General features: G+C 44.7%; 2 protein-coding genes across 6 annotated transcripts; both read left to right on the top strand.

The window, feature by feature from the left end:
- The first annotated feature begins 121,129 nt into the window (after nt 1–121,129).
- On the top strand, nt 121,130–484,093 carry HIVEP3 (HIVEP zinc finger 3). Of its 5 annotated transcripts, none has more exons than XM_067530818.1 (12): nt 121,130–121,196; nt 123,257–123,366; nt 293,010–293,091; nt 330,036–330,143; nt 383,527–383,591; nt 386,969–387,029; nt 390,718–396,364; nt 400,933–401,078; nt 451,047–451,222; nt 461,657–461,755; nt 471,741–472,813; nt 477,567–484,093. In XM_067530818.1, exons 7-12 carry the CDS (start codon nt 391,253–391,255, stop codon nt 478,461–478,463), a joined length of 7,503 nt encoding a protein of 2,500 aa, XP_067386919.1. In that variant the 5' UTR covers nt 121,130–121,196; nt 123,257–123,366; nt 293,010–293,091; nt 330,036–330,143; nt 383,527–383,591; nt 386,969–387,029; nt 390,718–391,252; the 3' UTR covers nt 478,464–484,093. The 5 variants fall into 5 exon arrangements, with proteins under 5 accessions (XP_067386919.1, XP_067386915.1, XP_067386920.1 ...); XM_067530814.1 differs by lacking the exon at nt 121,130–121,196 and adding an exon at nt 121,309–121,593; XM_067530815.1 differs by lacking the exon at nt 121,130–121,196 and adding an exon at nt 121,876–122,017.
- Nucleotides 484,094–539,600: 55,507 nt separating this feature from the next.
- On the top strand, nt 539,601–546,002 carry EDN2 (endothelin 2). The gene is made up of 5 exons (XM_067530720.1): nt 539,601–539,726; nt 540,567–540,711; nt 541,963–542,082; nt 543,133–543,237; nt 543,640–546,002. Exons 1-4 carry the CDS (start codon nt 539,663–539,665, stop codon nt 543,173–543,175), a joined length of 372 nt encoding a protein of 123 aa, XP_067386821.1. The 5' UTR covers nt 539,601–539,662; the 3' UTR covers nt 543,176–543,237; nt 543,640–546,002.
- The last annotated feature ends 30,714 nt before the right edge of the window (nt 546,003–576,716 follow it).

The raw sequence follows: 576,716 nt of genomic DNA, 5'->3' as shown, positions 1-576,716 counted from the left end.
TTGTGTGCACATTGGCGCTGAACTTAAATAATTCCTCTCCCTCCCGGGTATTTATCCCTCTGATGTATTTACAGAGAGCAATCATATCTCCCCTCAACCCTCTTAACCCAGATCAATTGGTACTGTAGATCTCACACCAAAGACAACACTGGCAGCCAATTCTATAGCAAACCAACTAAAGATTTATTAGCTAAGAAAAAAGAGTGCGAGTTATTGAGAGGTTAAAGCAGGTAAAATATACGAATAAGTGAATCACAGTTTGTAATGTCAAATGGTGGCAGTGATGTAATAAACTGTCAGTTTCCCAAAAGTCTTTCAGGGCTACCCAGAATAACTCTGGAGATCTCCATCTTCTCATTCAGTTATTCTGCCATGCTAGAATCCAAACAGTCCAGAGATAAAGGATCTTTCTTTAAATCCAAATTTATATCTTGTTCTGATAGAACACAAGCTGACCAGTGTCTCTACCCACGTGGGCTTTTCCTTTGATGGGGATGAGTGAAGAATGCACTTTGTGTCTCTGACCTCAGGCATAACACAATGGCCATTTGTTTTGGAATTAGCACCTTTTCTGATAACGTCTTTCATTAGCATTCCCCAAGGCTTCTTTGAAATGCTGCTGCAGTGCCTCATGGTAATTGTTGTTCAGGTGTCTCATGTCTCCATTTTCCTAGATGGATTGGGTTCCATGACTAGACTACATCCCCCATGATGCAACGTAGTCTCTCCTCTTGCTAAGCCACCAGGGGGCAGCATGAGAATCCCTGCCTGCAGGGAATCATGGAAGATGAAAGTTTTTTTGACAAAAAGTCAATTTTTGACAGAAAACAGACACGGTTGTGCAAAAGATTCCATGTTTTCTAAAATCCAGTTTTATGTTGGAAAAACAGTTGCAGTGGAATTTTATCTAGCCGAGACAGATACAACCATCTCAGAAGAAATCTGATCTCCAGATTCCAACCTCATGATAGTAGTTGTGGTAGTGTCCTTCAGAAGATGAGGAAGTCAATAAATTCCATTTAGGGGGGAATCTTTATCCCAAAGTCCTTTACACGCTTCACATACATGGAATCACTTCACCACCACTGAGCTGGAAAAGGGCAGCAGCTTATCATCATCCAGCAAAACTAGGCAAGGAGGTCAAATCCAACCACAGGGGACATTTTAGGCAGCCATTGTATATTTAATAATAATAAATAATAATAATACCACCATATTCTTATGTTGTGCTTTTCCAATCAGTAGATTGCAAAGCACTTTACAAAAGGAGCAAAGTGTCCTTATCCCCATTTTACAGATGGGGAAACTGAGGCATAGAGAAATGAAATGATTTGCCCAAGGTCATCCAGTAGGTCAGTGTCAGAGCCAAGGTCTCCTGAATCACAGTGCTGTGGTCTATGTTCTAGGCAAGCTGTAGCTCCCTAAGCAAGCTGTAGCTTGGCCTCAACAAACCTACCTTGCAAAGAAATGACGAGATCTTAAATTAACACAAGCATTCAGGCCTTTGGTTTTACACCTCGTTCAAACCCCCCAGCTGCAGCACGTCTCCATGCTGGGGCATTTGGCTGGGCTCCAACACAAAAGGGAAAAGCACCCTCTGCTGAACAAACCATTTCTCGCAACATCTCACGGATATGTAAGCAAATTAAAAATCATCCGCCCATGTGGCCCCACCACAAATCAGCTGCAAGGTTTATTTCCTTATGTCGGGTTTTTCAGCCCTTACAGTAAGTAATAAAAGTTCAAGGATTTTCATGTCATTAAACATGGAGGCCTGCTTTTGTCCAAACACCATGGGCTCCACTCCATTCTCCTGAAAGAGTAGAATTGGGTTTATTATTATTTATGTTTCAGTTAAGGCATTACTCAGAAAGTAGCTGCATTAGTCATTTCGCTCGCTCCCTGAGCGTCTGCCCTTGTATTCCTGGTGTTTCTCCTCCTGCTTTAGCTGGATTCTTTTTGACATCAGCCAATGAACGTTAACATTTACACTGATCACGTATGGTCCAGCGCTAGTCAAGCTGCTGCTTCTTTAGACTTCGGAAAGCCTGCTTAAGTGGAATGGGTGTGGTCATCTTCTTCCTCTCCTGGGAAGTGTCAAAGGCCCCAAGCCATACATTCAGACTCTGAACCTGCTTTCAACCCCTCCAGGATCAGATGTCTGTACGTTGCATTGTAGGGGACGGGACACAAAGGGATTTAGGCTAGTCTAACTTGCAACACTTAACTTTAGGTGTCTGCCGAGTAACGGAATCCACAGCCCTGAGCTGGGCCCCTAGGCTCCCTATACACTGAGTGGGGAGAGAGGGGCACCATAGAATGGGGTCCAGAAAGCCAGCACTTTGAGCGGGGCACCACCTAAGCTACCCACAGGAAATGCTGAGGAGATGGATGGGTCCTAAGCACAGGGAGTTTGTTGCCTCATTCCAAGCCAGGGGCTGGGGTTTAGCAGCCATGAGCCCTCCCCTGGAATTAGGCACCTGAGCCCGTTCTCTCAAAAAACCCAGTGAGGTGGTGCCCCCTCCCCTCACCACCAAGATAACCTTTAGCCCCGTGCTTAGGGCACTCACCCAGATACAGGCGAGCCAGGGTCACATCTCCATGGTGCCTGGTGTGGAGCAGAGAGTTGAAATCCCATCTTTCAGGTGAGTGCCCGAACCACTGGGCTATGGGATATTCTGGGACTGGGGTCTATCCTGTAGAAGCTGTCCCATAGACCAGTAGTTAGGGCACTCACCTCTCCGATAGGGGAGGCGGGTTCAAATCCTTGCTCCAAATCAAGCAGAGGGGGAATCGATCCAGGGGTCTTCCATATCCTGGGTGAGTGCCAGGGCTAAAAGTTATTTAGAAGGGAAGGGTCCGTTCCTAAGTTTCCTGTAGGGCTGAATGTTTTGTATAGTCCCTCTGGTGTACATCCAGTACCTGGATGGGTCTCAGTCCTTTGTTTCACAGCTTCAGTAGATGAGTTGATCCAGAGGTAGGTGATGACTAAAAGACAGACTAACGACAAAATGGATCCCAGGCAGCTGCCTTCTATGTCCTTTGGTTTGTGCCATGCTGCTTGTGGAATTTCACAGGAACCAAAATGGAGTTGCCCAGACACAGCACAATTTGCAATACAGATATATCAACCATATCCATAACTTCCATTACACACATAACACAGGAACATAAACATCATCATCTGACTTAGCACATTACAGCCTTTCTAACAGTATCTGACATGGCATATCTCACATGAATTACTATGATTTTGACATACTGATGTTAAATAACATAATAAATACCCCCCCCCCAATCCAGCCAGTGTGACACCAAGAATCAGCCGGTGCTTCACTCACCTGCTGGGAGCTGAGCTCATGGTTCCATTTGGCCCCAGCAACAGGACCCCTAACAAAACAGGGAGCTGCAATCAGTTCCTGGCTTTAGAGGGTACGGCCATTCTGCACTGGTAAGGAGAGCCGCCGGCCTGAGCTCAGCTCTTGCTTAATGAAGTGCTTTTAAGTTCACCTTTAAGTTAGCATTCCCATTAAACTAAAGCCTGGAAAAATCAGTCTATCACAGGGTATAAGGCAAACTGCTCTTTAGACTGCATGGCCATCTCAGGTTGATAGGCTTGGATTCCTTTACCTCTCTGAAGAGTGGAACCCCACAGTTCAGCCATCCTTAGACTGGTTCTCTGGGTGGCAGTCCACCTGTTTCCAACAATGCTAACATGACAGGCCCAATTATATTTGGCACCTGCAAGAAACTTTCCTCTGGCAGCCTGTGACCAGTGACTGTTTAAAGAGACCCAAAACAGCTGCTTCAAAACAGAGTCTTGTTTATTCATGCAAAGTAGCAAGCAGAGAGAAGGGCCTATGCCTGGGTCTTACCCTGACCCTTATCCTTTCCTTGCAAGATTTGTTCAGTTCCACTCAGCTCAGGTATCCTGACTTCCGAGCTGGGAGAAAAACCACTGCCTTGTTGCAGTTTCTCTCTCTCCCAGTGTGTCTCCTGCAGCACCTTCCCACAAGTTGGTTCTGGACCCTTAACCTCTCTTCATCCTCTTGAGGCTGAGGTTTTTAAGGGTTTAGTGTTCCTTTGTTTAGCATCCTGGATAGTAAAACAAGCCTGTTACCCTGACTGGAGCCAATTAGGTAGGCATGTCCCAGTTAATAGCTCCCCATTGTTCTCTTAAGGACCCTTGGTATTTTCCCTGGTGGTTTCTTATCTCTAGTCACTGCTTAGTTTCCTGCTTGCTCTTCTTAATAGACTCCTTTGATTTAACTCTGTGTAGTCAGACAGAATAACATCTAGCAGCTGAACTGAGGGTTATCTCCCTCATTTTCCACTTTGCTTTTGGACTCATGAGAAATGGTTATCAGAAAAAATGTGTTTACTTAAAAATATATATTTTCACCCATTTACATTCAACTGTCTACACACAGCACAGCTTGGTAGCTTGACTCCATTGTATAACTAAAATATTGTGCTGTATGAGTTTTAGCCCTTGTGTTTCTATCCCTTCTACTTCAGCTCCACGTCCTTTAGGGCTCTAACCAATCTCGAGTCAATTACTGCATTTTTTATATACTGGCCTTACATGAATGAGTGCAATGTTGCCCTCTAATGGCTTGGCCAGCAGAGAGGCTAAAAGACCTACTACTGGTGATAGGTGAAGAAATTCTCCTTTAGCTCAGGCTGCAGAGGCCTGTGTCAGTGAAGGACCACAGGCCCCAAGGTGTGTGTGTCTACAGACAGGGATTAGTCACAAAGAGTTTGGGTGTTTATTGAGGAATGCAGGTAACAGTGGAGGGATCAGCAGCGCCAAGGGGAACCTAGCAGATAACAACACTACACAACCATGTGAAACCAAGTGTGCGGGCAGGTCGGGATTAGCTAGACGCAGGTGTACTGACTCCACCTGAGGTAGAGCTAGACACCATGGTAAACACCATTTTATTTATATTACAGTAACACCAAGCAACTTCATTGTGTTGGGCACTGTACGTACCCATAGCATGAGACTCAAAGAGCTTACAGTCTAAGCAGGAGAGAGAAATGTTGGAGGGGAAACTGAGGCACATAGCCGTGAAGTGACTTATTCAAGGTTACACAGTAGGTCAGTAGCAGAACCAGGAATAGATTCTGGTCTTGTAAATCACAGTCTGGTGCCCTACCCATTGGACCACAGTGCTGCTCAAATGCCCTGACTTTTATGAAAAGCACCATGAGAGTTTTTGTGGGGTTAAAAACTTCCAGTTTAAAGGAGCTGTTCATACGGTGTACAAAGCTATGCTGATTTACCGGGATGTACCTGGAATCTTGCCTCACAATGAACTTCATGGAAAATTAGAAAGCTGTCCTATCTTACTTCCCCGATTCTCCCCCCGTTCTTTTATCCGTTTTAGAGATTTCTGGGTTATGGTACAAGATACAAAATGTGCCATCACTAATTTTCAGTTATAAATGTCATCTTGTTTAGTTCTAAAAGAACATTCAGAAGCTCAGAGGAGCATAGTGAAATTAAAATTCTACCTTTACAGAGCAATTAAGATGTGATTAAAAACCAGGGACAGTGGTAGGAGAGAAGGCAAACACAGTATGTGAGGTACCATGTCATATGGACATCAAGGAATATGGACATCAAGTTTACTTTGTATCTGAAAAATAGCACTTCCATCTGCATAGCACACCTCTAACTCCAGTTCAGAGCAAAGAACACAACGTATTGAATTACAAACAGCACTTCCTACAGCACCTGAGGTCCCCCTGCAAGTTAGCACAGGCTTGATCATACCTGAGAGAGAGCCAACAAGTTCCAGTCTGCGGTGGCACTCATGTAGCAAGTCAGCCTTCTGACCAATTATTTTTGTCGTTGTTAAGTATTGTGGTGCTACCCTTGTCCTTTTATCTGGGGGATTTAAACACTCCCCCCAAATTAGCAGCTTTAAATTGGTTTCATGGGGTTCCCACCTCTGGAACACAGCAGACTTTAGTCTCAAAGAAGCATGGAGAAAGAATCACCAGGGAACTGGCAGAGAAGGAAGGTGATTGTTCCGCGGTTCCCACCGCTTGCAGCTCAGTCTAAAAACTCCGCTGCCCCACATGTGACACAGAAGAGTTTACCAACGGGCCTGCTCCCGCTCCCATTGATGTTAGTGACAAGAATTCTTACTGACTTCAGGGGAGCATGGTTTCTGAAAAGCTGGCCAAGCTGGGGCAGTGACGATGGCCAGAGGTAGAGGAAAGGAATGAGGTTTAGTCTCTGCTTACTGAACCGGCTTCTCATTGACAGCTGAAGACAAGGTTCCTCTCCTCCCCGGGCTTTTCATTGACTCTGTAACAAAGGCACCCTGGCAGTGTTAGCTCAGCGATCAGTGGGAGAGGACTGCAAGGAGGAAACTTCCTTCCGTATGGTCTTGAAAGTTGTTGCACAGAATGGGAACACGTCCTGCAGGTTAATGAATTCCCTTCAGCCTCCCCTCCTCAAGGAGTTCCCTGCAAGTGGGGGCTGAGTCCCACACTTCACCCTCCACTGGGTAGAGGCTGATCTCCATCTGGCCCGTGTGGCACAGGAGCCTTAGTGGTAACAAGCCTGGCTGCGTTTGACAGCTGAATAGCTGAGTAGCAAAGCTGAGTAGCAGAAGTTTATTGTCCTGTGTGAATTCCAGACACCTCTGGATGAAAAATGAGCCACTTAAAGTGATAAAAGGGCCTGTTTTTTATTTACTGGATTGGTAACAAAACACTCCCCTTGTTTGCACTGTGTGCTCATGCTGATCAGACACAACCAGGCACGTAGATATTCAGGCGATAAAGCTCCTGGATGTTTACCTCTGCACTGGAGTTCTGAGGGGAGGCAGAAAAGGACCTGTCCATCAGTCAGAGGTCCCTGCATTTCTACTGCACTAAGCATGGTGCAGTTGGCGTACAATTGGCACACCAACCGGCTTGAAGAGGGAGGCTCGCTTGCCTGGCTGGTTTCCCCTGCTATCCGACCCCCTCCTTTTTCTCCTGGCCTAGGAAGGGTGCCCTTCTGACAGCTGCTGAACCCTCTTTGCTCCCGCCCTGCACGCCCTGCCAGGCCTCTCCTGCTCTGTCAGCACGATCACACGGAGAAAACGGGAGCCAGGATGCAGAGGAAATGGCGGGCGGAGGTGGAATCTACCAGGGCCTGCAGCAGTGGCCACAGCCTCTAGGGCTGGGGGAACAGAGGAAGGTGAGCCCTGAAGGGTGCGTTCAGGGAGAAAGGCCAGAGGAGGGAAGGGCTGCACAAAGACAAGAGACTTCAGAGGAGAAAGGTGCAAGGAGAGGGGTCCCGGGGAAAGGTCAGGTCATCCCAAGGGGCAGAGAGAATCCCAGAGATGGGATGGGACATCCCAGAGATGGGGTGGGATGTGGAGCTAGTTCGAGGATGGGGGGAGAGGTGGGGAGCTGAATCTTAAGGGAGAGAAGGGGAAACTTAGGGAGGGCAGAGGTGCCAAAAAACCACTGGAGGGGAAACAGGTCCCCTAATTCCCACTCCCAGCAATGACACAGGGGACCTAATGTCCAACCCACAGTGAGAGCAGTAGGCCTCACTGCTGCCCCTGAGGGGGTATCAGGCCTCAAGGGCTCTCCCAAGAAGATCAGAACATGCAGGGTGGGTGTGAAGGGGAAGGTTTCAGGGCCCAGTGGTAGCCCAGAGGTTCAGGTAAGGGTTAGGTGATGATGGACTCAGAAGAAAGATGAGCTGATGGGTAAGTTTAGCTCTGAGGAGAGGTTGGTTCAATTCCCTGTTCTGTCTGGGGTAAATCATGAAGACTCTGGGCCTCAGTTCCCATTTGTAAAATGGGGACAAAGCTGCCCCTGTACCTCACAGGGGTGTTGTGACCATAACTGCATTCTCAAAAGATTGTGAGGTGCTATGGTAATGAGGGCCATATTAGTAACTAAGGGAGACAGTATCCGAGCTTCTGAGTGCATTATAAGGAAGCTCACTCACCATGGCTTTTTCTTTGCGTTTTTCTAACGCAGATGCCGACTTCATGCCTGTTCTAACAGATGTGTTTTTGCAGCATTGCTATCACTGCAATGAAACATTACCATGTAGTGATGCAACACAATCCAGTACAATCCAAGGGGACAGGGTATTGAGCCACAAGAAAAATGTCATGGGAAAGGGGAGAAGAGAACTTTTAAAACTGTATGTAAATATTTCAGCCAGCTGTATTATCCAAACATATATCCCAAGATCAGAGAGGGAAGGTTAGCGGGATGGACGGGAAGACAGTTAGTCTGTAAGACAGCTGGTTACAGTGAATGTACTGGTTACAGTGTTAAGATACCACAGGAAAAGTCAATCACAATCACTGTGTGGCTGCTGTGGGTTAAATAAGCGTTTCAATACCATGGAGGGATATCGGATGAATTGTACTACTATCTGTCTGGCTCAGAGCTAGTCTTAGCACTTGGGTCAGAGATTTTTGACCCATTGTGTTTCTAATTTCACTGGCCACACTGGTAGGACATAAAATTGTGCATTCATTTACAGGCCCTTCATTACCAAACTGATGTTGATAAATTGGAACAAATTCAGAAAAGAGCGTGAAAATGCTTGAGAGGCTGGTGGGACTGATTTACAAGGAAGATTAAGAGGTTTAAATATGTCTTGCTTGGCTAAATGCCAAGTAAGGGGGCATGATAACTGTCTACAAGTATTTGAAGGGGATAAATGCTAAATACCAAGAAAAGAAAGGAATTATTTAGGGTGCTCTGAAATGGTAAAGGTATACGTAACGGGATGAAATTAAGCAAAGGAAAATTTAAGTTTAATATTGGGAAGTACAATATTTGTGGAGCGCATCAGACTGTGGAATAGGCTCTCAGGAAAACTTAGAGGAAGTTCCATCATTTGGGACATGTAAATGTGAACCAAACAAATTATTATTATTTATTATGTGTACAACCGTAGCACCTAGGAGCCTTAGTCATAGAGTAGGACACCATTGTGCTAGGTGCTGTACAAGCACAGAACAAAAGATAGTCCCAAACAAATGACTTAAGAATGCAATGAAAGGAATGATCCTGATCCGGAATGAACTATGACCAATTACGGTAGATCTTTCCACTCTGTAATCTTTGATTCAGCCAGAGTTACTCTTCCTTTGTCCATGTAGGGTGAACGTTCTTCTGGATCTACCAGCATTGCTCCAACCACAAGCATTTTTACTCATGACTGAACAGAAGTAGGCAAGCAATTTACTGTCTGCAGTTCAGTCAGCAAATTCAGCCTTTTCCTGTGTACAAGTAGTCTGTAAAGAGGATGCGATTTTTACAACTCTGTTCGACATTCAGTTATTTGGTAAGTATTCTGTGCCAAGAAATTCCAGCTGTTGAGGTGCTCACAAACTCTTTGCCATGAATGTTTATTTGGTCACCTGTCACATGGCATTGTTTGAAGGTGTAATTGGTCACATAGCTTTGTTTTTGTTCTTTCACAGGCATTTCAAAATGGTCACACAATCACTCCTTGCTTGCAGCTTTGCGTGAATGCTTATTTTCCCGAGTATTTGCAAGACTTTCCTCTGCAGGGAACATTCTCATGAACAAAAAGTTGTTCACCCAAATGTGCATGTAAAATAAATAAGAAGTGTCATGAATATCAAAGTGACATCTGTTCAGAACTCGCTGAAATATTTGTGAGAAATGTTCCATAATATTTGGCCAGCAATTCAGCAAGGAAGCAGGACAATTCTCAGACCACACTCAAGAAAAATACTAAATCCTTTACTAATGACTGATACAGTGTTTATCTTAAAATTGTGATATTTGGCTGGGTTTACTAAGAATTACTTAAAATTAATACATATTTGAGAGATCTTAAAACACTTCAATTATTTAATGTCAGAAACCCATCTATAAATGCTACCAACAGAGTAAACATACGAGTGCTTTTGTAACTGATTACTAGAAATTACTATCCATTATTTAACATTATTACACAAAAAGAAAAGTAACAGTTAATCTTCACTATACTATACAGCAGTTTACCATCCTTGCAAAAATCTACTCAAGCACTTGTCCAGGGTGAGCAATTTGTTCGCATGGACCAGTAATATATTATGACTTGTTTTTGTTTGATGAGGAGTTCCATTCGTAAGAAGCATGATCTACTGATTAAAACAAAGAACTGGGAGCTTGGAGGCCTAGTTTTCATTCCCAGCTCTGCCACTGACCTGCTGTGTGACCATAGGCAGATCATTTAACCCTTGCTCATAATTTCCCCACCTGTCTGTCTATCTCCCAGGAGTATAGTGAGTGTAAATTAGGTAGTGTTGGTAAAGTGCTTTATATGTGCAGGGCCAAATTCTGTGATGGTGTCACTACTGAAGTCAGGGGAGTTATGACAGCAGATAATTCAGCCTATAAAATTCTATATAAGTGGTATCATGGTATAAGTGGTATAAATCATCATGGTAAAGTGCAGGTGAGTGGATTTGGTGCTCTATTGGTTACATTTTTATAACAGGTTTGCAGGGTGGAATGGTATCATTCCTAGAATTTATTTTTATTTATTTCTCTCAACTGCCCCTAGACACACACAAACAGCTCTCATGGCCTTGAGCAGGCTTGTGTGAGTACATTTCAGGGTCAAATCTAGCATGCACATTTGGAGTACCCTGGGATCTTCCACTATGGAAGGCACAATAGACGGATGCAGTATTAGTGTTGCACTGGTTAGGACTGGATCGAAATTCAGCTAGAAATAGGCATTTGGCTAAAGTCTGGCCAAACTTTGATAATAGACTTTGGCTGAATATTTCTTTAAATACTTTTTAGAAGCCAAATAGGGAGACGGTGCCACTCCTTTCCCCATAGTACGAGGGTTGTGACTGGTCCAGCTGCAAGTTCCACCTCCTTCCCCAGGTTTGGTCTGAAGGTGACAAAGCTCAGGGGAGTTGAGGGAAGATTCTACTTGTTGGATGCTTCTTTTTCCTTCCTCTTTATAGTCAATTCATGTCAGACTCTCTTACTGCTGTTCTTCTGCCATCCCCTTTGCCATCTCCTGCCACTCAGGAGTGAATTCAGGATGACTGGCGGGCTCTAGACTTTCAGCAGTAGCCCCAAGGGAAGCTACTTACTCTGTCATCACTCTTAAAATCTGTATTTTAAACCCATCGTTTTGTCCTAGTCAACAAACCTTGTTTGAAGAGGCAGCTGTGAATCTAATCCACGGGCCCGCTAATTACTGCAACCCTCTAGATCAAGAATATTAGACAGACAGTAGCCCACGTAAGCTCACTACCCTTTCCAGAGCATCGAGGCCCAGCTTGCCTACAAACAGAAATGTTAAACCTTTTCAAAAAGGAAATGAGAATGGACAGACTTGCGAAAATCTCTTTCCAAGCAACGGCAGTAACCCGTAATTATAACAAGGCGCTTGGTGCTCAAATCCCAAAACACCGGCTTTAAGCAAAAAAGGAGTCAGAACCAGAGAAAATGGACAGTTCTCCACTGACTTTATAGGCTTTGGCTCAACCCAGAGACAGTCTATTTGCCATGCAGTGGTTTTTTATCCCATGTTATCATTCAAATAGGAGAGAGGCAGTGCAGTTCAGCGTGCAGGACACTAGGGACTTGAGAGTGCTAGGTTATGTTCCTTGCTCTGTCACTGACTTGCTGTGTGACCCTGGGCAAGTCACGTCATCTCTGTTTCCCTTTTTCTGTCTTGTTCATTTAAACGAAGCTCTTCTGTTTCTATGTGTTTGCACAGTGCCTGCCGTGTTGGGGACCTCAAGGTACTACAGTAATATAAATAATAATAGCAAGGGATCCTGGTTGCAGGGCTGGCTGCCCCTCTGTCCCCTCTTTGGTCTCTCTGAGTGCACCCCTTCAGGTGTCAGGCCTTTACCTCTCTTGGGGTGGAAACCCACAGTTCTCCCACATCTAGCCTGGACCTTCTGCCACAGAACCCTGCTTATCCACCATGCATACCTAGCAGGTCCAACTGGGTTTGGCCCCTGCAGCCCTTCCCTTGGGGAGCGTGACTAGTAGTGGGAAGAGCGACCAAGCAGCCTTCTTACACTCCCACACGGTTTAATCTTAATAGAAGGAATAAAGTGTAACATCACAGAAAAGCATTTTAAAATAGCAGACTGTCTGTACGCAGGTGCATCCTACCGGGAGGCTAACCACCCGTGATGGAAGCCTAGGAAGGGCTATCTGGTGTCCGTGAGTCAGTCTGAATAGCTTTTCAACAACGGTGGCCAATGGCTGTTGCCTCCCTCCTGAGAGTCATTTTTTCTCCAGCTAGAATTCTTTGTTCTCTCAGTTCCTGGGATTTTTGCCTCTGCTAGTCCAAAACCAGTTTGCTGGGGTCCAGGGGAGGCGAAGCCAGTCTCCTCAGGGTCGAAGGCTCTTCCTTGGCCCGGCAGTAACCCCCAGTGTTTGCTGGGCTTGTCTCAACCAGAGTCATTGCTTCACCTTCCTCTTTGTTTCCCCAAAACACTCTTGATTTAACTCATAGTCATACAGTAAACATCCCAGTAATCAAGTCAACATACAGTATTCATGAATTATCACTGAGCAGCTGACAACATAAGAAATAGATATACATAGCTTATACAGAAATAGATATATAGGTTTTCTGTATCTACTTCCTACATTCTGGATTGAGGTGTTATGAGGCTGACTGTTGGGGGATTAGAATCGCCAGACTGGATGAGACCAACGGTCCATCTCGTGGGGGGAAAAACAAAACAAAAAACCCCACAAACAAACCGGGCCAGCATTACACTATGGAGAATTCTCACAAAAGGCTTGACTATGTTGCTTGCTACGCTGGACAGAAAAGCCAGACGCAGCTGAAATGATTCACTTTTACTTCAGTCAGATTACTTCGATAAGTGAGGTCTATAGGAATTAGACCCTGATACTCACACTTCCTTTTGCTAGGACTTATTTTCCAGCTCATCTGAAAAACGCCAGCCAGAGCGTTTCTTGTAACATCCACAACCAGGAGCAGGGCAAAGTTTAATTTAGTTACATAACTCTCTTGATGTGTCACTCTCAAAAGGTCGCTGCATCTCTCCTTACCCTACTGGCTGGGAGCCTGAGATAGTGAGAATTGTTATATAACTAGATGTTATGATCTTTTTGTATCCAGCATGAGAACCGTACCTCCAATTATTGCCTGTAAACAAACAGCGCAAGCTGCTAGTGCCTGCAGCTCTGAAGTACCTCAGAAGCTGTAAATATAGCAGCACTTGTATGTGAAGTTGGAGCTCAGCTGGGTTGGCCAGGGAGCTGTTTGTATTGTTTGATTGCTTTCTATCCTTTTGGCCCTTCATTGCCATATCTCAGCGCTGTTGCTCCTATCAAATCTTGCAGAGTCAAAGCCTCTGTTCCATATTTTCCCCTTCTGAAGGTTGCTTACATCAAACCTTGAACCCCTGAAGAGACAGACAAAAAGCACAGCCAGTCACATGATAAGATGTTACTCAATGTATGCAAGGCCTCAGATGTTACTCAGTGTATGCAAGGCCAGCAGCTGTTCTGAAGTCACCTGGCTCTGAGTTCCATAGTCTTGGTTCAGGTGCCAAGAAGGTTCTGTCTTCTGTGGTTCTGTCCCTGTTGGTCCATTGTAGCATTGTTCCAGCTGCCTGGAAGGGTCCCAGGCCCGGAGGGAGAGTCAAGCTCAGGTAGCCAAGAACAATGACTGTGCAGGGCTTTGAAAATGAGGACAGAGACCTTGAATTGGACCCCAGGTACAAAATGCAGCGGAGAGAAAGTTGCAGTGAAAGGATACGCCTGCCCTGCAATCAGAGGCAGGATCGCAGCACAGGGAGACATACCTAAGCTAGCTTTGATCTAGTCAGCTCAACTAATACTAGTGGTGAAGCCGCGGCAGTGTAGACTTCAGCATGGGCTAGCCACTTGGGCCCCAAGCGGCTTTGTGCAGCCTGTGCTGAAATCCACGCTGCTGTAGCTGGGCTGCTTTTGTTACTCAAACTAACTAGATCAAAATACGGGCTGCAGTCACATCTCTGATTCTAATGCAGACATCCCTTGAGAGATGAACAATAAGAAGGCTAAACAAGACCGTAAGAATCTTCTCTGCTATTGTTCCAGTGACATAACGCTGTCGATAACAGAGAGGGGTGGGGCATATACAATATTTTACCAGTGAATTATCTGCTTTCAGAATTAGTTTAGATTTACTAGGCAACAGCTCAATCTCCTGCAGCTTTCTATCTCTGCTTTTAAAATACTTTCTTGTTTGTATTATTAGTTTTTCTAAATAGCAGTTATTAATAATAATAAATCAAATAAAACTTACCAGAGAAATTGCCATCTCCAGTGAGGTCCACTTGTGCCCAAGTTCTGTGTTCCAGAGTAAACACAGATAATGGTTTGAAACCATGTGTGTAGAGATTAGTTCCAAACATTGCTTCCCGGCTTTGATAACTACAAAACAGTGCAGCTTTTATTTTTAAGCAGTCATTACACTGAGAGTGACATGGAGAGATAATGATGGCATGGCAGATCTAATACTTGGACAATATTAATTAGGAAATACAATATTTATTTTACTTGTTTGCAGGGAATAATTGGAGGTACGGTTCTCATGCTGGATACAAAAAGATCATAACATATATAACAATTCTCACTATCTGAGGCTCCCAGCTAACAGGGTAAGAAGAGATGCTAATTTCTTTCTTTCTTTCTTTCTTTCTTTCTTCTTTCCAGGCTTTTCTAAGTAGTGGTAGCTAAGTGCCAGACAAACATGAATGCATCTGTCCAGACTGCCTCACCCCCATGAGAAAGGCCAGGGTTATTATCCTATTTTACAGATTGGGGACTGAGGCACAGAAAAATTAAGGAGCAGATTTTTAAAGGTATTTAGGAGCTTAACTCCTATTGATTTAGCGGGAGATAGGAACCTAAATACCATTAAAAGTGTGGCCTTAAGTGACTTGCCCAGAGTACTACAGGAATTTGGTAAAGTTGGGAATTGAATGCAGCTCTTCGGTGTCCTAATCCAGCATTTTAACCCCCAGATCCTCCGTATAGACAGCTGCCACATTTGTAGGGGTCAAATGGGTGACCATGCTTCCTGTGCTGTTACCTCATCAGCTCTCTTGGATTAAGCATGGTCTGGCTAGGTCAGTGCTCAGATGGGGGACATCCAAGAATTAGTTGGGTGGTGTGCTGGAAATGGTGTTGGTGGCACTCCAGCCTTGCTGGCAGTGCTCTATTGGTGCTCCAGCATTATGGTTTCTGAGCTGGCTTGTGGTGTCTTTGGGATGGGCTACAAAACCATTTGTATATGCCCTTGGAGATCTCATGACACTTTTTCCTATAGTAGAACAGTTAATATCCATGAGGCCAAATTCTAACCAACTTAAATCCAACACCCCTTCTGGATACTGCCCGGGAAGCTGTTCTTCATTTCCCAGTCTAAACTGTGCGACCCCACCACAACCCCCAAACGCAGCATGGATACCCTCCAGGAGTCTGAGTCCAAGGCCTCCTTAGGCAACAATGAGGAGAACATTCTGGACAAGGAAGCGTAGGAGAAGGAGAATGCCTCTGGGACACCTGACACAGAGCTAAGACCCTGGAGGATATCATTGTCTGAAAAACTGGACATGGACATGGAGATGAGAGCATCCCAGAAGCACGAGCGTGCCTCTCAACAGATCTTGCAGCTTATGAAGAACCAATCAGACATGTTGAGGCATCTGGTTGAGCTCCAAAAAAACAAGCTAGACCTGTTCCCAATCCTCCTCCCCCAAACACTGCAGGAGGTGGGGGAAGGTGCAGTATCCCTTCCACTCCACACCGGGTGAGGGTACTAAGAACAAAAGGCTGCCATTCAAAGACCTTTGATGGGCAAGGCTTCTGTGCTTTCACAGACAAGCTGCATTTTTTCTCCCCTCTCAATTTTATCACACCATTTGCCCAAACTTACATTATTTTCCTGTTCTTTCAGATTCTTTATGTTTGTGAAATAAAAGTCAACTTTTCTCAAACGAAATACTCTTTATTTATTCCAACCAAAGGGGTTTGGGGTGTGGGGGAGGGGAGGTACAGGGGAACTGTTGCAACAGAGGGGAAGGTATGAGAAGGCACAACACAGAGAGGCAGTGCACATTACTGTGGCTCATTACCGAAATGAGTTTTCAAAGCCTCCTGGAGATGCAGAGCTGCTTGCTGGGCTCTTCTTATTACCCTGCTATCTGGCTGCTCATAATTAGTTGCCAGCCTATCTACCGCCACATTCCACCCCTGCAGAAACTTCTTTCCCTTTGCCTCACAGATACTATGGAGCACACAGCATGCAGCGATAACAATGAGGCTACTCCTTTCACTGAGGTCTAACTTTGTAAGCAAACTGCACCAGCCATCCTTTAAATGCCCAAAGGCACATTCCACCACCATTCTGCACTTGCTCAGTCTATTGTTGAACTGCTCCTTATTGATGTCTAGGTGGCCGGTGTATGGCTTCATGAGTGATGGGAGCAAGGGGTAGGCTGGGTCTCCCAGGATCACTATTGGCATTTTAACATCATCAATAGTTATTTTGCGATCTGGAAAGAAAGTTCCTGATTGCAGCTTTCTGAACAGACCTGTGTTCCTATAGATGCACGTGTCATGCACCTTTCCTGACAATCCCACGTTGATGTTGGTGAAATGCCCCCCGTGATCCACCAGCACATGCAATACCATTGAAAAGTATCCCTTTCGGTTTACGTACTCTTTGGCAAGGTGGTCTGGTGCCAAGATAGGGACATGCGTGCCATCTCTCACCCCACCGCAATTAGGGAACCCCATTGTCCTGCATGTTGCATAGAGTCACTACCCTTCTTAGCCGAAATTAATTAATGGCCCTGCACACTTGGATCATAACAGCTCCCATGGTGGATTTACCAACTCTACATTGATTTCCCACTGACTGGTAGGAGTCTGGTGTTGCAATCTTCCCCGGAGAGATCGCCACTCGCTTCTCCACGGTCAGAACAAGTCTTATTTTAGTGCTGCAGCACTTCAGGGCTGGGGAAAGTTCTGCACAAAGTTCCTGGAAAGTGGCCTTCTGCATTCGAAAGTTCTGCAGCCACCGCTCCTCATTCTATAACAGTGTGATCCCGCCATTCAGTGCTTGCTTCCTGGTATCAGAAATGGTGCTCCACCATGCTCAGCTGCTGCACGACTGGCAGCAGCAACCGGGAATTGTTTTGGTCTATGGCTTGCAGCAGGTCTGCTTGGATGACATCACAATGTTCTGCATGGCAGCTCCTATCTCAGCTCTGGAAATACTGCAGGACAAGGGGTTTGCAATGCTCACAAGCGTGCACAGCTGAATGGGGTCCATGCTTCTCAGGCTATGGCGTACGAATGGCTAAGCCAGGCTTTTGAAAAAAGGTGCAAAAACGTATGAGTTGTTTGCCGTTGATATCAGGGTAGAAATGGAGGAAATTGCATCATGGGAGGCCGAAGCCATGTTTCCATTCCCCCCACGACAATGTTTTGGTCCCCTGAGGGTTTGCAAGCCCTTCCCAAAAACCAGTATGGCTAGTTGCAGTGTGGGATAGCTACCCATGATGCACTGCTCTGTGGATCGATGCAAGCGCTGCCAGCGCGGATGCACTCCACTGACACAAAGACTGTGGTGTGAACAATCCCGACTGACTTAATTACTGTGGCAACTGGATGTCGACTTCAATTAAGCTGACTTAACTTTGCAGTGTAGAGATGCCCTCAGTCCAATGGTGGAGTGAAGAAGGAAGTGCCTCACGTAGCTGTGAAATGTAGTAGCCTCTGATATACGAGAGGTCAGGCTACATGATCTCTTTTGGCCTTAAACTCCGTGCATCTGTTAAGGTAGCTGTGCAGTGCAGAGCTGCAGCTTGCTGTCCCACACCGTCACCCTGAAATCTGCTCGTTCACCCATGGGCCTTCCCAGCCAATCCCTCCATGCTGCATTGTGGTTTGAGACTACTTCATCAGCTGACGTCTCAGCACTTGACCTCTGGGCCAGATCCTTAGCTGGTGTAAATTACCACTGAAGTCAGTGGAGTTAGGCCAATTTCCACCTGCCTCTTGGACTCCAGAGGTGAAAACCTGCTGAGTGCCTGTTCCTTCTATCCCACTCAGTCCCAGGACAGTCTAAGCGCTGCCTCTGTGCCATTAATTGTAAGCTCACACAGCTGCTCAGACTTAGAAGGGAAGATGTTACAGAGGGGAGCATCCAAACTTCTCTAACCATTTGTGTCCATCTTCTTGCCTGGATCAGCTGTCAGGGGCTTTGCATTCCGAGTGACCCAAGCAGTGTTTCAGTTTGTGGAAGCTAGAACAAGTGCAGCTGAAATGGGGAATGAGAAGGTTGGGTAGACTTGGAAAGAGCAGCCCAAGCAATAAAAGGGAAGGTCTGCATAATCTGAATGCATAAACAATTGGTTTGAAACACTTCTTCGACTGTAACAATGGGAACATCTCAAACTCTCGCCTTCACAATGTAATTGTCCCTAGATTGGCAATATAGTCTTGGATTTTACCTGTGACCAGAGGAAATTAATGCAACACACCCAAGATTTCATAACACTTTGCATGGGTCAGCAATAGGATTTGAACTCAGCCACTTTACCACTGCTCCATAAATCTCTGCCATTAGAGATAAAGGAGTAACTCCTTGCAGCAGGAGCAGCATAGGTTTTTATCCTCTAGGATAACACCACTAGAGGGGGATGTGACATCCTCTTAGCTGGCGAGGTACAAAAGCCTCCACGTGTCTGGTAACTTGGCTAGAATGCGATTAATTTTCCAAGAACTAGTAGAATTCTATCTTTTCTCAGCCTGGGCCTGTTTACACTGAGTGTCCCCATACTTCAAATAAGATGGTCCCCTCAGTAGTGTGACAGACAGGAAGGAGACATGGGGGGAAAAGCCCAATGCTTTGGAGACTTCAAAGTGAGAGTTTTGTAATCCGTGATCCCTGTGCAAGACAATCACTTTAAAAAAATCCCCTCGTCAACGTGACGCGGAGCTCTGAGCAATGAGAAGAGAGAAGCAGCCAAGACTGACCTGGAGCAATTATTAAACATCTGTTTTCACAAAGGAGGAATCAGATGTTCAACGGCAACAGGCAATTTTAAAAAAAATATTAGAAAGGGATGGGGGGGAAGCAGCTACAGTGAACAAAGCATCAGGTCTCTGCCTCCCACAGTGCAGTCATAGCCAAATGGGGAGGGAAGGATGGAAAGAGACGCTCACTTACAGAGAGGAAGGCTGGGCCAGTGGTTAGAGGTTAGTGGCTCTTTTAGGATTCAGTAATCCTAGGTTCAGTTCTTTTCACTCCCACTGACCCTGGCCATCCACTCAGTCTCTCTATGCCTCAGTCTCCCATCAATTCAATGGTATTAATGTGACTTCTGTATCTCACAGGGGTGTAACGAGGATAAATACATGAAAGATCATGAGATGCTCACCTACTATGGTAATTGGGGCCAGATACTTACCTTAGACAGATAGCTTCTTTGGACCCAGCAAGATGCTGTGATCTGGAAAGGGGCTAATACAATGTCTGCATCTACGGGTAACAGTTCTGGGGCAGTTTTGATCAGATGCTTGTGGATATGACTAGGGACTGGCTAGTTTCCAGGGCTACAGAAAGGCCTCTAGGAGTTGCTCTGCTGTGCTAGGGTAGAACGGCAAAAGAAGAGTATCCAAAAAGGAATAATTCACACAGGGACTTGAGCAGTTACCAACTGCTCGGATTTAAAAATTTCTCACACATTTTAGTTTTTCAGGGATGAATTACAGATATATTTTTGGTTTGGGTTTTTGTTTTAGTGAGGGTTGTCATGGCAACTACCACAGCTGTTTAGAAAGCAAGGGGAAGGGGCAGACTCCTGGCCTGCACTTTCAGTGAGGCTGGCGGCGAGCTCTCCCTTCCACAATGGGCAATTATAAAGCCATATATAAACCCGTCTAATCCAAATCCTCATTTAAGCCTATGGAGATAAAAAGTGCTCAGTACAATTTATCAAAAGGCCTCTCTCTGCCTGAATTACCCAATCTCTGTTTCTTTTCTTTGCGCTGACACGATAATTTTCTCTGTATTGCTGCAAATTAAATTCTAATGAGAAAACCCTGCATTTAAATGTGATGAAGAGCTTTTCTCCTCTGAGATGGATGGGAATGTTGTATCCACTGTGCAGGGAGAAGAGTGGATTACATACGGATCAAAGTGCATTAGAGAAGCTAATGGTTTACTGGCCCCTGGCTGTGACTCTAACTCCCTCTCTGTAGACCTTTTGCAGTCTGTAGTCATCACGTCACGTGCGATGGTGTCACCAGATGTGATGAATTAAGCAGTGCAAGATGGATGATCTCTGTTCAATGGCAGTTGTATGAGTGGTTCATCAAGCAGCACCTTTCTCTTTGAGTGAGCACCTGCAGCACTGAAGGCAGTGGAGCTGCTATCCTTCAGCCGAGAGGTGAAACAGGGGTCCTAGCCACTTTCAGTCACTGAAGATCCCACAGCACTTCTCACAAGGGGGAGGGTGTTCATGCCAGTAGAATGGCCGGGTTTGCAATGAGACCTACAGACAGAGCTGGTCCAACTGTCCATTGAGAACAAGCTATTGGGCGAATCTCATCCCCTTTTAGCCTCTTTGTAAATTCTCCACGAAGAGGTCACCGCTTTTCAATTTTTGTTTGTTATTTGAAACTGGCTGAATAGTTTTTCGGAATCTTGTTTTGCTGATGGATTGCTCGCATAGTGTTCGGTAGCCAGAATTTACTAGCCACTCTTTGTGGCCAATCACCTAAGTCACATGCTATTGTACCTGTTCTCTGATTGGAGGCCTGAAACGTTATAAATGGCTTCTGCCTGCTGCCAAGTCTGTTTCTTGATGGAAGGACTTTCAGTGACTGGCTGATGTTGCTTTTTGTGAACATTGCATAGACAGAGCTTTATCCATATCATGCTTATGGCACAATGGGCACAAGCAGAGTGCAGCAAAACACGGCTTCTTCAGCTAGTTGAAGGTCGCTATCAAATCCCTCTTCACTCTTCTCTTCTGCAGACTAAACAAGGCCAGTTCCCTCAGCCTCTCCTCATAAGTCTTGTGCTCCAGCCCCTTAATCATTTTCATTCCCCTCTAATGGACTCTCTCCAATTTGTCCACATCCTTCCTGTTATGGGGCCCAAAACTGGACACAATACTCCAAATGTGGCCTCACCAATGCTGAACAGAGGGCCACTCTTCAACCTTTCCAATTTTTTTCCTCATTTTTTATTCAACCAAAACTCTTCATTGAATTCAAACCAAATTCTCAGTTGGTTTTGGACACCCTGAAACTGCATTTTTTTTGCAAATTTACTATTTGCCAAAAAATTCCACCCAGCTCTAATTGTGGGGCTCGGTCCATAAATACCTAGGAGGAGTTCAGATACGAATACAGCGGTAACGTTACATTCAAAGTAAAGTTAGTAGCAGCAGAGAATCCACACAGGTCAAAACTGCAGGTGATATTTGCATGACCCTCTGTTGTGTCCATGTAACACCACAGTTTAGAATAACCTGTTAAATTTATTAAGACACAGGGCCAAAGTCATCATCAGTGTAAGTGGGGACAAATGTCCTTGTTTACACTGGAGTTGAATTTGGCCACTACAATGCCAGTTGTTGTCTCCTTGATATTATTTACTGGATTCGTGTCCATAGTTGCAGCTGCACTTTTTTTGGACAGTGACTTGCATTGTATGGTTTGGAAGCTTCTTAAATTCAAATTCCACAATAAAACTTGAGCCAATAGATGTCAGGGAGAAACTAATGAAGCAGTCAGAGGCCCTAGGAAGAAATCAGTCAATCACTGCTCTTGTTTTTCTAGGATGGTTAATTCCAAATATTCTACCTAAATTGTAAACAAAGTTTGCAGAAACTGTTTAAAAAAACAATAATACGAGTGTGAGATTAAACTTCATGCCTCCTTGGAGAAATAGAACCGATCCATTGTCCCAGAACGTCTCTTGCTGGAAGAAAACTGCTGCTGATGTTGGAAAAGTAGCTTGAAAGTTCAGGGTTGCTAGTGTAGCAGTGGCTCTCTGCATTGTTCTGTATGAGGCCCAGGGTTGGGGTCATTCTGACCAAAGAGAAGTGTATAGCATGAGCCACACAAGCGAGACTCTGCTAACCTCATCAGCTCAGAACTCCCCCATAGAGGGACCCCCAAGGAAATGCAAATTGCAACTCAACTCCCCAGCAGCAGAGGGAGCAGAAAGCAAAGCAACTCCTAGCCCAAGGGGCATCCCAGCAGTTAAACAGGGAGATGACAGCTGGCCAAGATGACCCCAGAGCAGTCAAGGACGCACAGGTAGACAGACCAGCCACACGTGGTGTGAAGCTGTGCACCATGCAATAGTAGTGGGATGACTGCCAGCAGTGGCACAGTTAACCTGAAGTAGGGCTGCATCCACACAAAGCGTATGCCTGTATAACTCATTCCGGAATAGAGTTATGTCGCTTCCAAAAGTGGGCGAATAGAAGTGGGATAAGATGACAGATAAATGAAGAAAAAACCTTTTGTGTGTGGCTGAAAGACAGTTTACGTCAAAAAAAGTGAAGTTATACAGAGAGAAACTTCCCCGTGTAGACAAGCCCAAAGTTCCCATCACCTCCAGCTTCTAGCAGAGGGATGGAAGTAGGAGGGCGCTCTCATCCACCTTTCTTCCCTGCTGCCACCACCGCTTCCAGCGGGGAGAGCCCTGCATGGTTGAGAGCCTGCTTCCACTGGGCGTGCATTAATCCCGCAGCTTCTGGGTGGAAGGAGCACGGTGGGGCTTGAGCCTCCCTCTGGCGCTGCATCCAGGCCCGTGGGAGGGGAGTCGTTATTCTACAGTGTCTGTCTATGCTGAATCTTCCCCTTGAATGCTGCTGACGGGAGGCTATTTCCATTGCACCAGTGTGGTGTAAGGGTGGCATGTGGTGCGGACAGCTGCCGGTGTGCCCTTGGACAAGCTCTCTGTGCCTCTCTACACGTAAGAGGGACCAGCCTCACGGAGGTAGCATGCCAATGACATGTGGCCATTCTGTGAGCTGAGCAATGCAATATTTTTCCCAACAACAGATGCATTGGACGTACTCCATGAGATCTGGACCTAAATCAACCCACCAGTGAGGAATCTGGCATTTTAGTTACTAAGGGCCAGATCCTCCACTGGTGTAAACCAAAAAACCCCCTCCCCCCCCCTGAGAATCTGGCACTTAGTCTGTACTAATGGAAATATGAGTCCATTCGAAGCTAGCCACAAACTTCGATAACCCTGGATTAGAAGCAAGGGTCTTAATCCAGTAGGACCCTGGATTTTCAAAGGGGGAGAGATTACATTTCCTGCTGTTTACCTTACTTACACAAACAAAGAACCAAGCTGGTGTCTGTTTCAGATCTCTTCCTGAGCTGTATTTGTTGGAAGCCCGCTTCTATTGAATTTTGTAAAGCTGTTAAATGAGTCCCCGGAGTTAAACCGAACAGAGCACTAATTAAGCAAACAACATTTTAGAATTAGAGTGGCCAATTGTTAAATTGCCTTTTTTTTTTCCCATAGGCACCAAAATATTTTATCCCGCCTTGCTTAACGACTGTACAGCCAGATCTATTCTGCCATTGCTGGGCTGAGGAGAGAGAAGTCAGGGCAATTACCTTCCGTTGGTACTTTTCCAGTTCTGCCATCCCCTGCTACAGCCACTCTTCAGTGGGTCAGTAGGATTTTTTGGAAGCATGATTTCCCAGCAGAATATCAGCCCTTCAAAGCTGATGTATCCTTGGCGGCACCTTCTGCAACGCAAATGGGATACTCAGTTGTCTTTCTATGGCATCTCTTCAGAACACAGGAGAAGATAATGCCAGAGGGTCTGATTCAGGCCTGGAGTCAGCAGATGGTAGTAAAATGGAAGGAAAGGAAGCAGTTTACCAGTATCTGATGTAGACTTGGAATCAAACTCCATTTGCATCTTCTGCTGGATCTCTAAAATCTAACCTCTAGGGTCATATGAATTAATGGAGCATCTTTTCATTTCAGCTTTCTGTTCAGAACTGACCTGCATGCTGGGCTTGCCCCTCCTGCTTCTTAAACTTTGCCCTTCTCTGCTCCCCTTTCCACTCCTCATGTACATTTAACTCTGGCCTCCTTCCTGTTACTCCCGCTGCTGTGAGAGCCTTCTCCTGCGCAACCTTTGCTATGTGGAACAGCCTCTGTGTGTGTCTCCATCTCACGGACCCTTTTGTCTTTGCTAATCAAATCTGCAAACATCTTTCTTTCTGACTATACCTCTCATTTTCTCTGCCCCATTGCTATTATCTGGTATTTAACTCTCTAAGCCACCTGGGGTTGCTATTCCTAGGAAACACTTGGTAATGAATATCAAGTGCAAACGTGGATTAATTCTCTCTGGCGCAGATGTCACCCCAAGGTCTGTGCACTCCTCAAGTTGCACATAAACCCTCCACATACTGACATGGAGCATAGGCCTTGGTGCTGCGTGAATTCCACCCGTGTATCAACTGCATTTATCCACAAAGGACGCTGCTCCCCATCTCCTTAGTTCGGCTGCTGTTCCTTAGCGATGTTTCTAAAATAGCCACAGGTAAAGGTGCTAGCCTTTGGATACTGCTGTGATGAGCACTTATGAAAATGCTGAGGTTCAGCAGCTGTTGTGACTGAGCACACAGGTGGGCCTGTATTGCTTTCTGAAAAGGGTCAGCTTCTGGTTTATTTTGATCCTGGTGAGGAGCTCTGGAGACATGGACCCACCATTAAGAACTCGCTGGTCCCGACAGCCAGCAGGTTTCCTGCTGGGCTCCACTAACTGCAGTGTCCTTGCTGGCCACAGCTGTAGCATAGGGAGGATAAGACAGCCAGACACCAGCACTTCTGAGGGCTTTAAAGATTAGGAGTAGGACCTTGATTTGTGCCTGGAGACTCTCTAGCAGCCAATGGAGAGCTGAGCTGTGCTCCCGCTTGTCTTTATTTCCAAAAGTCTGCTGCGAGTTATACCAGTTGCAGATTTCACATGGCCTTCACTCAGCCCTGGGCAGAGATTAAATAAAGCTACATTTCACTGTGCGCACCTGGAGAGGCAAAGAGGGTTTTATGTTTGGTTATACAACAGAATGTCCTTAGCAAAGCAATTTGTTAGCTCTGCGGGTGACTGCCTCATGAAGTTCACTGCAAAATGATTAGTCAAGCCAAACCAACCTCTTTAAATCATCTGAAGACGGTTAACACTGCAGCAAATGCACTTCCAAAGACATCAGCATCCGTGTGTAGTCTATACACAACTTGTAATGGAAGTCATTCCAGACCTGAATAACATGTTAATTTATCTGAGGCCAAAAGACAACCATGTCAGAAGGAGAGTCCAGCATTTGGCAAAGGACGCATCATCAGTGACTGATGTGGGCCAGTGATTTGGCTTTACCTGTGCTTGTGGTGAGCCTGCCATCATATTGGAACAACACTCAGAATCAATGAACAAGGACATCATTTTTGTATTACGCCAGACCATAATTTCCACATTTGATGGGGGACAAACAAACTTTTCAGGCAGTGATCATGGAATCACTGTCATGGAATCTCTGGGAGCCGCTCTGTTCACCAGGAGTGAGTTGCTGTCGGATCACATTTTTCTTGACACTACCTCATTTAGGCCAAACCTAATATGGAAAATAAGGGTCACCCCCACATGCCTTCTGCCAACAGGACTCCTAGCGCTGCCAAGAAAAGAGTGAAGAAATATACAACTTTCAAGACATTTTGTGTGAATTTTATGTTAAGTCTTATATGCTGAAATTCTTTGACTCCATTCCAAGAACTCTACAGAGCTTCCTTTATGAAGGTTGCTTATTTAAATTAAACATCTTCTACTTATTGCTCATAAATGACCACAAGAAGTTTCTGGGAAATATTTTTCCTTGACTGAATACGTGTATAAAGAGTTCCTGTGAGATATGAAAAATATGTCATATGATAGCTCTTACATGAGTGAGGCCTAAAAAAATGTCCTTCTTTCAGAGACAGGCATATTTTAATAGCTTATGAGATATTAAACTGTATGCATCCAAATTACACACACACACACACACAAATAGAGGATTTCCTTGGAAGGATTTCCTGTCAATGCTCAGCTGTTAAAAATGTTTTTTATGATTATGTTCTTTATTCAGAAATGTAAATGTTAATAACACAGATCTGTAGATTACCTACTGTTCTTTTAAAGGAGGCTTTTGATACACTGCAGTTTAAATTTTTTTTTATTGAATGAGGGAAGCTTAGCAATTAACACTGCTAGTGTGATGGGTAAATTATAAACTACCTACTCCTAACATGCAATGCACTTGTAAAGATGGCCTTGAACATATAGCCCAAGACCAGAACCCAAAATATCTGGTGTCCAAGGCCAGCTCTGTTACTGTATTGTGCAAGTGAGTGCACAGATGAACTCCTAGCTTTGCTGTGAGGTGATATAAGTAGCTATTGGGTGATCAGTAACTTTCATGCCTGCTGAAATTAAAGCTTTAAGATGCACACCTACGGTATTATATAGATGATACCAGGAGATGGGAAGTACTATCCTAGTGCTAAGTATTATTATTGATGTTTAACCAAACTCAAAAAACACGGTTAATGATAACACTGGAAATAATGATTTGTTATGTTATCTTTAATTGTAGCAGGCAGTAAAAAATAAACAGACACAATGGAGTGTATTAATCATCATTAACTTAATTTACATAAGCTGCAAATTATTCTTTGTAGTGAGAAGAGTAACTCTGGCAGTGCTGAAGCCTAGGGATATAGTGATCAAAGCGGGGGACTGGGAGCCAGAACGCCTGGGTTCTATTCCCATCACTTCACGAGAGTGTGGGCTAGCAGTGAAAGCTAAGAGCTAGGACTTCTGGTTTTATTATTGGCTGTTTGTCACAGTGTAACATTGGGCAGCTCAATTCACCTCTGTGCTTTGCTTTCCCCTTTAACCTGGAAAGTGGGGATAACATTACTAGTATCCGCCTTTTGCAGCATTGTGGGAATTAACGGGTTTAAAGTGGTTTGAGATTTTCAGGTAAGTGACACAGCCAAAGTACAAAGCAGGGACAGGTCTGATGTGCACAAGCGCACGTATGGCATGTGCAATTGAGACATGACCCAAAGTCGCCAGAACCCTACGTGAGAAGAAACCCTTTATGTTCCAAGCAGCAGCTTTACCACAGTTCCTGTACTGGAAAGCTGAAAGAGGAACACCTCTTGCCTACTGTCTCCATGTGCAGGGAAGATGTGCTCCACAGGGTATATCTTTCAGCTTCAGTAAGTTCAAAATATAGGATATATAAGTTGAACTTATGAGACCTGAATCTCGTCTCAGTGGCACTGGAAACGTAGAGCAGTGGAGTTACACAGGTGTAAAAGCGACGTGAATGAGATCAGAATGGGAACCTGGGGCTTTTTTCTAAGCCCAAGAACTGCCACAGGTTCCAGTCAGACAAGGGGTACGTCTGCACTGCAGCTGGAAGTTTAATTTCCACCTCGGGTAGACAGACCTGCACTAGTTGCCATTGAGCCAGTGTGCAAAAAATAGCTGTGTGGCCACAGCTGCACGGGGGGCAGGACAGGCGAGGTGCCCAAGCATGTACGTAGGTTTTAGACAGGGTTGTACTTGGGGTGACAAGCCCACCCTGCCGCCCATGCAGCTGCATGGCTATTTGTAGCGTGCTAATTCAATCAGTATCTCTACACCTCCAGCTCTAGTGTAGACACACTCACAGTGAAACCTGGCAAAGAGACGGAGACCAGCCCCTCTCCGGGCTAATGCCTCATCTGTCCGTTCTACTGGGAGCAGCCAGCCCAGAATGCATTACCCCAGAATCATATTATTATTTCTCCCTAATTCAATTGGTTGCATAAGCTCAGAACAATCTACGATACCTTCTCCTACTAAGATGCTTAAGCTGGCAGTTCTTTATTCACTTACCGAAGTCAGCCAAAATTGGCTTTGGAATGATGGGTACATAACCTACTTAGATAAATGCAGATGGATACTAACTAGATGACGGCATATTACAGCCACAGGGACGACTGCAGAGCCAGTGTGCAAGTTCTTAAAGGCTCAGCCGTGTCTTAATCACTTCCTCATTGTCTCTCTCTTTTTGAAAGTCTTTTCCTTCTCGCTCTCTGGCCCAGAGAGAAAACAATGGCTTCATATATTAATGCTGGATGATGCCTGTGTCTTATGCTATGACTGGGGAGTATCTATGGGTGTGTGAATCACAGAGTGCCAGTGTTTAAACGCATGCGAGGAAGAAGGCAGCCAAAGCGTGTGCTTTCTGTCTGGGTATCTGTCCGACTTTTGCCTTTCTCGTTCATTTGTGACTCATCTAGATCCTTGAGTTTGGCCAGTAGGGACTCGTGCTTTAAGATCCAGAGGCCAGCTGGCTCATGGACCTCTGTGTGGCCCAGCCACCATATGATGGAGAAAGCATCGCGCTGAGGGGCATGGGTCACACATTGACACTTCTGCCATAGAGAAAGCTTCAATGCAACCTGGTGAATGGCAATATCACTCTGTCCTTCTATACCTCCTGGCTGGCAATGAATGGGAGACTTGTCTGGAAAAGCCAGGGTGCAGGAAAAGCCAGGCTGATGCTCCTGGAGGGTGGCTCCCTTCCCCCTGAGTCAGTGCTGAATCAATGCCTTGGAACTGGCAGAGGGCACTTGTTAAACTAGAAGAGTCCCTTTCGATGAAGCACAAAACTGAAATCCTTAACCAAAGCAAAAGCTCCTGTGGATTTCTTTGTGAGAGGAGGGCTAGCCCGGCAAAATTCCAGCACAGGGAAAATATTCTGCCCCTCATAAATTCCTCCAATAAATTCAGTTCTGCCCTATACGTCTATGTACGTTGTTGTGAACTACACAGGTGTGGTGGGTGATGTGATTCCTGTGGTGGTGGTGCTTATTATTATTCACAATTTGTATTACTGTGGCACTTAGGAGCCCCTGTCATGGCCCAAGACCCTATTGTGCTGGGCGCTGTACAAATATAGGAGGAAAATGCTGCCCCAAAGAGTTTACAATCAAAGAATAACACAAGAGACAACTAGTGGATACAGACAGATGGGGGAGCACAAGGAAACAGTGAGACAGTATTGATTAGCCTGATAGACAGTGGCCTCAGCACACCAGCGGCCTAACCATAGTAAAGATTTTTGTAGGCACCAGGGAAAAGTGAAGGAGGGTTTTGAAGGAGGCTGAGTTAGTTTTGTGGATGTGTATGGGGAGCTCCTTCCAAGCATGAGGGAGGAAGCACAAAAGGGCTTGTTTGAAAAATTAGCAGGAAAGTGCTTGCTTGTGAAGTGTTTCAGGATGAAAAGTGCTATTTAAAGATAAGATCATTTATATTCTTTGGGCCAGGTCTGGTGTAAATTGGCAGTGCTCCATTGACTTCAGTGGAATCATATTGATTTACACCAGTGCCTTGCACAATAAGGCCCCGATCCTGACTGGGACTGCCATGTTCTACTGGAATATCAACCTGAATGAATCAGAGCACCCAAGCGTGTGCTGGGCACACCACAGAGCTGCAGTAAGGCAGGTCCCTGCCTCAAAGAGCTCACAGTCTAGGCAACTCACATACATGGGAGGCCAAGAGGGATGCAGAACTAATTTTATTTTTCCTCATCTCCATCCCTTTCCATTTTTAACTCATGCCCAGTTCTTGCTCCTCTCTCTAGATCTGCTGTCACCTTATGTCAACACAAACCTAATTCCTACTTTGCTCCTTTCCTAATGGGTTTAACATTTATCACCCGTCTCTCTGCAATTTACATTCCCCTTTTCACTGTCTGTCCTCCTGGCTTCTGACTAGCACCTCCCTCTCCACGGTCATTTCCTCCACTTTACACAACCCATCCTCTTTCCTCTCCCAGTACTGCCACCTTAGTGGAGGGGCTGATCTGGGGAGACGCTGTGAAGGTGCTATCTGGGGGGTGGACAGTCTCTATGGTCTCAGCAGAGTCACCGAGAAGGCCTGTGGGCTCCCTGCTTTGTGACACAACTGTACCATCAAAAAAGTACACTGATAAGAGCCGTTGTTGTGTGTACACCTTTTCGAGACAAGAAAACAGTTCTCGGTAGCCACAAAGCTTGCGTTTGACAAGCTTTCCTCTCTCACTGTCCCTAAGTGGACAGGCATAATTAAAGACCATTAGCTAATATGACATCACTCTACGTGCTAGGAAATATTTTGTGTCTGGAGGCGGAGCACAAATAGCCCTGCAGTATCTGTGCAGAAGCCTAGAGGCTATGCTGGAAGGCTCAAGAAGAACTCTACTTATACTAAGAGGTCACGTAATGGCCATTTAAAAAATGAAGCTAATGACTTTTCATAAATTCACACCATGTGCCAGAAACACGCATAGATTCCTGAATTTTAAGGCAAGAAGGGGCCGTTATAATCATCTTGTCTGCCCTCCTGCTCTGGAATTTCACCCAGTGATTCCTACATTGAGGCTTAGGAAAACAGAGGAAGGAATCTGGTGTACCGAGGTGTGACATTACCCCAGGTACAGTCTGGACTGATGAACAGCTGTGTGTCCTCAGTTCCCCAAACTGGGGTGCTTTTTACGATTCTTTGCTGTGAGAGCAACCACTCCTGGTCCACTCATACATAGCCTGTAGCATGTAAGTTACTCCCAGTTGTATTGTATGAGCATTCTAGCCAGCCACTCTTGAAATACACTGCAGAGCAACACCAGCGACTTACCAGTCCAAGACTTTCCTCAGAAATGTACATCTTGTACTGCCCAGCTTTCTCCTGGTAATACAAACTCTTATAAAGTCTGTCATTTTAGTAATGGAAAATGATACGCACAAATCCTATTATTCCAAATGGAGCTTCCCAAACACTTCAATCCAGCCAGACTGGTTTAGATAAAACAATAAAGTGAATTTATTAACTACAGAAAGAGACATTTTAAGTGACTACATGTCATGAGGCATAAAAGTCAGAATTGGTTCCAAGAAAATAAAAATAAAACGCAACTAATGCCTAATTTAACAAGTTAAGTGAATTCAAAGCAAAGGTCTCTCTCACCACACGTTTCAGCTGTCTTCCTGTCTGAATTTCTTTCAGTCGGGATCACTTTCCCAGTCCAATGCTGCTTCCTTTGTTCCTCAAGTGTCATCGATGTCGTGAATAGAGAGAAAGGAAGCGATAATTTGGAGCGCCTGCTCTCCCTTCTTATAGTTGTTTCTCCCCTTTGAGAATCATCTGTAGCTGGGGTTCAGGGGATAGAAAGTCTGTTTGGATGGGAATCCCAAGTTGTTTCTTTGTCAAGATGTGGATTTTTCACCCATACCCTCTTTCCTGCCAAAGAATGGCCATTTAACCAGGTGATGGTCCATTTGATTTTGTTGACACCTGGCTGAGACATCGGCTAGCCTTTTGTCTCTGGGGAACTGGTTTGTGACTGCTCCCCAGACTTGGAATATGCCTTAGGCTTTACACTACAGAGTTTTGTTGACGTAAGTTACACTGACGATCATAAACTGCTATAATTTCATCACTTGTGCATGTTCACACAATGCTCCTTCTATTGGCGGAGCGCATCCACAGTTGGTGCTCTAGCATCAAGGGTGAGAGCAGTGCATTGTGGGTAGCACTGTGATACTCGCCACCTTCTGCAGCTAGGAGTTGTGGGAAGGCGTTGTGGATTGCAATGCATCATGGGTGCAGGCTCAACATCCCATGATGCAGTTTTTTGCTGTCCCCTCATTCCATGGGCTTCTGAAGGCATTTTGTGCCATTTTTGAGTGATCCCTGTTTACTGTGCGCCTGCCATCTCTGCCTGAAAGGATGGATCCTGCACTGCTCTCTACTTCTGTCGTCACTGTTATGAACACATCACGCTGCTCATGCAGTATGTTATGAGCTCCCAATCTGAACAGGAATCCAAGGTGCCTGACCTGCTGTGCGCCATGGAAAGAAACAATGCCAGATTATTTTTGGCATTCATGGAGCAGCTGCACACAGTGGACCATCGCTATTGGGGTTGGGAAACAGGCACTGAGTGGTGGGATATTGTTATGCAGGTCTGGGATGATGAGCAGTGGCTAGAGAAGTTTTGGATGCACCAAAATAAGAGCTGCCTTCTTGGTGGAGAATCATGTGGTGATTGCCGTGTGGAAGCTGGCAACTCCAGACTGCCACCAGTGAGTCATGAATCAGTTTGGAGTCGGGAAATCTACCATTGGGGCTGCGTTAATCACATTCTGCTGCGAAGGGCTGTGAGTCTGGAGAATGTGCGTGAAATAGCGGCTGACTTTGCAGCAATGGGATTCCCTAACTGCAGCGAAGCAATAGATGGCACGCATATCCCAATTTTGGCCCCGGACTATCTTGCAATGAAGTATATAGAAAGGGGTACTTCTTCATAGGTTTTCAGGCACTTGTGGATCACCAGGGTCATTTCAATTACATCAACACGGGGTGGTCAGGGAAGGTGCATGATGCATGCATCTTCAGGAACCCTGGTCTGTACAGAAAGCTGCAAGCAGGGACTTTCTTTCCAGACCAGAAGATTCCAATGGGGGATGTTGAAATGCCCATAGTGATCCTGGGAGACTCTGCCGACCCCTTACTGCCATGGCTCATGAAGCCTTACATGGGAAACCTGGACAGAAGCAAGGAGTGCTTCATCAATAGGCTGAGCAGGTGCAGAATGACAATTGAATGTGCGCTTGGCAGATCAAAAGCTTGCTGGCACTGCCGTTATGGCAGGCTAATCCAAAATAAGGAAAATGTCCCCATGGTCATAGCAGCCTGCTGTATACTGCATAATATTTGTGAGGGTAAGGGTGAAAAGTTTCCCATGGGAGTGGAGTGTGGATATGGATCTCCTGGTGGCTGATTTTGAGCAGCCAGATACCAGGACTATTAGAGGGACATGACAGGGGGCTGTTCAAACCAGGGAGGCTTTGAGGCACCATTTTGACAATGAGCACCATTAATATTTCTTTCTATAAAGCACTCTGCCATGCTTTGAAAACTTGCCAACTTTCATGAAAATTTTGAAGATTGATTCCTGACTGTGATTTGTAGCCTGCAAATATTCCAGTTGCCACTGTATATTAACTCCAGCAGCAACCACCATGTGTAGGAGACAAATAAAGATTAAATATCTTTCAAGGACTATGTTTTTATTAAATACCAATTAACAACACACAGAAAATGCTTGCTGGTAAGGGAGATAACAGTGAAGGGCCATCTCCTGGAGGAGACTGTATACATGGACATAGCTGTGTGTAATTCCAGCCAAAGGGAAGATGTAAGGAATGGGTGGGAGGAGTTTGAGGAGGGCATGGAAAGCAGTTCTGTGTGGGCTGAAGGGGAAGGGGCAGTGAGCACGCATGTATTCTGCCTGCAGCATGATTAGGGACTTCAACATCTCCTTTTGGTCCTCCATCACTTTTATCATCTGCTCCTGGCCCGCTAAAATTCACTCCTGGCTCTCTTTCCTCTCCTCTCTTTTATGATTTTCATTTATGGTCTCTCTCCATGCCCTGTGTTCTTGTTTTTTGGTGTCTGAGGATTGGAACACCTCTCAAAACATGTCCTCCTTGCTCCTCCTTGGTTGCTTCCTTATCTGGCGGAGGTACTCTGCTGGTGTGTAGAGGGGTGCCCGGAAGGCCACATCTGCAGAAGCACAATAAACAATAAACAGAAGCATGATTGTTAGTGCACTCACAGCATCAAATCATTATAGCAAAATACAACTCTTTCTCACTGTCCTGTGGCAAGCACACAGCTCAGCGAATGCCCCAAACATGGTGAGTTCAACTTGGGGGGAGGGAAGGGCACTCAAGATGGGGAAAAGGGTCTTGGTGGTTTTCTAAGGGGATCACTGCAAGCGACTAGGAACCAAAGTGTAAATTCTGCCACCATTTTCCACAGGCCGGGGTCATTCAAGCTGATAGCTCACTCCTGGGGTAAGCAAGGATGCAAGGGTGCATCTCCTGCATGCATGCGGCTTCAGACTGGGTCCCTATGCTGCTTTCCTCTGTGCCACTTTGGTCCCTGCAAACGTGATTACTGATTGGCACGGGAAAGTTTCATACAATGGGGGAAGGAACAAAGCAGCTCTGCCAAGGAACCTTTGGCAGAGGATTGGCGAGTACCTCCAGGAAAGTTTCCTAGTGATCTCTCTTGAGGAGTTCCATGAAATCTTGGTGTGCATTAACACACTTTGCCGCCCCACTGTGTAGCTTCACAAGGAAATCTGAAGCAGACGCAAAACACAGCTAGTTGTGCACATTTCTATCCCTTCACCCGCTTCTAGCATATAACAAAGCAAAGGACAGCTCTACCTCATACAACCAAGCAGCATCAACTCAAAAAGATCATTTACCAGGGCTCCCCTCTCCTGCATCATGTGTATCAGAGACAAAGTGTTGGGATTAGCTTGATCCCTCCTGGGTTGAGAAGAGGTCCTGGCTTGCTGTGATATTGTATCACCCTGTCGTCTGTTCCAACTCATCCTCCACCTCAACCCATTTTGGGTAAAGTGGCGCCCACCCTTCCTGTTTAGGTTCCTCCTGTCCCAAAAGGTTCCCCTGCTCCTAATAAATCTAAGTCCCTCCTCTGGACACCATTATCTCATCCAAGCATGGAGACCCTGCAGTGCTGTTTGTTTAACTGGACCTGTCTGTGGAGCTGGAAGCATTTCAGAGAATGCTACCCTGGAGGTCTTGGACTTTAATCTCCTGCCTAACAGCCTAAATTTGGCCTCCAGGATCTTCCTCCTACCTTCCCATTGCTCCACGTAACCCAAAATGGAACCAGATTGCTGGCATGTAAAATTAACAGGGTCCTAGAGGAGTTTTTAAAGTAAGGGCTGGGGGAAAGCCGACAGCTGCAGAGTTGTTCAGAAAGAGACATCCCTTAGGGGAGGATCTATTAATGGGGATTCTCTGTATCCGAGTAAAGAGGAGGGGATAGAAGTCAATGGTACCTATGCGTACCATGACCACTGGCGCCTTCCCAGCACCGCACATAAGTCTGGAGAGGTCCGCGACCTTTGCACCCAGCAGGCAATTTGCCGTGAGGTTCTCCCGGTCATCACAAACCCAGCTATCTCTATTTCTCATAATGCTCCTCAACAGCACAGAGGCTGTCAGACTGGGGGTGGCTGGGACTGCTCTGCTGGGTCCAAGGAAGTCTCCTCTGTGTACCTCTCTGTCTCCCTTAACTCCTCCAGCTCAGCCACTCTGATCTCAAGAGCCCCTACTTGGTCTCTGAGTGCCCTGAGCTGCTTGCACCGAATGCACACGTCTGCCCATGAGGCAGGGAATCCCACATGCTGCGTTCTGTGCAAGAAATGGATGCCCCCACTCTGCTGCTGGACTCCTGCGTTCTTTTCATTCTTGCAAGGTGTTTGTTTGTTTTCTTGTTCTTTGTGTGATTTTTTTATCATTGGAGCGGGAGGGCAAGGGTGTGTTACTGGCCCACATTTGGAGAATGTTTATTAGGTGAATCTGGCTCTCACATTCCCCCTCAAAACTCCCTCGTAAAACTCCCTTGTTTGCTTGCTCCTCTGGTCACTTAAGAGCTGGATTTTTAAACCCTTAAGTTAGCCCTGCTCCCTAAAGGGGTTAGGAATCAAAGGATGGCAGGCTAGAGCCTCCTTAGGAAGCTCTCAGCACGCAGCCCTCCCAGCAAGGCCACAACAAACAAACCCACGGACAAAAACTCATCCCAAGGGTCACGTAATCGCTCCCCCCCTTACCTAGAGAACTCCCAGGGAAAACACCCATTTGCTGCTCCTCCTCACTAGCTCCTCTGGTCGCTTAGGAGCTGTCTTTTTTAAATGTCTTTTTAAACCCTAGTCCATGAAATGGGCCTTTTTCTTCAAGAACTGTAGAATCTGGAACATGTCATCCCGAAGATGGTTCCTGCTCAGCAAAAGGATTTGGCCCGCACTACTGAATAGTCTTTTCTCAGGAGCAGAGCTTGGCAATGTGGGATTAAATCTGATAAAAACTTTAACAACTGCTGGCTGTCTTTTCAGTGGATCCAGTTCATGCCATGGATCACTGAGGAATTGCATCCCAACTATTCTTACGTCAGGTTCAGATGGAGATGCCCCCCTGACCATCAAAGCCCTAGAAATGAGTGGCAGCACGGGACGTTGTAGCTTGATGGATAGGCTTTGGTAGGACGTCACAATCCCACCAGGTTTTGTAAAAAAAAAAAAAAAAAATGGTTCCTCTGTAGTTTTACTCTGATCCTGATTCTGCAGCCAACACAATGGAAAAAATGGATGTGACACAGAAACAACAATGAATGTCTTTGTACTTTTGTTATTCACAGCTGCACCAAAGGTCAAAATATGCCCAAACCATTTTCTAAATCCCTCCTTTAAATTATCCACGAAGCAAGAACTGTGTTTTGCGGACAATGAGTCAAGTATGGATTTTAGTTCAAGCCCAGCAGGCAGAACTACACCGTGTAAAGACCCTATCTAGGTTCTCCTCCCTCTGCAGGAGCGTGCCCAGTGGCTGATAGAAGTTTCCTACCCCACCCTGCAGGGGATGCAGCCCCTACTTTGTTTTCTCAATGCAGGACCCTGTAAAATATGTCTATCTGCCCTGTTCCCCATCCCCCTTTTCTCATACCTCTGTTGGGCTAGGCCGGGCAGCAACACTCCCCATAGCTAGTTGCCGTGACCAACTGGAAGTGAAGGGATCAGGGCTGCTGCCCCGTCTGGTTCATGTAGCAGCAGGGCCCACAGGAAAAAAAAAAGAAAACATGGCTGCCAGAACGCAGGGCCTGAAGTTCCCAAGCCAGGACAGTGGGTTCTGGGGGCCAACCAGAACCCAGGGCAGTTGTGAGGGATGTGATTGTTTCGAAAAAGTACCTGGAGATAAAAAAAAATGCCTTTAAAATGTACCTAAATGCAGGTACCAAGTACAGAACATTTAAAGTGCTTCTGTACAAGTCTGTAGAGTTCTTCAGAATAATTAAGTGTGTATTTAAGTACATTCGTACTTACATACATGGGAACACTGGTCTAATTACATTTGGAAACCTTTCGGTTACAGTTTTTAATCTGTTTAATATGTGCTCTGTTCAGTTTGTAGCGTTCTAGTTTTTTAATCAACGTTTTGTGAGGTACCAGGTCAAATGCTTCACAGAAATCTACGTATATTAGATCAATACTGTTACCTTTATCGAGCAAACTTGTAATTTCATTTTAAAAAAATCGAGTTAGTTTGACAAGATCTGTTTTCCATAAACCTATGTTGACTGGCATTAATTATATTACCTTCCTTAATTTCGTTATTAATAAAGTCCTATATATGCCATTCCATTATACTGCCCAAGACTGAGGTCAGTTACATCTAAAAAAACCACTGTGAAATTGCAAGTTAGGACAATCTGGGGTCTCCCTTCTTGTGAAATATTTACCATATATAAATAAATACTATTTTTTAAATGTTAATGGTTTAAGTATAGTAGCATTTTTTTAATTTGGCCACTGTTTTGCATCCTTTTAAGTCAGCAGGATTTCTGGGTAATGTCTGCAACAGAAAAGCCAGCAGTGGTAGTTCTTACACTTTTTCATATCACGGGCTGTTTTTTAAGATCCAGGTCCTCTCTTGGCCTGTTATATTCCAATGTCCCAACCTCAACCTCTCACGGTTACATTAACAATTAATAACAGGACAATATTTAGGAAATAACAGGACAATAAATTAGCTGTAACAGGACAGATGCATTGTTTGATAGCATCTCACCATTCTGTATCCGAGCAGTTTACTGCTTCGTGAGACTCCTCGTCTTTGCTAGCAGCCCCTGTTGCTCTAAGCTCCCCAGAACACTTTGCATTTTGTTCTATATCTTGTGTACTTACTCCCACTCCTTCCCCTCTCCCCAACCTCCTGCCTACTTTTGCTGTCATCTGCAGATCTGGTCACTGACCCCAAATGCACCTGACAAGGATATGAAGCGGCCAAATGAGGTGCAGCACAGGGCTTGCTTTGTGGTAGTTTAATTGGTCAGAAAAGCATCCAGCAACCTTAAAATAGTCCTGAACTGGGCTACAATTACTGTAGCAGGAAGTGTCACTGCTTTAAGGTTGACAGATGCTCCATCGTTCTGACAGAAGCAGCTCGAGGGGGCCACAGTTTGAGAATCATTGGCCTGTAATATTAGTTGATACTTTGGAAAATGCTGACCTCTTCCTGGGAAATGCACAGTGCCCTCTGCTCCCACTGACTTCAATGGGAATTGATGGTACTCAGCACCTCGCAGTATTAGGGCCACTAGCCTCAATCCCACACAAAACGTAAGCCCGTGTATAACTTTAAGCACATGAATCAAGCCATTCACTTTAATGTGACAAATGACACACGTAAATCTCTGCATGTGCTTTAGCCTCTGTAGGACTGGAGCCCAAATGTGCGATTAATCATGCATGCACATGTGCCACTCAGAAGGGAATATTAGGGTTAGCTTTACTTATGCCCTATCCTTTTAAGGTCTGCTGTGGAGGTCAAAGGTGCATGGATGGTAGCAGCAAAGTCTGATGTGTACTGAGCAGCAATGATGCTGATGCAAGCTTTTTTTTTTTATAGTATGTTTAATAGAACTCCAATTTTAAAACTGTCCGGGAGTGCGACACACACACAGAGAGATGACGTTGTCACCGGTAGGGATTGAACCTAGACTTCCATTAGCTGTAGTGGCTAAGACCAACCAATAGAGGGAGACATGATCACATGTAGTAGACAAGTTAATTACATAAGCATCTAAAAATGTCCTCGTCAAAACTAGACCTGGGCAGGAAATAGTTTTCCCAATCCCACAAAAAATACTGCGATATCTAAAAAAATGTCCCCATCTCGAATTGGGATAAAAAGTCAAAATCTCAAAAACGTTTGCAAATCCAAATTCTGAAAAATCATTCAGTGCAGATCAATGGAAATTTTTTATTTCCATATATATAATCAAAATGTTTTGTTTCAAAGTCAGCCATTTTTACATTTGGTTAAAATTATTTTTACCGTTAGCTTAAATTTAAAAACAGAAATTTATTTTGAACCATAAAACTGGCATTTCTATTTAAACAATACCAAAAAAAAAAAAAAAAACCCTCTGGACCCATTTTGAAATTTTTTTCGGAAATTTTTTCAAATTGAAAAAATGTTTCGAAATTGACCCTTTCCAATGAACAGTTTTAGTTTAGAAGAACTGGCATGCTCCAGTGGAAAAAAAATTAGTCAGAAAATTCCCAGCTAGCTGCAGTCAAACCCATAGAAAATATAGCTTTTGCCATCAGAACCCAAGTGTAACTTTGCAGAGAAAAAAATGGCTGGCTGACTGAATACCAACACATTCCCCGTTTGCTGATTTAGATCGACATCTCCTACTTCACGTCCTATTACATCGGGGAAGATGATGCCATAAAATAGAAACATTTGGGGCCAGATTCTGAGCTGGTGTAAATCAGAGTAAGTCCATTTACACCAACTGATGATCTGAACCCATCTTTCTTTCCTTGCCCATTTTCAGAACCCAATCCTTATCATGGAGGGAATCAGAAGAAATAATTAGTATCAGATGACTGTGAGAACATCATTAATGTTTTGAATTTGGACAGGAATTCAACTCAAGCATTTTCCAGAAAAAGAATTTCATTGGTCTCCTGTCTGGCTCATTTTCACATAACATTTGAAATGTCAAGCTGTTGACTTCAATGAAAGGGGGTAATTATCACCAGACGATCTAGGAAAGATAAAATCCTACACCAAACAACTTAATAACAGTAACTTTCCCATACAAGAGGTCAAATGGCAAGTGAGTTGTTCAGAGCAGATTTAATAAACTCTGATTTTACAAGCTGACACTAAAAACTGGGAGGGGAAGATGTCAATAGAGAAGGTAAGAGAACCCTGTAAAATGTGACTGTATGGCTTTCACTCTCTACAGTTGTTATAGACAGCAGAAAGAAAACAAAGGAAATTTCTTGGAAATCTCTAATTTTACTGATATCTGTGGCAGGGTGCCTACCCCGCACTGGCCAAGAGAGGGTTAAGGAGGGTTGGGCGAGGAGCAGCCAATGGGCAGGAGCGGTGGGGCAGCCAGTCAGGACCCAGGAGCCCAGTATAAAAAGGGGAGTAGCAAGCAGAGCAGGGCAGTCACTCCCAGGAGCTCAGGGAGAGAAGGCTGGCTGCCTGGCAGATTGAGGGAGAGCAGCACCCTAAGCGGGGAAGTGGCTGATGGCCACAGCTCGGGGAAAGTGGAAGGCCCTGATAGAAGGGCGGAGGAGGTACTGAGGCCCTGATACAAGGGCGGAGGTACTGGGGCTGCGGGGGAGTCTATAGAGGAGTTGGAGGGGAGGCAGGGGAAGGTTGCCGGGCCACTCCCCGTTTCCCCTAGGCTGCCAGTGGAGCGGCGGTGGACTATAGTGGCCATTGAAACAAGTGGTGGAAAAGGGACTGCAGACAACAGACTGTGGCTTGGCCAGAGGGCTGAGCTTCGAAGATGGCAGAGAGCCCTTATGATGGCAAGAAGGGAAGCACAGTCTATGGATGGCCACAAGCTAATTCCCAAAACACCAGCAGAAGGCACCCGTCAGGCGGTGAGTGGCAGACAGTCTGTCACATACCCTTAATTGCAAATTGCAGAATCTTTTAAATCACAGGCTTTTCCCTGGATACCAAAAAATCAGAGAAATTCAAGATCATAAAGGTTAGAAGTATGTTAGGAATGGCCTACTGTACAATTACGTTTTTCTTTTCACTGAGGCTTTGTGCCTTCAGCTATTGTTTTGCAGGATCCCATGGTTGGCAGAACCAGCCACAAAAAAGAGCTATCCTCGTATTATATGGTTCATTTCTGTTATACACCCTGTCTGAATAATCAGATATGTTGGAACTGGGTATAATTTGGGGTCAGAGTAAAAAATCCCTGGTTTTCACATTCACATACCCCAAGCCACAGAGTGCAAGTTTCTCATCTTCAGCTTGAAACCTCAGAGATGCTCAAGCCAAAAATGGGACACATGACAAATAGGGACTCCAACCAGCGAGCACTGCAGATAGATATGCTAGAAGAAGAAAACAATTAAACATGTGCCAGAAACATGCCACTGATCCTCTGTTGAGGGCAAAGATAACATTTGCTGCATGCTTCTAACCAACTGCTGCCACTCAGCAATTTTTAGACCCTCTTCATTTAATCGTTGTTACTTTGACTATGCCAAGAAGGTCAAAACTTGGGCAGAAATCCAGACCTTTGATTTCCAGAAAAGACTCATATCCAGTTCTGATAAGGGCAGCACTGAGTTTGAATTTTGTATTTATTGCACGGGCAGCCTTAATTCTGGCATTTCCTTCTGAGTGCTTAACTTTGCAACCTTAATGCTCTCAGAATGTAGTTTTTTGGGTGTCATTTCCTAGTATTAAAAAACAAAAGCAAAACCCACCACAATTCCATCACGTGTCATCAACAGGACTGGAATCTTTAGGAACACAGCACAGGCCTCTGCCATTTGAGTCAGTGATAGCAATAGTAGGTTGCCATCCGGTTGCCATCCTCTTCAGAGACCCGTGAATTCAGGGGAGTGGGTCACCCATTTTGCATTTCCTCCCCTCCTTTGGCCATCTCTTATTTTTTCTGCAATCAAGTCAGACAGCTTCCTCCTGCCTGGGCACCAGCAGCAGGAGCACTGATAGCACAAGGGAAACAGTCTCCTTGCGCTCCAGTCTAGTGACTAGTGGCACCTGGCAACTGGGAAGAGCAATTACAGAGAAAGTCCTGCTCAGCACCAGACTGGAGTATGCTGATTGCAGATAGAAGCTTACGAGAATTTAGCTACCAAAATCTAAAATCTCTGCTGAGCGTGTGTGAACTGAAATTTTCAAAGCCTTGTAATTCGGCCAGATTAGAGCAATATTCCCAAGTGCAGCAAAAGGCACCTCCCTAATGCCAGGGAGACCTCTGCCAAATTGATCCAGCTCCCATTGACATCAAGGTGGATCAGATCCCTGTACCCCAATTCAACAAAGCACTTAAGCACGTGCTATTTGAACATGTTTAAATACCATTGACTTCAATGAGACTTAGGCATATGCTGAAGTGCTTTGCTAAACAGGGGCCGTAGAGTGCTACTTATTGAAGAAAATATATGTAGGTTTTGCAAAGAAGCATTATTTAGATCCTGTGACTATTTTGAAGGCACCTTATGGTGGAGAGTTTCTATTAGGTTTGACATGTTAGAGCTGTTATGGGGCTGTAGACAATCAGTTTTGTTCATAATAAGCCCTTATCAATGGAAGGAGGTCACTTGGCTTCGCATTTTATGTCCCAGAGATGCTTCAGGGATAGAAAAAGAAACATCAGTCACAATTTCAAGTTGTGGAACAAGCTTTCTTATTTCACAGCTGAAGTTTTAGTGCTCTCCAGAGCTCAGGAAGTAGTGCTATTTTTGTTTACACTTTAAAATTATAGTGATGCTTTTGGAAACTGAGACTTTCTTGAAAACATTTAGAGCCGTGTTCTGCAAATGTGAGGTTTCTGTGACCAAGTTCGGTTGGCTATTGCACTATAGTGCAAACCTTGATACTGACTATGTGAAAAGTGCCCTTTCCTCAACCACTTAACTAATTTACAAAGGGGATTTCAAGCCCCAACTTCCCACCCGATGGCTCTGACTAGCATATATTGGGCCTGGAAATTCTGCAAAATCATGGAAGCTCATGTGTTAACTTATTTTTACTTTCCTTCCTACTGACTTCAGACTTCATTTCTGATTTACAGTGGTGTGAGTGGTGGGAAATGAGTCCCAAGGGCATTCCAACAATGAATTTATCACCTAAATAAAGCTCTCATCTAGCCAGAGTGCATCTGCAATTACAACCAAATGCAGCGGTTAGTGACTTCAGCCAAAACTGGCTTTGTAAAGGAAAGCTAACCTGTTGCAAACAAAATGTGCATACATGCATGTGTAAACTGGCATTTGTATGTGCTGGCTGGGTAATTGCCCTTGGCTTGTTCCCTAGCTTTGCTCCTGAAAATATTGGAGTTTGTAGGTTGCACCTGGTGTCCTCTTTTTTGACAATATGATGCAGAGTGACAAGGAGAACATTGATCAGTGACAGGAGAGGGGGGAGACAACAGAACTCCAGGCTGGGGTTCCGCAAGCAAGGATTTCTCTTCCATGTGGGTGGCTCATGTAATTCCGTGGCTCCTTTTCCCCCCTCCCTGGACCCTGCAGAGGGCTCTCTGTATTCTCCAGGGTCCATGCAAGTGAAGGGGGTGGAATCAGGGTAAGCAATAGGAAACAGAAGGGGACAGCAAGAGCTTGGTGCAAGGTATTGCGCCCCCTCTGGCCCCACAGAACTTAGCTAGAAAAATTAATATAGCCCTAAGCTGATCTCCTCCAGGGCCATGAGAGCAGTTGTGGCCACTGGGCATCATTAACAGAGTGACTGCAGTGGAATCACCCTGGCAGGGTGTGCGGTGGAGCTACAGGGCTCTGCATGGCTGGTCCTGGCCACCCATGGATCCCGGGGCATCTACCCGCTTTTCTGCACAACGAATGCAATCCCCATCTCCCTGGTGGGAAATTCAGCCATGAATAGAGGGCCAGCATCAGCCCTCAAGCCCTGCTTATCCCGAATTTAAGAAGTGCTTGAACCTTGTGTTGTCACACTGAAATCATAAAAGCAGGAACTGCAATAGCTAAAACAAGAAGCGATTTAAATCCCAGGAAAAACTTTCTGCCTGTAAGAACAGTAGAAGAATGGAACAGACGGCCTAGGGAGGTGGTGGAAGCTCCTTCACTGGAGGTTCTCAAAAGGAGGCTGGATAGCCATCTGTCTTGGATGGTTCAGACACAACAAATCCTGCGTCTTGGCAGACTAGATGACCCTTGTGGTCCCTTCTAACCCTATGGGTCTATGATTCTAAGGCCTGAATTAGGAGTTCAGCAGGGGCAGGTTTGAGATGGGGGCAGCTCCAGGCAATTGGTTTCAGGTGGTGACGGGTTGACTGGGACATCTGGGAAATGCTCGTGTGTTTACATCTATCTGAGCCAGAAAAGACTGACTATCTTTCAAGGAGGACTTACTACAGACTAGCATGTAAATCACTAATACCTGAATGATAATTCACCAACCTTTTTTCATCCAGCAACAAACCCCACATTCTTTTCACATATGGAAGCAGAGAAACAAAGAAGCTGATTTATATTGTTTTAAATTAGACTTACATCTCTTATTGTAACAGAGGACTACATGGAATAGTCTCCTGATGCCACATGCATTTTCATCCAAAGGAAAAATATAACCCAGTCTTTGGTAAATTTCCAAATAAATGAGAGTTTTGCTAGAAGATTAGAAATTACTTTTTTTTTTTACTTGTAAACAGAGACATTTTAAAGCGCTTCTGAGCTATTTTATAACAATTAAAAAAGCAATTTCAAGAGACCACAGTTCCAGGATGACAGCCCCAGCACTTTAAATAAAATGAATACCTCTCAGAATTATGGACGTCTTCCTGCTTAAAAAGCGAGTGAGAGTCACTCATCACTCTGAAATCCATTAGCACAGAAAAGCAAGGGCCTTTTCATCTCTCTACAGCCAAATCTGTATTATTTTACTTTTAAATATTAAAATTTGTGCACCTTGGACTTCGTTAGGTAGTATTTTGGGATTATTAGGAGTGGCCCTGCTAATTAATTCAAAATGATCTTAATGCATAATCATATCTGCTTTTATAATGTGTGTGTGTGTGTGTTTTTCTAGCTAAGACATGACTGCATCTTTGAATTCCTTTAGATTTAAAGGAGACTGACAGTTGTTTCATTCTTAGAACTCAGATATTGGGAAGGAAGGTTGAGTGGTTAATTGATGGTGCTGGGACTCAAAAGTCTGGGAGCCACACAGTGCAGGTAAGCGTGCAGAGATTGAAACTGGGCTGAAAAAATGTGCTTGGATGTGATCTTAATACACCACTGAAGTTTTTGGTGACCATGTGACTGCTGGCAACATAGCAGCATTCCTTGGTAAACGCACCTTGTAATTCATTGGCCTTTCATCCTAATAATGTGTCTGTATGAAGAAAACCTCCAAAACGGAACCAGTGCTGATAGAGGTGGTTGCTGGGTTCAGCGATGAATATCCTCATTGCTGACCTTGTCCTGCCGCATAAAATGGAGCTGCTGACAAAGCTGTCAGTCCAGTCCTCGACTGCCTTCCTCTCAGTATCCATGTTTCAACTACCATATAACGGAGCTGGTACAGGCGTGATTCTGTAGAGCTGCAGCTGCTTCACAGCAAGCTTGATGTTCTGACGACTCCACAGAGGCCACTGATGGGCCAAGTATAGAAAGTTAAGCAGTGAGTATAAAAAGCAGTGTGGGTGGAGGCAGGAGTGGAGAGAATTGCCACCGGTTTATGTGAAGACCATTCAATTTCCATCATCTGGTCAGTCTTTTGTCTCTGACAAAACTATCAACAGAGGTTGCCAAATAGCAATTGGTGGGGGAAGGGTTGTGTGGTTGACACTCGTCCACAAGGAACTAGACTGAACTCACTCAGAAGTTGCTCCAATAAAAGATCTTACCTCACCCACTTTGCCTCTCTAAGATCATCACCGGAAATTACAGGAAAAGGAGTTTTTAGAATCTCTCTATATATAGGCCAGACCTTCAGAACAGCTCAGCACACAGCAGCTCCCATGGAGAACTCTCAGCTAAGCACCTTTGAAAATGTGTCCCTTTAATAGCAATATACAGGTATTACCTTATTTTCAATTAAAATCTGTTGTCTAATAGCTGTTGGCAGCAATCCTTTGCATTTACAATATTCGAACAGCTGTAGAAGCACTAACAAATCAGTCCTCACATCACTCCTGTGAGATAGGTATGTGTTAATAGCCTCATCTTACATTTGTGGAAGATGAAGCACTGGAGGCCAATTTCATCTCTGCTGTAGCTCTAATGATTTCCATGGCTTACCCCAGAGATGCATTTGGCCCAGTGAGTTTGTATCTGCCCTGAAATACCCTGACCTCCCAGACAATAGTATTCCTAGACCCCAGCAATCAAAACCCATGGGTCAGGCTCCAAATATCATGAGCTTGGCTTAAAAGTCATGAGATTTCAAAAAATTATACATTTGGGTTTTTTAATTTTTCCCCCCTGAGTTTCTGGGTCGCTAGGATGCACTGCCTTCACTTTTTCAAGCTTTTCTTTGAAACCATGTGGGCTAGAAACCTACTTGAACAGAAAAAGTGAAAGCTGAAAGTCTCTCGTATTCCAAGGCTCTCTAGCAGCTGGGGCTTTCAGAAAAAACAATCAAATATTGTGAGACTTGGGTTGAAGTTGTGAGCACTGGCAACATGGACTCAATCTGTGTGGCTAGACCTCCATTAAAGGTAGTAGGGCTCTGCACCAGTGTAAGGCATCCTCCACCTGAGTGGGTCTGAGGGCAGGATGTGGCCCCAGTTAGTAACAGAGATGGGATCAGAATTCAGGGATCCTGGACTTCTGTTCCACAAAGACATGCGGCTTTTCTCTGAAGGCGATCGTATTTCTGTCACAGCTGCCCGTTCCAGTTCAGGCCCCTGAGCACCGTAGCTATACTGACCTGACCCCCAAAGAAGAAGAAGAATGCTTCCATTGACCTAGCTATGGTCGCACGTAGAGGTGGTGTTCCTTCAGCAATGGAAAAACCCCTTCCGTCACTGTCTTATACATCTACACCAGAGGATTATTCCACCACAGCTATGGAGCTGCAGGAAAGCGGAGCTCCCCTGAGCTTAGAAAGGGGGATTTTTTAAAGGCTCTCTCTGACTTCTGTTACTATGCTGACATAGAAGCAATCAGATGAATGACTCAAATGACCTAATTCCCCCTTGTGTGTGAAATGTTGTAGGTTACAGAGCTCATTAAAGAGGGAATTCTGGCATCTTGGATCTGACAGTGCCTTCTTAATAGCAAAGACATTTTTGTTCCCAGTACCATACAACATATGTAAGTGAAATAAAAGTGAATGCTTCTGTCTAATCAGATAATGCCATAATATTTTTGGCATCTATCTCTGATTCTTAAAAGGTACACAACTCTCAAATCATACATTTTAATATCTTTGTGGTTGCATAGTTGTAAGACGTGTGATTACCGTACAGGAATATGTCAATTGTTATGAAGATGTATGATACTTTTTTCTGCAGGTACAATTTTAAACAGCAATTACTTACCATATATATGCTAAAAGTACTGCAAGCCAACTTGTTTTCATGAAAAATAATGCGCTGCTTAAGAAGATTCAAGGAAAACTTACATCCGAGAGGCTTTGAAAACATCCATTGTGAAGGAAGGTGGACACATCATCATCACATCAAGCCCTCCTACGGCACTTAACAACTTTTAATTGACACAACGTCACAACACCAATGGGAGGTTGGGTATTCTGTTTATTTTACAGATACCAGTCTGGTTCTTCTCTCACTGACACCAGTGGATCTCCATTCATTTCAGTGGAGTTACTACTGATTTTCCTTAGTGTGAATGAGAAGGGTCAGGCCCAACAAGGGTGAGACAGAGAGGTTAAGTGAATTCCCCAACCTGTGGAGCTAGGACTAGACCTCAGAAGGCCCTAGTTCCTATCACCTTGCTCAGTCCACTAGACTTGCTGTCTCCATTTGTTATGGTAAGGCTGGGGAAGGATTCAATTTTTAACTGAAGTTCATTCTTCACTATTATACCGAGGTTCTCAAAGACAGTTAGGCATCTAACTCCCATCAGAGTTAGGCTCTGGGCCTGAGAGAACACCTCCATTTGGTAAAGCCAATGTAAGTGATATGGCCTTAAGGAAATTACATATCCCTATATTTCTTGGGCTCTACCGATACTGTCATGTAATCCACAGTATTTAAACAACCAAAAGGCACGTTCTAGAATGACTGGGGTTATGACATCTGGCAGGGGAAAAAAGATACCAGGTGAAATCCTGGCCCCATTGAAGTCAGCTGCACAACTCCTATTGACTTCAGTGTGGGCCAGGATTTCACACACCATCTTTGTCAAACAGGAACCATCTGAGGTTAAAAGCTGAAATACTTTAGGCTAATGCTAATTTTTTTTTTTTAAAGCATGGATTATATATGACTTTGGTGCACAGCACAAACTGCAACGAAAACATAGATGTGCCCAGAGGGACACACAATAAACACATGAATCCAGGGCTTCAGAGTGTCATACCTAATGTTGTACCTATAGAACCAAGGTTACTTGCTGGAACAGCTGGCTTAGTGGCCTAAGCAATGCATTTCACCTACTTATTGTGCAATTCATAGAACCGCCCGTCTAAATCACAGTAGGGCTGATTCAGTCCTTCATCCTTCAATGGCAGAGAAAATGAGTTCTGTGAGGTTTATAGCAGGGATGTGATTGAGGTCACTGGAGCTTCATGAGAGTGTACTATAGAGGACTGACTGCATGGAGTCAGCTGCAGGAATGAGCCATAAGCACTTAAAAATCAGAGAACACAAAGATAAATGGTGACAAGCGTACTGACTCCCTCTGTCAAGTGCTGTGAGATCTATTGATAAAAAGTGCTATCTAAGAGGTAAGGATTATTATTATTATTATCAGATTTGATCGCACAACCTAGTTCTGTCCCCTGGCACGTATGCATTTTGGGTGAAACTCAAATGTTGAGGGCTCATGTAGAACTTAAGTGGTGTGTAGCCCTTCTGCTGAACTGCGCAGGAGTGAATTTCAACACAGACACACACACACACTTATGGTTGAAAACTGGTTTCCATGACAACCTTTCTGTTTTCACATGCCCATACTGTAACTCATGCCCATAACTTTTTCCAGATATTCTGTCAGTTGAATTTCCCATATTTCCACCCAAGGTGAATTTGTTGGAATTGTCCTTCCTCATTACCAGATGGCATGTCATTCCCCTAACCTCTTTTCTCATCAAGATCCCTTTCTGATGCAATGCTGATGAAAAACTGGAGGACATTTAGAGATGGCTTATGTATACAAACACACACAAAATAGTGGCACTAACAATATATGGGCCAGTCATTCTCCAACCGCTCTGCTTGCATGTTCGCTGTTTCCATTTCTCTGTTTGATTCTCACCGTGTAAGCTTTGACTGCAGGGAGACAGCTTCAGCCATTTTTCTAGGGACAGCACCTAGCTCGTGGTGGGTGCCCCCACAGTCTAAATAAACAAAAAATAATAAAGTTTGGGTAAAATCCCTTCAACCACATTTGCTTTCCATAAATGTAATGGGGTACTGGCTCTTAAAGCCTGGAGAAGGCAGTCTGGCAGACCAGTTACCCTGTTGCCAGCGCCTCTGGAAGGTGAAATAAAGGCCTAAGGAATAATCAAAATGGACATGGGGTGAGAGAAAGGGGGTCCCAGGGAATAGTCGATGTCTGGGAGGGGGAAGGAGTAGGAAAAAACAGACCATTGTTTCTTTAAAGGCCCAGTAGTAGAGCCTTATAGAGTGGATGGAACAAGGCTCCTCTCTCACTCAGCCGGCCCAGACAAGTGCTGGGGATAATTAGAACCACCTGGGAAGGCAAGGGAGTGGTGAGATGACTAGGCAGGTGAAACAAAATGGAGGCTTCAAGCCCAACCAGGGAGAGGCTGCTGGGAGGACACACTTTGAAAGAGGGTTGTGGAAACATTGAACTAAAGGGGAGAGTTTGCAGGCTAGGGAGGCAAGGAATTAAAGGACATAGTCCCAGGAACGAGAGCTGTGGGGCCCTGAACCTATGGGTAGGTGAAAAGGAGGCTCTTTTGGGAGCTGGGCTGTGTTTATTAAATTAGACACAAAGTGAGGTGGAATATTGTATTTGATGATTTTTGAGATGTAACTGGATTATTTCCAGGAACCTAAAGAGAAACTGAGGCAGGGGACGGCAGTGGCACACCATGTCAAAAGGGGATGTGCTCAGAGACTGCACATAAATAAAACATGGAATAAAACATTTGTCCTTGGGTAAAATAATTGTAATCACATTTTTATAAACAAGGCTGTAAAAAATGGCTGAAGTTTTAAACTTGGAATTGAGATAGTCCCTCACTCAGGACCAGTGTTTTGGACTCGTGCTTCAGACAACAAGATGGGTTCAATTAAGGAAGTTATTGGTATTTTAAAACTGCCTGTTGTGCAGCAGATTTCATAGAGCTTTCCTAGGAATACATTATTATGTTTCCATCTTACTTTTGTATCTGAGCAAGCTACCACAGGGATTTTATGCAATCATTCATAGGAACAGAGGCGGCTGATGTAATTGCGAACCATAGCAGAAACATCCACAAGTAAATCCCTGCGTTAAGATGTGGTTCACACTAAGAAAAAAATTGAGAACCTCTGGAGTTCAGCCAGTTTGAGCTAATTGTTGTGCAAGGTGCTGAACGAGAAATGTGCTTCCTTAGCCAACACACAGGCCATCTTAACCAAAAGGCTCTGCTCCTTTCTCTGATCCTGCTAATATAGATCATTTACTCTATGGCAACAGCTGTCAGTTGAAGTGAACGGCACTTTCCATGGAGTGCATTTTGAACAAGTCTTTCTGCAATGGCAGATGTAATGTTCTGTGGTGTTATTTGAATGGGCATCCAATTAATAAAATACTGTGCAGCAAAAAGCACCGTAGCAGAAACACTTTCTGGCCAAGCCATAGAAAGAGATGTTCAGGTGCCCCAACACTGCAGCACGAGGAAGGGAAGCCTGCAGATCAGTCTGTCAGTGTCGTCTTTCAAAGACCTCAAAAGCCTGTCTTTACAATGACTTTACTGACTTCCCTTTGCTTACTTTTAATTGCTGTGACATTAAAACCCAGATTGTGCACAGCATAAACAGAACCACAGGCATGTTTATACGTCAGAAATGTTCCAGGGACACAACTCTTCCCCTACTACAAGTGGTTGCAAAGTGGAAAGTAAAGGGATGAGAGAGGTGGCTGGATGGCTCAGGGGAGTAGAAATGAACTCACAGCCCCTGATTCCCTAAACCGCTAGTTTTAATCCAGCATAGGTTAGTAGTGACCAGCGAGTGGGATTCCAGGCAGGCCCAAGACCAGCGAGTGGGATTCCAGGCCTAAACTATTACTCTGAGAGGCCTTGGTAGTTTCAGTCGATTTCCCAGTCAACAAGTACCAACATCACAAAAAATAGCATGCCATCGAGCACTGACTAGTCCATTTCTGGCAACCTCAAGAGTAGCCAAGGGTTGAATGGGCCATGCTTATTTAACTATCTTCTTTGCCCTGTGCGTGGTCCTTCCAGGTTATCACATTCAAGCTTCCTCACGCTTTCATGGTGGCCATGCATGTTCTGTAGATAGCAGGGCCATGGGAAAGAGGGTTCAAATGGTTCCAGTGGAAACAGGCCTGGCCCGTAAGAGTCCAGTAAAGGGGGAGAGGGTTACTTTGACTTCTTGCTCTTGTCTTCCGACATGGGATTTTAGCCTTCTCTGTGTAATCCCCAAATGGACCATTCAGGTCCCATTTAGTGCCTCAAATGGTGTGTTTGGAATGCTGTTTAGAGCTCTGTAGATTTCATTGCTAGCCACACCAAAACAGGAGAGGGTATTACAGAGATTATTTTAGAGACGCTGACAAAAGATGGTTCAGATATGGCTGACTGCGGGCAACAAAGCTACGACAATGGAGCTACCACAGCTGCAGCACACAAAGGAGTTTAAAATCAAATTCAGCAGGTAAACCAGTATGTATCTTTCATTCCATGTGCGGCTCACTCACTGCATCTTGTTGCAGAAGCTGCTGCAGTGGTTGTCCTCCAAGTTGTTCTATTTTTTTGGAATTGTGCAGAGACTATACGCACTGTTTTCTGCTTTACTAGTTGTTTGGATGTGCTGAAAAAGCATATTAGCATTACATTAAAATGCCAAAGCATGACAAGTTGGTCAGCAAGGCTAGGGGCAATCCTTCCACTACAAAATCATGTCGAGGGTGTTTTTGATGCTAAAGACAAGATCAAGGCTTCACACAAGCTTACGCCAGAATTTAAGTCAGACACTGATAGCTTGCAAACAAACATTTCAGAGTTTTCCTTTCTTGTTCTGGCTGAGATACGGTACATTATCTTATCAAAAATTAACTTTGTGAGGAAAACATTGCAGAGTCTGGAGCTTGTCTATCAAACAGCTTGCAGTTTCCCCACTGGCCTTCAAGACTGGTCTTCTGGATTCATTACATGTAAGAAAGCTGCTGCTTTGCAGGGTGAAACGTTTTAGGAACATCCACACAATTCAAAGAGAAACAATCTTGAAGGAGGAATGTAATGCCAGGCGAACTTGAAAAGGTAGACCCGTCATCAGATCCAGAAAAAGTTTGGAATGCAAGGTTTTCAATCCTGTCGCAGACACAGTATTAACATAACTGGATGAGTACAATGGAGACGGAGAACGGTTGGCTTTTTTGGCACATGAGAAACTGAAAAAACTCAGCAGTGATGTTCCAAGGAGGCACGCTCAAAATTTAACAAGCAGCTACCCTGAGCATTTAAACTCTGAGAGGTTTGAGAACAAGACTGAGCTCTTCCTTACTTTTTGTAAGCGAATCTTTAAGGATCACTTGGAAACAAAGGCACCCATTGATCTCCTTAGCTACATTCACAAACGGTCTTCAGATAGGAGTTTCCTTAACACAGAAACAGCACTGCATATTTTTTGCAGCCTTCCTGTAGCCGTGGCTGCTAATAAAGGCATTTCAGCAAGCTAAAATTAATCAAGATCTACTTAAGAACATCTGTGGGGCAGGAAAGGTTAAGTGATCTGGCAATAACTTTTATAGAGAAGTTGGAAGCAAGGTGAATAGACTGGATGAGTTAATGAATGAGATTGTTTCAGAGAAGGCTAGGAAGGTCCCTTTGTAAAAATACTTACTGGCGAGTGCAGGGTTTTTTTGCAGCCAGGCAGGGTGTGTGGATTTGAACCAGGCCCAGAACATCCTTAGTACAGCATTGCTGAAGAGTGGTCAGTCCAGCACCTTGCACTTCCTGGCTGGGTCTTCCTGTTGTCAGCCATTACTACGGATGCTGCCAGAGGGGGCAGTCCTGCTGTTGGTGGAGGAAGGTTGAAGGAGAGTAGAGCTCTGCCTTCATCCCTTCCCTCCTCGGGAAGCAGATATATATTCACTCAACAGTGAATCATTGATAATTATTCTTTGAGTACAGTCTTTCCACCAATTTTGCACCTACCTTATAGTAATTTCATCACTATCTCCCAACCCGACCCAACCACATCTCCCTAATTTGCTCATAAGAAAGTCATGTGAGACCATTAAAGAAACAGGGTAGGTGAGGTAGCAACTTTTATTGGACGAACTTCTCTTAGTGAGAGAGAAGCTTTTGAACCACACAGAGGACTGCGTCAAAGCCTTACAAACAACTGGATATATCACACCTACAGCGTCCTTTCATCTACCAGGCCAGTAACCCTGTCAGAGAAGGAAATTAGGTTGGTTTGACATGATTTGATCTAGTCAAATCCATGCTGGCTGTTACTTATAACCCTCTTATCCTCTAGGTATTTACAAATGGTTTAATAATTTGTTCCAGTATTTTTCCAGGTACTGAAGTTAGGCTGATCTGTAATTCCCCAGGTCCTTTCAGTTCCCCTTTTTAAAGACAGGTACTAACTTTGAATTTCTCCAGTCCTCTGGGATGTCACCCATCCTACATGAGTTCTCAAAGATAATTGTTAATGGTTCCAAGATTGCATCAGCTAGTTCCTTAAGTGCCCTGCTGACTTGAATCTAATATTCTTTAACTTCTTCTTTCCCTATTGTGATGTGCATTCCTTCCTCTTGTTAATACGAATTTTGTTGAGTATCTGGTGACAATTTATCTTTTTAGTGAAGACTGAAGCAAAATAGGCATTAAACCCCTTAGCCTTCCTGATGCCTTTCCTTTGTTTATATCTCCCTAGCCCTCCCTTCCTTTCTCCTCTTTTGTTGTTTGTCCCCCCCACCCAATTCTCTCTTGAGTGAGCGAGGATGTGTAGATCCCTGATATTTTCCCTTTGTGTGGTTTTGCTTGGATTCTTCCTTCCCTTTGTTTTCCTTTCCCTGGGAGAGAGATGGTGTAATAGAGTTTCTCCTCTTCCCCGTCCTGCTTTAGTCACCAGTCATGTCTGACCCTCACTTCCGGCTGGCCAAGGTTTTTCCCTCCAGGTGTGTCTATGCTGCACTCAGGAGGTGTGACGGCAGCACATGCAGACATCCTGAGGTAGCTGTGATTCAGCTAGCTTGCTAAACATAACAGTGGAGCCATGGCAGCATGGACTATCTGCCCAAGTAGATACCCAGGGAATCAGGCGGGCTTGTTCTTGGTCAACTAGCTCATGCCGCTGCCTGTGCTGCTGTGGCTTCACTGCTATTTTTAGCAAGTCAGTTTGATCAAAGCTAGCTTGAACATACCTACGCCTTCTGCAACTACACCATCAGATGGCAGTGTACACTCCCCCTCAGTGGCACTGGTGGTTTGGGGAGGAAGACGAGGCCAGGGCTCTGTGGAAACATGAAGTTTGTCACAAGGAGTTTGAGCATGTAGCTGAAAGCTAAGAGGCAGTTAAGAATGCACTGACCCATAAGCCTGGTCAGGAAGGCATGGGCAAAAGTTTTCTCTGAAGCTAAATGAGATAAATAAACTGCCCACCTGTCTCTTTCTTTTAACTGAAGTTGTATTTTTCCATTTTAACAATGAGCTATGCGCCGGCCTTCCTTTGTAACCAAATACGGAAAGTTCGTTGTACAGCTGTATACTGACACTATTTGTGCAAACTCACCGTTATTTCTTCTTTGTGTTCCGCATGCTTAATGCGTTTTGCTGTATAACAATGACTTGGTAATAAGTTTGTATAAAAACCCTCACACGACGCAGATCGGGGGCGCAGTTCAGCTGGAGCTGTTGCCCCAGGTAATTATCTTGTTAATAAAGGATTTTTGCTTGCCCACCCAAACAGAAGTGAAGCCTGTGTTTTCTTCTACGGCTCCCTGGCCACCATTGTTATGCCCGGCCCCAATAGCCCACCCCCCCCTTCCCATTAAAAATATTTAAGGGTATCCACTCATGCCTCCTTTTGTAGGGTCAAAGGGCAAAACCCGTATGGGGAAGTCCATGGTTGCAACGACTTTATCTGCAATGGCTGGGGATATTCCCATTTCTGTCACACACCTCCCCCCACTAGACCTTCCACAAGCACCAGGAACCTGCTTCCTTGGGTGCCCAAGCTTATGCTCAAGTGCCTGCAGCGCCACGCCTCTCATTCTACCTACGGGAAAATGGAGATTTAATATAGAGAGACATTTCATAAAGCTCTCCTGCAACAGAAACACACACTAGCTTTCCCACAAACACCCCTTATGAATAGAAAGATGTCTGCAAATCACCACCGTTGGTCACTGGCAAGGCTGGCCGTCACCTGTAGCCACTTTGTACCCGTCTTTATTGGTGCCTTGTCCCTCACCCCCCATCGGTTTGCTAGTCTACTTGTTCTGTCTTGTCCCAGTCTTGGATTCCAAGCTTTCTGGGGTCAGAACGGTCTTTGTTGTACTTGTTTGCACAGCCCCTAGCACAGTGGGACCCTGATCCCTGGCAGGGGGGCTCTAGGTAATGTAAACACTATACTGGGCTAACGCTTTCGGCGCATTTAGAAGCCAGGGCTATTAACCCCTTCCTGGGGAGCTGGGATGATGGAGACGGGCATTTACAGGATTCGCTGCTGTTACGCAGCCTGAGCCTGGCCAGGGCTGGGGAGGAGGCGCCGCGGCAGGGAGCTGGAGGGTGCCCAGGATGGCCCGGTGGGGTCACAGCAGTGCAGGCTGCGTCCCCAGCCCACTAGGGCCCGGCTAAAGTACAGACCCCCGTGCTCAGGAGAGTCACCCCCAGCCCAGCTCAGGGGGTCACTGCCCCCCAGGGCAGCGTGCAGGGTGCAGCGCACAAGTGTGCAGGGTGCAGCGCACAAGTGTGCAGGGTGCAGTGCAGGGTGCAGCGCACAAGAACTCCCCCACCTAGGGGAGACTGGGCACCCTGACCCTCCCCCCTCCCAGCGGGACCTGGCTGCCTCCGTGACCTCACCCACGCGTGGGAGGGAGGCCGGGCTCGCTTACACTACCCGCGTGCCTGGGGGAGCCGAGGGGGCGGGGCTCGCAGCCAGGGGGCGGGGCTCGCAGCCAGGGGGCGGGGCCCGGCCCGGCTCGGGTCGGTCGCGGCTCACACGCACGTGGCCGCTGCGGAGGCTGCACCGCCCCCTCCCCGGGCCCCCCCGCGCCGCCCGGACCCCGCCCCCGGCACGGCCCAGGTAAGGGGGGGCAGGCGCGCGGGCCCTCGGCAGCCCCAGCCCCACGTACCTCCCGCCCCTCCCCCAGTGCACTCTGGGGGGGTTCCTGCCCCCCCTCCTCCACCTTGGGGGTTCCTGCCCCTCTCCCCAGAGCAGCGCGAGGTTCCTGCTGCCCCGGGGTGCCCTGCCTGCCCCGCCACAGGAAGGGGTCCCCGGGCCCTGCTGCTCTCGGACCCACGCTGCTTTCCCGGCTCCTTCCCTCCGGGGCAGCTCCGATTTCCCCTCTTCCGGGCGCCTTCCCTCTTCACTGCTGCTGGGACCCCCCGAGCTTTCCCCTGCCCTGCATCCTGTCCCCTTCCCTCCTGGGATGGCTTCTCTCTGCCTGCCCCTGCCCACGGCTGGTGGGCATTGTTCGCATCTCTGGACGGACGGGCTCCCTTTCTGGTTGTGGAAAGCTGCACTGGTCAGGTGTCGGGAGTGACTGGGAGCTATGGTGTGTCCAGCTTAGCTCATGGGCCCATTACACTTTTCTCTGCCCTCTGATTTCTGCAGACTTTGGTGTGTGCAATGGTGCATGCACGGAGCTGCAAACATCAGTCGGTAAAAGAAGTCCTGTCAGGTTAACGCTGGCTTGCAGTGCAACCGGGGCTGTGGAAGTTGGCCCAGATATTGCCAATAAATTGGCACTTCGGCTTGTAGAGCAACAGAGCTTACTACGGCCGCAAAGAGAAAATGAACAGTGAGCTGGAAAGAAATGATGTCTCTTTTTTTAAACTTACCTCTTTTTACAGTACTTGGATAATTCTCATAAAATCTAGTGCAGTTGACCTGAAGAGAGAAATGTCATGCCTTCTGCACTAATGATTGGTATTGTCATGTTTTTTGGGAGGGGATCTTGGTTTTCTTTGCACTTTTTATATAGGACTGTCAGTCTGTGGACTTTAAGTTACAGAGATCTGAAATGACTCATGGCAAACTCTTTCGTAGGTCTGTATATGTAGTCTTATAAAGAGCTCACAATCTCATTTTTCACACGGTCTCTCTCTCTCTCTCTCTGCTGGCCTCCAGTTATTTTGTACTCTTTACGCTGATCTCTGTCTTGCTCTGGGACAGCCTCTTTCAGTGCACTCAATTAGCACTTTTATCTGTCCTTTCAGCAAGGAGTCGAGATCAGCTCAAAAAGCAGTGTCTGTTCTAACGCTGAATCTTTAATACTGCCTAATTCATTCTATTACTGCTTCTGTGATAATGGCGTCTCTATTACAAGACCAGTTCTGTGATAGTTTTATTATAGAAACAGCAATTTACCAAGAGCGTTATTATATCAGAAATGAATATATTATAGACTCCCAGCTCACTTTACTTACAGATAATGACTGTGAAAGGCTGTTGGTTACTTTTTAACCCATGTTTGTAGTGTTGTAGATGTGCTGGTCCCAGCCTATTAGAGAGACCACATGGGTGAGGCAATATCTTTTGTTGGACCATACTGGTGAAAGAGACAAGTTTTTGAGCAACACAGCTCTTCAGACCAAAAAGAGCTCTGTGTCGCTGGAAAGTTTGTCTCTTTTACCAACAGAAGATGGTCCAGTGAAAGATATTACATCACCCACCTTGTCCCTCTTTTTATCCCATGACAGTTGTTGCATGTTACTAGACTATACTGTGACCATTCTTTTAAGGAAAAAAAAAATCTCACAATTCTCCCCACATCATATTCCCAAGTAGTTACTGTTGTGGTTATGGTGCCACTGCAAATTTATATTCCAGACTAACATAATATGACGATTTTAACTAAATTCTTCTTTGAACAAGTTTCAGACCACAAGAATTCCTAAGTTTTACCGTGCTAGCCGCGTAATAAGCTATCAGTTTTAACAGTTTGTTCAGAATTAAAGGCGTTTTTATGCCAATTAAAATAGTGAGTTGAAGATATAATCCCAGCCAACGAATGTTATGTCTCCTATAGACCCCAAAATAGGCTAATGGAGCTCACTGAAAAGACTGCGTGTTCAAGACTTATGAAGAGAATATATTTTTCTGTACCAGACTAAACACATTTAAAGAGTCATTTCTGTATAAATGCCTGTTAAAGATTAACGTGCAGTGAAAAGGATAAGCTTATAGTGCACTAGAAAGTAAAATGCCATCAGAAGTTAACCTCTGTCTGTCAGAAAAAATGTGTTGAAAGTAATCCCTTTTCTGTGTAACATGCTACTTTGTTTTAGAAACAGTTTGCCAAAGAAATCCATAAAGCAAATGGTTTTCAGGAATCGTACTTTTCTTGAAGTGGAGCATTAAAACCATGTGTACAGTAAAGTAATTTGTGCTATTTTTCTAATTTAAATTCAAATTATAGTATTTGGGAAAAATGTTTACTGTATTGACTGTAAAACAGGACACCTTGGAGGTAACAATCTATGTTTATCCCGGAAATGGAAGGACTCATAGCCAGGCTTAAGAAACATACCAAATTAAAAGAGTTAAAATAGAAGTTCTTCAGCCTACTTTTTTTTTAAATCTGATTCTCATTTTGGTTTTCATGTCCCCAAAATGTTCACATGAAGTGTGATGTTGACTTATGCTACTAATCTTGTTTAAAAACGGATTTCATATGCTGTGTTTCTTGAAAAGCTTGTGTTCCTTTAGATTTTTCTTTATTACTGCAAGGATTGGTGATAGCCATTAAAGCCCTTAGGGTTTGAAAAATTTCCAGACACCTCCTAGCGGGAAGGCTAAACCTAATAGCCAGTAGTAGATATAAAGTAGAAGGTTCGGATTAGCCAGGTTCAGAGGCAAACACTTTGGTGCTGAGAATTCTACTGGGGGCTCTTCCTGGAACCAGTTTGAGGCTTCATCATATTTCATATGAGCCTTTGGAAGGCAAAAAGAGCTTTCTGTCTCTCTTCTCTTGGCTGTTTTACAACCTCCAGGCAGCAAAAAGGGAGAGTTCCTGCTATATTCCCCCTACAACTGCCTGACCCCTGGGAGTGCTGGAGGCCTCTACTACTGACATCTTCCCTCAGCCTGTTGTTTGTGTCCTTTCCCCTTATAAATAACTTAAGTACCACCTTTCTTGCGGTTCATAGTTCTCAAGCAGATTCCTTTCAGGAATCCATTTCACTTATGCCCACAAGGGTCTGAATAAAAGAGAAATGACCAGAGCTGTGGTGGTTCCCCCTGGAATCCCCCCTGGTATTCTTTAAACCTATGATCCGCAGCATCAGCAGAGTCACTGGATCTGTCTGCAGACTGAGGAATCACTTTTCACTCAATCCATGTTTAGAAGGTCTTCACGAGCATTAGGGCTAAATCAGTGGGGGATTTTTTTCCTAATGGAGGCTGAGATTCTCATTCACCTTAACAAGCTTCCCACTAGTGAGGATGAGTAGGTATGTTCCTTGGATATAGCTAAGATTGAAAAACAGTCCCCCTTATTATTTCCCCTATTTTCCCATGCTTATAAATTTCCAAATCCTTCAAGTCTTCTACTCAAAACTGTTTGTATAGCGGTTGGGGGGGGGGGGGGGGAATGAGCACAGTCTCGTCAGTTATTTTTGACTTTTGAGAGAAGGGGAGCAAAGTGTTCACTTTCCTCTACCTTTTTGAATACAAATTCTAGTTACGCTTCTTTTTTTAAACAGGGATATGTCAAAAATATGAGCAACTGAAGTTCAGAGTGAAACTTGGCAGGGACGTAGTTGTCAAATGAGCAAAGAGCTATTGCTTGTTTGGGGAGTCTGATTTGATATAGTAAGGAGAATTTGAAAACGGTCTGTTGTGTTATTTTGTTAAATTGTGACTGAAAAAAAGGTGTAAGTTGCACCAACTTTACTTCTCTACTCTTCACCTCTGAATTTGGGACACAGTAAAATTCAGCTTGGCCACTATTTTAATTTTTGTAAAGTCAAGTTTTGTTTTATTTTTTAAATCTAAGACCAATAGACAAGATCCCACAATTTAAAGAACAGCTCCAGTTCTAAAAACAGCATAAACATAAGTGAAAGTGAACTGACTGATTTCTGTTGTCCAAGATGAGAGAAATATAAAAAGCAAATGAAACATGAATAGTGAGAAGTAAACCAGGTCATTTTTAGTAATCCCAGGCAGTGTCAGTAACTTGATTTCCATTGTCTACTTTTTTAATTACCTCATCACATCTTATTTTAGTTAAATACGTAGCCAAGACTAGAAATAATTGTATTATTATTTGGCTAGAGCTAAACCAGAAAGAAAACATCAGCAGAGGCTGATAGAGCCCATTTAAAAGAGTGATAGATATGCTGCTGAGGCACTTTCCTCTGAGTTTGCCGTGAGAACTTGTTCTTCACAGTTGTCTCACTCTTATGTCGATCCCCCTTGCAGCAAAGAATATGCTGCTTTGTGCTAGGGTACATGGCTGAGACATGTTTGCTGTCCTCAAGTATGCCAAATCATGCATGTGTTGTACTTGAGCAGAGATATATGCAGGTTTGGGGACGGGGCTTTGATACGGTGAAATGAATGCGATATTCTTGCCCTTGTAGTTTGGAAGAGCATGTCAGGGATGGCTTCTCCTATATCCAAACTTCTAGCCAGGAAGAGGAGCTCCAAAGATGCTCATTTATCTCAAGTGCTTGTTTGCTGTTGGATATAACTTTTCATGGCTCAAACAGAAAGGAAATCCTGGAGTGTAATTTTCTTCATACGTTTGTTCAAATTAATTTAACTTTCAAACACTTTCAGAGTTGTTATTGCCATGCTCTGCTGTCCTCTGCATAAGCGTTTGTGTCTCTATAATCTCAGCTCTCCTTTTACAAAGGCATCATAGTGTGTGAATAAATAAAAAGAAACAGATGTGTTCAGTTCCACTTCTCTTCCCCTTCCACTCTGCTTCCCCTGAGATATTGCTCTCCTTGGTTGGAATCTCAGACTCCTTCCAGGAAGCTGGGAAAGTGAAATCATCGCAATTCAACTCGTGAAATGTATCTTGGTAGAAAGTTTTCTTCCATCCCTACTTCAGCTATGCATGTATTTCCTGGTAGCCGGCAGCTAGCAGATGAAGAATAAATGCTAAGGTTACTTAAATATTCAGTTCTTTTTATACTGCTGCAACATATGCTAAGAATAGAATTTTCCTCTCATATACTACTCTTCTGGTCTTTAAAGGGCTGTTGGTTTTCCTATGAAAGAAAAGTTGCAAAGAGGTAATTTAATTTCAGAAGAATTAACTTGAGCAAATTGATTTTTTTGCTAGTTCCCTTATACTGAGAAAGTTTAAAGCCATTAGCTCCAGAATTAAAAATATTTCTTCTCAGGAAGGCTTTTAACAGGAAGTGTGCTCCAAAGTTAAACAGCCTTTTTTTACACATCTGTGATTTCAGTGCTTACGGTCTCCATGGCCCACCTTTTCCTCTGTCTCTACTCAGACAGCCAACGAAGGTGTCTCTTGTGGTGTAAAGTGAACACCTGTCAACTAGGGCCTGGACTAAGACCCACCAGATCTGTTTCATGTTGGCCAATCAGTCATGAAGACTTCTAGTCACTAATGATCCGGGTTGAATGTGTCTTGGTAGCATAGAAATAAGAGGCTCCCTAGCCAGTCTCCTAAGAGGTAGATTTTGTTTGCTTTATATCTTTATTGAATACTGTCTGTGCTGGGAAGCTGAACAAATCTCTGTTTTTGGTTTTTTGCAGCCACAGCTTGGCTGAGAATGTGCTGCTGCCTGCATAACCACCAACTTCCCACCCCAGAGACTCAGTTTTTATCCAGCGCCGCTCTGGACTATTGAGTGAAGATACAGCATCAGTAGCAGTGCAATGAGTTCTCTAGAACTGCTGCTACATCAGTCATGCCTCTCTTACTACAACTTCAGTCCCTTCTTCTGCTGATTATGGAGTTAAAGTTTTGCATTTGTCTCGTCTGTGAACACTACGTAGCTTGCTTTTTCTAAGGCTGCTGCTCCGTCTTTCATCTAATGCAGTTAACGAGGAAAAAATAAGTAGAAACTCTGATTTCTGTCAAGGAATCTTAAAGCAGCTAATTCAAGACTCTTCAGACATGTACTTCTGGGCATGATAGCTACTGCACTCCTATCTAATTCCCACTAAGCTTGTACTCATCTAGAATGGGCATCCATGTAATTCTAAACTCCTCTTCAGGGCAAAGGAATAGTTTGGCGGTTGTAACGATTGTGGTATCCAGCATAGAATGCCCCTTCTTAGATCAAATGTGAGCATTGCATGTTGTGAACTTTGCATAAGATCGAACATTTCCCTCGACTTTCAAACAGTGAGTGAATTTCCTGGGCTCCTGCCGAGTTGCCAGTATGATTCTTTGTCTGGCAAAGTGTGTGCACTCCTGGCCTGGAGGACAGAAACACTATAAGCAAATGCTAATTAAAATAGACTGAAGATCATCCCAATTTCTCTTCCAGGTGATGGCAGCTACGTGTTGTCTTTCTGTGCAAATCCTTCCTGTGCAGAGCTTCCTGTGCAAATCCTTTTTCTGACTGGGAGCTGTGTGTGTGTGTGTGTGTGTGTGTGTGTGTGTGAGAGAGAGAGAGAGAAGGAGGTGGAAACACTGTTCTGCTTAGGGACAGAAATCTTTCTTAAAAAAAAGTGGGGTATGCCAACATGGATGTCTGTTGTATTCTTTATTTCACTGTAATATCATGTTTGTAATACTTGACATAGTGAATTTGCTTTGCTTTTCAGAGAAAATAAAACAGGACTCATATAAGAGGGTCCCACACATCTTAATATGTTTCTAGAAATTAGTAATAATACAGTGTATAGTTAAAAACCGAAATGTCGAAGCATTACATGTGGTATTTCACCTATTTTCTACTGGAGGTATAGAAACGACATCGCTCACTTTAAATAACCTTTTTAAAAGGAAGAAACATTTGCATTTTGATATACTGAATCTTCTGAACCAGAGGGACTTATAAAAAGTGATATCAACCTTGACTTTTATTAAGGCGACCCACCTTAATGGGATGCATTTAAGTTTTTTTTGTGAGCCACCTGGGGTCCAAATTCCTGGAGGTTAACTTTATAGACCAGCATCCATCTCCTCTGCTGCCGCCGCCTCCTCACTCCACCCCGTGGGCAACAACCAGCTGCAGCAGCACCATCCATCCTGGCTCTGCAACCCTAATTCTGACTCGGTGCGATGGGAAACGGGGGGTCGGGATGGCAGTAGCAGAGCTGAGTTCTGTGGCACTGGGCCCGGCTCCCCACTTCACATGTGACAACTTAGTAGTGGGGTTGCAGCGCCATTTCATCCTGCTGTATTATTTATGAAGTGCAGACAGTATAATCAGTGCTCGTCAGGATAATCCCTGCCCCACAGGGTTTACAGTAGGAAAATATACTGGAGCTCCAACACCTTGCGGTTCTGTAGGACTGCCTGCTGTTCGACCCTTGCCGTTCTGCTTTGTAACATGACGCGAGGTGGGCTATAATCGCTGAGAATGTACTGTCATGTCAAGGAAGACTGCTGAGATAAATGCCTCTTACTTGTTCCTAATGGCCCTTTAGATGATAAATGATGATAAACAGAGGATTAAAAGAGCATATTAAAATTTACCATTTGCTCTGTTTACTTCATGCACTTCAGTGAACTTGGCCAATGAAATGAGACTGGCCAGTTTCATGTTTGTTTAGTCAATATCACTTCCCCCTTACTGGGAGCACAGTGTTGTTTGGCTTTCCAATAGCACAGGGGGGTATCTAAATTCTCCCACAAATAATCCTGTTTTAAAGTTAAAACACACACAATTTCCAGGAGGTAGGGGACTGGAGTGGGAGTTAGGGGACCTCTTCCTGGCTCTGCAACTGACCAGCCGTGTATCTTGGACAAGACTTTCACTTTTTCTCTGTGCCTCACTTTCCACATCTGTAAAATGGTGAAATGATGCTTATCTTTTTTTTGTAAATGTTTTTAATGTTTAAGGAGAAAAAGCTGTATATAAGAGCTAAGTGTCACTAAAACTGATATTCAGCAAAACCCCAAGATTGTATCTCTTCTTTTTAACATAACATAAATATCTCTCTTGCTGTAGTCTCCATTTACAAAAGTTTTGCTAGTTTTAGCCTTTTCAAAATCATGCTGCAGGCTAGGAAGTGTAGTGTGGTTATCCCATGTCCTCGTACTGGGCTGAGTTCTTCAAAGAGACGATTGCCCTCAGAAAAGCTGGATGGATGCTTTCAGTGCTGTGGGAACATGCTATCGCTATGAACTGCTGGCTGAAAGGTGAGGGTGGGGAAAGAAGTTAGAGTCATTGTTTCAGACTTTCAAATTAAATTGTAATTTGTCTTTCTGAATTTAGAAAGAAACTTTTTTTGCCAAATCAGTTAGGCAAGAAAATGACAAGCTGTAAGAAATGGTGAGTCTGCCAGCAATCTGATGAGCTCAGTGTTTCACTTCTTAGCACTAATTATGCTCTGCTGAACTCTTGGCTAGAGAAAATCTATCCTGCCTTTTACAAAGACAAATGGAATCAGCAAGCTGCCTTTTTGAAGAAGTGTTTGCTACTGAAATGCTCCCATTCAAATCTTCCTTTGTCTCGTAATGATTCTGGGCAATATTTTATGTACAATTTAGACTTAAGTCTATGAAGTTTTTTATTAGAAAGGCTCAATCTCCTGAAATCTTGCTTTATTAATGGAAAAAGGGGAAAAATGCCAATTGCTGTTGACTTTTATGACAAAATGCAATGTAAAGTTATGAAACTGATATTGCCAATACTTCTTTGGTTTCTGGAGTGTCAATGAGGCATGTAGGCATGAACTGTAACAAATTTCAACTATGATAAAAGTGTTGAGGTTGGACCCACTACTTGTGCACCAAGACATGAGCACAAAACACTTTTGGGTGGGAGCCCTCGGTTGTGGTGTCACTTGTAACCTGCAGGAGTGATACAAGCTGAGTGCCTAATACTTTCAGAGTAAATAGTTTACAGGAACTCTGTTACGATTAAACAGTAACCCCAGTGTTCTCTCCTGGTAAGTGCTATTTTTAAAATAAACTTTTTTTTAATTGAAATAATTTAACGAAAGGGCACGCACAGTGTGTGGCTGGACAGTTATGTTAAAAGGGAGTCAAGACAATAAAGTATTGAGAATAAGAAAAAAAGGATTCAAAAAAGGCAATAAGAGAGAGAAGAGGATGAAACAAGAAGAAATGGGAGTTAATAGCTATGGCACTGAATGCTGGTCTATAAATAGCATGAGGCTGCCTAAAATTAGACTCAGGATTCAAGTACCAAGTGGCCTTTTACCATCTCTGACAATTAGGGTTTATAGTTCATTCCAGGGAGTTTGAAGTTCCTTCCAGAACCAGTCTCTCACTTTGGTTTTCAAGTGCTGATTTATAGATTACAAAATGTCCATGCTCATATAGTTCAGCAGTTTGGTAATCCAGCTACTGAGGGGAGGATTATGTACTTTTTTTTTACTCTGACATACTTGCAGACCCGCTAGATGAGCAGAGCATAAGGTGAGAGCAGTTGAGTACTTTTAGTATCGGGAAGATCATTCTGAATGGTTTCTGCAAAAGCTATTTGTGCAAAAGTGTCCCTGAGTTTTCAGTGACTTCAGGGTATATTTAATTTTTCACTGTCTGACACTGTGTATAGAGTAACGTGGGTATAAAATGCTGCTGCTGGTATGAGTGAATAGTATTTTGATCGGGTACTGTTACACCCACTTCACACAGGTGAATCCTTACACAAGAAGCAAAGCACAATAGTCGCCCAACTTCTTTCCAGCATTTGATTTAAGAACTCTTTCTCCACGAACAATATCCGGCATCTAGTTTTAGAATCATTTTAATGTTTAAAATTGTGTTCACTTTAATATATATTTTATTGCAACAGAGATATAAAATAACTGCACTGGCAAAGTTATTTCATGTAATTAAGCCTCATCCTGCTATCGTCATGCACAGTATACTCCCATGGGTTTCAATGGAAGCTCCGATGACAAAACGATTGCAAAATTGAGCCTCTGCCTTATTCAGGTTTCATTTAAAGGCCATTTGAGGTGTACCCTTTGCTTGATGTGCACTCAGCTCCTTGTATCGAAGGTGGGAGTTATGTGATACTTTCCCTTTTTGATGCATGCACATAATTCTTGCATGTAATATAATTTATCCCAAGAGGGGAGGTATGTTTGCACTTTCAAGTATTGCAGTCCTAGTTCCCCTGCTGTGCTGGCACCTTTTCTTCTGTAGGGAGCCTGCATCGTGCTAATAGCCCGTCCTCTGAAAAACTAACTACACCTCCTCCTGTTCACCTTAGAGCACCACGAGTGGTGTGTAGATGTGACTTCTTCCCTGTGCCACTGTATGCAAGAACTGTTTCTCATAGACTCATAGACTTTAAGGTCAGAAGGGACCCTTATGATCATCTAGTCTGACCTCCTACACAACGCTGGTCACAGAACCTCACCCACCCCCTCCTGTAATAGACCCCTGACCTCCAGCTGAGTTACCGAAGTCCTCAAATAATGGTTTAAAAACTTCAAGGTACAGACAATCCACCAGCAAGTGACGCGTGCCCCATGTTGCAGAGGAAGGCAAAAAACCCCCAGGGCCTTTGCCAGTCTGCCCTGGGGGAAAATTCCTTCCAGACTCCAAATATGGCAATCAGCTTCCCCCCTGGGGAAGACTCACCACCCAGACACCCGGAAAGAATTCTCTGTTGTAACTCAGAACCCACCCCAGCTAACATCCCTTCACAGGCCATTAGGCATATTTACCGCATATTTCTCTTTTTGGGGTCTCTCCTCTGCAAACTCCACTTGCCCCTCCAACATCCAGCGTTCCATCACAGTTCCCTCCACTCTGCCAATGGCCATGGAACCTCTGGAGCCCAGCATTTGGTGACCAGTATGAAAGGAGTTTGTGGCCTCTATCCAATTTCTAATGGGCAGATGCCCATGTTGCAAAAAATCACCACCACCATGGGCACTTTCCGTTGAAAGGCCCAGGACTGAATGGGCCATAGAGTCTGAGCTCCCCTTTCACCTTTAGAGGTGATCTCTGCTGGGCAGATTGGAGATGAATTTGGAGAGGACGCTATGGATGAAACTTGCACTGCAGCGGCCCATGAGCGTAAAGAGTGTGCAGGAATACTAAATTAATACTATGCAGTTGATCGTCGCTTTTTAAAAGAAAGATTCTCATAATAAATAAGAATGTGGAAATCACAGCATTGATTTTTTTTTTTTATTTTAAAGGTGATGGGGACTTCCAGTAATGCATAAGTCCTCAGGCACTTCTCTTTTCTGAAGATGGAAAATAATTCTCTTTTGAAAGCAAAGTTGCCTGTATAAACCTAGGATATAACTGTTTAACAACATAACTTACATACTGAAAAAAAGATTTGCTGTGTTGCTGGAAACTCCCGGGGAAAAAACCATGAGCTCATTTTACAAATCACAGGTGGCATGCTTTATTAATAGCTGTTATAATCTCTGAATAACTCAGCTTAGAACAATTGCCACTCTTCATACTTGCTTAAAATGTTACCTGTTTTTAATGATTTCTTCCTTGCTAACACACAGTCTACGAGTGGTACATTTTAGAAGCTGTCAAGTAAGGATAGTTTGTACAGTTTATTTGGGCATAAACTTTCATGGGCATGCATTGTGGGTTTCTGTCCATGAAAGCTTATGCCCAAATAAATTTGTTAGTCTTTAAGCTGCCACAGGACTCTCGCATTTTGCTAAAAACACACTGACAGGGCTACCCCTCTGGAACTTTTGTACAGTTTGTAATTTTTCTGACAAGACTTTCTGTACATTTAAAGGTTCTTTAATTCACGTAAAATACACTGAAAACAGTCGTGACATCCATGCTCCAGCTAATTAAGATTGTGCCAGCATTTACTTTAGAGCCAAATAACAGGGGACATGATAAAAATATATAAAATAATGAATGGTCTTGAGAAGGGGATGTTATTAATTTTATTTATTAATAATGATAATATCGGGAGAAGGGGTAAAGTGGTGCTAAGAAAACTGTCTCTTATTTTTGAAATACAATGCTGGCAACCTTACGTGGATCTGATGCAGTAAGATAATTTTTATGGGCTATAACACACTGTTAATTTCTTTGTCATAAATTTGATTCAGATTGTTGTGTTCTTTCTGGTATGTAGGGATGCATAAAGGTTTTTTTTTTTTAATGGCACCCTATCCCTGCAACACAATGAATGACTAGCTAGACACATTTAGACCTCGATTCTGTATGTTGATCTGGCCTGGCAGACCCTTGCACCTCAGAGCAAAATTCCTCCTGCCTGGGTCAGTGTGCAGGATTACAGTCTTAGACTGTAAACTGCCTGAGGTAGAAAATCAGACATATTTTGAGCACTATGGTTACAATTTTCATAAATACTTAGATCCCACAGATCTTCAGTGGGGCTCAGGCGCTTTTGAAAACTTTTTCCTTTGCCCAGAATTTTGAAAAGAGGCCGAGACTTAGAGTATCTTACAGCAATAACACTCAAATTGTAAGCGCTCTGTCCATCACGGCCGATCAGCAGTGGCTTTCAACATATGGCTGAAAAGTAGCTGCTTTAACTGAACACCTGATTTTCCACAACAGTGAGGTGTAAAACAGGCAAGGGGATCCTTTATGTCTGTGCTGGGAACTGCACTGGCCCATCTTCCTCCCAACCCCAATGTAACCAACTCTCGTAAATTCATCACAACCCTTGTGATATTGTGTGGTTTATTTTTCTCAAAACCTCTGCTCCCGGAATCATTTGATTACATGAGAATCTGTGCTTTCATTATTATTATTACTGATTTTTCAACCAAACTCATGATATGTTGGGGCCTGACTCGTGATGTTTTTAATGCTTGGGATTGGCAGTACTGCCGTCCTCAGGATGGGGGGACAGGAGCTATCCAGACTGACAAAAGGTTCATAATGTCGTAACTGCCTCACCCTCTCTCATGGCCATAAAAGGGCTGAAGCACAGCAGAACCAGCACGTTTCCACTGCACAGGGCAGGCAGGCCAGAAACATAGCACTTGGTGGTGGGCGGATTTGAAGCAGTCCCAGGAATCAACCACTGAATTGGCCACTGTGCAAACCCATAATCTCCAAGTATGGAGCGAGCATGCTTTCCCTGGAGTGCTACACCCTCTTCAGCAGTTGAATTAACAGACTTAAGACACTTTTAAACAAAAAATCAGTATTGCCAAGCCTAAGTGTGCAAAAACCGTGAGTCCAGCCCACATATCGTGAGATTGGGTTAAAAATCCTGAGACCCTGAAAAATAATGTAAGTAAGGTTCTTTTTATTTGCTGTCTAGTTGGCAAGCCTATAAGGGTCATGTTTTCTAACCTTTTTTGACCAACTTAATAATTAAATCTGAGATTCTCATGTCATCACACATCCAGGAACTGGGGTTTTAAGAAGCACAAGCAAATATCATGAGACTCATGATTAAATCATGAAAGTTGACAGCAATGAAGGTTACTACGTTCCCCAAATCCTAGTGTAGTTTGGGGACCAAGGAGGAGGGAATAGAGAGAATGAAACAGCATCAAGCATCTTAGATGAGTAACATGAACAAAATTTGAAGCATATTTGAGATTCACCAAAAATGGGGCAGTCTTTTCTTGTGCTCCCCTATGCCAAAATTTTATAGAAACGTTTTCTAAACCAAAAAAGGGGAAAGAAAAAGTAAAACCCTAAACAGGAACAATTTGCCACTCTGGTTGCGTGTATGCAGTATTTTCGTAAACAGAGGTTGGGTTTTTTTGGTGGTTTGGTGAGCTCAAAAGCTTGTCTCTCTCACTAACAGAAGTTGGTCTAATAAAAGATACTATCTCATCCACCTTGTCTCTCTCACATCCTGGGACCAACCCAGCTACAACACTGCAAAAAATCATAGCTCGTCAGTTAGATGGTAGGAGGACTTGTTTGGTGCCATGCTCTAAGCTAGTCCTTGTGTCTCTTTTGTCTAGTTCCTGATTGGTCATTTGGCAAGGTTGAGTGCTAGGTTTGTATGTCTTCAGTAAATAGCTTTGTTACAAACTAAAACGCTCGCTAAGAAGAAAAACCATATTGCTTAAAGGAGGGCTTTGGTGGGGGAAATCTGAACTGCACTAAAGAAGCAAGAAATATATTAATTTAAGGAAATTGCGAATGATTTATTTCTGTTAAAATATTTGTTTGAATTAAGAGAATAGTTCCCCTGCTGTTAGAGCTGCAGTCCAGCAGCATTAATAAACAGATTTGATAAGAAAGCGAGTGGCTAAATAGTCAAATCTTGTTTAGAAAATGCCCTGATTAGAATAGCCCATTAACATAAATTGTATTTTGATGGTTAACCCACTGTGGGTAAATTTCAAGTTGCTTTAAGTTGTTACACTCTGTGTAGCCACTAAATTGAACTACCCGGTGTATCTGTTTAGTAAATGCTAAAAGCCGGAGAGGTTGACAATCAGTATTTACTTTATTTTATGCATTTGAAGGCACTTCTTGTTAGTATATGGGCACAGCACAACTTTGGTTTCAAAGCAACGTTACAAGTTTGGTTGGCAAAGGTAATCGTGTTGGTACCACACAAAGTTTTGTTTTAAAAAGCTAGAACGATGTAAAATTAACATGACACCCACTAAATGGATAAAAACTGGCTGTTAGGTCTCCAAATGAATTTTTAAATGGGGAGTGGGTGTGTTTCTAGTGAAATCTCACAGGGTTCTGTTCCCGGCCCTACTCTAACATTTTTATCAATGGGGGGGGAAGGGGGGAGGAAATAATGAAGAAGACGGATCATTAATGCAAAACAAACTGGACCATTTGGTTAGCTTGGCACAAACAAACCATATGTGTTTTAAAATGACGACATGTAAATATGTACATCTAGGAACATAGAATGTAGGCAATGCTTACAGGATGGGGGACTCTATCCTAAGATGCAGTGCCTCTGAAAAAGATTTAGGGGTTGTGGTGGATGATCACCTGAACATGCACTCACAGTGCAACACAGTGCCAGAAGGGCTAATGTGATTCTTGGATGCATGAACAGAGGAATCTTGAGTAGTAGGGAGGGTATTTTACCTCTGTATGTGGGATGGGAGTGACTGCTGCTGGAATGCTGTGTCCAGTTCTGGTGTCCACAATTCAAGAAGCATGCTGCTAAATTTGAGAGGGTTCAGAGAAGAGCCATGAGAATTATTAAAGTTTTAGAAAACCTGGTTTACAGTGATAGACTCAAGGAGCTCAGTGGAATTTGCTTAACAAAGAGAAGGTTAAGGGATGACCTGATCACAGTTTATAGGCACCTACATAGGGAACAAATATTTGATAGTGGGCTCTTTGATCTCGTGCAGAAAGGTATAACGTGATCTAGTGGCTGAAAGTTGAAGCTAGACAAATTCAGATGGAAATAAGGCGAACATGTTTAACAATGTGAGTAATTCACGATTGGAACAATTTACCGAGGGTCGTGGTGGATTCTCCATCACTGACCATTTTTAAATCGAGATAGGATGTTTTGCTAAAAGACCTGCTCTGGGAATTCTTTGGGGGAAGTTCTCGGACTGTGCTGTGCAGGTCAGATAAGATGATCACACTGGTCCCTTCTGGCCTTGGAATCTATAAATCCTGGCTGCAGTGGAGAAAGACGCGGACACCTCAGGAACGGAGGTTGTTCGTAACTCTGAACAAAACATGATGGTACATTACGCTGCAGTCAGTGTCTTCCAGCTGAGGCTGGCAGAGATTGCTGCCAAGGTGGCACCTGGCAGCACTGCCTGGTTTGCAAGCAGCTCCCTGCCCTATTCCTGTTTCATGCCTTTGGGCTGAACTAGGGGGCCTGCCCCGAACCCTTGGCAATACTCCAGAATGCAGTGACTCCCACTCCAGCTCCAGGCCAGGCTTTGGCTGCAACCTTCAGTTCCTTGCAGCATGAGCTGCTGGCCTGGGGCAGCTTTCTTTCCTGGGCTGGGAGGGGAGCTGGGATGTGTGTGAAAACAACTTCCCCCTCCAAGTGGGGTGAGGTGGGAGGGGGTGAAACAGCACCCATGGCTTACAGGAATGGCGCAGGCCCCAGACTGTTTCTGCTCTGCACAGTATTTGCTTTCTTTCTTTTTTTTCCCCCCGCCCCTCTGCTGCTGCCTGATTGCTTACTGTACTTCCACTTTCATAGGTGTTTGGTTGACCGATCAGTTCATAATTCTGGTGTTCGTATCTTTGAGGTTCTGCTGCAGTTGGATTTCTTTTACAAGTAAAAGAGCGGGAAAAGTAAAAGCGAAAAGTCAAGGAGGCGGAAAAAGGCATCTTTTAAAAATTGGAAGTTAAATCCTATTGAGGAAAATAGAAAGGAGCAAAAACTCTGGCAAGTCAAGTATAAAAGCACAACTAGGCGGGCCAAAAAAGAATTTGAAGAGCAACTAGTCAAAGACTCAAAAAGTAAAAAAAAAATGTAAGTACTTCATAAGCAGGAAGCCTGCCAAACAGCAAGTGGGGCCACTGGAAGATTGCGATGCTAAAGGAGCACTCAAGAAAGATAAGGCCATTGCGGAGAAACTAAATGAATTCTTTGCATCGGTCTTCACTGCAGAGGATGTGGGGGAGATTCCTACATCTGAGCCATTCTTTTTAGGTGACAAATCCGTGGAACTGTCCCAGATTGAGGTGTCATTTGAGGAGGCTTTGGACCAAATTGATAAATTGAACTGTAATATGTCACCAAGCCCCGATAGTATTCACCCAAGAGTTCTGAAGGAACTCAAATATGAAATTGCAGAACTACTAACTGTGGTATGTAATGTATCATTTAAATCAACATCTGTACCACATGACTGGAGGATAGCTAATGTGATGCGAGTTTTAAAAAAAAAGGCTCCAGGGGGATCCTGGCAGTTACAGGCTGGTAAACCTAACTTCAGTACCAAAGATTCTTAAGCAAAGTAAGCTGTCATGGGATAAGGGGGAAGGTCCTCTCATGGATCATTAACTGCTTAAAAGATAGGAAACAAAGGGCAGGAACAAATGGTCAGTTTTCAGAGTGGAGAGGTAAATAGTGGTGTCCTTCAGAGGTCTGTACTGGGACCAGTGCTATTCAACATATTCATAAATGCTCTGGAAAAATAGGTAAACAGTGAGGAAGTAAAATTTGCAGATGATATAAAATTATTCAAAATAGTTAAATCCAGAGCAGACTGTGAAGAGTTACAGAGGAATCTCAGAAAACTGGGTGACTGGCAACTTAACGGAAGATGAAATTCAATATTGATAAATACAAAATCATGCATATTGAAAAACATAATCCCAACTATACATACACAATGATGGGGTCTAAATTAGCCGTGCCCACACAAGAAAAAGATTTTGGAGTCATTGTGGATAATTCTCTGAGAACATCCACTCAATGTACAGCAGCAGTCAAAAGAGCTAACAGTGTTAGTAATCATTATGAGAGGGATAGAAAACAAGACAGAAAATATCTTAATGCCTCTATATAAATCCATGGTACGTCCACATCTTGAATACTACATGCAGATCTGGTCATCCCATCTCAAAAAAGATTTATTGGAATTGGAAAAGGTTCAGAAAAGGGCAACAAAAATGATTAGGGGTATGGAACAGCTTCTGTATGAGGAGAGATTAAAAAGACTGGGATTTTTTAGCTTGGAAAAGAGACCACTAAGGGGGGATATGATAGAAGTCTATAAAATCTTGATTGGTGTGGAGAAAGTGAAAAGGAAATGTTATTTACTCCTTCACGTAACACAAGAACGGGGGTAACCCAATGAAATTAATAGGTAGCAGATTTAAAGCAAACAAAAGGAAGTACTTCACACAATGCATAGTTGATCTGTAGAACTGTTTGCCAGGGGACGTTGTGAAGGCCAAAACTTCAAGAGGGTTCAAAAAAGAACTAGATAAATTGATGGAGGATAGGTCCATCCGTGGCTATTAGCCAGGATGAGCAGGAATGCAACACCATCCTCTGTTTTTGACAGAAGCTGGGAGTGGATGACGGGATGGATCACTTGATGATGACGTGTTTTGTTCATTCCTTCTGGAGCACCTGGCATTGGCCACTGTCAGAAGACAGGATACTGGGCTACATGCACCATTGGTCTGACCCAGTATGGCCTTTCTTATGTTCTTATGACTGGAGGTCTTGTGATCCCTTGTTCCCCCCTCTCCCTGTTGCTTACTTTTGCTTCTCCCCAGTGCAGCATTATATGGGTCTATATGGTGCTTGAAAGAGATGCACAGGAGCTATCTCTGCTGCTGGCTCCATCTGCCCTACGGGCAGCTGCTTCCCCTCTCTGCACAGGTAGCATGGAACTGGAAAGCAAACGGGGGCAGGCAGCAAGTGCTGCAGTGGAGGCAGCCTGAACTTCCATCCAGTGCTTGTGTTCCCTAATGCAGCATTTCTCAAACTGGGGGTACTGACCCAAAAGGGGGTCTCAAGGCTATTGCAGGGGGATCGGGAGATGGTATGGCATTGCCACCTTTACTTCCGTGCTGCTGTTGGCAGTTGCACTGCCTTCAGAGCTGGCAGTGCGAAAGTAAGGGTGGCATGGTATGGTATTGCTGTATCTCCCCACCCTCGCCAGTTTCCTCTTCCTCCCAGCAGTGTCTTGTATTTGGGAACTTTAAATATGGTAAGCCTACTTACACTTTTATAAAGGCTTCAGGACCTTTGACTGCAGGGATAATGATTACATGCTTAATTTAGTGCTCCTATGAGTACGTACAGTAATTTGCTATCACTTTGGGGCGGGAGGTCATCACAGCCTGAAATATTTTCAAAGGGGGGCCCAACAAAAAAAGATTGTGAACCCCTGCTCTCGTGACTGAAACCAGAACTGCAGCATCAGTTTCAGCTCAGGCTAAAGTTCTGAACTGCCAGGAGCTTTGAGAGAGAGGCAAGTAAAACTCCAAAATTCTGAGACTTGCAAAAATACCGTGAGTGTTGGCAACATAACCCCAACCATTTGAATAGCATGAGTCAAACCCTCCCAAAATCATGAGAATGATAGCATTAAATGAGATCACAAGATTTTTTTTAAAAGTATTGGGTGTTTTTGGTTTTGTTTTAAAATTTATCTTCTTGTCTTTAAGTCTTGGGGGGAAGCCACCAGCCTCAGTTTGCACGTGACGACGAATCAGGGTGGGGTAGTAAAAGAGGCTGTTGTCTGTAGGACCCCTGTTTGTTTGTTGCGGAAGTTGGAAGGCGTGTAGTAAGTACAGCAGGGATTACAGGGAGGAAAAGGATGCTTTCGTGGTTAAGGTAGCTGAATAGTTAGGCAGTTGAATACTGCTTAAGTAGATGGGAGGCAGTTAATTAAGTAAGATGCATCTGGGCCTAAAAAAAAAGCCTTAGGAGAGCTCATTGTCAGGTGAGAGGAGCTCTCCTGGAGAAAGGAAGTTCCAGAGCTGGGGAGTTCCAAAGGAGCCTGAATTAAGTAAAAGTTCTCCAGGCAGGGAAGCCTGGGAGAAACTCTGACTGAACAGTGGAAAGACGACAAAACTCTAGGCAGTAGCAAAGCCTGACGTCTCACAGCAATGGGAGCTCCTGCTGGAATCTAGAGACCTTTATTTGGGGACTTTTGAGTTTTGTCTGGGCTCGGAGGTGGGGAAACTGAGGCAGGCCACAGTAGAGGGTATGTCCACTTTAGAAAGGTAAGTCAACCTATATTAGGTCGACTGACAGCCACCGCAGTAATTACTGTGGTGGTGCATGTCCACACTACCCTCCTTGGGTCAGTGGTGCGCGTTCTCACCAGGAACACTTCCATCAATCTAAGAAGGGCAGTGTGGGGATTTTCCTGCCAGGAGTCTGGCTACCCCACAGGCTCCTGGGCTCCCAGTGGCCTGCCCTGCCGTCCACTTCCCATTCCCCACTGGGAGCAGGGGGGGAAGGTGTCCAGGACTTCTCACTTCCCCGTTCCTCACCAGGAGTGGGGGGAAGTTGTCTGGGGCCTCTTCCCTTGGGGAGCAGGGTCCAGCTGCCCCCCTACTATGAAATTGACAAAGCTACCCAGCTCCCAGGCTTCTCACCATGGATCCCAGCTGGGAATGGGGTCCAGACACCCATCTCTCCAGGGGAGACAGCTTGACTCTAGCTGCCAGTTTTCTTGTCAGTTTCATGGCTCCTGCAACATCTAGCAGTACAGTGTCCAGTTCTGGTGTCCACAATTCAAGAAGGATGTTGATAAATTGGAGAGGGTTCAGAGAAGAGCCACGCGAATGATTAAAGGATTAGAAAACCTGCCTTATAGTGATAGACTCAAGGAGCTTAATCTATTTATTTTAACCAACAGAAAGTTAAAGGGTAACTTGATTACAGACTATAGATACCTACATGGGGAACGAATATTTGATAGTGGGCTCTTCAATCTAGCAGAGGAAGGTTTAAAACAATCCAATGGCTGGAAGTTGAAGCTAGACAAATTCAAACTGGAAGTAAGACATACATTTTTTAACAGTGAGAGGAATTAACCATTGAAACAATTTACTTGGGATTATGGTGGAGTCTCCATCACTGGCAATTTTTAAATGAAGATTGGATGTTTTTCTAAAAGATCTACTTTAGGAATTATTTTGGGGAAATTCTATGACCTATGTTTATTCAGGAGGTCAGACTAGTCGATTGCAATGGTACCTTCTGGGACTGGAATCTGTGAATCTATGAAGACGTGCAGGGAGAATATTTTCTTGATTTGGACTAGTTCATTCAAAGTTGAGAAGCAGATTTGGGGGAGAAAAGGCAGGAAAGTTTGTTTTCCTTTTCTAATCTGTGAATAAAAACCAGGTGGGAGAGGAGATCTACTAATCCGTGGGGACAGTTTCTAAAGGTAGTTAGACACGTAAAGATGTATCAAGTGGTATTTTCAGAAGCAGTTAAGTTGGTTGTGTGCCTAACTCCCATTGATTTCAACTTCCATGGTTTTCAATGGGAGTTAGGCACCTAACCTGCTTCGGCACTTTTGAAACGTCCATTAGATACCCAAATACCTTTGAAAATCTCCACGGTGACCAGAAACATCTATTCCCTAACTGCAATTAATACTTTCTTTGTTCACTAAATCAGTTCATTTTAAATGCAAAACGTGCTTTGATAGACGTTTCTTCTTCCTTATGTAGCCCGCACATTTAAGGTAGTTTTATTTAACTAATGAAAAACAATTTTAAACTACACTTTCTGTACACTTTTAAATGAATTCCAATTTCCATGCAAAGCCAGTTTGATGTAAATCCTGAGTAAAAAAAATATATATATATGTATACATCTGGTAAAGAAGAAATGGCATTTACCATTTTTAACATAAAAAGTAAAAATTAAGAATCTGAATAATTGTATGTTGAAAGTTATATAACTGCTTAAATAAATTTCTATGTAGATATAGTGCATCCTCCTGATTAACAAAAAGAAGCACCAAATTTAGTGTAAATGCTAGATTTGGTTTCAAATCAACATGATCTAATGGTTACCAACCAATGACAATGAATCATACTTTATAAAAATAACTAAAAAGTACAAATGCAAAACAAAATTAAAATCAATTATTTAAATCAAGGTTTCCTGCTGATTTAAATCATGATTAAAATTGGTGATTTAAATCAATCCACCCTGCCAGTTTGTTGCAGAAATAAAGGGTGTAGGAGGTGCTCGTGCCTGAATATTTGGTGCAGTGTGCTGCAAAATGCTAACAAAATTATGCTAACAAAGCACAAGAATCACCCCAGCCCAGTACTGGATAAATAAATCTAATAATATATGGTTGTAACAAGGCACTCATTGACCCAATTAATTTACACGTTCCCATTGAGCTGAGTCTTGTGGTTTTTGCACTTATTCACTGAGTTTCTGAGCGGAGAGGAATTCCAAAACCTGAAATTTGACCTTTCTATCAATCACCCAAAAGTCATCTGTAGTTTACTGGCAGAGTTCAACTAAATGGTCTGGCATTTGTGTGAGATGGTATGAGCCCATCAGTAGAATCATAGTCACCTGAGGCCTCTGTGGTGGCTATGAAGCTGCTATGTAATAATCTAGGAATACTGATCTGTAATAATTTTATGAACACTGTACACCAGGGGTTCTCAACCGGTGGTACGCGTACCACCAGTGGTATGCGGAAGCCGGCTCGGTGGTACGCGAGGGAAAACTCGCCACCGATTTTGCCGCTGAATCCCCCTCTCACCGAGGAAAAACCCTGCTACCGCCGAATCCCCCCGCCCTTGCCACTGGCGAAAAACGCTGCTGTCGCCGTTTCCCCCCCCTGCCGCCGCTGATAAACCCCTCCTCTGCCGTTTCCTCCCCCACTTCCGCCGCCGAATTTTTTTCCCCAGCCGCCGCATTAACCCTCCCCCCCCCGCTGCGAAACCAATTTGCTGCCGTCGGGATACCGCGCCGCCGCCGAAAACTGGGAAACGGCGGCAGGGTTTCGGCGGAGGGCATCGATCCCTCCATGCAACCCCGCTATTTTACCGAGTCTTACTCGGGTCAGGTACAGTCAGGTGAAGTGGTACTTGACCCGACTGTACCTGACCCGAGTGGTACTCTGTAAAAAAAGGTTGAGAACCGCTGCTGTACACTGTATGTGATTAATCAATGTGATAAGAACATAACATAAGAACAGCCATACTGGTTCAGACCAGTGATCCATCTAGCCCAATATCCTGTCTTCTGACAGTGGCCAATGGCAGGTTCTTCAGAGGAAATGAATAGAACAGGTAAGTGATCCATCCCGTCGCCCATTCCCAGCCTCTAGCAAACAGCAATACCTGCCTATCCTGGCTAATAGCCATTGATGGACCTGTCTTCCATGAACTTACCTAGTTCTTTTTTGAACCCCATTATAGTCTTGGCCTTTACAATATCCTCTGGCAAGGAGTTCCACAGGTTGATTGTGTATTGTGGGAAGAAATACTTCCTTTTGTTCATTTTAAAGCTGCTGCCTATTAATTTAATTTGGTGACCCCTAGTTTTTGTGTTATGAGAAGGAGTAAATGACACTTCCTTTTTAACTTTCATTTTCCAGGGTTTATGCTTCTTTCTATTTTCCTCAATAGGATTTAACTTCCATTTTTTAAATGATGCCTTTTTGCCTCTAACTGCTTCTTTTACTTTGTTGTTTAGCCACGGTGGCACTTTTTTGGTCCTCTTACTCCCCTTACTTTGGTCCCCTTCCTTTTTTGGTCCTCTTACTATGTTTCTTTTAATTTGGTGTATACTTTTGGATTGAGCCTCTATTATAGTGTCTTTAAAAAATTTCCATGCAGCTTGCAGGGATTTCACTTTTGGCACTGTACCTTTTAATTTCTGTTTAACTAACTTCCTCATTTTTGTGTAGTTCCCCTTTCTGAAATTAAATACTACTGTGGTGGGCTGCTTTGGTGTCCCCCCCAGGGATGTTAAATTTCATTATGTTATGGTTATTATTACCATGCAGTTCAGCTCTATTCACCTCTTGGACCTGATCCTGTGCTCCACTGAAGACTAAATCAAGAATTGCCTCTCCTCTTGTGCGTTCCAGGACTAGCTGCTCCAAGAAGTCATTTAAGGTGTTAAGAAACTTTATCTCTGCATCTCGTCCTGAGGTGACATGTACCCAGTCAATATGGGGATAGTTGAAATCTTCCATTATTACTGAGTTTTTTATTTTTGTGACCTCTAGTTTCCCTGAGCATTTCACAGTATAGTCACAGTGATAGTCACTGTCTAGCTATATTGGGCTTTCTGTATGAATGTGTTGATCTATTTTGGGAAAACACACAGGAAGGCAATTCAAGAGCTCTAGATAAGCAGTGTCTACATAGCAATTTTTCCGCCCTGCAGGCCGAGCGACACGAGCCTGAGTCAGCTGACCTGGGCCAGACGTTGGTTTTTTATCTCTGTGTAGGCTTACCCAAGGAAAGACCGTCATGCATGTAGACTGGTTATTGTTTTAAGATCTTTTTCTCTTAAATATTTGGGTTCAACATTAACAATACTTGACCTAAAGAAGGGTGTCTGGTCAATAGATGGCACTGGTCATAGCTCCAGAGGAAACAGAACTGCAGGTAGCGAGCCCAGGTCAGGCTTGCTGAAGTAATCACAGTTGATACACAGGGGACCGCAGCCCAGATGAGGTGGGAGAAACCTGAGAGAGGCCTAGCAGGGTGCACTCCATGAGACCAAGAGGAGTCAGATGTGAAGTGAGCTGGGTAACTGGGACATCCTCTTATTCCATTTGTCCAATTACAACCAAGACCATTGCCAGAAGTGAGCATGACTGGAGTACAGACGTTGAAGGGTCTGTGCTATTTGGGAAAGACAGAAATCAAGGCAAAGGTGGTGGAGCAGCATTGTATATCAATGATGAGGTAGACGGTAAAGAAATTACAAGTGATGGAATGGATAAGACAGAGTCTGTTTGGGTGAAAATCACATTGGGGACAAAAGCTACTAGAAATTCCCTTGGGATAGTGCTTGCGGTGTGCTATAGACCACTGGGATCCGATTTTGTTATGGATAGAGACCTCCTTAATGTTTTGAATGAAGTAAACACTACTGGGAACTGTGTAATTCTGGGAGACTTTAACTTCCCAGGTATAGACTGGAAGACAAATGCTAGTAATAATTATAGGGCCCAGATTTTCCTGGATGTGAGAGCTAATGGATTCCTTCACCAAATAGGTGCTGAACCAACAAGAGGGGATGCCATTTTAGATTTGGTATTGGTGAGTAGTGAGGACCTCATAGAAGAACTGGTTGTAAGGGACAACCTTTGAGCGAACATGAGCTAATTCAGTTCACAGTAAACGGAAGGATAAACAAAAATAGATCTTTGACTAGAGTCTTTGATTTCAAAAGGGCTAACTTTAAAAAATCAAGGGAATTAGTTGGGGAAGTGGACTGGACTGAAGAACTCATGGATCTAAAGGCAGAGGAGGCTTGGAATTACTTCAAGTCAAAGTTGCAGAAACTATCTGAAGCCTGCATCCCAAGGAAAGGGAAAAAAATCATAGGCAAGAGTTGTAGACCAAGCTGGATGAGCAAGCATCTCAGACAGGTGACTAAGAGAAAGCAGAAAGCCTGTAAGGAGAGGAAGGTGTGAGGGATCAGCAAGGAAAGCTACCTCTTGGAGGTCAGAACATGTAGAGATAAAGTAAGAAATGCCAAAAGCCAAGTAGTGTTGGACCTTGCAATGGGAATTAAAACCAACAGTAAAAGGTTCTACAGCCATGTAAATAGGATGAAAACAAAGAAAGAAGAAGTGGGACCACTAAGCACTGAGGATGGGGTGGAGGTTACGGATAATCTAGGCATGGCCCAATTTCTAAACAAATACTTTGCCTCAGTTTTTATTGAGGCTAATGAAGAAGTTAGGGATAATGGCAGGGTGGCTAATGGGAAGAAGGATATGGAGATAGAAATTAACACATCCGAGGTAGAAGCCAAACTTGAACAGTTTAATGGGACTAAATTAGGGGGCCCGAATAATCTCCATCCAAGAATATTAAAGGAACTGGCACATGAAATTGCAAGCCCATTAGCAAGGATTTTTAATGAATCTTTAAACTCAGGGGTTGTACTGTATGACTGGAGAATTGCTAACATAGTTCCTATTTTTAATAAAGGGGAAAAAAGTGATCCGGGTAATTATACGGTGAATTATTAGTTAAATTGGAAAAAATGGGGATTAATATGAAAATTGAAAGGTGGATAAGGAACTGGTTAAAGGGGAGACTACAACAATGAAAGGTGAACTGTCAGGCTGGAGGGAGGTTACTAGTGGAGTTACTCAGGGATCAGTCTTGGGGCCAGTCTTATTTAATCTTTTTATTACTGAATTTGGCACAAAAAGTGGGAGTGTGCTAATGAAGTTTGTGGATGACACAAGGTTGGGAGGTATTGCCAATACAGAGAAGGACTGGGATATCATACAAGAAGATCTGGATGACCTTGTAAACTGGAGAAATAGAAATAGGATGAAATTTAATAGTGGAAATTGCATGGTCATGCATTTAGGGACTAATAATAAAATTTTGCTATAAACTGGGTACGCATCAGTTGGACGTGACAGAGGAGGAGAAGGGCCTGGGCATATTGGTTGTTTATAGGTTGACTATGAGCCACCAATGTGATGTGGCCATGAAAAAAGCTAAAGCGGTCCTAGGATGCATCAGGCAAGGTATTTCCAGTAGAGATAGGGAGGTGTTAGTACTGTTATACAAGGCGCTGGTGAGATCTCATCTGGGATACTGTGTGCAGTTCTGGTCTCCCATGTTTAAGACAGATGAATTCAAACTGGAACAGGTGCAGAGAAGGGCTCAAAGAGATGGGCAGAAGCCCTGGGGGCTTTTCACTTTTCTCTGCAGCATGGGGCACAGGTCACTTGCTGGTGGATTCTCTGTATCTTGAAGTCTTTAAACCGTGATTTGAGGACTTCAGTAACTCAGTCAGAGGTTCGGGGTCTATTACAGGAGTGAGTGGGTGAGGTTCTGTGGCCTGTGTTGTGCAGGAGGTCAAATGATCTGTGGCCTGCGTTGTACAGGTGCAGATGATCATAATGGTCCCTTCTGACCTTAAAGTCTATGAGGTGAGCCACATGTGCTGCCAGTGCTGTTAAACTTGTCTGCCCAAAGGCTGGACTGCGGTCATCTGGCATAATACAGCACTACTAACAAAAATTATAAAGACATGGGGAAACAAGGTGAAGACATTCCCAGAAATTATCCCTGAAATTAATTAATCAGACTCTTTTTAAAGCACTGCATTTTACAAGGATGATGATTTAGAAATTAATATGGATGAAATTAATAGGCAGCAGGTTTAATACAAAGAAAAGAAAATATCATTTCACACAATGCACCGTTAAACTGTGGAACTCATTGCCATGGGATGCTGTGATGGCCAAAAGTATAACTGGGTTCAAAAAAGAGTTAGATACATTCGTGGAGGATATGTCCCTCAATGGCTATTAGGCAAGATGGTCAGCGATGTAACCACACACTTGGGGTGACCCTAAACCTCTGACTGCCAGAAGCCGGGAGGTGAAGACGGGTGAATCTCTCCGATTTGCCCTTTTTTGTACACTCCTCCTGAAGCTCTGGTATGGACCACTGTCAGAGGCAGGATACATGACTAGATGGGCTATTGGTCTGCCCGACTATGGCAGTTCTTATGAGATGTCTGGCATATCTTTGTTAACCATTTGAGATTAATCATTTTGTATTTTATAATCAAGTTCCCGGTGAGCTTTTTCAGTGAATGCAATGGCAATCTCTGTACACACTGGTTTATTGTGATGGATTTGTGTAGATTGTTTTTATTATGTTGTGCAGATTCTTACACTTCTTGGATTTCTCTGTCATGGTCAGCCTTATTTTCACCAACTGGTTATCTCATAAGCAACATGCAGAAGGTGGGGCAATTGTTCAAGGGGTATAGGACTTATTCTTCCTCTTTTGTTGATATGTGGAATCATTTAAATATTTTTGGGAACGTGGGCAGCTGGCAGGATCCATCATCCCGTGAGAATGTACCTTTGCAAAAGACCTCTCCACAAAACCGCAAGCTCCTTGTGTCAAAGAACAACAGCAGGGCTAGTGATTAGAGTACTGGGCAGCAAGGAATGGTGAGATTGCTGACCCATCTGCATCAGCGTCCCAGATACAAATGTCAATAGAAGACAATATCATTGGCTGTACTACAAGCTACACAATACACTCAGGAGGATTGCATCTGAATATCAAATCTGAGGCAGCAGGTTATCGAGAAATGTGGATCTGTGATGATTCTATAAAGCCTAGGAAAGAAAAGAAAGTTGATGGGATGAAATGTGGAATCTTTAACACTGCAGGAAGACCCTATGAGTGGCAGTCAGAGTGGCTAAGATAATTCTTGAATACACGGTCCAGTCTTCATAGGCCAGGAGAGCCAATGGATACAAGGCATAGTTCTTGAAACAGTTTCTTGAAATATAGAAGGTTCACTTCTTTAACACAAAAAGGCAGGAGATGGTTCGGGGAATATCTTGCAGAACGTAAGCCCACTGATTGTCGTTTCTGAAGGACCTTAGATCACAAGAGACAGAAAAACAAGATGCAGTCAGAAACCACTTCTAGATTGGCAGACATCTGCCATGTCAAATGGACGCTGGGCTTCTTAAATGGCAATCGTATGGAGACCGACAGGTGGATGCCCCAGGCAGAATATCCCAATCACTGCATGCACTAATGTGTAACCAGGGAAGGAATAAAGAAGGAGCAGACATTTTGCCCAGTATACGCATCCTTGCTGGAACATAATCAACTATTTCTGTGTTTGTGGCTGCCTCCTGCATGTATGAAAGGGTGAATACTTGTCATCTTTCAGGCTGGAAGGTGATAGCCAATCCAGATGCAGGATTTTCATGCCCCATTCCTTCCTCTCAGGCATGCAGACAGGCTTCCCCTGCTGTTCTTTTGTCTTGCTGGTAGCAGCTGCAGCTGGTTCCTCTCTGCTGAGGTCCTACCTTTCTTCCAGCCACAATGGACCTCCATTATGGGAGGTCAAAGCAGTCTGTGCTGCTTTTATTTTATTTCTTTATTTTCCTTTTAAATTTAATACAGATTTAGTCCTGTCTGACGGCTTGTGCCTTTGGCAGGCATGAAGAAATGTGGTTGGCAAATAACGAAGTTCTGAGTATATGAAAGTCAATTAGTAGGCCAGGCCAAAACACAGTCCTCTATGAATGTTTAAATACACGGCAGCGAGAGGCTGCAGAGTCGTTCACTCACGTATGTGCAGCCTCATGTTAAATGGGTCTTCCACTGTGGGTATTTCTACACTGTGATAAAAGACCCACAGCACAGCTGTGGCTGACCTGTCTCATCTGAGTTGGGCTTGTGGGGCTTGGGTTGTGGAGCTTGCTTGGGCTGGATCCAAGCTCTGAGACCTTTCCCCCTCACAGGTGTCTCAGAGCCCACGCTGCAGTCGGAGCCTGAACGCATGCACTGCAATTTTATAGTCTTGCAGCCTGAGCCCCAGGAACCTGAGCCTGCCGACCCAGGCTCTGAGACTCAGTGCCATGGGTGTTTTATCACAGTGCAGCATACCCCATGAGCCCAGTTATTCTGCCAGAATCCCCAAAGACTTGATTTGGACAATATGGTACTATCCTGGGATGAGTTGCCCTTGTCTTCAAAACTCATATAGTTGCTATAGGCGAATGTTAACTCATCCTTGCCTGCAATTTTATGTGACATTCCTAAGGATTCCATTAATTTCTTCCCTCTCCACTATGAATCTTTTGAGTGAATGCGATGCTCATGAAATTCAAGTATTAATAGCACTCGCTAAAGCCAGACATAACGCAGTCAGGCACACTGGTAGCTCTCTCTAATCAGTCTTGACCTGTAACGTTCCTTGCTATTCCAGGCCTCGTCTCTCCTGTACAGAGATTGCTGGTTATACTGAACGGTATGTTTTGTGATATGGACAAAGGGGCCACTGGGAACTAGAAGGAAACCAAATTATATCCTACTTGGGCTATACGTGAAAATTAAACTCCAGTCTCCAGGGGTAAATGGCTAGAGAACTAACTGTACAGCTGAGCCCTGTTTCGGGTTCTCTTTTTACAATAGTTCTTCTGCTTAGAGCCATTACAAAGCACCATGATTTGTGTTCCCACTTTTATACAGAGACCCATGTTTATATGCTCTTTGTGTGTGATGCTGTTATGCCGTTTGAGCGGTGACTAGCTGACAGAGAGTTATTTAGACCTGAACAGTTAGCATGAAGATAATACTCAAATGACATTATAGTCATAAAACTCTGGTAGAATTTTATTGTAGTAAGTGCTGGTGAAAGGTACTAGATGGATAACCCAGGAGATTGAAGTCCTGTATTTATCTCATCCCTTTCCCTTCCATCAGTGTGTCCCATCTCTGACCCGGAGAAACCTATATCAGGGGATCAGAGAGTTCCTCGTTCAGGAACATTCAGTCCTTATCCTTTTTCCTGTAACTGTCAACTATGAAGATCAGTGAGTGGCAATTATGATAGTGCTTTTTGTGACGTGGCCCTCTCTCCACTAGGAACTGTACTGAAAACCACCAAACACATCACATAGGCTATCGAAGCAGCATCTTGTGCAAATTCCTTTTGCTTACTACCAGCATGAGATGATATAAAATAAAAGGCTATGAAGGATTAAACTAGATAAATGAACCAACTGCCCATTCCCAATCCCTTTAGCCATTCAGGCCTCTCAATGCAACTTCTTTAAATTACAGTTCTGTTGTGTAAAAAAACCCAACCAAAAAGCGATATGTGAAAGGCACTTTCTAACTCCGACAGTATGTGTTCAGCGTCATAGCTGCTTACTTTACTGCAGAGTCCACACAATTAAGAGAAAATGAGCTGGATTCATTTCTGACTTGTGCATTAACAAAATTGTTAACTACATTTCCTAAGAAGAATCTTTATTGTTGGTGATGTGGGAGCCTGAAACAAACCAGTGTGAATCATAGACCCTAGAGTAAATTTGCAGGGCTGGCAGTTGAAAACAAAGGTAACGTATTTTTATTTGGTAGCTGAGAAGATTTGATCCGAAGTCTTTAAGAAACAATAAATATACAATCTCATGACAATGGCATTTTTACGAAGTCGTTTTTCAGACTATAACTACATTTTAAGACAGTTTGAAATAACCCAGTTAGTTGGTTTTATAGATATAAAAATTAATCTCACACACACACACATATATATACACAAAAAGATATCCAAACTAAAGTGTAATGAACTTGAGAGCCCATTAAACACCTTTTCTAGAGAAGAGTGTTAATGACATACCTACAGCAAATATAGTGTGTACTGTGTTAGGTCCCTCACACCTCTTGATAAGTTAACATTTTAGAACACTGCAGACTTCATGGCTTCTGGGAGCACGGACTGGCTAAAATCATTATTTTAGATCGGAAGAAACACTGCATGTTGGATATTAAAATACTTCCTCTGTGGTTTGCATATAACGTGTAGCTTATGTTTCTCTTGATAGCCATCAAAAAGGCTCAGTTTTAGCTAAATTACTCTGTTAAATGACTAACTTCAGATCTCCAATTGAGAGAGAAAAATAGACACACGTGTACAGAGTCTGAACCTGATCCTGTAGCTATTGGCCATTCCAAATTCACACTAAAAATCCAACTGCAGGTTTGGGCCCTCTGTGGAAGGAGTGCCTCAAATCCACCCCAGGGCTTTGTATTGCGGCTTTGCAAAGGAGTATTGGATGTCCATCTCTTTGACTTCCACCGTCATTACACACTGATGGACCATGGGCCAGTGTGCATGCCAAAAGTAAAAGCGCGGACATTTAGAAGTAGTACATTCCTTTTGGGTTACTCTAAATACGTGTCTCCCTTTTTATTTACTTATAGACAGTTCTGTGGCCCTCACCAGAGTGTCTCTCAGACATTAATGAATTAAACTTCAGAAGACACCTATTAGGTAGGGAAATATCCTCATGTTACAGATCACAAAACAGAAGCACAGAGAGAGAAGGTCAGACAGTGGCACTACAGCAGATCAGGGAAGAGAACGCACATCTCCGGAGTCCCAATCATAATACATCCTGCCTTCTATTGGCTAAGACATAGCAGGAAATAACCACTCAGGGCTCAGTCCTGCGAACTGCTGAGTACTCTGGCCCCTTTTGGGACTACTCGCATGCTTAAAATTAAGCATATGATATGTGCTTTAGTTGGACTGAGGTCAGAGTGCTCAGCACCTTGGACAATTGAGCCTCCACTCTCTATGTGAAGAAAGTAGTGAGACATTATGCAGCAGGGACTGGACCCTGGTTTCTCGGTAAGAAATGGGACAGAAGCAGATAATTTAAATACTGTTGATTAACAAGTGAAATTATGTGGACCTGTAATTAGGTGATATGGGTCCGAACAGAATTTCAACCATATTGAAAGAGAGAAGGCCAGACACAATACTTGTGTTTTGGGCAGGAATAAATCTGTGCAAGGGTGGAGTTAATATAATATTGGCAGTGTGTGGACAGAGATTTTTATGTGATAATAATATCTGTGCAACTTTTCATCTTCAAAGTGCTTTCCAAACACTAATTAAGCTTCAGACCCCTACTGCAAGTTAAGTCCGTATTATCCTAATTTCACATTTGGGTTGCTGAGGGCACAGTAGTGAACCGATTTGTTTAGCGCTACAAAGGGAGACACTGTCCGAACCAGCACATGAACTGAACTTATGGGTGAGGGCCAAAGCCTGCCCATCTTACACACATGACTAGTTCTATCGAAATGCATGAGATAACTCACGTGAGTAAGATGAGCAGGATGTGGCTCTGAGTGTCTTGGCAGAAATTAGTATGATGCTGTGATCAGTACAATGACAGCTTACAAATATTTAGCTGTGATACTCTGAGTACTTTTTGCACATCTGAAGAAGAGCACTGAAGCTCAAAAGCTTGTCTCTTTCACCAACAGAAGTTGGTCCTATAAAAGATATTACCTCACCTACCTTGTCGTTCTAGCTTATAAACATAAACAGTCATCTCTGGTTACTTTTCTGATACACATTTTCACTCTTGTTGGCTCTGCAGGCCAATGCAGCTGTTGAAAGCAAACAGGATTCCTTCTGCCTCTTGTGTCAGGAACCACGCAGTCGGTTACATTTCAGTTGGCAGAATGTTTACAGTTGACATCACTCTCAATGATGTAAGAAGAAACGGAAAGAACCAAGATGGATTTTCTGGTTCCAGAAGTCTAAAGCACATTAGAAAAATCTTTCTGTACACTGAGCAATTTGCTATGGATTCACTGAAAGCGAAGCCCATGAGGTCGATTGAGTATAGCCACATGTTAAGCCAAAACACAGTTTTAATTTAGTAGCTGTTGGGAGGGAACCAGTTTGGCACAATGTATTACACTGAAGGGAGTCCTGGCCAAGAAAGAGTCATGAACAGAATCATTAACACCTGAGGAAGATAATTTTCAGTTAAGAACATTTCTAATAAGGGAAGGAGTTTTATTCCCCACTTCTCCTCTGAAGTTACAGAAATTCAGAATGACATCACCTAACTGCGCTGAAATGCATGAATACCATGTAAAGTATTGACAGGAAATGAATAGGAAAAGAAAACCAGGATAATTTTAAGTACGGGTTCAAATGACTATAGAAAAATGTCCTGAATCACAATATGGCAATTCAAAAAGGAAAAACATTTAAACATTTCTGAAAATAAGTATTAAAATCTTCATTGATTTTTACTTTGCAGCTATATTATACTAGGACTGGCACTTTAATAGCTTTAATAGGAAATCGGCTTGATTATGTTTATTTGGACATGAAGAGTAAAGGTGCAGGCAGACAGAGAGCCTGATTCTGACTTGCATCTTGGTCGTTATTTATTCCTGTGTGAAATGGGTGTAAATGCTATTTAATCAGCATATCAGTGCTTCAGACACTGCACAAGATAGTGAAGAATTAGGCCTACCAGGAAGAGCAGGAGTTTGCAGAACCTCTTGAAAGCAGACTGCACTCTTCTGGTATCTTTTTGGTTCTGATGAGGAGGAAATAAACCACAGAATAAAACACTTTATTTACCTAAGAAAAGCTGTAAAATCCTCCTGCTCTTCTGTATGTCTGCCTGTGGCATTGATCTTTCAGTCTCACCGATGTGCTGGAAGAAGATCTCCGAGAGTCACTTGTTGTTAATCTACCAACAAACTGAAGCAAGGGTTGGGATGATGTCCCTTCCTTTGGCTGAGACACCCTCTCATTCCAATGCTAAAATGTCAGCTTCTTCAGTATTTTTATGAGGAGCAAAATATAACTGTAATGGTAATATAGACAGTTAGTAACAAAAACAGAATTTTGGTATGCATTTTTACATTAGTTCCAGGGATTAGAAACTATTCTGTGTTCCACTGGTTTTTTTTACCTTTAAAGTAATTGAGTAATGAGAGGGGACTGAAGATAGTTTGGGACAGATTTGCAAGTTGGGTACACACAATGACATGCTTACAGTTACATATGCCTAAATGGTGTGTGAAAATACTCGGGGTGTGCATTCCAAATGGGGGTGTGTGTGCGCACATGGCAGGAGTGGCTGTAGAAAATCTTGAAAATGATCATCCCAAAGGCTCAAAACCTCACAGGCACATAAAAAGAACCCAACATTTATTATTTTTTAAATCTCAGGATTTTTAAGCCAGTCTCACAATGTTGGGGGCTTGACTGATGATTTTTGAATGCTTGGGGCTGGCACTGCTGGGTGTCGTCTTTTGTGGACAATCAGCAACTAGCCGGTTCACAGAATCACATGAACCTGGGAACTAAAATACAGTAGCTTAAGCAGACAGACTAGTCATGCGGCAGTACATTAGAAGTAACAAGATCCTTTATTTGAGATATTGTAAATTATTCCACACAGACTGTGGTATTTGGGGAGAGGTTGTTGGTGGTGAAATATGGAGCCCCCCAACTGTCCACTATGACATCAGCCGCTAGGTCAAATCAGTTCTGCAGGAGTAATGACAGGGTACCACCATTTGATGACTGATCTTCTGTGTTGGTGGATCTAAATCCACTTCCCATTGGGCAGATGTCATTGTGACAAGAGCAAATTGAATAAAGCCCACGGTGGCAGTCTCTGCAGGGAGCTCAATGGTTGAAAGGGACATGGAGACAGTATTATCTTACCCTGAGTTGATCTCTCCCAGAGCAAGTTTTAGGTAAACTGCTGCCTGTGGTGTGTCCCTTCTATGTATAATTAGAGAGAACATAATTCTGCTGGGCTTTCAGTTCCGCACCTTTCACCAGCTCTTAATTTATTGCAGAAATATTGGTATAACCGTGAGGTAAAAAGTACGTCTTGGTCACAGACATGAACTGGAGCCATGTGAGGTGGCATTACTCCAACCCGATAGTCCCGGTGTCCATAATGGTTATAAAAGGTTTACAGTTGCTCCCCCCGTTTGAAAGTGGATGTGGCAGCAGGTGGGGTAAGGACAGGGAAGGACAAACGTTCCTTCCTTCATGCCCACCTTCCCGACAGACGTCTGAGATGAAAGCCCCTCTTTACACATATACACATGGCAGCAGTTTTCCAGCTTGTGGTATTTTCTTTGGAAACATCCAGCCATTTAAAGTCATACACATCAGTGCTAGAACACAGAGGTTCAGATGTGAGTCGTAAGGAGAAATTCCAACAGGGGGAAATAGCAAAAGTGGAAACTGGGCCAAATACATGGGACCAAGAACCAGATATTTTAAGCACCTAAAGATGCAGACAGGCACCTAGTGGGATTTTCAAAAGCACCTAGGTGCCTAACTCCCATTGAAATCAGTGTAACCCCATGTAACTTTTTGCCATTCAGTCCTATAGGACTTTTCAATAAGGGATTTTGTTTAATCATGAAGCCCAGACAAGTTCCCACATCAGAGTTGCAAGACATGAATAGAGCATTCAGTTTAAATACTTACATGCAGATGTGACGGAAGTCAATGAAAAGGAATTGAATGTACTGCTGGAGAAAGGTGCCAGGCTGACAGCTCTGGTGTCTGACTGTCTCGCAGCGCAGAACAGGTGTGTCACAGTCATTGCTGCCTTGCTGATGTTCTGCAGACCTGGAGGAACCTGCTCTGGGATGAGGGGGTAGTGGAGTCCTAGGGCTGTTGCCTTTTGGAGTTTGGCATAATCCGAAATGTCATCACTTTGAGACGTGCTGACAGCTTGCTGGCCGAACTCCATTTGGGGAAGAGAGAGAACCTTGTCCTGCAAGAAGTATTCACAGCATGTCTTAGGGCCCTAGTAAAATCAGGTGCATCCTTGAGAGAGGTAGGAACCTATCCATGGCTTCCTGTGGACACTGCCACAAGAGTCTCAATTGGTTTAATTTTCTTATATGGACCCTTGTGCACTAGGAGCTGGATGGAGACTACCAAACTCATTTTTTATGGGAACCTGAGTAACTACCAAGGTCTATCGGGCTTCCCTCCCTGGGAAGGTGTCTTTGCTGTCCATATGACATTAACAATATGAGGACACCACATGGACACAGCTGGGTTGTAGATAATTGTGCTGACTGACTACATACAAGGCCTAGTTACTGTATCGCTGCTCTATTAGCTTCTGGTTGCTTCCTAATAAAAGCCAAGGAAGCCCATTAGAAGACTCCCTAGCTGATTAACGGGATTCCTTTACACTGCATCCCCCACTTGTTGGGTTGCAGGTATGCGAGAGAGGTTGGGGGAATGGGAATTTGTACATAGTGTTTTGTTAGTGGGTGGGTCTGCTTGTCGATGGCTTGAGGGGAGGCAGGTGCTGTTAGCTGGGGACTGTAGCTCCATTTAAGTTTGGGGAGGTTTAGACAAAGTGGTCTTGCCTCATTACTTCAGATCCCCCTGTTGCTACAGTGTGGGTTTCAGCTTGTAGTCTGCAGCCCTAACCTGCGACCTTGAAGTGAAAGGTTTCCCTTTAACCCTCAAGGGAGTAGTGGTGTAGCCAACAATCCATTCCCTGGGAGAACTCCTGGCCCCATTGACTTCAGTGGAACCAGGATTTCACCCCAGGACTTTAATCAGGTCAGGGTGGGAATCAGATAGTTGCAGTGTGTGGTAACACTCTGCAACACAAGCTGCGTTCTTCATTGTGCAAACTAAGGAGCCTGGGAGCTATAGGGTGTATGTGTGCCCAGTACAGAGATCAGTATTGCCAAGCACTGATGTTTAAATATCATGAGCCAGGCCCCCCAAAGCCCATGAAATTGGCATAAAAATCATTAGATTAAAAAAAAATGATGATTTATATTTGCCTTCTGGTTTCTGAGCCTTTATGTTGCGCTTCAGTCACATTGTCAAGCTTCTCTTCACAGCCATGGGAGCTAGAATCTTACCTTCTTAAAATGAAAGCCGAGATGTTCATGTAGTCAAGTGTGTCCAGGTGCTGGGGATTTAAGAAAAACGCCAACTCCTGCAGGGCTGGCAATGATATCAAGAGAGTTTGGCAACACTGTCATAGACTACACTTGAGTCCCTTCTCTTTGTCATGAAAGACACTACACTGTCCTGGGACTGAAGCCAATTTATTTAAAAAAAATCATGAAATCAAATGAGTTTGTGAACTTTTACACAGCACATTTACTTTGAAAATGAAAGTAAGCGAAAGCATGGCTTTCCCCTTCCTTCTCTATGTCTACTAAGAAAAAAATATAACGGCACATTTCCCTTTTCTGAAAAAGTGTCACTAACTGCGATGTGATTTTGGGGCCATAGGTTATTGTCTAGTGAAGCTTATATAATTAAAAAAAATGCCAACTCAGACAGTGCTGCTAGCACCGGCAATCTCTGCCACAGTAACCTGCAGGAGCTTGCATTCCAACTTGGGAGACGGAGCACTCTTTTACCTTTCCATTTCTTCTCCCTCAAAAATTATTTGCATGAATTATTATTGGTTTATTTTTATACAGAAACATGGATGTGCATGACACAAATGACAAATGGCTAGGCTGCTGTCCTAAACAATTTATAATCAATATTGCAAACCTTTACTCATGTGATAATGACCTGAGTAATCCTGTTGAAACTACTACTCGCCTGAGCGAGGTCTACTTGTGTGAGAAAAGGCTTGCAGGATTGGGTCCTACATTAGTTACAACACAACGATGGATAACTAAAGGTATACACAGAAAGGGCTAAAGGGATGTGCATATAGACTCATCGACGCAGAGACTGTAAGGTCAGAAGGGACCATTATGCTCATCTAGTCTGACCTCCTACACAATGCAGGCCACAGAACCTCACCCACCCACTCCTGTAATAGACCCCTAACCTAGGACTGAGTTAATGAAGTCCTCAAATAATGATTTAAAGACTTCAAGGTACAGAGAATCCACCACCAAGTGACCCGTGCCCCATGCTGCAGAGGAAAGGACATGGTTACATAGGCCTCATGTTAGCTCCTCTTTGGTGTTTCTTAAAAAAATCTTTTACAATGTTTTACAATCTGTGTGAAGCTGATCAGCCTTTAGGTGGTAGAGAGCAGTGCTGATTTTTAGGGGCGAAATTACCCCCAACTATTGTCTCTTCGTTATGTCGATAATCTCCATCATGCTTATTCATATTAGTATCTGATATTTGAAAATAATCTAATAAAATTTACATCCCAGACTCTTGGAAGACTAAGAATTTTAACCCACGCCTACTTGGTCAGCTAGCATGGACAGTCATCTCTCTCTGTTGTTACTCTTAATTACTCATCAAGGACTAGTGTTAAGGAGAGTATCCAGTTTTCTCTGCAGAGTCATTTCTGATTTCCAGATCAATAGGTCTATAGTAATTCTGATTAAATCCTAACTAGAAAAGATGATAATATGGAAAAATGATTCTATGGATGACAGAAGAACAATTAAAAATTTGTCATCATTGCATGCAAAAATTTCACTAAGATTATTTTGTCCTTCTGTGGTCCAGATAAAAGGAGGCCTCCAATTTCAAGAGAATTCACTATTGCTTTATAAGATCTGATACTCTGTTTTGGGAGTCCTGTGAAGCAAACAATGGAGCCCCACCTTCTAAGGTCAAAAGCGAAGTCAGATGGCAGCTAGTGTCGGGTATGCCTGCAAATTGAACAGTTGAGCTAAACTTTATCCCCAGTAAACCTTGTTTCTGTCTGAGGTACTTGTTTAAAATGTATTGGTGGGATGAATTTTAAAATACTTAGAATTTTTTTTAATATTATTATATTTTTCTTTCATGCCACTGCTGTGGTAGCAGAAGGCCACTTTCTGTTGTTGCAAACTATTGTTCTAGTCTTTGTAAATATTAATACAAAAACAAACATTAAAAGAATACTAAGGTTGCAAAGTCAAACACACTAAAGTTAGGAAATGCCAGAATTAAGGTTGCCTTTGCATACATATGCATGCTCCATTATAATAAAGATTTTGGCCAGTTTTCTGTTTAAAGGTCAATCTTTCTAAATCCTCTGAAGTTGATATGCTTAGTTGGAGTCCCTTGAAATTAACTTGTACTATACATTTTCTGGTTTTCAGAAGTTTGAGTTTTGCTGAAGTTGACATTCTGCAACGGGACAACAATACCACCAGGCATTCTGCACTCTTCATTAATGATGATTTTTTGTCCTTCACTTGTGATACAGTCCATGATCCCCATAATTCACACACAGTTTTTTCCACAGGACCCCTGCCTGATTCAGCGCACAGGATGAACGGTGCTCATTGAATGAGCAGCTATTCAATATTTTGTTTTATCCTCATAAGTCAATGTGTAGCCCCATATTTTATTTACTGCTAACTATTCAAACCCAGCTCTGAATACAGAATTTCTTTATGGAGTTTTCTGTGGTTTTCATGACTATTGTATCTGAGTGCTTCACAAATATGAATGCATTTATCTTCAAAACACCCCTGCAAGATGAGGGGGTGGTATTAGCCCCCTTTCACCTTTAGGAACTGAGGCACAGTCATTAATATAAAAAATATGCACTAATTTTATGTGCCCACTTTGTGATGCCTGTGGCTTGATTTTTTAGAGAAGTAAGCATTATATAGAGAGACAAGGTGGGTGAGGTAATATATTTTATTGGAGCAACTTCTCATGAAAGCGAGAAGCTTCCGAGATACACAGAGCTCTTCAGGTTTGGGGAAGGTGCTCAAGGCATGTCTACACTACAAACTTTTGCCAATGCAAGTTACATCAGCATAAAGCCACCACAGTGCATCACTTGTGTGCATGCATACTTGGCTCCTTACGTCAGTGTGGTGCATGCGCACTAGGAGTGTTTGTGTTGATGCTCAGTGTGGTGCACCACGGTTAGGTCCCAGTGTGCAACTTGCCACTGTCCAGCACATTGTCTTTTGGGAAGTTGGGGCAGAAATGAGTCATACAGGGGTGACTGGGAGCTAGGGTCAACTTCCCAGCATGCAACTTTCTCCATCCCATAATGTCATCTATATCTCATAATTTTTGCACCTTTTTTAAAAATCCCATGAACCGGCCTGGCCCTCATTACTGTCCACCATCTCTGACAAAAGTATGGAGTTTGCACAGCTCTTGGCTATTGTCATGAGCATTGCAAGCACAGGATGCGTGATTCTCTGGTATTTGCAGAACTGCAAGAAGGACCAAATCCGTGGGGGGAAATAATCATTTTGTTGACAGATGGCTGTGGGACACAGTGAAAACCAATTCAAGGTTGTTGGTAGCATTCATAGATCAGCTGCAGATGGTGGAGCACCACTTCCATGCCCAAGAAATGAGCACTGACTTGTGGGATTGCATTGTAATGTAGGCTTGGGATGACGAGCAGTGGCTGCAGAACTTTTCGATGCGCAGGGCCACATTCCTTGATCTGTGTGCCAAGCTTGCCCCAGCCCTCCTGCACAGGGACACCAGAATAAGATCTGCACTGACAGTGGAGAAGCGAGTGGCCATCGCACTGTGGAAGCTTGCAACACCAGATTGCTATCAGTCAATGGGAAATCATTCTGGAGCTGTAAAATCCACTGTGGGGTCCATTGTCATGCAAGTGTGTAGGGCTGTTTATTGTCTCCTGCTATGCAGGACTGTGACTCTTGGCAATGTGTAGGATGGATGAATTTGTAGCAATGTGGTTTGAAACTGCAGTGGAGCAATCGACGGCACGCATATCCCTATTGGCACCAGAGCACCTTGCCACAGAGCACATCAACAGAAGGGGCTACCGAGGAGGCATCACTGACATCAATGGTGGCTGGTCATAGAAGGTGTATCATGCATGCATCCTTAAGAACACAGGACATTTCAGAAAGCTACAAGCAGGTGTTGGCTGCGTGTTGTTTGTTCAGCGTGCTGTCCCAGCTCCACCCAGATAGCTGACACAGCAGATCTCAATTAAACTGCCCAATAAATCCATTCAGACCCGGATTCAGTAGTGACGGCAGCACGCTAGGTTTATTGTAGACGAAGCATGGTCCTACTGTCCTGCAGACTCTACAGAATTCTAACACGTGTATGCTTGTTACAGAGGACCGGGTCAGCAAAGGGCAGAATTTTCTGTCCCCCCCCCCAGCCAACTTCTTTTTTCAGATTACCACCCTTTACTTTGTACATGTTGGTTCGATCTAAACATCTCTATTCATCATCCTGACCTTGTCTTTAAGAGGGGTTAGTGTGTCCTTGTTATCTTTGGGGAGTGTACTTGTACCATTCTCGGGGTTCAGGTACCACCTGTCTGGAATGCTTGCATGAGTTTTGTGCCTAGTGCTTAGGAATAGGTGTTTGCCAGTTTCTGTGAATTTACAAGCAGGGTCACAGCCTGACTCTTGCTAGCTTTACTTTATAAACAGCAGGGCCTAACAACTTTAGCTCTAGCCTCAGGCCTCATACCTGGCCTGTTATACGAGGCCTCATGTCTCAGGCTCTTGCTTTCTTCAACAGCAGGGACTTTCTTTCCCGACTGGCAGATTACCATTGGGAATGTTGAAATGCCACTATGGATGCTGAGGACCCAGCCTACCCTTTGCTCCCCTGGTTCATGAAGCCGTACGCCAACCACCTCGACAGCACCAAGGAAAGATTTAGCTACAGGCTCAGCAGATGCAGAATGACAGTTGAATGTGCTTTTGGCAGACTGAAGGGATGTTGGTGGTGTTTATTCACAAGATTGAGTGTCAGTGAAAAAAACATCCCCATGGTTATAGCTGCATGTTGTGTCCTGCATAATATTTGTGGAGCAAAGGGGGAAAAGTTGCTGCCAGCATGAAGGGTGGAGGAGGAGTGGCTGTCTGCTAAGTTTGAACAGCCAGAAGAAAGGGCTAGTAGAAGAGCTCAATGTGGAACTAAACAGCTCAGGGAGGCATTGAAAGAGCACTTTAACAGTGAGCCACACTAATGCGTTGTGTTGTACTGTATTCTACCTAGCCCTGCTGTTTTGGGGCCTGTTATGAATTGTGTGGTGCTTGGTGTACATCTGTGAATACAGCACTGTCAATGTACCTAGTAATTTTGTCGTGCTTGCTGCACTTTTATGACTATTACATTGTTTTTTTCACTGATCCTATGAGTTGTGTCACACTGTACAATAGCAAGAAAATGGGTGCTTTCAGTACTGCTAGGCACTGTACAGCATATGCTGGGAACTAATAAAGACTAATTATTTTCCAAACAATAGGATTTTATTGAGTAACGAAAACACTGCCAAAAAAAATTCTGTGCAAGTTAAAAGCAAATACATTAAAAACGTAATACATTTATGGAACAGAATTTAAGAAGGGGAAAGAATATTCATATCTATTTTAGCTACACACACAGCAACTGTGGCTCTCACAGGTCACTGTATGTGAAGCTGTGGTTGTCTTTAATGTCCCCCGGAGTGGAATGGTAGGGGTAGGAATGCAGCCCCTGATGGCATCCCCCATGCAACCTGCTCATAGATGTTGATATTTCTGTGGCTGGTCTGTAGCTGTGCCTGCACAGCCTCTTCTTCCCCCAGGCTCAGGAGATCCAATATCTCCTCTCTACTCCAGGCCGAAGCATGTCTGGCATGGACAGCTGGGCAGTGCAACAGTAGAGAGCTGCTAGGTGCACTTGCCAGGCTGGACAAGCAAGAAAAGGCATTTTAAAAATTCATGGGATTTTAAAATTGGGAGGCGACGGGGGAGCTTCTGGTCTCCATGACCCCTGTGCAGTGGAGTTCGCAAGTGTGCCCAGGGTGATCAGTGCCAGGGATTGTGGGAACACTGCTGAAGGACTGTTAGGGTTGACACAGGTAATGCAGGGTCTGCAGTCATGGTGCACTAACCTCAGTACATCAACCATGGCTCCATACCGCTCAGGGAGGTGATATTACTGCGTCGCCGTAACAGGGCACTTACTTCGATGGGAGGCAAATTTCAGTGTAGACACACACACAACTTGGTTGATGCAAGGTGGCTTATGTTGACCTAACTTTGTAGTGTAGACCAGGCCTCAGAACGTCATGACTACCTACAAGGTCGAACAGATTGTTTAGCATGAATAGTAGTTAACACACATTGGAAAAGACCATTCATAGACTTATAGGATTTAAGCTCAGAAGGGACCATCATGATCATCTAGTTTGACCTCCTGCACATTGCAGGCCACAGAACCTCACCCACCCACTCCTTTAACAGACCCCAACCTCTGGCTGAGTTACCAAAGTCCTCAAATTATGATTTAAAGACTTCAAGGTACAAAGAATCCACCATTAATATTAGTTTAAACCTGCAAGTGACCCGTGCCCCATGTTACAGAGAAGGCGAAAAAACCCCAGGGTCTCTGCCAATCAGGCCCAGGGGAAAATTCCTTCCTGACCCCAAATATGGCGATCACTGACCCTCAGCATCTGGGCAAGACCCATCAGCCAGACACATGGAAAAGAATTCTTTGTAGTCATAGGATAAGGGAGATTAGTGGATTACAAGTTGTTGTAATAAGCTATAAATCCAGTGTCTTTATTAAGTATAAGATTTGTTGTGTCTAGCAAAGTTATGAATCTAAGCTTCCAGGCTCATCTTTTGAAGGTTTTGTGTAGATTCCTTTTGAGGATGAGGACTGAGAGATCAAATAAGGAGTGATTGTTTTGTGAAGAGTGTTTGCCCTTGGGTGATATGGTGTTTTTGTCTTTTATCCTTTTTCTGTGAGAGTTCATTCAAGAGTATAGTGATTGTCTCATTTCACCCATAGTTGTTATAGGGTCATTTTAGTGCTCTGGATGAGGTACGCCACATGTTGTGATAGGCATGTGTAGGATCCATGGATCTTGAAAGGTGTGTTGTGGGGAGTGTTGATCATTGTAGCAGTGGTGGTATGTCTATAGGTTTTGCATCTATTGTTCTGGCAGGGTCTGGTGCTGATATGAGTTGGTGTGTCCTGGTCTGTGGGGAGCTTGTTTCTGATGACAAAGTAGGAAGGTTGTTTGAATGCCAGAAAAGAGGGTTCAGGGAAGCTTTCTTTCAGAATATTGTCCCCATCAGATATAGATTGTAATTGTTTGATGATGACATATGGGTTCCAGTGCGGTGTAGTAGATGTTAATTGGCCACTTCACCTTGAATGGTCTCTTACAATACATGTTAACTACTTATGGTAAACAGTCCATTCCACTTTTTATTTAGCTGTGACATTCTGAGGCCTGGTTTACACTACAAAGGTCAACATAACTGAGTTGTGGATGTGTCTACACTTAAATTTGTCTCCCACTGAAGTAAGAGCTACATTACTCACCGTGTCTCAAGTTTGGCACCCAGAAAATGTGGAACACACAATAAAAGGCCACCTGTGAAAAATCTGGTTTAAGTGACTTGCCTAGCATCACATAGAATCTCTGGGGATAGAATCCAGTTCTTCAGGACATCAGTGAACTGCCAGAACCACAAAACCATTCTTTCTCTTCTTGAAATTCCGTCTCATTCATTGAACATTTTCCAATTCCTGCAACACATACAGTAGGGGTCCTACAAATAACAGTCTCCCACACTACACAACCCTGATTCATCCCTAGATCACTGTCCATCCTGTGCACAGAATAAGGCAAAGATCCCATGGAAAAAATGACATGATAAATGTAATTAAAAATGATACCATAATGCACCCACACACAAGGGGCTGAATTAAGGTTGAACATTAATTCAAGCTTAAAACAAATTCCATCCTATAGAACCATATGGTTATCTACACGGGAGTGACAACCTGAATCCCATATGACACCCTCTACCCCGTGTTTACCAGTTGTATATGGTTATGATATGTTTTGTTCAAAGTATGCCTTATGAGCTATCATTTGAAAACTCATAATCCACTGAATATCTTTGTCCCGTTAAAATGTGTGTATCAACATTGTATGTGAAGCTATGAGATTTTACTTATGATTGTTACTGAAATATGCTGTAGTTCTGGGTAATGCCCACAGACCATTTTCTCAAAGACAAAGGCACACTGGCATGCCAGCTAAGTGCTAAGAGGCCATACCTGTTTAATTGGAGAGTCACCAGCAGGGGAGTTGTAAACAAGAAATGTACAGTTCACCTGAAGTGTGGTTGGCAGCTCATGTACGCCATGGAACTGTATGACCCCATGACCCAGCAAGGACTTTTCCAGTGAAAGGGGTCAGGATATAAGAAGGGGGGAAAAAGGTCCCTGACCACCTCTCCTCTCCCATCTCTACTCACAGTAACAAGATTGCTTGAAAGACAATAGAAGCATCATTGAACCAAGGGGAGTAGTCCAAGCTGGAAGGCCTTCCAATTAGTATGGACTGCTGAAGGTTTTTGGGTGAGAGAGGTTTCATCAACAGGGCTGGAACCTTTAGCTCCATTGCACAGACCTCTGCCACTTGAACTAACAGAGTAACTGATATCAGTCATAGTTTGTCCTTTACGTGGCCCTGCCATTATATGGAGATGAAACACACATTTTGCCAGTGGGTTTCACAACTATTTGGTCACTGCAGAGCAATGTTTAGACTCAGGAATTCTGGGTTCTATTCCACATCCTGAGGGGCATGTACCCTGGTGCTTATAGACATTTCCACACTCCCAACCACTCCAGACTTGACCTCTCCTGTCCCTGGCCCAGTCTTCTTCTACCCCCAGTTACCCCCTCTTGTCTCCATGTCTCAGTCCTGTTTCTCCCCTCCTGACCCCCCAGTCAATCCCCTCTGCTCCTCATTGCAGTACACAATCCCAAGCAACCCAGCCATTGTCTCAGTCTCTCCCCGGCCACCATCCCCCTGCATCTGAGTCAGCCTTCTTTCTCCTTCTCTGCCTCACTGCTTGGGTGCCAGGAGCATTGAGAGCACAGGAGAGACAGACTCCCTGCTCTCTTTTCCTGGGCCTGGCCCCACAGTGGACCCTGGTTGCCAGGAATAGCAAATGCAGGGAAAGTCCTCCTCAGCCTCTGCAGCTGTGGGATGGAGCGTACCCAGGTCAGACAGAATCTTTGGAGAATTTAGCTACCATACCGTAACAAGTGTCTACTGACAATGCACAAACTGAGATTTTCAGAGGCTCATAACTCAGCCACCGTTGGGCAGATTTTCAGAAGGACAGCAAAAGGCACATCACTGAAATAGGGTGACCCCCTCTACCAAATTTCAAGTTTCTGCTCCAAAGCATGGAGTCATTAGAGCACCTCAGCAAAATGATTTTAATAATTTTTATAACTGGACAAAACAACATATTTTCGCCTAACCTAATTCTGAGAGACGGCTAAACCCTTTTTGCTGAAATTCCCCTCCCCTCCTCCGCAAAAAAAAGAAATTCAGCCTGAGCAGATAACTGGCATGGGGAATTTAAAGCAAAACAGTTAAAGTTTGTCAAAGCTGTAAGCAACTGAAATGAGGAAGTGTTGGGCAACCTTAATTATAGGCATTGCTTCCTGCACGGACTATAATTAGACATATACAAACCCTTCCAAGTTCAGTTTGAAACAGGTTTGAATCTTTTTTTTGCGTCAGCTAATTGTCAGGCCCTGGAACAGGGTTAGATATGAAAGAGCTCAGTTTTCCCATGTTGTAGTGCCATTGCAAACTCAGAGTATGTCTTCATTGACAGTGGCAAATTCACTGCCGTCAGATCGATCTATCCGGATCGATTGAGCGGTCAGTGAAGACCCACTCAATCGATCTGGAAGTAGCTTGCGTAACTGCCACTGAATTTCCAGAAAAGTGTAGAACAGACTTCAGAGATGTAGCTTAGTAGTAATAGGCGATTCCTGATCATCTCTTTGGGCCATCCAGTGGAGGGCAGCATCATTCATCCACATAAGGTGTGTAACATATTAGGTCGTGACAGTTTGGTATTTGCATGGGACGCCCAAAGTCATCAGAACATGGAAGATGCGACTGTTGGCTCACGTGACTAGTTGTATGTGGCTTTCACAGGGCGCACAGTTTGAACTTGAAATTTACTGGTGAACTGTAGCCTCAAAATATTAATGGAAATTGAGATCGACCAAAAGTTTGCAGAAAGTTTCCAACTGTTTGTCGACACCATAGTTCCGATGGTCAAACTCAAAGGAAGGCTGATTTCAAATGCTAATGCAAAATAGTCATCTCAAACTGCAGAGCAGTAGGAAGCGTTTGATATGGTTTTGAATTTATATAAGATGCTCTCTCTCCCTGTTGATGATTAGTGCAGTGTGAAATACCAATTGTAATTCTCATGAATACCCAGATTTGGACCCAAACCAAAACCAAAATAATATGAGAAATTTCACTAAAGTATTTTATGCTAAGCCAACTTGCATTCCATTCTAAATAAAACAAATAGCTTGTGGTCTTTACCTTTCTGAACCACAAAGGAGAGAAGGAAATGCTATATGTGGTTTAAGCCTTTGCTTATTTAAGGAATTTGTTCTGTGAAAAATACTCATTGACGAGAAGGAAGCCTTTTGGCTAAGATCTGGATCAGTGTAAACCCACTGATTTGCCCTATTCAGCTGTAGGCTTAGATTTTGGTTTTGGCCTGGCCCCTGAGTCTGGTGTTTGACTCTAATTTTCATACTAGCTCAGTTGCTTCCTGAGCTTAAGTAAAATATTTATTCTTAACCACTGAGGTCAAAGCTTTGTTTTCGTGTCTTCCTACTTGAACTGGTTTCATTGGGATTACTGTCCTGAACAAAGTTACTCATGGTTTCTTTAGAGATTGGGGTGAAATCCTTGCCCTAAAGAAATCAATGGGAAATTTGCCGTTGAGTAAATCTGGCCAGGATTTTATCCTAGGGCTTCCTTTTCCAGAGCTGATCCTTATTATGGTTGGAATTCTTGTACTGAATAGTTCTGCATCTCCACTCCTGTCACTTCCATCACCCTCACCCAGCGCACTCACACACCATCTCATTGCCCACACATCCCAGCTCATGTTTATCCTCATCTTGTTAAGAGTTAAAAAATAAAATGAATGTTTCAGCTGTAATAATATCGATGGGAGATGATTAGTGATTCAGAGGCTGAGGTAAAGTGCAAGTGAAATAGATTGGCTCTGTGTGTGTATATTAGAGAGAGAGTGAGTGTGATATTGCCCATGGTCCACAGGGAGAATGAAGGGCCTTACTCTCAAGATTAGCTCTTGAAATTATCCTTTAGCTCCAGGGTAGGGCTTCTGCTTTTGGGGTTTTATTACTTTTATATGGGGTGGGTGGTGTATTTTTAGCAATTTTTGAGGTTTACGTAGACATCCAAAAATTGGGGTTTTTCAGGGCCTTCTGTTTGTATATACTGTAATGATTAATGTATATTATATACTTTAATTGTTGCAGTAGTACATTCTGTAACGAGTAATCTCTTTGTAATGTTCCCTAGTGCACTCTAACGTAGTCCTATTTGAAACAGCACTAAGTTAAAGTGCAGTCGGGAACCTTTAGTGTGCACCAACAGGATCTACATAGACCAATTAATGTGCAACACAGTGTGATTTAGAAATCATACCCCTATAATCTGCATTACTTGAACCATTTCTGCTGTTTTTCCGGTGTTTGTTGGATAAACAACCATGTATTTAATTGGTATCAGTTAAAGTAAAAAATCAAATGCTCTGCTCAAATAGTAAAGACCTATGTTTTTTGAGATGAACAAGGCATCTAGTGTTGACTTCCCAACTTGATGTGTGATTTCTGAAGTAATCAGAGCTGTTGTCTGCAGCTCACAAATTTGTTATAAATGGTTTCATCAAATCTAGGTTGGGAATAAGGAGATGATTATAAATCCTATTGGTGGATCTTCAAAAAAACAAACAAGACATTGCTTAGGTTGTTGGTATTAGGCATTTAATTACACCCAGAATCCTACATCCTGTGCAGAGAATTAGGACTGTCTGCTAATGACAGTCTGGTGGAGTGGAGAATGTGTGCATGTGTCTGTGTGTTGCTCTCTCTATTAGTTATTAATGCAAAAGAGAGGGGGTTGATCTGCCTTTTTTGCAGGTCAGGCAGCCAAGAAAAGGAAACCTATTTGCCATTTGCACCTTCATGCTGCAAGTCCATAGGCTTGGCAATTGGATTAACCTCTACACCTGCACTACAAATACTGTTCAGAAAAAGCCATGGATTTTTCATTGTCCACCTCTGTATCTGCCATGGAGGGTAAGTGCAGCACACCCTTCCACTGCCTCCAAGCTCTGCACTGCAGTGTGAGCATTAGATAGGACGCCACGCTCTCGTGAATGACAGTGGTTAACTATGACAAAGCTGTGGAAGAACGCACACTACCCCATTGACACGTTTTTCTCAACGGGTGGGGATACATCTTACCCCACAGCTCAACCCATCCCAGTTCAGTGGCTTGGCTGCTGGGAAATGCAGGGTGAAGCATCCTTCCCCCAAGCCTGCAGAGTAGCTGTGGCTTTTCTACATGGGGGCTACTTCAATCCAAAGTCCCCACTGCAGGGAGGACTAGCATAGCCAGCGATAGTGGCTCCTCTGACCTTGGCCTGCTCGTGCTTCCACCAAACCCAACACACTGCCACCCAGAGCTGTAATACTGGGCTCCGTACCATGTCAATGCATCACATGTAGAGGATGCAAGTGGGGCCAGGTCTACACTGCAAAGTTTTGTTGGCATAGTTATGTTGGTCAGGGGTGTGAAAAACCCACATCCCCTAGCCAACATAGCTATGTTGGCAAAAACCCGCTGTAGACACAGCTATGCTGACAAAGAGAGCTTCTGTCGACATAGCAGTGTTATTTGGGGAGTTGGGGTTACTATGCTGGGAGAAAAACTCCTGTTGGTATATGTTGCCTCTACGTTACGGGGCTGTGCCAGTATAGCTATAAGGCAAAGTATTTGTAGTGTAGACACAGCCTAAGACTCCTTAATTCTATTCCCAGAACGGCCATGGATTTGCTGTGTGACTTTGGGCACATCACTTCTCACCACCGTTTCGGTTTACTCATTTGTAAAAGGGAGATAATGCTTCCCTGCTCGACAGGAGAAGGAACATGGGCTGGGAAGATTAAGTCCAGTTTTTACTTCTTTCCACCTTTCATCTGAAGATCTCAAAGATATTTACAGAGTGAAGAACGCCGATTTAGAACTATTCGGATCAATACTATTATCTCACAACTCATCAGATATCTGTAGTCCTAGCCATAATTTAAAAAAATCTCTCTTTAAAAAACTAAAAGGTAAAGGAGAAAAATGTTTTGGATTTCCTTTGGATTTTATAGCACTTGACATTCCCACTAGATGGTTTTGAATATGGAGTTGTTACAAAGATTCAAGAGTTGGTGCCAGTATTTCCTGTCTTGCCTCAGTGTATGATTCAACAGGAGCTACTTTACTACAGAGGAAATTCTTTTTTCCTTCTGGAATGTTGGCCATCTACTAAGCACACAACTGGGAAATTACTAAACTGTCAAATAGCACCTGTCAGTATTTTGTGCTGTTCCTTTAAATGTGTAGCCAGAAGCTAGACAGGAAAGGGACTGGGGATAATTCTAGGCAGAAGTTCTATAGTGAAGCAGAGAGAGACAGAGTAATTTCAGGGATTATACTGTTTTCTTTGAATGTTTCTTGTTCAGTGTTCATAGATTCATAGACTTTAAGGTTAGAAGGGACCATCATGATCATCTAGTCTGACCTCCTGCATGTTGCAGACCACAGAACCTCAAATCATGGGTTAAGGACGTCAAGTTACAGAGAATCCACCATTTACACTAGTTTAAACCTGGAAATAACCCATGCCCCATGCTGCAGAGGAAGGCGAAAAACTCCTAGGGTCTCTGCCCATCTGCCCCGCTGGAAAATTCCTTCCCAACCCCAAATATGGCAGTAAGTTAGACCCTGAGCATGTGGGTAAGACCCACCAGCCAGACACCCGGGAAAGAATTCTCTTTAATAACTCAGAACTCTCCCCCGCTAGTGTCTCGGCACCAACCATTGGAGGTATTTGCTGCTAGCAATTGCAGATCAGCAGGTCGGCTACATGCCATTGTAGGCAGTCTCATCATACCATCCCCTCCATAAACTTATCAAGCTCAGTCCTGAAGCCAGTTAGGTTTTTTGCCCCCATTGCTCCCTTTGGAAGGCTGTTCCAGAACTTCACTCTGGAGCTGTCTCTTTCTAAGCTCCCTTACTGTAACGTGACATGGTTTTAGAAGTTGACTATTTTGAACCAAGATAAATAATAGGTAAAGATAATGTCACAGTTAATCTCTCCCCAAGAAATTCAGTCTGATAAGGCCACAGGATGGGCTGAGTAGAGGGAATATTTCAAAAAATTTCAGACCAAAATTAAGCCTAACACAGAGATCAGTGAAGTACAGGCAATCCATGAAGGTATGCAATGGGGAATAGAGCTGAAAATATTCTGTCAACCATGTACCTTCACTCTGAAAGCAGATAATAACTCTACCATTATTTTAAAGAAGCTGAGCGTGTAATTACAACAAGAAAAGTAATACACAAATAGGCCTGCCTTTACCAAAAGGTGCAGAGGCCTGGAGGAAGCATGGAAGTCTGTATAAGGTATAGCATAAGGAAGAACACATAAAAGATGGTCTAATAATTAGGACTTTAAACAAGGAATTTTCTTGACTGACTTTGGAGCAAGCAGTGCATGTGACAACAGTCGGAGCAAGTGAAGATGCAGGTCACCTAGGAAGGATGTACTGGAATGATGCTGCAAAAAGTAGCAAAGGAAAAATTCCCCTGGGAAAAAGGGAAGCATTATTAAAACGCTGCTTAATAGCATTGAACTCTGTGGGCAGAAATGTGACAGAGGTACCAAGGGAGAACACAGAACAGATGAAATCTACCAAGCTGGTTGAAGCATGTGCAGGAAATGTAAGAAAAAAGGGCTTAGGAATCATATCTGTCAAAGCAAAGGAATCTGGGGGATAGACCAAACAAGAATGAATAATACCTGTTACCTGGGATCTATGCCTACAGACAGCATTTATCAATAGGCTTGTAGTGATTATCTCAAGATCTGCAAGACTGTTAAAATTAAATTGACCCAGGGCAGAGGTGACTCTGATTTGTAAAGTAAAGAGGCTCAAAGTTGGAATAGTCCAGAATATTGCTTGTTAGTCAATGTGGATGGATAATTTGCCCATGTCAGTTTTAAAGCCCATAATAGTTACAAAGACAAGGATAACACTTTTGTCAGTAATGAGGTCAGCACAGCAGCCTACCAGACTGAACCAAGGCCACTGAGGTGGGCCTCATATAATGTAGAGAGGAGTTTGGGCCAGCATTCAGCACCAATAGCTTGCTTAAAGAAGAACCAGTGATGATCTTCGTAAAAGAAGGGGCCATGGCCCATGTGTTCAGCACGGCTGGAATGTTTCGATCCTGCTGTTGCCCAAAACAAAGGAAGTGCTGGATAGATGTAACAGAGCACATCAGGACCTGGCTGAGTAATGTGCCCATCTGACATCTGTTATAAAAATCAGAGCTGCTTTCATATCTGCACAGACCTAAAAGGGTTCTGAGGGATAGATATCTTCTCCCCAATTTGGAACATATCATCTCTAAATTGACCAAGGTCATACTAGTTCTTCAAGTGATTGCACTCGTGCATTCCACTCGAGGTGTGCACGCGCCCCGTGCAGTCGCGGAAAGTTTTCCTTCAGTGGCACCTGTTGGGGCTGTTCGAGTGTCCTCTGCTGCTGTGCACTCCTACCACCAGTATAAAGCACCCAGCCGACCCCCTGCCCTCTGTTTCTTCTTACCGCCCGTGACAGTCGCTGGAACTCTTTTCCTTGCATTCTCTCAGTGGACTTTCTTGTTACTATGCATAGTTAGTTGTAGCTGGTTTTAGTTGATTTTAGTGACATTTACTAAATTAGTTACCAGATTTAGCAGCAGGGTTTTTGTCCAATCCCCGGTGTTGAGGGATACCTTGGTCACCGGGCTTTAAGCCCTGCGCCTCCTGCAACAAGTCTATGCCCCTGAGCGACCCACATGCAAGCTGCTTGAAATGCCTGGGGGAAGCTCATCTTGGGGACCGTTGCCAGATCTGCAAGGACTTTAAGCCTCACACGAAGAAGGATCGGGAGGCCAGGCTAAAGTTCCTGCTCATGGAGGCAGCACTGAGACCTCCATTTGAGCTGGGCCGGTCAGACTTGGGTCTGAGTGCCTCAGCATCAATAAGGAGTGCTCCTCCTTCCATACCGGAGTCCTGGCACCGATCCCCATCCTCAGTGCCTAGAAAAAGGCATAAGAAACAGCTTGCCGAAAGGGGATGATCCCCAGCGTTGACGGCTGTCAGGCAGGCGATCAGAGCAGAGTGTGATCCAAGCCAAAGCACTCCTCTGCCTCGATGCTGCAGAAGTCGGCACCTCTGACACTGGCATCTATGCAGGCGCCGTCGAGTCTGATACCAGAAGAGTTTATATTTGCAGCACTGCGCGGTACTGATACTGTCTCAGAACTGACCACACTGAGGGCATTTGTCACTGCCAGGAACCTTCTCTCGCTGTCAGTACCAGTATTGCCGGCAGAACAGGAGTTGGTGAGATCCGTGCTGGCAGACAGGAGTGAACCTGCTGGGTCATTTCATGGTTCGGTACTGTACCCTTTGGTACCGTCAAAAGGGAAGCCAGCTATTGTGATACAGTCAGGCCGGTTGGCTACAAAAGGGTATTACTATTTTGTGCTCACCCATGGCTAAAAGGCCCTATCCCAGCTGAAGGGGAGGAACTATTGGGCCCAAGCCTCAACTAATGTCAGGGGACAACGAATGAGAAAACAGGAACAGGTGTGAAGGTCAGAGGGCTAAACGGAGGAAGTCTGAAGGGGACACTGAGCAGAGAACCCCAAACAGCAGCCAGTGCTCCTCAAAAGTAGCTAAGGAACCAGCGATTCAGCCCAGAGGAAATCTGCCGGGAGACATGATCAGACGGAGGAACAGAAATAGGCCCTACAGTCGCAGAATGACCACTCCTTGTATGACGATTTGATTGCCCTCATGGAGAGACTGCTAGTGGCCATGGAGCTTTCTCGGACTGCTGGGGAAGAATTGCGCCAGAGCAAGAGGCTAGCCCCTGCCCCGAAGGTTCGGATTCCCAAGGCATCAGGCAAACCTATACTGGGGAGAAGGGAGGCTGGAGAGCGGACTGAGTCCATGAAGGGGTTTGGGGACCCTGCGGGAGAGGGTTGTGGCATGAAGCCCAGCAGCCTGAAGAATAAGGGAATGCCCCAAGTGGGGTACAGGTGCTATGCTTGCGAGGAGCTAGGGCATATAGCATCCCAATGCCCAGATGCTGAGGAACCCATGCAATGCAGGCTGGGTGATCTTGCCGGTTCCTGCAGCCTGATATACCTGGTAGAGGTGGCAGAGACTTCACATAGGTATGCCTGGCCAGTTAAGATGAATGGCATAGAAACCACCACAGTAGTGGACTCTGGGAATACCGTTACGCTGGTCTTGGGAAAACTGGTGGGCCAGGACCAGCTGTCTTGGGCGAAATGCACAAGAATAACCTGTGTGCATGGCACTGTCAATTATTATCCGAAAATTCTGGTCCAGATCAAAATTGAGGGGAATACCACAAGGGTGACAGCGGGGGTGGTCCTAACCTCCCGTACTCAGTCCTCATAGGCCGAGACTTCCCAGGGTATAGATGTCTACTCCTGGCATGTGAGTCAGAGATGGGTAGTGACCCCAGGATTGGTATTGAGGTCCCTGTAGATGGCCCTCCTCCAGTCTTCTCCGAATTTGCCCAGGACCTGTTCCCTGCCACTGGGAAACCGCGGAAGACTTGGCAAGAAAGGAGAGCAGACAAAAGACTGGGAACCAGGATCCTGATCCAGAACTGAAAGGCTGAGCTCGTAGGAAGACAACCTCATAAGACTGTTGACAAGCCAGAAGCAGGACTTAGTCCCACTGGGGGCAACCCGAGTGAAGAGACTGCAGTTGGTCCCCTTGAAATTGAGGACATTGGGCTCGCACATGGGATCTTTGCTGAAGACCAAGCCAATGATCCACTATACAACATTAGGAAAGAAGTGGTGGAAGTAAATGGGGTCCCTGTGGAGGGAAAGACCAAAGGCCCTGGGCCATACTTTGTGATCAGAAGGGACCTGTTGTAAAGGATGGTCTGAGTACAAGAGGAAGAGGTGGAGCAGCTCCTGGTACCATGACGACACCAGGGGGTGGTGCTAGACCTAGCACATAGTCATTTGTTTGGAGAACATCTTGGGATAGACAAGATCCTTGATTGAATCTTGCGGCAGTTCTTCTGGCCAGGGGTTTATATGGAGGTCTGACAGTATTACACCTCTTGCCCAGAGTGCAAACTGCACAGCTCTCGGCCTCACTTACGGGCCCCACTACTCCTGCTGATTATCGAGGTCCCATTCAAAAGGATTGCCATTGACCTGATAGGTCCATTGGAGAAGTCAGCCCTTGGCCATCAGTACGTGCTCGTGGTTCTGGACTACACCACTCGATACCCAGAAGCCATAAATCTGCATAACACAGCATCCAAGATGATAGCGAAGGAATTGCTTCAAATTTTCTCTAGGGTAGGAATACCTAAAGAGATCTTAACGGACCAAGGCACCCCCTTCTTCTCCAAACTGATAGAATTATAGAAGATTAGAGTTGGAAGGGACCTCAGGAGGTCATCTAGTTCAACCCCCTGCTCAAAGTAGGACTAACCTCAGCTAAATCATCCCAGCCAGGGCTTTGTCAAGCTGCAGCTTAAAAACCTCTAAAGATGGAGATTCCACCACCTCCCTAGGTAACCCATTCCAGTGCTTCACCATCCTCCTAGTGAAAAACTTTTTCCTAATATACAACCTAGACCTCCCCCACTGCAACTTAAGACCATTGCTCCTTGTTCTTTCATCTGCCACCACTGAGAACAGCCTAACTCCATCCTCCCTGGAACCCCCTTTCAGGTAGTTAAAGGCTGCTATCAAATCCCCACTCATTCTTTTCTTCCGCAGACTAAACAAGCCTAGTTCCCTCAGCCTCTCCTCATAAGTCTTGTGCTCCAGCCCCCTAATCATTTTTGTTGCCCTCCGCTGGACTCTCTCCAACTTGTCCACATCCTTTTTGTAGTGGGGGGCCCAAAACTGGATACAGTACTCCAAATGCAGCCTCACCAATGCCGAATAGAGGGGAATAATCACTTCCCTCGATCTGCTGGTAATGCTCCTACTAATGCAGCCCAATATGCTATTAGCCTTCTTGACAACCAGGGCACACTGCTGACTCCTATCCAGCTTCTTATCCACTGTAACCCCCAGGTCCTTTTCCGCAGAATTGCTGCCTAGCCCGTCAGTCCCCAGTCTGTAGCTGTGCATGGGATTCTTCCATCCTAAGTGGAGGACTCTGCACTTGCCCTTCTTGAACCTCATCAGATTTCTTTTGGCCCAATCCTCCAATTTGTCTAGGTCACTTTGTATGCTATCTCTACCTTCCAGGGTATCTACCACTCCCCCTAGCTTAGTGTCATCTGCAAACTTGCTGAGGGTGCAATCTACCCCATCCTCCAGATCATTAATGAAGATGTTGAACAAAACGGGCCCCAGCACCGACCCCTGGGGCACTCTGCTTGTTACTGGCTGCCACCTAAACATGGAGCCTTTGATCACTCCCCGTTGAGCTCAAACATCTAGCCAGCTCTCTATCCATTTTATAGTCCATTCATCCAACCTATGCTTCTTTAACCTGCTAATAAGAATAATGTGGGAGACTGTATCAAAAGCTTTGCTAAAGTCAAGGTATATCACATCCACCGCTTTCCCCACATCCACAGAGCCAGTCACCTCTTCATAGAAGGCAATCAGGTTGGTCAAGCATGACTTGCCCTTGGTGAATCCATGTTGACTGTTCCTGATCACCTTCCTCTCTTCCAAGTGCCTTAAAATGGATTCTTCTCTGCAACCCAAGTAGCCCAACCCCATAGTGTTGGGGGCAAGATATGTGATAAAGTCAGGCCGGTTCGCTACAAAAGGTTTTTTTGGTTTTTTTTTGCAGGCAATGTGAGCAGTGTGGCAATCCAGCACAGGGGCATAACCAGCACTAATTTGGCCTGGATGGTTCAAGATGATGACCTGCGCAGTGAAGCCAGCAGCTTCCATTGGGGGGTCATTCTTGCTGTCACCAACAACATTGCCACGGCGAACATCTTTCACAGATATGTTCTTGACATTGAAACCAACATTGTCACCAGGCAGAGCTTCACTCAAAGCTTCATGATGCATCTCAACAGGTGTTGGGGGCTGGTGGGGGGGGCAAGATATGTGATAAAGTCAGGCCGGATTGCTACAAAAGGTTTGTTTGGTTTTTTTTTTTGAGGTATTAAAGAAAATTTTATTTGTACATATTAGCAACAGGAGAAATAATCGAAGACAGTTATCTGCTTTGTTGTCAAGAATAAAAACATTGAATTATAAATATTTAGCTAAAAAAGCGTGATTTATAAAATATAATCTGTGGCGATATTTCAGGGCAGGTATGTCAGCCCTAGAATGTTAAAGGCCCTTTTCCCTGCAGACAGGGGCGAGGTTACTGCAGGTCAATTAGAAGCTACTCCAGGCCTACTAAAATCCTGCCTCTGCTAGAGAGGGCGGGGAGAGACACAAGCTGCCAGAAGGCTTGCGGTAATAGTAGGAAAGACTCCCTCCCACAATATAGGAGATAGTGCTTCTCCCCACAAGGGAAGCAGCAAAAGGAAAAACCCAGGCACCAGTTTGGGGAAGGACTGATAAAGCTCTCCCCCTCCCCCCCCCCCCCGGCTGACACCACCACGACTACAGCCTCAGTGAAGGAGCCAGGGAAAGGTACTCTCCCCGGGGTCTGGGCAGAACAGACTTACAGACTCACCCCCCACCTGTGGGATGGAGGGGCATTCCCTAGGCCCAAACCAAGGCCCACCCTGAACACTCCAAAAGAGAGATGCTGAGAGGAGGAACAAAGAACTCATGCGGGGTGGGACAGATTTACCCTAGTCCCGTCCTGCCAGAGGAGATACCGTTACCCGGCAAGACTCGGGGGGCTGCTCTGCCACACTATGCTTGCCGTAGGGTGGACTTCACCAGGACACCAGTCTCCTGCACCGGTGGGAATGGCACCACCATGGTCACTGGACAGACACTTGTCCTCTTACGAGTTGGAGATTGGTTCTTAGTCCTCCCATCTGAGCAGCCTCTCCTGCTATTCCTCCAGGCATTTCTACCCTTCCATGGCCCTGGCACAGGAGTACCATAGCGTGATTTGCCAGGAGGTCCTCAGTAGCCTATTCAGCACCCTTAGAAAGAAAGATTTTGTTCCTGTCTCTGCTACTGACTTGAAATATGTCATTGGGCAAATCATTTACACATTTCTGAAGTGAGGATAAGGTCACTTGACAGTGAGGTTTCATGAATATCTGCAAAGTGCTTTGACATGCTCAGAGGAAAGTTGCTACAGAAGTACCCAATGTTGACATATTTTTTAAAAAGTAGTTCATTAAGCAGAGGGACCCATGTTCCCAATGCTATGGGAAGATAAAAGGCAGAGGGAGCATTGGAATCCCCTGTACCTACTGCAAGTACAGCTGCTTTTTGTCATGCTTAAGAATCACTTTAGGAAATGAAAGTACATTCACTATTCCATCTAAATGATTTTATAATCACCTACAGTCTTTATTTGATTCTTCTGTCCAGTCACTATTTTCATTATGACTATTTACCCCTGGGCACTAAAGCCTCTTATTTTTTGCCTTCAGTCATTCTGGTAACTCATTAAATGTCTGTGTCACATGCTTATTATTAGAAAGTGAAAACAACTCCCTGGTTGTGCCAAGGGACAGATTTTATGGTGAATTACCATAGATAAGTAGTAGCTTAACAGCTTGAGACTCTTCTAACATTAGGCGGGGTTTTTTTAGACCTGTAATGCATTGCAGATTATGATGCTTCCTGTACTGAAAGGTATGAGGTTATAGTCTGTGGTTGGTTTTAATATAGATCCTTGTAGCAAGATAACAGGCAATCCTATACATGTAGAAGAATTAGAGTTCTCTGGTCAACAAGGACAAGGGGTGAGAATAAAAAATAAAAAGCCCTGCTTCTTAGCTATTTTTATAGATCTTTTCTGACAGAATTTGGCCCAGGAATGAAGTTGAATCCTGCTGGGTATCACAAGCCCAACATCACTATAGAGCAGTACTTCAAGAAATAAATTCATTTTAAACAAGCCAACCACTTCTCACCTTGGTGCTCCCACAAAACTATAGTACAGTAGACACCTGAGCTAAAACAAAGGTCAGAAGCAAATGTTAAACAAGGGGCTTATTTATGCTGAGAAGTTTGGTCTAGTGGTTAGAGTGTGGTGTTAGGGAATCAGAAGCCTTCGGTTCTATCCACAGCTACCTCACAAGGAGTGCATGAGGCTTCATTAAGTTATATCAGTACATCTGTGATCCTTAGTTAAAAGGTACTAAAGTTCAAAGTATTATTACCTGTGACTTGTGGATAGGGTTGTTCAGCTGGTACATTAGTATGCTGGGAGGCTGGCAGATCGGACCTCTAATATGTGAATTATCGAGTTAACCAGTGGTCAGCAACTGGTGTTTGCCTGCTCACTGAAAGGAGATGACAGGTTGTAAGAAAGAAATGGGCAAAGTGCTGTGACGTGAAAAACCTGGTCTGAATATCAACCGGTTCCCTAATTCGGAACTGACTTGTGAACCTTTTGGGGTTCATCTCCAACAGTAGGTACCAGATGGCCATTTCCGAGGTCTTTTTGTGTCTCTTCCACGTAAGTGTGTGCGTGCCCAGTGCTCTCTAGCTGGAGAGGTCTGTGTAGCAGTACGCGATGGGGCAGAGTATGTGCTCTGCATCTCCTTGTGCCTCCAAGCGAGGGCAGAAAGGACAGAGCTGCCCCGATTCCTCCTCAGCGCTTTCTCACCACCCATGGCTGTGAGCTGGAGCTCCCCATGCTCTGTCACAGGGCCCTTTTTTCTCTTTTTGGGACCTTTCTTCCTGTAAACTAATAGTTAATACTGGTAAATAATCTGATAGTATTGCCATGTTCAACTCTGTATAACAGGGGTTCTCAAACTGGGGGTCGTGGCCCCTCAGGGGGTTGCAAGGTTATTATGGAGGGGGGGTTGCAAGCTGTCAGCTCCCATGCATGTGGGTAAGAATGGCATGGCATAGGGGAGGGGTCATCACTGCCTGAAATATTTTCAAAGGGGGTCCCAGCAAAAAATGTTTGAGAACCCTTGCTGTATAATATTTTATTCCCTTTTTTAATTTGATCCTCTTCTGTTCCCTGTGGAGTCAGCTGCCTTTTGGCAGGGGTAGAGCATTGGCTGTATTCTGGGTTCTGCTGGGTTTAAACGTTGCCCCTCTTGAAAGGCATCTATCCCTACTACCAATGGCCACATCCATTGGTAATTGTGCTTGGGTGAAGGTCACATTAGGGAAAGAGGACCCCAAAAAGGATCATTGCCTGAGGTAGCAATGAATGGAGCAGGCAATGAAACCAGAGTCACATCCGGGACTGTCAGACACAATAAGACCGTATCCTATCTCCTCTAAAAGTGCCCTTCAGTGAGCTCAAACTTCCAAAAACAGGACAGACTGGGTTCCTCTCAATGGGAGAAGGGAAAGTTCTTGCTTTCTCTAGGCCCTTCTCACAGGGACTCAAGACCCAAAGGCCTCTCCAAACCAAAAAAGAGCTCATCAGGGTTTAAAAAGAGACTTTGGGCACTGATGGACCTTGAAAGAATCCAGCAAGAGGCTTTCAGCACTGACATTAGAGCGTCAGCTTCAACTAGAAATTCCCTAGTACTACTGGCTTAGCTCTTGGTACTTTTGACTCTGCCACCAGCTGCTGGCTTCCATGAGTCGTGCCCCATCAGAGCTTTCTGACATTTCTGACCCAGCAACTGTTTCCATAGCTCCAGGGAGGTTGGCACTGGCTACACCTGAGGTTTATGAAGCAGCAAGTGATTGGTTATGCATCTCAGTACCTCTGTTCCCTCTTATTCAACTGAACATTTCAACTGTAATTTTGACTTTATCGGTACTGTCTTCAATGATGGTTCCGACATCTTCATCTAGCACAGCTTCATCACCCAACTGGCACTGGTACCAACTTTGGTACCGACAAAAACCCATCTACAAATTCGGCACTGACGCAGCCTCTTTTCTTGGTATCAATGGCTGTTCCATCTCGTCCAGCACAAATGATCACATCTGCACTGGTGCTGACCACCACTAGTTCATTGGATGTACATGGTGCACCCATCCATACAGCTTTGATGTTGACCTAATTATCAACATTAGTACCAACCTCAGGGGTTAAACAGGCGCCAGAAATACCATGACACAGCTCCACCATTCCCATAAAATGATTGTAGGTCTGAGTCAGTGTACAGTAGGGGACCATCTTCTAGGATATCGAGATGATCTTGTTCCAAGTAAACTGCACATTAAATGTGAGGATCAAAAACCTTCATGTGAATTAGTATGAAAAAAAGCAACAAGTGCAGCTTCCTGAGTCATGGTTTCCTGCTAGGAAAATGCAAGCTGCATGAAATCAGGTGGAACACATGACTACACAGGTTGCAATGTAGAGAGAGTTGTAGTAGGAAGAACAGCAAGAAAGCTATGTAATTCCAAGAGTTTATTTTGTATTCAGTGAACATGTTCCTAAAAGGTCAGTCATATTTTAATGTGTTTTTCACTGTATACATCTGTCAGTCCATCTTTTTAAAGGCGTTGCCTCTTTCTTAACTCACTGCTCAAATTCCTTATCCTCCAATTATAAACAGTTATATATACACAAAATATGTTTTCTATTTAGTACACAAGATTGCTTTCAGTAAAGAGGTGTCTGCCTATCTAACCTGTCTGTCAAATCCAGAGGTTCTCAAACATTTCCACAGTGTGGACCACATTTTGATAGAGATTGTCACATGTACGCTTCACATCCAATCACACTCCATGCAGCAGAGCACAGCGTCCCTGTGGCAACTGCAATAACTGCTTACAGGAAAGAGTGATGTTAGGGAATTGTTTAAAGTTCCACCAACCGTAAACAGTCAGAAATCATGAGTTCGGCCTCAAAAAAAGCATGAGATTGGCTTAAATATTGAGAGAATTTTAAAAAACGTAGAGTTCTTTTTCTTTGTATTCTGGCTTCTGAGCCTTTAGGATGTACTTGGGTGATGCTTTCAAGTCTTTTCCCACAACCATAAGGCCTAGACATTTTCTTTTTTAAGGCGAGCCAAGCTTTTCATGTCTTCATGTCATTCCAGCAGCCAGAGCTTTAAGGAAAACACCAAATGTCATCATGAGACTTGTGGTAAAATCATGAGAGTTGGCACCACTGTGTTTATATGTATTTAGCCATCTTCAGTGTGATAAGTGCCTTGCCTTTTTGAGAATAAGGACCCACATTGTCTCCTTTTGCTTTTAATTTCAGCTCTGGCTCCCTGCTCCCCTGAAGCTTGTCTCCTTCTGGAAAAACAAACAAACATCTTTCAGGAAAAGACCAGCAACCATGATATCATCTCAACTTTAAAGCAAACGGTAACCAAAATAACCGAACTTATTTCCTGTAGAGTAGGGGACTGGCTTGGGTGCGAGGGCTCTCTGGGTGGTGGGACTAACTTCCTCCACAGATTGTCACAGAACGCACTCTAGATAGGATATGTGAGGCCAAAGGGAAGAGCTGAACTGAGAAGCACGGTTAGGGACTGCAGCCCCCGTTCATCCAAACTCTCTTTGGAGTCAATGGTACCAGGGGATGAGTGTGGGCTGCGTGACAGGATAAGCTCTTCATGATTAAGTTGAAGATTTTAAATAAGAGGTGCTTAAAATTAGGCTCCGAAGACAATATTTAGGTGGCTAAGTAAGTGATCTGAGTACTGAACACCCAAAAACTCGTATTGAAGTTGCTTTTGATTAACACTTCTTTAAATTAGGCCACTTCTTTAAGGGCCTAAATATGCACCTAATAGACTGAAATAAGCCCCACAATACTTCCCTGGGACAGTTATTTTTGTTCCCGCTTTACAGATGGGGCAAATGATGCACAGAAAGCTAAGTCACTTGTCCCCTGTCACGGAGCAAGACGGTGTCGCTGCTCTAGCCACTAGTCCACACTTGGCTCATTGGTGACGAAATGGCCTTTTGATGGCTGTTGTCGAAGTCCGTAAGGGGAAGAAGTACATGAACCAGTGTACAGTGGATTGGGGGACTAGAGAGTGTTTTTGTTTAATAGCCTGATTATCTCCCTTTCCTCCCTCTCACCACATTGGTTTCAGTGCCTGCAGTGACACACAGTGGTGATATGTGTTTGCTGTGCCAAAGGGAGACAGAGGGCAGTGTTTGCAATGATGCCTGCCAAGTTCCCCTCAGAGGAGGAGCACACTGCTCTCTGGGCTGACAACACTGGTGTTCATGGCTGTTCTTAAGATGGCCTTGGTTTCTACTCTCTACCCTTACGTCCCAGTGCAAAGGAAACTCTAGTTCACTAATGTTTGGAACCATTATGTATCCAGTAATGTTCTGCCCAATATGTTATTAATTTACCACTTTGTTTTATCATGGTCAGTGCAGAACAGTGTAAGCTGATTTGTATTGTAAATACTGTATTTAAATCCTCTTTATTTTTTGTGACAGATTTTTTTTTATCCCTGTGTAAGCAATGATGGAATAAAAAGAAAGCTGCTTATTCAAACGTATTTCGATTGCTCCTTTTTTAATCTGTATTTTAAAGAACCTGATGGGAAACTTTGGAAAATGTCCTCTTAAGGTACAATTCTGCAGATGTCATAGGATTGTTCCCCCTTCCATCCTTTTTTATTTTTACAAGGCACATTTGCACGCAAAGAGGATAACTGTTTCCTTAAGAGTTCATCTGCCCTGATTTTCCACCATTCTGTCTCCCAAGTGCATATCTCACTTGGTGGTAGGCAGAATGGTCTAGTGATTAGTACAGGAGATGCAGAGGCAGGAGTTCCGGCACTCTTCCCAGATCAGCTGCATGCATACTGTGTGACCACAGGCAAGTCACTTAATGACCCTAGCTCTAAGTTTTCCCATGTGTAAAATGATTATGATAATGCTTACCCACCTCATGTGAAAGGGCCTACGTAAGTTAAATGCAAAGTATTAACGGAACACTGTTAATGATACTGTATTTTCAACTAGTTCATCACTAATTATGATGCCATAATCAGAAGATGGTATCTTAGGCCTGATAAAATTGTGAGAAAATACAAATTTCAGTGTAACTGTATTTGCTGGTTTGTTTAATCTGGACTTTCAAACACTCATTTTATAAACCCAAAAATGACTATGGATATCGCCACTTTTAGGGGTGGAGATGGGAGGCTCCTCTCTTTGCCAGCTGACTTTCTCTTAATAACAACATGAATGAAGCTAAAAAACAAAGAAACACACACAAAAACAAGTCACTGTATTACCTTCCCATTCATCTGTTGGCAGAAGGGTGAAAAACCCAACAGATGAACATAAGCTGGACTATATGAGGGATCCAGGTAATTCTGTCAGGAGTGTGACATAAATGCCTAGATCCAGATGCACTTATTAGAAATGAATTTTAAACTTGGCTGTCTGCCCCAAAACACTTTTTGAATGGTGTATATCAGACTGCAAAATTCACCATCTTTGCTGCGTTAGCCAGTTTACCTAAACTGCCCAGTTAGGAAACAGAAACAATCCCATGTGACTAAGCACCCCACGTCCAGCTGAACAATATTCACAGTTTGCAGGTCAGGAATGATGTGCAGGAGAAATGAACCAATCATTTCAGACAACCCGTGGATTAGAAAACGTTTCGACCGGTGTGTGCGTGGAAGTGATTGCAATCCAATATACGAACGGTTAATGATTTGCCCAGCTCTGCTAGGACTGCAGGTGGGGAGGGGGGGGGGGGGGAGGAAGGGAAACTGCAGCTGGAACAGTCGGATCCCTTAGTACAGGAAGATCCCGATCTCTGCCTCTGGAATCTCTCTGCTGCTGATGAACTAGGGGCTGGGAGCCACCGAGACACGGGGTAGCGGGGACGGGCGGGCGGACTCAGGAGCGCCTCCAACGCCGGCGGCTCGGCCGGATCCGCGGCGCACCTGGAGCGAGCCCCGGCGATGCGGAGCGCAGCGCGCTGGCCTCCGCGGGGCAGCGGCGAGAGGGGAAGCGAGGGGCGAGGCGGCTCCTGCTCCTGCTCCGGCGGCAGCTGGCCGGAGAAGCCCGCTTGCTTCTGAGCAGCGCCCGCGCCCGCCCGGAGAGGGAGCCAGGCGGGCTGCCCCTGGGCCCGGTGAGCGCCTCGGCCCAGCCCGGGTCCCGCGCGCGGGGGGAGGTGGAGGTGGAGGTGGAGCGGAGCGAGCCCGGCGCGCGGTGCGGGGCCGGCCCCGGCTGCTCCCCGGCTGTTGACGTTTCCGGCGGGCCGGGCCCGGGCCCAGCCGATTGGCGCGCGCAGGCCGCGAGCTGGAGCCGCGACAGGCGAAATATGATAATGCTCTGCTGAGCGCCGCGGGGGGGAGAGGAGGGGGAGGAGGAGGAGGAGGAGGGGGGGGGGAGAGGAAGACGAAGAAGAAGAAGAGCAGGGACCGCTGGGTTGCAATGGTTTGTCCGCCCGCCGCTGCACCCCCAGGGCTGCGCCGCCAGCCGGAGCGGGCGGGCTGCGAGTGACAGCGCCCCGGCGGGAGGTTGCGACTCGCCCGCCGGCCGAGGATGCTCAGGTGGGCTGGAGCCGGCAGGGCGGCGGGGGGGCGGCGGCTGCAGTGGGCGGCTGCGATTGTTTTCCTCGAAGTACCGCGGGTGCATCAGCTCCCTCCCCGCCCCCGGGCACCGGGCGGGCGGCTGCCTGCTGCTTTCCCCTCCAGCTCCGTTTATTTTATTTTATTTTTTTGCTCCAACGGAGCAGGAAACAGTGCTCGGAGGAGCTGCGCCTGGCTCCGGCTTCGCTTCCTCTGGAAGCGCCCCAGGAATGTGATGAGCCGAGCCATTGAACTGGGCAGTAGCGGAGGGCTGGGCTGGGCTGGTCAGGGGGGTTTAATTTCCTTATGTAGGTGGGTTTGCTCGGGGGAGGACAGTGCTTTGGGAGGAAGGTTTTATTCCAGGCCAGAAACTGCCCCTTTCAAACTTTGAGCCCCCATCTTAGTTCGGATGGTAAGTACTTGACAGGGGCTCTTCTCCCAAGATCATTCACCCTCTCCCAGCAAGTGGGGGAGAGCGGCTGCCTCCCTACCTATTTCTGCCAAAGACCCACTAGCCCTAGAAATAAGAGGCTGTGTAAGGGGAATTCAGTGTGTGTGGTCAGGAATGGCGATTGATTTGTGTTGTGACTCTACATATCCTGCAGCTGAATGCCCAGTTTATCAGTTATTTTTTTTATTACCCAGCGCAAAGATTACATTCTTAAAGCCTGTGGCGATGATAACGGCATTAATCTAGAGAGATCATTCGCTCCGACAATGTCTGTTCCCTCTTCTGGGGTTGTGTGGCTGGGCTTTTTTGAGCACTGAGTGACAGCTCTTCAGAAGTGATAATTGGTGTACTGTAGCTTTAAAAGGTTAAAACCCTTTTCAAAAAGGCCTAGACTCATAGTAGGAAAAGACAAGAGAGGCTTTGGCTGGCTTTGGATCCAGAAAACAGCTGCTGATTAGATTCTCCGTCTTCAGGCTGAATTTATTACATATTTTTCAGCGGCAGGGATTCGAGGAGGAAGCTTCCGTTTGGGTTTCTTGCTCATGGTTTATTTTTATTCAGAGGAATAACAGAGGAAGGATTTGTTCCGGCTGGAGCATGCTCACAACCTGCAGGATCTCCCATTATTAAACTGCCTAGTTTGTGGCTCTAATGTACCTGTTTTATTATTGCCATTGTTATTATCCAGCAAAGTCAATCCACTAATCTGATTTTTATTTTAAGAGGAAGCTGGTCTCATAATGAGCTTTTCCCTCCCTTACTTGAAACAGGTGCTAATGAAAGAAGGCAAATAGCATTGGTTGATCAGAACATTTCATAAAGAAGGGAACAATCACCAAGCCAAAACAGTACAGAATCTGCCTGCCGTCACGCAGCCAAGGTAGGCACCGGGGTTTTTCATTCTGTGTGTGTCTGCGAATGTGTGTGGTGGTGGTGTAGTATTTTTGACTATTGCTACAGTTGGAGAACAGCATGGCGAGATTCCATTTTGCCTGCGCTTTCCTTATGAAAGGTGTCAGGTTGCTGTTGAGACAGCCTGTTGGGCTGTGATGCTGTATGCTGTGTGTGCGTGTGTGTGTGCGCGTGTGTCTGTGTATTCCCTGGGTGGGCTGAGTTCACTGCTGTGCATGGCGTGATGGGTGAGATCTGGGAGCCTGAAGTAACCTTAGCAGTGTCAATCAGCATACATCAAAAGTGTAACCCTGTCTGTGCCACGCTCAGACATCTACGCTGCTGTTCGTTCTTTTTTAATTAGCTTTGGCTGTCGCATGAATTCATTGTCGATTGACAGCAACTTCATTTTGTCAAAATGTAGCCAGATTTTGCTCGTAGAACAGAGGAGGCCAATGTGGGTGGAAGTAAAATGCCTTGTCTGCTGGCTAAGAATAAGATTGACATGCTGCTGTGTGGAGAGATTTACCCCTTGCAGAGATCCTGAGCATTGCATTCAGGAAAAATGGGCATGTGTCTCTCTCTGGGAAGTCTCATCCTGCTAGTACCAGCCATTGTACCATCACTCAAGGCTATGCTGAGTTGGTATGAAAAGGCCCTGTTCTGTTTTCATATCTGGTGTTCATACCCTGTCTCTGGTGAATATCCAGAGCTACTAATTGATGTTCCATCCAGTGTAAAAAAGGGGGGATTTGATTCATCCCTCATTTTCACAGGCAAATCCCTGGCCATAATTGAATTTCAATGCTCTCTTTCCTACACAAAGCTTGGTCACTGGCACTTCTCCTTCTACCTTTCCAGATAATATTTGGATCCAGCCAGTGATAGGATTTTGCTTCCTTCATGGGCTTGTCCTTTGCTATGAGCTGTAGCCTTCATAGATTTTTGGCGGGCTCCTGTGACATTGTTCCGCAGCCGCTGCACAGCAACCTCATGCAGTACCTGCCTGCGTGTCTTGTTCGTGCACTCAGTTGTCTGCCGCGTTTCACCGAACTGCAAGACTGGAATTGCAGCAGCGACTGCAGAGGGCTCTTTTGGGGCCAGAATCTGCTCTCACCTTATGCGTGAGCTCCCATTGACTTCATTGCTATGAACCTCTGCGGGCAAAATTTAGCTCTTGGAGCTCTGGATATAGATCTTGAGATCTTCAAGTACCTTTGTGAACAATGGGGATTTTGTTGTGTGTGTTAGGGTATAGGTGGCTATTGTAGAAAAGACCATTCATTTTTTACTAGGTATTCGGGAAATGGTCTACAAGAAGTTTGCCATTGATTAATTGTAAAAGCCAAGAGCATTCAGTGCATGACACATGCCAGCTATATCATAGGAACACCCCAGGGAGTCCCCCTAAAAAAAAGAATTGTGGCTATATAACCTAACCGCTATAAAGCAACCTTAACTGTGTGTGTATGTGTGAATCTGAATATGAATAATCTCTGCCCACCAATGACTTTAATTAGGAATTCATGGACCTGGGTGAATAATGTGCATGCAGTCTGATTAAAACAAATTGTTGGCTCAGTGATTGTGTTGATCTGAGAATGTTCCTACAAACCCTGTTTCTTCCTCTGAGTCACTCACCACATACCAGAACTGTCTTTAAGTTCTCCTCCACCAGTCCTTTACCTGTGCTGCTGCTCACTGTTTGGCTACTCTGCCCTGGAGATTCTGAGGATTGCTTCTGCAGTGTGCGTGCATGCATGTGTGCACCTATTTCTCTCTCTCTCTCTCTTTCTCTCTCTCCCTTTCCTCTTCCTTCCCTTCCAGAAATGGCAACTCTGAATCCTATCATGAACTTGTGACTATCCAAGTTCATATTTTGCGGGCAAAAAATAACCTGTATTTCAACAACTCTGGCATATCCCATAGTGGACCCAAAAGCCTCAGCTCAGTTATGGGGCATTGTTTCTGCAGAGACAAGAGTCTGTTTCTGGTTTTACTCTAGGAGCATGACTGTCAGTGAACTGAAGCCTCAGCGCTGCTGTTTTATAGATTATTTTCAAGATTTTGTTTCCACTCAAGGGGGCATGAATCCTCTTGGCTGGAAGCAGACAAAGTGGGTTTATTTATTTATTTTGTTTTAGCCAGCCTGTTTGCACAGCTCGTCATGTGAAGCGTTGCCATGTGAGAGACCTTGTTCATTTCCAATCTTGGGACTTCAGTAAACTCAGATTAGCAGGGGTTGGCAGTATTGTTGAGACATAGTGTTTGGATGTGAAACCTCCAAAAAAACCCTCTAGGAGCTGCAGGAAAGTGGTCTTGGTGACTCAATAGGAGATGATCTTCCTACTGAGTCACTTTAGAACCATTGTTCCATCCCGGTATCAGGCGGTGGTGTGCTGCTGACAAGATATAACATCAAGATTCTCATCTCTGCGTGGTCATTAAAGATTCCATGGCTCCTTTTTTCAAGAATAGGGGAAACTCGGTGTTCTGGCCAAATTGCAGGTTGGGTAGCTTGATTGTTCCTCCCAAAATTCCCCCTGCAATTTCATTTGGATGTAATTAACTTTACTTCTCGTTGTGAGTGGTTCTATAGTATTGCTGAATACTATAGCTATTTTATTACACGCCAAAGGTGGCTGCATTCAAAAAGGACCTGCAGTAACTCCTGTATAATGCTGTATGTAGTTTCTAAAGTACTATGGGTAAGAAAGGTCCTCCATAAATCAGATTATTGTTATTCTCCAACTCCTGGGGATGAAAAGGAAAAGATAGGAATGGAGTTCATCACTCTGAGCACCTTTTAGAGGCTGGGTCATAGCGCAGCACCACAATCGGATAGGAAATTACTGGTCCTTTTGGTTGTAGTGTTTGTAAACTGCTGTAGATGTATATGTGCGTACCCACACACTAAGAGGTAAGTGTGGTGAATAATGGTTTACAAGAATGACACAGATGTTGAAAATTCTGAAATTTGACTTTGACCAGCCTGATAGTCTAAACCGATGTTTCGGCAAGAATGGACCGTTCTGGGCAGATGGTCGTTGCTGGGTGTGGAAATCAAGGCCATTGAAAAGAGATACCTGAGCCCCCTTGAATGCCTCCAAAATCTGGTGTGTGCTAGTTTTTATACTTAGCCATGGTTAAGGCAAGAGATTCTCAAAGATCCTGACAAAAATCCTGGAAAAAAATATGGCCGTCCTGTTAAATACATTTGATGTAAATGTAAGACATTTTTTAAGGAAAATCCAGACATTGTGTGGATGTGCCAAACAGTTTTCATGAAACCCAGTTTGAAAAGCCCTGGTGTAGAGAGTGCTTTGCCTTCTCCTCATCCTGTATTTCATTAGCTTAGTTCAGGATTTGCAACTAGATTTTGGTTGGTCCAGTAATTGCCATGAGTCTTCGCTCTCTTCATTCATGACGTGAAGCTGGTGAGGAATGGAACAGGGTAAGGAGAATAGTAATACAACACTGACCCAAACCTGTCATTTGTAATTGGACCAGCTGGGAGCAAGTCACTTTCCACTGTATGGTGGAAATGAAAACGAATCTGCGCTGATTTGTGGCTAAAAACATCCGGCTTTCTCAACACACCAACTAAGCACCTACAGCTGGTTTGACTGAGAAGTATGTGTGTTGCCCATTAGCAGGATGCACCAAAGAGGGGGCAGGGACTGTCTTTTTGCTCTGTGTTTTTACAATGCTTAGCACAATGGGACCCTGGTCCATGACTGGGGCTCCTAGGTGCCATGGTAATACAAATACTAAATAATCATGATCATAAAAGAATCTTAAACCCTACTATATTTATTTCTTTGGTGGCCTAGTTAGTGTCGCCTCTAGTTTGTCTGTAGCAAAGTGAGGTTCAGATAAAGGACAATGTGCTGCTTAACCATGTGTAAAGATTATTGACCCTATTCCAACAGAGATGTCAGAACTGATAGGCCCCAACTTCTTCATCTGGACCTTTGAAAGACTCAAGACGTCTGTGCTGAGGGTAGAGATATACCAACTACTTAACCCATGTATTGGCTCACCTTTGGTCTCCCTTTCTAACTGATAGGGAGGAAGGAGGTGATATACACTTTTTTTGAACATTTAGGACTCTCTCTTCTTACTCTGTGTGGAAAATGAGGCAGATGGGGGAAATGACTTGGCTAAGATCTGTGTGCAAGTTACTGGCGGAGCTGAGAATAAAAATGAGGAGTCCCAACTCCTGTAGACACCAGTCCCTGCTATTTTTTTGCATGACTGAGCATTCACTGGTCACCTGCAATCATAAAAAAATGCTTTGAGGAATATGTGTTATTTTATAAATAATCCTTATGGTTACATACAGAAGAGAAAAACTGGCTCATGACTGCCTGCAAAATAGTCATGTGATGAATCAGATTCTGTTGTTCACGTCTTAAGTAATTTGTATTACTGAGAGCTGGAATCAGGTTCACCAATCAGATTGTCTAACTCTTGGGATCCCAGCTGTTTTCATGGCATGGACTAATATTTAGTAGGAAGATTGTCTCCTGCCTGTTTTTGATCTTGTAACATCTGTGTGGCTATAGCAACTACTTATATGGAAGAGTGGAATTTTGGAAGTGTTTAAAGTATCTGTTAAAGAAGTTTAGCAAGTGGAAACAAAAAGGAAGAGCAAGCACCACCTGACCAGACAGTTCTCCATGATCCACCAGGAAGGACTCCATGGTGTACTGGTGCTTCACAGGGTGATAGGTTGGGGACCACTTGTCTAAGCCAATGAGTGATTCCTGATCTTACAGTGAGTTCCATGAAAAACAATAGTCACCCCTAAATTCAAAACTGCTCCACTCATAATAACATAGATAAAATCTCAGACAAAAGCCTTCAGAACTTATGTACATTAAACAAAAAATGTTTTTACCTTCTTAACACGTTACAAGTTACTCGAAGAGTTGAAACATGCAGTACGTATGCCAAGAAATGTTACTGTTAAAAGAATCTTTTGTAGGACTGGAAACAAGTAGTTTGGGTTGATAAATATTCAAATGTCCTCACAATTCATACAATCTTTTCAAAATGTTCATGTATAAAATTTCACAATGAGCATTCCAGAGACAACTTTACCTCTGCAACTACATCTCTTCCCCAGTGTGTTGTTGGTTTTTATCTCCTTCCTCTGAAGTATCAGGCATGGCCGTGGCTGGAGATGGGACATTGACTGGGGTGGGCCAGGGCTCTGAGGTACCACTGGGCACTCTGTCTCTCTTGGCTCGCTGGTTCTTGCTCACCTGCTCAGGGTCTAACTGGTCGCCATATGGTGGGTCAAGAAAGAATTTTCCCCCAGGTCAGGTTAGCAGGGTCCTTGGGTTTTCATTGCCTTCCTCTGCAATGTGTGGGTGCAGGTCACATGCCAGGATTATCTGGGTATATCTCAGTTAATCATTTCCTTGCCATTGCAGGGGCCTCAGGCCTGGTGAACCTCTGTCCCTCCTGTGCTCTGACTGTGACACATAATGGTCTAGTCTCCTGTCAGCTGTAATACTTTGGTCTAATTTTGGTTGTTGGGTTTAATGGGCCGGTGTTGGATGGTGTTGGTGGCCTGTGGTAGACAGGAGGTCAGACTAGGTGAACTGGTGGTCTATTCTTGCCTAAAGCTCTGTGACTCAATAGACCCCCATCCCTCACTTCTCAGTCTCTCTGTATACAGACTCTTCCCCCTTCCTGACATCTCACTGTGGTAAAAAGGCCACATGCATCTGCATCTTACTGTAGGGAGAACATTAGTAGCCACAATAGTTCAGGTTGCAAGTGTGTTTCCATTCCGTTCCCCTACTTTCGTTTGCTTATAACTTTCTGAAATGTTCAGTCTGACATTTTCCAATCCTGGTCTATGGCTGAAAGTGAATGTTAGGGGAAAGTTTGTGCCAAAATGATTCAGGTTGATATTCAGTCAGGTGAACTTTGAGGGCCTGCAACTCAAAATCAGTTTGAGCAGTGGTCTTACTATATTTTTTAAAAAGCATGTCGGTTTCATTCTGCCAAGCATCTGTTGCTAGAGATGAATAAACAGTAGGATTGCTAAACAAACCACATTCCGACAGAGCAGGAACAGCTCCAAAAAGCACAAATCATTCCCACCTTACGTGTAATTAATCACAGGTGTAGTCAAATATATTATAATCCATTACAGCATAATTTCTTTGTATTACCTATGGGAATAATGAGTCTGATACTTGGCCAGATGGTCTCAGGTGAAAGGACGGAGTGCTTTGTGCTGATGGCAAATTTGAAGGAAGGCCATTAGAGTGGCTTCATATTCTGAGGTCTCTGTGGAGGTAGGGACTAATCCTACCAAGAAACAGGGGCGAGGTTTTATATGAAAAATGTAACAGTCAGATCAATGAGGCTGTCTCATTGGACAGATTGGAGAGCCATAAGCTTTGGAAGAGCTTTGACAATGATGAAAAGGACACGTTAATCTATTAAAGCAGATTCTGCTTCATGGAGATAGTGCATGGATATATGGCCTACAGAGTTGTAAGTCCCAGATTTGTGGAAGATGTGTCAAATAATGAATGGAAAGTGTAGCCCTGTCACTGTATGTAGGCTGTTGGATGCTTTTAGGACTATTGACAATGTGCTTGAATTCTTTGGTCTGTAATCAGTCAATGGCAGGTTTTGCAGAAAAAGGGGAAAGTAGTCATATCTCCAAATAATGGGCAGCATTTGAGAATCCCAGCTGAGATTTGCTTTGTTCAGCAGAGCTGGGTGCCCTGCTCCTGAGATGTTATCCTGTGCCTTGTCTTGTATTTATTTGGTCAGAAAATGTATTTTCTTGTATCCTTGTAAAGTGTTTATAAACCCACACAACTATGTAATAAATATCACTGGGTTTTATTTTTCCATGATGCGAAACTGATGAATTCCCCTGAATTTTGGGAAAGGTTAGATTCATATCTTGATGTTTGTGGCTCAGGCTCAACTCCCAAAAGAGTAAGGATTGAATTTTCCAAAGCACCTAAGTGACTTTGGAGCTCATGTCCCACGGAAAGTCATTTGTGCTCTCCAAATCCATTAACTACTAGTCACACTTTTGGGAGGATTATGAAGTTAGCTGGACTGGAATTACACATGCTTTCCAGTAGATTCACTGCATTACATGTAAAAATGCATAGAATAACTTCTGGTTTCAATGATTCTCAAAAACTGATCATCCCTGGATTAAAATACAGATATACACTTCACAGATGCTGGCATTCTGGTTATTTATACAGCCCCTTGTGCTCTACAGACAAGGAAAACATATGACTTTGGCCCTGGGGATCTTACACTCCTACATAAGAATATTGCTATTATATTGTTGTTGTTTGGAAAACAAACGTAGTATGAAAAGGTAGAAGAATTATGGTATTATGTTTACAAGACTGGGTCAGATCTGGAGTCAGTTCCTGGCTCCGCCACTGGCAATCTATGTGACTTTGGGCAAATTGCTTAATCTCTGTGCCTCAGTTCCCAATAAATAAATGAGGATGATAATATATCTTTTGTCCCACCCCTTGTCCATCTTGTGTAGTTAGAGTTAGGGGACAGGGATTGTCTGTCACGATATATGTTTACAGGGTCTAGCACAGTAAGACCCTGAACTTGATTGGGGTGTCGAGGCACTACATAATACAAATACTAGATGATGATAATGGAAGGCATGTGCCTTTTAGAAAATTACAGAGACAAAGCCAATTAGCTTTCACTTATCAGACTTTCAGTCTGTAGAGAAGAAAAATGTTTGGAACCATCTGATGGCTGGAGGGAAATGCACTTTTGAACTTTGTCATGGAGCCGATGGCTTTGGCTCACACGCTTTTGCAACAGTTCCAATATCTGGTGTTATTAAATGGTTCAGAGGTGGCTGTGCATTAAGTTGCAAGGGGAGGGGAGTTTTTTATTAGTGAGTGAAGTACAGAGTTGTAAGAACTTGTGGGTGGCTGGTTGTTTGTTTGAGTATATTTCCATTCCAGTGGATGTGTGGTTGGCTGATAGGAGTGACCACTTATTTCACCCCTCATTCACAGAACCTGTATTTCTGATTTGTAAGAGCCCCGGCAACTGGCACTGATCAGTGTTCCTGCAGGTTGACCAGTATTGCAAATGCAAATATGTTGTGAATGATGATGTCACTCGGAAGTGTTCTAGAAAACAAACTTTTAGCAGGAAGCCCAGGAAAATAACTCAATTCCCAAAGTTCCTAATATAGTTGGAATGGTGTTGCAAGCTTATTGACATAAGGGTGAAGCATGTCATGACAAAGCTGCATAACAGCACCAGCGGTGATTTGTACATTTGAATTTTCATTGCTATGTTATGTAACCGAAGAGCTGCAAGAAAAAACAGCAGTAACTGCATTTCTGCTCCTTAATTCCTTCGGCCATCTGAAATAGAGACCACAAGACTCATGCTGCTGAAGATCTGCAGGTAGAATTTCCATTATTGGAGGGACTGTTGTCCAGTGGTTAGGTCAGAACGTCTGGGTTTTATTCACAGCCCTGTGACTGACTTGCTTTGTAACTAAAGACTAGACAGTGCACATACTTGTTTCTCAGAGTGTAATGGTACATATTTCACTGAGTTTTTGTAAGGCTTAAATGATTATTGGTTGGAAAACAAATGTAGATCCACAGATGCAAAGCAATGGATCAGTGGAAAGTATTATTACTTGGTATTGATAAGAATTCCATACGTTTTTTTCGGGGTGCCACATATTCTTATGAATGTGAATGATTGGCACGGCAGTTTTCCTCTTTCGTGCCCCTTAATGAAGAAAACATAATGGGTCTTTGGATGAAAGGTCAGGCTTTCCTTGTGCCGGTGTATACAGTAGGTATCCGTAGGCACACCTGCTTCTAATGCTTACTCCACAGCCATTTATATGGATGTGTGTTCCTCCGTGATCGTTTGTGTTTTGCTCAGCATTTGCCATTGTGAATGCAGCTCCTGTACATGAACTGTTTCTAACGAAGCATACTTCTGATTCACAAAAACGGGGTGAGGGGAAAGAGTTGGTTATCAGAAAGCCTCTTTCACTTTCCATGACTGAATACTCTGATAATCAATCGGGTAACAACCACTAACATAATACAAATTCAGACAAACCAAAGTCTGTGTTAATGCAGTGTTAAGGTTGCACAGTTAAGCAATGCAGAAGTTTAGGTTGAACATGTAGCCTTAATTCTTCCCCTTGTATATGTGTTCTTTCTCATGCAATACAGTGTTTTCTACAGCCTTTTGTACATATAGAGCTAAGGGCATGTTTGCACTGCCCGCAGTTCGGTCTCCAGGGGTGGGAACAGCAGTGCACATCAATGTGCTGCCATGTAACTCCTCCATGCTGCAGATGCAAATTTAAAGGTCCCTAATTTGCACTGTTGTAATTCTGTTCGAAGAGGCTATTTGCTCCCCCATAGACGTGCCCTAAAATAAGCCATGATCCATAAGCCATAATGAGCCATAATTAAAGGGTGTTGACATCAGGGGAGTCACTCTGGATTTATGTTTGTGTAAATGAGAGCAGAGCATGGCTCTGTATCTTAGTGCATATATGCAAATGCTGAAATAAGGCTGGCTGTTCAAATGTAACTGTAAGGCCCAGAGCTAGAAGGCTTAGCAGGATGGAACTCTCTGCTCCCTCTATAGGGGAAAAGGGAGAAAACCATCTCTTGTCAGCCTCTTACATGAATGATAATGTTGTTTACCCATAGTTCTACATACCGGGGTTTTGTTGCTTTAGTTGGAATTTGTCTGTTCTGACTGAATAAATGATAACTGTTCCTGTAACTGTGCCCATAGGAGGGCATAGGAATTGTAGGAAATGTGCCCAGGAGTAAGTGTGTCACCCTTCCTTTCAGGTAGTGGTCTCTGGTTTGGGAATGGAGCTCAAGTGCAACAAGAAGAGGGCAGAGGACTCTATCCTAGAGACCAGGAGCTGTACCCAAGGGAGTGGGGATTCTTACCATCAGTTGGTTTTTGTTTTTTTTTTTGCTCTCGGTTTCCTGGTGATTCTGAACCCTGTATGGAGTGGGGCAGAATGGGACTGGACCAGGCGAGGCTAAGCTCAACTGGTGGCAGCAGATCAGAGCTGGCTTTGCAGCAGAGCTGGACTGGAATGGGGGTGGTGCAGAGCTGACGTCCCAGACCAGCGACGGTGATGCAGCACTAACATCACAGTGCACCGATAGAGGGTGGCAGCGCAGAGCTGAATGTCGCAGTGGGGCCTGATCTGACCAGGAGCAGCAGAGCTCATGTCACAGGACTGGGGCAGGCAGCTGCACATCAGAGAGGGACCTGGTGGTGCAGACTTTCTTGACTGGAGCAGACAGGCAGAGGAGAGCCACTCTCTGATACCTCACTGACCACCCCGGAGTCTTAATTAGATCCAGGAGTGGGGTTTGAGGTGGATGGGGATTGTGTGTGTGTCTTCACGCTAAGAAAAGGGTGTGTTCTTAACTGGTTTAGCTAACTTGAATTAAAATAGCAGCGAAGACACAGCAACTCTGTAATTGGCGTGTGTTGGCTAACGCGGGGTAGCTAACCTGAGTTAAGAACATACCAATGTTTTTTTTGCCTGTAGGGATGGCGTACCCTTAGGTTGTGTCTACACTACACAGCACTTTCGGCGGTGTGTAGTGTACATCCCTGCATAGCCCCCCCACACGGATATAAATAGCAGAGTAGCCGATGGGGCACGGGGTAGGCAAGCAGAATAAAGCCAAGCCCTTCACACTCTCTACTTGCCCAAGCTCTGCCTCCCCGGCCATGCTGTTGTTTTTAGCCGTGTAGTGTCCCACTGCCTCCTCCCTGCCAGAGCCTTTCCCTTCTGCAGGAAAACACTCTGGGAGTGGGCAAGGGGGAGGCAGCTGGGAAAAGCTCAGGCCCCCCCCTTCCCTTGACGCAGCAGGAAGCTGCTGAATCTTGTCCCGCTTTCTACCCCCTGCCTGTGCCTTTCACTGACACACGTAGCTACACACTGCAGTGTGGATGCAACCTGCTTTTTAATGTGGCGTGGAGCTATATGTACACTGCACACTGCCCAAAGTTGTGTGTGATGTAGATGTAGCCTAAGAGTTCTGGAACTTGACGAGCCAGACAAGTAATACTTGAAGCTGCAATACTCCTGAACTCCGACTGGGTTTGGCTCATTTTATTGTATGTAAGTAAACATATGGTTATCGAGATTCTGGTGTCTGGCCTTTACCTTTTATTTTGAGGATAGGGACTTGTAGTTCCATGTGCCCAAGTTCTCCTGAGTGCTCGTGAGTGAGGAGGAATCACCTAGAAAGGTGACCGGGGAGGCTCTATTTTGATTTCCCAGAGCTAGAAGTAGCAGTATGGCCCTGGGTAGGGGCCTGAGCTTAGTTTTATTTATTTTAAATAAGAACCCCTCAACACATTGAGCCCTGCCCAGGGTTACATAACTATCACATTTCTTGACTTTTGATTGCTTAACTATTCATCCATAATTTTGCATTAACATAGTTTTTACATTTAACTTTCCAGGTTTTTTAAAAGCCAAGCATAGGGGGTGACCAATCATCAAAGGCCAACTGATGCCAGTTGAACTCATTAGCAAGCTGAGTATGTGCAGACTTAGCATGTACTACTTGACCAGAGGCTGACTTTATTTTTTAGTATTGCAAGCAAAATACACTTTTATATACCCGTATACATCTACACACTTGCAAGTGCACACTTAAAACAATATCCTGAAGGTGTCATGAGCATCTCCAGACTCCTTGCAATTTCCCCGATTTTGCTTTTTTGGGGGAATGTTTTTAGCAGTTTAAACCTTTCTAAAGCCTTAAAGCTGCATAAGCAGCTTAAACCGATCTGAAGTCTTAGATCATTTTAAACAGCTTGTGCCAATATAAGGACTTAAGACAATCTAAGTTCCTTAAACAGATCTAAAACTTTAGTATAAGGATTTGGTCAGTCTCACCGTTGGTTGACTGGTGCATGATAAGTCTACTAGTGTGTGGCTTCACAGTGACCTGATCAACAACAGTTGGCCTTTGCCAGCTGATGCCTGTTAGAAGAGATCCCACTTCCAGAACCCTGCTTTTCTAAAGTTGGACATTTAATCACTCACGAGTAAAGGAATGCAAAAGTTAAGGATGAACACACAACCTTAACTCTGCCTCCTTTTATGCATATGTGTTCTGATAGTCTTTAGTTACTGCATGTGATCGCAGTTATTGCAGACACCTACATGCATGTAATGTGTAGTGCAATGAATTTACATTATGGGTAGGATTTGAAAGGATCCTAAGGGAGTTAAGTGCCCATTGAATCATCGGTGCCTAACTCCTTTTATGCCTTTGAAAAACCCATCCATATTATTTAAAGACCGTATGTGACCACGTAATTAAACGCTCTTTCAGATGTTCGAACAAGGGAGAATGATTTCATGCTGTGTAGCTAACCTTAACTTTTACATTTTCTTAATTTTGAGTGCTGACTCTGCAGCCTTCTCATTGTGCTAACATAAGGCCTAATTATCCTCTGATTCCTTCCAGCGACAATCGGAAATAACCCATTGGTTTCTGTGACGGGAGAATTAGGTCTATAGTTTTTTTTTACATTTAAATTAGATGAGGAGTTTCAGCTCCACAACTGGCCTTCCTCAAAGGCTGAATCTGCCTGCATTTGCTTTTCCTTGGAGGATTGTGACACTTTTTTGTCTGTCTTTTTCTCCAGTTGAAAATCAGGAAGTGGCAACAGCCCCATTAACTTTCCCACTGAAGGTCGCTGGATGTGCCAGCCCTAAACCTACAGTACTAATAAAAGCTGCAGTCAGGGAAATTTTCCATTCTGACCTTCTTACCTTCAGAAGGGGCCAGCGTCACTTCTTCTATGTCCAGCCATCATATGCTGCTTTGTAGTTTGCACACCCAACTAGATGTACACTCCCTTGCAATCTGAGCTTTGGCCTCCAGGACAGGAGATCAGCACTTTGGCTATTTTGGCCATGATACTGCACAAATCCCATCAGTAGGGTTGGCACGTTGGCCACTCAGAGTAAAATGTATCTTCATTATAATCATCACAGCAAAGGTGACCTATTCTAACCATTAGCTGTATTTCTTCTTCACAATGTGTACAAACGACTAAAAAGTAGTATTAAACTTAAACTGTTCTCACTGACCGGATATGATAACATTGTAACAGAATCTAATTAATGGGAAATGACAATGTTACAGTTCATAGTAAAGATTGTAATTTGCAAACTAAGCTGGCATCCCCATTCACTTTGAAAATGAGCTCTGTCATATGACCTATCCACTTTTCATGCAACCTTAACAGAAAAGTGAACACACACCCACACATTTTTAGCAGCCTGGGATATCTTATAGCCTATAGCAAAGGTAAGATTTCAGATACCAGGAGAAAAGATTTTAGGATTTTCATAATGTTAGAACTATTCTAACTCACATTTATAGGAATTTTTGGAAAACTAAAAGTGAATTCCATTTCCTTTTCTAGAAATAGTTCTAGGTTTTTTTTTTTCCCATTTCACACACACATTTATTTGTTTTATTGTGGAGCTGCTCAGGAATGCTGGGCTGCTGACACTGCTTAGCCATAGCACAGCTGCTGATGAGTCCCGGGCTCCTGGATTTTATTCATTTAATAAATTAACTTAATGTCTTCATTATCCAGAAAAATAGCATCCAAGTGTGTGTTTGAAGGTGAACTATTTGTTTCAATATGCCAAATCCTGAGTACTTTAGCAGTTGTAGATAGTATCAAAAATATTTAAAACATAATCGAAAGCCAGAATGCTATTGTAATAGCTGTCAGATCAGCTGCTGGGAGAACACCAGCTCCTGAAGCCAGCTCTTGGCAGATATGTGGAGGGGATGTGATTTTCATTTACAGTATATTGCATTAAAACGGATGCATTTGTCATCTCACAATTTGCCTACATTTCTGTTCCTGAATTTGATTGAGTTTTTTTAAAGAAGAAGCCGGTCTGTTTAGAAACAGTCTACATAGAAGGAATGCCATGAGTGCCCAGAGCACCTTGGAATTGCTCAGTGCTATAGATTCAGTCCTAGCCTGACTTCTTGGGCAATAGACTGTAAATGCAGATCTCCAGTTCATAGTAAAAAAAAAAAAAAAAAAGAAAGTTACCTTTCTTCCTTCAGAATGTCTGGTCCAAGGAGGTCAGTATTAACTTCGCTAGCAGTGTGAACACATTGCACCTGGATAAATCCCAGATGAACCAGGGCAGAGAATGGCAGCATCATTTTAAAGCTAGCTGATAGCTTTTATTTTTCTGGTCAAAAGTAATGAGGTAGACCAGGACGTATCACTACTTTTGATATTTTTCTATAAGCAGTGTAAGGCCGTGGATCTTTGCTGCGACGGTCTATATGGCCTCGTCTGCCGCAAGTGAAATGTGGTACACTAACCACTGTTTGGACCTCCTCCCAGGGCTGTTGCGCACCACACTTCCTCCCTTTAAAATTATTACCAACCGTGCAGAGCCAGTCTTCCACCATTTGGATTGAGGCTACATCGACCAAGGCTAGCCACCGTGTCGATCAACACTACTGCAGTGGTGTAGCAGCTGCGCTGGTGCAGTTGGTCCTCCCAGTGGAATCCCAGCATGCTCCTGCTCACGCTATAGTGACGGCTTTGAGCCCTGGCTCTCTGACCTGTCGTGCTGGCAGCATACGGGCCGGGGAGCTGTCCGGGCACTGCCAGGCCTCCAACTCCCCGTTCAAGGCAACAGTGAAGCATCAGGGCAGTGCCTGGTCCCAGTCCTCGTCTGGGATTGCCGCAGCACACAAAGGAGACCCTGGTTAGCCGATGGGTGGGTGGACACACGGCTACACATAGACACAGATACATTCTGGGGCCCCCGCTGCAGTAGGTGGACGGGGGGGGAATGGGAGTAGAGACTGATTTAGTTGCATTGGAGGATCCTGAAGGGAATTCTCTTTGGAGACCTGAGCACGGGTCTCTCTTGTCCCTCAGTTCTAGAGGGAAACATGAGCAAAATGCATTGCTAGTTAATTGTAAGCAAAACCCTCGACACGACACGAAAAACAATCAAAGTCAAAACGAAGAAAAAAAGTTAAAAGTGAGCATAAAAAATAAGTTCAGCTCCTTGCCTGCTTGAGAAAAGCCCCGTAAAATACCTGTACTTCCCACAGGACATCCTAAGGCCTCCAGGGACCCTCTTGTTTTCGCAGGCTTATGTTCCTGCACGGAGTTTCCCTGGGGCTCCACGTGAGCACAGGAGCGTCTCATTGCCAGACTGGGATCTAACAGTGGGAACAGGTGCAAAAAGAGTTTTGTATCTGATAGACATGAGGCACCGGCTGCATGGAGTTGTGCTAGGCATCATGGAACATGTTTAACAATTCCCGGGACCTGTAGCACTAGTCATGTGTGTGGACTCAGCTGTGTGAAATAGGATGATGACTGGAGAAGTTTTGCATTTTTCCAGCTCTCAGCAGTTCATTCACATATGTGCGAGCTGCAACAGTACAAATCACCAGGATAGATCCACTCTGGCAAAGGTCCCGATTTAGGGAAGAATCCATATTCACGACAACATTTAAGCATGTGCTTAACTTTAAGCAAGCACTTAAGGGCTGTCCTGAATAAGGGTGAATTTAAGCACGTTCCTAAGTGATTTTCTGAAGAAGAGCCAAAATTTGGATCCTACAGCTTACATCATTGCTCCCACCTGTGGAGCTGCAGCTGTGGAAAATTGTGCATCTGATTTTACCTAGTGCAGACCAGGCCTATGTGAGGTATGGTAACTTAGTAAACGAACCACCAAGAGCAGTTATTTGCATACTGACACAGGAAAGGAAGCGAAAAGTGTTTCTGGTGCTACCTGTGCAGTAGAAAATGGTCTCTCTCCTTTCTTCAGTTACGTGAAGTTAGTGCATACGGTCCATTTGCTAGAAGGGATAAATGTGAAGTAACTGAGGTACTGTAACATTAGTAGATTTGCATATGGATTAGCAGAAGAATTCCCAGCTCTCAGCTGCTTGCTAAGACTCTTTAGCCCTGTTTGACCTGAGATTTAGTTAGCAATTTGGTGTTTCTTACGCAATTCTTAGAAAACTCTAGGTGTTGAGTGTGTGTGGGCGTATACATATCAGTAGGTATGTATCACATGGAGGTAAAGCAAGTGTATAAACCAAAGGGCCACATTCTGGCAGGATGCTCTACTTCAGCACCTGCCAGAGAATCTGTGAACCACAGGGGAAGGTAGAGGCCGAGATGGTTTCCATAATCAACTCTGGCTCTCCTCCACTCTGTCAGAACTTGGGGATACATTACATTGTAGGCCCGCTGTGAGTGTTCTGGTGTGGGTAGCTAGGGGTCAGGGAATGTGGGTCAAACATTTGTATGCCTAAGCCTCTTTACTAAGCCTAGTGATATTTTTGCATCTGTGTTTCCCTCCCCTCCCTCAGCAATACAGATTATTGTCGCTGAGGGCTTTAGTTAGGGCCACTCCCAGCCGGAACACCAGCTCACATGAAAACTGTCTTCCACCCTTAATGTACTCCTGCTTCGTAGCCAGGTGGCTTGTTTCCAGAATTTGTACCGATGTGAATGGGACTGTGCAGGCTAGGTGGGCATGGTGTTGCTACAAGAAAATTGAGAAGCTTCTGAAAAATTGGGGCATGTGGCAACCCTGGCACCATCTCCAGATCACGTGAGCATGGCTCGATTAAGCTCTGTGACCATCATGCACAAAGTTAACACCTATGCCACAGCATATTAGACTGTCTTTTCTTCTGTACAAAAGAAAAGGGGTAATTTATGGTTGGTATGAAATCATGTCCATTTAGCTTTGCAAAAAAGGAAGGTTAAGTGGGGACCTTATTCAGGTGTTGTTAAATTATGAAGGAAATAAATAGGACTAACTAATTTTCCTAAATTACTGGGCCAGAAATGAACACCAGAACTTATGGAAGGGTTGGGCACATCAGGGATTTAGACTGGGCCCAATATTTATAGTAAAACAAACATGCAAAGATGGGCATAATCAAATCTTGTGTTTTAGGGGGTAAGCTGCTTGCTGGAAAGACCAGGCAGGAATTTCTGCCTACCAGTCTGTAAACAGCAGTGCATTGCTGGCCAGGTGCATTACACCTTCACCTTCCTCTGAACCTTCTGCTGTTTGCCATTGGCCTAGGCAGGACGAGACAAGAAGGAAGATTATACAGAAACAAGGACCAGTACTGTTTATTTTTTTTAACGTCGGCATTAGTGGGTCCAGTCCTTTCCTACTGAGGTCAGTGAGAGGTGTGCCTTAGACTTCAATGGGACCAGGATCATGCTCGGGGTTTGGGCAGTGGGTTCATCATACTTCTGTGCTTTGCCTCGGTGTTCATCAGCTGCACGATCCATGCATTGCACCATCTGGGCCATTCGGGAAGCTTTTGTTTGCTCGTGAAATGGCTCTGAATGCTGCTGCTGTTTGTTGGTTCTGCATTTCACTCATTTGATCCCTGTTCCTTTCCTGGACCTTACCACCTCACAAAATGCTTGGAGCTTCCTGGAGAAAGTCTGACTCCTTGTTAAGCCTGTTTTGCTGTCAGTGTGGTTAGTCTGTTGCCACGGCAGCGGCAAGTTACACAATGACTTGGGAGATCTACATTCAAGAGCTGACTTTGATCTGTGGGCTCTGGGCCAGAGAGGATTTAGATGAACCACGGGCTCTGGTCTAGGGGAACAACATGACCCACACGCGCTGTAGAAAGCCCAGCTGGACGATTCACTGGCGTTGGCACCAATACAGCAACTCCTATTCAGTGATCCATCGAACAGGATTGAGTCCTGCCCTTCTGGCTACTGCACATGGTGCTGGTCACAGAGAGAAATAGGCCCATGTTAGCAGCACCGATAGCTCCACAAACAGCATTAAGAAAGACAGACATATTTGTAACTACCCCGGCTGTGAGCAGCTGTGGCCGAGTTTCCACAGCAAACAGCTAGAACTGTGAACTGCCCTAGCTGAAATTACGTGTATCGCTTAGATTGCCGGGATGCAGTGTCGACTCGTAGCTCTGACCTTCACTCTCTGGAATGCCTTTAAGCAGCTTCCCTTTTGTGCTCCAGTCAAATGCTGACCCACTAAAGAAGCAGAGTACAGGTCTGAGCACAGGATTAAAGGAAAAGTGCCACCCTGCAGCCAGGCAGAGTCACACATCTCCAGAACTGGATGCAGTCCCTTGCAACCGCCCCAACCACCACTGTGATGTACTTCTGCGCTCAAAGCAACGTTTGTAATAACATTCAAGAGACCTGCTGGCAGTAAAAAATATATTGGTGCTGTCAACACGCAGTGCGGATAATCCTAAGGGGAACACCTGATACTTAGCTGCAAATTGGGCAAAGTTCTTTTGTTTTTTAATGTGTTGAGAGAGAGAGAGAGTGAGAGCTGCCTTGGATATGTTCATCGCTAGTAAAATAGCACATCCAATCTTCTTATGGTTTTTGAGGTGGGGGGTGTCATGTAGAAGTTCCCTGTCACTGGATGGAAAGCAGGCATCAGAGTGGAAGATGGAGCACTGAGGCACGGAGAGGTGAAGTGATCACACAGTGAGTCTGTGGCAGAGCTGGGAATTTAACTTGCATCTGTCGAGTCCTAGTCCAGTTTCTTAACAAGCCCACTCTGCCTCTTGCTAGCTGTGCACAGAACTCACAGTAGCTGGACTAGAACCCAGCATAAGAGTTCAGACCTACCAAGACAATAACCAGGCTTTTGTTCCTTTTGCTGTTACTGTTCCTGCTGTGGATCTCATCTGAAGTCTGCTCTCATATAGCAGAGTGCTGCTTTGTTGAACTCCACCACTTATTTTACTTGAAATAAAATAGCATTCTCTCTTCATTGGCAGGAATCATTTGCCCTTCTGCAGCCTCTGTCTTTGAACACTTTCCTTAGGAATGTACATACAATCTTTCATTACATGACCGCGCTACACAGGGCAATATGACATTATTTGGCCAGTAATACAATATATAAGAACTGCACCCTTTATTTCTCCTCCAATAAGCAAGTTGAATTATGTGCTGCGCAGTATTTAACCTGCCCCTTTTGTGCAACTTTGCATGCATACATGTAGCATTTTTTTCTCTTGCATAAATGTTTTGTTATCATATAAGTAATGAAGTGAGGCTTAATATGAAACTGCCATCTCAGCTGGGTGACTTCCCCATTGAGGGATCTCCCTCTTAAGGAGTATTTATGATGATGAAGCTTAACTATTATCTCTTCTGTTTAAAAAAAAAAAAAAAAAAAAGTTTTCTGTGGCTTGCATTTTCCATGTCCAGTGTGCTTTGTGGAGATGAATTGTAAGTACGTTCAGAGGCAGCCCCAGATTATACAGTTGAGAAGCCTTTGAACTTGTCTGTGAACTGAGCCTTGAATATTATATGCTAAAACCTCACTATTTGTGTTAATTAGTGGGAGACCCCTTGCGGTTGGTTAGTTCCAGGCAGACAGCTGAGGCACATGTGTGTACAATATTTAAAAGACACAGTTATTATAAGACAACCTTTCCCTTTTGTTCGTGGCGTGCAGATCCTGTGAATGGTTGATATAGTGGATGTTGAGATCCTAACTTGTAAGTTCAGGGGTGTTTGAATTTTGTGACTGCTGTTTGTAATGCTCTGTGGATCAAAAATGATTTCCAAAGCCTTTTCGTGTTGATGTATTGCCCCTCGGGGGAGCATTTGGGTGAAGGGGTCAGATGCCTCATAGTGATTGATTCAACAAACATGCCTTGAAATGATACTCATATAGTTCTATCTATTTAGCTTAACAAAGGGAAGGTTAAAGGGTGACTTGGCCACTGTCTGTAGGTTTCTACAAAAGGAACAAATATGTGATAGTGGGGTCTTCAGTGTAGCAGAGAAAGGTATAACCCGATCCAGTGGCTGGAAGTTGAAGCTACTGAAATTCAGATGGGAAGTAAGGTGAAGTTTTTAACAGTGAAAGTAATTAACCATTGGAACAATTTACCAAAGGTCGTGGTGGATTCTCCATCACTGACAATATTTAAATCAAGGCTGGATGTTTTCCTAAAAGCTCTGCTCTGGGAGTTATTTTGGGGAAGTTGTATGGCCGGAGTTATACAGAAAGTCAAATTAGGAGGTGAGACATAATGTTCCCTTCTGCCCGTGGTGTCTGTCTATAAGATAGGAAGCAATGCATTATATTCAGTTAGGTAAAATTTTACACCTTTCTGAATGGTACTTGGAAATTATTATTTACTTACTATTTATGTTGCAGTAGCACCTACAGACCAGTCAGACTGGGGCCCCATTCTTCTAATCAGTATACAAACATGTAGTAAATAACAGCCCGTTACCAAATAAAGCTTACAGTCTGAAGGACAAGACGTAACAGGTGGATGAGACAGGCAGGCTGTGGTGGGAAAGACAAGGTAAACAAAATTAATATGTGTGCAATTCTTAGCCAACCAGGAAGAGTATGGTTGGGTTCAATTGGAAGCAGTTATAACTACTCAGATACTGTGATGATAAATAATATAGACAAGTATAAAAATAACCTGAGGTGATTTGTAGCATTAAAATAGGAAGGAGAAGAGAAGACAAGACTAGCTAATCTAGCTAAGCATCCTGTCCGACAGTCATCAGTCTGCAAAGCTTAACAGAAAGTTCCAAGAAAGCCCACAGTGGAGTGTTACGGAATCAGTTGCACATTGGGGTAGAGTTGGTTTAAAAATATTTTTCTCCCCATGAAAAAATGCCATGAAAACAGAAAGCTTTTTGTTTTCATTTACAAATTTCCACAACATTTTCCAGGTTTTTGTCAAAAAACTGAAAATGGGTAATTCTTGAAAAAAATTCAATAGGTTTTTCAGAAATTTCTATCTAGTTGGTTAGCATTTTTTTGGTAGATGCAAATGTTTTTGCCTGACTTACTGAAATGTTTCAGTTGCCGAAAACCAAAATATTTTAAAAAAATTGTTGCATTTTGGTTTTTCAACCTAAACCCGAAAATCTTTGTATATTCCTGTAGATATTTCCATTTGACAAATCGCCATTTTCTCCTGAAAAATTTCCTCTGTGGGGAAATTTTCTACCAAAGGGGGAGTTGCTTCCCAAACGTAAGGAGCTAGTGATTACTTTTTGTCCTTTACTAGTGTTTTTATCTTATGTCAAGTAATGGTGGGTATTGTTGTTACTGTATTCAGACAAATGTCTCGTCTCATCCGCTTTTTAATCATATTATGCTGTGGTATGATCTTGTTGCCATGATTAGCTACAAGGTGCTTAATGTATTTTGTGAAAAAGTATTTGTTTTTAAATACTTAGTAGAACCTGCTGTCTCCTTGCAAGGTGAAGACTTTGAACCCGATTCTCCAGTGTGTTGCACTATGTGTTGTCATTGACACCTATGTATAGTGAAATCAGAATTACAGTGTTTTAAACACTGCACAGTTGTCAGTAATTACATAAGGTACAAGGCAGTGCAGAAGCAGGTCTTTTGTTTCTAAGCTCTTGTCTGATTTAGGAGTTCACACTTTTGTGGCTCTGGATGTAGAGATCAGTCAGATAAAACATTAGGAAGACTGAGGGATGGAAGCCAAATTGACAAGGTTTTAGTGTGCCAAAGAACTTTGTGTAGGTTAAACAAATTCCATTCTGAATGCTCTTTGGGTCAATTTTTTGCAAATACTTAATCTGTCCTCCAAATTTTGGAGGCTGTGAATTCTGAACTGGGCCTCAGCAAAACCACTTTGCTGAAGTGTATTTCTGGAAGAAACACGCATTTCCTCCAAGATACAGCATGTCATGCTAGCAATTAGAAATTTTACATGCACGCAAATGTGGAGCAATGGCTCAGCATGCAGACTGTGTCTGTTACCTTCTCATGCCGGTGGGCATGAATCTCCTTCCTGGCATTGTGAGCATCTGCAGAACTAATTAGGTAGAAAACAGGCCTAGGGGAAAACCCCTTTCTCTTTTTTTTTCTTTTCCAGTGCAGTGAACAGAAATTTGCAAGACAAAAGAATTTGCTTTGCATTGTGCATTTTGCTTTCTGTCTTTGGGTTACATGGAAACACACCTGCCATTTTACTGCTTCCTGCAGCAGATGCAAATAAAGCATCCTCACAGGAAAATGTTACATCCCTTAAAATAAACTGTGCTGTTCAGTGGTGCGTATTGTCTCTGTTTTCCTGCTGGAATGTGTCTGCAAAAACAGAAAACCACAAGATAAAAATACAGTTGCCCACCAGTAATAAAGAGGGGTTTCTGTCAAAGGTGCGGTCAGACTCATGCCTATTCAGTTTCATTTTCCAGGGCAGCAAATGTTTTTTCTTTCTTTTCTCTCTTTTTCCTTCTCTTTCCTTCCCCTACGTCTGTTCCGTTTTTCAGAAGCTCCTTAACTGGCTGTGCCCACAAACAGCGCCTACTGGGTGTGACAGGCAGCAACACTGCTTCAGGCATTTACTTGGCACAGGATCACTGACTATTGTGCAGCAGCAGCAGCGGGTGGTGTTCTGGTTTCATGCCCTTTCAAGGCTACAGCAGATGCAATGTGGAGCGTGTATGCGCGTCGCAGCGTCTTGCTCCCCCCAGCCCCCGCTATTATGTCTAAAAGCCCCAATAGAGAAGAGTTACGGATTCCTAATGGGTCAGAAATCTTCGTGTTCTTGGTTCTCCCACCCCTGAGTCAGACTACGTCTGGTACACTGAGACCTTGAAACCTGTCTGATGTGGGAGTTTCATTCTCAGTTCATTTAATGAAGGTCTCTCAAGAGCAAAAAGCCCTCAGCTCCCCGTCCTCAACAACCCTCCTGTGTGAAGCTCCTGTGCCAATGCAGATCTACGGAGTAACTAGTGTGTGTTTGTGTGTCTCTCTCTCCTCTGTGGAGAGAGATGCATCTCCACACGTATATACATCTCATACATGTCCTCTGTACATGGATAATTAGTAATAGTACTTATCCATTCCCTAGATCCTTTAAGGGAAGATCTCAAAGCACTGGTTATCGTCCCTGCTATGCAATAGCAAAGCAGTGTCTTTGCTGTGGTCTCAACAGCATTGCTTGGACACGGTGGCTTTACTTTTTTAATCACTGTGTTGCTGCTGAACCTCCACCATTCTTTAAACAACAGATGAGCGCTGTTATTAGCATTGTTTCACATGGAATGTGGAGACAGAAAAGAATCGTCTTCAGGGCCAGTGATCGGACCTGGTTTCTGTTCGCGTCGAGGTGACTCGCTGTCATCAAGAGGTGAAATGGTTGGTGGCTGCAGAGGGAAGGAAAGGCCTGTCCGACAGTGGGCAGGGTCAGGATGGGCTCTGTGGGAGCTGCCAGGAGCTGGGTAAGGGAGTCTATGCAGGGGACGGTTGGGTTCAGTGGGATTGTTTCAGGGGGACAAGCACAATATGAACAGGGAGGGAGTGGACTGAAGGGTGGGGTAGGTTTTGTGGGAGCAGTGAGGCATAGAGTGAGGGTAGAAAGTAAAAGTAAATCTGGGACTCCACAAGCCGGAGGAGAAAACACATGGGGGAAGACACTATAGGGTTGCCAACTTTCTAATTTCTGAAACCTGGACTCCCCTGCTCTACCTCTTCCCTTGAGGCCCCATGCCCCATTTGCTCCTCTCTCTTCCTCCCTGGTTGCATGCTTCTCTCCCCCTCCTCCTTCCTCCTCGCTCGATCCTCTCCACCTCCCCCGCCCCTGCCACCAGCTAGGTGCTTTCTGTTCCGGGCGGGCTGGGAGCTGCAGCCTGATGCGATGCCTGCCACCTGCTTGCCCAGGAGGTGCGGGTAGGAGCTGGGCCTGGCTGAGCAGGGGCTGGCATAGGTTGATGACCTGGCGCCTCTCCCTACGCCCGCCCGTGGCAACCAGACTTTTGGTGTTCGGTCAGTATATCCGACCGGACATTGCCAGATCCCTATTTGGACCGGACTTTCCGGTTGAAAACTAGACACCTGGCAACCCTAGAGGGAATGGGTGCATTGGCACAGCCCAGATTGATTGAAACCATGGCAAGATTCTCCTATTAGAAAGGTGAGGGAAGCATAAAAATGTGGGCTTCGCAGAGTGAATTAAAATCATGCTCTTCATAGGATCATAGAAGATTAGAGTTGGAAGGGACCTCACGAGGTCATCTAGTCCTTCAGGAAAAACCTTGCGGTTTCGGCCCCCAGTCACACATAAACTGCTTCTAGAAGAAGCCCTTTACCTGGCTCCAGCTCCCAGAAAATGCAAGAGAAAGGACCTTGAGCTCAGGGGGTGCCACTCTGTTTCTAGCTGATCACTGACCATCCTGTCACAGGCCCCTCTCGAAAAAGACACCCAAGTGTAAGAACAGTAATCTAAGGGGGTGCACAGTTGTGACTTTCACGTTTCCAGTTTTCACAACAAAAGAATTTATTGCGGGGCACACATTTGTGGGTGAGGGCCTTGTACAAGGAGGTGCCCTTCAGTGCGGACAAGAAATAGTTCCGAGGTTTTCAAGGGTCCCTTGCTTTTTGCTTGAGTTGCTGTTAGAATCTTGCTGCTCCCTCCTCCATTTTCACCTCCCTCGATTTTTCTCCCCGCTTGGCAGCTACCATGCTCACTGCATTTTTATTCTATGTCTCCCCATCACAGACAAGGGCTAGGGTCCATTGTATGAGTGGTAGCACGTAGGCCCTGGTCCATACGGGTATTTAGACATCTAACTCCCGTTGATTTCAATGGAGGTTAGGATCGTAAATGATTTTGAGGATCTGATCTTGATTCTGGATTGATGTGGTATGGTCTCTGCTCTGAGGCTCCCCTCGCCATAGCAAACAAAGAGGGCAATATACATTACAGATAAGAGGCCTAGATTCTGCTCCCTGTTACACTGGTGAAAATCCAGCGAAACTAAACTGACTATAATGGAGTGATCCTGGATTTACACTGGTGTGACCGAGAGCAGGATCTACTTACAGTTGTTATTTATTCCTACAGTGTCAAAGCTGTGCATGGGGCTGTACACGCAGCTAGGAAGTCAAGATTCTCAGGTGTGTGAGATCGGAGTTTTTGGCTAGCTGGGTCCTTCAGTGCTGTGCTGGGGCCCTTGTGTCCCCCACTTGAGGCTACCGAGGGTAGAGCGGGCCCAGTCATCCCACAATCCCATCTTACCGCCCAGGCTGCGCGATGGAACTCTTGGCAGTATCTGCTGCTCTTTCGCACTGTGTGACTTAAATCCCCGCGGTGCAGGTGACAGGTTCTAGTGAGCGCCCTCTTGCAGCCTGGGTGGGGAAGTCTCTGTTGCTCTGGATTCTGGGGCGTTCTAAGCTTCTGACGCCTCCGCAGGCTGCAGCACCGGTTCCTCCGTTGGCCTCTCTGGCACATTTCCTGGGCACTGCTGCTCAGGAATGGCGCTCTTCAGCCCACCTGTCCCACCATTGCTGACCCTGAGATACTTCAGTTACGTAAACATGAGGATGATGCTAGTCACCTTGATTTCCAGGCTGACGTTGACAATCCCTAATCCCTTTAGGATCCCGTAACAAGAGGGAAGGGCTAACAGGGAGAACAGGGATTTAAAAAGCCAGCTCCTAAGCAACCATGGGAGCTAGAGAACAGGGGAGTTTTGTGGGGGAGTTTAGAGAGGGAGTGTGATAGGCAGACACACCAAACAAACATGCTCTAAACTTAGGCCAATACTCTCCATCTCCCAATAAAATAAACAAACAAAATCCATGCAACAGTAAAAATAATGCAGGCAGGAGTCCAGCAGCAGAGTGGGGGCATCCGTTTATTGCACAGAATGCAGCAGGTGGTTGGGTAGTGTGCATGTGCATTCGGTGCAAACAGCTCCCGGCCCTCAGACATCTACTAGAGGCTTTTGAGGCCAGAGGGCAAACTGGTTGAAATGATAGTAAAGATAGTAAAGAACCAAATTATCGTATAGATGGATAAACATGATATGTTGGGGAAGAGTCAACACGGCTTTTGTAAAGGGAAATCATACCTCTCCCATCCATTAGAATTGTTTGATGGTATCAACAAGCATATGCACAAGGGTGATCCGGTGGATATAGTGTACTTGGACTTTCAGAGAACCTTTGACAAGGTCCCTTACCAAAGGCTCTGAAGCAAAGTAAGCTGCTATGAGATAAGAGGAAAGGTTCTCTCATGCATCAGTAACTGGCTAAAAGATAAGAAACAAAGGGTAGGAATAAATGGTCAGTTTTCACAGTGGAGAGAGGTAAATAGCGGGGTCCCCCAAGGATCTGTACTTGGACTTGTGCTGCTCAATGTAATCATAAATGATCTGCAAAAGGGAATGAACAGTGAGGTGGCGAATTTTGAAGACGATACAAAATTACTCCAGAAGGTTACATCCAAAGCTGACTGCAAAGAGTTACGAAGCGTTCTCACTAAACTGAGTAGCAAAATGGCAGATGAAATTCAGTGTTGATAAGTGCAAGGTAATGCATATTGGAAAACCTAATCCCTAGCCTCTGTAATTCCAACCTTAGATCCCCAAGACTGATTCGCGGCTCTCGGCGAACAAGACACATACTTCCACATATCGACTCACCCAGCACACAGGAAATACCTGAGATTCCAAATGGGAAAACCTCACTATCAGTTCAGCGTTCTGCCCTTTCGTCTTTCAACAGCATCAGCGGTATCCACCTGCTTTCTTCACTGCTAAAAAAAAGGTGTGTTTTTACTGTGGAATAACTAATGCGCGTTAGCTACCCTGCTGTATAATCCTAGTGGAGACGTGGCACGGTGGTTTAACTGTGAGGTGAACTAGGGGAGGTCAGCCATGGGTGGGAGACATAGTGTTGAATTTGCCTAGCTGCTTTGTGGTAAAAACTACAGGTGCCTTTTCTCCGTTAGAATTCTACAGCAAGATAACTGTTGCGTGTTAGTTATTCCACTGTAAGAATCTCACGTTTTTAGAAGTGAAGACTAAGCCACCAAGTGCTTAGCAGTTATGGTGGTTCAGTTGAGAAGGCTAGGGATCCAGGTATGCCCAAACCTTGATGATTGGGTCATTTGAGAGAAATCAGTGCAACGGGAACGACTCCATTCTTCTGATCCTACAGCTTTTCACCATCCTGGGCCTCGGACTCATCAAGGAAAAGTCAACACTAGGGCTAGCCCAGAGAATGGAGATTGCAGGGGCAATGCTAGATTTCACAACAGCAAGAGTGTATCTGCCACAGGACAGATTCCATACCATAGTAGATCTCATCAACCAGCTGCACCCTCACCCTCAAAAGTCTGTAAGAGTCTGATTCCGACTTCTCAGTCATATGGCCTCCTCCATGTATGTCACACAGTATGCCAGTGTTCACCTGGGCAATGACAAACATCAAATGGGCATGAGAGTGCCTGTCCCCTAGAAATCCTCTCATCCTTAAATTAGTGGAAGGATCCTCTCCAGGTCTGAGTAGAAGTGCTGTTTCGTGTGTCTCTTCACACAGAGACACTAGTGATGCATGCATTCGTGCTGTGATGGGGGGCATACCTGTGCAACCGTTAGACCCAAGGGCACTGGACTTCCAAAGAGGCTCATCTTCACATAAATGTTCTGAAGAGCAGAGGTGTTCATCTAGCGTACACAGCATTTTTTCACATGCTGTGCAGTCTGATAGTCCAAGTCATGATGAACAACACAACAGCAATGTTTTATGTCAACAGGGAGGGAGGAACATGACTGTCCTTCTTTTGCAAAGAAGCTGCTTGCCTCTGGAAGTGCTGTATCTGTCACCAAATCATACCAATATCTCAGCATCTGCCAGGCTCACAGAATATCTCAGTGGACCAGTTCAGCAGGCAATTTGCAAGCGACCACAAATGGACCATCAAGGACTCCATCCCACAGAATATATTCTGCAGGTGGGATCACCTGTTCATAGATCTGTTCACTACAGACCAGAACAAACAATGCCAAATGTTCTGCTCAAGTCCAGGTTCTCTGTCAGATGGTTTCCTAATCTCATAGACTCAGTGTACACCTAGAAGGTCCTGGGGAAACTCCGAGGGGACTCATCTGTAATCATAGAAGATTAGGGTTGGAAGGGACCTCAGGAGGTCATCTAGTTCAACCCCTGCTCAAAGCAGGACCAACCCCAACTAAATCATCCCAGCCAGAGCTTTATCAAGCCGGGCCTTAAAGACCTCTCAGGATGGAGATTCTATCACCTCCTTAACTAACCCATTCCAGTGCTTCACCACCCTTCTAGAGAAAAGGTTTTCCTAATATCCAACCTAAACCTCCCCCATTGCAACTTGAGACCATTGCTCCTTGTTCTGTCATGTTCTTGTAATGTTCATACTAGTACCAGCTTAGCCCAGACAGTTCTTGTATTCTGAGCTAATGACCCTGCCACTTAATCCCCAATCACATTACCTGTCTTATCTGACATAATATGCCAGAAAGCAGATCCTTCTCCTGGACCTGATGCCATTGCACCTGACAGCATGGATGTTAGCTGGTTAATTACCACTGAAAGAAGTTGCCCTACTGCAATCCTACTGCATATTAGTACAAAGCAGAAAGGATTCCACCAGGAAGACCTATGTAGCCAAATGGGAGAGATTCTTTATTTGGACACACAACATGACTCCTGTAGACACTCTGATTCCTTTTGTTCTGGACTATCGGCTATCCCTAAAGAACTCAAGGCTGTCCCTCAGCTCTGTAACGGTGCGGTTAACAAGATCAACTCATCATCCTGCCATCTAGTTGCTAGATTCCTAAAAGCCCTTGTATTTCCCTATTCACAGTCTGGGAGTCCTGTGAAATTGGTGAATGATAGGTACAGTGTGAGGAGTAGTGTGAGGCGTTAGTCTATAATAGCAGCTGTGAATGGCACAGAATATTAACAGGTGTCAGTTAAAGAACCGGGACTACCATGGTTTCTAGACTTGTAGGTTAATGCACAGTCCCTCGGGCTGCATTGGAGGATTGTTTCCCTCTCCTTCTGCTTTTATTTCCCCAACATCAAATACTGGCTGTAGATTTTCACATCACTGGGATACTGCTTGCAGCAGGGACCAAAGTCCCATTACTTTTGATAAATGGGTGAGAATTGGCAACAAGACCATCCTTCTTCTCTCATATATGTCGGTTTTGTAGGGGTCATTATTATTTACAACCGCTCTTCTGTCTCTGTGTTGTGGATTTTAGTCTGCTAGCGGGTCCTGAAGGGCAGGAGCTTAGCTCACCTTCTCTGCATTTTAATACACGGTCAAGTTTCTTAGAGGAGTGTATATGTGTGCAAAGAGTCAAAGCAGTGGTGATCATTGGTCTGTGCTAAAGCTTGATTGGTTAGCTTGGGAAAGCAGTGTTTGCTGGAGGTGGGAGTATGAGGATTGGAGTACGTTAGCGAGCATTAACTCCATTAAGGCCATCTTACACTCCCTGTTCAATACCTTGAAAAGGAGGAATGCCGAGTCTGATGCACCACTGGCTTTTCAGACCGTGTTCCAGAACAGCACACTGCCACTGTATCCTTTGGCTAGCCCTAACTGATTGCTGTCCACCCAGATAACATGCAAAGTGCATCATTTAAAGAACAAATGCAATAAATACCTTGAATTTCTCTTGTTTTTTGGAGCGTGGGGCAGTGGGTGGTGAAAGCAGCTTGTAACAACGAACTCATGTTAATCCTATGGATTTTGCATAAAGAGCCAAGGATGTATATGTAACAGTGTTACCTGAGGTATCTCCGTTTGCATGATACGGCATGATTTTATTAGGATACTGTTGCCTTGTTGTGTAATTCATAATTCCATGCCCTGGCTTTGCCGTGTGGATTTGTTTGTATTATGGGAATACCCAGAAATCTCTGGGTACCAGAGGAACTGAGTAAGTGCTGTTTTCGTCTCTGAAGAACTGGCTCAGAAATTAGAGTAAATTTTTTTACTCTAGGTTTTTTTTTTTTTTTTTTTTTTTTTAACACTCTTCTGAGAAGTTGCAAACCTGTGAAACCAAAAGCAAAGACATTCCTGTTCAGGGTCTACTAATGAAATGATTATTCAGGGTTAAGCTAGCCCTTTGCTTTTCAAGGCATTTCTTTCAACATGCAGTAGATTTGTTCCATGGAAACACAGCAGGAAAATGTAATATTTTTGAGAGGACATAGAAATGAACTGCCACTCAGCATAAATTCCCTCCCTAGCTCAGGTTCCGATTTTCCTGCGTTCTGGAACTGGGACAGTTGTTTGCAGGCAGTACAGCATGTTCTCTGTTAAAAGTATTGAGTACTTGTTTTTATATGCTGAATTACCAGTGTGATCAGGTAGGAGTGAGAGGCAGTACATATGTAATATTACATACAAAGAAAACCATGTTAAAATAACATTATTTACATCACACGCGCAAGGACCCAACATTCTGAAATGCCCGATTTCCATTTGCCCGGGCTGCCTTAATTGTACCCTTCTTGTGGCTCCATCTTGTGCACTGAAATGAAGCCTGGGTACTGGAGACAAAATAGTGCATGACTGTGTGATGAAAGGCTGTGTCATAATGCATATGCCTGTTGCAAGGTGCTGAGTGCCCTTAACTTTTTCGGAGGCTGATGGGAGTTGAGAGGGCTGAGCAGTGTGATGGTTCATACCACAGGTGGGAATAAGAGCAAGAGATGTTCCTCAGACTAATTTCTCCTCCCTGGCAGCAAGGTTTATATCTTTCTTGTTTTGAGCCTGCGGCATCTTTGATTAACCCACACTGCAGTGTGGTCTAACCATGCCAAGATCAGGCTAGATCAGTCGCTTTCAACCTTTTTTCCTTTGCGGACCCCTAAACATTTTGAATGGAGGTGCGGACCCCTTTGGAAATCTTAGATATAATCTGCAGATCCCCAAGGGTCCGTGGACCACAGATTGAAAACAACTGGGCTGGATGAACATCTGAGTGAGATATAGACAACTGCGTCTCATTTGTGTGATGACGATGATTCTTCATCCCATGTTTAAAAATCATCTCATCCAGATTTTCCATGCTACCTTGAGGAAGATGGGAGGTAGGATAGATGTTGGAGGGCTTACCATATTTCAGATCTCTCTGTTATTCATAATACACTGTGCTAATAGGGCAGAACAAATCAGGGCATTAAATTAAAAGAAGGGTATAGTCATCACATAGAATTGGACTCCAGGACTTTTGCAAACAAAATGTTGAGGGATAGCAGATTATTTCATATTAATGATAATATCCTTCCTCTTCAATATACTGGAACTACTGTACTTGCCTTACAGATAGGGCCTAATCTTGCATTCCCTTCTATAGATGTCTTCAGAAGTTAAGGGCTGCAGTCTACCCCTTTGTGAATGCCTCCAATATGTATACTTACAATGATGAAAATCCTTCTATGAGATGGGAAGAGTTTGGCTTTTAAGTCCATTGTGCAAGTTACAGTTCATTGGCTTAGTTTGTGTGTCTCCTGGTTTACAGTAAAAACAAAGCAGAAACAAAAAGAACTTTGCAGTCGAAAGAAAAATGCAATTGTTAACCTACTAGTTCAGTTTTCAAAAAAGCCAACCCTCAGTCCAAAAAACCTTTCTGGCTATCCCCCCATCGCCAAACTCCCAATTCGAGGCAGAATCATAGAGGAAGTGCTGACAGTGAAACTCCAACAGCATGTGACATCTACCAGTATGATGGATGATTCACAATTAGTTTTCAGATCCTGGAAAACATGTAGAGAGCTCTCAGAGTACTAAAAGATAAACCCTCGTGGTCACAAATACTGTACAGGCAATCTCTCCTGGCCCATACTACTAGAGCCCTCTGCTGCTTTTGACGCAGCAGACCACAAGGTACCCCTGTGACATGCCCGAAGTAGATAGTGCAGCACGACAATGGGCCCAAACCCTCTTTTCCAGTGGACCTCAGTGAATGATGGAGAGTAATTGCTACTCTTTTCCCTACACTGCCTTCTCTTCTCTTCAATATCTACAGGAGACCGGTTGGATGGGCAAAAGAAATTACCTCCAGGATCAAGAGCATCTGGCTCGAACTCAACCTGGGCAAGACTGAAGTGTTGCTGATTTGAAAGGGGGAACGTTTTGAAAAACTAGCCAGAATACCCTTCCACTGCATGCATGCACCTCCTACTTATCCAAATGAAGTGGCCTCTCAGGTTCCTTGATCCTAGATAATTAGGGGTATGCAAGTATGAAAGAGAAGAACTCAGCCCTTCGTTTCTAATAGGACAGTGCCTTGCTTTTGATTGGAAAAAGGCAAATATAGCGCCAATCTTCAAGAAAGGGAAGAAAGAGGATCCAGGGAACTACAGACTGATCAGCTTCACCTCAATCCCTGGAAAAATCATGGAGCAGGTCCTCAAGAAATCCATTTTAAGGCACTTGGAAGAGAGGAAGTTGATCAGGAACAGTCAACATGGATTCACCAAGGGCAAGTCATGCCTGACAAACATGATTGCCTTCTATGATGAGGTGACTGGCTCTGTGGATGTGGGGAAAGCGGTGGACATGATATACCTTGACTTTAGCAAAGCTTTTGATCTCCCACAATATTCTTATCAGCAAGTTCAAGAAGTATAGGTTGGATGAATGAACTATAAAATGGATAGAGAGCTGGCTGGATCATCGGGCTGAACGGGTAGTGATCAAAGGCTCCATGTCTAACTGGCAGCCGGTCACAAGCGGAGTGCCCCAGGGGTCAGTCCTGGAGCCAGTTTTGTTCAACATCTTCATTAATGATCTGGAGGATGGGGTAGATTGCACCCTCAGCAAGTTTGCAGATGACACTAAGCTAGGGGGAGTGGTAGATATGCTGGAGGGCAGGGATAGGATACAGAGTGACCTAGACAAATTGGAGGATTGGGCCAAAAGAAATCTGATGAGGTTCAAGAAGGACAAGGGCAGAGTCCTCCACTTAGGACAGAAGAATCCCATGCACAGCTACAGACTGGGGACCGATGAGCTAGGCAGCAGTTCTGCGGAAAAGGACCTGGGGGTTACAGTGGATAAGAAGCTGGATATGAGTCAGCAGTGTGCCCTGGTTGCCAAGAAGGCTAATAGCATATTGGGCTGCATTAGTAGGAGCATTGCCAGCAGGTCACGGGAAGTGATTATTCCCCTCTATTCGGCATTGGTGAGGCCGCATTTAGAATATTGTGTCCAGTTTTGAGTCCCCCACTACAAAAAGGATGTGGACAAGTTGGAGAGAGTCCAGTGGAGGGCAACAAAAATGATGAGGGGGCTGGAGCACAAGACTTATGAGGAGAGGCTGAGGGAACTAGGCTTGTTTAGTCTGCAAAAGAGAAGAATGAGGGGGGATTTGACAGCAGCCTTTAAGTACCTGAAAAGGGGTTCCAGGGAGGATGGAGCTAGGCTATTCTCAGTGGTAGTAGATGACAGAACAAGGAGCAATCGTCTCAAGTTGCAGTGGGGAAGGTCTAGGTTGTATATTAGGAAAAAGTTTTTCATTAGGCGGGTGGTGAAGCACTGGAATGGGTTACCTTGGGAGGTGGTAGAATCTCCATCTTTAGAGGTTTTTAAGCTGCGGCTTGACAAAGCCCTGGCTGGGATGATTTAGTTGAGGTTAGTCCTGCTTTGAGCAGGGGGTTGGACTAGATGATCTCCTGAGGTCCCTTCCAACCCTAATATTCTATGATCTGGAAACCTGTGGCTGGCACTAATATCACCTGAGTTCTAGTTCCTCTCTTCAACTAGTTCTCCAGCATCTAAATTTTATCCTTATCTTATCGAATATTGCTAATGAAGGGGGATTTCTTGTACAGAATTCTACTCAGATGTTCTGGAATATTTTTTTTGCCTAAATGGTGGTCTCCATAAGAAATACAAATAAATACATGAAAGCTGTATTTAGGTCAGCATAGCTCCTATCAAAACAGATAGGAAAGGTCTGTTCAGTTTAGGATGATCTTTGCATGCATAATGTTGGCGACTAGCAAGAGTCTTAATTCTTTTAAACTTTTTTTGTGCGTCTGTCTTTCCACATGCAGACATGGTGGTGATTTTAGCTATCTCAAAGCATAGTGTTTACTACCAGTTAAGGAACCAAAAATATTTAAGTCCAAGATATTGATAGAAAATGTTAATAAACAGAGATTATGTTGTTTATCTAGCAGAATGACCTAATGTTTAGCTAGCATTTGGATCCTGTAAATTGTTCTTCACACAATTTTATAAATACATTTTTGCAAATTTAGAAAGCAGATTCCTTTTTTTTTATTGGCCAAAAAATTTCGCAGCCTTTGGTTATTTGAAGAGGAATATGTTACCTCTTATATATGTACCTTTGGAATGTATTCTGTAGCATTTAAACAGTCACTCGGGCTGATTATTGAATGTGTGGAATTCCATTCTTCGATTCTGTATTGTCAGACTGTACTGTAACCATTGGGGTGTTGTGCCCCTTTTAGATCCTATTTATTCTCCTTTCTTCCCCCTGTATGTACTATATTATTCTGCTAAGTTTTTAAATTATTATTATTTTCTCAGTCATGGAGGGAGGCATTCTCTATATTTACTTAAATTGCCATGGTTATTTTTGTCAGTCCTATTGCTTTAATACCTCTTTCTTGCTGACATACCTCCTTGTATTTTATATTCTTTCTGCACGAATTAAGAAAACAAAAAAGTTCATCATTGCGCGGTGCACTTATTACTTAGAAATTCCATTGATGGCACTTGGAGCAGCAAGTGTAAGCAAATCTTTGCCCTGCCAGAGGTCAAGTAGCAGCTAGTCTCTATGGGACTAGGTACATATACTGTGTACCAGTATTGAAGTCTGCCAGGAATCACACGTTCCAGGTTCTTTTGGGAGTAATCTGTACATTTTATTCATCTATCTTTTTCACTGGTTCTCTCCAGCCGACCTCAGTTCGACTGAATGACTTGATCTGAGGCTTGTCTACACTGTGTGGTGATGCACTCAACCGGGGTGTGAGTTCTACAGCACACTAACATGTTGTGCTTTTGTCCCTGTTGGTGCGCTTTAACATGGTGCTGTTCGGACATGTTTCCAGACACCCTTCAGAATGCCTCAGCTCTCATACGGCAGGACAGTTGCCAGGGCTTCGAAGGGGAGTACAATTTCCGTAGTCTATTCCATCCTTGGTCTGCCTGCTGAGACAGCAGTAGCAGTGGCTGTTTTTGTGATGTAATACCTGTCCATTAGGAAGTGCACTGAGAACCATCAAACGATCTTAGCTGCATTTGAAGTGGCCTTTACTGATCATCTGACCCATTCAGTCGCCCTTAATTAATGACACTTTGCGGGATGTTTTCAGTGGGCTGTTATTGGGACTGCTGGTTAGCCTCCACATAGCTTGATAGGCCACTGGGCTGAGAGTCTGAGCTTCTATTCCTTGCTGTACATCTGACTCGATCTGTGATCTTGGAAAAAATAACTTAAGCACGTTTTGCCTCAGTTTCCCCATTTGTAAAATCAGGTTAATAAAGCTTATCCATTAGTTAAGGTGTTTTGAGCTCTCTGGCTGGATAGTGTTATATAAGTGTGAAGTATTGCAATTTTTTATTAGCTCAGTACCCGAGTACCTAGAATCAAATACAAACAGCAAGGCCTGGTTTTATAACCTGGCGGGGTTTTGCCATTTTATGCTGATAACGTGAGAGCAGCTTTTTCTGAGACCGTGAGAAGTGGGATTTATCTTCATACTTGGCAGTGTTTCGAAGATGCATCCAGCACTGTTTCTCATTGCTAAGACTGTTCAGAAGGTGCCAGATTTTTGCATCCATGCAAAAGGAGCCTGAGGGAAGAAGCCTAAAAAAGAGATAATGTAAAGTAGTTGCTTCACTTGTGTCTCCAACATTAATGTGTTAGAAAACCATTCACCTCTGGTTAGGGATGGCTGGTTAGGTATGTTGCAAAACCAGGAAGCTGGTTTCAGGGTATACATGTGATATAACAAGTACAGAAGAATCTTAGATCTACAAATGCTGAGTGGCCTTTCACCTACTGAAATCCCAATTTGAAACCGGGCTGCAGTCCTGAATAAAAGAAATTCTCATCTTGTTTCAGCGTAGCTCTTCCCCAGGAATAGGATAGAAATACTTACTGCAGAGCCTTTGCATGTTACCACAACTAGGGACTCTAATCTCACTTGTATACTAAATAACATTCAGCTTGGTCAAATACTTGAATGGGAGACACCTAGGGATATCCCTGGGATTGCAGGAAAGCAGTATGGATGATTCAGTGAGAAGCATTCTACACCAGCTGTGTTGAGGAAGGTGCCAAGTTTTGGATGAGGGGTAAAACTGAGGTCCTTCTCACTTGTGGTCATTAAATCTCCCATGGCACTTTACACAAGAGTGGGATTGTGAAGCATGGCCGCCTGGCCAGATTCTAATCTGGGTGCATTCCACTTGCCTAATTTCCAAGTTTTTACATAATTTTTCACTTTCAAAAGGTGGGATTTTCAAAAGTGCCTGTGTTACTGAGGAGTACAAGTCCCATTGACCTAGGTGCTTTTGAAAATGCCACCCTTCAATTTTTGTGAAAACAGCTGCCATATTCCATTCCAGATTGCAGCATTTCATTGGGTGTAAGTCAATTCTTTCTCTAGTGTGTAAATTTCTTTAGGATTCTTCAAAGTGAAAGGAGCTATGTAAATACATGATACTATTAATACAGAAAATGTGATATAGTTAAGCACATGCTCGAGTGTTTGCATTGCATATACTTAGTGGTTAAAGCCTGGAGTCTTTGACATTAGTTGACTGTCTTGCTATTTATAGACTTTAAGTAGTCTCTGGATCTTAAACAAACCTTTGTACAGTGGAAAAAAAAAAGGCAGGATAAAAGAGGTCACCTGTGGCCACCAGAAATGTCATGTTACATATCCTGGATGACCTGTTATTGGGGGGGTGGTTTTAAAAATATTACAGCCTTTCAAAGGAAAAGCACATGCAAGCCACTACATTTGTGTTAATATTTCCCAAGTGCTGCTCCTCTCAAATGTCTGGGTTTTCAGTGGTGCCTTTATCAAATTAAAAAGGGCCTGCAAGCCTTTAAACACAGCATGTGTCCAAAGTGTGGAAAACTCTCTTTGAACAGACACAGTAGTAAAAAAAAAAATACCCAGAAAATGCTGGCGAGCCTGTGCTGTGAAAGGTGGCAGGCAATATTTGGTGTCTTTAAACAGAGAATTTCTGATTAGACATGGGCTTTACATGACTGGTGTTTCTCTTCACCCAGTGTAAGATGAATGCGCATGCGTTTGTACTTTGCAGTTGTCGTGTGATCTAGGCTATGTTAGCCTGACCACTTGCGTGCGCACTCTGGATGTGTCTTATACAGTAGCTGTAGTGCTCAAAGGGAATAATTGTCTTGAGTGAATCAGATAAGGCCAGTCTTTCTCTGAAATGGTATGGCTGAAACTGAAGTGATCTATGACCCTCTTGACCTCCTGGGGAGGGGAGGGAGGAAGAGAGAAAAACTCTAAATAAAACCTGGTAATGAAGTTTTGACGGTCGTTTCAGGTGTAATTTTATTTCAGTTCTCATTTCAATGTGTAGAGGCAGAAGAGTAAAAGTGTACTTTGTTCCCATGAGCGTTTTACCTATGAAGTTTGCTCTTTTGTTATAAAATAATATTTTTAAACTTTATCTGGAATTTTATTAAATGTCTGATTCCTAATGTTTCAACGGGACTATGTGCAGGTGCTGTAGGATTGCAGGATCGGGGCCTAACTCACTTTTGTCAGGATTTCCACTTTATTGCTGGAGATGAACACGCAGGTTAGAACCTACATTATGCTATGGCCTGCCAAAACCAGCCATGATCTAGAAAAATCTGTCTGTGGTTACTCTTCTGTAAACCATGCTAAGATGCCCTGCATAGATATTAAAGCTGGTTGAACTGATTGTCTGCTCTGAACTTTCCAGCTACATACACCAAGGAGGATCTATACGTGCTTAATACTCAGATGTCCTAATATTCAGTTGATTTTCAATGGAGTTGAATATATAGGCTCCAGCCAATATACCATGTTGTGCTGAGATCTGGTCACATCTCAGAAGCTAAACTGATCATGGACTTGGATGGGAGGCTTTGCCCTGTTTTACTGTTTTCAGGCCAGCGTGTGAACCACAGTTGCAAAAAAAGGAGGGCTTGATGTGTTATCCGCTAATCTATGCTGGCCTCTGTAATTGACAAGGAGACGTTGTGCCCTTTTTAATCCATGTAAAACTTTCCTGGGAACCAGATTAAGTGGCTATTTGGAGTGTACCATTATCTGATTATCAAAATACTGATTGATGGGTAGCAAACACGGATTTGAATGTCTGACCCTCTGGATGCTGCAGTGCATGGCATATGGAGAACTTTGTGCAGAGAGGCGGCTCTGTTTAAAATGAGTCTAGGCCGGCTGATCTATTTTAACTGGCAGTTCAAAACCTCTGCAGTACCTAAGCAGCTTCAAGGATAAAATGGGACTTTTCCAGACAGTCTCTTTATTTTGTTCTTTTGCATTTGCTGTCACGTTTTTTAGGGTTTTTTTTTTTTTCCAGTCTGTGGATTAAGTGTGCAGCAAAAGAACCTTCCTCCTCACTTTCAATAGTTCAGAACAAAGAGGTACATTTTAAAAACCAATCTTTACCCTTAAACGAAGAGCAGGGGCTTTGGTACCATCTTGGGAGGCCAGAAGCAAGTAAAATTATTTAAATGAAAATATTTTGTTTACTAGGAGCTAATATGAATAAAATAATGGTTTGACTTTGTACCATCCTGCCTTTTACCAAGAAAACTGAAAGTGCTCTGCAAGCATGAATTCACTCTCACGACCATATTGTTATCATCATACACACATGAGGAAACCGAGGCGCAAAGCAGCAAAGTGACCATAGGTCAGGAGGTTGGAATAGGAATGCTGATTGCTTATCCTGGCGTGGAAGTAGAGCACTGGAGGCAGAAACTCACCCTCCTTCTCCCTATCTTGGGGCTGCAGCATAGGGGGAAAGGAGGAAAAGACCAGCAGGGAATATCCACTCTCTTTAGTATTTTTCTTCTTAGGTTAAGACTAGCTTGTGGGAAGAATAAAGCCTTCCTTAGGGTGAACATATGCTCTACAGGACATGTACATGTTGCTGTTGTTTGATAGAATCCCCAGAGCTGGGAAGCTAGTGCTAGGAGAGGAGGATATTAGACGGAGAGGAGATGGGGAGCTCCCGTAGCGAGGGAATGGGCCCATGTCCCCCCCCCTTGCCTGACCTCTTTAGTGAGTCTGTGGATTGGGTGTGCGGGGAGGTTCGAAGCTGGCTCTGGGGACACTTCCAGCACAGAACCTGGAATTGTACAAGCCTTCCTGAGTCTGAAGAACGTTGCAGACTCGCAGCCTATTCTCTGAAAGGGTTGCTCAGATTCACATCATTTCACGCAACGCTGGGCACAGTCCAGAGCCAGTCTGGGACCTGTTCATGGTTTTGTATTGAATTCTCAGAGAAATTGGGGTTTCCCATGGTTTGCACTCGGAGCCTAGTGACACGTGGTGATTTGAGCTGAGTTTTTGGCTTTCAGTTTGTTCAAACCTGAAAGCTAAATTGGTAGGGTGGAGTGGGGGGAAGAATCCACACATGTTAAAATGGCTGAACACCTTCCGTCGGCCCCTTGTCACTCCTCCCAGCTTGTGCCCCAGGGAATGCATTTGGTGCCCTCCGTGGCTATGAGTGAGAGCTTCCGCTAGCTGTTCATTGCTGGGCAGCACAATTCTTCCCTTCACCTCCGAGCATGCTGCTTTCTCTTCCTGTGCTGGTTCCTGGTGCTCAGAATGAAAAAGGCCACAGGCCATGTTTAGAGAAGAGATTTGTGCTATAATGAGAATCCCCTTGCTTTCATTAGTGCTATTTGCATAGGCTCAGAACGTGGGGCAGATAAGAGGCTTAGGCTGTTTAGTGTAGAGAAATGCAAGGTGGTAATGAGGTTCTGTTACACTACACGGAGCAGCATGAAGATCTGGGGACGAACGTCGGCAATCCCTCCGTTCTGTGCTTCAGCAGCAGGAAGAACATTCAAAATCTGGGCGCATGCAAAGGGTAATATCAACCCAAGGAACGCCCCCTGCTGTCTAAGGCGTGGAACTAGCAAGGCCTGGCCTGAAGTTAGTAGTAGTAGTGTTGCCGTAGGAGCCCCAGAACTGCTAGTCGCTGTACAAACACAGAACACCTGGACAGTCCCTGAAATGCTGCCTGACCCTCAGCTTGCTCCCATGCTTCAGACATACTCCTGTATTTAAAGACCTGGCTCTTCAACGTTCCTCCTGTTTGTAGAGCACTTCTCGCCCTGCGGGGTGAATTCCATTGATTGTGACTGTGCTCCTGTTGGGTTATTGAAGTGCCAACGCGGTAGGAGACGGTCACTCCAGTGGGGCTTCCCGAACGCAATTTTGAAAGCCATGTAGCAGGATGTTAAAGGGACACTCCTGTGTTTTTAATAAATACTTAGGAACTCAGTCCTGCAGCTGGAACCACGGGAGTGCAGGGATGCACTCACCCAATGCTGATTGCAGGATGGGGCCTAAATGTACGTTTTGTTGAAAAGACTAATGCATTACAAAAGGTTAAAAGTCCTGGATATGAACACAGTTTTATTTAGGTTAAAACTGTTTTTCCTATTAAATGTGATCGTGCTCCTTTCTCTTGCAGTGATTTTAACTCTAGAGACCTGTTTTAGAAATGATGGAGAAGGAGGGGCTCAGTATATGAGAAGTGCTTTAAAATTCTCCACCCCAGTAGCACCTCAGCTTCAGGATGGTTCGATGGTATTATTTTTCATTCTAAGCAAGTGAGAATAGTGTCTGTTGATGCTTCATACCCCCTGCAGGTTTTCTTGGTCACTGGATCCAGATTCACAGATTCCATGGTTCCACCCCTGAACCATATCCAAGTCTATATAGGAGTAATCTTTGGCAGCATTCGGGACATACAGACATCCCCATGGGATCCCACCACATCTGCTGCATTGCACAGCCCCACAATGAGGCATAAGTGATGCCGTGGTACCCTCGGTTATCCTGTGTGCCTGGCACGGCTAGGCCTGTGGTGTAGTACGAGATGGTATGGGAATGAGTTGAAATATTGTTTGAATGCCTAATACGTTTTCTTAGAAAGCCATTTACCGAAAAAGCATCTTTCTTTAGATGCCTGAATGACCGCCTTTCCTGGGAACAGTCACATGCTGGTTCTGGGCTATTCTGCAAATGATTATACGTTTACCAGGCTGATGGCGTGCTCTGCACTGATTGGTAGAAAACCTGGTTATTAACTAGTGATCACCCTCCACTTTTTGTCCCAGCTGTTTTTCATTTATACATAAATCTAAGGTGCAGCTGCTCAAACAAGGGGAATTTATTCCCTTTAAATTTAGAGCATTTGCCATGACTAAACCCTGTAGCTTAGTTTGAGAAGGATTCTCCATTAAACTGCTATTTTCAGTCACACTTAATTTTCTAACTGTAAGTGGATTGCCAACTGTAAGTGGATTGGTTTGGAAAGTTTGAGCAAAGTTGGTTCAAGTGTGTTTTGTTACCAGGGAGGGGAAAATACACCACTTTATCCACTTTTGGAATTTTGATCTTATGTGCTTGTCTAGCGGACTTGTGGCTACATGCATGTGGATACCATGGATAATCAGCAGAGATTGAAACTGGAACAGTAATAAAGCAGAAGCTCCTAGCATTTGAGTGAAAGAGTTAACACAATTAGCTAGAAGTAATCTATTATAGTTACTGGAACCAGCCACTAGAGGGAGACACAATCGTATGCACTAAGCCACTGTATTGCACTAATATGTCTCAAAAACTGGCTGGAGGTATTTAATTTAAAGTTGGCATAAAGGTAATCCGCATTGAGGAAAGGAAATGAATATATTTTTGGGGGATGAAGTTTATAAGCCCTCAGTTGTATTGCAAACAGCTCTTGACTTTGACTGACTGGTAGCTAGCTTGTCAAACATTAACTCCTCAGTTTTGACAACTGTAACTGACAGCGTATTTACCTCATTGTTACCGATACGCTAATTGCCTCCTTTTTGACATCCATCCAATCTCTCCTGGATGGTGCATCTTCTCTCTCCCTCCTCTCTGATGCTTTGCTTCAGGAGACCTCAGCAACATCCACCGGGATCAAAGAAAAAGAAAAGGACATTGACCGTCACTAGCCAGCTGCAACTTGCCAGTTGTCACTGTGCTGCATCCTGCAGCCACTGGGAACTGCATGGCACATGGCAGCATCAGGGGTAAAGCTGGGAATTCTCCTACTCCCAAAGCAGATGTTTTCACTACTGAAGGTAGAGGAGGATCTTTGTTTGCTGCTATGACTCAGGACACACAGCTGAGCAGTTCTGATTCTAGTCTGTGGAGGGCGGTGCTGTGTAACAGAGAGAGAGAGAGTACAATATACATATTTTCACAAATACATTAGCAAAGAACAAAACACGTGACTTCTCCTTTAAGAGGAGTAATAAATAAAGTGAGTCTCTATTATATTTTGCTGCTTCAGTGCATTTATGACGCCTCACGCCGTTTGGAGAGAACTCTGCAGGGCTCCCAGACCTGAGACAATTTCAATGTGTAAGGCTTCACAAAAATGAACAGTGAGATTTTCAATTACTCCTGGATACACGTTGCAGCATCCTTAAGTGCACGAGTGAGATGTTTGCACATTCATCCAAAACAAGTGAGTCCCGCTCCAAATGAGTGAGCCTTGCCCAGGCTGACTGGCTCTGAGCTGACCTCAGAGAGAGTGAAATTCCTTTGCCATTTTTTGCCCTGCTGACTCAAGATTTTCCCTGTTAACTCTTTCCCAGATGGTCTCCAGGAAGCCTCAGGTGCTGCCTCTTCCCCCCTTGTTTACCCCTCACTGTATTCTAGCCCTGGTGTTGCAGCTTTCGCCACCCAGGCCGTAGAGGACTGGACAGGAATTTGTTTGGCGTCTCCCAGGGCTGTGCCCCAGTGGGGTGAAGTGCAGCAGTGCTCTCTCCTTTGAGGTGCTGAGCGCACTCAACTGCTGCTCGACTGGGGAGTGCGATTTTGTACGTTGTTTGTTGTTGCAGTTGATGAAACACAGAGAACATACGGGCCCATCCCAGGGTACTGCCTGCCGTGACTTAACATCTACAGAAATGAAAAAAAGAAAAAGGCAACAAACGACACAGAATAAATCACTTAAATCCAGTGCCGGCGCGATCCCAGTCTGATCTGGTCCCAAGACTTCTTTATCCCAGGCCAATGAATAACCCCATCTGGCCCTCATCTCATCCCCTCCCAAATGCCTACAAATCACACGGAGGCTTGCAGCGTATCTGGAAGCTTTTCAAGTTCCTGCTCTAGCACACCAAGGGAGGGAGATGAGTTCCCAATTGGAGGAGCCTCCAGAGTCTTCTCCTGGATCAAGGGAGCCTCAGTTCGAGCGCCACTGCCATGGCGAAATGGCACCAATTCAGCATCCTGTATGTGGATGTGCGTGTTTTCTTCTGGGTGTAATACATGATACACTCCGCTTTCTTCTGCCTCGTTGCCTTCCTTGCTTGTGCACCAGCATCATCACAGCCATGTGAGCCCGGCCCTGGAAATAGGCCCCTTTTCGTTAGTGTGGCTTCTGTCTGCTGCCTTGTGCTTCTGCAGCGGCAGAATGCAACAGATTGCAGGAGCAGAGAGGAAAGTGGTTGTTTCGAACATCAACTATTACAGCTCTTTCTTTCACTGATTGCTGTGGAAACTGACTTTTTTTTTTAATATATAAGAACAGCCATACAGGGTCAGACCAATGGTCCATCTAGTCCAGTGTCCTGTCTTCCCACAGTGGCCAATGCCAGATGCTTCAGAGGGAATGAACAGAATTGGGCAATTATTGAGTGATCCGTCTCCTGTCATCTTGTCCCAGCTTCTGGCAGTCAGAGGTTTACGGATACACAGAGCATACCTGACCATCTTGGCTAATAGCCATTGATGGACCTATCCTCCATCCACATATGGAATTCTTTTTTGAACCCACCCTTTAGTCTTAGCCTCCATGACATTACTGGCAATGAGTTCCACAGGTTGACTCTGTTTCCTTTTGTGTGTGTTAAACCTGCTGCCTTTTAATTTCAGTGGGTGACCCCCTGATTCTTGTGTTATGTGAGGGATAAATAACTCATTCTCTTTCTCCACCCCATTCATGATTTTATAGACTTCTATCACATTTACCACCGCACTCCTCTCTCTTCTAAGACGAACCGTCCCAGTCTTTGTAATCTCTCCTCATGTGGAAGCTGTTCCATACACCCAATAATTTTTGTTGCCCTTCTCTGTACCTTTTCCAATTCTAATATATCTTTTTTAAGTTGGGATGACCACAACTGCACTCCGTATTCAAGGTGAGAATGTACCATGAATTTATATAGTGGCATTATGATATTTTCTGTCTTATTATTTATCCCTTTTCTAATTCTTCCTAACATTTTGTTCACTTTTTTGACTGCTGCTGCGTGTTGAGCAAATGTTTTCAGAGAACTCTCCATGATGGGTCCAAGGTCTCTTTCTTGAGTGGGAACAGCTAAGTTAGATCCCAACGTTTTGTGTGTATACTTGGGATTGTGTTTTCCAGTGTGCATTATTTTGCATTTCTCAACGTTGAATTTCATCTGCCATTTTGTTGCTCAGTCACCCAGTTCTGTGAGCTCCCTTTGTAACTCCTCGCAGTCTGCTTTGGACTTAATCCATAAAACCGGTACAGTATGACCAATAGCAGAGCAAAGTGCTCCGCAGCAGTGATATAAGCAATATCACCACTAGCGCCTCTCACTGGCGTGTCTCACTTCTGATCTCGAATGGCCACCTTTAGGGGTAAGAGGGGAATAAGTCCTTGGCTGCTCTGCTGAGAAGCACTTGGTGTTTTTTATGTCTACACTGCCCTTAAGAACTCACGGCCGGCCCGTGCCAGCTGAGTCAGGCTCACAGGGCTCAGGCTAAGGGGCTGTTTAATGGCAATGTAGATGTCCAGGCTTGGGCTGCAGCCCGAGCTCTGGGATCCTCCCACCTCGCAGGGTCCTAGAGCTTGGGCCCCAGCCCGAGCCTGGACATCTACACCACAATTAAATGGCCACTTAGCCCGAGCCCCATGAGCCCAAGTCAGCTAGCACGGGCCAGCCGTGGGTGTCTAATTGCAGAGGAGACACACCCTGAGGGCTGGTTCTCCACTTACAAATGTCAAATGATTCCATCATGGTTTTAGTAGAGTTTTATTCTAACTTTGCACTGGTGCATAGTGCAGAGTAAATGAGAATCAGGCCATAAGCCTTCCCAGGCTGGGACCGCAGACTAAGATGGTAACAACACTGGCACCTGGGCCTGGCATTGATCTGTGACCTTAAGGTGAAAGGGCTCCATATCTCGTTACTCAAGTCATCCAATCCCTAGAATTTAGAACAATTGAAGGCAGGTCAGATATTGGACCTAACACACTTGACACTGTCCTTTCTTTCTTTTTTATTTAAAGTGTCCTAGATGATAGAGGAAGCTGTGGACTAGACCCAGTTTTGGAAGGAAGCTCTGTTCATTAAACTTGCACCTTGGTACTTTTTCAGAGGGGGAGGAGGACAGAGTGGTTTGCTATAGTTTATTTGACCTAGTTAAGAAAAATATCAAGTTGCCTTGGGCAAGTGATTAATTTGTATGTACTTCCTCTTGCCTGTAGCATGGTGCAGAGAATATTGGCTGTAGACAGGTGATGATGCTCACTTTCACAGTTCACAGGAAGTCTGCCCAGATTTGCAGCTGCCTTGTGGTGTGTTAGTAGCTAGAACTGACATCTGAAAGGAAAGGCAGCAAGTTGCAAGAGAACCCCATGATTTGAGACCTCAAAATGTACCTGGGATGGTGTGAAACTTTCCCTTTTGTTTCTCTTTGGCAGAAGATCTAGGTCTTTCAACATTATTTTTACATTTAATTCTAGTGCTGGATTCAACACTGCTTTGTGGGCCGAAGTCCTCTCTGTAAAACGGAGCAAGCTTTCCGCAGGCGATCCCACCAACATATCTGAGCCCTGACCTGCATGGAAGGGGCCAACATATCTAGGGGGAAGATGGGAGTGAAAAGTCCACGCCCCATTCAGTTCTCATCCTCTCTGCTGTGACAGGGACCAGTCGGGGTGGTGGTCTGTGTCATCTATTCAGTTGGAACGTGCAGGGCCTCTGCAAATCCACTTAACTGGGTCACTTCGTAGTGTCCTGTCCCAAGCCCCATGTGCTTCCATTTGAAGGTATATGTTGGATGGATCTTTAGAAACACTGAATATTACAGGGGTGGAAGGAGGAGGAACACGCTTTCTTGTACATAATGTTATGCTCTGTACTGCATTTTAGAAGATTCAGTTGTTTTTGGTCTAGGAGTCAAAACCCAGTACGCTCGTCGGTGGAAAACATGTTCTTATTACTTGAACCTCACTTTTCTGAAACTCTGTTACCCAGAATAGATCCGTGTCTTAGTAACACTGTAAATTCCCACATCAGTGCAAAACCTGAATTCTCCAAAGGTTATCAACATACCGGTCTCCCCCAATGTCGTTTACATAATGGAGGTTGTTATGCAGATTGAAAACAGGCCCCTCCTCCCCGGTGAAAGTTGTTTTTACCTGTTGCAGACGAGGTGACAAATGAAACTGGCACATCCCAGTCTCAAACCATTCAGTGGTCTAATTGTCCTGAGTGCCTCTTGGCTTCAGTGGTTTATGAGGTAGCGTTTAAAAGAAATATGAACAATGTTTTGATGGTAACTGCGGCAACATGTTGAAGATGAAATCTTATTTGATGTGTCAATACTGTGGTCATTTGGGCAGGTTTGTTTTTGCATAGACTAGACGTTCCTGCAGGTTCCTAAGGAACAGTTTACTCTTTAGCAGAGAGCAAGGCGAAGGCAAGAATCGGAGAGATGAGTGAAACTGAGCTGAAGCTTGGCAAATGTGCAGAGAAATCTCTGACGGGCTGTGCTGAACAAAACTGGGTTGTTTGCCTGGCAATGTGGAAACCACACACAACCTGGCAGGATTTGGGGAGTCTGGAGCAAAGTAAACTCCCCAGGGGGTTATTTATAGATTCAGAAACAGGAACAACCAGTCAAAAATAAATTAAACACATGAAATACCTTCTATGTTGTGATTCCAAATGTTGCACATCAGCTGTGTATACATGTGTGTACTGCACTTTCCTTGTAATTCTGCCTGGAAGACTGGATTTTTATCTGCTGCAGTCTGGAGCGTGGTCTCATGAAGCCGTTCATTATAGGTTCCAGTGCCGTGCACCAGCTTTAGTGCACCTATTGAAATAGCTGTTTCTAGTTAGAAGAAAGAGCAGTTTTGTGCAGCTGATTCTTACCTGAGCTGGTGCAAGAGGAGGAGTTTCCATATTTCCTACGGTTTCTGTGTCAGAGGTGCTGACTAACTGACTGTGTAGGAAGGTACTGAAAAAAAAAAAACCAGGCAACAAGGATGTTGCTGACATGTAATCAAGAAAATGGAAGTAGTAGTTCTTTATCATCTCCTGTTTTTACTAATTGATCGTTATATCCCTTCCCCTGAGGGACCAGTCACCCTGCAGCGTAAGTCCAAGTGCTTTGTCATGTTTGGATTTAAATGATTCAAGCAATGGAGATTCAGCCACTTCTGTTTGGGGGCTATCAATCCAGCACTTCTCATTGAGGGGGATCTGCCTGAGGGTCATCCCAAAGTTCCTTTTGTTTTAATTTCATCTCCTAAACCTGGAGGCATAGGCACTGTGGTCTCTTCCTCTAGTCAAGGTACTCCGATACTACAGCAATGAGGGCAGTATAAATACTTAGGTAGACTGTGCAGTGTTGATCCTTTTTGGCACGTACCCAGGAATAGTAATTACTACCTCTGCTCTCACAACTCGTCATAAGCAATTCATCTCCCTCCTTGGGTGTTTATGCTCATCAGATACTTGTGGATGATTATTCTAGCACCCAGTGTGCATAGGGGCCTGATATTGGGTGTACTGAGTTCCCCCAGCGCCCTTCGAAGTCGGTGAGAGTTGAGGATGCTCAGCACGCTGGAAGGACGGAGCCCTTAGTTGTCACTGAGCCGTGCTGGTTTATGAAGAAATTGTAGCACCATCTATTGGTAGAGAAGCAGCAGTGAACACAATTCTTCCTGATTTGTGTATTGAGGAAAAGGGGCAGGGTGGGGGGAAATGGCTAATATTTGTTTTTAACGGTTTGTTTTGTTCAGATGTTGGTGAGAATGTGATTAGTTTTCCTGGCCTCTTCAATTTATGCTGTGTTCTTGATGGATGGCTTAACCCTGACAGTAATTGCCCTAACATGCAAAGCCCTTGGAAGGATCAGGGGTTTGAACGTAGCAGGAGATAAATTAAACTCCAACACTGCTAAGCTAGTTCTAGGCCCAGTGCTCTTGAGTGCACGTGGAGCGAGCCCATGTTAGCACTAGGCTTACCTCTCTTGAGACCTGTTGAGAAGGGAGCTGGGTTCTTGTGGACCTGGAGAATCCTTTCCTGATGACGAAGGCTTGATTCAGCATCGGTTGCTTTGCCCCCATTCAGCTCTTCTTGGACCTTACAGTCTTTAAGGGCTATCTCTGCAAGGCTCTGCCTCCTCCCTCCCCCCGGCTGGCTCACTGGTGCTGTGGGGACTGTGAGTTCGCATCCAGCGGGGAAGCCAGGAGCAAAGAGTGGCTGATGGCAGGAGAGGCAGAGCACATTGCACTGTGCGGGGATAGTACTTACAGGCCGTGGGGCCCACAAGCAGGAGGGACGGACTCCATCAGAAAGGGGTGATCAAAAAACAAGAGGGGACAGCGTATTAGGGGAGAGGGTGCTTGGGAGGAGGGAGGCAACAGATGTGAGAAGGAGAGCAAGGTGGAAACAGGTGTTTCCCCGAGAACAGCCAGCATAAACCGAGCAAGACTGCAAGAGAAAACGGGGAGGCAAGGCGGGCAGAGACTTGAGAAACCGGAGCAGAGACGAGGCCTTCCAGGGGCTAAGGAGAATAAACAGCTGCTTAAACAGAGTGGTGCCACAAAGGCTCCTTTCTGTTGAGATGCTCCGAAGTTTCAAACCCAGCATCACCTGCAGCAGTATGCAGGGAAATCCCCCTCCCCGTCAGAAAGTACGCGAACATCAGATGAAGAGGGTTGGAGGGAGCCGGTAGCGTGGTAGCGAAATGACTGTGTCCCATGAATCCGACTTCTTTCTGCAGCGTTCCCCTTCTACGCGCCCCATTGAGTGAGACTCTCGTCTGTTGGAAAGATCAGTCGAGCTGAGAGTCAGACTCGTGGCACAGAGCTAGTGAGTTCAAAATGCCACTCGGGGTTTGATGAAGTGCAAAATAGCTTCGTCTTCATGTTTAGCTGAAGGCTTCCATGCCTTTTATGCAGGCGTCTCTCTGGCTGGGGATTACCAAGGCAGGATACCAGTGTGAGACTTCTGGCAAGAGCGTGTATATGCACCCGATTCTTCACTGCGTTGCGTATTGTGTGGTCACGTATACTGATAAAAGTGGGCACAAAGCCTTGTCTTGGTTATGTCTACACCACCAGCTCGGGGTGTGGTTCCCTGGCTTGTGTCCACATACTTGTGCTAGCTCTCATTGTGCTGGGAGGGGGTATAAATAGCAGGGCAGCCCCAGTTGCACAGCGGTGCTGAGTACAAACCTGCCTGAAACCAGTGGCTACATACTTGGAATGGCTTAGGCGTGCCTCCGCTGCAGCTGTGCGTGCTCCCGCAGCGACGGTGCGATTTGTACTTGCGCTAGCTCTGGGAGTAGGCGGACATGAGCTGGGATCACAGCCCAGCTGGCAGTGTAGGCATATCCTTTCTGATCCAGTAGCATTTTGCACCCTTGTTTCACTTTTGCACAGGTGAAAATGATGACACACGGTGAAAGGCAGTGCAGCAGCGGGCCCTCCATTTTAAGAGTAGGGTCTAGATTTGTCTCAGGGCCTACGCTGGCTGCTGCTAGCATCCGTGAGAAGGCTGGCAGAGGGCATGAGGAGGAGGAGGAGGAGGAGGAGGAGGAGGAGGATTTTGTGGCAGAAAGGAGCTGCAGCCTTCCTTATGCTGGTTGCGTTGAGCATGTGGCCAGAGAGTGCACAGAGTCTGCATCTCCTCCCCAAAGCGTCTCCGGCTCCGGCCCATCGAGCCTCCTACAGAGAGTTACAGCTGCTCCCTGCCAGAGGAATCCCGAAGGAGGGCAGTGGCGGTAACACTGCCAGCTCTGCCTCAGGAAGAGTCCCCACTGGGCTGCTGCTGGTTCAGGGCAGCGGGACTGATACATACATTGCTAAGCCAGCTCGAGGAGCCTGGCCCAGCACACACAGAACAGTAGAGAGAAAACTACCTCAGCCTCTCCTCTCTGCTTTTGCTCCTGTGCAGTGATTGGGGAGAGGAAAAGCACTTTCTTCTGCCTATAAAGAGTTCAGTTCTATAGCTCACTGGGCCATCCTGATCTCCAGCTAAGAGAATCTGCCTGAAGAACAGTGGATTTAGACCCATACAGAATCCTTGATAAATGAAGCTGAAAATCCAAGCAGAATGTACCATTGTTTTGGGGTTTTTTTAAATGACAGGTACAGCAGTTCAGCTGAGTTGAAATGAACTCCCTGTGAACTGTGTGCGTAGGCTCAGCTGAATTGCCTATTTCATTCAAATCCTTATGTCTGAAAAGAAACATATTATGTAAAAGCGGTGAGAGGGACAGGAGCTGAGGGATTATTGTAGCTCTGTGGCTTAACTTGCTTTGATCAGGGGAGAATTGTCTACCAGGCTGGGATATCAGGAAGAGGTGGAAGTGAATTTCCCTAGTAAATCAGTAAAATGAAGACTTTGCTCATTGGAGGCAGAGTCTCCCACCTTAGAGATGCTAGTCTCTCCATAATTATGATTGGTGGATATTTTTCTGGAAAATATCCATATGGTGTTTATTGATCTGGAAAAGGCCTGTGACTGAGTTCCAAGAGAAAACATGGGTGACGTATGAAGGAGAAAATGACACAAGAATGTTGTGTGGCTTCTTAAGCCATGCGTGTACATGCAATGACAGTCTTCAGAACGTCTATTGCTGAAACCGACTAACTATTGGTAAAGGTGGGAGTGTGTCAGAGGATCAGCACTCAGGCCCTGCTTGTTTATCCTCGTCCTAGACACCCTCACAACGATCATGCAGGAGGAGGCACATTGGTGCATGCTCTTTGCAGAGGATATCATTCTATGCAGTGAGGAGAAAGACAGTCTAGAACAGCATCTTGATAAGTGGACAGATGTATTAGAGAGACATGGGCTCAAAATAAGCAGAGGAATAACAGAGTATAGGATGCAATTTCAATAATGTAAACACTGAATAATTAATCCTGAAACTAGATGGGCAGACAATACTGAAGACACAAATTTTAAGTCTCTGGGTTCCAGAATCCTAGAAAGTGGGGACATGGAGGATGAAATTAGAGCTTGGATAAAAAATTCCTGGTTCAGATGAAGAAAGAGAAGTGGTGTAGAATGTGACAGGAAGATAGCAGTAAGATGAAAAGGGTAAGTCTATAAAACATGGGTCTGTCCAGTTTTAATGTCTGGCACTGAATGGTGGACAACAAAGAGGAAATATGAGCAAATGCTCTATTCCATGAGTGGTGTAAGCAAGAAAGACCACGTGAGTAATGTCTATGTTAGAGACATGCTCAAAGTAACGCCCAGAAACGAAAAAATGAGGCTGTGCAGGCTCCAGTGGTTTGGTCCTGTAAAGGGCAATCCTGACAGCTGTGTGCGTAACATCAAGATTGAAGGAAAAAGATAGCGAGGCCGGCCTAGGAGGAAGCGGTGGGATGTCGTAAAGGAAGACCTGGTAACATTTGGTGCAATAGAGGATGTGGCACTGAACAGAGCACTTTGGAGGAGGGGACTCGGAGAGCAGACCCTGTTTGGTGGGGTTAAGGCAAGGAGGAGGAGGAAGAATAAGAGGACATTTTTTCTGGCAAGTCTGAAGCAGATGAAGTGTTCAGAAGCTGTGGTGATTCAAAAAATGAGCTGTTCTCATCTTCAGGAGCTTTCCTTACATATCTTGGGTGTGGGATAACACAAAGGCAGCTTCAGATTTGGTTTTATAGGTTGCTTTTGGTGAGTACTGGGGCCTTTGACTAATGTTAGGGCAGCTGACAGGAATTTTGAAATGGTTACAATCTGCGTTTGTACTCTGAGCATCACAGTGACTGCACGCTGACTCGTGTGTACTTTAGCAAGCATATGCTGCTCTGATGCACACTTCCTACACACTGTATCCGTGCCATGCACAATTTAGGAAGCATACCTAGCCCCAGTGCAGGCTTTGTAAAATCTGCATGGAGAAGTATCAGAGCAAGTCCCTGTGGTACCGATGCGAGGCTGGGAAATTTGCATCAGGTTTTCCTAAAAGTGCCGTCAAAGCCACATGATCTAGTGGATTAAGCACAGAACTGGGAGCCAGGAGATCCTGAGTTACGATCCCTCCCATACCACTAAGTAGCATTAATAATAGTCTGCATGTCTATAGCACTGTAAAGACCTTATTGGAGGCGGAGTCACAATACCCCTCTGAAGTACCGTAGGAAAATAATAATTGGCCCCATTGTGCAGATGGGGAAACTAAGGCTCAGAAAGTCTAAGGCCAATATTTTCACAAGTGGCTTCTAATTTCAAGTACTTCAATTCTTGGTGCCCAGTATTAGATGTGGAGGGACCTGATGTTTAGGTGTTCAAGCCTGAGCAACCAAAACTGGAGGCACCCAAAATCAGAGGCCAGTTTTGAAAATGTGGGCCTTGACTACTTTGCTTCATTTTATCCATTAATGCAGAGAGCATTACTCCTCTAGCTGCCAATAGGTGGCTGCAGACCTCTTATAGTCCTGTATGTTTTCAGATTTCACTTGTGATAAGTACCCCCATTTTACAGATGACACAGAGACAGACACTGCCTTCCAAGCAAGCCACTTAACCTTTCCAAGGTTTGCTTCCCACATGTGTGATGGAGATAATACTGACCTGTTTTACAGCGGTGCCTGAGGATTAACTAGGTAATGTTGGTCTAGTGATCGGAAAATGTAAACCCCTACTTTGCGGAGCAGTAGTTGTCTCTCAGTAGGCAAGGTGGTGATTATCTTCCTCTTACAAATGTGTCTTTGACCACTGAGTCCTTCCATGAATTTCACCAAAATGACACCAATCCACTTAGTTTCTTATGTGTGGAGTAATGAAATGGTTAGCATGTGACTGTCCTACCTGGTGCCCCATCTGAATCTAAATACTGCTACAGCAATAGAAAAGTCTCATCATTCAAGTGGCAGGGAACCAAAGTTCTTGTGCTTTGGGAACCAAAGGTCTTAGGATCTGTCCTTGCTGATAACCTAATATCTGTTTCGTCTCAGGCAGCAAATGGGGTCATCGTAGTGGGTTTCTTCTGGAACAGAGTTTTATCTGAGAGACTTTGGGGTAATCAGATATAGTGTTTGGAAAAATTAATATTTGGCTCTTTGGAGAAAAAATGTTTGCCACTTGCAGATCAAAACCAGCATGGACCAGAAACTCCAAATTCGTTTTACTCTTCTGACTTCCATAAGGCCTGGGACCTTAGACTGGGGTTGTTTGATTTTAGTTTATCATGGTCCAAGACTTCCATGAGGTCTGTGTCACGGGGTTCACTCACCGTCGGTGGCGCCTCCTCCTGGCCATCCTGGGGATTAGCTCTACCAGGCGTTGCACCCTCCTCTGGTGGCGTCTTCACGCATCCTGTCTCACCCTGCGCCCCCCTCTCGTTCTAGGAACTGCAGCCTCCTCTTTGTGACGCAGACTTCTGGTCAGGTCACCATATGTGTTCCCTTTCTGGAGGTGATGTAACAAAGTCTGTCCCAGACAAACCGTCCCAGGCAGTCCACTGTCCACTGCCTGGCCAGTGCCACGTTCCCAGAGGCTGGTAGGGGAACCCAGGCCTGCCCTCTACTCCGGGATCCAGCTCAGGGACCATTGGGTCCGCAGTCAAGGCCTGTACTGTCCTACCTGGCAGCTTTCCCCTGAGCCTTCTCCTACCTTCCTGGCTCCCCCCTTTTGTGGGTTCACTAGTCTCCCAACTCCCTCCTTCCAGGGAGTGACTGCAGCCTACTCCCTGCAGCCGCTCTTTGCTCTCAGCTACTGGGTTTTATACAGGCACCTCCTGTTCCTATCCAGCTGAGCCTTACTTAATCAATCCGTGGCTTCAACTCCAGATGCAGCCAAGGGAGTTAAATGACCTACCTCTCCCCTTAACCCCTTCCAAGCCTTGGACACACCATCACAGTCTGTCAAGTGCTTTGCAGCTTCATGTGTGATACTGTATGCAAATTATTTAATTAGCTCATTTGCATATTTTAAAAACTTGCATCTTAACCATACATTTCACTTCAAAAGAAGAAACTCTGTCGATGTTGTGCCCGCTGAATGAAGATTGCTGCTTATCTACAGTTAAGGTTTCCCTCCAACCCCAGTACGCCTGAGCCCTGATCTGAAGGGGTAAAAGTAGCTCAACCTCCATGGCGCACACATTGTTAGGTCTCTCTGCTGAGTTTGCCGGTTAGTGCAAAGCATGGTGGTACGTTTGAGATGCAAGAAGGGGAACTGAGATTCACCAAACTAATCTCACATAAAGGCCACTTAAACATCCATTAGATGGGAACAGCTAGCTGTTCATCCTTACTGAGCAGGGCTGGATTCGAAGTAGCATTAACGGTGTTTTGAAGCACTGAGTCCCCTGCCCAGTGCTAACTTAAGAGAGGACCTACATGTATATCATTTCATACAAAAACTGTGTCAAAAGACATTCAGGTTACAAAGTCAAGCCCTCAGAAGTTGGGAATGCTAGAATTAACCTTTGCAACCTTTAATTCTGTTTCCACATGTGCATACAATGTGATACAATCTTCAATTACATGATCATTACTATTTTTTCCCACAAGCTGACAGCAGAATTTGAACCCAGGTTCTTTATATCCCCAGCACAGACCGTTCATTATTGCTTGAGCTAAAGAAATACCTGGTAGTGGAAGTAGGCTATGATTGTCTGAATGGTTCAGTGTCTACAATGGAACCTGACACACTGTGTCACACCTGGTTGTGAGACAGCAGTGTAAGGCTGGTTATGAGGAGTCCTGAGTGCTGTTCCTGGCTCTGAGAGGACAGTGTCCCTGTGAGATTAGAGAAGTGGTTACAGACTGCCTAGCTGAGAGTGTAGATCCTATTCATTCTGAAAGGGTCTGTCTTATTAAATACCTGGATTCTGTTTACAGCTCTGCCTGAAATGGCTTTGTGCAAGTTACTTTATTTCTAAATTAGGTGAATAGCACTTACCTGCTTCGTAGGGCAGGGATATGAGGTATGGTCAGTCATTAGCATTGTGAACTGTACAGGAGGATTAGTAGTAGAAGAGATGAAACCCAAACCCATCGCTGTCCTGCCTTGAAAACAAAAGTAAGGAAATTTTGTAGCAAAAATTGTGCTAAAGTGCAGTGTGAAAACAGAGAGATTCCATCGTGACCCAGCTTACTACCCTTGCGGGCCCAGTCTGGGGTCTCACCTTCCCCAGTTGAGGAACACCAGTTGAAATGCTTGGGCAGTGTGCAAGCATTGTGGGAGTAAAGTGACTCATTTCTGGAGTCATTATCATTATGCCATATCAGTTCTGTACAGAACAATCAACATCTGAAGCTGATGGGACATTTTGTTGTTGCCATTGGTAACAATTTCTTTATTCCTTATAAATATTCTGGGAGAAAAAACTTGTTAACGCTGAAATTTGAGCATTTTGAAGAAACTTAAAAAATGCAATAATGAGTTTATCTTGCAATGTACATTTTAATTTTGGGGGCATTTGAGGATAGTAACAGGCAGCAGTTGATCTGAAGCAAAGTGGCTCCATCTGGCTTGGAATTCTGCAGGTTTTGTTATGCCTTCCTAGTCAATTTTCTCTGTTACTACTAAAGAGCTCAATTTTATCCTTAAAATAGAATATTATATTTGCAAAAAAGGCTTAAAATCGCTGATGGTTGCAGCATAGTTTCACATTAGTGGTACAGTAACATTGCTAATAGCAAACCTCTCCTTTAACAGCCTTCTGTGCATGCTTTGTACTTTTATGAATTCTTAAAAGATGATGTTTTCTAACGTCTCATGGTATAAATGACTCATCTCACCTGACATGAATAGTGAGAAAATCGGAGCGTGCTCACCCTTCTTCGCCTCCTTTTCTTCTGATTTCAGAATGCATCATTTCTCTGCTGTGGTTAAAGCCAAAGCCTCAACATCCTTTCAATTACCCTGTAAGAATGAGAAAAAAGAGCAATGTTAGCTGGGGTAGGTTGGGGTGGGTAAGGGCTGTGTTAGGGCTTTGCTAAGCTCAGTGGAATCATTTTGGATTTTAAAGCATACTTGAGGTTTTGGAACTTCAATTTTTAAGGCACTTTGTATTTATTATTAATGCAGTTTTTCCCCCCAGGATGTTGCCTTCCTTGCACTTGCCTGAGTGCATTTTTGTCCAGTCCTGTGCCTCTCCCCTTCCCTACCAACCCAAGCTTCTTGCAATCCAAACACATTCTTTTTCTGTCCTTATCCTTGTTGACTTGTTCTGTTAGTTTTTAATTGTTTGCCTAAGATCCAACAATTAAAAACACAGATCTTACTATAATTCATCATTACATTTGTGCCCCAGCCTTCCTATAAGCAACATGGACTCTGCTGCAGCCTTGATTGGTTTTCATAAAGCATTTCTCACTTGCCTTTCACCTGGCTGCCCAAGAAAATCCTGGGAGGACACCTCGTTTTAGAAACGTAATTCTTAAAAGTCACTGTGGTGCGAAGTAAGTTCCAGAGGTAGAGGACAAAAGGGCAACTAGCTGTTAGGCATCTTGCCACCCACTGGAATCCACAGCCCTGAGTTAGGTATCCAGGCTCCTGTACAATGCACGAGGCATGTTAGATGCCTAGGATTGGGATCCACAAAAGCCAGCAGGCTGAGCAGGGAGCCAGCTAAGCAAGTCACCAGGAAATATGCATTGGGCTAGAGAGAGAGAGAGAAAAAAAATTAGACTGGCGCTATTGCCCAGGGAGGTGGGAGACCCAGGTTCCAGCCTGCGGTTCCATTATATATTTGTTATTTGTACACTGTACAGCTTCAGCATGAGAGACTGAGAGGGACCCATTCCAGAACACCCCCTAGCCCCTCTCCGAGTTGAAATTCCTTTTGCACATCAGTCAGAGAAACTAACCCAGCTCTACCCACCTCCTGGGTGAGTCCTCTAACCGCTGGCCTAACATTATAGAGGTGGAGATGGGCACCACCTCCTTCTCTGCCTGTTTTGTGTGGGTTCAGGCATGCTCTGAGAAGACCTGCTGGATAGGGCCCTGCACGTCCGGTAAATGGGGAGAACCTAGTTTGAGGAGCCCACTGGGGCTTAGGCATAAGGTAGGTGCCAAGGCGAGGGTTACCACCTTTTGAAATGCAAAAAACCCAGTAGCTGCCTCCCCCTCACAAGGCAAGCCTGCTGCACCCCCCAATCCCCGCAACCCCAACCAACTCCGCAACCCCCCTTCAATGGCCACTTACAGTATCTAGGGAGATAACACATGTAGATAAGATTGATAATATTTTCTTACTGAAACTGCGGAAGTGGGAACATTGCCTGAGCATCTTTAGCTGGGCACAGAAACTTTCTCTTATCACAGTGTATCGTGGAAATGATGCAGATCTTTAGACCCACAAAACACCCCTCTACCCCCACCCCCAGTAGATTACATTATTTTTCTGGCAACTGGCAGATCCATAAAAAAAAATGGCCAGGCCAGTCAAATACCAGCCAGGTGGTAACCCTAGCCGGGGTGTATAGGGTGAGGCTGCTGTGCGCATGCTCACTGGCAGATATTTAGGTTCCTAGGGAGCTTTCACAGCAGAAATGTAGGTACCTAGGGACTTTAGGCACCTACACTGTTATGCAGATGCTGAGCGGGAGTTTTTGAGGATTTCTGTGCTCGCTAAACGTTGGACCTAAACTGACCACTGGGTACCTAAGTCCTTTTGTAGCTCCTAGTCTCCTTTACCAGAATGACCTACCACCAGCCCCCACCTGATGAAATGAGGGGGCTGTTACTCAAACACCTGAATGAATTGGAATGCTGCAGTATCATATGGTGAGTGAGGAAGCAAGACTCAAATCATTTAGGATGTTGTAGGTCCAAACCAACACCCAGGAATCGGCTAGAACCTGTGAGAATCCCAGAGTACCAGGGTTAATGTGCTGTCTGCCTGAAACGCTGCTTAATAAGTGGGCCAGTTCTCTCCACAGGACTGGATGCTTTGCAGGTGCGGGCCTCATGTAAAAGACATGGTGGTAATTGAGCCCTGAGGTGACAAAGACATGGACTGACTGCACATTACTGACTCCCCTCAGCTGGACGGGTACCTCATTCTAGTGGCTGCACATTTCTAAAGGCCATGACTTGGGTTAGTGTAAGTGAAATACGCTTTACAATTTTCACTCCTATTTACAGAGCTTTCTTTCCCCCCATAAATGCCTCTCAATTATTCGTTGCTGTTCAGAACGTTGCCCTTTGTAGACATAGGCTGTTGTAGAAAGCAATGTTATTTGGAATATTCATAACAAGTCTATCACTAATTATCACTTTACAAATGTGCTATGGAGGAGATGCGTGCAGTTGTCTGGAAAGGCACATATGTTGTGAAATTGGGATCTGAATGCACTCTCGCTCGTGCACCTTTGAGGTTTGGTTATATATTTCATGCAGTAAAAGTGGAGATTTAACTGAGAAAAGCAGAAAAGTTTTGCAAGTCACCTCACTCATTCTGCCATCCTTACATTCTTCAGTTGGCTATATAGTCTAGTGCAGGGGTTCCCAAACTGTGGTATGTGTATCCTGGGGTATGCGAGACATCTCAGGGGGATACATGGGAGAAATTGTGTAATGGTGGACATTATTTATTAATTATTTTGTTTATTTCATTTGTCTAATAGGCTGCTCAGATGAAGCTTTAAAACTCTGTGTGAATTTGTTATATAAAATACAGTAGTTAATTTACTTCAAGATGTACCAATGAAAACACAGAGACACTGATATACAGAGCCCTCACCCCCCATCACCCTCCGCCCTGTGCCCAGCAACTGTCCAGTCGAACTGAGCTCAGAACTTAGTCAGGCTTTTTTTATTTTTTTTGGCTGTATAGGTCGTATTAGAACTATCGCTGTACGTGACAGTGAAATATGGAGAGATGGCTAAAGAGAGGTAGTGTTAAGAAGAACACACAAAGTATCAATGCTTAGAAGTGTAGGGGCATGTGGGCAGCAGGGTTTAATTTGTAATGAAAGAGATGCCGGGACTCAAGCAATTTTTTTACATTTATAACTGGTGCAGCAAACCCACAGGTGCTGGGGCTATGAACTGCCAAGCCTAGAGGCGCTGGGGCTCAGCCCTGGCACAATTTAAGCAGTGGCTGCAGCTGGTACATCTGGAAGGGGTTATGCAAAAAGAAAAGTTTGGGAACCTCTGGTCTGGTGGCTTTGGTGAAAATAGATTCTTTTATTTTAATATTTAGTGCATTTCTGCCCTAGGATGCAGTAAATGTTTCAGCATTCGTCCTAGGTTGTGTATTGTGTTAGCAAGTTTGAAAAGTTTACTTGCCACCTACAAGCTGAAGGACTAAGCCCACTTGCCAGGGTGGTAAATACATGTGGTGACAACACTCCTACAACTCAATGTACATCCTTTTCTTAACCAATCCACATTGGGTTTTGAATTTTGCCAGAAACTAGGTAGCCAGAAGACTAAATCAACTGGTCCAAGACCAGTATGAAAGATGGGGCTCTCACTGTCCAATCACAAAGCCCTGATGAGAAATAAAACCTCCCTCCCATCTCCCTTCTGTCTCCTGCCATTACCCCAAATTTCTGGGAAGGGGAGATTCCTGGGACTCCTACCTACACGGCTGTTTCTAGACCCTGTTCAGAGACTCCACCTACTAGATGGCTGCTAAATGTGAAGACTCCCTGGTCCTCAAACCCTGTTTGACTGCTGTAATCTTGTCTCACTCACCAACAGAAGTTGGGCCAATAAAAAATATTACCTCACCCACCTTGTCTCTGTAAGGGAAAAGAAGCATTCTCAGGCTCCGTTCCCCACTCCCATCCAGATCTTCCTGGCTGCTGTGTGGGAAGTGTGTCTAGTATTCTACCCTTCTCCCAGCCTCTAGATCTGGGTCCTCATAGGTGGCTCCAGTGCCTGTTTTGCTGCTGCTTTCCCAGCTTCCCCAGTTAGCTGCAGAATGACATTGACCTGATACTAGTCAGTTTCATAGGTGCCCAGTGTTCTGCTGGGTGGCCAGCGTTGCTGTGGGGCTGTACCCCATAGAAGAGTTAATTGGTTTGGGGTTGAGGGGAGGGAGGGCTGGAGCATCAAGTTCACTGATACAGAGATGCAGTGGCTAAAATAATATTTCTAATTATAAATTGGGTAACACTGTCATGCACACATCGGCGGGGTAGGAGATGTTTAAAAAAATCAGAACACAGCACAAACTCTCTAAGGTAAGGGGCTGCTTTTTGTTCTGTGTATGTACAGCACCTAGTGCAATTGGGCCCTGGTCCATGTCTGGGGCTCCCAAGCACTACTGTAATAGTAGCAATAATAATAATAATTAATAAAATTCTTATCAATTTTTAAAAAGTCATGATTCTGGGGTCAGTCTCAGGGTTTTGGGTCTGGCCCATGATTTTGGAATTTTCAGGGGCTAGCATACTGCTGTAGTGACACCATACAATAACCATGTGATCATAAATACATTATTTTAGCATTTGTTAGCTGGCTATATATTCTAATGGTTTTGGTCCTATGGCAGATTAAACCGATTTTTAAAGTCATATTCGATTTTTTTGTTCCTTCCACTTTTCCTCACGTGTTACTACAGGGCAACGTTAAAGTCTTCTGTGCATTTCCATCCTTAAATAGGATTTGGTTGCATTTATTTTAAAACCAACATTCACTCTGAATTTCCTGGGTTTATAATACTTGGTTTTGGAACAATCACAATGCCGCTGTAATTTGTTTTTCCTTTAATTACTGATAAGGACTCTGAACCTTCACTCACTCTTAACATAGTTTTTGTCTGAGAATTTCCTTGGTTTTTTAAAACATGTATTAAAAGTTTAATACATCAACACTAAATAACAGACCCAAAGAGAATGCTGGCATATATGCTTTCTAAATGATATGAAGATATGCAGTACAAAACTTTAAATCATTTTATTTTAAATTTTAGGATCATATTAACTGCTATCCTCTGGCAGTTTTACCCCTCTGAAGGAGAACAAAACATCTGTATATCCTTCTATCAGCCATCTATCTAGTTGTAGAGTTGTTTATGTGCATTATTATTTTATTATTAAATATTGGGCTTGTGGCAAGAGCTACTGAAATAAATAAATAAAATCAACCTCAAGAGGAGTTAGACACAACAGTGCTGGGTGGTGTAACTGTGTAGTCGAGACGTGTTCTTTAAACATTTAGGTAGCATGAGACGGAAATATCTGTAGAATACCGGAGTACGAAAAAGCTCCTGCATTTTCTCACTGCCCGCGAGTCTGCATACCGCCAGTCTCTGCCGAGGGAGTAGAAAACAGAAACTGTGTTAAGAAGGGGCAGACTGAAGAGCAGAAGCTGTTAGCTCAGGGAGTTTACTGATTAGCACTGGGCACAGAACACCCTGTGCATGTTCTGCATTTGGTATTTTTAATGTGGACAATAGGGTAGGGGTGACACCTATAGAGCAATTTGGATTTTAACTGAATGACTTTTTTATTTGCCATTGTTTAGTGAGGAAGGATAGTCATCTTTTGACTCTTTGGGTGGGTATTAGTGAAACCAGGAGTTCCTGGTTTGTCAGGAGGAAGGAATCAAAAGTCCGGTTATTGTGATCCTACTGGGAGTTACAGCTACAGAGTGGGGGATTAGACTAACCCTGGAGAACTGGAGCCAGGCCAAAATAAACTCCAAGTTCCATTAAAATAGGCAATAGGCCCAGAAAAGCGTGTCCTAGTTTGTATATATGCTCTGGTTAAACGCAGCCAGTGTCACTTGAGTTGTGTGTGCGTAGTGCTCACAGCAAAGCTTTAAAGCCTGTAATACATTGTATTAATCTACCTTCAACACTTCACTGCACTGCCCTTAACATGTAAGAAAAACCCAGAAGAATGGGAAAGCAGAACTCTGACGTAGCTCATATTCAACTTTGCTCTAGGTTCTAAATTTCTTCATGACTTGGTTGAATTTTAAATCCAGCCAGAAGGTTTTCTATTAAAACAAACAAACAACGCCTCCTCCTCCCCCCCCCCCCCCCAATTTGTTTAATATTTTTACTCTTCTAACAATAATGTTACATAGTTCTTGTCTTTTCATCTTCAAAGTGCTTTTCAGACGTTCACTGGATCTCATAACCCTGTAACCATTACAGGATTTCCCATAAGCCACTGCTTTGAGCCCCCACGCCCTGCCGATGTGTGTTCCAGGAGGGAGCCCCAGTGAAATAGGCTTCCAGAGGTCCCTGGATGTGCTTGAATTGATCTGACCTAAGACATTAGATCCAAATGTAGCTGTGACCTATCTGTGCCCACCTGAAAATGTCAAGGTCAGGGCAGGCTGCAAAAAGAAGAGCAGATTCTTCCAAACTGGTGGCTGGCAGTGCAGTTCGATTCCCCAACCAGTTGCAGACAGTGTTCCTGATTCCCCACATGGGTTAGCAAGAAGCTAAAACAAAAAAATGACACAGCCCCCTTTACTGCATTTCAGTCTCTGGCTCCCAGTCAGCAACTAGGTCCAGTAAAGAGATAAGTTATTTAAAACTCTATTCCTGTTACCAAAATGTTCTCCTGACCCCCAAGGGTCAGCCACATCGCCAGATCAATATAAGTTTGGATCTTATCCAAAACACCATGCTGCCAGTCAATCCTTTACTAATTAAAACTAAAGGTTTATTATAAAAGGAAAGAAAGAAACGATAAGAGAAATATTAAATGGTCAAAGCAAATGGATATATACAAATGACTTGAAAGTCCATCTATAATCAAATTCTCAGCAGAATTGTGGAGTTTGCAGGCTTGTTCAGTCCTTCTGGTGTACATCCAGTACCTGGATGGGCCTCAGTCATTTGTTTCACTCTTTCAGTTGCAGATGAGTTGATCCAGAGGTAAGAAGCAGGAATGAAGACAACATGGGGATGGTGCAGCTCACTTCTTTGTTCCTTTGTCATGTGGCTTGTCCCAAACACAGCCACACAGCACGTGGCATGGAAAAAACCCAGAATCCCCTGTCCCTTGGCATGTTCTTATATGTCCTGGTGACTCATAAGGTGTAGCCCCTGGGTTCTTTCATTGGATTCATAGTACTTTTGAGTTCCCTTGATGGGCCATTAAGCAGGCTTAGTGCTGCTGCCCTCCTGTCTGGGGTGTCACCCAGAAATACAGCACAAGTTTTTGGATACAGATATATTACATCTATCCATAACTTACAGTACCAAGATGTTATATGTGCATAAACAAAATCATCATATTTAGCAAATTACAACCTTTTCTATGGTACCTGACATGGCCTAGCTCCCCGCAAAGATTGTAATTTTGCAATATTGATCTTAAATAATATTATAAATGGTCACCGCTAATCCAGACAGTATCATAGTAGCAAAGAAACAAAACTTCAAATACATGCAAGATTAACCTGGACACAGTCTCATGGGACCAGAGAACAACCAGACAGCAGCCATGTACCACAAGGAAGTCAAATGGAAGTGGAAACTTTTTCTCTATCCCTTCTGACTAATGCATGTTGCCGTGGGCCTTGGCCTCTCAAAGCCATGGGTAAACATGGTCCTGCCTTTCAAACACCTCTTCTGCCTTTGTCTTTTCCTCTTCCCACCTTCCTTTCTTCATTTGTTTGGGTTTTGGATGAATATTGGTGCAAAGCAGGGTGCCACTTCTACATGCTCTGGCACTGGTGCTGGGACAATTGAGGTTGCCCCATAACCACCAACTGCCTGGAGATAATAAAAAACTTCTTTTATGGGGAGGCTATCCCATAATTGTCCACTGTAGGATTTCATGCGTCTTCCATGGTGCTAGCCCCTCTTTGAGACTAGGATGCTGGATTAGATGGGCCATAGGTCTGATCTGGTATGTCAATTCCTATATTTCTGTGTAGCACCTGAAAAATCAGCTCTGGTCTCAAGAGAAGAGAGCACGGGTTTTGTTTTAGGCATATGATTTGCTAAGAGTTCAGCTGATGAGCCAGGAGAGCTAATGCACTGCAAAAATAAAAAAATATAAAGGTTTGAGATGCCTATTTTTTAAATTGCTTTTTATATTTTGTCATAAAAATATGTAAACGTGATTGCCAGGAAGAAGTGGTACGTGCTACAGGACTATGTGTTTTATGTTATTGTTTTCTGATGTTAAGCAGTTTGATTAATGAATCTATGAAAATGCAGGAATTATAAGTTTACCATTTGTTAATGTATCTTCTACACTGGAGAATTCAAGATCTGATGCATGCCAGGGTGCTTCTGTCTTTCATAAAGACATGGTCCCTCCGTCCATCCTGTGGGGATGCAGGAAAATGGGGATTAGCAGTTTACCCTCACAGCCATGGCAGCATAAACTCTTCCAATAATATTTATATTTCTTCTTGTAAAAAAGTCTTGCTTAAGAAATTCTCTCATCTGTGTGTGTTGAAGAATGGGCTATGATTGCATCTGGATGCAGAACGCCTATGGAAAGTCCATATGGGTCAGCCCAGCCCAAAAGATGGTGATGAACAGAGAAAGAGCGGCTGGGAGATGCACTGTTGCAGTGCATCCTTTATGAGCCTCAGCTGGTGGGGTTCTTCAGGAGCCATAGCTGCAAACCAATGGTGCCGAAAACCCTGAGGGAGGCTTAAAATTCATATATCTGCTAATTGCATCATGTTGCGTTGTTTGGAAAGCAGATCATATATGTATTGGGGTGACTATGTGGGCCTTATGTCCTGCCCTCCCTGCCTCAGAGTGAATCCCCTCTGGTGCTCATGGGATCAGGCTGGCACAGGGAGATGGAATTTACATTTCCCTCCCACCCGTTTCAGTGATCCAGTCCCAAGATTTTAACTAATGCCTTGTGTCAACAAGCGACAGTCAATGAACTTAATTGCCTATAACTAAAGGCCAGCCTAAAGTGAACTGTAGCACAGGGGCATTGTCTAGTGTTTGAGTAGTGACAGCGAGTCAGGACTTTTGGTTTCTATTCCCAGTTGTGACCCAGGGCAAGTCGCATCACCGTATCGTGCCTCAGTTTCTCCATCTGTAAAATGGAGATAATAGCGTTGACCTACCTGAGATCGTTTCTGATAGGAAGGTGCTTTCAGAGCCTCATGAAGAAGATGCTGGAGAAGAGGGAGGCCTTGTTGTTTCTCTCACCATCCAAAGACTGAAAAAAATCCAGTGTTTTCTCCTTTACTTCCTAGCAATTGCTTATGAATTATTGCTTAGCAAAGCAACAAGGGCGGTTTAGGTTGGACATTAAGAAAAACTTCCTGCCTGTCGGGGTGGTTAATCACTGGAATAAATTGCCTAGCGAGGTTGTGGAATCTCCATCATTGGAGATTTTTAAGAGCAGGTTGGACAAACACTGGTCAGGGATTAGACCTGCCATGAGTGCAGGGGACTGGACTAGATGACCTCTCGAGGTCCCTTCCAGCCCTAGGATTCTATGATGATGTCCCACAAAAAATTCATATATCTGCTAATTGCATCACGTTGTATAGTTTGGAAACCAGAGCGTATTGAGGCACTAAGTGGGCCTTGGGTCCCGCCCTTTGGCAGCGACTTCATCCTTTCATGAATAGCCGTTCTTTGGCCCTTTGGGTGTGACTAGCTATGGAGTGGGGAACTGGGAAAATCTGAATCTGCACAGCAGACGCATTCAGCAACATTTAACGTTTGACATTTCCCTGGCCAACGCATTTCCCTCTAGCTCAGTTCCTGGTTGGTCCATACCAGAGTCTTTGTTACACATGTTCCCGTGTATTTTGTTTTACTGAGGTTAGAACTTCTACTAGGAAGAAGAAATGAAAGCATCTTTGGCACCTGTCCTGCCAGCAAAGAGAGTGGATTTACTGCTTTCCCTTTGAATCATAAGCTGTAAACCTTAACATTGTATATTGGAGTGTTACCCAAGGAAGGTCACGGAGGCCCTGACACTAGAGGTGTCGTTCACATGGAAGTGAGAGAGAACACAGGATTAGTGTAAAAGAAAATTCCACACTTGTGCTAAGAAGTGGTCTCGATATCATAGGGAGTCCCTTCCAAAGTCGTCATCTGTGATTACAATATCATTATACCACCATCTTTCCTCTCTTCCAGTGATCTGTGGTTATTTCTCTCTCCTACCCAATGTCTGTTATTTCCTTTGCTTTTTCCTCGGTTTCTCACCCTACTTGGTGACAGCAAATCAAAACTTACTCTCCAAAGCAGCGGGTGTTTGACAAATCTAGGTGCTAGGAAATTTTTTTTTTTTTCTTGATCTGCAGTACAGAATAGTAGGGGAGGGAGGAGGGTTAGCCTAGCCATTCAAGACGTTTAAAATTGATGCATCCTGATCGGTCTTCAAACATCGGATGCCCAAAGACCTTTAATGGAAGATTGGACTCTAGAAAACTGAAGCAAGATATTCCTGATTTTTCAGATCAACCTGACTTTGGCCCTTAATTCATGCTCACTTTTCCCAGCATTCTTTTCTTCACCTCCTATTGTTCAAACTGGCACAGAGTCCTCTGACGCTTAGCTTTGTAGTGCAGAGAAAGCTGTAATTGCGTGGAAACACTCCTGTTCAGAATGTTGCTGTGAATGAGTCTCTCGGGGAAGAATGGAGTCTCCCTTGTAGGTTCACTTTTGTAATTTCTGTCTGATACATTGAAGCTGCTGTCTGTTATAACTGTCTCACCAAGAAAACCCAGTGGTGTCACATGCAGTAGTTCAGTGAGACGCAGCTCGTCAGCTGGAGTGATTTAGAAGTTGGATCAAGCTGCTGCAATGCTCTACAGATTTAAAGGCTGCTTTAAAAAGTTTCCTACTGAAGTGTATCCAAAAGAACAAAACGTCAGTGAACTACAAAATGAGTTCGGGAATGCTCAGACATCATGTTCCTGACCAGAGCTGGAAGGAAAGCCATCTGTTTCACATGCTCTGCGTTTTAGTTTTGGATTCCAGTAGTGACTGACAGCCGTTACCTTCTGGTGGTTGGCTGGCAGTCTGTGGAATGAGTCTGTGGCCACAGTCTAATTCCTTGTGGACTGGTCACCAGTGTAACTGGCACTGTTTGGTTCCCTTGTAAAACTCAGCAGAGAGGCCATGGATTGAGTGGGCAACAGAAAATGAACTCCCATTTTCCCTCTCAGGGCAGTAGTCTCTGCAGGTGAGGGCTGAGGCACTTTAGGAATTTGGGGAGAATGGGGAAAGCTGCATATTCCTGCTACCTATGCTTTGCCTATTCTGGGGATAAACTGGGGCTTTATTTCCCAGAGCTGTCAATCCAGCACTTTCCACTGGCCCTGAATTCATGCCAAATTTAGATTCTGGATTTCTGTCACTCTCTGAGGTTAAACAGAAGTATTTGTATTGGTTTTTCACAGCAAACTTCCCCGCTGCTTCTTGGTTTTGATCTTGGGTTGTATGGGTATTCAGGTCTACGAGCTCCAGGAACCAAGTCTTCAAGGGTTTTTATCAAGGCAGACAGCAGCAAGCCCTGTGTCTTGAGTCCTGGGATCAACAGGGCTTTTTAGCATTGGAGGAGTGGGGAGGGAAACAGTGTGTTCTATTGATTTCAGCAGGGAACTAGGACCCACCTGGACTCCTTGTTCTGCCCTCAGCTCTGCCACTCTCTGTCTTTGTGACCTTGAGCAAGTTACTTGTTCTTTCTTTGCTGCCATTCACCTGTTGTAAAAAGGGGTCAGAATAATTTTACCTGGCTTCCACAGGTGTTATTTCTTCACTGATGACGGCAACCCTAATGCTCTCTGAACTGGGATGGTGAGCCCCAGAATCCCAGATCCTAAAGCTTCGGCAACATGCATCTCAGATGGTAGAATTTAACCCTGCTCTGTGCTCCATCCCTGCCCTGGTGAGTCCTAGGCGTGTAAAACAAGGAGGCAGAAATTAGCATCTAGCAGTGGTAAAACATCTGGATGTGTAGAATGAACAGGGTGGCGGGTAAGTAGGCAGCCCTTTAAGGAAAGTATTTACAGCTGTTTTAAAACCATCTGAAATGCCGTGAAGCGCAATAACTCAATTTTACAAGACTAAAGACTTAGGCAGCTGGTGAGCTGAGATCACTGCTTAATATATGACAACCGGCTTGCTTTACTGTTACATCTCCTTCCCCCTCCCCCGTTTGTCTCATACACCCGGGTCCTGACTTAAGCTATTTTGTGAGCTCTTCTTACTGGAGGTCTGTCCAGCGCCTAACACAATGTGGGCCTGGTCCTTAATCTATGTCCCTAGGCTCTGCTGCGGTACAAACAAATAGCAATAATGATGTCCTGAACCGCTCAGTGCTCTCAAGACCCACTGCCCTCAGTGAGAGTTGATGGCACTTAGCATCTCACTGGGCTGGTCCCAGAGAGACTACAAATTAGAACCAGATTCCTAGCGGCAAGTGGCCTCATGTTGCTTCTGCTCTTGTCCAGGGGCTGACTCAATAATTTCCTTTCTTACTGGAAGGAACTTCTTATTGCCACATTTAATAGTACGTTTTTGTTGAAAGCCAAAACAAAATACTCATGACACTTTTTAATTTTTTTATTTTAAAACAATATTGAAACAAGTTGACCGTGCTTTCAGTGATTCGTATGGATGATGCAGCCCTTTACTACGGCTTTCTTCATTTCAATTTTGTAGATGCTCCCCCCTTTATTTCCACCTTGGTCTCCTCATGTAGCAGAGCATTAGCCATTCACGTGCCAGTTCAGGCTTCTTCAAAGAGTCCTGCAGTAAGGCTAGCTCTGATATATTGCAGGAAAAGTGAGGGTGGCACCTGGAGCATCTATCCTGGTACTAAGGGAAAAAAGTCAAGTTGGAGTAAATCCTTGATACAGTGCTAAGAGGATGAATGTTATGCTTCTCCAGTCAGCCTTGCTGCTCAATCCCTGGTCAAGGCAATAGGAAATTTACTGTTAGAAGTTAATTCTCCCAGTACTAGTTGTTAATCTTTTATTTTTGTGTTATCGGATTTTTTTGTACTAGCAGCTGCAGACCTGCCAATGTTTGGATTTTTCAAACGCGGGGCTGTTGTATTCAGTGATAAGCCTCCTGTAGCTTGTCTGTTTGTCTAGCTAATTTAATCTGCCTGGCAGTATCTATCTAATGCTGACATTAATAGCTCAGTCCTGAAAGGGGATGATTAGAGTTGCTGTGCATCTTCAACTCCCACTGAAGACAATGGGAATTGAGAGCACACAGTCCATCCCCGGAGTTGCTCACAGGAGCAAGGGACTGATCTTCCGTATGAAACTCATCACTGTGACACCCGGAGGTAGGAGAGGCACATGCAGAATTCATCAACTTACCTGAGATGCAGCAGGTATCCTATAAGGTAAGGTCTCTAAGGCAGTCAGGACCCGAGCCATTAAGGCTTAGTATAGGTCTAAACCATCACCTTAAATTGCCCCCAGGTCAGAAGCTGCAGCAGTTGCAGGCTCCAGGTCCAGTTCTTGGCTGTGATCACAAAGCACTTGGTGCAGCTGCAGGGTGTGTGCATGCAAAGTGGCTTTTAGCTACCTCTGTGCCTCCCTCCCTTCTTGGGCCATTTGTGCTGACTGCCAGTTGCCCCATTGCCACGTCACATTTCCTCTGCAGTGGCTGGGTCTCCCGGCATTGGAGTTGTTATGCTCACGTGACATCGAAGTCACAACGGGGGATGTATGCTGCTCAGTATTTCTCCTGTTAAGGGACAACCTCTGGAGGCCAGGTTAGCTGCTTTAGACTAACTTTGCGGGAGCAGAGCTACACACAGGTGCTCTGCACAGGAGAGGATCTGGCTGCAAATTAGTGCAATGTAAACTTTAACTCCAGTTTCACAGCGTGGTTTTTCTCTTGGACTCTTCACATTTTAATAATATGATGTATACTGATTATTTGATCTGTCATTCTGATAGCTAATCGATGTCATAGTTTTGTGTATGTTGTGTAGAGCTGTATTGAAGACTGCTGTAAAATGAGAAACAAGCAGTACTGTGTTTTCTTGGGTACTATTTCCCCAAAGGTACTGGTCTCTTTAGTGGCAGAGGGGTGTGCGTTTGTTGATTTGAACACACAGCAGTCAAGTGGAAGCACCGTGTGAATTGCAGGGTGGACTGAAGAAAGGAATAAGAAGCCTGCAAGTCCACATCGTGCGTAGCGTTCACTTGCGCCAGCGACAATGCTGATCTCAGGCGCAAGACTCCTTTGGGACTCTGAATGAATAGATGCCCTCCATAGCCTCTCTCTGGAATGCTGGAATGCATCAGGGATTCCTGTGGTATGTGGCGAGATCTTTGTCACTCATCCCCAGCATGAGAATGCTGTGGAAGGGGACCCGTGACCTTCTTGCATAGAACCACTCATGGACCAAGTGACCCCAGATTTTTGAAAGCTTAAGCAGAGTTCTTCAACTTTATTGACATTTGATTTTTTTATTTATTTTTTTTTTAAACAAGAAGCCCACTGGATTCTGTTTGCATTTGATTTGAATCTGTTTCCTTATCATCCCAGATCTGCTCAAAGCAGCCCTATTTATAGACCATTGATATGACGTAGCTGCATTAATGTTGGAAAACAGCTAGAGTGAATCTTGTTGGACAGTCTTATTCCTTGTATTAATTGAGCCTGGCTGTTGTTCCCTCCACCTCCCACCCCCTGTCATGCATAGTAGCAACAATATAAGGTGCTCACTGTTGTAGCCTAAGTCTGATAGCATCTCTTGTTCAGTGAACTTAACTACCAGGATGAATAAAGAATGTTTCCCTGGCAGTAGCTTTTTGTCCAGGTTTTTATACTTCCTCAGCTTGTAGAGAGCTGCCTTCCTGATGCCTTTACTGATCTCTGATCAGAGCAGCATTTATTTGCCAAACATAACCTGTGGCAACATACTAGACTGTAGAAGTCTGTGGTTACCTTTATGGCACTTGTCAATAATACATTGGTAACCTAACAAGAGAATTGTGCAGTTTTGTGGCAATGGCAGGGGAATTATATATACACAGTGTTAAAAAGTTCAGTACATTGAAGTCCAGATTTTTCAACCTTTACTTGTGTTGAGTAGCACTTACTCATACAAGTAGTCCCACTGGGCCTGATTCTGATCTCCTTTATGCCATTTAAATTCCATTGACTTCAGTGGCATTACTCCTGACTGACACCAGGATAAGAAAACAGGATAAGACCCACTGAGTTAACTGAGACTACTTACATGAGTAAATGATACTCAATACGAGAAAAGGCTGCAGAATCTGCCCCCCCAGTATTTACTGAAAATCTATGGCCTGACTCTGTTTTATGCTTTATTGATTTAAGTCCTGGGTGAGGCCTTTGACATCAGTGGAAACAGGTGTAGGTGAGATCAGAATCAGGGCCAGCTATTTTTCAAAGATGATACACTTTGACAACTGTCATACTTATTGGCAGTGTGCGCAAAGAGGCCCTGATATTTTCAGGTGAGTTTGAGGGTGTAGGAGGTGACAGCTTGCTCTGCCAGTGAGTTTGCTGTAATTGTTCTATAGCTACATTCTTAGCCGAATTAGAGGGTGTAAAACGTTGGGGCCTGATTCTTCTCTCTATGGTGTAAATCCAGGAGTAACTCCACTTACTTTAGTGGAGTTAACAGTGTAAACGAAAGAATCAATCCATAAGACTCAGTGGCGTACGGTGGGTCTCCGGCACCCAGGAGCCAAGTCTCCAATTGCGCACCCCCAGGTCTGACTCCCCCCCGTGCAGAGCAGGAGGGGTTCCAGTGCCGCCCCCAGCTGCCCTGGGGCAGAGGGGACTGTACCTGCGGGAGGGGGTGTGTGAGGCCTGGGTGGGGTCGCAAATGCAGGCTTGGCTCCGCTGACCCTGCCCTCCCCTGCACTTACCCACCATGCAGAGCCCGCCTCTCCTGCTGCAGCTCTGCAGCCGGGCGCCAGCTGGCCCTTCATGATGTGCAGGGGGTGGGGGGGTGGGAAGCTCTGAGCCGCCCCTCACAGCCTCCTGTACATCCACCCCCCGCACGTCAGGGCTGGCCCGGTGCCCCCACACAGGCAGGCAAAATACTGTTTGCCTCTGAAAAGTGATTGTGAAAATGGCCCCCTCTTACGCCGCACATCTATGCTTTGGGTGAAATTCACCTCGTTTGCAGGTTTAAGTGGAACTTAAATCGTACTTAGGTTTTGTGCTGGCCCTCTTATCTGCCAACTTTAGTGACAAAAATAAGTGTTTATTGCCGATTAATATTTTAACTCTGCGGAGCCAGCATCGCTATGGAGACAGAGCTGAATTCTATTTCTTCTTGTGCATCATCAACAGAAGTTTTTACTGAGCTCTTTCATTTTACAGGCAATTGGACTGCCGTGCTATCCGTGAGAGCCTGATTTGGCTTGTAGAACTGTTATTGCTAATGGTGGGTACGTGAGGAAGAAAGAACCCTGCTTAACTTTCAGATCACAGGAGGGATTTGTAGCCTGGCGGTTAAAACACCAACAACATCTTTTGCCTTGTAAGCTGAACAAGTCTGATCCTGAGTCACTGAGAGGCAAGAAATTTGGAACTTCTACAACACCTTTTGTGCAGTCACTTTTCAGAGTAGAACCACGCTTTAGACTGGACCACCGATTGCAGCCCTTATAATGGAGGAATGACTAGGACTCCGCAGAAGGGAATTTCAGGTTTTAGGGCTGTTATGTTTTTATTAGAATGAAAGAATGAAAACAGTTTTGAAAAATAGTCATAAAGTTGACATAGGTAGGACTCCACTTTCCTGAACGTTATCCTTGGAGTCCTTAAATCAGCTCTACTCTCTGCTTTCTGTGGTTATTTTACACTGCATAATATTTTGCACTATGGTAGTGTGTTTACCCTAACTAGGTAAGGTCTTTAATAAGTATTTTCATACTTAACTGGGCTGCTGGTAATGTTTGTATGTTTAAGTAGTATCTTCCCTTGTTTGAAGACAATAAGAAGAGGTTATTTAAATACACTAGGAGCAAGAGAGAGACCTATTTTGCTCTAGTCTTCACTAGAAAAGGTTAATTGTGATCAGATACTCAGCACACTTCATATTAACAACAAGGGGGAAGGAATGCAAGCCAAAATCAGGAAAGAACTGGTTAAAGAATATTTAGTTAGGTTAGATGTATTCAAGTCAATAAGACCTGAGGAATTTCATCCTAGGTTATTTAAGGACCTAGCTGAAGCAATCTGAGAACCATTATCAATTAGGTCTGAATAGAGACTGGCAGTGGCTAGTCCACTACAAAAAATAATGTTCTGTCTTTTGACATTCACACCTTCTCATCAACTGTTGTGAACGGCCTCATCCACCCTGATTGTATTAACCTCCTTAACACTCACCCTCCTCACTGTGATGTAACTCACCCACCCTTGCATGTGTATAAATACCTACCAAACTGAAGATTCCACTTCATGCATCTGACGAAGAGGGTTTCTGCCCAAGAAAGCTTATGCCCAAATAAATGTGTTAGTCTTTATGGTGTCACAGAACTCTCACTGTTTTATTATCAATTATATTTGAGAACTCATGGAAGATAGATGAGGTCTCAGAGGACTGGAGAAAAACAAACGTGGTACCTGTCTTTAAAAAGGGGAACAAAGAGGATGTAGGGAATTATAGACCAGTCAGCTTAACTTCAGTGTCTGGAAAGATACTGGAACAAATTATTAAACAATCAGTTTGTAAGTATCTGGAGGATAATAGCATTATAAAGAATAACTAGCATAGATTTGTCAAGAGCAAATCAAGTCAACCAACCTAATTTCCTTCTTTGACAGGGTTATGGACTGGTGGATAGGGGGAAAGTAGACGTGAAATTTCTTAATTTTAGTAAGACTTTTGACAAAGTTCCACATGGCATTTCATAAGCAAACTAGAGAAATGTGGTCTAGATTACATTACTATAAAGTGGGTGCACAACTGGTGGAAAGACTGTACTCAAACAGTAGTTATCAAAGGTTCGGTGTCGAAGTGGAAGGGCATATCTAGTGGGGTCCTGCAAGGGTCAGTCTTGGGCCTGGTACAGTTCAATATTTTCATTAATGACTTGGATAATGAATGGGAGAGCATGTTTATAACATTTGCAGATGACACCAGGCTGGGAGATGTTGTGAGCCCTTTGGAGGGCAGGATTGGAAGTCAAAACAACCTTGACAAATTAGAGAATTAGTCTGAAATCAACAAGATGAAATTCAGTGAAGACCAGTATAAATTTCTTCACTTAGGAAGGAAAAATCAAATGCCCAGCTACAAACTGGGGAATAACTGGCTGTGTGGTAGCACTGGGGGTTATAGTGGGTCACACATTGAAAATGTGATGCAACAATATGATGTAGTTATGAAAGAGGCTAATATTATTCTGGGGTGTATTAACCGGAGTGTTATATATAAGGCACAGAAGATAATTGTCCCGCTCTACTTGGCACTGGTGAGGCTGCAGCTGGAGTACTGTGTACGAATTGGAGAGTCCAGAGGAAAGCAACAAAACTGATAAAGGTTTTAGAAAACCTGAAGAAAAGTTAAAAATAATGGGCATATTTAGTCTGGAGAAAAGAAGAGTGAGGGGGACCTGGTAACGGTCTTCAGATATGTTAAGGGTTGTTATACAGAGGACAGTGATCTGTTCTCCATATCCACTGAAGGTAGAACAAGAAGTAATGGGCTTAATCAGCAAGAAGGGAGGTTTAAGTTAGATATTCGGAATAGCTTTCTAGCTAGAAGGGTAGTTAAGCACAGGAACAGGCTTCTGAGGGAGGTTGTAGAATCACCATCACTGGAAATATTTAAGAATGAGTTGGACAAACACCTGTCAGGGATGGTCTGGCTTTACATAGTCCTGCCTCAGTGCAGGTGGCTGGATTTCTGGGAGTTGGAGAGGAAGAACCAAGTCTGAATGGAATTTCATGGGGATAAGTGGACTTGTCAGAACTACATCATTAATGAAGTTTGTGTGGAGCACAAACATGATTTGTACAGTGGTGTGGTCGGTTTTTTCCCATTTAATGTAGAATTTATTTTATTTCATATTTTAAACTGACTTATGTTGTAGTTATTCATCTATGTTAGTATAGCAGCTCCTAGAAAAAGTATGTGGAATTGTTGCGATGTGCTTACTCTACCTGTGAAATCAACCCTTTCATGAATAATTTATCTCTGGCTGCTTGGCAGCCTGGATAGATTATTGTGAATCCACAGAGAGTTTCTCGTAAATAGTTAGAGAGTCAAAGGATAAAAAAGCAGCTCAATGTCAGTGCATGAAACTGCGTCAGAAGAACAAATGATTGTTCTGCATTGCTCCTTGTGCCAATCCAAGAATATGGGATTTACGTTTTCTCCCAGCAAGTGGTGACAACTCCCTCCCCCGAATCTAACACTGTGACAAGTGTGACACCACACTCTGGTGCTTTCTTTTCTGTTTGGCTTACATTTCTCTGCTTGGAGGGATAACTATGGCAATTCCCCCCACCTCCTCCCTATACCCCATAGTTTATCCCTGGCATCCTTCAGGGCTAAGCTGAAAACTTATTTGTTGCCTTTTTAGTGGTGTGGTTATTGCCAGGTGTTAGAGTGCTACTGCGATTTGCTTGCCTCTTCTCTGTGGTGCCTTGCTTTGGGCTAGGCTCACCATCACGGCTCAGGCAAAACCCCACTGACTTCAATGGGAATTTGACATGGGAAAGGAGTGCATTATCAGATCGCTTCTTTTACAGTGTTGCAATATATTCTTTAGTTATTTTTTTTTTTGAAGCACTTTGAGGCCCTTGATTATTGCATGCTGAAGGACTAAAATGTATTAGTTTTTTATTAATTAGTAATTATTTAATAATGATTGAGTTATTAATACAGCAGTTCTCTATTAGTATGTATTATTCTCTTCTCTATGGATGGTGTTTTAGGTTCTTGTTAATTTTGACTATATTTTCAGGAAAGAAAATAAACTAGATTGTTCATGTCTCATGAGTGGTTTAGAGTCTCAACAATTTAACTGTGAAGTTAATAGAGGGGACAAGCTACACTTGGGACTTGATGCTATGGACTGAGGTAACACAGTTGTAACGGAGTGAGCACATGATCATGTGAAACACAGAAAAATACCTAAAGAGGAAAAATAGATTCGCCGTCTGGGAAGCTATAGGTTATTTCGAGACAAGACACAGGTAGTTTGGGGGCAAAGGGTGAATTTCTTTGTTTTCTCCTCATAAGTAAATCTCCAGACAGGCAGTTTTGAGGATTTGGCAGGCTGGATTTAGCAAATGGCACTTTCGGGAAAATTTTAAATTTAAATTATTCCCGTCCCTTGAGAGAACACAATGGAAGTCAAGGCGAGGAGGAAAACTGCAGCTACAGGCAGGGGGTACTCCCCAGGACCACTGCTGTACCACCGTTCCAAAGCCTCAGCCCTACTCCCACTCAGCTTCCAAAGCAAGCCTGTGACTCAGGGAAGAGGGTATAAAAACTACACCCCAGCGAGCAGAATATGCTCTGTCGGTGGGAGAAGCTCTCCACCGATAAAAATAAATAATACCTTCTCCAAAGAATATTTAAGCTGGAATCTCCGCTGCAGCAGGAAATGCCTGGGAGACGTGTTCTCCTCCTCTGCTTGAACAAGGCAGATGTTTTCTCTCCTTTGTGGACATTCCGGCCTTGTCTACATTAGCACTTATGCCAGAAAAAACTTTTATTGCGAAGGGGTGTGAAAAACTCACCCGAGTGACATAAATTTTGCCGATATAAGCGCTTGTGTGAACAGTGCTATGTCGGCAGGAAAGCTCTCTCCCATCAACATAATGCAGCTACACAAGCGCTTATGCCAGTAAAATGTATGTTACTCAGGCGGGTGTTTTTTCACACCCCTGTGCAACAAAAGTTTTGTGGGCGAAAGTGCTTCCTGGTGTAGAGAATGCCGCGGTCTGAGTGAGTAGGTTTCAGGATCATGCTGTCAAGGGAGCATGCAAACTACTCCCATGCTGAGATGATTTTTCAAAGGCTTCAGGTCCTGATTTGATCACAGTGGATAACTTTTGTTTCAGTTTATCATCAAGGGAGCAAGGTTGTCTTTATAGTATTGTAGAAATGCTTCAGATCCATCAGGCTGGTTTATCCTCAGTTCATTTCTAGTGTACATCAGGTAGAAGAATTAGTGAATCATAGGCCCTTGTTCCCTGAAAGCAATTTACCGGGGCTTAGGAAGCTAGGAGATGCTTATTGGAAAGTTCAAATACAGGATTTATAATAAAAATAATTGTGATACCTTGTTCTTGTCTTACCACCAGCATCTGAGAAAAAGGCTCCTTTTGGTTGCTGCATACTAGACATGTTCCTCATGTCCTAAGGAGGGTAAGGATTCTATACACAGGCTGCTTTGGCGGAGGGATCAATGAAAAGTCATCTTTAGCCCTGGCTTTCCATTGCCTGATGCATCACTGTGTCAGCAGAGTCCTCTTCAGTGTCCACGAAGTATTAGTTGCTGCAGTCAGTAGTGTGTGTACAGCTCAAATATGTTTAGCTCTGCAGTACAGAATGAATTGACCTGATCACCCATATTAGACATATGGAACATGGGAGTTACGTACTAGATCAGACCTCCGTGATCTGCCTCATCTAGTATCCTGTCTTCAACACTGACCAGCACAGGATGCTTCAGGGGAAGGGGCAGTGAAATAAAACCCCATAATGGATAGTTATGGAATAACCTGCCTAGAGGGGATGATTTCTTTTTTACCCCAGGCTGCTATTGATTGTCTTATGTCCTCAAGCAGAAGGATTTATATCTGTTATCCTACAGCGTGTAACTGTGGATGTTTTCTTTGTCAGTGTAAATGTCTAGTCCTGTTTTGAGTGCTGAGTTCTTGATCTCACTGGTGTTGTGATAATGAGCTCCACCGTTTAGGCAGGTGTTACTTACGTAAGTTAAAACCAGTATTTCCTTTTACTGATTTTAAATTTGTTGATTTTCAATTTTACTGGAGGGCCCCTTGCTTGTGTGTCATGAGGAATGGTAAATAAGAGTGCTGGATTTTTACTTTAAACCATTCATTATTTAATATTCCTCTCTCATCTCCCCTCTTATTCATCTCCTCCATGGATTTAAGCAGAGGCTGGTGTTTGCAAGGAGCTCTTTGGATGTGGTTTGTAAAGTCTCCCCTTTCTGTGCATAAGAAGCATCCAGTTTGGGTGAAGAATTCAGTCTGTCCATGATGGTCTCCCTGCACCAAACTGGGAGAACTACTTGGTGTTGCTCAGTATTTATGAGTCTAATTCTGAGAGCAGTAAAATAACCTAGTGGTCTGTGTGGCTGGTTAAAAAAAGTCTGAGTCTGTTTTTCTTTAGCTCAGTGCTCGGTTGAGCACAGCTCACTTGTGTGACGCTGTGGAATGCCTCAATTTGAAGGGGGAGGTGCCAGGAAGTGGGTTTGACTGGTTCTCACCTACTGCAAGGAAGGGTAAATCCTGGTCCCACGCTAGCACGGGGACTCTGGTGGAAATGAAAGTTTTCTGTCCTGAAGTCAGTGTTGAGTTAGGGAAAGAGTAATCAAATGAAACTGGAGTGAGAGAGGAAGGGAAATGTTTTTACAGATGTAATTCTGCCTGGTTGTAGTTTACTTTCCACTGCTGTGTACACATCATGGTTGCTTAAATTAAAGATGCAAGCTAATAGAATTTACTTAATGCATGGCACCAACTCTAGTAAAAGGCAGCCGCATGCAGTATGGCTGTTGGGACAGTACCGCCACATCTATGCAGTGAAACATTCTTGCGCTTCCAACAACATTTCTTTTTTTGTTGCTATTCAAAATTCCCCAAAATGGTGTAATTGACGTCCCGGAGCTCGTAACTTGTCCACTTGTGATAATCTTAGTATCTGTAACTGTTGTTGTATGTGGAGCACCATAAATCAATCTTTCTTAGTCCCTCTCACAATATATATTTCATATTGACAGTTCAGTAAAAGACATTGAGCTGAACTGGGGATACAGACTGTCTTGGAACAAAACATTATAAATCCAGGAGAGGAATTTCTAGCCTCTTTAACTCCCCTTTTTTAAAAAGTATACCCCCATACTGTTTGTTGTTCCATATACTGGTGCTGGAACACTGATGCTTCATTCACATGGTACATATTTAAGTGGTGTCAGGCTAGTCGGTCCTTCGGAAGCTCATGTTGTATTAAGGTGGAAGAACATTAAACAGAAACATTGTTTTGCCTTCCTATTTTTGGCCTGTTCTTTATTTATTTACTTTATATCTTCCAATATTAATATGCAAGAAAGGAGGAAAATGTTAAATACTCTATTGGAAGCAATTATGTATGCAATACAGCAGGATTTAAATCGTGTCATTTAAACAACTTCACATTGCATTCAGATTTACCTTTACATGAGGACTTTAATTACTGAATTATTTAGTGGCATTATTAATGATCTGGAAGACGAGATAAGTGACACATTAATTTAAGCTGGAATGGGCACGATGGGCTAACAACTTTTTGCATTTCCAGTTTATATGAGCTGCTTCTGAATGAGAGCATCCTCTAATTGTGCAAAGATAACTGCAGTGCCAAAGCAAACCGGAGCACATGACTGTGCAGGGATTTAAATGTGACAACTTTTGGAGGGGCACTTTAAACATTGGCCCCCCACCCAGTGCCTCCTGGCCCCCGCTACCTCCCTCACCCACCAAGCCCCCACTGCCTCCCCAGGTTCCCCACCCATTCTCCCCAGTAACCCTGGGTCCCGCTGCCTCCCCCGTTCCATTGTCCTGAGCTCACTTCTGCACACCCCAGGGTAGGGTGACCAGATGTCCCGATTTTATAGGGGCAGTCCTGATATTTGGAGCTTTGTCTCATATATTCCCCCCCACCCTCTGTCCTGTTTTTCCACACTTGCTGTCTGGTCACCCTACCCCAGGAGGGCGCCAAACACTTACTGGAAGCTGCGGGCGAGAAAGGGACGGGACTCAGCAGGCTTCCTCTTGCCCCGCCTGGCTTCTCCCTTCCAGGCGCCATCCAGTGCGGCTCCGCGGGAGCGCTAGCTGCAGTGCCTTTCCCAGGCTCGTCTCTAGCTGTGCCAGCCTGACTCCCACCCTGGCAGAAAGGAGGGAGGATGGGCTTGGGGGAGGGAATCCCAGGGTGAGGAGGCTGGGGAAGAAGCTGGGGGCAGTGATAGAGATTATTATTGGGGGGACCCCTGCCCCTGCTTGCCCCCCTTGTTCACACCCCTGATTGTGTATACAATCCTCAATACAGAGACTCTAACTCAGGCAGTCCATTGACACTCATCAGTACATTATTAATATAGAGACAATAATCCTCTACTTGTGTGTATATATAAACCCATCCACGATACCTAGATACATGAACTGGCCCGTCTTCTCTTATTTATACTTAGGACGTAGTCTGAAATATGATTTTGAAACCATCAGAATAAAATCTAGGACCAGATCTTCAGTTGGTGTAAATCGGTGTCACTACACTGACTTAATTGGAGCTGTGCTGATTAACACCAGATGAGGATTTAGACCCCAGCGTTTCTTTATTTCTTTGTTGTCTGTGGTGTGAGTTTCTGTCCTCTGGAATTTAGATTATCTATTGATGTATCCATACATGCAGGAGATTTAAGATTGCTCGGTGAACAAGGTGATTTTACATAATAATAAGGAAAGGCTTGCTTAATTCTAGTCAGATTTGTCAACAACTCTCCAAGTACTGTCTCAAATCCTTCAGGGGAAAAGAGCAGAGAACTCCAGTGCTTAAAACTGCTGATCAGTATTAGCCAAGTATTCATATCACTGATACAGCATCATACATCTGCTGGAAAGTTTGTGGAGAGAGAGTCACATATAATAGTTTTGTCTTTCTTTTTTTACCCTTCCGGACTATGATTATAGAAGAAAATGTAGCCATCATGGATCTCAATCTCCGTCCTCTCTTCAAAAGTATTTTGTAGGAATTAGCCCCATGATTCCCACTTATCAAACTTAGGGCTTGAAAAATTTGCATGACACTTACTAGTCCCCAAATAAAGCCTGCAGGTTCTTTCCTGCCTCCTTTCTGTAATTTAAAGGAAAATTACTGTTATGGTCATGCCGTCTTCGGTAATCCTAGGGAATTTGGGAGTGCTCCTCTGTTCTCTTTCCTGTAGCAATGCTTTCAGTCAGTCACCCCGTTTGAAATTTTATAATATGCCTCTAGTGAGAGAGGCACATTTTATTCTGTTCTCTTTCTGCCTCCTGCAGTCCTTGCGCCTGATCCTACTTATACATAAAATACCATTGATCTATTTCCTATGCCACTGCTTTCCTGCAGGTCTTTGCCTGAAGTGCTGCCACTGGATTATCATTGCTATCATCGAGCGAGGGTGTGGGGCCCCGAAGGGATCAGTTCTTGGCCCTACACTGTTTCACATTTTTATAGATGACCTGGAAGAAAAAATAAAACCATCACTGATAAAGTTTGCTGATGACACAAAACTTGGGGGAGTGGGCAAATAATGAAGAGGACAGGTCACTGATACAGTGTGGTCTGGATTGCATGGCAAAATGAGGTTCAAGCAAACAATATGTGTTTTAATACAGTTAAATGTAAATGTATACATCTAGGAACAAAGAATGTCGGCCATGCTTACAGGCTGGGGGGCTCTATCCTGGGAAGCAGTGACTCTGAAAAAGATTTGGGGCTTGTGGTGGATAATCAGCTGAACATGAGCTCCCAGTGCAACACTGTGGCCAAAAGGGCTAATGCGGTGCTTGGATGCATAAAGAGGGGAATCTCAAATATTAGAGAGGTTATTTTACCTCTGTATTTGGCACTGGTGTGATCGCTGCTGGAATCCTGTGTCCAGTTCTGGTGTCCACAGTTCAAGGAGGTGGATGAATTGGAGAGGGTTCAAACAAGAGCCAGGAGAATGTTTAAAGAATTGGAAAACATGTCTTATGGTGATAAACTCAAAGAGCTCAATCTATTTAGCTTAACACAGAGAAGGTAAAAGGGTGACTTGATCACAGTCTGTAAGTACCTACGTGAGGAACAAATATTTGATAATGGGCTCTTCAGTTGAGCGGAGAAAGGTGTAACTTGATCTCATGGCAGAAAGTTAAAGCTAGACAAATTCAGACTGGAAATAAGGTATACAGATTTAGAAGAGAGAGTAATGAGCCATTGGAACAACTTATCAAGGGTTGTGGTGGATTCTCTGTTGCTGATAATTTTAAATCACGATTGGATTTTTTCTCAAAGATCTGCTTTTAGGAACTCTTTGAGGGCAGATCTCTGGCCTGTGCTATGCAGGAGGTCAGACTAGATGATTGCAATGGTCCCTTCTGGCCTTGGGATCTATGAATCAAGCTGGTCTCTTCAATTTATGCAGCCGTTGCCCTCCTCCTGTGGTTCTTCTCTGGTAGTAGGGTCACTTTCTCACCTGGGATAGACGTAGACTGGTGGCTCTTGAAGAACATGGATGTATTCAGAAAGGCAGCCTTGTACCTCTTTTAACCAAGTTGTGTGTCTCAGTTTTGGAGGGCGGGGAGGCTCGATAACGCATTGTAAAGACACAGCAGGTGGAAGTAGCTGGCTAGTGGATCCTCTATTGGAGAAAGCTAGGGAAGCCCCATATTTGAGAGAGCTGGATTTTTGTGTGAAGGCTTGTCTACACAGGAAAGTTGGTATAATTACACTAGTATAGTTATCCCGCTATAGTTCTGCTGGTATAACTCCCCAGGTGGACACTCTTTATTCTGCTCTAAGAATGGCTTTTTCTGGCTTAGTTTAAACCCTTTCCAAAGTGACATAAGCGAAATCAAAAATAGGCTACTCCAACACCAGAAGAAGAGTGTCCACGTGGGGAGTTATACTGGAATAACTATAGAGCTTTAAATTCACAATTCAATTCAATAGCTTATCCGGGTATAACTTTTCTAAATAGACAAGCCCTGCACATTGGTAGAAAGGAATCTGTGATGACTCCTGAACTTGTAAGCAATTTATGAAATAGACATTTGGGCTTCTCGTGAAAGCTCTGCAGAATCAAGCCATAGAGTGAGCTGCCCTTGCACAAAAATAATGGTCAGAGAGCTTCAGTAAATAGAATAGCCTATCTGCTTTTAAAGTGAGTTTATGTTCACAAAAGGGGTTGGATTGACAGTCCCTGAATAATTCACTCCTCTTTATTCATGGAACAGCTACAGCCAGGGCAGGGTCAGTGGCAGGGCAAGCTTTTCCTACATTGCCCCTGCCAACGTACTCACCACTGCCCTGAAGGGGACATTGAGAGCAGAGAAGAGGTCGGGTTCCCTGTCCTTGGCCTCTCTTCTGAGTCTGCCAACAGCTGCCAGTTAGTGCCAGCTCTGATGGTTGTTTTGTAGTGTGGACAGTTTGTTACAGCACTGGCTGGGTGCTGCCAGCTGTTTTCACACACAAGCTTTGGTCACGTCAGAGCTGGTACAGATTTGCACAGGCAGCCTAGAGGGCTCTGCATCCTGGATTAGCAATGCCTTGAGCTTTCCAGTCTCTAAGAAAAGGGAAAGAGAAAAGGGACTGCATTTGCTTTAGCCAGTCAGTGTTCAGCCTGCCTTCCAATTATTTGGAGGTAACACGCCTTATCTTGGGTCTCCTGCTCCACATGGTTTTAACTCGCTCCCAGCTTTGTCTGTCTCTCTCTGTGAAGCAGAGGTGTGCTGTGTGGTGCACTGGGCCCTGCTCTGTATGGAACTCAGCTGGAACAGGTGCTGGTAACAATTCTGGCACCTTCAGACATACTTGTCACAGGCAGCAGATGGAGGAGTGTCAGTGCCGCCTTGACAGCGAGATGGCTTTCCTGTTTAGACCTCTGCACAGCATAACAGGACAGGGTTTGAGCTCTGCCCCTGCACAACCAGAAGAGGGTCTGGGGGCTCTGCGCATGCACAAAGGGAGGGCCCGAGGGAAACAAGGCAATGCTTAATTTGTAGTGAAAACTCAAGCAAGTTTTTACATTCATAACTGATGCAGCAAGCCCAGGGGTGCTGGGGCTCAGCCCTGGCATAAATTAAGCACTGAAGGAAGGAGAATTCTGCACCGAGCAGGAGGAGCCCGAAGGAAGGCTCTGCATCCACATGGGAGGAAAGGCTAGGGAAGATGGGGGGAAGCTTCTGTGCCTAGGCAGTAGTAGGAGAGGCACCAGGACTCTGCATCGCTCTAGGATTCAGATCTGTCCTGACCCAGGAGCAGCAGCCTGTGACTGACGCCAGAAAGTGACCTTTGGAGCACAGCAGGCTGTGTGTTGTCTGAGGTCAGAGTGTCGTTGGGAGCCTCAACCCCTTTTACTACGTGGAAAAGCTCCTGTGACAGAACAAAACCTCCTGCTGGTTTGTTCTTTTCTATATATAGGAATTTAACTGCCAAAGTGTCAGGGAGCTGCAAGAAAGAGAAACGAATTTCATTGAAACTTTCCCTGAGTCAGAAGAGTGTCAGCCAAATTCTCGGAGTGTTTTCTTGGGAGACAAAGCCTTGTCGTTTCCTGCACAGAGGAGGGCGTGATGTCATGCAGGGCTGCAAATTAAACCCTGTTCTCTCAGCCCAGGGAAGTATCCAACACTCCTCCTGGTCTTAGGCGTGAGAGTCAAGACATGGGTGACCACCAGCTGAGTTGGTCCAGGGAATGAGGCTGCGAGCCAAGAATCTGCCCTGTGGATTGACGGCTTCCTCCCTTTTCCCTCCTGTAAAATTTCCCACTGGATAAGTTGGACTAGAGGGTTCTTTGGGTAGATCTGAGCACTGCACCTCACTAATCCTATAAGTGCTTAGTGGTAGAACAAGGGCTGACATAACAGAGCTTTTCTCATTCTAGTTTCTCTGATTCTGTGATAATTAATTAAAGGCTCTTTTCCCAAGTGCATTTGCTTGGACTGAGTTATTTCCAGTTCTGTTCACTGCTGAGTGTGCACAAGGGTATCGTGGTGCCAGGTGAGCAAGCCAGGCAGAGGAAAACAGTGCTGTTTTTAAGGATAGAAATATCTTTATTAAGTGTTCAGCAGAGCTCTTTATATGCTTTCTGAACAGGCCATCTGTCAGCTGAAAGACGTGCCTGTCTAGGGAGCCCTACAGAAGTACCAGAATGTCAGTGAGGATATTGATTTTGCTGATTTTTTTCATTTTACAGCACCCAAACCTGCTGGGTGTTTTACGGTCCCTGTCCTGAAGAGCTGACAATCTGAAGTCCTGATCCTGCAAGCTGTTCTATGGAGACGGAGTCTTTTGTCTACGTAGCCCCACTGAAGTTTTTGGGACTCTGTGTGGGCACAAGGGTTCTGCCTGCATGGAACAACTTGAATGGTTGTGGCATAATTTTATAGAAGAGTCAATGAGTGGGAGCAAAAAACAGGAGCGGTACAGTAGGAGGGAGTGCAAAGGTTATCGTGACATTACCCAGGGTACAATCTGGACTGTTGAACAGCTGTGTCCCCTTAATTCTCTAGCATGGGGTACCTTTTACACAGCTTTGCTGTGAGAACATCCTGGCCTGTTCATACAGCCTTGAGCCTGCAACATCACTCTCAGCTATTTTACATGAATGCTCTGACCAGCTATTCATAAATTACATACAGGTGACACCTGTAATTCCCAGTCCTGGCCTAGTCCCCAAGAAATGTGCATAACATACTGCTCAGTATCCTTCTGAACAGTACAAGCTCAAAAAGTCTGTCAGTTCATCAAAGGAAATGGATATGCACCAGCCTTGTTATCCCAAATGGAGTTTTCCACCCACTTTCATCCAAACACAGTGGTTAAGGTAAAACAACACAAGATAAGTTGATTAATTACAGAAAGAGTGATTTTAAGTGATTACATGTAATGATGCATAAAAATCAGGATTGGTTACAAAAGAAATAAAAGAGCAAAACACAAACTAATACCTAATTTCACAAGCGAAGTGAATATAAAAGCAAAAGGTTTGGTCTCACCATATGTCTGAACTGGCTGAAAAGCCTTCCAGCCAGGACTGCCCTTTCCCCAGATCAATGATCCTTTTCTTTGTCTTTAGAGCATTGTAGCTGCTGTGAGTAGAGATGGGGGGAGAGAGAAGTGATTTGGAGGCCACTGTTGCTCATTCTTTTATCACTCTCTTCTCTTTGAGGATTACCCCGAGCTGGGGTGCAGGTGATAAGCAGTCTTTTGTGGATGTGAGGTCTGACCTGTCCCTGTGATGGAATGTAAATATCTTATTCACACCTTCCCCCTGCCGGAGAATAGCCTCTTAAATAAGTGATAGCTCACCTGACTTTGTTGATACCTGTCTGGCAGTGCCAGTGTGTCTTTGTCCCTGAAGGACTGGTTTAGGCCTGCCTTTCTAACTCGGGAACATGTTACAGCATGTTATATAGCTGAAACGTACAACTTTCCAGACAATGTTAATACACATATTTTACCAGGACAGTAATGTTCAACAGACTGATACCTCACAAGGCATCATTTGTACAAAATTTATCATAGTCTTGTAAAAGTGGTGCCCATAATAGTATAGACTGCCACAGTTACAAAAGTAAGACTATGAGGCTTCTTAGGTTTGTTGTTACACCTCTTGATGGTGCTGCTCGAGCTATTTATAAGCTAATTTTTACACAGGTAGAACTGGAATTGAAGTGAATTGAAGTGATAGGAGTGGTATTTGTCTTTGGATGGACAAAGGAACAAAGAGAAATGGGCTATGTGGTCGTGAGGATGACGAGTTAGATTTAGGATTAGTCTAGGTGCTGCATCTTTTGAATTAAGAGATTAGATCCTATAAAATATTGTTTTAAACATTTATTACAAGACATTTAGCAAGCCCATCACCTTGGGTTTATAAAGCTAGAGTGGAGCCATTAATGATCCAAATAAAAAAGCCCCAATTCCTTACTCCCTTCAGTTTTTTATCTAACTAATCAGCTGAGATCCCAGAATTTTATAACTTTAATCATTTAGGAAGGCCTGGACAAAAAGTTATTTCTTGCAGCTCTTGGTAAATGACACCAAGCTTGTGCATAAGCACATTTCAAAAGGCAATTCAAAAGGCATTCCAGAGGCACATACCTGCTACAGAAAAGAGCTCACTCGCTGCCCGTGAGCTTCAACCTTAGCATTGTAGAGCAAAGCTGATGTGGTGGGTAAGAAATGATGAAGCACGGTTCCTAACGTAACTTGATTCCAGTCTGTTTTGGACTGTATCATTGTGAGTGTGTGTGATGAGAAAAGGGGACAGAGTCGACATTTTAATTGTTAAATTTTAAATTATTCAGCTTTACATCTGATAGTTCGTGAGCTCTTTGGGGCAGGGACTGTCTTTGTGTTCTGTGTTTGTACAGCACCTAGCACAGTGGGGTTCGGGTCCATGACTTGAGCTCTGAGGTACTATGGAAATCTAAATAATACTAATATGATGGGACATGATGGTTCTAGAGGCAGTAGTGCGGACAAGATCCTGTATTCAGAGCCCTTGTATTTTATTTATTGTTATGGGTTTCAAATGTCCCAGGTTGGTAGTGCTGAAAGTCCTCATTTTGGTGGTCTGTGTGAAAGGAGTTGATACCTCTACAATGATACCGCTACTTCTTAGATGGACAGATGTCTGCATTACAAAAACCATCGTGGCAATTGGCACTAACTGCCTGCCCAGCTGGCACGGCGTAAATGGGACGGAGACGGTGCTCACTCACCTCTCGTGAGCATCTCCGGTTGGGTGGGTGCGAACCTGCACTCTCTTTGCTCCCAGTGACCCCTGTTGGCAGATGTCTTTGTCAGGTGGCTCTTCAGTGGCTCAGCCCTCCAGCCAAGTCACGCACAGTCAACAGGTGAACGAACAAACCGCTCCTGGGGTAAAACGTCCAAGAGGGCCTGTCCCTGTGCCCTGGTTACTGCCTTTAGCCCTGTCTCTGGGCTCCGTCCTCAACCCCTTCTGGGCTAGTCTTAAGTCTGCGTCTGCCCTGGTACGGAGCAGTGCCTCCAGGGCTTTCTCCAAGGAGACTCTTTAAGTCCTCGGTGGTTATCTGGTGTCCTGTTTAAATTCTAGCCCCTTTCTCGAGCTTTTAGTACCGAGTCTTTTCCCCTTCTTGGGGCTTAGGCCACTTCCCCAGTGGCCAGCAGGGGCCTGGGCCCACCCACTACTCCAGGTCCCAACCAGGGACCCTACAAATAGCATCCACATGCTGCTTCCTTTAATAACGACTACTGCTATTCCCTGGGCCACTTGCCACGTAGCCCCTTCCTCTTCACCCTGACCTCAGGGTTCTGTGTCTGTTCCCTGCCTGCACTGGGTCTCTCCCAGGCCTCCGTGCTTGTGGAGTCTCACAGCCTTCTAGTCCTGCTTCAGCCTTCTGGACCCAGCCAGCAACTAACCTGCTCAAGGCCTGCAGCTCCTTTTAACTGAGCTGGCTGGGCTCTGATTGGCTGCTTCCCTGCAGCCTTTCTAGGCAAGCATGGAGGACCCACTTTTACTGCTCCTTTCTGGAGCCCAGGTGTGGTAGGACCACGGGGTCTCAGGGCCCAGTACTCCGCATTGCAGGAACATGGAAACTGAACTACCCTCATCCCTTCCTCAAGGCCAGAGGTGTGGCACATTGGCACGAGGGTGAGAGGAATGTCCATGGGGTAAACTGGGCTGCAGTCTCTATTCACCGGTATGAAATGTATTCTAAAACACAAACTGACAAGGGAGACTTTATTTCTGAGAGTTACACACAGGTGAGAAGGAATACTGGCAGGCAAGGTGTAAAGGGAAGTTTGATGTAAGAAAGAAGAGTAAAGGAGTAAGTGTGACCTTTATGGCCACAGATATCCTAGATTGCCAGGTAATCCTAGTTATTGAGAGTGAGTTCTGAGACTCATTAGGGGGTCATTTCACTAATCGAATAGGATTATCTCAGTGCTGTGCTGAAAGTCCAGGATGGGAATTAAACAGGACACCTTGCTTGTTAACAAACACCCTTTTAAGAATCTCTTTCTCCTTCTGGGTAATAGAGAAACCTTCCTCTTGAGAGACTGTTTCAGGCCCCGGGTGTGAGGAATGATTATGGGATGGTAGCTCTCACTTCCGGGAAGGACAGAGTTTAATTAAACATTTGTCATCTTTCTCATACGCTCGCGTCTGTCCATAGCTTGTGTCCAGGTAGCGGCTGCAGCACATTTCTGCTATGCCCAGGTGAAGTGTCCGTTCCATTACTGCACGTGGCTGTCCAGTCATCCTTCCTCTAGCTGGTTCCACGATTTTTGTATTTGAGTGTGAATGAGAGATTATGTGACGTAAACGTTATATCCCAGCCATTACCCAACCCAACAAAATGTTCTTCTTCTCCTCGCATATTTATTAAAGGCAATGCACCTTGTGTTTTAAAGAGAGCTGGAAATAATTACAGGATGTTTGCTGCAAAAAAAAAAAAAAAAATGTTTTGAAGTAAATTAAGTTCTGGCAGTTTTTTGGATACTTGGTCATGTAATAAATCTTTATCAGTGGATGAGTCAGGTTCTTGGCAGAAGTAAGAAGAATTGGCCTGATGGGAAATATCTCTACGTGGTGTTCTTCATTTGTTACAGTAATGCTTGCAAATGAAGTCTTGTTCACTGGGAATTCAATGTCTGTCTAATCTCAATTATTTGTGTAGCATCTTTCTTATCTGAACATTATTTTCCAGTCTAGTGGAGTTTCCTGTATTGGTGTTTGCTATGGGCCAGGTAGAGAATTTCCTGGCAATATCTTCACGTTCAGTAAGATACCTTTGTGTTAGATGTTTCTCTTAGGAACAGGGCAAATTATACTCCTGATATCTGTGACAGCAAAAAAACCCAACAAAATAAAACAAACAACTTTTATAACAAGTAAAGATTGAAATAACATTGTTTCCTTTCACATTTTTGCTGAATTTGCTGCTGATGTAAGGTGCTACGTTGACAGCGGTGGAGAGCGATGTCCTCAGTTGACAGAACAAATACCTGCTAGACATTGGAAGCTTCCCCTAATGTGCCTCCCTCTTAATCTCCAGGGATTATCTCTAGGAATGTGAAGGGAATCATGGCTCTTCACCTATAGCTTCTCTGCTGAGACTGCCAAGGCATGACTGGTGCTAATTGTGCGGGTAGTTGTTTTGTGATGTGAACATCTTCTACATTTGGAACCAAAATAAGGTCACCACTTGAGTTCACAGGTGGGGCCCTGACCCAAATCCAATCTTCCCTTTGAGTTCAGTGGACATTAGATCAAACCTTCTGTCACCAAATAGTCATTGACATTTGACATAAGAGACATCATGTTATTGATTTAGGGTGCTATACCATGTTTGTTAGTAACAAAATAATAATGGTCATTATTAAACCCCAATCCTATGTGAACCAGTGCACTAGAGAGGAAATTCTCCAAGATACCCAGTTCCTTCTTTCAAATATTTTAAAGGGACACTATCAACTTCAGCATCCTGTTGTTGTCTGAAAATGCTGTTATGTACCGTCATTACAGGTCACTGGAACTGAGAGAAGTGAGCAAATATGTTCAGAGAGGCTGGTCACCACCGATATCTTTCTGAGGAATGCTGGAGTTGTGAGCTTTTCGCCTTCTGAAAATCAGGACCTAGTAAGTGATTTGCCCAGCACCTCACAGCAAGCCAGTGGCAGGGCTGGGGAGAAGAACCCTGCTCTCCTGACGTCTAGGCAGTGCCCTGTTCACTGGGGTGTGCTGCTAGCACGCAATGGTAAATTAAAGCAGGGTTGAGATGCCATTTTGATGTTCAAGAGAGTGCCGTATTCCCTTTAATTAGTGACTAGTAGAACCCGCATGGCTCTCTGACTGACTGGTTATTGCTATAGAAGAATCTAAGACTAGTATCACTCCACCTCCTTACTAGTACCTGAAGCTGATTTTGTCTTCTCCATAGCAGTAGAGCTCCTGTCAACCCAAAGATCAGTGCGCTGAGGTCTAGACATGAATGTGTTTCTTCCCCATAGTGTTACCCCTTTGCCACTCAATTGGTCTGAAGGAAACAATTCTGACGTTGAGCCAACAGCTGCATTGATTTAATGTAAAGATGCTGACCTGATTTGATATTAACACATTGTCCTTAAACATCTCTTGTGATGCATTGCGATCTGATTTTGTTTTAATAATATGGTTGCTGTGGACAATATCCAGCAAAAACCTTAGGCAGACTTTTGCTGATTTAGCACAAAATCAATATTGCATATTATAAATCAATACTGTAATATTGTAATGTGAATCCTTTTTTACAGTGCCTCACTGCCAGAGTTCAGTAAAGGAGACTTGGTATTTATTTTCTGAGGTTTTAATTGCTTGGCTTTGGGTAAGACAGTAATTAAATGGACTGAAGGAGCTGTTCTGAAATGTGCTGGGAGTCACATTTAAAACCCATTGTTTCTTCAGCACTTTTTTTTGTATAAACCAATGTGTAATTAAACTGTTTTCTTGCCATTGGATGATTGCAAAGCAAAGTTATCCTGCTACTAAGCAAAGAGGTCTTTTTGTAAAGAGCTGTCCTACCGACATATTGATATGGGACATAGGATTGTAAGTTGATCCTATGGCAGTGATAGATATCATGTCTGGTGTGATTTAACAATTGCTTAATTCAGTAACCGTTCACAAGAGAATATTAGAAAACTAAAAATAATTAAAATACTTTTTAAAAGCAACCATTGCCAAGTATTTTAGACCCAAACTTTTACCTGACTTGAAAATTATTGTATACTAGTGGGGAATGATCTTTGGATTCTGCATCTAAACAAAACCAAAACAACTCTTCCCTGTTGCGAGGAAATAAGGAGTTGCCCACTCGCATGATGTCATCATGAGTCTTGTCAATTTATAGGGTTTTCTTAAACTTCTTGTGAAATCTGGAGAAGGCCTGGGCTGTCCTATGATATTTTGCTTTAATTAAATATGGCTGCCATCTCCCATTGTTTTCAGAGGGGCTGACTTTAGACGCTGGGACCTAAAACAAGACGGTAAAATGACAGATGACTCATGCTCTTGCAAATGGTGCTGCGGAATCATGACTACAGATTGTCAGGATTAGTCTTCCATCACATCTGCTAGACAGGACCTTGCTGATAAATACCACACACTGTGCCGCTGGTGTATTCCCTAGAGCAGTGGTTCTCAACCTGTGGCCGGCAGATTGGCGGCAGCCCAGTCAACACACAGCTGCGGCCCATGTGACATCCTCAGGGCCATGCAGACAGTATATATATATATATTGTGTGGATGCAGCCCACATAACACATATGTGGCCCACGGTGGTAAATAGGTTGAGAACCACTGCCCTAGAGCAATCCCTAGAGAATCCTGTAAAAACAAGAGATGTCCCTTCTGGGAGCTAAAATGATTAAAATAACCCGAAACAATTAAAAAATGTAGCAAGTACAGGCTGTAACTATATCCTCGGTCCTGCAAAAGAGGGGATATTTGTTTGCTTTATGAAGCTAATAGAAGAAAACATGAAAGAATAAAATAACGTAAAGATGAGCCAAAGCACTGTAAAGTTATATAAAGGCACCTGAACACCGCTTTATTTTTATAGGGTAAACGTGTTTTGTCTGTGTTTAATTCTCTCTGAAAAGCTTGATAATCAAAATATTTTGTCCATGTCATGTATTTTAGCGGCTGCATCCATTGTCCCTTCTTCTAAAAATGTGGCCCTTAGAAATTGGAGGGCATTTACCTATCACAAAGTTATAACAATAGTAGGAAAGTTAAACCTTGGGCATAAACTAAAACACTCACATTGATTATGTGACAAGAATTCCCACCTTCACTGGCCTCTCTAGCATTGGGGGTAGGGCGGGGTTGAACTCTTTTTTGATTTGCTAACATACAAAGCTTAACTAACATACAAAGCCTAACATACTGCTGCTTAGCAAGTTATCTAAATCATGCCCTTTGCAGCCAAGTTGGTTTGCAGCAAACATTTCCCCACCTGCCGTGCTTCCACAGGTGGTTCCAACAGAGACTTCTGGCCAACTCAAATAGGAAGTTATAGAAGTGTTAATGGATAGATGAGGGTTTTTTTTCTGCAGCTTTTAAATTCTGAAACCATGTACCTTGATTTTAATATAAAGTGTCCATTGATGTGCGAGGCCACAAATAAAGGGCGCTTTTCTTTTTCTTTGGCATTGATTCATTGTACGGTTAGTTTTGTAGCGACTGAATGCAGTTGAATGCAGGGGCTGTATGCGGAAGTAAAGGCACACATTAACAAACTAGGTTTAGTTAGAAATCAGGAGATTCCTCCCCATCCATCTTTTACTTCAATCTTTTGTCAGAATTTCAGTCAAACTGTCCCCCCTTTTATTTTTTACTTAGATCCATCTTGAACCATACTCATACATATATAATAGTACACACAGAGAGATACATAGATACAGATAGACTACTGCCACACTGTTCGGTGCTAATGGGGTTAAACACTATCATAACACCATTGAAAGCTAATTGTTTTAGAGCATTGCTCTGGAATGTTTTATAATTACAGCCTCTCATTCCAACACCCTCCTTTTAATATAAATAATAATGGTCATTAGCACTTTTCACCCACTGATCTCAAAGTGTATCACGAAGGCGGGTGAATATCAGTTATCTCTCTTTTACAGATAGGGAGGCTGAGACACAGAGTGGAACTGACAGGCCAAGAATCAATGGCCGGGCCAAGAACAGAACATGGGTCTCTTGACTCCTGCTCACGTGTCCTACTCCCTGGTGTGAAACAAGAGGCTCTTTGCAGAAGAATGAGTGCGGAGTGCGTCTGTTTCTCACCAGGTGAACCAAGTTAAGTTTAATGCCTGTAAGAATTTGCCCAGCTGTGGTCCCAGAAGATACCCTTCAGTCCACTGCTGCTGTGTATTCTTTATCCAAGTACAGTTCTTGTTGTGACATGTACCTGTTTTATGGACTTTTCTTTTGGCATAATATGCTTGGAGGACTGCACTGAATGTGATACGTTAAATGTTCTGGGTGGGTGGGCTGTGCCAGAGAAAGAAGAAGGGGGCCATTTCCTGTCATTTCCTGACTGCCCAGATACGGTTGGCATGTACACGTAATTTGTTTCCTTTGAGTGGCCTTCAAGACGTTACTGCGATTAGGCTGCTGCATTATGACGGACTTTGGGTCCCCACATCTGTTCCTTTGCAGACACGTTTTCTGACACCAAGATGTTCATGTGTCTGCCTGTCTAGCTAATAAATCTGTTGATCTCCCTGGCTGGCTGTCTGCCGTAGTGGGGAAATGTTTAAGCTTAATGGAATCTTTGCCGCCGACAGCTAAATGGGCTTATTTTTGACACTTACTTTTTTAGCAGATATAATGCATTTGGATTGCTAGCCCTCTATCATTGCATGTTTTAACATTACCAGCAATTTTTGTGACAATTTTAGCACGAAAACGTCAACACGTCACATTCCAACTTAGTGTGGGGAAGTGAGGTGCTAAAGCGCTTTGAGTGCATGTGTCATTCATTGCCCAATGCACAAGCCATCTTCACTCCCCACTGAATGCGTATTTTTAAAAAGGTCTTACGTGGTATCAGAGAGATGTACATTCCTGGTCTGAAATGTCTGGCTTCGTAGAACTACGGGTTTAGATCCCTGCAATATCAGCTTAGCCTCTTATTCCAAGGTGCTGTTGAAAAATTGAGTTCCATTCAGTTTATAGATGAAAGGTAACATTTTCAAAAGCAACTACGGCCCAGATCCCCAAAGGTAGTTGTGTGCCTAACTCCTGTTGTTTTCACTGGGAGCAAGGTGCCTCGTTACTTCTGAGCATCTGGGCCTAAGTGATTTAGATACCCTAAAGATGCACCAGATAGACTGGCGCTTGGTGGGATTCTCAAAGCAGCATAAATGCGTTATAAACTTAATTCCTAATTCTTTTTAATGGAAATTAGGCACTTAACCTATTTAGCCACCTTTGGGTATCCCACCAGGTGCCTATGAGTTTCTTTAGGTGACTGAATATCTGGCCCTTGGGAACCTCATGGTCATTGTCTCTGAATGTGACTTAGGTGCCTAATATCTAAGGCCCAGTTCAGCAAAGGTTGGTGTTGTGGTGGTCAGTGTTGCAGTGCCTAACTGATTTAGGAGCCTAAATCTCATGTTGAAAAGGGATTTAGATACTTACAAGCCAAAATCCCACTGATAATCAATGGGATATAGGGTCGTAAGTGCCTAAATCATTTTACAAATGAGATTTAGGCTCCTAAATCAGTTAGGCATTGCAACACAGAGTGCAGCAAACCCCCTTAATACCTTTGAAAATTTTGGTCTAAGTGACTTTAAAATTTTACTAGAAACTGTTTTTAAAAAAAAAAAAAAAAAAAAAAAAAAAAATCTTGTTTGCGCTTCATGTACTTTAAATATCCTACAGTTACTTTCCATAAGACTAGCGTTTGTCTCATTTCCACTCGGCTTCTCAGTATGTATGTTACACCCGTTCCGACTCACTCTGACTCACTGGCCAAATTCAGAGCTGTTAGGGAAGGATCATAGTGTAGACATAGTTATATTGACCAAAAAGTGCTTTTGCTGCTATAACTTATTTCTCTCAGGGAACTGATTTAAACTACACTATCAAACCTTTTCTAGTGTAGACTAGGCATAAGAAAGTCCAAGTCTAAATATGTGTTGTTTACATGCAGAGAGGATTGGAAGTAGGTATAAATTACACCAGTTTATATCCTGGGTAGCATTCCTAGAAGCCCCAGTGTAAATGCTGCTCTGGCGTCTGTGTCAATTAGACTTAATCAAAGCATCTGAATTTGGCCCTTAGTCTTCACAGCTTTCAATCCAGCCCCTGTCACCATGTTACACATTTATTACACAGATTTATAACAATGCATCTTCTCAACATCTCTCTGACCATACACAGGATATTTAATTAAAGCTACACAGCTCCCAGAAAGGACTCTCCCCACAAACAATACCCTGCAATCAAATGACTGAAACAAGGCCCCAAGCCCACAGCAAACACTCCAGCTCTGTTGGAGAAGTGAAGCAACCCAGTTCTAGCCGAGTGCCTTTCTCTGCCCCAACCCTTAATGTTAAACGTAGGCACTGCTGAGTCGTGCTCCCTAGCTCGTTTCAGTGGACCTGATGGCACACGGGAGAAAGACACCTCCTAGATATCAGCACGCAAGCCATAAAGGGCTTTATAAACAAATCTCGAATTGTACCTCCACCAGCGCGCTGTCTTCAGGCACCGTGCCGAAGCATTGGGTCGGCCCTAGCTGAGAGTAGAGAGCCGTTCATCCTTTACTGAATCACCAAACCACTTTTGCTGCACTCTCAATTCTCTTTGGAGGTTTCTCAACCCAGGATGGGCCTATGCCATCTCTGCTTAGCTGGGAAGATCTTCAGGATCCCAACCTAAGATGATATGGGTAACCTGATGGGAAGGTTAATACTAAGAATTGCAGATACTTTAATAGGAAAGTTTCCCTAAGGCTGTGTCTGTACTACATATTACTTTGGTATAACTTACATTGCCCCTGAGCGACGTAAGTTACACTGACTTATGCACCAGTGTGGACAGCCCTATGTCGGCAGGAGAGCTTCTCCCACCGACACAGCTGCCACCTCTCGTGGAGGCAGGAGTTATTAAGCAGATGGAGAGCCCATCGGCTTAGAGCATCTTCACCAGAAGCGCTAGCTACAGTGGCACAACTTCACTGGTGGATTTGCACCGCTGTAGCTGCTGTAGTGTCGACATAGCCTAAGTCTGGCAAGGGCTGTTCAATAAACAAACTCAGGTAGTAGCAGAGTGGACTCATCTTAATTTTGCCAGAAATAGAATATTTTTAAAGTACTTTGCTGGTTGGAAGCCTCAGAGAAAGGTTCCATAATTGCTAGTTAACTGGCCTGGTAAACAGATCCTTGTGTAGACCTGCTGTAATTGAGGGTGTGTGGGTCATGCCGGTTAATTACTGTCTGACTGCTTGGAATAGAAACCTTTCCACAGCCACAGAATCACTCTGCATCTGATTAAGTAAACAAATTGTCAGTTTCCAATCTGCATTAGGTTTCAGAAAAGAATTCTCTCACACAGAACGTGCAGAAAGAAGGGGGAGGGGGTATCACCCAGGCAGCTAGAAGCTTTGTGGGCACGTCTCCCACTCATCTGGCGAGAAAAGACCTAATTAAACTCCCAAGCATAACCTGTTCCAGACAGACAGCCCTTCAAGTCAATTGGGCTGGCACTGAAAAATGGAATTAGAAACTACAGAAGTCAGACCTAAGCTGCCAGGACTTTGGGGTCTCAGTGCCTCTGTAGAACCTCTTCTCCCCTCAGAGGAGTGTCATATGGGGTGGAGCCCACCATGCATTGTCCTAGGAGGAGTGGTTCTTTAAGAAAGACCCGCTTTTCTCCAGGAAGGAGAGGAGAGCAGCTTCAGGTCCAGGAAGAGGGAAGAACTGCTCCCCAGAGGTGTAAGAGAGCTCAGGAGAGTGGCAGCAGCAAATACCTAAGGATACATGGGTATCAGTGTATGCCTCCCTCCAATCACCTCCCCCCGCCTGCAGTGATTTTTTTCTCCGCCAGCTGCTCCAGGCACTGAAAACTATGCACCCACCCTGCTGGGGAGGGGCGCGTGACCGCTCTTGTGACTTCCCTTTGCTTCCCCATCAGAAAGTCATTTTTTCTGTGGGAAAGCAAAGAAATCTGTGGGGCACGTGAATTCTGCACGTGCGGAGTGGCGCAGAATTCTCCCAGGAGTAACTATATGCTGTGATAGGCACATGTAGGACTGCTGGATCTTGAAAGGAAGACACACTCCTTGCCCTGAAGAGCTTTTGGAACAGTTGCAGAGCGCTTTATTTATATAAACAAACAAATATGCAACTAACAAACTATATGCCTCTCATCCTCTGCTTGTAGGCTGTATCCCTGCCACCCTCCCTTGGTGATTTTTTTTTTCACTTTTAGGTTGTAAGATCTTCAGGGCAGGGCGTGTCTGTACAGTTCCTGACATGCTTTGTGTGTTACTTCACTAGATGCAGTATTAATTGTAGTGGTTGAAAGCTTCCTGCTGAGACTCTCAGCAGGACACTAGGAAGGCGACTTGTCTGTGAGGCCAGTCTGATGCTGAACTGTAGCTTTGGGTTTTCAGTGGCTGATTTCCTGCCTGTGGCTAATGGCACACAAAGATTTGTCACTTATAAAAACCCTCGCGTTGATTCTTCATTCTTAAATTAAAACAGAACACGAGAACCCAGCGTTACAGCAGAGACTTGTTTCCCATGTCTCCCTTCTCTCTGCCAGCGATGCCACTCTGGACATCTCCTTCAGTCCTTTCACCTGCTCCTGTCTCGATGGTTTTTCCCAGTGTCCCCTTAGTAAGGGCACCACGTCTGAATTCCATTCTCTCCTTATTCCGAACCCTCACATCTTCAGTGTTGCCTACAAGAAGTGAGCTAAAGAAAACCTGAATAACAACTTAAACGGAATCATCTTGGCATGCATATATGTGCATAACTGAGTAACCATCTGTTCTCATTCCTGTGGCCCATGTTCTCCCCCCCCCACACACTCCCTATCGTTGGTTGCTCCCACTAAACGAAGGCCAGATTCACCAGTGTGTCCCAGTTGCTTTGTGCTGGTGATACAAAGCAGCCATATTGGTTTCAGTGCAATTTAGGATCCTGAATACCTCGGTGGATCTGGGCCGAATTCCTTTGGCGGCAGAGACTGTTCTGGGAGGCTTCTGGCACGCCGTGGAAATACATTAATGCTGTAGCATGAAACAATAGCACACGGCTACTTTTTCAGGATTCCTTTATCAGGGCAGGGATCAGTGGGAGTTCTAGTTTGGAAATGCTATCACGTACAAATGGAAAAATGGTTGCAGTATAAAATATTCTTGTTCTTAACGAGATAGTCTAGATCCAACACTATTCAAATCCATGATGGTCTCTTTATTTTGCTCTCCCTGTGTTGTTTTTCAGGAAAGGCATGTTTATCAAGTCCTTGGTGCATTTGTGTACAGCAGGGTCTTACTGAGCAAGCAGTTTCCTTTTTTAAAATAGACACCAAAATGTACCCACTAGCCAAAATTAATCCTAAGCCTGAATAAATTCCTGCAGCAGGAGGTAAAACACTCCAGTTGAGAAACGGGCTGTGTGTGGGTGTTTTCCCTCATTGCTGTGTTTGTATCTGGGAATTATTTCAGTCTGTTTCTTAACTTTCCTTGTTTTTTAATGGACCAAATGTTCTAGAGTTTGGTTAGTAAACCTGAAAGCAAAATAGGCAGGCAAGGGACAAAATAAGGTCTGATGACATTTGTATGATACTGGGTGGCAATTTCCTACCATGCATCCCTGCAGGAAAAGCTGGCAGTTGAGATCAGACTGTAGTAGCAACATCATGCATAGGAGAGGAGTATTTTCGAAGGAACTTTGGCTTGGGTGGCATGATACTTGAGAGAACTCTTTTCTTCTTAAGTCAATCTGCATGGAAAAGTAAAACTAGAATAAATACGTTTCAAGTTGTTCAGAGCTGACTTCGGAGTTTAAAAGGATGGGGAAGGAGAAGGTGATTGGTGCTCTTTGAAAAGCAGTGAATAGTGCCCTGGGCTGCCCTTGGTTGCTTCCTATTTTGAGGGGTGACTTTCACTTTAGCAGCAGATGTGGGGTATCTCTGCAGCGACTGCAGATTACTGCCTTCCCCGCAGAGGAGTCAGAGACTCCATGTCAGGCTTATGGGAATATCTTCAGGAGATGAACTGAGCATGCTCGGATGTCCTCACATGAGGAACACGTTCTTTTTGATGTTACCGCCATGGGAGAATTTTATGGCCTAGAAGTGGCTACTTGCCTGACAACGCTTGTCTGGGGAGCAAAGATGAGTCAAATGACTCTGCCCCTCATGCTCCTACAAACCAAATGAAATACCCAGTGAGTGGAAGAGGGGAGAATGTTGATAGGGAATGTTGATAGGGAAGAGAGGAACGTGAGATTTCCTGTTCCTCCTTCACAACTCTTAACCTGTGTGGCAGCTGATTCATCTCTCCTTGGAGGGTTTTAAAGTGTGTTTCATGCTCTAGCATTGTAGTAACTAGTTCCAGAGGGGTAGCCGTGTTAGTCTGTATGCAGCAAAGACAACGGGAGTTCTGTGGCACTTTAAAGACTAACAAATTTAATATTTGCAGACATAAGCTTTCGAGAGACTTAGCTCTCAGCTAAGTCTCTCGAAAGCTTATGTCTGCAAATATTAAATTTGTTAGTCTTTAAAGTGCCACAGAATTGTAGTAACTGCCACTTAAGAGAGAGGTCATTTTGCTAGAACAGGGAGTTGTGGAGCACAGGAAGCACCAAGGAGATTTTCTGCTGTATCAGTGCTTTAGGTGCTGGTTTGTAGGTCAGGAATTTTGAAGCAGTTGCTGATATATGTTTTAGATAAAGCATGCAGTGGTGTGCATTGGAAAATACCGTTCACATTGAAAAATCTTCCCCTCCTCCAGTCAGTTGCTGCAAACAGAATTAGATGTGCTAATGGCATTGAGGGGGAAAAAAATTCCCCAACTATTAATGAATGCCAGTTTTGCCAAGCAAGTGAATAGGATCTTTTCCTTGGTGTTCAGAGGAAATGGCCAAGCCCTTTCTCAGAAAAACCAAGCTTCAACAATGGAAAAAAAACAAAAAAGAACCATATGAAGGGCAAAGCACTTGGGAAACAATCAGAAAAATCTGAGCCACTGGGTTTTTCTAGTTTTTATTTTTTCAGTCTGCTCTGTTTTTGATACTGGTTACATGGTTTCCTGTTTATTGCAAAACTGGTGGGTGTCTGCATTTTGTACCTGTGGTGCATTCCAGACTCCACACACTTCCTCTCTTCAACTGGGCTACCAAGATGACATTGTGTCTTGTTTTCCTCTGCATCACAGTTGCAGCAAACTTTCAAAGTGAAGCCCTGGTTATCTGTCAGCTCAGAGGTTACTGAGCATGACATCGTAAAGGCAATCCAAGGCTTGCACAGACTAATGAACAATATTAGTTGCTGCTGCTGCTGCTTTCTGTGTTAGATGTATTCTTTTCTTTGGCTTTCTTTATAGGATTCCTAGATGTTTGCTGGACTACAATGACTACTCAGGGCACTGCACACTATTTTCTCTTTGTATTTTTGTTATTAGCTGGTAAAAGTTGCCAGACTCAAATTTTGTGATTATCCCGAGAACAGAGGCAGGAAGAACAACAGTAGTACAAGTGTCCCACACACACTCTGCGTCTCGACTGATCCCGAGTGTGCACATTGCAATTAACAAAGTCCATTCCATCTGGGGGGACCTGTGCTGAAAATGGCGGCTTTTGAGCATCTGTTCACTGGACATGGACTGAGATACTTTCACACAGGGCTCACAGAAAAGCCATCAGATGGTCCCAACTTTCAGTTGCTGCTCTCGTAGTCAGGATTTGAACCAGCAACCTAGAAGTAGTTGAAGAAGAAAAATGAAAACATTGAAAACCAGTCAGAGCGCAGCTATTTGAGAGATTAACTCAGCTCCTGGGGCACTTTTCAGAACCCTAATGGAAGTGTAAAGCGAAGTGTGGTGGAAGGAATCGGTCCTTCCTAACCATCGTCGACTCAGTACTGGGCAGCCACAAGCTCGTGTCTAGGCTTTTACCACAGGAAGACTTAAACTCGCTCACTCGCTGGATTGCCATTTGAAAATACTGATGGTTTTGCTCTCTGCTGTTTGTACTAAGAGCAGTGAATGAGTGGACTTGTGCAGTTCATGCCCGGCTGCAGTTTGCTCTGTAAACATCCTGCGACTCTCTCTCTCCAATTGTGTAATATCAAGCGCCACATAATACCATTTCTTAGTTATTTTCCCCTGGTTACTTTGGATACAGTGAGAAGTGGCAATGTAAGTTTAAATGTTAAAGCCCTGTGTGAATTTGCTTCTACACAGATTGGTTTCTAACTGCACTAGCCCATTCCTGACTGCACTTTATGCCTTTTGAAGTTCAAATCCTACTCTTTGATTAGGGAAACATGCCCTTTTAGAGCAAAGGATCCCAGGGTTGACTCAAATTGGCAAAGCTAGGGAGAGGATTAGAGGTCTGTCAGAAAGATTCCTATCAGTGCTTCCAGCTCAATTCTATTTCAGAAGAGATACAAGTTTTCGTTCATGTGACTAGTGGAAGAATGTCGAAGGTAAGACTAGAACAAGCACATGGGCCTGGATGCTCAAAAGGAGGTAGGCACCTAATTCCCGGTTTAGGCTCCTCTGCGACGTACAAAACTCCTGCTGATCCCTCAGCGCCTAAGTTTTTGAAGTAAAAGTTCAGTAGCCACCTAGGTTTCTGCCTCTGAGCATTCACACTGCTGCCCCCCTCTAGGCGCCGGAGCAGGGGGACTGGATCCCGGCTCTCCTACATCCAGGGTGAGTGTTCTGACCACCAGGCTCTGCTTCTTTTGTTATTTAATCACAAGGAACAATTTCAGCAGGAGAGATTGAGGGAGCCCCACTTCAGAATATCCCATGGCCCAGCGGTCACAGCGGAGATATGGCAGAGCCTCTGTTCAAATCCTTTCCCCCGCTCAGGGAAAGGGGGGATGTGAACTAGGGGTGTCTGACACCTTACGTGAGATACTTAACCACTGGGCTAAAAGTTATGAAGGGTGGTCCTGCTCCTCCTCCTTATTCTCCTCTGTGCCCCGCTCCCCTGCACTGCCCGGCTTCTTGAAAAAATGGCATAGAGGATTCCTGACTGGGAGTCCCTACCAGAGATAGGTGCCTCCCTGCAGCCTGGATGGAAGTACATATCATTGTGAGAGTTTGGGAGTTAGCACCCCCTTCTAGTTGGCATTTTCCATTGACTACTTCAGGTGTCTCCCTTCCTAGGGTGCTGGATTTTGTGAATTGCAGTCTAAGGCGCCTCAGTCTCTCCATTTGGAAGCTGAGATGCTTTGTGAATCTCGGTGATTTTCTAGTTGCCTAAAAGTTAGGCAGTGCGTGGTCTTGGGCGTTTTGCACATCAAATTACAAGATTTCTTAGAAGGAAAGGGAAAAATAGCTTCTCTTTTTTACAGTCAACATAATGTCCTTTTCTCCTTGGGGCATCAGAATATGATGGTCAGAGATTCAAAATAAGATGCACAGGTACTCATAGGCACTGGATAACAGCCAATGCTTCATGGACCAAAATCATCATATAATAGACAGCTCCATTACCTCGCTGGAATTACTGCTGATTTACACCAACATAGAGGGAAAGGGGAAGGCCCTGTATTTGCAACAGAAGTACTTGTTAAGAGATGCAACATGCCTTTTCCGGCCACATGGATCAACATTTGTGTCGCACTCCCTGTCAATACCCAGTCCAAGCCGGGGCAGCTAATGATCCAACCAGTGGACCAAATTCGGTGATGAATCCTGGTCATGTGCCAGCTTTTTGCACATACGCTAAGAAGACCAATGCAAATTAGAATCCCAGGAACATCCTGAGACTGTGAACTTCCTTGCAAAAATGGGCACCCATCTTTATTAAAGGGGCAGATATCACCATCTCTAGATGCTATCTGTGCCTGGGTAGTCCACCCCTTTTTTAGTGCACTACTGTCTACTGTTCAGCCCACCCCATCACCAGGCAAGGCTCTTCAAGAGTTTGGGGTAGTCTGATACACAGAGCCTGAGGAGAGAGGGGGAGAGAGGAAACAGGCCCCAGGAAAAAAGTAGCATTTAGAAGGGATCATGTTACTGTGTATTGAAGTCAGGAAGGAATTTTCTCCTGGGTCAGATGGACAGACCCCCTGGGAGTTTTTTTGCCTTCCTCTGCAGCATAGGTTATGGGGTCACTTGCAGGTTTAAACTAATGTAAATGGTGGATTCTCTTTAACTTGAAGTCCTTAACTTGAACCCATGATTTGAGGACTTCAGTAATTCAGCCAGAGGTTCAGGATCTATTACAGGAGTGGGTGGGTGAGGTTCTGTGGTCTGCGTTGTGCAGGAGGTCAGATTAGAGGATCACGATGATCCCTTCTGACCTTAAACTCTAGGGGTAAAGTCTATGTATCTTTAAAGGTCTTAAGCCCTGGAGCTTTTCACAGAGAGTGGGGCAAAATTCCCCTCTCATCCATCCAATAAGGAATGAGCTGGGAGAAGGGGCCAGCATAAATGCTGCCTCCTCCTTCATAGACACTGTCTGTAGACACTGAAAGGAATAGGAAGGTTCCTATAGGGCCCCGAGTTAGCAGGGTGCAGATCCCAGCAGAAGGCTGCCCAACCTGCTGAGCCTGTGGACTAAGCGAGGCCAGCTGAGGGAGATAAAGTGTCACCCGGCTCCAGGAAGAGAGCTGAAGGCTCTTAGGAAGGAGAGGGATGATAATTATTGGAATTACAAAGCTCTAGGAGGACAAGAGACAGAAAGACTAAAAAGAGAACCCTGAGGGGACTGGGAACAGCTTCGAGGAAACCTGAAAGCCAAAAGTATTTTTTGTTTATTTGGGACTTTTTGTTATGGTCCTTTTTGTATGAGGTTGTGTAGTAAACAAGCGCTAAGAAGGGTATTATTGAATCAAATAGCAGGTGTGCCTGAAGCGGAATTATTGGCTTCCTGAGAAGGGAAACAGAGGCAAGGAATACTTGCAGTTCCATACTAACTCAGCAGAGGGTGCTACAGGGCAGGCACGCCCTATGATACACCTGTTCCAACCAACCAGAATCACCTCTGTCTTGTCCAAATTGAGCTTCAACTGCCTGGCTTTTATCTGAATTTGTATCTCAGCTAGACCCTGATGGCATTGCAAACTGCCAGCAGCACTGCATGCACATCACACATGAGGGAATGGAAACCACCCTGAGAGAGCTGGGGAGAGTGTCTCTCTATCTGACAGAGCTACAGAATTTTGAGATTATACACTACAACCCAATTCATGTGTGTTTATTTGCAGGATGGTGACTGGATGTTGGCATTTAACCCATGGGCAGTCACCAAGAACAGTGACCTATCCCCTGCAATTCTCCCACCAGGGGATTCCACCACTCCAAATGTAGTTTCTTGCTGGCAGGGGAGCTCATTTCTAAAGCTATTCCTCCCCTGCCCCCCAAGACAGGGCCATATCGTGTGGGATGCCAGCTTTTGAGAACCATTCCTGCAACATTCTCCAGATGTAAGAGCCAGTCTTGCTCCACTTAAGTCAATGGCAAATCTCCCCTTTCACTTCAGTGGAGCTGGACTGGGCCTTACAGAACTGCAGCTAATATTATGCAGAGATTGAACTGTGAGCAATATTCTCTCTGCTAAAAATTCTGTTCCTCTAGCCTATATCTGCTGTATTTCTCTCCACATATTTCTTTATCCGTATCTTTGAAAACAGGATCTTTGTTTCTTATGAATTTCTTGCCTCTGTCTATTTCATACATGAAAAAGAATTTTTCATCGTCTGTTTGAGGTACCATAATTGGTGTGAATAGCCATAAGAATAGCGGGTTTAATTTAAGCCTAGTTTAACTCCCTTCCAGTCAGTACAGGTACACCAAGATTGAATTAGGCTTGGTATTTTATATTTGAGAGACCCACATCTTTACAGTTTGAAGATCATATGCTAGAGAAACACGACTGCCCAAATAGACAGTACAGTAACTCATCCTTCTCTGAAATTCTGTTTATTCATTTCTCATTAATCTTCACAATCATGTCTGGGAACTGCTGACACATCAGGATTCATATGTCTGGTATCACAACAGCATCAGGCATCTTGTATCATAAGTCATTACATTTAATATAGTTCTGTAGTAAGACAGAGGGAAATTTCAACTCCAGTAAACTATTCAATAACCAAATTAAGTGTGACTGAGCATGTAGTTTTTCTGACAGTTGATACTTACTCAGGGTTCCCTTTTACACACATTTCTCGCTTTGTGTCTTGGTACTGCAGAAACTGGTTCCAAAACTTACACTGTGGTATCCCTGCTTCCTTGTGTTCTTTCAAGAGATTTTGTCTTCTATGATGATCATTTTATCTTGTACTGATTTTGCAGGAACATTTATCTATCTTATCTTACTGTATCAATAGTCAAGGCTGCACGTACTTCATAGAACAATTGACCTAATCTTGTGACCACGTTTATTTATTCTAGGACCAGGCAATACCTGCTCTGTTGCCCTGCACAAATACACACAGCGGTGGCTCCAGGACCGTATTATCCATTAGGCACAATAGGCACAGCGCCTAGGGCCTATGAAACTTACAGGGCCTAGGGGAAAAAAATGTATATATAATTTTTTATTTTTATTCAAAAAACTATTTATTAATAGCTTAAAATCAAATTAGCTTTTTCGGTCGGGAGGCCTATGAAGGCAAGTGTGCCTAGGGCCTACGCATGTCTTAAAACGGCCCTGGTTGGCTCAGAGCTGAAAATACTCTGAAGTAAAATTAGGTGATGATTATTTTCAACAATGATTATTTTTGACAAGTTTCTCCCGTATGCTCTCCAGGCAGCCCAACTCCACGCTCCAGGCCTCAAATCATACAATATTATCCAGGTGGTTTGGCTCAGAATTTCCTTCCCTGCTATGTGCGCCAGTGAAATTCAAGAGCTTGTAACTAGGTTCAGAAGTGCATCTCCAGCTTCTCAGGCCTAAGCTGCTGTGCTGGTCTCCAGGCAAGCAACCCAGCTCACCAACCTATTCTTCTGGTTCCCCTGGTCCATGGCTGCAAATTTGACTCATTCTCTGGTTCTGTGGAACATTGCACTCTTACCCAATTATCTCCCCTGTGTGGGTACAGCTGGAGAATAAGAGGCAGCTGCAGGCAGGTCATTGACAAACCAGGCAATAGAAAACAAAACTTTGGGCATCTCACTGCAGCAAAATGAAAAATTTCACAGCAAAATATTCAGTTAGAAGACGTGTTGCAAAAATGTCATATTCTACAGCCATAGAGGCTACAGAGCCCTGAGATGAATGGGGCAGTTCACGTCTCTTAGAGTTCTTGCTCAAACTCTCCATGAATTTAGACAGGAACTACAGCATCAATTTATAGTCCGTTCATGTTTTCAAGGTTATCTCCTTAACCATTAAGGTCTAGATTCCAGAGTACAATCCTGTGTCAAAAGGGGAATTCCATGGCCACAGCGTCACAGGGGTCTTCGTCAATAATACATCTATAGACCTCCAGCTACCATAATATTTAGCTGCCTCTAACTTGTATGTGTATATTGATTACATCTTTATCCACTGTTTGCATGTCAATATCTTCTGAGATGGTAAACTATATAGATCAAGGAGCATACTTTTTTAGAACTATCCTGATTGGAAACTCAGGGGCTTCTGTAATATAAATATTAATTACTATTACAATTACTAATAAGATCTTTATAGTTCTTGACTGGCTGTTGAAATCTGGCTCAGCTAATTACTGGCCAAACTTCACAACATTGCTCACATCCATGCTATCACTGGCTTCTCCACTCTCTTCCCATCTGCGAACCAGTGGATTTACTGCCGGTCTGAGAAGTATTACTTGATGCAAGAATGATTGACATATTACAGACTGCATACCTTGAATCCTCCTCTCTTCTTCCAACCCACACATGTGAATACATGTAAGCTTCACCACATGTCAATCCACTGACCCCTGGAGGGGCTGGAGGTGGTGCCATGGTAAGATAAAGCACCTATATCTTATTCCTCAATGCGAATTTCCCCAGGCCTGCTGTGGTTACTGGTGCCCATCTGCTCCATTCTGCATAGCAGAACAGCAGGCAGCTTCCCTCTGGAGAGGACAGTAGATCCCTTTACCTGGCCTTTTCTAGACTCTGCCACTTTATTGCTGCCAAAAAATACAAAAAGTTAAAATTATAAAAAAAAATAAAATAGAAAACCTGACCCTCCAGGTAGTTATGGGCTGCCATATCCAAACACCAATACAGGAGTTCCCATTTCTGGTCTGCCTCAAGATAGTAAACCATGTTCCTATAGCTGTGGGCATTGCTGACAGCTGCAATGAGACTGGTCCACAGTGACTTCTTCGGAGCAACTTCATGTGCAAAATGGAGGATTATGGCATGAGTCTCCTTCTTAAACCTGTTTAGGTTTATTGACTTTATTCCTGTTAACCTTTTATTCTGATCCCTAGGGTGTATAAACAGAGCTCTCTGATGACTCCTTTGCTAGCTCCTACTAGTTGTGTTATGGAAATGAGTCTTCCTGAAATAGGCTGATCTCCTTCTGCTCTTCCCAAACGCCTTAGTTCTCCTTCTGTCTGATCGAGCCAGGAGTTGGATCAGTCTAAATGACTGTGGAATTTTGACGCCTGAAGTGTTTTCTCTCATGTCAGCCTTGAATGTAACGTAAGTCTGGGTGTTCTGGGACAGCAGATTGTTTCTCTTTTTCCTTTGTTTGTGTTATGGTTGATTTGAGATTCAGACCTCACTTGGTTCCTGATGGCTGCATCTTCTGAATAAGAAAAATTACTCCGATAGACTTATGACCTCTGGTTTTCAGTTAACTGTGTCGCTTACCTCATTTTGAAAGAGTGATTGAAAGAAACAAAAACCCCCACTGACAAAGCAAGAAAAAATATATCCATCTTTCAACTCTGTCAGTGAGCAGTCTCATTGATTTCAATAAAATATTTCAAGTGAATAGGGACTCCCAGTGCGTCAAAAGTTTCCAGGAAAAATTGTCTTAAAGAGTTTAAGAGAACATTACAAACCATAGAGATTTAAAAGTAGTGGATAATACCACTTCTTATGCCAAAGGTAGCTCAGCATTGATTAGAATCTTGCGAAGTATTTTAGCTGTTCCTAGAGATCTGATGATTGGCTGCAATAACTTTAAATTAAAAAGGTTTCTAGATGCAATTTTTCACTTGCCTCTAATGACATCACCTGCCCATTAATCCATCTCCCTGGGACTTATTCTGACATTTCCAGATAGCCACCTTTATTTTATTTTTTTTAAATCAACCTGACAGAGAAATGTGTATTCTTCTCTCTTCCAAATTACCCCAGCATGAGCAAGACTCGATAGGGGCCCGTGACAGTTTTGTGTTATACAAAAAACACCAAGGCTTTTAAGTCTGATACTCTGCATCCCTAAGCGGGTGATAGAAATAGACTTCTCAATGGGCATGCAGCACTTGCTTCTGGCCCTGGATATCAGATGTGACACAGACATGACACTTTTAGATCTAAAAAAGCTATTTTAGGTAGTTTTTAGAAGGTATTTTACACTTCTTAGTTGTAATTTTCTTTCTCTCAACCCTGCACAGTCCTTTTGACCTCGTGTTAGCCAAGGCCCCTGAGTTTATGGCTGATACATAAGAAATAGTTCTGATAAAGTGTTGAAAACTTTCTCTTTAACAGTTTTTCTGACCTATGTGGATTTCTTGGTGGCGCGGTGTAATATAATGGTTTTGAGTCAGATTTTCCGGTGTGTGAGTTGCGTCCATAACAAGCTCATGCAAAAAAGCCATCGTACAGCATCATATATTCCATGTCTCTCTCTGAGTATAAAATTATTTTATCACTATACAGATTGATTAATACACAAACATTGTGAAGCAGTTATGGTTGCTATGCAAACAGCATACCTGACAGAAACTCACAAAGTGTAGGAAATGAAAAGTTAAGCCACCTAACATAATACATACCCTCTATTTCTCCACCCATAAGCACACACCCTACCATCACCATAACTGTCATACTCCAACAGAACACTACCTCAGTCTTAACTCTGCCCATCTTTTTGCCCTTCAACATGTTTGCCAAGGTGTTCCCCCTCCCAGCCCAACACTAATGAGGTGGATGTTTGGTGTATAGTTATATATGTTGAGAAATGGCAGTCTGGGAAAGGCGCATGAGCAGAAGGGCAGTAAAAGGAGGTAATGGAAGGCTGGCATTCTTAGGAGGGGAAGAATTAAGGTGAGGTTGGGCTGTGATAGTTATGGTAGTGGTAAGGTTTGTGCTTGTGGTTGGAAAAGTAGAAGATATGTACTGGTAGGTGACTAAACTTTTCATTTCCTTCCTTTTGTGGGTTTGTGTCAAGTATGTTGTGTTTGTAGCAACCCCAGCTGCTTCTCCAGATGGAGAAAGTTTGATATGGGTCTGACTGTGTGAATCAGGCGTGTGTGTGCCCAGCCTCATTGAGAGCCATTTTCCCATATCAATCGTGGTTCTGCACATTCAGTCCCAAATAATCAATGTTGTTTGCATGTGCCAGGCCCTCCATCAATCAGGTTTGCATGCACAATGTATTCACTTTCAAGTTGCATCATGAACAACTGCTAAAAATTATCCTAAGTGTGATGTTTAAAAACAAACAAACAAAACAAACCCTTGCGCTGTGTCTACTCAGGATCCACCTCTACACCAAGCTTTGTGTGGCTGGGCAGTCATTTTTAGGAGATTCCATTCTACAGTGGAGACTGGGGGGCTTGCCTAGGTGAACAGTTAGGGTACATCTACATGGGGTAAAAGCCCCATGGTGTGGCCATGGCTGGTCTGAGTCAGCTGACTGGCTCGGGCAGGAGGGCTAATGCTGTGTGGACGCTCAGGCTGAAGCCCGAGTTCTGGGGCCCTCCACACTCGCAGGAATGTCTACACAGCAGTTTTACAGCACTCGAGCCTCAGGTTTTTTATCTCTATGTAGACATAACTGAAATGTGCAGCAAGCCAGGGTATAAATCTACAGCATACTAGCGTGCTGCACGCCAACTCTGCAGACCTTGCTACCACACTCTGAAAATTCCTTAATGCGCATTGAGCTACTCCTGTTTCAAAGAGGAGGAGATCCAAGTGCACTAGGGAACTTTGAGTGCATGGTAGCAGGGTTCACATGGGCAGTTAATGTGTAGCACATTAGTGCTCTGTGGAGTTACACTCCAACTTGCAATGCACTAACTGTTCGTCTAGACAAACTCTAGGTGAGCCAAGGAGAAATTTCATCCAGAGCCTGTGTTCAGAGAATTCCTATTAGAATGTCTGAAAGAAAGAACAAACAAAACAACCAAAAAAAAAAAAAAAGGGGGGGGGCACTAAAGTGATCCCAGTGTGAAATTTCACACTGGTTAGCTACCTACTTTTCGAGGAAAAACTGGAGTTGTGCCCTCATTTGATGCCCATTTTAGAAAACAGTCAGAACCATGGTGTCACCATAAAGTGCCTTTATTAATGACACAGTTATAAAGGCTAAGGGGAGAGCAAAACACCTTCCCAAATATTGACTTGTGTGTACATGAAAAATAAAAATATTTTTGACTTCTTTGAATGCACATCTGCATTCCATTCACAATATCGTCAGTTTGTTTGAAGAACATGGTACAGCTTAAAATCCAAGTTTTCTTTGGATCAGTGTTTAAGATCTGGTTTGATTTATTTCCAGCGAAACTACTGAAATGTAGGTTCCTTTTTTCCCCCTATATCTGCCAAATTGTTAAGTTAAAATAAACGTTATGTTTTGATGTATTTATTTATTTATTTTAGTTACCACAGAAGCAAGAATGTGGAGCAGGGAATTTTGCCGTTAAAACTTAGTCGAGTCAGATTAACTAGGGGAGATGCCAATAGGTCTTAGGTGTCTTTGTTGCTTGGAATGTTTGACTTGTGTTTTTAGGAAAGCTTTTCATGTTTGTCCTAGAGTCCGGAGGAAAATGAGTTTTGTTGCCACCATTTCTCCATCTGTTTTGGTCTGTTAGCCACCCAGGAAAACTGGTCAGGTAGGTTTAGCAAGACAGAAATGTTGACGAAATGAGGCTTCAGCTAACAGGAAAGTGGATGGACATTTTAGCAAAGCAGACCTAGCTGGTGGAGGATTTTTGTATCGTGTTAATGTGTGAGTGGTCCCATTACACTATATCTAGAAGGGTAATTATTTTATATTCTTGCAAAAATATCCTCAATAGTAAGCTCCAGCCCCTTTCCTGCTAGCCTCTCAGGCACTTACAAGTTTTAATTAATGAAATCTCAACACCACTCTGAGGTACAAAAATATTGCACCGTGCAGCCATTTTAGATAAACTGGAGCACCGGTGTAGGGACTTGCCCAAATTCACAGAGTGAGTCTGTAGCCATGCTAGGAACAGAACCCTCTCCGCACTCCCACCTCTTTGTATTAGCCCCTCACTCCCTAAACTGGAGTGAACAGTAAAGCAAAAAACTATTCTATCCTTCCGCCGTGTCGCACTAGAAGCAAAACAGCGATGTCCTTATAGAATGCTGAATGAAGTCTGTAGGAAGGTACATTTGTTACATTGTAAGTTACTGTGTTGTCTATCGCTAACTTAGACACCAAGGCCAAGTGTTTTGAGCAGCTGGAGTTGAAATGAGTTAGCAAATGCTAGTGAAAGTTAGCCTTTTAGTTATCACGTCTTAGCATGCATTTCCTAGTTCTACCCCTTACTCTTAGTACAGGGTTTTAGGCACATCATACTTCTCTTTGCCTTTTGTTGCTTGCCTGTTTGCTTCCTCACACATATTATGAACTACAGGATACAGCAAAATCAGAGCATTCACAGGCAGGGATGGTATAAACTTCATTTATTGTTACACTGCAAATTTTTGAAGTATTGAAATCTTGCTGACCCTTGAAGATTCCTTGGTGTATCAAATCCTCTAGTTCCGGAGCAGTCGCATGACACCCAATGTTCTTCCAGCCAAACCAATCTTCCAGTAACGTTGCACCAACACAAGAGGTAGATATTGGAATTAGCAATGAGCATATTTTGCCCTTATGTAGACTTTCCTCTGAGATCCTCAAGTCATTTTACACACGTTAATTACACTGCACAGCTATTGTGCGGTAGATAGTTATTGGAGCCAGGTGGATACAGAAAACATTTTGGAGTTAATATTTGTTTAAATCTGTAAGTGAATTAGCCTGGCCCCTGTCCACACCCTTCTGTGCTGGCCTGTTGTGAATATTGAAGCAATAGAGTTCACTAGTGGAATGGTTACAGAATGAACCTTTTAATAAAATATTGGAGAATTTTTGCAGAGAACAAATTTCAGAGGAGTGATCACAGTCATCCTTACAGCTCAGCCCCAGAAGCTCCTTTTTTCTGACCCTGCTGGGCTGTGATTGACTGCTTCCATCAGACCTCTCTGAGCTGGCCACCTCTTCTGCTCTTTCCTGGGGTGGGATGCAGTAAGACCGCAGGGCCTCCAGCAGGGGGCCATGAAGGGCCAGGTACACCCCATCACTGTTATATAATAAGTGATGAGTTAGAAATTATTCACCCAGCGCCAGTAATTATTGCTCTGCTGGTTTTACAGCTGGGAGAAACAAGGCACAGGGAAACTAAATGAGTGGGCCAAGATCCCACAATTCAATGGTAGAACAGGGACTGGGACTTACGAGTTCTGATTCCTAGATTTGGAACCTCTAAAACAGACGCTCTCTCACTGATGATTGCTAAGCTGAAAGTCCCAAAGGAATGACTGAGAAGAAAACCCCCTTTGCTTTTCCTAGGATTCTGCTTATTAATGATAGTAACTCTCGCTTTCTAGGAAACTGTAAGTAGCTAATGAAAAAATAAACTCAATATCTGCTAATTGGCTCTTTCATGTCTCTCTCAGTGGGGCCAATATTTCTCTCTCTCTCTCTCTCTCTTCAGGGAATGCCCTTTAAATATACCAATGAATAGCAAGTGCTGTGAATTGTCAGTGACCTGAGCTCGGTGGCGGTAACTAGTAATGTCATTTCTGAATCTTAATTCCTCCACAGGGAAAAGCCTGGCCCATCTTGGGTAATGACAGATGAGGGCACTGAATTTAGAGTCCCACAATGCATTTCCAACTGCGTGTTTTTGCATTTGTTTCTGGGGCTAACGAAACCGTATATGGAAGGATCTTCCCATCTGTGGTGCAGCCGTTGAACCGAGTCTTTTCTTTTGGTGGCCCAGTTGCTCTTTCAGTGCGCGATTGTTCCTGAAATCCTTCCCTTCAAATGCAGGATACCCGCTAGAGTGTCTGTGGGCATCTCTGTGGAGCCAGCAGTTTTAATGTGTTGCAGGCAAGATTGCTTCTTCACCAGTTACGTGAAGTTTGTTCCTTGTTATCCCTTTGGACCAGGAGTGCTCTATCCAATACCCCTGAGAGTTCAGGAGGATGGGTATGATCGTAATTTTGGTGTATGTATTTATTTTAAATACTTCTTCTTTACTAATTTCAGATGTCGGTGTTATGCAGCCTCTTGTGTCACTGAGCTGATGCGGTCTGTGGAGATTCTTGGGAAATCTGCCCAGGTTCTCTTTGATCCCATCTGTCTTTTTTAAGAGGACAAAATCCAAAGCTTTCATTGCTGGGAACTAAGGTTATTCTCTTTGAACAGTAAGGGGTACATGGATGACATCAGTGTTTGGAAACATGCACAGCATTTTGTATGTTGCCTGTTGTTATTTCTTGCCAAACACCAACACTCTGCAGGGCCATATTCAGACCTAGGAAAGGATGGTCCTTGCCCTTAAGGAGCTCACAGCCTGTTTCAAACAGGGCACTGCAGGTCAGACACAGGATGCCCAGCCTGCGAGTGGGACAGGGTTTTAATATAACTGGTGGGATTGTTGGTTCTGGATTACTCGTGAGATGCTCTGCTGAGGAAGTGTTCTTTGGTGATGGGGTTGAATGCACAGGTAGAGATAATCTAGAATAAAACATTGAAGCGTTTTGTAAATTCACACCTGTAAGTACTGCTTGGAGACTGATTTATTTCTGATGTTGGCTCTGATCCTGCAGGGTACTGAGTACCTTTGATTTCAATAGGAGCTGAGGAAGCTCAGCACCGGGCCCCTAATGTGTTCGGTCTGTCTTTACAGCCTGTTATGTTATACATTTTTTGTGATATTTAGGCAGGGAAGCTGTTTCTCTAATTTATGGAGGAAAAATAATGCCTCACTCTGTTCTCTGTCCGCCAGCAATGAATTAATTTCTTCAGTGTAATGTCTCATAAGCATATGGCTCACTGCTGGGAAAAATACAGTATGAATGTGTCTCAGAAACGCAAACATTCAGACAGACACCCACCCACGCCCACAGGAATTATCTGTTAAAATCCCCAGGAGGATCATTTTCATTTTTTTCCTTCTGAAATCCATTAGCTAAAGTTGCTGTCAGTTATGTAACCCTCTTATACCACACACGGAAAGGTTCCCGAGAACGGGGGAAGGCTCAGGCCCTCCCCCATCACGGGGTCCCAGAGCCCAGGCTCCAGCCTGAGCCTGAACGTCTGCACCGCAATTAAACAGCCTCATAGCCTGAGCCCCATGAGCCCAAGTCAGCTGCCATGGGCCAGCCACTGGTGTTTAATTGCAGTGTAGACACACCCCATAATGCTAGGGCTCCTCTCATGTTCTATCTGCACTGAGTGGCACTCAGTTAAAGAGACTATTATGGTTTCTTGTTTATTTACTCTGATCCTATTTTGGGGACCTCGACATGATGGGTTTTCGGTGTCAGATGGGGACTTCTTGTCTAGGGGTTTTGCTTCCAAACACATTTCTGGGCCTTTATAACTTTGTTATTTAAAAACAAATGTGATTTGGGCTGAAGCTTACCCCACAAAGTCTGAGCAGGGGGTTGGACTAGATGACCTCCTGAGGTCCCTTCCAACCCTCATCTTCTATGATTCTAGGATTCTAACGTTTTGCTAGCTTGTTGCTTACCAGGATTTTATCTTTAAAATATTAATTTATGTGCTTCTGTGATCCAATTGTGGGATTATTCATATCTAACTATAATACACGTGTTGTTGTTGTTATTATTTATTATATGCATTGCGGTAGCTCCTAGGAGCCCCAGTTATGCACCATTGTGCTAGGGCCTGTACAAACACAGAACTAAGAGGTGGTCACATTTCTGTGTGTGCTGTTCATGTATATTTTGGAAGTGGGGAAGAGAATTTTTGCTATTTATTTATTTGTTTTCTGTGAAAAAGGCCTTGTGAGCATATAGTGCAGGGTATGTTGTCTAATGATTAGAGCCGGCGTCTGAGAGCTACGTATACTGGTTTCTGTCTTTGACTCTAATCCTCGATTGGCAGTGTGAGCTTGGCCAAGTCACTTATCCTGTCTGCAGCCCAGTTTCTCCATTTGTAAAATTGGGAGGCTAATGCCTAACTCATAGGGGTATTTTCAGAACTTGTGGGTCCAACCTTGCTGTGACTGAAATAAAGGCAACATTTGCCTTTGACTTTAGTGGCAGCAGGAGCAATGTTTGTGACGTGCTATCTGAGCCTTGAATGTGCCAGTTCATTTTTTTTTTCATTCAAAATTTCATGGATTTTTAGCCTTTGGCCATAGGCTCTAATTCAAATAAGTATTTATGCACATACCTAACTTTAAGGCACACGCTTAACCATCTTGCTGTATCAGGGAGTTCACCGTACCTGAACTGACTCTCAAGTGTGCTACACCCATTTTACAAAAGTCTTCAAATCTCTCTGTGTAAATAGTACTCAGGCAGAACAAAACGGGTTAAGGGCGATGCCTTAGTCTGAGCTCTGCCTTCCTTGGCTGCTGAGTGTTTACACCAATAACTCAGCTGGGGCAGGGGTTTGGCTCCGTTGCACTGATCAGTTTTAATAGAGGGACACTTGAACGAACGTAAATGGGCATTCAGACAAGGTTATGAACCCAGCCAGCTTTGAGAGGGTGTAATCTGCTAGCACAGGCCAGTATTAGAAATTCGAACTAATAAAAACAAAAGAGAGAGAAAGTGCTTCTCCAGAAACAAGCCTCCCCGCGGCAGAGGGAGCGCAGCAAACTCTGACCTGGTTTGCAGATGCACTGTGACTGTTCCATAGCAGAACTTGGCACATCCAGCACTTAGGGCATTAACTCACCAAGCCTGACCGAGTAAAAGCAGTTCTGCTCAGCTTGCACAGGTGACATCCTTTTTCCCTATCGTCAAAGCCAGCGTCATGGCTGAAAGGGAAGAAAGAGCTTTGATCCAGTAGCAGGTGGCACTGGGATGGGCAGAAGGATAGAGGAAGGTGCTTCAGAGTTTGTTTAAAATGAAACAAAATGTGACTTTTATAACATGGTCCTGATCCTGAGCTATTGATGTCAAGGGAGCTTTGTCATTGACTTAGATCTATGGATCTATGATCACTCCATAGATAACACCTACATATGTTACTAACAGAACTCACGTATATCCCTTGGCAGAGTTCTGGCCCAGAGGATCGATGGGCTGACTTGGTGTGACTTTTGCTCTGCAAAAGTGGCCAAGAATTCAGAAAGTGTCCAAAATCTTCATTATGTTGTTCCAGGCCAATTCACGAAACAGGATTTATTTTTCACAACGTTTTCACAAGAAGGGCTGTTCTCTCACCAAGCCAGGCCGGGTTTGAAATCCCACAGCTCTGTTCTGTTTTGTGTAAACTTCATTTTGAAAGCAGAAATTATGAAAATATTTGCATTTTTAACAAATTGACATTGAGCCCCCTTCTCAGTTCAACTCGTAGCTGTGCCAGGTCTGCCCCATCCTTCCTGCCCCCTTGGGACTCTTTGCTCCCTTTGCCCCACCAGGCCCATTCAAGGCTCCAAGTACTAAATTAATACGCTAGCCTGTTGGTCAGTCAGAGGGGACGTTTGCACTGCAGCTGGGGGCCATGCTTCCCAGCCTGGTCAGACAGACACACACTAGTTGTGCTCATGCTAGAGTGCTAAAAATAGCAGCGTAGCTGGGGGTAGCATGGGCAGTGGCTTGGGCTGCCATCTGAGACCAAGCCAGCCCGGATCCTTTGGTTACATACTCAGATGACTAGCCTGAGCTGCCGCCCCTGCTAACCCCAGCCACTGATGTTCTTAGCATGCTCGCTCGAGCAGAGCTGGCACGTCTGTCTGCCCACTCTGGGATGCGTGCCCCCAGTTTCAGTGCAGACATAGCCAGAGACAGTACAGACCTTTCAAGTGAGCTCATTCTGTCCAGTTCTCAAAGACGTCAGAGGTGAATGCGTTTTCTTGTGAGGTTTACGTATTAAGGAAGAAGGAAACTAGTTTAAGAACGGCCCTGTTCTCCACTGATCAAGCAGTGGAAATAAATGTTGGGGTAGGCGAAACTCTGCTACCCCTCCCCTGCAACTGTGACTGCAGTCACACTGGGTACACAGGAATGTATTTTTTAGAAAAAGTTATAGAAAACTTCAGGAATGACCGTGACTTTTCAAAATCAGGCTGGAATCGGGAGACTGGTGAAGGAATAAATGACAAGAGGAAGCATAGGCCTAAGAGGCCACACTATCCCTTGTGAGTCTAAATTCTCATCCAAAAATATCCATTTTTACCACCAAAAAATCTCCTGGGGCCTGTAAACTGGCTACGCCATTCACAGCCCCGATTATAAATAGAATGGGAATAAGCAAATATACTGTATTGACACAAGGACATCTTTGTCAGGAGTTTTTCATGCAGTGGCAAACTGCCCATGTAGTTCAAATTTACAGTCATGTTAACAGCAACTAAGTCATGCCTCTCTAGTAGTCGCAATGGGCAGGCTACACTTTACTGATAAAAAGGTCAGTGTAATTTGTGCTTCTGTATTTGTTGTTGTTTTTCATAGTGGTGCATGTTTCATAAAGGACTGATGATTTGCCAGATACTCTAGCTCCATCCAGCCATATTTACACTCTTTACCCGTTATCCTTTAAACAGGCCACTAGCAGATTGAAACAAATGTTTAGTTGCCCATGGCCTGCCTTTGTCTGCCATCAGGGATCATTTCATTTCATGTGCTGCTCACACTGTTTAGATGCTTGCCCAGTAAATAATGTGATTGCGTTAAGGACAGAATTTGGCTCACAGAAACGTTATTCCTAAATAGTAAAGCATGGATTAGAAAGAATCTAGTTTGACTCTCTCATTCCAGGTGGAGTTCACTGGAGTTACAGAGAAAAATCCTCTGTTTATGTGTCGGTGGAATGAATCCGATCTCAGGTCACACAAACACAAAGCACTCATGATGATCTTTTCAGGAATTGTTCAGTGTAGAGCAGCACTTTGCAAGCTTCTCTTTACTGGTGGTCATCGTTGTCTGTGACGTCACATTCATTTCTACAGCAGCCAGTTATGATGTCTCAAAGAAAGGATTCTGACTTCAGATGGGAAATGAGCAGAGGGTCCTGTTTTCATGCCAATGTTCTTATTGATTCCAAAAAAACATGGAAAAGTACAGAAAATCTGGTCTGTAGGTAGTGATAGGTTAAAATAGAATGTTTTCTAAACTAGTCTATGAGGCATCAGGTATTAAACACAAGAAATGGAAGCAGTGTAAAAAGCATAGCATCCTGAACTAAGCTACAGTACAAATGCTCTTATTTCTTAGAGGAGTTGCTGCTGGTTTTTCGTCCCATCATGTGTGCTGAAAATAGAGTCATTAACTGTTTAATGAAAAGCCAAGAGTGATTAGCAAGGAAAATTCCAATTCTTAAAAATAGTTGTTGGGGTGACAGTAGGTGCTTCATAGCTAAATTTCCAGCTCAGCTTCCTTTATAAGTCCAGTTTCAAACCCCCTTCTCTAAAATCCAGTTAAAAAATCTTATTAGCCTGAAAATGTGTAGATTAGATCTGGGACCAAGATAATCTCACAGAGTTAGAACTCAGAGTGTGACCTGATCACTAGGGAGGCTTGTCAATGGGAAGAATATAGTTATTCCGCCATAAGCATAAGAAATCTGAATTGGGGAGAGGGATTGCAAGCCTCCTAAGGCTTACTGGAATCACCTACAGATCTCAGGAAGCTTGTGGGAAGGGGAACAATGTCTGCCTTGATCTCCCTCACCAAGCCCCCTGCTCACCTAGATTTACTGATGCCTGCAGGAGCAGGAAGGATTCCCTTCCTACAGACCTCAGGAAAGTGTGCAGTGGGGTGGGACCTAAATGAGAGTCCAGTCCTCCTAGAGATGAGAAGCACAATGTTACACGTTGCTTGTATCATCAGCAGCATTCCATTCCATAAAGTGGTCATCAGTGCAACTAGATTGGTTGTAATGCTACTGTAGAAATGGAACTGTATAAACTTATATTACAATACATTCTGGTGCAATTTCACTTTTATACACAGATCTAAACCTGCTTTCCAGCCTGTCATTGTGGATAAAGGACAACCGTTTTCAGAGGAAATATGCCCTGCTGGTCTTTGAAGAATGAAAAGTTAAAAAGCAGAAAAATGATGGATTCTTACTTAACAAATTCCTTACCCTTAACAAAGCACTGATAGTACTAAAGTTAAAAAACATGATTTTTCGAGGCATCTTTCATTTTTAAAACTATTCTCCAACCACAGAGTTTGTACTCATAACTAGCTGGCTAAATCATACATCAAGAAAGCAATGGATTTGTGCTTGATTCTGAAAAAATGATGTGCTTGCAGTTCCAGGGGAACACAGTTAAGGTTGTAGGCCCAGATCCACAAATGTACTTAGGTGCCGAGATCTGGGGTTTAGACAGTCCACAAATCCCCTCCACGGCTGCCAGCTAACCCCTGTAGGTGCCTAACCTCGCTCAATGCCTACATTTTCAGAGTAAAATCTCCCCCGTGGTCTAAGTTTCTGCCAGGGGGCATATGTGCAGCTGCCTCACAGTTGGCACTTACCTCAGTTTTTCCTGTTGCAGCTGTTCCACTTTGGATAAATAATTAGAGAGTTACTGAAGGATGGGGGACCAGACCCTGGGTCTTCCACCTTGGGGAGAGGGGGAGTTCCTGAACCACTGTACTGTAGAGTCGTTCTCATGTTTTCTCTCTGGCCCAATCACATTTCCCTAGTGAAACAGCTTCAACGGGAGAGATCAGGGGAGCCCCACATCAGACTATCCCCTAGCTTAGTGGCTAGTGCAGTCTCCTGAGCAGTGGAGTTCCCTGTTCAAATCCTTTTTCTCCCTCAGATAGAGGGGGGAACTGAACTTGGGTCTTCCACCTCCCAGGTGAGTGCTCTAACCACTGGGTTTAAAAGTTATAAGGAGGGAGGGAGGTGGAGGGCAGCAGCTCCTCCTCTGGCATTTTTTGTAAGACTGGCATAAACCCCTAAACTGGATTGCAAGCAGAGTTTGACGCCTCCCTATAACCTAGATTTAGGCGCCTATGTCTGTGAAGGGGCAGGGCTTAGGACACACCCTCTCGATGCCATCTGGCATTGGCTAGTTTAGGTGACTCCCCACCTCGCGAGCTGGTTTTTGTGGATCCCGTTCCTAGAGGCCTGTCTCTCCTCATTCATTGTATAAGGAGCTCAGACCCCTAACTCACACTTCGTGGATCCCATTATTGTTCCAGTGATTTTTCTAGGTATCTAAAAGTTTGGCTTTGCAATGCCTAAGTCCCTGTGTGGAGCCAGCCTGCAATTGTTATGTAAGTGTGAATCAGGTCCTTGTCTGAGAAGTGCAACCTTCATTTCTGGTTTTCCGACTTCTGTTTTTTTATAGTCTAGCATTCTTGAACGGCAGTGTACGCTCACCCCCCTGATGTGTGTCTGCAACCCTAACTTTGCCTTAACAGTTTTTTTTTTTGTTTGGGAATAATAACAATAATAATATCAAGCACCTTGAGAACGGGGTCTGCCATAATTTCATTACCGTACTTGCATTGTATAATGGTGAATCCACTCTCCAGCAATGGAATGCATGACCACAAATTACACCACCACTGGAAAACAGCAAGGGTTTCTTTTTTTTTTTTTCTGTTATATTTAGCATATGTAGCTACTAAATAAGAATAAAGCACTTCATTGTTTATTTAGAAGCCAAAACATTTTCAGCCCTCACAAAGCAACATTTCTTGGAATGGTGGTTGCATAATCCCTGGTCAAAGAGCTGGAGGATCTGTCTCCCTGATCTTTATTTCATCATAGAGTGCAGATCAGTCCAAGATAATTTTTATGCTTACTGCAGTTTCTGAGACTTCTTTTCCCATGTACTATTGAAGGGGATCCTTTACCTTTTAGCGTTTTGATCAGTATAATAAATTCTCTAAGGGCATAAAAATCCCCAAATCCTTGCAGGAGTTGAAAGAAACTCAGTTTCCGTTTTTTATGCTCTTAAAAGGTCATCTCTGGTAACTTTAAGAGAGAAAATTGAGGTTAGACTGCACAAAGATTCTGTCGTGCATAACAGCATTTCATACTACAGGGAAGCAGAAAGGAGGCTGGATTAGGCAAGATTTGATACTTATCTGTGAAATAGATACTATAATGAGAGTCTTGGAATATTTGTCTGTCCACCTGAATGCCGGCTACTTTGCTGTGACAAAAGCCATCTCGCCTGTCAGCCTTATTGGCTGACTTTGAGAAAAACAACACAAGCTGTGAGGTTTTTGACATGTGTGCCAAAAATTAAATCCATCCAGCAAAAAGAGAGGTGACAAAATGATGCCAGCCAAACTGCCGCACCGTTGTGAATATGCTTTATATTGTGTTTCTTACCACCCCCTCCCCACCTCACCAATAATCTGACAACATTTTGATTCTTTATTGCTTGTTCTTCCAGATAGACAGTTACAGAGACAATACTCAAAGGGTGAAATCCTGGCCCTATCAAAATTAAGGACAATATTCTCGGGACTTCAGCGGATTTAATGCAAAGTGTCCGTGGAGGGGTGGAATATGGTTTTGCCTTCAGGTTCTATTGTTGCACTTTTTTGTCTGTTACAAGGTTTCTTCCAACCATGACTTTATTGAAGGGCATGCTGTTGGGAGAGGGAAACTGACAAAAGGTTTTATTGCATCCAACACTGGGGGAAGTAATATAATTGGGGAAACTTAACACAAGTTAACAGTCGCATGGTTACAAAAAAAGAATCTGAAACAAGGGAGAAATGTTACTAGTAAACATTCTGAGAAAAGGTAGGGCTAGATAAACAGGTTTGGATAAAGTTCAAATAAATCCATGTGTTCTCTAAAACCTCGAGCACACGGCAGTTGTATCTGGTCCACAATGCCGTTGAAACAGGTCACACCAATGGGAACTCATTAAGCCAGGGCTCCACACGCCACACTGGCTGCCCCACCAATACGCTGTCTGGTTCCTAGTTCTGGTCCTTATGTAAATGAGCTGGATCTGGCTGCCACAGAGACACCTTCTCTGTACAAAAGATGCCATCATTGCTAAAATCAGGTGGGTTGCTTCCTCTGACACTTCCATGGGTGATCTTGAGCAGTCCAGAGACTAAGCTTTCACAGTGGAAGCCCTGCAGCTGTGGAACTTTTTCTTACCAAAGATCTGTCTGAGCCCAGACTTTACCAACTTTGTGTAGCTCTTGCTTAATGGAATTCTGGAGGTTCCTCTGCAGTGTACTGTTGGATAGTCACTTCTTGGATGTGTACCCTAGGCAAGTTACATGTGTCTATGGGACGGAAAGGAAGCAGAGAACATGATGTCTTTTATAGGATTCTGGTGTATTGTTAATTTGTGTAATGTGTGTTCAGGTAATCAATGTCAGAATGAAGCCAGGGCAGAACTTCTGGTCAGTTCAGAAGCAGCTCAGTACCTTTTTATGATGAGGTCAAAGTGGAAGAAGAACTCTGGTAGTGAGCATGGAAAGAAATTAGTAACTTCCACCCAGATCCTCCTACCACTCCACTTTGGAAGCAGAATTCCAAATGGTCACAGCAACCATTAAAATTATCAGAAGGTGACTTGGGAAGGCGTACATCCCCCCCCAAACTTCAGTACAGCACAACGTGTATCAGAAACACCGAAGGGCCTTTCAACACTGTAAAGAAATTTGCAATGGTAAACTCTTAGCTCATGACACTATGGTAGGAATAAGATGCACTGGTTTTTTGCATATGACCTCGTTTTATTCTGCAGATGCCTTTAGCAGTTGGGGAAACATTTGTGAGGTAATGGCTATGGTTTTCATTGTAACATCATATGTAAAAAGCCCTCAACTCTGGCAAAAACCAGAGCATATTTTGGGCTTTGAGTGAAATAATTTAAATTAAGATAGCAAGATATATGTATGGCTGAAACTTTAGTTTCCCCTCTAAGGAGAGGACTTTGAACATTTCTATTTGTACTTAAGTTTGCAGCTTTCCATGGTAAGCTTGATTTTTACCTCCTACAGCCCATTGCTCTTCAATATTTCTCAAGAAAGATCCTTGGTACATGACATTTGTTATGTAAGGCCTTTGACGTAAAGATGATTTTTTTTTTTTGCTCATGTGTGAGGTTGTATACAAAAGCTGTTTCAGAGCTATGTCACTAACAAATAAGAGGAGGTTAATATTTTTTGAATTTTTTTCACACTTTTTAAAATCAAGTCATATCTCACAAACAGTTTGGCTTAGAACCTCAATTTATATTTTATTCTGGATTCTATAAAGATATCTCATGCATAGGTCTAGTTTGGCTGTTTAGTTTTGGAGTTAATTGCTTAGGGGTTGGTAACATTTGGTACAGTTTGGAGTTCCAGATTTTCAGCTGTCCAGCAAATATCTTCAGTTCAATATATGTGAAGTTCATTCATTATCCAAATATGCAGTTCCAGCTTTAAAATTTCAGTTGAGTCCCTACAGTTCTTAAAAGCACAGGTAGTAAAATTTTAAGAGCTCTGTCAAGAGTTTGCCCAAGCAATTCAATCTTCAATCACGTCAGCATATGATAAAAGCAGCTAACTGTCCATCAGCAGGGCTTGAACATTCAGATTTTGAGCACAGACCTCTACAACTTGTGCTAAAAGAGCAGGTGTGTGAGCCTCTTTGTGGAGCAGCTACTAGTGGTAGAAGTACAAACCCTTGCTCCATAGTAAGGGCTGTGACCTGCAGTGCATGGAAGTTTATCATTCATGGCCTAATTCTGAACAGCTGAGAAGTCTGGGTGTGATGAGCTTTATAAAGTCAGAGACAGACACATGTGCATAAGTGTATGCCCACAGACTAGTCAGTGCAGTAGACTGAGCAGAAAACAAAAGAGTTTCAAATTCAATTAGGATACTTCTTGTTCTTTCCAGGAACTCATGAGTTTTTTTCTTGGGACTCTGCCACTGACTGACTGTGTGGCCTTGGAATAAATCCTTTATTGCCCTGTAGCTCGGTTTTCCCCCACCTGAAAACTGGGGAAAATAATACTTGCCCATCTCACAGGGAGGTTCTGAGTCTTATTTCATGAATGTTAGAAATGCACTTTAGTGAAAGGCTGAACTTTATCATTGTCAATATTCTTCCTGCCAAGGTTTTAGGTCCAAGTCACTCCGTAATTCCTCCATCAACTCTTAAGTAATGAACATGATGGGCTTCTGTTTGGAGTCCATTTCCCAGTATACTGGAGACCATTGAAACTGGATAGCTGACTGATGCACCCCTCTTCCCTGATTCCTACAATGACTGATTTCTATCTTCATCATCTCTAGTTATTTTATTCATAGCTCAAGTGATTGTCAGGGCTTCTTTATGGGCCTTTTCTTCCCACTTGGCAAAAAATACTACTGAAAATTGTTGTTCATGGTTAACTCCTACTCAGGCGGTCCTTGCCAATGACAAATTATGTGAGTTAGTGGACAGAGCACTGGCCTGGAACTCAGGAGGGCTGGGTTCTCTTCCCAGCTTTCTCCGGGTGTATTGGGTGACCTTGGACAAGTCACTTCCCCTTCTGCACCTCAGTTTTCCCAGCTGTAAAATGCGGATAATGAGTCTCACCTCTTTGTAAATAGCGTTGAGATCTGCTGATGAAAAGTGCTATATAAGAGATCTATTATTATCATTTCCCTGTGACCTGGCACTCATGTCTGCTAATATGGAGCAGAGGAACGGATCCCGACCACCCTCTCCTCATGAGTTCAGGGGGGCATGGCTATAGTACCACTTGTGTGATTCCATTTCACTGGGAGAAGGGGCAGAATTCTTGGATTCTGTACATCCTGCCCTGAACACTGCAGAACTCAGCTATTCTGGGCTGTCTGTGTCCAGGGAATGGGGAAGTTGAGATGCAGATCTGTGACTACGCCGTTAGCGTAGTCATTCCTACCACGTGTTGTAAGGGGTGGGGTTGGCTGGCCCGCACGAGACGCTTGACGGCCCTCAAGCTTCCGTAGCAGCTGTTACTCTTGCAGCACTGCTGTGTGATGGTGATTGGGGGCGGGGAGGGTTATTCCTTTACTCTCGCTGCCCCAAGCCTTTATGGTGACTCTCTGCACCACAAATCCAGCATAAGGTATGGGGTACAGCCCAGAGTAAGTTACATACTGGTAGCTAAATAAGCTTCAGAGCTGACTCTGGTTAAACAAGGTTACTGTTGCTATATAGATGCTGACGGGTGTGTCAGAGCTACATTTTTTGTTGTTTCTTTTTTCTTTGGAGGAAATTGTAGATAAAAAACAAAAAGAGTCTGACTTTCAGATGTGTTTCAAGTGATGTCAGTTAGAGATCACATCTTATGAACATCCCTTCTCCCTCACCACATCCTGGTGGGGTTTTCTGTGTCCCATCTCAAGCTGAACATTTCTTGCAAAAGTTAAATATAGCCCAGCACCTACTCATGGTGAAATGCGTGGGCTGAAGCAGCCGCCTTTGGGGGCGTAAACGCTTTCTAATTTTAGCAGGTCCGACTTCCTTTTTTCTCCCCTCACACGTCATTATGTAAAACTCATTCTTTTCGTTTGCCTTTCCTTAAATAGGACCGTGGTGGGGAGAGTCAAAAGATTAGAAATAAAACAAATCTCTAAATTGTATTTCTGGACCAATCTCTTTTTTTTGTCTGGGGGTGAAATATACCAGGGTAAGTAGGATCACAGAGAGAAATTGTTTTGTTTTCCTTTATGTAACCCAATAACAGGTAAAGGTGCACACCAGTGTTATGTCCTCTAAAATTACAAGTGGGTTCTTTGGAGATCAGTTATATCCAGGCAAACTGGCTTCTGTAGGGTAGTTTGCAAGATACAGAGGATAATAAACAGAACTGACCGTAGATTAGGTTCATCCCAGCAGATGAGAGTTAATCACTAACCTTTCGTCTCTAATGATCAGAGTTCAGTTGGTATTTAAATCACAAATGGAAATACGTTTGGTGATCCTAGTTTAGTGTCTGGTGTGGGGTGGAATTGGATGCCCGTTGTTGCCACTAAAGGGTCACAAAGGACAGAGGGAAAGACCACTGCTGTTTGGAGAAAGTATTACATCTGGTCATGATCTGAAATGAAAGTGAGTGAATTTTAGGATAGATATTAGTAAAGGCTTTATCCACTCAGTGGGTTACTGGAGCTTGGGTTATTCTGCTGAAGAGCACAGGGAAAGCTGGTAGTACAGACCTGTTGAAGGTCAGGGGGGTGCTTACTTGGTATCCTGAGTGAAAGGAACTTCCCCTGCTATGAGTGCTAAGAAGATGGTTTTAGTGGAACTGCTGCTTTCTTCATCCATGATATCCTGCGTATCCAAGTTAGTCAAGACCAATGGCGTGTGTGTTTGAGCAGTAATCTATTGGGAATGAGCTCGTTGCGCTTTTAACCATTAAAGCTTGACGTGATACTGTGCCAGACTCCCAGTGCCACTAAAAGAGGCCAGTGTGGACACCACCGCAGAGGGTAGAATTCAGGAGAATGTTTGAACGGTGTGAGGTGGAGAGGGAAGAAATAAAGGGCATTTAAAAACAAATGAAAATGAAAAAATGGCCAATAACCGGGGCAGCAAACTGCTTTGTGCCAAATGATTTGATAATTGCTGTCGTATTGTGTATGAGATCATGGGCTGATATACTGAAGCTCTTGCAAGATAATCCATCCCATAACGTTGCCTTGTGAGCAGCCTGAATGGGGTTTGGCTGGGCAGATAAAGAGGAAGCTTTGTATCCTGCAGTGTTCTCTGAGATAATATGCCTCGGTGTACAAGTCCATTGATTTATTCCTTCGTTTTTATGGACTAATGTTTGTGGCAGACAGATGCTGACAGGCAGATATTGCAGATGGCGGTGATGTATGACCTACAGAACCTTTAGCTGCTTATGTTTAAACTGATCTTTTTATTGCCGCACAGCCTTTTATTCTAATGATCTGCCTGGTGTTGTCAATGGAGAGCAGAGAGGAGGAAGTTACAAGCGTCGCACTCCTGGCTGAGGGTGCAGGTGATTAGCAAGGGCGGAGGTGTTCTCTGCACCCAGGACAGTCATTGGGAACAAGTCTGAAATTACGACCGTGTTTTGGGAGAAACTTTCTTGTATCGGCAAAGGGGCAAATAAGCAAGATTTACAAATGAGATGCTGTCTCCTTAAACTAACATACAGGTCCTTTATAGAGCAGCTTTCACCTAGTCCATACCCTGGGGGACAGTGGGGGGATGAGCAGTTATAAAAGCTATTGATAGGCGTGGGTTTTTAAGTTCTCTCCTCTGGGTCAAGCTTTTACTGAACAGGATCCTCCTTCCACCCAAGTTCTTTTCCTGGGCCTTGTAGTGAAGTCATAACCCTGTGTTTTCATTGTGTCAGACTGTTGCCATGGAGGGTGACAGTGCCATCTGTGAATCACAATCGGCAAGAAAAAACCTCCTCTTGTTGAGGTCAGTTGAACTCCTGCCTGTGCAATGTGTCCAGAGCAGGCAGCGGAGTTCTGCCCTGTGTCTTCAGAGCGGGTTTAAGTATGGTAAGGAAGGTAAAATCCCTCTTAGTAGATGACATCCCTTTCTGTGGCTGAAACCTCTCACGATTGTAGCCCAAATCCCTCATCATAAACTAGTTTGGACAGTATTCAGGTTTAAGGATCCCCTCTCTGTGACGTGATAACCTTGGCAGTGCTGAACAAATGTACGTGGCTTGCCTAGTTTTGCTGTTTTTTTCAAAAGGGGGGGTGAGTTGCTTGCAGGTTCTTACCATTGATTGTAACATGGAGTAACTGTGAGATTGGTGGGAGATGTTATGACGCAGCGTGGGGCAGTGCCATATTTTGTATTTTGGAGATTTATCCATATCTTGTATTGTAACATTCAGATGGACACCTAGATTTGGATGGGCTATATTAACAAATCCAGAGAAATAAATACCATCTCATACACGTGGAAGCTTTTCTTTTAGGAAAGTCTCCCCTTTAAAAGAAAAAAAGTGATGGGTTCGCAAAATTATTCAATGTCGTTATCCTTCAGGTTTTGCTGCTCAAAGGATCCTCCTCTGTGGAAAGGAATATAGTAGAGGGGTTTTTCTTCTTCATTTTTTCTCTTCAAAACTGGTGTAATAAGTCAGAGCTAGAATGGCTTCTCTCTCGTGTTTTTCCTAGTGCAGCGTGATAGATGCCTGGGAACAGATGTCTCAAATGCTGCGTGTCTCATGTGCTGCGATGGAAATGACTTCATTTTCAGAAAACTTTTGTGGGTTATGTGATCATGACACCACAATGCTACTACATTTACAGTGGGGGGTGTAAATTTTGCTTCTCCGGGATGCATCGCTCCTGCAGAATTAATCCCTGTCTCAGACAATCAGGCTGTGCAGTCCCTAGCCATTCATGCATTTCTCATGGATGTTTACTGTTGGAAAACCCTTACTCTCAACACCACAAAGTCGTGCTGTTAAGGGGGAACAGTGTATAACTTGCAGTAGTAATCTGTTTTACAGTATACAATAGGACTGATGTAAGATGTAGTAAAATCACCTAGGTCTTCCTCTGTTCTGCTCTGAATCAGCTCTATCTGAGAAATTCCTTTCAGATCCCAAAAGTAGACGCCTTGGGTATGTTTATTTTTTAAATTAAGGAATTACAGATCTACCCTACACATACACTATATAATTATATTAATATGCTGCAAATAAAACAGTGTTGAGCTTGGAGCTAGGTTTACTACAGACACATGAATCCTTTTTAATGATAATGCTGGAGGAAGGATGATTTTTTTCTTACCAAATATCTGGCCTTTGAAGTATATTAAGTATATCTTTCTTATCAAATACCATGTGGAAACTCAAACAAGTATTTTCCAGAGTGATCAACATCAGGATAAAAGTCTCCTCTTTGAGATCTGCACTTTCTCCTCATGTGGACACCTCATCCGCCTTTGAATAAGCAATAGAGATCAGTGTTGTGGGTAGAGAGTTACGTGGTGGACAAGAGAAGAGAATGTTTCCCTCAATTTGGCTCTCTGATGCATTTCTCCTAATAAGTGATTCACCTGAACCATGTATTGATCTTAAATATCACAGGTTAAAATAAGTTCACACTGTACCACAAATTAATAGCACAAGAAAACCCATCTGAAATTACTAACAGTTCTTTAGTTTCAGTCTTCACCACAGAGGACAACGTAGAGATACCTACTCCCCCAGAGCTTCTCTTTGTAGATAATAAAGAGTCAAACCCTGAAGTATCAGAAGAGGAAGTGTTGGAACAAAATGATAATTTAAGTTGAAATTAGTCAGCAGGAGAGGATGGTATTCATACAAGAATTCTGAAGGCACTTAGATAAGTGGATGAGCTAACAAATATATGCAATCTCTATTGAAATCAGCTTCTGCAGCAGGGGACTGGAAGGTACCAAATCTTGTAACCATCCTTAAAAGACAGTTCAGCAGTGGTTGGTCTTGCTTTGAGCAGGGGGTTGGACTAGATGACCTCCTGAAGTCCATTCCATCCCATATCTTCTATTCTTGATACTGAATTGCAGACCAGTGAGTCACTAGCATGTAAATTAGTTGAAAAAGGAATTAAGGATAGAGTAACAAACCATGTAGATGAGCCAGGCTTGACAGAGACCAATCAACATGGTTTCTCTAATATCAAATTGTTTTTCTCCAACCATTTTGAATTCTTTGAGGGAGTCAACCCAATAGTAGATAACGGAGAACCAGTAGATTATAATTTGTATAGACTCACAAAAATCCTTTGATGAAGTCTTTCGCAAGAAGCTATTAAGGAAACTAAGCTACAGGATGTGTAACCGGTGTCATTTAACATATCTATCAATAGTATGGAAGAGGGTTGAAAAATGATATAGCAACATTTGCATATCACTCAATGTCATTCAGGTTAGTCAAGTCTACATTGGATTGTGAGTCACTTCAGAAGGACCACCCAAAGGAAGACAATTGGATTACAGGGTAGCGTAGTGGATGAAATTCACTGTAGAAAGTCTAAGGTAATACACATAGGGTAATTTGAACTATCCATATAAATTGATGGGATTCTAAATCAGCTGTAACCATTCAGTAAAAGGACTTGGGCATCACTGTGGACAGCTTAGTGAAAATTTCTGCCCAATGCACAGTGGAGACTTAAAAAAAGAGCAAACAAAATGGTATGGTTTGTTTAAAAAAAAAAATGGGATGGAAGACACTAATAATAATACTATATGGCCATTATATAAATTGTATGTATGCTGTCACTGTGGTTACTGTGTTCACTTGTGGTCACCTCATCTCTTGGGTGTAGCAGAACTAGAGAAGGTGCAGGGAAGGGCAACAATGATGAAAGGAATGAAAACACTTCCCTATGCAAAAAGATAGAGAAGATTGGATGTGTTTAGTTTAAGGAGGTGATACAGTCAGATGTGTCGAATTACAAATGGTAAAGAAAAGGCTAGCCAGGGTCTCCTACTTAGCCTCTCATAATACGAAAACAAGGGACATTCCATGAAATGAAAAGACAACACTTTTCAAATTGATCACAGGAAATCCGCTATCTCACATAAATAGTTAACCATACTGCTGCAAGGTATTACTGGAGCAACATATTAGAATGATGAAAAAGAATGAGCTATTTATATGAATAACAAGAAGATGCACGGTTACACTAGCTAAGATAAAAATGTTCATGGAATATCAGCTCTCATGCTTCAGGAGATAAACCAAACACTAACTGCCTGGAAATAACTTACTTCAGGGGCATGTTATGACATAACAGTCCTTTATCCTTTGAAGGAATTCGTATTGGTCACGGTCAGAGGTGGGTCACGTGGTCTGAGCTAGAGTGTTCTCTTGTCCTGGTGTATCCTTACCCCATGCTATTGTGGTTTTATCATTCCCTTTATTTTTTAATGTCTTGGGATGCACCTTACTGTTTTGTACTGAACCTGCCTTCCTTTGAAAGCTCCATTCACATTTGATCAATCTTCTTTCTCAAAGACTTTAGGAGAGCCCAGTGCAGTGTGGAGGAGAGGAATCAGTTTTCACCGGTTCTTGCATTGAGAGACCACTCTTTCATTGGGTGGTTGTGCTTTTACTGCAGTGTAATACAATGTTCATTTATAAAGCAAATCTACAGATGTTGCTTATGAACAATATCTAACTTCTGGTTCGGGACAGGGTGGATTTTACAGTGTCACTGCTCTATTAACATGCTATTCATATTTTCATTGCATGTACCTGTTCTTTTTTGCTCTAATGGCTATGTTAGGAAAACAGCATCCAGTAATGTTCACAATGAAACAATATTGTCAACCAATAAAGTGATCAAAAAGGAATATGAATTAATAATAGACATGATCCACGCCGTAGTTCCATGTAACTCACGCCTTTATACCGGGATGGTATATTATGTGTACTAGCCAGAATATTTTTCTTTTCTTTGGGTTTAGTAAATTACTGTTTTCTGCCATGTAACAGCAAATCTACATTTTCAGCACAACAGTATGTTAGTCTTATCAGATTGTGACATATTTTTCTTACTTAAGTTTCCTCCTTTTTACCTCCTCCTGTCCCCTGTTGGTTACTGTTGTTACACAAGATAATCCATAAAAGCATTACATGTACAAAAATGAGCATAATGCACACATTTGGACTGTGTCTCAAGCATTGCAAGAGGCAAGCAGCTTTTCAGGGGGAAAATCCATTGTTGCCCGATTGTATGAGACATGGACAACGTCAGTTATTTCCATGTTCATTATCTGATGTATTGTGTGTTTGTGGATTTGTTTGATTTGTTGCATATAAACAGCAAGGACAGAAAGGAATTGTTTTGCTAGCACAAGGAGTAATGGGAAGAAATTGAGCAAAAGTAAATTTCAAGCAAAATGTCAGGAAAAGCTTTCCAGCAAGGAGCTCTGTAGAGTCATAGATTCCAAGTCCAGAATAGATTCCAGGGTGATTGAATATTCTCTCAAGGGAAGTGGTGGAAGCCCCATCACTTCAATTGTGTAAATCTAGATGGGAAAAAAACGTGAAAGCGAAGGTTCTTTCTGAGAACTGACTGTGTGAAAATGGTCTCCTCTCATTCAACAGCTCTGCTTCATGTGCATATCCAGAGTAAATTGTTACTGCTTTTTACTCTTGTTAGAGCTTCTGAGTCAACACAGCTATGGCAGAATGAGTTGGTTTCTATCCTGGCTCATTCATCAAATTGTTTTGTTAAATGGTTCCAACTGCAGGCTGAAATTCTACACTGTGTTACCCTGTTGAAGTTATTCAGGTTATGCAAGTCCAACAGTGCGGAATATGAAGGCAATTGTGCTGCTTAGTTGACACTGATGGCCAAATCTTAACTGCTGGTGATGCCTGGCTAGAAAGAACCCAGCTTGATTCTCAGATCCTTCTACATTTGAATTTCGGCTTGCCATTTTTGCAATCCCTTTTCAGAGTAGACCTGCACTTTAAAGAATAATCATGCACTGGCCCTCAGGATGGACTAGGTGAGTTGTATAGGCTTCCTCCATGTCCCTTATTTATGTGATTCTATAATTTTGGTACTCAATCACCATATGCAAGCAGGTGCCATTGAAATATGAGATTTGATTAGATACATGGGTGTGTCTTTAGCTAATGAGTCACTTTATGGCCATCAAGATAGCATGACTAATGACTTCAATAAATTAACTAGTGAGATTTGCAATTTGTATTGGACGGTTAACTAAGATATTATTCTATGGTCAGTCTCTTTCCAATTGGTGGGAACATAATATATCCTGTAATCTGTAAATGAACTCCTCAACACAGTTCTTTGTTCATCCAATGAACCAAGAAACTAATCCAACCCGTCTCACTTGTACCTGACCAGGTCAGTGATCTGGAGCTGAAAGTCTTTGCAACCTGTTACCAATTCCTTGAATCATGCAGCCTCCTCAATTTGGATATAAAGTGGACTCTGGCCCACATCCTCAAAGTTATCTAGAGTCCTTATTCCCAGGGATTTCCATGGGAGTAAGGCATCTAAATATCTATGAGAAAGTGGGCTTCTGTTCCTGTAATTTGCTTTAGTAACTGAGCTCCCTGCTTGCTTTCCCCATAAATGAGGTCTCTTTTCTTCATAGCAGCCCAGACTCTGCTTTCCGTCTCCTTACAAATCCTCTCTCTTTTCCTTTCTTTTCGTCTCCCCTTATAACTCATGGTGTATGGGAATTGTATGTCCCTTTCTCATGGAAAGCCGTTTTCAGTAGTGAAATTGCTGTCCTGAGAGTGCACTCAGGCTTCATTTCTAGCCTCTGGCATAGGGAAGCTCAGTCATTGAGAGTTTACCAGGTGTGGCCAGTTTTCCACTGTGCCCAAACATATACTATAGCTCCTGCGGCAGGATCTTTCCACCAGCTGGGCAAGCCAGGAAGCTATTTCCTTTACATTCCCACTGGCATTGATATACAGTGTGGGTCTTGTCCCTTTCTCCACAACCCACTTTTTCCATATCCTGGTGGTCCCTGTGCACCCTTCCCCACCCTTCCTCTGAAAAGCAAAGGCACAGAGGCTCCCCTTTTCTCCTCACTGCCCCCCTCCCCCCAGTGCAGCTTCCCTCCCCCCAAGGCTCCACTAGCCCGAATGTCTACTAATTTTGAGGCCGATCTGATTTTTTTCCAAAAAATTTCCAAAGATTTTACAGAGGCTGCAAAATTCTGCTTCCTACTGAACTTAGCTTTGGCTTTACATATGAAGCAACAAAAGTCTCTCCAAAATACCTTACTGCTAAATGAGCAAAACTCCGGACCCAACAATTCCTGCCTTCTTCAGGCTGCTCCAAGGTACAGACTCTTTTGCTGCTCTTCTGGCTACTTTTGTTACTCACCTGTTAGGGCACAAACCAATATGTTGAAACTTCATGTGAGCAAGAATCTCAGTGATTAGACATCTTTACATGTTCGGATGTAAACAAGATGTAAATTGAGTACTTGTATAATGATCCGCATCAGGAATCGTCACTGGGGATTAAACCCAGGACTACCAGTTCTAAAATATCAGTGTGCACCATGTTAGCTGGAAGCATGACTTCTTTACTTAACCGTAGAAAACTCATCTTCTGTGGAATAGACACCAGCGAGGGAGTCTGTAACACACACTGAAAAGTGGGTTACAAATGCACATATTTAAATTTGAGAGAAGGGCTCACCTAGAGATTAAGGCCCTGGCCTGGGCCTGTTGGATTCTATCCATGGTCTTGCTGTATGACTTTAGGGAGTCACTTGCCCACCCTGTGCTTCTGTGTTCCCACCTATAAAAGGGGACAATGATATTCACAGCGCAGTTGTGAGGCTTATTTCACTAAGGTTGATAAAGCACTTTGACATCACTAAATGGAAGGTGCTAGAGACAAGCTGAGAATTGTTTCCGGGAGCATTGTGACCCAGTAACGTGGATCCTGACAGCAGCTCCTGCGGGAGAGAATGTCACGTGTTGATTACGCTCCGGGACAAATAACCTAAACATGTATTCAGGCGTTTAATCTCTGGAGTGCCCGGGCATGTTTTTACTATTGCTGAATTCAAACAGATCCTACTCCAGAACGTGTTCAAGGATTTAAGCATTTGACTGACAAAGGCTGTGACATTCCTTCCCAATGCATTCTGAGTGACGTACGCGTGACAGCGCTGGCTCGAGGATGGCACTAATTCTGAACTTAGTATAGAGCAAGTCATGGTGGTAATGGGATTAAATTAAATACGTAGATGTTGCTTTGCTTTTGCTACTTGTCTTTTAATTATGAGAGTGTCTCAAACATGCCAGCAGAGAATTCCCAGTCCTCTGTAAAGCAATGTGAGCCATAAAGCTGAGGCTTTGAAAGCCACTTGAGGAGGTTCTATGTCAGACCCTTATTCTGGCCTTAAACCTGCATAGGTGAAGGAAATGAACTTAGATGCTCTGCGACATGTCCCTAAAGTCCTAGGTGTGATTTACCTCTTCAGAAGGGGAACATAAGGTCCATTCGGGACAGCTCCGAGATCTGAGGTTTAATTGGAAACCGCCCAACCAGTACTGGAAGTGGAAGTGATGGGAGGAAGCAAGCCAGAATGCAGTCAGCTGAGCCTTAGAGGGAAAGATTAACCAGCAGAATGAGCTAATGCTACCTGAAGGAGGCAAAGGGGAACACATTGTTTGTCAAAAGCTGCCCCGGTGGCAAGATAGGGGAAAATCCTGTATTACTTTTTCGGGGGCTCTCTGCAGGGCTGGAGAGGGGATGATGTCCATCCCCTTGGCCTGTCTGTTTCTCTCTCTAATCAACCCCCACCTTTTCCCGCTGTGCAGATCCTGGACTGACAATACTCACATGGGACTTGCAGAGTTGGCCTCCACAAAGTCTGGAGCAGGAGGAGATGGAGTGCTGCCTCTCTGTCCTGGAGGGAGAAGCACAGCGAACCTTCTGCACCAGATCTGGGGTCATGTGTTTTTTCTCCGAGGTGGGAGGCATTTTTATGGACCCTTAAAATCTAGACTTGCTGCTTGCTGCTCCATGTGGCATGCCTCAGGTACTAGCCTAATGATCTCACCCACCACCAAGCTATTTCTTTGTGTGTAGAGGGGTGGGGTATATAAATATCTTTTAAAAAATATGTCCAATTTGGGAAACGTGCTTTAAAATGTTCCTTATTTCATATACCTAAATGAACACTTTGCCTCAGTTTTTAATAAGGGTAATGAAGAGCTTAGAGGTAGTGGCAGGGTGGTTAATGGAAACGAGGGTATAGAAGTAGAAATTACCACATCCGAGGAAGAAGCCAAACTCAAACAGCTTAACGGGACCAAATCAGGGGTCCAGGATAATCTCCATCCAAGAATATTAAAGGAACTGGCACATTAAATTGCAAGCCCATAGCAAGGATTTTTAATGAATCTGTAAACTTGGGGGTCACACCTTGTGACTGGAGAATTGCTAATTAGTACCTATTTTTAGGAAAGGGAAAAATGATGCAGGAAACTAAAGGCGTGTTAGTTTGACCTCAAAGGTCTTGAAACAAATTTTCAAAGAGAAAGTAGTTAAGGACATCGAGGTTAATGGTAATTGGGATAAAATACAACATGATTTTACAAAAGGTACATTGTGCCAGACCAACCTGATCTAATTTTTTGAGAAGATAACTGATTTTTTAGACAAAGGGAATGCAGTTGATCTTATCTACCTGGATTTCAGCAAGGCATTTGATACAGTTCCACATGGGAAATTATTAGTTAAATTGGAGAAGATGGGGATTAATATGAGAATTGGAAGGTGGATAAGGAACTGGCTAAAGGGGAGACTACAACGGGTCATACTGAAAGGTGAAGTGTTAGGCTGCAGGAAGGTTACTAGTGGCTAAAAATAACTTCAAGAAAATTTAGCAGAAAGAGTCATTTTTTTCTTTAGAAAGTTATAGCCATCTGAGTATAGGGGGCTTTAATTAAAGGATGGTACTTCATCAACTGTAACTAAGGAGTCAGTTGAGTTGCATAATCTTGTAGTGCTGTAGTTACTCCTCCCTGCATGTAGAGACATCATTTATTTTATCTATGCATACAAAAATTGTTTGCTTTTTCTATACCTTGTCCTATAGGCATAACTTATTGTGGAGTGGTAGATGCACTTGTAGTTCAGACTGAGAAGAGTTTTCATTCTGATGGGAGTTTTAAACTGTTATTTTTTTGAAAATGTTGGCCAAAAAAAATAAATTAAAAATTGCCATAGTATATGAATTTTTCATATAGGATTGGTAGAGATTGGGTTGTTTCACGTGGGATAATAAGATATCAAAAAGGACTACTTGAATTTTTTCTGAATGAGTGTCTAAGCTTTTTTTGGATCTCATTTGACAAAAATGTATTCGTTCCTAGGAGCTGAATTTTGCCTCACATGTTTCTGTGCATGTGCTAAGTAAGACAATACAATGGAGTGTTAAGTATCCCTTCTTGCTTGTATTTTTTTTTCTTCAGTTTTACAGATTACTATTTTTCAATTTTGTTCGCCTTAGCTTCTGATTGCTAAGATGTTAAGGTTTTGGGTGTGCGGGATGTGCCATTTAAGACTGCATCTGGACACTAAATATAGTTTTTGTTTGTGATGATAATAATAATAATAATAATACTTGATCCTTGTGGAGCTCTACTAGGTAGCTCCATCAATTCCCAAATCATTTCCTCTGGCAAGTACTCCCAGAATAATACATTCTGGCACACAGTTCTATTAGATTGTGGAATAATGTTCCAAGGGAAGTAGTGAAAGCCCCATTGCTTAATTCAGTTAAAACAAGACTGGGTGAAATGCTGGAAAATATGCAGTAGGGAACAATCCTGCACTGGCTGTGGAATGGGACACTAGATAAAGTACGTAAAATTATCTATGTCTTTTCTAAGGCGCCTGTCAATGTGGTACATAAGCATGATACAACAATGAAGGTAGCACTGAGTATACCCTAAATGGCTATATTATTGCCGTCTCTCTTATTCTGGTGAAGGAGAGCCTCCAATGGCATAAACCAGCATAATGGCTCCTCTGTTACAGCCTCTTCATAATCTGGCATAAAGGAGGCATGGCTGGAGTTTCGTCATGACTCGCTGGTCTTGAAACCAGGCCCATAGGGTTAATAGGAGCAGCTGTGCTCCAGCCCTCTATCCGGTAGCCTGCTGACAGCTGCTTACCTGAGACCCACAAAAGCCCAGACCCTCATAAGGCTCCGCCCCGAGGTCCAGCTGGCAGCTGATTGGCCCAGTGACCCTACTTAGGCCAGCAAGCTGTCTGAACAACTCTGTGCTCCACCCAGCTCCTGTGGCTGCTGCTCAATTTCCTGGCATCCTGACGTGTGGTTCCTGACATCCAGTTTGTGGCCTGGCCTGGCCTGACTCTGATTCCTGACTTGTGATTCTAACCTCCAGTTGGTCTGCTTCTGGCATCTTGACACCTGTCTTGCGGCTGTGGACTCTAGCTCTGACTGCTAGGTTCAGCTGCCCATGATCTGGTTGTGACAGGTTTCCTATACCCAGCAATCTCTAACTGCTAGCATTTGCCCACCCCCCCTTTTGGGCCATTGGAAACTGGTGTGATTTAGAGTTAATTCCGTCTCCTATTATCTTCCTGAGGGTCTGACTGACACACAGCTGACTCAGGATTGGGGGAATGCACATGTGGTTTAAAGCCACCTTTGTACCTTCTTCCTGACTAGTGTGTTCTCTGGACTCAGGTGAGGAGTGAGGCCAATTAGTCCTCTTCATCTTTGTATTCTGTGACTTCCAGGCTCTAATATCTGTGCTACAGCCCAACATGTAGCCTCCCATAAGATTACTTTGCTGAGCAGTGACACTCACTAGCTTCGAAACCAAACCAGTAAGCTTCAAAAGAGACTCATTTTGGACTGCATACCAAAACAGAGCCGTCTGATTCCACCATTGCTGATTTTATGACAATTGCAATTACAACTGTGATGCAAAGATTAACTTGCAAAACTTTGCAATATGTCAAGAGACATCAACTAGTGCGTGCAACAAGTTTGTAATCACAATTTACATTTTGACCAGCAGTGCAGGCAAAAAGATGTTTGAAACACTTAATAGACACCTGCTGTTGTTGACTGTGTTACAATAATTTTTAGCAATTAACCTCTTAACTGTGATGGGCTGTATGTATGGCTTACTATGCAGAGGATGCAAAGTATTAAGAGGTACATGGGTTAAAACAAATGTTAAACAATGCTACATACTAGTTCTTCCTACTTCTTAGATGATTTACTATCAGATGCATTACAAGGCAAAGGATATTTTAAATATGAATTATATCTCTATATATATGCAAAATCATTGTCTATTACGTTAGCTACCATTTTGCTGTGAAACATGGAAAGGGTGCTTAATAGAGATCCATATGTCAGCTATTGCTAGATATAAATTGGCTTAAAAAAAAAAAGCTGCCTTTTTGACAATGAAGCAAGTCTAAGGCCTGATTAGATGTTTTTTCTTTCTTTTCTTTTTTTCTCCTGTATAGGCGGGCTCTGATTACTGGGAGCGATATCTCACTGTGAATGAATGGCATAGAGGGAGCTGCAAAGACAAAGAGCTGGCTTTGTCTCCTGATGAATTAAGATAGCATGTGGGTGGCTGGGTGGATGGTGAATAGCACAGACTTCCTTCATCCTCCTGTCACTGAGCTTTTCTTGTGTTTTCATTTTTTTTAAAAAGGCTTAGTCCCATGAACAATTAATTGAGAGCAAATTAGGGGGTTTAGACAGAAAATAATATTACATCAATATCTGAAGGGGGAGCAAAGTACTGACAAAGCCCTTGAAAGAAGCAGGATCCTGACCTTAGGGTACCTTTATATGCATACAGAATGTTGCTATTATGTGCTAGACTCACATGAGCTCTATGACCACAATATATTCGCACACAGCAAGCGGACTGGATTAGTGGGGTGGACCTCACTAAATGAGGAGGTTTGCCTTGGATAAGTGACTCCTATACTTACCCCTCCTAACGGGCAGACTTTGATACTCTTACTCATGCTAGGTAGCACCTTACTCAATGAGCTGATCTATTTGAATCAGAGACATCTTGTGAAATGAGATGCTACTCAGTATGCGAGAGACTATCATCTATATACTACCTTCTTGAAACTTGTTGCACTCTTGCCGTTCTGTTCTTCTCTTGTCCTCTAACTATATCCCATCTCCAGTGGGTATGGCCATTGGTTCTATATCTCTTCCATTTCAGGTCTGGTTTTTGTTTTATTGGTCTCTCAGGAGCTGCTTGCTTCCAGTTGTCTCTGTGCTCCAGGCTTGCATGCATAAGTGTCCAGAAAGCAGCCTGTTCTTCTCTGCCAGGGCTTAGAGCAGAATGTGCTATCATTGAAAGCTATGCTGTAGCTACAGTGCCCAGAGCTATGAAGGGAGACCCCAAAATGGGTTTCAGCAATGTTGGGATTGGAAGTGACCATTCATGGTGAGTGACACTCATCCATTGAGTCTTTCACCTGCTTATCTTCCAGATGCCTTCATCTGCACACTGTGTTTGGAGATCTGCTGATTAAAAAGTGAGATATAAGAGTTCAGTATTATTATTATTATCGTTTGTGGGGGGTTAAGTGGAACACTTTTAAGCTGGTTTAAAAAAAATATTTTCGAGATCTTCTACTGGATCCAATGAGCTGAGCTTTGCCACCTCCATTTGTTCCACTATGGTGGAGCTCTGATTTCTGACTCCCATGACAAATACTCTCATTGGCCTTCACCTGTCATCTTCTGCTCCTGGTCCTGCTTATTCCCTTACATGCCATCAGCACTGCAGTCTTCAGGAGAAGAGGGAACACACACACAAAGTCCACATTCTATAGAACTGCCTCCTCTCTTACATACAAGTGGCTGCTGCTCCTTTCCTTTTTTGGCCCTTTCTCGCTATATCTTCTTGGTTCTCCTCGTTAAAGACGGGTACTATGTTTGCCCTTCTCCTGCCCTCTGGGATCTCGCCTGTCCTTCATAAGTTCTCTAAGATAGTTGCTTATGGTTCCAAGATTGCTTTAGCTATTTCCTAGGATGAATTTCATCAGGCCCTGCTGACCTGAATATGTCTAACATATCTAAATACTCTTCATCTTGTTCTTTCCCATATTTTGGCTTGCATTCCTTTCCCCTTGGTAGTATTAATTGTGTTGACTGTCTGGTCACCATTAACCACTTTAGTGAAGACTACAGCAAAATAGGCATTAAACACCTCAGCCTTCTTGATGTCATCAGGAATTAGCTCTCCTTCTCTAAGTAGAGGACCTACCCTTTCCTTCATCTTTCTCTTGCTCCTAATGTATTTAAAGATCATCTTCTTACTGGCTTATTTCCCTTGCTTGGTGTAACTCATTTTGTGTCTTACCCTTTCTGATTTTGTCCCTATATGCTTGTGCTATTCTTTTGTACTCCTCCTTGATCAACATTCTAAATTGAAAATCATAGTTGTACTTCAAATCAGTGCAGGTATTGATCAGTGCAAATGATATATTGAGCATTGGCTCACCTGCACAATGGCTAGACTGCTTCTGAAGGAGGACTACTGTACCTTCCTCTAAACAAGGATATTGTTAATGGGAGCATAATATTTCATACTTTCACTGCTCACTGTCTCTAGAAACTATTTGTACTTCTTTAAACCAGACGTTAATGTTCTTGGGCTGAAGTTACATATCTGAGCACAACATATTAATATAGGAACATAGATATTGCCACAAATTGACCTTCTTTTCGCCTTCATTTCTCTCTAGTTCTTTCTAACATCTTTATAGTTCTGAGTGTGAAAGGAAATATTTCAACCCTCTCTTTAAAATGTAAAAGAATTTCTTTAAAACACCCATGTTTCCAGTTCAGCTCTCAGGAGCAGCCGTACAGTAAGAAACCAGCATTCATGAGCAACTCTACGATAACAACCCAGTGGTATTGAGCAACCTTGCAATAACAAACCAGGTAATGACCCCGTGTATGCTCAAAACACAACGAGAGGTACTTTTGTAAGGCAAATATTTTAACTTCAAGTTCCTAAGGAGAAAACAGTGAGTTATAACATTAATTTTTTAAATGACAAAAACAGTGTCTTTCCCCCCAAACTTCCAGGGCCTGAGGACTCCCAGTATGTCAGGGAGACCCCTGTTTACAACCCAAACAATTTGTGATTTAATGAACTAATGTGTCGCATAAAAATAATGAAAAGCATCAATTTTATGCCAAATGCAAACATTAAATTGTTACCCAGACTGATATGCCTCAGCCACACGTGCCTCACCATAGGTCACAGAGCTGGCGGCGGCCACCTGGACCATGCTCCAACCACTTTTTGGCCGTGCCAAATCTGTGTGGGGTTGCAACTCTGCATGCCGGACCACAGATTTGGAGGGGTACGTGTCTGAGAGGGGCAGAGGTGGGGGAACGGGGCAAATCTGTGCACCCCCAAACTTTAAATGGTGCTCCAAGACACTGATCAGTCTCTCTTTGCATCAGTAAGAGAGAATGATGCGCATATCTGGCTCACACACAAGATTCTGGGTAATTTAGTTGACCTCCGCTGTGCTTCTGCTAATCATTTTTCAGTCGTCTTTTTTTTTCTGCATGGAGCACAAGGTGTGAGACTGATGCTTCACTTTGAAATGGAAAGAATGCAAACCATCTCAAAAGAAGTAGTCTTTTCTGAAGTGTACAATGCTTTGCTCTATGTTTGGACTTTGAAGACATTGACAATGGTAACACATTCAGATTCTCCAGACCATACAAAAGTTAAAGGGAAAAAAAAAAATACAAATGTAGGCGTTCAAATGGCATGACAAAAGAATGACCTATATTGAAGAAATTAAGTAGTGGTGAATCATAGGTGTGCTGTAGTGGTTGTCAGAGTGAGTTGTCAGTCACACATGGTGGTATGAATTATATTAAAAGACACATGGCTGGGTCCCAATATGATACTGCAACAAAAGCTGGTGGAGCTTCAAAGGAAATAACCAACATATTTGTCGTCCTCAAAACTAGATGGTGGAGAAAAAGTTACTCGAGCAGAATTACTTATTGGTTTTGTTGCAGAGCATAATTAAAAGTTCCTGCCTCTTATCATGCCAGCAAAATATTTAAAGCGATGTTTTCTGACTCAGCAATTGCTAGAAAATACAGTTGTGGCCTTATAAAAACTACACATGGTGTTGGTCAAACCCTTGCTGATAGACTTTAAAGGGAACTGTTGATGCAATTTGTTCCAAACCTTTCACATTATGTATTGATGCATGCAGTGATGAAACTCACAATGGATTAGTGTTACTAGTGCAGGATTTTAATGACGAAGAAATGGCTGTGGAGTGGTTTCTAGACTTAAAGGAGTGTGATGTTGGGACAGCTGCATCCATATTTGAGAAGATGAGTGAATCCTTTCAGGAACATTGCATTCCATGGGAGAACATAACAGGATTTGCCAGTGATTATGCCTCCCTGATGAAGGGAGTTAATAACTCTGTTCTCACAGAGCTAAAAGAAAAGCAGCCCAATATCATCTATAATGTTGGGTGTCCATGCCATCTGATCCACACTGTCATCAACAAAGCTGCAAAGATGTTAGCAGTAGACATCAAAGAGACAGTAACCAGAGTATATGTCACCCCCTTTGAACGTTGTTAGCTCCTGGAACAATTAACTGAGCCTCTAGGGGACCTGCCCTCTGGACAACAGCAACAATGGTGCCAGAATCTCCAGGCACAATTTCCCACCCTGCTGAGGGGCAGACTAGACTGGAAATGCCTACAAATAGCATGGGGCGCTTTGGATGGAGTGATATATATAGATAGTCGGCTTGACAATGAGGAGCCAGGACTGCTCGTTCCTCCCCGACAGAAGGTCTAGATCTGGTTTCACCTTTAGAGCTGGGGGAGGAGCAGCATGGTCTGGGGAGTCTCTAATCAACTTCCACTCCCCACCCAAAAGGGGCCTTTGAACTATTATGGGATTTAGTGTGTGATCGGGGAGTGCCAGCCCTGCAGAGACCAGCGATCGGGGAGGGGCAAAGAACCAACATGGTGCTGGCTACCTAGAGTCAGCTGAGACCTCCATAGGACTCCAGACCAGGAAGCCAGGAGAAGACTCTGCCTTGCTCACAGGTGAAGTCACCATAAGGGAACCCCTTTCTTTTTGTGTAAACCAGCCAGCCATCACTGCGCCGCAGCACTTGTCGTAGGATTTCTCCTCCGTGTCCCAGCCACCTGGAATGGTGCTAGGGAGAGAGCTGGCGGGTTGTGTGAAGTGGTGAATGCAGAGAGGTGAAGAATTTGTTATATTGTTTGTTATTTATATGTTTTAGTGTATTCGTTAATCTCAACCCTTTCCTTCCTGAGAGCCTCATTTCTTGTCTCTAATGAAGTCCCCTGTGTTATATTGTTTTTTTGAGGGTGGCATTTCATGTGTTGATGTGTGGTGGTGGTGGTAAATTCCTTGTGCGTAGAGTGATAGCATTAGTTATTTTCCCAAGGGATGGCACTCCTTGTGTCCCAGGCACAGAGAAGAGTCAACTTGGGTGGAGCAACCAGGTGCTGAAATAAAGAGCCCAAGATCCAATCCATGCAAGGGGGGGAGAAGCCACTTTGATTAGTAAGCGCCAGGGAGGAAACCTGAGCCATGCCTCTGAGCAGGGGCTACATCAAGAAGCTTGAAAAGAAATTCTAAGGGAATTGGATTATTTCTGCAGTCTAAAATACCAGAAACATTTTGAAGCATGTGCCAATTTGATGGCTAAGTTTGCAACGATGTTTAACCAGACTACGTCAGCAGTATCCAGGTTTGAAGGCATCTTTTTTGTCCCAAGATGATAAAGATCCTGTTGTAAAACTTTTAAACTAAACTTTGAAAATCTACTAATTGAACTGCACTGCCTGTTTTTTGCATAGTATTTTGTCTGTGTTTGACAGTGTGAATGAGATGCTGGAAAGTTGAACCTTCCTCTCCCATTCACTGCTTGCATGCCAGCATTATAGAGTTGGTCCAGATCTTTGGAAGATACGTAAAGCCATCCAATCTCAAAGAAACAGAAGACCTGTTAAAGGACAGATCTTAAATCCTGACAAGCAAGAAGAAATGGGGAACTTGAACAATGAATTTGTTGACTGTGGAGTTAACAAGCAAGTTTGAATTTGAAACAGAATCAAAGCTCGTGGATGGCTTTTGGAACAAAATGAGTGAACTAAAGTGAACACTATAGTTTCCACTGCTTTCCAAAGCCAAGAAAATTTTCTTTGTTTTACTTGCTAGCAATGTTGACTGTGAAGGGATTTTCAACATGTGTGCAGATATTTGACCCCAGCAAAGAAGTGAAATCAAAACTACCACCCTATGGGGTACACTGGCCGCCAAAGTGAACTTGTTTTGCAAACAGAACTGTTACCAGCTCAGCATGTGCCAGGAGATGCTAAAAAAGGCAAAGTGCTAAGTTCACTGTACTTCAGCAAGAGTGTTAATAAGGTTAATGTATTTGTTATATTATGTTGCTACATAAGGGAACTTCTAGTGTGTGTCTGTTCAGGTAGGTTTTATTAGCAAATCAGGTACCCCCACAAATCTCCTTGAAATTCATTTGAAAATGTTGGTCAGTTCGGCTTTGGAGGCAGCTTGCAGGGCTCCTGAGGAACGTAGATGAAGGAAACGTGATTTCCCCTGCCCATCCTTTGGCCCTGTGAAGCAATGGTATTGTTGACTTATGGAGAGAGCAGTACATTCAGCCCTCCTTTTTAGAGGGCCTTGTACACAGGGGAAAGGGGGAAAGCATGGAAGGATCCCGTTCTTCAGAAAAGAGAAGAGTGTCTTTCTCATTCATTGGTTAGAATCCAGTTCTGGTTGCTTGTAACCTCCAGTTGTGGGATGTTCAGTAGCCTGTGTGCTATGAGGTGGTGATGGATCTCAGCCCGACTCCTGTCAGGACAGAAATCCACATCAGAAAAAACACCACAGCTAGGAGGAATTTGCTTGCTTATTGACAGACTCAGCAGAGGAGGCACGGACTAAGAATGGACAATTGACCTATTGTTGCAGGTCAGCGGGGAGGCACAATACTGAGGAGTGTGTGTGTGTGTGTGTGTGTGTGTGTGTGTGTGGGGTAGGGGTCTTGGCAGGGATGGATGGGTTGTGGGCAGGTCATGACATCTGGTAAGTAGAATAGACTGGCACTTCCACTGGGAAGAGTCTGAAACATTGCAACACATATTCATCTGTGGAAGGTAAACTGGGAGTGTTAGAAAGAGGGTTGACCCTACTGATGGGTGAAAGAGAGAGACAGCAGCTTGGAGGAGGAAGCAGAGAACAGCATAGATGAATTGCGAATACTCTTCCGCAATGCTGTAAGTTAGCATGAAACTGAAGAACAAACCCTTCTAAACCCAGTAAGTATTTCTGCAGTGACATCATGGTGCAAGCTTGCTCTCTATTACCATCTGGAATAATATGCAGCTGGAGACGGGAGGAGAGGTCCCAGGGCATCACTAGGTGCAAACAGTGTTAGGAGCCCTGGTCTTTCACTGCTTATCCCACACGGTAGCAAGAATCCTTTGATAAATGTGGATGATGATTGCCATCTGTACATATAAATGGGCTCCCTGATGCTGTTGCGCAAAGATTTCATTGCAGGGAATGTTCCCTCTCATGTTCATTTTTTATAGTCCACTAACCTTCAGCATGTCAAGAATTGATAAATGAGAACCAGAGCCCTCTCCTGGTGCAGTCCAAAAGGCACTCTCATTCTTGTAACTTTCTTTTTGTAATATAAGAAGCTTCCATTTCTCCCTGCTTGGAGCTGGAGGGCTGGGATGGGCAATTTGGTTATCTTTGTGGAAATAGAAACTCTGATTTCACGTCCTATGAAATGGCCTTTGTTATTATCCAGTCACTTTGCTGAATATTTTCACAACTGTCTCACAAAAAGTTAGCTTCTTTTGTTAAGCAAAGTTGCCCTGTAATTCTTTAACAATTCCCTGTTTTGATGTGGACATTAGAAGTGAGATAACCCTGAGAAGAAATGAAAATACATTCATATGCAGCCCTGGATTGGCAGTTCAGTAGGATTATCCTTTTGTACTTCTGTAGCATCTTCCATTGCAGCAACTAAAACACCTAGCAAACACAAATGAAGTCTCACAATTCCCCTGTAAGAGAAGAAAAATTATTATAGCCAGTTTACAGATGAGGGAACACTGAGGCATAGCAAGTGATTTGCCCAAGTTCACATGGGAGTGCTCACTGCCATTCCCCCAGTGGAACCTCTAGACCATATTGCCTACTGAGAGTTAGGGACAGAACCCAGGAGTCCTGATTCTAGTCTCAAGGTATCATGTCAACAACGTTTTGTTTTATTTTACTGGAAGCCTCTCTGTGGTTCCCATATTTCCAAAATCCTTTTCTTCCCCACCCCCCAAAAGACAACTCCTTCCTGTAGAGGATGGAGGTTACAAGCAAAATCCTCTAGGTCCTGTGAGTGCAGCTGTGAACTCTTAACGGATGTGAAACATACGGGCCAAATATATGACCTCCTCACTACTAGCAAAAATATGATGGATTTTAACAGGCGTCAAATGCCTTCTTTACAGTAATTTATATAATTTTTCTTTTATGAGCAATACAAATTGAAGATGTATATCCCATTTCCCATATAGAGACCCATTCCTCCAGATTAATTTCTTTGTCCAAATCCCTCTCTCATCTTATCAATATTTTTTTCAATCAAAATAATATATAAATCTTAGAAGTTTAAACCTTTTCTTCCAGCTTGTTCTTGGGCCAACTCCTCAAATGTGGTTAAAGGTTACGCTAGTGCTGACTCATATTGAGATTTATTTAACAATAAAATGTTTCACTTTTGTAAATTTTGAAAATATGGCATCTTTATATTATTACATGTCTCTTGATATGATTTCAGATTGGGACCCAGGAACAGCTGTTCAAATTGAATAATCCCAGTGTACCCACAACTAGTAGTCACTATGATATTTCCTAGGGATAAATGCCTGATTATTGATTAAAGTAGCTAAGGGAGAAGGCCTTGGGTGACCAGAATTTAGAAAAATTTCTCCAAAGCTGGATGAATGGGTAATTTTTTTGGGTGACCTAATGTTCTTTTTAATCAAACAATTACAATGAATAGCTATATTTAGGCTCCAGTTTTGTTAGGCTCCAGTTTTGGACAGTTTTTGGATGGTCTGTTGTTAATCCAGTTGATCACTCCTTTTAATTATGATACATAATAAGAAGGCTTATACAGAACTTTAGAGCTCAATACAATACCATTGCAGGGAAGCCGTCTCATGCAGTGTTAAATTCACCTTACAAAGAAGATGGGCCCCCAAAGTTATGGTCCTAAAGCCATCCTTTTTATACCCACTCTGTTTACTACTCATCTGAAACCAGATTTAACCAATCAGCTTTCTGCCTTGTTTTTCTGGTACCATAGGACACTCCTCCTCTCTCTGTTCTGAACACATGCATTCCAGGTATCAAGAAGCATGAAGGCACCTCCTAGGTTTGTACCAGGGTAGAACAATCCTATTTTGTCCTTTTCCTTTGGGGCATTGTAAAATGCTCATATGTCCTGATCCCGACAGTTTTTCCATCTACTTAAGCCAAAGCTTAAATCAGCTAATTTAAGATGTTATGGGATACAAGGCATGGGTGAACAGAATTGTGGGGAGAGTATAATGCACTCAGTTAACGTAACTTCCCAAAACTCATGATAATGCTGTGGATAACGTGTAGGGCAGTTCATTAATCTCAAAAATTGCAGGAGTGGGGAATGAGAAATTCAAGCCCTCTCCTCCAAAGTTAAGTTCCCTCTGCCACTGCCTAAAAGGTGGTTGAGAAGTGGAGGTGCATCCCCTCTGCAGGACCAAAGGTCTCAACTGTTTTCCAAAAAAAAAAAGCTAGCACTCACACCTTCCTATGTGGCAAAATTCCCAAGTGCCTCCAGCCCAGAGGTCAGGACCTGCTGACATGTCCTACAGTCCATTTACGTTTCTGGAATACAAAGTTGGCAGCAGAGTGAAAATGGAAAATGAAATGCATAAAATGAAATGAATTTGTTGTCAAAATAAATAACAAGGGATGCTCTCCTGATGGGTGAGAGCAGGGAGAGGGGGACCCTGCTTCATAGTTCCAGGATTCCCATCACATATTTTATATGTGATGTGTTGCATAGGATACAGGATCTTGCTGGCACAGAGGGCATGCACCATGAGTGTTTTGTTACAGATTGTCATACATGTTTGGTGACATCCATGCATATTACAGATGCCTGTGGCTGTTACACTGTTATCCTTCCAGCTCCTGTACACATTTTTCATTGTTCCTTAGGGACATAATCTGTGTTGCTAGTTCCCATAACAACATGTGAATTCATCCCTCCAAAACATTCTCTTTTCTTTTGGAAAATCAGTCCAAATTCTCTAGTCTTTTGTCAGCTACTGAAGCATTTGAAGCCTTGGCATCACTCTACTTTCTTTCTCTTTATTTTTCCTCCACTGAAAAGAAATCCCATGTTACAATGAGAATGGCTATTGTAATTATGAAGAATAAATTTATTACCTATGCAACATTAGTTTTTGGGCCCTGGTAAACATTTATTATTGAAGGGCTGGTAGATAAAAAGATTTTCTGTATTGAGCACTGATTTGGTTGATGTATTAGTCTCTTTAACATCTCCATGACAGGTCTATTTAAAGCTTCCCTTACATCTAGCCTTCCCCAGGCAATGCCATTCATTACTTTCTGCCCGTCAGTCAAAAGAAGTTATAACAGAATTGAAATGGGTCTTGTGACACAATGCCCTTGTATCAGTAACAGAATGATAAATACCAACACTAGCACGCATAACTCTAATTGCAGCACGGAAGGCACAGGCAACAATCAGCCGCAGCCCCGGTGCAGAGACCAGTTTGAATACAGTGTGTGTCCACAGCAACCCAGTGAAGGGCAAGGATTTCGAATGCGGATTCAAGTGCCGGCAGGCAGGAAATGGAGGCTTTTGAATGTTGTGGCGAGGTTGGTTTAGGTTCTGATTTTTCTTCAAATGGTAACGATGGAACAAAAGCAACTTGTGGCAAACTGGAAATGTGCAGGTTGAAGGTGTGTCTGAGACTAGGGTTGGAAGACTTAGATGGGAGTGAGACCGGCTAGTGACCCTTGTGAGGGCTGGTAACTGCGTGAAGGAAGAGCCAGAGTTGACACGGGCCAGTACGGATTGAGGGTGTTGATGTGTTTCAGTGTAAGTGTGTAAAACCCTTGGGAAGCTTCTGGGGCAAGGCACCTGTGGAAATGAGGTTTGTGAAAACACTGACATCCCTGGGTGGAAGGAGCTATTTAAAATGCCAGATGCGAGTATTTATTTGTATTAGTAAATAGATATTATTTCATTTATTACCCTGGCTTGAGACTGGCGAGGCCCAGGTACTGCAGGTTACATAGCTCTGCCACACACCTCGCCAAGACTCTCCTTTCTGGACTCTCACCAGGAAGCTGTATTTTGATTCACACTCTGGATTTGCGTGCTTTTAAGCTTGTTTCGGTAGGCTCCAGTACTCTATCTTCTTTGGTGTCTAGTCTCCCTCCCTGAGCACAGGCTCTGTCCAGCACCCCTTCTCGGAAGTGGGACCCTGCAGTCCAGCTGCCCTGGGCCCCAAGACGAGTGCTAAGCCTCTGTCCCCACCCAAGCTCCTGGTAGCTTCAGCACACCCTCCTCAGAGCTCCACCCACACGGCTACTCTGGTTTATAGTTTAACCCTTCCGGGACATGTGACAGTTGAAGCTACTAAGACACAGATTTTGCAGAGGGATTTCTAAATCAATCACGTTCAGAAAGCATAAGAGATATATTGATCCAGGCAAAATAAGAAATATCTGTATACTATTCCCTGCCTCAGTTTCCTCACCACTTTTGAGCATTCTTTGGGATTTGGTTAGTGTCTTCTCAGGATTTTGGATTTCATCTCCTGGACTTGACTCCTCCAACTCAGGCTTCTCTTCCAGATCATGGAGTCTCCTCTCACTCATATCGCTAGCTCCCTTTAGCTCAAAAAGCCTGACCCTTTGTACTCATGGCCTCCCAGTCTCTGGGTTTTTAAAAGCCAGCACTAACACCTGGGTCCTTTGACCCTTTTCCTTTCTTTTCCTCTTCTCTTCTCTGCTGTCGACAAGCTGGAGAGAACTGGTTTTATGTGGGCTGTAGCCATCCCGTTGTTCTGTTAGGGTAAGGTTAGGGCTCCTAGGTGTTACGATAATATAAATAATAACATTTTGCTGTTCCATTCAGAGGCAGACACCCAGATGCCAGTCCCTTTCTCCATGCCACAAGATGTATGGGACAAGAGTATAGTAAGGACCACCAGAAGGGCATACACATCCAGAGAGTTCACAATATCAAATGGAATACACAAGTTGTACATAGAGAGGTGCCCCAAACTGCCACATCGAGGTAGTTCGACTTATATAGCTGCCTTTATAGACAGGGGCCATGCATTGTTCCATTGTGACTGGGCTACCTTCCCTTTGGAAACACACCACTTTTAATGCAACCCTCAGCTTAGGACTGGTAGCGAAGGAGCTAAAAGCCCAAAGGGAAACTAAAAGCCTGTGTTTGCTGGTGGATCATTTAAGGTGCTGTTGTCAATCACCAGCATTGCACTTCACTCAAAAGACACCCTATGTTTTGTGCTGTTAAGGACTGTGTATATTTGCCTTGTAGGGAAGAAATTCCAGCTTGTAATAAGTTATTTGACAATTTGTGATTATGTTAAAAAAACCTACACTGAGAAACCATTGATAGTCTAGACATTGTGCTAGTGTTGTCCAACTTCACATATAAAGTTTATAGGACTCTCCTGAGTCCTACTCCAGTGCCATAAATACAAGAGAATATCCCTTCTCTTCTTGCCATCTGCTGCCTCTTTCACTGTCCACCCTGATGAGTGAATGAAGCAGGGATCTCATAGAATGGAAAAGTAAAGAGAGTATCATAATGCTAATGCATACACACAAGGGGGCAAAATTTCAATTGTTCATCCAACCATAATACTGGCATGTCCCAACATTTCAAGCTTAACATTCTTTAAATGTAAGGTTTTGTGTGTTATTTCCTAGGACTTTAAAAAGCAAACTGAAAAAACAGAAATACCATCCTTTTGAATCATGTGAAACTCTTGCATGGGTCATCAGCAGCAATGGAAACTAGCAGCTTTAGTCCCCCTGTACAGCTCCCTACCGCTTACACTCGGGGAGTAACTGTTAGCCATAGTAGGTTGTTATCCTCTAAGTGGGCTGGTCACTAGAGGGGAATGTGACATGTACTTTGCTAAGTGGTTTAAAAAAATCTATTTACTAGACAGCTTAGGGATATTAGGAACCAGGAATCCTAGAGGAGAGTGTTCTCTAGTAGTTAGAGATGGTACAGCCAAATATAGTCATACTGATGGGCAATGTGGCTAACGGGATGAGACTTACCATATTAGAGACCTGGATTCTAGTCCCAATTCTGCCAGAAGTGATCTTGTGCAACCTCTGTTACCTTAGTTGTCAACTCCCTTAGATTAGCGTGAAACGTTGCTCAGTAACAAGGGCTATGAAGTTCACAGAATTAACACAAGTACGTGGGAGAGCTCAGACGACTTCTTTCATATGGCTTATATAGGTAGCAACGATTGCAAATTTATGTCTAGATTTGATAGTCAGCACATTGCCGCAACAGTAAGCTGATGAATGTCCTTCAGGCCCCTGGCGAAGGAATGAAGGGGACACTCAGAGATTCATTTTCCATTTGTAGCGGGTTTGTCCACATCTCCCACGAGGTGTCCTGATGCGATTCAGTCTACACCAGTCTTTCTGACATAAATCGTTCTTCGGCAGGGTCAACGATGAGCTGTTTATTTTAAGCAGTTGAAATGCTCTGTGTGGCTCTCCACTGAGCCTCAGCATAAAAGTTGAGCGTCAGGGTCTTGATGCGGTTTCATAGAGGATTGTGGATTTTAATCTTGTCTTTGGCAGGTTCTGAAGGTCTTCGTGGAATGGGATCCTCGTGTTTGCATTGGCATGGTTAAGAAAGCGAGATGTCTGGGCAACTTTTCTAATCTGTGAAGGCTGGATGTGTGATAGGACCAGGAGCCAGTCGACTGGGGTCAATTTGAGCATCCCTGACACTATGTGCATGGTGTTACTGAGTTGAGTATCATGGATTTCAGTGTGACTATTGTGAGACCATAGTGGCACACATTAATCAGCACAGAGTATACCAAGACAATTGCTGAGGTTCATAGGGTCCATGGACTGGAGCCCCATGATGTTCCTGCCACTTTCCTAATAAGCATGACATGAGACCTCACCTTATTGCAGATGTTCTAGAGGTGTTGTCGGAAGGTTAAACTTCAGTCCAGTCTAATGCTGAGATATTTTGGCTTAGCCTCATGGCTGACATTCTCCCTGCAGAACTGCACATCGAGTTTGCCATCAGCCATTTTATTGTTCAGAGGGAAAGTGGTCACCATGGGTTTTTTTGGGTTAGTCCTAAATTTCCAGCATTGGAAGTATTCAACCATTGCGCTAAAATCTCAGGTTAGGGTGCAGCTGATGTTATGGAGGCTTGTGTGCTGAGCAGCTAGGGCAATGTCATCCGCGTACACTAATTTTCTCGACTCCGTCGTTGATATATCCACAGTATATAGGATAAAAAGTATCAGGGCCAGGACGGAGCCCTGAGGGATACCTGAGTTCAGAGTTCTTCATCGGCTGATCTGACCATTAAAATGTACCTTAAAGCAGTGGTCCGTAGTCATTGCCACCAAGAGACGGATGGTTTGCCGGCAGTGAATGACGTGGGAGATCTTGAGGACGATATCCTGTCTCCAGCTGGTGTCAAATGCCAAGGACAAATCAACAAGGGCGATCCCTGTCCTCAGCTTACATTGGAATCCTGCCTACTTGGTCACAGCAATTCCTCTTCGGGCAAAATCCTGCCTGCTCCGCTGGGAGGATATCTTTGATAATGTCAGACAGACAGCGGAGCAAAACTCGTTTCATGCGCTTGCTGATGTTTGAGAGGAGAGAGACGGGGCAGTAGCTGGCTGCATCCCCTGGGAGTTTCCGAGGTTTCAGTAGGGCAACCACTGTTCCCTGTCGCCAGCTTGCTGGCACTTCTCTAGAGACTAGAACCCATGGATTCCTCGTGGTTTGTAGCTCAGTACACCTTTCCCAAGTGGCTGCTGTTTTCTCCATGTAAGGGATCAGAGCCACCTATCCCTGTCTGTCTTAGAGGGAGGCCACGCCCCCTTACTGTATAACCTGAAGAGACAAGCACGAAAATGGGGGGAATTAGCTGTTTCAGTGCCCTAGCCCACAGGGCAAGTAGCAGTCTATGGCCTGTGCCCTGAGGCAGGGCAGGGCCAATAAGCAGTCTGTAGCCCCAGGCCCTTGGGCAGGGCGGGGCAGGCAAACCGTCTGTGGTTCAGGTCAGGGGTTGCTGCCCAGGAGGGATGGCAGTGGGGAGGGGGACATGGGCTCACCCAGTGCCACCACGTCCCAGCCCAGGGCCCTAACAGTGGTGAAAGGTTCTGGCACGGGGTCAGCTGGGTCCCATTCGAAACACACTGACTGAGTACCAGGCTATTTTCAGCTATTGTCTGCTTTCCCTGGGCTACTTCCTACCGCCTCACCATAGGGTTCCTGAATTTCAGGGTTATCGTTCATCTCCTTGGGGTAGATGGCTAGTGGTAGCCCCAGCCGTTCCTTGGGATCCCAGGCAGCTCTGGCGGGGTGGGGAGACATCCTTCTCTCCCACCAGCTCTAGCCCCACTGAGCTGTTGGGCTCTCCCTTTCTACTTCCTGTCCCGCCCCTCTGCTTCTGGCGTGGTGGGCGTGGCTGTCCTGGTTCCGCCCACCAGGGGGCATGTAGGGTGCTCTCCCTGTCCGTCTCAGAGGGAGGCTACATCCCCTCGCTACACTCCCCTAATCATAGCTTTAACTCTGTGCCTACCCTGTAGCAGGATCAGTGGGGTCAAGCACAGCATATGGTAAGACTCTTGGGGCTGGAGCATGTTCGGTGCAGATGGAATATCTGGAGATTTTAGCCAAAAGCCTCTAACAGGATCTACCAAGCATATGCAAATATCACAGGCGTATAACTTGGCAAAATCTGTGTAAAGTTTCACAGATACAGTACAGGATTCTTCTCGGACTCCAGGACTATACCCATACAAAATTTCAGTTTCCTGCTCCAAAGTGTGGAAGAGCTAGAGGTCTTCATTGGGATAGTTGGGAAAAAGTTTAATTTGTTGTGCCTTTTGCACTTTTTTCCTTCAGTCAGAGCTGCTGGATGCTGTTCACTTGTGAAATCCAGGCCCTCTGCAGATATGCCTAAATAGTGACTCAGAAGCCTAACCTTTGGCATCCGATTTTGAAAATCTTGGACCCATATGTCTAAAGTTAGGTACCTAAACATGTAACCAAATGACCTGATTTTCAGATGGTGCCGACCATCCACATCTCCCCAGTGAAGTTAAATCGATGCCTAAATGCGAATTTAGGTGTCTAACTTTAGACATCAAGTTGAAAATGTTAACATCCATTTTTAATGATAGTTTACATGTACTTTAATGATGGCACAATGTCTGTGGAATTAATACTATAGTTGCATAAATGCCAACACAATTAACCATAATTAATCATCTCACATTGGCTTCCAAAGGAAGGAAGGAGTGGTAATGAGAAACTGTATTGCACAATTTATTTTTAATTAGGACAGACGGTTTTATTTTTCAACTGATTTTCTTCGGCACTGCTACAAGATTATAACTCCAGCCAAACTGAATTAAATTGTTAAATTCCTTACTAAATTAATTCATGAGTCCTAAATAATTTTATAAGTGGAGAACTGCCTTTTTCTTGGGTGAGATTCCCATTCCTGATTGGTAGGAGGTAGAGTAATAATGAATTACCAGTGAGCATCCAGCGTGCTTTGTCAACCCTGGAGTCAGCATCACTGCTGATAATCAGTATAGGAATGCATGTTAGAAAATAAAGCTCAGATCCTCAAAGACATTTAGGCATCTATCTCTCACTATTGGGCCAAACGCAGTACCGTGAACATTGCTGTAAGAAAGCTTTTACCTTTACCTCTGCAGAGTAAAGGTAATCAGTTGTTTGCTCTAAGTTGGGTATTTCCCCGCCTGGTCTGTTATGAGAAATGCATGGTCAAGATGGACCTAAAAGGACCTTGTTCATCCTCTAATTCGTTTGGTTTTGTGCAACATGCTTCATATGCAAAATATGAAAGGCCAGATCCTAATCAGATATACCAGTATAAATTTAGAGTAATTTCCAGTGACATTATTCTGATTCTGGACTATATAAGTTAGTTTGTCACAGTGACTCTAATTGAGAACCGAGTACAACCCCTAGGAAACGTTTATTTTACATTTAAAAAGTTAGCACAAGGATTCAAAGTGATTAGATTGTTTTCTGCAGCTAGAGTGGACGGGAGGGAAGCAGCATGTTTCGATACGTGCTTCCCTTAGGGTTTTTCTGACAAAATATTTAACTCCAAGGGAAAACTTAGAGCCTAATTCTGCAAGGAGCCTGGCAGAAGGGCAATCTCAGTGGTATTTGAAGGTGCTCAGCATCTCCTGGATCAGACCTGGTGGGTGTGAACTTGTCTATCTGTCTCACTTCTTTGCATTGCATTGCAGTATGTCAGCCCAATAGTTAACAAGGCTGGGCTTCGGCTAGTGTCTCTGACTTAGGAAAGAGCTATTCCCATTGCTAGCCAAACATTCTGTCACTCTGTGTTATTTTTCGTGAAGATTTCCATATCTTCTCATTCTTCTCCAGTTACAGAGGGGCTTAAGAGAGAGTCTTCACAGCTCCCAGAGGTCGACTTGAGGTTGTCATTAGTTTCAGATATTATTGGCACTGCAGTCATTGGGGCTGCAGCCAAGAAACATGTTTTGGAGTTTGGATTACTCTTGTAAATTTTAATTAATTGCTTTGCTGCTGTATAAAGCAGCACTGTAGCACATACTTAATGCTCAAGTATTCCATTTCTTATAGCAATATTGGACGGTGGGTTAAAAAATAAAGCAGCAGGGAAAAAATGTCTCTTTTCATGACCGTTTTATTTGTAAAGGGTCTGTCTAAGTACTCAGTGTGACTGGAGGAATCTTATTTTATGAGTACATGTTAATGCATTTTACTGTTATGTCTGCACGGTCTGGTGAGGAAAGTGATAACTGGCAACATCTATCCATTTGAGCAGACATCTCTCTAAATGTTGCTTCAAATATGTTGTCATCTTCTGGCACTTTATGGATTGCAAAAACTACCCCGTATGTATCAAGTGTGTGCAATGGCCAGTCTGGTTCCCAAGGAAACGTGTACATCATGTGTCATATCTAACTACAGCAGATAGGGTCCAGGGTGTTGTCTGGGGGGGCTGCCGAATTCATTTACCATTTGTCAATTTATCTGAATGAGACGACAAGAATAAGACTTTCAAAAACAAAGTTTCAGGCAAAAATAAAAGTCGTCATCTTTGCTCCTGTCTTTGCTCCTGTCACCCACGGTGCCTCCCAGAATAGCTAGGCATAAACCATGATGTAAATCTAACTATAAGCAGGACTACTGCGTGCTCTGACCCAGGTCTGTTTCCTGCCCCTTGTCCATTACATCAGCCCAAAGCAGGAAGCTGGACAGCCCAGCTGTGCACCACTAATTACCACCTGCAAACTCGTGATGACCCATGTGCACAGTCCCATCCTCTCCCTTACTCTCTGCCATTCCTCCCCAACCACCAAGTCCCAATCTCAGAGCAGCAGGCAGCAGCTTCTCAGGAAAGCAACATACGGAACGTTTGTCTCTTCAGCTGAGCTTCTCTGAAGCTATGAACTACAGGTGTCTATGTGTGTGTAAATTTAATTCAGACAACACTTCACACACCAAACTATATGTTCTGCACAACACTCATTACATTAGTGATGCTTTGCTAGTAAAATATTTAACTTTGAACCATAAGAAAAATAATGGGGGTGTGGAGAGAGGAATGGCTGAATCAGGGGACAGGTAACAGGTACAGAACCTGTCAATTCCAGGCCACCAATTCAGAAGAATTCCTGGCTGGAAGTAACAAAACTTGATCCCATAGAATGATTGTTTGACAGCCTATGTGAAATGGGTCAGTGGGCAGCAGTCCATGTCACAGAAACCTCCACAGTCGATACTGGCTGGGCCCCGTGTTGGCAGGCTTAGCAGACAGACCAAGCTGTGTATGGTCAGACGGGACTTTCCTGCCAGCCATAGGGATGGTTCCAACAGCACAACTTTGAGGCATGGCAGTTAGAACTGTGTGTGTGGTAGCTGCAATCTCTGTGTGATATTGTAGAGCAAGGCCCAGACACCTCTTAAGTCACATTTAAATCCTATCTGTGAGCTTACATGAAACTTGCCTGGTGCATAGGACTTCTGTTGCCAAAATTAGCGTAGGTGAATTTCACCCAGTCTCCAGGCCTGTTGGTGCAGCACCTTTCACCAACACCAAATTCATTAAGAAAGTAGCAAAAGGAAATTATAGTAACAAAAATATAGGGCCAAATCCAGAGCTGCTGTAAAACAGCTTTTCACTCCTTTGTCTTGAGCGGAGCTATGTCAAGGATCTGGCTGTAATGTACAGTCAAACAAAAATACAGTGCACAGACTGTATGAGACAGGCAATAGAATTGAAAGAGATACTATAAGGAAAAGGGGAGAGAAACTGATTCATTAGTGGGGGGGAAAGGGATTTGAATCTGCACTTCCTCATTTTTTTAATATACTGACATTGACACTGCACATTAGGTACCTTCTAGACATAAATAAGAATGGAAAATCAGCTTTGGGATAAAGGAGTCTGCTGTGAAAAAGCGATCAGAGACTCACAGAAATTAGAGATGGAGGAGGCAGAGTAGATTAGATCTGGTCTGTGTCCCTAAGGCTCGTGCACAGTTGTTCCTGACATTGCATTTTCTCATGCTTTGTGTAGTCTAGTGTGAACTGTACTTATGGGCCTTCCACCACTTCCCCGCAGAGACTATTCTACAGTGTCAAAGATCTCACTGGCAGAAGGTTTTCTTAATATTCAGCCTAAATTTCCCCCTTTTTAATTTTACCCCCAAACTCAGTTACACTCCCTAAATAATTCCTCTCGTTTCTGGCGCTTGCTCCCTTGCGTTATTTGAAGGTTTTATTGGGTCCCTCCCAGACCCTTTTTGCTTAACCAAAACGTACGTATTTAGCTCTTGTAATCTTCCCTCAAAAGTCACTCCCTCCAGCCCGCTGCTCATCTGGTTGCACTTCCCTAATCTTCCTCTAGTTTGTCCACATTTTTCTAGTGCATGTTCTGAGTTCAAATCTTCTGGGCGAGGCCATGGCTTTTATGTTACAGCCCTGGATAGTGGGCGGTGTGGCGTAGCACTATCCCGGGAGACGCGCCTGAGAGATTTTACCTCAGGCAACTAGACCCGTGTGAAGGAAGAAGGAGGTGCCCACGACCCTGCCTTATTTTTCAGCATTCTGTTCCTGGGGTCCAGGACAGGCTGTTAGTCTGGGAGCTACGGAGACAGAGAGAACCGCAGAGCACGTGTGTGTCTCTATCAGAAGAGGCACGACAATGATCTGATCGCCTGTCATCTCGCCCCTCTTGTATTTCAACAGTGGCTGCTGCATTGTTCTATTCCACCGCTTTCCCTCCGTGCTCCTCTCTGTGTGCTTGCTAGACTGGTGTTGATACTTACAGCAAACCAGTCACGGCCTGGCACTCAACAACTCAGTCTCCTGCTCTGATCTCATGTCATGACCATCTGCTTCCAGTGGTGGTCCCTGGAGAGTCTGCCAGTCAGCAAAGCAGACTGAAAGCTCGGAGGCTGGTGGGTTAGATTATTTCTGGCCCTTGCATACAGCCATCTGTTTGGGAGGGAGCCACGGGCTTGTGTTACCCGCCTGGGGCAAGGTGCTGTGGTAGCCTGTGGGGAGGAGGAAGCAAACAGGATAAAGAAAATTACCCTGAAAATTACCAGAAAATTACCAGCTGAATTAGCTGTGTGACTGTTCTGAGCCTTCCGGTGGCCAGGACCTGGAAGACCAGCAGTGCAACATCACGACATGTCCTGGGATCGCAGCCCCATCACTTCTGGCTGCCAATGGGCTAGCAGAAAGTTTAGTTTCAGTTCAACCCTGATTCCCGTTGCCTGTGACAACCTGGTTTTGAGTCTATCAAATATAGATAGAAACCTCTGTTGCCATAACAACCGTCCAATGCTTTTTAAAAGGGAGCAGTTGGTTTCTCAGGTTGAGAAGCAGCAAAGTTGTGCTGCTGTTGAGGAGACAAATGTTTGTTTTCGATCCCTTCTGCAAAAGATTCCAAGTCAAGTACGCTGGGCCAAATGTCTGGGTTCATTATACAAGAAGATGCTGTAAACCCCACTGGAGGGAGGGGGTGATGGGCTCCATCTGTTCTTTCAATGCCTGAAGGGACCCGTTCAGCTCTGAGTTGACACTGTAGTGCAGATCGTGCAGTGGCTGAAATTTTAAATGTTGTTTTTGTTGGTTTTCCTCCCATGTGTCAGTTTCTTTGTTCAACCCAGAAGCATCAGAGTTAAACCACAGCACCAGAAAAAACCTATGACATCAGCAGAGGGTGATGAATTATAAATCACAGACGAAGACTCCAGTGACCTGCAGCCCATAAGCCAGTGTGATACAAACTCTTGTAGGAGAACAACAGGCACTTAAAGGATTGAATGTTGTAGCCTGCAAGAAAACAATCTGACACTATCTAAAAACAGGGCTGGGCTGGGGTGGGGAGGAATCTCAGCAGGAAGTGAGACTTGCCTTATAACCGTAAAGAGTAGCGTGGCTTTGATGAGAGTACCTGCAGTGCTGCGGTTGCTGGCAGAACGCTTGCTCATCACGGTATCTTCCCTCCCCACTTTCCGTGGCAGCAGATAGAGGGGCTCTGATTACACCTCTCTTTCCAAGGAGGCACATTTCCAAGTTTTTGTTTCTGGGGGGTGGAGGTGTTACAATCAACCGTGACAGATGTGCTGAACGTTTCTGTGCGTGGCAACCCTGTCGTCCTTGCCTGTATCTCAGTGAAGGTATTTAAGAGAGAGATCCTTCACCATCAAAGATGCTTTGGCCTAGAGAGGAGATGCAGTGGCTAGTGCTGGGAGAACATGGGTGCTGGTTTCATCTCTTCTAACACATCTCTGAGTGTTCTTAATATTTCTGTGCAGCTCATGTCCCTTAGTAGTGACCAAAGCCACCTATCGCCATCCAGCAGGCAGATATCTGTCATTCTTCTCTGATTCGTTGCAAATAAGGAATGGTGAGGTTGCGGAAGGTCACTTTAAGCAGAGCTGGGACTAGAACTCGGGACCTAATATGACAATGCTGTCTGATGTCATGCACTCAGAACAATGAATGTTCCAAATCTGTGAGCTTGGCTATCCTGTAGGTACCTACTGCTCTAACCACTAACTGCACTGTGCTCTCAAGGCTAGGAATAGACCCAGGAATCACAATACTCAGTATTCCAGTGCGTTTTCACTAACACCTGTATAACTCGCCAGCAGAGTGTGTTTCGTCTCACTCTTAGGGGGCTGGTACACAGAGAGGATAACTGGCTGCTTCTGCTGTCAGTTGCGCCTTTACCTCAAGTGGATTGGATGCCTTGGGGTAACTAAGGAGCTGCAGAGCCTTCCATCTGTAGGACACTCGTCTGAACCCAGACCTGCTCAGCAGGGGTCAAAAATTGCTCCCATCTGATGGATGTTTGATAGGCCATACATGAGATAAATGTAGTGGTTCTTAGTTCTAGCTCCCCCATTGTATAAAGTCATCACCACACTTTGCATTAATTTTGCACACTCTGCACAGAAGGCATGGAGACTGAAGTACCCCGTTACGCCTCGAGGAAACCCCCCACGCCCCGCAGTCAGGACTGTGGCATGCTGTTAGGGCAGTGTTTGTGGGAAGCTTATCCTGCCAGTGAAACAAATGATTTCATTCACCGGGGCTGTGAAGCAAACCCCCTTCCACTGGCATTAAATCCACATAATTTAATTTTTTAAGATGATGTGTTTGACTATGTGCAATTTATTTTGCAATGTACAAATTAGCTCATTAAATAGTTTGCATAAGGTGCATAAAACTTGGCAGCTCGGGACAGGAAATCAAACCCACTTGCACTCGGGTTTCACACCTGCATTCAAAGTCATGAAATCTTCCTGAAATGATTCATCCCAAGCCACAGCCCCAGCGCTGTGGTTTGCCTTGTGCAGAGCTGCTCCATGGAAAAGGACAGGCTGTTGAGCTAAAAGGAAGCTTTTTAGCAGCAAAATTGTGCAAGCTGGTTCGAGCTATTTCTGGAACACGTTGTGTGTAATGTCTGCATCGAGTCTCATTCTCTTCAGTAACGGCCAGATGCTTTTATGCATTACAGAAAGTAAAATAGAACAACACTGTCCTGGAGCCAGATTTTCCAGATACTCCCTAAACCAGTGGTTCCCAACCTATTTGGCTTGAGGGCAACAGATATAATTTTTACAACCCTGAAGGACCACCAGTCTCCGCCAGCAGCTCCCTTCCCCCCCACTGCAGCCAGAGGGAAGGAGTTCAGCAAGGAGACTGCCTCCCTTCTCGCTGATCTCCCATCCCCCTGTCTGCAGCAGGGAAACTGCACATGTCCTGTAGCCCTGTGTGCGCCACCTGGGTCCCGAGGCAGTGGCTCCTTTCAATGCTCCCCTCCTACTGGTTCCAACAGGGACCCCAGTGCCCTAGGCGGAGCGCTTTCCCGTGCTCCCTGCAACAGCCAGGGGGAGGGGAGCGCTGATCTCCCATGCCCTTGGCTACAGCAAGGAGCCTGTACCAGTCTTTTAGCCCCGTGGCAACGCGCTCTGCCCGAATCCCTTCTGCAGCCAGCGGCAGGGGAGCGGCGGGCCATGGGTTGGGAACCACTGCCCTAAACGGTAGCTGCAAAAGCCTGCGTGTGTGCACACAAACACGTAATTAAATGCATCAGTTACAAGAGGGGTATTGCATTGAGACAAGAATCTTCTGAGTTTAATCTCAGTTCAGCCACTGACTCACTGTGGGGCCTGGGTTAGCCACACCACTCCCTTTATTGTTTTTATTCATTAGAAATAGGATTTTTTTACAACACTTGTTTTGTTGGAAAATGCTGATTGGCCAAAACTCAGGCTTTCTGTGGGAATGTTTCAGTTTTGGCAAAATTTTTGTCAGGAATATTTTTTTAGGTCCTGGACAGAATTTCTGGTCAAAATCAGAGAGACAGACAGACAGACCCACTCCAGAATAGCCAATAGCTCAGAGGTGTGAGGGCACCCACCTGGGATCTGGGAGATGTGAATCAGGCAGGGCGGGGGACTTGAGTCATGGTCTTGCATGTCCCAGTAAGTGCCCTAACCACTGGGCTCTATAGTCAGTCTCCCTCTGGCCTAATGAATATGTAATCATTTATGCAGAGTGGAACAACTCTAATAGGAGAACCCCGTAGCCTAGTGGTTAGGGCACTCAACTGGGCTGTGCTCTGTGTGGTAGCTACACTGCTGTGAAAATCCTGGAGTAGACAAACCCACAGTCTTTGGAAAAGAATGGGGGAAAAGTGCATCAAGATACAGAAGGGGAAGTGGAAAGAATAGTAGCACTCATTATAATGATTTTCATTGGTAGATCTCAAAGCACCTTACAAAGGACGGTCAGTTTCATTATCTCCCTTGCACAGAGGATGAAACTGACACTAAGTGGGGAAGTGACTCAGTCAAGGTCACACAATGAGAGAGAGAGAGCTGGGAAGATAACCCAGAGTCACCTGACCTCCTCTCTGGTGTCCTTTTCAGTGGACTCTGCTGCCCAGGGGGAGAGAAAAGGGAAAGAAAGAACACAAATAAGACACACACGGGGGATAGAAATGTTTCTAGGTTGAATACGTTCAATCCCTGGTTGAGTGGTGGCCCGGCTGTTTCTAGCAGTGAGGCTAATGACAGATACCAGCTGTACCAGGGAGGGGCTGACATAGATTTTTTTCATTGTTCTCGTTTTGGAAAGGTGAGCGGTGCAAAGTGCAGAGCATTAGTGCGTATCAGTGAGTGGCTGACCACACATGCCTTCGCACATACTAATGTAGAGCTGGGTGAGGTAAATTAGCAGGCGTGGTGTGTAGAGTATGTCAGACAGTGAGCTATATCGCCATCCCATCTCCATATCCCACAGGGGCTAAAGCAATTGGGGATATTTGTAAACTGCTGTGACGGTAATTAAAATAAATAAATGGCAGTTTCTTTTCACACCTTCATGGCAGTCGACTGTATGAAGAGTGTGTCGTGGAGCAAACCATTCTCTGTTCAGTCAGAGTCAAGCCAAGACATCTGACTGGTAGAGCATTTATTTCTTAATGCTTTATATATGAGGCACTGCTGTGTGGTGAGCAGTGGCAAGTGGGGGCCAGTACTTTGTCCCTTCCTTAGGTAGGCAGCAAGGTCAGATGGTTAGAGCAAAGGACTGGGAATCAGGATTCCTTTGTTCTCTTCCTTTCTGCCCCTGGTTTGGTGTGTAACCTTTGACAAGTCACTTATCCGTTCAGTGTTGTCTCAGTTTAATCCTTTGGACAGTCAGTCTAATAATGCCTATGTCCCAGCTGCACTATAATGCTAAATTATTTAATGTTTGTAAAACTGCTGTCAGAGCATCAGATGCTAGGTGCTAGATAACCATAAAGTGTTATTTAATCGTAGACGTGTAGGACTGGAAGGGACCTTGAGAGGTCTTCTCGTCTTGTCCCCTGCACTCAAGGCAGGACTAAGCATTATTTGCTATTATTGTTACTGCGCAGTTTCACTTAGTCCTTTACAAATGTCTGTAAAAGATCCACTGATATTTAACACGTTTGTAAGTTTATTCACGAGACATTTTGTCACTAAACAGCACTATCAGAAAATAGACATAGCCTTGCTGCTCACGCATTGGATGTTTTAGCATGCAGTCTCATTTCTGATATTATACGCTCTGCACACATGCAGAACTGTAAGTCCATGTGCAGACTCAAGCGGGTGTGTCTCTTTCTGGGTTTGTAATTTTTGTTAGGTTCTCCCACCCATTGGTGAGGGTTCTGTCTTAATCACCTAAATAGAAAGAGAGACCTCTACCCACACAAGCAGAACATATAGAGAACTTCAAATGCACTGGGAGTGTAGAATTTTTCCCCCCACATAATTCTCTCCTGCAAATAGTGTTATCCCGAGATTCAAAAGGAAAACAAAACACGGAGAGGACTGAAGTATTAATTGTAGATAATATAGTTTATTTGGGAATGAACAGCCTTGGATTAAAATCTAATTTTGAGTCTTCCAGAAACTGCAGTTCTTATACTAGAGTGGAAAATGTAAATTTCAGATTACACATTTTATATTCGATACACTTTTCTCTGCGTATAATGGACACTTTGCTTGCAATGAGCTTTTTCTGGCCTTTCATGAACCTTTCTAGCACTCTAAGGACAGAAGCATTGTGGGAGGGAATATTGGAAGTGTAGAACACTACAGAAATTTGATTTCCTACTAAATAATTCTCAAGAAGGTGGGTAGATTTATGTTAGTGAAAGGTACAATGAAATCCTATAGAATTTAATAGAAAATGGTAACTTTTCTATTGTTTGCAACACATCCTATAGAATTTAGGAGAAATATATCCATATTATGGAACTCCATAGACAGATTCAAAAAAAGGATCTCATTCTCTAGTAAATCCTATGGATTGTTAAAGTTGTTTTTATAGAACTCTATAAAGTTTTTTATAGACCCCTCTTGGTTTCATCCCTGTTAAATTCACTAGGTCATGTCCTTACAAGACAATTGAAAGCCTCAAAATTCAACAATTTTCCTTTGTTCCAAATTAGATGTTATTCTCTATGCAGTTTTTTTCCCTTCAGAACAAATGCTTTAGTTCTTTATTATAAACCAATGAACAATCCCAGTGCTTATGGTCAGCCCAATAGTACCACTATGTTTGTAAGTAATGTCAGATGTGCTGTGTTTGTGTGTGCACACAATGGGAGAAAAACATTAATAAGGGGACACATTTCAGTTTCCAATAAGTTATTTAATCATGTTATTTTCAATGGGGGGAGGGATGGAATATTCTTCCATTATGAAGAAACCTTAAGATGTTCATTTTCATTAAACCCTAGCTTTGTAGTCGTCCCTCTCACATTTAAGAGCAAAATGAGTTTAAATGGACAAGGAAAATAATCACGGTAATGTGTATTTTCAGAAAGGTCTGGGCGGAAGCATAGTGCAGCAAACAGAACACAGGGACCCGGAGTAAAAAATTCTGGGTTCTATTTATGTTTCTGGCACAATGGCATTTGGACTCTGCCTCAGTTCCCCCATCTGTAAAAATAGGGATAATGTTACTTGCCCACCTCACAGGTGTTTTGTGCAAATTAATTAATGTTTATGAAAGGCTTAGAAGCCCTCCAATAAAAGGTGCTGTATGAAGGCAGAGTTTTACTGTTGTCTTTAATTTCTACCAGAGATTCTTGCTGGGCTTCCTCCGTTCTCTCATTTGCAGGCACATATGCAACCTGTCCCACGTAGATGCTTTCACACACATTTCTCTCATCACGGCTCCTCCCCTTCTGGAGATTATAGATGTTGCTTAGAACAGACCAAACCTGGGACTTGTACAACAATACTGTAGCTGTTCTAACTAGAGTGCACTGTACGGGAGAGTGAATCCAGCTGCTGTGACACTGCCTGGCAGGTTTAGTATGCAGTTACAGCATAGCCCTTCTGCAGAGGCTGTCTGAAGGCACTTTCATTGACACTGCACAATGGCAGCTGTCAGAGGCTTCCTCTTGCTGCTGCTGTTCCTGGAACCATATTGCAATGTAGCTAATTCTGTTCCTTAGAGCTGCATTAAACAGATCTGAGCAGCCATTTGAAGACTGTTTTTGTGGGTACCTTTTCATGGCTGGGTGCATATTTTCTATTAAAGTTTAGCCCACTCTGGCCTAAATAATCTCCTGGTTAGAAATACCGCTTAGACTGCTGAGGAGGAATTCACTGCAGTGAGCCGATGAAGACAACTCTCTGACCTTCCCTGTCCCTGTGTGAAAAGACGGGATCTTCCCCATCTCCAGAACTTTCGCACAACCTCCTCCTTACTCACCCCAACTTAACCTCTGGAGCCAATCCTGTCCTTCTCCCTGCCCTCCTCCATACAGCCATCAGCTTGCTCCAGCTTCCCAAGGCTGATTAGCCCAGGAGATACCCTTGCATAGCGTCACTGGGAGCTGTGTGTGTGTATTTCCTGAAACCTACAATCAGCAGCTAAGGTCCATGTGGTCTCACCCCTTGCTGCTGTTTTCTCCTAGGCTTCTTCCTACTCCTTTCTCTCAACCCAATGGCCTGTGATGGGATGTTAGATGGGCGGGTTCTGAGTTACTGCAGATAATTCTTTTGGGGTGTCTGGCTGGTGAGTCTTGCCCACATGCTCAGGTTTAGCTGATTGCCATAATTGGGGTCGGGAAGGAACTTTCCCCCAGGGCAGATTGACAGAGGCTCTGGGGGTGTTTTTTGCCTTCCTCTGCGGTTTGGGGCACGGGTCACTTGCTGGTGAATTCTCTGTACCTTGAAGTCTTTAAACCATTATTTGAGGACTTCAGTAACTCAGTCCTAGGTTAGGGGTCTATTACAGAAGTGGGTGGGTGAGGTTCTGTGGCCTGCATTGTGCAGGAGGTCAGACTAGATGATCATAATGGTCCCTTCTGACCTTAATGTCTATGAGTCTAAATCTGAGAGTGACTGCGATTCTCTCTCCCTACAACCTGTTTCTGCTCTGCTCTCCCTGGCTTTATACAAGCCCCACTTCTTCCTGCCCATCTGATTCAGCTAGGGCTGTATATCTAGTCTGCACCTCACCTAGCTGCATCCTGTCAAGCAGCCCATTTTAACCCCTTTGGGGGGTGGTGTGGGATGAACACCCCATCACAGGAGTGCATACTAGAGATCGGTTTCCAGCATCGGAGAGGCAGTCAGCACTGTCTCCCACAAGAGTTCCATCACAGCTTGTCTACCAGCTGCAGGCATCCATCACTGGTCTCTTTGATAGTGCCTCTGAAGGCAGGAAGTCCACAACCACCCAGTTCCCTGGTCTTGGCCACCTGAGAATAGGCCAGTTTCAAAGATTCCCTACCCACCTTCTGTGGCTGGAAATAAATCAGTTTAAATTTAACTCAGAAGCCTGGCTCTATGACACCATTCTGTGGACATTATTTCAGAGCAAATGCTTATGAACTCAACTGGTTGAACAGTGACCCTAAAATACCTGAACATTAAGAATGAGAATTAAAAGTAGGGGCTCGGTGAACTTGTTTAGCCTAATTCTGTCCTCATGCTGGAAGATTCAAAAGTTCAGCTCCAACTGGAATGTTCTTAGGTTCATATTCCACATGGAGAGCGTGCAGAGAATGGGGCAGGGAGAAAAAAAAAATCCCATGAAAGAATGGGGTGAAAAAATGGAGCCAGGTGAGAAGAGGGTGTGAAAACTGTGCAGAGAGTGGAGAAAGAAAAAGCCTAATGCACGCTAGTGAGGAAAGGTAGTGGGAAGGTGTGTGAATGGCTGAAGTATCTGGAGTGGATGTGTTGGTAGTGTGTGTATGTCTGGGTGTATGGTCACTTACTTGTGTTGTTTTCTGATCCAAAGGAAACCTTGGTAGCTACATTTTTACTTCTCTCTTGCTTTTCCCCCACAGGCTCCCTTTCAAAGATCACCATATCAATGCCTGAGTATTACTGCAACTTCAAAGAAATGAATCCGTAGTTGCATCTCCACAGGTAAGCGACATGGAGGTCATTTGGACTGCTAGTTGTCTTGCACGAGTTGGTCGCTGTCCGTAGTGACGGTTATGTTTTGGGGACTATCACTGCAGCGCTTCTCTAATGACTTGGAAAGACTGTCTGGAGAGCAGAGTTTGCCAGGCCTTCAAGAGGACACAGCCATTCTGGGGCCAAGCTGCAGGGCTTCTGGGATAGTATTTGACATGTTGGTCAGCCCATCTGCAGGAGGAGAGCTTCTGCCCAAACTCAACAGCATGTGTGTTTATGCTTCTTGACTTTGTTACATAGGGGTTTCCAGTGTCTGCCGTGACCTGATGTTGCTTTGTCTCCACTCTAGCTTTAGTTTCCAGCCATTGGCTCTTGTTATACCCTTCTTGGCTAGCGTAAAGATCACGGTAGTGTCAGATATCTTCTTCCTGTGTAGGTACTTTGTTGGTGAGATAAAGATGGGATCCCTATAGGAGCTGAAGTTTTTCTATGAATTCCTGAAAAGGTTCAAATTAAAAATGGAAATGGTGCAGACTACCTTAGCTGCATTCTGCCAGAGAGTTTTCCTGTGCTCAGAAGTCTGCAAAGTGGATCTACATGTGCTCCTCAGACCGTTCCACAGATGGTACCTCTGTTTCACGTATGGTACGGCTTCTACTGATACAAAGCCCTGCCCTTTAGCTTCATCACAGCTCCCGAGGGGGATTTACCAAAGTTCTGGAATCTGGCTGAGTGTCTGAGGGGCAGAAGCCTGGGATTGGGGCGCTGATTGGGAGGGTACTGGGAGCCTGGAACCAGTACTGGGCCCCTCCCCTACCCCTCTGGCTCCTGCCACCTCTTGGCTGCTCCTTCCCTGCAGTGGTCCAGAAGAGGAAGCAGTGCAGGAGAGACAAAGGAGCTCCCGGCAGAGCAGGCCCTGCAACAACCTCCAGCGATGTGCTGCTGCAATTGCAGCCCCGCTGAACACATGAGCTGCAGGAACGCATGAGTGCCATGCAAGATGCGGGGCACTTGGCAGCCCTGTTTGGGGGGCGAGCTTCTTGCTTGCCCCTCCTGTGCCATGCCAGAGTGATGATCTGGGCCAGTCTTCATTTCTTTAGTGCATTGGGCGGATCCCCAGGTTCACCCCCCTCTTAAATTGTTTGTTAGAGAGAACAGAGTGTGAGGAACCTTATATCACAACAGGCTAATCATGATCCATATACTGTGCCACAAGACATGTAGTCAATGGGAGATATGATTTGCTCTGACTGTAGTAAAGTTGGTATTGAGATTATTTTACGGAGTACTTTACAGTTTGGAAAGTTGCCAGCCTGCACCCAGAGCTAAGAAGTTTCTTCTTTCTGCAGTCAGCAAGGATGGCGGAAGGCCCACTCTGAAATTCAGTGTTTGTGGAGTGTTTTTCTCTTCCTCTAGCAGAGAGAATGGCATTTTCTTAAGAGAAATGAAGGTAGCAGGGTATAGTGGTAAGAGCAAACAACTCAGGGCAACAAAGGTCTCTTTTTGACTCTGCAACTGATTCATTGTCTGACCTTCGGCAACTCATTTCACCTTTCTGTGCCTCAGTTACCCCACCTGTAAAATAGGGACAACATTTACCTAACTCCCAGAGGGATTGTGGAACTGAATGGATGTTTATAAAGATCTTGTAGATCATCACATGGAAAAGCATTGTAGAGCCAAGCCACAAGCACCTTGTATGATAGCATAACCTGCAGAGTGAGTTTTGTGGAGTTAGGTCTTTAATGAATTTAAATCACTTGGCTCATATGAGACAGATTAACAGAATCCTCGCCTGTAAAATACTTTTTATTGCTCCCACCTGGGAACACATGGCTTTAACTGCAGAGTTGTGCGTCCCTTGGTAATTTACTGGTGTCTTTGGAGTCAGGATATTTTGTAGAACCACAACCTTAGTCTCTTTTCATTGTTAAAAGGAGACGACATTGGATGGGCAGCGAGGTAGCATTTTCTACTTGACTGCATGAGCGAGAGAGCCATTTCGGAGGTGAAGGTTGGGGGAGGAGGAGGCGCAGCCTGTCTGTGGCTGCTGCTGCTGCAGAAGAGGAAGTGAAAGCAGCAGCCTTTCTTGGAGAGAAGCCGTTGGCCTGGAAATAATGTGACTGTGGTCAGAGCAAAAGTGCTGTTTTCCCAAGCAGCACAGCAGCTTCACGCGGTGCTGTTAGTGACTGAGGCATGTAAAGTCCCTTTGTCTCGTCAATGAACATTAATTGAAGGGGACAGATTTTTCACCCGGCAGCAGATGCACCCCTATAGTACCACTCAGGGCAGACACCCTCTTGTTCCAGCGGCGCTTGTGACTCCTTATATCAGTATATTTAATGAGTGGCTAAGACTGATGTGTTCCTTCAGCCTGGTCTGGATTCAGAGGTCAGCTCCCAGAGGTCACAGGATAATGAATTCATCTGCTACTCCGTCTATCCAGCCACCTCCCCATCTCCCTCTTTTTCTGCACTCTCGCGTGTGTTTTTGGTGCTGAGTAAAGCGTACTTGGCACCTGGGGAAAGAAACAAAGGGATCTGAATAAGCTTTAACGTGTTTGTAAACAACTGCACTTCGTCAGAGTCCCTGCCCTGCATGCTGGCAGCAGACAAAACTTAGGAGAGGCCTCTGACATCACAATTAATTTTACACACGCCACACACATGCACATGAAATCGTGTAGAAGGGCCAACTGTATGTAGCAGAGAATATGCTCTATTTCACAGACGCTCTGTCTGCCTGTCTCTATCCATTCACTTTATACTCCGCTCATCACTATGGCAGCTGAGCATTTTAGTGTAATTGTCTCTTCATGCTAGCAGCACTGAGAAAGGTGCAGGAGGTTGTGGGGGGCAGGGGAACTAAGAGGAAAAGGAGGCATTCTTCTGGCTCTGCTGTGTTTTGGGGAGTTGACATGCCTGGGTGACCAGCACCACGTCACACTCGATAGAAACCAGATCGTGGAAAAGGTGGAAACGGACAACAACGACAAAAGCCACTCTTGGTTAAAATCACTCTTGTTGCCTTGGAATAAAAATAAAAGGAGCGTCCTCTTCTTGTGTGAGGAGGTAGACTCGGGAAGGTAAATCTGAACAGCAGCACAAGGGGAGACAGAGCTAGACAAGGGGGAGGACATCCTCCCTATCAACTCCTGAATCCTTGGCCCTTTCTATTTGAGAGAGAGGGAAAGGTCGGAGCGGAGCTGGAGGAGAAGCGGATGAGGATGATGGTGCAGTCATGGTAGGGTGAGCAGCAGCTGAGGCATGGGGAAGCGCTGCATTACAGCAGGGACACAAGCAGGGGAGGTGGGGGCGGAAGCAGGAGAGGCAGATGCTGAAATTGTGCAAGCAAACGTACTGCATAGAGCAGTCCTGCACTGGCAGGGGACGGAGCAGATGTCACCAAATAGCTCTTTGCCGTCTATGTGGGTGATAGGGCAGACTTGGCAAAATGTGCAAGGGAAGTTGTAAGAGTTGCTCCTCCTCCACCTCCCACTAACCAGTTTGAGCAGGAGCAGCAGTAACAAAGCTCCCTTCCTTCTGCAAGATCCTCACGCTGGCAAATCCTCAGTACCACAAACGGCCACTCCAGTGCTGCCTGGATATCGTATGAGTCCCTAGGGCCTGCAGCAATTTTGCAGGAAGTATGAAACACAGCTGGTTAAGGGAATTGACTTGTGATCATGCCTGGACAGAGGGGCATCACGAGTCAGCTTCGGAGGGCATGACTCCTGCGCTGACTTGGTACCCCTTGTGAGGTTTATATCCCAGCAACACACTGAGTAAATCTGGCTGTTATAGTAAATTGCCAGTGGAAATTACACAATTGCAACAATTTAAACAAATCAACTGAAAGTCCCCAGTAGGCTGGACTGAAAGGGTTGGTGGCAAGCACAGCTTTACCTGAAAGTGTGCGTCCTCTCTAAAACTGGCTCCCTGCGGGTACTTCTGACTTTAGTAACCAAAATACATTTTTAATGCTTTTTCCTCCTGTTAGCCCTGCAGAGGCAACATAGCTCTGGGAGTGGGAACTGGAGTCTGTCCTCCCTTGTGTATCCACAGAAGCTTTTAAGTTTGAATCAGTTACATCTGTGCTATCCCAATAAAGAGACTGGAGTATCACAGCTGTCACAGAGGGCATAATTTGACCCCTGCAGAACCTTTATTACTGATGGTGTTATGCAAGAAGGAAAGAACTCAGCCTGACTCTCAGATCCCATGAGATTTAGTGGTACTGCTCGATAAAAAAACACCCCCAAAACACAACTTTTTCTTTTTTTATTCGTAATCTGAACACATTTGAGTTGAAGGCATGTAGACACAATACACACGGTGCCACACAATGCCATTTTTACAGTCACTTTTCAGAACGGAAACCAATTTAAAACTGTTGTCTTTTTAAAAATCTCCCTGAGGTCCAGCCCTGCTCTGATCACTGGATTCTGTCTCACTGGGATGTCCCAGCATGCACTGTGTGACCCGCCACGGGAACATGGACCCGCCTACATGAGGAAGTTGGTTAAGTCCTGTTTGAAAATATATATAGTGTAGTTTTGCAAATATTTTATAATGATTATTTTCCATTTCAAAGGACAGAATTTAGCAGCCTCTCGTTCCAACTGGGCACTTACCTGTAGATTATACCTTAGAGACTGCTCCTGTTGATTGGTTTGGGGTTTCAGCGGTGGTCCATGGAGGCTGTAATATCCTCAGTGTGCTGCATGTTGGGATGGCACATCAGATTAGGAACCAGCAACGGGAGCAGAGGCGGACCTTGGGGAACCAAAAGCCTGATTGTTTATGGGCCGTCAGCACATACAGTGAACGTGGCATGAATCTGAGGATTTACATTTTATTTGCCTAAGTGTGAAGGCAAAACCGACCAATGGAAAGTAAAGGGCTAAACTGAAGTGAGTATAACACAGCCCAGCGATGAGGGTGATCCTAGCTCAAGAGAGACTTGAAGACAGACTGGTGCAGAACAAAGTTGTAGGTTATTGCTCTGCAGAGCCTTCATGCTCCCTGACCATCATCTTGGATTTCCTTGGGGTGAGGAGAGGGTCTGGAAAGCAACTTTGGAAGCTGCGGAAGCTGCTGTTCTGTTACAAAGTGGAGTCGCTGAGAAATCCGAAAATAGCATCTCTACCAGGACAAACAGGCCGGGCATCATCCTGACCGGAGAAAGAATGAGCCAGCTCAGCTGGCACAGATGCTCAGGGACAGCGCGCTAGGAGGAGCTGCGTTGGAGAATGCCCTTGGGAAGGCTGGGCAGCATTCTCCGTGATAATACGCAGGGGCCAAACCCTGTGCTGGGGAGTTTGCCTTTCTTATCTTATTTGTTGTTATAAGCACTACTCCTTGAGGACAAAACTTTGCTGACTGAGACTTTTTTCCCCAGCTAAATCTTCCCACTGGCTGACGACTCCTTTGCCAATTCCCTTATGCTGGTCACAGAGAATAGGACTAGGCCCTCTGTTTCTACCGAATCCTGATAACTAAAATATCTCCTGGGGATCAGTGTAAAATCTGAGTAGATCCACAGGTTACATTTTCCTAGTAGTTGATGTTGCAGCCTGTTGATTTAGGTGAGGGCAGAGAATTCCTAAATCCAAACTGGTGGATTCTGAGATACAAAAACAAAATATAGAGGTGAAAAAATCGCCCTCCCGCTGAGTGTTGTGCTCCTTGGCCTCTCCTTTTCCATGGTCGCACTTTGGAACACATCAGACATCAGAGGTAGGTTGAGAATATAAACAAGTTATATCTGCAGATGCCTCTGGTGGAGTGGGAGCAAGGAAATTAAAGAGGAGGAAGAATTAAAATGCCTTAAAACTAAACCTGCTTTCCTTGCAGTGGGCTTGGTCTCACAACATTTTTAATCTCTCCTGGGGTCTGCAGCCAGGCCTGCTTGTAGAATAAATGCAGCCACTCTCTGAACCCTTCTGTGCGTAAGGGTGTAATTGCTGAAATTGGCGCATGGCCTGCAATGAGATCTCATTAATTAATTCAAGACATGCTGGGATTAAACTTTATTAAACCTTGGAATCCAAGTAGACGAGATGAAATGTAAGCAAAGGTTAGGAAAGGGAGGGAAGGGCTTGTGTGGTGATGGCTGGCTGTTAGCTTTGCTGATGGCCTTTGTTGTTATCGGTTAAAGACTGATGGTGCCCTCAGCCCTGCACAAGATGCAAAGGAAGTCACAGTCCTTACTCACAAGGATCTAAACAAGTGGAAGTATAACCCTTGGCTGTCAAGGCTCTTCCCTCTGTCTGTCTGTGCAGCTGTTCTCTTAGCCATTGTGCTTTCACTGCCTGAACGTTATTACTGGATATTGTGCTTGAGTCCAGCCCCTGGTGGCCTCAGTCGTCACTCCTTGTTCCGTGCTGCCTGTCTCTTGCTCACCCATGGGACAGCTGCCTCTAGCCCCCACCACTCATTTCTTCCAGTCTCCACCCTTCTCCTAGCTTCAGTGAGGGGGGTTGGCGACTGCCGTCCTTTCCCAGCCTGGCCACTCTAGATTTTGCCCTCACTTCCCAGCCTGTTGTCTCACGGTTTCTCCCACTATCCAGCTGAGGGGCTTGTTGAGTGTCACCTTCTCCTGCCCAGGAGCCTCCCCTCTCTGTCTCTTGGGACCTGTGCAAGCCCAATGCTTCTATGCCTCATGGAGGAGCAAGGAAGTAATCTCCCTTGTTGTTTGCATGGCTCCGTGTAGTATTGCTGTGTGCTGTTTAAGTCCATGTCACACTCTGCCCCAGAGGTGGCTGCCTTTTGGTGGTAAGGCATATACTACCTATAAAGTGTTTTGAGCTCTTTGGGGATGCAAACTTAGGATATTAATTATTCACATAAGTGCACCTTAATTTTACCAGCACTTTTAATACAATCCCACATGGCATTCTCATAAGCAAACTAGGGAAATGTGGCCAAGATGAAAGTACTATGAGGTGGGTGCACAATTGGTTGAAAGATCATACTCAAAGAGCATTATCAATGTCAAACTGGGAGGGTGTAACTAGTGGTTTACCACAGGGGTCATTCTTGGGTCCGATGCTACTCAATATTTTCATTAATGACTTGGATAACGGAGCGGACAGTATGCTTATAAAATTTGTGATTGACACCAAATTGGGAGGGGTTGCAAGCACTTTGGAAGATCAGATTAGAACTCCAAAAAAAAAACCTGGACAAGTTAGAGAATAGGATTGAAATCAACAGAACAAAATTCAGTAAAGGCAAGTGCAAAGTACTTCATTTAGGAAGGAAAAATCAAATGCACAAGTACAAAATAGAGAATAACTGGCTTGTTGATAGGACGGCTGAAAAGGATCTGGGAGTTATTGGGGATTACAAATTGAATCTGAGTTACCAATTTGATGCAGTTGCAAAAAAAAAAAAAAAAAAAAAAAAAAAAGCTAATATCCCTTCTAGGGTGTACTACCAGGAGTATCATATGTAAGACATGGGATGTAATTGTCCCACTGTACTCGGCACTGGTGAGGCCGCAGCTGGAATTCTGTGTCCAATTCTGGGCAGCACATATTGAAGTGAGTCCAGAGGAGAGCAACAAAAAAGGATAAAAGGTTTAGAAAACCTGACCTGTGAGGAAAGGTTAAAAATCCGGGCATGTTCTTACTTTTGAGCAGAGAAAACTGAGAGGGAACTTGATAGCAGTCTTCAAATATGTGAAGGGCTGTTATAAAGAGGAATGTGATCAATCGTTCTCCATGCGCAGTGAAGATAGGGCTAGAAGTAATAGGCTTCTGTCTGCAGCAAGTGAGATTTAGGCTAGCTATTAAAAGGTTTCTCACTATGGGGGTAGTTAAGTTCTGTAATAACCTTCCCAGGGATGTTGTGGAATCCCTGTCGTTGGAGGTTTTTAAGAAAAGGTTGGACAAACACCTGTCAGGCATGGTCTAGGCTTACGTGGTCCTGGCTCAGCCCAGGGGGCTGGACTTTTTGAGGTCTCTTCCAGCCCTATATTTCTATGATCTATGGTTCATGAAACTGTCTTGGTTCTCAGGAGCGGTATGGTCAGGAATGTGTGCACTAGAGCAAATGTACAGTGCTGAGCACTGCAGGAACAGGTAGTCCTGTGGACAAGCAAACAATGCTATGTTGTATGTGTACTAAGCCATTGACTCTGCACAAAGGGTGTAGCAAATAACACAGCCGTTTCAGTGATGCTGCTGGGCCTACAGAATTTGTTACACACATCAGGTACCATCTTTGTTTCTGACTGTTTCAAGAGCATACTTACTACTAATTTTAGCTTACCCTCTAAGCTTGATGTGCTTGGGGTCTGGGTACAATGAATGCTTTATTCAGAAAACTACAAACACCATAAAAAGAAGAGAGGAAAAAAGTATCCCACACTGACATGTTTCTGATCTCCAAACAGCTATAATTTTGGCTTGCTCTGAGAACAAGCTGAGGTAGTGTTCATTTTAACAGCCAGGAAAGGGCAGCTTGTTTATATTTGGGACCATATAGATTTGAGCGGTATATGCAGGTGGCATATTAAAATGTGTGGATGATTTCTTACCAGAATAAGGCTGTGTTTTTACTGGACTGCCTTTAACTTTGTACCAGTGCGAAGGAAGTAACCACTGAGCTTTTTGTTGTAACATATTTCTGGGATTAGATGCATAGTTTTGGAGTGTTGGTTTGGGTTAATTGCCATGAATACTCCCCACCCACCCACCTTTCTACCCATTTCTGTCCAGAGCTCATAGTTTTATGAGCAGATTGGAATTGGCAGCTCTTGCCACCTTGAGGTTTTGCATTAGTGATCGTAAGTTCTATTCATACAAGAGAAATCTAACCATACTACAGAGGTGTAAGTAGGTAAGTGGAAAGACAGCAGCTAGGTGGTAGTGGTTCAGGTTGTCATTCACTCATTAACTGAATGCCTCCAGCCGTCTGATCTTGTGCTGCCAAATGGCTGTCTGGAGAAGACTCTTCTTGCTTTCTCCACTGTTGGAGGCTTGCTATGCCCTGATGCAGCTCCAGGATCTGCTAGCATGAACCTCACCTACCCATCACGGACATCAGCGGGCTCCACGTGTGCGTGATGCAGAATCAAGAATATAGTGAGGACACGTACAAAGCAACCCCGTTTCGTGATTGGGTTTAGTGCTGTGCCATTGTGCCTGATGTTTAGCTCAAGGCACCATTTATTTGGCATAGGTGGGTGCATCACTTTGGTCGCGGATGCGCAGAGAGGTCTCTCTCGCATGGCCTGGAACTGCTCGATGACATCATTGCTTGTCACCGTTAAGCACACAGGTGCTGTCAAATGTTACCTGACACTTGCTCAGCCAACACTAACTTTGGATATGCCATTCAGAGATGGTCCAGTTTTGTTACTAGCAAAGTTTGGAGGACAAGCTTGTTCCTGTCTCTTGTCTTTCTGCATCTGTTCAGACTTTCCAAAAGTAGATGTGTTCCCTGTGCAGGATCGGTGTGTCAATTACTATATGATCATAAGACTGAGGTGCAGGTTCTATTAACTGTAAAATAGTTACATGCATTTTTGAGTATTTTGCCCAAGGGCCTATTCTTAGCAGCCTTTCCTGAGACGCCAACTCATATTGCATTGAGTTGCTCAGCAAGTTTATGTGCAAAACTCCCTCTGGGTCTGGAAAGTTAAAATGTATATTCATGCAGAAAACATTTGGAAGGGTTATTTTCTTCTAACTGTATCAGCTCTTTTGCATTAATTTTCTGGCGGTGTGCAGTATTTCAGGCAGCGTCCTGTGTCTCTGCAAGATTTATAAGTCTAGCATTTAGGAACTCGAGTTGGAGGAGCCATATTTCACATGGACAGAGAAACATCTGCTTGCACTAAAGGGGGTCTTCTTTTATTTGGTCTGAATCTGACTACTACAGTTAGGCTTATGGTATTATAATGGTGATTCATCATAACAATAAAACACCCAGTAACTTCAGAATATAGGTTGACATTTTTAATCTTTGTCTTTTTGGCTCTGAGCCAGTGAAGATCCACTGGAACCTACAACAGAAACTAGCAGAAATCAGCAAGACGTTTTGCTAGGAAGGCTCATCAGGGAAAAGAATAAAGATACAGTTTCAGCTGTATGTTCCTCTGTGGTTTTAGATTGCAGCTCATCATATCTTGCTTTTTAAAAAGTATTTAAAGGTACATTGGACTAAGGTTCTATGACTGTATATTCAGAACCCCAGATGGAAGGAGTATACATTTTGCAGGTTTAAAACTTAACTATTGATGTTTTTCAGGAATGTGAGAAATGGTCACTCTGTAGATGTGTATATTCAAATCCAAAGTTAGTTCACGTGAAAGTTGTTAAGCTCCATTCATAAGAAAAACAAAAACATCCTGTCTAAAAAAAATCCACAAACAGGAAAAATATAGGAAATTCTGAGTTGAGATTCTTCAAACTTTGACTTTCATTCAGCATGATCACTTCATCTCCGATATGTAATGATTTAATACATACATTAAATGTATTTGAAAACAACAACAAAAGCACAGTAACGCTACCCTTGGTGTATTTTTTTTCAATATATTCTGAAACATATTAAAGTCATAATACATTGATTTTTTTAAAAAAAATGATACTACACAAAATGTTTCATCCTGCACTTCAGCAAAACCATTTCTCCGTCACATATACGGGTTTAATATTGTAACCATTGCTACAGCTATACTTTATAGCACCATTGTCCTTTTGAAATATTAGAAGTGGAATAACTAGAAATGTGTAGGGGAACGCTGTGCACCTCACGGCAACAATGTTCATTTAGACATTCATGTTACAAGCACAAATTTCTGAACTCAAAGATTGATATAGAAGGGCTATCAGAGGGGATAAGGAGTGGCCTTCTACCGTAGTTTGGTCTAGGGATTGTTCAAGACTGGCAGACACATTTTTAATGCATTTTAATATTTAAACACCTTGATAAGACAATTTAAGAAACGCCAGAGCTTTTTAAAATTATCTGTAGACGATTTACAGTGTAGCATATCCACTCACTCTGAGCTCACAGTATTGCAGTAGAATAAATGCATGGTTGAGATGTATTCCTTTATGATTATTTAAAGGGTTTAAAACATCACAATGATTACACCTCTGAAATAGACAGAAGCCTATATTCTGCAGTCAATATCTGTAACATGTAGCCATTTGCCTACTGAATACAATATATCTCTATTATGCATGCACTGCCATCAAGTTCCATTTTAAACATATTTTCTATCTTTCAGGCAGAGGGGTACTGTGCAACAACTTGGCCATATGAACAGCCTATGATTTGATAACTAAACAGTAAATGTGACACACAGATGCCTCACAAACATGGACAGAGTTGAGGTTGTTGGGGATTTTTGTTTTTATTTTGTTTTTTGTTTTGAATCACCTGTGAGTGCATTTATTGAGATAATATGAATATTGGGATAATATCATAATAAGATGAAGTTACTTCTAAAGCTTCAGAAAGTAACTTGTTTTTCAAGAATAGAGATCTTTATGTTAACATAGATTTTGCGTTTAAATTTCCCTTTTTTTAATTCACACTTGTACGATACCGTATTCAGTAAGGTTGCCAACATTGTATTTAAAAAATAAAGGACTGTTTTCTTAGCACCCCCCAACCTTTCTCCCAATATTATTAATTATCATTACTATTATTATTGTGAATAATAAGCAGGACTCACCTGCATTTGCCAGAGGTATTCCTTCCTGCTTTTAGCAGCACTCAGCAACTCCCAATCTTGTTGTACAGAGATGAAAAAATAAGGAACGTCCCTTGTAATAAGGGACTATTCGCAGCACTAGTATTCAGTGAAATATAGAAGAAGTTATTTCTAAAGTTTGTGGACATTTTATTACACAGATTATTAGAACAACAGGGCATTATGAAACCAAAAGTGTATATATAGAGCCAGTGGTATTGGGAGAGCTGATCTGAAACCAGTGTACATATATAGTACTGGCATTATGGTAATGAGAGATCTGTTGTGAAACCAGTTGCTCAAGTTTAGTCTTTGAGTGTATGGTTAAAAGGATAGGTTATCTGAAACCAGTTACTTATGTGTTGTCCCAGTATTATGGTAAAGGGAGAGCTGATGTGAAACCACAACATGTGTATAGTCTTCATATTGTGGTAGTGGGAGAGCTGCTGAGAAACCAACAGTGCATATATAATCTGGGAATTATGGTTTGGGGAACGTTGATGTGAGACCTGCTCTGTGTGTGTGGCTCCGTCACTTGGGTAAGGGAATAACTGATATGAAACCAGCTGTGTCCAAGTATACTAAGGCATGGACTATAGTGGTCTGAAAGTTGCTAGGCTTTGTAATCTGTTCATTCTGGTAGTTTAATAGCTAATGTGAAATCTGAATGTGAAGAATATCTTTGGTATGTAAATTCAGGTCTCCCCTAGACTGTGCTGGAAACATTTATTGAGATGGATGAATGTGGAACATTTGAGGTTTTGAGTTTTGTCAATATTAAGCAAGATGGACCTGAGGAACTATAATACTAGTCCAGCATTTCAAAAATGACTCACTTTGAAATGCTTCAAACACTCAACATACTCAGCATAATCTCTTAGCACAGTCAGAGAAATGCAGTATGAACCCTTTAAGGAGATGAATAATTGGGGGTGTGACAGTATTGATGAGAAGGACAATCAAGCGCTCCTTTTCGCTCCTTCTCACAACACAAGAACAGGAGACACCCAATGAAAATAAGAGGCATTACATCTAAAATTGATACATCTATTTACACAGTGCATAATTAACATGTGGAACTCACTGCCATTACATATATTTGAGACCAAGAGTTTTTAGTTGGATTAAAAAAATAGGATTAGACATTGATATAAATAACAAGAATATCCACATGTATATGAATAGCAAGAATGCATTAAAATAAGGGATAAAATATAAGAGAGAGAGAAATCCTGGTACTTCAGGGTATATCCAATCACTAGCTGTGTGGGGCTCGGAAGAAGCTTTTCTCTTGGGCATGTTACTGCATTCCAGGAGATTTACACTTTCCTGTGAAGCATCTGATGGAGTAGCTACTATTGGAGGTGGATGCAAAACTAGAAGGACCATTGGTTTGATCCAGTGTGGTAATTCTTATATTCCTGTCTGCAGCAGTGAGAGTGTGGAGCTGCTCATGCCAGCTGTAGGTCAGTTGAGGTATTTCTAAGAGTAATAGTGGCATTTCAGGTCACTGCTGTTCTTATGGCATCTAGCAGAGTGGAAAAACCTGTCAACTTTTAGAGCTACTCTCCATGTTTTTGTAGTGGTGTGTCTGTAAACATCTGAGCCTGGGACTCTGATCTTCAGAATCTGAACAATTCACTGCTTTTTTGCTCATGAGTTTTTGAAGACAACTTCGAGGTTTGAGCAGGCCAATAGAACTTGCTGCCAAAGACTTCATAACGTCCCTGGGATTTCACAATACCCACTTTGTGTTAGAAATCCAGACGAACCCTCTCTAACCAAATAATCGGCTTGCTTTTATATTCTGGAGCAGGACAGAGTTTGGGCATAATTCTTCTCTCACTTTCATCAGTTTTATGACAATGTAAATCCGTTCAGTTTGGTGCGAGTGCCTTGGTGTAAGATGAGTGTACGCTGCTGGTGGGTTTTGTTACACTGCTTCATCACTTGGTGAGGTGTGTGTTAAACAATGTGCTTTCAATGATCGCACATTGTTCTGTCCTGTTCTGTTTAAAAATAAAAGCTTTGGTTCAAAGAGAGGCAAACAAACACTGAAGTGCTTGCCTCCTGAGCAAATGCCCCACTGTGTCCTTCAGTTCTATAATCTCATGGGTAAGATTGCTGGGTTCTGAAACCTTTTACAGTGTCTGTTTATACAGCAACCACTGGTACCTTTGTTATAGTGCATCCCAATAAAAATGACGGCCTCAATTGTAGCTCTGTTCAGATCTCCACCTTTGCTTAATAAAGCTAAACTAGTTCATTCCAGCAACATTTTCCCTCGCCACATACAGCCAAAGGAGGAGAGGAGAGTAACATATCCAGTCGGATTATGGTAGTTTGGAGGTAGTAAATACAAACTGGTCATACGGTCTAAGAAGAACAAATCTACTCAAACTTCTGGGCACTAACTACCCACGGCCTTTCCAGCTTCCGCCAGCTGGGAGGAGAGAGGACCTGTTTCCCCATCCTTTGGACCAGCTTCCCTTTTCCTTTTATAATTCCACCCACATCAGTCATGTGAAGGGCTGGAACCCAGTAACCCCTCACAGTCTTTGCGCTTGGTCACAGGCCTCCGTTCAAGAAAGCATGTAAGCACATGTTGAGCTCTCTTCCTAAATAGGGATGCTCTCCTGAATCAGGGCTTTAGATGGGAGCTGAAAGTGTGGAGACTCTCACAGGAGTGGCCCTAAACAGTTTAAGTATGGGACCAGGCTCATTTATAGTGCACAGTTACTTTTGGGGGCAAAACAGCATTCGTCTCTGCTATCTTAAACCTTTGGGTCTAAGCTCACAGCTGAAGTATTTGGTCTCACATAGCTGTATTAGCTCAGTTTATCTTTCAGTTCCAAGAGAGGTTGAATGCTAATTTGACCAGAATTCAAACCAACTTTCTCTCTTGGTAACGTGGTACCTTGCTTCTAATTGACCTGCTTTTCTGGCAGCGAGAGGAGACACTGCAGCCAGTTTACACTGGAGGATGGTGTCCTATAATGACTCAGATTCAAACCTTTTGAAGGGAAATTTTAGGCATTCTTTCCCCCACTGAAGTTAAAATGCAAACAAATATTCTTAGCTAATCATTTACACATCCATGCAGGGTTGGGAATATTTGTAGGCTTACCTAAGTATTTGCTAAGCAGGATGCACAGTTATCTGGAGAAAGTACATAATTTGGAAATTCCTGAATAGGTGGTATAAATAGGTTCTTTTTTATGTATCGCTCTCATGGATATTAGCTGCCTTGTGTCCTTTTTAAATGCCTCATTTGCCAGTCACAGCCACTGGCTGTTTAACCTTTGAACCAAGAAGCCATTAGCTCTGTATCATTTAGAATCGTGTTAGGAACATAAAACTTGGATAGGAGGAAGGGGAGTCTGGGGGGAATCTTTATGCTCTGTTGCTTCTCCATATAGCGCTGGGTCTTTCTGATTAGATGCACATTAGAATCTGGATCTGCTAGTTGGCTATATCTATAACCCCCACAGAAGAGAACAGAGCTCCCAAAGTTTCTTCTGCCTTCCTGTGCTTGCTGATACCCAGAGTAGAGCACTGGCTGGTCTCCAGCAGAAGTCCTTCCCTATTTGTGTAGCTTGGAGGTAAAGGGAAGCATAGCATCTGTGCTACCAGCCAGCAGGAGGGGGGCAAAAAAAACATACCTTGCTATTTAAATTAACCTCACCGGGATTCTTTTCATTTTAGAAGGTAGAAAAAACCTAAAAACTGTTTTGCAACACTTTTCTGCTGTGAAATCCACTGTATGCCTGTCCTGTCTCTTTCTGTCTAGAAGTAAATCAAATGCTTTGGAAATGTACCCTTTTATTTGGTCACCATATGCACTTGATAGCTTAAATATGCATTTTCAGACAGTGCTGACTCTCTGTGTCTCTTCCCCAGATCTCCTGAGTTTGAAGCACTGATTTTACATTCAGACCTTGTGATTTCTTGGGGTTGGGGTGTCTGGGGGAATACAGAGACTTTACAGAATGAAACACTGTTTTTGAGTGTTGTAATGGGGAACTTGACAAGGCTGTGAGCAAAAGAATTTTAAATGCCACATCCTCCAAAATCAGCCCTGTGTGTATGGATGCATAAGTACTGGATATATACAAGCAGTATTTAATTTCATATGAAATTGTTAAATATATCACCCGGAAGTGGTAGAGGTCAGAAATCTCTATGTCTCATGTTGGATCATTGGTCTTCAGCAGCACTCCCAGCTATGCAGATAAATGCTTTTCTCTTTCTGCTTCCCAGCAGCCCTTGATGAGTCTGAATGAAAACAAACTTAGAGCATTCAAGCATGTTCTTCTTATCTTTCAGGACAGAAAAGACAATTTGAGAGGTAGAAAGAGAGGGCTATAATGTAATGTATTTATCTTCCTTCCATCAACACAATAACTGAATGAAATGTATCGACTAAGTGTATCCCCTCAACACAGCCTTAAACTGAACAATACAGTGAAAGAGGAGTAAAAATGCCTATTTTTTGTGAACCATCATTTTGGAAAGTGACTTAAAGTGTCATCGGTGAAGAATTAACCTACAGTAAATGCAGGGATGTGGTTCCAAAATGAAGTGCATTGGGATGGGACTCCTGCAACACCAGGATAAAGACTATCCTGGTTAATCTATACATTAGCCTGCCAGAGCGAAGTGTGGATGTAGAGCCCTGGATAGCAGTGTACTAGCCTTCAGAGGGGTAGGGCCGATGGGAATCCCCTGGACGACTGATGCACCAAAGGAAACTGGATCAATGATGATAGTAGCATCCATCAGTCTAAATTCCTGCACAGCTTTTTAAAAGAAGTGCCCACAAGTACGAATATGTCTGCGTTTGGCTTCACTTGACATCTCCGCTCCAAATCCTGTTCTTCCAGCTACAGAACTGGGCTGGGCACAAAGAAGGTCACCATGGGTCAGGTCAGGCAGTGAGGTTGGACTCTTTCCTCCAGGCTGCAGAGTGGCTCTGAGGCCACTGCTGAAACCGCACGAATGAAGTAGCCCACTGGTCATTCCATCCTGCTTCCCAGTCTACAAGGGAATACATGTAGTTTGCAGATCCACCCAGCCTGCCTTGGCCCCTAGCTCATTCTGCATGCTGAAACACGGAGAGTGCTGGAAGAGTATGCTTTGTAAAACCCTGGAGAGAGAAACCTTGTGTGGATTTTTTTCTCAGTAGAACTTCACTGAATTCACCATGGTCAGGAACCTGATTTCACCCCTAGATTTGCACTCTGCCTCTTTTCTCATATGAGCTGGGCCTTGTCTTTATTTGGAAGACTCAGTAATCTGTGTTCTGAAGATTGTGTTTCAGTTTCCTGGGACGACGTCAGTGCCATTCTTCAGGTTCCCAGAAATCTCTGTTTGTCATTCTCCAAGACCTTGTAATGTTATCTCATCTCTTGGGGCATGAATCCTAAATACTTTCAGGTGTGCATGACATAGACTCTCACTGCTTTCTGTGACCCTAGACTTTGGCTTCAAAAATGTCAGTGTAGGAAATGAACTGGCTGCAAAAACAAAGGTACCGCCCCCAGATTTGGCTTTGTTCTTCATTTTCTCGGTGTCTAGCTCTTGTGGTTAAAAAGATCCCCATTGGTTCTTAAATCGTTATGTGGTCATCTTATTTACACTATAGCCAGCCAAAGAAAACCAGTACATGGTGGAACTAAGAGAGCTGTGATCTGCTCTGCACAGTGTTAGCTTTCAGATTGCAAAATTAGGTTTTGAAGGGATACACATTTATCTAAATTTTGTCTAAACCAGGAACGGTCAACTTGAATCAGTGAAGCCACACTATAAAATGTTGCCTGATAATGAAGTACAGTCTTTTACAAACAGTTTTGAAATATCCTAAATTGCAGGGGTAACCATATTATGTTACCATGTCAAAACCTGGGCTTTTGGAACAGAAAATATTGGATCTGAATACAATCTGCAGCCACCCTCCTCCCACGTATTTGGGAGCCATGTATGTGAAGGTTTCAAGGAGAGCACTTAGCCTTATATGAGCATTTCAGCTAATCAGTGGCCAAATTTAGACTGGCATGTGATCTCACCATTTGGCAGTCAATTTTTTCAACTGTTGGAAACTGTTTGCTGATCTAGGCTTCAGTGGTGACCACTGAAGAAGTTCTACAGCACTGCAAAGATACCTGCTTGTCTGTTACCTTGTACTCTCTCCCCTTTCCTCCCATATGTCTACTCTGGAACCACAAACCTAAAACCATAATTGCATAGTTATTACATGGCATCCCCATGTCACAGAGTTAAGGTTGTTTGGGAGTCTTCATGGTACATTACCATGTTTTGGATTTCTTTTAAGTCTAACCTGGATTCTGAGTTTCCTGGGTTTGTAACGCTTGGATTTGGGATAGTTACAACTTCCCTGTAATGTTTTTACTCTTAAGTTACTGATATGTACTCTCAATTCTAAATCCATCTTAACGTAGTTTTTTGTCTGGGAGTCTCCTTGTTTTTTAAAAAAATATTAAAAGTCACGCTTGAACACGACGCGAGAAATCCAAAGGGAGTGCTGCCGTGTGATAGCTCTAACCATCTGAAGATATGTAGAGTCAGCCTTAAATAATGTTTTGTGAGGGCAGATCACTAATACATGAGAACAGCACAAAGCAGTCGAAGTGTACTGCTGACTCTGGCCCATGCAACTGACTTACTCGTTTAGAGCAGTGGTTCCCGACCTCTTTGAGTGAAAGCCCCACTGGTTAACACTAAGTAAAACATGTGCCACCCCATCCCTCCAACCCGCCCCCTCCCCAGCCATAAACACATATAACCCCTATAAACATGTACAATGATCATCATAATAACACTACATTACATAAATAATAATAATAAATTACTCTTACCTGGGTAAGAAGTGAAGCCTTCCCTGGCGCAGCTTCCACCGCACTCCCAGTGTGGCCCTGCCTCTTTCCATCCCTCATGGACTGAGGGTAATGGAGGCAGGCCCTAACTCCAGGCCCCCGCCGGCTGGGACTGCTCCTCTTCAGCCGGGTGCCTGGCCAGTGCAGGGCTGGGGGGCTGCTCCTCCGCTCCAGTTGGCACAGAGTTCGAGGCTGCTGTACCCGGCACGGAGCTCAGGGGGACTAAATGACCTCAATATTACTGAAGCCACATGGACCCGCTGTAATCTCTAGTGCCCCCCCAGGAGATCCCGCCCCCTCCCCCCCAGGTTAGGAACCATTGGTTTAGATGGCTGGGTAACAATCCAGCATTGTGTGAAAGGAAAGGCTGGGGAGTTCAATTTCAAAGTCCTTATGTCTCTGTATTTTAAGGGTCTCCCATGTGCTGCTGCCTCAGTTCCCCTGGAGTGCTACCTTAGCGCACAGTAGAGCTGAGTCAGCAGTGCCATAGGACACTTTTCACGCACTGACGCCCAGGCCGGCAGGAGGCCACAGAATCTTACAGAGCAGTGACGGTTCAGTTCCGTAATCTACCAGATGAGAACTCTTGACACGTGTCCCGTGTCCTTCGTGCCTCTGAGTCCTTACACCAATGGAGTGTTGCATGCTGATTAGCTATAAAAAAAGAGTGGTGATTGGTCAGGTACTTCTCATATCACATGGCCCATTTAAAGTACCTGAGCAGTTGCCCTGATTCTTTGTAGCCTATATAATCGCAGCTAGACAGAACAGTCATGAATAATTAAGGTTCATTACAAGGTCTTCAGATATAATGCATGCACAACATTTCAACGAAATATCACTATATGGAAAACTTAGAGTCGCTGTCTACTGTTAAGATAATTTGGGACAAAGAGCAGGCTGACAGGAATGCGAAATTTATGGACCCATCTTAAAATTAATTTTAACTTGTAAACTCATTCCACACTCACAAGTAAGTGCTGCAGGTTTGGGAAGGACTTGCTACATTTTTCATACGTACCAAAACAGTTGAATCCTTGCTTTTCAGTGCAAAACTCAGCTCAGCTTTATTTACAGTGCCATGACTGATGCCTGTATAATAATAACTTTTCTGGTTTTATGATCTGTAACTGAATTCAGAATGGCTATTTCTGAATCCCGCTACCCTAAATATGCCATAGGCCTCTGAACTATTGTGCAATGCAGAAACTTGGCTCTGTGGTGCTGTGCTGTTGCTGAGGTCACATGATATGTTTCCTGCCCTGCCCTGAGCCTCTATCACAAGCCATTAGCACTTATGATGAGGTAGTGCGCCTCCCAGACCTTGTTGTAGAGCTTACAGTATTTTGTGTCTTGTTGAAGTTAATTAAAAGGACATAATCGGCTAAGAAAACCATTTTATTTGCCAGTTGCTAACTCTGACTTCAAAGAGACACTGAAGCTAAAACACTGCAAGTTTCTCTAGCGGAGAGAGGTGTAAAATAGCAAATACAATTAATGCAAATGGCAGTTGCACATTCTGTTACAGCTCCCTTCATACAGGGAGATAATTCTTCCTTGCAAATGTACTGTTGTGTTATCACATGGCTTCACCGGACAGGTGGTTGTGGAGTTCCAGTACAAATAGGTGTTGCTGATACAAGTTGCTTTAGAAGTTTGCAGTTTCTGATTGCTGCTGAATGTTCTGGATTTGGAAGAACAAGGTTAGTGTGGTCCCTTTATTAGCATCTTGGATTCTAATAGAGTAGGCGTGTGGTCAGGAGCTTTAGACAAGGCGTGATTTTCTGTCTTCTGGAGTAAATGAAGATGACTGTGGCATTATCCAGTTCCAACCCCACCTTATTTAAGCACAGTAGGGAAGCCAAGTTCATTCACAAAGTAACCCCACTGAAATCAATGGACAGCTATCGTTGTTCACAGAGCAGTCATGCATATTTATTTACACACTGTGATAAAAGAGCACCCGTCCAACAGTCTGTGGGCTCTTGGCACTCTTAAAAATACGCTAAACAAATAAACGAATCTGTCAGTTCACTCAGAGCAAATCAAATAACTCAGTGACAACACAGATATCATGGAAATTAATCTACCCCCTCATATAATCCCCAGAGTCCCCCACTGTTCAGCCCTGAACACAGGTGGTGGCCCAGGATGATAAGGTGGGCCTTCAAGTGTGCCCTCAGGCTGACACACTTGGGCTGTTAGGAACTTGGGGAGAAGCGAGTTCCAAAAGCCCAAGGAGAATGCCTTGCCAACACCCCCTCCCTCTTATGTCAGTGGGGCATCAGATCAGGGGTCTCCATTAACTGCAACCGTGGCTGTATGTTGCAGCTATTGTATGTGTCAGATGATCACAGTCTTCAATTTAATCTTAGCATTGGGGCCCAACTCAAATTTAAAGTTTTTTATTGAGAAAATATTTCAGAAAAAATAACAAACAGGTAACCCATAGATTTTTAAATGGGCGAAGTTATATAGCATCCAGGGACTATGCGCAGGTTATCGGGAGGTGAGGGGAGTGGCTCGAAGTCTGGGGAGAGTAACAAAGGATAATCTGCGGGGTCCTGGATGGGGGGGTGATGGTGTGGGCGTTAAAAGGTACAAGGGAGTATATGGGAATGGGGGAGCATCACTGAGTATGCTTATGGGTTACTTTTGGGGGTTTTAATAAATGGAGTAAATAAGTCCATACAAAGTGGGGTGTCCCCCATTAAGTCCGATGCATCAGCAGCCGCCGCGTCCGTTGGTGTGTCCCCCGCCGCGTCCACCGGTGCGTCCTCCGCCGCGTCCACCGGTGCGTTCCCCGCCGCGTCTGTCGTGGTGGTTGTCGGTTGGGTCCGCCGGCCCGAAAGGAGGGTCCTGCGGTGGTGCTCCATCCCCCTCCTCCCGGTACTGTCGGTGGCCGGTGACGTGCTCTACGTAGATGTCCCTGGACCACCGGATGGAGTCCGAGACCATGAGGCGCCGCATGAGCTTGGCGTAGCGCCGACCCACACCGCAGGCCCAGAGCATGGGCTCGTTGCGGGGGTCCCAGGCGCCCAGGGCTCCGACGACCAGGGCATGGACCTGTACGTCGTAGCCCTGCTCCCTCAGGGTGTCGGCCAGGGGGGCGTACTTCTCCTCCTTGCGGGCTCGGGCGGCGTGGAAGGCCGGGCTGCGGTTCTCAAACGGGACCGTGACGTCCACCATGACGATCTTTTTGTGATCCTCGTCGGTGATGACGACGTCGGGTCTCAGCGGGCTGTCGGTCCCGGGGATGGTGCGGTTGACGGCCACCGCGCCCCGGTGGGCCGGGATGGCCTTCACCAGGCGGTCCTGGACCGCGTTGTGCCTCAGCTGCCAGGCACGGGAGTGCACTAGTGCACATACCCGGAAAATTCAGCCCTCATGTTCCTCTGCAACTCACCAAACAGCATCTCCGGGTCTGTTGGCCGTGAACAGTTTAGAGAACCAGAGACAGGCAAGCTAGAAAGCAGAAATGCATCCTATTGAAGCAGGGTGCTCAAGCATATATGGCCTTGGACTCGCATTCAGATCTCAACCCTATAAAACTGGAGCTATCTATAGATCTGTTTGAGAATTCCAACCCTTTTGTTCTCCCAGAACATGGTATTCAGAATAATATGGTCCCGTCAGCAATGTGTTCTCTTCTCGTCAGCTTAAACAACACTCCTAGTATTCCAGCACCCACTTTGCTTTTGCTCAGTCAAGCGGTTCAGCCTGGACAATGCTGAGTTCTTTCCAGTGGCCACGGACATCCTGGATCAGGCTACATAGCCTGGCCTACTCGTAGCCGCAGGTTGCTGATTGGTTGGCATGGCCTGGCAGTAAGGTGAATACAGGACAGAGCTGAAATGAACAGTTTTGCAGCTTGTTTGTGGCACCGGTGTCAGTCAAGAGCAAATGGTTTGACACTGATCCAAGAGAGACTGACACTGGTTTAAGGTCAGGCCCTTTGTTTCCTTTTAAGTTCTGTTTGTTTCAGAGGGTTATCTTGACTACTACTTCCCCTGCCCTTTTGGGATTTTATAGGTGTTGTGGCCTTTGCGGTTGGAACGTCCTCACATCCCAGTGGATTATTCCGTATTGCTGCTAACGTGCTCACAACAAGGCTACATACAGTGTGTGGAGATTTGGGGGGCTTTCTATAGGCAGAGTCCCAGGATTCCTTGCTGCTGCTCTGAGAGCTCCTGCGTGTGAAGCAGCATCTCGGGCCCACGCCTCCAAGCACGGGCTCGAAATCACGACTTCTGAACGTTTCTAAAGAGGCAATTCAGTGGGGACAAAGCTTGATAGTGACTTCATTGACATAAGTGATTGTTGTGATTTGGAATGTATTGACAAGATCAGCATTAGAGAGACTCAGTTTTTAGCCCTGATGGCTGGATTTTTGAACAATATATAATTCTACAATATAATTCTAATTCTGTCTCAAAGAATGCCAAAATGCTTTGCAAACTAAATACATACAATGCCACTGAAAAGCAAATGACTGGGGTTGGAGGATGATTATGCAAGACATTGAGGAAATTTGGGCCAAGGACACAGGGTCAAACCCCACTGTGTAATTCGAAATGGACCATGAGATCTTTATGCTCATATATCTAGAATGCAAAGGATTTTCTCCATTTGATTATCCTTTAACAATTCTAAGGTAGGTCACATTTTGAACTGTGACTACATAGTTTCAATTATTAATATTCTTCAGAATTTATCAGATCCATAGAACGAAATGTCACCGTTTTCTGCAGATTCTATTGTAAAGGAAACCCTTGAACACGGAGCAATCCAACGTCATGGCAAAATGCACATTTTATAAAAGAGTTAAGTTTCCATCCATATGATGATGGTATTGGAGCTGCTGTATAATAATTTTTGGATTCTGTATGTTGACCCGGTTATTGGGACATTTATTGTATTAATATGTTGGTTTAGTTGTAAGGAAAACAAGCAGGAAAGATAGGAAAATGGCTCAACATAAGCCACCTCCCCTATCCCCCCCCAGGAAACACTTGAGGGTTGTTAAGAGAAAATGGCCAAACAAATATCTTAGAATCATAGAATCATAGAATCATAGAATATTAGAGTTGGAAGGGACCTCAGGAGGTCATCTAGTCCAACCCCCTGCTCAAAGCAGGACTAAACTCTGCTATATCATCCCAACCAGGGCTTTGTCAAGCCGCAGCTTAAAAACCTCCCTAGGTAACCCATTCCAGTGCTTCACCACCCTCCTAGTAAAAAAACTTTTTCCTAATGTCCAACCTAGACCTCCCTCCCTGCAACTTGAGACCGTTGCTCCTTGTTCTGTCATCTGCCACCACCGAGAACAGCCTAGCCCCATCCTCCCTAGAACCCCCTTTCAGGTAGTTAAAGGCCGCTATCAAATCCCCCCTCACTCTTCTCTTTTGCAGACTAAACAAGCCCAGTTCCCTCAGCCTCTCCTCATAAGTCCTGTGCTCCAGCCCCCTAATCATTTTTGTTGCCCTCCACTGGACTCTCTCCAACTTGTCCACATCCTTTTTGTATTGGGGGGCCCAAAACTGGACACAATATTCTAAATGCGGCCTCACCAATGCCGAATAGAGGGGAATAATCACTTCCCGTGACCTGCTAGCAATGCCCCTCCTAATGCAGCCCAATATGCCATTGGCCTTCTTGCCAACCAGGGCACACTGCTGACTCATATCCAGCTTTTTATCCACTGTTACCCCCAGGTCCTTTTCTGCAGAGCTGCTGCCCAGCTCGTCGGTCCCCAGTCTATAGCTGTGCATGGGATTCTTCCTTCCTAAGTGGAGGACTCTGCACTTTTCTTTGTTGAACCTCATTAGATTTCTTTTGGCCCAATCCTCCAGTTTGTTTAGGTCACTCTGTATCCTATCCCTACCTTGCAGGGTATCTACCACTCCCCCCAGCTTAGTGTCGTCCACAAACTTGCTGAGGGTGCAATCTACCCCATCCTCCAGATCATTAATAAAGATGTTGAACAAAACCGGCCCCAGGACCGACCCCTGGGGAACTCCGCTTGTGACCGGTTGCCAGCTAGACATGGAGCCATTGATCACTACTCGTTGAGCCCTATGCTCTAGCCAGTTCACTATCCATTTTATAGTCCATTCATCCAACCCATACTTCTTTAACTTGCTGATAAGAATACTGTGAGAAACCGTATCAAAAGCTTTGCTAAAGTCAAGGTATATCACATCCACCGCCTTCCCCACATCCACAGAGCCAGTCACCTCATCATAGAAAGCAATCAGGTTGGTCAGGCATGACTTTCCCTTGGTGAATCTGTGTTGACTGTTCCTGATCACCTTCCTCTCTTCCAAGTGCCTTAAAATGGATTCCTTAAGGACCTGCTCCATGATCTTTCCAGGGATTGAGGTGAGGCTGACCGGTCTGTAGTTCCCCGGATCCTCTTTCCTCCCTTTTTTGAAGATGGGCACTATATTTGCTTTTTTCCAGTCCTCAGGGACCTCCCCCTGTTGCCACGAGCTTTCAAAGATAATAGCCAATGGCTCTGAAATCACCTCAGCCAACTCCCTCAGCACCCTCGGGTGCATTGCATCCGGCCCCATGGACTTGTGAATGTCCAATCCTTCTAAATAGTCTTGAACCTGTTCCTTCAGCACTGCGGGATGTTTGCCTCCTTCCCATTCTGTGCCACCCAGTACAGCAGTCTGGGAGCTGATCTTGTCTGTGAAGACAGAGGCAAAAAAGGCATTGAGTACCTCAGCTTTCTCCACATCCTCCGTCACTAGGTCGCCTCCCTCTTTCTTTAAGGGGCCTACACTTTCCCGAATCTTCCTCTTGTTGGCAACATGCCTGTAGAAACCCTTTTTGTTCCCCTTCACGTCCCTTGCTAGCTGCAACTCCAATTGTGCTTTGGCCTTCCTCATTTCATTCCTGCACGTTCGAGCAGTGTTTATATAATCCTCCCTAGTCATCTGACCAAGCTTCCACTTCTTGTAAGCTTCTTTTTTGCGTTTAAGTTCGCCAAAGACTTCTTTGTTAAGCCAAGCTGGACGCCTACCATATTTGCTATTCTTTCTGCACATCGGGATGGTTTGCTCTTGTGCCCTCAATAAGGTCTCCTTAAAATACAGCCAGCTCTCTTGGGTTCCTTTCCCCCTCATATTAGCCTCCCAGGGAATCCTGCCCATCAGTTCCCTGAGGGAATCAAAGTCCGCTTTTCTGAAGTCCATGGTCCGTATCCTGCTGTTCCCCTTTCTTCCTTTCATCAGGATCCTGAACTCGACCATCTCATGGTCACTGCTGCCTAGGTTGCCACCCACTTCTACTTCCCCTACCAAATCTTCCCTGTTTGTGAGCAGCAGGTCAAGAGAAGCACGGCCCCTAGTTGGTTGCTCCAGCACTTGCACCAGGAAATTGTCAGCGACACTCTCCAAAAACTTCCTGGATTGTTTGTGCTCTGCTGTATTGCTCTTCCAGCAGATGTCAGGGTGATTGAAGTCTCCCATGAGAATCAGGCCCTGTGAACTGGAAACTTTCCCCAGTTGAGTAAAGAAAGCCTCATCTACCTCATCCTCCTGGTCTGGTGGTCTGTAACAGACACCCACCACGACATCACGCTTATTGTTCTTGCTTCTAAGCTTAACCCAGAGACACTCAACTGACTTATCTCCAGTTTCATCCTGGAGCTCAGAGCAGTCATAGTGCTCTCTTACATACAGTGCAACTCCTCCCCCCTTCGCCCCTGCCTGTCCTTCCTGAACAGTTTATACCCATCCATGACAGCGCTCCAATCGTGAGAGTTATTCCACCAAGTCTCAGTTATTCCAATCATGTCGTAGTTTCTTGACTGTGCCAGGACTTCCAGTTCCTCTTGCTTGTTTCCCAGGCTTCTTGCATTTGTGTACAGGCACTTGAGATAAGTAGCCGACTGGCCTACTTTCACAGTATGAATCGGGAGGCCTCCCCTGTTGCCCCCTCCTCCTTCTGCTTCCTTGCGGTGTCCCTCTTCCCCACTAACCTTCGGGCTTAGGTCCCCGTCCCCCGTCAAAACTAGTTTAAAGCCCTCCTCACTAGGTTAGCCAGCCTGTCTGCGAAGATACTCTTCCCTGTCTTCGTTAGATGATTCCCGTCTCTTCCTAGTAATCCTTCTTCCTGAAACAACATCCCATGATCGAAGAATCCAAAGCCCTCTCTTCGACACCACCTGCGTAACCACGCATTTACTTCCACAATGCGACGGTCCCTACCTGGGCCTTTTCCCTGAACAGGGAGGATGGATGAGAACACCACTTGCGCTTCAAACTCCTTTATCTCTTTTCCCAGAGCCACATAGTCTGCAGTTATCCGCTCAAGATCATTCTTGGCAGTGTCATTGGTGCCCACGTGGAGAAGCAGGAAGGGGTAGCGGTCTGAGGACTTGATAAGTTTTGGCAGTCTCTCCGTCACATCCCGAATCCTAGCTCCAGGCAAGCAGCACACTTCTCTAGTTTCCCGGTCCGGACGGCAGATGGATGACTCCGTCCCCCTTAGGAGGGAGTCCCCGACCACCATCACCCTTCTCTTCCTCTTGGGAATGGTGGTCGTGGAACCCCCATCCCTAGGAGAAATCATCCCTTGCCTTCTGATCAAATGGGTCTCCTTCTGATCCATTCCCTCTGAAGGGTCCTCCAAATCGTTCTCTGCCATAGTACTTGTGCAGAGAGGATGAAAACGATTCCTTACTTCTATCTGCATGGTTGGCACATGGGTTCTCTTTCTTCGGGAGGTCACATGCTGCCAATTTCCTTCCCCGTTCTTCATTTTCGCCTGCCCGGCCTTCTCTGAATCTTGCTTACGCTCTGCCTGTGCCTGATGGAGAAAGACATTGTTTTCTGTAATGCACCGCAGGGTTGACATTTGGGCCTCTAGTCCTTTAACCTTCTCTTCCAATAAGGCAACCAGCCTGCACTTGGTACAGATGAAGTCATCTCTGTCCTGTGGGAGAAAGACAAACATAGCACACCCAGTGCAGGTGACAACAACAGATCGCTCCATCTCCATATCTCTGCTCTGAGAGCCTCCTCAGCAATGCCTGAAAGGCAAACACCTGCAGTGGGCTCTCTCCCCAGGCGAACTCCCAGGCAAACTCCCTCCTTCTCCTTCTGTTAGCCGCCCCTCTGTTCGCTGCTTCGCAGCTGGCTGCCTTTTATAAGGCTGGGGCAGTTGCCCCCCCCTGCTCTTACCCCTCAAAGCCCCGCCCCCGCAATTAGCCCCACCTGGATCCAATCAATCACTCAAACAGACAAACCCCCAACTGCCAAAATGGTGCCTGTAACTGCACCAGTCACAAGCACCCACCCACAGTCAGCTGTACTTGCACCAGTCACACACCTGGTCTCCCAGGTACTCCCCACACAGCTGCACTCACCTGAGACAGCTCCCAGGCAAACTCCCTCCTTCTCCTTCTGTTAGCCGCCCCTCTGTTCTTTAAAGAATCTAACTCCCAATTCCAGCCAACTTACAGAACTGGGTTTGACAAGCAGGGCAAAGGCCCAGGAACTAGCAGATCAAAAGGACGACAACAGTTTAAAAGGACTCTCCCTCAAGAGGGAGATAGCTGTTCAGGTAGTTGTTTGGAGGAACCAAACTAAGATGCAGGATTTGTCTGAAGAAGCTAGGCCTGTCTCGGTGTGCTTCACAGGATAGTAGGGTTTAGGCAAAATAGACGTGGTTGTAGAAAGTTGTTTTAAAATCCTTTCTTTGCTTTGTTCCCATGGTTAAAATCGACAGTACCTTTAGTTGTAAGAATGCTGTCTGGTTGCTATACACACCACTGGTCACAGATTCCTGTAGGAAGAACCTAAGTTGCTGAACCATATCGGGCCAGCTGGGTAAGCATGGTTGCTACTGAGGACCTGGTCTAAGAGTGGGACAGTCACTTGATTCCACCCCAGGATCCTCAAGGCCTGACACCTGATGGGATGCACTCACAGAGAAGACCAGATGGGGAATAGATGTTCAGCTAGCCTTGTGACCATGACTCACATCACAGCTGGCAAAATGCCTCTCAGTCAGCAGCACCATCAACTTAGATTTCATACCTGCCAGTAGTTCTTGTCATAGTAAAATGCAACTAGCTCTGGATGGTGACATTTTTCACCACAATACAATACTTCTTTCCACTGGTTATTCCACTACAAAAAAAATATAGTTTGCTATAATTTCTACTCTCAACACGTTGTCTGACAAATGTCAGTTCAGAAGAAAAATCATTTTAATTATTTTTCAAGACAAAAGGTTTCAGATTTAACATTGAGCAGATGCTATGTCCAAAAATTAGCATAATGGTTCCTCCTGCCTGTTACTTAGCAGGACATAAGCATCTTTTCCGTAAATGCTGGAATAGTAATGATACTTTGAAGGGACAATTTTTTTTTCCATCGGAGAGTTTCCTGAACACTTTCAAAATAGTGAATAAGTATCACAACACCCCCAGAAGATCGGTAACATCATCCCCATTTTACAGATGAAGAGACTGAGGTACAGAGTGAAGACATGAAGTCATCCAGGAAGCCAACATCAGAACTGAGACTAAAACCCAGGAGCGCTTGGGTAACATTTTCAAAAGCAGCTCAGGGACTTAAGTCAGTGGGAGTTAGGTGTCTAAATACCTTTGAAAACCTGGCCCGTAGCCTCCTAGAGACACATTTATAAAGGTATTTAGGCACTTAAAGATATAAATAGAGAGTGGGATTTTCAAAAGCACCTGAGTGCCTAACTCCCATTGATTTCATTGATTGTTTGAAAAGTCCCGCTAGGTGCCTCTCTGCATCTCTAGGCACCTAAATTCCATGAAAACTCCGGGCCCTAAGTTGCTCACAAGGTTTTGGAAATGTTGTCCCTGATTCTTAATCCCCTCCTCCAATCATCAAAGCCCCAACTTTCCAAAGCTAGAAATACAACCCAGAAGCCCTAATTCTCAGTCCCCTCTTCTAACACAGAAACTGTAACATCATAACCCATGAGAGGATCAGACAGCACTTTACAAAGTCTCCCTAAATACTCCCCAGGCAGGTAGAAATTAATAGGACTCTCTTGCAGATGGGAGGACTGGAGTATAGAGTGGGGAAGTGATGTGTCCAAAGTTGCATAGTGAGTCATTGGAAGAGTCAGGAAGAAAACCCAGGAGTACTGGTTCCCAGTTTCTGGCTCTTATTCTAGACCAAAGTTCCCAAATCTTTCATAGCATAAGCCAAACCTTGGTGCAGGGGTTTTGTCATAGACACCTCCTGTCCCATTTACAATATATAGCATACCTGGGCAACTACAGTAACTGCTTATGTAGAAAAGTAGCATCAGGAAAATACTTAATGTCCTTCTAGCTTCTGTTAATGTAATTTAGCAGCTGGAAACAAGGAGCAGAGTTAAAGGCTTGTGGCCAATCAGAACAGTACAGACCACCAGAGTATGCTTTGTGGACCACTCTTTTGGAAACTTCTGTACTAGATCAAACTTAAGAGAACTAGAGAAAACTACGGAAGGGAAAGAACAAGAGAAGTACAGGGCAATTTCCTGCGTTCTGTAAGCAGCTTCAAAAAGGCTTCCAAGACAGTGGGTAAGTTGCAAACATCCTGGGACAGGGTAAGGAAAGCAGGAATAAAGGAGGGTATGAGGAGATATTCCATGGCAACTTCGATTAACCAATCAAAATTCTTAGGGGCGGGAAAAGGGATGCCGGGGCTCAAGCAATTTTTTTTTTTTTACTTTCGTAACTGATGCAGCAAGATCAGAGGTGCCAGGGCTGTGAACTGCCAAGCCTAGACGTGCCAGACTCAGCCCTGGCATAAATTAAGCACTGCTAGACAATCTTCCTCTTGGAAGGGTAGTCCCCCGCTGCCAGTATGTTAACAAAGGCTCCCACAAAACTGTTCACCTTTAGCCTGTGTTAAACCCCATGTACCCTTGAGTTTGCAGACAGGAGGAGGAGAGTCACTGGGACATTTTCCATTTATTTTCCCATTTAAACAAAAACACTTTTTTCCAGCCAAGGAAAGAGGCAAAACTGCTGGGCAAACGTATTTGTATTAATTGCACTTCACTGAGAATGTTTATACTGTTCATCTGAAAAATATACTGACGTTATGGGCAGTGTAGCACAAAGATCAACTTACTGCAGCTTGGAGTGAGGCAGGGTGACCAGACAGCAAGTGTGAAAATTGAGGACAGAGGTGGTGATGGTGGTAAAAGGCACATATTTAAGACAAAGCCCCAAATATCGGGACTGTCCCTATAAAATCAGGACATCTGGTCACCCTAGAGTGAGATGTGTGTTTTGTGATCTGGTAAGAAAGGGTCGACTCTATGGTATCTTCTCCTGGAAAATGTTTAGAAAAGAGCTGATGCTTGGTGTAATATGGTGCATTCCAAAGGCAAACAGGGCTCTGATCTTGGAGCTCCCCCCTCATACCATATTCTATAAAGATAAGGTTCAATTGAGGCTGCACCAGGCCTTCTGGCCCAAGGTAGTTTCCCAGTTTCATTGTGACCAACATATATTCTCCCTATGTTTTCCCTGAACCACATAGTTCGGAGGAGAAGAGAAGGCGGCACTCATTAAAAACATGAGCGGGGCCCTGGCTTCTACATCAGATGTACAAGGCCTTTCTGGAGAGCGATGCAGCTCTTCGGCGCAGCAGCCGACTGGATGAAAGCTTCACTGGTCTCTGCCCAGCGCATTTTCCTTGTGAATAACTTCCTGCATCGCGTTCAGCTATGAGCAGGTGAAGGTGCCGCTTCCGGGCGCCACCACAACTCACTCAACCGAGCTCAAGCTCCATCTACAGCCTTCCTAGCAGAAGTGCCAGGGCAGGGCATCTGCAGAGCAGCTGCCAGGCTGGCGGTACATACCTTCACGTCCCACCACGCCCCTGTCCAACGGGTGCGGGAAGACGCGGGCTTCAACAGAGCTGGGCTGCAGGCAGCTCACCGGTAACTCCTACCCACCTCCAAGGTACTGCTTGTTAGTCACCTGCAGTGGGATGGACATGAGCAAGCACTCGAAGAAGAAAACAAGGTTACTTACCAGTAACTGATGTTCTTCAAGATGTGTTGCTAATGTCCATTCCACAACCCACCCCCCATCCCCACCACCGGAGTTGGCAGAAAGAAGGGACTGAAGGGGCGTAGGGCCGGCAGCGCCTAATATAACACGGCATGTGCACGGGGCTTCAGGGGGCACGGGAGCCGGCCCTACGGGGTCTGCTAAGGGGAAAAAAAGTTCTGGGTAACCGCACACAGAGGCGTGCATGCACCTATAGTGGAATGGACGTGAGCAACACATCTCGAAGAACATCAGTTACTGGAAAGTAACCTTGTCTTCCTCACGCTGCCTTAGAGTCAGTGATAGACCAAACTGATGGTTAAATCTGCTTGTATTATGTGTCTGCATGTTTCTCCAAGCATTTGTGTGAGCTGCACCACCTTCGTTCTGTGAATATGCAAATACTAAAACAGAGTTAGAATTAGAAAAGGAACTGCTCCCAGTATCTGCCCTCTGTGTCTCTGAGTCATGTCTGGCACCTCCAGTGACACAAATATGTTCTTACTCCTTTTGGCTCTGCAGGGCTGATTCCGCTATCAGGAAGCAGCATGGACTCTGTTCTGTCTCACGCACACCACAACACTCAGCTCAGTTCCAGATGCAGCCTCATTTAGTTGGTTGTTTTTTTTTTTTTTTTAAACTGGTGAGAAGCAGGATGTTCAGCTGCCAGGTGGGATTTCCAACTCTGGTGGTTGGGGAAAGCTAATCTTTAAATGGAGTTATTTTGATCTGGAACAGTCAGTGTAAGGGGAAAAATTCACTGAGGCCCATTATTCACCAAGTCACATTTTGCACTATAACTGTCCTTCCGCTTTGGCTGTTTTAGGATCTTTCTAGTTTGTGTGGCTTGACCCTAGGAAAGGCTTTGTCACTTACCCATCTTTGAAGAGACACAGGTCAAATGCATACCTAGTGTATCGGTAAATGGGTGCAACTCGCTTGAAGTCACTGCAGCTGCACCTCCTTACATCAAGTGTGAATTTAGCTGACAGAGAGGGTGTGCATGCATGTGTGTATGTGTGTAAAACTAAATATAAGGACCATCTCTATCTCACAGGCTAGCCCTTCTTTTTGCCATGAATGAGAAGAGCTGATTTGGAGCACTGAGGAATTAATCAGTGCACACGTAAAAAATGGATTTATTTTTACTGTACACTTAGCTGCTGTTCTGTCATTTCAGAAACTGCAGCATTTTGGGGACAAAATGAAGTTGTGCTGTGTCAGACTAGGGACAGGCCAGTGTCGGGTTTTGGTAGCAGGCTGCCAATTATTAATTTTCCTGAAGAGCAGTTTTCTGTTTACCGAAGAGAAAGACAGCTCCATTGATGTTCACCCAGAAAAGTATATTCTACGAGGTCACTGGTTTGCCTATCAGAGTCATTATTTCCATCATAAGGACTTCACGCAGCTTTAATACTGCCCTGACGTTGTAAAGCCTGCAGGGGGGTGAGAGTACAGGTGTGGCAATGATTTTTAAAATAGTGGGTATTTGTTTTAGGCCTAGTTTACACTAGAAAAAAGCTTGCCAGTGTAGTTATAAAGGCATAGTTATATCAGAAAACCTTCCTCATGTGGATATAGCTTATACTGGCCAAAGATTGCTTTTGCTAGTACCATATATACTGGTTCCTGAACAAAATAAGCTCTCCTGGCAAAAGCTCTTTTTTCCCTGGTATAACTCTGTCTACACAATAGGGAAATATTGTATTAAAAAAAAATCCTCCATTACTATAGTGGCAAAAGTTTTAAGTGTAGACCTGGCCTTAGATACAAAGCTATTCTTGTGGTTTGTAAAAACCCTGACTTCCCACAGCTGCCTGAATTCAAAGCTCAACATTGTGCTGCTTTGTCCTCTGAGATCATCTCAGGACTTGAATCCACATAATATATCTATCATCTTGGAAACCTGATAGAATGTGGGAGCCAGTAAAAACACCCATTGGAATCCATTGCCATCACCACATGGAACAGGAACAAGCCCATGCAGATCTCCCTTGGCTTATCATTTTGTTTCATTGCAGCCATGTCCTTTATTTAAAATGGAACGTTTCGTCTGCACCTTTAAAGATAAAGGATTAGGCTTTCAGTTCAGCTATGGGCACTAGCAGCAATGACTAAAAACCTCCGGTACCCCCCTATAATCCCAAATCCCCCCTGAACATTATTGACAAGTTCCCCTATCAGCTATTATACGAAGGCTCTCTTAATGTGTGCATATTGTACATCCATCCGACATGCCTGTTATTAATCTATAACAGAATGACGGACTCTAAAATCCCATATAGGAATGCCGGGCTCTTCTGTTGAATTGCTGTAGGCCTGCATGCTAAAAATTGGTGTTAAGATTCAGGGTATTTACTGCTGAGTCATGCTGGCATGTAGGTCCAGTTAGCTCCATCCAGAATATAAACGGTCTGAGAGTGCTTCTTTGGGGCATAGAGAACTAGGATACTAGGACAGAAGAGGTCCCAGAAGGAAACCCTGGAGACACCTGGTCTTGGAGAGGATGCTTAGAATGTTGCAGCAGGGTTACTGGTAAGCCCAAACCCCAGGAATTAGGGATGAGTTTTGACACTGTGCGCGCTCCAGGCTGTGGATACACACCAGGCTGTGTGCGCTCTGCTGTGGATATGTGCCACTGCCCATTCCCACAGTTTAGTTTGTAAGGTCAGGCACACAGGTATCCCGCAGCTTTCCATACGTGCGCTGGGTTCAGCGTCCTCAAGACTTCATGCAGCAGTTCTGTGGAAAAGCTGATTTGGTGTTGTCGTCGTATGAGAAAGCTTCCATCTGTGACGTCTGAGTGAAAATCAAATTGGAAGCCTGGCTCCTTTCTCTGAACCGTGGCTAATGTCTGACCAGGGCGTGCAAGAGAGAGTCTCATCCTTGTAACCAAAGAGGTAGTTGTGTCATTTTCATAAGGCGCAGGGTGCTCTCATTGAATGCCCAGGCCCAACCAACATAGGCTGCAATGAATGTAGCGTCAGGAACTAGCCATGTAACCAAGTGTGAGCTGTTTCAGACTTTCTGGTGCTGCTCCTAGCAGCGCTCTCCCCTCCTGGGTTCATTTCTGCACACCGTGGAGGCCAGGAGGGAAGCACGGCACTAGAGTCCCCTTATGACCTTACCATACAAGAAACTGAACTCTGTGTGTTGTGTGCTATGCAGGGGGAGGTGCAAAGTGGCTGCCAGCTGCAGAGAGCTTCTGCATGCTCCCAGCAAGGAATATGCTGTGCTGCGGTGAGCCCAGGACTGCGCATGTTCTGTGTTTCAGCTGGAGAGTGTCCTGTGAGGTGGTCAGAGGCCTGATGTAAATGAGGCCTGTAGCCCTTTCCTCCCTTTCTCCAAGGAGGGAGTGTTGCGGGCTATCCTGCAGCGTTAACACTGTGAGAAGAGACTGTCTCTAGGTCCCTGGGGCGTAGATGGCCTAACCCCCACGGCAGGAAGAAAGGGACAGTATCTTCCAACCTTTGCCTCTAAGGCCAAGTCTCCACTAAGAAAAAAAGTGCCTTAACAGGGGTCAACTAATGAACGCCCGAACCCCAGTGTAAGGCAAGGCAAGTTTCCGGTTTAACCCGTTAGCTGCTCAGGCTGGTAACAACTCTGAACCAGCGCCCGCCTCTTCAAACTACCCCTTGCCTGGTCCCCCCCCGGCTGTTTGCACGTCTTGGCTAACACGTGTTACCATGCCGCCTTTCCCCAGGGGCCACCCGCCCTGTTGTTTGTTCTTGGCTCAGATCCCCAACTGGGGGGAAGGGGGTCCTGGTTGCGCCCCACGCCCCACGCCTTGCCCCGGCCTGGAGCTGCGGGCAAGGGCGGGTCGGAAGAGCCCCTCTTCCCGAGCCTGGCCCTGGTGGTGCCCGGCTCAGCTGCTCCCTGTCCCTGCCAGCAGGCTGCGGGCTCCCCGCGGGTCACTGCCGGGCCCTCTTACCTCTGAGCCACGGGGCAGACTTGTGGTCCCGCCCTGGCCCCCCGCGCTGCTCCTTGAGTGTGCCCCATGTGCTGGGAAGCCAGAGCCAGCCTGGGGCATGACCCTGGGGCCAGGGGCTGGGCAGTGCCCAAGCCGTGCGGTGAAGAAGCCGGAGCGAGAGGGGGCGGAGGTGGTGAGGATGGAGGAATGAGGCCGGCTGAGAAGGATGGAGCGGGGGGAGATGGGGGGACACACACACACACTGAGTGATCCTGCCTGCCCTTCGCTTGCTTCTCCCAGCGCCTCCGGTTGCACAGGGCTGGGGTCTGCTGCCTGCAGCAGGCTGGGCTGAGCTGAGCTGCTGGTGCCTGCAGGGCATCTCCAGGGGGCTGCTTCTGCTCTGGGCTTGTGGCCTCCTGGTAAGTGCATTTGGCTGATGTAAGGCAAGCGCCAGAGGCTCCCAGAGCCACTCAGCAGCCCCTGGGCACGGCTGTCGTCCAATCCGTCCTGCGCCGGGAGGGGGAACAGCAAGCTCAGGTCGGAGGAGGACAGAAGGAGCTCAGCTGCAGCTAGCACTGAGCCACAGGGCCAGTCCCATCAGCTGGTAGCCGGGACGCCCACGCCGGTTGGGTGTGTTGGCTTCAGGCTTATCTACCCATCCCTCATCAGGGTGTCGGTCCCTGAGCTGAGGTGCCCCTGGGAGAGGTTCTTCTGCAGATGGCACTGGCTCCATAGTCCATTAGTTTCTAATTGGGATTAGGATTTGGCAAGTGATTCTTGCTGGGACAGACAGCCCTTAATCTGTCCTGTTCTGTTTAGATTGTTCTATTGCCCCCGGCTCCCTGCTATCTGAGCACCTTGCAGCCCAGAGGCAGGGCAGGCTCCTTAGGAGAGACTTTGACGGAGATGTAGTCTGACCTTTGCCCACTGCTGCAAATTGGCTTGGAGAACAGTCGTGGTGACAGTTTCACTTAGCCACTTTCGGATGACACTAGCCTCTGCCAAGAAGTGAGCACTTGTGAAGGAGGGAAGGGGCGTGTGTGTGTGTGAGAAAGAGAGAGATTTTTTTTTTCCTCTCAATGTCGATGGTCAAGATGTGATGGATTTTTGCAAAATTTGTTAAAGGAAGAAATGTTAGCTACAAATATGAGGCGTTTGGCCCAGGAGATGAGTGTCTCGGTAATGAACTGTTAACAAGTTGTGCAATGCATGAGAGGCAGCCAAGGGCTGAAGGATTCCCTTGTCTGTATAGAAAGCCACAGCAGCTGCTTGACAACAGGAAACAATGTGTAGTGAATGGAAAAAGTGGGTGGTGCTGACTGAACAACTTCCCTTTACATCACTGCCCATATAAGGAGCTTTAAAGTAACCTTTTCTATTACAGCCCATCAGAACATCCCCCTGGAGTCTCAGGGTTCCTGTCTCTTACAAGACACAGTCATGAGAGAGAGAACGCTGCGGTGCTGGGGGCATGAGAGCAGCGTCTGTGCAGGTAATGAAATCCTGATTGCTTCATACTAGGCAATGAATATTCAGGGAGGGTTTCTTTCCCTTTTATCAGCTGTGGTCAGGTCAGAGAGGGGTGGGTGGGGGAAGCACAACAGATTGGGCAGGAGTGAATTGAGGGCAGTTGTAACACTCAGGCAGGTCTCCCTGATGAGGTCACTGTAAATGAGTAACCAGGAATTACTGGATGCTGGACTACTGTATACTGTAAACATGAAGGGCTTGTTTCTCTTGATTCTTCGCCAGGCAGCCCAAGCGCCAGTGCTGGCAAATAAACAAACTGCAGTTTGAATGTTAATTGAAGTGCATCTATAACTGATGTTCTCGAGGAGTCCTGACCGGGACTGTCACTGGTGGCACTGGGTAGCACTGTCAGCTTGGGAGCGATAAATCTGGCATGGCTTTTTTTTTTTTTTTTGAAGGGGGAGAGAGTTTGTTAGTAGAAGGACACAAGTGGGAAATAATGGGGGTGCTGTTATGCAATGTCTAATTACAGGATGCCACTACATTAGCGAGGTTCTGCCGTGAGGCTTTGTATCAGACTGACTTTCCAAATCCTGAGCCAGAAAACATCTGAAAGGGGGGTGCAATGAGAGAGAGTGGCAAAAGTTGCTAGAATAGTGGAGTAAGGGCTTTGAGAGGGCTAACCTGTTGGGCATTTTATCCTTTTAAATGTTTCCTTGCAGATTAACACCTGCACATCAGCATTAAATGAGGCGATTTTAAGAATGCATTAAGTTTGTGTAAATGAGGTCTAATGATTTAAGCTCCCTCATGCTTCTCAATGGAAATGAATAATGCCTGTGATGCAGCCAGAGGTGTGTTCTGAAATGGGGACATGCACTGAATTGCTGCATGCAAATGTGTGGATATTTATTCCAGATAAGGTGTTAATGGAAGGGATATATATATATATATATATATATATATATATATATATATATATATATGTATTTTCATATTCTGTAGCCTTTGAGAATTGGAACTAATTGGGCAGCTGCCACAAAACTGCTTCGGCCGTGTTAAACTGCCAAGTGAAAATGGTTAGGGCAATTGACATGGTGACTTGCAATGTGAGCAACAGAATCCGAACTCTGCTGTACTGCTGATAGGTAGCCCATGGCTTCTGAGCACTTACTGCATGTCTATTTGAATATTACCATTGTCAGTAGGCAAGGACACTTTTAGCCTTTATCATCTGGAAAGCTGGTGTCTGGACTCCCGAACATCCTCTCCTTTATGGCTCTTGTCTCTTTTGTTCTGACTGGTATTAGGACATTTCAGGGATCCCCTAGAGCATGTGGCAGAAGAAACCTATTAATGCTCCTTGGCAACTGTCATTGTCTGCTGTGTTTACACAACCTCAGTACCGTAGAAACATTACATTCTGTTTCCCATAGAATAATATTCACCGCGTGGTCAGCATCCAGCTCTCTGAAAGGAGTAAAACTGAAGCAGGTCTTTATTACTCTGCTAGGATCTGCAGGCAGAAGGGCCTGTTGGGATGCTGAGGTTCTGTTTATTCTGTTCTTCCTTTCCACCCATTCCACTTGCTGAGTACTTTCCATCTTTATCCTATTAATCTGGGACTGTTGGAATGATGGATTTCTCACTTGGGCTCCCTCACCTTGGCTCTATTCTTCTGCTGAGACTACCTCGTAAGAGGACAGTTGTAACCAGCATTTCCACCGCTGCACAAATTGAGTTCACCAGCCGGTCTTTTCCCAAGCCTGCTCTTGGCAGACAACCAGGGGCTCGGTCAATATAATCACTGCAGTAATCAGGAGATTTGTATCCAACCTTGCTCTAATTACAGCCCTGTGCAAGATTAGCCTTTAAACATGAGTCGAAGAAAGTCTGGTGTATCAGGGAGGGCGCATGTTAAAGGAACTAAGGGTTATTTGGCCAGCCGCAAACCATTGGTGAAAGTAAACGTGCAGTAAACCTTCACTCCCCATCACATCGTAGCATTTCAGATGGCAGCCAAGACAAAAACTCCAGGCCAGGCACAGTTACTATAGTATTGGCTTTCTTTCCCAGGTGCTTGAATTTAGCCATGTCCTCAACATGCTGGTCTATTTCTGTATGCAGAATGCTTTCCGTAGTCACCAGGTGAGCATGACTGTCTTGTGCAACAGGGCAAGGGAATGTGCAAGGCTGAGACTGTTCCCAGTGAGGCACAGCGGATTGAGCAGAGGAGTCTTTTGAGTACGTAGAGCCACCGACGTCTGATGGAAAAATTCTGAGAAGCATTTTTCCCTAGCAGGCTCAGTAGTAACCAATCAAAGGTTGCCTAAATGTTTCCTTTCTAACCCCCTGCTTTCAGTTGCACAAAACTTTCTGAATTTGGGGCACTGTTCTTTTGGAGAGTTTGAGAAGAAACCATTCAGCAACTCTTGACCGGGGGTGACTGGAAGGAAAACATTAGCAAGACTCATAGCCCAAAAACCTATGTACTCTGTACAGAGAGGGCTTCTTTGTCTGTGGCCTTGCAGCTTGTGTAATCACTGACACCTTGGTAAAGTCAAGTGTAAAATGCCACTGCTGGTGTGAAAGAGCGGGGAATCTGATAGCATTTTACATCCACATTGCACACGTGTAAATAATGACAAAGTGCAAAGTGGAAGAATCAGGCCTGGAGTTTTCAAAGGCACAAGTGCACCAGTCGATGTGGCAAACTCTAATTTCAGCTCATACAAACTCATGGCAAACTTTATTCTTACGGCGTATAAAGTTTTCAATGCAGACGAGATTTCAGTTTCAGCGAATCCATGCCTTCCAGGACCCAGCCCCTCTCTCCCACCATCACCAAGTTCATCTGGCCTTTCCTCTGCTCCTCCTGTGAACTTTAGAAGGTCTGCAAAAGAACCCCCTGGATCCAGGTTTTTGCAGCATTGTTGCACCAGGGAGCATTAGAGTGCAGATTTTTTGGGTGCACAGGAGTTGGTCTTTATGCAGGTATTGGAATTTTGGAAATTGGACCAAAAATTGGCTGGATCCAGTGGGATCCAGATGTTGGATTTGGGTCTTTGCAATACTGTTGCTTCAAGGTCCTGGGTGTGTTTGGTGTGCTTAGGAACAGCTGTTATCCTCTAAATGGACCAGGTTGTAAAGGAAGACTGACACACTTTGCCAGTGGGTTACACAGCTATTTATGAGACAGCAGGTATCCGGATTCCCAAGATCTGTCCCTGACCCTGGGAGCAGAATGGGGTCAGGTGCATAAGTTGGTAGATTCATTCTAAAAGGCAGTGTGGTAAAAGAGTCGGGTTTGTCATAGAGGAAGCATAGGTTCTGTTTCAGCGCTGCCTTAGGTGACCTCATCTGTAAAGTGCATGAATGATAGTTGCCTCATGAGATAGGGGAGAAAGGGCTTAGTTATGAATATGGGTTGTGAAATGTACAGAGCTATCAAGAGCATACAGGGAATGAATTGAACTAGGACTCGTCATCTCCTGCCTTGTAGCTGAGTGCCCCTTCCCCTAGGCTAGAGGTATTGTGCAGGAAAAGGTGTCTTAGAGAGAGAGACAATCTCAAAACTTTTCTTTACCAGATATGTGGACAGGCCTGACAGAACTGCCAGATGTGTGGGTGTCACGCATGTTATATGTATGACACTTGGTGGGTCTGCCGTAGCGCCTGCTTTCGTATTTTGCTGTCCCACTCTTTATTAATAGGGACATCTCCATTCCTTATGAATTTCTGTGTTTCTTTAGTTAACCCCCGTGATCCCACCCCCCACACATGAAATTCCACCCTGCCAGTGACATCCCATCTGGGAGCTGGGGAAATGATTCAGACGTTACAAACCGTATCCCAGCATCAGCTAGGGAATGAGCAGCATGAACGGATGAACTCTCAAGAAACAGAGGTCTTTCCATGCCAGTGCCCCTCACTATACGGAAGCCAAGGGAAACAAATAACTGACCTGAGGCTGGAGCAGCCGCATTGTTGCTAGGTGGAATGTGTTTCAGAGATTTCCGTGAGGTGTCGCTGACTCTTTAAATAGATGCCCACAGGTTTCATTTGCTTCCTCCTGCCCATTATTCTATTTTCTGGATTTGTTTCCTTTTGAGGAAATCTTGTAACATTCATTACAAAAAACCCAGCAAAGGCAAAGATGAGACAAAAATGTGAAGATTCAAGAATAAAAATGAAGAAACGTTTTCATAAAGTGCAGCTGTTGGGGAGAAAGAACGAACTACTGGTGCCTCATGAAAGCAAAGCAATCTCCAGTGTCTCTCTTCTTTTCAGTGAGAAGAGCTTTGCTAAACGAACTCTCAGGAACTGGATGGTGAGCCCACGCCAGCATCAGCCTTGCTGCAGGAGGATTATATATTCAATGTAAGGCCAGATTCTCTGCTGGTGCAAATCTGCAGAGCTCCATTGAAGTCCCTAGAGCTCTGCCTATTTACACCACCTGTGGCTCTGGCCCTTAACCTTTAAAACAGAAAAGAACAATTTTAGGGCTGTTAAGATTTTCGGTACACTGGAGGGTGAAGAGGTGAATCCTACAGATGAAGGAGAAGTAATAGCCATTCTACACTGGGCTAAGCACTATATCGGACTCTGGATTGAATTCTCCTTCTTAGAAGGGTTGTTCAGAGCACTTACTCTTTGGGTGAGAGGAAAAGAGTGGGCAAAGTCTTTTGATCAAGTCTGAGCTTGAAACTTGGCTTCCTAACTTGAGTAATGATCTGAACTGAGATATTTTTTTGGCGGAGAGGAAATTGGGGTTGCTAGGGGGAGGAGAAATACTTTGTTTATATTTGAGCTGTAGTACAGTATGTAATGGGGTTTGTACATTTAAAAAAAATCAGGTTTTGTTTGTTTGAAAATAGATGATGGCTCCTTTTTTTTTTTAGAATTAGAGTTAGAGAAACTGAATAAAATAGTGCAATGCAAGGTCAGATTAGAACCGTAAATGAAAATGGGATTGCATATATCTACAGAAGAAGGCAGAGCTTTCCTAGCACTGAATGGAAGTCACGATGTGTGTTAAATTACCTCCCACAAACATGACCGTAGTACTCATGTATTTCTTTTGTTACCTTCCTAGAGTAACAGCAACAAAACCCTATGATAAAACTACCTTTCCCCAGCCAAGCACCAGTAGATCTGGGTCAGTACAGGTACTTTAAAGTGTGCAAAATGGTCTTGTGGTTCAAGGACAGGATTAGAAATCAGGAGACTTGGGTTTTGTTTCCAGCTCATAGATTCCAAGGCCAGAAGGGACCATTCTGAAAATCTAGTCTGACCTCCTGTATAATGCAGACTAGAGCATTTCATTCAGGAATTCCTGCATCCAGCCCGTACGTTATGGTTGAGCTAGGGAGTATATGTTATAGATGAACAGTGTGAACTGGGGGGAAGTCATTTCACTACTCCATGGCCTTGTCTACAAGGGACATTGACCAGAATAGCTATTCTAGAATAGTTGCCTGTGTGGACACTCTATTCTGGAATAAAGATTACTCTTCCAGAATAACATGTCCACTTTGGGAGCTATTCTGGAAATAGTTCATTCCACAATTGCTCTTCCGGTCAGTTTCCCGGTGTAGACAAGGCCTATGTCTCAGTTTCCATGTCTGTAAGATGGAAATAATAACACTTCCCTACCTCTCACGGGTGTTGCCAGGATCCATTCACAATTATTTGTAAAGCACTCTGAAATCCCAGGGTAAAGAATGCTAGATACATGCAAAGTAATATTATTTTAAGTATTGTGCGTTGCAGTCAGCAGCTGTAGCTAACTGCTGAAAACATAACATGGAAAAGATCATCAGCTTCCTTTGCTTATCAAGGGCCAGGCAGCAGCTGGCACTTCCACACGTGCAGAGGGCTAAGGAAATGTCATGAGACATCTTCCCCCAACACTCTCCAGGCAGACATCGGTCACAGTTGCAGTTCATGAGCTCTCCTGAATTCAGGAAATGCTCCCTTTTAACTCCTACTGAGATGCAAACTGTCCCAGAGGCTGCAGAATGGCCTGGCTCCTTCTCCCTAACTGCTAGCTGGGAGGATGCGCAGATATTTTGGCTCATAGAAGTGCAGCGCCTTCCAGAGCTGCCCACGTGCAGATCTGTACTTCAGGGCACAACCTCACCACTAAAATATGACAGTATTCCACAGGAACGATCCTGGGCCCAGCAATGTTACTGCTGTGTTTTGCACCATTACTGCAATAATACTTTTTTATGCATGTTTATTAAAACTAAATCCTGATTGCTCTCCTACACCAGTTTTAAATTGTGCTGTTTATCATCAGATATAGTGCACCATGAGATCATGTTTGCCAAATCAAGGAATCCAAAGTCAGTGCTGCTTTTTTTTTTTTTTTGCCTGAGAAAAGTCTGCAGCATTGGATTTGTTATGCAGGTCTTAGCTCTTTAAAGAAGTTGAGGAAAATTCCCAGATGAGGTGCTGCTTACCATACTGTCTTCATGGAATATGATTTATTTTTTATTCTGCCCATAATACTTTGCCGGCATACATGGTCTGTTGCCTGAATGTTTTGATCTATCGTTCACCTGTGGGTCTTCGCTACAAAGACAGACAATATTTTGCGATCATGTTTGCATGAATCAATACCCAAAGTTATTCAAGGGGAGAGATGATATGCAAAAATATATACACAAGGTTTTTGATCGTTCCAAGGAAACAGAGTGAAGGCAAGCAAATATGTGAATATAAACATCAGAAAAGCCCACGTTTTTTGTACTCCGCTTCAGATAATATGGCCCTCCGAGGTCATTTCCAGTTGGTTTCCAGCCCATTTCCCATTGGAAAGCTGCTGGCTGTAGGTGTGTGGCTCATGGGAAGCATCAAAAATCACCACTTTATTATTCAGTTTGAACCCAATTCTGCCGCACTGACTTACGTGTGCTATGTTCACAGCACGCACACACTTCTGCTGGAAGGGGGCAACAGAGCACGACTTTATTTCTTAGCATTCAGAATGATCACACACCAAAAGCCAAAACCAGGGAGAAAACAGGCTGCTCTCTAGAGCAATGAAGCACATCTCACCCTACCTTGCGTTAAGCTGACTCTGTCCAGAGCAGCTGTCTGCTGACTGACTCATATGTCTTCCCCAGCGCGCTCTAGCTGGCAGGCTGGACCAGGAAATCCTTCGCGTTGAAATTAACAGCTTGTCGTTTTAAACCAGTTTTCAATATATAGCAAGGTTGAGTGGTACAGGAGAACTCCCTTAGTAAGTTACTAGTCAATGTGAATAAGGACAGCAGAATCAGCCCCTGGATTGGGAGGGTGGCCAAATGGATGTCAAGACCCTCCACAGGCAAACAGACAATGCCTCTGCTTGGAGGGACTGACAATCTAAAATAACGCAATGAGTGAGGAAGAGCAAAGTAAGGCGGGGGAGTCCTGGGGAGTGTGTGCTATAAACCTGATCAGGAGATGCCTAGATGAGTGAACGCATATATTAATTTAAATAAATAATTGATCAGTGGTGTGCTTCCTGGCAGAAGTGAGTCGGTGAGAGGATTTGAAGGAGGTGCGGGTGCTGACGGCAGCTGGAGGGGCGTTTATTGAACATTCTCTCCTGTTTGGTAAAGAAATGCTGAAAACCAGAAGCCCTGTTTTAACTACAGTAGCCACAGTCTGTAATGCGCACATCTGGGTCCCCAGTCTGTGTCCGATTGAATTCAGAGAGCAGGACTGTCTGTGTGGGGCGGGTGAACATGTGGATGTGAGTGGGAAATGTGCCAAGAACACAGGCCCTGTTTCAGCTGTGCGTGTTTTGTCCCGAATGGAAACTGCCATGCTCTATGTGGACAAAGTCAAATAACTAAGTAAATTAAACTGCTCTTGGTGAATCTGCTGCTACTTCTCCTTGCTGCTTCTGCATCAGACTGAAAATGCCCCTTACAGTGCAGAAAATAAGACGTGATTCTATCCCCTTGCACCAGAGGCTCGGGAAACTGCTTTTAGTTCATTGTCAGCGATGGTCTGTTATACCAATGTCCATTTATAAAGTGTGTACGTGGGCGGGTGTTTGTAGTGTAAATAGGCACACACACACACTGATATATAAATAGTGGGATTCTAATGCGGTTTACATCTGGCTACAGAATCAGGTCTCTTTATTTGCCTACCGTGGGCACCTGGTGCTTGTGCTGGTCCAATGCTCTGAGAGGAGTGGTTCCTGATCTTGGAAAGTAGCTCTGTTTGTGCTGGATGTGAGAGGGTTTGTGTATATGTGCGAGTGAGCACAGGGGATGGTTCCATTTTAAGAGTGTTATTTCTGGCACTGCTTCTTTTTCTGTAATCATTGTGGAACCTGCTATGCACCCGGCTTCATCAAGGAAACACTATAAATTCTTCTCGGGAGAAATATGTTAAGCGAGTGGCCACAATACTGATTTCTCAGAGGCTAAATTTAATTGGGAACAGTCTTTTCAGGAGGATTTTATTGGCCACGTTTCTGATGGAGCCAAGAAACAGCTACATCTGTGATAGGAAATGGTGTCCAAAGCACCCAGATAGATTGGCAAAGGGCTGCTTTGTGTTCAGTCTCTCTGATGCTGGGCTGTTATCTCAGCATTTCAGAACCTGTTTGGTAGATGGAAAAAAGGATTCCTTACTAATAGCCGGATTTTCTTCTGGGTAGGAAAGAAAATCTTCTTTGAAGTAAACATGTCTGAACTCAGTGGAGTCTCTGTTCAGAAGGGTAGCAGATTTGGGCCCTGAATTAGGGAAATGCTAGAAGGCACAGACTCAGTCTGTTTATCAAAGCATTTTGGGGCCCCTGTTAGCAGTAGGCTGCTATGTTGGAAGGATGGATGTCCTACCTGTTGTGCCCATAGATGGCCCTATTGCAGTGGAACCAGCGTGGTATCACTTTGTGGGAGAAGGGCACGATTTGGGAAGTGTGCATGATGTGGTACCCAGCCCTGTGGACGTTTCCGGTATGCTACTGCCTACCAAGGATTGGAGGGCTGGATGGAGTCAATGGGTCAGCCATTTCCTTCCCGTCAGAATCATGCCTGTCGCAAGGAAGTCACTCAAGTCATGAGATTGCAGTAATGGTGGCAGAGTGACTCTGCATTTGCTCCATGACACAGACGGAGAAGGATTCCTTAAGTCCCATCCCAGCCCTGGAGAAACTCCCAGGTGCCCAGCACATGTGCTCCTGCTGCACATTACTTCCAGGATTTTGGCATCTGCATAGCACATTTCACCTGATAACCACAGGGAAAGGAGAATTGGAATGTGCAAGAATTGGAATGTGGTGATAGGAGATACCAATTCGGTATAATCCCAAAGGCTGTTTGTTATGACTGAAGAGACGAAGGGCATGACTGGGCTGTTCACTCCGACATTTCTGCTGGTTAATGACTCCTGTCCACACAGCTAAGCTGGATCCCAGTGTAACACCGGCAGACCCCGGTCATTGTCAGGCGGGATCAAATCAGGGACCTCTGAAGCTTAGTGTATGAGCCTCTATGGTGGCCAACCAGTCAGAGATGAAGAGCCACATTTACCTTTTCAGTTTCCCCTCGTCTTTTACCCTCCACCAAAAATTCACCCTGATCCTTCAATTTTGGGGGCAGCTTGTCAATTTCACTTGGCAGTTTCCCCTTCTCTCTGACCCTCCCCCCTAATAGCTTGTCAATTTCAAAGAGCAAAGAGGAGCAAAGAGCGGCAGCGGCATTTGTGTGACCAAAGAGCCGCGTGTGGCTCGCGAGCCGCGAGTTGGCCAGCCCTGGACTCTATGGCATGAGCTAAAAGCCACATGGCCTTTACCTAAGGCTGTAGCAGACTCATTAATCTCCAGCTGGGTTAGGAGCCCCTGAAGGGGGACAGAGCGCCACAGCAAGCAGGCATGGGTTACACCAGCACAATCAGTATCTTTGCCAGCCACTCCTTTTCCTCCTTTTACAATGCCCATTGCACAGGGAGAAATAGCCAGGGCATGTTTCATTGGGAGCGTCTCTCACGGTAGTGGCAGTGGCAGCATATCAGCTAGTGCACAAGTAAGAAAGAGCATTGCTGACACCGTCAGTGTGGATTGCATTTAACCGGGGAGCTCAATGCCTGTGCGAAGATAAAGCTGACAGTGTTCTGTTACCCGATCAGGAAGAGCTCTGGAGAACTTCAAAACCTATTTTACAGATGGATCATAAAACTGAGGCCCTAACTGTGTACTTGCGGTCACTGAAGCACTGACAATCCCTGGCACTTCTCACAAGAATACAATATTAGCCCTGGCTAAATTACAACATGAGCAATTACATGTCTGCCTGTCTAATATTCCTCCTTTGGTATAAAATAGGTACCGTTTCCCCTTCCCTTCATGACTTAACCTGTTGTGTAATATTTTTATGCACTGTCCTGCAGCTGTTGTGTACCACCCTAGAGACTGGTTATACGTAGGCCTTGTCTACACTACAGGTTATTTCGGTACAATTTACGTCTCTCAGGGGTGTGAATAATCCACACCGCTGAGCAACGTAAGTGATACCGACCTAGGCGCCAGTGTAGACAGTGCTATGTGGGTGCAAGAGCTTCTCCCGGAGACATAACGACTGCCTCTTATGGAGCCAGGAGTTACTAAGCCGACATAGGGTTGCCACTTTTCTATTTGCTGGTGGCTGGACTCCAAAGGTCCCACCTTTGCCCTACCCTTTCCCCCAAGATCCTACCCTACTCCACCTCTTCCCTTTAGACCCCATCCCTTCTCTGCCTCTTTCCCCAGGCCCCACCCCTGTTCCGCCTCTTCCCCTAAGGCCTCGCCCCCTCACTCGCTCCTCTTCCCCCACTGCCCCCTCGCTGGATCGTCTGCACTTCCCTCCCCCCCACAGCTGGGCTCCCTCTGCTCTGGGACTGGGATGGGAGCTGCTGCAGCCTGACAAGGTGCCCGCCTGCAGGTAGGAGGCACAGGGGCTGGCGCAGGTTAATGACCCAGTGCCTCGCCCACCCTGGGGTAACCGGACATTTGGTGTCCTGGACTTTCCAGTTGAAAACTGGGCACCTGGCAACCCACTTAGAGCGTCTCCACCACAAGTGTACAGTAAGTAGATGTAACCTTAGTCTGTTATCAAGAACATAGGAACTGACATGCTGGATCAGACTAGGCATCCATCTAGTTCAGTATCCTGTCACTGACAATGATCACGTTGTCACATGTGTCAGAGGAACGTGTAAGAAACCCAATAGGGGACAGTTAAGAGAGAGGTTTGTCCCTGGCCCAGTTATTGCTGTTTGTTATTGTTACTAATTATTTGTTATTTATGATCTGTAGAGTAGCCACGGTGTGCTAGGAGCTGTACAGAGGAATAAAATGCATGATATGGTCTTTGTCCCAAGGAGGTTACAGAGACAAAATCAAAGCAAAGGGAGCATGTCAGCCAGGGGAAGACAAGGGTTACAATGATCAGCCGGGGTTTGGTAGCTCTGTCTGTATTGTTTTGTGTGTGTGTGTTTGTGTGTGTGTGCTCTGGGGTGCTTTTTTTCACTAGTTGTTGTGAAGAGACTGATACCGGAAAGAGGAAAGGAGGTTTTGTCTGTGCTATACATATTTGATGTTTTGCGAGTTTGCATTTTAATAAATGCTTTAATAAGTTACTCAAACCAGCCTCTCACTCTGTTTTCAGGGCTCTGGGGACATTCCATTTGCTTAACACTCTAAATGTCTTTTCAGAGTTCTACAAATGATTTATTGTTATTGATTTATACAACCCCCAATACGAGCATCCAGGCAGCGGTGTGTAATATGGTTCTTACAGAAACTCTCCACCCACTGTTGAAACAGGCCAACCCTTCTGATTGAAAGGAGGGGGGAAAGACAGACTGACGGCTTTGTGCAATTCGATGACCTGCAGCATTTAATTATTGATTCAGCTTTTAATTTTGAGTCCATCACTTCAGTTTTGTCTCCTGTGATTTCCTAGAGCAGTTGGGAGCGCTGGGAGGTGAAGCATCAGCACACATATTTAAAGCAGACTGGCGGCTGCCCTGTTTAAAAGGCAGGTTGGAACATGCTGAATGTTAACTTGTTCAATTCCAGCTTTAATTGGGTGGATCCAGAGAGGTTCTGAGTATCTGCAGTGCCCTCTGAATTCAGTGGGAGTTTCAGGTGTTCAGAGTCCCTCTGTTTCAGGTTCAAAGAACCTGAGAAACTAGTGAAGGATTGTTCCCAGGAATATATGTTTAAGAGCATTGTCTGGTCTAGTAGATTGGGCACCAGGCTGTCACTGAAGAGACTAGCCTTGTATTCCCAGTTCACCTTGGGCAAATCACGGCTTCAAACTGCACCTCAGTTTCCCACCTGTAAAATGGGAATAATAACGTTCACTCACCTTTTTAAAGTACTTTGAGATGTATGGATGAAAGGCACTGTATGAAGGATGGTGATTATTGTTATTTAGTTAGTTTATGGAGCTTTCTCCTAGATAATCAAGACTTTTAAAACCAAAGGTTTGCATTATTTTTTTGAGGGGAAAAAAGATCTATTGTAGTAAGCAATTAAACTGTACTGTGAAAGAGCTACCTTGTCCTGTTTAAAATTCTGCTCCACGGAGTTGGGCTGTTGAACGTTTGGAACCTTCACTCCACTCATAAGAGGGCTCTGCAATAGGCCAGCATGACTCGGCACTGCAAAATCAGATTCCCGTCCCACAGTTCTGTTCAGACCTTGGGTTTAGGTTCAGCAGTAAGCAGTGAATGCACGTTGAATCCACTATAAAGGGAGGAAAAATTTAAACTAATCAAATATCTTAACCATGCATTTACTCTTTCTTTTTTCCCTTTAAAAGTTGCGTCTTTATACCGATGAGCTGTGACTGCTTGCCCAGGAGACATGTTGTTCTGCTCAGTCCATTTGGTACCATGATGGGAATTGATGGGAATCGCCACAATAAAAATTTAATTAAATGCCAAGCAATAATTTGCAGTGGATAAAATGTGATATCTGCAGTACCTTGTTGACATCTGTTCACACACCCAAAGTGTCATTAGTGACTTTCAGGATCAGGATAAAAACACTGGGCCAATTATCTTGTTTTTTATTCTTTCAGTCTCTGGCAGAGAACCTTATTATATTTAATATTTTATAAACCTGCATCTTTGCCATCCCATTCCTATGAGTCACTCTTCCATAAGAACCCACAAGTCTGTTGAGATTTCTAACCCCTTTAGTGTATTTAAAGGTAGATTCTGTAGTTCTACACGATATGAATGTTTCCCAATGCTATGCAGTACCAGAAATGGAAGTGTCTTTAATTTCAGTCATGTATACATCTGGAGGCAAGGCCTGTAAAGTGGCAGAGACATTCAGGTTACTCAAAGGATCATAAGGCCTCTGTTGCAAGGTACTACCAGCCAGGCTGGGCTAACCCCTGCTACTGAGCCCTAATTAAGGGTAAATGGGAGCCCGCTGAGGAAGCTGGCAGAGAAGGAGGGAATGAGGAACGGTTGTGGGACCTGGGAGGCCTATAAAAACTCCCAGGAAGAGGATGCTGGGAGGAAAGGAGGGGCAAGTAGCCAGAGCAGGAGGAGCTGCAGCAAGGGAAGGCTGAGCACCTGGCTGACTAAGGGCTGAGTCTGTAAGACCCCTGAGACTGCTTGGAACTGTGTATATAGAAGGTGGTGGGTAGCCCATAGTAAATAAAGTGCACTGGTGGAGCACGACGTGGTGGTCTAGGCATGGTTTGTGGGGCTGAGAGCCTGAACAGCAAGGGGGCCAGGCGCAAACCGTTACAGTCCTGTTGTGAAGTCCTGACCCAGAGAGTATTCCCCTTCATGCCCATGGACATTTATCCTGATTATAGACTTCAGGGCTGAGGCCATAGAAACTGGAAATGGAATCTATCTGCTTCCTGAAAGAGGAAAGTTTTCCATTGTGTCCAGTCTAGTCCAGTCTTAGATATCTCAGGTAATGAGCTTTATCTGCCTGATGAATCTTCATGCAAGTATTTTTTTCCTGATATTCATCCTTCATTTTCCTTTGTTCAGTTTGACCCCATCAGACCTAATTATATTTGCAGTGGGTAACCCTACATATTTTTGATCTCTAATGTGCTTTCACTTTTCCGATGTTTGTGGTCTGTTATCTAGCCCCAGCAGTTCTCATTCAGCTAAGGTACTGCTTCAGAGCCTCTTTCTTTTTTCCTTATATAACTAATCCTTCTGACTCAGCTTCTCTGAATTCCTTCCCATTTGTCTATGTTTCTGAAGCTGTGGTACCCGGAAATGAACACATTATTTTCTGTTGATTATCAGCCGAACTCTTGTTGAGTAGCCTCATAGGTTTGAGACCAAAATGCATGTAAGTTTAATTTAAATAACTGCAGTGGAAACTTTCTATGGAAAGAAGGTACCCAAAAAAAGCCCCTGAGAGAACAAAGTTATTTGCCCTACAGAATGACTTCCTTTACTGCATAGTTTTCCGTTTGCATCAGCCATTTGTCTCCTGCAGGGTGTGCAATTGTGGCTCTTTCATGTCTCAGCCAGCAAAAGTTCATCAGAATTTCAGTGCACAAGAGAATTACCACTTCTCTGTTGCATGGCAAATAAAATAAAATCTGTTTTACAACGTTATCGTGAAATAACTGCACTCTATATAAATCATCCAATGGCTCCATGGCATGAGTGGAATTAAGACTGCCTGTGATTCCTTAACACTTTGCTCAGGGATGCCATTTTTGTGTAGTTCTTCAGATAAGAAAATAAAAGGACTGATGGCACAGTAATTGCTGATGTATTAAACCATTTTGACCAGAGAGTCAAAAATGATGTGACTTTGTTTGTTTGTTTGTTTGTTTTTTGAGGAACTCTATTTTCAAGGTGTGCAATATAGGAATTGGGTGTTCATCTCAAATGCTTTTATAACTTGTCTGGGTTGTTCTTTGTATTGTGTCAACTACAGCTTATATTGTCAGGAGGTTGCTTTATCAGATTAACTAGGACAGCACTCATTTATTGGACCAAATAACTTAACCATCTGAAGGGATTTATTCTTTGCGGAAAACACTTGGAGAAAGGGTGATTGGCCTAAAGGTAAGAGAGAAAAGTTAGACTAGACCAGTGGTTCTCATCCTTTCCAGACTACTGTGTCCCTTTCAGGAGTCAGGGTACACAAGAAAAACCAAAGTTTTCCACCTCATTTTAAAAACTACTTGCTTATGAAATCAGGCATACAAATACAAAAGTGTAACAGAGCATTATTACTGAAAAATTGCTGACTTTCTCATTTTTACCATATAATTATAAAATAAATCAATTGGAATATAGATACTGTACTTACATTTCAGTGTATAGTATATAGAGCAGTATAAACAAGTCATTGTCTATGACATTTTAGTTTGTACTGATTTTGCTAGTGCTTTTTTGTAGCCTGTCGTAAAGTAGGCAAATATCTAGGTGAGTTGATGTACCCCCTGGAAGACCTATGCATATCCCCAGGGTTGAGAACCCTGGACTAGACATCAGGAAATATTTCTTTGTAACTGAGCGTTAGAATAGACCTTCAGAGGGAGGAGGTCAAGAAAACCTTTCTAGAAATATTCAGGGGATGATTGCATAAGACATCTGTGGGAATGAGGGTTTGGAGTAGTTTTGCAAAAAGCAAGGGGACAGACTACATGGGTGAGATGATTCCACATTCTTCTGGCTCCATTACCCATAAAAATGAGAGAGCTGATCTTCTGGACTGCAAGCGTCAATGCAAAACCTTCTCCAGTGAACTGTAAAATGTGTAGTCTCTCTCATCATATTGCTCATGTGACAGGAAATCCCACATTAGCTTTCTCATGTTCGCTTTTGGAATGGAGCGTGGCTATTCATGACTTTTCAGTGTAGAAGGTGAGAGATTCTAGATGGTACCCCAGGGAAGAGAAGTGAAGTCTTTTAGCCTACTAAACTTGCAGTGTATCTGTTTAACAGGTCCTTCCACTGTACTTAAAATAATTATCTAGCAACACGTTGCTTTTCAGAGAGAGGGTCTACAAGGATTATGTTCCCTCTTTTTGACTGTTTTCTTTCATTGATGGAGTGTCAGCTTAACCAAGATTTATATCCAGTGAAACACCAATTCAGACTCAGGAGATATCCTACTCTTCTGATTCAGCAGGATGTTTTAAATCTCTTTGAAAGGTAGTCTGTAAAGTTAAATGCCTAAAACACTCCCCTCCCAGAAGATCTGTCTCCTGGTCAGTCTGTCCTTTAGGCAGCCTTCTCTTCAGGGCAGGACCATACTTTCTCGTATGTCTGGAAAAACCCTTAAGATACTGTTGATGTTTTTGCAAACAAATTATCAGTACAAGTACTAAAAATGTGCTGAATGAATAAATCCGTGGATCTGCTGGTTGTGTGAATGTTGTCAAATAGTTATAACAGCTCATGGAAACACCAAGATACTGGGTTTTCAATTAGAAGATTTTTTTCAAGGTGTTGTATTTTAGAAGAGCATGCAAAACTTCTTAGTAGCTGAACACTTCATTAACATTGTCGTTTTCCTGAGTGCCCTTGGACATGGTCCTAGCATTATACACTGTACCACAGTTACAGGCTATATGGTCGCTCTAGATGCAGGAGTCAGGATTTCTGCCAGGCTGGAAAGACTCAGGTTTTCTATCAAAGGAGACACAGGTTACACCCTAGAGCAGGATAACTAACGGGTCTGCATACCACCCCTTTCACTAGGAAACCTGACCTGAGCTTGCAGTAGCCTGCTGAGTGTGTTCCCAGAGGATGGGAAAGATAAAGAATTCCAGTCTTATTGGCCACACAGAAAAACACTTGAAAATTAATGATTTAAAAATTGTGAGCAAACTGCTGAGAATGTGGAGGCTAATAAGGACAGCAATTTATATTTGAGGGGAAACCAGGAGAATTTCCCTCTCAGCTATCTATTCCTTGTTTCAGCATTCCATAACTTTTTCAGCCTTATTTTTCTGCAGATTGGGTTATTTGTTGAAAACACATCTTACTTACGTCAGACTGCAGCTTCCAGGCTTTTGTGTCACTCCCTGTCTCCCTTCTAGGAATTTTAAAAATACATTTCTGGATGATGATGATGGATTTAAAATTGGCCCATCCAAAAACAAATAACTAATTTAAGGAGATTGTCTGGGTTTTCTGACAGTGTTGGTTATAACCAGTCAGTTGTTCATTATGCAGGATTTAGTATAACTCCATAAAAGAAGACAAGAAAGTCTTGGTTGGACATGATTTTAATCTTGAAGCTGGCATTAAAGAATCCTGATTCATTTTAATAAAGTCATAAAGCCAGGCAGGAAATGAGCAAAAACTTTACTGCAAGAATTCTCTGATTTCACATGCAAGAGAGGAAGAAACAGCTTTGAAGATGAAGATGCTGTGTTCTTGCTGCAGTATCGCATGCTAATATTATTTTTTTCAGCTCACAAAGTGTTCTTCTCCCTCTCCTCTAGATGTGTCAATTGTAATTCAATTCAGAAGCGATGACCCTTTCCATCTCTTCCCTGTCGGCAAGAAGAAATAGCACATGTATGGGAGGAAGGATTTTTTTTTTTAAAGTTTCTTAGCAGAAAACTGTCTACTCTAGCATTTCAGTCACTCAGTGACACCTTACTTCTGTGGGATTCCCAACATTTACTGACAACAGTTCCCTGCTACCAGACCAAGACACTATGTGCTGGGTATTTCTCCGTTAGCATTATGTCTTTTAATCTACAGTGGAGCTTGGAATGCAAGACTGAGGTATAAGAAAGGAGGTCTTCTCTTCAGGCCTGCAGTTTATTGTCACTGACTATGAAGTGTTGTTAGCAAAATACAATTTTAATACCTATTCCGGGCTTGTGGACTTCACAGCAAGTTTCCTAGAGAGGACAGGGCCCAATTTCTGTCTCTCTTAGATGAGGGGAAGCTAGTGGCAAAGGTAGCCCTCCAGGCTGCAATGGATACAGCAGACAGAGCTTCCAGAAGTTTGTCCACTGGTCTAGTCATGAGGAGGGTCTTGTGGCTGCAATAATCTGGGTTTTCCTAGGGAGGTCCAAAATACCACCCGGGACCTCCCTTTTGACAGTCGAATCTCTTTAATGAGAAAACAGATGAGTCTCTGCACTCACTAAAACACTCAAGATCAACTCTAAATTCCCTGACGATTTATACTGTGGCCCCCAGGAGGGAACGCCAGACATAACCCTATGGTCTGAGGCCACCTTCTCCTCATGAACCTTATTACCAGCGCATAGCCAAGCTGCTGCGCAAATGCCAGAAGATTCAGCGGCCTTGCTTCTTGGCCCCCCCTTCCTCCCCATTGCCACCTCCTCTACTCACTCTCAACCACCAGCCAAGAGCCACTTTTCATGTATTGGTTGAGTCCCTGTGTCACCACCTTTGCCAACCATGTGGTCCCCTGTTACCTTTGGGAGCCATCTTGCACTCTTCGCATACAACTGGAACAAGATCTCTACGGACAGTTGGGTTCTAGACATTATCCACTAGGGGTACTCCATAGAGTTTCTCTCCCTTCCACCTCACAAACCCCTTTCCTGAACCCCCTTCAGGGATGACTCTTATGAGGTAATTCTTAAATGGGAAGCAGAATCCTTCGTACACTGAGGGGCAATAGAGTGTGTCCCCCTCATTACCATGGGAGAGAATTCTACTCCCTGTATTTCCTAATTTCCAAAAAAGGCGGCAGGTGGAAACCCATCCTGGACCTCCAGCAGCTCAACATCTTTATTAAAAAACTGATGTTCTGGATGATTACACTGACACACATAATCCCCTCCCTTCAAGAAGGAATTGGTGTGCAGCTCTCAACGTGAAGGATGCATATTTCCATGTGGAAATTCATCCATCACACAAGAAGATCCCGCTTTTTATGGTAGACCAGGAACATTTCCAGTTTTGAATCCTCCCCTTTGGGCTGGCTATGGCACCCAGAATATTTACAAAGATTTTCTCTGTAGTAGCAGCCAGATGAGATGCTAGGGCCATACAATATTCCCATACCTTTCACCAGACTCCTTTCACCAGATTCCTTTCACCAGACTCCACTTTTGATGCCTGCAGGCTTGGCTCCACTTGACCTATTGACCAAGTTAAGGACCACATCAGCCCCAGAGTGGTTGTGCCCACCAAAGTTGTCACCTCTCTAATTTGGTGGACATACCAGGAAAAGGTAATGATGGGAGTTCCCTTCTACCCCCAGGCCCACCATTGTGATGGACAACTCTCTCATTTGGACAGAACCAAAATCATTCTCCTAGCTCTCCACTGGCCCAGATATTTCCCGTTCAAAGATTTCTAACACTGTCAGCCCACCAGTCAGGATTTGCCTGTTCTTGGGTCTCCTAACCCAAGAGGGGGAGCAGACCAAGCATCCCAATCCAGGTTCACGCCATCTCACGGTGTTTTTTTTGGCTGGGCGTCAGAAATAGAATATTCATGTTCAGCCCCCATTCAGGTGATCCGTAACCAGAGAAGAAAAGAGTCTACAAGAACCTGCTATTAAGACAAATGGAGACACTTTTTGGCCTGGGTCCTGCTGGGCAAACGTTCTTCAGATGCTGTAGTCATTCTGCGTGTTCTAGACTATGTCCTATCCCTAAAGACTTCGAGTCTCTGTTAGTTTGCTACTAGTTAACCTAGCAGTGATTAGTGCTTTCCTCCCTCTGGTGGAAGGACGCTCCGTCTTTACCCCCTAGCTATGGTATGTTTCATGAAAGGACTGATCAGGAACTTCCCAGCAGCGCTTAAACCTATCCTTTAATCTTGTCCTGTCCAAGCTCAGTAGTTTGCCTTTTGGACCCACGTCGACTTGTATCATGGCACCCCTGTCCATGAAGGTGACATTCTTAGTAGCTATCACCGCAGCTAGGAGGGTCAGTGAGCTAAGAGCCATTGTGGCAGACCCTCTCTCTATAATGTTTCACAAAGGAAAGGTTTCTCTTTGACTACACCTCAGGTTTCTCCCCAAGATTGTTTCTGAGTTCCACATCACTCAAATGATGCACTTACCTGTATTTTCCCCAAAACCCCACGTTTCTTCTGAAGACCTGAGACTTCACTCCCTCGATGTCTGGTTGCCCTGGCGTTCTACCTGCAGAGAACCAAACCCATTAGGAAATCCCCACGACTCTTTATCACCGTAGCACAGAGATTGTGTGGGCAAACCATATCCTCCCAGAGGATTTCTAAGTGGGTCTCAGGATGCATCTTAGAGTGCTACAGGTTCCTTCCCATGGGAATGTCATAGCTCACTCCACACGGGCACCAGCTTTCTCCACGGCATCCCTATGGGACCTTTCGCTGCAGGATATCTTCAGAGTGGCCACCTGGAGTTCAATGCACACATTCACGACACACTGTGCCCTAGTTCATGCTGCAGCTGTGGCTGCAACAGTGGGATCTATGGTATTGCAAGCATTGTGGCTACCAGCTTCCTCGCACCCACCGCCAGTCTGAACACGGCTTGCCAATCACCCGTGTGTGGAATACACATAGGGACCATCACTCGGGGGAAAAAAAGGGAGAGGTTGGCTATAACTGAAGATTCTTTGAGATGGGAGGTCCCTATCTGTATTCTACTGCCCACCCGCTGTCCCTCTGCTTTGTATCCCGTTGTATTGCACTGCTTCTTACACCCTTGGTCGGAATCACAAGCAGAGCTATTGTGCGGGCCAACTGATACTGCTTTGAAGCCCTTCCAGGCTCGGCCGCGTGGCACACGTGCCTGCCCACGTGTGGAATACGGCTAGGGACCACACGTCTTGAAGAACCTCCAGTCACTGTGTGTCACCTCCACTTTGGGTTGGTTCTGTTGCCTGAGTAAAGACTACAGGATTAGGCCCTAACTCTCATTTGTCACCTTGTGGCCACCATCTTTGGTTTGTGAAGGGTCATTTTAAGGGCAAGATGTTTCCAGAGTGCTTGTTTAGGTGGCTTGTGGCTGCAACATGGAAAACAAGGCAAATGAGCTAAGAAAATAAAATTAAAGCTAGAAAGCCCTGTTTTTACAAAGGCAGCACAACAAAGTGAGTGTTAGTATACGGTGAGAGCCTTGTTTAGCTGCTGAATGCACTTAGCTAGTGGCCCCGGGCCTCACAATTTACACGCTCAACCCATACAGTGACATGCACCCTGCTCTGGACGTTGCTTATAAAAGCAGTAAGTCTTCTACAGTTTCCATTACAAGTCACCTGAGAATGCTTGGCCACTGGGCTGTCTGGAGAGGCTGAAGATGCTCCTGTTTTCCAGAAGGAGAGGTGCCGGGCTGCAGGAGCACAGACCTGCTCCCGGCTCAGCTGGGGCAGGTTTGCCCTGTATTTTTTAATCCTGTTCAAACTGCTCACATCGTGTCACTGCCAAGATGTGGCATTGCCTTACAGCCTTACGAGGGAGGGTGATATTCGTGTTGATGCCACTGACCACGCCTCTATCTCAAGTGCCTGGACTGCTGCTTTTTTATCTGATGTTCCTGGTCCAAATCCCACCTGGGGCAGGCGCTTCCCAGTTGAGGCTGGTGTGATTATAGGTAGAAACTTGTCTGTTATTTCGTAGGATGATCCCTAACTAAACTGGGATAAGGCTACAGAGTGTCAAAGGTGGTGTGGAAGGAAAGCTGTTCAGATGGTTTATGAATTAGACAAACAGGATTTGCAGACTTTATTCTCTTGATTTTCTAATAGCTGCTTTGTAATCGATACGCTATGGGTACTACGGAATGCAGCCCGGTAGCCACCCTTGAGGGCAGAGTAGAGGAATTTGTCCTCCAAAAAGAAGGGAAGAGCTGGCAATGGCATAACAGCCAGCGTATGCACTGACTGTGATACACTCTGATAAACACCTGCAATAGTCACCTGGTGTTAGCTTGTGTTGTGATTGGATGCAATGCTATCTGCTTCTGAAATACTGTATATTTTATTTTCTCCCTCCCTTTTTTAAAGGGAATTTACTTCTGGTTAAAGGATCTGTATAGATTGCCCTGGAGACTGAATTCTCCCTGTTTATCCACAGAACGGATAGTGCCTGGGGCAGAAATAGCTATGTGGGCTTGAGGTTTGGTGTGCGTACTAACTTGAGGTTTAGGCTAACGCTTCCAGAGTGGGTGGGAGCCCTTCTCTCTCCCCTCGATCTTGAGGAGAAAGTTGCACAGACCTGGGACTGACTTTTCTTTTTACCCGGCAAAGGGAGGATTTTATGATGTAAGTGGGAATGCTAAACCGAATTGATACCGAACTGCTAGGAAGAAACTTAGGCTTCTGTCAATGGACTGGGCAAGGCACCTTGTTAAAGCCTCTCTGTTGAGGCTTCCAACAAGGGGGCCAATTGTGAGTGGATTTATTTTTTTAAATTTATTTTTGTAATCACGCAAAATGCTAAGAATATCTCATCAGCCGTCAAACTTCCCACGTTTGCTGGGACTCGAGACAAACAGACTCATTCCATTCAGCCCCATCGCTAGTTTGTGCAGGTTATTTTGAATGAGACATTAACTCTGTGATATTTACATTTCTCTCTCTCACCTACAGGTGGCTATTTTGTGTGCAGTGTGGGAAGGCAGGTCTGTTGCATTGTTATCCTTCTGTATGTATACTGCTGTGCTTCCGGGCAAGTGAAATGAACTGGAATGTTCCATTTCCACCTCCTCTCTGTTGACTACCTTTTGATATTTTGTTCTTGAAAGCATTATTTTGGCTCTCATGAAAGGAAGGGTGGTCTTGAGGTGACAGAACTGGACCAGGACTCTGGAGTGGAGCTGGCTGGGAATTTTTTGACGTTTTTCTGTTTGATTATTTGCTTAGGTTGGTGGGTTTTTTTGTTTTTTTTTGGTGGTGGGAGGGAGGGTTGGTGTGTGCTGTAAATTTGAAACCTGCTGTCCACTCAAACCTGGTGGTTGTCCTTTTGTTCAACAGAAACTTGTTCGTCAATGAAGCTCTGGGGGGGGCTCAAATCCAGAGGGGAAACCAAACAGTTTGTTTTCCTGGGCTGTAAAATGAAGAGGCAGAGGTGAGCAATGATGGAAATGGGGTTGATTTGGTAGGGCTTGAATTCCTTAGACATTCCATCACTAGAAGGTTCGTGTCCTTTGCTTGGGTTTATGCCCTCCTGAAGTAGAATGCCTTTGGCTCAGACACTTACGTAGAAATGTCAGTAGCGCATTGTATATGTTCATTTTGGCAGAGACGGTGAAGGAGGTAATATTTCAAGACTTATGATTTCCAAGGGATCTGCTAAATGAAGATTTATGGGCCGAGTTTATACTTCATAGTGCATCGGGACCCGAAGCTTGTAGTGGCGGCCAAAATACAGCCCACAAAGACCAAAAAATATAGTCCACAGCCACTATTTATTTCCATGTAACTGTCAATGCTTCACAACTAAGAAATAATAACTTCAGAGGGAGCCCAAAATTAATCAACTGCAGGTGACCTCAAACTTAAACAACAAACAGTCTCTGTTTCTCTCTCAAGAAGGGCGGGCGTAGTGTTATAGTTTGATATATATATTTTAAATAAATGCATGTAAATATATATTATGTGCAAGTGGTCAGTATAGCCCCGGGGTCCAAAATTTAACCTTTCAAGCTCCAGACCCTTTCTCTGAAAGCCACCCTTTCTGGAAATGTAAGCCGAAATAGCAACAATAATTTACACTTCTTGCTTTTCTTCGGACGCTCTTGAAGGGCTTTGTAACCAACAATGAATCAAGGCTCCCAGCCTGCCCTTCAGCTGCAGGTTGGTATTATTATCCCCACCTTGCAGAGAGGGAGTCAGAGAGCGGGACAGGGACGTGGCCAAGCTAACCAAGTAAGTCAGTATGAGAAGTTGGTATAACACCCAGAAGTCCTCTCTGCCAGTCCACTGCTCTGTCCACTAGACAGCGCTCCCTAAGGTTAAAAGGACCTGTTAGGCAATGAAGGTCTGTGCAACTAGGATGCAGGACTCAGTAACTGCCAAGGATCCAAGTAGATGAAGCTGAGCTGACTGGGGGAGAGAGGTTCAAAGCTTCCTTCTTACCAGAGACTCCTTAATGTCAATGAGTTTGTATTTATTCATTGAATTTTTCCAAACAGATTCAGTGTGTGGATGTTGGAGTTGTGAAAATTCACTTCCAGCCGTAATTGGATTACATGGGCTTCACCCTTATATGTGCTCTGCAGTACGGTGGTATGAGAAAGCACTGATGTTTGCGTGCTGGGAATTCTTCTAGGACTGGAAAAAGGAAGAGTTTGGTTTACCAATAAAGAGCCTTCATCTGTGCAGTAATGCTGATGGGATTAATAACGAGCAAGCATCTATCTGGCTGTTGTTTGTGTGGAACAAATACTGTTACACTGGCTAGAGGATTTTATTTAAAACCTTCTAAACCGTTTTAGTCATACATTTAATAATGCACATGGCACTTTGCATTCAACTGTGACTGATTTGGCATTTCAATACAAACTGTGCTGTATTTGGTATTAGAATCAGCCTTAACCTTAATACTCCACCTTCTCCCATATCATCCGTGCCAGGAAATCTGTCTCTCGCCACCTCTGCAACCTTGCCCATGTACAGATGTCTCAGCCGCACCTCTGGTGCTACCTTCAAGCCTGCTTCATCTCCCCTTGCCTCATCACTTCCTCATAGCCTCACAATATAAGCAGAAAAGCCTTCTCCTCAAGGGTGCTTGCCCTCTGAAACAATCTTCCTCTAACTTTCCACCTCTGTCTCCCTTTCAAGCCTCAACAACAGCCATATCTTTTCCCATTTGCCTCTGCCACCTAATATTTCTGTCCCTTTGCTGTTACTTCTTTGTTTGGCTAGTATATAGTCTATAAAGCAGTTTGGGATTCACGAAATACATGTATATTGCATTCAATAAGTGTTCACCCAAGTGTAATTGCTTATAGTTAAGGCTGCAGTACAGTTTCCATGGAACATGACAGCTTTGCATCATATTCATCCTTTCCTCTCATCTATCTCAAGCTGATTTGTTGCTGATTGGTGAATTTGTTTTCTTAGAAAGTTTCACTCAAAAGTGTTTTTGAGTTATGTAAGGATGCAAAACCAAAACCTCTTTTCCTGTATAAAATAATCATAGCTCTGCCATGCTGGCTGGCTTGAAACCACATCTTCATCAGTAAAACAGAAAGCTTTGATGCCATAGAGAACAGGTGACAGTCGTGGACAGTAGCATGGTGTTTTCTTCCGACTCTCTTCCTGACCACTTGTAAAACCTCTTGTGATTTCTCATTTTCTTAGGTTTTGTTCCCGGAACCTGGCTTTGTAGTGCTATGGAGCTTTGGTGTCACTGAAATGGATTCCCTTGAATTTTCCTATTTGAATTAAGTCTCCTCCTCTTCTCCACTCACTCGCATTCCCCGTCTCAGTTTGCAGGTTAAATAGCTTTATTGACAGTCGAAAGTTCACAGGTGTCACCAAAGGGAATACAGCTAGGTCTACAGGACCTCCTTGGAGATTTTTCACAGTCACTCCTTAGCCTTGAGAATAGTTTTTAACAGACATCTTAAAATAGTTATGCCCCGTCTGTCACAGCACTGTTATCTGAATTGATTAAAAACCATTTCAGAACACAGGTGCTTTGCAGTGTCGAAGGTGTGGGTGTGGAGGTGTGTGTATGTGTGTATAACCAAGCAGACTAACATCTATCTTTGTCTCTCTCTCTGTTCACTTTCAATAAATATATTTGCATTACAGAGTATACCAGTGTTGCCAGAATCATTGAACAACCTAGAGCCCCTGAGTCAAGGACCAATTTGCCGGGGATTATAGGATTTTAAGGCACATACCCATTTTGCATTAATGTCCATTTCAGGTTTGGCTGGCTGTTAGATCCCATGAAGCCCTTTTCTCCAAAGCTATGTAGAGTTTTTCTCCCTTGCTCTTTTAGTGGAAAGTGCATTGTTATTTTCGAAAGCATTTTCGTCACTCACCCCTTTTTGTACCCCTCTGAGGCCTTGGCACCTCTTTGTATCAGCAGTGAAGTGTTAAGATGAATTAAGTTTCCTTCCCTCACCTTTCAAGCCTGTTTCCCCCCTACTCGCTCGCCTGCGTGCTGGCATGGTGGTGCAGAATACCAAGTGCTTCTCAGCACGAGAGTATGCCACTGCTCTTACGTCATCCTTTACCCAAATAGAAAAGTGAGGTTTGTAACAAGGTAACAAACACCCTATTTATAGCTGCTTCTAAAAATAAATTCCCCCACAGGCTTGTGTTGTGGCAGCAATGGTTTTTTTTTAATTGAGGACCTTTTTTTAGTATGATTCATAAAAAGAAAATGAGCTTTACTTGTAGATCTGGGGAGGGAAACAACTTAGGTGAGTTGCTGAGCGCACACTAGAGCTTGTTAACTGTTAGGATGCCTCCATGCAGCCTTACGCACCATTGACTTTCACCTGGAGGTTAGGGGAAAAGAGTATAACACCAGACTCTGGACCATCTCTTTTTCTTGTAGGTTTCTAGTGGCTAATGCAATACATCTTTCTAGCATTCTTCATGTGAACAGTATACCACAGTACTTTGCAGAGTTAATGCAGTCACAAAATTAAAGAAGTACAAGCGAAGAAGAGCTGTACAACCGGCAAAGTAGAAAAGAGATGGTTTCCATCAGAAATAAGGTGGAAAGTCAAAGAGACGGAGAAGGAAAGAGAGGTTTTTCTCGATTCCAGGAACTACAGAGGAGAAGCACTCCCACCAAAGATGGTGAGATGTTTGGTGAGAGGGGAAGGCACAGAAGGAGTCTATCTAATCTACCCAGGTGCTTCTAAACTGCTCCTTCCCTGCCCTACCACCCAATTACTGTGGCTTCGGACCACCTCACCAGTCTTGGTCCACAGGAACATGCAAAAGATATTCATTACCGTCTGTAAGTTCTCTGGGGCAGGAACATAAGAACAGTCATACGGGGTCAGATCAATGGTCCATCTAGCCCAGTATCCTGCCTTCTGATAGTAGCCAGTGTCAGATGCTTCGGAGAGAATTAACAGAACAGGGCAATTCTCAAGTGATCCATCTCCTGTCATCCAGTCTCAGCTTCTGAAAGTCAGAGGTTTAGGGACATCCAGAGCAGGGGCTTGCATCCCTGACCATCTTGACTAACAGCCATTTATGGACCTATCCTCCATGAACTTATCTCCTTCTTTTTTGAACCCAGTTGTACTTTTGACCTTCACAGCATCCCCCTGACAACAAGATCCAAGGGGGACTGTGTGTTGTGTAGACATACTTCCTTACGTTTGTTTTAAACCTGCTGTCTTTTTTGTTGCATGTTTGTACAATGCACCATGGGACCCTGATCACGGTTTGGGGATGGTAGGCCCTACTGTAATTCAAATAATAGGAATAACTTAATCTACACAATAGGGAAATATTACCATCCCAGTTTCTACAGGTGGTAAACAGAGGCACAAAGAGGTAAAGTGACTTGCCAAAGCGTCACACAAGACAGCCTGAAACAGAGATGGGAGCTGAATTCACATCTCCTGAGTCCTAGCACTTCAACCATCTGACCGAGTGCTAGGCAAGAAGAGGTGAGCCAGCACGCTGGTCACAGCAGCTCCAGTCGAACATAGCAGAATGGAGCTGGTTAAACAGAGCTGTGCTTAGGTTGTGGGTGAAGAAGGCTAATTAAGCCATTAGGCGGAAGCAGAAAGGGGGAAAAGCAGGCAACAGGGGGAGGAGAGAGATTGCTCATCTCTGCTTGTTACAGGAGCCAGGACCTCCCTAGGACTGTTGGAGCAGAGCTGTCTTTAGCATGAAGGTGGTGGGAACCCACGTTGTAAATAAAACTACACAAGGTGTTTGACCAACACAAGGGTCTCTGAGCAGTTTGTGGACTGGTGCAGAGGCAGGAGCCAGAGGGCTCTGTCACAAACCACAAGACCAGATCTTAGCTGATTGGACAGCTGAGCGTTTTCCCATTAAAATGAATCAGTCTGCCAAACAGAGGTCATTGGGCAAGGATCACGTAATGGGACTGGAAGTTCTGGGCCACTTAAGATACCTTGGGGATGAGCGTGAGATAAAAAGGAGGGATGAGAATGAAAGGAATGAAAGAAGCCGTGGGGTTCCCACTGGTCTGGCGCCTATTAAAATGACTTTTAATGACTGTGATTCTTTGATATCTGCTTGACAACACGTGTACTGCTCAGTTATGGCTCTGGAAAGGGGGGGAGGGGGCAGGAATCCTGGTTTTTTGAAAGGCATAATACCTCTTGTGGGGAGTGTGGGAGGAATGCCCTGTGCTACAGATATGCAGCATGAATGGCCATCCCCTCTCCCCCCACATACAGATCAGCACAGCAAGGGAATGACTCACCCAGAAAACCGTTTGTTGAGCTGTCATGCTTCCGCAGTGCTAGCCAGCCACCTGTCCTTGGACTCGCTGCTTGGAGGCATATTCTACTCAGTTTCTTGCACAAGTCGGGTGGGGAGAGAAGTACATTCAATCCTCTTTCTAGCGCCCCCATGCAGTGAGAGATATCTTTATTAGTAATAGTAGTAGTAATTATGTGCATTGTGGTAGCACCCAGGCCTCCAATCACAGATCAGGATCCCATTGCGCCAGGTGCTGTACAGACAGAGAGAGGGTGCTTGCCCCAAAGGGATTGCAGTGTAAGTAAAAGAAAGTTACCAACCCCATAGCCTTTTCTTTTCCATGACAGGGCCCCTGTGGTCTTGCTCTCCTGTGCCGCACACTCAGTGTCTTTTACAAAGAGTTAATGCTTCACAAGGGAAAACCAAAGGCGATTCAGAACTTAAAAATCAAATGGTGGCGAACACCGCTGGTGTCCCAGCTGTTCTGTACAAACTGAAGGCCTCATAGACATAGGACTGGGACACGTGTTATTGAAAGCAAACTTTTACGGATGGTGGATGTAAATCTATGGTCTGATTCTGCTCCCACTGAAACCAAAACTCCTATTGATACAAGAGGGAGCAGGGCCAAGGCCCTAGAGTGAGGACACGCAACCCCTCTGACTCCACGTGTGACTATGGCAGTAACGTTTCAGCTGGAGTGAATCCCAAGCGTTTCTGTCTATCCAGATGTCAGCCTTTCCTAAGGCATCACGTTCGGGAATTGCTGTGCTGCATGTTCCGCAGTGATTTGCTGAGGTAAATTGTGTTCCTCCTACCTCCTATTGGGCAGAAGCTGACAATGGCTCAATCCTAAGCCTCCCTCCCCACTGCTTAACCTAGTATGAGAGGTGGGGGGCAGGGATATTGGGCCGGAGGGATATCTTTCATTTACAGTGTGCTCCTTAGAATGGAAAAGCTGAGAGAACTACCGTGTTCCTAATATATAAATCTGCTGTATAAATCCACAAGTGAAGTCCTGAATCAGGGGGGTTCATTGGACCTGATTCTGACTTTACACGTGTGTGAATCAGGAGCAGCTTTGTTAAAGACAATAGTTACATCAACATAAAACCAGTTCAATGAGATCAGAATTGTTCTCCTGGTCTACACACTTCCTCTTTTCTGGAAATTGCATTTTGTCCCGTCTGAGAGTGTGGGGAAAGAGGTAGTATTTAAAAATGTAATTAAACAGAGTCCTTTAAGTTAATAGTTGTAAATGGAGAGCAGGGATTTTGACACCCTATTTCCTTCATTTGCCTTCACTACAAAGGTAACAGTTGAAGCGGAATCTAAATCCCCCAGAAAGATATTGATTTGGAGTCGATCTGCTGATTCTTCTGTGGCGAAACTTCCGACATATTTATGCTGTACATTGTTTTGCAGTGTATGGAACAGGAAGAGCTGTGTGGAGGGTTAGGGTAACACAAAGCAGGTGCTCTCTATGCCATTTTCACTGCGTGGCCATGGAGTTAAATGAATTGGACTGGCTCGCTGGGGATACTCAAGGATACCATGCAGATGTCTATAGCTCGGCTCCATTAGTCTGCTGTGTTGGAAGTTCAGGGTCGCGGGGGCTTGGGGAAGTCCCCACTCCTGTCATCGAAAGGTTAACCAGTATAATCATGTCATTCTCTTTCTGAGCAGTTTCCCCCCATGGCAGGCTACAAGGCCATAGGATAAGACAGGTGGTTATGTGTTCTGGCAACCGCTTTGCAATGGGAAATAAACACCCTTTCATATATAGCATGCATTGAGCATTGTGCCTGGGAACTGATCACGACTGGTCAGCCCAGGGTTGGGTAAGTTTCCTCCTTTTGCAGCCTAGCAAAATATTTATATAGTATCTTCTAGTAAAACAGTTTCTAGTTACTGTTGGGTAAAACAGCTCTGGAGCTGCTCCTGCCTCTGCATTCAGCTTGCGTGGCTACCTCCTAAAATGGTGAGGCTAGACCAGCTCAATTTAATCTGTCACCCAGAGGGAAAAGCTACCAGTTTAGCTGTCCCTGACTCAGATTCCTGGAAATTTATTGTTGTTGTAAGTAACTGGAACAGAGATTAAAAAACAAAAGTACCCATACAACGCTAAAGCTCAGACCCACATATATTGGGGAGCTGATAGGGGGCTGGAGAAGCACTCACTTGGTGTGTGCATTACTTCAGACTCCTTGGTCTCCAGTGCTTTGCATTCTATGGTTGCTATACCCTGCAGCCTCTAAGAAGAGCTTGTCTGTTGACAGGAATATTTAAGGACAATGATTTTAACTGTTCAGAAAAAAGTCCATATTATGGCCTTGACGATAGTCAGTATGTGTCGTCCCCTAGCCTGGTCTGTACTTAAAAGCTAGGTCGACATAGCTCAGGGGTGAAGAATTCACACCCATGAGTGGAGTAGTTAAGCCAACCTGACCCCCAGTGTAGACACTGAATGCAGTCACGCTGAAAACGACTTAGGTGTAATGGTAGATAACCAACTGGGCAGGAGCTTTCAGTGCAGTGCTGTACCTAAGAGGGTAAATTTGACTCTGGATGCATACACAAGGTATCAAGTAGGGGTAGAGAAATAGTATTACCTCTGTATGTTATATTTCTAATAGTACCTAGCTCTTACATAGTGCTTTTCATCCATAGATCTTGGAGATAAGTACCATTATCCCTATTTTACAGATGGGGAAACTGAGGCACAGAGAGGTGAAGTGACTTGCCAAAGGTCACCCAGCAAACCAGTGACAGAGCTGGGAATAGAGCCAAGTCCCCCGAATCCTAGTCCAGTGCTGTTGCCTTTAGGCCACACTGGTTCTGTGGCACTGATGAGACTATTATTGCATGCTGTGTCCAGTTTTGGTGTCCTCACTTCAGAAAGGATGTTGGAAAATTGGGAAGGGTTCCAAAATTACTCTTGTACTGAGAGGCTTAAATAATTCAATCTATTTAGTTTCTATACGAGACGGATAAGAGATCATTTTTTCATGATCTAAAAGTACTGCATGGGGAAGAGATTTTTAATAGTAGATGACTCTTTAATCCAAAAGAAAAAGGCATAATGAAATCCAGCGGTTGGAAGATGAAGATTCTCCGTCACTTGACGTCTTCCAGTCAAGACTGGATGTCTTTCTAAAAGATATGTTGTAGCTCAAACAGAAGTTATGGGCTGGATGCAGAAGTCACTGGATAAGTTGTCATACAGGTGGCCAGACTAGAGCAGGGGTGAGCAACCTACGGCCTGTGCCCGGCTGAGCTTTTCATCAGCCCCTCCAACTCAACCGGTGGTCCGCGGAAAGGTCGTGGAACAAGCTGTGCGGTGCGGTGGTGGCCTCTCCCCGTCCCAGCCCCACCCCTTCACCATCCCTCTTCCAGCACGTGGGCCCAGCAGAGCCCTGGCCGGAGCGCAGTGGCAGCTCCCCTCTCCCGGCCTCGCCCCTTTCCCCCCGCTTTTTTCCCACCACATGGGCCCAGCGGCGCCCTGACTGGAGCCACTCCCGGCCCCTTCCTCCCCACCCCTCTTTATGGCCCACCGTACAATTTCGATATGCAGATGTGGCCTTCAGGCCAAAAAGTTTGCCAACCCCTGGACTAGAAGATCTTAGTGGTCTCTTCTGGCCTTAAAAATCTGTGAATCTATGAATGCCTCATGATATTATGGAAACTATTTTGTTAGTTTCCTCTTCAGTGGCTGTTCCTTAAAAGTCAAAGGCCTTCTCTACACAACACTTATTTACCTAAAATTTTCCCCTGTGGGGCTGCACTAACGTGTGCACTTGTCAAAGACCCATCTTGCATCTGGAACTTAGAAGCAGAGATTCCTGAGATGAACGATGGATCTAATGCACATCAGGGTGTTGCTGTCAGGATCTTGCTTAAGTTTCCGCAGCACCTGGCTGGAACCTTTCTGCCTCACACGATGCTTATGTGTGTTGGCCAGTGAGCCATCCAGCACCTCTCATCAAGCTACTGTGGGTATGAATAGCTGTGGCATTGATAGGGCCAGAGGTGGCACAGCTGAGCTGTGGCAAGTATAAACCTGCCTGAAACCGATGGGTATGTACTTGGCACGGCACGGCTAAGCTGTCACTACTCATGCTACCGTGGTGACACCGTTTACATGTGCACTGGCTCTGAGAATGTGTCCAGGAGCGGGGAATCTCACCCCTCGCTCAGAGTGTGGACCTAGCCTTTGATGAGTTGGGTAGCAGGTGTTGCTGAAGAAAGTGCCTTTCCCTTCTGGCCCAGAGTAGTTGGAGAAAGCCTTCATCAGTGGACGGCTGCTTGGAAGCTAGCGGATGCAACAACCTAGTAGCCCATGCCAGCCACAGAAGCAGTTAATAAATCAGGGGAAATCCAAGTAGCTATTATGTCTCTCACAATTTAGCCTTTGTTTTTCTGTATAGGTTGATCCAGCCTTTCCAAGTCTTTGGGAATACTGGGCCATATTCATTGGTGCTGTAAGCTACACGCCAGTAAGTCAGCGTGAGTAAAACCAGATGTGGCTTACATGATGGAGCCCTAAGGCCATGTCCTGTCTCTCCTTTTCGGAGAACCACACCCCAATTGCAGGTAATCAGGGTTTATAGTCAGTCCAGAAATATTGCAGAGCTTCCATGATATAGTGCAGAATGGGGGGGAGGGGAAGGTGAAGTGGCAAAAAAAAAAAAAAAAAAAAAAAAAGCAGCTAACAGCAGAATGTAACTCCACATCCCCTTTCCTTACCTGGCACCTCTCTACACCCTCAGATTAGTTACTTCTGTTTGCCTCACCCTTCCACCTCATCAATATGCAAGTTACACATTTGCTTTAATGACCAGTTCCTGTGTAATTTGTACCACCATTAACATCACCCCATATTTTAGCCCCCTAAGTCCCCAACCCTAGTGAGAGACCACCACACTTTTCAGTGGAACCGACTGGAATGCCTGATTAGAACCTGTCTTCTTCCTGTTTTATGCTTGTACTGACGTAACAGCCCTGTTCAGCTGCTGAGCAGACAACAGACAGCCTCTGTTGCATGCTTCCTGAAGCCAATGCACAGTGGCTGTGTAGATAGCAGGCATAAAACAGGTCTACTGCAGTAAGTGAAGGTCTGTCTCATGCCTGTAGCCATCCTGTTCTGCCTGCTGAAACAGGAACACCAGCCTCTGCCCAAGGTCTTTTTTTGAACCTTTCTCAGTGAGGCTGGAGGCAATTTCCAACAGTCTCCAATTCCTACCTTTCCACAGGCAATAGCTTGCAAACATTTTTTTTTGCACCTCCAGGGCAAATCAGAGTTATAAAGCAGATTACAGCATTTGATGTTCGTGTACTCTGCTGTTCTGCTAAGCAGTCATCCAGCTAAGGGACCAGCAAAAGACTGATTGTCCAGTGGAGGTGCGTCTTTAACTATAAAGGTGAAATGATATCCTGCTGGAAATCTCGCTGGATCGTTTAAAGTAGTCTAAAACAAAGGGCTGTCTACTTGAGATGTGGTTATTAGTAGAGCTTCTACCACATTGTGCAAGTGGTCTTTTGTGTAACACTTTGAAAAGGATTGTCAGCACTTTCAAAAATGTAAGTAGATCTCATTAGTCACCCAAACTGGAGGATCAGATTATCAGCTGCATGATAGAGCCACTGCTCTCCTCCAAAACCTGGCTGCAAAAAGGAACTGGATGAACTTTCCCCTAGAGAGGGTCTCTTCTCCTCCTACCTTTTTCAATATTTCCATGCTTGTTTGGCCTGCAGCTAGACAAAGAACAGAGCATCAAAAACTTGTGATTGGCTTGCCTCCTTGGTTTTCACTAGGACCTCAAATAGTTAGAAACGGAAATTATTGATGGAAGGAAAATCTTTTCATTTTGCCAACAGGCACATTCTTGGGCTCATTAGAGGGGTAACTGGGTGAAATTTAACAGCCTGTCCTATATAGGAGGTCAGACTAGATGATCAGATGGTCCCTTCTGGCTGTAACCTCAATGAATCTAGAACTTTGAGGGTTTGCCCACTTCTAGGTTCCAGACCATTATAATATACATAGAAAGAAAGTGAAAGTAAGGAGTGTTGCTCTAGCTTTTCACAGCAAGAAAAGATAGCAAATTAGACCCATAGTACGTCTACATTGCAATTCAATACCTGCAGCTGTCCCTTGTCTGCTGACTTGGGCTTGCCCGGCTGTAAAACTGCAGAGTAGACGCAGGATCCCAGCGCTTGGGTTCCAGCCCAAGCCCGAACATCTACACAGCAATGTTATGGCCCCACATGCCTGAGTCAGCTGACATAGGCCAGCCACGGGTGTCTAATTGCAGTGTAGACATACCCCCAGGGATCAGGTGCAGGTTTTGCAAAACCTCTGGCAGTAATGCAGTGGTGAGCCTGCATCAATCAAATCCCTCATGAAATTGTTTACTGAAACTGACTGAAAAGAACTAAAATTTTACGTGGCAGCCGAGACACAAGCACAGGCCTCCTGGACTTAATTTTATTAAAGATTTCTTTCTTTTCATGGCAAAATGTTACACAATGAACCTTCCTGCCCTGCAGAATGTGAGTGAGAGCAGCTTTTCCAGCGACATTGATCTCAGCTCACTAATAAAGCCGCAGCAGTCCACTGGAAGTCGTTACGGTACTGTTCTCTGTGTAACTGCATCCCTGAGTTGATGTCACTGTACAGGAGTTAGGGGAGATGGTGGGAGGGGAGAGTATTTGAAGCAAATTCAGATGTAAATGAACAGAAACTCTGTGGCTTGGACACAATTCTGACTAGAGTGGTTAAAACATGGGAAAAACTGCTGTGTGTTTTCCCTCCTTTCCTCAGTGAATGCTACGGGTTCCTTCAGGGACTGGTTTCTAAGGAACAAAAAGAGGAGGAGGTGGACACCCTGGTTATGGAGTCTCTACATAAATATTTTTACTCATCCACAAGAAATATCTGTTAATAGGAGACCCATCACCTGGAAACTAACCAAAATATATTCTGGTTCTCATTAAACACAGTTTCCTTCCTCTTTCATGAGGTGTATTTTTGTGTTCGTGTACAACGGAGTTTTGTAGAACTTGCGATGACAAGGAAAAAAACCACTGTCCAGACTTGATTCTTTTCTTTCTACAAAGTTAAGATCGTTCCCTTGAAACACAGTCATTTTTTTTTCTTTTAAAGAAATGTAGATCTTGCTTACTTTGCAATTATTCTGCTATTTTGTGTCTTGGCTTGGCCTTTTCTTTCATTATTTCAAGTTTAAACCGTGACAATTCCTTCTTTAACTATGTGAGTTCCATTGAAATATACCAAGGCCTGCACTTGGCTATAAGAAAAGGTATATTCCTTCACACACGGGCAAGCACACACATCTGGAAATCTCAATAGAGACTTTAACGGCAGAACAGCTAGGGTACATAATACATGTGTGATATATATGTAGTCCCTCCAAGGTGAGGTTGGAGGGAAGCTTCTTCTGTTGCTTTCCACAGCGCTCAATCCAGCACTCTTCACCAGCCTTAAATTTGTTTAGAAATTATATATCTTGAGAAAAGTTTGCTTAATTAAATGGGGTCTTGTACCAATTCCCCTGCTGGTTAACTAAAACATAGTGAAGGCTTTACTAAAGACATGGGGTGCATTGGGCCTACGCAGGCACTCGATGTTCACGTGTACTGATTTTTGTCTCATTTCTATGATGTGACAAATTAAAGGTAAGTGTAAATGTGTGCTTTTAATGAACTCAGACTGGTTCTGCAAATAGAATGTTACCGGTCTGGTGATAGGATCAGTCTCTCTGCTGCCTGTGTGTAGAAGGCCCGTTTTCCTCTCTTCCTCTTCAGTCAGGATAGGGAGAATCCCATTGTCCGCAGCTGGATTCAGTGGGAAAGCTTTCTTTATTGTATAATTTCCACTGAGATTGCAGGCTTTTTCACTGTCCACTTAAAACCAAAATCATCTCTGTTTGCATTTGGTTAAATGAGTGACTGAATCTATTAGTTTTGTTTGCACAATACAGTGTTTTATTATTGATGCTGGCACTAGAAAGCAACTTACTATCTGTGAGTGTTGACTACTCCTGAACTAGGATTTTCTTGGCAGAGGTGAGTGCAGATAAAGTAATCCTCTAATCTACATGTTGCTTTTGCAACACCTTTGTATGGAGCACTGATAATTCTCTCACATGTCTATAACACCTTCCATCCCTGTGGATCTAAAAGCATTTTGCAAACTTTATTTATTGACTCTAAAGTATGTAACAAATCACTTCATGTACTGTTGTAATGCAACAGCTATATATGACCTGCAAAAAGTGCTGTGAGATTTTTAATGACCGGGATCTCAGATTTACAGTTCACTCAAGAGATGGTCTCATAACATGCTGGGATGTCAGTTCAGCTCTCCCTCAGTCAGGAGTGCTAGCTGCTGAATCTTCATCACCCAGATTTCCCTGAAGGCCTCCCATCCAAACACTGACCTTGCCTAGCCCTGCTTATGAGAGATGAGCATTTGCAGCTTGAAGTGGTATGGCTGCAGACAATCCCTGGCAGCAGGGGGCTGTCCTGTCCACTTAAAGTGCTGTGGTCTTGGAACTGTGGCAAAAAGATGAGTGTGATTTCTGCTGTATAGGGAATAAGAGAACTGCTTTCTTCTGGCTTCAAGTCTCCAGTTTAGATGGGGTTTTGCAGGCCAAATAAATCACATCAAGATGTTTTGAGGAAAATATACTTTTATGTATTTTAGTTGGGTGACATCAGAATCCAGTCTGCAACGACTGTTCCAGTTATCAGCTGGTCAGTTCCTACAAGGGTTAGAAGGAAATATAGCAATACTGCAGTGTGAAAAAATACTCTTTCATGCATTATGTATGTGATTATAGGGATCTTTGTAGTCTCAAGGAGAGGATAAAGGACCTACTACACAGTAGTTATAGGAGATCTCTTAGTAAAAGTAATAGGGGTCTGCTTTTTGGAAGTGGGCGTCCAAAGGCTAGTCTTAGCTCCTCAGGTGTAGGTAATTTATCTAGTAAATGTGGCTGAGATCCCACACAGCATTCCCTGGCTTGAAGTCTGTGGGCCTTACCCTCTCTGAAAATTTATGGCTTTATCGTTTCTTCTTCCCCCATTCTCGGCTCCACCTCCCTCCTAGTTATCATTCAATCCTCACTCAGGAAAATCTTGTTGGCTTCAGTGGCAGTTTTCCCTGAGTAAGGACAGCAAGATTTGGCAGTCTGTGGATGGCTTTAGTGTGAGCTCTGTGACAAGAGAGTGACGTTTGTAAAAGCCAGGCGATGGTAACGGTAACTTGCCAGCTGCAGGAAGAACAGCGTTCCATAGTGGAACAGCTTCAATTGAAGAGACTGAGGAAGCCCTACATCAGCCTATCCCATAGCTCGGTGAGTAGTGCACTCTCCTGAGAGGTTGGAGACCCTTGTCCCAGGCAGACGGGTTTGTTGAACCTCGGTTTCCCATGTCCCGAGTGCTTCAACCACTGGCAGACAGCACCAGCACCACCCCTTCCTTTCCTGGCTGTTGTGTGTGCAGCCTCCTTGAAGCCTGGACTTAACTCTGTGAGAGGGGCAGGGCTCAGGACACACCCTCTTCTCTGCATCTCCTACTGAGTAGCTTATTCCAATAACCTGTATTTCTAGTGTAATACATTAAATATTCCAGGCTGCCTTTCAAATGCTTCTTACCTTTGTCAGTGACTGACATTTCACACTGAGGCCAAAATGCATCCTGTCACGCACTCAGAGTTTGAAAATAATAATAATAATAATTGTAAATTTACTTTATTCATCAGAGGGAGAATCTGACTAGATCCCATGGGGTATTTTGGTTTCTTATTTTTTCTTTAAAAATATGCACAAAACAGGAAATCATAAAGGTAGAAAACAGGGACTAACTGAAATAAGGATCAAGCGTCAAAGTTAGTTACTAGTAAGATATAATGGAGGTGTACGCACAGATTCTAAACACGGCGTATTGCAGATCGCAATCCCAGGATGACCTCTTGTCAGCCAGGCCTTGAAAGGAAAAGAATTTCACAATAAAGAGCAGAATAGACAAACTAGTTTGGATCCATATAAAGGTCATCATGTCTTCACCTAATGTTTAGATTCTAGTTTGAATTTAACATTTTTGACATGTTTCCCTCATTCTGGCCCTTGGAAGTTAGGAGGTAAGGAATCTCTTCCTCTCTTCTCACAAGATGTGTAGCCCAATAGAGCACAAACCTACAACCCCATTAACTTCTATGCAAAGTGAGCAAGAGGTGGGTGGGAAGTGCTGCCAGATCAAAACGGCTGCATTTTGCACTCACTTTTAAATGGTGCAAGGCAACGCATTGTTTATTTAGAGACATTTCTCCAGTGTTCGTCACCTTAATATCTGTAGTTGTAGCAAACTGGAAGTGTTTTGTGATTGGAGCTCGAAAGATCACTTTGTCATTTTAGTGAGGTTATAAAATAATCTTGGAGTCTGTTTTAATTTTGTTTTGCTTAAGTTTTATTGCTTTTTGCTTAATTGCTTCTGCCTTATTGTTAATGAGACAAAAAAGCAGTCTGTGAAATAGCTTGCAGAGTGAAATGATCAAGGAACAGAGAATTTGAATTGTAAAACTTTTTTTACTGCTTTTGCTGTCTGCAAATTCCCCCACTTGTTTTTGTTCAGTTTCACAAACATACCTTGCCCTGGAGGATACAGAATTGACCCTTTACTATGTCCCTGCAAGTTCATTATCCCACTAAACTTTACTGGCGCCTTGGCTGCAAAAGGATTAACCCTACCCAGGGACAGAATGGTGCATTGCCCATAATCTCACCTGGTCAGGCAGTACCAAGTTATTTGACTGTTTGAATGCTCTTGCATTCTTTTGTTTCTAATCACTATTGGAGTCGGCTGCAGGCAGTCTTGGTTTTCATATTTATGAAGCATGCCAAGATTCCTTGTTTTCCTGGTTGTGGAAACTGCGTAAACCACTGCAGAGATTTACCTAAGGAAAATCAAAGGCTGAGTAACACAATACAGTTAACAAGTCCATGACACTTGTTGAATTGTTTTTTCCCTTTAACAAAGCAGTGGAGAATGCTGATCCCCCAATCCCAGGGGGCCCATGAAATGCAAATAAAATGAAAAGGAAATTACTTATACTAATTTAGGTAGTGAATGTCATGCAAGAAATTGGGACATCTAGACCCCTGCCTGATGTTACCCCTGCTGTGCAGAACTGTAGAATTCTAAGTTAGTTATTGCTAGCAAAAGACTGAGAACAGCAGATTTAAGTCTCATTGCAGAGGTTTTTCTATATCCTTATGCAGCAAAATGTTTTAGGAATGACTCTGTGTTGGATGGGCACTACATCACTGGAAACACTTAGAACTGATGTGAGTAAACCATTGGAGAATATTCTGCAAGAAACAGGAATGGACCTTATAATTAATCATTATTATTGTTTTCTTGATGCCATTGGCCTACCTGATGGCTCTTTTCCATCTTTTAATTCTGTGCTTCTGTTTTATATCCAGTGACTTAAGGCCTTTCTACACTACAAAATTAAGTTGGGCTGTCTTCCCTGGGACAGAGGGCTGCTGCTCTGAGCCCCATGTGGGGCTGACAGCCAACAGGCGCTGTAAGAAACGCAGTGCCTGCAGACACTGTGTTGCCCTAACTACATCAACCTAAGCGCTACGCCTCTCACGGAGGCGGAGTTACTAGGTTGGTATAGTTGGTGACTTACGTCGACTAGCGCAATATTGTAGTGTAGACACTTACAGAGTTAAGTTGAGGTGAGCTGCCTTCCATCGACCTAACTCTGGAGAAGAGGCCGAGCATCAAATTATAGCCACCACTGCTGTCCAACCTAATTAACATGGGCTGTAGCCTGAAATCCTTGTATGGTGAGTAATCTTACTCCATGAGTTGTGGCACTGAACTCAGTAAGATTATGGGTGGCAGAATCTAGCCCATCATAAGCAGCACAATCCAGCCTGGCTTTTATGAGTGCATGGGGGATATGAAGGTGATTATGAAAATGTGCTGACTGTTCTCTGTCATTTCTGAGTAAAATGAAATGTCCTAAATGCTGGGGAGCACACCTCCCCACTTTGGTACCTAGTATGGAGGCTATCCAGGTTCTGTATGTGCCACCACCGTCAGCATTTGGGTACTAACGTTTCCATTTCAGCCCTCAAATGCAAAATGGTGTACCCTAACTGAAGCACTGGAGTTTCACGTGGCTGTTACCTTTCAGCGAGGGATTAGGGAGTCAACAGCCTGCCCTAGAAGCAGTCACGATTAACAGGGAAAAGGTGTCTTGGCTTTTTAAAATCAATTGACTGCACAGTGAAGCACTCTTTTCCCAGGACTTCTTCTCTCATCTCAATGAGGGTTCATTATGGATGAAATTCAACCCTTTGCAAAGAGCAAGATCTGTGCACCATGAAAGCCCTAAAACTGGGACTTAAGCAGGTCTTAAATGGAATCTGGGCTGTGTGCTGGCTCTCTACACAGGTGTAAATTTCACTCTACAAGCAGGATTCTGTTTTGCATATTGTGATGCACTGAAACAATCTGGGAAGCATGTCTACATGGGGACACTCAGGAAAGTTAAGGCAAGTCAGGTCAAGGTGCAAAAACAATGTGCATGAGTTAAAGCATATTAAACTGTCGTGTGGATGCTCTCATTCAGGAGCAAAGTGGTCTTAGTTCACTGTAACTGCAGGAGAATTAATTTACTGAGTTCTACAGCCACTTGGCTCCTGAATGGAAGCATCTACAGAGGGGCACCCCCAGAAACTTTTCACCTGGTATGCACAATGCATGGCACCTTCCGGCCCCATGATTCTTCTCCAATAAACTCCCACCTGGAGCAAAGAGAAAAAAACAGTGTCACCCACCAAGACCCATCACGGGGCCCGGCCAGTAGGCAAGACCCTCCCCCCCACGTCTGCTCCTCCCACCAAGGTGCTCTGCCACCCCTTTCCTAGCCAGATACCCTCTGCAGCAGCTCCCTGTACTTGTAACAGGTTTTGAGGCTGTTGCTGAGCGACACACTCCCAGGGTACAATCTGGAACTGTGGGACAGCTGTGCCCCCTTAATTCTCCTCCCTAGGCTGTCTCTTAAAATGTTGTGCTAGTGACAAGCAGCAAAACCCCTCCAGGTGCTGTGATCACTCAACCAACAACATGAAGGAATACACCCAGCTAAATTGCATGAATGCTTTTTAAGCCACTCATGAATTATACACAGGGAGACTCCAGCCACTCTCCCCAGCCCTCCAGCCTTCCATCTCCGAAATATACCATCTTAAGCGGCTCCAGACCTTCTCTTGAACAAGAGTGCAAGCTCATTAATTAGTTCGCCACTTGGTCAAAGGAAAGGGGACATACACCAGCCTTTGTAAATCTTAAACTTTTAGACTGAGCAAGATTTGAATCAAACAGCTTTTCTCACCCCACTGGATGTTCCAGGCAGTTTACAGTTCTGAATACACAGGCTGAATTTGTTTCTCAGCCTGGGACCAGTCTCCCCAGTTCAAAGACTTTGTCTTCCAAACCATCTTCCAGCTGTTGAGATGGCAGAGGAGAGAGGCCAAGTGGTGATGTCATCGACCCTGATTCATACTTTTTTTTCCAGGTGCTAGAAAGACCCTTGCTCTGACGTGGGGGTTAGGTAGCACCCATCGTGTATGTGCCCTCTTGGAGGAGTCTCTGGGAGAGTGGATTCTTCCTGATGGGCCATCAACACCTGTCTGGCTGGTCCTGATGTAAATCTGTCTTCTTGGTTGCTCCTTTGTTGCCACTGAAGGCTAGCAGTGGCCCTTTCCCACTTACCACATATTTCAGTAACAAACTTGTAGCAATACTTCCTAACACTACATACAATGATAGCACACACAGTCCAACAGGATAGTGATGTTCAACCAATCAAGACTTTTAAAATGATTCCTCACAAGGCATGCATTGTACAAAACATATCCCCAGTCATATCCCAGTGGTGCTATTTTGAGGTATGGAGTGTCACAGTGAGTTCTGCAGACAGAGCAGATGGGACGCAGGCTGGTGGAAGTGAGGTGAGGCCATGCAGGCCTCCAGGCAGGGGGGGGAGCCCAGGTGTAGAAGCTGTCCCCACAGTAGCAGAAAGGGGGAGCAGCACTGGCCCCAGGTTTGGCCCCACAGCGTGACCTGCGTGAATCCTCGTGCATCAGGCTACAATGCCACTCGCTCACTTTTGTCCTCCTATCCTCTTCCCTGTCATGATGGAGGGGTCACCGGGCCAAACCTGAGTAGGCCATGAGTCAGCCAGCACTGCTTCTCCTTGGCACTGCCATGGGTCCGGTTCTGCCCCTGCCAGTGGCACGCATCGTGAGTAACAACCCTATAGCTGCGGGAACCCTTACATCCACACAGGAGGTGGGAGCTGAATGTGTTTTAATTCATGTGCATTGACTTTACACCGTAAGTTGGTTTGCCTCAACTTTCCTGAGCCCAGGGACTTCCATTCAACTTACCGATCAACCGAGTTTTCGTTGTCGACCAGTTCACTTGTCAGCAGGTTCTGTTGTCTATAGCGCAAATGGCAGAAGCTAGCAACCAGTGTGGAGAAGCATCTGCTTTGAGAAAGTGCTCGGCAAGAGTCTTAAAATGTGAAGTTTCTGTATCAGAGAAAGGAAGGTAAGACAGTCCTTCAGCTCAAGTTCATTGATGTGTCAGGGGAGCATCAAGGGAAACCATTTTCAGCTGATCCGTATGAAGCTGGCTGGCCACGGGCCGTGGTATTGACTGAAACCTCGCTCCCTGCTGATTCACCCTGCAATTACGAAATTGAGCAGCAATCGTAAACTCCATCTGAACTGTAGTTATCCTCTTCTTTCTCCCCCCACTTCATGGTTTGAAACTATGTGGAAACATTTGGGAAGGTTTCACAATACATGAGGATAACTATAAGTCTCAACAGGGGGGACTGTATTACCAGGGAAGGGCAATTACCGCTTTAGAAGCACACAAGACACACAAATTTAGAAAGCGTCGACATCTTGCCAAGAGTTGGTTTCCCCCTTTTGGTTTTGGCAGGGCTGGAGAGATTAATTCTGAGGAATTTTGAAAGAATCATTACTCTGCACTAGTTTCAAAATATTAGTTTACTAATTACTTTTCACACCAGTGCGTAAATTAAATCATGAATATGTATAGGAACTGAAAGTAACAGTATTTTACACTAATCTCTAGAGACATACAGTGTAATCCCACTTCATAGCCACAAACACTGAACAATCTTGAGGGTCTTCGTAGCAAATTCTTAGAGAATTCAGTTTTCTTGAGTTTTGTCTGTGAGGATATGAGGTTAAGTTCATTGTACATGAGAAGAAAGTCTCCTGGATTGTAAAATGAGAAGTATAATGAGCTGCTGTTCCCAAAGGCAGTATCTCCTAGTGCAGTGGTTTTCAACCTGTGGTCCACAGACTCCTGGGGATCCATAGACCATGTCTAAGATTTCCAAAGGGGCCCGCACCTCCATTTGAAATTTTGCCCTAGTGTATAGAGCACTAGACCAGGACTCAGGAGACCTGGGTTTATTCCCAGCTCTGCCACTAGCAAGCTGGGTGACCTTGGGCAACTCATTTCCCCTCTCTGTGCCTCAGTTTCCCCAACTATAAAATGGGATAATGGTAGTGACCTCTTTTGTAAAGTGTTTTGAGATCTACTGATGAAAAAACACTGTATAAGAGCTAGGTATTATTATGTATTTTTTTATTAACTCCAGGAGCCTAAGTTCAAATCACATTTTAGCTCAACAATGGAAATGTCTTTGGTGGAGTCTCATAGTCCCAAGTTAGTCCACCATGAAATGGGGCAGTCTTGGCAGAAAGTGACGAGTGTCTGGTCAGGATGGTAGTGCACTCATGAAACTATATGGTTGTTCCAGGACTGGAAGAGTAGAGGGTGCTGCTGATTGAGCTGGATGGGCCAGAACTGCGTAGTTGTCTAAGATGACGTGTCATCAGTATTGTGCTTGTAGGACCAAATTAAAGACAGGGATATGTCAGGACCGCTCCTAAATCTGTGCTTGGGGGAAGGAGCCTGAATTCTATGGCTGCATCACCATCATGTGACATTCATGTAGCTTTTGATAGTTTGTTCCTTTTTCTTCCAATTTTAATGTTTATATTTAACTTTTAAAAAATGCACATTTTGCAACAATTAATCTGTGTAACTAAAAAAGCGTCTCTGTTTGGAATAGCCACTCTCGGTTATGAAAATGTAACTGTTTACACCTACATGTGTCATGCTGGCAAAATGCAAAGTTGCTTTTCGTTTATCTGGTCTCGTGGCAGCTGAGACTTCATTTTGTGGAGAGGTGAGAAGGAAAGCTGTTGAGCTTGGATGGAATCTCTATGAAAAGTGACCAAAACATTTCCTTCAACAGCAGGCATTCCCAAATCTTTTCTGAATGGAGATTACATTGTAACAGAGGGATTGTCTCCCAGGCACTTCCTTCCATTGGCAGTTATTATTTGCAGTGCTGTTGTAGCCATGTTGGTTCCAAGATACTAGAGAGACAAGAGGGGTGAGATAATATCTTTTATTGGACCAATTTCTGTTGGTGAATGAGACATGCTTCTGGACCTGAAGAAGACCTCTGTATGAGCTCAAAAGCATGTTTCTTTCACCAACAGAAGCTGGTCCAGTAAAAGATATTACTTCACCCACATTGTCTCTAATTGGCAGTTATGTTGATCGTTTCCCCTCCCATTTGTGCTCCCATAACACGCCAGTGACAGCTACAGGAATTGCTTAAAGGGAAATGGTACTTTAAGAGAGCACTGTGTATCTGTCTACGTACTTTTATGGCCCTCCCCAATGTAGTATCTCAGTGACTCACAATTGCTGATGGATTTTTATGCTCACAACACACACGTATCATCTCCATCGTACCACTGGGAAATGAGGCACTTTGTAGATTAAATGACTTGCCTGACTTTGCAAAGAAAATATGTAGCTTAGTTGGGAATTACCCAGGTCTCTTGAGTTGTAGTCCAGTTCCTGATTTTGACCTCACCTATGTAAATGCAGAGTAACTCAACAGAAGTTACGTCTGTGTACATTTGGTGTGAGAGGAGAAACAGATCAATTGCATATGTTTCTGGATTCTTGTGTTTGTGGCCTTAAAATACATATCTATTTGTTCTTTGTAAAGAATTTGTAGAGAGACCCATAAGTGTCCCTTCTCTTTTCTATACGCATTGTTGCTGTAGCCATGTTGGTGCCAGGATACTAGATAGACAGGGTGAGTGAGATAATATCTTTTATTGGACCAACTTCTGTTCGTGAGAGAGACAAGCTTTGCATTTACACAGATCTCTTCTTCAGGTCTGGAAAACTTACTTGGGCCAGGTCACTACAGATCTATGTCGGTATAGCTATATCGCTCAGGGATGTGGATTTTCACACCCCTGAGTGATGTAGTTATACCGATCTAAGCCCCCATGTAGACAGCGCTGTCAGCAGTCTCCCATCAGCGTATGAGCGTCTTCACTAAAGCACTACAACGGCGCAGCTGCGTGAAGACAAGCCCTCAAAATATGACAGCTAAATACGTGATGGATCAGATTTTTTAGCATAAGTAGTTAACACATTTCAGGGGCCCATTCATGGTAAAGTGGTCCATTGACACTCCTCCAGTCAGAGGAAGGAAAGGAAGGGAGCAGGGGAAGGGTTGCAGATTGTTGTAATAAAGTGTCTTTATTCAATCCATGATTTTTAGTGTCTAACGGAGTTATGAATTTAAGCTCCCCGGCTCATCTTTTGAAAGTGCTGTGCAGGTTTCCTTTGAGGATGAGGACTGACAGGTCAGATATGGAGCGATTGCTTTGTGAAAAGTATTCACAACAGGTGATGTGGTGTTTTTGTCTTTCATCATTTTCCTGTGTGAGTTCATTTGAGAGCGCAGTGACTGTCTGTTTTCACCCACATAGCTGTTATTGGGGCACTGGATGAGGCACCCCACATGTGATAGGCATGTGTAGGTCCCAGGGATCTGGAAAGGCGTATTGTGGGAGGTGTTGATCATTGTCGCAGTGGAGATATGTCTGCAGGTTTTGCATCTGTTGTTCTGGCAGGGTCTGGTGCCGCTTTGAGTTGGTGTGTGTTGTCTGTGGGCAGCTTGCTTCTGCTGATGAGCTGGAGAGGTTGAGGGGTTGTTTGAAGGCCAGAAGAGGGGGTTCAGGAAAGATTTATTTCAGGATGGCTTATTACAACAATCTATAACCCACTGACAACCATCGCTCCCCAGTTCCTTTCAGCTCCCCCTTTCTTTCCTCACTGTAGCTGGAGGGATGTTAACAGACCACTTCGCCTTGAATGGTCCTTTGAAATATGTGTTAATTACTTATGCTAAACACTCTGTTCCATCTTGTATTTAGCTGTGACATTCTGCGGGCAAGTCCACAGTGCAAAATTAAGTCGACCTCAGTTACATCGATGTACAGCCACTCCAGTAATTCAGTCAGTTTTACACATCCACACTATGCTCCGTGTGTTGGTGGTGTGTGTCCTCACCAAGAGCATTTGCATTGATTTATCTACCAGTGTAGTGCATTGTGGGATGGCTTCTGAAAGGCAGCGACAGTCAATGTAAGCAACGCCGTGTCTACACTGACACTGCATTGACCTAACTGCATCAACTGAAGTGCTATGCCTCCTACACAGGTGGAGATATTAAGATGGTGTAGTGGGTAATTTACATTGGGAGGAGCTGTAAGCTGCCTTACTTCAACCTAGCTCTGTAGTGTAGGCCAGGCCTGAGTACATTTCCCAGACCTAAAGGAGAGCTCTGTGTAAGCTTGAAAGCTTCTTTCTCACAACAGAAGTTGGCCCAATAAAAGGTGGTATCTCACCCACCTTGTCTCCCTTGTATTTTCTAACAACCAGCTGTTGCTAAAGAGGTATAAGGCCTAAAGGAATTTGTAGCCCCCTGACACTCAGGGTAAAGGGGAAGTTCGAAAATTACATTCTAGCAAGACAAATACAAGGATGTGGTGTGCAGGTCAGATGGTGCTTAGGTTCAGATGTGTAAAGTAAAATGACTGGCCCCAACCAGCATGTCAAGAAGCCTCCCACTGTGTTGAGCTTCCTGCTTGCATGTGCCGTCGCGGGCGCTTCCTGAGATAGCGGTTCCCATACCTTTGTAATTGAACACCCCATCTTCACATGGCTGGGGCTGAGGGCGCACTGCGGAGTTCTTTCATGTGCTGAGCCTTTTCCTTCCATTCTCCTCCCTGCCTCCAGCCTTGTCACGCTGTCACTTATGATTTTCTTAAAAAGAAACAAGGAGAACACGTGGCTGTGGTAAGTAGAACATGGGACGCCTCCAAACCAAAGGAAATACAGCTAATGGGCTGGAGAGGCACCTTTTTGTCTCCACTGTCCTCATTTTGTGAACTAGACAATGGATGGGTTCCCCTTGTACTTCTCACTTAGGTTCCTTTGGCAATAGAGAGCATATTGTCCACTCCTTCATTCAGCTGCATCTGTTCAGGGGGCCACTAAGCCTGAGAAAATGGTTCAGGATTAGGTGAGTCTTTTCTAGTGTGGGAGTCTAAGGTTCTGCATTCACCCCAAGCTGGCCACTCAGCTCCAACACATCCCAAATTTCCCTCTGGCAGAAGCTTTTAGGGATAGGAGAAGCCCCTGGAGTCTCCCCTTCTCCAGCCAGGCAGATGCAGGAGTGGGGGTAGCAGCCTTCCTGGTTGATGCACTGGTGGAAGAGAGATTGGGGGAATGCTGGAAGACTTTCTCACCCACTACCCCCACCCCAGCCAGCCCCTGGAAATTCCATCACTCCCAGTTGGCATCATGGTGTTGTTGGCAGTGACCTGGGGTCTCTCTCTTTTCCTGTTTACACAGTGGAACAACGGGGAGTGGCCTGAGGACCCTGGTCAGCGCTGGCACCAGGGAGTGGGTGTGGCTTGGATTTGCACGGGCGTGGTTAGGTGCTTGACAAAGTGTAACTTTCCGCCACCACTACTTCTGTGAAGCACACAGACATTATATGTTGCGTGGCCTCCCCGATGCAGCCTGGCATCCCACCCCTAACTTAACATCTGCCTCCCATAGGCTCCCAGTGCATCCCGTCTTCTCTGGGTCTCTCTTAGGGCATGTCTACATTTACAACATTGCCCGGTTCTGCTCCGCCGCTGAAGTGTGTCAGCGAAGATGCCACTATGCTGCTGGGAGAGCTTTTCCCATTAGCATAGTTAATCCACCTCCACAAGAGGCAATAGCTTTGTCGACGAGAAAAGTCCTCCTATTGACAGCACTGACTGCACCAGCGGTCAGGTCAGTATAAACGTGTCGCTCAAGGGGTGTGGATTTTTCAGACCCTGAGCGATGTAGTTATACTGATGTAAGTTTATAGTATAGACCTGGCCTTAGGCGGTAAGCTACTGTCTTTTATGCTATGGGTCACCTGCTGGTGGGTTCTCTGTAACCTGAAGTCTTTAAACTATGATTTCAGGACTTCAATAACTCAGTCATAGGTTAGGGGTCTATTTCAGGGTTGGGTGAGTGAGGTTCTGTGGCCTGCGTTGTGCAGGAGGTCAGACTAGATGGCCAAAATGGTCCCTTCTGACCTTAAAGTCTATGAGTCTATGTATAGCACTGAGCACAGTTGTCACCTACTAAGTGACAAATAATAGTTTGCAGAAATAAGCAACTTCTGGGTCCAGACAGCTCAGAGATCCCTATATGAGCAGGAAATGAAAATATGTATAATATTGCCTCACCCTTTTCTCTGCTGGGAACTGTTGCAGTCACAAATTACGGAATCCAACAATTCCTGGAGCAATTTATCTCAAACTCCATGAACCAGTCCAAGTTTAGGTGCCGCAGAAGTAATTGAGCCTGCTTTGGAAGCATGTGCCATGTATGCACCACACTTAGCGTTATCAATGCACTGTCAACCTGATGGGAAACACCCTTCTGTTTCAGTCCTGCTCCCCCTTCTGTTTCAGTCCTGCTACCTCCTAGCGCTGTTGATGCCGCTCAGTCTTGAGCGATAATGAGGCACTGCAAGTCATGTCCACAGAGTGTTGATCAGGGCCAGATTTTGTGATGATTTTAGGGTGACCCACCAAACTCATATTTACTTGTGATGTAACCAAGGCTTGGTCTTGGATTTCCAGAGGTAAAAGACTAATGCACTCAGCCACTGTAGCACCACATGTGCTTCTGCTGTCTGCTTCCTGTGCTTAGGGCTCCCATGAGTCTTCAGTTTGCCTATTTTCAATTTTAGAGTAAAACTAGAAAGAAGAGGGTGAGGGTGGGAAAAAAATACCGTTCTCATATGGCCTGTGACCTCAACCTTCAGGTCAGAGGAGGCCAACTATTAAGTATGGCATTCAGTTCAGTCTTCATAATAACATGTCTCTGGACTTTTAAGTGAATAGCTGCCATGTGAGTAGTTGGTGCTCGTGTACAAATGTTTGTGGATCCATTGAGAAGGGTAAGCGTTCGGTTAATTGCCTTAGGATATCTGAAGTCTAGACTGAGAAGCAAACTGTAGTTTGGGCTATGTACAGTAGCATTGTCTTTAGCAGTCAGACATGGAGGGAGCAAGGTCTCGTGGTTAAAGCGAAGTGTGGTTAATTCTAAGTTCCGGTGTTCACTTTCCCCCGACTTGCTATGTGACCTTGGACCCAATCACTCTGTGCCTCTCTCTGCCTCTGTAAAAGAGAGACAATAGTGGTTACTGCCTAAGAGAGGCAGTTGTGGAGCTTTGTTCATGTTTATCAGGTGCTTTGAGATCCTTAGTAGGAAAGCACCTATGTAAGGAAATAAACAGTATTCCCTCGATATGGTACAGTATGTGATGGAGAGACTGGATCTATGATTTTATTTTCAGGATTTGGCAAACTGAGGCACAGTAGATGCACGTCGCGTTATCCATGCCGTATTGTTTGTGGGCCGTTATTTAAGAATTAAAATGGGATGTAACGTTTTATTTATTTACAAGAATGTGGGAGCTCCTCGGAGTGGCGCTTGTTGCAGCAGTTGATGCCGTCTTTACATTTTGACTTTAAGAAAGTGAGTAATTATTCAAAGCCCCTCCACCAACTAGAATCACACGTTAACAGAAAGTGTTTAAATTAATTTGCAAATGGGATGAATATTCAAAGTCATTTTCCTATGCTGAATTCATGTTACTGTTCAGCCTATCTTTTGGTGATTTCCAGCGTGAGAGGGCAATAGCTCCTCTGTCCTTCTAAGTAACTCAGAAGAATAAATGCTGGGAGACGGTCAACCCGATTGGAAACACGTTGCTGTTTCAGACCTGCACCCCCTCACCTGCCCCGCAGCGCTGGTGATGCCACTCAGCCTTGCGCAATATTGAGGCATTGCAACCCATGTCCATAGAGCACTGCTCAGGCCAGACTTTGTGGTGATTTTTGTGTGTGTATAAAACGGGACCATGGGACCCACCAAACTCGTTTTTACTTGTGATCTAACCAAAGCTTCAGTGTTACAGTTCTGAGCCACCAAAGGAGAATCCATTTCATACCGCTGCGTGTTGATTTTATAAATCACTTTGGAAGTTGGTCTGTCTGATTTCATCTGATACTGTTATGGGTTTTGGAGTGTCTTTGCTGCCTCCCTGGCTATTTTGTGTAGAACTAGGCTTCTAACCCAATCCACAGATACAAAATCATCTTTTAGGGCCAAATTTCTAAAGAGTGACCTCCCTTTGGTGACCATGATTTGCAGCACCCTACGACATTTGAGCCAGCAGTTGAATTGTGTTCCCGAATCTGACCCTAAACTACTCACAAGCCTGTCTACCTGAGTGCAGGGGCAAAGTCCTCTGGTTTGCTCCCACAGTTCATTTCAGGAGCGCAAAAGTGGGAATGCAAATTTTGTAAGTGCAAATTTCACCCACAAAAGGGGAAGTTGGACCTTAGTATTTTGAGGGCTGAGCACTGGCCGCATGGTTGGAGGACTGAGGGCTGAAATATCAGGGGAAGCTGCAGATCTGGTATGCACTGCTTCAGCAGAGCATCGTGTGGGTTTAGGGGAGGGGGGAATGGAATAGCTGGGGGTCCCAATTAATCAGGGTGGGAGAAGCCACAGCAGCACTTGTATGCATTAATCCTTGCTAAAGAGTTCATTATCAGTTACTGCCTTCATTAGCATCTGGTGTAATTTAGCTAGAAATTAAAATACAAAGCAATAAAAACTGAGCTCCTCTCCATAGACATTCTACTCAACAGTACAGTGGGAGATGGAACAATGTGCTATATTGTAGGCTAGGAACAATGGCATCATGGTGGCACATTAACACATGCAGCTGCAATATCCTCAGCTGACACTTGGTCATCACATAGTATATTTTAGTTCTGTGTAATAACATTGTGCAAACCCGGCTTTCAGGATATGTGATTTCCTGTCAAAATTGAATGATGGTGTGAAAACTGGCAAATCCAGTCTAGGCAGAGCTAGCTAAGTTAAGGGCAAAACTTTCTCCTTAAAGTGTGGTTAGGGTCAGAAAAGGACTATGGAGAAACAACTCCTACGCAATAGACTTGTTATCTGAGCTTCATTGTGCTCTCAGTTACCCAGGAGCAGCGCCCTTTGCCTTTAGTGGATGCAGCAACCGTATAACCCAGGTTGGGTTATTCTCTCCCATGCAAATTTTTCAAGTGACTTATGACTTTGGGCCGCCTGAACATTTGAGTGCCCAATTTCAGACACCTGAAAGGTGCTCAAGTTCTGTGCAACCATCTTCTGAAAAGCTGGCCATTTTAAGGTGCCTCAAGTTGGGCCCCCAGAACGTGGCCGTCTAAAACTTCAAGTCACTTTTGAAAAGGTTTCCTAGAGCCTGTGTAAGCAGAGTCCTAGACTGTATAGAGCGGGTCAACATTTTTGGGCTGAAACAATTTTTCGTTGAAAAATGTAGATTCGGGTCAACCAAAACATTTCGGGAATTTGTGTTGATTTTCAGCACATTGTTTTGGTCCAAATGAGGAAAGAAAAAATTTCCAAAATATTGAGCCCATTTATTTCCACGCCATTAAAACATCTTGATTTTTCAGCCTCGATTCACAAAGGAATTTAAGAACCATTCTCTGAACAGTTTATAACCATGAGCCCAGTGGCCTGGACACACTTCTAGGATCAGGGACTGGAGCCAGACTAGTGGGTATTGCTCAGTCTCTTCTGTTGAAACCATTCCGCTTTGTGTGAAGTAGAGCTGTGTGAGTACTGTGTGTTGATTTCCAGACACAAAAATGTTATTAAGAGAACCAACACAATTATGGGAGAGGAACCTGTATTCCATTTTGACTCGTGCATCGTTTATAATTGTGTGAACGAAGCTCCAGTTGCAGGATGAAATTCCACTCTGTTGAAGAGAGTTAGTTGTGTAAGGACAACTGAGGGCACAATTTGAGGGTAGTAGGGTTGCTCAGGTGTCTGTGAGGGCAGAATTTAGACCACAGATCTTTATATTATTGGTGAGGATGCACGGATTAAAATGAACCTCAAATTCCAGAGGGAATTTTCAGTGCTGGTAGTTAGGAAGAAAACATCTCTATGTTTGAATGCAAACCACATTTGGAACCTGGAAATTGACTCCATGCAATTTATTCAGAGCCAGAGAAGGGCTCAAACAATTCCCTCTCCCCCTGATCTAAGCACTTCATGGGAAGAGCTGTGGAATCTGAACCTTTGATCAAAATCTAAATCTAAATCAGATCTGAATTGTGAGGCTCAGCTCATCTGTGCTGCACCCACCCAGAGCTGTGCTCTGCCTAATGCCTGTGTGGCTGACGTAAACGAGACTGTGCTTTCCTGCATGCTCTCACATGGGCACAAGGGATAACCCTGGGTGATGTGCTGCATCCTGAACATGCAGGTCTCCATCGGAGTGAACCTGCCATGTGAGGTTAACCAAGTCGCTAAGGACTCCTCCAGCTGTTGGGACTGGGTTTGTGTACTGTTTCTGTTACCAGGCAAACTGCTCCATCAGGGCACCTGCTGTAAGCCCTGTGTTAACACTGCTGAGATGGCATTTTAATATATTTGTTTAATAATCACACTGTGTTGTTGTTTTGACAGACTGAATTAAACCCTGGGCAAATCAAGGAGGCACCCCATCACAATTACAGAAAATCAATTCCACTGTAAGTAATCTCTGTTTTGTTTTAATGATTTAAAGCAGATATAAGCAGAATAGATGTTCTGCCCTTCACACAGTACCAGGACTGGAACAGTAGGACTTGTGTTTCTATTGGGTTGGTTGCTTTCGCTTTTTGCTCCAATATTTCTAAACTATATTTGGGAGACATTTGCTGAATAAGTTTGCCAAGAATGTAACTAATTCAACACCATGCTAGCTTGTTTAACTTATATTATTGAGCCCAGTTACAGAAAGTAATGACAGGAGCTGTGCTAATGCTCACGCGGATCACTGGCTATATTATAAAGCCCTCTTGGTCACAAACATTTCTCTTTGAAAGTCTAGGGCAGCATATTTTCTGTCACTCAAAACCATATTCAAGAATTAGTTATCAGGAACATACAATACAGGAAGCAGAGAGTACACCTCTGTATGCTTCATTCATAGCTTGTATATTGCTTTTGTGTGGAAATATCTTTCTGTGTTTCAAAGGAAAAAGAGAGACAAGCTCCGCTTGCAGTATGTTTTGTTATATATGGGGAAAGAACTCACTCCTTGACCTTCTTTGAACTTAATTCAGAAGCAAAGGCTGTTTGTTATGATTCCTCAGTGGGAATACATATAGCAGATGCAGAGTTTCCATTGGAAGAACTTCAGACTAAGCAGGATGGACCTCGCTCTAATTGAAACTGAGCCTAGTGTATGAGAAAATAATTCCTTTTCTAGGGGTGTTCCCGAGAGCAGAGTTTTGTCACAGCATTTTGAAGAACAAGTTTAATTAGCGGTTTCAGTTTAACTAAAAACAACTTCAGAAACGATACAGGTTGCAGAATCTCTTTTTAAAGAACCACTTTTTAAAAATAAACTTGGGAACAAAACAACAACAACAACAACAACAAAAATTGCAAAAATAAAACAAAACTAAAAAACCTCCAAATCGGCAGAAAATGATTTGGCTCCTTTAAAAGTACTTTCAATGAAATGCCCATCCGGATCATGAGTCAGCTGTGAGTTACAACCCATAGCACTCCTCTTCATGCTCACTGTGGGCCTCAGCCCAAGTGAGGTAGCAAACCGCTTGGTTGTGTGTTGGGGTACAAACATAAGGTGATGTTCTCCCCTGTGCTGGGGGCAAGCACCAGGCATGGGCACTACTCAAGTCCTGCTTAAACTCTGTTTTGAAGCCTTAGGTGAGTTTTTAGTGATTTATGGGCCTTTGTGACTGGCCCTCTGCACAGAGGTGAGTTGCAGCCACATGAGGGAATGTAGGATGTGAACAGTGCATAAGACTGTTTAAAAGAGCGTTTATAAGTATTTTTTTAAAAACTTCTGGGTGGAATACTGGTCCCATTGAAGTCAATGGGAATTTTGTCATTGACCTCAGTGTGGACAAACTGTTACCCCTTGTGTTTGCATTGCTAACGAAGCAGCTGATTTCTGTTCAAATACACCTATTCTGGCTTTGAGTAAACCTATAAGGAATTATTTTTGTAGGAAGTTTCAAAGCTCTAATGCAGCCAGGCACTTTTCAGATACTGAAAACGAATTAAAATAGCAACCGAAACCCCTAGCATTAATATCTGTATTTCAGATTTCCTCACAGACATTCAACATTAGCTGTGCAGCTGCTAAGATGCAGGTGTCATCAGATCAAAACGACTTCTTCTTAAAGAGCTGTTGATGTAGTGGCAATACAGTGTTCTGCTTGCAGTGACGTTGGGCCGTCACAAAGGGAGCAAGGGGTAACAGACTGTGTGACACAGGAGAAAGCAGAGGCGTGGACAGAGAGGACGGGGTGAATATAAAAGACTGAGAAGAAAAGAGGGGCTGCGTTTCAGAGAAAGGGAGGAGAGAGAATTAATACAAAACAGATTGATTAGTACCCCGAAATCAGAATAAAAAAGAAAATGGTATGGAGATGGATAGTATATGTTGGAGAGTGGAAAGAGATTGGGATAGCAATTTGAAGAAGGGACTAATCAAGAAAATAAATCTGGCCTGATTCCCCCTTCCACTCAGTTGGTACAAAGCGGCCACATTCTGGCCAGAAGTGGGCAGTGGAGAATTTCTCTTGTATAGGGAAATTCTCTGCTGGTGTTAGGTTCTCAGAGTCAGCATATCCGCCCCCTGCACCGGCCACCCCCTCTTTGCCTTCAGCATAAGTGGCATGTCGGCAGAAGAAGAGGAACAGAGCTCGACTACATTTCTTCTCTACTGGCATAACGTAGAGCAGCTCCTCAGCTGCTCTAACTTATATCAGAGCTAGGCCATGGAGGATCAGACAGCCACAGCCAGCTCCCTGAGAGGCACCCCATACACACTACTTTGTTCTGTGCTGAGCAGAGTTCAGACACAGGGGAAAGGCCCACCCACTACTTTTAGGTTAGTGAAATGTATTTAATTTATTCTTGTTCCTTTATTTATTGTACTTTCCCTGGAGAACTATAATTCTGGGTGAGGGGATTGGTTTTAGAGCTCTTTTGTTCTGTTAACATTGCCAACTACTTTGGAGACGATCATTCAGAAGGAATAGGTAGAAAGTTTCCTAAATTTCTCCAGAATTCCCACACGTGCTGAATTGTCCATTGATTGGTTTTTTAAAAATGTTAACTACCATGCAAAACTCCCAGCAGAAACAGCCAGGTTCCACTCTAGGGTGCTGGAATATTTTTTATAGTGGGGGTGCTGAGAACCACTGAACCAAACTGTAAACTCTGTATATAACGGAAACCACTTCAAGCCAGGAGATGCAGCATCACCACCCCACCCAATCCATAGTTCCAGCACTGATGGTTTCACATCTTCATCGGAGGAGGCTAAAGGTGGTGTTTGGATTGACACAATGAATCATCTCAAAACCCCTCCCCCAAATCATAAAGGTGTCATTGTCCACAGAGCTGTGATCATAGAAGCCACAAGAGAAAGCAAAATGCTAACTTCTTTTTGGTCTGTTGCAGAGTGCTGTCATTGTCAGGTTTTAATTCACGAGTCTGAGCTTGTGGAAGAGAGCTCACAGCTTTCTTAGAACATCTCTGCTTAGACCCTCTTCTAGCAAACTAAAGTAGTAAGAAAAAAAATGCCAGAAAAAAAAATGTTCTATCTTACCTGACATGTGTGCTGAGCAAAGAGCACTGATTTTAAACAAAAAGTGACACTATCACTTCATTTACAGGACATTTTTTAATCTTGTAGCACCGTGTCCATGATGCAGAATGTTAATTAAAACACAGATATGTTCCTGAAGTTGATTGTCTTCATTGGAATCTGGGGACTTGGGTCTGTCACATCCCACGTTCTCCGTTCACACTCACATGATCCATCTGTGCATTGTAAATGTAAATGACTAGAAGCTGGTGGCTAAATTAATGTTCTGTTTCACAGATTGCTGCTGGTATGAGGGCACCACAGAGGGGCAGCTGTGTTGAAGCTACAACGAACTGGTGTAAGTCTAGAAATGACCCGGGAGGAGGGTGTTTCTTAAGATTGTGACAAGCGTGAAAAGGATATGAGATTAATCTTCTGTGTTACCAAAAACGATGAGCGTTCCACCTCAAACTGACTGGTCCTAGCTGGTGTTAATCTGACGTTTGCTGGGAGCCTGGACTGTTTAAAAGGAAGGTTTCAAAACTATATTTAATTGGTCCTTTTAGCAACAAACTAGTAAATAAAACAAGGCATCCTCTTTAGCTTGCTGTTGCAAGTCTGCGAAGTGCTCAGCAGGCAGCGGAAGGGCATGAAGCTCCAGTACCACTGTGAGCACTGCAGAATCCATGTGTGGATGAAAGGAAGGAAATCTCGAGTCCTTTGAGTGCGGGTTCACACAGGTCCTGTCTAGACAAGAAAAAGAGGTGTTTTGATTTTTTTTTAAATGTGCTGGCCAATGCACTTTAAGCGATGTTAAAAAATATGCTAGCAAGTGGTATGGATAGCGTTCAGACCTCTCCAGAACAAGCCAGCAGGTTGTGATGAATGCTAGGATGCTACCACATTTTTCAGCTCCACTAAATAAAAATGGAAGCTAGCAGTGGCGTACCGAGGGTCTCCGGCGCCCTGGGCCAGACCTACATTTGTGCCCCCCACTGGTCTTACGCCTCCCCATCGCCCTGCAGGCAGGACAGGAGGGGTCCCAGCACCACCCCCAGCTGCCCTGGGGAGGGGGGCTCTGTACCGGGGGGGGGAGCGTAAGGCTTGAGGGGACACAAATACAGGCTTGGCTCCACCGCCCCCTCTTCCCCACACTTATCCACCGCACGCCGCCTGCCTCTCCTGCTGCAGCCCGGCGCTGGCTTGGACGGGGCAACCTCATCCCCTGGCCTGGGCGGGAGGGAAACAGGCCAGACCTTCACAATGCGTAGGAGGCGGGGGGCACAGGCACCGTTCAGTGCCTCCTGCACCCCGTGCCCGTCATGAAGGGTCGGCCTGGCCTGGCGCAAACCCCCCCTCCGCCAAGGACTTACCTCCCGCTCCAGCCCCACAGCCCGGCGCTGGCTTGGTGATCTCACCCCCCCCCCCCCAGCCTGGGTGGCCAGTGCCGGGCTGGCCCTTCACAACGTGTGTGGGGGGGGGGGGGGGAGGCGCTGGGGGCGCCCCTCAGAGTCTCTGCATCCCCAACCTCCTGTGCCCCCCTGCAGACTGGCACCTGGGGGCCTGCCCCCTCGTCACCCCCCCCCCCCCCCCCCACCCACTCAATAGGCCACCAGAAGCTAGCAAGTTTTTAACATAACACCTTAGTTTAGACAGGGCCTGGCTCACAGAGACAAAGGGATAATCAAACACAACTGTCGGCTAAGCAACCTGCTCCCCTGTTGTCCCTCCCTGCTGTTATTTCCAGTAGTGAACTGGGGACTGTCAGTAAGACAGGATGGGGATTCCCTGTACTCCCTGTCCCGTTTACCTCATGTGCCCATACAAACACATTCCATCAGGGCAAGATCAAACTTAAGTAGCAGCATTTTGATTAAGATGTTTTATTCAAAGCAATTGAACCCTCGCGTAGTGAAGCAATCTTTTTCACAGAGCAGCTTCACTCTAGAGTGGAAGATTCACATTGCACCACAGGGAAACAATGAAGGATTTCCTTTCTATTTTACTGTACAGTATTCTTGGCAATTGCTCCTACTTCAGACACAATCCCTGTTTTTCACAAGACACTAGCCATCTTCCATTCCATCTCTCTGAGCAGCTCTCCTGTTTCAGTGGAATCTGAATATGTCTCCCCAGGCATCCTCCTCCATAGCTTTCCTTTGTTGACAAGTTCACTGTCAGTTGCCCTTATATACACAATCCACCTGATTTTTGGAGGTGCTGAGCTCCTATTGACATCAGTTGGAGCTATGGGTGCTCAGCACCTCTGAAAATCAGACGTTATTTAGGTGGCTGAATTTAGGCACTCAGGTTTGAAAATTGCAGCCCACATTTTCAGAATATGCAAGAACATTGCAGCTGGGAGAGAATTGTAACCTCTCTGTATATGATTTTAAAAGACCAATACTGTTAATGCAATTAACCCTTGTGACTGGAGAGAGTCTCAGAGACATGCTCCAAAACAGCGGCATTATTCCTTAATGTCATTTAACATGCTGAAAACTCACTATGGTAAATTTCTCCCTTATCCTGACATGTGCAGGTATCCACTTCCCTAGCAGGGTAATGGAATTCCAAACATTCTGTCTTGGAATTGCTGTTCACCATTGCCATGTGCCCCCACACCTGGCAGACAAGTCCATGCACTTGGAAATAAATAAATTGTGAAGTACAGCAGGGTAATAGGAGGAACGGGGAGGCTGAGAGCAGTGGCAATAGCCCTTGGGCAACAGTACAAGCTGAATATCACACTGGCAGGGGTTCTCAAACTTTTTTTTCCTCTTGACCCCCTTTGAAAATATTTCAGGCTGTGACGACCCCCCCAAAAAAGTGACGACCCCTCCCATGCCACCCTCACTTCTGCGCTGCTGCTGCTGGGGGCGGTACTGCCTTCAGAGCACCCGGCCAGCAGCTGTTGCTCTCCAACCACACAGCTCTGAAGGCCTCTGGCTGTCAGCCATGCACGGGGCTGACAGCTCGTGACCCCCCCCACCCCCCATAATAACCTCGCTGCCCCTTGAAGGGTCCCAACCCCCAGTTTGAGAACCCCTGAAGTACTATTAATATGAGAGATGTCCAGGAATACGAAAAGCATTACAATTATAGGGTTTAGGTGCCTAGAGTAACGACAAAAGAACAGGTGAGGTGTCCCCGTTATTCTGTATTTTAGTCTCACTGTAGTTCTCAAAGATTATATGTGAATGATAGTTATGATAACGTATGTTGATGTGAGAATGTGGTATGCCAGTCGAGGGTTCAGTTTTCAAATGTGGTCGTGTAAACAGGACATCCCAAGCCCACACTGGTCTGTTAAAATTGGTAGGCCCATAAATCTACCATTTACACACATTGTGCCAACGTGAGCAACCCCGTATTTAAGATATGGGCATCCTACAGGAGCAGCACTAAAATGAGACTCCCAATCATTACCCATTAGAAAAAAAATGATTAACTCAGGGAGTTTGTTCTCATACTTAAACGGACACCGGCAATTTAAAAAAACATATTCTGTATGATTTTTTTAATGTACTTTTGTTACTAGTGACACCTATGATTATTGCAACATTAAGAGACTTAGAAGGAGAGAGATTGTTCTCTGTTTTTCATGGTGCATTTGATAGCACTTTGTACGTACTTAGTTTCATAGTTTTCTTTGTATAATCCATTAGGTAGGAAAATGTGATTGTAAAGCCATAAAAATTGGCAGAGGGAGAAGTCAAGTAGGTGTAAGATCGGAAATGACTTTTAACTCCTTTTTTTAAATGCTGTGACTAAATTTCAAGTTGTTTGTATCCCTCTAGTTTCAGTTACAGTGCCTGGCTGTGCATGTATTGAAGAGAGAATAGATCCCTGAATTTTCACAGCAGTAATGTTTAGGTTTGCATTGCCAGTAAAAATGTTAAAAAATGGTAAGAATTAGTTGAACTATTATGATTTTTTTGTATAGAATTTTGTCATCCTCTATAACAATGTAACAATATTTCATGGCTGAAATATGAATGTTGCATAATTTGTGTGTGTTTGTGTCTTGGTTGATGTAATTACAGAAATGTGGGGAATACTTTTTCGAGGCCTTTGAATGCAAAAGCAGAAGAGCAGGAAGACACGGGGACACACACCATTCAGGGTTATTTTCCTTGCAAAGGAAAACGATGATTATGAGATGAGCACTAAAGTCTCAAGTTTTCAGAGGTTTGCATAACAAACAAGAGACACATTGTGGGTTGCTTCTTGACTTTGAAGGCTTGCCACTGTCAACTGAAATAAAATGGCAAAGTTTAAAGCCTTAACCAAGTTCACAAGGAAAACATTTGGACTAAAAGTTTTGGAAAGTTTTCTCTCTTTGAAGTAGTTTGTCATGCGTTACCAATGTGAACTTTATTGACCCTGAAACTTTTCTTTGAATCAAATAGCAACGAGTGATACTTTAGTAAAATCTTAAATCAACAACCATCTCTTGGTGGCTCCAGCTCCAGAGCAAATGCAGGCAAAGCAGGGAATCTACAGAGGAGACCTTTATTATTCGTAAATGAAGCCTGCCCAAACCTGCCCAAAATAGCATTCAAAGACCCTTTTAAGGTCATGGATCCTGAACAAAGCCAGAAGAGCACAAAAAAGGCCGAGCAAAGTCCCCGAAAGAGGCTTACCAAAGGAGAGGCTTTCCAATCCAGTATTTCCTCTGCATCTACGTATCAGGGCAGCTCTGCTTCTTTGCAAGCTACCCCTCTTCGTGATATTGTGTCGCAGCAGCACTTTTCTGGCTCCCTGCCGATTCCAAGAGAGGAATCTCAGGAGAAAACCGGACATCAGAAGCAACCCAAGCATTCCTCATTTGAGCACTCGCCCCACGTTTCACAACTTCAGCAGCATCCACTGTCACCAGCATTTATGTCTCCTGGAAAACCAGAGCATGTCCTTGAAGGGCCCACATGGCAGCTAGTAGATCCAGTAAGACCAGGTCCTTCTGTCTCTTTTTCATCATCTGGGCTTCATTCTCATCACAGCCAGCTCATACCTTCCCATTCAACAATCCTTCCTGAAGAGGACATGCCGTCCGTTCAAAAAGTCTATGTCCCTCGATCTTCCCAAGTTTCCTTAAAGCAAGCTGAGGAAGTGCACAAGAAGGAAAAGAAACCGCAGAAGCCAGGCAAATACATTTGTCAGTACTGCAGTAGGCCTTGTGCAAAGCCAAGTGTACTCCAGAAACATATCAGATCACACACAGGTGAGCGGCCGTACCCTTGCATTCCATGTGGCTTTTCTTTTAAGACTAAAAGCAATTTGTATAAACATAGGAAGTCTCATGCTCATAGAATAAAAGCTGGGCTGGCATCAGGAATTGGAGCAGAGATGTATCCTTCCAGTTTGGAAATGGAAAGGATTGGTGGGGAGGAATTTGAAGAACCTACTGAAGGAGAAAGCACAGATTCAGAAGAGGAGACGGTTGTAATGTCAGGTCATTCTGTAGAACTATCACCCAGGCAAAAGCACACCCTGTTATCTGGTAGTTTGCATAGTATAGGAAGCCAAGGTTCCAGCCACGACCGGTGTTCATTATCCCATTCCAGTATGTCTCAGTCTCTTGAGGACAGCACGCAGTTTGTGGAGCCCTCAGCTGACCGTGCGTTGAGCCATAAATCAGAAGATACCCATACTATAAAACAGAAGCTTGCACTCCGATTAAGTGAAAGGAAGAAGGTGATAGATGAGCAGGCATTCCTTAGTCCTGGTAGTAAAGGCAGTACGGAGTCAGGCTACTTCTCACGATCAGAAAGTGCAGAACAGCAGATCAGCCCACCAAATACAAATGCAAAATCTTATGCAGAAATTATTTTTGGGAAATGTGGGAGAATTGGGCAAAGGACAGCAATGTTAGCTGCGACCACAACCCAGGGGTTTCCGCACGTGTCTACTGAAGATAAACCTAGCATGGTACCATTGTCTGTGCCTAGAACACAGGTTATAGAACACATCACGAAGCTAATCACAATTAATGAAGCTGTTGTAGATACCAGTGAAATAGATAGCGTAAAGCCTAGAAGAAGTTCTTTATCTAGACGTAGCAGCATTGAATCTCCAAAGTCTGGTGCATACAGAGAACCATTTCAGTTTGATATCAAGTCTGGTTCCAGTAGCCAGTTGGATTCATCAAAATCATTGACATCCCATGGTGAAAAAATGAAGCCTGAACAATCATTGTTATCACTTCAACAATCCCACGGTGCCACAGAGACAGTGCCTCTCCTAAGAAGCCACTCAATGCCTTCTGCTACATGCACTATCAGCTCCCCTCAGACCTTTAGAGGTAGTTATTCATTTGATGACCACATCATGGAATCTGATGTCTTAAGCCGCAGTCAAGTGTTTTCTTCACATCCTCGAATGCTAAAACGACAACCAGCTATTGAGCTACCTTTGGGAGTGGAATATGGTTCAGAGGAGGTTAGTTCAGTAAGCAAAGAAACAGTTTCCAAACCTGCTGAAGAACAAGAAATCAAGGAAAGTGATCTGACCAGAAAGGCACGGAAGGGTCTGAAAGTTAAAGGGTTCCTCTACGAGTGTAATATATGTGGTGCTCGGTACAAGAAAAGGGATAATTATGAAGCACATAAGAAATATTACTGTTCAGAGCTTCAGATCTCAAAGCCTCATTCTTCCAGTTCCCATACCTCTTCAGAAGCTGAGAAAAGTCTTGTGGATCCTGATGCATGGCCACAGATGATGCATTACAAGTTAGGGACCAGCTTAGAGCTTACTCCACTCAGAAAAAGACGAAAAGAAAAGAGTCTTGGTGACGATGAGGACCCTCCAGCTTTTGAGTTGCCTGAAACTCCCTCATCCAGCATGAGGCCAGTAAGTCAGTTTGCTAATCCAGCATCATCGAATGTTGCTTTGAACTTACCCCGTGAGTCCATTAAGTCACCAGCTGATACAATGAAAGCCATGCCACTCTCCAATGTCAGTGCCGGCTTTCACCCCAGAACTACAAAGCCAGCTTCTAGTACAGAAAGCAAAGAGAGAAGGAAAACGTCCAAAGAGATCTCTGTCATCCAGCATACGAGTTCCTTCGAGAAGTCTGACTCTATAGAACAGCTGAGTGGCTTGGAAACAGAAGAAAAACCTTTATCACAGTACTCATCTCAGCCAGCAACGCAGCACAGTAGGCCATCTCATTCCCTGCAGCCAAAATTGGTACGCCAACCCAACATCCAGGTCCCTGAGATCCTTGTCACTGAAGAGCCTGATAGACCCGAAACAGAGCCTGAGCCACCTCCTAAAGAGCCGGAAAAAACAGAGGAATTTCAGTGGCCACAGAGAAGCCAAACCCTTTCCCAGCTTCCGGCCGAGAAACTCCCACCAAAAAAGAAAAGGCTACGGCTGGCAGAAATGGCTCAATCTTCTGGAGAATCCAGTTTTGAGTCCATCTCCCTGACGAGAAGTCCAAGTCAGGAAAGTAGCATATCCCATGGCTCCAGCCATTCCATTTCATTTGATCGTGAAGAATACAGTAAATCAGAGGCTGTCAGCCAGCCCTCTGAATCCCATACTAACCCTCTTTGCATTGGCTCACATATGTTAACGGTACCGAGCCACCACCATCATTCAAGGGAAATGCGAAGATCTGCTTCCGAGCAGACACCTAATGTGTCTCATTCTTCTCAGATGTCAGAACCCCGCAGTAAATCATTTGACTATGGGAGCTTGTCATCCTCTTCTGCCTCAACACCTGGCCCTTCAGTTTCCTTGGCTCCACAGGAGAGGAGGAAGTGCTTTCTGGTTAGGCAAGCGTCTCTCACCAGGCATCCAGAGCATGAGGCAGACTCAGCCCCAAAAGGAAGGCAAGAGGCAGAAGAACCATTGCCTTCTTCCAGTAAATCGCCTGCCACAAGTTTGACCCATCAGCCTACATCTTCGTCATCCTCATCCTCACATGGCGATAAAAGTCAGCCAAAAGACAGCCCTCAGCCTGTGTACAGCCAGCCATACACTGAGGCTCTGCAGGTGTTTCATCATCCAGTGCCACAACTAGCACTGCATGAAAAACATCGTATGTCTCCACAAGTATCTCTCTTTCCATTCCAGCACCTTCTGCCACAGCCGGGACAGTCTGCAGAGCTCTTCTCCACTCATGCTATGTCTGACATCCTCTCTGCTCCATTTCCTATGCCACAGATTCCTCCCTCTATATTTCAGACACCACCACTTCCTCTCCAGCAAGCTCTTCTCCACCCAGGCCAGCTTCACGTTGTCCCTCCATTAATGTCACACCCAGCAGAAGTACCATTCAGGCAGCACCCTTCATTCCTACCTGTCCATTACCCAGGCTCCTCACCACTCCCTTCTGCATTTTTTCTGCCTCTACAATCTCCATTTGCTCTCCAGTTGCCAGGTGAGGTTGGTGGCCATTTACCGCAGATCAAATCCAGTGTATCTCCACCAGCAGGGGCCTCTAGCCTTCCTCCATGCACAGAATACAGCTCCAATAGCAGGTTACATTCTTTGACCCGCACAACCAGCCCTTCAGTCTCAGCCTGCACATCTCAGCTGGTGGTTCCTACATGTGCAGATCCTGTGGTATCACTTGTGGTCCCCGTTCGCATTCAGACTAACATGCCAAACTATGGGAATGCAATGTATACTACTCTTTCTCAAATCCTGGTCACTCAGTCCCAATGTAGTCCATCTTCTATTGTCCTTCCAAAATTTGATGATTGCCAACCTAAGGGTGCCCTGGTCTACAGCTCTGATGTTCATGGAATAGGCTTCGATTTAGCACAGATGATCACAGAGGATCAAAGAAGCATCTTCCAGACTCCATATCTGAGAGTGCCATTACCATTACCAGAACGGAAAGGTTATATGCCATTCACGTCCCCATCAGAAAGTGTCCTGGGACTGGAAGGGGGCTCATCAACAGTTGGTGGAAGCAAGCGGATGCTCTCTCCAGCTGGTAGCTTGGAGCTGACGATGGAAACACAGCAGCAGAAAAGAGTGAAAGAGGAGGAAGTCTCTGAAGTGGAAGAAAAGTTGGAAGTGGTGAAGCCACCCAGTGCAATAGAGGAAGGGAAAAAGCAGGATAAATCTCACTTTCTGGCAGAGAGCCAAGGCCGGGTTGAGGTTAAAACTCCACCTACTTTGTCCTCTGAGCTGTCTGAGCCAAAGGAAATACCAACTACCATGCCACCAACCTTGCCACATTCAGGTGCTTTGAGCTTTGAGGCACTGGAGGAATACACCCAACAATCTGGCAAGCAGTTCCGAAGCAAGACACCTTTGCAGACGATAAAGAAGGAAGATTCCAAAGAGCCGGCGGAACACCCCCTACCAAACCCTCCAAGCCCCGCGCATCATTCCGATGTCACTCAAAGTGCAATGAAGTGTCGAGAAAGTTCTGATCTGAAGAAGGTACTTCACTTCCCCAGTCTCCACACAACTACGAATGTCACTTGGTGCTATTTGAACTACATAAAGCCAAATCATACCCAGCAAGTCGACCGAAGGTCCTCAGTGTATGCCAGCTGGTGCATTAGTTTGTATAATCCTAACCTCCCAGGTATATCCACTAAAACAGCCCTCTCACTTCTGAGATCCAAGCAGAAGGTGAGCAAAGAAATCTATACCATGGCTACAGCTCCACGTCCAGAGACAGGCAGGCTTGTGCCCTCCAGCTCCAGGAAGCCAAAAATGACCGAGGTAAGAACATTTTTTGCTTTCCTCCTATCCAGGTGTGTGTGGGCGATGAGGGGGAAGGGGGAGCAGAAATGGAGGGAGAGGAGGTGGTGGTGTTAATTATGTAGGGGCTACTTTGTGCATCCCTTTCTCACGCTGATGAGCGCTTACCCTCAGTGGGACTGCTGGAGTGAGCAAGAACCCAAAACACGGTATTGGCCAAAAGACATTGGCAAATCTGCTCTATGGCAGGACATTATATTTCCATAGTTCAGTTTCTGCTTGTTTAGTAATCAGCAGAGCAGTACACGATTGCCTCCTTACTCTGAACTACCAGTACTGAGCACAAAAGATTACACTTACATTTGCCTTTGTGGTTTGATATTTGAAATTGCTATTTTGGGGGGGGGACCCTATAAAAGGTCTCATAATTTTGTATATTTTGTGCGATGTTAATAAAAACCAACTGGTCTCTTAGTAGGGATATTTTAGGTAATGGGATTCCTGCTGTCTGTCTACCTTCCTATCCCACAGTCATCACCATGGTATCTGAACACTTAAAAGTATTCAAGGCCAGATTCACAAAGGTGTTTAGGAACTGAAAGATGCAGATAGGCATCTCATAGGCTTTACTAAAGCTCTTAAACAGCTTGGGTACTTAACTCCCATTGAAGACCAATGGGAGTTAGGCACTTAACTCACTTTGGTGCTCATATCCCCCTAGGTGCCTATCTGCATCTTCAGGGGCCTCAATATGTTTGTAAACCTGACCCTACACCCTGAAAAAGGTTATAAGAAGCAAGACAAACCTGTTTTATATTCTTAACCAACCATGCCACAGTTGTGCATTGATTGGGATGCCACATGGGTCTAAGGGTCTGGGAGAAGCTATTGGTTGCCATATGGTGCTTTCCCCTTGCTTTTGGTGGTGGGGAGCGGGTAGGGAGGGTTCAAGAGCAGAACATATACCATTTTCAGTTAACACTGAACCATACAAATCCCTTCAATCCAGGTCATGATTATGCAGATTAGCAAACAGAATTGCTCTGCAGTTTTTGCAGTTTGATACTCATTTCAGCAAAATTTGTGTTGCCGGATTGTTCATTTTATTTCTGAATCACAAAACGAACCCTGAAGATTGTCTTTATCATAATGTCAGCTGCAACTGCTGCTTATAAATATGTGTTAAAATACACACCAGAGTTACCATAATTCTCTGCGGCACTTCCATCAATCTTCTGCAGAAATCCCCAAGACAGGATTTCAAGGAACCAGGAAACAAATAATATGTGTGTTATAACAACAATAGCTAATACTTTACACTTATGCTGCATCCATCCCAAAGGGTCTCAAAGTGTTTTACCATCTATGGGCCTCATTCTGAGAACTGCTGGGCCACCTGCCTTCCCATTGACTTTGACATGAGCTGGGGATGCTCACATGTACGCAGAGTAGTGCTTTTAGGATGTACTGAGGAGGATGACCTAAACATCAGGTTTAAAATATCTAGTGTCCCTGGAATTACAGGTTAAAATCTCGATAGGGAGGACACAGGTCTCAATCCTCAAGGCAGAGATATTTCATTACATACAGTTTTCCCCAAAGGGATTAAAGATCTTTTTGCCAAAACCTTATAAACGAAGCCCTGGTGGATATTAAACAGGTCGTGATGCATTTTGCAAGTGTAGGAGGTTTGCCCTGGTGCATCTACAAAATTCATCTCCCTGCACTGTTGTGCTCTCTCATATACCTGTCTCCCACTCCAAGACAGCCACCATTTACTGGTAGTATATGTAAATAGTTGTAAAATGTGTCATGATGAAAGGTGCTGTGTATGAGTAACATATTTTTAAGATTTACTGTGTTCAGCTGGGATGCACTAAATTGGGACGGCTGCTTTATTGATGTGTCTTCCAAGAAAATGGTTTACCCTAGTTTATATTAATAACTGCTGCTTAAATGGGTTAGTATTAGCACAAATCATGTTTAATTCAGTGGAGGAAAACTGACCTACTGCCAAGTAGATAAGTGATTTTTAATCAGATGTTCAGTAGTAGTGAAATTCTGAAGTCCAGTCATTTAAAATATGCTACTGAGAAAGATTACAAGGGACAGTTTCCTGGCTACCCGGGAAGCTGTGGTCAACAGTAGCTGGGTTCCAGTGGCCTCAATCAAAGTGCTGAACATTCAAGCTTCAGTCTGTACCTTTGTAATTATTTTCCTTAAAAATACTTTTTATATAACTATAAATGGTCAATTATTACAATAGAAAAGTTAATATAAATCAAAGTCTTTAATACAATAGGCACATACAGTCAGTTACCAATAAGTTGTCATACATTGCATACAGTCTTCAGACTTGGCTTGTTTTTCAATCTCAGTGAGATTTACCAGGCAGATGAAGTTTGAAGCAAGAGTAGGCTGCACTGCATATAGCTGCAGGGCTAACTAAACTGCTTAGTGAACATGCACACTTTACCAATGATATGAAACTGTATATAATATAATAGCAACTGTATAATTTATTTTACATCTGTCTAGGGTCTTCCAACTGTCCATTTATGTCTTGCCCTTTCAAAAACATTAGTAAATTAAGTCTAACACTATATCTGTGATGGCATATAGTATTACTGATCTTTTACAGATAGTGAAACTGAGACATAGAAAAAGTTAAGGTGAAAACTTGCCAAAAAGTTGAATTAACTTTGGATGTTTAAATCATGATATCTAAGGTTTGATTTTCAAAGGTGCTGAGCGCCTGTGCTCCCACTGACTTCATTTGGAGTTGTAGGTTCTCAGCACCCTCAGTGTCCATCTACACAGCAAAAAAATCCTCACATCAGAGAGACTCAGGACCTGGGTCAACTGACTTGGACTCATGGGGCTCACGCTGTGGGGCTAAAAATAGTAATGTAGCTATTCAGACTTGGGCTGGATCCTGGGCTTTGAGACTCTCTGGTTTCAGAGCCCAGGCTCTGGCCCAAGCGCAAACATCTACATTGCTATTTTTAGCCCCGCAGCACAGGCCCCGTGAGCCTGAGTCAGTTGAGTACCTCAATCTGGGCTCCCAAAATTAGTGGAGAATTTTGAAAAATTTGGCCTAAGTGATTTGCCAAGTGTCACGTCACTACTCTGTGGTAGATCTTCCTTCCTCTTGCTAGTAATCAGATTGTCGTTTGCAATAATAACATACAGTAGTGAAACTTCTTTTGCTAACCCTGTTCTCGCAACTACTTCTCGCAACTGAAGTAAACTATGGATCACTTGATGATGAGCTGTTCTGTTCATTCCCTTTGAAGCACCTGGCATTGGCCACTGTCGGAAGACAGGACACTAGGCTAGATGGACCGTTGGTCTAACCCAGTATGGCCCTTCTTAAGTTCTTATCTGATACACAGTTTAATGATATGGATGATACATTGACAGCAGCCGCCAAATGAAGTCATCCTGTACTGCTGTGTACACAGAGCAAATGTAATTTAGGTGGAACCCAACTTGCCTTCCGTTTTCAAACCTTTGTGGATGATGTGAAAGAAAATGTTTTATTAGATCATAGCTTTGCAATGCCACCAAATGTAATGTCATGCAGAGCTCCTCGAAGTAGCATAATGAGGTCCAGATGCAGAGTCTTTCTCTCCTTAAAACAGATTGAGTCGCACAGTTCAGAACTAACATTTAAATCTGCATGGTGTAAACATAATGATTTACAGAGTAGATTTACATGCTAAATGGCAGGTCTGTTGACTGTCCTTTGTGCTTGGATCTGAGACAAAGGGCCTCATGCTTAGCAGTGGGTAGAAGAGAAAACTTCACTTTTAGGACTTCTGGGGGGTTGGAGGGAGAAACAGTGTTTGTTGGCGTGATATTTGTGGTTGTGGGTGTGCTGAGTCGTTGGCTAGCTTTGTTCTTTGCAAAGGGAAGTCACCCAAGAGTGTTCAGTTACCATTGGTTCATAGAAAGTTTAGAGGGCTAAAATCCAGATTTCTGAAGAATGCTACCAAAGTTGAGGCCAAACTCCTTCATTATACAAATATTTCCTTTCTTCTAATTCATATACTGTATGGATATATCAGAGAACGTGTATGGATATATTGGAGATAATATTATCTAACCGCTGGAGCAATGCACTGGGAACTGGTCTCCTGGTTTCTATTCCCAACTCTGCCCCTGACTCACTGAGCGGCCCTGAACAAGACACTTCACTTGTCGATGTCTCAGTTTCCCAGTTTGTAAAATGAAGATAAATATATGGACCCACCTTACAAGAGGGATGCAATTCTTAAATATTTGTTAATGATTAATGTTTTTATAATAAAATACATAAATTGCTGTTAATTTACCTGCTGCTTTAACACATTCCCTGCTCTTCAAAGTTCATTCTAAATAAGACATATCAAATAGATGACAATATCCAGAATTTGAGAGCATATTTGAAAATGCAAGTCCCAGTTATTAGGTACTATCATTATAGTCAGCAGCACATGTGGTAGGTTGCCTTCTCTATCTTTGGGAACCCAGTGTCTATGGTCTGTGTGTGTGTTAGAGCTATTTAAAGTGTAATAAATGATTGTTTTGCTCTTTTGGGGAGGTAGGTTCATTTGCCTTCACTCCTTTCCAATGAAGGTCGAAAAGATTTAACTAGAGCTGAAAAGGAAGAGGATAAAAGAGGCAAATCAGAAGAAGAGGCTCCCATATCCAAAAGAGGAGAGCCGGCCAGGATCAAAATCTTTGAAGGAGGGTAAGTATCTCATTTTGTTTTCAGACTTTTATTACAGCCTGTTGCATAAGAACTATCAGTAAAAACAAAGTCAAGTCAGTAAAGGTATCCGATGGATATCAGCAGGGGATGGCCAGCTATAGATCAATATGAGCAGTTTTACTTTTCTACAGCCACCTTCAGCTAAACTGACTCTTGAGGTTTGTATATAATGCATGCTGGATTCAGTTTCTTTCCTGAGTTGGTCTTCAAGTTAGCAAGCACTTCATTAGCACCGCAGGTGGTTTAGTTGAGACAGCTGAAGAGTGCAGATATTTCCTGCAGCTGGCTCTGTAGAGGAGATGATGGATTGTAATGGGGATGTACGCCATATTTCCTAGTTCCTTTCAGAGTCTTCAACTCAAAATCAAGTTTTTATTAGTTGTTTACCTGTATGAGGAAGGAATTGAAATGATGTGTTCTGATGCTGAGGTGTTTTTGGCTGGAATGATAGATTGCATGGCCTTAGCAAACTGGTTAATTGACCAGTTAATGTCAGTTGACTACCTATTATTTCGCCATCATCAAATATTGTCAAATATTCCAGCAAGATTGCCCTAATGTTAGGCAGCAGCGTATCTTTTGGATGGTATCATTCTTTCCTTTTTTTTGAAAACTTCATTTGACTGTGTTTTGCATTTTTCTGAGTTAAAATGACTCAGTTAAGTAACTTATTTTTTGTAAATAGGCAGAAGTATCTAAGGCTAAACCTAGTGGAGACCATAAAGTCTTCCTCCCTTTTGTTTCTGTTGTTACTATACTAATAAATTAGTGCTTTAAAATATTTGTCCATTTTTTACATTATTTGACAATATTTGACCGATCAATTGACCAGTTGTTTTTACACTGGTCAAATGCCCAGTAGTAGGATTGCAGTGTATACACTTGTTTGGGCTCCTTCCCAACTCTCTCATTTAGCAACCAAAATGGATGCAAGCTCTAAATTTGCTCTATAAACTATTCTTACTTCATGGTAATTCATCACACTCTTTTCCACTTAATATTTCTGATTATCTTTTGAAAAATAAAAATCAGTTAACAGTACATCAATGGAATACATTTAAGAATCCTACTTCCTGTGTATTTCAAAGGGGGCAAAAATACTTCAGAAACTTGTAGCAAGATAGGTCGCTCCTACAGGGAACTGGTGAGTCCTTTTGGTTTTGTCTGGTTGGAAAAGCTTTGTTGAGTCATGGGGTTGTGCTTTTCTCTCTTCTGTTACCTGGATAAGTTTGCTTTTCTTTTCAAATGTTTAATTAGCATATGACCAACATATGTAAATCAAAAGAGTAAAGAAGGGCTTTATGAAAGTCTGCCATTTGGTTCAGTCCAAGAAATCCCTCTCTTGCTTAGCTGTACCCCTCAAATTTCAAGTCATCTCAGCTTGCATACCTGTAGGCATGGAATTGAGAGATAGAGCCACACAGAGAACTATAGAAGAGCAAACAAATAACAACATCTCATCTTGAACTCTGTGGCTAGCAACCAAGTGTTTATTAACTATCACCCTACGGTATAAGCGAGTTCCCAGGAATTAGGAGGCAGGCTAGAGAATGGGAGCAAAGTCATTCATGGAAGACACTGTGCAAATACTTTTGGTTAGGCATGGTGGCATTACTTCTTTGTAGCGTATGAGTGTCACATGGACAAATGATCCTTGCATTTTATTGTCTTTAAACACATAAAGCATCTCCGTTACCCTCATATTGGTTCCTCTTGGAATAGGAATCTCAGAGGGAAACTCGATATTCTGGGAGTTAGATACCTTGCCATTATGATCAAGCAGGAGCACAATCTGATGTGGCTGAAATTCATTCTACTTCACACAAACCAGCACAGGCATTGTTCTCCTAGAGCGGCCCATTTTAAGAGAATTCTACTCTAAACAGTAGGGAAGTGAACTGCAGGTGCCCCACTCAGGGCTTAACTGAAAGACCTATGTTCCCCAAGACTGAGCGACACCTAGTCTCTTAGATCCATTTTTTAAATTATTAACGGTTTAAAACAGAAAACAAAGTAACTCTTTGTTCACACGCTCTGTGTAACATAACATCAGTGAAGGTATTACTCATCCTGAAGTAATCTTACATTTTATTTCTAAACAGCAGTAGAATTGACCCCAAAAAGCCATACTTCTGTATATAGAAGAGAAGATGACAGCTGCTTAATGGCAAGCATGATCACTGATGCAGCATATCAGAACAGGATGCTAAAATATTACCTCCAAATTACACAGTAAAGGATCCGCTCAGAGCTCTGACTGTCAGCAGAGGGAAGACGGTTCACTAGAGATACTATGGGAACACACATATCAAAGCAGCTGTAGATATGGAATGATTTAACCCCTAACACACTTTATGTTCTCGCTTGCCAAAGCGACTCTTCTCAGGACAGTTTCTACCAGGGAAGCAATCAGCCTTCAGAGGGTTTCACAGAGAGTGCAGTACTTTAGAAGTGATTTTATGAGTCAGCACCCTTCCCACTCACCCTGCTGGGATTATTTTTCAGAATTTAATTACCCTCCTTCCCCCTCAAGAAGTTATTTCATTGTGTTTTTTTCATAGGGACAAATACCCTCTTTCCCTCATTTTCCCCTTCATCTCTTTACCCCACCCTGGTCCTGTAGTATCGGCCAGACCCAACCTACCAACCAACTGCAGATGGCTGCAGATCTTTTGGGGACCTTTTAATGCTGCTTCTGGGTCAGCCAGAGAGTCACCGCAAAGCAATTCAAGAGGCTTCTCCCTCAAAGGCTCAGCTTGTGGCATTTCTCTCCCCCCAGCTCCCTCTTCCTCTCTCATTCTCACTGCTGCTATCAGCACTCGCCTCCCTCTGCTGCTTTCACTCTGCGCTTCACCTTTCACCTTTGCTACCTTTCGCCCCATGACTACCTCATTTACTGTAATGCCAATCCCAGCTCTGCCGCCTCTCCACTGCTGTCCAGCCTGCTCACTAGACTCTTATTGCAGGGCTAGTGAATGGGAGGGGGTGTGTAAGAGCTAGACTTGAAGATTCCCATCTCATCCACTAGCCAATCTTAAAGGACACGAGTGATGAAATAATCTCAAACCTTACCGTGAATCTGAGTCTACAGACCCCGTTTGACAAACCGACCTACCCCAGTGTCACACATTTTAAAATATGCAGTTGTTGTCGCTGTATTTTAAAACGTCTCTGGCAGCTCTGAGAGACTCATGGCTGGTTTCGTTGTGTTTTACCCTCAGGGGACTTTTTAAACAGAGATGGTCCCAAACTGGAGTTCAAATCAAAATGCTCTTGAACTACAGAGAAGTTAACATTGAGAAGCCAATCTTTGTTGATTCTGAACATTGCCCTCATGGTTCCATTCATGACTGTAGTCAAAATCCAGAGTGAAGGGACAGCAGTGGTCCCCTCTGGATCACGTCAGCATGGTGGTGACCAAAATGTGGCCTGTGTAACGTGTTTTGGGTCTCAGGCCCGTTCCCTAATAAGCAGTTCTTCGTATCACCACAAGGACATTAACTGGGCCCAGTTTGGCCGTCTCAGCAGAAAAGGTAAGAACTAAGTGAGCCACAGAGCTGGGTTATGGTGGTGATTTTCAAATGAACCTAAAGGAGCAAGGCAACTCCCACTGAATTTCGTTGGCATCTAACTCCCTTAGGCTTCTTTGAAATCCCAGCCTGCGCTTTGAACCATGGTCCTTCCATGTCAGGGTTCAGGTCTGTTTGGGAGTCTGAGAGAAACATACCTGGTTCTGCCTGTACTTTACCTGGAGTTGAACAGAGGATTCATCCCCAGAGCTGTCACCAGAACTTTCAAACCAGAACTAATTCCACTTCAGGGAACAACCCTCACTATCTTAACCCATTTGGCCGGTAGTTTCAGCAACTGGATTTCACTCTAAACTCTGAAAATTCTTAAGAATTTATATACAGCCATTGACTCTGCACTGGCACCAAACCAACACGCAACACACACAAACCTCTCCTATGAAGAGTCTTTCTGAGCTCAGAGACTGCCATTGTGTGCGTTTAGCTCTCTTGATATGGTGTCTCTCAAGTAGCCATTGCATGAAAATCCATGCGGTAGCTGATACTCCTTGCAGCGCTAATAAAAACACCCACGTGGTGTTTCACAGAGGAATATTACAGTGATTTTGAACAGTGAAAATGATCTTTAAAGGACAAGTGGACCAATGCTAGCAGTGTCATAATTCCTCAGTGATTCTGTCATCTTCATCAATGCACTTCAGTATTGCAGAGGGGTTGTCCCCGTTTTGAAGTCTTACATCATGAAATTGTAGATTGATGCTGATTTGGTTTGAAAGTGGGGAGCTGTGATGGTAGGTGAAGCCTGGCCTGTTTACTGTGCATTAGTGTTTCCAAGATGAAATCTAATATGGTTGGGGTAGTTACAGTAAATGTATGTTCTGCTGTTTCATGGCCAACCTCCCGGTGCTTTCATAATACTGAATCAATTTGCATATTGCACTGGTTGATTGCAGCAGGGAAGATCTAAGCAGGTTAATGATGGATAGCTTTCACTTCTGCCTTTATAAGACTATCACAATTGGTATTTCATGAAGGGGAAGGTAGAGGTGTATTCTCAGTAAGCAGACACATACATAACGGCTTGACTGTTGCTGTTAATGATAAAACTTTATTTTTCTTTGTTGGAGGAGATGCTTGTTATGATACTGGGCTGAATTCTCCTCTCATTCATGCCTCTTTTAAACCAGTAAAAGTCCATTGACTCCAATTCAGTTACTCCAGATTTACACCAGCATGTTTGACCAGATTCTGGTCTCATTTACTCTGGTTTTACACCAGTGTACTTTCATTGCCCTCCGTTGAGTTGCTTCTGATTTACACTGGTGTGAGTGAAAGAAGAATCAGTCTCATCACATATTAGTTTAGCACATCTTTAGTTGTAAGGGAAATCTTGTCTGTGGTTTTTGTTTTTGTGGTTTTTTTCTTTTTTTGCGTTAGAGGCTGGTGGCTGATTTGGTGTGAGTTAGATCGGGATTCAGGCCCTTGCTTGAGAGTCACTGTTCTTCCTGTTCTAATTCCTTTATCCGGCCTCCTTAATAAAACTTTACCAATAAGCAACTGATGTTTGTAGTGTCATTAACCCTAAAGTCCTTTGAATCACGGTTATGATTTCAGTCTAAAAACACCATCCCACCCAGGGCTCCCTTGAACAGACAAAATGTCTAATTGAAAGAATTCAAAACCCACGGCCTTTTCTTTCTAGTACAGTACAAATAATCAGAGATCTAGATGGATTCAAACGTGTTGCTCCCCAGAAAGTCCCAGGGTTGAATTGCAAAATACTCTGCCTTATAGCACTGTCTTCCAGACCCCATGCTGTGAGCTTGTCGATGGGATTGTAACTGAGGTGGGTCACACATCTGCGTAACTCAACCTGCTTGGTTAGAGAATGTTTCCCTTGAGTCTAGGGGAAATGGAGAAGCCGTGGGGCTGTTTTATCAGACTTCAACATCGCTACTAATGAATGGATACATTTTGTGGAGCATGTTAGCTACCTCCAACTGCTTTTTCCCTGGTGATTTCTTGCCTTGAAGGACAACCTGGAATCTGTGGTTGGCTTCTGCTTGGTGATCTCATCCCATTTCTATGACAGGCTGGGGACCTTGCTGTTCCAAACACTGGCTGACACACTCCTAATGGAAAATCCTTAGCACAACAATGCAAGTGTTTTACTTACCCAGAGAAACCTCTTCTTTAAACAAGCAAAGTTTCACAACTGCAACTCCAAAACCTCCCCATGGAACCCAATTCACTAGGTTTCCTTTGCTGCTTAGGTGAGCTCAAGGAATTCACCAGGTTTATTTTTAAAGTTGTAATTTTTCCCAGCGACGTTGGCTTGAGCACATAATGAGCCATGCATGTATCAGCAGCTAAGGAGGACTCTAACACCGCTGACGTTAGCATAACACACAGAAATGCTATTGTGGAGCGGGAGGAATTAATATCTGCAGGAGAATGCTGCAAATTCTCATTCATTCCTCTGCAAACCTGCTCAGTCTCATACGTTACACCACTTCTCAGCACAGCTTTGTGGTGAGGTACTGTGTCTATGAGGCAGTGTTAATGTGTTTGTCATGCATACACTCTTTACAGTTACAGCCGAGGAATTCCTATGGTAATATTTTGCTTTTTAAATACTATATGAAGTGGCTTCCCTAGCTCTCACCAATATGCGGCACTACACCGGGGAATGGAGGGGTTCCTGTGAGCTGAGAGCTCAAAAGAACGTCACGGTAGCTTTCCAGTTTGGTGTTGTACAGCCAAAATGATCAGTGTCATTAATTTGGGATGCCTCCAGGTTTTGAGTGCTGGACTGCTGACTTTCAGAGGTGAAGAGCTGCACAGCTGTGGAATGGTGGAAACTCTGCATCTGTGAAAATCAGGCCCTCGGTGTTTCAAGTTGGCTCTTGAGACACTGCTGGTGCACAGATATGAATCCTGTTTCTTTTAAGGCTGTTTCTTTAAAAAGAGGTTTGTGTTGTGCTTGCTACTTAAGAAAAGAAAAAATGTTGTGGGGCAGGGTTTTTCAAAACTGACTTGACCCATGTCTCTGAAATTTGGAAATTTCTGTCTATTGAGCGTTTATCTTAAAATTTGGGGAGTGGGAGCATTTTGATCTTTGGAGCGAGAGGGGCTGAGATTTTCAAAACTGTGTAGGGGATGTCGCTGCACAGTTCCTTGGGAATGTGCATCGAAATGCCCATGGCAGATTTGAAAACCCCAGCCATTAAGTGTCAGTGTTTTTGGGGAGTTCGGGGTTTTGTTTTCATTACTAATTTTGAAAAAAATTCTCATCAGTCCAAAATGTTGGCAACTCTGCAGCAACTTAGCACAGCCTCAGCTTCTCTGTTACAAGAATCTCTCCATTCATCCCTTTTTAATAAAATGAGTCAAAGTTTGGGTATATTCTAAAGAATCATGGTGCTCAGACCCTCCCCTGTGGGTAGTGCTGGGATGGAGGGTGCACAGCTGTATGCTACATTTGGTGGTAGGAGATAAAATATCATTGGTCAGACCCATTCAGGAATGATAAGGCCTCTTCTGAGCAGCATAAATTCACATTATGCTTTACAGAATATAAGCAAGGCATGCTCTCTGCCCAAGGAGCTTCCAGTCAAGACAAGAAAAGACACAGGGCAGCGGTTCAGGAGAGGGAGAATCTGTGAGTCACTAACGCTGAGAAGAATGAAAGGACTATTGTTCAAGAGGTAGATTTGCAGGTGGGGAGAGAAGGTGCTTGGTGGATGAATTCAGGAAAACTCTTCTGGAAATAGGAGTCAGCCTGGTAGGAGGCCCGAAGCAAAGTGCAAGAGGAAAAGGAAGGTGGAAGATCAGGAAGAGAGGAGGGGTACAAAGAAATGAAAGAAGTGCTGTGACTTGTTTGAAAACCAGCTCTGCACATCTCAGTGTCTGTCTGTCTGTTGTAAACATCTGGCTGGATTTGTTAGATGAGAATTACTTTGCCTTGGAGAGGTAACTCATTTCCCTTTCCAGTGAAAGCGTGAGATAGCTCTGTCTGTAACACAGTGTTGCTTACCAGACCTGCCACTCAACAGATGCTGTCTGCATGCCAGCAGCTCTTGGCTAAGAAGTCACCTCAGGTTATTAGCTTTTAAAATAGGTTCTAATTTCTGATAGCGGTAACTTCTAGTTGCATAAGTGTCTCCCTACTCCAAGCATTCTTAATTTTCTGTCAGAGCTTGGAGCTGGAATGCAGGCTGCATTTTCCTTGCATTGATGGTATTAACAGCCATTCAGTGAGTGGATGCTATTAAACAGCTGGGAATTTACACTGATTTCAGTACACGCGCACACACACACTCACACACATGAGTGTCATTCAGGACTTGAGTGCCGTGATGCCTGACACTTCCTCCACCTTCTCCTCCCTGGCTGTGAGAGTGAATAGTATCCCCATGTGCTGATGGCTGACAGTACCAAATTAGGCTGTCCTTCAATGCCACCTGTGTTTTCACTGAGCAGTTCCTGCACAAGCTGTTCCTTGGCCTCCTGGACATGTTCTCGAGACAGTGGACTCTAGTGGTTCGAACAGACAAGTGAGAATTGGGAATCTGGGATTCTATGCTTGGGCTCTGATCACAGCACACTGTGACCTTGGGAAGTCACTTTCCCCTCTGAACTTCGATTTCCTTGTCTATAAAATGGGGATAATAATGCTTACCTGCATCAGATAGGGGTTGTGAGGCTTCATTCTTTAAGGGCTTAATGTCCTTTGATGAGGACTGTGACTGTTTTTCCCCTATTTTCTGCCCTGAATATCACTCATGCAACTTGTCAAATTGGATTCACTCTGCTGTGTACTCCTGTTTCCCCAGGAAATTAGACAAATGCAGAAGAATTTAGACTGGGTTATTGTCTGATTTTCTTTATTTTTTTTAATGCAGTAACAATGTCTTCTCTGTATGGCCAATCTGCCTGCCTGCCAGCCACATCCTCCCTGGCACAAACTCCAGAGTGCAGCTCACTGTTCATTTTCCACAAGCATGTATTGAAAAATATCATCTACTGTTTCCTGTCTGACCTGGCGAGAGAAGCTCACTTTCTCTGCAGGGATCTCTCCCCTTCTGAGCAGTGACCCTGACACAGAGTCACTTTGGCAGTCTATACTGGCTGCTTCTGGAAATTTCCTGGGGATGCACTGGCGGTGGGGCAGGAGGCTGAGTACCTTAGCTGTAGAAGAAGATAGTCTGTCTAACAAGGGTTACACTCCACTGCTCATGACGCTTTGCCCTTTGGATGCCACAGAAAAGCAATCTGGGGTATTTGCTTTGGGTTAAAACGAGGGGAAATAAAGACTGAACAGGCCCATGTGTATTGAGCTAGAGTGGGGGCCCCCAGGTCATTGTTCAGGCACTATGAACAACGGATGGATAGAGCCAGTAAGCTTGCATTGTTACCAGCTGTGCGGTTCCCAGTCAGGGAACAAATAGAGGGCTTAGTCCCCGAGGCTGTAAGTCGCCTTTCTCCAGCACTAAGTTAATTAAAAATATACAAATAAAATGTGTGCATGTGTTGTTCCAGTTACTCGACATGTGCTTTTGGTAACACCTCCTAGGTGCAATCCACACTGATAAGTCGGAGCAGGCCTGGCCCCATGTGCTCACAGCTGAAGAACAGAGAGATCGCCAAGGAGACAGAGATGAGGGAGAGTAGGACAACAGCATATGTCTGTTCTTTCTTCTCTTGTAATATACAGGTCAGCTCAGTTCACAGTAAGCAGCATGGCAGAAAGGGTCTTCACAGGAGGCCCCAAAATGGAAAGGACAGAGGCCTTGCAGAAAGCTCATACCAGGCCTAGGGGTCAGCATGAAAGAAGGCATGCAAGTGTTTGCGTGAGGAGCTGCCAACCAGGCAGTTGAGTGGGCATATTGACAGAGCATCAGGGCACAATGTGAAGTGAGGTGAGTCTGGGGAAACAGAGAGAAGCCTAATTAAATCTGAAGCAATAGAATATGTGTAGCCAGTAGAAGGCTTCAAAGAGGGGAGTGACGTGATCAAAACGACAGGGAGAGATGATGACTTTCTGCAGCCCAGTATCTCCCACATCTCTGGATGTCTGGTCTGCTCGCCTCTCTCTGCAGCTCACGGAGATGGATCAGTGGATCAGTCTCTGCCTCTGCAGCAGCAGACGGGGGTGGTTTCCTTTCCTCCTGCCCTTCCTCCTTCTAGTTTAACTTTTCTGCCCAGTTTTTTTGGCTGTGGGGAGCAGTGTTCTTCCCCCTCACCATTCCTCCTCCTCCCGGAGTTGGTTAGCCCTGCCTGAGTCTGCTGCAACATCTCCCTGCTGGCACCTCTGCGACAGGCATGGCAGAGCAGCCAAGAAGCACTGGGTCAAATCTAAGAGGTGCATTATCTGTGCAGCAGCCTTCCCAGGCTTGGCAGATGGCGAGTTGTGCCAAGCCTGCATCCAGTTTCCATCCCTAACTCCGTTAGCTCCTGGGGCTATGAGTTGGACAGGCAAGTTGGGTCCCCTACCCACCAAGGCAGACACGGCTCCTACAGAGGGAAAATGGACCAGGAACCCCAGAGCAGAGCAGGGAGGGCTTCCAAAAGGGAAGTGGATCCTGACCACCGACTCAGAGCAAGTCACAGGGGACCCCTGCAGAACAAAAGGGAGTCTTTCAGGGCCACAGGTTTCCCGCCCTGTCCCCGCCCCAAAGTGTCTTAAAGGTTCTGAGCACCCGGGGGAAAGAAGCAGGACTTCTAATCAGCCCCTCTCCTGCCTGAGCACACCAGCAACTGATGAGTTCCCCTCCCAGGGGGAATGGGGACCACACGGGGGAGGATTCTGAGACAGACCTCTTGAGAGAGCTCCAGGCCCTAGGAAGGTTAGGTACAAGAGGCCTCACCAAAGGTGCAGCAGGGCTTCTATGCTTGCAAAGTTCACATAAAAAAAAAGGTAAAAAAAAAAATCTAAAAAGTCTAAAAAGAGAATGAAACAGCACTAGAAAATCCAGGAGATAAGACTCCTCTGACTCGTGCTCTTCCCCCACCTCTTCCACTGAGGAAGGCGAGCTGTCTGGCTCTGAAACCTGAGCAGACATCTATGAGTAATATGGGGATTAACATGAGAATCGAAAGGTGGGTAAGGAACTGGTGAGAAGTCTACAGTGGGTTATGCGGAAAGGGGAACTGTCAGGTTGGAGGGAGGTTACTCGTGGAGTTCCTTAAGGATCAGTCTTGGGATCAATCTTATTTAACATTTTCATTAATGACTTTGGCACGAACAGTGGGAGTGGCCTAATAACATTTGCAGGTGACACAAAGTTGGGAGGTATTGCCAATACGGAGGATGACCAAAATATTATACAAGAAGATCTGAATGACCTTGAAAGCTGGAGTAATAGAAATGGGATGAAATTTAATAGTGCAAAGTGAAAGGTTATGCATTTAGAGACTAACCACAAGAATTTTTGCCAAAAGTTGGGGACTAATCAGTTGGAAGCAACAGAAGAGAAGAAAGACCTGGGTGCACTGCTCACTCCCCGGATGACTATGAGCCACCAATGTGATGTGGCTGTAAAAAAAAGGATGCATCAGGTGAGATGTTTCTATCAGAAAAGTATTATTAACATTGTACAAGGCACTGGTGAGACCTCATCTGGAATACTGTGTGCAATTCTGACCTCCCGTGTTTAAGAAAGATGAGTTCACACTGGAACATGTGCAGGGGCGGAATACTAGGACGATCAGAGGATTGGAGAACCTGCTTTACGTGAGAAGATTTAAGTAGCTTGGCTCGTTTAGCCTAACAAAACAAAGACTCTGGGGAGCTATTGCTTTCTGTAAATACATCAGAGGAATGAACACCAGGGAGGGAGAGGAGTTATTTAAGGTAAGGTAAGGGCAAATTGAACGATTCTAATGGAGCCTCTGCAAGATCTTCCAAATCAAGTGGGATGACCAACGCACCAACGTCAGTGTTCTGTCCCAAGCCAAAACCTCCAGCATTGAAGCTATGATCATCCACCACCAACTCTGTTCGGATGTTCATGTTCTTTGAATGCCAGAATATCGACTCCCGAAGGAGGTCATGTTCTTACAACTGAGTCATGGCCAATGGATGAGGGATGGGTAAAAAAAGCACTTCAAAGACACCCTCAAAGCTAACATGAAGAAGTGCAATATTGACATATTGACATAAACTCATAGGAAACCCGAGCCCTTGACAAATCAAAATGGAAAAGGATCTTGTGGCAAGGATCCCAGTATTTCAAGATCCAGTGGACACAACAGGAAATGGAGAAACAGGAAAAGAGAAAAGAACACTGCAGGCCCAACTCTACAATCCAGATACGCTCCTTCCATTGGGAAAATGTCTGCTCCAGTTATGACAAAATCTGTGGATCCCAGATCGGTCTTATTAGCCACTTGCAGGTCCACCAGCGATAACTGGCTATCATTATGGAAGGCAATCATCCTTGAACTTCTAGGGATAGCCGACTCTTGTAGAACAAGCCACTCTTCTCTTCTTCCTTGCTCTCCCATCATCCGTTACTGCCTGCTTCTCCCCTTCATTTTTCAACTCAGGAAACTTGTTCTTCTGCTCTATCTCTGCTTCACTAGCTAGTCTTTTCCTCTGCCTTGTTCTCATAGTGACATGCTTCCCCAAGGCACTTTCTACATCCAGCAGTCTACCCTCAAAGTTCTCCTATCCAGCATGTAAGTCTTGAGATTTCCCTTCAGCTTCCTCTCTCCTTTCCTCCATCATCTGCTCAAATTGCCTTCTAAACTCAACAATTGCTTCGCATCTCCAAACCTTGGATTTTCTCTTCCATCCGATCTATCAGGCACCATTTCATACAAACAAAACAACTTTCAGAGACTCTCTAGGATAATGTACATCCCACCGCTTCCACATCCAGTTATCTTCATTGTCTCTTCCATTCTTTGGGTTGCTACCACTGCTGCCTCTGTAGCTAACATAGCCTTCCCACCTAAGCTTTTCCTAAACCATCCCCCCTTCCCCAAACGCCCCTTACAAGTTCCCACTAAAGCTCTACTGTTTTCAGTTCTGTTTGTTGGCTCCTGTGCGGCTGGCTGACCACGGCCTTTATTGACCTGCTGCATAGGGTAGCCCTACTTCCAATCAAGATTTAGCTATGATCAAAGGCTCTGCTTCTCTCACAACATACTGCCCCCCTACCAGACCTAACAAACTGAAGACAAACCAGCAAGCAAGCAAACACACTGTCCACTCAAACTCCCCCCTTTTCAGCTTTGTTTGCTGGCTCCTTTGCCACTGCTCCCATACCATTGGCCAGTCGGGTGGCTGTCTTTAGGCCAAAAGATCCCATCTCACAGTACAGTTTTCTGCAGTCTTCACCACAGGATCTCCTTTTCAACTGATTGTGCCGTTTGATTTTCCACTCTCAGGGACTTTGGCAGATGTAATTACTGGATTGTGTCCCTTGGAAGGTGCAGTAAAAGTGCACAGCTGATGTCTGTGCTGTTTGGAGAGGTTTATTTAGTATTAATTTTGCCAGGCATGACACATTGAGATTCCTTAAGCTTTTCTTCAAAAGGGGTTCAGCCAAGATAGTGATCCTCTGAAATGTGCTGCTCAGCTGTCTCTTGTTTTGACATTTAAATGGCTGCTAAATGCTTGGTTTTTAAAGGAGCAGTAGATGCAAAGTGAACTAGCGGCAACACAACCTATAAGAGGTGATCAGTAAGATGCCCCAAATGTCTTTAACTTGTTTGGACTGACCCTTAATACAAATAAGTACATTAGCATACAGAAAATGGAATATCAAAATCTCCAAGATTTTACCTAGTTTTTTTACCTTTTACCTAGTTCTACAGCATTAAAAAAACCCCAAAGAAATGCTTAAAATTGATACTCTCTCTTCAAAAGAAACACAGGTGGTATAGTGTCGCTGACAATTTTTCCTCCCAACACCATGGAAACAGAAGATGCTGCTGTATATACCCATGTTTGTTATTTACCATGTGTTAAGGACTGACAATATGCTTGGTACTGTATACAAGAAAGAAAAAAGCTAGCTCTCCCCGAAAGGATTTTCAGTTTGCAAGGCTGACATGGATGAGGCAAGAGGAGACCCAGAGGTGTTAACTTAGAAGGGTGAAGTTCTTTGTTTTATGGGTGGGGATGATTGTTTTTTGGGCCTTGTTGAAGGAGTAAATCTTGAGGACGGATTGGAATTGAGAGAGGAGGGAAAATTACTCCTCTCAGATGAGAACTTTCCATACAATCGGGCAGCAAGATATAAGAAACAGAGAGAGGAGAGTGAGAAGGAACCCAATGGTTTTCTCAGACTATTATCAGTGGAGGCTATGAGGGAATAGGACTAGCAATGAGATTCAAGCTGTTGGTGGAGCAGGGTTGCATGACATCTTGAAGGTGAGGACAAGAAAATAGTAATTGAAACAGTGCATTGGTACAGCATTGAAAAATGCAGAGTTGTATGTTCACCCATTGATCATGTGCTTCACTGACTACTCAAAAGCATTCGATAATGTCTGACATGACTGTCTTTGAAGGATACTGGCAGACATGGGGATTCCAAAGTATCTCACTGAACTCATTGCAGCTCTCTGCCACAAACAACAGACCACGGCGTAAACAGCAGTAGGTGACAGTGAGTGGCTTTCCACTGGGCAGGGTGTGTATTTTGTCCCCAAACTTCTTTAATATTTATGCAGAATTCATTATGAGATGAGCCTGGGAAGATTTTGACAAAGTGGGAGGAGCTGGGATCTCCATTGGTGGACACCTCTTAATCGACCTCAGATATGCTGCTGATGCAACGCTCTTTTCTACAACCATCGATGCAGTGCGGCAAATGTTGGCATCTGTAAGAACAGTGAAGTGAGTAATATGGACTATTCCTGAAAGTGACAAAAAGAGCGAGAAAACCAGGATACGAGCAAACATCACAATTAACAGACAAGCTGTAGAAGCAGTAGATGAATTTAATTATCTGGGATCATATATATCCAACCAAGGAGGCTGTTCCAAAGGAATCAAGAAGATGTCTAGGGATTACTCACTCAGCTATGAACTCCCTTAAGGAAGCATAGAAAAACTGTGACATCTTGAAAGGTATAAAGGGTGACTGGTGAAAAGCATAATTTTTTCCATAGTGATTTAATGCTGCTGACAAGAAAAAAAGCTGACGCTTTTGAAATGTGGTGCTGGTGAAGACTCGTGTGTCTCCTGGATGGAAAAAAAATTGAATGCCTATATTAGAAATATTATTTGAGAGAATAATATTGAAGTTGAAAACCAGCAGACACAAACTTATATACTTTGGTCACATTAGGTATAGAGACAGATATAACTTTGAGAAAGTTATTTTGGAAGGAAAGCGGGGGAGGGAGGTGTTATCATATTAAGGGACAACCAACAAGGAGTTGGATGTATGGTGTACGGCAAATCACTGGAAGATCAACTGCAGAGTGCTTGAAGTTAGCGATGGCTCTTGATGGCTTTAGAAAATTATGCTGTCATGGATATTCAAACGCAAATAAATGGATTTACTTACTTACTTAATGTGCATAAGGGGAAGCCAGTAGATGGTCTCAAAGAAAGAAGAGGTCTGATCAGATGAGGCAGATAATTTTAGCAGCTGTGTTTTGTAGGGACTGAAGGAGAGAAATGTTGGAATTCTTAGAAGGGAGTGGTTGCAATAACCAAGGTGGGAGATGACCAGGCCTTGGACTAACATTTTAGCTGTCAGAAAAGAAAAGAAAGGTGAGTGTTTTTATGTGGTTTGGAGGAAGAAGTGGCAGGAGATGGGGTGACAGCCTTCATGGAAAAGGAAAAGGAGAATGCGGAGTCAAAGATGATCTCAAGATAGAATGATGGTGTGTGTTCACAGTAATGGTGACCAAACATACACATACAAATGTTGAGTTAATGGGGCGTGTGTGTGTGTTTGTGTCTGTTCTGTACATGCCCTCAGCTTTGTAAGAATAGTCATTCTTTCCTGTTCAATAAAAACGAATAGACTAGTTGGATGTGTTCCCTTGTCAGGCCTTCCAAAGCTACAAATGTAAAAGAAGCCTTATTAAATACTTAAGTGTGTCTGTGATCACCCAGGCTGTCTTTCTACTGTTCTAGAGTCACAGACTTATTCTGACTCTCTTCGGTAAGAGCCAAGTGTCTGGAATAACAAGGTATTTGTGTTAGCAGACTGCTTCATGGGCTTGTGGCAAATATCGGGATTATAGGCTTTTCGTGTTATCGATTCAATGACATGTTCACTACAATAAATTGAGCAGAACATTTTAGAAGGCAAATGTTTTTACCAGGTTTATTTAGGATTAGCCAGCTCCTAACATCTGCACATCTAGGCAGCCTGTTCTATAGAGAAGTGTAATTTATAGGAACCCTTTAATAGATTCTGAGTACTGTGGAATCAATTAGAAACCTGACATCCAACTAGACAGTCCCAGACCCAAATGACTGATACTTAATCCATATTCCAGTAGGTTCTCTGGTAAACAGGAGGAAGAAGACTTTGAAAACGTAATTGTGAACTGGATTTTGTGGGACTTCTTTCTCTGGCCTTTTGTCTTCATAAAAATGGTAAAATTACTTATGAAATGACCAATCTGTTCTCAAGGCAAATGTTAACATGATTCCTGATTGCTTTTTTTTTAATCTTTTAAAATATGATACATGATTTTAGAATCTGTAAAATGATCAAGAACATTGGAGAGTCCCAATGATGAGATGTGATGTGAAATTCTGGGGAACAGTCTTGCATTGTTGAGACAACAGGAGACAGATACATTTGAAAATTATATGTAATTTACAAGCTATGTCCCATTTTCAGAAATTGGTTTAGGCACTTAGGAGCCTCAATCCAATTGAAAGTCAATGAAACTTTGGCTCCTAAGTCAGTTCAAAGCTTTGAAAATGCTGCACATTTTGATTAGTCCCTTTCCTTGTAGAGGTACTCATATACTACAGTGAGAGAATATGGTGAAGTGAACGTGCTAATTATAATGAGAAGCACTAAGAGCAGACAGCTATAACTGTTCATTCAACACTATTGCTTCCTGAAGGAGTAAAAATTGAGAGAGACAGGAGTCTACATCATTTAGAAAAGAACCCAAACTTTGTGTTTAGGAAAATATTCTGGATACAGATTAACTTTCTATTTTCAGCATTCCTTGTATTGCCCATTCTTGAAATTTACCCATTCCCTCTTTTGACATTCACACCTCAACTGTTGTGAATGGCCTCATCCACCCTGTTTGTATTAACTTGGTTAACACTCGCCTTCCTCACTGTGATGTAACTCACCCATCCTTGCATGTGTATATATACCTACCCAACTGAAGTTTCCATTGCATGCATCTGACGAAGTGGGTTTCTGCCCACAAAAGCTTATTCCCAAATAAATTTGTTAGTCTTTAAGGTGCCACAGAACTCTCGCTATTCTTGAAATTGAGGCTCTGATAAACATTTTCGTATACTACATCTTACTGCTTTTCCATAGCTTTCTGTAGCAATTCTCTTCAGTAGATGACAACCCATATTGCTATATCTTTTATTCAAACTGAATAGATGTAATAGACTTTTATGAGGTGTTTGACTCAGTACCACGTGACATTCTGATGCAGAAATTAGCACTTTATGATATCAACAGAGCACATGATAAATGGATTAAGAACTAGTTTTAATTGACAGATCTCAAAATATACTTATCAATGAGGAACTCATCAGATAGGGGTGTTGCTTAGTAGGGTTCCCAACACTATTCGATATTTTTATCAATGATGTGGAAGTAATATAAAATCACTGCTGATAAAATTTGCAGATGACAAAGATTGTTGGAGCAGTAAATAATGATGAGGACAGGGCAGTCATATAGAGTGATCTGGATCACTTGGTAACCTGGAACCATTCAAGCAAATTGCATTTTAAGATCACTAAATGCAAAGTTATACACCTCGAAAAAAGGAATGCAGGCCAAACCTTTAGTGGTGGGAGGGGAAGGAGGCTGTATCCTGGAAAACAGTGTCTCTGAGAAGGATTTGGGAGTCGCAATGGACAGGAAACTCCCTTGTGATCTGTGGCAAAAAGGTGTAATGTGTTCCTTGGATGTATTTACTGGGGAGTAGTGACGTAATTTTACCTCTGTATATGGCGTTGGTGCGATCAATACTGGAATATAGTGTCCAGATCTGGTGTCTGCATTTCAAAAAGGCTGTTCAAAAATTGGAGAGGGTGCAGAAAAGGGCCACAAAAATTATTCAAGGGCTGGAGAAAATGCCCTACAGGGAGAGACTGTAAGTACCTTCATAGGGAGAAAATGCTGCATACTAAAGGGCTCTATAAACTAGCAGAGAAAAGCAGAACAAAAACCAATGGCTGGAAGCTGAAGCCAGTCCAATTCAAATTAGAAACTACCAAGGGAAGTAGTGGTTCTTCATTTCTTGATGACTTCGGATCAAATCTTTCTGGAAGATACACTTTAGGCAAACAAAAATTATGCTTCAGTCAAACACAAGTTATATTGGGCTCAATACAGGAATAACTGCGTGAAATTTAATGGCCAGTGATATACAGAAGGTCAGACTAGATGATCTAATGGTCCTTTTTGGTTTTAAACTCTGTGAATCTACTCTGAGGGGATTATTATTCCTCTTTCTTCAGCCATGGAAAGATGCCATGTTCATGGAGTTGTGCTGAAGACTGGATGTTTTTACAGTGACATCAAGAGATCATGTGCACACGGTCTATGGTGAGAAACCTTTACCAGTGAGGAGGATCTTGCATCATGTTCTAAAATGGATCACTCTGTGTTAGTCTAATTTATCCTGGTATCTCATTCCACAGAAAAATCCTCAGCTGAGAATGCTTTATCTCTGTCTTCGACTTGCCTCATTCTGGTGATAGAGGAGCACAGATGTTTGGTGGGTTATGGATGGAGACGCAGTCACTGATGGAGGTGGGTCATCTGATGGCTTTGAACGTCAGGTCAAAGGCCTTGAATTGGCAAAGCAAGTGGACCATGAGGCAGTAGAGGAATCAAACCACAGCGGTGTGCTTGTGGTGGTCTGTCCTACTGAGGAAGTGGGCTATCGCATTCTGAAAAAGCTGGAGCTTCTGCATTGGTTCACCTTCAACTGCAGATACAGTGAAATACATTAATCCAGACTGGAGATAACAGACACATGGAGAACTATGCCTAGAATCATAGCCTAGGGGGAAAATATCCTAGCAAGAAGGCATTTCTTACCTCTTCCTCCCTGATCATCCAGGGTTAGTGATAAGTCCAGAAGGACCATGAGGCTTTGTGCCACTTGTACAAACTGGAAGCAGGGATGGGAGGTCATCAGGCCTCAGTGAAAGGCTGGAGGGTCAGTGCCCTGGCTAGTTCATCTGATCTTATAGACAGATTCTGGAAGGGCAGCACATAATTATGTGTGCAAATGCATAATTCTGCACCTGGTGGTTTAGTTTTGTGAGTATGTCACGGGTCGGGGATCCCCTCACCCCGGATTCCTTGCTGCAAACACTCCTCTGGCTCACACATGCCTTTGTGCTTTATTTACAATGTGCAATAACAGTACAAATTCCCCACAGCACAAGGCTCTTACCTTCTCCCTAGGCCCAGTGTGAAAGGGAGGAGAGATATCACCTCCCTGAGATCCTGGGCTTCTGTGACCTTTCTTCCAACCTACCCCTCTTCCTCTTCTTGTCTCTCCTTTTGCTGTCCTCTGCTGATGAGCGGAGCCACAGTGATAATTGGTTAATTGTTCAAATCTTAATCAATGATCTCCCTAATTTCCCCCCCGGTGGGGACGCTTACCAAGTGTCCAGAGTGGTAAGTCAGTTGCCATCTGCTCATACGCTGTCACGGAGTACAGATGGAGATCTGTGTATGTAACAGATACAGCTGCCAACTTTCCAGGCAGAAGTTGGGCACTCTCCTCTCAAAGCTTTATTCAAGGTACAGTCTTAAAAGCTGTCCAACTACATAGAGACTCTTGGGGCAAATATTTTGCTGTGCATTACCCAGTTTCCCATACACTCTTCTGATTGTCAGCTACTTCGACTTTTTCCATACACTCTTCTGACGTTATTGACCTGGTTTATGTGACTCTTGGCCTGGTTCACAGCAGAGTAGCTGAGTGTTCAAAGCGCAGCTATTTCTTGCAGATGTTCAGATCCGCAGGTGAACCAGTGGTTTTCACCGTTTGTCAATTTCTTGCCAGCCTTATTTAAACAAACTATTCAGTGGCTGGAATCGTGGTTTTTCAAGGTTACAGGAAGCTGAGCACTTAACGCCTCTTTTCTGAGGTTCAGCTGTGTTGATTTCAAGCCCCTTACAAGGCTTGAGAGAGACTTCCAAGCCCTGGATTATTTGGGAGGCCTTTTGGCCTCAGGATGCTAGCGACGCCCATATCCATGACCTCGTTTGCATAAAAGAATCTTCCCCTAAACCTCTGCCTAAAATATGAATTGAACCAGGATTGTCAGATGCTAAAAACACAGGCCTCTACCCAACTTTAGGAGAGCTATTTTAGCAGTAAGAAATTAGCAGGCTATCTGGTTGTTAGCAGTAGCCATTAGTGGAAGACAGATACAATCACCTGCACTAGTTGCTTATTTGGGCACCATGGTGATAGGGGCTTTAGAAATAAAGTCGTTAGGGTGCTGGAATAAATAAACAAAAGTGGGGCTTCATACTGGGTAATAATTCAGAGGCGTGGCTTCTATGTGGCGGTGCAATGCGATTGGTTGGAAAGCATATGTCAGATTTTACCCAAGATTTGTGAAGGGATGAAGATGGCTGGGGGTGTGTGCTCTGGCTAATGACTCACTAATGAATTCCAGTTCCTCTTATACTGGAGCAGAAATTAATGGTTTTGTGCACAGCTTTACCATTGACTTGCTCCATGCCTAATTTCCTTCCTGTGCAAAAGAGAACAATGCTCAGGATTGCAAAGAAAATTGCTATGTGTTTTTTATTGTATTTATGAGCACAGCAAAAATAAAGTGCTTTACAAATTGGGTAAATAGCCTTATTAGTTTTTGAGTTCTGCCAAGAAACATGCCATGTAACTGCTAAGTATCTCTTTCTACTCCTATCACTACTAATTTGTAACTATGAGTAAGACTCAAATGTTGAATCTTGGGTGTGCAGCTGGGCGTTCAGGTAAGGTTCCACAGCACCTATTGCAGACAGAGTTGTGGGTGCTTGGCACCTTTGAAAATCAGGTCTCTATTTGAGGTGCTTTCATGTAGATTCTGTTAGCTGAGATTAGGCTCCAAAGAATAATAATGGTAGCCTAACTACACAGTCGCACCATTGAAATACATGTGTAACCTTTTTGCCAGACAAAGCCAGCAGCAGCAAAGAGCTGGGTTCTGTATCTAGGGGTTCCTGTCAATGATACAACACAAAACCGCTTGAGCCCCACCCAGTCACCTGGGAAATCACACAGTATCCCCTGGGGGCCCCCAAAAGAAAATATGTCTCCTCTCGCAAGCACAGAGTCTGAGTGTAGAAAAAGTAAACCTTCTAATAAAAGGTTTAATAAAACACAGCACTGGTTTGGGAAAACCGGCAAAACATCATAGTTGCACTGTCCACCTCTCGGTTTTGGGGCTCTGCCAGTCCCCTCTGCTGCACCTGCTGCCTGCAGGCATCTAACCGCTGTAGGCTCCTGCCGTCTCCGAGCCTCGCGAAGTCCCCTCTGCTGGTGGTCAGCCTTCTGAGTTTTCCCAGTTCCTTTAGTGATTTCAGCTCTTAGTGAGTTTCAGCTGTCAGCTTTCATTCATGGGAAAGCCTTTTGCTGACACAGGAGCAACGTCCCTGCTTTTAACAAAACAATTCCAAAAGGAATAATTAATTCTAACTTTTAACAGTGGGAGGAGATAGTCAGTCCATGCCTGAGGGTAGCCCTTTGTCAGAGCTGGTGCAAACTCAACAGGAGACACCCCTCAACCCCTTCCTCCTTTCTTCATCTTGCAGTGTTCTAGCATTCATTCACCACCTTTGTTGAGCTCTGTTTAGATGAGAGTGAATTTTTCATCAGAACAGGCTAAACACAGTTCTGCTGCCATTTGTTCATACAATAGGAGAACAATATTTCATTACCCCTGCAGTTAACACTAACATGATTTGAAACCAAAAACCAGTCAGACTGACCATTTCCCATCATGCTGAGCGCCTAGCTGTACCCATGCAAATATGAAACCCATGCAAATAAAGTGTCCCCGCCTTTCAGGTGCTGAGCAGGGGAGGGCCACTCAGAACTTGCTTACAAATGGCAACTCGTGGAACTCTTTATACCCTGCAAATAAACTTTCATCCTAGTAGGGCTCACTGCAAGTATCAAAAAGAAAACCTAGTACAGTAAATGTACCATTCTGGTGGCAACAGCCCGTGAATAAAGAGCAGATCTGAAGGGGAGTGTCCAGGTGACAGCTTTCTAAGACATTGATCCTGCAAACCCTTACTATGCATGTGCTTAACTTTACTCTCACAGGTTGACCTACTGACTTCAATGAAATTACTTGAAGTAGAAAATGTCAGCATGTGCATAAGTGTTTGCAGAATCAGGGCCTAACACGGCACTACAGTGACTGTCAGTGCTGTAATGTGGCAAGGAGGAAATCATGGTGGAAAAATTACAGGATATACATGTGAAAAATGCTTTTTTTCTGGTGCAGGAAACACTGGCACGTTATTGTAGTATCAGTGCTATCGCTACATAAAAAGATGTGAATTTTCTTCAGCAGAAGTTTGGATTATTACTTTTGGGGGGTGCTATTGTTTATCACTTGGGGGCAAGAGTGAGTGACTTAAAATAATTTCTAATTCCTGACACCATTCTTGGGAAAGGGACAACTCTGCCCTCCCTTTTCTGCACAGTTCCAGAAATGCTGGAGTACACGAGACACAGTAGGAAAAGCTGCTGGTTGGTTTTGCACAGGCATTCTCAGTGGCCTAAGAAAGTGTGAGTCATGTCTAGAATATCTGCACACTGTAGTACCAAGGGTCACATCTGGCATGATGGTTCATGAACAGTGGCTTTAATCATGTGCCTTCCAGGTCCACTGCAGACGGCGCTCCCAGGGAACTCCCAACTGGATGGCAATCCCACGAGTATCTGTGGTTTCTGGCACCATTCTGCTAGTGAATGTTTGACTCAGAGGAAGGAAGAGGAGTGATTCTGGGGATTCTTGTGGGGTTGGTGTCTGCTCACGTGCAGGCAATAGCACATCTCCAACAAAATCCCATTTAGAAGCAGACCCAACAAGAGTCCCTAATTAAGACATGCTCACTGCAGACCCAGGACTTCTCTGCATTCCCCCAGGCCCGGCAGAAGGACTTTTAGTGAGGTTTCCCTTCACGTGCACTTTTATAGCAAGGCCTTGGTTTGTTTTCAGGTGGGAAAAAAAATGTTTGATACTCTTTGTCTCTTCAAAATCCAATATGATGAATCCGAGACTGACTGAAGTGGTGTGAATCTCTTCTACCCAAGTGAACAGATTGATCCTGCTCACAGAGTCTTCTCAAATCATATTTTTTTCACGTGAACCTGTACAATCCCAGTAAGGACCTTGTTTCTGGTTGGGTACGTGAGTATTTCCCCTGCACAGTTTTGTTTTAATCAAACCCAACAACTTCACAGTAACAAACTAGAGCATGGATGTAATGAAGGAAGGGGAGAACAAACAGATTTTAGTTCCAAGCTGCCACAGGATTCTTATAGAAAATAGAATGGGGGATGTGACTGGAAAAATAATGAAAAATACTTTGAATCTAGTCTTCTTCAAATACATTATTCTGCATCTGGAATCTACTGCAGTTCATAGGACTTGGACTTTTAATACAGTCTCTCACAGTATTCTTATCAGCAAGTTAAAGAAGTATGGGTAGGATGAATGGACTATAAAATGGATAGAGAACTGGCTAGAGCATAGGGCTCAACAAGTAGTGATCAATGGCTCCATGTCTAGCTGGCAGCCAGTCACGAGTGGAGTGCCCCGGGGTCGGTCCTGGGGCCGGTTTTGTTCAACATCTTCATTAATGATCTGGAGGATGGGGTAGATTGCACCCTCAGCAAGTTTGCAGATGACACTAAGCTAGGGGGAGTGGTAGATACCCTGGAAGGTAGGGCCAGGATACAGAAGGACCTAAACAAACTGGAGGATTGGGCCAAAAGAAATCTGATGAGGTTCAACAAGGACAAGTGCAGAGTCCTGCACTTAGGACGGAAGAATCCCATGCACAGCTACAGACTGGGGACTGACGAGCTAGGCAGCAGCTCTGCAGAAAAGGACCTGGGGGTTACAGTGGATAAAAAGCTGGATATGAGTCAGCAGTGTGCCCTGGTTGCCAAGAAGGCTAATAGCATTTTGGGCTGCATTAGTAGGAGCATTGCCAGCAGATCACGGGAAGTGATTATTCCTCTCTATTCGGCATTGATGAGGCTGCATTTGGAGTATTGTATCCGGTTTTGGGCCCCCCACTACAAAAAGGATCTGGACAAGTTGGAGAGAGTGTAGCGGAGGGCAACAAAAATTATTAGGAGGCTGGAGCACAAGACTTATGAGGAGAGGCTGAGAGAACTGGGCTTGTTTAGTCTGCAAAAGAGAAGAATGAGGGGGGATTTGATAGCAGCCTTTAACTACCTGAAAGGGGGTTCCAGGGAGGATGGGGCTAGGCTGTTCTCAGTGGTGGGGGATGACAGAACAAGGAGCAACAGTCTCAAATTGCAGTGGGGGAGATCTAGGTTGGACATTAGGAAAACGTTTTTCACTAGGAGGGTGGTGAAGCACTGGAATGGGTTACCTAGAGAGGTGGTGGAATCTCCATCTTTAGAGGTTTTTAAGCTGCGACTTGACAAAACCCTAGCTGGGATGATTTAGCTGAGGTTAGTCCTGCTTTGAGGAGGGGGTTGGACTAGATGACCTCCTGAGGTCCCTTCCAACTCCATGATTCTATGACATATAACTTCTGAATTTACCCACAAATGTGCTGTTAATTGCAGATGTAATTACAATTTTTGTGAGGGCAAATTTTATCCTACAAAATCAGAGACTGCTTTTTAAAAATCAAGTCCTTAACGTTCAGCCATTTCAAATGCTTTCTGCTTTTTGTGGCAGGATGTGATGTTTTGTTTGACAGGCTCTTGGGTACATGTACAGTAAATGGAGAGGCAATCTGTAGAACAGGGATTGAACGGATGTTTCAGAGATGTTCTGTCAGCAGATATATTTTAAAAGAAAATGCTATATCCCAAAGTGTTAATGCAAAGAACATTTCTTTAAGGATATGGGAAATGGCCTTTACTTTCCTAGGTAAATGTCCTCATGCAAGCAGTTCTCATCGACTTTCCATATGGCTTGACTAAGGGATGTGTTGCTGATGGCAGGTAGCTATATACCTAGGCTGCAGTTCACAGTGAACCAGGAAACTAACAGCTCTCCTCAGAGCTGGGATTAGTTCTATAAGATGGATTTCTAGGCAATGAAAACTGATGGAGGATGAGTGGGGGAAGAAGGGAGACCTTATTCAAGAGGAGGCTCAGAACTGTAGTGGGAGATCTGAGCTTCACGTCTCGGCCAATCTTGTGAAGGGTCTGAGCAAGACGTGCAATGTCGCCCATTCTAGATATAAAACAATCACATTTCCAAAGGAGAGAGACTTTCAAGTGAGCATCTACTCCAGCACGAGGAGCCTCTGTGAGATTGAAATCTCTCCTTTGGTCAGACTGTACTTTAGATGCGAAAGTGTGTGTTTAATAAAAAGGACTTAGACACTTCTAGGTCCACATTCTCCTTTCACTTACAGTAGTTTTATACCAGTGTAATTCCATTGATTTCAATAGTCACTCCTGAGTTACCCCCATTTGCGAGAGGAGAATTAGGCTCTTATTTTATCCATATCTTCCCTCCCTCAAATAGTGACAGAAAATTGTGAATGTCCTAATGATACAAAAGCCTTCAGGATTAAAGTCACCAGGAAATTAGTGTGAAATTTTTCATTTCCCCTGTTATTGGGTGGTTACAAAAATAAGGTTTCCAAACTAAAATCCCGGACCCTGTCTGTGACATCTCTTTGTGGATGTCACACTGTCAGTTCAAGCCCAACATGAGTGAGGCAGATCTCTTCATCCTCCTCCAAGGCTTCCCCATCACCTCCCTTTCTCAATCACTGTGGACAATACCATCATCCTGCCTGTCACTGAGACCCAGCACCTGGTGTCATCTACGAATCAGATGTCTCGCTAGGTCCCCACCACCTTGTTATGTCTAAGTCTTGCAGATTCTTTCTGCATAACGTCTCGAAGACATGGCCTTTCCTGTCCATCCACACAGCTATAGCTCTTATCCAGGCCCTTGGTCTCACCCTCTCACAGCTTGATTATGGCAACATTTTTTCTTTGGTCTTGTCAAACACAGTCTTGCCCGGCTCATAGCCATTCAGAAAGCTGATACTGCAAAGATCATTTCCCCAACTCATCGCTTTGATCATATCACCCTTCTCTTTTGCATGCTTCCCCTGGCTCCTGCTCACCCCCTCTTCTCTCCCATGGAACATAAGCTGCTTATCTTCACTTTCAAGTCCCTTCATGGCATATCCTTACTCTCCCTATCATCACTATCGGCATGTCAGCTCCCACCTCCAATCAGCCAGCAGGGCTGGCCTCCATTGCCCCTTGTTAAATTTTCTACAAGGACCTTTGTCCTTTCTCTCATTCTTCTTCTCATGCTTGAGAGCAGCTCCCCATAAACACCTACAGAGCCACCTCGATATCTACCTTCAAAACTCTCCTTCACTATGATGCCTACAAAAACCCTGAGAGTTTTTAGGCTGCTGGTGCACTGAGACCGCTGCCCGTCATACTCTCCAAATATTGTCTCCTTGTTTCCTTATATTCCCCAGTTTATCTGTTGGTTTCCATCTATTGTCTCTTGTCTTATACTCAGAGTGTAAGCTCTTTGGGGTAGGGCCTGTCTTTTTGCTCTGTGTCTGCACAGCACCTAGCACTATGGGGTCTTGCCCAAGACTAGGGTGCTATGGTAATACTGAACACTACCACTGCTCATACTGTCTTTTAAAAATGAATTTGGTTTGTGTAAAAGTTGCTGGACTGAGAGCACTGGGGAATGGAGTCACTCAGTGCCCAGCAGTGATCCTGAGGCAACGCTTATAGCAGGGAAGAGGGGTGTCCAGTCAGGACACATCAATTATGGCGGTGGATTTGTGATGCAGATATTTGAACATCAGGAACTGAATGGATACTGCCAGCGTATTTCCTATGAACAGCCAAGGCCATCAGAGGGTAACAGCTTTCAGTGACTCCCGGCCTCAGCTGAATTTAGAATCAAGGAACTAAAAGTGAAAGGTTCTAAATCCCATTATCAAACCTCTGAGCCATCGAGGGCATATTTTCTTGGTTAACATCCCCCCCCCCCACCCCCACCTTACATCTCTTGGAAGAGTTGGAAAGTTTTCTCTGTGTGTTATCTCCATGAGATTTCCATGGGAAACTTTCCAAGACGAACATTTCACAGTCCTTTTTCAAGCCACAGGGGAGGTAGCCAGACCCAAAGCATTTTCCATTAGTAATGAGGGAATCATTCTTCTCCTTCCACCCACTCAGCATTCTTTGAAGAGAAATTCCTGCTGCCGGTGTTCCTCTGCATAAGAGTTTTAGGGATTGCATTCCTGCCTTGGTAGCTTCCCAGATGCTTTGTGGCGTCTGTCTCTGATCTCACTCTCGGGCGTGGCATAGCGTCTGGGAACTGACAGACAAACAGGATCCCGCGGCTCTAGCAGGAATGCACTGGGGAAGGGGTAGTCAGCAGATCTTAGAGAAATGGGGGTTTGCCATCTAAATGGGTGAGACCTACATGGGATAAGTGTGTTAAATAGTAATCTCATGAGAACCATTTACTGTAACACTGGAGTGTACAAAAACATTTTGATGTCATGTCTAAAGTTGTTTTAAAACTAAAATCTGTGGAAATTGTTTCTAAAATCAGCAGCCTGTAAATTAAAATACCCCTGGCTAAAGAATCTTTTTGCACTTTTAATAGCTCTTTCTTAGGACATGCACAGAAATGTATTATGCTGCATGAGGGTGTATTCCTGTGTCTTTATTATTATTACTTCTTATTATTATTACTATTCTGTACAGTTCACTCCTCGAAGGCCAGCTCCTTTTTTGTGTTGCGTGTTTTGTTTTTTCAGAAATGAGAAGCTTTTGTTTTGTATCAAAACCACCTATAACAAATTTTAAAAAAACAAAACACAATGATTTTGTTTTCATTTTGTTTTGTTTTCAGGTGTTTTTCACCCTTTGCTTTGCTTTGCTTTGCTTTGTTGTTCAAATAAAGATAGCTAAATTTCTACACAAAACATTTTGAAATAAAAAGTCAAAATGTTTCATTTTGAAAGGGTTGAAATGAATCGTTTCAACTTTTTTTTTTTTTTTTTTTAAATCCATTTTGTTTTCTGGCCAAAACTCTTTGCCAAATTTGACCTGAATTTGCAGTTTGGTTAAGCTGAAAAATACGTTTCTTGACAAATTTACTATTTGCTGGAAAAATGTCATCCAGCTCTGCTCAGAACACACCCGGGAAATCCAGGCAGGGCAGCAAACAATTGTTATGGTCAGTGATTAGCGTTACTTAAAGTGTCCCCATTCTGATTGATTCAGACGGGCACCCAAGAGTTTAGAGGTTGAACTTCAGCCTCTCTGAGTTATTGGGACCTTTTGTGTCTCCAGAATTGGGTCTGAAATCTGGAGACTGCACACTTCCTCCTGCAGTTCCTGACACTTCTGGCTTCCAGTCGGATTGGAGTTGTCACAAGAACAGTCTTTGTTGTGACTTTTCTCATTTCTGTTTCTGACCTCAGGAGGAATCAAGACACATAGAGGCAGTGTGGAAATAAAAAAATAATTAAACAAGTACAAGTAATATTCTGAGAATTTAAAGAATTGGTTTGGCTCTGATCCATTTCCAGAAATGGGTAAATTGTTGGGATGGGGCTGGGACTGATATTTCTTCTCAGCCATTTCACCTATCCATCATTATTACTTGTGTAATTCAAGACGGGAGAAAAGGAATGCAGTCTGATGTGATAACCCCAGAGTGAAGTTGAAGCTATTTGACCTTCCAGGATGTCAAGACATCAGGGTAGCATAAACACCCTTGACAAGTTTGTCAATAACATTTAGGATTGGGGAGAAAGGGAAAAACACTCAGGTATCCAGTCAGCATGGTGACAGGTGCAGTATAAGAATAAAATAGAATAGAAAGTCCTACTTATTGTGCATTTGGGTGTGGAGTAATATTTGTTCTCCAGCTTGTCTTGGCTTTGGCATTTGTATATTAGCACATTATCTTTGGGGTTTTTAAAGACTTGTTTTTATTTATATTTTTATACACCTCGGGGTTTTCTGGCTTGGGATACTGTAGAAATAAAGCTGGGCTATTATTATTTTATTTTATTTATTAAGGGTTTTGATTAGGGAGTTGGGCCTCATTTAGAGAAATGTCAGATTCTGTGGCACAAGCATATTCCACTTAGTGTTCCAAAAGTCAGCAGTCCACAGGGCCAAGGTGTGTAATTTAGAAGAGTTAGCTGGCAGGAAAATCCCAGGATTTTGCCTGCATGGAGAGGGATTGAAATATCTTGAGGTCAGTAGTGGGTTAGCCCAGGGAAATGCATGTTGCATTGATACACTTTGTAGGATAAGAAAGCTAGAGGAAGAGTCAACACAGCTTTTGTATTGAGAAATCATGTCTCACCAATGTATTAGAATTCTTCAAGGGATCAACAAATGTGTGGACAAGGGTGATCCAGTGGATATAGTGTACTTAGACTTTCAGAAAGCCTTTCACAAGGTCCCTCACCAAAGACTCTTAAGCAAATTAAGCAGTTATGGGATCAGAGGAAAGGTCCACTTATGGACCAGTAACTGGTTAAAAGATAAGAAACAGAGTAGCAATAAATAGCCAATTTTCACTGTAGAAAGGTAAATGATGGAGTCCCGCAAGGGTCAGTACTGGGACCAGTGCAGTTCAACATATTCATAAATGATCTGGAAAGAGGGGTAAAAAGTGAGGTGAAAAAATGTAAAGATAATACAAAGTGACTCACAGTAGGTAAGTCCAAAGCTGACTGTGAAGAATTACAAAGGAATCTCACAAAACTGGGTGACTGGGCAGCAAAATGACAAATGAAATTCAGTGTTGATAAGTGCAAAGTAATGCACCTTAGAGAACATAATCCCAACTCTATATACAAAATGATGCGGTCTAAATTAGCTGTTACCACTCAAGAAAGGGATCTTGGAGTCATCATGGACAGTTCTCTGAAAACATCAGTTCAATATGCAGCGTGGTCAAAAAAATTAGCAGAATGTTAGGAACCACTAGGAAATGGATAGATAATAAGACAGAAAATATATTGCACTATATAAATCCATGGTACTCCCACACCTTGAAAATTGTATGCAGTTCTGGTCATCCCATCTCAAAAAAAGCTATATTAGAAAGAATTGGAAAAATGCAGAGAAGGACAACAAAAATGATTAGGGGTATGAAACAGCTTCCATATGAGGAGAGATTAGAAAGACAAGGACTGTTTGTTTTAGAAAAGAGATGACTCTAAGGAGGATATGATACAGGTCTATTAAATTATGAATGTTGTGGAGCAAGTGAATAAGGACGTGTTATTTACCTATTCACATAACACAAGAACCAGGAGTCACCCAACAAAATGAATAGGCAGTAGGTTTAAAACAAACATAAGGAAGTACTCATGGAGGATAGGTCCATAAATGACTATTAGCTATGATGTTCAAGTTCACAACCCTGTGCTTTGGGTACCTTTAAAGCTCTGACTGTCAGAAGTTGGGACTGGATGATAGGGGATGGATCATTTAATAAATTGCCCCGCTCTGTTCATTCCCTCTCAAGCATCTGGCACTGGCCACTATTGGAAGACAGGATATTGGGCTAGATGGACCATTGGTCTGACCCAGTGTGACCGTTCTTATATTTTTACTCAAAGTCTGGTGATTCCAGTTCCATTCAGACCTCCATCTCTCTCACCTCTTCCTAAAAAAGCTGCAAACCACTGTCCTCTAGTACTGGGCTGTTTCCCCCATAAATATACCACTGTTCTCTAAACAGTTCCCTGGCTTCTGCTTTCTTTCTGAATGCGGTTGGCAGAAGAGTTGTCTGGGCTCTGGTGTAAGGACATTTGCGAGTCAAATATATGTCTTGAAGAAGTTATTCCATGATGTGCAGCATATCGGGTTCACTTCCAAAATTCTTTGAAATTAAGGCGCTTCCTGTTTTTTCAAACATAACCGGGCCTTCATTTGGATGCATTATTGTTAATGGCAGTCGGTCTGATACTTCGTTTTTATTGTGCCAGAAGTGTATGGATGGGTATTCGTGTCACTGGTTTGAAGGAGCAAATGAAATTCAATATTCCTCACAGCGCTTTTGCTGGAGGCTTCTGAACTATAAGAAAGAGTGCCTGTGTTTCTATTGCTAAATAACGTATGGATGGCGATCGCTGGCTTAGCAGTGCACCAGAAAACAGCTAGTGAATTTCATCCTCCTGCCAAGCCCCACACATCTACATAATCAGCTGGGCTGAACAATCCCTTCAGTCCAAATTAAAATGGGAGAGAAAGTGGTGTGGATTTCCCCCATGGGTAATCATGTCAGTCGGATAACAATCCCCAGGGAGGAGGTGGACAATGGAGAGGGAAGCATTATTTTTATCAGACAATGCTGTTCTCTTCCTGGGTTCCTCCGACATCATTCCCAAATTCATTTCTGATTGGGAGGGAGGAGTGAGGATTTTGGAGATCATCCTGATCCACTCCGTACACAGGAGGCGTTGCAAAGCTTATGTGGCTGGGAAGATGGACCGCAGTCCAGGAGGCTGGGAGAGGATAACAGACCTGACAAACCAGACTGATCCACCATTGGAATGGGTTTGGCTTGCAGCATTTATGTGTCTAATTTCTGTGGTGGTGTCAATTCCTTAAATTCCACTGTGACGGGCTCCCCAGGGGTGCAGCCTGGAAACGGTGGAAGCGTTGTGCCCCCTTGACCTTTCAACCTGTGCTGATTCCCAACAATGCTTTGCTGGTAATAAACAGCAAACCCCTCCAGGCACTGTTATCACCCAACACAACAGCAGTTGGAGCTCTACACCCAGGTAGTCAGCAGGACTGTTTACCTGGGCTGCCTCTGGCTCTGTGAAGCTGTTAGCAAGCTACAAACCTCTAGCGGGTATAGTAGCCACACAGGCATTCACAGGCAGGGACACACCCAACTGAGGTACATGAATGCTTTCCCTAGCCACTCATGAACCACCAATAGGTAGCAGTAGCAGCCAACTCCCCCCATCTTTTATGCACTGCACCTCAGAATTATACTGTCTTGCTATGGTCAAAAATTTGGCCAGAGTAAGCTCATTATTTAATCCACCCCACCGTCAATGTGGAGAAGTCATGCACAAGCCCCTGTCCACTTAGCTGAGATTTCCCAAACACTCCAACCAAGACACAGGTTTAGGTAAATTTATAAAGCAGATTTATTAACTACAGAAAGATAGATTTTAAGTGATTGTAAGTGGTAGGCGTAAAAGATCAGAGATAGTTACTGAAGAAATAACTTGTACAAACGGTACAGGATTTAAATTGAGCAATATCTCACCTTGATAGATGATACGAGCAAGCTAGAGGTTCTTGATATGCAGGCTGCATCTGCTTTGCGGCCTGGGACCCCCTGACCATTCAAAGTCCTTTGTCTTCCAGGCATTCCTTCAGGTATTGAGTTGTAAGGAGTGAAGACAAGTGATCATGTCAGTCCCCCTCTTTTACAGCTTCTTCCAGCTTGGGAAAGATCTATGCATGTGACGCGAGGGCCCCCCACTGGTCAAGCAGTCTCCATTGTGTATGTGCTTCCTCTGTGAAATCTTTTAGGATGGCTACTGAGAGAGTGGATTCCCCTTAATGGGCCATCACCACTTCTGGCTATTCCATTGTTGTACCTGAAAAGCTTGTTGTGGATGTTTCCTACCCTCACAACATCTTTCAGTAGCACACACATAGCAAAACTTCATAGCTTCACATACAATGATAGAACATACAATCCAACAATATATTAATGTTCAACAGATTAATTATTTTAAAATTATACCTTACAAAGCATATTTTGCACAGCCATATCACAATTCTATGACAGTGGTGAATATGGGGGCTTCAGGGTGCTGTTTTGAGACACAGAGTGTCACATCCACTTACAGACATTTGTATGGCAACAAAATTATAAATCTCATTGCTTAATGTTATAGGTTGAACTGGTAACAACCACTAAGTTTCAGTTGCCTAGCGCTTTCAAAACAATAAATAAACATGAACATTCTAATAGGGCAGGCATAAACTGCACCCGAGCAGCAGAGCAGCAGCAAGCTCTGAACCGGGGCATGCGGGGATAAATAGCCTCTTCTCCTTCAGTGAATGTAGTCCTATAGCTCAATTAGCAGAAGCTACAGCTCTGGCTGCAATGCTGACAGTTCAGTGTTCACCTGTTGCTGATGGTGTTGTTACAATTGGGCATAATGGAATTCATATTTACCTTTTTCCTTTAAAAAATCTTAGGAAATTGCATACAAAAATCATGCTGAAAGGTCATTATTTAGAATGCAAAGTCAAGTAGGTGAAAATTAAGGTTGAACAGGCAATCCTAAATCTAGCATTTCCTAATCTTTGAATGCTTCAATTTGCAACCTAAATAAAGTTATTCTAAGATGATATTTTTATATGTAATTTATATTAAGGCTTGTAGATGGAGCACCGAGCGTGGAGTCAGGATTCCTGGATTTTATTCCCCATTCTGCCAGTGAGTCAGGGTGATTTTGGGCAAGTTATTTCCCCTCTCCATGGTCAGTGCCCTCCTCTTACAGATGGATCTGATATTGCTGCTTCCTTAGCTTTGTAAAGTGCTTTGAGATCTATGGATGAAAAGCACCATATGAGTTTCTACTATTATTACATGCATTTTGGACTCAATACAGGTTAGTTTGTTTGGCTCTGTTAACATAATGGTTCTTAATATTATTAAGCATCTTTGCTTCATTTAGTTAATCTCTGTTCACATTCTAGCTGTTTTGCTCATCTTTTCTTTGTATCTGTCCCGAATAACCCTTTGTGTAGATTATAAATAGGAAGAGTATTAGAGAGCAGGTGGAAAATTTTCCAAGGGAATGTTTTTGTCAGAAAATGCTGATTCATTAAAAGCAACATTTTCCTAGGAAATGTGTCACTTTTCACAAATCTTTTGAAGGAAATTGGAAACATGTCTGTTTTCCTGCCAGCTCTCTTACCCACCTGTTGACCTCTTAGGAAGCAGGAGAGATATTTCATTTCAGAAACTCTTTAAGATTCCTCCAGAGGGATTGTTTGATGTTTCTGAAATGAAATATTGTGAAATTTCATATTTGCAAAACCTTTCAAATATTTGGGGTTTTGTCCTGTTTCAGGACAATTTTTCCCCCCCGGAAACCTTGACTTTTTTTTCTTTACAGACGTGAAATTCACTTACCAGGCCAGATCTAAGATGTATTTATTTCTAGAGAGTTGAAGCACAAGAAGCTTTGTATCAGGTGTGGTGCTGGAAGACAGTGTACATTACTATGACAGCATCCACTGGAGTCAATGGTTACTGACTTTGTCCCATGAAAGAAACATTAAACTTTTACAATCCTGATTCACATTAGGTAACTGGGGTCAGTCTGACACCAGAACTCCTATATATTGCACCTTTATGACCTGGTGTCAGGTGTAAACTAAACTTTTGTCAAATATGGAGCAAGTGAAGCAAAATGAATCCCTGAGGCTGGAAGGGAACCTGTCAGAGAAATGGAGGAGGGAAGTTGCAGTGCATTCTAATTTTTCTGGAAGCAAGTGGCATTTCAGAGAAATCAGAAAAGGTGAGATCTTCCACAATGCTACATGTGTCAGACCCAGGGCCATTGGAGATTTATGGTGCTTTCCAGTGGAAACTGGGGACTGCAAACTGCTAGATAAAGTCATCCAAAAATGCAGTAATATATGAGCTACACAGTCATGTCATTTGGGAAAGGCACATTTTCTTTACAAGAAACTTGTTGCCAGGAGAGACCATTAACTATTATATTACATACCTACCAAATAATGCTAAAACATGAATTTGAGCAGATGGACTAATTAGTGGTACACTAATTAGCAACTTAGTTGTTTGTCTTACCGATGTAAGTAATAACTATCTCAAAGCAAAGTTACTATGAGAAAGGAGCTTGACTTTGACAAGATTACAAATTTGGTGGTAAAGGTAATAGTGTTGACGTAATATACTTAGACTTCTGTAAGGCATTTGACTCAGTGCCACACAACATTTTGACTAAAAAACTAGAAAGATATAAAATAAACATGACACACATTAAATGGATCAAAAATTGGCTAACAGATAGGACTCAAAATGTAACTATAAATGGGAATTGTCATCTAACAGGTCTTTTTCCAGTGGGGTCCCACAGGGATCGGTTCTTGGTCCTATGCTACTTAACATCTTTTTAATGAGCTGAAAGAAAACATAAAATCATCACTGACAAAGTTTGCAGAGGACATAAAAATTGGGAAAGGGATAGATAATAAGAGGATAGATCACTGATTCACAGTGATCAAGATCACTTGGTAAACTGAGTGCAAGCAAACAATATGCATTTTAATAGTCTAAATATAAATGTATACATATGGGAACAAAGAATGTTGGCCATATTTACAGGATAGGGAACTCTATCCTGGGAAGCAGTGATACTGAAAAAGATGTGAGCGTGTTGGTGCATAATCAGCTGAACATGAGCTCCCAGTGTGATGCTGTGGCCAAAAGAGCTAATGTGATCCTGGGATGCATAAACCAGGGAATCTTGAGGAAGAGTGATGCAATTATTTGGTGTCTATATTTGGCACTGCAGTGGCTGCTGCTGGAATACTATGCACACTTCTGCTGCTCACAATTCAGGAAGGATATTGATAAGTTGGAGAGGGTTCAGAGAAGAACCACGAGAATGATTAAAGGATTAGAAAACCTGCTTTATAGTGATAGACTCAAGGAGCTCAATCTATTTAGCTTAACAAAGAGAAGGTAAAGAGGTGACTTGATTACAGTCTATAAGTGCATACATGGGGAAAAGATATTTAGTAATGGGCTCTTCAGTCTAGCAGAGAAGGGTCTAACATGATCCAATAGCTGGAAGTTGAAATTAGATACATTTAAAGTGGAAGTAAAGCATTAAGTTTTGTTTGCAGTTTTGTTGTAATTGTGTTGGTCCCAGGATAGTAGAGTAGCAAGGTGGGTGAGGGAATATCTTTTATTTGACCAACTTCTGTTGATGAAAGAAACAACTCTTTCACCAACAGAATTTGATCCAATAAAAGATATTTCCTCACCCACTTTGTCTCTCATAAATTGTTAACAGAGTAATTAATCATTGGAACAATTTACCATGGGTTGGAGTGGATTCTTAAATCAAGATTGCATGTTATTCCAAAAGATCTGCTCCAGCAACTATTTTGGGGTAGTTCTATGGCCTGTGCTGTGCAGGAGGTCAGACTCGATGATCACAATGATCCCTTCTGGCCTTAGAATCTATGAAGAACAATGAATTTTTGCAGGGCTAGTGAAAATTTTGCTTCCCAAATCAAAACATTAGCAAGCAGTGAAGGAACTAATTCGGAGTGTGTAAAGACTGAACCCGAGAGTCCATAAACAGCAGAGATAATATTTGTTTGAAATAAATGTGGAGATTATTATAGCATGATGATGTTCAACATAAGGGGTTTGGTGTTGTGGATGCAATAAAAGCAACCATTTGGCAAAAATGTGTTGCTCTTGTCACAAATAGCAAAGGAATACAAAACCAAAACACAATGATAGACATTAAGGTCATGGTCCAAACTATGACAATGATATAGAAACACAGTTCTTTGGGTCTTGGAATAAATGTACAAAATGGGTTCTACAACAGATTGGCTTGTGACACTGGAAATTAAAAGGAAAAAAAAGTAAATGTCAAAAGACACTGGAGCTGCATATCATGTAATCACAGCAAGCATATCCCGAGGATTAGTGGCCAGAAGATGTTAATATAAAAACGTAAGGTTGGTTTATATAGTGGACACATGATTATGTAACAGGATGCCATTCAGTAGAGTATGAAATAACAAAACAGGAAGTCCCATGTATGCTTGAATGGAAGAGCAATCTGCAGAGGACCAAATGGGTGTACAACTTTTAACTCAGCAGGATACAAAACATTTTCTTAAAGAATTTGATGAGGAGTTTAATGGACTGGGATACAGTTAGGATATGGTACATAACATTGATATAGACCCAGGGTGCCTTCAAAACTACAGACACACATAAAATACCATTAGCACAGGAAGAGAAATCAAAAAGCAAATGATAAAAATAGATGCTATTGAGAGAATTCAGAAACAGAGTGAATGGCCTAACAGCATGGTTACTATAATAAAACCAAACATGCTGAGGATTGGTACAGAGCCAGAAGATTTGAATAAGGCCATCAAACAGAAGTACTATCCCATGACATTCAACCCTATAGGATGAATAGAAGGCCTCCGGAATGAAGACATCCACAGGCTCTAGATGGTGGATCAATCTCAGCAGCTGAAGAACCTACTGCAAAAGGAATTGTTTTCAGGACAGGAAGTATCAAGTGGTTGTCCTTGTCAGTCGAAAGCCACTGAGGGCCGGATGCCCAAGATGATCCTCTCATCTCTTGTGGGTGAAGGATGTCAGGTCATCTGTCCTGACCTCAATCCTAGACTCTCTCTGTGTACAGTCTATCAGTTGCTTGTGCTAGTTTACGTTTGTTATTTTTATCTGATATTTTATTTTATTTGTATTTGATTTTTCAAAAAAGAAAGGTGCAGCTGTAGCAGCACCCCAGGAATCAGTGAATACTGACCCTGTCATGTGACTGGACTATTGACTTTTGTAACCCTGATACAAGTTAGCTGATTGGTGCTAGGAAATTTGAGTTCAATCTTCAGCTAACTTTTGTGCATCGTACATTTATTGCAAATATCTAGAGGGGAATCCTCAAAGTAAAGGAGGACGTGTGTATTGGGAGGGCAGGGGGAGCACTGGTATCTGTGTGTCACTCTAGTATCTGCAAATTACATCATTTTCCTTGTTACTATTTATAAATGTCAGTGCCATCTTGGGTTGCATAAGAGTTCAGTTGACGTGTGTTCTGCAGTAGTTGTTGCCTTGCTGTCTATCGTCTTTTGGGGGTAGGGATACATTGTTTCTCCAAAAAGAGAACAAAAGACAGTGGTGGGACAAAGTAAAGCTGCTTGCAGTACTTCTCTGCTCTGGCCTTTGTAGTTAACTGAAGGGAGGTCCAAGAGGGGACTGTTTAATCCGCACACCAAAGCAATATGCAGCCCTGCTCAGCTGCAGCGCACACTGTGCTGGAGACTGAAGCTGTGGCTGCCTCGCAGTGAATGTAACGTTGGATTTGCAGTACGGTGTGATCTGTGGGGAAGTGTTTATTTTACAGGGCCAGATCTTCATCTGCTGTCAATTGTCGTAGTGCGCCTGAAATTAATGAAGCTACATTGAACAGGGATTTGTTGCTTGTGATGACAATTAAATGACATCAGTGCTCACTGAGACCAGACCTGGTACCTCTGTAGAAATATGTCCCAAAGATGTGGTCCCTAGGAGGGGCAGCTCATTTCCTGGAAGGAAAATATCTTTATCTCAGACTTGGCTTGCTGTGCTGTACGTTAGCGTTGGATAGTTTTATGGTCAAGGTAGCAGACTGGGAGTCAGGACCCTTGGGTTCTCTTCCAAGTACTGCTGCTGACTCACTGTGAGACTTGGGAGCACAGAAAGATTAAGTGATTTGTCCAATTTCCCAATCTGTAAGATGAAGGTCATAATACCTACCTCACCAGGGGGGTCTGAGGCCAAATTCATTGAGTAACATTATGCTCTGAGTTGAAGGCCATTGATTTTAATGGGATTGCACTGGGTACAGGGGAGAATCTGGGATAGCCCATTGCTATTTATTAAATGCTTTGAGACCTTTTGGATAGAATATACGTGGAAAAGATTTTTAGGAACGATATTATTCATGGAAATCTCTCTTGTCTAGGGCTAACAGGGTAGTAGTGTAACCAATGCCCACGGAGGTTCCTCAACAGCATTTCATCTTTATCATCTTTCTGTGGTTTTCCTGTTTGATCTGATGCATATCACAACCATGGGAAGGAACAGCCTATTGAGCCATGGGCTATTTGAGGGTCTGGCAGTGATGCAGTAATAACAGGAAACAAAACAGCTGTAGCGAGCACAACTTTCATCTTACTGCTAATAGAACAAAGGGGTCAGGTGCCAGAACCCAAAATTACACTGAGAATCAAGGAACGTTCACTGAAGCATAACAGTCAGAGGTGGAAAAGAACTGTAAGGTAAATCTAGTGCATTCCTGGTGAATCATTTGGGATACTGCCCTGTAGTCTGTTGGCTAGTGGTTTGTCCACTCTAGTTCAGATCCATTTAAGCAATGGGGCTTCACTACCTTTTCTGGACAGACTACACCAGGCCTACCTCAAAAGTGTACATATAACGGAATAGTTATAGCAATAAACCTTCCTAGTGTTGATGCAGCTTATTCCAGCAAGAGTTCTTTGCCAGTGTAGCTTATACTAGTTCCCCGAGTAAAATAAGCCATACTAGCAAACGCACTTTTATGCCAGTATAACTGCATCTACACTAGGCCATTTGCTGACATAGAAATGTTGTCAAAAAATCACTCACCCAACCAACACTACTCTACTGGCAAAAATTTCCAATGCAGACCTTTGTGACCCGTCTGTGCCTAGGGTAGCCCACCTGAAAATGCCAAGATATGGGAAGGCTGCAAAAGGAGAGCAGATTCTCCCAGAACTGGTGGGTAACACTGAAGTTAAATTCCCCGACCAGTCACAAACAGTGCTCCTGATTTCCCACACTGGTTATCAGAAAGTTACAACAAGAAATACATAATCCCCTTTATTGCATGTCAGACTCTGGCTCCCAATCAGCAAGTAGGTCCAGTAAAGAGATAAGTTATTTAAAACTCTATGCCCTTTACAAAAATGTTCACCTGATCCCCAAAGTGTCAGCTACAGTACCAGATCAATGTAAGTTTGGATCTTACCCAAAACACCATGCTGCCAGCCAATCCTTTAGTGACGAAAATGAAAGGTTTATTATAAAAGGAAAGAAACAAACAAGAAGAGGTCAAAAAATGGTCAAAGCAATCAGATACATACAAATGACTTTAAAGTCCATATGTATCAGATTCTCAGCAGAATTGTGGAGTTTGCAGGCTTGTACAGTTCCTCTGGAGTACATCCAGTACCTGGATGGGTCTCAATCTTTGTTTCACAGCTTCAGGTTTAGAATAGTTGATCCAGAGGTAGGAAGCAGGAATGAAGATCAGATGGTGATGGTGAAGCTGCATTGTATAAGTTCCAGAGGGGTGGCTGTGTTAGTCTGTATACAGCAAAAACAACAAGAGTCCTGTAGCACTTTAAAGACTAACAAATTTCTGCAGGCATAAGCTTTCGTGGGCTGCAGCCCACTTCGTCAGATGCATTAAATAGAAATCAGATAGGAGGTATATATATACATCTAAGGGTAAGAAACAATGGGGAGGGTAGGTGAAAACAGAGTCCATTCACTTAGAGTAGATGAGGCCTATTCACAACCATTGATTAGAAGGTGAGAATGTGTGAACAGTGACAATTACTTCTTGTAATGAGAGAACCATTCCAAGTCCCTATTCAGACTCAGTTTGAATGTGTCAAGTTTGCAGATGAGTTCCAGCTTTGCAGTTTCTCTTTGAAGTCTGTTTTTAAAGTTTTTTTGTAGAAGTATAGCAACTTTCAAATCAGCTACAGAGTGTCCTGGGAGACTGAAGTGCTCTCCGACTGGTTTATGGATGTTTTTTTATGTCATACCAGCAACCGTACACCATACAAGAAGAACACTAACCCAGGAACCTATCCCTGTAACAAACCCCATTGCCAACTCTGCCCACACATCAACTCTAGTGACACCATCACAGGTCCTAACCACATCAGCCACACCATAAGAAGCTTATTCACCTGCACATCTACTAATGTAATATATGCCATCATGTGCCAGCAATGCCCCTTTGCCATGTACATTGATCAAACCGGTCTGTCACTATGTGAAAGAATAAATGGGTACAAATCAGACATAAAAAATGGTAACATCCATAAACCAGTTGGAGAGCACTTCAATCTCCCAGGACACTCTATGGCTGACTTGAAAGTTGCCATACTTCTACAAAAAAAACTTCAAAAACAGACTTCAAAGAGAAACTGCAGAACTGGAACTCATATGCAAACTTGACACAATCAAACTGGGTCTGAATAGGGACTTGGAATGGTTATCTCATTACAAGAAGTAATTGTCACTGTTCATACATTCTCACCTCCTAATCAATGGTTGTGAATAGGCCTCATCTACTCTAACTGAATGAACTTTGTTTACACCTACCCTCCCCATTGTTGTTTCTTACCCTTAGATGTGTATATACACCTCCTATCTGATTTCTATTTAATGCATCTGACGAAGTGGGTTACAGCCCACGAAAGCTTATGCCTGCAGAAATGTGTTAGTCTTTAAAGTGCTACAGGACTCTCGTTGTGTTTGCTGCATTTTATAGTCTCTGGTCTGCCATGTGGCTTGTTTCAAACACAAGCTCACAGCACATCGGCAGAGTAAGGTACTTGCAGTCCCCCTGACCACAGGCATGTCCCTACATGTCCTGACATAGGTGCTGTCCTGGCTTCTCTCCCTGGGCTCATTGTAAAGTTAATGGCCCTCGATGAGTCATCAATGCTGACTCTAATCTGCCTGGGGGGGTGTGACCAAGTAGCACAGCACAAGTGTTTGGATACAGACATAGATCACACCTATCCATAACTTACCGTACGAAGACGACACATGCACATAAACAATATTTCATACTTAGCAAATTCTAACCATTCCAATGGTACCTGACATGGCCTATCTCGTAATAACCATTGCAGGTTTGTCTCATAGATATTAAATAATGTTATAAATGGTCACCCCTAAGCCAGGCAGCATCACAACATTGCCTAAGGGATTTTTTTATACATTTTTCAGTTTGAAACCAGTAAAAGAGAAAGTGGGATGAGGTCCTAGCGTGGATGCAGCTGGCCTTCTATGAAGGTGCTTATACTAGTAAAGCTCAAATGTACATAAATGTACAGGAATGGACTATCCCTATATAAGGCACCTTTATCCCTTTGTCCATATTACGGGCTGGACTACTTAAATCAGTACAAACACGGTGTGTGGACCAGGCCAAATAGATGTCGCTGCTAGGATTTTTTCTTGATATATAGCCTAAAAATGTCCTTTTAGTCTCACCCCCTACTTCCAAATGCAACCCTCAATAACTTCTCTCCATCCTTAGCATCCTTTAAATACTTTGAGCCAGTTATCTCTGCACCCCTCCTGCTGTCATTTAGCCAAGCTAAACAAATGTGTTTCCTCGCAACTCAATCTTTGCAACTCCCTTATAAATGTTTAGCTCTGAACTTCCTCCAGTTTGGCTACATCTTTCTGGCCATGAAGTGAAAAGAGTATTCCAGGTCTGATTAGACAGAGAGAGAGACTGCCTGCTCTGAGACGTGATGTTTTGGTGCATACAGCTCAAATCACATTGGTTTTGGTACCATATCGCATTGCTCCCTGGATCAAGCTGCTACTGTGGCTTTTTGAATCAAGCACACCCGCTGCCAGCATCATCGTTAATTTGTTTATTTTTGCTGGAGTGCTGGGGAAGCATTGATCTGCTTTTAGAACAATGCCCTAACCATGCGTTGTGCCTGCTAGTATTACTTCGGAACTAGCTGGCGTCCAACCATTTAATCTTAGCGGTGCCAAGGTCATTCTAACAGCCACTGATGGAGTCTGTGGCCATGTAGACTGCAGTGCAGTGATACTCTTCTCCACCTCACCGTTTCACATTGAAAGAAAAGAGGGAAGTTACTGCAGGTGATCTCCTGCTTGTGGGACACAAATCAAGGCTGTTGTAAACTGCAGGGACGAGCTTTTCCTGATCTCAAAGCCATCCTCTACGATAGTTTATTTGCAGTGCCATCAAACTCCTGCCATCTCTCCACTCTGTCCGTGTGAGCAGGTGGGACTGAAACGAATAAAGCACCTGATCACTGTAGTGCTCCAGAGAGCAAACTGTACTTGGAAAGTTGTGACCCCCTGCCTGACTTGAAAGTCAAGGGCGAATCCTTCCCTGTCCTCTGCATCTGCAGATAGCCGCAGATATAATGGTATCAGTGCAACGTGCTATGGTTAGGGGTAAAAGCATGGAATTCAGTGGATATAGCAGCCTCCACCACACACACTCAGACATTCCCCCCCAGGGCCGTATTATCCATTAGGCACAATAGGCACAGTGCTAGGGCCTACGAAACTTTCAGGGCCTACGAAAAATGTTGTGAACTAAAATAAAATGTATCCGAAAATTTGAAAAGCAAATGATAAAATCAAAATTCATATCTTCTTAAATTAAATATATTCGTCTAAGGTACAAATTACTATTATATTATTTCATGTATCCATTGTAAATTTCATTCTGTGACAAGATTTAAAACTTTCTAAGCTTTTAAGGAATATGGTTACAATATTAACAAAAGGGAACGCATTAAATGCAGGTTTCAATTTTGAACAATTTTTATTTGACATTTTGCTCAGAGTGGCATAATTAGGGGCCACAAAACCTCACAATTAATGTGCTTAAATTAATAGCTTAAAATCAAAGTAGTTATTTCGGTCGGGGGGCCTACGAAGGTCTTAAAACGGCCTTGATTCCCCCCCCCCCCCCCATACTGTGTGTGCGTGCATACAAGTTGTGCAGAAGCTCCTGAACGTTGAAGCTTACAGTCTGCAGGAGAATTTATTTTCCCTCAATCCCTATGGGATCCCCTTTAGCTAAAACCAGCTACTAAGCCTGGCACACCTGTGATTGTTTATATGGTTAGAGAGGCCAATTGAAATCAAGGTCCAGTTGTTCTTAGCTGTATTAACACCTAATAGGCGACAGTCCCTGCCCCAAAGAACTTACCTTCCAAATAGACAAGACAATAAAAGGTGGGTGAAAGGAAATACTGTTTCCATTTTACAGATAGGGAATGAACCTTTGATTTATTGATGGTGAGTAGCCCAGATGGGGTGATGGGATTGTTTTGGTATTGCAGGCCTTTGTTCAATAGCTTGTACTTGATTCAGGACCAAGTGAAAATTTGTAATAATGCAATTATAATAGACTTTCTTTTTGGGCTAGGTCCAATTTGTCTGACATGAGTCCTATTCATCTGAGACATGTGCCCCTAGAGCAGTGTTTCTTAACCTGGAGTTTTAGAGGGGTCGCAAGTGCAGAGCTGGTAGGGGGGTGGCAAGTGCCTGGAGCCACAAGGGTAATTGCCTGGAGCCATGAAACTAAGTTACATGCCTCAGCCCCGTGGGGGTGGGACTCAGGCTTCAGAGGTACAGTAGTTTGGAAAGGTTAAGAACCACTGCCCTAGAGGTTTGATTGGCGATCAGAGAGTAGTGTATACAACAGACACATATTTTTAGATACTTTAGAAGGGGACTGTGAGGCAGGGGTCCCAGTTCCCATACACAGCTCAGCCACTGAGGTGCTGAGCCCAATTTCCCCACTTGTAAAACTGGGATTTAAAAAGGGGACAGTGAGGTTTAATTAATTAATGTTTTTAAAGTGATTTGAGCTCCTAGGTGACAGTTGTTTGGAAATGCCAAGAAATATATTCATTAATGGTTTGTATTATAATAATACTTAGCAATGCATTTATTAAAGATCTGGAAATGGGGTTGATCCGTGAGGCATCAATATTTTCAGATGATACAACATAAATGAGGTTAGTCAAGACCAGAGAAAACTGTGAGCAACTTCAGAGGGACCAAACCAAGTTAGGTTAATGGGCAACATAATGACAGGTGGAATGCAGTGCTGATAAATGCAAAGTAACACATACTGGAGGCAATAATTTGAACTATTCATTCACCTTATTGAGCATCGCTGTGGCAACTCAGAGAAAATCTCTGCTCAGTCTGCAGGAACAATCCAAAAAGCAAATAAAAGAAAAGGTAACAAATTCTAAACTGATAAAGGTAATACTGTTTCACCCAAGGCACAATTAACCTGTGGAACTCATTGCCCCAAGACATCATGAAGACCAAAAGCTTAGCAGTGTTCAAAAAGGAATTACATGTTTATATGTCTAACAAGAATCTCCAGGGCTATAATAGCAAATATTACAAATTAAACAAGAATTGCAAAAGGGATATAAATCCTCATACTTCAAGGTAGCAGCCAAACTTTCTCTGGGAGCAGATTATCCCATAACTGCCCATTGCAGGGTTTCTTGCAACCTTCTCTGAAACATCTCTGGCCTGTGCTTTGAGGAGGTCAGAGAAGATGGGAGATGGTCCCCATGGTCCCTGTTGTCCTTCTGGCATGAAAATCTGTGAGTCTGGCACTTGCCACTACTGCTGAAAGAACACTGGGCTGGGCGTGCTCTGAACGGTGTCTGTAGTAGTCGTGTGAAGTCTCACACATGTGCATGTTTCTCTAGCAAGGGTTACTTTCTAAAATGTAATGATGAGCTCATCCTTCGGCTTTCATTTTTTTGCTTTAAAAGGGCTATTTCCAAAATTAGATGAAGACCTCACAATGGTCATTTAGCCTCAGAGGTTTCAAATCCTTTCAGTACTATGTTGAAACCATGGCACCGGAGGAGATTTAAGTTGCTTACCTTAGGATTATGAGTTCCAAAGTGCTCTGGGAAAGAAACACAAACTTGCTGACACCAACTTAAACTGTGAGGAGTGGAGGAGTCTGGTTACAGTAAATGTTATGGAGAAGTAAGGTCCCTTGTCGAGGATAAACCTTTAAGTGAAGTGGTCTGCATTGATTTGTCTGTTTGATGCAAATTATATGAACATATTAGACCCACAAAGAGAGGTAGCAGTAGGCTTCTAGCGATGTAATTACCTTCACAAACCTGTCACCGTCCTGGTAGCAGTTAGAGGGCATTTTCAGCAGCCGTCTCTGGTTTTATGGCAAACTTTAGTTTGATTGGTTTCTTTTGGTTTCGTTTAGTTTGTTTAAGGTTCCCTGTTTCTCTGGCTCCCCCTGAGACAGACTAGATGGGTGGGACAGGAAGTCCTTCCTTCTAGGCTAGCTCAGCTCAGTGTGTGTCAGATAAACTGCCATGTCTAATTTCAGATTAAATTGTGTGTCACTTTGTCCGGGAGAAGTCAGCTACTGATAGCATTTATGAGGCTAACAAAGGGGTTGCTGGACACAAAGGAGTCACTCATACAGCTCTGTGTGAGAGCGTAATTAAGGGTAGCACAAGTACATGGCTGATAAAGGAGCAATTTCGTTTGACAAATGACAATATGATGTATTACTGTAGAGCGACGACAGAAAGAACACGAATCGCAGGAGGAAGCATGGAAAATGGTTGAAGTCGGGGAATGGGAATCAGGATTCCCGGCTCTTCTGCTGAATCACCGAGGCCTTGTCTACACTTGTGGTTATGCTGGGAAAACTTTGTTGCTCTGGGGTGTGGAAAAACACCCCCTCCCCCCAGTGATATAAATTTTGCCGGCATAAGCATACGTGTGGACAGCGACCACCTCTTGTTTAGGTGGTTTTATTAGGTTAGTGGGAGAGCTCTCTCCTGCTGACATCACACAGCTACCCTCGCACTTATGCCGGCAAAATTTATATCGCTTGGGGGTGGGGTTTTTTTCACACCCCTGACTAACAAAGATTTGCCAGCATAACCGCACGTGTAGACAAGGCCTGAGTGAATGGACGAGAGCCATTGGCCAGCTGTGTCTATTTCTTTTGGAGGCTTTCATTTGGGGGCTGATAACAGCGTTATCAGACCTGTGTACTTTTGACAGATCTGAAACATGGTCATTACTTAAACAAGTTATCAGGAGGCGGGAGGCATTTCATATGCATTGTCAGCAATGACGACTGGGCATGAAGTGGTTTGATTTTATCAGCAATAAGGATGTCTTATTGAGAACTTGTCTCAAGAGGATTGAAGTTGTCATCAGTCACTGCAGGCTGTCACGTTTTGGTCATATAGCTCGCCTCAGAGATGAAGTCCCCTCACCTGAAGCTCTGAAGATCAGACTTGAGGTCAGAAAGAGACATTGCCCAGCCACAGACTGGCAGAGTTCACGTGGTCATCTGGGATTAACTTGGCCGCACCAGATCAGTGATAACCTTGTGGAGCTTTTAGACATCTGGAATAAAGCTGTACAGCTTGGCTATGGACATGCGGTGCTACGGACCCTCGCTGGCTCAGCATGTTGTTCTCAGTTTTGGATGTATAACTGGAGAAGTTTGGTTATGCTGGGCACCCAGATGAGTAGACCCTCTCCAAATACAGGCTTTACCCTAGCCAAGGCTCAGTAGCCCTCTGCGAAATAGCTAAAATATTGTGGTTGCCATTAATATCTTCAGTGTTGCCTTTGCAAGTATAAGGTACTCCCTCAGTAGTCCTTACACTAGCAGTATCTCAGTACACCTGTAATGTCCTGGTATCATTCATTGCTTAGAAAAGAATCGGTAAAGATTTGAGTGGTGAGCTCTGTGAGAATATCAGTAAAAGTTTATAGGATGCTGCTATTGTAAGATGATGCTATTGTAAGATGGCAACCCCGATCCCAGTTCTGAACAAGCAACCATGACATTTCCAAGTATCCCCAAACTTCCCCACTTCCTATAAAAAAAGAAAATTAGGAGATCATTGATCATGAGATCACTGTGTCTGACAGCGTTTCAACGTACTTCACAGCTCCTTCTAAGGGGAAAGGATGGGGGATTGGCAGAATGACTCTGTCATGATCTGAAAAGAAATTCTGCTTTACGTTGCGGGACTGCGCTGCACACCAAATCCTTACTAGTAACTTTTGGATCATAACATCTGGATGTGCTGGTATTTTCAACATTCTGGGCTAGACCGGATTTTCAGTGGGCACCCACATTCCCACATTTTCTCTTGCTTCCTCTGGGTCTATCTAAGGCTAGGTCCACATTTAAACTGCAACACTGCTGCAGAGCTGCACTGCTGTAGCATTTCAGCGTAAATATTCGCAACTGTGACAGGAGCGGTTCTCCTTTCATGTAGTTAATCCACTTCCCCAACGGGCAGTAGCTAGATTGACAGAAGAATTCTTCTGTAAACCTAGCACCCTGCACACCGGGGTTATGTTGGCTTAACTATGTGGCTCCAAGGTGTGATTTTTCACATTCCTTGAGTGATGTAGCTGGGTCAACTTAACTGTTTAGTGTAGACCTGTCCTAACTGCTTGTCTACATGGGCACATACAGGAAAATTAATTCAAATTAAATAAAGGTGCGAATTTGAAGCAGATTAGTTAAACTGCATTGTGTGAACGCTTTCATTCAGAGTTAAAGTGGGCATAATTTGGTTAATTTCATAAGGAATTAAACTAAACAAATTAAGGCCACTTTAATTCTGAATAACAGCATTCACACAGGGATTTAATGCAATTTAACTGATCCACTTCAAAGGTCACACCTTTAGTTAATTTAGATTAACGTTCCTGAACCTCCCTATGAAGACAAACCCTAAATTGCTTCTATGGCCCTTCATTGTCATATCTGAGCAGCTCACTATCTTTTTAACATATTTGTGCTCACAACACTCCTATGAGGTAGGAGAGTATTATCCCCATTTTACAGATGAGAAACGGAGCCACAGAAAGGCTAAGTGATTTGCCCAAGGTCACACATGAAGTCTATAGCAATGCAGGGAATTGAACGTAGGTCTCCTGAATTCAAAGCTAGCACCTACCCACTGAATCAGACTGCTTCAATACTCGGCTTTGAATTCCTCTAGGTTTCTGTATTACAAATGCTTTGGAAGGTTAATCACACCTTCATTTGTCTCAGCACCCAAGCTTCTCATGACAAAGTAGCTCAGTGCTGGCATTCCTCTTCAACACTGACTGCATCTTTCCCCTTTTTGGTTTTGACGGTAGTGTTTGTTGACCAAGATATTAAAAAGTAATTAGTGGTTTGGAGGGATTCAGTGTCTGGGTTCCCCACTTGAAGCTCTTTAAGGAGCCCTGATTTTCAGAGAGTGGGTGCTCAGCATTTTCTGAAAATCAGACCTCTTTAAGGTCCTCAGTGGGACATCCAAAAACTGAGGCACCCAAAATCACTAGTCACTTTAAAATCTTGGTCTATTACTATTATTATTTTTATCTGATGAGACCAATTTGATGTTTCTCTATTCTTCCTCCATTTGCTGAACTGCAAGAGGCAGGTAACTTCTGTGACTCTCACAAATATTACCCATGCCCACATCACAATAGCTGTCCCTTTGTGCTAATGGGTGGACTGAAGGTACGTGATTGTGTAATAAGAAGGAAGGATGTACAATCTAATTCTTTCAGGCAAACATGATTCCTCACTCTGAGCCAGTGGGGAAAGATTGTGGGGCCCTGAACCCTAATTTTCTGTGCTAGCACAAAGTGTTACAGAATTCGATATTTCTTGTCTCTGATATATTTTGGATAAGTTTTGTTCCCAGCTGGAATTCTGGGCACAGCCCACAGGTTTCAGAATGACATCTTGGTAACTTTCAAGTTGGATTTTAAGGTTATCCCTTTGAAAATTTAAATGTGGTTTATCTGGGATGTATCTGATCACCCAAGAGTAGATATTCTAGGTGGTATAGTGGCAAGTCATGCATATTTTTAGATATGGCTGAAGAAGTGGCCTACAGCGATACAGCTCACAGTTTTCGGGGAGATGAGATTAGACTGTGAGACAAATAATTGGATTACTGTCAACTCTCCCAGTTTGCCTGGGTTTGTTAATGGGGAGGGCAATAGGAAATTCAAGTCACCCTATAACTTTATTAAACATTTGCCATTTGCCTCAATGGACATGAGGGAAGAGCAAGTGTAGATTATAAAACCTTATTCAAGAGGAAGAGGCAGGTGTTTGACTCAGATAGCTTAAGAGCTGCAATTTATTTTGTGTTTAGCCTAATTATTCATAGTTGGTGACTGGTAAATTGCTAGTTCAGCCTTTCACCTCTGGCATCAATAACGTGCTGAATTAATTTAGCAAAGTTATTACTTCTTTTGAGGTGGGAATCTTTTTTTTTTTTTTATCATGACACCTGTTGCTCATAGGTACAAATCAAACGAAGAGTATGTGTATGTGCGAGGCCGCGGAAGAGGGAAATATGTATGTGAGGAATGTGGAATTCGCTGCAAGAAACCCAGCATGCTGAAGAAACACATTCGCACGCACACAGACGTCAGGCCATACGTCTGCAAGTACTGTAACTTTGCATTTAAAACCAAAGGTAAGAGACAGTCAGCTCCTAGCTCCTCTTCTTAGTGTATTGACTTACTGATCAAACCTTCTTGGGGGCACTAGTATCAGGGAAGGAAGGGCCTTCTTTGATTCTGGAAAACCCGAGGAATATCTGGGGCCGTGGCAAGGGGAATCTGTATTTGTCTGAAATTGCATGAAGTGAACAATGCTGTGTTATGCTCAAATGCATCCTGCTGGGTCACTGCAGAGAACAATGACCTCACTTAACAGTTCACCTGCAGCAGAGCAGCTGTGCTATGATCCAGTCTGTGTTTTTACAGAAAAAGGTCCTGAAGCATAATTCCGATAGTGACTGAAAACCATTGCAAATGATTTAATTAAACAACAGCGTCTGGCTACAGGGAAACACCTTCTATTTGGGGTTCAAACACAGTCTCATCCCTTGGTTGATAATCTTTGGGTGGCTCTTCACTCTAGTGCTCTCAAAGATAATATTTGTGCTGTGTATTATCCCCTCACCCCCTTGCATGTGGCTGCAGCAGAATGTGCGTCATCTCAAGCCGTTCTTCTCAGAAGATGGTGCTTTTTAACATTCCCCACCCTTAACACACCCATCCGTAACCTTCCCCAGCAAACACACCCATCAATGTCTTAATTCAGCCGGTCAGCGGTGATGTGGAGTCATCCGTCATGTGTGCTCTGAGAAAGTGACAATACAGGAATGTTCCGCCAGATGTGTAAAAATCCCCGGCTCAACGTCTTCACTGTGTGACTGGAAGCAGTGCAAGCACACGGTAAAATTCTCAAAGGGCCGAAGTACCTTAGGTGCCTAAATCCCATTGAATGCCAATGGGACTTAGGTACTTAAATCATTTAAATGCTTTTGAACATTTTACCCATAGCCACTTCTCCTGAAAGTGATGATCACTTTTGCATAGCTTCTATTTCTTTAATTGTGACATGAGAGAACAATAGGTGACCTTGGAAAGCCATTGTAAATAACTGTAAAATCACGTTGTAAATAACCCAGAAAGCTGGACCACACTTCTTAAGAAATAACCCACATTTCGCCAACCAAGCAACGTTTGGGACACAACCACGCACGCTTAACTGATTATGCAAAGGTGTACCCTGCTCCAGGGGGCACTTGATCCAACACATCCTTGAATATTGAAATAGGCTGAGTGGACAATGCCTAGTGCTGGTGGCTTTGTTTGTAGAACAGTATGTCGGTAACCACTGGAAGTGTGGCAGCACTGGGGGAAATAATGAATTTGAAGCTAAATTCTCCTTGCAGATGCTCCCAGCACATCTGAGTTCCTGCTTTCCCTGTGGCCCCTGGAGCTCCCAGGTTTTCTTCAGACTCATTTCTCCTTTCTTTTTCTACTTACTTACTGTTTTCTTTCTCTTTTCCTCTTGCTTTTTTCCTCTCCTCTGAGTTTTTCCCTGGAGATGGGAGAAGTCTCTTTAGCTGCTTCCGCTTCTTGCCTCCTACTTAATTTCTGTCATGTTTTTCTTTGGTTTGCTGGGATCAAGCCATCCTTTTTACCATCTCTCCGGCTACTTTCTGTTCCCTCAACTGTCCTGAAATATACAAGCCTTCAGCATACAATATTCCAGTGGCCTGTTTGAAAGGGGTTGTCACCCTGAAAGGTTTTTTCTCCTTCAAAAAACCTCTTCAACTTCAGTAAGAAACCACTGAGAGTGAGGAAGGCAGCATGGAGGAAAAATAAGTGCTAGGGTTTGAGGGCAAAACTACTGTATCTCCCTCCAGTTACATGAATGCATAGATCATAAATGTGAGTGGTCAGAACTCTTGTGGATCTGCCGGCTCTTGAAATGTTGTTCATGTTGATAAACTCAGAATTGCTTGAACATTGACTCTTTGCTGGAAGTGGGGTTACAGTGAGAAAACAGATTATGTAAAATGGACATCCTTCTACTCAGTATAATGGCTCCCTAGGTGTCTCTGAGTCACAGCTGCTTGCTTTACTGATGCAGACATGCAGGATTTGATACAGGTACAGGAGAGCCTCATGTCTGGCAACATGATTATTGGCTAAGCTCCATTTGAGGAATCTTTGTGACTGATGATCCGAGGCAGAAAGTACCCAGCTTGACTCTCAGATCCCAGAGGGAGTTTGCAGGACTGGTTGTTACAAAGCTTATCTTTTCAGCTTCTAAACTGAGTGCATTTGGATCCTGATCTCACAAGCAACCTCTCTGTTCTTCAGTGTGATTTTGTAACTGCAATAATTGCAGGTACAAGCTGCCTGGGTGCACCTGCAAAAATACAGGCTGAGTTGAAGCCCTTTTAAAAATCAGTTCTCCAGGTGTACTATTGACCTTCATTGTAAAACACAAGGGGGATATCTATAAAGCTGTCTTCAGTTCAGCTATTGTAAGTATCCTCAGCATGATCCAATGTTCTAAACATTCAAGTAGGTTGGAGGCCTTTTTAACTTTACTTATTTTTTTATAACGATCACTGTCTGGCTAAAAATCCTAGTTTTTATTTAAAACAATCTTATCTGTGTTACAAAAATTAGCAGTAATTATAATAATTTCACTAATAATTTCACTATCCCATTTGTTTATCTTTTGCATTTCTTTCAGTGTGGACAATGCTGTAATATTTGAGTGGCAAAAACTGCAGGGAAATATTTGTTTGTTTAAGAAAATAAACTTGGTAGATTTTTTTTTTTAATTCATGTAAACATTTTGTTTGAAAATATGGACTGTACATTTTATTTATTTTGGAAAACCAAACTTCTGGACCAAGTTTGGATGTTCCACTTCTAATATGGTGCCTTTATCTACAGTCTTATGGGCATTTAGTACTGTATTAACAATCCCCAGATAAAAGCGGTACCATGGCCTTTGTGGAAGTTAACAGGCTTCTTGCCAGGCAGGGGATAAGAAGAAATTGCTGTCAAATGATTGTCTGTCTTGAGATGGTGAGGTAAAGCCTTTTCCTCTGACTATTTGTTTCCTAATGGAGGATGGGGGAGCTACAACTATTTCCTTCTTGTCATCTATATCAAGACCCCAACTTTGTTAGGCCAGGAGCAGCCACCTCGCTCACCCATTCCTTTTGATGATCTTTTCTAGGCCATAGATTACTGTTAGACCTTTAATTTTTGCCCAGTATAGATAGAATTCCATTTTGTGCTCTTGTTCACCAATCACATTAGCTTCTCACATTCTGATTGGCTGAGTTTCCTAAACTGTCTGAATAAACTACATTGAACAACTTACTGTGGTCCATACCACTACATTTAACTATTTTTCTGATGGTTACACGGGACAAGGAACTTTCTATTAAAGTAAAATATTCTCCATTAAAGGATATGAAAACTTGTTGGCTGACGATATTAATTCGATAGTCTAGCCCATCACAGTTTCCAGACACCAGACTACTCCATGTCCTCAGACATATTATTCCTTTAGTAAATTAGACTATAGTTCCTTAAATCAGAGTGTGACAGGTACTAAAGTTATTGAATATATTAAATGCAAAAAAATAAAATAAAAATAAATGCAATGTTATGGTTATACTGTTACCCAGGGTTTTCAGAACCCAAAGCAGTGGTAACTTAACTGTTTCTCCCCAGATGGTATCAGGAACAAATCAATGGGGGTACAGCTCATCCATCTGATAAATGATTGATGCAAACCAGAGTACTTTCACCTAAAACGACTTTTGTATTAGGTCTCAAGCACACATGCATGTGCACACACATGCACACACACTGTAGGACTAGGTCCAGAGCATTCCAAACATGTATAGTGACCTAAAAAGCCTGAAATGTTTTTGAGGAATCAACAGCGAGGCTTCTGGGGGGCTCCTCCATCCTTCTGACTGCTAGGGAACTTAGGTGTCAAATCCTTGTCCAGAGGAAAGCTTCCTCAAGCTGCTCCAAGGCACAATTTCTAACTGAGCTTTTTATAAATTTTTTCTGGACAAAATACACAACTCATAATAGCCTCTAATAGACCAACAATTTCCCTAGCAACAGCAAATAACAATCCATTATTCTCCTTATCAGCAAAGCATTTCTAGTCATAACAACAATAAAATGTACATGTTAGAGGCATCTAAAGCCAAGGTTGGTTGTCCAAACATTCCTCCTGTTTTCACAGTGCATTCACTTCTTATCCCATCCTCCCGTTCTGACAGCAAAATTGCAAACGTGCAAGTGCCTCAGGGTCCTAAAACTATTTCTAGCTCTGTGGTGTTTAGGTTTCAGCTGGCAGTGGTTGAACATACAAAATGGCCGACTACAGTGCTGTCAGGTTCTGGGTAACATGCAGGAATGTCGAATCAGGGGCTACACTACAGTTTGTTAGTATTACTGGGCCAGCAGGCTCAGCTGTATGGTAGGCCTGTTTCAGAAACTGCAAGATAAATCCAACTGGCTAAAAGCTCAGGAAGAATTTAACTGGTATTATAATAGATTGGTATATAGATTTAAAAGATGTCATAACAACTTCTATGTGCTGAGGCATTTTCTAAACATTTGGAATAAAAGTTTAGAGAGACACTGAATCATTTCAGAATGTTCTTGTGAACCCTCTTTATGGGTCAACCCTTCAATACCCCTTTTGCCCCCGGGAAGTCTCAAAGTTCTGTTGGTGTGAAGACAAAGAGTAATCTTCAGGAAATGTCTGTATATTCTCTAGTGCAACTGCATGTGTCACATGGCATTGGAAATCAAAAAATGTCCCAACAGTCCATGAATGAATTTCAGTAACATGTCATCAGTGAGGGACTGGTTTATAGACTGAGAATTAGGGAGAAAACAGGGGGATTAAGGAGAATAGCAGAACAAGAAATGATGACTGGGAGTTAAAGCCTGACACATTCAAATTAGAAACAAGGCACACATGTTTAACCATAAGTGTGTTTAATCATTGGAATAGACTACCAAGGCATGTGATGGATTCTCCACCTCTTGAAGTCTTCAGATCAAGACCGAATGCCTCCCTGGAACATATAGTTTAGTCAAAAAAGTTATTGGGCTCAATCCTGGATGAAATTCTATAGCCTGTGTTATATATGAGGTCAGACTAGATAATCTAATGGGCCCGTCTGGCCTGAAATCTATGAATATATACAGTAATAACAAAGCTTTTTAAAAAAATTGAAATTCTTGGGTAGATCTACTATTCTGAGGGTTTACGTGGAGCATAGGTTGTATATAGGCCTAGTGATGATCCTCTGTAGAGGGGTGGATCTCATTCTTTGTCTGTAAAATGGGAGTCTTGCTAGCTCCCGCAGACTTGTTGTGATACTCCTTGTACACTCATTTCAGTAAAGAAATGTTAAAATAATTTAAAGTCCAGGGGAAGGGGTTACCATCCCTGTCACAGTGTCACCTTGGCCACCTTGACTTTGCACACTCAGTGTATTTTAGGGTTTATGTTTAAGAAAAGAAGTAGAAAATGTGACGTAAGTGCAATATGGCGAAGTTCAAGTTACTCTAGGACTCTTCCATTTCCTACTTTTGTATTTTAACTCTGCAACCTGAACGTTGCATTAATGAAGTTTATTGAATGTCATTTCCCTGTTTGATTTTTAAATAAGAAATGGCTTCCATCCCCTGCTAAACTGCTTTAAGGATTTAAGGTGGCACATGTTTTCTAACTGTCTTAAGGCAGCACAAGCACGTAAGCTGCTCTAAGTCCTGAGTAAGAGCTTGTAACAGCAGAAGAGCTAAGAATGTACAATGGCAAGTTGGCACTTACGAAAGCACACGTGCAGAATATCGCTGTGTTGGGGTTGCTCTGTGTCAGCACTCAGAGTCAGCAAGATTTTGCTGCTTCAGCGTTTTCAATGCTTCATTACTTTATTTGAAGCTGGCCAATTTATTTAATACCCCTCACTGCGGACTACTTACATGCCTAATTTTCAGTGTAATCATTATACTATCCAGTATAAATCTCATTCCCTGTCACTCTCTATCTCATGCCCATGCCTTCGGATTTTTTTTTTTTTTTCATTCTTTCCAAGGAAGCCATGGTCAGTTGATTCAATTAATAGCTAGTGCTTGGTTGGGCACCAAATACCTGTGAATTCCTCCTCCTGACATTCAGCTTTTCTGTGGTCATTACTCAGGCAATCACCTGTTGATTTCAGTGGGAATTTGCCTGAGTAAGGACCTCGGAATTTGATGCTTTTAGCATTAGAAAAGGGGTCTAAAAACAAACACATTTCCAGCAGAACTTTGAAAAACAAAATCACATCATTCTGCAAATTGCTTCCAAAATAACGCTCCTGCTTCTCATTGGTGTAAATTAGTGTAGCTCTGTTGACTTGCATGGCGCTATGCTCGTTCACACCAGCTGAGAATCTGGGCCAGTGGGTTTCAATCCTCAGAAAGAACAGTGGCCCAGTTAGGGCATCCACATTTTGTCATATGACGGGAGAAATCTTTCTCTTCTCTTCCGCATCCTCTCTCCGAGCTACTAGTTCAGATTTCTACCTCTAATAAGGGATTTTGCAAGGAATGAAGTACCGCAGGTGTGGCAGGGCAGCACTGTACCTACTATCATCTGATAAGCCAAACCGGAAGAGCAAAGGATCTGCCCTCCCAAATATCCTACTGAAGGAATTCCATATCATGGTCATAAGCAAGTCAATTAAATGTGACCCTTTTGGCTTTCCCTCCATGGGCTACGTGTTAGAAATTGATGCTAGAATTGCCCCTGTCTAAGCTGCTCAGTCGCCTCAGTTGTAAGTGCACATCACTTAATTGCACACACACATGGCCCGTTTCATGCACAAATGTGGGATTTGCGCACACATTTTTGCAGGCACAGCTTAAGCATTAGTATCTGAAAATGTGGCCCTGTCTGGCAAAAGAAGGTTGAAGCGACGGAGAAGAAAAGGAGAAGGAAACACAGAATGTAAAATGCTATTTTGAGTTCATCTGCATTTGACGTGAAGTTGATTTTTTTTTTTTTTTTGGTCAGTTAAAAAAAGATTCTTAGCACTGGCCTCCCGATGTCCTCGTGCTAGTACAACTCCCAGTCTAAGGCCAGGTCACACTATGACGTTGTGTTGGCATAGTTATGTCAGTCAGTGTGTATGAGAAAAACACACTTCCTACCTGACATACCTATGCCAGCAAACGCTCTAATGTAGACACAGCTATGCTGACAGAAGAGTGCTGCTGTCAGCACATCTAACATTCAGGGAGGTGATGTTACTATGCTGGCAGAAAAACTCCCTCTGTCAGCATAAGGTGCATCTGCTGGCATAGCTATCCCAGTAAAGCATTTGTAGTGTAGACAGGGCCCTAGTCTCACCTTTGGCTTGGCATCATAGTGTGTGCGGATATGGCTTTCACACTGCCCAAAGGCAATTTACTCCAGCCAATCAAGAAAGAGGGCTTCTGAAAAGAGTCTTCTTCAGCTAGAAGTATGTTGCCTCGGGTGAAATTGGGTTAAAAGCAGGGGTAAAATAAGGTGGTGGGGTGAATGATGTTGGCTATAGAAGAGACCCATTCAGTGCGGTGTGATGGTGTATTTGCTTTTATCCCTTAAAAACAGTAAAGAGAAAAGTCTCACGCTGAAATATGAATGGCTGTGTATCTAAGCCAACACTTTCAAGGTTGGGTACCAATATTAGTCACCTAAATCCATAAGAGGGCTGATTTTCAGATGTGAGCACCTGCACTCAGTGAAGTTATTGAGGATCTGGCTATATGACCAGCTATCAGAGCAAAGCAGGGGTGGCCAGAGTGCAGCCTACAGACCAGATTTCAGTCTGAGAAGTGGTTTCTCTCCGTGAAGCCTTTGTCCCTTGAAGATAGAGAGAGGCTGCAGCCTGCAGAAGAGAAGAATGAGGGGGGATTTGATAGCAGCCTTTAACTACCCGAAAGGGGGTTCCAGGGAGGATGGGGCTAGGCTGTTCTCAGTGGTGGCAGATGACAGAACAAGGAGCAACGGTCTCAAGTTGCAGTTGGGGAGGTCTAGGTTGGACATTAGGAAAAAGTTTTTCACTAGGAGGGTGGTGAAGCACTGGAATGGGTTACCTAGGGAGGTGGTGGAATCTCCATCTTTGGAGGTTTTTAAGCTGCGGCTTGACAAAGCCCTGGCTGGGATGATATAGCTGAGGTTAGTCCTGGTTAGTCCTGCTTTGAGCAGGGGGTTGGACTAGATGACCTCCTGAGGTCCCTTCCAACTCTATGATTCTATGTCTGCGCCATCTATGCAAATGAAGTACAGCTTCAGGCTCCTGGCTAACCGTCATTGTGACTCTTGGTTGGGTAAAAGTTGGATGTCCCTGTAGTACAGCGTATGCACCACAGTGAATCATTTTATGAGCCAGTGTGGGGAGTGTGGTAGGAGTGAAATGTTTGGCAGGCCTTTTTAGTCTAACTCTGCTCCCAGCCCCCGGTTAGCGTTGGAGTAGAATTCCTGGGGTACCACACACTGCAGCGTAATTCGCAAACCTCTGATCACACACATTTAAGTTGATTTATTTACTGTGTGAACCATCAGCAGAGGGAATCAGATTAGGGTTATTGTGGTGGTAATTGAGCATGGATGGGTCATTTGCGTCAGCATGGGTGAGCTGTAATGATTTACTGAAGGTAGCAGCAGGGTTTCATTTACTGAGAAGTGTTGTCACTTTTGACATTTTATTATAATTAGTTACATAGGGCCAAATTATACAGTCCCTTCTTACTCTAAACTCCAGGGCCTTGGTATTGCAGGATTGCGCCAACAGGAAAGCCTTTGTCATGTCATCTTGTTACGATGAAATGGAACAGGCGAGCTAGATATTCTTGGGTCATGCTGGGGAACCAACCAACCCCTGCAGGCATAGCAGCGAGGACATACTTTTCTTATTATTATCAGTCTCTTCAGTCCAAGGAGGAGAGAGGTCCAGAGAGAAGGGTAAAGAAGAAAAAAGAAGGGCAATATTCTTTATTCCTCCAATTGTTTCTCTTGCTCTTCTTCTGTTTTCCACGTCCATGTTTCACACACCCCTAGATTCCCTTCTCCTGGGTTTCCCTGTTTCATAAGTGGGAATAAAAACTGTTCCATTAACCTGATTGTAGAGACCATCGTGGGTTTTCGCAGAATTCTAGAAATCAGTGACGGAAAAGACCCATAAAGCCATCTAATCCATTCCTTTGCCATTCTTTTGTAAATGTGTCTACAGCATATCGTGTAGTACACTCTCCAGGCCAATTATAAATGACCCAGTGTATCGAACCTTACAGAGGATACAGCCCAACAGATCTCACTGTTAACTTCTCTTGATATTCAGTCTCAATATACTTTTTCTTAATCATATTTCTCACCACTAAGTACCAGTGCAAAATGCTTTAGAGCTTGAGTCTGTGAAGTGTCATGTTTTGCGGTAAGTGTACTCCTCGCTTGGCTCCTGTGCACGTGCCAGAACATCCCAGCCGTCCTCCTAGCTGAGATACCTGTGGGTCATTAGAGAGTTGCCCACCTTTCTTTGCTGCTCAGATTCTTCTCAGACAGTTTCAGCACATCTCTCTGCTTTACAGTTCTCCTACTCATTGAGAGTTAGTCAGTTACCTGGGCTAGTTACTGGAGCTGATTGAAAGTCTTCTGACAAAGCAGTTTTCCATTGGAAAACGCTGATTTGATGGAAGCGAAATGTTCCACACGAACAGATTGATTCTGTCGAAATTTTCAGTGGAAAGCACCAACAAGGCAGGCTATCCTGCATGGTTTCCTGCCAGCTCCCTGTATTACTGCTGGGCTGGCCAACTCCCTGGGATCCCCTGCTTCCAGCAACCCTCTTGACTTTTTTTGCTGAATGGAAATTCTGTTTCCTGGGCAGTTCTGCTAGTGATTTTTATTTACAGTTGTAGCCAAGTGTTAAATCACAGGCAGACAAAGCCCAACAGAGTTCAGCTGGATGTTTTATTCTTGGTTTTTTCCTTTAGTTTGCCTCCTGGACCCTTGTTTTCTTGTCTCCACCCCAGCCCTTGGTCACTGTTAACAGAGTGTCACCTGTCTGGAGACAAAATGCTGCCTATTGTACGCTGGGACCAGCTAAGATCGATTGCTGGGCTGAGCTGTTATGCAAAGGGATCACCTGTTTTTTCCTATTTTTTCTGCTCCTTTCTGGTGCTGTAACGTTGCAGCAGAGATCATGCTGTGGAGCGTCTGTGCGAAGTGTGTGCCCTGCAGATGTTCTAGGTTGCATGATGACCCTGTTTCTTACTCTGAAACCACCCGTTTGGCACCTCCTTTCTCTCACCCCAGGCAGCAGTGAAACAATTAAACAGAAAATCTCTCCTTGTGCTGCGGGCTGGCTGGCTGGCTGCTTGGGATAAAGGTTCTGCAGAGAGAGCAGCTTAAACTGAACCTGAAGCTATATCTAAGGGAGGCTGTCAACTTGTTACTCATCCCCTGGCCAGGGGAAAGACAAAGACTATTGATCCAGGTGTGTGTTTCTGTTTCCTTTCAGGGAATCTGACTAAACATATGAAGTCAAAGGCCCACAGCAAAAAATGTCAGGAGATGGGCGTGTTGGTGTCTTCACTGGTGGAGCTGGAAGCCGAAGAAGGTACAGATGTTCTAAAATGGGGGGAAAGGGGGGCTCTACCACTGCTGCTTGGAAAAAGCCCAGTATTTAGGTAGCAGAACCTCCTTTCACATGAGTGGAGCGTTCAGGGGCCCAGGTACCTGAGCACCGCTGGAAGGGAGCATTGACTGACCAGGCCTGATTCAGCTGCAGTGCCACACTTGGCAATGACTCTTCAGGGAGGAAGGGGGCGTAGATTGCCCCACATCTGCCTACGGGGATGGGGGTGTGCCTTCCTTGGAAGCTTTTGGTGCTGGCCACGGTCCTGGTGTAGATGGGCCAGTGGTTCAGTATGGCGCTTCCCATGTTCCTTAGTTGTGAGTCAGTGCCCAGTCAGTGCTCTCAGCCCACTGCGGGGCTCTACAGATGATACAGTGCAGGGGGGCAGCACTTGGCTGCTGCCCATTCAATCTTTTGGACAAGACGTCAAATAAATGTCCCGTTCTCCGGCCATTCGAGACCTTGGAGCGTTTTTCAGCAGAACGGAGGTGTTCAGGAGCAGTAGCCCACTTCCACTTTGGGGGTGTACCTGCTGCCCGCCTAAATTCCCCTCGCAGGGTCAGGTGGAGAGGGCATTCTTCACGGTTAAACAGGCACTGCTCTCCTGGCGGGCAGCGGGTCATCTAGTCCGGCCTCCTGTAGCTGCATTGTCCTTGTGAGTGAAGTGACCCCGGTGAATGTAGTTTGATGTGAGACCCTTTGTGAGGTGCATTCTGTAAATAAACAATAGTACGACCCATATTGTCCCTTCCTCGCGGAGGGAACTCCAGGGGGGGGAAATCTCCTTGAGGATCCCCTTGCCCACATCATCCCATCACGGGCATCCATTTTCCTCCTGTGGAAAAGGATGTGTGGCCCACCTCCAAATCTGCAGGCCCCCCCAGGATTCACATTGGCTGTGGCCCCAGGTGGCCCCCGTGTAGAATGGCACCCACAATCTCATTGTGACTGCCCCCCCAGGAGCCTCCAAGATAAAAATACATCCTGGGGCTGTTTCCAGGCGGATCCCCAGGATGCTGAAGGGAGCATGATGTGCATCCTCTGAACCCACCCCCAGCCTACCCTGTTCTCTTGCCTGGCCTACCCAACCTCCCCAGCCATCCCCTGCAAGGTCAGGGTGAGAGGGGTGAGCGTCACAACGGTGGATGATTCCCTTTATTGCAGGGGAGGTGCAGGGAGAGGGTCCTTTCCAAGTGTGTATCCAGGGGGGCACAATCTGGGCCAGTAATGACAATATCTAGGGCATCTCCCAGCAGTGAAGCAGGCGATCAGAAAGCATTTAAAGCTGCATGGTGCTGTCAGATATTAACTGGGTTACTCTGTATGCTTTTTAAAAATCTATTTACTCTCAGTCCAGAGATTAGTTCTTTGCCCTCCGCACACATGCTCTGATTAGAGGGCCTATGAATTCAAGAGCCTCTAGTGAGCCTCTGGACCACGTAAGCGTCTTTAGTACTGCGCTGTCTCCCTGGGGTTCTGGTGTCTGTAGCTGAGCATCACTGCAATTGGCGCAATAAGCCGTTCGCTTTCCCCTAGAGCCGCGTGCTGCGGCCCTAAAAACGACCGCCTTCCGTTTGAAGCATAAATAGGGCTGCAGATTTGTCACGGTGGTGAAAATGTCATCGATGCTGTGCGGTTTCTGCTTGCCCAGGACTTCTCTTTGTGTCTGTGAGCAGCAGCTCCCGCGAGCCAGGCCCAGATCCCCACGCCGGGTGTTGTGACCTGGCGCCAGGGGGTCACCATGCCGCTCACTCAGATTTGCCGCTCACTAAAGACGGAAGGGTGTATCTGCCAAGCCAGAGTGGCCCGGAGCAGGAAGCTGGGCCCAGGCTGAGGGACAGGAGCCACAGCTGCGAGGTAGCGGGGAAGGTCTCATTCTCCAGCAACCCCTCAGGGGGCAGCACCTGACCCCTCCCGAGGACCCACCCCAAGGCCAGGACCCATCCCTCCAGGCCCTGCCCCCACCCCCGAATGCAGGAACCACCTCCCCAAGGCCTCCACTTCCCAGGGCAGGACCTGAGCCCCCTGCGCCCCCTTCCTTCCCCGACCCACTGGAAATGGCACTCCCATCACTTTATACGCCATTTCCCCCCAAACCCTTTTAATACATTTACTGTGATGGCTCCATGATTTCTGATAAAAAAAAAAAAAAATGCAGTGACAAATCTGCAGCCCTAATCTGAAACGCCGAGGGCCAGGCGAGAAAGATCTCCAAGAAGGGAGCAAAAAGAACAGGGGAAGTCTAATGGACACTTAGCTGTTTGAGGTAAAGAAGGATACTTGACCCAAATTATTGGAGACTGAGCTCCGACAGCTGCTCAGGGTTAGATTCTGGCTCTTTGGGAGCACTCAGCTGTTTTTCTGATTGTTTTTCTGTTTCCTTTAGCGAGGCGTCTGGCACCCTGGGCTGGAGACCCAGTGCAGGGATGAATGGGAAATAGCCTTCGGGGACAGCAGGTGTCTGGGAGCGCTGGCAGGGTTTTGGGATTGCTGTCATTTGCATTGACAGTAAATACACATTAAATACAGAGAGAGAGAAATCATATGCATCTCCCTTTCCCCATGGGGTTTGTCTCTGCCGGAGAACAGAGTTCAGTGCGGTATCCTAGGCCAGCATGACGTTCTCCGGTCACGTTGCTTTGCAGAACTGATGGAAGGGACACCACTGACCTCTTCCTGCTGCCCACCCACTAACCTCCTTCACTACAGCCCCTGTTGTAACTGGCTGAGCATTTCCCCTTCCCCTTCTAAGTCCCGCTCCCAGCCCGAACCAGTCTGACTCCTCTGTCCTTGCCACAGCCCACAAGGGTTTGTTTACGATGGCTTAACATCAGCCTTACAAAACACATGGTGCTGCTGTTATTTTTACAAAGCCCTCGTCAACTCAACGAGCTCGGGAGACACTGCCGTCAGCCTGTGCAATGTTAGCTCGGCAGGAACAGCAAATAGTGTTTACCCCCCTCCCCCCCGCCGAGTCCCCCAGAAGTCAAGTCCCTCAGGCGCTTTACTGGGAAAAGGGTGGGGTCCTGGGGTGCCGAGAGAGTCACATGCTTCCCATTTCCTAGGCAATTAAAAGGCACGGAGCCCATTTCTCCACAGGCCTGTGCTGCAAACAGGATTCGTTCCCTGAAGACAGAGCCTTGCAATCTTCAGCCTTTCCTGCTGTGCGGAAGGCATGTCACACTGAGCACACCACGCATGGTTTAAAGTGCTGGAACGACGGCAGCTACATTCATCTCATGAATGTGCAGGCTAACGTTCTCCTTTATAAGAAAGTAACCCTTGCCGAGTTGGCCTTTAGGCTCCCTTATCTCCCACTATCTCCCATATCTACACAAGCACACTCAGGAAAGTTATGGCAGGTCAACTGAAGGTGGGATGTCAAGGCATGAAAGTTAAAGACCATTAAAACCCCAGGCAGATGCCCCTATTCAGGAGTAAAGTGGACTTAGCTGGCTGTAAATTAATCCTCCTCCTCCTCCTGCCTGTCATCCATCCAGCCATGTATTTCTAGAATGCCAGTCACCATAAGGGCTAGGTGCCCTTCCCAAGATACCCTAGCAAGGATGTGCATCCTCTTTACAGCTTGCCGAGTCACTTCCCGAAAACCAGCAGAGTTCAATTTGCAACAGGGCCATGGTGGCCCATGCTCTAGTTACTGTCAGGCCACCAGGGCTGGAAATTTACTCAAAGCCAGAAGCTGTCGTTGGAGGGTCTAGAAATGGAACCCTCTGGGGAACCCAGTCTTCACAAAGATGCTGTGGGAATTTTAATCCTTACGGGGATGTGGGCTGAAATCTTTTGTGTTTGGTGAAGATAGGGTGAATTTGCACCAGTGTGAATTCCACTGGGTCCCATGCTGTTTTAGAGCAGAATTAGGCCCATCCCAAGGATTCTGCTAACAACGGTGATAGTACTTACCATGCAATGGTTTACATTCATATTGGCTCATTTTCAAACTCAGACGCAGGATGCCACATTCGCATCTGTTGCTGTTTCTGGGGAGCTGGTTGACTGTGTTAAATTGTCACTGTAAAGATATTTTCTTGAGGCAAAAGCTTAGTGCAAAAAAGTCTAGCTCTGTGGGATATGGCACTTTCCACTTTCTGCACAAATCTTCATGAATCACAATGTCCTTGAGGGTAGACGTGTACATGATCTTCCAGAGGCCACACGGAAAGCTGGCATGACAATTAGGGGTTGGGGGTTCCTGGTTTCACCTCTCATGCTCAAAGCACTTTACCACTCTGCCAGTGCCTCCTTTACACCTTATGCACCAGACTCTGATCCCATTTACACAGGTGTATCCATTGTAACTCCACAGGGATAACAGGAATCAGAATCTGTCTGTCTATATACACAGAAGACACAATTCCTCAGGAATCTCCACTTACATCTGTGATTGGAGACCCATCTCCAAGCAGCAAGCAGTGGAGGGAGCGGGGAAAGGGAGCATTTTAATAACCTGATTGGTGATTTTTTTGAGAGAATTGTTTCAACAAATGTGATGGGGTTTGTTAATGTGGTTTAAAGTGAAATGCACTCCTGTTAGTCCTAAGGAGGGAAGCTGGTGGTTTCCCCCATACCAAGGTGGTCTATAGGCAGAGGAAACACAATGGTTTTTTATCCCCCTGCTGCTGGTGCAGGTTACATTGCTGAAACGGATGCTTTTCTTTCCTTTAAATCTGACTATGCTTTAGGCTTTTGTTCCTCTCATAAAAGCAGCCTTTTGATCACACCGAGGAGTTCTTTGTTTGGCAGGGGCATTGCCAGAGTTCAGAGTGGGGGGCGGAAGGCCTGGGGGGGGAATCCAGTCTAAGATTTACTAGCGACAGTTCCAGGGGAAAAGTGTGAGTGCAGTGTTAGCCAGCAGAAGTCTGCTCTAGTGTCAGATTGCTGGAGGTCTCTCCTTCAGTCTGTTAACTCACTTAGAATAATTGATTAGCTGATGGCTTCTTAAAATCTCCCCCTGCTGTCATGGTACCTGTAGGTGATTCTTACTCAGGTCAAAGCTTGATAGTAGAGGAGACAGTTGCTACTGAAATTTTAGTTGCATGATACTCTGAAAGCACAAGGATTATTGTAAACCTTTTCATTATAGTAAATTAGAACTAATGAATCATATTAATTGTGTGAAGCTTTTAAAAACCTGCAAATCAGAAATCCTATTTATGCTGCAGATAATTGTAGGGTGCAAAGGCCAGGACTGCAAGAGCTCAATTCAGTCATTCAAGGGAATGCTTTCATTAATTATTTCATTCAGTCATTCATTCCTACGATCATACAGGGTTAATAGTAATGTATTGTGAGCAGCACAGTGTGTGAGCTGTTCTAAAGCCATTCAAGCTGCAAGCTGAAAGGAGTATTCTGCTTCGGAAAAGGAACGCACTAAGCAGACGAGAAGGCTGCATTTGTCTCGGCCCGTCGTCTCATTTTTAAAAAATACCATTAAACCAAAAACCCTGCTAAAAATCTGCCTTTCACCCAGGGGTCACCTGGGAGAATGCTTAGCAGACGTTTGGAGTGAGCATCAGCGGGGAGGCCTCTTCTCCCCTCATTAAATCATGTGTCCAAGCCTGTATGTGAATGAGCGCTCAGTTCCTGGCCACCTGCTAAGCTCAGTAAGGGAAAGGACCTGCCTAGACTCAGTAAAACACAGGGGTAGGAATCCGTTAGCTTTCCGAAAGGAATCCTCTCCCATTTGTTGATGTTGGCAGCACCGCTGCTGGCTGGAATGTGTAGCTGTCTGGACATTATTGCATTATGCAGGCAATCCATGTAATTTTAGAATTACAAAAAATATACAGTCCCCGCTTCCTCCCGTTTGTGTTTGTGTAAAGGGGACGGGGAAAGAATGTGTAAAGGTGAAAATGGGAAGGCGTGGTGTCAAAGCAACTCAGGGGCTTTTTTCTTTGGTAAAAGCAAACAATTTGTGGGCTTTTGCCCAAGTTAAACGCAGTCTGTGTCATGACTAAAGAGACCCGAGGCTCATAAATGCAGATCCTAGGCATCCATACAAAGGGCTAGATAGTCATATATGATCCGGTAAGTGCTGGGGGATGGACGGATGGATGGAAGAAGGATGGAGAGACAGGAAGGTTGCAGAGGAGGCTTAACGCCTGCCTTCACAGAAAATTTCAAGACCACAGCTCCATCCCACATGCTAATTTTTCCCACTATCACATAGCTTTCATTGCTGGCAGGGCAGGGAGTTGGAAAGAGCATTCTTCTGTGTAGTCAGAGACTGTATTTCCCTTCTTTTAGAGGGAGATCAGTACAGAACCATTCAAGGACTGGCCCCATCTAAAAGTGCAACAAGCTGTTCTAGGAAGACCCCCTGTGCTCTCTTTGCTGCTGGGGCGAGAATTGTATTAATTCCTAAAACTGGCTGTTTGACATGATGGGTTTATTTCTATTTAAGGGACAGGAGAAATAGAGTACTTTTCCTGTTACCATAAAAGGAGACTCGGTGCAATTCTCTGCTCTTTCACACCAATTGTACCCTGGTGTAATTCCACTGAGTACAGTTAAGCAATACCAGCTTAAACCCCACGTAACAGAGTAGAGAATCTAGCCTATGTGCTCTAGGCATCCCTTGACATGTGTCTCCGTCTAGACACATTGTCATTAGATGCCCTTCCCTCTCCTAATCTCTCCCTTGCTCCCTCTCTGTCCTGCTTGGTTCAGAGTATCTGATTTCTCTTGTGAAATGCTCTGGCCTTTGGCTGAGTTTGAAACTTTCTTTCTGCAGAGTGGGAACATGTTATCCGGGCATGGCAAAATCCATTTGGGCTCCCCCATGTCTCACTCGTTGTGTGGCAAATCTGGACTACTCCACCACATGGAAATGGATTAGCTTTACCCTAGCTTCGTACTGCTGACTGTGCTGTGCTCACCCGCTGCTGACAGTGCCTATCTATTGTTTTGTCACTGCTAGGAAACCAGCCAGTGCCAGGCAGAGATTCTGAGGTCCTGGAAGCTAGCAGGGAGATGCACTGTCATCACTGTCTGCCGGTTCCAAGCTTCCTCATATCATAAAGTCGTTAGAGTAGAGGAAGTGAGTCACTTATAGATCTGGTTGTGAAATGCTTTCCCTTTCAGGGCAAGAAATATATGTGGTTCTGACATGACGTGGTTGAACGATTTATTTAGAATAATACTTGTTATGAATTTAGCTCTTTTTGGGGTTAGCAAATAATCCACAGCCGGATCCTGATTCCAGCTAACACATTAATTACCCCTGGTTTCTCACTCTGTAACAGTCAGCATAGTGTAGTGAGCTGTTCACTTTGACTATTCACTATACGTGTTGTGCGACTTGTCACCGAAGTCACTTGGTGATGTTTCTGCTTTCTGACTGGACAACTGAAACTTTCTGACTAAGAGAAGAGCCAGTGATGATAATCATCTGTGCTAAAATACGTGCCCTTTTTCTCCAGTACTGGGCAGTTGCTGAATACTCACAAACAACAGATAAGACTCCACAACTCTCAGTAACCTGAACTGGGCTTTTTGTCCATGGATTGGAGTGGCTTCTTACTGTTGGCCAGGTTTGGCTGTGACAAGCCACCCAGTCAGTTCTAGGCAGGAGTGGTCCAGCTGACCTGTCGCTGTGATAAGTTCTCCAGCGACTCTGACTGGCTGGTAGCATTAAATGAAATGCAGTTTCAGTTAACATAGATTTCATCAGGTGAGAAACAAGGTGTCCTCATCTGAACCTACTGGAAAAGGACTCCAGGAATGCTGCAGTTACTCAGTTTAGTTCACACAGTTGTCTGTGAAATGGCTGGGAACTAACCGCAGAGAGACCTACTGAAGATAGTCAGCAAACATGGACTAGCAAAGAGACACTGATTTTCTTCATGTAGCCTGGCACACACAGAGACTGAGGAACCCAAAATGTTAGTATTCCAATAGCCTCCTCGAAGAGTGTGAGTTTGGACTAGGAAAACCCTGCTTGGCTTGCATTTGAGCTGAGCTACACTGACATCCAGTGGCTGTTCCCTATAGATATCGTCAAGCACAGCTTATGCTTCCTGCCGACTTGTTTGACTTGTTCCATAGCAACGTGGAGCAGAGATTTACCAAGCACAGCACCAAACTTGGAAGCACAGTGGCACCAAGTCACAGATTTAGGTACCAGAGGTATTCACAAGCCTCCCAATGGTCGCCGAGTTTAATTTTTTGCAATGAAAGTTCCCTAGGCTCTGTTTCTGGCTCTGCTGCATCACTTTGAGCATCCAGACGCCTAAGCTCCAGAGAGATGCATGAGCCAGAGGCAGACAGGTGCTCCTGTGGGACCCAATCTGGTAGAGGTGCTCAGAGCATGCCTAGCCTCACAAAGACAGGGTTGGTGGGGAGAAGAGGATACTCATCTGGGATGTGGGAGACCCCTGGTTGAATGCCCGATGAGGAAAATGAATTTGAAGAAGGATCTGCCATCACTCTCATAGCCACTGGACTATGGGATACACTGGTGTGGTTCAGATAGAGCAAAAGCAGGCTTAAGAAGGGCTCTGTAGCCTGCTGGTTAGAACACTCACCCAGCATCCAGTCCCTGGGCTCAGATAACTCTTTGTTTATTCAAAGTGGAACAGCTTCAATAGAAGAGATTGAGGTTGACGCACATGTGAATATGCCTGTTCAATCCCTTTTCCCCCTAACAACTGGGCTAACGGTTATGAGGAAGGCGGTTGTTTTCCCTCCACCCCCCAGATTCTTGTAAGAAATTCCTTAGAGATCACCTGACTCTGGGTAAGGGCTCGCGGCGTCTCTCTCAAGCCCAGGTTTAGGCACCAAACTCCCTATGAAGGGCAGGGCTTAGGATACACCCTTCCCATTGGCTGTTTTAGGCAGCTCCCTGCCTAGCATACTGGCTTTGGTGGATCCCATTTTTAGGCACCCGTCTCCCTCCATTCGTTGTATAGGAAACCTGAGCACCTAACTTAGGCTTTGTGATTCCCATGACTCCATGGCAGTGAGAACTGGTGCTTTATACAGCACATCTCACACACTAGGTGTTGTTACTGTCTGCATTTTATTTGTATTGGCAGCCGCATCTAGGTTTCAGCTAAAAATCCGAGCCTGATTCTGCAAGCCTTTTTACAGAGATGCAGAAATGGCCCCTGCCAGACAGAGCTCACGCTCTAAGTTATGACTAGAACTGGTCCAAAAAGGGGGAGGGGGAAATTCACGGAATTTGTTTTCAATTTTTTCCCTGGCGGTTGATTAGTTGGTAATTTTGATGATCGAAACATTGACAGAATTTCAAAAAAACCCATCACCTGGCTCTATTTCTCACCATATGCCACAATTGGAAGAGACAAACAAACGGGAGAGAGGAGAAGAGGGAGATAACAGTAAAACCAAGCATTTGGTAGAGATCTTAGCTTTCCGCCTGCCTAGCCACTGCCAGCTTGGTAGTGCTTTGTAGGCATCATGGCAGAGAAAAGTCTTAAAGAGGGACTTAAAGGAAGATAAAGTCATGGCTTTGTGGATCTTATCAGGGAGCTTTTCCCATTCATAATGGGAGGAATGGCAGAATGTGTGGAGGTGTCTGAGGGAGTAGCAGACAGTGATGGCTGATGGATCAGTGTTATGCCAAAATAAAAGGTCATTGAGCTGTGAAGGGCCTTAAAGATCAATTGTTGTGTTTGAGGAGGGAGGGAATGGGGAGGGCCAGCAGAAGGATGCAAACGGTGGAGGCTGGTCAAAGCAATAAGCCAGTAAGGTGATCTTAGCATGAACTACAGGGGCTGAGACTGCAGACATCAAGGCCAGAGAGGAAGAGGTTGCAGGCATCAGACACAAGGTGATAGGGGTCTGGACAGCAACAATGTCCTTTTTTGTCTAATCCACTCAGAGCTCCTTTGAGCACTCAGGATTTAACACAGAAGTTGATCATTTCAATATTTTGTGTATAGTTTGCATGCTTGATGAATTTTTTTCCTGTTTTGTTTTTTTCCAGGAACCAGTGAAGACCTATTCCAAGATTCCGAAGGGAGGGAGGGATCTGAGCCAATTGAGGAGCACCAGTTTTCAGACTTAGAGGAATCTGATGATGACGATGACAATGACAATGAAGATGATGAAGATGAGGAGGAAGAGGAGAGCCAAGATGAGCCACCTTTAAAGTTTTCAGAAACGAAACAAACCTCCATTCCAATGCACTCTTTGGGCAGCTCTCCATCTGCTCAAGAGGATCGCATCGGGGCAGCATTGTCTTTGACACAAGATATTGCCTCTGGCAGCCAGCAAGTAGGCAGGAGTTACCAGACCACCTCCTCGGGGCTGGAAACAAAATGGTCAGCAGACAGTAGCGAAGTTGCTGTTTGCCACAGCTTCTTAAGTCTCCGTAGGCCAGCTTTGACCTCCAGTGAACACTTAGCTTCTGCCGAAAGGGAATCTGTCACAAAGCAACCAATGTTCTTAGCTATGGACCTCTCAGCCTCAAAAGACACCTCCCCAAGAAAGAAGTGGTCTCCAGGCAAGGACTCTGGTGGTGGCGGCAGCAGCAGCAGCAGGCCAATGCTAGCTAGAAAGCACTTGTTAACCAAAAATGAAACTTCACCTAAACGTTTCTCACCAACCGGAGAAATGTCTTCACTAAGGTGCTTGTCTCCAGGGAGAGGGATGTCGCCATGTCAGCGCATGTCCCCAAGAAGGGATGCATCTCCGCTGAGATGTGTGTCGCCAAGACTTGAGCTGTCACCCAGCAGGCACCCGTCCCCAAGAAGAGAGTTATCCCCAAGAACATATCTCCCACCAGAGAGAGGAGTCTCCCCTGTGAGGCATTTGTCGCCAAGCAGAGAAATGTCATCAGTCAGATACTTATCTCTGAAGCAAACGTTGCCTCCAGGCTGTGCAGAGTCACTCTCTAGATATCCATCCCCAGGGAAAGAGGACTTGCCTTGGAGTAGCAAATCAACAGCAGATGACCAAGTTCAAAGCTCATTAAAAGTCCAGCATGAAATATTAGCTTCAATGCCTCTACCTCACAGGTTCCTTGGCAAAAGTGCGGACCTATATGAGTCCAAATTGGTAAGCTCCAACTCTTCTTCTGTGTTCATATTTTCTATTCATCTTCGTAAATACTTTGATTTTCGTTAATTGATATTGCCTAGTGAAAGATGTCAGGTTGAGTGATATCTTCTACTAATCCACAAGATGGGTGCTACACGAGCAGTAATTGCATGTTTTCCACCCCCATCACGTTTCCTGAGACCGAGTGTGGAGGAACAACTTCTAATGCGTGGGAGCATAGCTCACTATCTATGCCTCATTGAGTTCTTGGCCTTTTTGCGGAAAGAGCCGACAAGAAGGGGGAGAATTTAGCCATGGTTCTGGTTCTGTGGTAGGCACACCTGTTCTATAGGAATTTGTTTGAGACCCACTAACTCATTTTTCAGAGGCCATGAACAACCATGAGATTGTAACTATGGTCAGTTGCTACTGACCTGAACCAGATTTGAAGCAGTAAAGATGAAAGGCCTTGTCACCCGTCACTAATCCCTTGAGCCATCTGGGCTTCCAGCACGCGCCCTTAGGTTAACTATTGAGAAACATTTAATTGGGCTTCTCATTTCACTTGCTTTCTCAAACCAGCTACATTTTTCCCCATTGGGTCCAAAAAAACTATTCAATCTGCCTCTGCTGGACACATCCCATCCTACATGTAAAGGAAGTTAGTGTGTTCCTCCTATACATATAGATGAATTAGACTTCAGGTCACGTGGTTTGTAGAGAAATCTCCCACCTCCACGGTGACGGCCACATCTCTCCACAGAAAGCCTGTATGTGCATGACTCTCCTCTAAGGGCTTGTCTACACGGTGTGTTAGTCCGAACTGCAGAGATGTACATTCTAGTGCGCAATAGCGTGTTGTACACTACCTGGCCATGTAGACTCTGCTGGCTCAGACTAAAAGTTCCCTTGTTTGCATTAATGTCGCTCCTGTTTCAAACAGAGTGATGTTAATGCACGAACAAGCCCTTGTGTGAACAAGCCCTAAGTGATAATGGTGTAAATCAGGAGTAACCCCACTGAAGTCAGTCAGTGCAGTTACATTGCCGTGAAACTGGTGTGAGAGGAGAATCAAGCCTGTAGAGAGAGTGTTCTGGCGACAGAGAGGTCTTATAGAACTTCTGCCTAATAACTCTCATGGCAGGCAATGATCCTGAGATTCCTCATAGAAACCATATAGCCCAGTGTGTGGTTTTCCCCTCTCAGTGACATGGCACTGGCTTCCCTCTGTGTTTGTTTGATTTATTCTTTCCCTTTATAACGTCAGACACTATCAATTGGTTTAGGCCCAGACTTTCACCTACCTTACAGCTCTTTCAGTCAGCTGTGAAATAGTTTCCTGCGATGGATCCTCATGCTGCAGATAGCAGACACAATTATTATATACATTACACCCCTCCTCCCCCAGATATGACACTGGATTCTAAAGATCTCTGTCACTCTGTTTGCAATTTCACTATGACACAGAAATACAATATGGCAGAGGTATCTCTCCCGCCAGCAGCTTAGGTAAACTAACAAGCCTGATTCCTAGATTGTACTGACATAACTGATGGTGTCATCATTTATGCTTTTGGCAAGCAAGGAAGTACATAATCCAGTCCTTTGAAGTCTGGTTATAATCAGAAAAGTGACCCCTTCTGAGTCCATTTATCTGCTCTTTGAGCATCCTCAAGTCTCCTCTGCTCATTATACTGACACAGAGAAGTTTTCATTCCCCCCAGATTTACAGGACCAGAGCAACTATGAGAGATTGAGCTGGACCCTATTCTGCTTCACGCGGCATCACTGAGATTATCATCTGGGTTTTTATTGCAGAATCTTTATTCCTGATGTTGATGCAGGAGGCAGAAAAGATCAAGGCTGGGTTTTCCAACCCTAGGTGGAGTTTGCAGGAACAGCAGTTAGAAAAATAGGTTCTTGACTTATAAAGTAATGGCCTTTGATCTGGAGTCACTGAGAGAGAGTAAACAGAGAGCTCTATTGTGTCATTTCTCCCAGTATTATGATTATAATATTTTTATTAGAGTCCAACCTAGAGGCCCTAGAAACCATCAGTGTCCAGTGTGTTAGGTTCTGAACAGCCATACACAAAGACGGGGCCTGTGTCCTGAAAGGCTTCCATTAAGCTGACCTGCTGTTTGCTGGGCAGGCAGAAGCTGGGATTGCTGCCTAATGTCATTCAAAGAGGTTGCCCTATATGTAGGTCTTCAAATATGGAGAGCGGATGCGAAGGAAAATGGAGCAAAAGGAGGCCCTTCCACTGAAATCCTTTTGCAGCACAAACTGGGCCAAGATACTGAAGCAACTGGTTTAGAATTTCCTTGTCTGCCGGTGTCTGATATAGATACTCTCGCTTTGGTATGTTCCTTTTTAGGGATAAACCAAGTGAGAGCAGATGCTGTAGGGCTGGGGCAGCCATAGGCCTGAGGGAACAGATGCCACCACAGGGCTGAGCATTTCTTCACTGCCTACAACTAGCACCGTGTGCTGCTTCCTGCACCGTCTGGATTTTTGGATGGTTATGGTCTGCGTGCCGCAGAAAGACTCCTTTACCAGGCAGAGCTGTTAAATACGGAAGCAATACAACCGTATCAGTGAAATACGTTAACCCAGCCTGTAGGGTCACAATGCAAAGCACAGTGTAGCATGGCCCGATTTCAGAGTGCCTTTGTTAGGAATACATTGTCCCCCTGGAGGTCGGTGACCTCATTGGTGAGCTGCCCCTCTTAGCTCGCCTACAGACTGAGATCCCAGCTGTGACTGTGACACTTACAGATAATGGGAAACGAAGGGTCGGTGAGTGCTCTAACCTTTAGGAAGGAAGGGAGTCATCTGAGAATGATAGGAGGTGATATAAAAACCATTTTAGATCAGCCATGGCAGGATTAGATCAGCCGGTTTAAACAGAGAGAAGTTCTCCCCAGTGCAGAGGTCCTATACACCACTTAAACCCTTAAAGTAGGGCTTAATTTAAGCATATGTGGTGCGTAAAAGCACTTCTCCTCTCATTGGCTTTTGCACAGATCACCTCCCCCATCTATTTGTGTTCTTCTCGGGTGTGCCTACACAGCAAATTAAAACCCATGGTGGCCTGTGCCGGCCGACTTGGGTTCACGGGGGCTGCAGGGCTGTTTCGATGCTGTGTAGGCTTTCAAGCTCAGGCTAGAGCCCAGGCTCTAGCCCTGCGAGCCCGAGTTGGGCTTCTCTTTGTTGGGTAGACAGAATTATAGAATCGTAGGACTGGAAGGGACCTCTAGAAGTCTTCTACTTCAGTTCCCTGCACTCAAGGCAAGACTGAGTATTATCTAGACCATCAAATCTCCAATGATGGAGATTCCACAACCTCCCTAGGCAATTTGTTCCAGGGCTGAACTACCCCGACAGTTAGGAAGTTTTTCCTAATGTCCAACCTAAACCACCCTTGCTGCAATTTAAGCCCATTGTTTCTTGTCCTGTCCTCAGAGATTAATGAGAACAATTTTTCTCCCTCCTCCTTGAAACAACCTTTTATGTACTTGAAAACTGTTATCATGTCCTCCCTCAGTCTTCTCTTCTCCAGACTAAACAAACCCCGTTTTTTTCAATCTTCCCTCATAGGTCATGTTCTCTAAACCGTTAATCATTTTTGTTGCTCTTCTCTGAACTTTCTCCAATTTGTTCACATATTTCCTGAAATGTGGTGTCCAGAACTGGACACAATACTCCAGAGTAGAGCAGAAGAATTACTTCTCATGTCTTGCTTATTTCTTGTATCTGCTTTCATAAACAAACTAGGAAAATATAAAATATAATAATCCTGTGTGACTCTGGCAATAGCTTACATGGAAAAGGGATATTAGGAAAATGTTTGGATTTTTAACAGCCTGGAGTATGGTAAATGTTTTGTCCATTTCCACTGACTGCTTTTCCTATCAGTTTGTTTCCCCCCAATCTCTTCTCATAGAACCAGCATCATAGGACCAGCTGGTTCTCTACAGACCGTAATGGAGAATTTACTGTTGGGCACAGGCTCCCAAGCTCTGTGTTGAGCCCAGTTTTAAGCATCATCTATTGGGTGTTCCACTGCTTCCTTCTGGGGGTCCTGTTTGGTGGTTAGTTGTAGTAAACCCCTAATTAATCCATTTCTATTTAGCCCACGAATCTGGACAGGACGTGGGTTCGAAAATTATGTGAAACACAGAGACGGAATGATGAAAAGGCAGAAGATAACATGAGAGGGTCTTTAACCATTGATTATTAGGGAAATGCAAATTAGTTTCTATAAAACCAGGACTGACACCGTCCATCACTCAGGATGTAAAGTCCATCCAAAACTGCTTTGTACTTAGAAACTGTTAGGGTTTAATGGTTCTTTTTCAAAATGTCACTCTACTGTTCTTCACAGTGCCAGGCAAAAGCAGAAGAACTAGAATACAGAAAGAATAGTCTTTCTTGTGGGGTTTTGGATCTGTTTCAATCCAGACAGTCCAGGCAAACTCATGGGGGACTTCGGGAAAGATTCTGACATAGAGATGGGCCTGAATCAAAACCCTAGATCTGTACCCCCGCCTCAGACTTTGTGGATGTTTGGGTCCAGGACCAAATTTCATGGCTCAGGCCTCTCTCTATTCTGAACAGAACCTGCATATCTTCTGAGGTTTGCGCATCTCTTTGCATTACAATAGAATGTTGTTAAACCCGATCAGGTGTTGCTCATACTGTGCACTGATGATCCTAGGAGCTATAACCCGCACTGACTCAGCTATTTTTTTTCCTCTGTCAAATGCAGAAGATAGAACCTAGAAGCCCAGCATGTTCACCTGGCATCACACAGCCTGTCTGCTCCAGTCCCTTGCAAGCGCCCCATGAAGTACACGTCCATGCTCCGAGCCGAGGGGAAGAGAATATCTTCAGCCATCTCCCGTTGCATTCACAGCAGCTAACGCGGACTCCATATCCTATGATTCCAATTGGGGGCATCCAGATGGTCCAGGCAAGGCCAAGTACCCATCCCAGTTTGGTGCCCAGTTCAGTTGTGTCCCTGCAAGCAGGATATTTTGCACCGGGTGGCAATGGCAGCAGCAGCTTTACAGAATTCAGCCAGGCTGTGGAAAGAGGTAAGGAACCACAGGTCCCACAAGAATCTTCCTCCGTGTCCCCAGTTGCAAAGGTTTCTAAATACACACTGTCCCCACAGCTTAAAGGCAGTGGCTACTTAGAAGAGAAAATGAGGACTAGTGAGCATCAGCAAAAGACAGAACAGGAGGAATACAGGGTAAAAAAGTACACTGAGCCCAGCCACTTAGAGAAAGAAGGCTGCTCAGCTCCCACAGACTGTCCGAGCACAAATTATGAGCACTCTCCAAAGCCTTCGACAAGCGGGGAAGAACCCTTGAAAAAAACGGGCAAGAAGCAATGTGGCAGCTCAAGCACTTACTTTGAATCATCCTGCACTTTCATCTCAGATTTTCCCGCACAGACGTTGGACAGAAGCAGCAGCACTGGCTGCTTGTCGGAGCCCTCATTGAGCCATTCACACTCCCACCAGTTCTCCATTAGGAGAAGGAACCTCTCGGGAGAGCCAAGTCACCACGGAGGAACGCATAGGAAAAGCAGCCCACACTTAGAGCGCACAGGTTTTAGTCAAACTCAGAGACAGGTGGATGAGAATACAGGAAGTACTTAAGCCTTCATTCATCTGTTCTACCTTTAGGCTTCCTATGTAAATCAACAGACATTTTCAACACTATTTCCTTTAGTATAATCATCGCTATAAGAAGCACTCTAGTGTATGACCAAACCCATGGAAGATTCCTGGTTTTCTTTGTCCCAGTCTGGTATTATCTCCACATGTATGCAGTTACTTGTGCCTTTTTCTATACCTTTCGTTGCTTGAAATGTACAAAAATGTTTGAGGCTGTGAATATTTTTTTAGAGTTTTTTGGAAAGGGGTTTGTTAGACTTTGTCTTTTTTGCCATTTAGGTGTGTGTTCGTATCTGCACAAGAGATGCAGAAAGGAAAAAGTTAAGCATTTTAAGGGGAGGAAGATGCACTGAAAAAAAAACAAAAAACCTTTTTTAATATTGATTAAATGATTTAAAAAAACAAACAAACCCTTTCTCCTGTGTACAGAAGTTTATGATTCGTATTTATTACCTGCTTTATTTAACTCTTGGCAAAGTGCTTGTTTTTTTTCTTGCATCACTCTGGTTGCCTATCTTTGTGCTTTAAACAGTTGTCACTGCTTTACATTTGAAAATGTGTTTACCCTGAATTGTAAATGTAACTAGCACTTATTTTAGAATGGGAGGCCAAAAAGAAAAAAAAACGTCACTCCAAAAAGAAAAAAAAAGAACCCACCTCCCTTATGAAGAACCCATAAAAGCACTTTTTAAAGAAGCGACAGAAGGGTTCTTCAAAGATTTAACTGCAAGAAAATAGGAATGTATCGAATGTAGAACCAGTTCGGGGAATGATGTTTAATGGTTTTTAAAGGAGCCATTCTTCTGCGTGCTTTAATAGTGACATTCCACGGCTGGCTGCTCTTAAAACGCACAGTATGATAGTGGTGCCCCTTGCACTGGTACAATGAGAGTCATGCCTGTGTCACCCTGAACCCCCATTTTCTGGGATTCAGAAGCCCTCTGTCACCATTCTCTCCTGGGTTAAAAATGAAAATAAAATCTCAGCCTTGCAAACAATTTCTGTCCATATTTTTATTTCTATTTTTACAAACCCTGCCTTCCCAAATAATTCCAATGAGGCCCTTTTTAAGAAAAAAAGTTATAGGGAAGCAATCAATAGCTCATGTGCTCTTTTTATTTGCACACCTATGGCTTTGTAACCCATAACTGGCTCCAGGTCTTACTTTATTTTATTTGCTTATTTAAATGAAATGTTGCAAACACCGGGCCCACGTTGTTTAGAGAGGCCTTTTCGGTATTTCGTATACAGAGGTTATGACGGCTGAGTGGATAATGTATGAAAATTGGCCAATTATGCATGTGTAGTAACTATTCCCATAGCATATTTTTAAATATGACCATCCCTAGCAGAGCGATGGCCTCTACTGCCAGTAGATATGATACCAAATACGGAGAGACGCAATGGAGCCATTCTGCTCCAGCGTGTTGACATACTTTTTCAAATACAAATATTCAGTACACATTTTCCCTAATAGACAGCAGGTTCTTTACTGCTTCACAGGGTTTTCTGGTCTATGGAATCTCTACAAACACTTCTTTGTAACAAAGCTAAAAAACAAACAGAAAGAGAGAAATATTTAACCAATGGGCCAGTTCTTTCTTTGAGAGCTGTTCCAGTTTATCGGGTACATCACCCACAACTAATGATAATAATAATAATAATAATAATTAATAATAAATTAAATGTAATCCTGAATGAGGACATATTACCTTGCCAGACTGATGAGCTATGAACTGTTCCCGACTGATGGGAGAATAATATGGGGTGTTTTTAATAAACTTCTGTGAGGTTTTTTCTTTTGGCGTAAAGGGAATTAAGTTCAAAAGAAGATACCAGGGAAATAACATTAAGATTGTAACACCGACTAAACCAGTGTCCAGAATTCAGAGTTCACTGGACTAGCACTTTTACCTAGTTTTCCTTTTTCCCGACTGCTGCACAGCATAACTCTGACTCCCCAGTCCTGCAGTCGGATCCAGGAAGATCTCACTGCAGGATTGGGGCCCTTGGGTCCAATTCAGCAAACCACCTGTGTTCAGGAAAACATGCTTATGTCCCATTCATTTTAATGGGACTTAAGCACATGGGATGAATAGGGACGGACTGCTGAATCAGGGCCCGTCTGTGAGCCTCATGCAGGCCCAAGCATAATTTTTTCGGGCCCAGTACAAACTTGGGCCCCCTCCCACACACATAATGGGAGTTGCAGCCTGGGCCGGGCCCCCCAGGGCCTCCAGGCCCTGGTAAAGTGCACCCTTCCCCCCACCTATGTGGGGGCCCTGGCCTCATGTGAACCCATCCCTTCCCTCCATAATGGGTACAGCTTTGAATTTCCTGGCTGTTGCTGGTTCTCTATTCTCTGTTGCTGCATGAGGCTTTTCTTTCCCCTTGTCACATTCTTAACATTGTTTCAAGGTTGCTTATGTATTTGATTGTTTTTTAATAATTGAAATTGTACATAAAGAGAAATAATGCAGTGGTTGTACACTTAGCATCTGGTTACATTGAGTGCATATGACGTTAACATTGGGCTAGATCAAATTTGCTTGGCTTTATTTTTTAACCATTTTTTTAACCTTTGATCTGTCAGCACATCAGAAAGAAGTTGGGGTTTTTTCCCTGTCACTTCTGAGGGTAAATCACAAATCCCCCAGTATCTTAGCATGTTGTTTTTCTTCTTTTAGTTCTTCAAAAGCTCAGGATGCATTGAATTCTCTGCCTGTGTTGCTGTGTGTGTGTGTGTGTGTCGCCAAAAGGGGCGGGGATAGGCATGGCAAATGCAGTGTTAAGGTGTGCCCATCTCCTGCTCAGGTATGGGCCCATTCACATAACATGCCAGTCGTGCAGGAATACTCTGTGTGTGTGCGTGCGTGCGTGCGTGCGTGCAAATGTGTGCACGCAAGGACCATTGCGAAATCTGGGAAAGTACAGGCCGAAATTCACAGAATTCAGGGGATAAGCCTGGCCGGGATTCCCATTGTGGAAAATCTGCAGAGCAGTCTCTCATCGTTTTCAGGGGGAAACTAGACGGGTGGAACTCTGCCTCATGCTCTCTCTACTGGGAGTAGCAGGTGCCTGTGGCAGGCCAGGATTAGCCACATAGGAAAAGAAAAACAACATTGATACTCATGAGCAAAATGCTCATGTTATTTAGTTTGGCTCCAAAACGCCAAGGGAAACAATGCCCCCCACAATGCATCATGGCCTCTTGGTTTGTGCATAGGCTTGGAGGACAGGAATACACTCGAATCCCAGCTCTGCTGTTAAATCACAGTGTGGCCTTGAGCAAATCACTCAACTCCTCTGGATCATATTCTGACAGGGTCTAAATTGGTGCAACTCCATCGATTTAAGTGGAGTTGCACCTGTTTATATCAGGGCTTCGGGTCCAATCCTGCAAACATTTATTGCCGAGCATTGCACTCTTTGCCTTCTGCACTCATTGCTTTAGTCACAGGAGTAAGTGCTACACTTGTGGGTACGTGTTTGCAGGCTTGCACTCTTCATATGGCTCTTTGTGTCTATTCCTCCATCTGTGAACAAGGGAGAATAAATCCTGATTTACCTTCCAAAGGTTTGGAGGGGCTGAATTCGTTAATATGTGCACCAGCACTTTGTATCAGATGCTACAGAAGGTATGAATAATACAAATAGCAATTAAAAAACAGGTGAAAAAAATAACCATTTTTTTCAAGTCCCAGAATCTCCTTTCTGGCAGAGGTTTCCAGCTGTGGTCCAGGAAGCACAAGTGGTCTGTGGAGTACTGGATGTTGACCTACAGACAGCTAGCTTTTCATGTGGATCCGGCTATCCTTTCATCTAGCTGCTAAATCTAGCTGTTCATCTAATGTTCCTTTTCCATGTAAGCCATTGCTTCATGTGCTACTTAGTGGCAAATGTGTCCGTGAGAGAATCTCTCAATTCAGATGTGCCCCACCTTATGAAATAATTTGACTCCCTGCTCTCGATGGACTCAATCATGCAACGTGTCGAGCATCTGCCTTGATCCAATAAAGCAAAGCATTTAAGCATGGTTTAATTTTAAGCATGTGCAAAGTCACAGTTACTTTAATGTTTTTAAAGCACATATTTAACGTCTTTCCTGATCAGGGCTAGAGCGCTCAGCACCTTTCAGGCTTGAGCCCGATCTGTGTCTGCTCCCAGAAACAACCTGCAGCCTTCCGGCAGCTCACTCTCAGCCCTAGTTATTTACTGGTGGTCAGTTTATTGCTAGATACCCAAGAAGTACAACAGGAAACTGTTAACCTAGTGATGAAGCAGTTCTGGCTTTATTGCTCACGATTGGGGACTATGTTTCCTTGTTCTTACAGGGCAACATTGTCAAACATAGACTCCTAAATCCATAGTTAGACACCTGATAAAATTGATCTGCTATTCAGAGAGGCTGAGCGCTCACAAATCCTGCAGATGCTCAGCAGCTCTAGCGATCAGACCACCTTTCCTGAGGTGCCTAAGTCTGGGTTTGGGGGAGATTGTCAAAGACACAAATAGCAGGTAGGCCTCGTACCACCCACTAAAAGTTAATGGGTGGAAAGGCCCAGATCCTCAAAGGTATCTCAGCATCTAAGAGCCCTACTTGCCTTTCAAAGACTTCTGCAAAAGAACCAGATTTTAGGCTTCAAGCCTTGATGATTTGATCAGACATTTGTATTTAATTTCCTTCAATCCCTTCTTGAAAAGCAGGGGGGGGGGGGGGATCAGTTTTAATTAATCCTCTTGGTCCCTTCTCATTTGTTTTCCCATTAAATCCTCAAAAATAGCATCTAAAGGAACAATATACATTGACATTCAAAACGGATGAATTATAACTGTTTTTTACTCATGTTCAATTTGATCTAGCCCTTTTAATTGTTCTTGCGCCATTCTTTTCCATTTCCTGACTTAGTTTCATCACGTGTTTCTTCTTTTTTTTAAACTTTCCATCTATTGCACAGTATTGACAAAAAAAAACCATATTGTAAATTATTTACACACACACACACACACAAAATCAGACCTGATGGCATAAAACCAATTTGTTTTCATTACTGAAATATGATGGCACTTAAGATCACTTTAGTAAATGTAATGTAAAAAATAATAATAATGTATACGCAAATTTAATATACATGGTCTCATGTAAGATACATATTTGCCTTTTTTTCTAAAAGATGTATGTATTCTGTAAGTGGAATAGTCTGTAGAAAGTTTCTATATGTTCTTAAAAAATGGCAATACATTCCAAAAAAGGTACTGTAAATATGTACAGTGTACAATGTAATTTGGTAGTTTGCCTGTAATTTTATTTTAACTCCAGTTTCTACATTTGCATCTTGCAATGTCTGTATGGTTATATCAGTGCAAAAAAAGAAAAAAAAATGCAGGTAAAAAGCACAGAGTCTGATGTAAAAAAACAAGAAGAAAAAAAAAACGAAAAAAAAATCTCAGTATTTGATGTTTGTGACCCTTCTTGTAAATGACATCTGTACTGTGAATGAGAAGTTTTTACAAGTATAATATTGCCTTTACTACAACTCAGACTGTCTGCTCAGTCTGAGCATATTTTTAAAAAAATAGCATGTTGGAATAAATTTTAAAGTCCCAACATATCCCTATTTACATGACTGGCAGTTTCTTAATTTTTTTTATTTTTATTTTATTCAGTCATAGACTTGGGTTCTCGCATCATTGAGCCAAATTCTGGCTAAAGTAGGGTAAGTGCCATGTATTGACACACACACAGGCCAAACAGAGTGTGTCTGACAAAAAACCGAACAGCAGCTAGCACCCTGCAGTAGAGCAACTTCGCAGTCTTATTTTTCAGTATTTCCCATTCAAAACGTAGGGAATGCTGCAGAAAAGTGAAAATTCTGCAGCATGGTAAATGCTAGGGGTGAAATCCAGACACCGTTGACGTTAATGACAAAATTCAATGGAGCCAGCATTGCACCCTACGTATTTCAGTGGCACAGTCGATTGAACAGGATAAATTCTGCATGAACATGCATTGGCTTTGATATTGCAATGTGTCCATCCGATGCTCTAGGGGCCTTTGGAAATAGTACAGGTTTGTTTGTTTTTTAACTCAAGCAAATTATTTCCCCCTTGCACAGTGTTTGGAACCCATCAATCAGCCACAAGTTTCCCACTCACCCACCCAATATTTCCTTCTTCAAAAAAAAAGCCTGTCACTTGTCTGAGCCCAACCCGCCGGCACAGTCTGTTCCCACAAGGAGTAATTTAAGCAGGGGGCTGCTCTGCCTAGAACCGAGTGCCTTGTCTTGCTGACTTCATATGTACCTATCTGTGCAGGCCACGTCCCACGAGGCCCGGTTCACTGCCTCCATTGCTGAGGGTTCAGGCAGCAGATCAGTCTCTCCACAGCTTTCCAGAGGCAGCCAACCAGGGTGTGCAGCTTCTGCTATACAGACCCGCTTCTCCCCCCCGCCCAGGGAGCTTTCTGCTCAGACTGTGTGCACAGTGACAATCCGGCAGCCAGAAAATCACCAAGTTCCCCCTTGCCAAGGCAGGATTGATTCCCACAGACCTTTGCCAAAGGCTTTGTTAAAATGTCTGCATAACCGTCAGCGGGTTTCCCAGTCCGATCGGTGATTTGCTTCAGAAATCCTCTCTGAGTGTCTCATTGCTCCACGTTATTCTAGTCCTCCTTCCTTAGACCACCCCAGACAGGCTTCCCCCTCCTGGGCTTTGTTGCCCTACTGCTATTGAAGGCATGTCTCATCGCCCTCCCTCCCCCTTAGCTGCAATGTAGCCAAGTTAAAAAGTTTCAGGGCTCGCTCCCGCTGTAATTGGCCTGGGAGGCAGTGTGCCAAACACAGCTGTCAGTCAGGGAGATTAACAGAGGCCTTTGGGGCCTGAAAATCAACCCCCCTGTCTTGTCAAACTGCCACTCAGCGCAACGGCCACACGGCTATTTTTAGTGTGCTAGTCTGAGCCCTGCTAGTGCACGTCTGTCGGCCCTGCCAGGAGGCTGGTTGCCTGCAGTAATGTAGACACACCCCATCTGCCTAGCGGGGCGGAGATGAGGTGGGCGTTTGACTCCCCCAGTCAGGCATGACAATTCTGACTGGGCCAGTTTGCAGGTTAGTGTGGGGGAGACAGGAGAAATGATGTGATGTGTGTATCGAGATATAGATTTTGCCCGAGGCCATGCAAACCAGCGTGTATCAGCCGGAGAGACGAGCTGCTTCTTATCTAAGAGTCAGAGTCCATTTCACGCATGGTTAGCTTCCCAGATCCTTGCTTTCTGAAAGCATTACCGCATGGAACCTAATGTTGGCTACTCTGCACAGAAGGGTGGAGGGCTGGGGTAGGAATGCTTGTCTGGTCTTGGGTTGGCTTCCTGTATGCAACTAATTTTGTGGGGAGGGGTTCTCAGTCCTTTGCATCCCTTTCCTTGGAAGCCTTCCCCTTAGCCGCAAGCACTCCTCCTTTCATTTATTCCCCATTTGGTCTCCAGCACCAGTGTTAAACCAGCTGGTGCGTGCGCCCTGTATTTTGTGGGCACATAGTGATGACTTGAAACCTTTGAAGGGTGGAGGGCGGTGTGTGCCACAGAATTAGGTTCTAGTATAGATTCTTCCCTGGAGGTTAGCTTCACGGGGGTGGCAGTTTTGCCTAGTGGATAGCATACTGTACTGGGATGCAGGAGGTATGTTCCTGACTCTGCCGTGGGCCTACTGGGTGACCTTGGACAAGTTCTTCAGTTTCCCCAGCTGTAAAACAGGGATAATCCTGAGCTCCTTGCTAAAGTGCTTTGAGATCTACTGACAAAGAGTGCTGTTTAAGAACTAGGTCTCATTATTACTACAGGCACTTAAATACCTTTGAGGATCTGCACCTCTATGCGTGAGTCAGGATTGCAGGAGGGTTGGGCCCTCCATTAGACCAGTCACACCTGTTATTTCCTTTGTGGTATACATAGGGCAGGATGGAGCTGGTGGGGCGCTGTGTGTTCCAGATACCTGCCAGCTCCTTCAGTGTATGCCTAAGCTAGCGGATGGCAAAGTCGTTTTTCCTTTAAAAAGCAGTTTCGCCAAAAAGTAGAAACAGAGACATGCTAAAGGCAGCCAGAGCTGTCTGGAGAAAGCTGCAGCTAAAGCCTGTTAAGCGCTCAAACCTGGAACCAATTTGGTTTACATGAATCTCCAGAGTGGCTCAAATTAATCAGATGTCCCACGACATGCCTGACCCCTAAGAATCTTAATTTTCTAGACACAGACACCAGACATTTCCTCCCCTGTGAAGCCAAATGCATCATCAAACTATTAAGACTCCTGGCTGATATTATAGCCCAGGTCCTCTGGGGAAACTTGGTTACCAATCAGCATGCAAAGAAAGGGCTGTTCTTCTGACACTGTAGGAAGTTCAAAAATCAACACTGTTCACTGAGACACTAACATTTCCTTGGGTTTATTGAAAGATTCAAATATTAAGGTGCCTTAGTGTCTTTTGTCCCCTTACTATCACCCCCTAGAGCCTCCTAGCAGCTTGAAGTGAGATGCAGTTGGCCCCGCATTTCTGCAGAACAAGCAGCTCTTGTGTCATTGACCAGTAGCTCTCAACCAGGGGTACGTGTACCCCTGGCAATACACAGAGGGCTTCCAGGGGATACAGAAACTCATTTAGCTATTCGCCTAATTTTACACCAGGTCACATAAAAAGCACTGGCGAAGTCAGTGCAAACTAAAATTTCAGACAGACAATGACGTCTTTATACTGCTCTGTATACTATACACGGAGATGTAAGTTAGTTATGTCAATCAATGTATTTTATAATTATATGCTAAAAATGAGAACATAGGCCCATTTTTCAGTAATAGTGGGCTCTGACACTTTTGTATTTTTCATGTCTGATTTTGTACGCAAGTCATTCTTAAGTGAGGTGAAAGGGGGGGGGGGGTGCACAAGACAAATCCGGTTCCTGAAAGGCGTACAGTAGTCTGGCAAGGTTGAGAACCACTCTGATTGACTCTGCAGCCAAAACACATCCTCTGTTAGCTGCAGGTGAAATGAGGACTGAATCCTGGAGGCCTTGGCGTCTCTGCTTTGTGTCCCTAGTACTGCTTGAGCTGCTCCATCTGTTCGCGCATAAGACGAGGGAGAGAAAGCCAAGACTTTAACATTCAGGCTTTATTCCTTCCTGCATGCATACTGGTCTCTCTCATCAAGCACCTCCTGAAAGCAGAGCTCGCTAGAGTCCCACACATAATTCTGCTCTAGCACCCCCTGTTGGGAAGCGATTTATCAGCAAATTCTCAGTGGCCGCTGCTCATGGACAGCTTTCATCAGTAGCTGGCTGCGCCGTTTCAGCCTAGCTCGCTGGTGCTGTTAGGACAATCCTTTGGTGCTCTGTGTGGGGAATGCGGGAGCGAGGGCTGTGATTCGCTGTGACGATCACATGTAGCTCGGTTTACCTGCTTGCTAGTATTCTGTGTGTCTCCATGGTGTTACATCAAAGGCGGCTCTTGGGGGGGAAGCAAACAGGAAATGAAACAGTGACAGAGATTGGGGATGTCCAGTGAAAATACCAAAGCTCCTAAAGGGACCAGTGGAGGGGGGGCGGACTACGAAATGGGATATGCTCACCTGCCTTGCCCCAACCATCCTGGGCAGGTTGATTTGTCTCAGATCCGAGCCTAGGCGCAAAGGGACTGTAACCGTTAATGACCGCAGCCGCTAAGAAAGGGGCTGACCGGATCGCAGCGGCTGGAGCTGAGCCTCTGCCAGAGAGACACTGGGGGCTACGTCACCACCACACACCGCTGGCGGTGGCATGTAATGTGCATGTAGTGACAAGCCGGCTGAGGTCACCCTGCGGCGTGTAGCTACACAGGTCAGAGAACGCCTCTGGCAGAGAGGAGGCGGCAGGGAAAGATTTCAGCAGCTTCCCGCTGCTGGCGTCCTTCCCTCGTGTGAGGAGGCGCTGGGTATGGCCTTTCCCCACTGCTGGTGTCTTTCCAGGCCAGGGACGCACAGTTTGGGTGAATAGCTAGCCATGGAGGGTGTGTACTCGCCTCCATCTCCACCCCCTTCAAAGTGTTTGGGCCCCAGCACCACGGCCTATGAAACGATGAGCAAGCGCAAAGACCTTGCCACCCGGTCCCCAGGCCTCCTTAATTGCCTCCCTGGCTGCGGCTAGCACAGCCCATTCAGGGCTCTGTGGGGGCTGACACAGAAATGACGGAGCACAAGAAAGTGCTTAAAGAAATGTGTGCGGGGCTAATCCCCTTGGTTGCAGTGAAAACCTTGGGCGTGTGCCCTGAGTCCCTCTTAAAGACTCCGGAACCAGAAGGCCGACAAACAGAATGGAAAAAAAAAATACACTCACATGATTTTTAAGCCAATCTCATGGTTTTTTGGGGGGTTGGGGCCTGACTTGTGATCTTTGAATGCTTGAGGTTGGCTATGTGCTTAGTCCAGGGAGACGCTTCCCATCTTTGGTGAGTCTGTGCATAAGGTAAGCATGGCTGCTTTGCAACTCTTCCACTGCACCAGTGGGGGGGATACAAGCTATGGCGAGAGAAAGGATGGTTTTGTGGTTAAGGGGCTCCCCTGGGACTTGGGAGTTCGTGGTTATGCTCCTGGTTCTGTCACCGACTTTTCAATAACTTTATTAGAATAAGAAAAATAGTACCATCCCTAAATCCACCATGCGTGTCTGCTTTACTATGTAACTTCTGCCTAGAACTGCCCCTTTCATGCTACAATGTTCAAGACATAGCACACCACTTCTTGCACATATGGACATTTTTCAAGGCACAAATTGTGAATGACACATGCTGCAAGAGACAAGGTGGCTGAGGTAATAGCTTTTATTGGAGCAGCTTCCTTTGGTGAAAGGTACACGCTTTCAAGCTACAAGAGCTCTTCTTCAGGTGCAGCAGGAAATCAGCGTGTCTGTGCTAAATACAGGTTGGGGGGCAGATGGTTACGCACAAGGGCAACACGTGACGTGGGCAGTCACTTGAAATGAAGTGGACGGTTGATGGTTAGGCATGAGGGGTTTGAAGTGGACAATGAATGGTAGCAGGCAGTGTAATGTGCGTGTGTTACAAAATGTTGTAATGAGCCATAAAAACCCGTGGCCCTGTTGAGCCCATGTTTTTTGGTGTCTAGCAGAATTATGAATTTAAGTTCCCAGGAAGGAGACTAAGAGCATTAGCCCTGAAAGGAGAGAACTTCTGACCTCGCATCCAATCTATAGAGCCTCCACGCCAGGGGTCTGATGGAGATTGCTGCACTTTCCACAGCATCTAGTGGGGTCTCTGTTGCCCAGCTGAATTGATATGGAAAAAATTGAGGCCAACCGCAGTGTCACAGAGGTTTCCTGTGGGGACTTAGCCACTGACTGTGCTGAGCTCTGCAGTCAGCTAGGCTTGGGGCACATTTTATTGTCTCCATAGTAAGAGCTGTAAGGCCAAGGGGGTCTAGAACCCAGCCCTGCTGACTGGAGACCAGTTCCATGCTGCCACCTAGCAGCAGCTGATAGGTTCCTATTCATGACACACTGTGAACACAGCCCATGGGAAGTCCCACCTCAAGGGGTCTGACAGGCAGCAGCATCATGGCTCCTGATTGGCTCCCCTCCCTATATAAACCCAAGGGGCATTCCATGAAGTGTCTGGGCAATAGTGTGCATCTTTTCTAGCTGTTATGGCCATTCCTCCTCTTGAACGACTTGCTTCGACCTTGGCTTGATTGGGATTTCACCTTCTGACTCAGACCCTGAAGCCTGACTCAGACCCTGCTATTGACCCTGACTGTGAACTCCTCTGCTACTCCCTGCCTCAGATTTGACCCTGCTCTGACCCTTGGGCCTGACCACCCTTGTTAGGATCCTGACACAGCCTTCTTCCCCCGTACGCAGTGTGACAGCGTCACTCCTCCCTGGATTGCAAACCACTTTTCAAACAATAATGAAATATAGTCACAGCCCCTGAGGCTGCATCTGCACTGAGCTATTTCTGACATGCTCCCACTGTTGCTGTGGTAGCAATGAGAGTGTACATCAGCCACTGGCATTTTTACCATAGTAAGCGGGCTCCGTGGTAAGTCATCTTCCAGATAAGATCGTGAGTCAGGCCAAGCTAAGTGACTATACTAAGGTCGCACAATTAGTCATTGGCAGAACTAGGAATAAAGTCCAGGACTCATCATGTCCTGCTCTAAACACATCCTCTCCATACCTAAGGACACCTAGACTTATTCATCCTCAGGGTGCTGCTAGCTTTGTCTGTGATAATGTACAACGATTTTGTAAGTATCACAGCGTTCCAGGGTTCTTTTGTTACTCAGGAAAAGGAAATCCTAATAAAACTAGAGCATGCTGCCCTGTCATACATTGATAGTTGATCTGTTTTCCTGTTTTTAAGGGAGAAATGAAAATGATCTTAGTGTGTGCGCTGATGGGCAACATTCCCACACCGTGAGCTACTCCCAGAAAACATTGCTCAGTGCTTCCCAAGCACATGATCCTGCTGCTTTTCATGACACCAAAGCACTGTAAGAAGGGTCTGGATTTCCCAGGCAGACCTGTTGCTCATAGAAACCAGCAAGATCACAGCTCTCTCTCCTCAAAGGAATGGTGAAGAGGAGTGGGGGACTCTAAGCCACCCGTGGGTGACAGAGCTGAGATCTGAGGCAGCTGGAGGAGGGGTTTGAGAGGAGACGAGAAGAAAAGAAGCGAGCGTCTCCAGGCTTGTATGCAGAGGAGTCAATCGGGGCTGAAGGGGACTCACAGTCCAAAGCCAGAAGTGACCATTCTGAGCAGCTAGTCCGACCTTCTGGATAGCACCGACCAGAGAACTGACCCAAAATCATTCCTAGAGCGGAGCTTCTAGAAGAAACAGCCAATCATGATTTAAAGATGGTGTAATGGAGAATCCACCACCCTTGGTAAATTGTTCCAATGACTTGTTACCCTCACTGTTAAAATATATACTTTATTTCCTCTCTGAATTTATCTAGCTTCAGCTTCCAGCCATTAGATCACATTAGACTTTTCTCTGCTGGATTAAATAGCCCTTTATCAAATATTTGTTCCCCATGTAGGTACCTATAGACTGTAACCAAGTCACCCCTTAACCTTCTCTTTGTTACATTAAATAGATTGAGCTCCTTGAGTCTTTCACTATAACGCAGATTTTCTAATCCATAGTGTAAGGCCAAGAACTGATCCCTGCAGGACCCCACTGCAAACATATCTGCTCAGTGATGATTCCCTGGTCACAGTTACATTTTGAGACCGATCAGTTAGCCAGTTTTTAAATCAATTTAGTATTGCCATGGCAGTTTTGTATTGTTCTAGTTTTTTAAATCAAAATATCATGTGGTACCAAGTCAAAAGCCTTAGAGATCTCTACCTACATCAGCACTATTACCTTTATCAACCAACTTGTAATCTCATCGGAAAAAGATATCCATTTTTCATTAGCACTGAGTGATGCAGCAGGCAGACAGAGTGGTAGGAAAGATCTTTGCAGAGCACACAGAGAGGCCAGAATTACTTGCCAAGAGGCTTGTGTTCGTCTGGTGGCCGTCTTGCCAGAAACTTGCATTGCTGAGACTCTTGATGACCAAGCCAGGTCTCCCCAGTGCCTAGTCTGCTTTTTCCAGCCCTACCCCTACCTCACACCACAGGGATGCTGTTAAGCAAGGAAGGTGTCAAGCTGCTTTGGTGTTAGCAAGGGGGCAGAAGAAAACAGACCAGGCATCAAGAGGGACTTGGCTTGGTGGGCCACCAAGGGGCTTAGTCTTGTGCTAGTTCTGGCTGCGCACTTGGCCCCCCTTCACCGTGCTGAATGCATAATCACTCCATTCCTGCTTGCACCAGCCTCCCGTGCCTGAATCCACTTTGCTGTTGAGAGAGGGGAAGCAGCCTCTGTCTGCCTCACTATGTCTTCTCCATGTGTAAGTCAGTCCCACATAGGGGAAGCAGTCTGTGTATGAAATGGGGCCAGGAAGAGCTCCTCTTTCATCTAAACCTCTTCCAAAGGCTAGAGGCGGGAGTCAGTTTGGCTGAGTCTCATTTCACCCATGTCAAGTCACTCTCCACCCACCAGGATCCCATTGTTGGCAAGGCCATTTCGGGCCAGGAGTGGCACACATTGGCAGAGCGCTGTGTATGAGGATTTCGAGCAGGAACAGCCCAGGGTACTGCAGGCCAGCAGTGCGAGTCATCAGCCGAATTATGTAGGGGGAGTCCTGGACTGGGACAGCAGGTTGCTGCCCTGCAGTCCTGACTCACAACAGCAGAACTATGTATGAGGGCTGGAATAGCTCCGGGGGCTGTATGTCAGGAATGAGTAGCACTGGCATTGCCTTGTTCTAACCATTAGACCACCTTGCTGTCCAATGTTTCACGATTGTTTCTTGCTTTATTTGCTTTTTCTTTTAATGACTGGGGCAAAGAGAAGCTCCCTCCTTAGTCAGTTTTGTAACAGTAATCACCAGAGTCAGTGGATACTAGTCCCTGTCATGTTAAAGTGCATTGCCTGGCCCCAGTCACCTGTCCTCATGTATACCTAAATGCAGGGAAGATTTCTGACAGTGGAGGTCTTCAGTCTTGCAAACTAAGGCAGGATGAGATCCAACGTCTGGAAGTTGAAGCTAGACAAATTCTGCCTGAAAATAAGGTGCACATTTTGAACAGTGAGAGTAATTAACCATTGGAGCAACTTACCAAGGGCAGCCGTGGGTTTTCCATCACGCAGCGTCTTTAAATCAAATGTGGAGGACACTGTCTTAAAGGACTGCTGACTTAGCTTGAGCAGGTAGGTGCTTGATGCTGGACCTACAGGGTGTGATACGCTGGCCTTTCCTGTGCAGGAAGTCAGACGAGATGTTAAAATGTTCCCTTCTGGCTTTACAATCTGTGACGCTCCCATGTGCCAACAGCTGGTAAATGCAGAAGAGAGTTTTAGTGTCTCAGGGTATATCTACACAGCAAAAAAAAAAAAGATCCATGGCAGAGAGTCTCAGAGCTGGGGTCAGCTGACTAGGGCTTGCGGGGCTTGTGCTACAGGGCTAAAGACGCATGAGCGGGAGCCCGGGCTCTGAAACTCAGCAAGGGGGAAGGGTCTGAACATCTATGCTGATGTTTTCAGCTCCCTAGCGCGAGCCTCACGAGTCCAAGTCAAGTGAGCCGGGCTCTGAGACTTGCTGCTGCGGGGTTTTTTTTTTTTTTTTTTTGCTATGTAGACATAACCTGAGCGACCACAGCAATGTTCACCCTGTTTTAAGCAGGACTATGTGATGACATCCAGCTTTCTTTTCACAGAGATTATACAGGGGTGCCAGAAGAATGTATTTCCCCGTTAGCCATGCTCGCTGGCCTGATCACAGTGACCTGTTGGGCTCTAAGTCCTTGCTGACGCTGGCCACACTTGAATCCAAAATATGCAGCTTAATAACTGTTAACAACTGAGAAGATGCTTCAGTTTAGGCGGAGTATGTATGTGCCTGCGTGTGCATGTGAGTGAGTGTGTGTGTGTGTACATATCCCTTAGCTCTGTGCATGCATGTGTGTGTGCACATACATCTCCTAGCTCTATGCATGCATGGGCGTGCACATACATCTCCTAGCTCTGTGCCTGCATGTGTCTGCACATACATCTCCTAGCTCTGTGCATGCATGTGTGTGCACATACATGTCTCCTGGCTCGGGGGTGGGGAAGAACTGTGGATGGGAGCATCTTTCATACCATTCACCAGGTGGCGTGTGCAGCATTCTGTAGCTAGCTTAGTGCATTCAGTGTTAGGGCAAGGTGCCTGGCTGCTAATCTGCGGAGCAGGCAGAGCACGTGCACAGGCAGGGGCAAGCTCCCTCCCCACACACCAGCACATCCCTCTTCCCGGGCTGCCCGCAGATCTGGCTAGCCCATGGTGAGGTGCAGTGGGCCTAGGCTCCAGGAACGCCTGGCAGCAAACCCACACCTGATGCAAGGCACTATGGACAATCGATCATTGAGATGTAGTAAAACGTCAGCCGGCCAGCTCAGCTCAGTCCATGAGCGCCACCTGCTGGATCTCGGTAGTCATGCTGACCAAATTAAATTTCCATCAGCACTGAGGCTCAGTAACAGCTGTTTGCTAGGAAAGCAGCTGATAAATAACAGCAGTGTTTCCCCAAGATGTTTGCCCAGCCTTAAAGATCCTGCTCATTTGCCACCTCCACATTTAGTCAGAGCCCTTGGCCTTCCTACAAAATGGGAACAGCCGTAGCTTCACCTAGAAGCAACTTTGCAAAGAGCTGTGGGTGTAAAAGATGACCCCAAGGGTTCTGTAGGGATGTGACTTTCCAACCCGAGCCTACGCATCCAAATTTCCACTTGTATCTTTTGACTGAGCACAAGGCTGACTCCAGACTTAGGGCCCAAAGATGTGGTGACATGGAGTTTCTCTTCCCAGGGGGCGAATGCTCAGAGCCCTCTGTCCCTCACAGACTAGATGAGTGGAGGTGCGGTGGGGCTGCTCGTCAATGTAATAGTCTCCCTTAAAAGATATTAGCCTGACAAGTGGGTGAGGTAATATATTTTACTGGACCAACTTCTGCTGTTGAAAGACACGCTTTGAAGCTTATACCAAGCTCTTCTTCAACAACATTTTAATGATGTTCTATAATGAGGGCCCGTGACATCATCAACGTGCCAATTGCAGAGTGAAATATGCAACACTAGACAAGAATGGCACTAGGCAGAAAAGTCTCTCCTGTATTCCACTTCCTTATCCTAGGCACCTGAGCTGGCTGTTTCCTCCCCACAAAAGGCAAAGGGGGAAAGGAACCCCAGGAGGGTTATGCTGGAGGTGTTTTGTTGTGTGGGCTTGTGTTGGCGTCCCTTCCAATGGGTGAGAGGAACAAGAGCACCGAGCCCTGTGTTTCTGAGTCATTCCATGGCATTTGATTAGTGAATTTCGGGTTGGTGGAAGTACAGCATCCAGATCCTAGAGAGAGAGCCCCCTGGGCAAAGCATGGGGGAAGTAGCAGGGCCAGATAAACAGCTCCCCATTGTTCTACAACTGAGTTCTGGAGGCACCTCGAGGGGACTTCTATCCATCTAAGGTACTTACATGGGCCCTGTTGCTGTAGTATCTGAGCAAGTCAGGATCTTTAATGTATTCCACCTCACACAGCCCAGGGAGGAAGGGCAGTGCTATTGTCCTCATGTGACATGTGGAAAACTGAGGCCCAGAGCCATGGCGGGCTGGATCCACCAGGGGCATTTAGGCATTGCAGTGCCACGCCTAACTTTCCGGCACTCTGCCACTCAGTGAAATCCACTGTCCGAGTCGCCCCAGGCTCCCTGTACAATGCCTGGCGGGAGAGAGGCACCTAAGAATGGGATTCACAAAAGCCAGCAAGACAGGCAAGTTCCCGCCTAAGCCAGCCAGTGAGGGATGCCAAGGAGAACGGCCAGGCCTAAATCCACCCCTCAAAAGGACAGGTGCCTCCCTGTGCTCGGGAGTCACAGCCGTGAACCCTCTCCTGCTGTAGATGCCTCGATACGCAGGAGGTGGTGCTCTCTCCTTAACCATTAGCCCAGTAGTTAGAGCACTCAGCCGGGATGGGCAGGTTCAAACCCCAGCTCTGCCTGATAGGGAGCAGCACTTAGACTGTGGGTTTCCCACTTCTTCGGGGAGTGCCTTGGCTCTGGGCTGGGTTTCTTACCATGTCTCCTGCTGGAGCTGTTCCACTCTGTATAGCTCATTGTTGCTGGCCGAGGAACAGCACATGATTCTATAGCCCAGTGGTTAAAGTTACACACCTGGGGGGGGGGAAACCTGGGTTCAAATCAGGAGGAGTGGGTATTTGAATGGGAGTCTCCTGCATGCTGGTGACTGCCCTAACCCCCTGGGCTAGAGGTTATAAGAGGGGGGGGCTCCTGCTGTGACTTGATTTTTGCATGAGGCTCGATCTAGTTGGTGCGCTCAGAGCACACCTATCGTGTTGGCTCACAGAGGGAAGGGAACGATGGGTTTGAGGATCGGATGGCATCTGGCCTCTGTCTGCTTTGCTCATGCCTACAGGTCAAAATGTAGGTGCCTACAGAGCTAGATGGCAGCTGAGCAGAGGGTTTGAAAATCTAAATTTTGGATTTAGGCCCAGATTTGTAAAGACACTTTGACAATGCTGCACTCAGCATTGCAACACCTAACCGATTTAGGAGCCTAAATCGCCTTTTCAAAAGGGATTTAGGCACTGAGGAGCCAAAATCTCTTTGACAGCTGATGGTATTTAGATTCCTAAGTGCTTAGCTCTTTTTGGAGATGAGATTTAGGCTCCTAAATCAATTAGGTGTTGCAACACTGAGCGCAGCAACGTTGAGATAGCTTTAAAAATCTGAGCCTTAGAACCCTCACTCCTTTGGGGGAATCTACCTTGCCCAAGGTCATGCCAGAAGCCTGTAGCAGATCAGGGGTTTGAACCCCCCATTCTCTAGGTGGCGGCTGATGTCAGAGCTGCTGGACCATCTTTCTTCACTTCTGCCACTGGTCCTATGAATGGCAAGAAGGTAGCCAGCTAGTGCTAGCAGTGGTGGGGATTTGCTGACAAGGCCCTCCCGCCCACTGGAACCGGGCTGAGATTCCCAGCTTATTTCTCATAAGCCACTGGGCTGGTGCATGCCCTCACATCCCAGTCACTCCTGAGCTCCAGGTTCTTCCATAGCTCGGTGCCAGGCTGCAGCAGCGCACGCGCTCTGGCAGAGCCGGTGGCGCGCAGACACCGTGGCATGAACTGTGCATCTCAAGAGACGGCGTTGAATTTCAGCTGAGGTCTGTGAGCTTCCTGCTGGCAGTGGCCATTTTGCTGTGGATTGGCCTGGGATGCCACTGGCTTGGGGAGCCATAAGGAGAATTCCTCATCTCTTCATTTTCCTCTTCACTCCAGTTCAGCTGCCCCCTTGGTCCTGGACCTTCTACCACCCAGGCCACCCAGCCTCCACCCTCTCCTCCTTCAAGTCAGCCCTTCAAGGAAAGGATGCCTAGTGGCGAAAAGTAACCCTAAGGCAGACTTCTTTGTCCATGAACCATACGCCGCCCTCTGCTCCTCCCATCAGAGGCGAGTAATTAACACCATGCAGACCTTGACTGCTCCATGGCCAGCCATCACTGCACTGGCAGATGCTTTTCCAACCCTCCCCCATACCTTGTCTGCATTTGGCCGGTTTATACTGTAAGCGCCGCATGGCTGTAGGGCACCGGTTCATTGTTGGTGCCATCCTCATGGTAATGTTACAGAAGCATTTGCCCAGAGCCCTGCCCCCCACGCAGAACGATTCCCTGATCGTGTGCACAGCACTGCTTTGTGCTGTTTGTACAGCGGGCAGAAGGGGCGCTGGGCACCCCCTGGCTTTTCCAAGGCTGCCTGCCTGATGCACAGATGGGCTCACAGCTGTGAGACGCATGGATCGGCTTGCGGCCAGATGGCATTAACGTGAGCTTGCAAGACTGAACCGTGAAACGACTGGCTTAGTGGGGGTGTGGGTGGGTGAGCTCTGGTCCCCGCTGGAGTGCGGCCCTGCTCGTTGCAGCACAGCAGACAGACAGGTGCGTTGCACTGTGGTTTAGTGTTAATTTTTCTCCAACACTCGTGTCTCTGTAATTAAATTGCCTCGGGAAGCTGTCAATCCAGCGATAGAAGTGACACTCCTGCTGGTCAAACGGCCACGTCATCCAGATCATCATCGCTGCATTATATGTGGGGAAACTGAGGCAGAGGGATTGACCCAAAGTCTCATGGTGTGTCAGTGTCAGAGCCGGGAAAGAACCCAGGAATCCTTAACCCCAGGCTCCACTGTCTCCCAGAGAAGGCACTAGATCCTAGATTCTCAGTCCCTGGCTGAGATCACTGGTAACACAGAAGTATCACACCAGTGACCTAGGAAGGCCCTTCTCTTTCTGATTGGCTGGAGAGCAGGGGCCGCAAGGGGGTCTGAGCTGGGTTCGACTAAAGGTCCTGGTGTCCAGCTGAGGTTTGGGATGAAAAGTTAGGCTGGTTCTCACTTGTTATTTGACTCAGATGCAGTCACCCAGCCATGTGCAGAGCCTGATGGAGGAGACAGGCATTCCTGGCGTACCAGTCCCTCCTTTCCCTTATATCGCCTTAGTGGGACTGTGCTGTAGCTGGCGCCGAGTAATAGTATTCCTGCAAATACCCAGCCCTAATCCCCCCATGCTCCTTCCCAGCCCCATGAGCAACTGAGCCCCTCTGCCCCCTCACACTGGTCCAGGCCAGCTCTGACTCAGCCTGGGCCAGGCCTCCTCACATGAGTCATCTCTCCCCTGCTGGTTCCCAATTCGATGGACAGCCTGGGAACCAGCAGGTCATACTGGAAGAACAACCCAGTGGGAGGAGGAGTTTCTTGAATGGAGAGATGCACGATGAGCTGGGAGAAAAGGTGAGATACTATAGTGCCAGTCTGGTCCAGCGAGGGACCCTCTCTTGAGCAGCAACCTTCCCTGTTCTCCCAAGCCTGTGTCCGTGTGTGTCTAGCCCCTGGGATCCAGGCAGTTCCCAAAGGCCACCCACTTCAGCATTAACTAGTCTCCCAAGGACTCCAGGGAATTTGCTGTCACCCCAACCTGTCGATTAGTACAATAATGTTAAACACAGGGCAAGATATGCTGCAGCTCATCCTGCCTAGCATCCTAGTCCAGATGGCCTTTGTAATTTACAGGTATGATGGTCCAGTGGTTAAAGCAGGGGTGTGAGAGTCAGGATTCCTGGGGCTCTAGTCCCATTCTTCCTGAATGCCTCACCTGGACACGTCACTTCAGGTCTCTGGGCCTTCAGTTCCCCTCTAAAAATGAAGGTGATAAAACTACTGACCTGATGATTGCTCATTTGGATGTTTCAAAAGCACCACACGATCCTTGGCTAGGTGGTGCCACAGAAGGGCAAAGTGTTGTTAGCTACAGCAACAGCTGCGAGCAAATCCCCACGTTACTTATCTGGGGCCAGACTTGGTGTTCTGTGCTGTGTGCCATAAAAGCAAAACTTCAGCATCGAGTGCTGACGATTGGGGCTTTGCTCTTGGGAATCGTGCCATTGCCAGCTTCTCTCCATGGGACCAGACTCCCAAATTCCGTGGCTTCAGATGGGCTTCAGATGCGATGGACGTCTAAGCTGTGGAAACATATGGTTCTGCTCAGTGATGAGTGTCTTTGGCTCGCCATCTAGTGGCGCTTTATTTTACCAGTCCTATTTCTAAAACGTCAGTGATTGTTTGTTGAACAGGCCCGGTGCCTTGTGCATCCCTGCACACTGTGCGTGTAAGCGTGAAAGAATGAAATAAATAATGTGAGTTCCTTGGACTCAGTTTCCAAAAAGCCCCCTTCCCCCTGGCCCTTGCATGATCTGTTGGTGCTTCTTGGCATGTCATCTGTCTGGAAGCGCCTCAGAGCAGGAACTTGGTCCCTTCAGTTGCCTGTAAAGGCCCATGCATGTCACTGGTGCTATAGAGCCAATAAATAAATAGTACAGCACGTAGGTACCACGTTGATGAGATCTATTGAAATGCCTCTGAACACAGCCTGAGACACTGTCTGTGAAGGTGTGTGGGTGGATGTGTGCGTATGAATGCAGGTCAGGTTGTGTGTAGACAGGGTTGTGTATGAGTATCTGCACTTGTGTACAGGTATAAGGATGTGGGTGTGTGCACATGAGTGTGAATGTATGATATGTTAATAAGTGAGTGTGCACACAGGGGTTTAAGTGTGTGTGTGTTCCCTCATTTCATGTGGAACTCTGGGTCCCAGGAAGGAAAAGACTGTTCTTCATTGCATGGGAATAGTCACAGTTCCTTCCACCCATTCCCAGCCTCACCACCATCAAGACCAAGAGCCATGTATAACCAGCACAGCAGACGTCTGTTCTCAGGGGTAATGTGCTGCATCCTTCCTGAAAGACAGCAGTTGCCTTTCAGAGCCATGGCTGTTGCATTTATAACCCGGTAGTGTTCCCAGCTCCCCTAGAAGTCCCTTGTACTGAGCGTGGGGAGAACCAAGGATACTGTGCTGAAAGAATCTGCTTAGCAAAGGCATGCCTGGAAAGATTCAGGGGAAAGCAGGGATAAGAAATGTGGGAGTCAGAGAAGGCTAGAGCAAGGCTGTGGGGACCCCTGACATGCAGACAGATTTAAGTGTGGGGGAGAGCCCTGTCCAGTCAGACGCCTTCATTCAGCAGCATGGAAGCCAAGTAGAGTTACTTTCAGGGTTTCACAGTGATTCCTGCCCTTTCCGCCTTTAAACTCATCGCTGACTTGCCCACTCACCCTTCCTCCCTCCAGGGCCTTGTCTCACTGTGTCCATCTCTCTGAACCAGCCACCTACATCCCAGAACTCCCACTGCTGGGGTGGTTTCAAACCTGTACCTGAATTTGCGTCTTGGACTTGTTCGTTCCACAGGCTGGATGGAGATGCTGGAGAAGGACCACAAATGAGAGCTTCCTGCTTCAGCCAGTGCGAGGGCTGAACTAGTAAGCCTCTTGTGAGTTGGCCACAAGAGGGGCGGGTGCTGGGACTTTCCAGCAGTAGTGGCCCATGAATGGAGCACATCCGTCCAGTGAGAAGGCGAGCAGCTGATCCAATCATTCCTAGCTGGGGGAATGTTCACAAATGGCTTGACTGTTTGCTATGAGCATTGTGTGATTGGTCCCCTCAATCACAGGGGGATCGTTCCTGCTCTCTGGCTGACATGTTTCAATGGGCAAATACCCCCTTTGAGAGATGCATTTTTCAGGCTGAAGTTTCAGATGATTCATGCTAAAATTTCGGATGCTCACTGGATTTGGGAGAGTTTTCCTGGGTGCCCAAAGACTCATGAACAGCAAATGAGACTTGGTATGAGTCACAGCAAATGGACCGCAGAACGTTTATGTTTCAAGGTTCAATTGACTGTAATTTTTTCCTTCTTGTCTCTGCAATGAAAACTGCAGGTGGCTCAGTCTAGAGAATGACACAAACTGAGAGAATGCAGTCACACCTACCATGCTACTGACAAACAGAAAAGCCCCGACGGCACATCACTCCTTTCCTTGAGTTACATGTACCATCAGCACCAATCAGAGGCCAGAACATAACAACCAAGGTAGACAGATAGATGAGTCCCTCCCTGCCATATCTCTGTTATTCCCCTTTCAAGACATGCCCACCTAAATCAGTTTTCTCTGAATTTGAAGAAGATCCTCTTTAGATGATGAAGCAAAATGATTCTTATGGCAATTTGCATAGAAGAGGCCAGATTAACTACTGGTTCAATTGAGTCACTGATTGGGACAATTGAGGATCTGACTCAAGAGATACCATGTCTTTCATCAAAGGATCTGAATGTGTTTAAAGCATTAATAAATCAAACCTGACAACACGTGCGTATTGCATGCACAATCTTAGGTCTGCCCTCCTGTGTGTGTCCGTTACAATGCAATGTTAAGAACATATGCATACACTGGCTCCCAAGTAATCTAATAGACCATTTTTCTGCTTGGTAGATATTTTGCTAAAATATGTCGGAAGTAGGGCTTTTATTTTTAAGTGAAGGAAGTTGATGCCTCCGTGACAAACGTATGTGTATATGCTGGATAAAAAGATGCCGCTCTGTGAAACAGAGACCTCGGTGTCCCAAACACAGCCGTGGATCTATCTGGCAAGCAATCAGAAGCTCTCCAAAGTGGGATTTTTGTGATAACGCTAGTTTCTGTTTGGCAAAAGGTTTTTTAAAAATGTAGTTGAATTTAGGGTTTAGAAATGTAATAAAAAAATGGAAAAAATTATAGTTGGGGTTCAATCCTCACTATGGGGTTGAACATCTGCTACCCACTGGACCCACAGTGAAATCTGTCTGCATGTCAAATCCCAGAAGTCCTTACTCAGCTTTTCTCATTCCTTACTCAAAACCAACACCCATTGAAGTCAATAGGGATTTTGCCCACGGTAGGTCTGAGTAAGAAGTTGAGGATTTGATCTATCTTATCTACCGACCTTTCTGACCACACCCGTTGCCATGACATTTCAGGGCAACTACACCCGGGTCATAAATCCATGGTAGAGTTGCCAATTTTGGTTGGTTGTATTCCTGGAGGTTTCATCGCATGACATAGTCTTTAAAGATTTATCTTTAATTCCTGGAGACTCCAGGACAATCCTGGAGGATTGGCGATTCTAAATACACCCTGTGGTATTTGCAGCATCAGATGGATAGTATGGCTGTGTGGCAATTTCTGCCAGCCAAAACAGCAGCATCCAGCCTGAAGTGGTTCTTCTAGTGAGTGCCTAGCGAAGGGTGAAGGTCTGGGGGTCAATCGAGATGAATATCCTAGTGGTTGGGTACAAGCGAACCTTTTTATTGTCCAAACTGGGACTAAGAATCTCCTAAAAGGGGCTTTCTGGTGCGTCCCAATTTCAGATGTGTTGGGAGTCCCACGACAATTGCTCCCTCTGTTGTGTTGCACGATTTTGCCTTCTGTCTAGACTCTCCCAGGGCAGCACAAATTTTGTTTAAAAAAATGGAAAAAAATAAAGGCTTCCTTCAATCTTTATGGAATCTCAAACCCAGTTTGGGGTTCAGCTCTTGTCTGAGGACAAGGATTATTCTCACCCAAGAGGGATCACCTGGGCCTGGGGGGGATCACCTGGGCCAAGAGGGATCACCTGGGATCACCAGTTTTGACCTTCATCTCATTTGCTGTATTTCATCTCTGCATGGTGGTTTGGCCATGGAAAATCCTCATTGCAAGTACAATTGGTGTGTTAACTCTCTTGGTCAGCTTGTCGCTTTCTTTGCACAGCAACAAGCTGGTTGTTCCCTTTTACGGGAAGAAAAGAGCAGTGAGAGTCAAATTCATTCCACCTGACTTCCTCTTCTCAATGACGCCGGTGTTAATGATATCATTAACTTGTGCAGTTCGGGAGAAGCTAGCCACATACTCCAGGTGTGACTCACCGCCCGCCAATCACGGCCATTGTTTTGGTCTCGCCAACCCTGCCTTAAAAGGCTGTCACCTGGGATTACTGTGCCTGCTTTTAAAACACAGACCAGACGTGACATGGGCTAATGATGCCACAAACACACTAATAAAGGTATTTAGGGTGAAATATCAACATTGCGGCCAAAGACAGCTGCAGGGGCACAGAGGTGAGACATGCCTCCCTGGCTGCCTCACCACAGGGCCCTTAGCCATTCAAAGGGCCCGCCCATGGTTGTCTCCCCAGGCTAGTGGGGCTGAAGAGGTGGGTTTCGGGGTAGGTTGGATTCAGGTGTGAGGCTGAATCAGGCTACTGGCAGGTCCAGGTTGGACAATGCCAACACTTGGCGTGTTGTTCTCCTGAAGTGTATTTTGGCCTGTTCGCCAGAGACTTTTGCCCACAACGCAGCTGGAATAAAAAAGGAGGCCCTGTCTTGTTTTGGATCTGAACCGGAGTCAAAACTGTTAATGATCCAGATCCAAGGGTCTGAATCAGACTCCTCCCCCACCCCAAAATTTGGAAGTCAAAGGAATTTGGGTTGGGGCCATCCCTGCTAACTGGTCTCCTAGGGGGTCTGCTCATGTTGCATTCCATTCCCATGCCTGGCATTCCTCGAAGGCTATGGACTCTGGCTCGGGTTTTAATTGGTTCTGGCTGCCAATTGCTGCTATTCAGTGTTATCAGAACAAAGGCTTGCTTTGCTTTGCCTCTGCAGGGACGGCATGTGATGTGCATCTCCCTTCACATTGGCGGAGCCTGTCTTGGTGGGACTATTCACCCCGCAGGAAAGCAGGATGTGACATGTCCCCAACCCACTCCCCATTTCCTTGACTGAAAATGAAATCAACATTGAGGGAGTATTAAAATCAATGGGCCTGGTTCTGCTTTCACAGTGGTTTTACACCAACCCATTGCTTTGCACCATGCATAGTAATTTACACCTGCTGCAAAATGAGTGCCCAGGGGATTTAAAATGCTAATAACTCAGCATGGGAGCATTTTGCATTCCCTTTGCACAGCTGCAGATGATGGGGGATCAACCCCATTGATGTCCGTGGAGTGCCTCCTATCTGACACTGGTGTGAGTGAGTGAGCAATCAGCCCAGAACATCAGTGTGTCATGATTTCACCTGCGTTTATTGCACACGATACACTTGCTTCAAGTTCCAGCTTCTGTTGCATTTGGTGCCCGTCAAAAAGCACAGAAATACATGAAAGGAAGAGAAAAAGGACCCGCTTAGTTCAGGGATTAAGATTTTTCAGCTGAGCAAAGGGAAATCCACAGTGTAGTTATAGCGATGTTGGTCCCTGGATATTAGATAGACAAGACGGGTGAGGTAATATCTTTTATTGGACCAACTTTTGGTGGTGAGAGAGACAAGCTTTTGTCTTTCGAGCTCATACAGAGCTCTTCTTCAGGTCCTCAGGAGTTATGAATTTACACTCTCGGGCTTGGCTTTTGAAAGCGTTGTGCAAGTTTCCTTTGAAAATGAGGACTGATAGGTCAGAAATAGAGCCATCGCTTTGTGAGCCGTGTCCACCCACAGGTGATGTGGTGTTTCTGCCTTTTATCATTTTCCTGCATGAGTTCATTGGAGAGCGTAGTGATCGTCTGGTTTCACCCAAGCAGTTGTTATTGGGGCATTTAGGAGGGCAATAGTTCATTGCCAATTGCTAGTCAGTGGTCACATTTGTCCTGGGTTGTCATAAGTAGACTTGGCACATACAATATTTTTCTCCAATGAGGGGGAATCACCTTTGAGGAAGCTGACACCCAATGGGCTTGACTGTGCTATGTGGACAGCCTTGGTAATGTTTTGGATGCTATGTTGTTGTAGCTGGTTCAATCCCAGGTTATTAACGAGACAAGGTGGGTGAGGTAATATCTCCTATTGAACCAACTTCTGTTGATAGCATTTTGGTATTTCCTTTTCTGGTGCCAGCCTGCAGAGAGCAGAGACATGGAAAAGAACAGGAAAATTTAACCAAACCTCTGGGAGTCTGAGTAAGGGGCTTGGGATTGAGTTGAGGAGTGGACAAAAGTTTGGGTCAATAGTTATTTTATCCAATGCTTTTTGCCCAACCTAAATTCTTACCCCACCAGTTACCCCACTTGAGACACCAACACACTATACAGACAGAACCACAGTGAGGAGCATTGACATGGGTGATGCAGGCTGGATATCTGTCTTCTCTCCCTCAAGGCCATGGCGGGAGCTCTGCTGTGCTGGGAGTGATTTGGGGGATACCTCATTGCTTGCAGTGTCGAGGGTTATTCACACGTGGCAGGGTATCTCCCCGCTGCAGAGCAGCGAGCTCAGCTCTCGTGTGTTGCAGTCAGAGAGCGTCCCGCCCCTCCTCCAGCCAGACTGACATCACTGTGATAAAGCAAGCAAACAAATTGCATTTCAACGTGTAATCGAGAGAGAGGTGAACGTGACGGGAGTGATAACTTACATACCACTCAGTTTGCTCACCAGGGGTAAATTGAGCAGGCACTATATATAGACATGCGATTACTAATAACTGGCACGGGGAAACCTTCAGTGTTTCCATTCTCTTCATTTACACCTCCCACACGCATGCCAAAAGAAAGCTTCCTTGGCAAGCTGCCAGCTTGCTGCCATCTGAGTCAGTTTCTCCAAACCACAGCCTCCAGTGCCGTCTGTAATCCCAAATGTCACACCTGTTTTGGGCCAGATGCTGAACTCAGTTTCACAAGGGTGAATCCACTAACGCCAATGAAATGACTCCAGATTTACAACAGTGTAACTGTCTGGCCTGTTTGCTCCTCCACCCAGAGTACTCAAACTTGGCAGGCATTTGGCATGGGGCCACAGTAGCTGCCCTTTGCCAGTTGCCATTGATTTTACTGCCACCATGCATCTTGCTTGATGGAGAGTTGACCCCTCCAAACCCAGCTGTCCATTAATCAATCAGAGCAATGCAAATGTCAAAAGCGGGAACAGCTTTATAAGGCAGGCGGGGCTCTTGCAGGCACCTTGGGTGTGGATGTATTCTTACTGCAATACCTGAATACATATTTTTTATTTATTTGCTTATTGATATGTTTTTAAATGGGCTCATGATAAGTGCAAGGCAGCTGAGCGACAGCCAGAGACAGACGTACACGGCCCAGCCGGCACATTCAGTGGCCGTGCAAGTTTAACCCACGCACTCTCTTCGCAAAAGGAGTTCACCGTGACCTGGAGAGGCAGCCGCTGCATGGGTGAGCGGGCAGTCCCGTCTCCAGTTCCGCCCTTGACTTTGCTGCTGAGATGCACAAAGATGCTGAGATGCACAAAGATGTCATTTCGTGACCGTTGTGATGGGATTTGTGCTGCCCATTGTCAGCTGCAGTGAGACCCGCCAATCAGGGACCAGCAGGCAGATGGCAATGATCTTTGGCCCTTGGTCACCTGGCTGGGATTATAGCTGATGATCTAGACGCAAAAGCCCTATTTCGATGCAGTAAGTACTGGTCAGATAGAGGCCTTAACCATGCTGGCATTGCCCAGATCAACACCAAGGCAAGGGGGACCCGAGTGGAAGCATCACATCATCCCTCACCCCTGCTTTTCCAGACAAAGGGAGCGATAGTTTCATGTGGGCAAGAAGGTAGCAAAGTGACATATTTGCTTTCTCAGTGCCTGGTTATGCCTGGGGTGTGTGAGCGTAAATCCAGTAAAGAATGTCAAGCGCCATATAAGTGACGACGGCCATATAAGTACCTTGAGAGAGAGAGAGAGAGCGAGAGTGTGTATGGGGAGGGACAGATAGACAGATAGATAGATAGTGTGTATAGGGTTGGATAGATGGCTAACAGGGTGTATAGGGATAGCTGGCTAGCTAGATGATAGATTAGAAAGATGGCTCTGCCCCAAAGATGTTGCAGCCTTGTCTTGGATTAAACCCTTTGGGGCTTGCAGTGTGGAAGGGAGATCTGTGCAGACATACTGCATGCAAGGACTTGCTTTTCTGGCCCTTCCTCTGCGGGTTCCAGCCAGAGACGTGTGAATTGTTTTCACAACCTGGGCTCAGCGTACGTTGTGAGATGGGAAGCTCTGTGCTAGCTATCTCCGCATGCTACTTTATTGAGGCATATTATAGATGCTGTTAACACCTCCATGAACCAGTCTCAGTGAAGCTGCCCCCCAAGAGGTAGTCGAGGTATGTCTCTTTCAACCACAACACAGAAGGGGCTCCAGCAGTGCTGTTGAAGTCCGAGCAGTGAAGGCAAGGATCTTTGCTATGCAAACAAGGTGCTCCCCAGCTGAGGTGTAGCTCCATGGACTATCTAGAACCCACCGATCAGGTGCAGTGAGCTTCAGCTGAAGCAAGGGAACCAAGGGCAGGCCCTGAAAGGTAATTCTGCACCCAGACCATGGTTTCCCCCAATGATTCCTGCACCTAGCCTACTGAGCTGTGCTTGAGCTGGAGTGTATCTTTCTGAAAGACTCTTTGTGCTCTTCATTTAAAGACTCTCAGCGATGGAGAATCCGCCACATCCCTTGGCCAGCTGTTGCAATGGTTAAAACCCTCACTTAAAAAAAAAAAAAAGGCACCTCATTTCCGGAGGTAGCCATGTGCCAGCCGTAACTTACTTTAATGACCTTATTGGGGATTGATTTCAGTGTCAGCCAACGAATGGAGGAGTAAGCGTCTGCTTCTGACCCACGGAGGGGATGACCTGGCGTGAGTGAGGGGAGGTGGAAGCACTGTTTAAGGCTGAGCTGAAACACATGCAAAGTCTAAAGAAGGTGTGAGGCTGGAAACCAGGCCCAGGAGCGATGGGAGGGGCCCCGGGGTTGAACTTTACTCTCCTTGGCTTGTTCCCAGGAATTTCCCATCACAGGTAATGGTGGAATTCTTTGGTGTTCAGGTGCAGCGCGCACATTTCAGCCTTTCCCGGTGTCTCGCACTTCCACACCTGACTGGCCAGAGCAGTGTGTACAGTGTGCCGATCGGTATCTCGACAAGGCGGATTGTTTGAGGAACAACCTGTGACTGCATTCCAGGGCACAGAAACTGCTCCCAAAGGGGTGCTACAAATGGGTCAGAGGAACCAAATGGACATAGAGCTCTGAAACTCCCTCCTGCCCCCTCCATGCGTCCCCTGGGGACTGATATTTATCTTCCTGAGCTTCCCTCACTGCAGCTGCTGTTCTCAGCTTCTCACAACTCCAAGCACCAGTCAGAGTCTCACCAGGCTGCTCCCATGTAGCAGCCTGAAAGGAATTCCCCCCTACTCTGATTCAATGAGCTGAAGACAAGCGATGAAGTGGAGATCCCATTGGCACTGGGCACCACAGGGCACTGGGGCACTGGTAGACATGGTATGGATGTCATGGTCATAATGGTCTCTTCTGGCACTGACATCTATGAATAAGCCATCTCCATCCATCAAGTCTCTGCTGCATGCCAATGAGGGGCTGTTTGTTGCCAACTGTTGTGGTTTTGTGATCCAGACACTTGTCTGCTAGGACTTGGACTGAGACCCGCAAGCTTACTTCACATAAATCAGCCATCTGGAACTGATTTGCAGGCAGCAACTATCAAACCCCAAATGGTTATTCAATATTCACTTCGAAAAGCACATCCGTGGTGCAGGCAGTCTAGCTGTTATAGAAAATGGGTCCATCAGGCAACTATCAGACAGAGATGCTGGGAGAGAAATGAATGTGTCAGAGATACGAGCTCCCATGAACAGCACAGTATGGATACTGGCCCTCCCTAGAACATGGCTGCTTTTACCACAGCAGTTACTTTTTCAAAGTTTGCAAACTTAATTCCATCCTGCTCTGTGTCCATGCATATTTCCCTATTCAAATACCTTCATTTAACTCCTTCTGTGGCCCCCATCACCTTGCAACTGCCCTGGGAGTAGGGAAGTAATATATCCCCAGTTTATAGAAATCTAGTGACTAATCCAAGGTCACAGAAGAAGCCCGTAGTAAAGCTGGGAGTTGAACTCAGGTCCCCAGAATTAGTGTCTTAAGCCTGCAACTACCCTGCCTTCCTCACTTCCACCCAGTGTCTCGGTGTTCTCAGTAGAAACTGACTGGAAATAAAACCACAGGTTTGAAGATCACCAGAATGTGAGGACGTTTGGATCTGCTGCAGGCACCTCAGTATATTTCAGTGACCTCAGCAGGATCATGGGAAACAAACCTCTATGGGTGCAGCCACGAAATACCCAGTCAATACCTCTTTAGAAAACAGATCTGACTTATTACTCACTCCACATGTGAGCAACAAATGCCTTAGATTCTGGGTGAAAACACGGCTGCCATTCCACTCCAGCTTTCCTGGAATTCGGCTCTGTGCAGAAATCACGTTTCATGGTCTTGTATATCTGTCCATTAGTGGGACAGTACACACAACACCTGTTAGTCACATCACATACCTGTATGTATAGCTATTAGCTGACCGAAAATCCACCCTCTGAGTGAACTTGTGTATTGACTTAATTGCCTTGGTCTCATTCACTCGCCCTCAATAATGTTTTTGGCTAAAATCCATCCCATAAAACTTGTGTCCTCAGGAAACCTTCCAGTACCCAGATGGGAGGCCTCATGCTCAACAGGACCGCTTCACTGAAGAAATCAATGCTTTTTGTAAGTTGTTAGGCTGACGACCTTTTGGTAACCCATGGCAGAAGGGCCGAAGTTCCGATCCAGGTCTTTTCCTACACTTGGTGCTGTGCTGGAATTCACAGCCTACCTCAGTCTGCCGGAGGAAGCTGAATTAGCTAATCAATCACTCCCCCTGTTACACGCATCGGTAGCATCCTAGGTAAGTGACACGGCTATCCTGATACACAGTTTCACTGAGCTAACGTCACCGGCTAGCTATGTCCCATCTTCTATTTACCAGCTCTGTGCTTTGGTTCTGTAACTCACCAGCGGAGTTCCACACTCTCCTACCTGCTGGCGTGCCAAATGCAGACTCGTTTTTAAAAAAAGAAAAGCAAGCAAACCTCGCTCCTCAGAACAGCCGAGGTGACAGGTGTTTGCACTGGCTCCAGTCGCATCCCAGGCCTTTTACGGTGAGACCGTCATGGGGCAGTTCGCTGTGATCGTCCCAGGGAAACATATGGCAGTGTGATGAGGCCCAGCAAGATGAGGCCTTGTCTCCTGCCTCCATTGCGTCCTAAGGGAAGCAAGAGATTTTGGTTAACAAGGACTCAGCAGCATGGAGATGAACGTGGGCCCCGTATTATACTTTCGCTCCCACAGCCTACGTGCTGGCTTTCCAGAGCAGCCAGGCCCCGTAGCAGGGAAAGGCCTCTGTGAGCTACTCTCGCAAGTAGAAGAGAGTCTTTAAGAACAAAAGTGAATGTACATGTATTTGTTTTATAATGTATGCATAGAATGTAGCAGGAGAGACACAGCAATATAGCAGCATACAGCAACACTCACGACAAGCTACTGCCTCGTGGACTGTGACAGCTAGAAAGACTGCATTTCCAGTCCTTTCTCTAAGTTCAGTGATTACATAGCCAGGTAAAACTGGGTTCAAATCTCAGGATCTACACCCCTCCTCTTTTCTCAGGAAAGGGGATCTCTCTGACTGTCTAATCTGTCTACCAACTTACTTGCAAACACTACCATCACTCCAGGTTCTAGGTGCCATCTCTAAATGGGATCCGGAAGATTTACCCTATGAGGAACTAGCATCTAAGAATAGACCCAAAACTTTTGCCTTTACCTCAGATTGAACTTAATCTAGTTTCAGTGACCGTGTTAGTGATTTGAAAAAGTTTGGCCCATCATGGAAAATACCAAACTACCAAGACAGTAACTGTATTTGCTGCTCTTCTGATCTCAAAGAGCACAGGAAATAGTATTTCTCTAACATCTACCATCCTTTCATACTTAGGTTGTGAGTTCTGCATAACGGGGATCTTGTCTTTGTACTGTCTGTAAAGCTCCCAGCATGCCGTTGGTGATATGTAATCCTAATGCCGGTGGAGTTGGAAGTCCTATACGAACCATAGATATAGTAGGTATCACTGTACCCTGCACTAAAATGCAGCCCCCTCTGGGGTGGGAAAAGGCAGCTATTGAATGCCATTAAGCAGCAGTGCACAATAATGCAGGGCAGAAGGTGAAGACGACCATGGCATCCAACTGAAATTGCAGGAGGGAATTTTTGTAGGTGGAATATAGGGCAACATTTGCAAAGCACCCATGACCAGAGCTGGATCTTCAAAAGGACTCAGCTCCCATTTAGGCCCTAAATAACAGCCGGATTGTCAAGTGCCCACCCCCCCCCCAGTGCCCATTGTGACATTACAGGTAACTTGCCTAAAGTGTTTAGCGTACGACGTGCTGAGCTGAGCACTTTTCAAAATCTGCCCCATAATTACCAAAGTTTGGGTATGGCCAGTAGGGTTAAGCACCTTGCTGGAGACTAGACACTCTGGGAGCTGGGTAACTATTATTATCAGCTGGAGAATGATGGGACAACCGAGGCAAAGAGAGAGAGAGAGAGAGAGAGAGAGATGTAAAGTCCTATAGGAATAGAAACCAGGTCTGTTTCCTACCCTATGTTTTAACCATCTGGCCATCCTTCTGAGTGTGCTTTGTCTACATTGGACACCAGCACCCTGTTTGCAGAAGCTGGTCTTCAAATGCCGCATTCTTAGTGCAATTTAAACAGCCTCTCTGAGGAGCCCCCCTATTTTGTCCAGCCTTGTCCATAACAGGCCATATTCCCAGTCCCTGCTAAGCTTTGTTGAGTCAGTGCCTTGGGGAATCCACGGTTCTCCAGGTAAGCACAGCACTCTGTGAGTAATAAATTATCTCAGTCCACATAGTTTTCATACTTTGCCGCCACGCGTTTTCCAGAGAGCTGATTATGTCACTCATTAACCTCCCAGGGCTCCTTCTTTCTTTTATGCAAAGAGACGGCTTTTGTTAGTCCAGCACGTTCCTATTTCGGCTGCGCAGCAAGAACAAAGAGCCTCCACTAATTCCTTTCTGCTTAGTCACACCGGAGTCACGTAGACGGCTGTTACCAAAATTGGTACAGAAAGGCTGCCAACCGCAAGCCTCCAGCCCAGCTGTGTGCGGTGGGATTTGCATATCAGCTAGCCAGGGAGAATGCTCAGGCACAAGGAGCAGTTACCGCAGAAGATGTTTTTGTTCGTGTCTATGAGCGAATGTTTGTAAAGTCAGAGCCTTTCCCAAAACAAAGGAGATAATCCTCCCATCTGTCCTGCCCTCCCAGAAACGTTCACCCTCCCCCAGCTCATATGTCAAGGCCAAAGTAAGCCAGTATCTCAGTGGATTAAAACACAAGTTTTTCAGATGACCGCCCAGAGGCGTTTGCTCTTTAATGGCTGAAGACAGCTGAGAGCACCCTGTGACCTTTTTCAACCCTGTCAGCCCCAGTGCAAGTATCATGCCTGCACAACGCTCCTGTGACGTCAGCAGTCCCTTTCCTGATCATCTCTCTTGGCCAAGGTTAAGACACACACCATGTAGTAATGCTGCTCAGCAGAAAGCCAGGGGGCTGTTGTGTGTGTGTGTTTGTGTGTGTGCATGCGTGCCCAGCAACCTCCATAAAGAATCCTCTTTGCTACATCTGAGGCCTAGATCTTCTCTGTCACAAGGAACGCTGCAGGTGCAAGAAGCATGCCGGAATTATGTCAGAGTCTCCTTAAGTAGGTATGTTCCTTGGACTGAATCATTGCATGTCGTGCATCGTCCGTGCATGCAGTGGGACTGAATGGTGAGTTGCAAGGATGCTCGAGTACAAGCATAGGATACAGGGGGCATGCAAGAACATCATCTGAATAATGGGATCCTGTGCTCTCATGAACCTCCCAACAGCTTTCCTGGTGTGAAGTGCGAGTCTCCAGCTGAGGTGGGTCATACATATCTTCCCATGTGGAAAACCAGGCCATCCAATGCCATTAACAGCATCACCAACCCCATCTGTTCACAAATTATAATTCGGGCCCCCCAAATCATGAGCATGGCTTAAAAAGAGTAAGATTTTAAAAATCACTACATTTTGGGTTTGTTTGATTTTTGCCTTCTGGCTTTTGAATCATCAGGATTTACATTATCCAGCTTTTATCCTCAACCTCGAGGACTAGAGGCTTCTTTTTGAACACTGAGAGCTGAGATTATCACATGACTCCAGGAGCCGAAGATTTAAGAAAAATGCCAATGTCAGGAGCTTCGCCATCAAATCTCAGCTGTTGGCACAACTGCATTTACTGGCCCAGCCAGTGCCCCAAGCCAGTAGCCTGACTCAATCCAGCTGTGTGATCCTTGTACTCCGGCCTGCATAGGATAGCAGAGTTCTATAGCTAAATGGCTGTCATTTAATGAAAATGTCAGTGAATGCCACTGAGCCTCCCAAACTGAGGGCACGCACCTCACTTGGCCAAATGCTGCTATCCTGACTGCAAGCCTCCTGAGGATAATCCTTTCTTAGGCCTCTTCAGCATTGCTAAATGAGGAGCATTTGGTACCTCAGGGTAACTACTCTGCGGCAGCTATCTCGAGGCGAAATCACCTCCCCACTACCTGTTCTTAGCGTGAGGAAGCTTTGTCTGTGCCCGCCGGGGGCAGCTCCCTGATGCCCCCAGCCACAGGCAGCACATGCACTGCCTCTAGGCCTACGCCGGCCCTGCTCTCTCTCTTCAGGTTAGCACTAGGTACACTCCAACCCCTGAGCCCTCTGAGTATCTCCCTGGAGTCTCCAGCCCCTGGTCCACTGGCCGCTCTCAGAATTCACAGATAAGCTGCTTCCAAAGAAACAGGACAGCCCAGTTGACCAGTTCCACCTCAGATCACCACATCGCTTAACTCACAGCACAGATATATTTATAGAGAAATCAAATATATGTTAATTTAACCAAGCACAACGATTCAAGCCGTAGAAAGTAGATGTATCGGAACCAAACATCTACATATAAAATAAAATTGTAAGAGGCATTCTAGAACCTCCAGTCACTAGCTACTCTCATGTCTCCCAGAGCAATGGTCACTCAACATCCTTCCAGCATTTTACTGATGGGCCTGACTGTGAGCCCGCTTTCATCAGCCAGACATGCTGTGAGCTTGTCCTAGGTGAAGGGTCCCTTGCGTTCCTTTGCTTCCCAAGATATGCAAGGTCCATCCTTTGTCTTCATTCATAAACAGGACACCTCTGCCCACCCCCAGCTGTTTTGGTTTTTTCCTGTAGATTTTCTCGCTTGTAGATTTTGCAACCGTTCAAATGGCGCCTGGCTGAGGGTACAAACAGACCTCCAGTGTGAAGCAGACAACACATCTATGGTAAGTGTCTGTTACCTCCTGGCTGAAAATCATGTCCAAAGTATGTCTCCTCCCTGGTGACCTGCTTTGATCCAAGATATTAAGAACATAATTTTCAGTATAGACACACAACTCCTTCAATATTATGTGTACAGACATTTCACAATGGTTATGATAACCAGCAGGCTACTGGCCCTTGATAGAACCCTCACATAGAACATGAGGGTTGGAAGGGACCCCAGGAGGTCACCCAGTCCAACCCCCTGCTCAAAGCAGGACCAACCCTGACTAAATAATCCCTGCCAGGGCTTTGTCAAGCTGGGCCTTAAAGACCTCTAAGGATGGAGGTTCCACACCCCCCCCCCAGGTAACCCATTCCAGTGCTTCACTACTTCCTAGTGAAAAACGTTTTCCTAATATCTAACCTAGACCTCCCGCCCTGCAACTTGAGACCGTTGCTCCTTGTTCTGTCATCTGCCACCACTGAGAACAGCCTAGCCCCATCCTCTCTGGAACCTCCTTTCAAGTAGTTAAAGGCCGCTATCAAATCCTCCCTCATTCTTCTCTTCTGCAGACTAAACAAGCCTAGATCCCTCAGCCTCTCCTCATAAGTCTTGTGCTCCAGCCCCTAATCATTTTTGTTGCCCTCTGCTGGACTCTCTCCAACTTGTCCACATTCTTCCTGTAGTGGGGGGCCCAAAACTGGACACAATACTCCAAATGTGGCCTCACCAATGCCGAATAGAGGGGAATAATCACTTCCCTCGATCTCCTGGCAATGCTCCTACTAATGCAGCCCAGTACGCCATTAGTGTTCTTGGCAACCAGGGCACACTGCTGACTCATATCCAGCTTCTTGTCCACTGTAACCCCCAGGGCCTTTTCTGCAGAACTGCTGCCTAGCTCGTCAGTTCCCAGTCTGTAGCTGTGCATGGGATTCTTCCTTCCTAAGTGCAGGACTCTGCACTTGCCCTTCTTGAACCTCATCAGATTTCTTTTGGCCCAGTCCTCCAGTTTGTCTAGGTCACTCTGTATCCTATCCCTATCCTCCAGCGTATTGACCACTCCCCCTAGCTTAGTGTCATCTGCAGACTTGCTGAGGGTGCAATCTACCCCATCCTCCAGATCATTAATGCCACCCTTTGTGAGCCATTATGCAGATATTGGACCCAGGAGATCCCTGTAAAACCCTATGGACCCCCTGAGCCCACTGCTGGTTGGCACCAACAGGGGACCTAGTCACAGTGACCCTGAAGGGCACAGTCCCCTAACACTAGGCCCACGCTAGTATGGCTCAACACAGAGGTATCTCGGTGGTAACAGAGCTCACGTTCCCTTTAGCACATAAGCACGAATGATGGCAAACTTGCCCCAAAAAACTTTCACTCCTTTACCCTGGTGGGATTTCATGCCCTTTAGAGCTTTTAGTCCCCGCTGCCCCTTCTCTTTTGGCGCTGAGCTCCCCCAGCAGTGGGACTGAGATGGCCCAGAAAGACATGTCTCCAAAGCCCACGCCGTGCCCAGGTCCTTTGGGTATTATTACTGTTGAACAGACAGCATCTGATCCCAGGACACAAAGCACTGGGAAGTACCACAGCGACGGGTGGGCCATTCAGCCCTGATGTCTCATGTTTGTGCCTTGCATTACCTTTGTCAGATCTCAAATGGATAGTGCAACAGCGAAACTTTCTTCATCTGTCTGTAACAGTCCATGCTCTGCATTAATTGCTGACTGTGTACAGAAGTTTTTCTGGAAGTGCTTAATGTTTCTTCAGGTTCGTTTCTATCTATCTGTCTGTCTGTCTGCATATGTACCCCACTCTTTAGCTTGCATCCATCATCATAATATCTGGTGACCACATATATAAATAAATCACCCCTCAGGGTTGCCATAGCCTGTCTGAAAGCTCATACTTTTCACACCTTCTTCACTGCATTATTAACGTAAGTGGATCCTCCCACTTGTGCTTCTGGACCTGCTTGTCCCTCTAGCAGATCTAGGCCACAGCTTCACTACATTAAGTCCAGACAATCTTAGCTCACTGGGGTATCTCTGCCACTTTGCTAAGCAGCACGCCTCGCTGGCAATGCTCTACAAAGGTTTGAACATTTAACTAAGCCATAAAGCATGCAGCGGTTCAAACAACTGCAGCAACAGGGAGGGGAGAATGATTTGGGCAGATTGTGCACACTGGTCCCTTTGATTTAGGGCTGCCAACCCTCCAGGATAGTCCTGGAGTCTCTCGGAATGAAAGATTAATCTTTAATTAAAGATTATGTCATGCGATGAAACCTCCAGGAACACGTCCAACCAAAATTGGCAGTCCTACTTTGCTGCCGCTTTCCCAGAGCAAGTGTTTCAATCTGGGCCCAAAAGTAAGTCCTGAAAGATCTTGTTCCTCTTTCCTGATAGGCAACCACTAGTATTACAGTTCAGGGCACCGTGTCCCTCTGGCCCATCTCTGGAAGCCAGCACTGATACTGATTCCCAGCAGTATAAGAAGGTGAAGCACTGGGAAGTGGCCCTAATTTTGGAAGTTGAACGTCAGGACTGGTGATCCCAAGTCCAGCTAGCTTCAAAGGCCTTTTCTCAGAGTTACTCGATTAATTTATGTTAGGTCAAGATTTTCAAAGACGAATAGTGATTTTGGATGCTCTGTTCTTGGGTATCTGGCATGAGACTCCTTAGTGAATCCTGATTTTCAGAAATCACTAAGCGCCCACCCTCTGAAAGTCATACCCTTTGAAGGTATCTCCAACCAGGCTCCCAAAACCGAGGCAGCCAGAAACACCAGTCACTTGAAAACCTTGAATATTTTTTTTTTAAAGTCCAATTCCCATTGTCCGAGATGCTGGGCCCACTGAAGCCTTAGAAAATGTATTTAATGATAACACACAAGTGGATCTCCAGCATCCACCCAAGAGAACAAAGCTTGCACTGCCATCCCTCTTCATCCCATAGCACATCCCAACTCAGTGAGGGGCCTTGCTCCGTGCCCTGAACGTCAACAAACTCAAACTCTGGCGGAACCACAAAGGGGAGCGAGTTCCAGCCTGCCCCCAGAAACCAAATCTTAGGCGTGTTGACAAGCTAGGTTATTTACTGCCACAAAGATTGCCACAACACACTGGTGTGCCAGTGCACATGGCCTGCCACACACACATCTGTCTTACACACTCTGTGCCCTCCAGCCTTCCCACCATAACATTGTTTCATCCATATCTTCCCTATGCGTCTGTTTGCCCCTACAAATATGCTTCATGTTGCGCACACATACCTCCCTGCCCCATATACCGTCTCTTTCAGCGGTACGTAAAGAACTGCTTGTGGCATCTTGAAGCAAACTGCTACTGTAGTGCGTGGAGCCAGGTAAGTATTATAACGGGTTTTGTATACGGTGGCACTAAATCTCAAAGGACTCTTGTCTACAGAGCTGGCAGCCATTTTGTGTTCTTTTCATTGCAGATTGTCACAGACAACGTGTTCCTTTCTTCTTTTGTTCTCCTACATTGCAATAAAACTCCTTCAGACTGTAAGCATCTCTTTACCCTCTGTGCATGAAGAAAGATAAATTACACCAGCTAAAGTGGAATCTACTGAGGAGCCACCAAGTGGGTATATCCTGTTTAAATTATTCCTATTGCTAACCACAGGGCAGGAGTCTGTATTTGGGGATCTACCAAATAACTCTCTGTTTGCCATTTTGCCAGCGTCATCAATGTTTGTCCCTGCTCAGTTATGTGTTCTTCAGCACGTTATTGAATGCCTTTCTAAATGTCAGAAACCGACCAGGACAAGGGTATTGTTTTAGAAAGGAGGAGCACAGTTTGAGGACGATGGGGAACGTTGACAAGTAGGGGACATATACAACCTGTGTGACCTTTACAGCATCGTAGCAAAAACACTAGTGTTAAAAAAAATGTGTTTTGCTGTCTTGTAGCCTGCTTCACATGAGGAGGATGTGACCGTCCTAGGTACTTATACGGCTCCTTCCACTGAGTGCCTCGCCATCTTTAACCTAGTTATCCTCACAACAAGAGCGGGGAGACATTTTTTATCCCAAAATTTTTTTTTCCCTCCGAAAAACGCAGTTTTGGTGACACTGAGCTGCTTTGCGAATTCATGCTGCTTTTGCCAAATTGTTTTGGTTAAAAAAAAAAAAAAAGAAAAAGAAAAATTCCAAAAAAAGTCAAAACATTTTGCTTTTCAGTCAAAACCAGCATTTCCTCTCATTTTATTTTTAAAAATGAAAAAAAATTAAAAATGGACAAAATTGTAACAAAACATTTTGATTTTGTCATAATGAAACGTTCTGTTTGACCTGAAATGTCTTTTGTCAACTTTTCGATTCACTGAAAATGTAGAAAAAAATTTTGTTTGACCCAAATCAATTTTTTTTTTAAACTTGCCAGCAAACCAAAAATATCCGTTAATCACCTAGCTCTACTCGTAACAGCCCCCTCATAAGGCGGGGCAGTGCTATTGCCCCCATTTTACAGAGGAGAAACTAAGGCACAGAGCTGCTAAGTGACTTCCTGTAAAGGTCCCCTGTCGTGGGCGAGTCCGGTGGCCCTCCTTCACCGTCAATCTCTGAGGGAGGCCACACCTCCCAGCGCCTGCACCTTGTGGGGAGTTCTACCAAAAGGGGGACAGTTTCTATCCCTTAGCAGGGTGAGAAAGCAGTTCAAGGCCCCGGCCCTCAGGCAGGGCAGGGCAGGCAGCGGGGAAACAGTCTCTGGCCTTCAGCAGGCGATCACCCCTAGGTCAGGGTAGGAAGGGGGGAGGAGGATGCAGGCCCACCCGACTCCACTGCATCCCAGCCCAGGGCCCTGGCAGTGACGGGGTGTCCCATCAGTGGGTCAGCAGGGCTCCCATCTAAACGCGCTGACTCGGCTACAGGCCATAACGCAGCCGGACGGTGTCTGGCTTCCCTGGGCTTCTTCCTCCCACCCTCCCTAGAGTACCTGGTCCCTCGAGTCACTCCCCGTCTCCTTGGGGTGCTCTGCCCGAGGGAGGTTCCAGAATCCCTCGGCCTCATCGCTCAATGGCAGATCCGGGAACTCTTCGGAGCCGTCCGCAGAGGGCAGCTCCTCCAGGTCGCAAGATCCAGGGGTCTCCTCCATCTCGCCAGGCTCAAGTAGCTCCTCCAGGTCCTCAGGGCCCCAGGCCATTGGCAGCTCTGGCAGCCTGTCCTTTGGGAAACGGTCTGTCCAGGCCCAGACCCCAGCACCAAGGGAGAGACGTCCTTCTCCCTCGGCCACCTTCCCCTGACTGAGTGGGAAGGCCGGCCTTTTATACTTCCTGCCCCGCCTACCTGCTTCCGGTCAGGTGGTGTCGTACTCCCAGGCTCCGCCCCCCAGAGGGGATTTGGCTTTCCCTCGCCGTCAATCTCCGAGGGAGGCCACACCTCCTGGCTACCCTTGCCCAAAGTCATAGAGGAAGTATGTAGCTAAGACACCTCCATATGTCTTACATTAAGCTAACCCAAATCAGAGGCTGCTTCCGAGGCTGCAAAGACTTGCTCAGAGTCCAGCTGGCCGTGGGCGATGCCCCTCTAATAGGAGACGGGAGCAGTGATGGAAGCAGGAGGCTCCTTACGGGTTGGGATTTGGAGAGAGGAGAGGGAAAGGAGGAGCATAGTGACAGCAGCACTGAGGAGACTGGGAATGGGCTGGGAGCAGAGCATTGCAGGGAGCAGGCAGAGGTTGGACTGATTTGGACTGTGCCCATACTCCGTGCTGGCACCTCTCTGAGCCACCTACAGCCTATGGACTAATTATTCTCCCATCCCCAGCAGCTTGAGGTCATAAGCCATAGGTATTGCTGTGTTATGCATGTCATGTGGCGTGGGGCATTCACGGCTGTGAACCCTGAGGACCAAAACCCTGAAGCAGATCCCCACTGAGCTCTGAGGAAGCTGAGATCTGTCTCTAAATTTTGTAGCTCAGGCCCATCCAGGGACCTTTTGCTTGTTGTTGTCTACTTTCTAGCTAAGATGTCCTCATATTTCTCCTCATGTAAAAGTCCAGACGAAGAGGTTGGAGCCTGTCCCAGAGTTCCTCAAAGGTTGCTCTGCCTGCTGTGAGCATGGAGGGGAAGTTTGCCTGGGTGAGAATGCAAATGCTTCAGACTTTCTTTTCTTTCAGATTCTTGACCACAGAAAGCCCCTCTGAAAGGAACTGGGTGACTGGCTGTGAGTGAGAAACCAGTGCCACCAGAAGGACTGAAAAGTGTGTGTGGGGGGGGGCGGGGGGAGAATAAACCAAAACAGTTGCAGAGTTTCTTACATGGGGCTGGAGATGGGGCGGAGCATTGTCCCCCCTTTTTGAGAACCTGAGCTTGGCAGGGGTGTAATGAGGGTCCTGCACCCCCTTGTCCCTTGACTGGAGCTGAGTGGTGTAACAGAGGAGACTCTTCCCTACTGGCATGTCAGGGGAGGGTGGCAGACCAAATTTGAATGAGTGGCATTGCAACCTGGTGCCCAGGGTTGCAATGCCATTCAAATTGGATGTGTTTTATTTGCTTAGGATGTGTTTTATTTGCAGTCCTTCCAGCACCAATGGTTTCCTATGCCTTTTTCTGAAGCATTTGGTGCTGGCCAATCAAAGATTGGCTACTGGCTAGATGGACCCCTGCTCTGATCCAGTATAGCAACTGCTAGGTACTTAATTGCTGTTAGTTTTGTTCACATTATTTATAACAATCTCATTGTTTCCTTGCACTCTCCCATCTGCTTGTTCTATCCAACCATCCCCTCTCATCTTACACTTAGGCTATGTCGATCTTTCTGGATCAATTGAGTGGTCAGTGTAGACCCGCTCAATCGATCAGAAAGTCGATGCAGTAAATCCAGCCCCTTAAGGGGTGGCGCTGTGTCGAGGGAACGCGGTTCCCGTCGGCACAGTGCAGTGAAGACAGTGCGCAGAAGGGAAGCACAGCAGTCGATGGGAGTTACGCAAGCTACTCTGCATAGCTTACGTAACTCCTGAATTTCCAGGTAAGTGTAGACCAGAGCTTAGACTTAATCTGCACTGCGAAGGTAGGTCGAGGGAATGCGCTTCCGTTGACTATGCAATATATGCATTTTCACTGGCTGGTCAGTTCCGTCGACTTACTTTGCGGGAAAATTCGATGTAATAAAACCACCTCCACAAGTGGTGTAGCGCTGAAATCAAATTGTTTGGGTCAAATGAGCGGCAGTGTAGGTGGAGTGCCCAGCCAGAGCAGGTCACCAGGAGTGACCGAGATGCTGGGGAAGGCACATCTGGTGAGTATGTACTGCAAATCTCATTTCTATGATTATCTTCCCAGTCCAGCTTCTTCTCATAGCAGGGGAAAAAAAAGGAGTGTGGTGGTGGGGATGGGCTTCCTCATTGTTAGTTCGCCTACGCAAGGTGTTCCCCCCGGAAAAGAATGTTTATGTGCACAGGTATACTCTGAGAATCCTCCATGGATATCTCCAGGAAACTTTAATTTAGGTACTCTGTGATCCTTTGCAGAAGGTTTCTGGGGAGAGCAGCCTTATTGCTTCCACCACGATAGGATTCTTTCTCCCACCACTCTCTTATTAATTGTGCAGGCATCACTGCGGAACACAGCATAGCTGCATAAGGACCAGGCCTGCACCCAGATGCTTGCAGTAAATCCTCACTTTCTGCTGCTATTACCCTCAGGAGACTGATATCACTCATGGTCACGTAGGGAAGATGGTGCAAATTTGCAGTACCCACTCCATACAATCGATTTTTTTTCCCTCTGCCATGTGAGGTTTTTTGGGGTACATAAACCGCAAGTTACAAGACAGCATGCGATGGGTCTTAGGGGTCGTGGGGGGGTGCCCACATATGGTTTCACCCAGGGGAATTTCACCAGCACGCCCCCCACACCCTGTGTACCACCTTTTCAAAAACCAATTTTTGGGAGGGTCAGGGGGGCGCAACAATCCTGCTGACTGGGGAACTATAGACTTATGTAGCATTCACTATGGGGATTTCCCTGAAATGGATGCACCAGCCCCTTGCTTACCATGGCTGGAATGGCACTACGACCCCTGCAATAGGTAGAGATTGGTATGAGAGTCTGTCTTCCCTTGGGAATATAAAGGGGAATTATTATTACATTGTAACATTGCTTTTCGTCCATGGGGCCAGCTAACAATGGATACGTTGTGCTTTGCTTTTCTTTCAGTGGACAGCGTGGTCTTCAGCTCAGCATCTAATACTCCCACTGACCGCCTGTCGCAGTTTTGAAGGCAGGAGAAAACAACATGACATGTTCACCGAGATAATGAATGCCTCCATGGCTGCTGACAGAGAGCTAAGAGCCTGGAATATTTCATTATCAGAGAAAATGAACTTGGACCTGGAGAACAGGAAGGCGGTCCAAGAACATGAGCATGCAATACAGGATGAGATGCTGCACATTATGAGGGATCAGTCGGACATGTTGAGGCATTTGGTTGAGCTTCAAGAAGAGCAGCATCAGATAGACTCCCTCTGCAGCCCCTGAAAAACTCTCAACTCATGCACTCTTTCCTAGTGCCCACCCCCAAGTGATCGTGGAGGAGATTGAGCAGGATACAGTACGAGCTCCATTCAACGACAGGGGAGGGGAGCAGAAAGAGGCACTGGCCTCTTTAAGAAATGGGACTGTGTTGTTTGCTGTTTGCACATTGAAACTTTGCTCTGTGTCCCCTCACAGCCCCATTACAGTGCATGCACAGTATTGAAATAACTTCCTTTCCCTCCACTGTAAACGACCAACAATAAAAATTTACTGCTTTAAAGATAATTACTCTTTCTTTACTGAGGCTGCGAGGATTAGCGCTGGGGCGTGGGGTATGGGAAGGGAAGACAGAACACAGATTTTTCAGAAACATTAGGTCTCACTGCAAAACCAATTTTTCAAGGCTTCCCTGAGGTGCAGCACTCCACGGTTGGCTCTCAGCATTGCACTGCTGTCTGGCTGCTCAAAATGTGCAGCCAGCCTATCTGCCTCCACAACCCAACCCAACTGGGACTTCTGCCCCTTTGTCTCACAGACATAATGGCACACACAGCATGCAGACATAACTGCTGGGAAGTTTTTTTCACTGAGGTCTAGCCTAGTAAGTAAACTGCACCAGCGAACCTTTAAACATCCAAATGCACATTCCAGGACCATTCTGCACATGCTGAGCCTACTACTGAACCTCTCCTTCTCACTGCCCAGGTGGCTGGTGTACGGCTTCATCAGCCAGGGGAGCAATGGGTATGCCGGATCCCCCAGGATCACTACTGGCATTTCAACATCGCCAATATTTATCTTTTGGTCAGGGAAGAAAGTCCCTGCTTGCATCTTTCAGAACAGACCTGAGTTCTGAAAGATGCACCTGTCATGCACTTTTCCAGACCACTCCATACTGATGTCGGTGAAGCGTCCCTTGTGATCCATAAGGGTCTGCAACACCATTGAGAAGTATCCCTTTAGGTTTATGTACTCTGTGGCTAGGCGGTCCGGTGCTAAACTAGGGATGTGCGTGCCATCTATGGCCCCCCCATGGTTTGAGAACCCCATTGTGGAAAACCTATCCGCTACATCCTGCATGTTTCCCAAAGACACTACCCTTCTTAGCAGAAATCTGTTAATGGCCTGGCAAACTTGTATTACAGCAGCTCCCATGGTGGATTTACGGACGCCAAATTGATTCCCAGCTTACTGGTAGCAATCTGGCATTGCTAGCTTCCACAGAGCAATGGCCATCCACTTCTCCACTATCAGAGCTGGTCTCAAGTGAGTGTTCATGTGTTTCAGGGCTGGGGACAACTCTGTGCAGAGTTCAAAGAAAGTGGCCTTTCGCATACGAAAGTTCTGTAGCCACTGCTCATCATCCCACACCTTCATAATGATGCAATCCCACCAGTCACTGCTTGTTTCTCGAGACCAGAAGCGGTGCTCCACCGACTGCAGATGGTGCATGACAGCCAGCAGCAAACGGGAATTATTTTGTTCTATGATTTGTAGCAGGGCATCTTGAGTGACACACAATTTTTCAGCGCTGCGGCCCCGTCTCACCCTTGAAAATACTGCAGAATAAAACGTGAAGTGTTTATGATGCTCACAATGATAGTGCAGAGCTGAGTGGGCTCCATGCCTCTCCAGCAATGGTATGTGCATGGCAGAGAAAGGGTTTACAAAAATGGCACAAAAAAGTGTTAGTCTGTTTGTTTAGGACAAGAAGGGAGGGGGAGGTAGGACATTGCATCATGGGAGGACGACCACCTTCCCAAAAGCCTCTGCAGCTAGTTGCACTCTGGGATAGCTACCCACGGTGTACTGCTTTGATTGTCGACCCAAGCATGGCTAGTGGGGACTCAATCCCCCAACACAATGAGCATGGTGTGATCACGCTCCTGCGACTTCTAAAATTCGGTGGGTGAAAGTCGATTTAAAATAAATTGACTTCGCTCCGCAGTGTAGACATACCCTTAGATTGTGAGCTTGTCAGGGCAGGGACTGTGTCTTGGTTATGTGTTTGTACAGCACCTAGCACAAAAACATCACTAATTCATTAAGAGTGATACGATATAGTGGGTCCCATTCAGGAAGTAGCATTATTATGGGTTAAAGGTGACACGTACATTTTTCTCTCTTCTTTACTCTTTTGATTTTCCCTGAAGTATATTTAATTTTTAAAAGCAGGCATCACTTTCTGGCTTTGCCATAAAGACAAATATTTACCCCCAAAAGCCCCAAACCAAAGAATGAGCCAGAGAAAAAGAGAGAATCACAACTGATATAAGCTGGTGGCCAGCGAGAAGCTAGACACTTAAAGGGGACTTCAACAACTAGTTAGGTGCCCCATCTCCTGGTCTGACCCACTGTGGCTATGTGCTGAAAGTTGCTGTGTCTGTGAAGTGAACCAGAACACTTTGCCACCAGCAGAAAGCAGTTGTCTCAGGGGAGCACAGTGGGATCCTCCTGTCTGTCGAGGATGGTAGGAGCTCTGCTGAGCTTGTCGTGGCTGGAAGTTGCTCTTGTGTATACCTTACACAAGCTGTTCTCATGCACTTGCAGCTAGAGATAGAAGCCAACCCCGCAGTGGTGATTAATTACATTATACCCGACTGTAATTACAAATTCCAGGTCACTCATCACCTTGGATGTCTGAGGACAGTGCGGCAATCTGGGTGGAGAGACTCAGGCATCCACATGAAAGTATTCCAATGAATACCCAGCTTACAAGGAATGTCTCCATGGGGCTGTCTAAACATACACTCCGCGTTTCTTTTCTTGCCCTTTGGGCAAAAAGTGTATGTAATCAGACAGACACCCGGGACAGATTTGTAACTGACATTCAATTTAACTCCATTAAACACTTTACTTCTTACCTACAAATATTTCCCTACGGCTCAATTTTTCCATGCATGGAAAAAAAAGTTGAATATTAATTTGCTTGACACACACCCAAAAAAGAACTAGCACAGTCTCAGCGACATGGTGCCTTTTTTATCTGTTCGATTAGTTTTGAGAGGAGGAATTGTTTATATTGAAAAGTTCAGCAAACCTCTTAGTGCCGGGAGGATTGCCAATCTTTTCTACCAGCTCTCATCTCCGAAGCCTGGATCTATATGTTCGAGGAGTCGGCAGTTCTGCACTGTGGAAGCATATGGTGTCCTAGCTGATTCTGTGTCTGGGACTTCATTCAAAGCTGCTTCATTCCAGGCTCCTCGGTGGATACAGCTCCACTAGTCATTGTCTTATATTGAATCTTCCTAGTAGGGAATGGAATCGTCAGAAGGCCTTTTATTACTGAGGTTAAAAAAACCAAACTAGCAGGTTCTCAGCTGATGATTTGAAAGATCGTTATGGGATGGATTCTCCATAGCAGTAGTTTACCAGACTTGACATGTCACTAACATGGGTCAATGGTGTGTAATGGGAAAGCTGCTCATAGCAGCACTACATTGAGGGGGCCCAAGTGGCCAGTTTGTTGGTGGTCACATGATCAGCAGGCAGTGGACTGGAACGCCGGACTTGCCAGACTGGATCAGACCCAAGGTCCATCTAGCACAGGATCCTGGCTCTGACAGTGGCCAGCATCACCTGCTCCAGAGGAATGTGTAAGAACCTGACAGTAGATGGGGGTGGGATAATCTGCTCCTCCACCCCAGCCCCAGTCTCATCAGATACTGGTTTAAGCCCTGATGCACACAGTTTAATGTCCCTTCCAGAATTTGTTAGTATTAATGACGGGTGTTTCACAAACGGAATCAAATGGCCAGTTTTTGCCCAGTATCTTCCTGGTTGGATTTGAATTTATGGCCTTGAGGCAAAAGGTGCTAGTTTCCCTGTATTAAATAACAAATTAAATAATTAATATCACTTATATAACAGGCTGATCAACCTCTTAGAAGTACCCCAGATAATCTAATAGATTTCATAGTCCTCACAGCTATTCAAAGGTCCTATTCTTTCCACTTCTAATTTACATCAAAAATGTGTGTCTCTTTTCCGGGACTTGGGTTTTCATTAACAGTTACTTAAATTCCAGCCCTTCGAATGCTGAAGCACGTAGTGTACCAGGCCTGTTCGGGAAAAGCAAGTCCCTAGTGCTGCCAGGCTGCCTCACTGCAACATATGTGTCCCATTCTTTCCAACATATATCCAGAGCCAAGTCCATCGTTGGCATACCTGCAGTTACCCCTGGGGAAAATTTATCCCTTGTTCATATTACCACTAAGGCCTTGTCTACACTACAGAGTTTTGTCGACACAAGTTATGCCAGTGATCAAAAAGTGCTGTAATTACATCACTAGGCATGTTCACACAACGCTTCTTCTGTTGGCAGGAAGCATCCACAGTTGGTGCTCTAGTATTGACAGTGAGAACAGTGCAATGTGGGTAGCTATCCCCCTGTGTAACTCACAACCTTCTGCAGCTAGGAGTTGTGAGAAGGCAAAGTGGATTGTGTGCGTCACGGGTGCAGGTTCAATGTCCCATGATGCAGTTTGTTCTGTCCCATCATTCCATGGGTTTCTGACTATGTTTTGTGGAATTTTTCAGTTTTGTGGCTGTTTACTGTGTGCCCACCATCTCTGTCTGAAAGGATGGACCCTGCACTGCTCTACGCTGTTGTGGTCACTGATATGAACATATTGCAGATGGTCATGCAGTATACATGAACTCCCAGTCTGAACAGGAAACAGAGGTGCCTGATCTGCTATGTGCAATGGAAAGAAACAAAACCAGATTACTTTTGGCATTCATGGAGCAGCTGCACATGGTAGACCATTGCTTTTGGTGGAGAAGCGTGTGGCGATCGTCATGTGGAAGCTGGCAACTCCAGACTGCTACTGATCGGTCACAAATCAGTTTGGAGTTGGGAAGTCCACCGTTGGAGCTGCGTTAACACAAATGTGCAGGGCCATTGATTGCATCCTGTTATGAAGGAGTGATTCTTGGAATGTGCATGAAATAGTGGATGGCTTTGCGGCAGTGGGATTCCTTAACTGTGGCGGGGCAATAGATGGTACGTATATCCCAATATTGGCCTCAGACCATCTTGTGACGGAGTACATCAGTTGAAAAGGGTACTTCTGTATGGTATTGCAGGCACTTTTGGATCACTGTGGACAGTTCACTGACATCAATATGGGATGGTAAGGAAAGGTGCATGACACATGCATCTTCAGGAACACTGGCCTGTACAGAAAGCTGCAAACAGTGACTTTCTTTTCAGACCAGAAGATTCCATGAAGCCTTACCTGAAAAACCTGGATAGCAGCAAGGGGCACTTCAACAATAGGCTGAGCAGGTGCAGAATGACCCCAGAATGTGCGTTTGGCAGATTAAAAGCTCGCTGGTGATGCCTTTATGGCAGGTTAGACCTAAATGAGGAAAATGTTCCCATGGTCATAGCAGCTTGCTGTGTGCTCCATAATATTTGTGAGGCTAAGGGTGAAAAGTTTCTCTGGGGTGGAGTGCGGAGGTGGATTGCCTGGTGGCTGATTTTGAGCAGCCAGATACCAGGGATATTAGAGGGACACTATGCGGGAGACCAGAGGTTGCTTTCAGGGAGGAGATTTTTTCTAATCAGAGAGGCCCTGAGGTACCATTTTGACAATGAGCACCAGTAATGTGTCTTTCTATACAGCACTCTGCCATGCTTTGTTAACTTGCCATCTTGCATGAAAATTTTGATGCTTCCTAACTATAATTTATACTCTGCAAATGATTCAATTGCCACTGTGTATTAATTTCAGCAGCAACCACCATGTGTAGAAGACAAATAAAGATTGATTATCTTTCAGAGAATATGTTTTTAATAAATACCAATTAACAACACACACAGAATGGTTGGTGGGAAGGGAGATAATAGTGAAGGGTAGGATATGCTCTCATAGCTGAGTTTAAGTTCGGCTATCATTTTGGAAGCTGTCCAAAGGGGTGGAGTGAACAGGGTACCGAGATGGGCCGGGAGGAGTTTGAGGAGGGCATGGCAAGCAGTTCCATATCAGCTGCAAGAGGGGGGGAGGGGTGGCAAGCACGCATTAATTCTGCCTGTAGCGTGATTAGGGACTTCAATATCTCTGTTTGGTCCTCCATCATTGTAATAATCTGCTCCTGACCCATTAAAATTCACTCCTGGCTCTCCTTTCTGTCCTGCCTGTCTTTTATAATTTTCATTTAAAGTCTCTCTTAACATCCTGTGTCCTAGTTTTTTGGCCTCTGAGGATTGGAGCACCTCTCAAAACATGTCCTCCTTGCTCCTCCTTGGTCGCTTCCTTATCTGGCAGAGGCGCTCTGCCGGTGTGTAGGGGGTTCCCCTGAAGGCCACATCTGCAGAAGCACAAGAAATAATAAACAGAAGCATGACTGTTACTGCACTCACAGCATCAAATCAATATAGTAAAATACACCACTTTTTAAATACGAACCAGTTTCTCACTGTCTCCTGGCAAGCACACAGCTAGGCGAACATCCTAAACATGGTGAGTTCAGCCTGGAGGGGAGGTGGTGCTCAAGATGGGGCAAAGGGTCTCTGTGATTTTTTAAGGGGATCACTGCAGGCAACTAGGGACAAAATTGTAAATTCTACCACCATTTCCCACAGGCAGGGTCATAGAAGGTGATATCTCACTCCTGACAGTAAGCAAGGATGCAAGGGTGCATCTCCTGCATGCATGCGGCTTCAAACTGGGTCCCTATGTTGCTTGCCTGTGTGCTGCTTTGATCCCGATTGGCACGGGAAAGTTTCTTATAATGGGGGAAGGAACAAAGCTGCTCTGCCAAGGAACCTTTGGCAGAGGATTGGCGAGTACCTCCAGGAAAGTTTCCTAGCGATCTCTCCGGAGGATTCTCATGAAATCTCGGTGAGCATTAACACACTGTTCTGCCCCACTGTGTAGCTGCACAATGGAATCTGAAGGAGACGCAAACACAGCTAGTTGTGTACATTTCTATCCCTTCACCCACTTCCAGCATATAAGAAAAACAAAGGGCAGCTCTACCTCATATAACTGAGCAGCATCAACTCAAAATGATCACTTATCAGGGCTTCCCTCTCCCATATAATGTGCACCAGAGAGAGGGCTGGGACTGGCTTGAACCCTCCTGGTTGAGAAGAGGTCCTGGCTCCCTACTGTATCGGATGACCCTGTCCCATCTCATCCTCCACCTCGACCTCCTTGTCCACCACTTTGTCCTCAGAGTTGACGCCGCTGTCCGCTGCTTCCTGCCCCCACGGAGTATCCATGGGGCTCTTTGTGGTGCAGGTGCAGGTGGAGTCACCACCAAAGATGGCATCCAGCTCCGTATAGAGGCAGCAGGTCTTCGGCGCAGCATCAGTGGGATGGTTTGACTCCCTTGCCTTCTGGTACGCCTGCTTCAACTCCTTTATCTTCGCCTGGCACTGATGCATGTCCTGTTCGTAGCCCTTCTCCAGCATGCCCCAAGAAATCTGACTGTGGGTATCAAAGATCATATGGCTGGAGCGGAGCAAGAACTGCACAGTCTCCTCTCCCCATATACTATGTAGATACAACAGCTCTGGTGTGCTCCAAGTGGGAGAGCATTTACTGCATGGATCTGCCATGGTCAGCTGGGACGATGCGATGTGAGCTCTCCTCGCTGAGGAAACAGGAAGAGGAATTTCAAAAATTCTTGGGCCTTTAAAGGGAGAGGGGTGGATTAGTGTGTACCTGCGTGCAGGGCAGCGGAGTTTGAACTGCTGACCAGAGTGGTCAGGATGGGCATTGTGGGACACATCCTGGAGGCTATTTACAGGGACATAACCAAGTGCAAAGTCTACACTGACACTCTGTCAATCTAACTTTGCTACACAAAACTCTACACCACTCATTGAGGTGGCTTTGTTCTGTCAGCAAAGCAGGAGAGTTTTGTCAGAGGAAGGAGCATTGTAGTGTGTACACTTCCACTGTTGTGTCAATGAAAGCTGACTTCTGTTGACAAAACTCTGTAGCGTAGACAAGGCCTAAGACCTTAGACACAGACTCACAGAATCTTAGAAATGTAGGGCTGGGAGGGACACCGAGAGGTAATCTAGTCCAGCCCCTATGCCGATGCAAGTCATCCCTGACAGGTGTTTGACATGGGCAGAGAGGGTTAAAATAGAGAGATGCTGAACAATGGCTGTTGTTTTTGTTATTGGCCACCAGGCATTAGCTGCCAACTGAACTTCTTGGTCAGGAAAGCGCTCTGCGATCCCACTAGCACTATTCATCACTTCTACAATGCTTTGCCTTCTCAGAGTGCTGTACAACACTGAGCAAATTAATCCTTAGGATATCGGAGGGAAATATGACCCCAGCACAGCCGGTGGGGGAACCACAGCGTAGAGAGGCTAAGCATCTGGTCCACGGCCGCACGACACATCAGTGGCAGAGCTGGGACTAGAACTCAAGGGGTATCAGCTCCCAACTGCCAGGCCTAAGCCATGCTGTCGAAAGGCACAGGGATTCCTTGAATGAAATTCTCAGATGGGGGAAACTGGGCAAAGGTCTTGATGCTGCAGATGGATGGGAACATCGCCTCAGGCTGTGTTTAGTGACTGATATTGCAAACCACAAAGATACGCATAGTGCTGAGGACAAATAAGTTCTTTGCCTATGGGGTTAAGGAGCACGTAGGTCTTGACACTCCATGGTCTTTCGTAGTATGCGGCAAGGCGCATGCTCCACTGCAAGGGCAAGCGGAGGCTGCATGTGGCTGCAAGGTTAAGCTGTTGGCCTGGCCCACTGCATGGAGCACGAGTAGGCTTGGTTAAACACGCTGAGGCCTGATCCCCAGCTGGAACTTCAGTCAAGCTAGTTATATTATAGACGGCTGTGAAAAATGTCATGCCCTGTGCTATAGTTAGGTCGGCCTAACCCGCACTGTAGACACAGCTAGGCCGATGGAAGAATTCTTTCCTCAACCTAGCTACAGCGTCTTGGAGCGGTGGATTAACTACATCGACGGAAAGCCCCCTTTCTTCTACACCGCCACCCCGCAGTGGCCCAGCTGCAGTGCTGCAGCTGTGTAGCATAGACCAACGGTTCCCAATATGGGGGGGTGGGACCTCCTTGTGGGGGACGCCAAAGATTACGGGGGGTCCATGAGGCTTTAGTAATATTGACGTCATTTAGCCCCCTGAGCTCCGCGCCGGGTACAGCAGCCTTGAGCTCCGCGCCAGTCGGAGCGGAGGAGCAGCCCCCCAGCCCTGCACTGGCCAGGCACCCGGCCGGAGAGGAGCATCCCTCACCGGTGGGGGTCTGGAGCGAGGGCCTGCCTCCATTACCCTCAGTCCATGAGGGAGGGAAAGGGGGGGGGGCCACACTGGGTGTGCGGTGGTGGCTGCGCCAGGGAAGACTTCGCTTCTTACTCAGGTAAGAGTAATTTATTATTATTATTATTATTTATGTGATTTAGTGTTATTATTACGATCATTGTATGTGTTTATAGGGGTTAAATGTGTTTATGGCTGGGGAGGGGTGGGTCAGAGGTGTGGAGGTGGCGCATGTTTTATCTAGTGTTAACCAGTGGGGTTTTCACTCAAAAAGGTTGGGAACCACTGGTTTAGACTTACCCGTGGCTACATACTCCCCTCCCAGACTGCAGGCCTCATACTAGGTAGCAGTCACTTGGCAGCTACCCAGCTGCACTCTTGTTCACGTGGGACTGGGGGCGTCCCTGCTATGCTCAGCACCTTTGAACCTATATGTGTAAAGTCTTGCTCAGCGCCGGATCAAGCCCCTACAGGAGGTAATGGAAGCTCTGGACAGTTACCCCTTACAAATACACAGACAGTATGGAATATAAGGAGCCAGCAACTCAGCTGTTGTAATTCGGTGTATCTCCACTGCAGTCAGCAGAGCAGCAATGGTTTACAACTGCTGACGATGTGGCTCTGGGGCTTCTCCAAAAGGAAATTTGATTTCATGTTCCTTTCCTGTGCTGCCTCCTAACAGGACTTCAGTGGGGGAAGCGGACTGTGGAAAAGTTTTGCTAACGTAACTAAAGGCAAGTCTTCTGGCTCTGTGCTGTGTGTCCATCCATCTTGGGGGATTCTGCACCAGTTACGTCATCCCATTGTTCCTGTGAGTGCCAAGTACAGGCTAGCATCCTTTCCTCTCAATGGTTAAACTATTTTCCTGTTTGTTCACTCTTGCTTCGAAATACCACCTTTCATGAGAGCTGCACAGGGTGTCCCTTGTCTCAAAACACTTTGTCCCTTTCATCATGTCTGCCTGAAACTCCTTGCAACTAGGTGAGGAAATGTACTCCTATGGCCAGAAGTGAACTGAAAAATAACAGCAGAGGCAGGAGCTAAAGTTTGGTATGAGCCAGCTGGAGCGTTTTTGCTTGTGGCTTTGTTTTGTTACTTTGGAAGATGGGTTTGTATAACACAGACTCATTCCCCTGCTCATTGCCCTTGTTCTTCTTAGTGATTTTGGTGCTGGTGGAAACCGTGGGCTTGGCAATGGTACCTACTATTCACCTATGGAACAGGGACCATGCAGGAAACAGCAGTGTGTTGTCTCTGTATTTGGGGGTCAAAGGAAGCCATTGGTTCTCATTCTTTACACACTGAAAAACCTAGCCTTTAGTGACCAGCCTACAGTCACACAAGGTGTCTGTGGTAAAGCAGGGCACTGACGCTACACTTCCTGAATCCCAGCTTAACACTTGTGCTCCCAAGTGACAGCCTGGTGTAAAGAAATCCTCTGTAAATGAACCTGCGTAAGCCTTCAGTTGCTGACTCAGTCATGTTTTTCACACAGGTGCCTTGTAGCATCTTCTCTTCTCTTCTGAGTTTGCCATACCTTAAAGCTCCTCTTTTCCAAACAGCACTGACATCATCCCAGTCGCCTTTTGTGCGTGTGGATAACTGACATCTTTGGATCCCTGCAGCGTGCTGGCATCCCTGCTTTACCAGCTCCATTTCGAGAATATCTCCTTTCACAGTACAGTGATCAGAATCAAAGGGTCATGGAAATGAGAACCAGGAAGGACGTATTAGGCTGAATGTCTCATAGTATCCCAGCCATGGAATCACTCTGCTATTACGCAATGCTGGAATTATAATCCGATGAGTTACATTTAATGCTGCTATTATAGCTGCCTATTGCCTTTTAGAATGATTATTGCATTTGTGTAGAGATTAGATGGTTCAGAAACTTCTTTCCCCTTTACCTCTGGAGGACTTTCTGCTTGTTTGCCTTACATCTTGGAGTTTTCTCTTACCACTCACCTCTTGGTTTTTTCATTTCTCTTTGGGTTTCACTAACAGTGATGTCAGCTGCTGAGCATTCCCTCCTCCCTGTCCATCTTCTCGGCTGCTGTGTTCTCTTTCCTCTGCCAGCTACTGTACAATCTCCCTCTGCCCTCCAGCCTCACTTGCTAGCTCCTTTCATCCCCAGCTCAGTAGCAGCCGTTTCTATCCTGTCATCATGTATTTGGCCCCTGGTTCTGAGTGAATAATGTGATGTTTTCCCATGAATATTCATTTGAACTGAAGCCTAACTGTGCTCCTGCCATGTTTGCGTCCCTTTTGCGTTCATTTCCCATGAAAAGTTTTCTTCTCACTGATGTTCAGTGACAGTAAATTTTAAGCTTGCTTCAAAGTCAATTTGAATTCTTTAAACTCCTTCTTCCTCCCAGAAATATCCTACCACAATTAGCAGGAGTTAATGCTCACACAAATTCTACCCTACTCGGCTCCCTTTCTTGCCAGACCCTTAGCTTTCCTTGCTGTTTCTTGGGCTTTCCACAATGATTTTTAGTGCTTGTTACATTTCATGCACGGCTGCGCTGGTTTACCACATTGACAGCAGCTTGTTTCGATTCATGACAGTGATACAATCAAAAACTAAACATCTCAGAGTAAACAGGTAAGAGGTGCACTCCCTTTCTGAGAAGCTTTACAAAGTGCCTTCCTGGAGAACTCTCTAGTCTAGCAGGACTGCCATGTAGCCTCTTCTAAATGCCGAGAGAGATCATAGTACCTTGTTTCTCGGCTCCCAGTGTCTGCCTGCACATCAAAATCGAGGCACTGCTGCTATACTGAATCAGACCACTGGGATCACAGGGAGCTTAGCCCTTGCAGTACATTATTCAATCCCTCTCTGCATATGTCTACACAGCAATTAAAACCCCAGAGCTGGCCTGTGCCAGCTTGGTCAATGGGGCTATTTAAATGAGGTGTAGATGTTTGGATTCATGCTGGAGCCTGAGCTCTAGGACCCTGCAAGGTGGGAGGGTCCCAGAGCTCAGGCTTCACTCTGAGCCAGAAGGTCTATACCACAATTAAACAGCCCCTTAGCCTGACTCCTGTGAGCCTGAGTCAGCCGGCACAGGCCAGCTATGGGAGCCTAATTGTAGTGTAGATATACCCACAGTGGCCAGCAAAGAGAGACCTCCTACCCCTGCAAGGCATCTAGTCAGGATGTGGTGCGTGCCTAGCCCCATGTGCGACCTAGGAAATGCTTGATACTTTTCTAGTTCTTTAGTGTCAAAAGCTACATGGAATAAGGGTCTAGCTCTGCATTATTGATATGAAAGGGAGCAGAAGCAGGTCCTAATTCTGAAGCCAAGAACATTTTATCTGATTAATTTAAAGTGTGATTTAAACGTATTTAGTTAAACCAGAGTGAAAGGCTGTATGGATGCTCTAATTTCCGTTTAAACCAGGCTTACTTCAATTTAGTTTAAACTGATTTGGAGTTGGTTTAAGCTAAAGCAGTGGTACTCAGAGATCTTTCAGGGGGTACAGCAACTCATTTAGATCAGTGTTTCTCAAACTGGGGGGTTGCAGTCCCCAGTGGGGTCACAGGATGGATTTAGGGGGGTTGCAGGTGCAGAGCCAGCACTCGGGGATGGCAGGCAGGGCAACTGCCTGGGGCCCCACGCCACAGCGGGCTCCACAAAACTTAAGTTACATGCTTCAGCCCTGCTGTCGGGGGCTCAGGCTTCAGACATGGTTCACAAGTAAAAATCAGGCTTAAGAATCACATTGAAATGTAAGTACAATATTTATATTCCAATCAATTTATTTTATAATGATATGGGAGAAATGAGAAAGTAAGCCATTTCTCAGTAATAGCGTGCTGTGAGACGTTTGTATTTTTATGTCTGATTTTGTAAGCAAGTAGTTTTTAAATGAGGTGAAACTTGGGATATGCAAGACAAATCAGACTCCTGAAACGGGTACAGTAGTCTGAGAAGGTTGAGAACCACTGAGCTAAAGCACAATAAAGCTCTGGTTAACCACAAAAAGGGTGTCCAAAGTCTTTAAAAACAGATCTAAGTTAAACTGGTGCAACTTTCCCATATAAACAAGGCCTTAGTTACTTACTTGGCTGACTTCAGGATAAGTTTTACCATCTTGTATAAAATCAGTTATTTCCCATTTCAAGGGCCGTGCATTCTTTCCAGCCTTCTGCCACGACTAACACAGTTTGACAAAGAGTTGCTTGCTCTTTCCATCTTGTTTTCAGATGGGTTTTATGAGAGAATCTAAACTGCTTTCACTCCCAAGAATTAATAAGTAATTTTTATGACTTGGGAAGTGTCTTAGCTGATCTTCGTGTCCTGGAGGCCATGTCTTTACCAGGCAAAGATAGATAAATCTGTGGGCTGGTCTCATATTCTTTTTTAAAAACATGGAGTATCCTAACATATTTACCATGCTATGCTTGGTCTATATGGACCAGGTATAAGCTTATCCATTGTAGGAAAGTGTGAGTTTAAAGCAGCTTTAACAAGCTGTCCCTGGTGCTCACTGGGCCATGTGAAGGGTCTGAAATCCACGTTAGGATGAACCTTCATTTAAAAAATAGGATCTGCATTGAATACCCAAGGGAGGAAACAGAAAGCAGTGGCGTACAGAGGGTGCCATGCCCCTGGGTGTCGGCCTGGAGGGGGGCGCCAGCTGGCCCCACATGGGAGAGGGGCAGGTGGAAGCGGTGGGGCGGGGGATCATGGGCCGGACCTGCGCGGAGGTGGATGCCCGGTCTGCTGGTGCTGGAAGCGAGTCCACGGGGACTTGGGTCAAGACAAAACCGGGTTAGTCCTCAGCCCCCAGCAGCGCTGCGCCCCTGCTGTCTGCTCCTCGGCCACACCCCCACAAGCAGCACCCTCCCCAGCCATGTTCTGTTCCCCCCCAGCAGTGTGGCCCCCCGATCATCTTTCCCCCACACACAACCCTACTATCCGTGTATGCCTCCCCTCAAGCAGTGTGCCCCCCCCAGTCGTGTCACCCCTCCCAGCTGTCTCCCCCTCACCAGCAGTCTGCTCCTGGGCTTGTGTCTCCCCCCCAGCAGTGTGGGCCCCCCACAAGGAGGGGGGGTGCAAATGGAAGCATTGGCTCCCCGCAGCACTGGAGACCCACAGTACACCACAGAGAAAATGCGGGAGGCCAGGGAAGAACTGGCAGAAGCCTGTGACAGAGGATATTGGTGAGTGACCATAATCAATGGAGGAACCGGGCGGCTGTTGCCAATTTAGTCGTTTTCCAGCCCTCTTGTAAATTTGAAACCCCTCCCCCCCAGTTTCAATTCCTGGGGAACACACTTAAGGTAAGGTAACACAGAGATAATCTACTCGATGGGGGGAGTGCTATTCACTGGCACAGCCTTGCTTCCTTATACCTGACTTTGCTTAGAGACCAGCCCCCCTGCTGCTCGCCTACGATGCTGTAAACGTCTCTCTCTTCTTCCATGTCCTCTTTCTCTGGTAGTACAGACAGAATGGCTAGGAGAGGAAATCCTGGCCTCATTAATAAATATTCTCATCTATTGACGTGTGTGTGGGGTGCACACCACTATCTTCTGAAGGGAGTTGGAACAGCTCAGCGGCATCATAGACCCAATACTGCTACCATAGGAGATCTGCCTTTGGCTCAGGTGTTGGGGGGCTTGCGCTTTGGGAGCAGAACAGGAATTCTCTCTCGGAGACGGGCTGGCTTCGCTGTGATGGAGGCCAGCTGGCTTTTATTCCTAGTTCTGACTTTGGTACCTCGATTTCCTGCCTGTGGACTGGGGATGGGAATGGTGAGTTGTCTCTGAGACCGCAGCCAGGAATGTGGCTGAGGGGCTAAGATGCTACAGGAAGCAACACTTTAGCAAAGCCTAGGGGAAGTGAAGGCTGCCCTTCCGAGGTGTGGAGGGAGGGCCAGGGGCTGGCTGGTAACCTGGTACAGGTGTGTTTTGCTCAGTTCCTTGAATGCCCCCTTCTGTTTGCTCCAGTTCGACTCCACCTGCTGGTCACATCTTCCAGCTGCCTCCTTCCTCCCCCGAGATCACAGCACCAGAGAACAAGGAGGCTCCATGATAAATGCTTCGCCTCCGTTCAAGAGGATCTAAAGGTGAAGCCATGACCGATGAAACAACTATCCCAACCCCCTGTTCCAGAGCAAGGGCCTGGCCCAGCAGAGACACCCAGCGCCGGGTGAGAGGAACCCAGCTCCAGCTCCAGCTCCAGGTGACTAGCTGGGGCTGGTCCTGCTCTGAGCAGGGGCTGGATGGACTGGACGGTCCCGAGGTCCCTCCCAACCCGCCTCTCCTCGGACTCTGGGACGAGGGCTCCAGGCTCCAGGCCGTTAACAGCAGCCGGGAATTCACCTCCCCGCCCCCCCTGCGGCCGGCTCTGCGGCTGGCACGGACAGCGCCTGTCTCTGGAAGCCCCCCGGGGCGGGTGATGGCGGGCAGCGGATCCCCCCGGCCTCCGGCCACAGGCGAGGCGGCATTTCACAGCCAAGTCCCCGCGCCGGCTGGGCTCATTGCACGCGTACAGCAGCCCCCAGTCCCGTCGGGACGTGGCCCGGGGAGCCCGGGGCTCTCCCAGCAGGTGCCGGGGCCGTTCTCCGGCCTGCCCGGGCCGTTTCCCCGCTGTGAAGCCTGCCCCCCCCCCGGTCAGCTCCCCCCGACCAGCTCCCCCCGACAGCCCCTAGCTCCGCGGCCCGGCAAAGCGGGGGGCGCCCGCGGCCCCCCGGAATAAAACCCAGGCGTCCTGGTGCCCCTGCCCCGGGACCGGCCGAGGCTGCAGGCGGGGCCCTGGTGTCAGCGCCTCCCCGGGCCGGTGCCCGGACAGCGCAGCGCAGCGCATCTCGGGGGGCTCTGCCCGGCGCTGCGGGGGGCGCTGGGGGAGCCCCGGGCTGGGAGCCGCGCCCAGCGCAGGGCGAGCCCCGGCAGCGGGCAGGGGGCAGCGCAGGGCCGGGAGAGCCCAGGCTCGCCGCCCCGAGCTCGCCGCCGCCGCTTTGTTTTCATCCCAGCCCCGGCCCATGCTGGGGGGCGGGCCCGGTGCCGTGACGCGGCGGCCAGCGGCGCTATAAAACACCTGCCCGGGGCCGCTCCGGCTCCCGAAGAGCTCCTGGCCGCTCGGGAGACAGGCGCCCTCCGCTTCCTCGCCTCTCCCCACCCGGGGTTACAGCAGCCACCATGGTCCACGGCCCTGCCGGCTGCGTGTCTCTCGCCATCACCCTCTGCATCCTGCTGGGAGAAGGTGAGGCCCCGCAGGTTTTTAGTTTAGGTTTTTGGAGGGGGGGCGGGGGGCAGCTGAAATTCCCCGGTGGGTTGGCAAGATGCCGCTGCAGAGGGACGGTGCGGGACGCGGGACGCATCCTCCCGGCGCCAGCTCCGTGCAAACAAACCCCCTCTCCAGAGCAGCTCTGCTGGCTGTCCGCTCCGCTCCCCCTGCTTCGGGCTCCGGCCAGGAGCTGGGCTTCTCCCGTCAGGCCGGGGAGTCTCTTGCAAGCTCGCCCACCTTGCAATTGACCCTGTTTCTCAGGCGGTCCGGCTGCACGCTGCAACGGTGCCTCCCGTGCTTGTGCAGTGGTTTTGCCCGACGGGTCCCTGCATCGCGCCTGCTGGCGCGCTGGGCGCGGAGAACTTGCACATGCAGATCGCAGTCCTCTCTTGATAAGCGGCCAAGCCCGAAAAAAATAAACAAACACCGCGGCCCTCATCCATGCGTTGCAGGCATGTGCGGGGCGATAGCTGCCTCTCGGTGTTTTTCTTTGTGGGCAGATAAATAACCCGTGCAATTTGCCAGCCAGCGGATTACAGGCTGCCAGGGATGGCAGGAGAAAGCCAGGTGCACAGCGCTGCCACTTTACCTTTGCAATCGCTCCAAGCTCCAGGTTTTCTAGCGAACTCCCCTGCTGGGTTATGCAAGTGCTTTATGGTACTGCTGTCTAATCAGCAAGGCTGCACCTACTGTAAAACTGCCCTGGAAATTGAAATTGACTTAATCCCTGATAGAGGTGTGATTGCATACCATTATGCATTCCAGAGCTCTTCAACCTACAGCATGACTGATCCATTCCTCTTCCCTCCGCTGCAGGTCTGGGCCGCCCTCCCATGGAGTCTCACCTATCTGCAGCCAGCAGCAGGCACCCCAGGACCAAGAGATGTTCCTGCAACAGCTGGCTGGATAAAGAGTGCATTTACTTCTGTCACCTGGATATTATCTGGGTCAACACTCCGGGGTGAGCACATGCACAGCTTTTCCTGAGAGGGCTGCTGATAATGTATAACATCTGAAAGCAGGGATTTCCCTGGCTGCTGGTGGTTGTTAGTGGGTGGTGAGTTGGGGATAGAGTGAATCCCAGTTTCTGCACGTCATCTGTTGCAGAAAACTGCAAATGTCCGTCCCTTGGTAGCACCAGAAAAGGACAGCTCCTATTTCCTCTAGAGATTACAGCTGCTTGTTTCATGTTGTCACCAAACAGCTGGGGGAGAAAGCTCAGGAGGTCGATCCCTTGTGACTGTATTTTTCCCCCTTGGTATTTATACTAAAAAAACCTGCAAATTGCCACCATAAAAAAGAATGTGGCAATACCAACTTGCCACAAACTTTTTTCCTGTTACACCTGTTACTCCAAACACTCATGTGAAGATGCCAATATTTCTACTGGGGCTCCAGTGGGTTGGCATGACTGTGCTGGGAAGTCCTAACCTCAAGAATGATAAAGCAGAGAGCTCTGTGTTGTTTTCAGCCCTGTGGCTGCCACCTTTATATCCAATCCAAACAGACCGTTCTTATTCAGGCGTGGTTAAAATTACGCTGGCTAATGTGCAAATCATTAGTTACAACTTGCTCTGAAAATAGCTGCAGTCTCTGCCTTTCCCAAAAACTCTGGGAGGAGTTTGGAGGTGGGGTGGATTGTGATCAGAGATGGAAATGGAACGTGCACATATCTACAGCTGTAAAAGTATGCTGTGATCAGAACTTGTTAGAGTCCTGAGACGTTTTAACTTACAACACGCCCTGTGCGTACAAAACTGTTTCATGTGTTTGTGGGAAGAAGGGCCCTGTGCTTTGAGCCTCTTGCTCCTTGGCAAACAGGGCGTTGGAAACCCAGTGCTAGAGACCACTGTATGGAAGGAAGTCGAACTGCCTCGGCAGTTGAATTTCATCTGCAAGCCCAATAATCACTGCTGCATGGGAATGTTTCCCTGTGTTTCTGGGTGGCTGCAGGGAGGATAAAATGCCACTTGCAATCCAGTACTTGCTGGCTGATGCCGGCCCAGGCTACCGGGAAGGGTTGTGGGAGGAAAACAGGTGGGTGGGAGACGAGCTGAATTTTATAGGCTCTGGAAATATCATCGGTCTCTTCACCTTGTGTCTACAGATGAGTCTGATTATTGTGGAGCTGGCTTGGCTGCTTCCCAAGCCTGCCTTGTAAATCTGTTTGCTAATAGAGTAGTTGCTTATTTGATTTCCTTTGTTTTAACAGACAGACCGCTCCCTATGGCTTGGGAAGCCCGCCAAGGCGTCGCAAGAGATCGCTGAACAGGTGTGAGTGCTCGCACTCCAAGGACAGCATCTGTGCTACTTTCTGCCAGGCTAAACCTTGGTGAGCCCCACAGATCCCTGGGTCAGTCTGGGAAAGAGCTGATACCCCATTTCTGCCCCATTGCCAGTCAAAGGGTGCTTTGCAAAGGAGCGGTTGCTAGTCCAGGCTCAGAGTTAGGAGACAGACTAACTCCTTAGACTCCCTGGTGGCTGCACTGTTCTCAGTCAGCAGCTGGAACTTGTCTAGTGGCTTTCACACCCTTCTGGAGAAGCGCTGGCAAAATGTCATGAGCATGCTTCTGTTCATACAATAGCCTCCTTATAGGCTGACAGAAAACAATGTTACCTCTGTCCCTGTGGTGGCAGCACATGTGAGGAAGTGCTGGTTTGTGTAGTGATGGGACGATCCTGATAACATGAGAGGGAGTGAGCAGAACCACAGTGGGACATAAGCGTTAGCCCATATGCTCACACTCCTAGTGGACGCAGCTTCCTTCCTGTGTGTCGCAGGGGAGGAGAATGAAAGTCGCTGTTTCCCTGTCTCTCACTTGAGCCATATTTAATTTTGACAGATCACAAAAGTGGTTTGGTTTTTTGCTAGCTTCTCTTGGGGGGAAAATCCAGATATAAACATTCACTCTCCCCTCAGCCCATTCTGCCCTGGTATGAAGCTGGTTTGGAGACAAATGTGTGCTAGGAGCCAGTGTTCAGACGCCTAGAGCCTTCTTCAGGCTATTAATATGCTACACACTATGCAGTGTGGACTGTACTATAGGCAGTCGTTATGGGCTTCTAGTCTGAAGTGGAGCAACTTAACAGCAGTCTAGGGATGTGTTTAAATTGCAGAGTACTACGTAGGGCCACTGGCTTTGATTTGCTATCTAACAAATCCTCCGAGAAATAAAAGTGGTTACAAATAATTCCAGGGAACTGAGTGGGATCTGAAAGCTGCAATCAGAAAGGGCAGGGGTTTAGCCCTTTCAAAATAAAACCTTCAATCCTCTTTTATAGCGCAAGGTGTGGCGTACTAGAGCTGTACTCCCTCCACTCCACGTGTTATGTCCCTGCTGAAAGCAGCTGGCTAACGTGCTTGTGTTGTCTTGACTTTCAGGTATCTTGGGGACCTGAAGCTCCCACCACGCCATGGCGTATAGGTAAAGAATCCCTACAGCAATTAGGTGAAGCATCCACAAACTGATCTTCTGAGAGCTCTAAGGTAAGATCCATTTTAAACTAAATCTAAATAGTTACATAAGGCCTTGCCACCCTGCTCCCCAAAAGTAATTGCCTTTATAGGCGTGTACAATCCCTTGGGCCTGTCAGTCTGACTAACTTTTACTCAAATTTCAGCCTTTCCATTCAGGGGACCCTGAAAATGTCTGATAACTTAACACTAGTCACAGAATTGGAGGCTGGGGGTGAAGGAAATCCCTTTGCTTACCTCCCACTCACCAAAGCAGGATTGTAATATGGTGCAGTTCATAATTCTCAGGACTTTCCCATCTTTTGCCATGCAAAAGATCTTGGCAGACATCATGTAAATAGCTAGGGACACTGGCTATATTGCTGAGGAGGGTAGCAGATGAGATGCTGAGTATTTGGTCTCTTCTATTCACAGGGACCTTGCTGTCTCTAACTCCCAGCTTCCTGAACTGCAGCACAGCTCTCAGAGGAAAGTTCTACCAGCAGCCTTACCTTGGAAGAAAAAGAGAGAAGGAATGGGTAAAAATCCTTTATCCTGGAAGAATTTGGAGTCCTGTGGATGCCACTGGCTCCTGCCATGGGTGGCTGAAAGACCATGAAGGAAAAAGGAGGGCCAAAGGGAAAAGCAGGAGAGGCTGAAGAAGCAGAGGTGGCAGCAATCCTGCTGAGTGACTCAGCGTTGCTCAGCTCTCCAGAGACTGCTGTAAAGGATCTGTAACAGGATCTCCTCTTCTGTGGTCATGGACATGTTGTGAAGGTGTGCTCTAGCTTGTTGGATCAGGAAGGGGTTTTGTCAGTCAGATACCAGCTAGACTCCACACTGGATTCTTAGACCAGTAGTCAGCACTATCTCTGCAATCGATGCACTTAGGCATATAAAAAGCCACATGCCGTTCTGAACTTGGCAGCACCCAAAAAAATGCTGTATGGAAGATCTGGTCTACTGTGTCTTTGAACCACATTTGAACAGGGTTCCAGCTCCGCTGCTTTCAAACATAGTTGGGCGGGCCACTGTAGACAGAGACCGACTGATTGGAGCTGTTGCCTCCTTGGGCTTGTCGGCTTAGCACTTTCTCCTCTTTACTGTCCTGTCAAAGACAGTCAGATGTGCATTAAGCTGGGATTCCCATGTAAGTCTGAAAACAAATACCATGTGCCATGGTACAGATAACCAGACTCTGGCTTTCTCTTGCTAAACAATTTGCTTGTGGTCCCTCCTCCACGAGTGGCTCAAGCTTAGACCAAGAATAGCCTGTTTAAATCTGAACCTGCGTTAAATCCAAGCCCTGCACGTCAGGCTCTGCAGCATTTCCTTTGTTGTTTCATCTGTTGCTGATGGGAGTGTTGCAGGTGTAGAGCCACCCTTGTGTCACGTCAGTTACATGAGGAGCAGGAAACTCAGCTGGGTTTAGATGCAGAGGCAAACTCTCAGGCCCAACAAGTATGGTGCTGTGAATGCTGGCTCATGATCTTAGACATATAATGAGCAGGGTAGAACATTGCAGCTTGGTTATTCTTAACCTACCCCACCCCCCCAGCTCGCTGATATGCAGAGACGACTCCATGAAAGGAAAAGCGGGGGCGGTGACGAGAGGTAGTGGGGGAAGCAGCAGGCAAAGGGTTGCTTGCTGCTTCACGGAGTGACTGACTGAAAGGGACAAATGACGCTGACGTGCCATGTAGGTATCGGGAGAGCTTAACTTGGATACCGTGTACGTTAGGCTGGGAGCAGATGGTTGGGAATGATGTGACATGAAAGCACCTGTCTGTATTTGGAAGAGATGTCACTGCTGTTGCTTATTTGAAGGGGGATGGGCTTTGACCCAAACCAGGATCATGGCCACTTATCATCCTGGAGCCTTATAATTCCACTGGCCCTGCAGGAGGAATTCCACCGAAGAATGCTGGGCTCATGCTTTGGAAGACCCACTTCCCAGACTGAAATGGCAAGGCGGGTTTGGGCTTGTATCACAAACGCTCTCTGATTTCCCAGCACACAACTCTTACAGACCATGGCTGAAAGAGTCTTCTCGTTAGTGCAGATACACCAACGCTCTTGAAATCATTGCTGGAATCTCGCCCCTGGCTGTTGGTGGACTCCACTATATCCCGGTTGTAGTCTAGTCTCATTGCACGTGCAAACCTCTGCCTCAGTTTTGTGTTAAGAAATAAAACAAGGAGACCAACTAATCCATGTATCATATGTAGAATATTAGAGACAAATATCATCTGGTGTCTAGAGATGGAAAGAAAAACATTTCCCCCCCCTCTGAACATTTAAATCATCCTGAAAGGATTTGATAAATTCCTGTTTGAAAGGAAAAATTTGCACACTGTTTAATGTTCTGAGTTGCGTACTTTAAATCAAACTACTGGTCTAAATTGCTCTGTGTGTTTCTCTCTTTGTGTATAATGTCCCTTCCTGGAATGTAGTAATTTATAGCATGCACCTACAGTGTGCAGCATCTCAACATTTCACTATTTATTTTAACCTATTTTTTTAGACAGTAATTTGTAAGTATGTAAAATTTAATGTGTAATAAATTATGACAGAAGGTGACATTTCTGATTTCTTCCTCTCCCTCCTTGATAGCTGGTGAACTGTGGGAAGAGGCGTGGGGGTGTGATATAGGGAGGGGTAGTGGGTGAGGTCAGAACACAATTGGACTAGTTTGTTTCACAGCAACATCTTGAACTGAGAAACAAATGAGACTGTAGAGATGGATGAGATTTGGGTGAGTTTTAGTCTTAACAAAAGCTAATTGGACAGGTTTCCATTCAGGATGGGTCCCATTTAGCTGAGACCTTAAAAGCTCATGCTGGTTGCAATATAATTGGCTCCTCCTCTCGGGAACATAGCTGTGAACTAGATTCCTACACAGTCACAATCATTAAGGGCTTGTCCTGTGCTGGGTGCAGTAGGCAGGATGCCTGGAGGCAAAGATCCGAACCCTGATCTCATTTTCCAGTGATGGTACTGTGAGCAGAACCTGGTGCCATAAATCATCTTGAACAACGCTATGAGCATGGATGGGTGGCAGAGAGACCAAAATCACGAACACTCTCCGTCTTTTCACCTGCAGACTTGCTTTCATTTGTTCAAAAATGCCCCCGTCCCTCTGAAACGCTGGGTAGATGGAGGACAGGTTATAGATAATAAAACGTACCAGCTAGCATCAATGAGTGTGCTAGAGTGTGAAACCATCCACACTGGGCCTCTCCCCTTCAGCCTTTGCCCCGACAGCCTTCAAAGAAAGTTGGCCTGCTTGCTGTAGCTGCTCCTGTCTGTTGCTGATGTCAGGGTTACTGAATGAGGAAGCTGGAGTTTCCATGGTTTCTCTGATTTGTTTCTCTGGAATGATTTCCACATCTCTTGGAATGCCTTTTGTACCAGTCTTAGTCAGGCCCAGCCTTTATTTGTCTTTTGTATTGCTCAGAAGTATGATCTGTGCCGGATTGCGAATGGGATTGCTTCCCCAGCCGCTATGGGAATGAAACCTGCACCTGTCAGAGCAGCCCCAGGTCCTGCTCAGTGTAAGTGCTAGTCATGGGAAGGGAGAGCATCTCCAGCCCTGGAAGACTACCAAAAAATGTGCTCTAGGTCCCAGGAAGAGGCAGCGGTTATGCAGGGATCGTTGGGGGAAGGGCCAGGCAGCTACAGAGCTATCATAACTGCCCTTTCTGGCCATAATATTTACAACTGGAAAAGGAATTCCTCGGTGGGATTTGAATGACGGCCAATATCCCAGCAACAGCTCTCTACACACAGCTGGGGAAGCTTATTGGGAGCCCTCTGACAGGCGGTGCTGGCACTGAGCGCACTTCTGATATCTCAAGCTGGGCATCCAAAACCTGAGGACATCCTAAAGTCATTGGCCACTTATACAAACCTCAGGCCAGCATCTCTGCTGGGGCGTCAGCTAATGACCAGTGACATCCCCCAGTGACTTCAGAGGGCATTGGATAAGGCTTCTGGTGTAACACAGCATTGCTTCATTAATGTCAGTGGAGCTACACCAACGTACAGCGGCTTAGAAACTGACCCCTTGTTCGTAGTTTTGCTAATGTAGAGCACCCGAGGAAATGATCGCTTACTTAGGGTCAAAATTGAATACTATTTCCACTTAAATTGATTACATGCCAAAACAAAGAGTAGATCAAACCAAGAATATTTTTTGACAAAGTTCCATACATAAAAGAAATAGAACAAAAGAATAAAACTTCAATAAGGAGAAAATTCCAACAGAGCAGACGCCTTCCTAAGTGTGAATGATGGAGAGTGTCAGATTCCCTGCCCTATATGTCACCTTTTAGGCTAATAATTGTTTCTCATGATCAATGTCTCCCATGCATTAGGAACTCTCCTGCCTAGCATGGGACTCTTGTTTTTTTCCAGTGGGAGATTCGGTAAAAGACTCATTTCTGATTAGCCAATGCACAGCTGAATAACCTTGTGCACTCGGGCACATTCTGCCACCCTTATACATACTGGACACAACTTTATTCCACATTCACTTCAATGGGATATCTATGGAATGAGGAACTTATTCAGCATGAGTGAGGAGGCAAGACTATAGCCCTCTGTAAATGAAAACGAATCATTTTATTTAGAAACCACGCAATCTGCATATGAAATGCATAGATTCTAAGGCCACAAGGGACATCTGTGGTTATCTAGTCTGACCTCCTGTTTAACGTAGACTATAGGACTTCCCCAAAATAATTCCTGTTTGCACTAAAGCATGCTTTTTATAAAAAGATCTAATCTATATATAAAAAAAGCCAGTGATAGAGAAGCCACTACGACCCTGGGCAAATTGTTCTAGTAGCTATTTATCCTCACTGTTAACATTTTTCATCTTATTTCCGGTGTGAATTTTATTAGCTTCATCTTCCAGGCATTGGATCTTGTTAGATTTTTATCATCTAGACTAAAGGGCCTATTATCAAATATTTGTAGATACTTTCAGACTATGATCAAATCATGTCTTAACCGTCTCTTTGTTAAGATAAATAGATTGAGCTCCTTGAGTCTATCACTGTAAGGCAGGTTTTCTAATCCTTTAATCATTCTTGTGGCTCTTCACTGAGGTTCATCACCAGTTTATCACCATTTAAACTATGGACACCAAAACTGGACACAATATTTTCATAGCTGTTGCATTGGTGCTAAATACAGGGGTAAAATAACCTCTCTAATAATTGAGATTCCCCTCTTTTTGCATCCAAGGATTGTATTAGCCCTTTTGGCCACAGCATAGCACTGGGAACTCATCTGCACTACCCTCAAATCTTTTACAGAGTCCATGCTTCCCACGATAGTCTCCCAGTCTGTAAGTATGGCCTGTGATCTTTGTTCCCAGTTGTAGACATTTACATTCAGACTTATTCAAATGCATATTGTTGGCTTATGCCCAGTTTACCAAGCGATCTCGATCGCTCTGTATTAATGACCTGTCCTCTTCTTTTTCACCACTCCTCCAGCTTTTGTGTCACCTGCAGACTTCATCAGTGATGATTTTATGTTTTTGTCCAAGTTATTGATAAAAAATCTTAAAAAGTGTGGGGCAAGAACCTATCCCTGCAATATTGGAAATATACTCACTCTATGATGATTCCCTGTTTACAATTACAGCTTAACACCTATTAGTCAGCTAGTTTTTAATCCATTTAATGTGTCATGTTAATTTTGTATTGTTCTAGTTTTTTAAATTAAAATGTCGTGCAGCACCAAGTGAAACACCTTCCAGAATTCTCTGTTATGTCAGCACTATTACCTTTATCAACCAAACTTGTCATCACATCAAAAAACGTCAAGTTAGTTTGACAGGCTCTATTTTCCTTTAGTCCATGTTGATTGGCATTAATTATATTACCCTCCTTTAATTATTTATTCATCGAATCCTATATCAGCCACACCATTATCTTGCCTGGGACTGATGTCAGACTGACAGGCCTCTAATTACCCAAGCCATCCTGTTTACCCTTTTAAAATATTGACAAAACAGTATCTTTCTTCCAAACTTCTGGAACTTCCCCAGTGTTCCAGACTTCAAAACTCAAGGAAATCACCATTAATGGTCCTGCGATCGACTTAGCCAGCTCTTTAAAAACTTTCATGAGGTCCAAAAAATTTCTGTTGACTTTTCCCATGTTTGCTGTAGCAGTGGATGCTCCCATGGAGGAGATGTAATAAAATATAACAAGAAAGGCGCTTTCTTTGTGGCATTTCCAGCCTGGCCCGGACAAGTGATGCACACAAGAAGAGCTTTGGCTACCTCCATCACTTACACTGAAGGAATTTAAATTAATGCAATTTATACCTTCTTCCTTTCCCCTCAATAGGAAAATTCCATTAATTTAGGCTCCCTTTGAATCGCTTCTTTAGACTCATACTCAGTTTACCAATGAGTAACTTCCAGCCTCTCCTCATCTCTGCTGAAGTTACCTTCCAGCTACTCCCTCCCTAGAGGGAAATAATACATACAATAATACATCGGCTTCTGAAAGTATTTACAGTGTGATGTAGCCATGTTGGTTCCAAATATTATTCAGACAAGGTGGGTAAGGGAATATTTTTTATTGAGCTTCTGTTGGTGAAAGAAACAAGCTTTCAAGCTTACACCGGACCTGAAGAAGAGCTCTGCGTAGCTTGAAAGCTTCTCGCTTTCCCCAGCAGAAGCTGGACAAGAAAAGATATTGCCTCACTCACCTTGTCTCTCGGAAGTATTTCTAGTTTTGAACAGGGAAAGAACTGTAACGGACACCCCTTTTAAAAAAAGAGAGAGATGATTTATGATCAGAAATTGACCAACACCATTAACTTGAACTGAAAGAATGACCGCATGTGGAGGATCTGTACAATGTCTGTAACTTGGCCAGTTCATTTGAAGCATGACTAAAAGATACAGCACTGACAAGGGAACCACAGAAGGTTCAGAGGTTAAGTTCAGATGGGCATCTAATCATTCTGCTCAGGTTACAAAGTTCATGAGATTTCCAGTACCAGGCTCTTTGGCAGATGGAATATGCCATGAAAACAGCTTTAGATATTTAACTTTGTATCCCAAATGACAGCAGGAAGCTTGGAAGAGGGTGGAAACTGGAAAAAGAAAAATGAAAAGGGCCTAGTCAGGTTAACAGTCATATTGTTTAAAATTATATTCCTTATTTGTAGGATATTACTAATTAAAAACCTGCAATGAGTTGCATGTAGGTGGATCTCTGCTCCTGCATAGAACTCAATGCAGAACTGGGTCATTAGATTGTTAAATCAGAGAGAATTTTTTACAGATAATAGTTATGTGCTCACTACTTTCCCAATGCAGAGGAAGACACTGAAGAATTTATAATCTTAAAATCTAATTTACTCTTCAGCTGTTTGTTTTCATTTGGAAAGTCTCTGCTCTTAGAGAATGAAAGTAGACTAGTCAGTTTCACATTGGTTTATTGTCAGTATCCCATCAGGGCACTGTCTGGACTGCAGACACTTCAGGGGGATAGTTAAAGCCAAACCCCAATGGTTTCCTCTGACATTAAAACAAAAGTAACTAAAACAAAATGGAGATCTGGGGCCTCCACTACTTGACAATAGCCCCTTAGCCAGATATTTTTGAACTTTGGATTCCAGAGGCTCGGCCCTGTTCGGTACTAGTGGGCAGAGGCAGGATGAGCCTAGTGCTGGGTGTCAGGACAGTCTGAGAAGAGCTGGTTGGGAATTTTTTGACAAAACAGTTTTTCATCAGAAAACGGCAATTTGTCAAAACTGAAGCCATTTGCAGGAACGTGCTGGGTTTGGGGTTTCGTCTCCAGGACGGACTTTCTGGTTAAAACCAGCGTGCACCCATTCCCGAAGAAATGAGTGGTGGTAAGGGCACTCACCTGGGACATGACAGACACTGGTTTGAATCCCTGCTTTGGAGTAGGAGTTTGAACTGAGGTCTCCCAGCTGAGTGCTTTAACCACAGGGCTATAAAGTCAGTTTCTTTCAGGCTCTGGCTCCATGAATATTTATTTATTCAGACAAAGTGGGGCAGCCCTAACCAGATATAGTGAGAAACAGAGACTGACTCTGTAGCCTGATTCGGGTGGTTGCCTGGAGTGTGGAAGAGCAGTGTTTCACTCCTTGCTCTGAATCAGGCAGAGTGGGAACTTAAACATGTCTCTTCTACATCCAGAGTGAATGCCCTAAAAGCTTCACTCTATGGGGACGTAGACTTTCTGTTTCATCATCAAAAAAACTTTGAAAAGTCATAGTTTCATCCCAATGTGGACTGTGACAAACATTCATGTTCTCAAAATTAGTCACAAGGCAGAAAAGCCATCATCCACCCAGCTCTAGTCCTGAGTTCTAATCCTGGCTCTGCCACTGACTCACTGTGTGGTCTTGGCCAAGTCACCTCACATTTCTATATCAGTTTCTCAATCTGTGAAATGGGGGTTGTTAAGGCACCCACTTCCCAGGGGTGTTGTGTGCTTTAATTACCTGCTGTGTGTACAGGGCTTTGAACATTTAGGGCCAGATTCTCAGCGGGTGTAAATTAGTGCCGCCCCATTGAAATCAGTCGAACTATCCTTATTCACACAGCTGAAAACTGGCCCTTGGGTGCTATCAGAATGCTCAGGAGTAGCGACGGGTTGTATGAGAAATAAGATTGAAGCCTTATCTTGCAACTGAGGAACGCCATCAAGAAAATGCTGCATCAGAGCAGAGTACTGCACCATGCACTGCACTGCTCAACAAGCTTAGCAATGGCTTAGAAAGGGGGCTCCCTGCAAAATGCTCCCCTTTAGCATGTGATAAAGCCTCTATGACCAGGGGTGCATACATGGTCATGGATTGGGGAATCAATTCATTGAAATGAAAACTAACACAGCTGAAGAGGCGAGAGGGAGCTGCATGGGGCAAACAAACTTCCATTAGAGTGCCCAGGAAGGAAACGTTCTTGCTTTGTTCTGACGACATATGCTGAGGATTGTGAGAAAACAGCCCAGTGTTTAGCTTGTGCAATCTGCAATAGAGGGTAGGAACACCTTGTGGAGGGACGTACTCCTGGCAATAAATACCTGACACTTGGTGCATTCCAAAGGGAATGGGGAAAAGGCTGTTCAGAAGGACTTTTATGAGCCACAGGAATAGCTAGTCTTTGGCAAGAATGATTTAGCAGCACCCAGAGAAAGAGCGTGACTTCATCACAGACTGGAAAATCACCCAACCGACCCCTTCAAACTGTGGTGGGATTTTAAAAAGGGTTCACTTCAGCCCATTCTCACATTCAGTTTACGATGACCCTGACAGCACATTATTTGCAATATGTGTTAACCAACTCAGTAAGTCAACCCGATGGATTTTGCTGTTGTTGGTTATTGGTAGTTTACAATGCATGCCATGAAAACGGCCAAGAATTCATTTCAACAGAGAGCTGCTAACAGCTTAGACAAGTTCTTAAAATTGAGAATAACCCTTTCTTCAGCGATTCGATGGTAAAGACGAGGTCTGTCTCTGTGACTTTATTATTAGAGCAGAATTATCTCCCTTCAGCTGCGTCTTAGAGGGAGTAGCATACGTAGAGCAATTTAGAGAAATCTCTGTGACCTTCAGCAACTTAATCATCTGCCAGTGTGCTTTCTAATAGTGTGTTAATAGTTAAGTTCTTCTGAATGTCATAAAAACCACTGTAACTGGAGGCTACAATAAAGTGCTGATCAATGTATTTTGTGAGTCAATCCAAAAGTAATATGTCTACATAATGAGAATCATAAAATCTATGCCAGAGCCAGAAGGCAACATGAATAAGAATGCTGCTTAATTACTGTGGGAATGCCTTCTGCATTTGTCACATCCAGGGGCCTGCCTTTATAAAACAAAGTCACATCTTTGCCCTGCAAAGTCTGCTCAGACTTAAGGGCTCAGTCCTGCAGGGCTCACTCAGCAATAGCCCTGTGGGCGGTTTGACAGAGGGAGCTGAGAGTCTGGGACACGGGAGCAGCCACGCTCCTGGGAGGAAGTGGGGAGCTCGGAGCATCAGGGCAGCACCTGGGCTCCTGGCAGGGAGCTGCGCACGGAGCTGAGAGCCCAGGCTCTCAGCCCTCCACATGGCCCCTCCTAAGTCGGTGGAAATGCTCCTGGTGTGGACGTGCACCACCGACAGAAGAAGGGCAGTGTGGACATGAACCATTGCCGTAATGACTGCAGTGGCTGTACGTTGACCTAACATAGGTCGACTCAAGTGTTTAGTGTAGACCTGCCCTGAGAAAGGGCTACAGCGTTTGGTCCCGGGATGTGATTCTCCCTCCCTAGTGAGCCGTCTTGGAAACACAAAGCAAAACGAAACAGTGACTACAATTCCTTTTCAACGCAGATCTGCCAGGCCATAACAGCTACTTCTGTAGGGGGTCAGAAGCCTAAAGGGGAAAAGGCCCATGGAGATGTTTTTTCCCAAGTGCTGAGGACAGTTAAATGAATCATGCCGTTGTAAGGAGGCTGGGCTAGATAGTTCACAAGAGTTCCCAGAACACTGCTTGGGGATAGGGTAACTGAGACACCATCATGCACAGGCATAGACTGAACGGGTCAGAAGAGCTCCCAGCCATGATGAAGGGGGAAGGACTAGATGAATCACTAAAAGTCCCACCAGGAGGAAGAGGGATAGAATAGATAAATAACGGGAGGTCTGCCCAGGATCCGCAGGGGAAGCAGAGGCGGCCCCCTCCAGGTTGAAGTAGATCCTGCTGCAGAAGATGCACTGTGATGCAGAAGGGTGAAAGGAATGCATTCTTGATGAACCAGATGGTTGACTGGATGTGCAGGGGGTGGACTAAAGACTCGTTCCTGCAAAGTGCTGAGCACCTTCAGCTGCTATGGGCTTTAATGGGAAGTGAGGCTACTCGGCACTAGAGCGGGGCAGATAACTGAGTTTTTGGTTCAGTGGCCAAAAAAGAGATTGTTTTGTGCAATCTAAAATGATTTTATTGTCCAGTTTTTCATTATGTTTGGGGGGTGGGGGAGAGAAGGGGGTTACCCGCTCCCTTTTTGGGTCATGTTTAAACTAAATCTAGCTAAAACAAAACATCATTTCAAAACAAAAAGTCATTACAACCTTCTTGGATTTTTATTTTTAATTTTTTCTTGGCTGAAATTATTCACTAAATTCAGCCCAAATTTGCACATGGTTTTGGTTGACCCCAAACTGCATTTTTCAATGAATAAACTATGTGACTGAGAAATCTGCCCCAGCTCTACTCAGCGGTCCTCAGCACCTTGCAGGACCCGTCGAAACCTCAGATGAGCCACTCACCTGTCCATCTACCCCATGTGACTCTTTTGCATCCTCACATCTTTTTTTAACCAGGTCTGTCCACTCTCATCTCAGTTTTACAGAGAATCAGGTGGAGAATGTGATGCCGTTTATGGGACCAGGACAGAAGTATACCAGCTTCTGGACCTCAAACCTCCCATCTTTGGGAATCGCCCATTTTTCCTCCAATATCAGCCCAGGCACAGAGGGAAACAAGACAAGTGCAACTTTCTGGTGCCAAGCAGCCTTGGTACCTGTTGCTGCCCATAGAGAGAAGGTTCATTTTTTATACAAAGCAGAGCTAGCATTTCATGACCACTTAAGGCTAGTGCTGCTTTCCAGGAAGCTAGGAAACCCAAATACAGTTCACCAAGCCCAGCATGGAGCATTTGGAAAACACACCAGGGCTTTTCAAGGAGTCCTGGAGTGCACGCCTCCCACCATCCGTAAAGAAAACAGGATGCAGGCTGCATTCCTGCTTGCATTCTAGGCTCTCCATACCAGCACAAACACATTTGCACTATTCCAATTAAATCCTGCTGCTGATAAGGGCTTGATTAATGGAAGAATTTTCCATTTATTTTTTTTTTTTTACTCTCTGCACTAATTGTTTTTTCCCTCTCCCATTCCTTGATCTAGAGGTGCTTTTCAGGAGACCGGCTGATTGCACTGGAAGTTGCATAGGAACACTTAGTCTTTTCCTGGTTTTGTTTGTTGGGTTGCCACTGAGACCAGCGTGTCCAATAGACATCTCGCTGCTGCGGATAACTGGCAAAATACTGCCAATGTGCCTCAGGATAAACAAGGCCAGATTCATGTGTTTGCTCATGACACAGAATGTAATCAGGACAATGATTTGGTGACTTTTTGCTGGTGTTGTTTCCTGTACAGTCCCAGCTTCCCTTGTTGGGATCTCGGGTGCATAGCAACAAAACAGCAAAACAAAGCCAACCGCTAAAGGCGTTAAAAAATATCCCAGGCAGAAGGGTGGGTCCCATCATTCCTTCTGCACCCATGGCACCGGGATCAGCCCCAACTCTGCACAGTCCAGCGGTGCAGGCAGTTTGCATGCCATGCTAATTAGCTAACCATTCTTTTCACAGGTAAAGCTGTCTGAGTCGTTCGAGGAGGTGGTTTTCACTCCAAGCCCCGAAGGCAAAAATGAGATGATGTGCACACGTGTCATGGTTTTACTTTAGGGCTTGCACTTTGCAGAAGTCTTTTTTTTCTTTTCTTTAGCTCTAAATGCACCCTTTCGCTTCCGGCCTAGCACAGAGAAACAAATGAGCATGTAGGGGTGGCATTAGCCCAGCTCTTGTTGACTAGCATTTTATGTTAACTCCATACACTAAGGGCCATATTCTTCACCGAGTTTAGCTGAGTGCACCAGAAGCATGGAGTCCACCAGGGCATTAGCTACATTGTTCTAATTCTCTGCCCTGTCCTTGCCCACGCTGGAGCAGACTGGGGGTTGCTCTAACTTGCACCAACTTTGTATGGCCCTTAAGGGGGTTTCCACCAGCAGAACATTACCAGAGTACATTGCACTCAGCCTCTAGTCTTCCTTGCCCTTCTCTATCCCTTCCCTAAACACACCGTACAGCCTGTGCTGCGTGGGGAGGGTGGCGAAGGACCCACTTACACTAACTACTTCCCATGGGGATCCCTCCCCCCAGGCTGCAGACAGAGCTGCTTTCTGTTCCTGTAGTGATGCAGGAGCAGTGCATAAGGGACTGAGTTAGCCAGGAAATCTGGCCCACAACATATTGTGGTTCAGTAGCTAAGAAAGAAGCTGCTAAACTGACCGAAACGAAACTCCATCTTCTCCAAATGAGCTGCGCTCCTCGCTGCATCCCATTCCCAGTCTGTTGTCAGTGGCTCGCCAAGCCCCAGAGCCCAGAAGTGCACTTGGGTAGGCCCATCTCCAGCCCCTGGAGCAGAGCTCTTGCCTGGCTTCTGGGCAGACACACCAGGCAGCTGCTTCTGCTCCATCTCTCACCATGATTCGCACTGAAACGCCACCTCTTTCCACAATGTCCTCTCTGTGCCAAGTCGAGCTCAGGCACTACCACCCAACCCAGCTGCAGTGATCACACCTGCCGTGGCCGTGGCTAAGGTGCTTCTACATTGGCTTTTACCACACTACTCCCTCTTCTTCACTCGGGTCCACTCCCAAGGACCCACGCTCTAGCTCATCAATGGGGATTTCAGTTCTCCCTCTGTGAGGACGGGTCGTGCCGAGCTCACTCGCTTCTATTAGTGCAGGAGAACGCCGTAGCACGTAGGACCCTTGGGCAGAATCCCTGCCAATAGGGATTCACTCTTTTCAGCAAAGTAGGAGACCCATTCCTCTCCCGTGCTATCTGGCTTGTGACCCAGCTCCACCACCCAGGAATGCAGGACTGAGGTTACAGCTATGCCAACTCCTCTCCCAGGGCATAGCCACTATGCCCTTGTTGCCTTTGTATCACACAGCGAGGATAATAACATTGGATGACCCCCGCACCCCAAACTTACATGCATTTGGAACAGAACAACCAACATTTCCACCCTGTGCTGATGGGTACCTGTGCTGGGGTCCTTACCCTACATGGGTTGCAAAGGATTAATATGGACCTGAGAGGCCAATTAACCAGCCTTGGTGCACCTAGAGGGTCGGCCAGGCTGAATTACAACTCACGCCCACTTGGGGAGAGAAGGTTTGTTGCCATAAGGAGTGGGGTGAGGCCAGAGAGGGAGAGAAGACCCAGAGGGAAATGCCCTGTCGCCGGGGAAGCAGCCTGAAAAGGAAAAAGGCTAGATAGGCGTCTAGCTGTGCTCCAGCACTCTGGAGGGGGTGTGTCCAGGCAGCGACTTTGCCAGAGCAACAGCCATGGGCTGCTCATTTTGGATCTTCCCCCAGTTCATCACTAGATGGTGGCAGAGAGGGAGAGCTCCCCCCTAGAACTACAGACCCAGGCTTACACCCTCGTATCACAAGATCCTAGGTCTGCCATGTGGAGGTGAACATCATGAACTATGACACCAACTCCCCGAGGGATGTGGTGGGTTCTCTGTCCCTTGGAGTCTTTAAGTCAAGGCTGGATGTCTCTTTAACTGCTGCACTGTGGTAGATGGGCTGGATGCAGGGATCACTGGGTGCTATGCAGGCAATCAGCCTTAATGATCATAAGGGTCTCTCCTGGCATTACAATCTATGAGCTGTCACCACCAGGCCGTTAGGAACGGAGCTGTGAGCACTGTGGTCTGAAGCCTACGAGAGAAGGGAGCTAACTGAGTGAGCTCTCAGCTGGCATCTGCTGGAGTGCAAGCGGAGTCGACTGAGTGGGCAGTGCCTATTTGCACATTAACTGTGGGTAACCTGGGACATTAGGGTATAACTTGACCAAGTTCTGTATGTAGGGCCCATATCTTTGTGACTGTCCTGTTGGACCCACCTGGGCAAAGCCTGGACAATGGGTGGTATTCGGGTCACTGATGGAACCTGATGTTTGTGGAGGTGGGACGAGAGGCCCCAGACAGGCAGAGATGGCAGTATTGTACACTGCTGGTCTGCAGAGACAAGGGCTGTGATGGGCTTCTAAGGACACTCATCCCCTTGTCTTGGAAAGAGCTGCACTGAAAGCTGGAAGTGGCTTAGATGAGCAGAAGTCACTAGAGGTTCTGGCTGTCTAGCTAGCAGCAGGCAGAGGTCGGAGCAGGACTGGTCACTTGCTGAGCAAGGCAGCGGTGAGGCCAAGGGAAGTGGCCTGAGAGTCACACAGCTTCTAGCAGGAGGGCTGCAGACTGAACTGCAGAGCGAGAGCAGCTGGCTGCGCTACGGGGGGAGCAGAGGAATTCACAGCAGCCATCTAGTCTGCCTGGTGACTGGCGGGAGGCCTCGCTGTCCCAGCTGCTGAGGTCGCAGGAGGGTGGGTGGCTGGCCCAGAGCTGCCTATGAAACAGGGACCCTGGTTTTCTGGACTCTCGGAAACACAAATTGGGAGTGAGGAAGTTGGGGACCCATGAACTGAGAGCGGGAGGTAGAACAAACTGCATCAGCCATTCAGGTCCAATTGTTTGGGACTGTGACTTATGCACCCTGAGGTAAATAGTGGTGGAAGGTGTTAAATTGTAAGTATTTGTCTCCATTCAAGCTGGCCTTTCCCTTTTCTTTCCCTCCCCCCCAACCTCCTCCCCCCAATGTTGGCTGGTTAAAACCTCTGTGCTTGCAAGAGGATACAGATTTGCCTAGAAAAGGTGCCCAGCGTGGTTATCGGTTCCCAGATGACTGGCTGGGGGCTTGAGCCAAAAACAATTAAGAAATTGTAGTCCTAAAACCAGGACTCGGCCCTTGTTGTTGCCAGTGCAGATGGCAGAAGGGCTCAGAGCAAAGAAATATTTGTATTTCATTTTATTTTGGAGGGGAGGGCAGGGAACTGTGTAAAGGAAGCTCAGGAGTGAAGCAGCCAGCAACCGCTCTCTGCTCTTCAGTTCAGGCCTTCTCCAGACAAATCTGCCAGGGGATCCAGCACACTGAGGTGACAGAGACTTGTGCAGGAAGGCTCAGGGACAGCTGTGCAGGCAGGGGTGGCTGGATCAGCTGCGCTCAACTTAATTCAGCTCAGAAACTCGGCACATGACAGACTTAAAGCCGCAGGCTGGGCACAGAGTTAAATGCTCTCCCCTTCCAACCCACGCATCCCTCTCACAGTGTCAGTGGAGACAGAGAGAGATGCCGGGTGAGAAGCTGACACATTTCCTACCCTAAGGACACATTTGAGAGGACGCTGCTGCCTTATCAGGTGAGATGCTGGCACTTCATGCTGCCCGAGTGATTTGTTTCAACAGATCTTCAGATTTCTGAGCAGCTCCAACGATATTTTGAGGATTCCAGCTCCACATGGCATGGAAAAAAGATTATGGGTGGGACTAAGCAGTGCCAGAGCTACAAACACAACTGGAACTGTCACAGCAATGAAAGGCCTGTCAGGTCACCTAATCCACTCCACTGCCGTTGCTCTGGCCAGTTCAGCCAGTGATTCCTGCAGTGGGAAAAACTATTCTTCTTATTGAACCCCATCTCTTATGGATGGACTGGAGCAGACCTTTTCAGAGGAAATCCAGTCTTACCCTATTTTCCTTCATTTCCTCTCTTAAACCATTGTACCCATTAAACAGCCCAGGAATTGCAGATGGCATCAGGGCAAAGAGCTGCATAAATACACTAAAGATTGTGAAGTGCTTTGACATCTAAGAGCTAGGCATTATCATCATCTCAGGTAAGATTAAAAGCTTGCATGAACACACACTCACACACTCAGGCCTTGCCTGCACTGGGGATAGATAGACAGACAGACAGATTGATTGCCCCTGAGAGCTTGACTCTGCCCAAGGCCAGGCGTGAGGCTTTGCATGGATAAGCGCAAGAGCTGAGCAAGGTGGGGTTGGCTCCCCTCTCGTGTCACTAAGTGCCCGCAGCAGGTTGGCTCGCTACGGAGGTTTCCACTGCCAAGTTTCAGAGCTTCTTACAGAGTTGTAGGAAAAACCTTGCTCTGATTGGCTGCCCTTCCATTCCCTTGACCAATCAGAGCAGCGCCATGGGCTAATACCCTTCTTCCTCTCTTAGTTCAGGCAGCTTCTTCTCCTTAGCTCTGCCCCACACCCACCTCTCTTACCTCCCTTGCAGGCCTAATACTGCTCATTGCAACGGACTGTGCTTCATGCTTGATCTTACTTACACGCACATGGCCCACCCCCACTCGCACTTAGATTGGAGAGCCCCGGCACAGCACACAGCGAGAGGGCTTGTCAGTGTAAGGACTTGCCAGCCAGAAGCGGGGCTGAGAGAAAGGATGGAAACAGCCACTTATTTCTGTTGCAAAATTCAAATGAGGTTCTGTGGCCTGGACTCTGCATCTTCACTTCCCCTGTGGCCTCTCCTGAAGAAGGCACGGTCCCAGTGCAATCGGGAACCCACAAGGAAAGTTAAGAGAATATGTCCTTAATAGAGAACTTTTCCTGCCACCTCCTCATGTGCTGATCTTCTCTCCCGCATGGCCTCCTGCTCTGGAATTGCTCGTGTTATGAACTCGCACTGTGCAGGCAGCAGAGAAGCCACAAGCCTCAGGGCAGGGGTTCCTACGAGGAGGAGCTGTTGGCATTTGGGATTGTGACATCACTGCATGCAGATGGGGAGCGGAGAGAAGGTCCTGGAGATGGAGTGGGGTGAAATCCAGTCCTGTGAAAGTTCTGTCTGATCCATACTATTCTGACAGACAGTTCAGAATCGTGTTTGCTAGAGTTAGGTTGCTAGTGCCATATTTCCCTGCATCATCAGCTCCAAGCATTCAAAAATCTTGTGTCCGGCCCCCAAAAATTGTGACATTGTCTTAAAAATCTGGGGACTTTTTATTCTGCTTTCTGAGCCATTAGGGGTCACACTTACAAGCTTTTATATGCAACCAAGAGGGCTAGAAACTTTTTTTTTTTAAAATGGAAGCTGAGACTCTTCCATAATGTGACTCCAGGAGACAGGGCTTTAAGGAAAACCTCACATATCACTGGCAACACTCAGTTGTAGAACATTTCTACGTGATGATTTCGGGTGGGGCGGGAGGGGATTCCGTGCTGTTGCTGGTAATCGCGAACCTTAGCCCACTGGGCAAGTTCTTTGTGTGAATCCTGGGCACAGTAGGAGATGTTTTTCCCTTATAAGGACCTTCAGCCTATTCTGTGTGTTTAGCTTCTGTTTTGATACGTTGGAAGTTGAAACCCTTCTGTCTAAACCGTGACCGATCTGCCATCCCAGGATTAGGGGCGGCAGAGAATGGGAGAGACCAGGCAAGTTAGAACAACAGCTCTGGGGCTGATGCTTTCTGCAAGGGCTGTTTTCCTGTTGTGTCACCTACGAATTTTAGCCAATTAGTCTCAAAAGTGCAATTTAAACATTGCTGTTGTTATTGCAACTTGCTTGTGTTCTGATATTTGCTGTTCATCTGCAGGTCTGTAAGTTAGTAAAATGGCAGCTGTCATCCAGCTATCAGGGTGAGCATCAGAGTCTGGGACAAATGATAGGCTTTTGCCACTTGACAGCTATGGCTATTTCTCAAGTTCTTTTCTGTTATATTTAGTGATTTTAATGCCAGTGAAAGGCTGGATTGGCAGCCCTGTCTTTACCTCTCCAGAACACCTCAAGCATGGGTGGAAGCTTTTCCCATACCGTCTATATGTGTCAGAGTTGCCTCTAGGGGAAGGAGAGAAAGTTCCAATCCCATAGCCCATTTAGACCTTGGATTTTCTGCTGATAATGCCTGAAAGGAACTTTGCGGGGCTAATGTTGAGGGTGGTTTTGTTACGAGAGTCTCTGCTCCGCAGTGTACCACCCAGAAGTCCATGAACTTCAGTGTCATCGTATAAAATAGCTTCAGACAAACTGGGGTAAGTTGATTCCTGGATTAACACCACTGCAATCAATAGTGTTACACTCAGGATGACTATTATCCAGTATATCTGTGGATCTTATGCTTTTACAATGCCTCTTGGGAATACAGCTCCTGTCTTTTACACAGGAAAGAAATATTATTAAAAGAATAACTGGACATGGACCTAAACTAAAACCATGGGCTCTGCATGCCCCTGAACGTGGCAAAAGTTCTGACCCAGGTCAGGAATTCACAAGTGCCCCATCTCAATAGTAGGCTGAAACAAAACTCCAGTGTAACGCTCTGGCTTTTTCTGTCTCTGAGTGAATGAAGCTGTCTGGATCCTCATAGTGGATGCGGGACTTTCTGCTAAAGTGGTAGAGAGAGAGAGCTTGTTTAATGCAGGCAGCAGAGATCTGTGTTTTGGGAATAAAGGAACCAAGTTTTCGGCCTCGCTCCTCAGATGTTTATTATCAATATGGAGAATATTAAAAAGTGTAACCAACTTCCATTAATATCCCCTATTTTAACTTTCCATCTGTCCACTCGCCTATTATTTTAGCTTAGAAAATTGGCTTAGTTTCAAAACGTCAGATTCATTCTGAAAGCAAATGACAAAGTTTCAAGAAAAATTCATCCCAGTTTCTCAGTGACCAGGTTGTTTAAAATTGACTTTGATTTGGAATTGTGCTTCTAGCATTGTTTTCCTCTAGCACCAAAACAATTTATTGCTACCACTTCAAACTCTATTTGTAGCTAATTCTCCTTGAAAAGTCAGGGATCTGCTATATTAGAAGATAGCTACCTACTGTCACTAATAACTGAGATGCACGTCGGCTCAAGTGGAAGAGGTCCTAGGTTTAAACTCACGTGCAGGCCATGCTGGGATCACTACAAGGAAAGGAGACAAATCTGAAAGCACACGAATTATAGAGTTAAGTCAACTCAACAGCTGGCCCACTTGGATGAAGCTGAGCCGGCACTCTTTTTGCAAATGAAAAGATATTTATTTTTGGAATTTTTTTGGAAAATGTCTAATGTTTTTTTGTGTCACTCCATGAAATCACATGAAGCAGTAAGGTCTCATCTGCTGAACCATCAGCCCTACTCAGAGCTAATGGAGATAGTGAAACAGTGACAGGTTTTTTTAAGAATGGGTCTCTAGGCTCATTTCTCTCTGTATATATGTGCACATAAAATACACATTCATGAATTAAGTGGCTCATCCCAGTGCTAGTAAAACCTGTATTCCATCCCACACTATTGTGAATCTTATCTTGTGCCCACATATTTTACAGAAAAGCTATCAGGCCTTTTTAGAGAGTTTCAAACCTATGCATCTGCTCTATTTTTCACAGCCTTTTGTCTGTAACTTTTGATCACCTTGGCACCAGGCGCCCAACTGTGGAGGATGAAGAGGAGGAAAAACTGGTGAAAATAATGTTTTAAAGCCTCTTTAAAATGACACATGATAAAAAAGCTTTTCTGTGTAGCAAGGTGTTGTAATTTTAACCCTCCCTACCTTCCACTACATAATTCTGAGCTCTGAAAGTAACCTCTCTAGTCACTTGGTGGCTCAGGAGACTGGTCAGTAGTCCTTAAACTCAAGTAACAGCCCCGGGCTGTAAGCTGAAGTTGTTCTCTTGTTAGATGCCTGTCTACATTGCTACTGTCAGCCTGCTTTTCAGCACTGAGGTTGGTATAAGATCCTGAATGGAATGCAATATACCAGTGGTTCTTAACCTTTTCCATACTGTCTGTTTTTTTAAAGGTTTTGAGATCTGTCTTTCTCTGACCTAGCCATAAAGAAAGGATGGCCGGTTGTGATCCGCCCAAAACCTCTTTTTGATCCCCCAGGATAGTCACAACCCCTGATTAAGAATGACTGATCTATACCCCCTGAAGTTGGTTTGGCAGGCTCTCAAGTGGTGTAAGGAAGGTGTTTCTAGGACTCACGGCTTGTGAGCTGTTGGACTTTAAAAGCATCACAGCTCCAGGGCTGACATGTGCCTGTCCTGATATTAGTCCTGGGATTCTGGGGTAGGCGCCACATTTGGGGAGTGGTGATGAAGAAAACTGCCTGAGGTCTGGATTGTAGAAGCAGTCCCTCTGGAGATGGATGTGTGGTCAGGGGCAGGGGAGGCCATTAGAGGTGAATGATAAATGCAATTTATGCCATCATTCTGGAGCTTAACACTTGGCTATTATGATCATATACGTTGGATGGATAACCAGGCACTCTTATTTGGTAAGGCCTCACTTACCTCTGGGAGCTGTTAGAATTACTCACGGCAGTGTTCCTTTGAAGTGGTTACCAGGCTTGTTGGATGTAAGTACTGGGTGTGGTGTAGGTAGCTCTGTAATTGAGAGGAGATGTTGTCATTCTTTTTTCCAGGTCCTGCACCTTTAAGTGGCGAGCGATCTCCCTGCTCGCTGCAGGGGGCAGGGATGAGGCAGCTGCTGTTTTGTGTACCCAGTTCAGATGCAGAATGTTAGAGCGAGTCACTGTGCGCTCTCTACCAGAGGCAAAGGGCAGCCATCTTGCACCTTTCCACCAGCACAAAGCTGGCTTAGCTGGGCCCAGAGGAGACTATGCCAACCGGCTCAGGGTGCAGGGGCAGGGATCCACTGTGCTGTGGCAATCCCCAGCTGCTGTGCTGACCCCTTGGGACTGCTGGCAGCTGGCGAAAGTCAGAACAGACCAAGCCTGTTTTAACTTGTACCGGGGACCAATCTAGCAGGAAGAGGCCCTAGGATTAGTGTGTTGCAGAGGTATGTCTCCTCCTGAAGTGCACTGAGTGCTGCTCAGCCAGGACCAAGGACTGGGGCTTTACACTTGAAATGTCTATGGTGCTTTCCTCAGTCTGAAATAAGTCCCCAGGAGAAACACAGCCCTTAGTGTTTCTAGCACCTGCTTCATTCTGATTACACGTGTAAATTATGAAGTGAGGAAGGAGTCAGAAATGCAGGCAGCCCTCCCTTCCTTTGGATCCCCCCTTTGGCCAGCTGTAATTTAGAAAGAGAAAGCGCAGCCAAGCAATTCGAGCAGGGGATTCTGGGTTTGATTCCTAGCTGTGAGTCACTTGAGCAAGTAACATCTCCAGAGCTCAGCGTAGCCAGATATCAGCTGAATGTAACGGCACTCCCCTAGCAGCTGGGGGGGCGGCTGTGAACCTCCAGTGATTAGTGCTGATAAAGTGCGCTGCAGCCCTTGGCTGAAGGGTGCTGCTGAAAGGTACACAAGTGCATCACTGTGGACGGCTTCCCTGTGTCAGGGCTATTAGTGAGAACAGGGAGTTACTCATGGTTTGCTTTTCACTCCTGGCTTGCCCTTGGTGTACTTGGCACGCCAGCTACAGCCAGCGGCAGTGAAGATGCATCCCCAGATGTCATGCCGTTGACACTGAGAAGATGCTCTGCAGGGTCCGCTTCCTCAGCTTCTCGAGTGCGGGATGCATTCCTGGGTGTTTGGGTTTGCATGGCAGAGGCGTACCACCTTGCCTGTTGGCATTGGTTATGCAAGTCTCTAAATGTGCTGGCCTGATTCACCTCACTGGCAGAACAGAGCTGTTGGAACAAGCATGGTTCAGCGAGTTTCCCTGGTGCTGATTGCAACGGAGTTGCAGGAACCGTTTCTTCCAGCAATACAAGGGATGGCTGCCACTGTGATGGGAGAGCTCCTCTGAACTTGGAGAGTCAGTTGCTTTGGCCAGCATCTGTGTTTCCTTTCAGTCCCCACTCTCAATTAGCAAAGGGTCTAGGTCCTGACCCAGCCCACACTGAAGTGATTGGGAGTCTTTCCTCGGAAGTGAGTCTCTGCTGAGCCAGGTACCTTCCCCTTCCTGTTGTATAAGGCATCTGAAATTGGGATGGAGGGAAAGGAGCTCCCTGTAATATCTCAAGCTACTTCCCATCTCAGATGCAGGGAAACTGAAGCACTTTCTCTTTGACCTACCCCCTCTTTATTTCCCACCACCTGCTCCATTCCTGCAGCTCCTCTTCAGAGGAATGAGCCAGAGGGGTTTAATCCCGTAGCCTTAGCTTTTAGGAAATCAAAGAGCTGGGTCACAGGAGTCTGCCTTGTCTTCGGGTACACACCCCTCTTCCGATCACACTGGGATTAAACTGGCACTTGTAATGCCTGCTACGGCTTGCCCTGTACCACCCTCCCCAGGCCAGAAAACCACCCCAAGCCTAAATAGCATGGGGGGGAGGGAGACATGCAAAAACAGAAAGTGTAAGTGGGGGTAGGGTTTGCGTCATGATACCATGATGCTGGTGGGGTTTGTGTCAAAAAACGCCCATGGGGCATACTTTAAAATGAAAGGGGGGTGGGGAAGGTGGAAAGCAGATCACAAGAGAAGTGAAAAAACCAACCCACAGGCTGCAATTGCCTAAAAATCACAGCCCAGGGGGCCAAAACAAGGAAAAAATCGCTTGTTTTAAGTGGACTTAGCAACCCACCTTAAGCAACAACTAGAGAACTCCCTGATGATCAGGAAGTGCGTACCTTTGTTTAACTCCCCACTGCAACACATCCGGGTCCTCTCTGGTTGCTGTGACTCTATAACAACTCCACATCTCCCTTTCCTTGTAATCAAATACTAAAATTTCATTCTAAACGCAGCACTTCAAAACCATCTTCAGATTCCTTAGAACACCACTATGTCCCGTGAGCAGTGGCCTTTAAATGGCCATGAGCACTATTCCGAAGAACAAAGTCTTTAAGGGGGTCTGATCAGTCTTGGCAGACCATGATCTCACGTCTGTTGAGCGGGCATGTGGCGCTCCCTGGCAGAGTGCTCACTTCCCGACAGAGTGCCTGTAGGTCTCAGATCCTCTTTGTTATGTTGGGAAATATTGAATCCAATTCCTCCAGAGAAATACCTTTGGAGTCTCCACTAAGCAATATCTGGGAGTTTCTGCCAAGTTCTGAGCAGTTCCAAATGCCGTGGAGCTTTTGAGCCAAACTTTGTTCCCTGGTCTCAGTTCAGGTAGTGCTTTTGCTCTGTGCTGAACATTGAAGTTTTGTTGCCGCCAAATTTTTAATTCCGCATCCTGTGTTCAAAATTCCTTCAGGTCAGGCTACTTGGATTTAAGCTATATTGGTGCCTGGGTAAAGGCATCCTTAATGGAAATTCTGCTGCAGATAGTCCAGATGCAATCAGTGTTGACCTATATACCAGGCGTGCTTCAAATGGGTCCACTGATTTTTTCAGAAATCTTTCTGAAGTCTGCACTGCTCTCTCTACATCCCTGTTGCTCAGGGGGCAATGTGGACTGCTAGTACAATTTTCAAAATCAAAGTCCTTTGCAAATACTAGGAAGGTTTTAGAGGTAAATTGAGGCCCTTTGTCAGATAGGAGGACTTGAGGAACCCCATCTCTTACAAATACTGACTTTACTTTCTGGATGACCTGTGCTGATTAAGTCTGTATAAGTGTAGCCATTATATATGGAGAAGTAACCAAGTACAATAATGTATGTGTGTCCTTTCCAGAAAAAGCCGTTGCTACTTGCTGTCAAGGTCTGTCAGAATAATGGTTCTGGCAACTTTTTTTTTTAAATGTATTTTATTCCTCCTCTTTCCTCCCCCTTGTTTTGCACATCTCACAGCCCTCTAATAAGGTCTACATTTGACTGCTCAGTTGGCCACAATACGGATTGTTGTGCTTATGACCTGCACTTGTTCATACCTTGGTGTCCCTCATGGGTTTTGGAGAGTATCTCTTTTGGAAGTACCATGGGGATATGAATGTGACATCCTTTCAGAGGCAGACCATCAGCCATGTGAAGGTCTTTTTGGTCCTGCCAATATGGTATTTGGTGTGTTGGAAGCTGACTCCTTCGACCTCACCCTCCTTGGCAGAGTTGAGTAAGTTTCTGGGAAGTCTCCTCCTTTAATTGTTCATCTCTAACTTGCTGAAGTTGGCTGCCAGATGCTGGAATTGCTGCCTGAACAAGGTCAGTGCAGACTTTGACATCTTTCTCTAACACCTTTTCTTCTTCTGTTGATGGCTGCTTACTTGGAGCTGTAGATACAGTGAAGCTGCTATGAATTTGTTCCCTTGTATGTGTTGAATGTTGAAAGAAAAATGGCATCATCTGTAGTCGATGACTTTCAACCAAGAATTCAAAGATTTCCTGTGTTTTTTAATCCAATAATGCCTCGAAGGGCTTATTATGGTCTGTTTCTGTGCTAAAATCAAACCAGACAGATATGCGCTGAGTAGTTCCTAGGCCCAAGTGACTGTTAGAGGTTCCTTTTCCACATGAACATACCACTGCTTATTTTCTGTGAGACTTCTTGATATGAATACAACAAATCTCTGCTCTTCGTCTGGCTGCTTTTATCTGAGCACGGCTCCTAAACCATATGAAGAGGTGTCTGCTGCTCTTCTTGTTGGATTGGTTACCGAATATTGTTCCGAAACAGGTGGAGATGTCAATAGTGCTTTTTTTTTTTTAAATTAAATGCATTTTGTTGTGTGCTATCCTGGATCTATATATTGTGACCACTAGGAGAACTCCAAAGGGTTTTATTAGGTGAGCTACATTTGGTAAGAGTTTAACTTGTTATGCCAAGGAATCTTCTTATAGCAGAAATATCTTTGGGTTCAGGTAATGCCAGTGATAATTTGTCTGAGTCCATCTGAATTCTCAGTTGCTAATTAGGCATCTTATAAAATGTATCTGCTCCTTTCAAAATTCACATTTCCCATTCAGAGAAAGGAGAGCTCGTTGGAAGCATCTCAAAATTGCATGGAGTCATACATCATGTTCATTTGTATCTCTGCCATATACCAACACATTATCTCCATAGCAGATGATAGCAGGCAAACTGATACCATCTGAGAGATTGTCTTTTGGAAATGTTTTGGTGCTGAAGACATGCCAAATGGAAGATGATTGAAACAATACCTTCCAAATGGGATGATAAATGTAGTTAATGGTATAGAGTTTTTAGCAAGGAGGATTTATCAGAAGTCTGCTGATGCATCTAATTTTGTGAAGACTTTGGCCTCTGAGAACTGTGTTTATGTCTGGTCAACTGTGGGAAGCATGTGTCTTTCTCTGTACACACTGTTCTCAAGTTGTGTAAGATCCACACAAATCCAGATCTTGCCATTGGGCTTTGCTACTACAACCATCCTCACACATTGGTCTGTAGGTTCTTTTCCTCTGAGCAATAACCCCCATATCATCCACTCTTTAATTCTTCTTTGACTTTCTCTAGCAAGAGTATAGGGCTGCAGCATGGGGCTGTCAGAGGAAGTTGCTGATGGCACAGTTTTATTTTGTACTTCCCTGACAGCTTTCTGAGCCCGTGAAGACATGAGGATACATCTCCTGTATAGTTTACATTTTGCCACTAAAGCATTTCAGTTTCTTGGCTAGGTGTAATCCCTGCGTTGGTGGCAACTTTAGCTCAGTTGTCAGTCCTTGTATTACATATACCAGTGGCTCTCAACCTTTCCTGACTATCGACCCCTTTCAGGAGTCTGATTTGTCTAGTGTATCCCAAATTTCACCTCATTAAAAACTACTCGCTTAAAAAATCAGACAAGAAAAAGTGTCACAGCCCACTATTATTGAAAAATGGCTGGCTTTCTCATTTTTACCATAGAATTATAAAATAAATCAATTGGAATATAAATATTGTACTTACATTTCAGTTTATACTATATAGAGCAGTATAAAGCAGTCACTGTCTGTATGAAATTTTAGTTTGCACTGCCTTCGCCAGTGCTTTTTATGTAGCCTGTTGTAAAACTAGGCAAATATTTAGATGAGTTGATGTACCCCCTGGAAGACCTCTGAGTACCTCCAGGGATACACAGACCCCTGGTTGAGAACCCCTGACATATATTATTTGTGGCAGAACTTTCCGTCCTTTCTCCAGTTTCCCAAGGAACTTACCACGAGCATACAAAGTATTGTGACTAGCCCCATGTAAAATTGTATTTGATTGTTGCAGATCTCTATCCCAGGGTTGATTTATAATTGGTTTTTGGAATTGTAGTGACTTCGGCTCCAATTTCCATTTTAAATGTAAGATTTCTACTGTTTAGAATCATTAATGGGGGGATGAGGTGGATTGCACACTAGGCTGGGGGGAGTGGTCGATACGCTGGAGGGACGGGATAGGATACAGAGTGACTTAGATAAATTAGAGGATTGGACCAAAAGAAATCTGATGAGGTTCAACAAGGACAAGTGCAGAGTCCTGTGCTTAGGACGGAAGAATCCCATGCACTACTACAGACTGGGGACCGACCGGCTAAGTAGCAGTTCTGCAGAAAAGGACCTGAGGGTAACAGTGGACAAGAAACTGGATATGTATCAACAGTGCGCCCTTATTGCCAAGAAGGCTAATGGCATGTTGGGCTGCATTAGTAGGAGCATTGCCAGCAGATTGAGGGAAGTGATTATTCCCCTCTATTTGGCACTGGTGGGGCCACATTTGGAGTATTGTGTCCAGTTTTGGGCCCCCCCACTACAGGAAAGATGTGGACAAATTGGAAAGAGTCCAGTGGAGGGCAACAAAAATGATGAGGGGGCTGGAGCACATGACTTATGAGGAGAGGCTGAGGAAACTAGGCTTGTTTAGTCTGCAGAAGAGAAGAATGAGGGGGGATTTGATAGCAGCCTTTAACTACTTGAAAGGGGGTTCCAGGAGGATGGAGCTAGGCTGTTCTCAGTGGTGGCAGATGACAAAACAAGGAGCAATGGTCTCAAGTTGCGGTGGGGGAGGTCTAGGTTGGATATTAGGAAAGCTTTTTCACTAGGAGCGTGGTGAAGCACTGGAATGGGTTACCTAAGGAGGTGGTGGAATCTCCACCCTTAGCAGTTTTTAAGGTGCGGCTTGACAAAGCCCTGGCTGGGATGGTTTAGTTGGGGTTGGTCCTGCTTTGAGCAGAGGGTTGGACTAGATGACCTCCTGAGGTCCCTTCCAACCCTAATCTTCCATGATTCAATGATTCTATATTTGTGTACCAAGGTGTTGTCTGTTCTATAAAGAATATAGTTCCTAAAAGTATGGACTCGTTGTCACCTGATGATAACACTCCCTCTTGGATTGCTTCCACTACTCTTGGTGATCTGCAAACTATTGCAAATTGTCCCATTTTGTGACATCTACATTTTTCCCCTCTTGCTAGATGTTGTTGCCAACTATGGCTTGGTATCTTGCCACATCTTCCACAGCTTTCCAAACTTCTCACCTATTAAGGTTCTTTAGTCTATCATGCTCTAGTCGTTCATTGTTCTTATGTTGTAAATTGGTCTGATGTCCTTTTCACATTTGTCTTTTTTCTTTACTGTGTCAATATTGTCTGATGCAGTCTCCCTGATGCTGATAGCATGTAATTCACATTGTCATTTCGTTATGGTTTCTTGCATTCTCACTTTTGCTGCAGCTTTTTTAGTGTGAGATCTAGGTCCAACTGAAGCTGTGCTGATAAATTGGTGATCCTTATACTAACAACTATCCCGTCCCCTATTAGTTCATTTTTTAAAGTTCCATATTTGCAATGTTCAGCAAGGCTACGAACTGCAATAATAAAAATCTCAGCTCTTGCCCCTTGTTTCTGGCATCGCTTATTAAATTTGGCCCTTTCATATGTAATATTCTGTCTGCCTATGAAATAGGCACTAAAAGCCTCTTTCACTTTGGTGTGTTCTGTCTTTTCCTCCCCAGTGAGGGGTAGGGCATGTAAGATGTCGTCAGCAGCACTGCCCATGTCAAATATCAGGGCATTTTCCTGGTATTCTTGTGTTTTATTTGTTAAACCAGAAACCAACCAGAATCGCTCAAATCTCTACATACAGCAAGGCCAGCTCCTGAGTTGCCAAAATCAAATTTCTCTCACAGCTCCGTGAGCGCTGCAGTATCCATTGCTGTTCTGAGACGGGGCTCTTCCTCCTTCCTTCTGCAGCTTTCTCGGCTTTCCTCCTTGATTTCCCACCTTCCCCACTCACTCACCTCTCAGGCAATCTGGGCATCTCTTTCCTTTTACTCTTTCTTTAGAGAAAGGGATTCACCCATTGCTGACACCATGCAGACATACTCGCAAAGAGCCACCTGGTAAGCAGCAACCAGAGACTTCCCCAAGCAGGAAGTTCCCACATTTATTAAGTTCCCCACTGCAACACGTCCTGGTCCTCTCTGGTAATTGTGGAGTACTGGGAACTGCATAACCACTCCACAATTAGCAGGGTCTGTGCCCACAAAGGACTGTGCTGCGTATTCTACCTTCTCACCTCAGTGTAGGGGGGTATAACTTTCCACCTCCTTCATTAATTAGTGCTTCTGTCTTTCTATGTGTCCCCCTGAAGCACCAAACAAAAAACAGATCCCTGCCTACGTGCATTCTGTTTATTTTTCCAGATGATCGACACCTCTCTCTTTCTCTGCCCTTGAGAAAACCTTCTACTTCTGTGCGCAGCGGGCCCACTGTTTGTTAATAAACAGTAATACATAATAACAGTGTTATATTTGCAGAACACCTTTCATCCCACAGTGCTTTACAAACCTAGCATGTAATATCCACAGTGATCACTGTAATGCAACCACCTCTAGGGTGAGAGGCAGTGGCTACTTAACAGTGCAGAGCAACAGCTTAAAACATTTCAGGGCAAGGAAAGGAGGAAGCCCTCATACCACTGAAAATAGCAGGGAAACTTTAGGTTGATAGAGTATAATTATCCATGCGGGAGCTAAGCTGTCTTACCAGGGCTAACAACACTAGGCTTTGGGAAAGTGATGGGGGATCTTTGCTGACCACAAATGGTTGGATCCTTGGTTCTCCATCTCATCCTGAAGATGGCGTCCTTCCAACACAGCTCCCCCTAGCACCATGGTCCAGTAATGACCCCAAGGGAAGAGCGGCTCCTACTAAATCTCCAACATCACATGGCCAGCACATCGGTGTTTCCATACTACTGCTCTTAATACAACACTTTGCATTGGAGGCTCTCAAGTCCCTCACCCATGGCAGATAAGGTATTATCCCCATTGGGCAAATGGGGAAACCCAGAGGCAGAGAGGCAAAGCCCATCATTTCCGCTGGAGAATGTCCATTCACCTCCAGCCACCCATTTCCTCCTTTTCACTATGCCAGACATGATGGTGCTTCAAGTAGGTCTCTTCCTCTCTGTGTTAATTTTGGTACTAAATTTGCTTTTTTCATCCATTCCTTATTCTCTTTCCTATGTTACTCCAATTTTAACTTTCGCCTCCCATCTCTGCTTGATTTCTGTGCCTCTGTTTCTCTGCTCATTTTTCTCCCTTACTGCCGAGTGCTGTTTGGTTTGTTTGCTTTTGTTTTTATTGTGGTAGTGCCTATGAGCCCGAATCATGGACCAGGACCCAATTGTGCTAGGTGCTGTGCAAACACTGAACAAAGCAATGGTCCTTTCCCCAAATAGCTGCTCCTTGTTTGTTTCTTCCTCCTGCTTGGTTCTCTTTTCCTCTCCCCATACCCCTTTATAAACTCTTTCCTGCAGACCACACTGGAAATATCAGCTCAGCAGCTTTTTCTTAGAATATTTAATGGAAAACCTCCTGGAAATATTTTCTGTAACAGCCCCAAGAGTCCCATTGAAGAAGTCACAGAGGCCCAGATCCTCAAAAGTATTTAGGCATTTAACTCCATGGAAACCAATGGGAGATAGCCACCTAAATACTGTGGGGATCTGGCTCAGAATGTCTCCCATGCTGTACAGAGGTTTTAATATATTCTTTTCCTGTGAAGAATGATGCCTAAAGATTCAGAGAGGCATTTAAGTGCTTTCCTTAGGTGCTTAATTCCCATGAAACCAATGGGAATTAGGCACCTATCTGCTTTAGGCACCCTGAGTCTGTTGAAAATCTGCCCTCCATGTCTTGCAATGCTGAACCGACTAATGCTGAAATACCTTTAAAAACATGAGACCTAGAGTCTAGGATTAATTTAACTTTGTGGGTGGGGGAGGGGAAGGCGGCAGCATTTACACACTCTCTAGGAGTTATGGATTATTGTTCTTAGAGGAAAGAAGAAAAAATAAACAACCACCTAACTACAGTCCTGGCTACAGAATGATTAAAGAGGGCAGGGAGCTGGCAGGAAAGGTCAGGCATTGTGAAGAGAATGTCCAAGGAAAAAGCTTGGAAACTTTCCTGAGAATAGAGACATATGAGTTACTTGGGCAACGGAGCTGTTGATTTAGCTCTTAAGGAAAGTGTGCTGGGCAATTCTCAGTTTTGAGGGGCTTACGTGGCACTTTACAGGCAAGAATGAAAACTGGATTCCTGCCAAGAAGTGTGGGGTCTGCACTTTAACAGGGTTTTGACAATTTGGAAAGGGTTCATAGGACAGCTTCAGGAATGATTTGAGATCTGGAAAACGTGTCTACTAGCGAGAGAGTCAAGCTGCTCAGCCTATTTAATTTAGTCAAGACAAGGTCAGGAGCCTCTTGGTCAGGTTCTAGCAATACCTACTTGGATGGAAGATTTCAGAAAGAGGGGCTCTTCAATCTACTGGACAAAGGGATAACTGGGATCAACGGCTGGAGGTGAAGCTAGACAAATTCAGACTAGAAATACAGGGCAAATTTTTAACAGAGAAGGTAACGAACCCGTGGAGCAGCTGACGCAGGGACATCACTTGGAATCTTTAAATCAGGATTGGGTGTCTTTCTAAGAGATCTGGGCCTTGTGTACACACAAACTTGCATGGATTGCTTGGTTTAGTTAAACTGGTGCAAACTGCTGTGTGGACACCCTTATTCTGGTTTAGCTGAATCCCTGTTCCTAAACTGAAATAAATTCTCTTTAAGTTGACACCTTTCGTTAAATGGGTGCAACTCTCCATGTAGGCAAAGGCATGCGCTAACGTAACCAGAAGCTATGAGCTTGATCCAGGAGTCACTGGGGGAAGGTTCTTTGGCCTGTGTCATGTAGGATGTCAGATGAGATGATCCCAGTGGTACCCGGTGGACTTAAAATCTGTGAATCTAGGAATAAGGCTTCAGGCTCTAAACAGAAAACAAGGAAATAGAGGAAGGGTGATGAGAAATAACTGGGGTGAGGGCAGTCGAAGGATGGTGGTCAGACCCTGTCCTGTTAGGGCCATGATGTTTGTTTTGGATTTTTATTTTCCCCTTCCCTTGTTCAAATATGCGGATGATGTTTCAGCTGCCTGTGAGTTATTGCTTCTCTGCAGGACAGGGCCTAAGTGGATTTTGGCCCTTTACAAGGGCAATTTAAGGAGGGACTCGAAGGAAGATAGGATGTGAAAGGTTCTGCACCACAGCTCTCCTGCTTCAGCCACCCTTTAGCTCACAAATGACATAAAGACCCTCTGGTTTAGCAGTCACCACGGCAGTTTAGTTACAGGGCCTGGCTAGGGCTTCTTTTCTCCCTATGAGAGTGGTAGAGCCTCTTCCCTCCCCCAAGCCCCTCTCTTTCCTGCCTCTGGCTGGCATATAAACCCTACTTAGTTTGGCAGCTGCCTCCTCTCTACTAATCAGGTAGGAACAAACTCTCAGCCCAGCAAGGCAGACAGCTGTCTCCCATTCCCTAATCAGGTACAGGTCCTCCTAATCAGCTCTACTGCACCTGAGTTAGCTGAGGCTGGCATGACAGAGGGCTGGCTAGGGGGTTACCACCCAGCCTTCTATCACACATGGAGACCTGATGAACTCGCTGTGGGAGGGGGCATGACTGCTGTACAGTGGCAATTCCTGCACCCTCCAGGACAGGACGGTGAGGAGGAAGTATTGTTGTTTGAAAAGGAGAAAAGTGCAAAGGACTATTTTGGGGACCTTAGAAAATTGGGTTGTAAGGAGTCTGAAATGCTAAAAGCCTGTGCAATAGCTTAATTGAATGTCTCTGTGAATAGCTCAGGAAATTAAATCAGATACCAAAACAACTTATCCCATATCCCATCAAGTCACCCTAAAATGCTAATTATGGAATTGATTTTTTTGCCTTTCAAATTGCTGGGTAAAACCACAAGCCATGCAGTAATTGGGAGTTTTTATATTCCAGCTACTGAGGTTTCCTTGGTTTATGTTCAATCTTAAAGACTCAAGTGGTTGCAGCAAAACATGACGAAATGTGTGTCCAGCTCTTGGATTTGTGTCTCTGATATCCAAACTGCACAACATTTACACTCCTGAAATCCTAATAAATGTGATCGCCAGCCTCGTATTTGCCCAACTGATTTATTGGCTGTTTGAAGTCATGGCAATAAATCACTTGAGACAGAAGCCAAAATCTTTTCATTGGGCTGATGTTAAACGCAATGAACAAACAATACTAGAGCGAATCATCCATCTAACATGGCAGAAGGAGGATGGAAACCAGAGTTCTTGGCACAATTCTCCAGAGGCTAAAATCAGACTGAGAGGTACCCAACCTGCCCTGTGCAGTGAGCCAATATCCTGAGGAGACATTGATAACAACAGCAATGGGAGGAGAGGGGTGTTCTCTCCCTCATCAGGAATATGCCAGACTTTACTTATGCTCAATATCTTATGTGTATATGGTGCCTTTCATCCCAAAGGATCCCAAAGCTCTTTACACAGGACAGGAAGCATGGCTCTCACCTCTGTAGAGGAGTGTGACTCACAGCTGCGCACTACAACACTGCTTAGGAGAAGGGAAGAACTCCATACCTAGGGTGGAATTGGCCAAGCCACTGCAGTTAACACGCCAACACTTACGAAAAGGATCTTCAATGGATCAGTTTTACAACGCATCTAAAAAAGTTATAGGGCTCCCCTCAGCAGCATTAGTGACCTAACCC

The sequence above is a fragment of the Emydura macquarii genome, unplaced genomic scaffold (assembly GCF_026122565.2).
Source record: "Emydura macquarii macquarii isolate MOO-44397 ecotype Brisbane River unplaced genomic scaffold, CSIRO-AGI_Emac_v2 contig_3113, whole genome shotgun sequence".
In the NCBI taxonomy this organism is placed as follows: Eukaryota; Metazoa; Chordata; order Testudines; family Chelidae; genus Emydura; species Emydura macquarii.
This window is presented reverse-complemented; position numbering and strand designations above follow the sequence as displayed.

Excerpts from the sequence above, each read along its gene's own strand:
- HIVEP3 (XM_067530818.1), top strand. The coding sequence starts at position 391,253 with ATGGATCCTGAACAAAGCCAGAAGAGCACAAAAAAGGCCGAGCAAAGT. Across the intron at positions 451,223-461,656 it reads CTTTGCATTTAAAACCAAAG|GGAATCTGACTAAACATATG; the intron begins GTAAGAGACAGT and ends GTTTCCTTTCAG. Across the intron at positions 461,756-471,740 it reads GGAGCTGGAAGCCGAAGAAG|GAACCAGTGAAGACCTATTC; the intron begins GTACAGATGTTC and ends GTTTTTTTCCAG.
- EDN2 (XM_067530720.1), top strand. The coding sequence starts at position 539,663 with ATGGTCCACGGCCCTGCCGGCTGCGTGTCTCTCGCCATCACCCTCTGC. Across the intron at positions 539,727-540,566 it reads CTGCATCCTGCTGGGAGAAG|GTCTGGGCCGCCCTCCCATG; the intron begins GTGAGGCCCCGC and ends CCTCCGCTGCAG. Across the intron at positions 542,083-543,132 it reads TTCTGCCAGGCTAAACCTTG|GTATCTTGGGGACCTGAAGC; the intron begins GTGAGCCCCACA and ends CTTGACTTTCAG.